The sequence below is a fragment of the Oncorhynchus kisutch genome, linkage group LG3, assembly GCF_002021735.2.
Source record: "Oncorhynchus kisutch isolate 150728-3 linkage group LG3, Okis_V2, whole genome shotgun sequence".
NCBI classification, from domain to species: domain Eukaryota; kingdom Metazoa; phylum Chordata; class Actinopteri; order Salmoniformes; family Salmonidae; genus Oncorhynchus; species Oncorhynchus kisutch.
In genome coordinates this window covers 35693777-36176335 of record NC_034176.2, presented here as the reverse complement: position 1 = coordinate 36176335, position 482559 = coordinate 35693777, and the positions used below count along the sequence as shown (strand labels likewise).

The 482559-nt window shown below is 44.0% G+C and overlaps 7 protein-coding genes, 1 non-coding gene and 1 pseudogene across 26 annotated transcripts; 5 read left to right on the top strand and 4 right to left on the bottom strand.

The window, feature by feature from the left end:
- The first annotated feature begins 65357 nt into the window (after nt 1-65357).
- tbx1 (T-box transcription factor 1) lies at nt 65358-75072 on the top strand. 2 transcript variants are annotated; one of them, XM_020473996.2, is made up of 8 exons: nt 65358-66256; nt 67707-68046; nt 70214-70315; nt 70563-70734; nt 71302-71457; nt 72939-73006; nt 73286-73386; nt 73957-75072. In XM_020473996.2, exons 1-8 carry the CDS (start codon nt 66070-66072, stop codon nt 74340-74342), a joined length of 1512 nt encoding a protein of 503 aa, XP_020329585.1. In that variant the 5' UTR covers nt 65358-66069; the 3' UTR covers nt 74343-75072. The 2 variants fall into 2 exon arrangements, with proteins under 2 accessions (XP_020329585.1, XP_020329577.1); XM_020473988.2 differs by having other exon boundaries at nt 65419-66256; nt 67656-68046; nt 73957-75064.
- Nucleotides 75073-80756: 5684 nt separating this feature from the next.
- Nucleotides 80757-110448, bottom strand: gnb1l (guanine nucleotide binding protein (G protein), beta polypeptide 1-like). 3 transcript variants are annotated; one of them, XM_031805191.1, is made up of 8 exons: nt 110309-110448; nt 103323-103494; nt 96842-97003; nt 96501-96626; nt 94939-95101; nt 93263-93355; nt 88801-89016; nt 80757-81827 (listed from the first exon to the last, which is right to left on the bottom strand). In XM_031805191.1, the coding sequence occupies exons 3-8, from the start codon at nt 96949-96951 to the stop codon at nt 81546-81548; spliced, it is 990 nt and encodes a 329-aa protein (XP_031661051.1). In that variant the 5' UTR covers nt 96952-97003; nt 103323-103494; nt 110309-110448; the 3' UTR covers nt 80757-81545. The 3 variants fall into 3 exon arrangements, with proteins under 3 accessions (XP_031661051.1, XP_031661055.1, XP_020329563.1); XM_031805195.1 differs by lacking the exon at nt 103323-103494 and having other exon boundaries at nt 96842-97039; nt 110309-110427; XM_020473974.2 differs by lacking the exon at nt 103323-103494 and having other exon boundaries at nt 110309-110427.
- Nucleotides 110449-130169: 19721 nt separating this feature from the next.
- Nucleotides 130170-154855, bottom strand: txnrd2.2 (thioredoxin reductase 2, tandem duplicate 2). The gene is made up of 17 exons (XM_020473966.2): nt 154732-154855; nt 154317-154382; nt 153388-153444; nt 153080-153224; nt 150460-150534; nt 149968-150046; nt 149730-149792; nt 149208-149278; nt 143644-143663; nt 143276-143367; nt 142826-143000; nt 137727-137863; nt 135744-135839; nt 134835-134927; nt 133982-134053; nt 133651-133748; nt 130170-132761 (listed from the first exon to the last, which is right to left on the bottom strand). The coding sequence occupies exons 1-17, from the start codon at nt 154805-154807 to the stop codon at nt 132638-132640; spliced, it is 1539 nt and encodes a 512-aa protein (XP_020329555.2). The 5' UTR covers nt 154808-154855; the 3' UTR covers nt 130170-132637.
- Nucleotides 154856-156350: 1495 nt separating this feature from the next.
- Nucleotides 156351-392328, bottom strand: LOC109881845 (armadillo repeat protein deleted in velo-cardio-facial syndrome homolog). 13 transcript variants are annotated; one of them, XM_031805122.1, is made up of 24 exons: nt 391719-392328; nt 317578-317659; nt 314950-315040; nt 291084-291192; nt 284737-284829; nt 283724-284006; nt 230577-230735; nt 230197-230217; nt 225314-225987; nt 209745-210247; nt 201612-201795; nt 193376-193493; nt 192961-193132; nt 191514-191531; nt 190595-190666; nt 169965-170092; nt 168390-168540; nt 167934-168126; nt 165862-165973; nt 165614-165764; nt 164752-164805; nt 164121-164215; nt 161930-162042; nt 156351-160098 (listed from the first exon to the last, which is right to left on the bottom strand). In XM_031805122.1, the coding sequence occupies exons 6-23, from the start codon at nt 283946-283948 to the stop codon at nt 161941-161943; spliced, it is 3132 nt and encodes a 1043-aa protein (XP_031660982.1). In that variant the 5' UTR covers nt 283949-284006; nt 284737-284829; nt 291084-291192; nt 314950-315040; nt 317578-317659; nt 391719-392328; the 3' UTR covers nt 156351-160098; nt 161930-161940. The 13 variants fall into 13 exon arrangements, with proteins under 13 accessions (XP_031660982.1, XP_031661006.1, XP_031660988.1 ...); XM_031805146.1 differs by lacking the exon at nt 314950-315040 and having other exon boundaries at nt 165677-165764; XM_031805128.1 differs by lacking the exons at nt 314950-315040; nt 317578-317659.
- A 3978-nt stretch (nt 392329-396306) lies between these two features.
- On the top strand, nt 396307-454096 carry LOC109881824 (transport and Golgi organization 2 homolog). Of its 3 annotated transcripts, none has more exons than XM_020473946.2 (9): nt 396307-396531; nt 401015-401145; nt 411177-411265; nt 414771-414890; nt 416798-416915; nt 444488-444555; nt 444769-444916; nt 450330-450434; nt 451016-454096. In XM_020473946.2, the coding sequence occupies exons 2-9, from the start codon at nt 401090-401092 to the stop codon at nt 451134-451136; spliced, it is 825 nt and encodes a 274-aa protein (XP_020329535.1). In that variant the 5' UTR covers nt 396307-396531; nt 401015-401089; the 3' UTR covers nt 451137-454096. The 3 variants fall into 3 exon arrangements, with proteins under 3 accessions (XP_020329535.1, XP_020329519.1, XP_020329528.1); XM_020473930.2 differs by having other exon boundaries at nt 396356-396531; nt 444766-444916; XM_020473939.2 differs by having other exon boundaries at nt 396384-396556; nt 444766-444916.
- Nucleotides 454097-454548: 452 nt separating this feature from the next.
- On the top strand, nt 454549-465273 carry LOC109881807 (microprocessor complex subunit DGCR8-like). 2 transcript variants are annotated; one of them, XM_020473915.2, is made up of 14 exons: nt 454549-454699; nt 455143-456162; nt 458306-458474; nt 458707-458849; nt 459080-459431; nt 459629-459826; nt 459978-460079; nt 460248-460346; nt 460460-460563; nt 460701-460801; nt 460896-461002; nt 461310-461437; nt 461627-461740; nt 463170-465273. In XM_020473915.2, the coding sequence occupies exons 2-14, from the start codon at nt 455458-455460 to the stop codon at nt 463251-463253; spliced, it is 2406 nt and encodes an 801-aa protein (XP_020329504.1). In that variant the 5' UTR covers nt 454549-454699; nt 455143-455457; the 3' UTR covers nt 463254-465273. The 2 variants fall into 2 exon arrangements, with proteins under 2 accessions (XP_020329504.1, XP_020329511.1); XM_020473922.2 differs by having other exon boundaries at nt 454551-454699; nt 460460-460542.
- A 2000-nt stretch (nt 465274-467273) lies between these two features.
- On the bottom strand, nt 467274-472423 carry LOC109873885 (tRNA (uracil-5-)-methyltransferase homolog A-like; annotated as a pseudogene).
- Nucleotides 472408-478897, top strand: LOC109881796 (ran-specific GTPase-activating protein). The gene is made up of 6 exons (XM_020473908.2): nt 472408-473030; nt 475563-475699; nt 476208-476365; nt 476593-476721; nt 476835-476903; nt 477495-478897. The coding sequence occupies exons 1-6, from the start codon at nt 473016-473018 to the stop codon at nt 477611-477613; spliced, it is 627 nt and encodes a 208-aa protein (XP_020329497.1). The 5' UTR covers nt 472408-473015; the 3' UTR covers nt 477614-478897.
- On the top strand, nt 476948-477077 carry LOC116372036 (small nucleolar RNA SNORA77). Its single transcript, XR_004209097.1, has one exon. It is a non-coding gene; the product is annotated as a small nucleolar RNA SNORA77 (small nucleolar RNA).
- Nucleotides 478898-482559: the final 3662 nt, after the last annotated feature.

Here is a 482559-nt window from a genome sequence, read left to right as displayed (position 1 = left end):
ATGGGCCAAAAAACATCAAACCTGTTCCGTGAAACTTGTGGAAGGCTACCCAAAACGTTTGACCCAAGTTAAACAATTTAAAGGCAATGCTACCAAATACTAATTGAGTGTATGTAAACATCTGACCAACTGGGAATGTGATGAAAGAAATAAAAGCTGAACTCTCTACTATTATTCTGACATTTCACATTCTTAAAATGAAGTGGTGATCCTAACTGACCTAAGACAGGGATTTCTTTACCAGGTTTAAATGTCAGGAATTGTGAAAAACTGAGTGTATTAGCCAATGTATTTGGCTAAGGTGTATGTAAACTTCTGACTTCAACTGTACATCCACAGTAGGGCACCGTTCCAAATGTGCCTAGGTTGACTATTCTAAATGTTAATGCTGGTAAAACTAACCGTGTTGTGTCTGTCTGCTGATTCTGATCTCAACGGACATCCAATGGCAGAGCTCCTCTGCAGTGTTTCCAGAGGAAGTGACACACACACACTCGTAGGGAGAGTACAGACTACACACTTTTATGAACACGGAGGAGGAACTGTTCCCAAACTGAGTACGTGATGGTAGATCAGCGCTTCAGACAGCCTTTACAATACAAGGGATATGCAGTTTTGAAAGGAGATATTTAGGTCTCTGATATGTGAGCTCTTGACAGACACCTTTAGCCCTGTTTGAATTCAATTGCATGCTCTTTGGTTTGTGGAACGCACCCAGTACATTCTAACATTTATTGAGCGCATGTTTGGAGATTGTCGCTGCAGTAAATATAATGATATCCTGCCTCGAAAAGATATGCATTGCGTCAAAGTCACGCTGAGCCTTCATGTCAGTTTTGTACACCACTTGATTCTATATTGAACTTGGACTTCAGAATAGAGAAAGCCTTAGTTTTCACTAAAAGCAACAACATTCTTGTGTCTTATTCCTCAACATAGACAGGGTCTGTCTTAAGGTGACGGCTTGGGAGAGCCAGACAAATGAAAACATGCAAGAAGGGCTGGGTTCATGTCTCTCTCTCTATGTGCTCCAGGGTGACTGTTTGACCTGCCCTCACTCTCCCTCCACCACCTGGGGCCTGAAAACGACCCAAAACGTATAGGACGAGTGAGAGGGGACCTCTAACCCCCGTCACCTCCAGCTAGAGAAAATAACTAAATAGATGGGTAACCTCAAACCTGACAATGCCCCAGTGCTGTTATGGAATCTAGAGCAAAGAAAATGAGCTAAATATCAATGGCAGTGGTCTCAAATAGCCCATTAGTCAATGTCTGCAGTAGAGTGTGAGACCATCATCGTATGGAGCCTGGAGCAAGGGTTGCTCCACCACTGTCCTCCTGGATAAATAGTTGCCGGGCTAAAATAAAGCAACCCGATCTGGGTATAAATCATGAGGAACATTTGTTACCCTCCTCAGTAATTGTGCTTCATTCATCTTCAGGCTTGTCCAATTGCCAGGCCCCACAGGCTGCATGGGATGTCAGTTAGTTAGGCCACCTCTGTAGGTAGGCGTGGAAAGGAAAAGAGAGAGATGCCTACACACACAAATACACACACACACACGACACACACACACACACACACACAGCAAGCAAGCTGGTTACACAAGGCATGTTATAAGATACCGTAGTTCAGGAGATAACATGCATTACTTCAGTCTTTTCTAGTGACAAATTGTGCGGCTCTAATGGCCTACATGCTGTCTGAATACAGGTCTCTGTCATCTATTGAATAGGAGCTATTATTGTGTTAACCTTTAAAGTAAATGGCCCTGAAGCAAAATCACAAACCTGAAATACAACCGCATATCTATACCAACTTCCACATATTCACGTGTTTAGATAAGACACACAAAGGGCTTAACTTAGACACGTTAAATACGAGCGGCACAAAGCTTTAGGTTGTATTGTGATCCCCTCTTTAGGAAGACGTCTATTAACACATATTGTAACCTCCCTGCCTCTCGGTTATCAACACCCTGCCACCTCCATTCACCTCGCGGTAGACTCAGCCAGGCAGCCCAGAGGATCTCTACTACACAGCACTGTCAACCTCTACTCACACTAAACAATACTTCAACAAAGGGACAATCTGGGGATCTGATGAGCTCTTTCACCTCTTTTTCTTCTTCAACACGTTTTAAAAGGAAGTGGAGGTAGAGGTGGGTGTATCTGAGGCAAAGATGGGAGGGAGGGAGGGAGGGAGGGAGGGAGGGAGGGAGGGAGGGAGGGAGGGAGGGAGGGAGGGAGACTTTGTGAGAGAGGCATAAATATTTTGGGCACTTCTGAGGAGCAGACCCAGGATTGGTAGGAGTGCTGACAGGCGTTGGATTTCCAGTGAGGATGTCTTTTATCAGCAGGTGTGAGGAAGTCAATGAATACATGAGGAAAGATAACCCAGGCTGCATGAAAGGCCATGGAGAGAACGCAGACAACGAGTGTGCTTGTGCGTGCGTGCGTGTGTGTGTGTGGACATGTTTAACTTTTCAAGAATAGTAAACAAACAAAAATTTGACCAACTGGCAATATTTTGTTGGTCCCCACAAGTTCAATTGCTATTTCTAGGGGTTTAGGGTTAATTAGGTTAGCTCTCTCTCTCTCTCTCACTAGGAATAAGAGATGTTTGTGTTTATGCATACCCCAAATCCCTTTTACCACTTCAACCTGATGAAGGCACTCGTTCCTCTAACCTCACATGTTCTTCTCCTCTCCTCCCACCTATCTATCGATCCATCTAAAGTAAGCAGATGTATTGGGTACATGATTTCCCAATCATATTTCCTACCAAAACCAACACATAGGCTTCCAGGACAAATACATGGGGTGGGTGCTCCTGAAAATCCATTTACAACCAAAGAAACTCTCTCCATACAACTTCATTATAAGAGCTGATCTGGGACCATATTCCCAGGAGTGCTGATATTGGATAAAGTTAGTGAATAAGAATTTTTGGACAGGGGGGTCCTGATCCTAGATTAGCAATGAGACGCATTTGAATACACTTCCCCAAACCCTTAGTAAAAATGTAATGATACTTTGTAAAGTGAGTACAGGGTATGTACAATGCAGCCATTTTGCCAGTTCATTCCACTGTCTATTAGGATCACACGACATTGCAGTCCCTCTAAAGGACCGGATATGCTTTTGGTTTAGAAAAGAGGGTTCTCAATGCATATAGGATGAATGTCACACAATGAGGGGTGAACCTTCAAGGAAGAGTTCCTTTTGTATTTATCCCTACAACAATAAAAAGACACAAAAAGACACCCCCTTAATTCAAATTAAAAAAGACACCTCCTCTTAGCATATCACCCAAACAATAGGACAAACTCTTTATGCAATAGGTATATCAGAACACAAGCATAACAGGATGGATTCAGAAGGACTGGGAACAAAGAGTCCTGTCCGCTACGCCAGATGGGCACCACCACTTCTGTTGTGAGAATTACAAGCTGGCTTTACAGAATCAACTCCAGGCAACAGGCGCAACAGTAATATCCTTCCCCTGGGAAACAAAGGCTATCTCACAGTGTTCAGGTAGTGGGAAAAGGCCTAGGCTGAGGGCCAGCATCCTGCCACTAAACCTGGAAGAGGAAACTAATCCAGGGTCAAAGAGGGGCGTGGTGATGAGTGAGACTTCACATGGGCCTGGGAGAACACAACACCCGCCTCTCCCCCTGCCTCACCCCCTCATTCCCCGGGTTCATTAAGACCCTGCACCTGGACCTCAGAGTGGTCCTCTGGACTGGAGTATCGAGGCACTGCTGGGTGTGTGTGAGTACGTGCGTGTGCGCCCCATGTTATCCTTACGCCCTCAATCTGTCCCCAGCCCATTAACTCACCCCCAGTTAGGTCCCTCCCAGCACTCTTCAGTACTGGGTCAGCCCCAGAGCCAGAATATTGAGCCGGTGCGGACAGGAAAGGGATGAGCTTGGGATTAGAGCGATAAGAGAAGGACCAAGGTTAGGCTCATCAGACGCAGACCGCCAGGCCCCAGAAAAGGATCGCTGTGGTTCCTGCTTGTTGCTTTCACAATTAATAATGGACCGTAATCAGGGGCGTTTTTCAGCGCTTCTCCTGGGTTTCAGGAGCTGAGGCTGCCAGTTGTCATCCGGTGTTGAGAGCCTAACGCGGTACCAGGCCCTGATGAAAAGCTGCTGGGAGGGAGAACACAGCTCACACAGACAGACCCACACACAGGAGTTATGACGGGAGCAGCAAACTAACAATGGAACAGTTAACATCCATGATTACTATGTCCAACCTTGTAATCCAGCAGAAGGACTTGAAACTATGAAATTCATGTTGTGTTTTTAGGAGTATTATATATTTTTTTAAGGATTGTAAGTCCAATAAACTGGGTCTCTGTCCTTGCCGAAGGTGTCCCTATATACTGCAACATGAATTATTCCATCCAGTCTCTGTTTACAGACATGTAGCAACCCCACACAGTGACTCCCCAGGCAGGCCTACTCTATGGTGGCGACACACAGCTGCCTACGAAGAGCGTGAGTCTGTGTCTGTGTTATTGTTACTGGTAGCATTACCATGCTTAAACGCGACAACTTGATTTGTATCAATAAGAATAAATTAGCATCTGTGTACAACATGTGCTTACTGCTTACGTCTCCAAAAGGGAGAAAGTCGCACACCCAGGAATGAGCTACCACCAAAACACATGTGAGCTTAACGTCTCTGCAGTTGTCTCCTAAACAGAGCAGAGCTCGTATTTCAGTGCTCGAGGTCTCCTAAATGTATATGGAAATACACATGAGGCTCCATGTCACTACTGTTTACAGGAAAATGATTTATGGTGATGTATGGAGAGGGAGGTAAAACGGTTTGGAGCCAAATGAACTTCGTACACTTTTTCTGGTGACTACAGCTCAGGATACCAAGACAATAAGTTAGTTCATTTATAAGTCATTCATGAAAGTTATATGTTTATTAAGATTAGTGTAATTATTTGTGTTTAAAAATACATGATAAAAAATGATTAGGCCTACTTTAAAAGACAGAGAGCCTTGTTACTAGATTACTAAATGTACCTTTCTTTATGTGTTTTGTTGATCTTGCACCAAAGTATAATACTTCACTGTTCAATGTTCCATCATCTTTCTCCAATGTCTGTTCTATTTCAGTCGAGAACCCTTCATCAGAAACACTTCTCAGATTATATCTACAGTCCCTTCAGAAAGTATTCACACCCCTTGACTTTTTCCACATTTGTTGGGGTTACAGCCTGCATTTGACATGGATTCAATTGAGACGTTGTGTCACTGGCCTACACACAATACCCCATCATGTCAAAGTGGAATTGTGTTTTTTGACATTTTTACTAGTTAATGAAAAATGAAAAGCTGAAATGTCTTGAGTCAATACGTATTCAGCCCCTTTGTTATGGCAAACCTAAATACGTGTCAAAAGAAATGTGCTTAACAAGTCACGTAATAAGTTACCTGGACTATACTGTTTAACATGATTTTTAAATGACTACCCCATCTCTGTACACTCTCTGTACCCTCCCCATCTCTGTACCATCTCTGTACCCTCTCTGTACCCTCCCCATCTCTGTACCATCTCTGTACCCCCACAAATACAACTATCTGTAAGTTCCCTCAGTCGAGCAGTGAATTTCAAACACAGATTCAACCATGAAGACCAGGGAGGTTTTCTAATGCTGTGCAAAGGAGGGCACCTGTTAGTAGAAGGGTAAAAATAAAAAGCAGACATTGAATATCCATTTGAGCATGGTGAAGTTATACATTTTTTATGGTGTATCAATACACCCAGTCACTACAGAGATAAAGGCGTCCTTCCTAAGTCAGTTGCCGAAGAGGAAGGAAACCTTTTACCATGTGGCCAATGGTGACTTTAAAACAGTTACAGAGTTTAATGGCTGTGATAGGAGACAACTGAGGATGGATCAACAACATTGTAGTTACTCCACAATGCTAACCGACAGTAAATGAGTGAAAAGAAGGAAGCCTTTGTATAATAAAAAATATTCCAAAACATGCATCCTGTTTGCAATAAGACGCTAGAGTAAAACTGCAAATAAATGTGGCAAAGAAATGAACTTTTTGTCCTGAATACAAAGATGTGTTTGGGAAAAATCTAGGGAGAACTAGGGAGTTTTTATATATAAAAATTAATGGAATAGAGCTAAGCACAGGCAAAATCCTAGAGGAAAATTGGTTCAGTCTGCATTCCAACAGACACTGTGAGACAAAGTCACATTTCAGCAGGACAATAACCTAAAACACGGGGCCTGCTAAATGTGTGTATGCAACCAATATAATATCATTTGATTTGAAATGAGATATTTCTGTATTTCATACTCAATCAATTTGCAAACATAAAAAAAAAAAGGTTTTCACTTTGTCATTACAGGGTATTGTGTGTAGATATATATAAAATAAATGTAGAACATTTTGAATTCAGGCCGTAAAACAGCTGTACAGTAAGTCAAGGGGTATGAATACTTTGTCAAGACACTGTATACGTTCAACCATGAAGACTTCCAGTCAGTAAATGCGTAGGAGGAAGATAAACATTGCTTACATGCTATCACATAGAGAGGCTGTGTGCCAGACTGTCCAGGATATACCTCCATCTTCCTCTGACAGGACTATTGTTATCAGACTTGTGAAGAACATGACAGGCCGTCCAACAGGAATAGGAGCGCGCAAGCGAGTGTGCATGTGTGTGCGTGTGTGTGTGTGTGTGTGTGTGTGTGTGTGTGTGTGTGTGTGTGTGTGTGTGTGTGTGTGTGTGTGTGTGTGTGTGTGTGTGTGTGTGTGTATATATATATATATATATAAAGGACATTCTGAAAGTATTCAGTCCCTTGACTTTTTCTACATTTTGTTACATTACAGCCTTATTCTAAGATGGATTCAATATTTCTTTCCCTCATTGATCTACACACAATAACCCATAATGACAAAGCGAAAGCAGTTTTTGCACGTTTATTAAGAATAAAAAACAGAAATACCTTATTTCCGTAAGTATTCAGACCCTTTGCTATGACACTCAAAATTGAGCTCCGGTGCATCCTGTTTCCATTGATCATCCTTGAGATGTTTCTACAACTTGATTGGAGTCCACCTGTGGTAAATTCAATTGATTTGAGATGATTTGGAAACGCACACACCTGTCGATGTAAGGTCTCACAGTTGACAGTGCATGTCAGAGCAAAAACCAAGCCATGAGGTTGAAGGAATTGTCCGTAGAGCTCTGTGCTGAGGCACAGATCTGGGAAAGGGTATCAAAAAATGTCTGCAGCATTGAAGGTCCCCAAGGACACAGTGGCCTCCATCATTCTTAAATGGAAAGACTCCTCCTAGTGCTGGCCGCCTGGCCAAACTGAGCAATCAGGGGAGAATACCTTTTGTCAGGGAGGTTATCAAGAACGCGATGGTCACGCTGACAGACCTCCAGAGTTCCTCTGTGGAGATGGGAGAACCTTCCAGAAGGACAACCATCTCCGCAGCACTTCATAGATCAGGCCTTTATGGTAGAGTGGCCAGACTGAAACCACTCCTTAGTAAAAGGCACATGATAGCTCACTTGGAATTTGACAAATGGCACCTACTGTAAAGACTCTCAGATCATGAGAAACAAGATTCCTGAATTCCAAGTGTCACTTCTGGAGGAAACCTGGCACCATCCCTACGGTGAAGCACAGTGTTGGCAGCATCATGCTGTGGGGATGTTTTTCAGCGGCAGGGACTAGTCAGGATCGAGGGAAGGATGAACGGAGAAAAGTACAGATAAAAACCTGCTCCAGAGCGCTTAGGAGCTCAGACTGGGGCCAAAGTTTACCTTCCAACAGGACAACAACCCTAAGCACACAACTAAGACAGCACAGGAGTGGCTTGAGGACAAGTCTCTGAATGTCCTCGAGTGGCCCAATTGAACATCTCTGGAGAGACCTGAAAATAGTTGTGCAGCGTCGCTCCCCATTCGACCTGACAGAGCTTAAGAGGATCTGCAGAGAAGAATGAGAGAAGCTCCCCAAATACAGGTGTGCCAAGCTTGTAGCATCATTCCAAAGAAGTCTCGAGGCTGTAATCGCTGCCAAAGGTGCTTCACAAAGTACTGAGTAAAGGGTCTGAATTGTTATGTAAATGTGATTTTTCCGTTTTTTTTATTTTTATAAACTTGCAAAAATGTCTATAAACCTGTTTTTTCTTTGTCATTAAGGTAGACATTTTGTGTGTACATTGATGAAGGGAAAAAACGATTTAATCAATTTTAGAATAAGGCTGTAACGTAAGAAAATGTGGAAAAAGTCAAGGGGTGTGAACACTTTTCCAAATGCGCTGTATATATATATACATGTCCTTGTGTGCTCATGTGTGTGTACACAATTTGTCTCCAGTCTATATATTCTCAAAACACTGACGTCTCTCGTGAATGCCGTTATGGACATATGCTGGTGTATTGTTTGCAAAGATAAAGCAAAGATGATAATGTGTGAAGAGATAAATCCTATGAAAATGTTTGAAGAGATAAAGCCTATGATCATGTTTGAAGAGATAAAGCCTATGGTAATGCCTTTCGCAGCCAATGGAATTCCTTACAGCTTAGAACTTTAACAAATGCCTCAGTTCAAGACCGTAACAAATGCCTCAGTTCAAGACCGTAACAAATGCAATATACGCCGATGACAATCTTGTGTCTGAACCATGTGAATTTGTCAAAATAATAAACACAGTATGTCCCATAAAAAAAGTATTATCAAAGTAGGTATCTTCTTCTGTAATGAGGACGGTGGAGCGCCAACAGTCTGTTTGACAATACAAACCACATGAGTCCTCCTGCAACTACAAACTACATGAAACAGAAGAAGGTGGAGGCGACAAATTCAATCCAGATATGGCAGAAAAAGTCAAACATTTGGAAGCAGGGCAGCTAGGCGGACCAGATTCCAAACATAAAGGACCACCCCAACAGAACCATGTGGTCTCTACCCCCAGAACAGGAGACAAATGGAGTGCCGGGGTCCACAGCGTCATAGAAAAATAGATTCAGTTACAGTGATACACTAAATAATTCAATCTTTCTCTCCCAGGAGTGTCAGAGCTCAGGCCAGCTTCTAATTGGCTGTATTGGTGAGGTTGCATGCGGCATATCTCCAGGTATTTAAGGAATTTAGACAAAGGGGGCAGAAGACAAAAGGGGGCAAACGTTGGAGTTGGAAGGGGAGGGGAATGGGGGGAAAGAGCCAATTCCCTTATAGGCCAACATGAATGCCTCGTGCATTTTGGCTCGGCAAGAATGGTTCCTTAACGGGGGGGTGTAGTGTTTATTGGTTTCTGCCAGTCCAGTCACAGACAGCAAACACAAGCAGACTGAAACCTGATCAACAGGCATTCTTCCTGGACCAGGCCAGTGGGAAGCAGGCGGGGAGGCAGGCGGAGCAGTACAGCCTGGAGAAAACAGTGATAAACACAGAACGCGTGACCCAGGTCTCCGAATAACCACAAGATGAGCAGGCCAGAGACAGAAAAGACAGAGATATTTGAATTGTATTCTAAATACCATGCAAAAGCAAAAGACACAAATGCCTGAGTGTGCTTTGTGTAATGGAGGGAGAGACGAAGGGAAAAGGAATAAACGTAGCCTGAAATAAAAACAGGGTGATCAGAGATGACTTTCAAGTGTCTCACGGTTGTAGTTTCCAATTCAAGTTTACCATCCTTTTATCCCCTCCTCTCCCCTCCTCCATGTTTCATCAGTAAAATCCCTCTGTGGCCAGGCATTCCTTTTTAACTTGATACGCTTGTGAACAGGCCACAGTGCTGCTCAACTAATGAACATAGGGCCCACAGATGCAACTAGTGCTCGAGCTGTCCATGCCTCAGTCCCGCTACGCTAGCTCCCCAATCAGACTGGAAAACAGGATCCAGCTGCCCACCACCCTGTCATTAGAGCAGGCCAAGACCCCCACCCCAGCCACCAGACCTATCCACCAGCCCCAGCCACATCTCCAGCTCTACCCCTAACCCTAGGTCCATTGCTAAAAACCCATCACCAGCTGCAAGCCCCAGCCACATCTCTTGGCTTATCCCCCCCTCAGTCCCATACCTATCCCCATTGATAGACCCATCCCCCCAGTCCCATACCTATCCCCATTCATAGACCCATCCCCCCCAGTCCCATTCATAGACCCATCCCGAGCCCAGTCCCATACCTATCCCCATTCATAGACCCATCCCCCCCAGTCCCATACCTATCCCCATTCATAGACCCCCCCCCGTCCCATTCATAGACCCATCCCGAGCCCAGTCCCATACCTATCCCCATTCATAGGCCCATCCCCCCAGTCCCATACCTATCCCCATTCATAGACCCATCCCCCCCAGTCCCATTCATAGACCCATCCCGAGCCCAGTCCCATACCTATCCCCATTCATAGACCCATCCCCCCCAGTCCCATACCTATCCCCATTCATAGACCCCCCCGTCCCATTCATAGACCCATCCCGAGCCCAGTCCCATACCTATCCCCATTCATAGACCCATCCCGAGCCCAGTCCCATACCTATCCCCATTCATAGACCCATCCCGAGCCCAGTCCCATACCTATCCCCATTCATAGACCCATCCCAAGCCCAGTCCCATACCTATCCCCATTCATAGACCCATCCCGAGCCCAGACCCATACCTATCCCCATTCATAGACCCATCCCGAGCCCAGACCCATACCTATCCCCATTCATAGACCCATCCCGAGCCCAGACCCATACCTATCCCCATTCATAGACCCATCCTGAGCCCAGTTCCATACCTATCCCCATTCATAGACCCATCCCGAGCCCAGTCCCATACCTATCCCCATTCATAGACCCATCCCGAGCCCAGTCCCATACCTATCCCCATTCATAGACCCATCCCGAGCCCAGACCCATACCTATCCCCATTCATAGACCCATCCTGAGCCCAGTCCCATACCTATCCCCATTCATAGACACATCTCAAGCCCAGACCCATACCTATCCCCATTCATAGACCCATCCTGAGCCCAGTCCCATACCTATCCCCATTCATAGACCCATCCCGAGCCCAGTCCCATACCTATCCCCATTCATAGACCCTTCCCGAGCCCAGTCCCATACCTATCCCCATTCATAGACCCATCCCGAGCCCAGTCCCATACCTATCCCCATTCATAGACCCATCCCGAGCCCAGTCCCATACCTATCCCCATTCATAGACCCATCTCGAGCCCAGACCCATAGCTCCAGTCACATCCTCAGGCCCATCTCCAGCCCCACCCCCGGGCCCATCCCTATCCTCTTGATCATGGAATAACTGCCCTGTATCCACTGGTCCCAATCTCCCCTTTCACACGTACTGCACAGAGCCATTGATCGTTGTCGGTGTTGTTGTTTTGGTTCATGCATTTCCACAGTGTTAGATAGTCCTCGAGGATAAATATGGTCATAGTGTAAAGGGGGAAGGGTGTAAAGGAGAGAGAAGGGTGGGGATGAGATTCCTGACTGATAAACCGATCAAAGTCTCCCTGGTGTGTCTGTGGAGGGATGGGATGAAGAATTTGACAAGAGCACACACACATCATATGCATGCACTTACACACAGCTGATACCAGCATCAGGGTAGAGTGAAGTGACATATCTAATATGCTGAGTGAAAAGTAAACACGACACACTGGCATCAGGGCTTCCCGTCCCGCTTACTGTACTGACGAACCAAGCCTGAGGCCAGAGCACTGCTCAACAGAACAGCCTGGCTCTAGAGACATGACATGGTCAGGAACCTAGGCAGAGTGTGGCTGCTCTGCATGGGCCTGGCAGTACCATAAAACACACGGTAACCAGATGAAAAACCAGATCAACTACTACACTTTAAATTGCTCTTAGTTCTAGCAAGTCAACACGCTTCCCTCAGGAAATACTGAATACATTTGTCAGAAAACATCCTATAGCAAGGATGTCACCGTTCAGTGGACACTGTTATGTAATATCATTGGGTTCAACTGAGAAGGGTACTTCCTGTTGTGAGTTGAAGATCTCTTTATGATCATTGGATATGCCCTTCAGGACTCCTGCTTGTTGATGTGTAGAGTGCAAACACTCCTCCCCAAGTACTTTGAAAACTTCTACGAAAGGGAGAAAAATAATGCCTGTCTTGTTGTGTGTCAGACTGGCATGCAACAGAATGCATAACAACCTTAAACAGAAGTCCGTGAGGGCTGTGTTTCTAGACACAATAAAAGGAATGTGCTTGTGGGATATATATCAGACCTTTCTTTCCTACACCCAGCATAGATACCTCTCCTTGTGGTCAGACAAGTTTCACAAATCATGTTCAAAAATATCAGACAGAGTACCCTGTGGTTTTTCAGCCTCTCTTAGTGGGGAATATTGTCCTTCTGTTGTGGTGATAGGTCTCTAAATGATCTTTGAGGATGCCAAAAGCATGTGGAAAAAGATCTGTAACTATCAAGAGAGGCCAATTGGTATTAATAGTTCAGAGAGCAGAGAGCAGTGTGGATCTCATCTATGTGTTTGGTCTGGGATACACCGACAGAGCACGCATCCCAAATGGTACCCTATTCTCTAGTGCACTACTTTTCACAAGGGCCCTCTACGCTCTGGTCCAAAGTAGTGCACGATATAGGGAATAGGGCAACATTTGGGACACAGTCGAGAGAGAGACAGACACACTTGTTTCCCTGCAGGATGGATCTGGTAGAGGCCACAGGGCAAGGGGTACGCAGATTCATCAGCATCATCAGCCAGGACAGGGTGTCCGATGTCCCAGACTTCAGCTCACCACGGCACAGCAGCCATGATGGGGTCCAGGTGGAACCGTACACTCCTAGCCTGTGTCCCAAATTCCCTATAGCGCACTGACCATAGCTGTCTGGTCAAAGGTCATGCTCAATATAGTGAATATGGTGTCATTTGGGGTGCACACCACACAGAGGAGAAACTGAAAATACAGGGATATGGCTTTTTGATATATCTAACAAATGTTTAACAATATATAGTACTATAAATAAAATGATAAAACATTTTATCCTCAAAAGTACATTTACACAAGTCATGGGTCAAAGGTCGTGCTGCATGGTCCAGTTAAAACAGTAGATTTACAAAATAAAACGTGGGTAGAACTGTGTGGAAAGGGTTCTATGGACATCAGGGACAGGACAGGGCCCCATCTGGACCATGAACCACTGCAGAAACACTGTGACCTGATTCCTGTGAACTTATAAAACTCCACACATTTGTAACTTCTAACAAGGTTTCTTTACTATCAGCAGATTTTACCAACATACCTTGGAAACTTTGGCTAAATTAATTCATATAAAAATTGGAATTTTGAATCTGAAACTGCGAAAATATACAGAGAAAATATATGTACGTTCTGAAGATAATGGTCTCAACGTGTTTTTTAATCACCACTTTATCTCAAAGGAGCCCTCTGTAATTGAAAGATATACTGTGTGTACATAAGCACACGACCCAAGACGATAACTCAATCATTATTCTTAGATGTTTATCAATGACTTTCACTTCACCAAAACTTCAAAAAAGAAACAGTGCTCATGTAACCGTGCTCCATAATAAACTTTTGTTTCTCCCCTCTCCTTAGTATGTGATGCCTTGTTAAATCCGGAACTTTGTGACAAGTTTGATTTAGGACTGTTTTGACTGAAACAGCAGAAGCTCCTTTCAGCAATCAATCAAAGAAAGTGAAAGCAGTTCTTTTTCGAACCTGATGTGCATCTCTGAGGTATGAAGGAGAGACGTATAAATATCCTACCTCATCCACGTCCCAGACAACTCACACTGACTCATGGAACACAACAACACAAACAAGATTTTCTTCTTCTTTCCTTCTCTTTTTTTTTTTACGCTGCAGCAGTGAAGTCAATGGCTCTGTGGTCTTCAGTCCTCTGAGGTACAGAAAGGTAACACTCATTGGCAAAATGGTTCATTTGAGAAACCAAAATCTCCTAAATGATGATATGGGAATGGGGAAATGGAAGAATTTGATCTTTACCCTAAGGAGTCAAACAATCCGTTTAGGTTCATTAACAGCTTCCGCCACAAAGCTGCAGTATACTCGCTAGGCTACCTGGGGAACCCACAATGACAGGCTAAGTGAAAGTCTGGCTGGAAGTGAATGCGGATAGTGTTGTATAGAAATAGAACCACTAGAGTGGCCATCCGCCCATCACAGACCCATTGACTTGAACGGGGATTCGGATTCACATTCTAGTAATTGTATTTCTATGGTTAGCCCTTAAGGTGAAACCAACCCCGCATCACTTGACAGTTTTAATACACCTACAATACACATTAGAACAGCTGATGCGATTCTGCATGGTCAAAACCAACCCGCAACATCCCCTCGTTATGTCACACCATACTAACTGAATCGTTTGGATATCCTAGTGCGTGATCAGTGATTTACCTAGGATTACAGTTGCTCCAGTTCGGCTATTACCATTCACAGCAGTAGTGCGAACGAATGGTGTGGTGGTGGCAGTGGGCCAGGCGTGAGAAAGAGAGAGAAGGCACCCTCCCTCTCTCCCTCCCTGCAGGAGGATGCACTACTTCCTGCCTCTCTTCAGCCAGGTGTCGATAGACAGCTTGTAGCTGCTAGGTAGGTGTGATGATAGAGATCATCTGTACCACTCCACCTTACTCCTCCCTGCTAATGACAAGGAGGCTCGTGAGCCAGGACCACAGTCAGACAGCATGCTCATTTACAAAGCAGTCCCAGGAACCTCATCTTCGTGGAAAGGGGTTTACCTCTTACTTTAATGTAAAATGGGAGTTTATTTTTAATTGACACACAATGTAAACAATGCATGCTCTTGTCGCGTGCACATGCATGCCCACATACCCATAGCAGAAGTTATCCAAATAATTCAACAAATCTAAATGTAATAAAGCACCAGCACACAGAATGGCACAACACAACACATGGCGCAGTGGTTAAGGGCCACCAGAGACTCTGGGTTCACGCCCAGGCTCTGTTGTAACCGGCCGCGACCGGGAGGTCCTTGGGGCGACGCACAATTGGCATGGCGTCGTCCGGGTTAGGGAGGGTTTGGCCGGTAAGGATATCCTTGTCTCATCGCGCACCAGCGGCTCCTGTGGCGGGCCGGGCGCAGTGCACGCTAACCAAGGTTGCCAGGTGCACGGTGTTTCCTCCGACACATTGGTGCGGCTGGCTTCCGGGTTGGATGCGCGCTGTGTTAAGAAGCAGTGCGGCTTTGTTGGGTTGTGTATCGGAGGACGCATGACTTTCAACCTTCGTCTCTCCCGAGCCCGTACGGGAGTTGTAGCGATGAGACAAGATAGTAGCTACTAACAATTGGATACCACGAAATTGAGAGAAAAAAGGGGTAAATGGAGATAGGTGGGATTGGCTGAGAGAAGCTGGATTTCATCTGTAGTAGTTGGGACTGAAAATAATATATATCATGTCTAAGCACTATTAATCCAAATGTAATGTGTATATCAAAATAATGCTGTTATGTGATGTTCTATATAAAAGTACCATGTATGTAAAAAATGTATTTGTGACAAACATTTATTTTTAACAGAGTTACTTTTGCCTTCTGACGAGGGGGGTGGGGTGAATAAATAATAATAATAACAATTACAACTCCAATAATCCAAGAGCGCACAAAATTGCATAACACAACACAACATAGTTGACACTGACACTATAGACTCCTTCCATGATCATGTCTTTCCACTCAGACAGTCAGAGTTATTTACACAGAGAGCAGGTGCAGCCTCTTAGCTCTGCCTGACACTGCCAAAATCACCAGTACGTTGTTGGGCACACAGGGGGCAGCTCTCACCCAGCCCTGCCCGAGAATGGCTCTACTAGCTTGGGAGCAGGGACATAGAAGAACCCCTCCACACCACAGACCCCCATGGCAGAGTGGGTCTGAGGACTGAAGCAGAGGCAGACTGAAGACACTGATGGATATTCCCACAGCTTCGTCACTCACTGTAATGGGATCTGTAGCAAAAATCCACCTCAATCCAGATGGTGCAGATGAGTCTGTCTGGGGAGAGTGCATGTAAGTTCTACAAATGGCCTGGCTGGGATCAGAGGGGCTTTTTCAAGATGAAAGTATTGGGCTCAAATGTTCTAGAGCCATTTGGGACGATTGGCTATACTAATTCAAATATTTATTCCCAAAGATGCTGTTACATTTGAAAGTTGCTGTATCGATAAAGTAAATGACTGTAATGAAATTCCACAATGATACAGAACACAATCTAGCAATTGACACCAGGGAAACATGTTGGTTTCATTCCAGAGATCGCAGAGAATCGGGACATACAGGCCATTTTGGCACTATAGTTGTGATATGACAGTCATGCTGGGGATATTGTTATGGATGTAATTCTGTCTGTCTAGCACCAGGGCCCAAAGCCAGATGTATAGCTCTGCCATGACCAGTTGAGACTCCTGTGAGTCTCTCAGAAAAAGCTGTGTCGCCTGAGTATCCACTGTGTATCAACATCCAATGCCCCAAACTCTGACCGATCCAACTGATCCCAGGCTTTCTCTGCCGCCCAAACGCTCTCTGCTCCTACCTCCAATAAGTCCTCTCGCGCTAATGTCGATCGCCTCAAGGAGAATGACATAGGGCTGCTACTTATAGATTTTAATATCACTGAAAATGGCAAAAAAAACATTTGTATTTTTTTCTTAAGAGGGCACAAAATAAGATGACTGTAAGTCCTGTGTAATTGTGAGGGACAACCTCCCTACTCAGCGGAGGAAACCCTACGTCTGCGTTTGGACCAACAAACATAACACCACTGGAAGTATCCCATATCTAATGTCATAATGGGTTGGATTTGTGGGTAGGTATCTTAACACAGTGTGTGAGAGAGTCAGAGAGAAAATATATACTTTTGGTGTGTTGGACACGTTCTGGGACACTTCCAATCTTCAGTGTAATGTGAAACCAACAGATGAAGAATCTTAATTTGAGATAGTTTGCTACAGTAGGAAAGTAATCCTGCAGCAACGGGAAATGTGTATTGTAATTAATGGACATTTTTGTAGGGATTGATATATTTCTCGGTAGGGAAAATCAAGTCTGAAATTTCAAAGTGGAAAATACAAACTTCAGAAGCTTTTTTTAAACCTCAAATGCACTAAAGGTTTTAAATGACCTGTATTGCAGGAAAGTTCCCCTGCAGCAGGGTGATCAAATTAAGATCCTACATCTGTATGGAACAATAAGGGGTCTTCAGAGCTATCCTAATCCCAGGCAGTCAGAAAGTCCACCCAACATGTTGTCAAACCATGAGGAATTTATTACTAATGTTGGTCAGCTGCGGCTCAGCTCTTTCCAGTCTCGGAAAACGTGGAAAAAAGCAAAATCATTCATTATCTACACCAGTAACCTTGATCATTCTCAGAATGTTCAGACACGGTTTATCTCCGAGCCGTGCAGTCCCATGGAGACCCTGGCCCTCTCGGCTAAGTCTTCTTGGCCCACACGTCCATTTATAAACCCTGTGGCTTCACAGTGAGGTCACCCACTGACCCGTCCATTGACAGCCAATGGGTTGAAGGATTGGAGAGGGGTAAAGGAGAACAAAGAGGTCCTTGCAGCAGGAGCATATGTACTGTCATACAGAGTCTATAGACCACAGCTTTCATGTTGGGCATCATCACTCTTCGGGAAGGGAGTGGTTTGGTGAGTGGATCTGGACGGGGGGTGGTTTAGTCATTAACTACAGTACAGTACTGCAATGATGATACTGATGGACCAGCTACGCAGGGGTCGACTGAACTTGCACGGCAGAAAAGGTCCCCTTTCATGAATGGTCGGTTACATTTCAAGCCAATTTGTGCTCCTGTCCGAACAACCAAGTGTATCTCTCCCAGCGAGCTTTGCAGGTCATGAGTGGGCAGTTAAGATTCATGGATATAGTGGGGGAGGAGGGGAGGAGAATAAAACAAACCACCTGGATCCATCTATGACTCACACACTGAGCCGTTTAGCCAGCCTCTCTACTGCTGCTCCTACATTCTATTACACTTTATAACTCTGTCAGCCAATCAGGTCAGCCAGTCAGGTGAGGCCCTGAGGAGCTGGGAGGAGAGGATGACAGTAATCAAACTGTTGAGGTCATATTCAACATTAGGACGATATCCCCATGCTGTGGTTGCAGTCAAGTGATCCAAACACTGACCCTGGAAAAAACACATTGAAAACGTATTTTCTCATGTGGCTTATACAGTGGTGTAAAGTACTTAAGTAAAAAATACTTGAAAGTACTACTTAAGGCGTTTTTGGGAGGTATACAGTTGAAGTCAGAATTTTACATACACCTTAGCCAAATACATTTAAACTCAGTTTTTCACAATTCCTGACATTTAATCCTAGTAAAGATTCCCAGTCTTAGGTCAGTTAGGATCACCACTTTATTTTAAGAATGTGAAATGTCAGAATAATAGTAGAGAGAATGATTTATTTCAGCTTTTCTTTCTTTCATCACATTCCCAGTGGGTCAGAAGTTTACATACACTCAATTAGTATTTGGTAGCATTGCCTTTAAATTGTTTCACTTGGGTCAAACGTTTCGGGTAGCCTACCACAAGCTTTACACAATAAGTTTGGTCCATTCCTCCTGACAGAGCTGGTGTAACTGAGTCAGGTTTGTAGGCCTCCTTGCTCGCACACGCTTTTTCAGTTCTGCCCACAAATGTTCTATAGGATTGAGGTCAGGGCTTTATGATGGCCACTCCAATACCTTGACTTTGTTGTCCTTAAGCCATTTTGCCACAACTTTGGAAGTATGCTTGGGGTCATTGTCCATTTGGAAGACCCATTTGCGACCAAGCTTTAACTTCCTGACTGATGTTGCTTCAATATATCAACATAATTTTCCTACCTCATGATGCCATCTATTTTATGAAGTGCACCAGTCCCTCCTGCAGCAAAGCACCTCCCCAACATGATGCTGCCCCCCTCGTGCTTCACGGTTGGGATTGTGTTCTTTGGCTTGCAAGCCTCCCCCGTTTTCCTCCGAATATAACAATAGTCATTATGGACAAACAGCTCTATTTTTGTTTCATCAGACCAAAGGACATTTCTCCAAAAAGTAAGATATTTGTCCCCATGTGCAGTTGCAAACTGTAGTCTGGCTTTTTTATGGCGGTTTTGGAGCAGTGGCTTCTTCCTTGCTGAGCGGCCTTTCAGGTTATGTCAATATAGGACTTGTTTTACTGTGGATATAGATACTTTTGTACCAGTTCCCTCCAGCATCTTCACAAGGTCCTTTGCTGTTGTTCTGGGATAGATTTGCACTTTTCGTACCAAAATACGTTAATCTCTAGGATACAGAATGCATCTCCTTCCTGAGCAGTTGGACGGCTGCGTGGTCCCATGGTGTTTATACTTGCGTACTAATGTTTGTACAGATGAACGTGGTACCTTCAGGCGTTTGAAAATTGCTCCCAAGGATTAACCAGACTTGTGGAGGTCTACAATTATTTTCTGGGGTCTTGGCTGAGATCTTTTGATTTTCCCATGATGTCAAGCAAAGAGGCACTGAGTTTGAAGGTAGGCCTTGAAATACATCCACAGGTACACCTCCAATTGACTCAAATGATGTCAATTAGCCTATCAGAAGCCGGTCATAACACAACCGGTTCAAATGCATTATGTAGGAAAGAAATTCCACAAATTAACTTTTTACAAGGCACACCTGCTAATTGAAATGCATTCCAGGTGACTACCTCAGTGTGTTCAAACTTTTGACTGGTACTGTATATTTAAAACCAAATACTTTTAGACTTTTATTCAAGTCGTTTTTAACTGGGTGACTTTTACTTGAGTCATTTTCTATGAAGGTATCTTTACGTTTACTCAAGTATGACAATTGGGTACTTTTCCCACCACTGGGCTTATAGCACATTATCATATTTTAGTCAGTATCTCGGACTGTGTTCTTCTGATTTCTTTATCTATCTGAAGTCATTCAGTAGTGCTCCTAATTATGAGTTGCCTGCTAGGAAGAGTATCAATGTGAGCGTTGGCTGTCTCATTATCTGGCAGGTAAATCCTGGGCTGGCTGCCTACCGCTGGTTCAGGCTGGCAGCTCTCCAGAAGCATGAGTCACAGACAGATGGTGTGATAGCTCAGCAGAGCCCCAGTCCTTATTAGCTTTGGCAGGGGACCACAGCACAGAGCCCTCTCTCGGACTGCGACCCCAATGGCACCTTGTTCACTATTTAGTGCCCTACTTTTGACCAGGGCTCTGGGGTGGGTTAGGGTGGAGAGGGTTAGGTGGTAGTGATTTCTCAATCTGTGCGGGTAAAGTGTTGACTCCTTACAGCTTGTGCGTTTACAGCTCAATTTATCTTTTTACATTACGATATAATCTCAATGTAATCACATGTGAAATGATGAATAAATACCGATTACACTGCCGAGCTCACAGAATGATGTATTGAATATTACATAACATTCATCATGTGATTCATAGATGCCAGGAGAATTTGAAACCAAAGTAAGCCCGTAAAGGGGTACTACTGTACTTAAAGTAAATTACCCTTTCCTCACAAATGACAGCAATGAACGAACTCAACGTCAAGACAGAGAAGCTATGCCATAAATCACCACGTTTACAGCTAATACTTCACCAACCAGACAACAAACTGCCAATTTTTTATGGTTAACATCAATTCCTCAACTGCATTGTCAGGACCATTCCATGCATTCTGAATGACGGCAGAATGACAGAGCTTTAAGACTGACAAACTGTCCCTGCAAGCTTGAGCAACTTCCACAATCCATCACGGCTGTCAGTAGCATAGCAGGGGTTGGGTAAATAGTCAGAGGCTCTGATTAATTATAGGCTTAGCAAGAGGAGCTGTCACTCACCTCTACATAGGATTTAGGCTATAAAACGCTCTGAACGAACATGAATGAGAACACAGCAGTCAGTGTCATCGTGACTCAGGCTCCAAACAGGCAAGTGAGCACACAGAGAGGACCCACTGGGCACAAACTAATCCACATGGTTTCAAATGTCATTTGTGGCGTGAAATCTGCGTGGAAAATACATTGGGTTTGTAAAAACTCATCAACTGTTGTTTTGAGGGTAAAATTTCAACCACAGGATTATGTCATCATGGTATCCACATTTCAACACAGACAAACCATGTTGAATGTGTACCTTTAAAACAACGTCAGATCTTCAACTTAACGTCCACAATCAGAAAAAGAAACAATAGGCTAGGCAGCACCTCCTACTGGAGAATGTATCTATCTATAGCTACCCTTTGGTCGCCTTGCATAGCTATGGCATTTATCACTGACTTTTACCAATGTGCTATCTTGAGAACAAATGTTGAGATACTTCTACTTAAAAAAACTATATAGATTCACAGTTGCTATTGAAGTCATTCCAAAGGTAGGATAAACAGAGCAAATGAAATGGGACCATACTTTATCACTCATATCATCAATGATGCTATTTAGGCCTAAATAGCATTTTCAAAGTCAATAGCTATTTTATTCAATTCAACCCAGAATTCAACTAAACAAAAAAGTAGAGAATACAATTGGGTTTCAAGCTCTGGTTGATTTCAAATGTAATGATATTTAGTGATCTTGAATTGTGTTTGGTTGTCAACATAACCAACGATCAACATTTGAAGGAGATGTATCTTTTGCTTAGGTAGTTTCATCTGTGTCACTGACTTCGGGTGTGTTCGTAAATTGCCTCCAGTGTGTTAGGCTGTTTTCATGTTATCTAGAGAGTTAGTGACTGCAACTGTCCTGCTGGCAATCATTTAATAATATTTTTTTGCTGACGTTTACTGACACCGGTCATATTCAACGGGTGTTGCGAGTTCGTAAATTCATCAGTTATTCTGCGCTCTGGCGCACTCAGACGAGAGCACTCTGAAATCGGAGTCGAATTTACGAACCAGTGCACATGCGCAGATACTGTGTGTGACTGTGTGAGAGACAAGTGTGGCATCTCGCTTATCTCAGCATCTCAATTTCGTTAAGTCTACCTTAAATAACTGATACTACATTTAGTCATTGATATGTTGTCTCAAAAATGTAGTCAAATCCAAACTTTATTTAAACTGCAATAGGATGTAATTGTGTTATATTCTTTCATTTAGATTATTGGTTCGTATAGAGACAAGAATCCAACACATACATTTTTTATGTATAGACTAACTGGAATTAAAGTCAGAAGCCAGTGGCTCAGATTGAACTATCAGGCAGTAAAATATAGCTCCTTTAAATGTTGATATTTGGTTGCATTGTCAACCAAACACAATTCAATAAGGGGCGGCAGGTAGCTTAGTGGTTAGAGCGTTGGACTAGTAACTAACTAATAGGTTGCAAGATCGAATCCCCGAGTGGACAAGGTAAAAATATGTTGTTCTGCCACTGAACAAGGAAGTTAACCCACTGTTCATAAGCAGTCATTGAAAATAAGAAATTGTTCTTAACTGACTTGCCAAGTTAATAAAAAAATATCACATTTAGAATACAGTAAATACCCTAAAGTTAAGGATATCTTACAAACTAATGTAATTTTCAACCTTAAAATGAGTAACACATTTTGAGGTTACTGTAACTACACAGGTCTTCTTATGTAATCATATAAAGCTGCATGTTCAAGATAGCATGCATAGGTTGTCGCAGGTCAGTGGAGATCTTCACAATAGCCGTAATAATCTGTGCAGAATCTCAAATGGCATTGATCACTTGCACCGTGTAGTTTTAATATTATCTCAACTGTAATCCAGGTCATATTTGTACAAATAAACTGAATATCTGGCATTGTATTCCCATTTTAACTTTGTTGTGCTTTTAAATGGTTGAAAGCGCAACGATAGACATTTGGGTGACAACTAAATTGAAAATCAGATATGGTTTTTCCACTGGAATTTGGTTGTGCTTTTAGATGGTTGGAAGCATAGTGAGAACACTTTGGAAATGTGACTAACTTTTGGCTGTCTTTTTGAGTGGGTGACTATAGGTCGTAATCTCAATGGTCAACGTCTCAACCAAATATTACCCAATTATCCACATTGAAATGACGAGGTGTGCTCAGCGGAGAAATAGAGAGAAGCAAAAGAAGGAGACCATTTGGACTGATCCTCGGGCACAACTGTCTCTAGTCCTCTCTCTCCACGGAAGCAGAAGACGTGCAGTGCAAAATGTGATGTTGAAAAATAGCACTGTGATGTTTCAAAGTTAATGCAATCTCAATTATCAGCTTTGATGATTATAACATGAATGTCTCTCTACTGATATATTACACGTTTATATACATCTTATGGAAACTCCAGTCAGCTATTAGTACTGTGTTTTGATTGGCAAAGTACTCGGCTCAAATGGGATTCCTCATCACACCACACAAAGCCCACAGCTACAAATACTGCATGTGTCTCAACATAGTGTACACGTTTCCTTTCATCTTGAAATGAAGATCTAACATTTTCCAAACTGCACACAATGATAGAGGAATACGCCATCGTGTTAGGTGTGTTCCCATGTTTGCCAAAGCACTGCAGACAACAGAGTGACAGCAGCCATAAAAATGTAATTCAGGGGTGTTTACCTTGTCTCCTGCAGTTATGGGTGGAGCTCTCTCTGGAAGTGGCTACTGTAGTGGAGCGGTGGAATGTAATATGATCTGGGAATCACTGACGTAACTCAGCTGCTCTTTCCTAGTAGGGGGTTCCCTCCATTTTACTCCAAAATATACCAAGCTCAAACCTTTACTGAGGTCAAGCGTTTAGGGATCAGAAATGTGCAGAGTGACATTCACATACAAAACATAATATTCCCAATTGTAAAGGCTTCCCTAGTGTGTGTGTGTGTGTGTGTGTGTGTGTTTTGTTTTGCTTTACCATCTTTTTGGGGACATTTCCCTGGTCCCTACAAGGAAAAAGGCAATTTTAGGCTTACCGGTCAAGTTTAGGGTTAAAGTTATGGTTAGGGGTTAGGTTTAGAAGTTAAGGTTAGGGGTCTGGGATTAAGGTTAGGGAAAATAGGATTTTGAATGGGAATCAATTGTTTGGTCCCCACAAGGATAGTAAAAACAAACGTGTGTGAGCGTGTGCGTGCGTGTGTCAAGGTTGTGCGCTACTGGTACAAAGTCAGGTGCAGGAGAGCAGTGAGTGGTGATCAAGCGCACTTTTATTTGGCAACAGCACAAAAGACAGACGCAACTGCGTCCAAAATCCTCCAGCCACAGTTAAAAGTCAATAAGCGCGAAAACACTCACAAATATACAAATGTATGGCAAATACATACAACGGGTCAAAATACGATACCCGGGGGAAAAAACAGTCTGGCGCATCACATTAAACACGTAACAAAACAATTTCACACAAAGACATGGGGGGAAACAGAGGAATAAATACATGCAGTGTGATTAGGGAATGTAAACCAGGTGTGCAGGGAACAAGACAAAACAAATGGAACAATGAGAAAATGGAGCGGCGATGGCTAGAAAGCCGGTGACGTCTACCGCCGAACGCCGCCCGAACAAGGAGAGGAGCCGACTCCGGCAGAAGTCGTGACAGCATGCGTGCGTGCGTAGGTGCGTGCGTGCGTGTGTAAATGAATGTCTGCACGCGTGTCTATAGAGAGAAAATGCACCTCTTGGGCGCTTTTGTATTCACAGCAGGTCACACTGACTCATATCTGTCAACAGAGTATCATATTATCCCTACAATGTATTAGCTCTAAAGATAACCTTCACACCTTCTTGAATAGGAAGACCTGAGTTCAAATAATACTTGGAATCATTGAAATACTTTGAACATTTCATCTAGCCTGCCTAGGGTCCCCGTTGGGAAACTTTTGCGACTATTCTAATGGTTCCATAGTGCCAGGCAAGCTCAATCAAGCCCTGCTAAAGTATTTCAAATGATATCAAATAGTATTTGAACCCAGGTGTGGTCAGTGGTGAACGTTACCAGGAAGCAGCTGGACACATGCTCAGTGTTTTTACTTTCTCTGTACTCCCCCACCAACACCAATACTTCTAAAATAACCATATTCCTGTGCAAACACACTCCCCCTCCTAATGTTTCCTTCTTAACAAATCAACTGTACTGAAAGTGTTTCATTGAGACAGCTGCTCTGGGCATCAATGGGGAAAAACATAACACTCCACTTCCAGTCCCAAGAACAATGTGACTCAGTTGACCACCACAGATAGTGTCTCAAATGACACCCTATTCCATATATAGTGCACTACTTCCGACCAGGGCCCATAGGGCTCTGCTCAAAAGTCCTGTAGCACTCTTTATAGGAATAAGATGCCATTTGGCACGCACATTAGCCTCCTGAGGCAAAATCAAGACCACCTAGCTGCAATGCAACCCCAGTGGATTCCAGCTAGCTTCAACATGTCTGAGAGAAAGCAAACTGAGATGCCTCAGCACTGTAAGCTGGCAGGGGCCTTGTAGGTCATCTCCATGCACATATTGTAAAGCCAGCAGACATCTGCCTCAGTTCTGATCCTTATCTGTGCAATAATGATTTGGTCAGGCCTTAGATGGAAGCTTTGCTTCGCTCCACAAGTAAAAGCTCTTTAAAGATTGAGTTCTTTGTTATGGGGAGTGCAGCAGAATCACAGGAGTGGGGAGTATTGGGGCTTCATGGCTGGTGTTTCATTACATGTGTTTCTTCAATAGCTTGGCCTGGCGCTTGAAAACAGCTTTCCAGCTGAAGTAACCTGGCATTAACAAGTCGTTTGTCTGTGATGAGCTCCATATGCAAAAAACGCAGAGCTTCCCATTGGAGAAATAAAATCCGATGTATTTTCTGTCACGCCTCACATACTGTAAAGCAGCGCAAATATCGAGCGCCTGAAGGAAAACAAATAGCATGTCCTGGTATGAGGCTGTGTTTGTTTCTGCTGCTTTCATTGGAATCACACGAGAAAAAATACACCCCAGAAGGTTAGATTTAGCCCTGCATGCTGTGCTGCTAAAGATCTCGTTTTTTCCCCCACTATTTATTTGTCTTTTACGGAGCGTCACAGAAACACTTTGTCTTATCTTCAGGAAGGGATCCAGCTTGAAACAGGAACCTGTAAAAAATATGTTTTTAAAGATTCTCCACCACTCCAGTACAATGGTCCAAAATAATCTCTACAGTCATAATGAGTGAATGTGCCGTGCTCACGTTGCAACGGTGCTGCTTGAGCTGAAGTTCAGGGTGGAAGTTGACAAGAGCCCATGTGCTTTTGTTACTCCTACAGAGCTTTCGTACAGAGCTGAGGGGACAAACACAAGCGTGTCTTACTGTAACTGCTAAACAAAGCCATTTCCATCTCCAACAACCCCGCCCTGTATTCACAGTTGACAGTCGAGTTCTGGGCCAGTGGCGCTTCGCTGAGGAAATGACAGGGAAGACGTTTGGGTACACATCCGTCTACCCTCTTTCAAAATGCCATGGTCGAAAACTAGGCAAACAAGATTTCCACTAAAAGGAAATCTGGGAGGAGGAGGGAGGAGCACAGAACTTGTGGATTCGTGAGAGTATACTGATATGAAGAGGAGTTTAAACCTTGCTGGAGTGGAACCTTGGTAAATAGTACCAGAATATAGGCATACATAAGTACAGCGAATACTCTCAACTGCCAACAAGCACTATCCCACTTCTGACACCAGTGTAAGGAACTGAGGGAGTAGCATGAGGTCCCTTGTGGGCCACAAATGTACATCTCCCGACCCAAAGACGCCCTAACCACAATCGCAATAAGGATATCCCAGTTGGGAGAGATTGTAAGGTGAATATGACTGTACTGTGGTAGTGAAAGGTATATTACTGTACTGTAGTATATGTGGCAGTGAAAGGTATAATACTGTAATGTAGTGTATGTGGTAGTGAAAGGGGAAGAGGGGATAGAGTCATCATGGCAGTGGGATGACCCAGAGTTCATTGCGAGACCCCTACTGCTCACCCTTTCATCATGCAGCACAGTTGTTGGTTTAGCTCAGACCCCTCACAGCAGGCGTTGGCAGAGAGGAGAGACTCTCCGAGTGCGTAGCAAAAGAGGATTTTGTTATAGGAAAGAGAGAGAGGTCTGCCTGTGCAGCACTGAGCATCAAAATATACCCTGCTGCCAACCATTCCAGCTCATGCATTACTCCAAACTCTCTCTCCACCTGCAGAGCAACTGTAACTGCCAAGACCAGAAAGAACAAAGTGTTCTGTATCAAATATCCAAAAAGGTAATGTTGAGAGGAACATATACCACAATGAATCCAGCTCTCAATAAGTCATCGTCTCAAACGAACAGATATACCAAAACAGACCAGCGTATGGTACGCTCAATTAAGTAAACGACATCAATTGAGTTACATCAAAATCCATATTAAATGTAATTACAGCATTTATCTTTTAGCAGTATCAATAGACCTACACAGATAACACAGACGTAAGCCAACAATGTAATTATATGCTTGAAATCAAGATAAATGCAGCGGCCTCTCCATGGGTGGTCTATTGATGGCAGCTTGAAGCTGAGGCCCTACAGGCAATTAGCATGAGTAGCAGACTGAACATCTCTGCTGTACACATTACTCACAGCTGGCCTCAAGACGTCTCTCAAGCTTCATTCTTAGTTAGGCGCTTCTCAAAAAAGCTAAACAGTGCGAGGAGATCTCTGTGCTGGTGAGCCCTGCTGTGGATTACACTGTTACATTACACCTGGGATCAAATAACATGTGTTTTCCTTTTGAGCGTGTTTGATTGAGCCTTCCAGGAGGGTCTAGATGGGTGGGGTTTACGCCTCTGAGACTATTTCATTGGTTCCAGGCAAGCTCAATCAAGTGCAGTTAAGATATTTGGAAGAAAACAAGTAGTATTTGAACCCAGATCTGAGTACATATCCACCTGCTCTTAGCAAATGATTTTGAACGGCGAGCCAGAACGGAAGCATTACTCCCACAGTAGCTACTGTGTTTGTTTGAAGAGTTGTTGCTTAATCAGTAAACTAGGGTTCATTTCTTGCTGTCTTATCCTCCTCGTTCCATATTCAACACTAAGCTGCATTAAAATAGGATTTATTATTATTATTATTTATTAGGATACATTAATGGGAAATTAGCACATTTATGCCAAATGGAGATCAATTTAGATGTTGTTCGTGATCAGTGTTGTCACGTGTGCTCCTTCTCCGGCCTCTAGGTCACCAGACTGCTTGTTATGGCGTACAACTGTCACCATTGTTACGCTCACCTGCACGTCATCAGACTCACCTGGCCTCCATCACTTCCCTGATTACCTTCCCTATACAGTTGAAGTCGGAAGTTTACATACACCTTAGCCAAATACATTTAAACTCAGTTTTCAATATTTATGACATTTAATCCAAGTAAAACTTACCTGTCTTAGGTCAGTTAGGATCACCAATTTATTTTAAGAATGTGAAATGTCAGAATAATAGTAGAGAGAATGATTCATTTCAGCTTTTATTTCATCACATTCCCAGTGGGTCAGAAGTTTACATACACTCAATTAGTATTTGGTATAATTGCCTTTAAATTGTTTAACTTGGGTCAAATGATTCTGCCCACAAATGTTCTATAGGATTGAGGTCAGGGCTTTGTGATGGCCACTCCAATTCCTTGACTTTGTTGTCCTTAAGCCATTTTGCCACAACTTTGGAAGTATGCTTGGGGTCATTGTCCATTTAGAAGACCCATTTGCAACCAAGCTTTAACTTCCTGGCTGATGTCTTGAGATGTTGCTTCAATATATCCACATTACACATTCACATTTCCTTCCTCATGATGTGATCTATTTTGTTAAATACACCAGTCCCTCCTGCAGCAAAGCACCCCCACAACATGATGCTGCCACCCCCGTGCATCACGGTTGGGATGGTGTTCTTCGGCTGTTCGGTGTTCTTCGGCTCCCCCTTTTTCCTCCAAACATAATGATGGTCATTATGGCCAAACAGTTCTATTTTTGTTTCATCAGACCAAAGGACATTTCTACAAAAAGTCAGAAAAGTACAATCCCAATCCGTAGTCTGGCTTTTTGATGCTGGTTTTGGAGCAGTAGCTTCTTCCTTGCTGAGCGGCCTTTCAGGTTACGTCGATATTGGACTAATTTTACTGTGGATATAGATACTTTTGTACCTGTTTCCTCCAGCATCTTCACAAGGTCCTTTGCTGTTGTTCTGGGATTGATTTGCACTTTTCGCACCAAAGAACGCGTCTCCTTCCTGAGCGACATGTTTATACTTGCATAGTATTGTTTGTACAGATGAATGTGGTACATTCAGGCATTTGGAAATTGCTCCCAAGGATGAACCAGACTTGTGGAGGTCTACAATTTTCTTCTGAGGTCTTGGCTGAGATCTTTTGATTTTCCCATGATGTCAAGCAAAGAGGCACTGAGTTTGAAGGTAGGCCTTGAAATACATCCACAGGTACACCTCCAATTGACTCAAGTGTTGTCAATTAGAATATCAGAAGCTTCTAAAGCCATGACATCATTTTCTGGAACAGGCACAGTCAACTTGGTGTATGTAAACTTCTGACCCACTGGAATTGTGATGTCATGTGACAGAAGACTGAATCCAAACAGTAGGCTGTTGATTTTATGTACATTTGACATTTACTGTAGATCTTCACAGCATTTGTCAATAAAAATGTTACATTTACATTACATTTTAGTCATATAGCAGATGTTCTTATCCAGAGCAACTTACAAGTTAGTTCATTCATCTTCAAAATGAAATCTGAAGATACTCTAGATACATTCAGTAGAATAATCCAAATATGAATTGACACGTTGGAATCGGGTACAAGACAAGATAAGAGAAAATAATTACACGGGTGAGTGAGAGGTTTAACTGGTGTCTAACTGGCCGCAGTTTTATGACTCAAGGAAAGAGCCTTCAACTGTAAGGTTATTTTATTTTTAGCTCTTCTGGCTTTGCCATTGAGGAACTGAAGCAAGGACACTTGTAGTTTTTTGTTTGGAACAACCCTGCGTCCCCACCCTCACACAATTACTGTTGCTGACGCAATGTAAAACCACTCCATTATAAATCACAATCTGGGTCAGGTGGGCATCATTTGAAAGCGTATTCTATTGCCAACATGGTTAGCTAAGTTATGAAATACGATCTTACAGTGTTAGGTTTTCACAATACACATAGACGGTAATTTTGGTGCTGCATAGAATGGAGTCATGAGTGTATTCAAGTGCGTGTTCCACAGAATAATTTTCTTCACAATAAGACAAACAGGCTCATTCTGTTCAGGCCAACCCAGGGTATATTGCATGTTATTCTTGTACCTGTGGATCAAACATATCGATCATAAATGTTGATACTGTAAATGATACGAGTTTTAAAATATGGAAATGTGAAGCGCACATTTGGACTCGTGTGTGGTTTGCTTGTACGGCATCAAGCAGGCGACAGGTTCCAGTTTGTTACATACTCAGAAGGGACATGAAGGGGCTCACTGGATAGGCTACCTCATTAGACAGAGTTGGCGGGCCATGCTAATAGTAAGTCCATGCTCATTGGAGGGCCACCGTCAGCTCTGGGACATACTGATGATTGGGAGTCACAGAGGATTGTGCACGGTCAGGTGTAGCAGTCAGTCATACACAGCTCGCACCGAGCCAGTTGGCAAGCCGCCCTGAAAGCTCACAGAAAGCCACAGGAGATACCTGCAATTTGTCATCGCTATAAAATAACATTCACAGTCCAAAAGTTTTTGTTCTTAGGGGGATGATATTTAACGCCATATCGATGTCTTTACAAAGCTTTTTATTATCAGGCCTTTTTTCCCCTCATATTTTTTACACCAGTTGGCAAGACACTAACATTTTAAGGAGACGTGTAATCTATCTTGACTACATTACTTTCATACCGCTTGCATAGAGGGGGGAAAAGGGCCAGAGAGAGCGAGAGAGAAAGAGGATAAATGACTTGCTGTTACACTTTCTCCCAGTGTCGTTTACTTTACAGCCTCGCCAAGCGGCAAACAAATTGGCTTTGCCGTTATCACTCAGACAGGTGTCTGAATGGTGAGGAAGGCCAATCGTGCGTTGAAGTGTCTGCCAGAAGACATCCCACTATATCTTGTAATTGCTTCAGATGTGGAAGTGTATTCAATACCTCCGTCATATCTTTGGGTGGTTTAGAATAAGACACACTACTACACCACCTCAATGAAAACAAGGTCCTCCTGCCTGGGTTCATAAGTCATCTACAGTTACAGTGCCAGTCGACATGACATAACCAGTCTATCCTGAGAAGCTGGTATGATACGCTCTAACAATTCTCTAAACTCTTCCAAAACTCTGGTACTATTGTTTATGTCTCTCCACTATCGCCTCATAAGCCGCGGGTACGTGTTGGACTGTTGGGAGTGTAAAGAACTGCTGCGAAGTGAACAACTAAGCTCTTGTTGTGTGTCAGAATGCATTCAGGTATGACACATTCACAGCCAGAATTCCGGCTGGATTTCAACCCTCGTCTGTGCACAAGTGACACATCTCTGAGTTTACTCAGCTAATCATCAGATTTAGAGTCATCTGTCTATTTCGCACATCACAAGTGCTCTGCTGCCTTAAACATTCCCCAGTTAGTACAACATTTGAAAGAACAGAGCCACGCAGATCATCTCAATGGAAACCATTTTAGTGCTGGGCAAACAAATGTCTCACGCTCGTCAACACATGCAGCGACTAGTCAGAACCTTTGTTCTGGCCCATTGAGAATGTTAACAATAAGAAACATATTTAACTTAAATTCACAGCACAGAACCACACACTAGGGATTCTCTCAAGGTAAAGAGTGTGATATATCGGAATGACTGATCCAATTTCTGGTCTGATCTTGGCTGGATTGAAAGGATATCAAATGGTTTATAGACATGGCAGATTCATTTTAACACCTGTTTCAATATACATTACACTATATAAATGTCATTCTTTTTCGTACACCTTGTCTAACCTCATCTGTATCATTGTGTGAAATATAATCCACGGTGAACATTAAACAACGCATACTATATATTATAATATAGTTCGCTGAGTTGAATTCGCTACATCATGTCATTGCGGTTGAGTCCTTGGGACTTCAGCCTTGCCAGGATAACATCATTGTTGCAGGGTTCTGATTAGCAGGGCCCTCTATAGAGCTGACTGACTGACTGACTGGTTGACTGGCTGTCTTGACTTGGGGTTTCCCTGGTCCCATCTGCAGCTGGAATAGAGACAGGGGAGGAGAGGGGGGGGGGGGGGTGAAGAAGATGGGGCAAGAGAGATGGAGAGAGGGAGAGAGACAAATGGAGCCAAAAGCAACAAAACCAGAGCCAGCTATTTGCTTTGCTGTTACCAAGGGAGCCTTAATAAACACATCTAGGCCCGTGATGTCGCCTCCGGGGTGGCTGGATTGACCTTGAGTATCACTGAGAATGACTTGGTGTCAGCTACGGTCAGGGAGAGCGGTCTGATCTCATCACCAGGTCTGGCATGGTTTGGAGGTTCCTGTGAAAATAGGCCTGAAGTTTTCAATTCAAAAAGCAGCACACATCAAGCCTAGATAATAAAGGTACAGTAATAATCGCTGCTTCTAACAATCACCTGTCCTTCCTGAACAGATGTGTGTCCACAAGAAGATAAATCATAATCCCATAGTAAATGCAGTAGAGTCAATCAACAAAGGAAAAATCTGCCCTTCCTTGCTGATGATATTAAGTTATTTTGTGATAGTAGTTCAGCGAACTTTATTTTCCAGGCAGATAATCAGAGGAAACAATTACAGGACTATTTCATTTCAAAGTTTTCAAACAAACACTTCCTTGATTCATTGTTTCTCACACTGCAGCCATTTTGCTCTCTAACTACAGTACTCATATGACACCATACATAAAGTGACAGGTATCAATTTGACCAACATCGTTTGAACCCACTGGAATGAAAATCATGGCCTGGATCTAGACATGTGCACATTCAATGTGTTTACCAAGGAATACATGCAAAACCTTTCATTCTGTTAAATTTCATTTTACATTTAATGTGGATGCATTATATCACCCCCCACCTCACCTGTTTTTCCTACAGCCACCACCACAGCTGTCCAAGTTACTGCTGGGGGTCAAAGTGGACATTCTAAGTCTACCACCTTACGCTGCTGAGACTGACACCTGTTGGCCCCTCTTCATAAAGGCAACAGACAATTCAATAAGGCAGGCTTAGAGCACCGGGTCTGATGGGCGCAGGAACCGCCTCAACACCTCCTCCCCTCCTCTACGTGTCCCCTTCTCTCCTCTCCTCCTTGCAGACAGGGCGGGAGTGCTCCTCCCAGCCACCAGACTCCCATAATCCTCTCTCAGGTACTGTGTGTTTGGACAGCTTGGAGGGCACGGGAGTCAGGACAAAGGGAGGCTCTAAAGAACCGATCCCACAGGGAGCAGCTAGTTTCGGGGTAGGCATACCCCACTGAAGGGCAAAACTTTTTAGTGCCCCTTCTCTTGGCAGTGGATAATTTATTTTGCAATGTCAAAGTTCATTTCTTGCAGTTCTACACATTTTGCCATGGGGTGAAGAGAAAGTGTTGCAGTTTTAAAGCACATTTTCTGCATTTCCTTACATTTTGCCATGATGCAAAGAAAATGTAGCAGTTTTAAATCTAATTTCCTGCAATTCTATACAGTTTGCCATGACTTATGCCATGCTCATATGATATGTGTATGAGAGTGACTAACAAAATCAATGTGGGCCCCCTGGGGGTCAGGGCCCCGTAGAACATGCCCTGCGTGCCTGGTCTGTAATTTGGTGATGATTAGGCCTACTACAAGGGTTAGACAGCTGGCTAGGCTAACTTACCTAGCAACAGAACAATAACTATAATGCACTACCAAATTTCAAAATGGCACCTTGTGTATTCTACTTTTCTAACTCTCAACAGTAGAGTTATAAAACACGGTGTGTAGTCACCTATAGGAAGAGGCGGTTCTGGGTATAGGGAGCACAGCACAAGCCCAGGAAACTGAAGGCACACAATGGATGCCTCTTCAGCATAAATAGACGGTGATCAAATGAATCTAGCAGCAGCAGCTCAAGTACATTGCAGTGCATGGCTGTGTCCCAAATGGCACCCTCTTCCCTATCTAGTGCACTACTTTTGACCAGGGTCCAATAGGGCTCTGGTCAAAAGTGGTGCACCATATAAGGAATAGGGTGCCATTTGGGATTCAGCTCATGTCTCTGCTGGGGCTTGTTGGTGAATGGAAACAGTTATGGGGCATTGGCAGTATATGTAACCTGTCAATCTGTCTCGACAGCATCGAGAAAGATGACGTGACTAACCTATATCCTGGCCTTGATTTCAGGATAAAAACAAGTGTAAACCATGGATGTGTCACGAGTTGAACATCCCATTGTCAATGGAAACATCTGCCTGGGTATTATGATAGTTTACAAGGGACTTAGAGCTCATGCCTGGTTACTTTGTAGCACTCTCTTTATTTTTAGACTGATGCGCATTCACCTGTCAAATTATAATTGGAAAATACAGATGTCTTCTTGACAACTTCACACTATAGACTTAGTGTAATATTGGAATAGCTGCCTGTGACACTGACAATGTGCGAGTCACTCTTCTGATCCTCTGTTTAACTCAACCAAATCCCCACCGCACAAAGACAGCAATGAATGAAAGCTTTAGTCTGGGACTGGGAGGTCTACCACCTATTGTGTGTATGTGTGTGAGATGTAACCTAAGATCTCTCTCCCTCCCCCCTCCTATACCTTGTAATTAAGTAGAATTGTTAATGGGCTTGAGAAGAATTTGCTTGTAACGTGATCCTGCAATTAGGGATTGTCTTTGCATTAATGTTGGGGGTTGGCTCCCGACTCCACTCCCAGAGTCGGAGGGGAAAGAAGGACGCCTTTGAGAAGTTACCAGGGCTGGTCAGGCACCTGAAAGACACAGTGCTCTGAAACACACCACAGTGTGGCTTTCCCTTTCCCTCCAGGAGAGCAGGGGATCGGCGTCAACGGACACCCGACCCCTCCCGACTAATCCTACCCAGCATCCTTTGGGGCCTCACAGGACACGTCCCCCCTTGACTGAAAACTGTTGGAACTGGGACTGACAAACTGAAGCCCGTTCAGTAGGGCCAACAGGACCACCAGTCTTAATGGCAACCAGTATTCCCTTAGCCTGGTCCCAGATGTGTTTTGACAAGACAGCACAAACAGATCTGTTACCAGGCTAGTATTCTCATAAAGAGGTTAGACTACACATGATTCATTCTTCCTCCTCCTTCTCCCAGGTGATGTGGTTGACATACCTGACACAGACACGCCCACAGTAGGTGGTATAACATCTCTGTGGGATTTCTCCAGGAAACCAGTTTTTAATTGACTCTTCCTTTTATTGAAATTCTGCATGTTTGAGCAAGCGTTGACAAGCGCTCTCTCTTTTCATTAACTGAGGGGAAAACAGGGAGGTGATTTTAGTACACAAAGAGAACATGCTGTAAAGTTACTTACTAAATGATCAAGCATAGATATCTCCCCCAGGCATGTCAGCAGCACAGCCTGGAAAAGAGACTTCATTAATTGTGTCAAGAGATTAATACTGCTTTTAATAATATTTGCATAAAAACCTTGGCAATCATCATAGTCCTGTTTATGTAGCACACTGACTTCAGATTTTGATTGGATGAAATAACTGACAATGGCTCATTTCGTAGTGAAAACCTGGAGGACTCGTAGGGTATTAGCAAACTATCCTCTAAACGCTGGATAAATGATGTGCTACAGGCGCGGCGTAAATCACTCTCTCTAAACCAGGAAGGCCTAACACACACACACGCATGAACCTACACACAGCGACAACGTGCAGGCTCACTAATGTCACTTCAAATGATCACTAATTTATTGTAAGGCCTAGTGCGGTTGACAGGCCGGGGTCGAGTGCTCAACATTGCAGCCAGGGAGAGAGGCCTACTCATGAATCACTGAGCACACACACACACACACACACACAGAACCAGGAGCATATATCAAACTCTCCCTGACCCACCACACACTGGGAGCAGAGCAGTGGACATTAGAGCCCCAATACATTCACTGATCAACGTCGAACCCCTCAAAACTCACACACTCCCCTCTCTCACATGAAATCTCACAGTAGGCTCAGTATGGAGTGAACTGCACACTTTAAACTCTCTTATTCCGTTTTTCTCTTAGTCCTGGTTTCGTAGCTCTGTACAGCAGCATTTAACCTCAAAGGCTTTCCTCCAATCACTAAGACCTTTATTGATGCTTGTTTATTTATTTTTTGCTCGTTTCGGTCAGTGTGCTTCAGAACACTTGTATGAGATCAATGAGGCCAGGTTGTATCATTATGAGTTCATATCTCACGGAGACCAGCGTGTTTACAGAGAGGCAAATGAAGTCCTAATGAAGTCATCACACTAAGGGGGGCGTCCCAAATGGCACCCTATTCCCTTTACAGTGCACTACTTTTGTGCATTATATAGGGAATAGTGTCCCATTTGGGGCACTGCATAAGGAATCATAGGACAGGCCCAGGGCCTGCATATGTGTTCCATGCCAAACTCCCAGTCAGAGACAAATGAAACAACCAGAACCTCACTAATGATACTTTTTGGGAAAGTAAATAGATGTATTCAACATCTATATTTCTTAATCACAACGGTTTCCTGTGGAATTCTCTGCTGACAAAACACTATAAAACCATAAATCAGCAACAGGGGAGAGAAGGAGAGAGAGACAGAGAGTTATTAGTAGTCATGGAAACATATTTTCCTGATTTCATCATCTTCAATGGGTTTTCACACTTTTAGTTAGTGTATCTGTGTATTCCTGAATATATATGTGTGTGTGTGTGTGTGTGTGTGTGTGTCTGAGACTTTCACTCTCCTAATCCCCTCACTATGTGGCACTGTCTACATGGTGGCTGCAAGGCGTGTTTATTGCCGTGTCAGCTGTGCCAGGGCAGGGAGGCACACACAGAGGATCTGCCCTCATAAAGACCACTAAACCCATGGAGATATGACTAAACCCACCTCACATCGCATGGGGCTGCTGGGAAACGGCTGCAGCTGCCCATGCCGCCAAGAAGATGAATCTACACTCTATACAAAAATATAAAACGCAACATACAACAATTTCAAAGGTTTTACTAGGTTACAGTTCATAAAAGGAAATCAGTCAATTTAAATAAATAAACTTGGCCCTAATCTATGGATTTCACATGACTGGGAATACAGATATGCATTTTTTGGTCACACATACCTTTCAAAAGAAAGTAGATGCGTGGATCAGAATACTAGTCAGTTGTGAAGCCATTGGACGTACTGCTAAATTCCTTAAAACGACATTGGAGGTGGCTTATGGTAGAGAAATGAACATTCAATTCTCTGACAACAGCTCTGTTGGACATTCATGCAGTCAGCATGCTAATTGCACGCTCCCTCAAAACTTGAGACATTTGTGGCATTGTGTTGTGTGACAAAATTGCACATTTTAGAGTGGCCTTTTAATTGTCCCCAGCACAAGGTGCACCTGTGTAATGATCATGCTGTTTAATCAGCTTCTTGATATGCCACATCTGTCAGGTGGATGGATTATCTTGGCAAAGGAGAAATGCTCACTAACAGAGATGTAAACATTTGTTCACTACATTTTAGAGAAATAAGCTTTTTTGTGCGTATGGAACATTTCTGGGATCTTTTATTTGAGCTTATGAAACATGGAAACAACACTTTACATGTTGCGTTTATATTTTTGTTCAATGTAGACGTGTGTGTCTGTGTATGTGTTTGGATGTTACACTTTCTTACCGGGCACATCCAAGCGTCCGCGCGCACAATCTTGCGCATGTTGATGTTGTCTATCCACACCAGACACGAGTTGCAGTTGGGATTAATTTATTGAATAACGTGTGTCAATTTATTTTGCAACGCTCGCGCACGCAATGCAGGCGGTGTGGTTAGCAAGTTAGTGTGTGTGCGGCGAGAGGGGGGCACACCTGTAGTTTGTATGTTCCCTCATTCCCCCTTGTCGTTACAAGGCAGAGTGGTCTTAATGAGTCTCTCATTCAAAACTTGTTCAAAGGGCCCCATCTGGATCCTCTCTCTCGCGTTCTCTCTCCATCTCTTTCCCCTTTCTCTCTCCTCTGTCATTCTCTCTTTTTGTCTCACTCTCTCCCATCGAGCAGAGGTCTTGACTTTCTCAGTCAAAGGGTAGGATAAAGCCAGGATTCGAGACAGGCCACACCAGTTTGTCTCTGTATTAAACATGCTCCTCAATCTGTCCCTGGCCCAGCATTCATGAGCTCATCCCTCCTTACTCCTTGACAACTGGCCCTGTCGCAGGTGAACACACACACCAACCCACAACACATACAGCCAGGTAAGATCAGTGTCTTATTGTGGCTTTCTGCCTCTTTTGTGTGAAAGGGCTGACGTTTATTAGCACAGATCTGACGGTATTGTTGCCTTGTCACGGGCATGTCTTAATAGAAGGCAGCTCATGTCAAACCCAAAGCCTGCCGCACTTGAAGCAGCACAGAGAACATGTCTTAACCCACATAGAGAGAGAGAGAGAGAGAGAGAGAGAGAGAGAGAGAGAGAGAGAGAGAGAGAGAGAGAGAGAGAGAGAGAGAGAGAGAGAGAGAGAGAGTGTGTGTCAAAAGGCTTTTGGGAGACAGGGTTTAGCTGCTATAGAGGACTTGCTGTGTTGGGTCTATCCGTGGGTGTGATTTCCTGGAGAGATAGTGCTTATTAGTGCCACATAGATCTTTGCTCTCCCACTGGGGGCCTCTTGTCATATTTCACAGCCACACTGGAGCTGCGGGCCAGGGCTGATGTACTGTACCCAGAGGTGCCTCTCAGCCTCCCACCGTAAAATTACTACAATCAGCAGCACACACAGACACATACCACCTCCCAGAGAGAGAGAGAGGAGGGGAGAGGGGGTAGTGAGAGAGAGAGAGAGAGAAAGGTAGAGAGATGGGGGGTTTGGTGAGAAAGAGAATAGGAGAGAGGGGAGGTAGTGAGAGAGAGAGAAAGGTAGAGAGAGGTAGAGAGATGGGGGGGTTTGGTGAGAAAGAGAATAGGAGAGAGGGGAGGTAGTGAGAGAGAGAGAAAGGTAGAGAGAGGGGGGTTAGGGAGAAAGAGAACAGGAAAGAGGGGGATTAGTGAGAAAGAGAACGGGAGAGAGAAGGGGGTAGTGAGAGAGAGAAAGGGAGAGAGAGGGGGGTTAGGGAGAAAGAGAACGGGAGAGAGGGGGGGGGTAGTGAGAGAGAGAAAGGGAGAGAGAGGGTGGTTAGGGAGAAAGAGAAGGGGAAAGAGGGGGATTAGTGAGAAAGAGAACGGGAGACAGAAGGGGTAGTGAGAGAGAGAAAGGGAGAGAGAGGGGGTTAGGGAGAAAGAGAACGGGAAAGAGGGGGATTAGTGAGAAAGAGAACGGGAGAGAGAAGGGGGTAGTGAGAGAGAGAAAGGGAGAGAGACGGGGGTGGAGAGAGTGAAAGAGAGGGGGGAGGTAGTGAGAGAGAGAAATGGAGAGAGATTGAGGGATAGTGAGGAGGGAGAAAATGAGAGAGGAGGGGTGGAGAGAGAGAGTGACAGAGAGATAAAGAGAGAGAGATAAATAGTTTCTGCTGCAGCCGGGTGGCTGGGCCTGTCAGTTTATAGGAGTGCATATTGGTCATAACCTTAATGATGGGTCCAGGATGCCCAAGCTATTTGTAACGGGGAGCGTTTACTGAGTGTGAGTGACAGAAAACCACTACACAATGTCTGGAATAAGCCTATAATCTGGAGTATCAAATTCAACATGGTTCTAAATGCCCAGGCAGCCTTCAATGGTCCTCTTTGTTGGGGCTGGAGGTAAAGACACTAATTTGCATGTCATGATAAATGTTGTTTACACTGGGTGTACAGCGACTGAAGTGGCAAGTAAGCGCAGAGGAAATGATAGATACACATTGAGCCGCTGTAAATGTTAGCCAGACTCGTATATGTACACTTACACACCCCATACATACACAGTCGGACAAATGCAGACACCCATACGCACACAAAGACATCGATGCAGACAAATATGCAGAGCAGCAGACACACATACATGCACGTACACACAGACACACACACGCACACACAGTATCCATTTTATTTTTCTCCTCATGATTAATAACCACTTGTTTTTCATTTCATTGTCCGTGGCCACCATTAATTATCCCAGCCTTTCATATCGTCAGCCCATTTTGCCACTCCGTCAGCGTTCGCCTTACACACAGTTTATTTTCCAACGTTAGATAAACGTAATAGTTATACAGAGACTCTCTAGTCCACTGAGTGGTTCTCTATGGGTCAGGCTGAGCTAGGTCTGACCTGTTCCACTCTCTCACTCTCTGCTGCATGAGAAATGATGCCTCCTCTAACCAGGCAGGCTGCAGGGAGTTACCCAGCCCTGGCTCACCCTGTCCCAGACCCATTTCAAGGAGCTCTGGGTGATTTTTCTTTCTCCTGAGGAGGAGGGCGGCGAGGGGGTTGAAGGGGGTGAGAAACGATTTAAGGCAGAAAACAGGCTGTGGGTCACTGGCATCGCACAGTGGCTCAGTCACTCAGCTCAGGGATGAAGGAGGGGTGGGTGGGGGGGCTGGGTCACCCTCTCCTACTCTTCCTGGACCATGGCCCCCCTGGGGTTGCCAGCTCAAACAAAGGCCCTCAATTCAAAGCGTGGCAGGGCAGTGTTTGTTTGTTTTATAGTGCCAGGTAATGTCATTTAGGAAGCATGCAGCGTTTACAATGCATACCATAGCAGGCCGTGGCCCCTGCATGCCACCATTTCCCAGAAGGCATTGTGGGGGGCTTTGATGTGCCCTAGCGGCTCTTCTCTGTCATGGTTGCCACTGAACCGTGGTGTGAATGAGACACTTACACAACGTGACGCCCCCGTCTCGATCCGTCACTCCGAAGCAGAGTCGTGTTAGAGCATCCCTGTGTGGTAGCAGGAATAATATTGGCCTTTCCTGTTTCCCACAGAGTGTAACTGTCTGGCTGAGATGGTGTGGGGGCCTGCCGGGCGCTTGCTTTCTCATGCTCTGCCAGCCGACCCGGCTACTGCGGAACTACCGATAAATCTGCTTCAGGGTAAACACACCAACCGACTGACCGTACAAACCAACGAGCCCCCCAAAAACCTTGCTCCGCTCAGGAGTCTGCCCCTTACATCAGTGGAGGCTCCTCAGAGGAGGAAAGGGAGGACCATCCCCCTCGGTGAAAAGTCATAATAATAAAAATTGTGAAACATAAAACTATACTAAATATATTCACATCACCAAATAATGTATTAAAACAGACTGTTTTGCAATGAATGTCTACAGTAGCCTCAACAGAACTAGGGTAGCACCGTGGTGTAGCCAGAGGACAGCTAGTTTCCGTCCTCCTTTGGGCACATTGACTTCAATACAAAACCTAGGAGGCTCATGGTTATCACCCCTTTCCATAGACTTACACAGTAATTATGAAAACTTCCGGAGGACGTCCTCAACCCCTTCAGAGCTCTTGCAGCATGAACTGACATGTTATCCACCCAATCAAAGGATCTGGTAATGAATCTTGTAGTGAAAGCATAAGCTACAGCTAGCTCACACTGCAGTGCAGTGCATAAAATGTGGTGAGTAGTTAAGTCAAAGAGAGAAAGACAATAGTTTAACAGTTTTAAATTAATAAAAAAATGCAGAAGCAAGAGAGAGAGTTAGCTATATTATAAAATGAGTAAAGTGATCATGCTGTTTGTATGTGACTGCAATGAAAGTGAACTATGTGTGATCAGGGGTGTATTCATTCCGCCGATTCAGTTGAAAAACATTTCTTAAACGGAAGCAAGCGTTACAAAACGGGGATAAACATACCTGAATTTGTCTAATAGAAACTCTCATTTGCAACTGCTGGACTACGGATTACATCACAGATCAGATAGATGCAGGCAAGAGTGTGCAAGGCGGTATTGAATGTGTCACTGTCACCTTGACCACTCACATTTTTCTCTCGACCTGTACATTGTAAACTTTAATTCATTGGCTTGACTGTAGCAACCTCATGATGGGTATAGGGAAAATTCAAGTACCATGTAGTAGCCTAAACCTATCTATGTTACATTGAGCTGGGTGAATGGAATATGAATGACAGTCATCCAACATGCTGTAATAAAAATAAGGCTATGCTTCTAAAATAAATAATAGTCCTCCCTCAACTTAAAACGGCACTGACCGCCACTGCCTTAGATCCACCTGTGGATGTGGAATGTGGAACAGTTTGTGGTTCATGGGTTAGCTGATAGGGGTAAAGGAGGGACAGTCACTTGATGCAGGTTGTGATGTGTTTCAACAATAAACAACAGCAAGTAACAACTATTTAAAAATACAATTGGATGGAATTGTTGCAGTTGTGGTTATGATCATAAGCCTACGCAGGGTCATCAAGGCCACTGAGGAAGACTGAGGCTATGGAAGGATATTACATATGATACATTAATGATGTTCTATTAATCCTACCAAAAACAATGTTCCTGATACAATTCACCTACACAGAGCAGCGTTTCAGACAGACACCGCTGTGGTTCTCACAGGGTCCTGAAGATTAATAGCCGTAGCCAGCTATCTCTGAGTGGGCTGACTTAAAGTGTCCCTGGGGTCTAATTCCAGGAAGGGAGCAGGCGGGACACAGAGACAGAGACAGAAACAGAAACAGAAACAGACACAGAGACAGAGACAGAGACAGAGACAGAGAGAGAAAGAGAGAGAGAGAGAGAGAAAGAAAGAAAGAAAGAAAGAAAGAAAGAAAGAAAGAAAGAAAGAAAGAAAGAAAGAAAGAAAGAAAGAGATTTAACTGTAATAGTGAAGGTGTTAACTTGGCAGTAGAGAGCCTAAACAGTTTTTTTTACCTTTCAGCTTCCCTATCAAATCTAAAATTGTCAAGCAGACAACCAAAGAAAATGAACAACAATGACAAATTGTTTGATGAAGAAAGCAAAAACCTAAGAAGGAAATTGAGAAACCTATCCAACAAAAAACAGAGACCCAGAAAACCTAAGCCTACGCCTTCACTATGGTCAATCACTTAAACAATAAAGAAATACACTACAGAAATAGAAGGAACAGTGAAGGCATAGAGTTAACACAAAGAGTTATCTATCCAAAACGAAGATATGAATAAACCACTTCTCAAATATTTTTGTCTCCATAATAAAGAACAAACAGCAATAACATATACATGATCAATTACAAGTCTTAGAATGAGCTATTAAACACTAGCAAAACTCACTGGATTCTAAAGGACAACTACAGGACAACATACAAACACTCCAACCCAAAAATTGCAGTGGTGTTGATGGAATCCTAAATTAAATGACAAAATACCACAAAACCAACTGACTATACATAAACTCTTTAACATCATCCTCAGCTCTGGCATCTTCCCAATATTTGGAACCAAGGAGTGATCACCCCAATCCACAAAATTGGAAACAAATTTGACCCCAATAACTAATAATTGTTTTCACTGAGGAAATGTAAAAGTCTGCTGTTAATGATAATGCAGAGGATTTTCACAAGGTTGCTGTTGACGCATATCCCACATATGCGTCAACAGCAACCTTGTGAAAATCCTCTGCATTATCATTAACAGCAGACTTTTACATTTCCTCAGTGAAAACAATGTACTGAGAAAATGTCCAATTGGATTTGAACTAAATTACCGTACGACAGACCACGTATTCACCCTGCACACCCTAATTGACAAAAAAACAAAGGCAAAGTATTCTCATGCTTTGCTGATTTCAAAAAAGTTTTTGACTCAATTTGGCATGAAGGTCTGCTATACAAATTGATGGAAAGCGGTATTGGGGGAAAAACACACAACATTATAAAACACATGTACACAAACTACAAGTGGGAGGTTAAAATTGGTTAAATAAAACACACATTTCTTTCCACCGTGCCATGGGGTGAGACAGGGATCCAGCTTGAGCCGCACCCTCTTCAGCATATATATCAATGAATTGGCAACGGCACTAGAACAGTCTGCCTCACCCTACCAGAATCTAAAGTCAAATGTCTACTGTTTGCAGATGGTGCTTCTGTCCCAAACCAAGGAGGGCCGACAGAGGCACCTACATATTCTGGACAGATTTTGTCAGACCTGGGCCTTGACAGTAAATCTCAGTAAGACAAAAATAATGATGTTCCAAAAAAGGTCAAGTTGCCAGGACCACAAATAGAAACTCCATCTAGACACCGTTGCCCTAGAGCACACAAAACAATATACAGTACATACCTCAGTCTAAAAATCTGCATCAGAGGTAACTTCTACAAAGCTGTGAATGATCTGAAGGGCCTTCTACTCCATCAAAATAAATGTAAAATTCAACATTCCAGCTAGGATCTAGCAAAAAATATTTAAATTAGTTATCGTACCCATTGCCCTTTATGGTTGTGAGGTCTGGGGTCTGATCACCAACCAAGAATTCACAAAATGGGACAACACCAAATTGACACTCCGCGTGCAGAATTCTGCAAAAACATCCTCCATGTACAACGTAAAACACCAAATAATGCATGCAGAGCAGAATTAGGACAATGCCTGCTAGTTATCAAAATCGCAAAAAGAGCCACTAAATTCAACCTAAGAGGAAGCAATTCCCAAACAATCCATAACAAAGCCATCATGGACAGAGAGATTAACCAAGAGAAGTGTCCCCTAAGCAAGCTGATCATGGGGCTCTGTTCACAAACAGAGAAAACGCGCGAACAAGGTTTTTGGATATAAAGAGAGACTATCGAACAAAACAAACATTTATTGAGTAAATGAATGTCTTCTGAATATGAAGATCATCAAAGGTAAGTGATTAATTTTATCTCTATTTCTGACTTGTGTAACTCTTCTACTTGGCTGGTTACTGTTTGTAATGATTTGTCTGCTGGGCGATGTTCTCAAATAATCGTAAGGTATGCTTTCGCCGTAAAGCCTTTTTGAAATCTGACACCGTGGTTGGATTCACAAGAAGGTCATCTTTAAAACTATGTAAAATACTTGTATGTTTTCTGAATTTTTATAATGAGTATTTCTGTATTTGAATTTGGCGCTCTGCAATTTCACTGGCTGTTGTCAAGGTGGGACGCTAGCGTCAGAGAGGTTAACCAGAGAGGTTAATCAGGGTAAGGGGACCAGAAACATGACCGAATACAAACAGTGTAGCTATTCCCTCCACAAGGCAATCAAATAAGTTAAGCGTCAGTATAGAGACAAAGTAGAGTCGCAATTCAACGGCTCAGACACGAGGTATGTGGCAGGGTCTACAGTCAATCACGGATTACAAAAATAAAACCAGCCCCGTCACAGACCACGATGTCTTGCTCCCAGACAAACTAAACAACTTCTGTGCTCACTTTGAGGACAATGCAGTGCCACCGACATGGCCCGTTACCAAAACCTGTGGGCTTTCCTTCACTGCAGCCAACTCGAGTGAAACATTTAAAAGTGTTAATCCTCGCAAGGCTGCCGGCCCAGACGGCATCCCTAGCCGCGTCCTCAGAGCATGCACAGACCAGATGGCTGGTTTATATATGGACATATTCAATCAATCCTTATCCCAGTCTGCTGTTCCCACATGCTTCAAGAGGGTCACCAATGTTCCTGTTCCCAAGAAAGCTAAGGTAAATGAGCTAAATGACTATCGCCCCGTAGCACTCACTTCCGTCAGGGAGGAGGTAAGGCCCTCGGAGTGTGGTGTCAGGAAAATAACCTCACACTCAATGTCAACAAAACAAAGGAGATGGTTGTGGACTTCAGGAAACAGCAGAGGGAGCATCCCCCTATCCACATCGATGGAGAAGGTGGAAAGTTTTAAGTTCCTCGGGGTACACATCACGGACAAACTGAAATGGTCCACCCACACAAACAGCGTGGTGAAGAAGGCGCAGCAGTGTCTTTTCAACCTTAGGAGGCTGAAGAAATTCAGCTTGTCACCAAAAACACTCAAACTTTTACAGATGCACAATCGAGAGCATCCTGTCGGACTGTATCACCGCCTGGTACGGCAACTGCTCCGCCCATAACCGTAAGGCTCTCCAGAGGGCAGTGAGGTCTGCACAACGCATCACCGGGGACAAACTACCTGCCCTCCAGGACACCTACACCATCCGATGTCACAGGAAGACCAAAAAGATCATCAAGGACAACAACCACCCGAGCCACTGCCTGTTCACCCCGCTATCATCCAGAAGGCGAGGTCAGTACAGGTGCATCAAAGCTGGGACTGAGAGACTGAAAAACAGCTTCTATCTCAAGGCCATCAGACTGTTAAACAGCCCTCACTAACATTGAGTGGCTGCTGCCAACATACTGACTCATCTCTAGCCACTTTAGTAATACAAATTGGATGTAATAAATGTATCATTAGCCACTTTAAACAATGCCACTTTTTATAATGTTTATGTACCCTACATTACTCATCTCATATGTATATACTGTACTCTATACCATCTACTGCATCTTGCCTATGCCGTTCGGCCATCGCTCATCCATATATTTATATGTACATATTCTTATTAATTCCTTTACACTTGTATGTATAAGGTAGTTGTTGTGAAATTTTTCGATTACTTGTTAGATATTACTGCATGGCCGGAACTAGAAGCACAAGCATTTCGCTACACTCGCATTAACATCTGCTAACCATGTGTATGTGACCAATAAAATTTGATTTAATTTGAAAATTGAGGAACGCTTTGACTATGTACAGTGAGTAGTGAGCATAGCCTTGCTATTGAGAAAGGCCGCCGTAGACAGACCTGGCTCTCGTGAGAAGACAGGCTGTGTGCACACTGGACAACAAAACGAGATGGAAACTGAGCTGCACTTTATAACCTCCTGCCAAATAAACTCCCATATCTATTAGGTGAAATACCACAGTGTGCCATCACAGCAGCAAGATTTGTGACCTGTGGCCACAAGGGAAACCAGTGAAGAACAAACACCAATGTAAATACAACACATATTTATGTTTATTTATGTTTCCTTTTGTACTTTAACTATTTGCACATCGTTACAACACTGTATATAGACATAATGACATTTGACATTTCTCTATTCCTTTTAAACTTTTGTGATTGTAATGTTTACTGTTAATTTCTGATTGTTTATTTCTCTTGTATTAACTAATTCACTTGCTTTGGCAAAGTAAACTTGTTTCCCATGCCAATAAAGCCCTTAATTGAATTGAATTGAAAGAGTGAATGAGAGAGAGAGAGACAGAGAGAGAGACAGAGAGAGAGAGAGAGAGAGAGAGAGAGAGAGAGAGAGAGACAGAGAGAGAGAAAGGAAAACAGAGAGATACCTCCCCTCTAACACAAAGCGGCAGCCTGCCTTTCTCATACTGCCGCACAGGCCCTAGCTGTCTGGGTCTGGGTCTCCCTCTCCTCTCTCTCTCCATCCCCCTCTCTCTCTCCATCCCCGCCACACATTCCTCCAGCACCCAGGATTATTATTGGAGGAAATTTATAGGGCCATTTATTTCACTGGATTTGAATGACATCGGTTCTGGTTGAGTGGGCCTAGCGCAAACTCCCGGGCCATGTGGGCCAGGGAAAACAGAGCAGGGGATAAATCAAGACAGAGAGGAGGAGAGAAAAAAGAGACTTTTCATATTTTTGCCCTTCAATGCAGGTCTGAGCAGTTGTATTGCTCAATAACATATTGTGTATGCGTAAAAATGTAACAGCACATGCTGTCGCCTTTTACTCTCTTGCTCTCTCTCTGCAAACGCATCCGCATGCCACTGGGCCCCAGATCATTCGGTTGCCTGTTTGCATTGCACACAGGAATGTGTGAAGTTAAAGAAAGGAAGCATATTACACAGCAAGGAGAGGGCCAAGCCCTAGAGGAATGGGGGGGGGGGTCACAAGACAAAAGTCGGAAGCCAATTTACAGGAATATCACCTCGAAGCACTGAGGCAGGCAGTGAGATGAAGGGTCCTGCACAGCTGCATGGGCCAGGAGCGCTTCCCAGTCCCCTCTACAAACCTGAGGAATCCAGCTCTCTAATGTAACCTCCTCTAACCCCCCCCCCCATCTCCATTTAATACACACACACAAACACACACCAAACCCCACAGGTGTCAGGGGCTGCTAATCATAGAGCAGAAGGGCAGAGAAGAGCACGAGGGGTGTGTCTGTGTCTACCTGTCTGCCTGTCTGTGTGTATCTACAGTAGGTCTCTGTATGAGGAGGGGCTGCTATAGTAGAGAAAGGATATGGTATTGATGAACCAAGTGGAGTCTAGCTAGTAGCAAGTGGACCACCCACTCACTGCATCCACTATCCATGCCCCACTCAGCAGGGGGAGCTATACTGCTAAACTGATAACACTATTCAGTTCACAGGGCTGTCTGACTGAGTGGGTCTGAGTGTCTTGAGTTCAGACATGTGCAAATCCCTTGTGTAGGCTGCACCAGCTGCAGCTGCAGTGCGTCAGCCAAGGCACTGACATATTGTCTTTGTGCTTCAGGCCAGACTGTTTCACCACCACAGCATTGCAGGCGGCAGCCAGCCAAACATGGGAGGGTGTGACTGCTGGGGAGGGAGGGCTGATCGGAAGTGTCTGGTCTGGTCCCTCCCTTCTGAGGCCCTGGGTAGGCTGGGGGTGATTACTGTCTCTTGGCCCTGATAGAGGCTGGGCCAAGGGGATGAGTATGAGCCTCAGTAAGGGAGGAAGGTGTATTAGTGTTTGTAAAGGGCATTGCCACAGTTTGGGTGTTTTTTAGGATTATAGAAAGGGTTAGGGCTGACATACAGGTATTTAGGACTGTAGGTTGGAGAAGCTGGGGGTGGGGGATGCATGAGTAGGGGCTGGTGGAATGGCTGTAAGGAGCTGGGGCTGAGACTGAGGACGAACGGGACTTCCCTTGGCAGAGGAGAGGAGGCGGCCTGGAATGTCCCTCTCCCTGAGGGGAGTTCACCACGCACACCTGGGCTCTCTAGGTAAAACAGCAGATACCAGGGACACATTGGGGGAGGGGGAGCAGAGAGGAGCTTCTAGAAATGTACAGTATAATTCAGCTGTTAAATAAGTACTGAAGTAAGTGTGTACAGTATTATACTGAGTTAATCATTTCCTTCTGTACACCACACCATGTGGAAATAAATGTGGAATGGTCCGTCTGAATGACACTTTGGATACCTTAGCATCTATTCTTATGTAGGACACTTTTATGCGTGCATGTTATCCTCCATGTGATATTGACCCCTTTCCAGTTGGAAACCCTCCTGAGGTAACCTGAGTCTTGTTTGCACTGCACATCCCAACACAAACACCCCCTGTCCTCCCCACCCGGGCTTTGCCGAGACTCTTCTGCATGGCTCTGTGCAGCTGCAGATGTGCTAGAGCCGGGAACTCCATGGCCAGTGAGTGACACTGACGGCTGTCCCGGGAGGAGGGTGTGGAGGATGAGGGCGGTGGGGGGGGGGGACTGATAATCCCCATCACCAATAATGACCCTTCTTCAAAGCAAACATCCCCCACCCCCAAACCCCGCCCCTTCTCTCCAAAATCTCTGCCTCCCCCCTATCCAAATCACAGCGGCCCTTCAGATCCCTGTGTGTGTGCGTGTGTGTGTATGTGTTAATGTGTGTGCACATTCGTGCATGAGTGCGTGTGTGTGTGTGTGTGTGTATGTGCATGCTCCCACAAAGACTATCTGCTAGGCTTGCAGCCTGGTATCTGTGGTTGCCTTAGAGAGAAACGGCCCCAAAACATTTCAGGAGATGCACTCATTTGAGGTCTGGGGGTTTCTCTGTTTGGGGTCCAGGATAAGCCTATCATACACCAGCCATTTCAGACCCTTCACTGCTGAACACAAATCTGCGCACACACATACACACGAACGCATGCACTCATGCGCACACATGAGCACACACACACACACACACACACACTTACAGAGGGAAGTGTGCGTAGCTCACACACCCACAGCTCAACACCACTTTGTCCAAGGGTCAGTAAGTGGGAAAACATGGAGTCAGCCGTTCTCACCATTCAACGCTGAAGCAACAAACAGTGGGAATCCCAATGGGACAACTTTATTTACACGTTTATGTATCAAGGACCAAAAGCAACTTGTTGTTGGCTATCAAAAAAATGTATCATGTTTACTGCCTTGGCAGGAAATATCAAATATTACAACAGCCTAATACACAGCATATAACAAATAATACACAATATTAGCACATTTCAGGCACCTTGTTTAAATGTGACTGTAGATTAGCATATCATGGTGGCTATCCTTTCCTCCGGACCCTTGAGACATTAACTTATGTGAGGTATTTCTTCCTAAAAGGTCTACTCATGTCTGCTCTGATTCCCTGGTCCTCAGCCCTCCAAGACTACAGTTTAGACTAGAGGCTAGGCTTCAACACCTCGGAGGCCCACTACCCTCCACTCCACAGCCCTGAGAGCACAGTGTATCAGTGTCAGACCCCTGTGGCCTGACGACCTGATACTCTGACCCAGCGCTCCTGTCAAGTGAGACCCACTGAGAGCATTCCTGCTGTGGGAGTCGAGGGGCTGGTCAGTGGCGATGTTGGGGGACTGGTGGGGGAACAGCAGAGCCGAGACCACCACCCACCGTGCATTCCACGGTCGCTGATCCTCTGGAAGGCTTGCCACTAGCTAATTTGCATCAGTAAACAGGCGAGTGGCTTCCTCAAAGGCCCATCGACAATGGGGCATGACGTGGGAATACCTCTCAACGTGTGTGTGCGTGTGTGGGGGGGGGGGGGGGGGGGGGGGGTAGAGGTGTGTGTACGTGTATGTTTCTTCTCCCATCTCGAGGTGCCAGGTGCTCTTACACTCCAGCACCACATAGGGGAGCTACAGCTTTTTACAAATCAGTCAGTCAGTCACAGTCAGACAGTCAGACAGACAGACAGACAGACAGAATCAGATCTGTCCATCACTACACTGCAATCCAACAAACCAGAACATGCATTTGCAGGAAAGATTCAAATGTTCACTCTCCACGATATGTGACATGTCCTCATTGTGCCATTGGAGAGGTTAATAATATGAATATGGGTGAAATCACATAATTTCACCAATAATACTCATGAGGAGGACACAAAACCTAAATGACTTTTATAAACCACACCAATACAATTCATACTGAACTTGATTTTGTGATTTTATGTACTGCACTAGATTTTATGTAGGCCTACTTTTAATGTAACATGTCCTTGAGTGTTCTGAAAGGAATCTGCCAAATAAAAGGTATTATTATTTACATTATTAGTATTATTACTACTATATGCATACAGTCACTACCAGGAAACTCATCCTCATTTCATGGTTACATTTAAATATTGGTGGAAATATAGTTATGGGGGCATGTTTTCATTGAACAATACAAAAGTTAAATATACAAAAATATATCACTAACATTTACTGATATAAACTGCTCACAGATCCAAACGGATCTACAAGAGTTGTTAAAAAAAAAAAGGAATAGGAAAATATATGTTTTTTTGAAAACATGTTAGTCACTTAGTCCAACACAGCTCTGTAGCTATGACAATGACGTAAGAGAAAGGCATTCTGCGTGCTACGACATGTAATAAATATCATTACATTCATTCTGGGCCATGCCAACCTCTGAGACACATTGGATGAATGAAGACAAATGAACTGAGAAATCCAATCATTTTCTCAAATGAATTACTGTGTTTTGACTATTCTTCTGTAGCCATGATTGAGAAGGATTTGTTGTTTTCTGAGGGTCTCTGTTTGTTTGTCATAGATCCCATCGATACTTTTACAGGGTGTGTGTGGGTAAAGAGGGATGTGGGCTCCTGAAATATAGGTGAAGGAACTGAAAATAGGGCGCAAACACTATTTTTAAAGGGTAGAACACACACATGACTCGAGTTGAGCACAACACTATCATTCCCCCGCTCAATACCTAAATAACGTTTTATTCAAGCTTTTCTGTTGTCCAACAGGAGTTTTCTAGAGGACCCTATCAGGTATTTTGTTATTAGAGCAACACGATGAGAAGTTGAGAGAATTAATTTTAGTTCAGAGTTCACACATTTAATATTTATGATCATGAATCAGAATTAATGTGTTTCAAATGAAAAAAACATGAATATTGAAATATTTGCAGTATAGCTAATAAGATCTAAATCGATTGTTTTCTCTATGTATCATTCATCAAATTAAGGTTTGGAAAGGTTTTTTAAAAATCGAAGCCTATATGGAAATATGTATGTATGGAACATGAATAGTTTCCATACCAAGATCTTACAAAGAAACACACAATATGGGCCTATTATACCACAGTAAAACAAATATATATATAGTCATGTGTGTGTATATATATATCATACATAGGTTACAAATATCTGAAAGTACATTTCCAATTTTTATTAAATTAATTAAATTAATTAAAATTACCCCCCCCCCCCGCAAAAAAAAATGTACCTTTATTTAACTAGGCATGTCAGTTAAGAACAAATTCTTATTTACAATCGTATTGTCGCCCTTCAATGCCATACCAGGACGATGCTGGGCCAATTGTGCGCCACCCTATGGGACTCCCAATCACGGCCGGCTGTGATACAGCCTGGAATGGAACCAGGCTGTCTGTAGTGACGCCTCCAGAACTGAGATGCAGTGCTTTTGACCACTGCACCACTCTGCAATATTTTATGTAAATGCTGTAATCGCAGAGCTTTTGTAATCCTCTTCATTCATTTTGGGACGGGTCACAAGTAATCCTCTTCATTCATTTTGGGACGGGTCACAAGTAATCCTCTTCATTCATTTTGGGACGGGTCACAAGTAATCCTCTTCATTCATTTTGGGACGGGTCACAAGTAATCCTCTTCATTCATTTTGGGACGGGTCACAAGTAATCCTCTTCATTCATTTTGGGACGGGTCACAAGTAATCCTCTTCATTCATTTTGGGACGGGTCACAAGTAATCCTCTTCATTCATTTTGGGACGGGTCACAAGTAATCCTCTTCATTCATTTTGGGACGGGTCACAAGTAATCCTCTTCATTCATTTTGGGACGGGTCACAAGTAATCCTCTTCATTCATTTTGGGACGGGTCACAAGTAATCCTCTTCATTCATTTTGGGACGGGTCACAAGTAATCCTCTTCATTCATTTTGGGACGGGTCACAAGTAATCCTCTTTTTCATGTGGTTTAAACCAAAATCTCTAAAATTAGTAATCTTTGTAGTGAGTTTAAAAATTATATTTTTTTATGTATGACACAAATGTCAATTAATTGATTCCATTTAATAAAAACAACAAATGTTGACAACATAATACATAACCTCATCCCTAAAATTATGAAGTGAATGCATAATTAAAAGAAAGGAATGATTCCAATATATGATAAATGTGATTGAAAATTACCCAAGGAATTGTAGTGTGCCGAAATAACATTAGTGTTGCACTTCCTATAGATCCCATTTCTGTTTTGATGAGACTAATGAATGACAAATATAGTAAATTAGCATTATTGATCAATTATGGATAGATTTAAAATTGTGTTCTCGTACAAAATGTATTTATAAAGTGATGAAAAATATTGAACGTAAAGTTAAATAAATTCATGAATCATGTTTTGTAAATAATGAAATATTGCTTTAAAACATGTATTGAATAAATTTTAAATTGTAATCTTTATTTACTTTACACAAAATCAACAGCCAATTTTTATACAGAAACTTCATTTTTGGCCGTTTGTAAATCGAAGAGCCGAGCTGAGGAAACCTTTTCATTAGAAACAGGACATGTAATCTGGAATCTTTGTTTTCCTTCTGGGCTCAAATGTTCCTCGCTTCCACGACAACGGGCGAACGGATGCAAATGGAGGAAATGTTTGACATCACGAACACAACAGTACTGCTTGTGTTAGAACTAGGAGCCATGCAGCCATGTGGTCTGCCTCTGCCTTCCTAACCAAGGTTGTATCCCAAATGGCGTCCTACTTTTGGGCCCTCCCTGGTCAAAAGTAGTGCACTATAAAAGGGAATTGGGTGCCATTAGGGAGATCAACCAGGCCACGAAGTGCCCCCCTAATCTGACACAGACCCCTAGACCCCCCCTCCTGACTAGAGTTTTCTAGAACTGTCCGGTCAGGGGTGAGAGAGTGTCAGTTTAGCTCCCCCAGCGAACACAAGTCAACATGCCATAATCCTCCCATCACCTGATGTTACACTGCACCCGGCCTGCAATTAGCCAGCCGGCCTAAGCCACCCACACCCCACTGAGATATAGGGCTATGGCTGGAGCTGGGTCTGGGCATGAAGCTCTGGGCCCCTATTCATAAAGCGTCTTAGAGTAGGAGTGCTGATATTGGATCAGTTTTGCCTTTCTGATTATAATGAATTGACAGGGGACCTGATCTTAGATCAGCACTCCTAATCCGGGATGCTTTCTGAAATCGGCCCTTAGGTAGAGGCCAATGGCACTGGGTGGGTATGGAGCTCTGAGATGGAGCTGCTGGTGTTACAGGCAGGTTTCCATGGCTCTGTGCCGACCGGCCCGGGCCTGGCTGCATGGCCCCTCATCTCTCACTATCACCACGCTGGTGGGGAAGAGATCAAAACAAACACGTGGTGGCGGGCACGTCCTGAGATGATGAATGACTGTAATCAGTATCAGGCGACTCACACTGCTCTCCCATTGGCAGAGCTTGGCGAGCTGAGGTTTGACGGATTCCCTGAGCCGCAGAGTGACAGGCTACACACAGTGGGATCTGTGACCTGGATCACCATCCGAGACTAGGGAGGTAACAGATCAGAGCAAGGCTCCGGCTACTTAACATAAAATATCCCCCTTCTTTACTGTGGAGCTGTCCACAGATATACGGTGCCGAGCCTCTGAATGCAAGCACTTGTAAAGGGAAAATGTCAGAGGGAGAAATGGGAAACATACCAGTTTAAGCAGATGTTTTGGTGATGGTGGTGGGTGCCGGCATATCCATTATGGGCCGGCCCTGAAACAAATTGATGGGTTAGGGAAGGGAATTCCTGGGGCTTCGGAATCGAACTGGCCCCCATTCTCCACATTGTTTAGGGACCATGTGATTTCCCGCCCTTCATCTGGGGAAGGCAGCAGCAAGGGGGAAGAGGAGCACAGGAAGCAGCAATCTCTCTCTCGCCTCGACCCAACCTTCCCGAAACAGCCGTTACTCATAAACAAAAAGCCATATTGTAGCTCATTTTCCTGTCTTCTCTCAACTCTACAGTGTGTTACCGACGTGGGTGTGGGGGCGTGTGTAGTGTGGGTATCAGCATTGCAGAGGCTGGATCTCTACGCCTATGATCCCCAATTTCACTGTCTGGGCTCTGTGTGGGGTGCAGGGGTGGGGATTCCCCAAATGGACATGTTATCCATTTCCTGCTCATGGTGAGTGGAGATCTGGTCCCATAGTCACAGACCGAATCGGCACGTTAAACTGCCACAAAAAAACATCCAGTGTTTCGCATTCACAGGGTTTCGAGCGGTCGTCATGTAAACCTCCCTGTGGTAGGGCCGTTCCTCTGGACAACCTATGGGGCCGGGCGGTGGGCCGGAGGATGAAGAGAAGGAGGAACCGGTGATTGGGTTCCAGCTCCTGAAAGGTGCATTTAGAGACTGGACTGACGTAAAAGGAAGTAGTCACTCAGCTACATTCAGGAACGCAGTGGAACAGGATTTAGCAACCGCACTGAGTTGGACATGACACCATTTAAACAGCATTATTAATCGCTGCTGCAGGGGCTCCTAAGGAAGAAAACACACCATGGTGATAAATGATACACACACTCAACATGGGCCTGTCTGTAATGGCATTTGACTGGGGTCTGTGCAGACAAGGCTCTGGTTCAAGTTGATGAAAGTAAAGGCCATGAGTAGTGAGGACTGAACATGCAGCAGGCCGCGGAGGCATGGGGCTATATGGGAGGGGGGAGGGGGGCTTGGGGTGAGCTCCTATAGTGTCTAAGACCCCCTCTGCCAGAAACAACATCAGGCCTTCTCATATTCAAATAAATACTGAGCGAAGGGGGTAGCAGGGATGGGCAGGGAGAGGGGGACCGAGGGGGGTGACAGGGGGAGTAAGATGGCTTCTCTACTACATTAAAGCCTATTTAGGCTCATGGGGCTAGCTGAGAAGAAGAAAGCAGGCAGTGACAGATTTATAATGAGCACAGACCTTGCCCTTGCATTTAATACGAGGCTTAAGTCGTATTAGAGACACACAAAAAAACAGATCCTGTTCAGCTCAGCACAGGTCATGAGGAAGAAAGGCCTTAATTAATTTGGGAGATCACCGAGGGCCCAGCTCCATATCATCGGTTCTTTGTGGCAGGAATGCAAGCTATTTACGGGAAGTTCAATTGGAGGCAGGGAGAGGAGAGGTGCTGACGTCCCGGCCGCTTCCCCACAGATAGGAAAAGGATACTTTTCAAAAGCTAAAAGCTTCCCAGTTTTAAAACAAAGGTGGGGGGGAAGAGAAGAAGTGATTTTGAAAAGGGATCGGTTCTACCCTCCTCTCCTCCAGACATTCCAGGCTGTTTCTGCACTCCTCTTCTCGCTCTCTTTCTTTCTCTCTCTGAGAAATCTGCTTAAGCACCGCACGATGACATTCATAAAGACTAAACTCAGTACTACCTTTTCTCTGAACACATGCATCGGCAAACATGATAGGCCTGTCAATGAGGGGTTAATGGCTGCCACTCAGTCTGCCTCTGCCCCAATTGTTCTACCTCAGGCTGTGCCTTGGGGTTGGCAGGCAGGGCTGCATCCGAGCTGAGGTGAGATGCATAGGGACTGGTGAGAGCACTGGTCAGGCTGGTCAGACGTGTTGAAGGGTACAGTTGGCAGCTGTCAGGCCTATATTTGTTAACTCTGTAAAGACATGTGGAGAGAAGACCATCCTTCCCAAAATAAACAAACCGGGTTGGCAGACATCTTCGAAAGAAAGAAAGAAAGAGAGAAAGGAAAAGAAAGAAATAGCCAGGTTGAGGAAGCAGGTAGAGGAAGTGATTTGGTCTAAGTGGATGTACTTTAAATGATACTGTGGTGCTTTTACCAGGGTCTTGTTGGCTTAATGTCATCAAGGTTGGTTGAACTCACTAAGATGACATCGTTAGCTTTCAGTCATCATGTAGCTTCTTTTATTTTTTAAATGGAGGTATGAAAATACAAAACAATGGTTTTATGGCTCAATTTATTCATAGTAGTTCACTGTAGTAGTATTATTTTTGACATTTTGATTGTTAAAGACAAGCAATGTCTGTGATTCATATTCCCCATTACTACACAAACACATCACTGTGTACTATAACCAGACTAACACAGATGAAGAGAGAGGGGTGTGTATGGCTGAAGCTTTTTTGTCAATTGTGTATTAGCTCTTCATGTGAGCATGTGTGTTGACTTCTTACATAACCTGTATGGACTGCACAAAGCATTATTCATGGTAACATACATTCAAGAATACAGGCCTTATGTTTGGTCAATTCCTGTATACAGTAAATGGAGATATATACACCAGGTGGTTCTTTCATCATGGCCTCAACACTTCTCACTTCTTCATCCACAAAGCACCTGCTCTTTCCATCCTGCCAGATTCAAACTCAACCGACAGCACGTGTCAACCTGTGAGTGTGAGAATCATTTTACGGACACACCAGCCAAACCTATTCACAAATATTAAAAGAAGTATTAAACACTCAGACTCAATTAGCAAAAGTTTAAAAAAATAAATTAAATAAAAAACATATTAGCCTACCACGTAAATAGTAATATACAATAAATAACCCATCACATCGCTCTCCACAAATGAGCATTCACTGGTTAAAAATCGTGCTGTGATTCGTGATTAGAAATTTGGGTTATTAGTGTGTTGGAATTTGCCCTGGTCTGGACACTAGGGGATGATGGTCAGACACCATTTTGTTCGTGTCCATTGTGTTTTTATGGCCATCCATGTCCGTTTTCAAAGATGACAACACTCAAAAGGGTTGAACAGGAAAGGTAGATTTTCAAGCCAACAAGGAAACGTGTTTCACTGTAAATGTTCCAAAAGCTAGTCATTCCTTTTATGTTTTCAACTTTTGTCACATGTCCGGTGACATGCAATTTTCATTTAATCGCAAAAATATTCCAACAATTTACCAATCACAAATATACGATATTAAGTCTTCACCCAGGGGATAAAAAAAACGGCTCTCAGAAGAATACATGAAGAATACATGCACATCTTGCATGGAATTTAAAATAAAGTGCACAGCAATTAAATAGCCTTTGAAACAGATTATCCCTGACGGGTCTACAGTGACACGAAGCACCTGTGTGGCTGGTCATCATGGTCCCATGCTGTACTGTGTCCACTGGTAAGGTTATCCCCACATATAGATTTAAAAACACCTGTTGGGCGGCTTCTAGTACAAGACTAGAAAGCAACTCGCTCTTTACAGCTTTTGTGTCTGCAAGTTTCCTGGCAACTAAAGTCAGGGGTTATGTAAGCTACCATTTTAGTTCGTTATCGAATTCGTGCTCATTTGTCAAATGAATCTCAGTTTACGCCGCTGGTTATTTACTACTGTGATATCTGAATCGAAATCTGAACAAATAGCTTATGAACTAACGTAAATGAAAATCGAATAATTGTGGTAATTTAAAGCTCATATTGATCGACCGAAATAACTGAAACATTATCCAAATTTGTTTTCTGATGGCTGGGTAACGAAATTCTAAATGAAATCATCCCATCACACGAATTTAATCGATTTCAGAGAGTAGTCCGCCACATTGGTTTATTAACGAAGAAGCCAATCATTTCTTACAGTCAAATATTTTGAGTAATGAGTAGCCTAAAGCAGATTGCACCGATTGTCAGGTGGCATGTAAATCCTAACCTCGATAATGTTGTATTGTATCTATCAATGCGTGTATAAAGACATCAAACAAAGAGGTCCATGAGAAAGAGGTTATGAGAAAGAGGTCCATTTTCCCATTTGGGACCAGTAGCAGTAGCCTTTACATGAAACAGAATGGGCAACGAATTCAAATCTGGTGCTCTTATTAATTCAACGTTGAAATGAGTTTGTATGTAAACCCATACCGATCACATCTCTCGAATTAAAATCGTACAGGGGTATGGTGACAATAATTTGATAGACAATAATGACCAGTGGACCTATTTACACAATTAAACAAATAACGTTTTGTTTATTGATGGCTTTTTATTAAACTGGTTATATGTGCACTATTGGCTGTTAATTACTTCTAAATGTTCGTGGAAAGACGGGACACCTCGACCGCGTTGGGCAGCAGCTATTCAGCAAGTCAACTGTCAGCGGTCAACTAGCTGACTTCCTCTCTGTCTAATTCCAAGATTTAGACCAATATTTACATAAGATATAGTTTTATATATGGAGCGCGCCGGGTCAGTCCCAACAGTTTCAGTCACGCTGCATGAATGTTAAAATTATTGTTTTATGATCCTTGGACACCACTTGATTTATCGTCTGTTAATTGATCTAAAGTCCTAATTAACATCGAACCTTTTTGCCTCGGCGGTTATGCAGATATAGAAAATAGTTCCTGGACAGTCGTTGAAGATGCATTATGGTCCAAAATGTATTTTTAAATTCAATAGAACCAGATTCTAAAAAGCAAAAACAACAAAAAAAACGCTCACGTGGTGTGTTCTAGAATTAGTCAATGATTTTCATAGTCATGGATCAGTTAACCCCAAACTGCAATCGAGTCGTGTATTGAGTCAAGCATGCCCAAGTGTCTAAACCAAATCCACATCGCACCTAGACGTTTGATAACACACAAAGATAGCAGAGAACATGCCTAAACCGATACCGTGTGCCCTAAGTTATTTAATGAGGCATGGACTGGGGCTCTTGTTTTAGCGATATATCATGTAACCACAACAGAGGACTATTTAGCACATAGCTTTGGACCACACAGGACTTAGCAAATATATCAACAGGAGACTACGGCACCTTCAAACTTTTGACAGCGGCAAAAACAACATGCACAACGGTGTCAACAAACAGCGATAAGAATGAATAGACCTATAATAATCACATCAACAACATTAACAGACGAATTAATTCGAATCTGGTAGACTAAAGGCCTACTCATAAATTATGTTTTAAGATCTAATAAAAACTCTATACCAGGCTACATAACCTATGCCTCTTTTTTTTCAGAGACGTATACATACAACACAACAAAACATCAGCCCTATGGGTAAACGGAAATGATAAACAAGCGATGGTTAGCGATATAAATTAGGCCTACATTGCGCAAGACATGCATAACGCACAATGACAGTGGAATATAAATATTACTGCGACCAGCATAAATTACGTATCCTAAAGAAACGTAGAAGGACAGACACTGGACCATTTTACATACATGGGAGAAAGTAGTGATAAGAGGTACTAAGACAAGAGAGAAATACGTGTTGACAGCGTTTTTCGTCTATGTTGTGGCTCAGGTTTATTCACTTCATCCTCACCAAATAGGCTACGCTATCTGTTCAGAGAACGGGACAACTCGCCAAATATATTAATGTATTATTTATTTTGAGATAATAGGCTAATAAAAACAAGTCATGTAAAGCCTGTGTCTAAATCTTTCAACTGGATATTATTAGAGTTGTCTATATTCCAACTCCGAGTGTTCAAAATAAATATAGGCTATATCCCTACACAAAACTCATACAATTCAAAAGCCTATATGCTGGTAGGCTACACAATATAATGTGTTCCAAAACTGTGCATATCCTCATTTTAAATTCCTAATGTAAAATCATTGCGAGAGCTCGGGACTATAACGTTCTATCTGCATGTTCCTCAAAATGTAGTTATGGACATAACATTGAAAGAAACAAGGCTCTCTACCTACATAGTTCTCTCAATACCCCCAACTCGTGTTGTTAAGTTCAAAAGAATGCAAGATCGAAATTGCTGCCACAATTCAAACCATGGAACTTTAAAGACAATTATCTCAGAATCTTCTTTTTGCAGGTAGAACCTTATAGTCACAAGCGCTCGATTGGGCACGTTTAAATGCTTTGAGCAAACCCCCGATATACACTGGTGCCTGTGCCACAGTTCATATTGCGCGTGTCACCTCGAGACATGGTTTGCCCCCCAAAAAATGTTTCTGGGCAATCAATATAGGCCTACTTAATGAAAAAGCGTTCGGCTTTCCGTAGAATAAGAAACACACCTGAAAACGAATCTGCAAAAAATGTATAATAATAAACTAAACATATAATATAGGCTATGCTATATAATATTATTACATCACTAGGCCTACCTATGGGTTCGTTTTTTAAAAAATGGCATTAGATCGGGCACAAATTAGAAGATAAAGGAATGGAATCACATATTTGTAAAATCACTGGTGAAAAAGGTCCATTACAAACCGAGGGCAATATGAAGGTTGTTGGATATCAAACATAGGCCAAGATCATAGAATTGCAATTTGGCTTTTGATATTTACACTCTTGGCTCCACTGCACTCTTGAGACGTGTGAACAATAATAGGCCTGGATGCTTCTTGAAACAACATACAAACCAAGAGAACTGCAAACAGCGAGATGAGTAAAATACGTTAGCTCAACACCCCTTCCTTTTGTCCCCGGTTTCCTGCAGTTGGAGGTCAATGGCACTGCTGTCCCTGTGCGCGGCTCCTTATCCAGACGGAATATCTACGTTACTGATGGGGATGACGCCCCGGATTTGGACAATATCCACTAAGGCCTCTTCCGATGCGTCAACATCCAAATTCGGGAATCTAGTATTTCCCAACTTATAACCAACATACAGAAGGACGAAATAAATTACATTACGATACTTGGTCAAATAAACACAGTTTAATTAAGCACGGTAAAACAGGCAATATTTCTGCGTAAGGCCTACACATTATTATTGCTGGGCTAATGTTAAATGGGTATACCTCATTGGTGGTTATAGCTAACATCGGAATAACGACAGATACATCTCGTCTGCTATAACTGAAATATAAAACATAGAAATAATAATTATTTTATGTTTTTGTTGATAATTTGCAGGCTAACTGATCCATGCCGCCTGTTTAAGACAAGCCTAGAAGTTTGATAGTGAAATATAACCTACATCTTTTGACGATGGATGATGAGAACACGATTTTAACAGCATAATTCATGCAAACAAACCAGGGAAATCTATTAAAAAGAAGACTTCTGAATACGTTCACAAATAAACGAACAAGGGTGTAATAACCTAGTAGGTAGCCTAAATTATAGGGTTTGAAATAACCTCAATAGAATAATTGAATTGTAGCCGACCAACAAATTAACCCTTAAAGTGGCACACCAAGAAATATATACACTATGAAAAAATATTTCTGAAAACTATCTGTAGGCCTATTTAGCCTTAATATAGGCCATACATTAAGCATTTGCATTTTCATGACTTTTGACATTTGATAGTTTGATAGTTAACGCATTGCAAACATCTCAACTAGCCGGTTAACTGCCCAATTAGGGTAGACTTAGTAAAAAAAAAAATGCATTAACATTGTCTGCTTCGGTGATTTATAATGAAGACATGCCTAGTTAAATGAGGACCGATATCAAATATGAATAAAATGATAGGCCTACATGCGTTCCAAAATATGAATATTCAAATGTATGTAAATGTATGTGTTTACGGTTCATATGCTCCAAATACCTGTAAAATGACATCGACTGAATCATATTGTGAAACATAACAGGCATACAGTATATTAGCTACTGATATGGATGTGAAAATGTTTTCTATTTGCACAGACCAAAAAATAACATAACAATATTTCTCTATTGTCAATAATAGCTAGCTTTGACTAAACATTGCTTTAATGGGCAACTCAACCGCCTGGTAGAGCATCTTTTTCACGAGTTCCTAAAGAATTTCATCATTACAAAATGATGTGTCAGAGGTCAACAACATTTTACACACAATTAGTACCCTACTGAAAATGCGTGATTAACAAGGTTAGGTTTAGCTAACCTTCCAACATTCACCTCCTTTCAACCATCTTTGAATGTGTGTTTGACAAAATAAAGGAGTTCGCTCGTGAAAACCACATGATCCTTTGACTAACTGGCATTGGATGAGATAAAAATATGCCTCACAAAATTCATATGTTTAATTTCATTTAAAATTGGTTGAGCTGCCTGTTAATCGGTTAGGGAACTTGCCCCCAAGTGCTCAATGAAGTGAATCGGAATATGCTATGGAGGATGTATTGCTGCATCTAGAGACTGGAGAGCTAATGTAGACCTATTGCTAATTACTTTCCATAACACACTAGTAACAACGACGGGATGCTTCTCACTGCGCACAACATAACTGCAAAAAACTTTAGAGGTACTACGGTAAGCTATGCGAAGAAGCAACAGGCACACCTGGTGTAGAGTGAGGAGCCAGCAGGAGTCATAACAGGAAACATGGCCGGGGCAGTGGAGTCCCGCGAAACTTAACCGCGCTTTGAATAAATGTAAAATACCCGATTCAAATGTTCAGGAAACAGTTCCATTATAATTACAATTAATATGGACATTAAAAAAGGGTTAAACGTTTGGGCAGTATAGCCTATCCACCAATGCGTTGGGTTACACCTTTTTTGTTTCTTATTCGCGATGTGAAAGTAGTCCTATATAACCTACCTATAGGTTTATAGGGTTTAACATTTATAGTCTAATTGAGTTTGTGAGTGAAATTAAAACACTGACAGGCTCAACATCAGGAAACTCATTCGGAAAGATGTTGAGACTATATCCATTAAAGTGTCCTGGTAGCCTAATGAAAATATATGTTTTAATATTACAAACCATTTCTCTCAATAATTCGGAAATGTATCTATTAACTCGTCTTAAGTAGTCATGCAAAACGCATGAATAAGTCCACTGTTTTCATTCTCCTCCCACCAGTGCGCCAAGGCCTTCAATCGAATTCCTAAACAGTCTTCCTATTTTATCAGGTTCTGTATTTTGTCTGTTATCACCTGGGTATTTACAAAGGACGCTTCCGACTTGGCAATGATGAAGTGAGTTGGTATCAATGGCATCATCTGATAAAAATAAGGAAATGGCCGCGTTGTATTGAGGTGGACTACTTGATACGTTGTTAGTCTATATTAGCTATATTGAAATATCAATATAGCATAGTAAACAGATAGGCCTATAGACTATATAGGAATAGAACAATAAAAACACATTATTGTGTATTATATCCTATCTAGAAATGGTTTAGGTCTATTAGGCTATCAAATGGTTATGCATTTTAAGCTGCCTGCTACTGTATAACAACATACATCTTAAGTGTAGGGCCTATATGTTTAGATACTGTCGTAATTAAACAAATAGAAAAATAAATCAGGGATTGCTGGCTGTTAAATACATGTGTCCCGCTCCAGGGTTATTTGCATTAGTTAATTATATTGGCTAAATATATTAACGATCCAAATCGTTCTGTATAATTCTACACTTAAAAACAACAGTTCACCACAGTAGTTTATTTATGCTCGATAGCACCAAGACAAACATCCAAAACAAATAGGGCTGATCCGCAAAGACAACAGCGGTGCCGCTAACTAGGTTATCCCATTAGTAGCCCGCTGCGGGCCGCAAGTTATTCAATCGCCCAAGTGTAAATTAGACTAAACCCCAGTTGCTATCGCAGAAGCTCAACAAAACATAACTTTTGTTACTATTAATTAATTATGAAGCTTGATAAGCTGATAACCCGATAGGCCTACTGTAAACGCAAGATAATGGTCAAGTGCCTAGGATCGCGCATGATGGCAGCTCTCCTTGCGTTACAGACAGGCTCCCAGGACAGCAGCCCAAGCCTCTAGTGACTTTATTAACACTTGCGCTGAACTTTGTTTACAGTCCACCATGGCCAGCCACAAACGACATTATCCTACGTTTGAGAAAATCTGTAAACGTTGCGAGATGTAAAAAAAAATGCATTTAGTGGACACATCATAATGATATTATCCATATTGCTTCAAATTGTCTGGTGGTGAGATCATGTAGGCCTTTCGGTTTGGGCCAGACATTGCACCAACTAGGCAATGCGTACAATGAATGAGTGAGTGAGTGTGTGGGAGTGAATTCATTGACTATAACCCTAAATGAATACACTATTCCTACCTCTATAAAAGTAGGGATGACAACACGACAATGCATAGGCTAGTTCATTAGACAGGAGGGGACAACAACGCCCACATGTCCAAAGTAGACTATTTGGAAATTACGCGCGCTATCCTTGCACAACCAAAGAACCTAAATATATAATTCACTGCACAATCGCAGTACTTTGAAGTCTGACATCCACAATGACGTTACATTTGTGTTGTTGTAAAATGAATAAAACATTTGGCACATTGATTGACAAGGTCTTATTCAAATAAAAGTTCCAGTCAAAGCGTGCACACTTTTTTTCGAGCCCTGCATGGGAGGCGTGGAGCTCTCACTTTTGACATTCTCTCTCTCTGCGGTAGCTTCTCCTCAAGGCAGACTAGCGAACTCTTATGACATCACCCAGCCACCGAATGGGAGAAGAAGGGAACAGCTCTCTGCGGATGAACGATGTTTTAATAGAAGTGGATGTGTTTGGGCATATCAATTGAATTCGTGCAAGGGAAAAGTTTTTAAAGTTGTTCAAATCTTCAAAAAGATTCCGTGGGAATACTTTGCTTTGAAACCAGCGGAGTTACTCATAGCCTACTTCGCCAAAAGGTCCCTGAATAGGCTACCAACGAATGTTAGAGGCGAAATGTAAAACTATAACTATTGTAGCGTATGTTCCTGCGCATTGTGTCTTGTCTCCTGCTTTCTGGAATAGAGCATAAAGGAAGCAGAGGAGAGACGGCTTTTCTCGAATTCATTTCTCGCCTATGGACGACAGCGGTCCCCTCTCTCCAAAGGCAAATGCTTTCAGTATAGCCTCTCTGATTTCAGCTGCAGAGCAAGCAGGAAACGCAACATTTGACAAACACGGTATTGGCCTGGACAAGCAACACCAGCACGACTGTTACAGTTCATTGAAAATGCACTACAGCACTGTCACCAGGGAAATGGAAGGTACGAGCGCGGTCTTAACAATAACCGTGTAAATATTTGCCTGCGTTAAGTTTGTTTGTTGATCATCTCAGGTTCTTGTTGCATGTAGATGTGATCTTGTTCCCGTAATATCCTCAAATTGAGCAACCATGTTTGCGTTAGTGTAGATATGAAATGCATAACTTAAGCAATGTTGATACTGGAGTAGAATGTTAAAAAAAAATTGGGATCTATGAAGATATTCCCGAAAAGTCACACCCAGTAGGCAATAGGAAAGTTCGGGGAGAATTATGATGCATATGACGATAAGAAGTTATAACTAATAAACCAATCACAACTTATAAAACACCCAGTAATCATAGGCTACATGTAGCCTATATTCATAGAACTGACATATCTTGTCAAAATAGGGATTTCAGCATTTCAAATCACAGTGAGTTCGTAAATACTACTTACAGAGAAGAAAAGAGCACGATAACACATTTTGAAAATAGGGAACGCGAAGTTAGTGGCCGGGGTAGCCTTACATGGGGCACCAGTTCGTATTAATGGTAAAAACAGTTGATAGGCCTATATCCAACACATTGGCATGTGTCCCTTATCCCAGTTCCATTTGGCAAAACAATGTAACATACAATTCACCTCGAAATAACCTTATGTGTTTGTTTGTGCATGCAAATAAGTGTTTGTTTACCTTGTAAAAACGTTTACCCTCCACTGTGCCAGCTATCCCGTCTATTGTTACGGGAAGTCGATGTGGGCGATTCCCTTATCCAAAAGTAAATGGGTGCCGGAAAGCCCATTAAAAAGGGGCGCACTTCACTGTCAATCAGTCTCGTCCCAAGGCAGGCGGGGAAAGGGACTTTACCTGCAGTTCCTTATCTAAATAGAAATAAGACCTGTTTTTATCGTGAAGGGGAGGCCCTAGATAAGAGAGAAGAAGTCTGGATTGCAGTGTATCATACTGCAGTAGGGCAGCAGAGCAGAGGCCGCCTGGAATACTTTTGAACGCAATCCCTCGAAAAAAAACTTGCGTATGCACAGGGTTATAGTTCTACAAAACCATTTCTGATCAGGATTGGGAATTATAATTAGGGTCGCCGAAAAAAAACAGGTTCTGAATCAACTTTTTTTCACTATTTGGACGTTTTGCGAGAAATGCTGCGATCAAATTCTGTAACTGTAACAGACATTTTAGGATGTAGGCTGTGGTTTATTACAGCATCGGATGCAACAGCGATGATTAATGAACGCAGAAAACACTAAGACACACTATTGTAAAACTACTCGAACATTTATAAAGGGTGTTTAACGTTGAAGAAAATAACGCGAGCCTACAACTGCTTTTCAGGGTTGTTGTTTTATTTCTATCCACAAGTGCAACGCATATAGTAAAATCCAGCTTTTGGAATGATTTCAGCAATATCCAGTCCGTGGCTGACGCAGCTGTCCCATTTTTGCGATGTTGCAGCCTTCACTACTAGCAGCCTAAGCAGCCTCAACACGTCAGGAAATTACCATCTCTCCCCGTCCCCCGGGGACCCCTACAGCCAACATGAAACCCACTTTGAGCCCTGCCCGGCCGCTCAACACAGCTACAACTACTCGGGGTCGAACCCGGCCCAGGCCCAGCACAGCGACACCGGGACTTCCAACTGTTCCTCGTCGTCCTCTAGCTCCACGCCGAACAGCAAGTCTCTGGTGAAAAAGAACCCTAAGGTGGCCAACATTAACGTTCAGTTGGAGATGAAAGCTTTATGGGATGAATTTAATCAGCTGGGAACAGAGATGATCGTTACCAAGGCTGGAAGGTGAGTGGAATTTACACCAAGATACATGCAGGCTGCACTGGGCCTCCAGATATGAGCTTATGTTATACATTAAGAAATATTTAGTTGCCCATTTCAAATGTATCCCCTGAGAGCTCGCACAGACAACGCAAATCATGAGATATGTTGGGAGATATTTAAAGTCGGTGTGTATAGTCAATTACAAATTGATGTTGGTGTGATGCTGCAATGGAAATTACGCAGCAATATACAGGCTTTGGATCTACTGAAAACATCTTTCAGATCATGCTTTTTTAATAGCTCGTCACATTTTACTATACTACCTAGACAAATTATTCACTAATAAACGATTTAAGGAATATTCTGTAGTGTTATAATATAATTAACTCCAGCCAATAGACAGACAGAGCCCTGATAAAATTTCTAGACAGATTGGAACGGAATCAAATATGCCTATTAGCTTATTAGTATGTTAAGCATTCTCTTAAATTAAGCATTTTTATTTGTAGTAGTAGATACAATTAAGACTATGCTATTTCCCCACAAATACATTCAAAACGGCCTACATGCTTGCGCAGAGAAAGCTCAATATTTCCGACTGAATAATATTACGATATTTATCCAACAGTTTACGCATGCATTTTAGAGAAGAATTGTACGGGTAAATGCCCTTCTGTTTCCCCCTAAATGGGTCGTGCTTTCCTTGACATAAGCCCACCGCACAAAATGTGAACTTGAGCTTTCCTATTCTGAGTCATAACACCATACCCAAGGCATTTATTTCTGGAACCCTAAACCCCGATTTACGCGCCAATGTCACAGATCGTTATAAGACCATTAGGGTCGCAGTAGGCCTTGGGTATATGCGTTAACCAACAAAGCAGCGGCACTCAAACATAAACATTAGTCCACTGAGTCTCACTACAGTGAATTAGGGGATGCTACATTCGATTGTTCAAACAGATAGAGAACGGTCCAGAATTCGACTTTATTCGGGCAATGAATAACGAGGTTCCTTTGGTGCTATAGTTATTTTACGGTTACGGTTTACTCTTGATACCCTCCTGAAATGCAGCATTTAGCGCTTTTCAAAAGCGAGTGAAAGTTTTGAAATAGGCCGATGTTCGCATAAAAATAACTTCCTACTGTAAACATTCCACATAATAGTAAAATGACAGGACTATAACCCATTTCTTGCTCTAATATAACTTGATTTCTATGCTTTCTCATAGGCAACAGAGTAACACAATATTTGATGGAATTGTAATACCAGTCAAACAAACATATCGATTAATTCGCTGTATGACTAGGTCCACTTGCCATATCTATCAGTTACGTTTTAATAACTGCGTTTTTTAAAATTCAATATTTACAGTTGTGTTTTATGGATTTGAGCTACATAAGAGACAGCATTTAAGCCGGCTCAGTTTACCTATAGGGTGACAGCAGAAAAACATCTGTCATTCCCGAGATACTAAGCAACACAGGATCCGAGGGAGGGTACTTTAAAAGCTACTTTAACCTCACCTATCCACAACTGCAGCCTTGAATAGACACTGACGTTAATTGAGCGGTGATTTTAGGATCACTTTCACTGGTTTGGCGATTTACTCCACACACAATAAAACGTTTTACGGTATGATACACCCCTCATGCGAGTGTGATCAGGAGAAAGAGAAAGTAGGCATATTTATTAAAGAGACCGGGGAAAAAGAACAGCCCCTCGTGCGTATAAATGACTGGAATCCATCAAAGGGTAGAAGAGAAATGCAAGTGGATGTGCAGTATTATATCAAGCTAAGCGTCATTTGGGTTAACCAAAAATGTAGCACGTCGTTTATCCACCCATTAAAACGCGTCATACACAGTATAGGCCTAAAATTCCGGGCCTGCTTTTTTTGTGGAATAGGAAGGCGTCATAACATCACGTAGGCCTACTGCAACAACAACCCCCCAAAAAAACATAACAATACGGTTGTGGCTGCGGGTGAAATAATATTTTCGACTGTTGTAAAAACCCAATATGTTATCAAAAAAGCATATCACAACATATTGCTCATATCCTGATGGGAATTTCTCAAAATCGCAAGTACACCCAAGTGACAAACACTTGCAGATCAGCCCACACAATGATAGAGCCAAGTCAAAGAAAACTGATTTGAATATATCCATGTGTTTTCTCTGTCAGGCGAATGTTTCCTACGTTTCAAGTGAAAATATTTGGAATGGATCCTATGGCAGACTACATGCTGCTAATGGATTTCTTACCAGTCGACGACAAAAGATACAGGTACGTTTTATTTACCAAATGAACAAGATACAAATCTACAGTTTTCTTGGGAAATATTTTGTGCCAGTGAACATTAGCTGCAGTGGTGTAGGGCAATGGCCCATAGTTCCAGTGGACGTGCATCCAACTCACAGTAGGCCCGAGACAATGCATTTAATTGGAAAACAGAACGTAGGAATTACAATCCATTGAGACCCCCTGTAAACTCGGTGAAAATGTTGTTCCGTGTTTCTTCTTCCTTTCATAGGTATGCTTTCCACAGCTCCTCGTGGCTGGTGGCGGGTAAAGCTGACCCTGCTACTCCGGGGAGAGTTCACTACCACCCGGACTCTCCAGCCAAGGGCGCACAGTGGATGAAGCAGATAGTCTCATTCGATAAACTAAAACTCACTAACAATTTACTGGATGACAATGGACATGTAAGTATATTGCAGCGAAGACCCTGGTTTACTAAATAGTGTATCTATGAGTAAGACGTTATAGCCCATATCCTATAGGCCACATGTCACATGAAATCATACTATTTGAAAGTATTCATTTGAACTGATTCCATCTGCTTTCAAATGGCTTTAAAGAGAGCATGATTCAAAATAACTATACCTGCACACGTGTATGTCTGTGAGCCAAATAGTTTCCATGGCACAATTTTTTCACATTTCCTAAACTACACAACAACAGTTTTCCAGTTTACCCATTTGTGTTGGATAGCTCTGGGTAATTATATAGGTCTAGTTCATCTTTTTGATTTTACATCATTTTAATCCATGCGTAATTTGATACATTTGGTTGTGCGTAAAATGGTAGGCCTATAGTGCAGAAAATCTATTGACTTCCGTTAGAATTATGCTCATTCATTAATTAACTGACCTTTGCGTTGACGAGCCAACATGGGATTTCGAAAACACTATTTAGAGACATCACAATCGACAAATGTCCATTGAGTTAAGTAAAATAGGCCTAACCTATTCCTCTCTCTCCCCCTGCAGATAATTCTAAACTCAATGCACAGATACCAGCCAAGGTTCCACGTCGTCTATGTGGACCCACGCAAAGACAGCGAGAAGTATGCGGAGGAGAATTACAAGACCTTTGTTTTTGAGGAAACACGGTTCACGGCGGTAACAGCATACCAAAACCACAGGGTAAGATATCGCCCTCTATGTGCTATGCAGATATAATAACACACATTGTAACATATTATAACACGATAATAGATGGTTGTTATTGTTGTTGTTAGTTTTACACTGTATTTCGTGAACAGGCAGTATTTTTACAACATGGGACAATTTAAAAAGTATAAACGAATGAGGACAAATATAAATCAGCAGGCCTTAAACAACAGGATAATCGTGGGGCCAGCCTGTTTCCCTGTATTTCTATAATAATGAAATAAAACGAATAGGGATCTGTTAGGTTATAAACTTGTATTAGATTAGTAATTAACCTAATAATTTGCAGGACAAATAATTATATTGGCAAACGAATAGCCTATAACTGACGCAAGGATCGCAAATATATATATTTGATTCATATATGCATTATTTGACCCTTCCATATGTCGAACAAGGCACAACCTAACAGCATTCGATGCAAGAAAACATGGCTTTATTTCATAAAACAATGTAGGCCACATTAAAAAAATGACTAAGAATAGTATTTATACCTCAGTGAAATAGATTATGGATTATGCTGACAAGCTTTAAATGAAAGACATGACAAACACATTTAAGAAATAGGCTATAGGCCAAAAAACGCTTTTCTGACCGTGAAAAAAAAGCCTTATTCATTTTACGGAACATCTGATTCTTCCCTCTTCTTTTGATCCCTCCCATTTCAGTTTGATCCTCGTTAACTTTTCACAAAATATTTTATTGTATCAAATAGCTGAACATAATTCCTTTACGTGATATTTTTGCGACTGAAAATGATCTGTGTCACTGATGCCCCTGCACAGCTGTCCAGTTTCTCTTTTTTCCTCCGTCTTTCCTGATATGTGTTCTATCCGTTTGACCCCTTCGTATCCAACTGGTCTTCTACGCAAACTAAGGGGCATTCATTTTGTTGTTCAACTCATTCCGGAAATTCATGACCACATAACTTCATTCGCGGATGTACAAAACTATTAGCCTCGTCAATTATTAAAAATGACATGTTCAGCTGACATTTTTATTCAGTGTCAAGGCCACAATAAAACACTTCTTATGACTAAACTGTAATTCTGTAGGCATAGGCCTAGCCATCATTACAAAAATACGTTTTATATTTGAAGACTATGTTAAAAGATTCCTTACCTACCTTTTAACATGTTGATTATAATAGGCATGTTTCTATACAAGGGAAAAGGGGAGCGGCTATAGCATCGTTCTTTATGGCAACGTAACAGTAAACGCTTTGACCCTCACTAGTTAAGCCTATATCACGCCATAGGCAGATACACGTTCCGGTCAATTTTTTTCGTGTTGAGTAGGCGTAGGCTACATTATATTTCGTGAATATTACACGTTCGAATGTTATGTATTTAACCCTAATAATAACCTAAACGCCGCACGTAATGCGTGTTGTTCTGGGTTGGACTTTCCACTTTGACATGGAGGTTTACCTGACTTTGTCCTTCTGGTTGTAGATCACGCAGCTGAAAATCGCCAGTAATCCTTTTGCAAAGGGCTTCAGGGACTGTGATCCGGAGGACTGGTGAGAAAACTTATCTCCATTAAGGTCTTCTCAATTTATCAGTAACAATCTGATTAATTTTCACAAAACTGCATCAACTTGTTTTAATGGACCCAGTGAATATGAAATGTGCTAGTCTATTTACAGCCAATGTCATACATAAATAAATAAAATTTTAATTATTTGTGTCTTGTGGCTCTGTTAATGTGCATCCTCTATCTTAATACATAATAAAGCTATTGGCGTTTTTGACACACAAAATATTTGACATTGTAACTGAATTCACTCTCTCTGCTCCAGGCCCAGGAATCACAGGCCAGGCTCTCTGCCAATTATGAGTGCCTTTGCAAGAACAAGGAACCCAATGTCGTCTCCCCCACAGCAGAACAGCTCAGAAAAAGGTCTGTAGCCTTCCCTTTCTCAGATGAGGAATATAATTAACAAGTTCATTACCTTCACCGAGAGACCAAATTAATCCAGGAATGATCTTTTAGAACAAATGTACACATTTCATCTTAATTTAGCAATACTATAACTGAAATACGAGTAAAGGTTTGCTTTCATAAGTTCATATCCATGAAAAATATAGAATAGATATCACCTACAGTAAATGTAACTTTCACAATGTAGATTGCAGAATTATAAAATGCATTGTATTACCACAGATCAGGATGCTTTGGTGTGCTTGCTCTTGACTTGGCTAATGTGTTAGTGGCGCAGAGGTCTAAGGCACTGTATCTGAGTGCTAAAGGCATCACTACAGACCCTGGTTCGATTCCAGGCTGTATCACAACTGGCCATGATTGGGAGTCCCATAGGGCGGTGCACAATTGGCCCAATGTCGTCTGGGTTAATGTTTGGCCGGGGTAGGCCCTCATTGTAAATACAAATTTGTTCTTAACTGACTTGCCTAGTTAAATAAAGGTTTTGCCGATCTCTGACTGTCTGCTATTGTTTGTTGTTGACGTTAGAGGACAGTAGGCGGGACTACGACCGGGACCCCAGTGGTACGCCGATGCACGCCGACCCCGCCCATCAGCTGATGTCACGCGTCCTCAGCCCCGCTCTCCCCATCCCAGGAGGCCTCCACGCCGTCCCCCTCACTAGCGGCCGGCCCAGCCCTCCCCACGACTTGCGTACCCCGGACGGCCACCCGCTGGCCCCAGACACCCTGCATCACCACCCATACAAGTACCCCACATCCTACGAACACTACCTTGGGGCTAAGACCCGGCCATCGCCGTACCCTTTACCCGGCATCAGAGGACACACGTACCACCACCACATGAACCCAGCCACAGCTAACATGTACTCTGCCACCAGCGCCCCATCTAACTATGACTACGGGCCAAGATAATGAATGTTTAGCTGTAGCTGGCAGCCGCTGCCCATGGCCGACACACCTGGGCCACCGCTACTAGCTAGCTAGCGCTGTGGAAAAGCAAACACACAGGAGGGGAGGGACAACACAACTCTGTCTTCATGGCTGATGCAATGTCAAGTGAGTCGGGAGATTGCGCGGTGCGCTCCTGTTGCTGGATACCCTCCACCCCTCAGAGAGACAAAAACTTCCGTATTTATTTTAGGGAAACGCATCTTGGCAGGAAGTACAGACTGCCTTCTGAGCCCAAGCAGGGGTCTGTCTTGATCTCTGAACGTTGACAGCAATAGCTCTATATGAGGGTACCTTTTTCCTGTGAGGTAGAGCGAAGCAGACAGTGAGCCCTCTCTTAAAACATGGATGATGCATTATCACGGACTGGAAATTATAATTTTTTTGTGTTGGATGCACTTTGTTTTTTTTTTGCTTTCAAAAAAGCCATATGTTATATAGTCAATCAAGCTTTCATAAATATACAAGATATTTGCATGTTGAGCTCATCAGATAGGTGTTAAAATGCCTTTGAAATGTTGTTTTTTTGTTCGAGAAAAAAAAATGGATTAGATTTTTTAACCATCCTGAGATGCAGCCCTGAGAAGCTTGTACCATGGCACTGACTTGCAGCAATTCTAAGTAAATAAAGCAGCAGCATGACTGTTCTGTAACTGTAAAATAAACATCACATTCTTAACTTTTAATTCATAAAGCACGAGTCCTCCCCTCCTGTGTGCTATCATGGGGCCAGGAAAGACCTTGCCTCATTGATTCCATTATTCTGTTTCCTCAAACTGGATTTACCCAGTTGGATTATGGTGTTCAGTGTATGTGTGAGAGAGAGGGGACTTGGAACCTGTCTAAACATTAGGTTGAACACCGACCGATATGCTACAGTTCAAAAGGTCAACATCCACACCTGGGTCTACAGAATTATTCAAATGGTGTGTTGCATAGAAGAGGAATCACGGTACACATACACACTCATAGTTGCACAGTAATAGGACCATACTTCCAAAAGGTAAACACACACATGGAAAGGCCAAGCCCCTTAATTGTGTGTGTGTGTGTGTGTGTGTGTAGGCACGCACAAGTGTGTGTTCTGTGTGCACATGTATATATGTGGGTTGTGTGCGTGGGCAAGTGTGTGTGTGGATTGTGTGTGCAAGTGTGTGGGGTAGTGTGTGTGTGTGTGTGTGTGTGTGTGTGAAAATAAAGGCAAAAAACAGTAAAATCAACTAGGCATGCCATTGAGCAACCCAGCAACAAAATTTGATACTCAATCAGGAATTCTATCCAACCCAAATGTATTAAATCAAACATTACTTATTTATTGTTCTGAAACAACAACAAAAAACTTTTTTTTTTTAGCTTTAAATGTAATAAACATGTGTAGGCCTAGATGCAATTTTTAGATTTACAAAAATATATATTTCAAAATATTGTTGGCAAATTAAACAAAAAGTGTAGGCTATAAAACAAAATATTTTTGCAACCAGATGTCAATTGGTCAGACCACGATATAAATCAAATTGTGCAATTGCTACATTAAATTATTGAGAAAACAAAATAGTGCAGTATGGATTCAAACGTATTATCAACATTCAACTTTAACTTAGAATCATCTACAATATCAGGAGCGGGAATAGCTTTAACCATGAACAACAGGTCATACAGCCAACCATCTGACTTCCCAGAAAAATACCCACTTTGTCTCTTCTACACAGACAATAAAAAAAACATGAAACATTTCCTCCTAAAGGCCCGGTGCAGTCAAACACGTGACCACTCCCAGACAGTCAAAGCAGAATTCTTGCTTGAGAAAATGATCTGAAGCAAACAAAAAAAAATTAAACATTTAAATTGGAGAAAAAAAGAAAAAAAATCACAGTAAATCTCCTTAATTGTTATCCAGAAATGATTTGATATCGATATTAAAAACGGCTGCGTTGGACATTTAAAGGATCTATTCCTCACATGAAATGCCACAGTCGTGCTATATTTTTTGCTTAAAAAGGATCACTAGCCAAAAACACACATTCATATTCCGTGCAGTGCCTATTAGAAATCGGTCATATAAAGGATGCTTTGTTGTCAAGAATAATTCTTGCTAAAATAACATGCTGTTCGGGGATCTGGGACAATCATGACAATAGGAGACGTCATGATTCATTTATGCATCTTCTCTTCAAGCGCATTGCAGATGCCGAAGGGTCCAAGGTAGGTGAAAAGGACGCCCGTGCGCAGGTTGACCTCTGCCTGTTAAATGACTTGTGAAGGAATCGAAGCGTAAATCATTTGTCCACTCATTTGACCGTCAACTAATTGATCGTATACATTCTGTTTAGGGTACTAACACCAACAGAGACCTGAACGCGTGGAATTCGGGAATATCATGGAATAAGAGCTGCTCTCGTTTGAGGGAAATCGTTTTTCAAAAGACAATCATTTTACTGTAGGTTAAGACTAGGCTACATATTTCCAAGTTGGAACAAAATGAAGATTGAAATTGAAACACACGCCGATAAATTTGATGATCAAATTAGCCTTGGAAAAACAATACTTGTTTCGATTGAAAGTTATTCCTGACACTACAAACCTACAAAATTGGCACATTTATTTACAATAGTTATTCAATAACTAAAATAATGCAAGCCTAATGTATAAACAATTCTAACATTTACATTTGCATAAAATCCAGGATAAAAGTGTGATTATATGATACATTTGGAAGCAAAGAAAGTATTCACGAAAGTGTGCCTTTATAGGCCTACCATCATGCACTGATTCGATATGGACTGGTTCTACAATATTATAACGTCTTACGCTAATTTCGAAACAATAATGCTATTGCAGAGTTACTAACCATTTTGTAGTTGCTAAATACGTAAACACATTTTCCTTCACATTCACATTATTCCTGGTTCCTGTGTGACCTGGACAGGAAGCGTTAGTCTGGAGAATTGAGGCTCCCTTAGCGTGAGCTGAACTTCGGCTGGGCGTAATGAGAAGTGACCCATCAGGAAGGCGAGGACACCGAGACCCAGGCCTCTTCCGTTTGGTCGAGGACTCTTCCGTTAGGTAGACCCAGCTGTGTTTATCCTTGCAGTGCTTCGCCTTGATGTTGGGCCAGTGGTCCCGAACCTGCGCCACTACCCGACTGTCCGCTCGCTGAGGGCCGCCAGGTGAGGACAGGACATAACTGACAGATAATTACCGCTTGGACACAACAAAATAATCTCAGAGCAAGGTGAATATTTATGTGACGGACGATGCGCAGTAGCCTATATCATTAGAGTGAAAAAATATATTTGTGAGTTCTGAGTCCCATAAACTTATCACCGTCAACTAAATCCAAACTGGACATTTACGCATGACAGATTGTATTACGGGGTATGCTACAGCCTACATTACGGCTCAAAAGTAGCATAACTCTTAAATAGAATTGATAATACACTCCATTGCTATTAATTAAATTTCTATGCATACTTTTGTCATATAAAATGCCCTGTAAACATACCACCCTAGATAAAGTAGCCTATACCTGCTCTCAAACCGTGGGACAAGTGGAATTAAAAATACATCTAAAACAGCAGTTCATTTTAGGGGCTGGATGCTGCTCCTTGCAACAGCAAAAAAAAAAAGTTAAACTACTACAACTAAAACTATTTTTGAACAAAAATATAAACCAACATGCAACAATTTCTAAGATTTTACTGATACAGCTCATATCAGGAAATCAGTCAATTAGAATCCATAAATTAGGCCCTAATCTATGGATTTAACATGACTGGGAATATGTTGATAACAGATACCTTAAAAAAAAAAGTAGAGGCGTGGATCAGAAAATCAGTCAGTATCTGGTGTGACCACTATTTGCCTCATGCAGCGTGGCACATCTTCACATCTCCTGGAACTGGAACTTGCGGTTGTACACGTCGATCCAGAGAATCCCAAATATGCTCAATGGGTGACATGTCTGCTGAGTATGCAGGCCATGGAAGAACTGGGACATTTTCAGCTTCCAGGAATTGTGTACAGATCCTTGAGACACGGGGCCGTGCATTATCATGCTGAAACGTGAGATAATGGCAGCAGAAGAATGACACGACAATGGGCCTAAATTTACATTGATAAAATGCAATTGTGTTCATTGTCAATAGCAAACTGCTCGCCCACACGACGCCATAGACATGGTCTGCGGTTGTGAGGCCGGTTGGACATAATGCCAAATTATCTTAAACACAGTTGGAGGCGGCTTATGGTAGAGAAATTAACAGTAAATTCTAGGGCAACAGCTATGATGGACATTCCTGCAGTCAGCGTGCCACACTTTCTCAAGACATCTGTGGCATTATTGTGTGACAAAACCACATATTTTAGAGCGAGTGGCCTTTTATTATCCCCAGCACAAGGTGCACCTGTGTAATGAGCATGTTTTATCAGCTTCTTGATATGCCACATCTGTCAGGTGGATGGATTTTCTTGGCAAAGGAAAAACACTCACTAACAGGGATGTAAACAAATGGGTGCACCAAATTTGAGAGAAATTAGCTATTTGTGCATATGGACAATTTTGGGGATTTTTTTTTTCTTTCCACTTAATGAAACATGGGACCAACACTTTACATGTTGCTTTTATATTTTTCTTCAGTGTATATTCACCATAATAAATGCTTCACAATGATCTGTGATACATAGGCTACATTTTAGACATAATTCAGCTCAGGTAGGCCTAAATACTGACATTAATTCCTGTGTTTCCCCACTACTAACCTAATGCTTTAAAAAAGTGAGTGGGCATGTCTCAGGCTGAGCCGCCTGTGGAAAAACATACTGCAATCAGACAGAAAAATAAGACTTGAGTGAAATCTTTGGTATTTCTGTACAGCCTAGCTATGCACACAGATGTCTTCAGCTCCAAAGAAGATAGGATGCCAAATGCTTGCCATATGAGGACAGACTCAGGAGAATGAATGATAATGCAACCAGAGGCATCATTTGACACTCATCTGCATCTGGCCCATCTGTTGTGACAAGCCTATCAGAGCTGTGCTCAGATTGTTTCACCTTTGTGTACATCTCCCCTGCCGCACCCCGGCAGTTTGGCATATCTGTGGACAGATATTAAAAACAAGCCGAGGTAGACCTACAGGAGTCGTTTACCTAAAAGTTATGCAGAGAGAGCAGAGCAAGTGTTTCACATTTTCCCAAAGCGAGTGAAGGAACTACAGTTTGTTCCATTTGCCAACGCTGACGGACATTTTATGCTGAATATAAAAAACACCACTAGAGAGAGAAACAACCGTGATGCATTCATATTAGTGTGCAGACGACAAACAAAGATGACACTGCCTGCAAAGCATGGCATTTTAACCCCTCTCAAGCAGAAAACTATTTTCTTACCATCATATTCCTATTCATTTCTATTTGATAAACATTCATGGTCAGTTCGTCTCATGTCATCACCCAGTAATCCAACCCACCATTCAATACATCAAGGTATATTACACTCTGTGCTGTAATAGCAGAGGCCTAGGCTAAGCTAAATACTCGACTGAACTGAAAGAAAATATTCAAAATCACAATGGCCCGCTGACCCTTGACCTCCAAGGCCATGGTAGACACGCTAGGTGATAACTGACTGAGGCAGGGTTCTATTGTGCGTCCGGCCCTGTTGTGGGGTCCTCTCGTCTCTCCATTTATTGACTTCCTAAATGATCCATTATGAAGCGATTTACGACGACCCCCCCCTAGCTTGTGGGTCGCTCCTCCATTCAGCACACATCTGCAGCAATGAAGCAGCATTTGATTTATCAGAGAACGGACGGAAGCCGGCCCACGCCACTTCTGTTGTTTGTTCAAAGTCTACAGGAGAAGTAGGAAGCTATTAAGAGATTGAAGAAGTCGCGGCAGAGGTCACAGACAAAGGTACGGCGAGAAGTCTGAGCGGAGGGAAGACAAGGACGGAGCACGCGCCAGGGGAGTTAGTTCATGTAATGAACGGCTTGCTCTTTCCTCTTACATGGGATGGAGGAATATCTCACTGCTGCGAGGAGTCTTTGATTTCTCTGGCCTTTTCCTGTAGTCTGACGAGAATGTCCGGTCTAGGTCATCCCAGGAGACTGGGGCTTTATGAAGCAAAATGTCTATGTGAACGTCTGTTTGAAGTTTATAGCAGTGTAGGCAGCGCAGCCCTGTAACACATGAGATCCCATGCTGCTCATTGACACACTGGGATATTATTAGAGACACCATTTACACCCAGTAGACAAACATTACATCTGTTTTCTCTGGTAGTTTGACAACAAGTATGCCGGACGGCTTCTCAACTACCCTGACCAAGGAAGACTCATTTAGATTCTAGGTTGCAGTTATACAACTGTTGATGCTTGGTGGATGTACAGAAAAACATATTTATTACCAGGAAATAAAAAAGTTAAAAATCACAGCAGATACTATTTACATTTGGTGGACTTGGGGTGTAATTCACAAACCTTAAACGCATCCAATCACAGTTTGAATTTGACACATTTTTCCCACAATGCACAGGGGCAACATATTGTACTCACAATGACAAACAGAAATACATTTAAGACCAAACTGAAAATACAAGTAACCTCTTAAGTCCAAATCCATACAGACAGCCTCTCTAGTTGAGGGAAGATTGTTCAGTGGCCCTCCTTAACAAACAGCTTTGTCTCTTCTGTCCAAGTTCTGTGGTTAACCCTGTTTGACTGATGCAGTGTAGGTCAGAGCAGAGGGCAATGTTAAACTAGATCAACAACACAGGATTACACAGTCACTCAGGCGCGACTTATACCTCAAATTCAAGTCCGCTCAGGCAAATCTCCTACCAGATAAGCAAACACAATAAAACAGTTGGTTTTGACCAAAAATAATGTGTTCAAATGAAGTCTCAGTGAATTGTTAGCAGAACTAACCAGCCGTCTTGACAGCTTTTGTTTGGAAGCACAAAGACATCTCATCCTGACCTGATCCATCTTGGGATATGTCGGAAATGTCTTCACAGTCTGAGACAGAAGTTCCTACCCAGTAGTTCACATAGTCCAGCTCTAGTCAGTACATTCAGATATAGTCCTGGGATAGTAAAAGGAGCGTAAAAGAGTTGGTATAATCACTGGCGAGAAGACTCCCTATAACATACCAACAGGGCCCAGTGGCTCACCCAGTGTCCGAGCTGCCCTGGTTGTATATGGACCAGAGGCTGATGCGCTGGTCTTTGGAGCCCGCGGCCAGCATCCTGTTCCTGGGGTCCTGGTGGTCTGAGAAGGCCAGGCTCAGCACCATGTCTGTGTGGTGCTGGAGGACAGCCAGGGGCCGGAGCTTCTTCCAGCCAAACACACGGACACGATGGTCCCAGCCGGCCGATGCCACGATCTTCCGGTCCCCCCGGATGCACAGCTGGGAGATCCCAGGATTCACAAGGGCTACGGGTTCCTGGAGCTGAGGATTGAACAGCAAAGGCCACAGAGAAAGCAAGGAAGGAAGAGGGACCATAAGAATCCATACATTGAGGCTCTCTGAGAACAGTCTTTCACAAACACAAGCATGCACGCGCACACACACACACACACACACACACACACACACACGCACACACACGCACACACACTTTTCAACAAAAGAAAAGCACAGCAATGCACTCCAATGTGGGTATAACATTGTAGGCTGTTAATGGGTCAGGGCTTTTCAGTTGCTAAGTAACATACGCAAGACGTTCACGCAAAACAGAAACCCATGGAGATTTAAAAATAGCCTTCTCGGCACAGTAATTGAGGAAATCATTTTGTTGCATTCGTCTCACACGTGATCTAAAATGAGACTCAGCAGAATTGCGCAACCAACCGAGAGAGGAAAAATAATTATCAAACACCAATTAGTTCACCAAGCTACTTAATCATTCTAATCTGGGGAAGTGTGCCCAATAACACAGAGAGAGGGAGAAATAGTGGGAGAAAGAGAGGGAGAAAGAGGGGGAGAAAGAGGGGGAGAAAGACGGAGAGAAAGAGGGAGAGAAAGAGGGAGAAAGAGAGTGAGCGAGAGATTATCAGCTGATCTGATGATTGAGGTCCAAGTGGAGGCCTGGATTGTTGTTGAACCTGGCCAAGAAACTCCAGGGACTCAATCATCGGGCATAAAACATTACGACACGAGTAGTGGAGAGCAAATCCCTCACAATTCAACTATTTGGTTTGGAGTTAAAGGCTGGGAGGTTTTCAATAGCAAGAGCAAATGGGGCTGAGATACCTTTTGTCACTTCTTTACGAGAGAGAGAGAGAGAGAGACAGTGAGAGAGAGAGAGAGAGAGAGAGCGAGAGAGAGACAGAGTGAGAGAGAGCGAGAGAGAGACAGAGTGAGAGAGAGCGAGAGAGAGACAGAGTGAGAGAGAGCGAGAGAGAGAGAGAGAGAAGTAAATAAAGAGATAGACCATCTTGTTGAAATCCTCGTTTGCAGAACTGTGTTTCTTTAAGCACCTCTGATGAATTACATGTGCATTGAAAGGACTGGTCGACAGGAGAAGAGACCGAGAAGCACACAGTTGTAACGTCTGCCTGCTTCAGATCACCATCCGCTTCCATTCTCTGATCAACAATGTCCCGGGGACTGAATTTCTCTCAGTAAAGGGGGAAACAATGTGATATATTCTAACGGATGGTGCCTAGATCCCCATCAATGGGCCATACGCACCACTGACATTCCCGAGGGGGGAACGCACGTGCTCTACCCAGTTCTTCGCAAAGACTACGCAGCGTAACGCTGGTGTGTTTGCATGGGACATCCACATCTAGCCATGGAAGCAGGAATGAATCTGGACAGCGTAAAATTTGACTTCATAAGCTGTGTCCTCGCAGACTAATTGTCTTGTGCAGGAGGTGACAGGCCAAGAATTTGTCTGCGTGCTCCTGTTCCGGATGGGAAAATCAGAGGAGTACAGCGCTGCATGTGGAAGACGTAAGCCAGGTCCTCCCAGTCCCGACCCTAGTGGATAGAGTGGAATGCAACGGGAGAAAGACTACAGAGGAATGTCATTGATCATAAAACAACCAACGAACCAATACAAAAACCTAGAATAACTTGTAGGATTAATACAGGTTCTTACTAGACTTAGAACAAGCTAATAGTAAGGAACGTATTGTCAGCCGAACTAGACCAGCCCATGTAAGAGACCTACTATTCAACAAAGTGGGGCTGGGTGGGTGGCTGGGGGGTGAAAGAGAGATCATTTGGAATCCCATTATTACCTCAAGAAGTTGGTATGCCCAAACCCCCCTCCATCTGGTTGTCATTACAGACCTTGATAATGATAGGTTCAACTGTCTATTTTTGTTTGTTTTGCTTCCCATAGATTGTGTCAGGAAAATGTATTTCAACTGAAGGGGTCAGTTGTAAGCCGCAAATGGCCGTAGAAAAAAACAGTAAGTAATTGTCCATCCATTGTTGAGTTGTAAGCCTAATTATTCTCTCTATACTTTCTCCAATCTGAGACATGATGCTGAGAAAATGGCTGCAGGGCTGTCCTCTAGCAGAACCTTCTGTAGTCTAGATGGTTCTGTCTCACACCTCCCTCCTACATCAGGCACTTCCTCCAGTGAGTGTAGTCATCCACTAGCAGTGTCATTAGCCCCACCTCAGTCATGAATAAAGTCCATTAGCATTGTCTTGGGATTCTACTAGGCCTTCGTTCCTGAACCCCCTCACTATCAAATTCTCTAAATCATGAAAATAAGTCTTTGGGACTCATTCATTTTTCTGTTTGAGCATTCTTTCCTGGCTTGGTTACACACACACACACACACACACACACACACACACACACACACACACACAAGGCCTGCTGTCTAAATGCCAGTAATCTCAGCAGTCAGTCACGACTAGGCTACCTCCTGCTCTGCTCAGTTCCATAGCTGGGGCCTTCCCAAAAAGCAGTTCCTTTCCCCAGATTACAGGGTCTGGTCCAATGAAAATTCATACGTTCAGATCCTGCCCTTGGCGAAGCGGACAGATAAGGCGGACGTTCAAAAGGAGCGTCTGCTCTGCTCCTCGCACAGATAGCTTAGGAGGACCATTTCTTGGCACGGAGCGTAAAGATCCATTGAAACGTCCCATCATCACAGTCTCACTCGAGCAGATCGTGTCCATTCCATTCCGGAATTCTAGCAGGTATTTCTGACACCCCACCCAGGTCTGAATAACACTGTGGGTGTCAGTGTCAGGGGCCCCGTCTCAAGAGAGAGGAAAGGAGATGGACGTGACGGACAGGCAAGAGCTACACCTGTACCTGCCCTTCAAATTTTTTTTTTTTTAAACACTAAAAGAGAATATTTCTTGACACCGGGGCGGCTGGGCCACGCCTCAGAGGAACTGTGAAAGAAGGGATCCAAGTCATCCATCCCTCAGTCCATCACCTCCAGCCTAGATTAGACATCAGTCTGTAATGATCTGACCTATGCTCCCTGTCGGGCTGATAGATGTAGGCCTCACTAGAATTCCTGGTACACAGGAGCAGACCTGGGTTCAAATACTATTTGAAATACTTTGAGTGTTTGCTTAAGCCTGCCTGAAGTGCCAGTCGGGTGTGATATGCACTTTTGGGACTTCTCTATTGGTGTCAGTACAATTTTCCACAAACAAGCTCACCCTATCACACCTAAAGAAATGATTTCAAATAGTATTTGAACCCAGGTCAGCACAGGAGAGTCTATGCAGGTATGTGTTGGTGACCCGGGGATGCTTGGCATTCGGGAGCTGGGCCAGGGTCGGGAGGTTGAGATGGCGCTGGGGTTAGAGATGGCTGTGATTGAGGGATGTGGAGCTCCACCTGTGAGAGCTGTCATCATGTCTCTGGCCTCTCAGAGTCAGCCATGCCTGATTTACACAGCTAATCTCCCTCAATCTCTCTCTATGCCCACTTCTCTCTACCTCAGTCTCTCTCTCCTCCACCTGTCTATCTATATCTGACTGGAGGAAAGTGTGTCTGTCTGTCGCAGTGTCTGTCAGCAGTGAGCAGCAACCTAAATCCATATCCATGCACTCTCCCCTGCTCAATACACACACACACACACACACACGGTATCCTCACATACAAGTAACTAACAAAACAGTTTAGACACCAAGGCTCATCTGAACAGAAGATAACGGCCTCTAGGATCCATGTGTAATAAATTAAGTTCCAAGTGTTTCTGTCCTTATCTGATGTTGATAAGCCCATGTCACAGCCTTCACCTCCACTGAGGAGAGTAGAACTACCATCAGGACAGGACCCCAGTGTGTTCGCTCAAACTCAGTTCCCCCCCCCACCTCAGAGTTGACTCCATCGCTCCCCCAGCTCGGGCCTGTGGTGTGAGGCTGATTCCACTGCGCTGGGCGGTGTGGGGCTGATTCCACTACGCTGGGTGGTGTGGGGCTGATTCCACTGCGCTGGGCGGTGTGGGGCTGATTCCACTACTATGGGCGGTGTGGGGCTGATTCCACTACTATGGGCGGTGTGGGGCTGATTCCACTGCGCTGGGCGGTGTGGGGCTGATTCCACTACTATGGGTGGTGTGGGGCTGATTCCACTACTATGGGTGGTGTGGGGCTGATTCTACTGCGCTGGGCGGTGTGGGGCTGATTCCACTACTATGGGTGGTGTGGGGCTGATTCCACTGCGCTGGGCGGTGTGGGGCTGATTCCACTACTATGGGTGGTGTGGGGCTGATTCCACTACTATGGGTGGTGTGGGGCTGATTCCACTGCGCTAAGCGGTGTGGGGCTGATTCCACTACTATGGGTGGTGTGGGGCTGATTCCACTGCGCTGGGCGGTGTGGGGCTGATTCATGGGTGGTGTGGGGCTGATTCCACTGCGCTGGGCGGTGTGGGGCTGATTCCACTACTATGGGTGGTGTGGGGCTGATTCCACTGCGCTGGGCGGTGTGGGGCTGATTCATGGGTGGTGTGGGGCTGATTCCACTGCGCTGGGCGGTGTGGGGCTGATTCCACTACTATGGGTGGTGTGGGGCTGATTCCACTGCGCTGAGCGGTCTGGGGCTGATTCCACTACTATGGGTGGTGTGGGGCTGATTCCACTGCGCTGGGCGGTGTGGGGCTGATTCCACTGCGCTGGGCGGTGTGGGGCTGATTCCACTACTATGGGTGGTGTGGGGCTGATTCCACTGCGCTGGGCGGTGTGGGGCTGATTCCACTACTAGGGGTGGTGTGGGGCTGATTCCACTACTATGGGTGGTGTGGGGCTGATTCCACTGCGCTGGGCGGTGTGGGGCTGATTCCACTACTATGGGTGTTGTGGGGCTGATTCCACTACTATGGGTGGTGTGGGGCTGATTCAACTACTATGGGTGGTGTGGGGCTGATTCCACTACTATGGGTGGTGTGGGGCTGATTCCACTACTATGGGTGGTGTGGGGCTGATTCCACTACTATGGGCGGTGTGGGGCTGATTCCACTACTATGGGCGGCGTGGGGCTGATTCCACTACTATGGGCGGTGTGGGGCTGATTCCACTACTATGGGCGGTGTGGGGCTGATTCCACTACTATGGGTGGTGTGGGGCTGATTCCACTGCGCTGGGCGGTGTGGGGCTGATTCCACTACTATGGGCGGTGTGGGGCTGATTCCACTACTATGGGTGGTGTGGGGCTGATTCCACTACTATGGGTGGTGTGGGGCTGATTCCACTACTATGGGTGGTGTGGGGCTGATTCCACTACTAAGGGCGGTGTGGGGCTGATTCCACTACTATGGGTGGTGTGGGGCTGATTCCACTACTATGGGTGGTGTGGGGCTGATTCCACTGCGCTGGGCGGTGTGGGGCTGATTCCACTACTATGGGTGGTGTGGGGCTGATTCCACTACTATGGGCGGTGTGGGGCTGATTCCACTACTATGGGCGGTGTGGGGCTGATTCCACTACTATGGGCGGTGTGGGGCTGATTCCACTACTATGGGTGGTGTGGGGCTGATTCCACTACTATGGGCGGTTTGGTGCTGATTCCACTACTATGGGTGGTGTGGGGCTGATTCCACTACTATGGGTGGTGTGGGGCTGATTCCACTGCGCTGGGCGGTGTGGGGCTGATTCCACTACTATGGGTGGTGTGGGGCTGATTCCACTGCGCTGGGTGGTGTGGGGCTGATTCCACTACTATGGGTGGTGTGGGGCTGATGCCACTACTATGGGTGGTGTGGGGCTGATTCCACTGCGCTGAGCGGTCCTATGGTACTTCCAGCTCCTCAGACTTGATTGTAGCCTCCCACTGTGAACTACTGTTCCTTTACTGCAGATGTGTTTTTTGTTTGGTTAACGGCCTCCGAGGTTTTTATATTTGTATTACCTCTCGCGGGTCGTTCAACAGGCAAGGCAGAGCAGGGCCGAGAAGGGCAGCCACCCGGAAGGCAGATACCCCAGCCCTCCGCCTCACTATACTGCCGTCCGCACAAAAATACTTTTGTGGGAAGAAGTGGAGATGGCTGTCTGGGCGTCACACTGCGCTGCACTTCAGGATCATTTAAAAGCCCCAGTTGGATCCTTTCCCCCACTCACTTTTTAAAATCTTCTCCAGAATGACATATTAAATCAATATTTTGTGTTTGTTCAAAATAAACCGAATAGCCAGGGCTCCTATTTTCAGTATATTGAATCAAACCCTTTCCAGTGTTATTGCAGGCGTTTGCAGCAAAAAAACAGAGGGTTTACAAATATTTCTAATTCAAGCGTTCATTTGTAAAAAGGCCTGGAAAGAATAACACCCCTCCACAGTACAGAACTGTAGTATATCAAGTCTCAGGTTCCCCTCTACACTGATTCATGGGGTAGACGTGAAATATTGGGCCGTTCCTTTTGACTCATGAAATCAACAGAAAATATGGCGTCAAATGAGGCGTTGCGGCTCAGATGCGCTCGGTTGTTACGCAAGATAATATATGGCAGAAGAGTGATGGGATGTTTGTTTTTTCAGAGTCACTAAAGCATCTAGACTAGAGCATCAGGATGGTTCTGGTCTGTGAAGGACTGAGCATGCACGTGTGTGTGTGTGTATGGCGGACGGTCTGCGCCTATAGTGACACCCCAGCCCTGGGCCTGCCAACGCTGTGTAACCAGCGGTCTGATTTATGTCCCAGAGCCCTGCAGAGACTCTTCCTCTGGACTGTATGTTTTACCAGAGAGAGAAGAGAGCCAGGAAGAGTCTGGAAAGAACAGACCTACATGGGTTCAAATAATATTTAAAATCCTTTCAAATACTATTAGTGATTGATTGAGCTGCGACGGAACCAATAGAAAAGGATCAAAAGGGCAAACCCCGCCCACATGGCACTCCAGTCTGGCTAGAGCAAACGTCAAAGCCGTTGAAAGATTTTAAATAGTATTTGAACCCAGGTCTAGGAGAGAGTCTGCGGAGAGGGCTCACACTCACTGACCTGGAGTCTGTGCTGTCCGTCAAGCTTCCAGGAGGCGAGACTCTTCTCGGAGGAGCCAGAGATGCCCCTCTGCCCGGCGGGGTCAAAGTCCAGACACATGACGGGCTCAGGGTGGGCGGCCGCACGGCTCAGCACGGACCTCTGGGATATGTCCCACAGCGCCAGGGAGCCGTCCTCATAACCAGCCAGGAGGAGAGGGCCAGGGCTTGAGTCTGGCTAAGGGGGATGAAAGAGCGAGATAACGAGGGTGAGAGAGGGAAAAGAGAGCAATGGAGAAATAGCATAGGAGATAAGGGGGCGGGGGGGGGGGGGGTGTTACCATGGAAGCAAGAGGGCTGTGGAGACAGAGCAGGGATTATCTGTATGGGAGCACACTGACACTGTGTGACTGAGGACCATTACTCTCCAGCAGACTATTACAGTGCTTGTCACTATACTCCTCATCGGTATCTCTTCCTACAGGAGCAGACCTGCAAATAGACTCATTGCACTAACACACACACACACACACACTGGTTATACAGACATATTCTATATATCCTATTCTACTGCACATCCAGACAACAGCCTTTGACTGAAGGATCACCGGTATTGATCAGACAGGGAAGAGGAGTTATGAGGAGGAATACAGTGGGCTCCTAAATCAGTTGAGTGGATGAAAACCAGCAGAGGGCTTCATAGATGACCTCAAAGCTGGAGAAAGGGAGGAAGGGAGAAAAGGAAAGGCGGGAGAAAGGGAGGGCGCCTCCCTCTCCCCGCCCCTGACCACGGGCCCACCATTCATCTTTCTCGGAAAGTAAACTCACAGCCCCCTCAGTCTGAAAGCCCCACCCCCTTACAACCACCTCCACCTCACCGATCATTATGTCTTCTGGGGAAAAGTAAGCAAAAAACAAAATTAGAATGCTTGCAGGTATCGCAACCCAACCAGTTTAGAGGGAGGATATCTCCATAACCATCAAGTATTTAGAAAGCAACTATGCTTCTCTGTATTGGTAGCACTCGTCTTGGAGCCTTCGCTACAAACTTGACCCATCTAGAGGCTGGGCATACCATCTAGAGGCTGGGCATACCATCTAGAGGCTGGGCATACCATCTAGAGGCTGGGCATACCATCTAGAGGCTGGGCATACCATCTGGAGGCTGGGCATACCATCTGGAGGCTGGGCATACCATCTGGAGGCTGGGCATACCATCTAGAGGCTGGGCATACCATCTGGAGGCTGGGCATACCATCTGGAGGCTGGGCATACCATCTGGAGGCTGGGCATACCATCTGGAGGCTGGGCATACCATCTAGAGGCTGGGCATACCATCTAGAGGCTGGGCATACCATCTGGAGGCTGGGCATACCATCTAGAGGCTGGGCATACCATCTAGAGGCTGGGCATACCATCTGGAGGCTGGGCATACCATCTGGAGGCTGGGCATACCATCTGGAGGCTGGGCATACCATCTGGAGGCTGGGCATACCATCTGGCCTCAAGCGATAGTGTGCCCTGCAAAGGCAAGGCTGATGGACGACAGAAATTCTTTCCATATGTGTAAGGAGCCAAGAGAACCGAAGACACTTTCTCCCCTCCTCCGCAAGTCCTCCTCTCACTTAACACTATATTTCTCTTCTCAAGCCTTAAACAAATTATAGACATGATATTAATGAGATTTTAAAAAACTAATAAAAACAAAGTGAAAATCAGCGTTCCCCTGCCTGTGGCTGGGTTTCTCTGGGTTGCTAAGCGTTACCGCCTGCTGCCCCTCGGCCCTTGCACTTCACTCTAAGAGTAGGAGCTCCTCGATTGACGATGTCACAGGGCGGAGGTCAGGGAACCCCGGGTAGACACCTAATTCATTACATCCTCCGTAGCCCCTCTATGAGAGGGCTCTCTGCTGGAGTAGGGCTCACGCTTCAGGGAAAGATTCATCATCATAAAGCACTGTTGGCCAGATGGATGAACGGTGCACCAGAGAAGAAGAAGTGGGGCCGCTGTACTGTACTCCATGAAACTGTTGTTCACCATCCAACACCATCTCCTAGGTGCAACCCAAATGGCCCCCTATTCCCTATAAAGTGCACTACTTTTGATCACACACACGAAGCAAAGCTTAGGAGCACAGAGTGAGGTGAGGTCTGTACAGAATGGCACCATATATATATATATATATATATATGTGTGTGAAGCTTTGCTTCACTGAGTAGAGGGTCAGACTTGAGCAGAAGAGATCTTGGGATTTTTCATGTGTTCTTTTAATAACCAAAGAAGGGTCACACATGCTCTACCAATCTGCTGTATGTAATGTAGCACACCATACTCAACCTGTTCATCATCATCAGTCACACAGTCACAGGACTCAGACTACAGTACGTCCCAAACCAGTGGTGGGAAAGGGAGAGAGAGACAGAGGGAGAGGCCCGGTGATGTGACTGATCAGGGGAAAGGAGCGGTGGGCACCCCACCACAGCAGCACATACGGAACCAATCCCATCCCCGTCCATCCATCCGCTCTACTCCACTTCACTTCACTTCGCCATGACGATGGCTGTGGGGCGATGAGCTGAGAGTGATGGATATCTGTATAGGAACATTTCCTTCTAGCCGGCAGCCTCTGTTCATGTTAAAAGCCTTGCACATCATACATCATGTCCACATCTCCCCTCCGCACAACACATGGAGGCACTTTCTCCCTCCGCTCGCCGGCCTTAGCCAATCAGAATGAGCCGTTAGCTCGTTTACCTTCCAGACCCAGACCCCATTACGCATGCTAACTTTAGGGAGGCCTGGGGAGGAGAGAGGAGGGGGAAAAACACAGAGCAAAAACCCAAGAGGGGAGGGCAAATGAAAGAGCTACGTAATATGGATTTAATCCTTTCCAAACGTCCAGCGTCGAGCGTTTAAAAGGAGCCAATAAATCTGTTCTCAGGTCTCCGTCAGCATGATGGAGGATCCTTGCTCTCACTCTGTGGCGGGATGGAGGGAGGAGAGAGAAAGGAGAGCCAACTCATTGTCTCCCCTCCAGAGGGTCAGAGGTTGAGGAAACAGCGGGCTGCACCAGCAGGGATCACGTGGATAACGAGGTGAGCGTCTTGTGATTGACAGAATGTGTGGGCAATATATTCAGGCTGCCTGTTGGACCTACTATACCCCTCAACACTTGGTTAACACATTCACACGCAGAAACGTGTAACACACAAAGACGTACAGACACACACACACACATTCACTCACAGTACTGTAGACACACACACATGCACTCACACGCACATAGTACACACTCTCGTACGCACAAACACACATTGTTTTCAACTCTCCCCTGGCAGTTAAGGTTCTGTATCGATCTCCACCCAGCAGCATTGCAGTGAGTTTTCAAGTAGCTCTGTGATAGTAACAGATGATTCTGGCCCGGTGTAGAAAGGATCAAACTGGAATGATTTAATGCAGCCTGGGCCTGTTGTCTTACAGATCTGCCTGACTGCAAAAGTATCCCTCCCATTGACATTCCATAATTAATAATAATATTTTCTGGCACTTAACACTGAAACTGCATTGGCTTCCAAAATCTAATGAAAGGAAATAGTAAAGAACACAAGGAAAGAAAACAAAAAAGTATTAAGCAATAAAGGACAATTACCATTGATGTCTGGTGATACATACAGCCCTGGGTCAACACACAGTATACACACGGCATCGTCTGCTCTGCTTCCTGCTGCCACTAAACTCCCAACGAACACAGACCCAAACCGCCCCTGTTGTGTCATCAAACCAACCGGTCGCAATGCATTAAACGTCTTGCATAAGCAGAAAATCAGAAATACTGCAAAGCAAGAAATATTAATTAACCATGAAAATAATTACAGGTCTCTTTCATGGGGGGGAATAAAACTCGACAGTATTTACAAAACAGAGGGCGGTGAAGAATCTTTAGATGCAATGTGCAGCTGGCTGGTGGTTAGAGGGCTGGTTGAGTGGCTGATATATGGCTGTTGAACCCCAGCCCTTGCACACACTGTAATTACAGTGTTGGGACTCGACTCGCTCGTCGTCAATCGAGAAAGGCACTGGAAAAAATGGCCCGGGACAAGTTCTAGCTATAAATCACAGAGCCAAGAGTAGTCTCATATTTGTTGACGTATCTTTTATGTATGCGTCTTGTCAAAGGCTCTCAGCCAATCCGTTTACAACCAGTAAAAATAGAAACATTCATAAGGAAGAGAGAAGAAGGGAAAATACATTTTTTTCTCTCTCCCTTTTATGGTTGTAAAGTGAACTGACTGAACTCTATAGTGCAGTGTGATGCTGCACTGTAGCTGCAGGTGGCTAGACTGTGTCCCAAAAGGTATCCTATTCCCTTTATAGTACATAGGGGCTCTGGTCAAAACTAGTGCACTATATGGGAGATAGGGTGCCATTTGGGACGCAGCCCTAGACTTCTGGGAGAACAAGACAGTGTATTGGATACTCCTTGCCTGCCATAGCTTGATGCACATGACCATCCCCAGCTTGACTTGTGGTATCAGGGAGCAAACTGGGCTCTTGCTGGGCAGCTCAATGATCTTCACCTGTAGGAAGAGGGACAGTCAGACACTCAGGCAGAATAAGAAGCGGAGTTCTACATGGTTATTACATTCAAACTAAGTCATTAACTTTCCCACCCAGGCAAGAGATGATCAAACAAGCAGATATGTCGTGGTGTAATAATGTTATATGATGTACTGCTCTGTATTTTGTTTTATGTGTGATGTAAGTGCCTTAATGTGTTTGGACCCCAGGAAGAGAAGCTAATGGGGATCCATAATAAATATAAAACATGAACAACGGAGACAAGGCAAACTTTAGGCCGGGTGCCAGTCACTTAATTGATTTATTTTTCATTTTCATTAATCAAGTTCAAACTTGAATCCCTCATTTAAGCGCAGCAACAGGAAACATAACAGCTTTACACTTTATGGCCGTTTTCTTCTTCTTAGACTCAAACAGGGGGGAGCGGAGCTACAGTCTATAATACATCCCAATAAGACCTGACTTCCTGACCTAGACACGCTGGCACTCACTGATAAAATACAGTCTAATGAAAGCCCATGAGAGAGAGAGAGCCTATAGCTACTCCGTCTCTGTACCTAGATACAATCTAATGAGAGGGAGGCAGCCCCTATGGCTAGACTACTCAGTCTCTCTGACTGACACAGAAACAGAGAGATACATCCTCATTAAGGCTCAGATTAAACATCCTGTTCAACAGACCAATCCGATTCACACATCACGTTACGCAGACCAATCGGATTCCACATCCCGTTTAAGGGAGTGATCTGTATTTTAATCGGGGTGCCTCATGTTTACCCCGAACTTGCCAACCAGACAAAGAGGGCTTTAAGTAGCTGCTTCACTCGCTGTGCCTCAGGTGCACACACTGATATCCATAAATAAAACACCCACTCTTTTAATGAATGCTTTTGCAATGGAAGCAATCCGATGGCAACGAGGTAGCGAGGGAGAAACATTAAACCTGCCTGCCTCCCAAATTGATGGTGCAACTCCTTCCCTCCCTCCGCCTCTGGCTCAGATCTACACCAGCATGCCATGCTTTGTAGCTGTGTGTGTGTGTGTGTAGGCATGGGTCTAGACCTATGATTAGGATCCCCTGGGAAAGGCATGGATGACTGTGGGAAAGGCATGGATGACTGTGGGGCAGCCAGGGGTGAGACAGGAGAGCGGGACAGAGTGATAAGACAGAGGGTTTGTGTGTGTGTGTGTGCGCACGCATGAGTGCCGTCACAATGTCATTATTGAGGGTGCTGGTCTTGCAGGCGCCCCGTGGCCTCGCCCTGCCGGTCTCTATAGGCTGAAGTTAGCGGCGGTACATCTGTCTCATTCATGTGAGGCTTCATCAGAACAGGGTGAATAACACGAATCTGAAGGCAATAACGGTGCCTGGAAAGCCGCCTGTCACACTAAGAATAACTCACATGAAAGTGGGGGGGAAGGTGAAATGTGCAATCATTCGTCTGTCATTGGCTGATACACACTAAACCTACGCCTGCTCACAAGTTTCTGTCAGAGAGGCTTAAGCTCTTCCACAAACACAAATCTCTCTCGCCCCCCCCCCCCTCTCATCATCCCTCAGCCCCTCCCCTCCCTCTCTCACCTCCTCCATGGCTTCTCCAGCGTGGGCCAGTAGCCATCTCCCAGGGCCAGTCTCTAGCAGGGAACAGCGACAGAACCCCACACTGCCGGTCCACAGGGCGTCCGTGACATCACTGCGCCCCTCTGCCAGGTCCCACAAGCACACACGCATGTCGCGCCCCTGACTGACCGACAGTACACGGATCATAATCACACACTAACATATTACAGAAAAGACTGCAGTTAACATGGCACCCGCAGTGAGGCTACAGATGTATGGGCAAGGGTTCCCCAACGGGCAGCCAGCAGCCCGAACTCTTCCCGCTGCTGCTTTTATTTGGCCCCCCAATTTTTGGGGAGCATTTTTGGACAAAAATACTTTAACACCAGGAAATCAGCTCCAAGTGATTTTTATTTAAGAAACCTGTTCATGTATTCCCACACATAATTAAGTAAGCAAGGCTTGAAATTATTATGTTTTAGTCAAACATTATATCCATTTGGGCTTCTTGCACTTCATTTGCAGTCTACAAATTATTTGTAATTATGCTTCCCCCCCCGACAATCTGCTCAATAAAAAAATATTATAAAATCGGCCCATGGCTGAATCTAGTTGATAAGAAAATCAATGGTTCAACCTCATGTCTCTATCATAATCCGTTATTGGAGTTTTTACCCTAGTAGGTTGGCCAGGATTCGGGTGACTAAATCAATGGAGACCACAGAAAAAAAGCAATAGGAAATCTGGACAATTGCACCTTGTAAAGCAAGCAGGAATCTGTGCGAGGATTAAGGCTACCTGACAGGCTCATTCATCATCTTTTATAATCCGCAGGACATAAAACAAGAGGTAAGATGAATATCAATATTGACAAGTGACATGTAGTATTTTCATATATTATAATTTTTTATTTATTTTAATTTGACCCCTTTTCTCCCCAATTTCGTGGTATCCAATTGTTTTTCGTAGCTACTATCTTGTCTCATCGCTACAACTTCCATACGGGCTCGGGAGAGACGAAGGTTGAAAGTCATGCGTCCTCCGATACACAACCCAACCAAGCCGCACTGCTTCTTAACACAGTGCACATCCAACCCGGAAGCCAGCCGCACCAATGTGTCGGAGGAAACACCGTGCACCTGGCAACCTTGGTTAGCGTGCACTGTGCCCGGCCCGCCACAGGAGTTGCTGGTGCGCGATGAGACAAGGACATCCCTACCGGCCAAGCCCTCCCTAACCCGGACGACGCTAGGCCAATTGTGCGTCGCCGATAACCGGCCCCGACAGAGCCTGGGCGCGAACCCAGAGTCTCTGATGGTATACGCTTTTCATGTTAATTTGAAATTCCAGTTCTGTCTTGAAGATTTCTCAACAAAAAAAACAAGCAAATCTCGCTGCAATGTCAACAGAGCAAGCAGTGTATACCAAGCGTTTCTATTTTCAAATCCTTTTACATTTAATTCAGCTTGTGTCATGCTAACATTGAACCTGGCTAATTTCATACAGCTAAACAATGCACATGGTAAGTAAAAACTGAAGAGCAGTTGAGGCCTGATATTGTCAGTAAGGTAGTTCGTCATTACCTGATGAGAGCGTCTCTGGAGTAGAGCATGTTGAGCCAGGTGACAGAGGCTCCAGAATGACCTTCTAGAACCCTCTCAGCTCTTCTGGTGGTCAGGTTCCACACATGGACTGACCCCTGGCCTGAGCTACACAACACAACATTCAAGTCCTCATCATTCTTATGTCATAAAGAGTCATCTGCATGTAACTAAAGCATGTTGTTACGTATGAGACGTTTTCAAAAACAACAAATCATATACCCAACCATTCAACAAGGACATGTTTAAAAAAAGACAAATGCTACGTGTCTGGCTACTAATGCAGCTCAGCTGTTCAATGGAGACGGGGCGTGATCCCGTACCCAGAAAAGAGCAGGGGAGGGTCCCCTTCACAGCAGCCGAAGTGCAAGGCATTAAGGGGGGATCCAGCCCCCCTCAGGGTGTACAGGGGAGCAGGGGCAGGACGAGCCATCACTGGGTCACTCTCGAAGCTCTGGAGGTCACCACCACAGTCATCTCATCCACTGGAACACAAGCAAGATCCCGCAGTCACAACTGAACTGTGTTAAAAAGGAGAGAGGTCAACCAAACAATGGAGACTGTTTGAAGTGAGTTGGGTAAATCCTGTTCTGATTACAATGGAATTGAGGGGGTTGATAATAAGTGAAAGGAATGAGGGTGTAATTTTAACTTCATTTAGGTGAATTATTCCAATCAGTGCAGATCCAAATCCAGATCCGATAGTGAGATGGAGTTTGGCTAACACGCAAGCCTGGGCTGATGTCAACGGTGTCAGCTATGTTTGAGAAAGACCTTGCCATTAACAAAAGGGAATTAATGAATACTACTCTCCAGACAGAGCTGATTAGATTGACTCTTGTAGAAGGAATTTGTGCAAGTTAGAGGGATAATAATAACGTGCCTAAAACAAGCCTTAGTATCCATCTTCATTTGTTGCTATAAAAACAAATGTTTTGGACAGTGTCAAAAGGACTATATTTCATACATCTTCAAATCCTCAGCCATCTTCCATTATGGTAATAATTTGAGAATGTCTAATAGACAGTATCTATTCACTACATAAATAAGGCCTGTGGGCATTAGGCGAAGAAGTGGATGAGATATTTCTTCCTCGTCCTTCTAGGCCTGCATGATAAGAGCTGATCTTACTCAATACGTCCTAAATCCCACCACTTGACAGCTTAATTACTGCAAACACAGAGTCAGGATTTTCCCTCGAGTTTCGATCCACATACGCTTCTCAAACGGCAGCAGCAGGATTTTGAATTTAAACCTTTTTGAATTTGTCATGCACAAACTGAATCATTCAACTCAAATTGAACTTGTAGTTCAGGACTAGAAACTGAATTGAATTAACATTGCATTTAGTTTTAAAATTCAAATTTCAACATGAATATATTCAGTTTTAATATGGTAGATATTGCATTAATTGTATGTGTATCAAGTTTACAAACTAAACTCAAAAAAAGAAAAGTCCTCTCACTCTCGACTGAGTTTATTTTCAGCAAATTTAACATGTGTAAATATTTGTATGAACATAACAAAATTCAACAACTGAGACAAACTGAACAAGTCCCACAGACATGTGACTAACAGAAATGGAATAATATGTCCCTGAACAAAAGGAGGGGGGGTCAAAATCAAAAGTAACAGTCAGTATCTGGTATGGCCACCAGCTGCATTAAGTACAGCAGTGCATCTCCTCCTCATGGACTGCACCAGATTTGCCAGTTCTTGCTGTGAGATGTTTACCCACTTTTCCACCAAGGCACCTGCAAGTTCCCGGACATTTCTGGGGGGAATGGCCCTAGCCCTCACCCTCCGATCCAACAGGTCCCAGACGTGTTCAACGGGATTGAGATCCGGGCTCTTCGCTGGCCATGGCACAACACTGACATTCCGGTCTTGCAGGAAATCACGCACAGAACGAGCAGTATGGCTGGTGGCATTGTCATGCTGGAGGGTCATGTCAGGATGAGCCTGCAGGAAGGGTACCACATGAGGGAGGAGGATGTCTTCCCTGAAATGCACAGCATTGAGATTGCCTGCAATGACAACAAGCTCAGTCCGATGACGCTGTGACACACCGCCCCAGACCATGACGGACCCTCTACCTCCAAAATCGATCCCGCTCCAGACTATAGGCCTCGGCGTATCGCTCATTCCTTCGATGATAAACGCAAATTTGACCATCACCCCTAGTGAGACAAAACTGCGACTCGTCAGTGAAGAAACAGGAAACAGTGTTTAAACCCATTGACAGTGAAGATCTGAGAAGTTATTTGGATTTTTACTAATTATCTTTGTAAGACAGGGTCCTGAAAAAGGGACATTTATTTTTTTCCTGAGTTTATAATTTCAATTCTAGCAAAGTTTCATATATTCAATTCAATTCTGATTCAAAACCACATCCGGGTACTTTTCCAGACAGGAAAGGTAGAGGAGAACAGATGCTCTGTATGTTAAACAGTAGCTGCTGGCGGTTCTGAAGCCAATGTGACATGTTGAATAGATTTTCTTCCTATGAATTTGTTTCTAGCGTTTGAACCATTTTGGCTATAAGGTATTATGACCCCATTCCTGAAAGCGAAGACTCTTGAACATGGACGTGCCTTCTGTTCACCTTTATTATATTCACAGGCCGCGCAGGAGACGTTAGAATAAAAAAAACTTTTTGTATTAAACTTAATTTGGCCACCATAAAAATATAGTTCTATAACCCTGTAACATTCAGGACAACAAGCTGCTTTCTTAACGAGTAGCCTACCGCTTCCCCCCCTGATTCCTCTCATCCCGAGACTCGAACTCGGGACATCTGCCTCGCAAACACAAACACACGTGACCACCCTCCTGAGGTGTTCCAACCCAACACACTATTGAAAAGGCCTTCTTCAAATTGCCCAAGGGGTGACACTTCAGGCTGATGAGTGAGTTTCACAGAACCCCATCTGCTACATTCACCTCCCAAACTCACTCCACGGTGACCCAAGTGGTTGAGCTCAGCACAACTGTAGATCCAAGTCCAGTGGCACCATTGTAAGGGACGTCACGCTGCCTGCTTAGCGAGTACCGCTTCCCCCTGATTCAGCTCATACGGAGACTCGAACTCAGGACTTCTGCCCCGAAAAGACTCTTGGCCACCCTCCTGAAGCATTCCAACACATCGTGCTATTAAAAAAGGCCTTCTTCAATTGCGTAATGGGCGAAACTTCAGGCCGAGGAGTGACTTTCACAGATCTCCACCTGCTGCACTAATACAAGTCTTCAAGATACAGCAAGGTTACTCCTTAAAAAAGAGCATAGTTTGGTGATTCATGCTTATGTGATGAGCAACCTGAAGACGTATTCGTTTGACGTGTTAGTTTCAAGTCTCCAGCAAGGGAAGTTATTATAACGGTGTGACTGACTAGACAAAGACTGTGTTAGCCTGCTGAGCTAAAGCCTAGGGATTGGTCTTGTGACTAGGATTTGTCTATTCAAGGAGGTCGTCAAAGGGGGGTGGATGAGCAACTTGTCTGAGACCTGCAAAGTTGCATTGTCTGGCGAACAGGAGACCTGGGTTAGAACCATTGAGATATAAAACAGTTCTATCTATGGTTAGAACCCCATCAGTCAAACTAACACGTCTTCAGGTCTCAGGCAAGGTTGCTCATCACATGCATGGATCACCAAACCACCTCTGCTGCACTCTCATTAAACGTGGTGCACAGATCCTCCGGAAATTGTTGTTGTGCAGGAGGCCTGATTTCAAACCCAGTCAGTTATATTGGTGCTGTGATCTCTGAGTGTGAGGTCAAAGGGGGGATGAAACCTAACTGCGGTGGTTTGATGAACCATGCCATTTTGATGAGAAGGCCTAACATTGCTGGAGACTTGAAGATTTGTGTCAGCTTCCTGAACTCCTCCCCATAGGCTTAAGCTAAGTGGGCTAACACAGCCTTGTAAAATGCAGGAGACCTGGTTCAAAACCAGTCAGTCACATATTAAACAAGGAGTAGAAAGGCTAGTCCCTGTGATCATCATAGAGGGGAGAGTCTTAGCTTTCAGGAATGGGGTCATACTAGCTTATAGACAAAACGGTTAAAACGCTAGAGCCAAATTCATAGGAAGGAAATCAATTCAACATGTCACATTGGTGGTTTCTGAAGCTAGAGGCTACTGTTGACAACAGAGAGCGTTTGATTCTATATCTTTCTTGGCTGGCAAAGTACCAGGACGTTGTGTCTGTTTTTGAATCTGAATTTAGAGAACTGAATTTAAAAACGGAATCTGAATGCACCGGAGAAGTTGAATATATGAAACGTTGACAAACTTAAATTATTGGTTGTAAACTTAATACACGGACAATGAATGCAATATATAGCATTTATATTGAAACTGAATATATAAATATTGAATATATAAATTGAAATGGAAATTTTAAGCTGAATGCAATTCATTCAATTCAGTTTCAAATCGTGAACGATAAATTCAAATGAATGAATTCAATGATTAAATTGCATTATCATCAAAAAACAAGTTCAAGTTCATTATCTTAATACACAGTAAAAAATGATGGAATTCAAATACAATCTCTGTTGGCACTGAAATCGCTCCGTAAGAAACGTGAGAATAGACCGATTTTGTTTCAAGACTTTTGTATTACTCCTTTTTCGGCAATCTTAGTTTATAATCACACACACCCCTACTCCTATAGGCTAACCCTTGCCCTCCACATCAGCACACGCTGAAACTGGAGCCGCAGGTATTTTGGAGAAGCTCATTTCAGAAGGTTATTGGTTCAATTGTCCATGTTAATCTGTGAAGCTGAGAGAGACAGACCTCTGGACAGCCTCCCTAATTAAGAAGAGGGGACCTGCACCACCGTCTAACTCGAACCATCACAAAGACCACAGTCATCCCCAGTCCCACACCACTATCCCATTACCACTTCAGCCAGCCAGCCACCACTATCACACTATCACCCAGGGTCTGACCGCTCAAGCAGAGAGAAAGAGGATCCCCTAAAGCTTCTGGAATCGGTCACTGCATCATCATAAATGACTAGTCTAACCAGAAACCAGAGACATAGGCCTACATCTTAAGCATATTATAGGTTTACCACAAGCGACCTAATAATCTAAAGCACTGACTGTACAAAACATTAGGAACACCTGCTCTTTCCATTGCATAGACTGACCAGGTGAAAGCTATGAGCCCTTGACCAGGTGAAAGATATGTCACTTGTTAAATCCACTTCAAAATCAGTGTAGATGAAAGGGAGGAGACAGGTTAAAGAAGGATTTTCTAGCCTTGAGGCAATTGAGACATGGATTGTGTACAGTGTATTCGAAAAGTTCAGACCCCTTCTCTTTCTCCATATTTTGTTACGTTACAGCCTTAATGTGAAATATATTCAATATTTTTTTCCCCTAATCAATCGACACACAATACCCCATAATGACAAAGCGAAGACAGAAATACCTTTTTACATAAGTATTCCGACCCTTCGCTATGAGATTCGAAATGGAGCACAGGTGCATTCCGTTTCCATTGATCATTCTTGAGATGTTTCTAAAACTTGATTGGAATCCACCTGTGGTAAATTCAATTGATTGGACATGATTTGGAAAGGCACACACCTGTCTATATAGGTCTCACAGTTGACAGTGTATGTCAGAGCAATAACCAAGCCATGAGGTCGAAGAAATTGTCTGTAGAGCTCAGAGACAGGATTGTGTCAAGGCCATGATCTGTGGAAGGGTACCCCAAAAATGTCTTCAGCATTGGAGGTCCCAATAACACAGTGCCCCCCCCCAAAAAAGTTTGGAACCACCAAGACTCTTCCTAGAGCTGGCTGACCAGTCAAACTGAGCAATCAGGGGAGAAGGGCCTTGCTCAGGGAGAGGAGTTCCTCTGTGGAAATGGAAGAACCTTCCAGAAGGACAACCATCTCTGCAGCGCTACATCAATCAAACCTTTATAGTAGATTGGCCAGACAGTTGCCAGTCCTCAGTAAAAGGCACATGACAGCCCACTTGGAGTTTGCCAAAAGGCACCTAAAGGACTCTCAGACCTTGAGAAACAAGATTATCTGGATTGATGGAACCAAGATTGAACTCTTTGACCTGAATGCCAAGCCTTACATCTGGAGGAAACCTGGCACCATCCTTACGGTGAAGCATGGTGTTGGCAGCATCATGCTGTGGGGATGTTTTTCAGTGGCAGGGACTGGGAGACTAGTCAATGGAAAGATGAACGGGGAAAAGTACAGAGAGATTCTTGATGACAATCTGCTCCAGAGCGCTCAGGACCTTAGACTGGGGCAAAGGTTCAACTTCCAACAGGACAACGGCCATAACCACACAGCCAAGACAACGTAGGAGTGGTTTCAAGGACATTCAGAGACTTGTCCTGAGTGGCCCAGCCAGAGACCGAACCCGAAAATAGCTGTGCAGCAACGCACCCCATCCAACCTGACAGAGCTTGAGAGGATCTGCAGAGAAGAATGGGAGAAACTCCACAAATACAGGTATGCCAAGCTTGTAGTGTCATACCCAAGAAGACTAGAGGCTGTGATCGCTGCCAAAGATGCTTCAACAACATACTGAGTAAAGGGCCTGAATACATAAGTAAATGTGATTTATTTATTTTTTATATAAATGGGTGTAGATTGATGAGGGGAAAAAACTGTAAATATATTTTAGAATAAGGCTGTAACGTAACAAAATGTGAAACAAGTCAAGGGGTTTGAATACTTTGTGTGCCATTCAGAGGATGAATGGGCAAGACAAAAGATTTAAGTGCCTTTGAACGCGGTATGGCAGTAGGTGCCAGGCTCACCGGTTTGAGTGTGTCAAGAACTGCAACGCTGCTGGGTTTTCACCACCACAGTTTCCCATGCGTATCAAGAATGGTCCGCCACCCAAAGGACATCCACCCAACTTGGCAACTGTGTGACGCATTGGAGTCACCAGCATCCTTTCGACACATGCCCCGACGAATTGAGGCTCTTCTGAAGGCAAAAAGGGGTGGAACATTAGGAAGGTGTTCCTAATGTTTTGTACACTCAGTGTAGTAACCTACATTGGGGTATGAAGAAATTGAACAAAATGGCAACCGTAGAAGTTTGTGAAGATATATTAGTTAAGCCTGAGGTTGTGAAAGGATGGGTGGGAAGGCCAGGCTACATTCCATAGCTATTGTCGTGCTGTTTCTGTTGCCGTTTCTGTATGTGACAGGGAGGCTCACCCTGACAACAGGTGGATTAAGGTACCTTTCCCTTATTGTACTACTGCAGGCCTACAGCTCTTGGAGCTGGGCTGAGGCTCAACTAGTTTGGAACCACACTGTGCTTTCGTTGTACAAACACTGACTGCCTGGGCCTCAGAACATTCCTCCCCTGACCAACCGCCTGCATGTCAATCAAACACACTGGCTGTGCATGGGGGGGGGGGGGGGGGGGGGGGGGGGGGGGGTTGGATGATTGACAAGGAAACTACTGCAGTTGGGGAAATATCACAGAAGTAGGTAGCATGCCCACCACCCAGCCTGCATCCCCCAACAATAGAGTGGAGGTAGAAATAGAAACAACCCCATCTACCACACCACGGCTTCCTCAGTCCACTGTCCTCATCCTCTGTTTAGTGGCGTCAGCATTTCCAGAGCCGCTGTCTGTGATTGCCCCAACAATGGAGCTGTTGTGGTGGCTGGTTGTTAGCAAGTCAGCCAAAAACCCCAATACAAACATGTGGAAGGCAGTGAAACTACACAAATAAACAGTCCAGTGACAGGGTGTCACTCAAACCCATTCAGAGAGGCTCTTCAATTGTTTCACGCTAACCTGAGGCGGCAACCAAGCAAACAAAGCTGTAATTGGTATTCTAGTCCAAATGTTGTATGAAAACTGATGTAAAATCAAGACAAATACTGTACTTAAGCGAAAAACTCACCAGAAGCGGCTGGGCGGAACAAACAGAGTGAGGCGGGTGGAAAGGACAGGACAGGCAGAGCCTGTATGCTAGCAGGATAGTCCATATCTCCAATCACCTTCGCTGATAGCGATGTTGTGTTTCTATTAAGTGGATGCGTTGATGTTATTTAACATGTATGGTAAAGCCTTAACCTGTCGCTACCTCTCAACTGAAATGAGCTTGGGAAAAAAGTGAACAAAGACAACATTTCCCTGTGTGACTACAGTGCCAGACAAAAACACAAAAAGAGACATTCTAATTGAGCAAGGCGTCAAAGCGGACAACCTGCCCGCCTGGCTTCGGTTGGGTCATTATAATTCAAAACAATGAGTTCTAAAATATATGACACACACGCCTCGCATGCTCACCTTTTGTGTGGAGGAATGGATAGTTGTAGCAGTAGGTCTATAGAAGGCAAATAGGACACTAGGCTAGTAGGCCGCACGCTATTGTGGAGGATCATCACTGTTGGGCAAACCACAGGTCTTAACCCCCCCCCAAGTTAATAAAACTAAATACCCGACATTTCAAAAATGATTGAACCAACAGATAAAACCAGTGGGTCAGTCAGGGAATTTGTCATATAGCCTACCCGCAAGAAATTATAGAAGGGTTAATTAAATTTGTGGGACAGGGAGGAAGGGAATAATAAATCACATTGACTGATTAATATACCTGAGCTCCTCCGGACCAGATCTGCCTGCCTGTCCCAGTGGGAAGAGCCAGGCAGCCAGGCCAGGGAGGGAAAGAGTAAGTCTCCTACTGGCCCTGTAACAGATAAGACAGCTCTGGTAATCTGACTCTAAGTCCGTGGATAAAGGCAGCGTGTCTCTTCTCGGCCCATCTGTCAACACCTGTGGGGTAATTAGGCCTAATTATGAGAGAGTCCGCTTCCCCTTCATGTTATTAAATAAGAGCCAGCTCCTCCAGCCAGGTATCGCTCAACACCGGCAAGGGGCTGGCGACCTTCAGATCAAACGCAGCCACTACCTGTGTCCCCTGCCCCGCAGAGCTTGCTGCTTATATGAAGGGGGGGGGGGGCTTCAAAGTTGTGGAATAACGGCTGTCCAGACCACATTCCTTCAGTGGCTCTTTGGAGTTGGTAGCTGCCTCTCACATGATAGTTAGCCACCCACCTGAGCTGCCCCTGTCATATTATGCCATTCATAAATACGAGCAGGACATACAGATCACAGGGAGGCTGTTACGGAAAATATACTACCCAGTCTCCCACTACCCATTATGTAGAGAGAACAGGGCCAGGGTCTGATTATAATCATCAAATTTCAGCCTTGATAAGCATGAGGAAAATGACAAGCACCTTGCAGAGCATTCACACACACACATTCTGAATAGCCTGCTTTTACAGGTTATTTTAATTAACAATATATTTCTACTACAGGTTTGACCTACTTGGCTAAACACATTACGGTAGGTTCCATGGCAACTAAGAAATGCCTCCTTTAGTGAGATCATACCTCAGCTATTAGTCATTGTTTTTTATTGGAACAGTCTTATCTTGCATTTCCCCCTTTTCTCGCTGTTCCTCTGTGGGCACTTCCACTTCACTGGGGCCTGGCTGCATTGACTCTAACCATTAGTCAGCCTTTCTTCTGAGACCCTCCCCACATCTAGGGCTGTTACGGTGACTGTATTACCGCCTCACCGGTGGTCACAAGTCATGACCGTAGTCAAATTCCACATGACCTTTTAGTCAACGTTACTAGGCTTCTCCAAGCTCTGATGCTGCCAATGGTCGTTAGTAGGCTACCAAACTTGCTAACGGGTACCAAACTTGCTAACGGGTACTATTGTCCCTTTAAATCCCTCTGACATCAATAGAAATGTATATGAAAAATCTAATCAAACACTTCATGAGAGCCCATGAGCTCAAGTTGCGCAACATTTCTATAGGCTATGTAATTGCGGGAGAAAACAGAGTGATGGCCACTAATAAAAAGAGGAGGATCCCATCAGCTTTCTATAGGCTAGGCCTACTATATGTTTCTCAACTTTCCTAATATTACGCACATTGCTTCTCTTTACAACAGGAGTATAGCCTACCTGGCTGGCATGAAAATGAACCATGGGAAAAGCAGAGGACGAGCCAGCAGCAGCAGAGACAAGGAAACAGCCCTTGCCTTAGCCTAATTGTCTACGAAAATTGAGGAGAGGGGAAACTAAACTTAATTAGGTCTATAATCAATAGCCTAACTGTTAAAATGTGCCTGGCTTTATAAATAGTCCATATTGATCTACAGAACTGAGACAGATTTTGCTTTTGTTGCCTGTTTGAGTGTTTAATAGCTTACTGATTCTGCGAGCACCAAGCCTCATGCAATGGCAAAATGTTGGATAAAGCAATTTCACAGATTCAGCTGTTTTTAAATCTTTGCTATGCTGTAATAAAGGCTTTACAATTTATTTGGTTATAATAGACTGGTATTGCTTATCATTTATTCAGTGTTCTTTACACTGTTCAAAAGAGTCTCTCGCTCCTATACACTCCTTTTTCTTGATCTCCTTATTGTTATAATTACTATTATTATGATCATCATTATAATAATAAGTAATGTCATTATCATTAGTAGGTTTAGTATAGCAGCCTTGTATAAACACCATCGAACTGTAGGCCTAAGAGCGCATCCTGTTTGGTCTTAATACCGTAACTTACTTAGGCCTATATTTCAATATATAGTGTAGTGCAGGGCTGCCCAACCCTCTTCCTGTAGATCAACTGTGCTGTAGGTTCTCAATCCAACCCTAATTTAGCATATCTGATTCAGCTAGGTAAGTTCTTGTTGAGCAGCTAATAAGTAGAACCAGGTATGTTAAATTAGGGTTGGACAGAAAACCCAGAGGACAGTAGATCTCCAGAAAGAGGGATGGGCAGCCCTGGCCTAGTGTATCACAAGACATTCATGCTTTGAAATGCAATCAAGCATTTTAGTTTTTAAATAAATATCAAAAAGGGAGGTTTCAGCTTTGAATAATTAGCCTAAACAATAAATAAACGGCAATTCACGAACGCATGCAACCGTTTTTTTGCTCTGTAATAAGGGCTTTAGATATCATTTCTCTCGTTAGAAACAACACTCCGGTACATGTATTTATTTAGTGTTGTTTACACTGTTCCAAATGGTCAGAAAAATGTATATTGTAATCTGACATCAACTTCATGACACACAATACCTCTCGCAACTCTTGCTCCTATACCCTCCTTTATCTGGATCTCCAGTAGTTTCCACAACTAACTCAATGTCTTCCACAGATCTGACTTCCCCTTTCCCTCCTGAGCAACCAGTAAACATTTGCCCGTTTCAAGTACATTTTTCACATCCTCCTCATCTATTTTATTGTCATGTGTTACTGTGTTCAGAGTTTGTTATAACCAATGTATTGATGTGATTATGATAGGCTATAGATCAGACCCTATTGGTCAAGTAAAGAGAGCAAGGGTCGAGGGAATAGTGGATGTTTTTCCTAAACAAATTAGAGATTTCGGTAACAAAAATGTTCAGTCTGAAACAAGTAATAAAATATACGGATAAAATGATGTGGCATCTTCAGCACACAGAGCGCAATAAACACTTGCTGTGGTGCTTTTTTGCTGCAGTAGGGTGGAGCGCGAGACAATGTGCTCCAGTCACACAGACATTGTCTGTAAAAAACAATGTAAACAGTGTGACCGTCGGGGTCTTTCTTTAGTCAATTGTGTGTCATAATTATTGAATCAAACAGTGTTTAAAGCATCAGACAGTCTCAGTGCATATGTAGTTGATTTTATTCAAACACATAGGGTGTGACTGTCTTGCGCTTTATTACAAATGCCAAGCCACTCACCGACCATTGTACATTGTACCAAATGGTAGGTTGGACCTCACTTTTTTTTTTTGCGCAGAAAGATACATTTGTATGTGTTCATCTACAAAGCCCCTTTGGGTGAACTCACTCTTTACCTCTGTAGTCTGGTCTACTTCACCACCAGCAGTTACCATACCCAGTCTGCTAGGTGGTTGCTACATAAAGTCCCCAGGACATTCACAGTATTAGACAAGACTTCTCTTCTTGTGCCCCAGACACATGGAATAATCTACAATCCATGCTTCATCTAGATATGTTAGTGACACTGAATTCATTCAAAATATTGATGGGAGACTCTGTTACAGAGGAGTGTAAATGCTTTTTTTTATAGGCTGGATCATGTTGTTGTATTGTTGTATCTTTTAATTCTGTAATGTATTGATTGTTGCTACCTTCCCTTGAAAAAGAGACTCTGGGTCTCAATGGGCTTTTCCTGGTTAAATAAAAGGTTAAATAAATAAAATAAATACATGGAAAATAAGTTTAAACATTTCAATCAATCGATTGGTTGAAAGAACAGGACGATTCTCGGTCGACCAATATTTGTTTTAGTCAGGGACCGCTGTACTATGTTTGGAATATTTATTTCTCGCATAATAAAATAGGTCAACTTTTGTACTATAGGGGATAGTAGATTGATATAGGCCAGTCCTTTTGCTGTTTGTTAGGCCTACTCATCTTGTTGGCTGACAAAAAGTAAACGTGGACGGTTCTTCCAACATCTTCAATTTGCGCCTCGGAAGTCTTATCTCGCGTTTCCCTTTTCCTCCATGGGTATTTCCACTTCCCTGGGGGCCAGGCTGCCTTGACTCTTTAACCATTAGTCAGCCTTTTCTTCCGACCCTCCCCACATCCCTGCCAATACTATCAGATTCTCCCGAGGAGGAAACCAACAGGCTGAATGGAGACCCGGGTCCATTATAAAACCTCAGTTTATTCAACAGCATAGGAAGTGGAAGGGACACACGCCCTTTTATTGTGTGACTGATCGGCTGGTGGGGAGGGTATCTGGACTGGAATAACTTGACACCCCAGCACAGCGGCAGCTAGCCTAGATAGAGGGTAAAGTCAGACACAAGTGCACCCAAGCCCACTGTCATTCATGGCGCCAATGGGGGGGGAAGAGGAGGCATTGTTCCCGTCAATGGCGTGACTGCTGAACTGGGGCCATGGTAGATAAGGGACTCTAATACCATACAAGCCTCAATCAAGCAGGCAGGCAGGCACTGATGGAGCACTTTGTCGCTGCATCGTCCTGACTTAGGGCAACAGGTACCTCTGTCTTATCTGTTTGTATTATCACCAATTCCCTCCTCTTGGGGTTTTACCTGCACACTTCAGGATAGCGGGACAAGAGGATTGGCTGCTATTCATCACCAGCCTACACCACTGCTGTACTCCTCTGGCTAACCACCTGATGTGCCCTCTCCAAGACATAACAAATCAATAAAATTGACTAACTAGTTAGACAACTTTTTTGGCTCTCAATTTAATCACTGTTCTCATCTGCACTCTTGTATCACACATTCTCCTGACATGTTTAAAGTGTGTGCATAACAACCTGTGTGACACTATTCTTCCTTGATAGCCTGTTACTAATGTTGGTGTTAGTCTCTTACTAACGTTGGTGTTGAACAGGAAGCAGGGATCTAGCAGGGATTCATATCTAAGAGTTTGCTGTAAACAATGCAATCTAGCTTGATTTACCTATACAGATGCAGTTACACTACAATTGTATGTATTGTCAACGTTTAAGATATTAATATTTAACTACTCGCTAGAAGCTTCTATCCCAGCTAACGTTAGCCTAGCTAGCACAGGCTTTCCAATGCAGTGTGCTTATTAGCTATCTAAGTCCACAGGCTATCAACATTTGCAAAAAAAACACAGCACTAGCTCTTTAACGTGAGTCCAAATACCAGTCATACTAACAATAGGAAAAACGATACATTATCAATGTGCATGTAATTTGAAAGGTGTCAAGGAAGGTACCTTAGCAAAGCGTAGGGAAGCGATGCAAAACAAGCGCCGGTTGAACTTGAAGGACCCTTCTTTTCAGTCGTCCTTACCAGTGCCTGAATTCTTTTTGTTGCAGTTCATGCGCTGACAGGCTGGACCACTGAGCTTTTGGCTCTACCAACGCCAACTGAGTGCCCTTTTCTCTCGTAGTGTAAACGAAACAATTAGAATTTCTAAAGATTAGCCTACAGTAAATGCAATACTAAAGAGAAATTATCATGATAATATAACATGTTATATCAGATGTGTGCTGTGTTTACAATTAATTAATGGCACAACCTAACACGTCTGAATCTGAGTGTAGGCCTATATGAATAGCCCAAGGATAATACAAATTTCACATTTATTAAATCTATCAGATTCAGTCATAGCATATGAAAATATGAAGCCCCATAAAAGCCACTCAACTTGTAAGGTGGTCACTAATAATACCACTGACAATTTAGCAATGCAATCTAAATATTCTCTGCATATGTTCAATCTGAAACCTGGATTTGATTTGAGAGATCCCGAGTCCCGTCAAAGACAGAATATGCTGTTTCTGGAGAGCACAGCTGAGGTTTGAAAATAGACGAGTAGAATCTGCAAAACCTTTGGCAAGGTATACTGAGCAAACGAGACTATATTTAAAAATATATTTTTTTCAGTCTAATTGAGAAAGAGAAAAAAACAAGCCCCTAATCCACAGAGCACACAGTGTCCTTTCATGAGTGTGCTGGGAGAGACCTTTATTTGTCCATTCCTATCATAGAAAATAGGTTTCAAGCTCGGCTGGGTCTGAGCGAGAAGATTAGATGTAACCAGAGTGTTTTAAACCTCTTTAGGGGCCATGGATTAAGGCTGGAAGATGGCTACATTGAGCCATTCCCCCTCACTCCTAAATGAAACAATAAAGAATACAAGAATACAGGTGTTCGGTCAAAAATACTGTTAGGGACCAAGGAAGAATTTGGCATGAAGAAGAATTAATGTACAGTGTGACGTATTGTCTTTATGAGGGCTTGGAAATATGCCACACACATGGTCATGAATGATTACTTTACATCAACCACAGCTGAAAAACCAAAAAGAAGTGGGAGAGAAAGAACCACTTCATATACCTGTAGCTAATGTGATGGGAGGGAGGAGGAAGAGAATGCAGACGGTCGATGGAGGGAATGAAGAGGAGGGGAGAGGAGGAAGGAGGGGCGTCTGTGGTTAAATCAATTACAGCTAATGGAGGTGGCAGGATTATGACCAGTGGAGGGCCACAGGAACATGTCTGCTGACTGGCCTGGTCAAATGCCATGCCCTACATCTTCATCAATTATTGGTGGCTGTGTCTCAGTTTACCCCGTGTGGATGACAATGTCTGCCAGCCCAGTGCACCTGGGTGCCAGTGCCCCGGTCTCCCTGGGTGCAAGGAGGGGGGGGGGGGGGGGTACTATGATCACTATTATCCATCCAACCAAGAGAGAAGGGGCAAGCAGGTCATCTTACAGCTCATCACCAAATTAGAAAGACTTTAGGTTGTCCAGCCCAGCCGGGTCCTGTTGTTGGTTGGACCTGACCATGCAGCCAAACCGTAGATAGAACTAGAATCAGTCTCCTGTCACTCACTCAGAATGGTCTTCTCTCTCACCACAGAGGAGATACACCAACCATCCAGTGCAAAACACTCAACAAGACATCAGCGTTAGTTCATTGATTCATACCATACAGTAATGGATACATACCATACAGTAATGGATACATACCATAGAGTAATGGATACATACCATACAGTAATGGATACATACCATACAGTAATGGATACATACCATACAGTAATGGATACATACCATACAGTAATGGATACATAACATACAGTAATGGATACATACCATACAGTAATGGATACATACCATACAGTAATGGATACATACCATACAGTAATGGATACATACCATACAGTAATGGATACATACCATAGAGTAATGGATACATACCATACAGTAATGGATACATACCATACAGTAATGGATACATACCATACAGTATTGGATACATACCATACAGTAATGGATAAATACCATACAGTAATGGATACATACCATACAGTAATGGATACATACCATACAGTAATGGATACATACCATACAGTAATGGATACATACCATACAGTAATGGATACATACCATACAGTAATGGATACATACCATACAGTAATGGATACATACCATACAGTAATGGATACATACCATACAGTATTGGATACATACCATACAGTAATGGATACATACCATACAGTAATGGATACATACCATACAGTAATGGATACATACCATACAGTAATGGATACATACCATACAGTAATGGATACATACCATACAGTAATGGATACATACCATACAGTATTGGATACATACCATACAGTAATGGATACATACCATACAGTAATGGATACATACCATACAGTAATGGATACATACCATACAGTAATGGATACATACCATACAGTAATGGATACATTCGGTAATGGATACATACCATACAGTAATGAATACATACCATACAGTAATGGATACATACCATACAGTAATGGATACATACCATAGAGTAATGGATACATACCATACAGTAATGAATACATACAGTGGAAACTGGAACATTAACATAAAACCTATAGAACACATGTTTATTGCTTGTGTTGTGCCTAATACCTGTTATTATTATATTCTTGTTGACAGCAAAGAAACTTAAAACCAAGTATATGACCCAAGAACAAGGCAATTGAGCCATTTCCTTTAGATAACACAGCTAAAAGCAACAACCCTTAGTGATCCATCAGACACTATCTGTCTAGATCTCCGTCTACCATCCCGCACCATGCTGCATCATGCTGTCTAACACTGTCTGCCATGCTGCATCATGCTGTCTAAACCTGTCTTTCATGATGCATCATGCTGTCTAATCCTGTCTGCCATGCTGTCTAACCCTGTCTGCCATGCTGTATCATGGGTCTAACCCTGTCTACCATGCTGCATCATGCTGTCTAACACTGTCTGCCATGCTGCATCATGCTGTCTAACACTGTCTGCCATGTTGCATCATGCTGTCTAACCCAGTCTACCATTCTGCATCATGCTGTCTAACACTGTCTACCATGCTGCACCATGCTGTCTAACTCTGTCTACCATGCCGTCTAACCCTGTCTACCATGCCATTTAACCCGGTTTACCATGCTGTCTAACCCAGTCTACCATTCTGCATCATGCTGTCTAACACTGTCTGCCATGCTGCATCATGCTGTCTAACACTGTCTACCATGCTGCACCATGCTGTCTAACTCTGTCTACCATGCCTTCTAACCCTGTCTACCATGCCGTCTAACCCTGTCTACCATGCCGTCTAACCCTGTCTACCATGCCATTTAACCTGGTTTACCATGCTGTCTAACCCTGTCTACCATGCCGTCTAACCCAGTTTACCATGCTGTCTAACCCTGTCTACCATGCCATTTAACCCGGTTTACCATGCTGTCTAACCCTGTCTACCATGCCGTCTAACCCGGTTTACCATGCTGTCTAACCCTGTCTACCATGCCATTTAACCCTGTCTACCATGCTGTCTAACCCTGTCTACCATGCCGTCTAACCCTGTCTACCATGCAGTCTAACCCTGTCTACCATGCCGTCTAACCCGGTTTACCATGCCGTCTAACCCTGTCTACCATGCCATTTAACCCGGTTTACCATGCTGTCTAACCCTGTCTACCATGCCGTCTAACCCTGTCTACCATGCTGTCTAACCCTGTCTACCATGCTGTCTAACCCTGTCTACCATGCCGTCTAACCCTGTCTACCATGCCGTCTAACCCTGTCTACCATGCTGTCTAACCCTGTCTACCATGCCGTCTAACCCTGTTTACCATGCCGTCTAACCCTGTCTACCATGCCGTCTAACCCGGTTTACCATGCTGTCTAACCCTGTCTACCATGCCGTCTAACCCGGTTTACCATGCTGCACCATGCTGTCTAACCCTGTCTACCATGCCGTCTAACTCTGTCTACCATGCTGCATCATGCCGTCTAACCCTGTCTACCATGCCGTCTAACCCTGTCTACCATGCCGTCTAACCCAATTTACCATGCTGTCTAACCCTGTCTACCATGCCGTCTAACCCAGTTTACCATGCTGTGCCATGCTGTCTTTCCTTTGGTTCAGAGCCCTTAATGACAGTGGAGCAGACTCTCACAGAACTGCAGCCAGCCAGGGCCACATCTGCATGGCTGTGGGAACTGGCAAAGCCTTTCAACAGCCACCACAGCATGAGCTATCCATTACAACTACCAGGAAATGTAGTTGTTCATCCTTATATCCAGCTAATCCTCAAGCATTCTCAATTTTTTTTAGGTATATAATTTTGTCAGGTAAACTTAGTGTTGGAAATACCTGAAGAAGAGGAGTAGAGGTATTAGGATAATGTGGAGAGTGCTGTGGAGACCACCTGTATCTACTGTCTACAGACCTTCAAAACACCTACAAACACTTGCCACTATAAGTCATCACCTTGCACTGCGCTCAAGGAATTCTCACACGGGAATAATAAACAATATACTTTGAGGTTTTTGTCCATCATGTATCCAGTGGATGTGGTTAAGTCTGAAGTCGACTCTAGGCAGTGACTCTTTCAGAGGATTTTGGCCAATGGGCCACAGTCCAGTCTCACCAAAATGTATATTGGAAGACTAAAGTTTGAAGTTAAGCATTCAACATCCTGGTGAATCCAATGATTAATACTGTTCAAGGATGGGCTCTCATACCAAGCACAGATGTCTGTATAGGTTAATTGGACAATTTGAAGCATAACAATGATTTTTCATTACATTAAAACAATACAAAATCTTACATGATGCTGGAGTTTTGTTCTGTAAGAAAATATAGTGTGTGTGAGTGTGAGAACGAGAGGGAGAGAATAATAGTGTGTGTGTGTGTGTGGGAGGTTTGGGGTAGATATGCACAACCAGGTATTATGGAAAATGTGATCCATGGGTTCTCCCAGGTCCTGCTGTTTTTGTTGGACGTCAGTGCTGAAGTGAGGTGGGCTGTTGGCTTGGGGTGCGAGCGGAGAAATCTCAGGCCAGGGAAGGTGAGGAGAGATGGGTGAGGCTGGAGCACAGGGGAGGCAACCTAACACACTTTTAATGAAGACCCTGGCCTGCTCAGCCTGCATTGGGAGAGCACAACAGAACATAGGAGATGCACTGTCATAATCAGCAACACCACCATCAAGACATCCTCCCCTGGACTGGTCGAGAGGAGGGGGAGCACACAGTGTCTGAAGTTAATATTCTTATCAGGGCTTTGTGAAACTCCCCCCTACTGCTGGCGCGGATGGTGCAGCCCTGGCTGTTTCTCATGGCCACTTACTGCAAGAGTCAGCCACAGTAGGGAAAGGATACATACCCTGCTCCTGGAACTCCTCAATTTTTACAGGGAAAGTTGGGATTTCTCCCCAAGGTCATGTCCTCTCGACTTTCCCATCCCAGCCAGTGGAAGTGGCAGGGACGGGGAGCTATTTTGTCACTGGCTAAAAGGTGAGTGCCTAACACAACAGGATACTGTTCCAACAGTATAGGCCTCCACATAATGATCACCCTGCCTATACTCTGGCACTGAGCTCATTTGTCATAACGTATGACACAGGGCCAAAGGGCTACATTACATACACAAATTACTGTAGTTATATATATATATACACTGGCCTATGTGCATTGATCCTGAGATTTGCTGCCCGGCCGTGAGACTGACGTCCCTTTTATAGAACTGTCATGTTAAAACAGTGGGAGTCATTTCGTGTGCACAGAGGTATACATTTGGAACGCTCTTCTCTCGGGTTCTACAACAGCGAGCTCCTAAAGTATTGTGACAGTGGCAATTATGTTGTTTTGGCTCTGTACTCAGCACTTTGTATTTGAAAGACAATGACTATGGAGTTTAAAGTGCAGACTGTCAGCTTTATTTTGAGGGTATTTTCCATCCATCGGGTGAACTACAGCACTTTTTGGACATAGTCCACCACATTTTAGGAGACCAAACGTATTGGTACAAATTCACTTCTATGTGTATTAAAGTAGTCAAACGTGAAGTATTTGGTCCCATATTCCTAGCACGCAATCATTACATCAAGCTTGTGACTCTACAAACTTGTTGGATGCATTTGCTGTTTGTTTTGGTTGTGTTTCAGATTATTTTGTGCACAATAGAAATGAATGGTAAATAATGTATTGTGTCATTTTGGAGTCACTTTTATTGTTTCTAAAAATGACTACATTAATGTGGATGATATCATGATTACGGATAGTCCTGAATGAATCATGAATGAGAAAGTTAACCTCCCTTTATGGGATGCAACCTGCAATGTTACATCTATATGCAGATGATACAGCCATATATTAACGTGCTCCTTCTCTGGTTCAGGCTGTTGAAGAGCTCCAGACTGCTTCTCAGTCACTGCAGGCCTCCCTTTATGGTCTCAAACTGGTCTTGAATGTACAAAGAAATAAATTCATGACCTTTACCAGAGCTAGAACTCTGCCTGAGAAATTTAGCATTGTCACATCTGGTGGCTTGTCCATTGAAAAAGCGTCATCCTACAAATACCTAGGTGTTTGGTTGGATGGCAAGTTGTCCATGTGGATAATCTTGTGACAAAGCTTCAATTGAAAATGGGTTTTTATTTTCGTAATAAGGCTTGCTTCCCGCTAATGACTAGAAAGAAGCTTGTTCAGGCCACTTTTCTCTCTGTAAATGATTATGGTGACTTGTTGTATATGCATGCAGCCTCCTCCGTCTTACAGAGACTGGACTCTGTTTATCACGCAGCCTCCTCCGTCTTACAGAGACTGGACTCTGTTTATCATGCAGCCTCCTCCGTCTTACAGAGACTGGACTCTGTTTATCATGCAGCCTCCTCCGTCTTACAGAGACTGGACTCTGTTTATCATGCAGCCTCCTCAGTCTTACAGAGACTGGACTCTGTTTATCATGCAGCCTCCTCCGTCTTACAGAGACTGGACTCTGTTTATCATGCAGCCTCCTCCGTCTTACAGAGACTGGACTCTGTTTATCATGTAGCCTCCTCCGTCTTACAGAGACTGGACTCTGTTTATCATGCAGCCTCCTCCGTCTTACAGAGACTGGACTCTGTTTATCATGCAGCCTCCTCCGTCTTACAGAGACTGGACTCTGTTTATCATGCAGCCTCCTCAGTCTGACAGAGACTGGACTCTGTTTATCATGCAGCCTCCTCCGTCTTACAGAGACTGGACTCTGTTTATCATGCAGCCTCCTCCGTCTTACAGAGACTGGACTCTGTTTATCATGTAGCCTCCTCCGTCTTACAGAGACTGGACTCTGTTTATCATGCAGCCTCCTCCGTCTTACAGAGACTGGACTCTGTTTATCATGCAGCCTCCTCCGTCTTACAGAGACTGGACTCTGTTTATCATGCAGCCTCCTCCGTCTTACAGAGACTGGACTCTGTATCATGCAGCCTCCTCCGTCTTACAGAGACTGGACTCTGTATCATGCAGCCTCCTCCGTCTTACAGAGACTGGACTCTGTATCATACAGCCTCCTCCGTCTTACAGAGACTGGACTCTGTTTATCATGCAGCCTCCTCCGTCTTACAGAGACTGGACTCTGTATCATGCAGCCTCCTCCGTCTTACAGAGACTGGACTCTGTATCATGCAGCCTCCTCCGTCTTACAGAGACTGGACTCTGTATCATGCAGCCTCCTCCGTCTTACAGAGACTGGACTCTGTATCATGCAGCCTCCTCCGTCTTACAGAGACTGGACTCTGTATCATGCAGCCTCCTCTGTCTTACAGAGACTGGACTCTGTATCATGCAGCCTCCTCCGTCTTACAGAGACTGGACTCTGTATCATACAGCCTCCTCCGTCTTACAGAGACTGGACTCTGTTTATCATGCAGCCTCCTCCGTCTTACAGAGACTGGACTCTGTATCATGCAGCCTCCTCCGTCTTACAGAGACTGGACTCTGTATCATGCAGCCTCCTCCGTCTTACAGAGACTGGACTCTGTATCATGCATCCTTGCGCTTTATTACAAATGCAAAGTCACTCACCCACCATTGTACCAATTGGTAGGTTGGAACTCAATTTATCTGCGCAGAAAGATACAAATGTATGTGTTCATCTACAAAACTCCCTCTTTACCTTCACGACCAGCAGTTGCCATACCCGGTCTGCTAGGTGGTTGCTACTTAAAGTCCCCAGGACATTCACAGTATTAGACAAGTCTACCTTCTCTTCTTGTGCCCCAGACACATGGAATAATCTACAATCCATGCTTCATCTAGATATGTTAGTGCCACTGAATTCACTTAAAATATTGATGGGAGACTCTGTTACAGAGGAGTGTAAATGCTTTTTTAAAGCTGGATCATGTTGTTATGTTGTGTTGTTGCATGTTTTAATTCTGTTATGTATTGATTGTTGCTGCCTTCCCTTGAAAAAGAGACTCTGGGTCTCAATGGGCTTTTCCTGGTTAAATAAATACAATTGTAATGGTGAGAGGGTGGCATGTCTTGGGGGTATGATATTTGTGCATCTGTAACTTTCTCACTTATTATCATTACTCACAATTAATTTGTTCCAATACTAAAATGGGATACACACACACACGCACACACACACACACACGCACACACACACACACACACACACACACACACACACACACACACACACACACACACACACACACACACACACACACACACACACACACACACACACACACACACACACACACACACAGTACAAAAAGTGCTGTAATTTCTAAACGGTTCGCCAGATATGGATGAAAATAACCTCAAATTAAATCTCAAATCCAAAGTGCTGGAGTACAGAGCCAAAACAACAACAGAGCCAAAACAAGAGCCAAAACAACAACAAAATCCACTGTCCCAATACTTTTGGAGCTGACTGTATATCTACAGGGAGTGTTATAGCAGACACACACATACATCCAGAACATGCCAGCCATCTCTCACAAGATCATTACGACAAACAAAATGCCAGAGATAAAAGAGTACTGGTGAGTACCAGAACAGAAACGAATTAGTGCATGGCAGTGTGCGTGTGTGGTTTTCATTTATATGCTGGCAGGCGGTCGCACCACATACACACAGACAGGCATAACTTGAGCTGGCTAAACAGGAAAGAGGGCATTAATCAGGACCGCAAACGACAGGCACCCCGGGGCTATCCCAGCATGCAATCTGTCAGTGTTGCACAACGAGCCCATCTCTGCAGCTCTGTCTTTTTCTGTCTGTGGTAGGAGCGACAGGACAGTCAGAGGAGAATGTAATCTTTTGGTTCTGCCAGTCAAGCTACCCCCCCCCCTCCTCCCAGCTAAACCCCAAGCTAATGTTTTGGCTGTAAAGTGGGGTTATAGTGTCATGGCGGGAGAAGATAAGTCTTTGATTTATGGCTATCTGTGTCAATTTGATAACACAAGGGCCCCGGGGCAAACGCATGCAGAAGTGATACATTTGGAAGGAAATTGTCATCTGGACATTACACTGCTGATGCTTTTCCATTTCCCTTAATGGTTATAGGAAGCTGGGACCTTATAACAAGCTTGTAATCAGCTTGATGCTTATTTGGAGTTTTAAGATATCTCTGAATACTAATATCCATCTGTGAATACTTTGGCATAGAGGCTATACACAAAATTACTATACAGTATAATATCATTTCAAATGATTGAGACAATTTTAAAGGGATTTTTCGGTTCTTTTGTATACTTTTTAGCCAGTAGTTCTGAAAGTAGGCTCACGAGCCAAAAGTGGTCGGTGAAAATCTCTCTCATCAACACAATCTCACACTCAATTACTGCAAATATGTACAAAAAGTATTTTATGCATTTTTGTGTGGCTTAATTCGTAGTAAAACACATTTTTGTGCGATATTCATTTAGAGGAGGCAAACTTCGGAAACAATCTTTCAAAAGTTATTAGAGCAATGCATGATGTGCAATGTTGCTCTATACTGCCTTTTTTGTGTCCCACATGTATTTATATAAAAAACAAAACGTGTTAACAACCCAATATTGTTAATCAACAAAAAAATAAAAATAACACTATACCAAGGCCATTGTCGTAATTGAGTAAAGTTACCTTAATAGAAAATGACAAGTAAAAGTCACCCAGGAAAATATTACTTGAGTAAAACTCTTAAAAATATTTGGTTTTAAATATGCTTGAGTATCAAAAGTAAATGTGATTGCTAAAATATACTTACGCATCAAAAGTATAAATCATTTCAAATATCAGAGATCATCATCTAGATTCAGTCATGTGCCAATTTCTTGAGCGATGAGCAGGGGGCCGTAACATAGTTGCAAGTCATTTGAAGACTGCAAACATAACGCAAGAAGCCTCAACAGATATAATATTTGACTACAACATTATGTCAAACCTTGCTTACATTTGTATACTATCTCGTACACTGAAGGTACAAAACATTAGGAACACCTTCCTAATATTGAGATGCACACTTTTTCCCCTCAGAAGAGCCTCAATTCATCAGGGCATGGACTACAAGGTGTCAAAATCTTTCCACAGGGATGTTGACCCATATTGGCTCCAATGCTTCCCACAGTTGTGTCAAGTTGGCTGCATGTCCTTTGGGTGGTGGACCATTCTTGTGAAATGGTGTGAAAAACCCAGAGCGTTGCAGTTCTTGACACTGTGCGCCTGGCACCTACTACTGTATACAACGTTCAAAGGCACTTAAATCCTTTGTTAACATGTCTCCTCCCATCCCCGTGAGCCGAAGACGTGGTCGATTAAGGCAGCCCTCCGCACCTCTGGGTTAAATGCGACACATTTCAGTTGAATGCATTCAGTTGTACAACTGACAAGGTATCCCCTATTCTTTCCCCTCACCTACACTGACTGAAGTGGATTTAACAGGTGACATTAACAAGGGATCATAGCTTTCACCTGGTCAGTCTGTCAGGGTTAGTACCTTCGGTACTCCAGGAGCCATGGAAAGAGCAGGTGTTCCTAATGTTTTGTATAGTCAGTGTATATCTCTATTATGCGTGGAAATACTTTGGATTTCCTAAATTAAAATAACTTGGAGCGGATTTGTTTGTGTTTTTAATGTCTTATGCCCAACAATAAAAAAATATAACAAATGCTCAAAAAACCTGGGGAACCCTGCCTTATATTAAGCAAAACAGACGGCACCATTTTCTTTCTTTTTTTATTCTTTACAGAAAGGGTTAGGGGCAGACACATCATTTACAAACAAAGCATGAGTGTTTAGTGAGTCTGCCAAATCAGAGGCAGTAAGGAAGACCAGGAATGTTCTCTTGATAAGTGTGTGAATATAACGAGTAATTTTGGGTGTCAAGGAAAATGTATGGAGCAAAAAATACATTCTTTTCTTTAGGAATGAAGTGAAATAAAAGTAAAAGTTGTCAAAAATATAAATAGTAAAGTACAGACACCCCAAAAAACGACTTATGGTACTTTAAAGCATTTTTACTTAAGTACTTTACACCACCAGTAATAAGGAAGGTTCTTGTGTGGCCAGACCTGACTAGATGATTTAGGAGTTGAGGTAGGTGATTATAATTACATATTTTATTGACATCTGGAAGTCAAAGCCGGAAAAATGGCCAGAGGCGCTGGTGGCCTACGTAGGGTTGTGGTGGCTGGCTGGTGGGTGGGTGAACCAGTTTAGACAGTGAAACCTCAGCCCATAGTACATCTCTCTCGCTGTGTCTCTCTGTGTGTGTCTCTCTCTCATACAGAAACCCACTTCTCCTCCTTAGATAATGGCCTAAGAAGCCATGTGTAATAAATTAAGTTCCATTCCAGCGTGTTTCTGTCCTTATCTGATGTTGATAAGCCCATGTCACATCCTTCACCTCCACTGAGGAGAGCAGAACTACCATCAGGACAGGACCCCACTGTGTTCGCTCAAACTCAGTTTCCCCTGCACCTCAGACTCAGTTATAAGCCATGTCTTTCCCCAGCTGTAACAGAGTGAGGATGGATTCAGGGTGACGAAAAGGTGACTTGTGGATGACCCTTTGCTGAGGCCTTCTATTGGGGTCATTCTTAAATTGCGGTGGGAATACTGTCCCTTGACTTTGGCACCATGTAAAAACACTTTAAAACATGTTCAGTTTAATTTAACTGAGCTTCAAGTCTGTGCCGTTAATAAGGAGTTTGAGGCCTCCCGGGTGGCGCAGTGTTTAAGGGCGCTGTACTGCAGCGCCAGCTGTGCCATCAGAGTCCCTGGGTTCGCGCCCAGGCTCTGTCGTAACCGGCCGCGACCGGGAGGTCCGTGGGGCGACGCACAATTGGCCTAGCGTCGTCCGGGTTAGGGAGGGCTTGGTCGGTAGGGATGTCCTTGTCTCATCGCGCACCAGCGACTCCTGTGGCGGGCCGGGCGCAGGGCACGCTAACCAAGGTTGCCAGGTGCACGGTGTACCCTCCGACACATTGGTGCGGCTGGCTTCCGGGTTGGATGCGCGCTGTGTTAAGAAGCAGTGCGGCTGGTTGAGTTGTGTATCGGAGGACGCATGACTTTCAACCTTCGTCTCGCCCGAGCCCGTATGGGAGTTGTAGCGATGAGACAAGATAGTAGCTACTACAACAATTGGATACCACGAAATTGGGGGAAAAAAATAAATAAATAAATAAATAAATAAATAAGGAGTTTGAAATGGTTTGGCATAGGTCCTCAAATCCTCAAAAAGTTATACAGCTGCACCATTAAGAGCATCTTGACTGGCTGCATCACTGCTTGGTATGGCAACAGCGCCGCCCTCGATCACATGGCGCTACAGAGGGTGGTGCGGACAGCCTAGTACATCTCTGAGGCTGAGCTCCCTGCCATCCAGGACCTCTATCAGGTGGTGAAGACCTGGAAAATGGTTAAATACTCCAGCCACCCAAGCCATAGACTGTTCTCTCTGCTTCCGCACGGCAACCGGTACCAGTGCAAGTCTGACACCAACAGGGGCCTGAATAGCTTTTATCCCCAGATAGTAGCAGCAACGTGTGTGAATGTATGTGTGTGGCGTCAATATGCATGTGTGTATGTGTTATGTGTAGTACGTGTAGTACATGTGGGTGTGTGGTTAGAGTCAGTGTACTTCGAGCCTGTGCTATTTTTTAAAATAATAGATAAGAATAAAATAAGGGGGTCAATATATATGGTCTGGGTAGCCATTTGATGAACTATTCGTCAGTCTTATGGCTTGGTGGTAGAAGCTGTTAAGGAGCCTTTTGGTCCCAGACTTGGCACTTGCCGTGCGGTAGCAGAGATAAGTCTATGAATTCGGTGGCTGGAGTCTTTGACACTTGTTAGGGCCTTCCTCTGACACCGCCTGGTATAGAGGTTCTGGATGGCAGGGAGCATGGCCCCAGTGAAGTACTGGGCCATAAGCACTACCCTCTGTAGCGCCTTGTAGCTCGGATGCCGAGCAGTTGCCATACCAAGCAGTGATGCAACCAGTCAGGATGCTCCTGATGGTGCAGCCGTAGGATCTGAGCATGCCAATTATTTTCAGCCTTCTGAAAACGAATAGGCATTGTCGTGCCGTCCTCACAACTGTGTTGGTGTGTTTGGACCATGATAGATCCTTAGTGATGTGGACACCAATGAACTTGAAGCTCTCAACCTTCTCCATTACAGCCCCGTCGATGTGAATGGGGGTGTGATCGGCCCTCCTTATCCTGTAGTCCACGTTCAGCTCCTTTGTCTTGCTCACATTGAGGGAGAGGTTGTTGTCCTGGCACCACACTGTCTCTGACCTCCTCCCTATAGGCGGTCTCATCGTCGTCGTTGATCAGGCCTACCACTGCCGTGTCACTGGCAAACTTAATGATGGTGTTGAGGGCCGTAAGTGACCATGCAGTTGTGGGGTGAACAGGGAGTACAGGAGGGGACTAAGCACGCACCCCTGAGGGGCCCCCTGTGTTGATGGCAGATGTGTTGTTGCCTACGCTCACCTTCTGGGGGCGGCCCATCAGGAAGTCCAGGATCCAGTTGCAGAGGGAGATGTTCAGTCCCAGGGTCCTTAGTTTAGTAATGAGCTTTGTGGGCACTATGGTGTTGAATGCTGAGCTGTAGCCAATGAATAGCATTCTCACATAGGTGGTTCCAATCATCATGATGCCGTGTGACCTTACCCCTAAACATACACTACATATATAAAAGTATGTTGACACCCCTTCAAATTAGTGGATTCGGCTATTTCAGTCACACCCTTTGCTGACAGGTGTATAAAATTGAGCACACCGCCATGCAATCTCCATAGACAAACATTGGCAGTAGAATGACCTTACTGAAGAGCTCAGTGTCTTTCAACATGTCACCGTCATAGGATGCCACCTTTCCAAAAAGTCAGTTTGTAAAATTTCTACTCCGCAAGAGCTGCCCTGGTCAACTGTAAGTGCTGTTATTGTGAAATGGAAATGGCCCTACAAGTTCACAGAACGTTACCGCTGAGGGCTGAAGCATGTAAAAATCAACTGTCCTCGGTTGCAACACTCACTACCGAGTTCCAAACTGCCTCGGGAAGCAACGTCAGCACAAGAACTGTTCATCGGGAGCTTCATAAAATGGGTTTCCATGGCTGAGCAGCCGCACACAAGCCTAAGGTCACCATGCGCAATGCCAAGCGTTGGCTGGAGTGGTGTAAAGCTCGCCGCCGTTGGACTCTGGAGCAGTGGAAACACGTTCTCTGGAGTGATGAATCATGCATCCCCATCTGGCAGTCCAACGGACAAATCTGGGTTTGGTGGATGCCAGGAGAACGCTACCTGCCCCAACGCATAGTGCCAACTGTAAAGTTTGGTGGATGAGGAATAATGGTCTGGTTCATGGTATGTCCCTAAGTTTCAATGAAGGGAAATCTTAACGCTACAGCATACAATTACATTCTACACGATTCTGTGCTTCCAACTTTGTGGCAAGTTTGGGGTAGGCCCAGCCTGACAATACCCCAATGCACAAAGCGAGGTCCATACAGAAATGGTTTGTCGAGATCGGTGTGGAAGAACTTGACTGGCCTGCACAGAGCCCTGACCTCAATCCCATCGAACACCTTTGGGATGAATTGGAACACCGACTGCAAGCCAGTCCTAATCGCCCAACATCAGTGCCCGACCTCACAAATGCTCTTTTGGCTGAATGGAAGCAAGTCACCGCAACAATGTTCCAGCATCTAGTGAAAAGCCTTGACAGAAGAGTGGAGGCTGTTATAGCAGCAAAGGAAGAACCAACTCCATATTAATGCCCATGATTTTCGAATGAGATGTTCAACGAGCAGGTGACCACATACATTACATGACCAAAAGTATCTACCTCTATCACTCGAGTATCCCTGCACATTATAAATATGGTATTGAAACTGACGCTATATATATAGCTTACTTACTTTCTCGTGTTCTTATTTGTATTTATTGTTTTTAGTACTAATCAAAATCAAATCAAATCAAATGTATTTATATAGCCCTTCGTACATCAGCTGATATCTCAAAGTGCTGTTCAGAAACCCAGCCTAAAACCCCAAACAGCAAGCAATGCAGGTGTAGAAGCACGTACTACATTGATATTGATTACTGCATTCTTGGGTTTAGAACTTGCAAGAAAGACATTTCACTGTGCATGTGACATTAAAAACTTGGAAGTTATTTAATAAGATAACATACTGGATGTAAGTCCTTTATACCGCAAAATATCTATTTGTACACATTGTAGAAACTACTGGGGGCTAGCAAATTGGCTTGTCCCGCTGATGATGTGTAGAGGTGTAGTTTTGGGGAATGAGAGATATCTATTATTTTGAATGCTAGACAGTGAACAAAAGTATATACCAATATAAACAAAGGCTATTAAAATATATATATTTTTTACTAGTATAATGTGTATCCCTCAGTTTTATGTCATTGGTGTTACTGCCATGAAAATCACTGATTACAAAGATATACCTTTAGCATTTTCTCCAGTGGCAAACTTATCAGGGGTAGGGTCCATATTAAAAATAAATTATGAACTAATCACACCTTTTAAGAATGCCATACAGTGGGCTCCAAAATTACTGGCACCCCTGACTTGCAATGCACAAACAATACCTTGAAAAAATATAAACAGTATAATTATAGAGATAAACTTAAAATACCAACATGTGAGAAATACTGTATATTAATGTTTCAATGGAACCAACCAAAATCATACAATTATTTAATGCAAAATACATTTCACCAAAATCAAGGTTTCATAAGTATTGCCACTCCTCATTTAGTACTTAGTGCCACCACCTCTGGCATGGATAACAGCATGGAGTCTTTTCCTGTAATGTTTGACAAGGTTAAGGAACACATTTGGAGGGATTTTGGACCATTTCTCTATGCAGATCCTTTCAAGATCCTTCACATTCTTGGGTTTGCACTTATCAACTACTCTTTTCCACTCAGCCCACAGGTTTTTGATTGGATTGAGGTCCGGCGACTGAGATGGCGATGGCAGAACATAGATTTGTTGTCACAGAACCATTTCTGTGTGGATCTTGAGGTATGTTTTGGGTCATTGTCTTGTTGGAAAGTCCACATACAGCCAAGTCCCAGCCTTCTGGCAGAGGCAACCAGATTGTCAGCCAAAATTGCCTGGTACTTGGTGGAATTCATTATGCCATCAATCTTAACCAGTGCCTCTGGACCTCTGGAATTAAAACAGCCCCAAAACATCACTGACCCACCACCATATTTCACTGTGAGTATGAGGTGCCTCTCCTTGTTTGCATCTGTGTTTCGATGCCAAATATTCCGATGCTCATCTGATTGGAGCACCTTCTTCCAATCATAATTTAAATGACATTTGGCAAACTCCAAGCGCTTGTGTCTGTGTCTTGGGGTCATTAAGGGCTTTCTTCTGGCAACCCTTCCAAAGAGCGTGTGGTTGTAGAGTTGGCCTGCAATTATTTCAGTGATTCTTGGGGCTATTTTGCTTCTCTCACGATCCTCCTCCCTATCCTGGGGGGGGGGGGGGGGGGTAAAATGCATTTGCGTCCTCTACCCGTGAGGTTTTCAACTGTTCCATATCTTTTAGAATTTTTTAATAATTGCCCTGACAGTACTCAGTGTATATTCAATCGTTTGTGGATCTTCTTGTAGCCATTACCAGATTTATGAAGGTCTACGACCATCTGTCTCTTTTGAACTGCCAGTTCTTTTGTTTTCTTCATGGTGTTGGATGACAAAGGGATATTGCATGCCTGTTACCTCATTTTTATGTGATGTATTTAAGTGATGTAATGGCTCAATATAGTTCCTTAACACTTAGATAAACTTAAATACGTGGAACTTAATTCCTGGTTTAATTTTGGTAGATGTTATTTACAACAATATTTAAGGGTGCCACTAATTGTGAAACCTTGATTTGGAGGACATTGATTTTTAATTAAATCAATAAATTATTTTGTTGGGTTCCGTTGAAACATTAATAAAAGTACAGTATTTTTCACGTTGGTATTTTGAGTTTCTCTCTAAAATTATATTGTTTTAATGAAGTTTGTGCATTGCCAGTCAGGGGTGCCAGTCATTTTGGAGACCACTGTACATTTGAGGATTCCATTGATAATTTGGTGTGTCTAAATCCAAAAGTTTCACTTGGTGTTTGTCAGTTTAAATGAAGGGAAACAATATTGAAAGCAAAATGAATAATCATATCACTATACAGCTTATATTTGATCATTTGTGGTCTCCATTTCAGTAAATGTACCTAAACATTTTCATTGGCGTTACCATCATTGGTGTTACTACTCCTAATGGTGGCACAATGTTAACATAATGGTCTTTAAAAAAAAAGAAGTAATTAAACTACCATATTAGTTGAATTAGAATGGGAAGGTGCACCTAAATACATTTAAAGATGGAATCTGTCTTAGGGGCTGCCCCCACCACCATTATTGTTTATGTTGCTGAGCTGAGGAGCGTCACACAGCATGGTAAAAAAGTTGTGTGCTCTTCTATCACACATGCAATGATATCCGAGGGTAAAAAAAACATTGTTCACTGTTATCTTTGTGTGGTAATATCGCAAACGGACGTAGCTATTTCACCATTAAGAATTCCAGCTTTAAATGTTAAAAAATAAAATGCCACCATAAGTCAAGAACTACCCACTGGGAACTAATACAGTCGCTAAGACGGGTGCAAATCAATCCTACTGCAACTCAACGTGGGAATTCAACGGGTCAGTTGATGTGAATGGTTGAGGGGGACAGCCTTGAGATTCCAGCCAGGGAGTGAAGTGAGAAGTCTCTTGATTCAGACTGCTGACACAAACTTCATTAAAAACTGTCAGCTGTTGATAGCCATGGAAGACCTACAGAGATCACCCCCAATCTGATATTTTCTTTCCTTCTTGAATTTTTTCAACATATTAAATATGACCAAATATCCCCTGTGTAAAGCTAACAGAAAGTACATTTATTACATTAGTTCATCACCATACTAGCCATTGTTCATCACCCATGTTCAATTTGTTGTATCAGTCACCATTAGGCTTACCACACTTTCTTCAAGGAGACTTCGAGCTAAATGTCTCAAACTTGGGAGACCAGACAGTGCAGAATATTACACACTGGTTTGAGTCTCACCTCGACTACTCATGACCATTAACGGCACCTTCTAATTCTCCTTTAAACTATAATATGTAACTTTCTGGGCAACTAATCAAATTTACATAGAAATGTGAGTTATGGATCTGTCATTCTCCTCGAAAGCAAGTCTAAGTCTTTTCCTTGTACCACCCTCCAGCAGCACCTCACCCTGTCCAGGCATTTGGGCTCCCGAATGGTGCAGTGGTCTAAAGCAGTGCAAGAGGCGTCACTACAGTCCCTGGTTCGAATCCAGGCTGTATCACATCCGAGCGTGATTGGGAGTCCCATAGAACGGCGCACAATTGGCCCAGCGTCGTCCGGGTTTGGCCGGGGTAGGTTGTCATTGTAAATAAGAATTAGTTCTTAACTGACTTGCCCAGTTAAATAAAGGTTACCTAAAAAAACAATTGTCCCCTATTCATTTCTGAGGGATAATCCTCGCCTGTTTTAGCCTTTTTTGTTTCCAGCATAGTTTTTACGCAAATGTTTACACAAGACAGGAATTTGTCTCATTCCTCCCAGGGCTTTGGGCCCGGCCGTGGGGCTGTGTACCCTTCGTGTGTTGCTGTACATGTGTCATTGGTGTGTGTGTGTGGATGTCTGCGCTCCCAGAGTTGACTGTAAGGGCTCAGAGACTAAAGTCACAATGGCCCTGTGAATGACAACTCAGAGTTAAGACGGTCAACCTTCAATGGGCCGGATTAAGACTGAAAATATCCCTGAACGCACCTTGACATGTTTACATGTTCTGCTAAGTGTGCTACCAAGCTGGATCTAACCTGTTGTCAACCAGTTCCCTCCGTTTCTGGAGGGAAACAAAGAACACAAAGCCTTTCGCTGTTCACCATTACTCACGAGCCACGCAATGATCTTCATTGCTAGTGGTCTGACGGCAGATTTCAGAGTGACACGGGCCTCAGTTCAGGGGTGAAGCTGTTTGGGGATCCTAAGGAGTTTCTGGGTTTGTGAGAGCCCGGTCCTTAACCAAACAAACGGAGAGGAATTTGTGGCATTGTTGGTCCAGAGGGTTGAGTGACAGGGCTGCACTACACCGCACAGCCTCCGACGCAGAGCTTAACTAACAATCATGGAGCCACAGACACACACAGATGGAGACACCCATGCAACAGACACAGACAGAAAGGCAGGCCCGGTGAAACAGAGGACATCATTATTTTAATGGGAGACATCAGTGCATTCTCATATTTTATTCCTTCTTTACATATAAATAATGCAATACAAAGCGTCATTGTGAATTAGGCTACTCTATTTACAGTAACTAAAGTTGGTCGCCAGGTGTCATCAGACATGCCCTCCCCAGATGTGGGTTTTAGCGCAAGTTATCATTAGCTGGCGACCTGAAAGTTGAACCCTGACCCCTGTGAGGAACTAAGCATTACATTCTGCAAGGCTGAGGCTGATTCTGCGCTCCACATTTAAGCCCCTAGGCCCAAGGCACTTTTGTCTATCAACAACAATTAACAGAGACATTTCAAACAATACAATAACAAATTAATGTTTGTCATAAATATGATTCTGACTTGTGCGTTTGGGCAGCTTCTTGCAGAAAATACAGGAACTTACTGTTAGATGGGATCAACAACTTTGCCTTGAGCCCAGCAGCAGCAGCCTGCTCTCTGGACTGAGTGCCTCGTTAAGATGAGGCATATACTCATTTGCCTGGCTAAATACACCCAGGCAGTGTGTGTTGGATGGTCCCATCCTCAGCATGTGTAGTGGGTGATGGAGTCAAGCTGTTCCTGCCGAGCGGGGGGTCAGGGTCCTTCAGTCAGCACCCCGTCCCTGAACGGAGCACACAGGAATCGCCCCTTCCTTCTACACCTCCTCCTTCACCTCTCCATCCCCCTCCTCCACCTCTTCCCCTGGTCTGGCTGCATCCCTCGCTCTCCCTGCCTCAACCCCGGGTCCAAATAAACCTGGTAGCGCTGTTGCTCTCCTCTCTCCCCTCCCTCCATCATCCTGAGCAGTGCGCTGTCACTCCCCTCATCAGGATCATTAATCAGGCATGGCAGATTAGAGTTCAAACACAAATAAACCAGCCCAGTGCCCTGCTCTTAGCTCCCCTCAGCTCCACCGTTCCCCACTCAACTCAGACTGCATGACCTGTCCAGCTCAGTCCAGCACTGCATAGTTCTCTGCTTTCAGGACTTGTAGGAAAGGATGATTGGGTGAAGAGTGGACTGGTGTACTTGACATGTTTGAAGACTTAAATAGTACGACATAATTTACGTGACTGGTAAAAATCACAATAGTATAATGGCAGTTAAGTGAAATAAACAAATCGGCCTTATCTCAGAGGGTGATGACTTTGTGGGCTAAACTGCCAGCCGTGTAAATACACAATGTTATCAGTTAACGCTACAAATGCCTCCATGGTCTCCACATTCATTCCATAACAGACATCTCAAATAAGGATTAAAAGATTCCAATGTGCACCTTGAATGTGCCAGGGCTTATTCATTATACACCGACTTCACTACCCTATCATTTCTTTACTAGCAGGTTTTCCGAAGAAGATAAGAGGGCAATACCGCCACCTTTAGGCAGCATTTGGTACTGCCACCACTGTGGCCCAGGCAGTTTCTTTCCCTCCATCTCTCCCATAGAGGGATTGGGTTCCCAGAGGTTGCTGGCCAAGGCGTCCCCACACACAGACTGACAGAGATTGTTATTGTAGTCCCACTGTATTCCTTTGTGCATTGGGGTTGAGGGGAGGTGAGAGGGGGGGGGAGCAGAGTGCTGGAATGAGTGGAGGCCTAATCAAGGGCTCTGCACTCTGGCCCAGACTGGACCCTGTGCTGCTCTGCACCTCTGACTGACAGCCTGCCCGCCGACTGTTTGTGTGTGTCCATGGGAAACGGGTGGTGTCACCGCGGCGACGGCCCTTGGCCCATCCATCAGTGTCACCCGGGCAACGCATGTGTCACTTTCAAGACTAATGGACAGGAAGAACAGGAGGAGAAACAACAATATTTGCTGAATATATTTCAGAAACATTAGTTGCCCGGCTTTCTCGCTCTTATACAGTTATTTTCAACAAACTAGAATGGGCCCTAATTCTGATTTATGAGCCAGTTTATTTAAAGGATGCTGCTTGTGTCTGGACGTTTTCACGAACCTGGGTCTAAAACTCCTTATGGCCTTCAAAATGGGAGAAGGGGACATACTACATACATTAAGGGGCTACATTGGGTAACCACGGCCTGGTTAATGTGACCACTAGTCAAACCTGACACAAATCTAGCCTTACCTAGATATAGCATTGCAGTCATGACCTGGAGGAACCTGCAATGATAAGACGGAGTGGAGACCTGAAATCCAGTGGAACTGGGATGTCAGGGAAAGGAGAGAGTGCTTCTACATGGACCGTTATAAGGGGGCTAGGGTGTATATGCATTACAATTACTTCCCTGTATGAGTCTCTAATGGGACCATATTGCCTTTCTAGTGCACTACTTTTGACCAGAGCCCTATGGGCCCTGGTTGAATGTAGTGCGCTACAGAGAGGAGAGTGACATTAGGGACACATTCCCTGTCTCTACGAAGAGGTTCCTTCCCATGTGCTCAGGTGTGTTCAGAGAAGGGGGTGCTTAACCTCAGCAGCCGGTAACTGTGGCATCCAGCCCAGAGCGCTTGCTGACATTGACTTTGGTCAGCTCCTCGGCACAAGTGGGGTGGATCCCCACGGTCTCCTTCAGGTGAGTGAGGGTGGCCCCACACCTGGAGAGAGACAGAGACATGGAGACTTCATTCATACAACCGGCACCACCCATTCTCCCATCTTTAAGTTTCTCTTACTATAGTGAACAAAAATATAAAACGCAACATGCAACAATTTCAAAGATTTTACTGAGTTACAGTTCATATAATGAAATCAGTCAATGTAAATAAATTCATTGGGCCCTAATCTATGGATTTCACATGACTGGGCAGGGGTACAGCCATGTGTGGGCCTAGGAGGGCATAGGCCCACCCACTGGAGAGCCAGGCCAAGCCAATCATGAGCTATTCCCCACAAAAGGGCTTTATGCCAATTGCATGCTCCCGCAAAACTTGAAACATCTGTGGCATTGTGCTGTGTGACCAAACTGCACATTTTAGAGTGGCCTTTAAAATGTCCCCAGCACAAGGTGCACCTGTGTAATGATCATGCTGTTTAATCGGCTTCTTAATATCCCACCTGTCAGGTATATTAATTATTTTGGCAAAGGGGAAATGTTCACAAACAGGGATGTAAACAAATTTGTGCACAACATTTGAGAGAAATAAGCTAGAGAAAATGATTCAGTTCATGAAACACAGGACTAACACTTTACACGTTGCATTTATATTTTTGTTTAGTGTAGTATCTCTGCTGCACTGATAAAGGCTCATCTTGTCACGTATATACTCACCTATATGTAGAGTTTACAACGTACATGACATCCATTCATTTTAGATGAATGAATCTACAGATCTAACATATGTTAGTATGATAACTATACATTAGAGCCAAAATCATTTTAAAAAAGCAGTTGAGCAATTTCTTAAAATAACCACAACCCTACAACATCTGTATGATCGACTTTGAATCCCTATCTAACTCCATCAAGCAGAGTGGTTGACTTACTGGAAGCCCATAGCAAAGCCCTGGGTAACTTCTCCAGCGTTGGGGCCAGTGAAGTGCAGGCCGAGGATTCTCTGGTCTCCACCCCGCTTACACACCACCTTAGGCGGTGAGAGAAGCAACGTTACACCCCCTAAACCTCCAGGCTACACTTCAGATGCGACATAAGGAGGTAAAGGTTGCAACTTTGCCAAAATTCACAGGTTTTCCAGAAATCCCAGTTGAAAAACTCCTGGAATCAGGAGGGAATAAGCAGAATATACGGGAATCCTCCAACCGGGATTTCTGGAATACCTGGGAATTTTGCAACCCTACTGTGGGGGCTTGTTCTGACCTTTATGTAACACTGGCTGGCATCTCTCTCAGCCACAGTGAACTCCAGAGGCTTGTAGAAGGCATGGTACACCTAGACAGAGAACAACAGACAACATGACCATTAGTCCACCAACAATATATAGTACTTTACAATACTTGCTCGTGTGAAAGGTAGGCCCTGGATCTCAGATCGTTCACTATGAATCTGGTATTACAAAACTGTTCTCACAAGACTTTGCCCGATTTAAAAAAAGGTACATTTCAGACCCTGGTTTCATGGCGTGTGTTTTATATGGAGCCAGCGAACGTGCCGACACAAGTCGCCGGCCGGGCCATGCACACAGGCAGCTGTCAGGACCCATGGTGCACCTCTCCCGCCGCGGTGCTTTAGATCACACAACGCCTGTCAGCACCTGATACACACGTCAATCAGGCCCTCTGCTCACCTGTCAATCACACAGCGGAGCTACACCTCGCTCTACAACGAGCCGGGGCATTCTGGGCGCAGGTGTTAGCAGCTGGCACTCTGTACACACACACACACACACACGGAGCGAGAGGAACTCTGTACACATACACGGAGCAAGAGGCACTCTGTACACACACACACGGAGCAAGAAGCACTCTGTACACACACACACACGGAGCGAGAGGCACTCTGTACACACACACGGAGCGAGAGGCACACGGAGCGAGAGGCACGCACGCAATTATGCACACACGCAATCACACCACTTTCTATTTCACAAATGTATAAAGCAGTAGACAGAGGCACACCAGGAGTCACAATCCTTTCCCAGCATACCTCGGCAGACCTCCATTCAGTTAGAAAATCAGCTAGCTATAATGTTAGTGGTTTAGATCTACTGTACCTCTATGGAGTCCTTCCCATGTCTGCTCTCAGCCTCCTCCTCTGACAGGCCCACACAGCCATACTCCAGAGGGGTGAACACTGTGGTGGCGACCTAGGGACACAACCAATCAGAAGGCACATAAAGTCTTGTTACATCATGTTACATGAGGATAGACAGGCCACACAGCAATTCTCCAGTGGGGTGGCAACCGGACAGACAGAAAATCAAGGATACAAGAAACAAGGCAAGGCAAACAAAGTAATATTATAGCAGGATACTGTAGATAGGCAGACCCATCGCCTACTCAATCTCCCACAATAAAGTGGTAATCTAATCTACTGTATCTCCTACCATCTACCATTGGGAGTAAACTAAAGTGGTAATCTAATCTACTGTATCTCCTACCATCTACCATTGGAAGTAAAATAAAGTGGTAATCTAATCTACTGTATCTCCTACCATCTACCATTGGGAGTAAAATAAAGTGGTAATCTAATCTACTGTATCTCCTACCATCTACCATTGGGAGTAAAATAAAGTGGTAATCTAATCTACTGTATCTCCTACCATCTACCATTGGGAGTAAAATAAAGTGGTAATATAACAATGCTACAAAAGACCACAAAAAAGGAACAAAGACAAAACTAGAGCACAAACAATAAGCATTTAAGCAATAAGTATCATTACGAATGGTTTAGGAATAAACATTTGGAAGAGGTGCAGAGTGTCCCATTAAAACCCCATAAATCAGACCAGGCTGCATAATCCAGGGAAAACAACGACTAGGGATTAAAACCCAAAATACACAGAAGTGGAGCTGATTGAATACTTAAAACAAAAGCATAAAGCAAAGACAAAGGCCACATACAGACAAGCTGTGGAGAGATGGGGGGGAAGCATAGGAGTAGTGTGTGTGTGTCTACTCACGTTGTCGTAGTTCATTAGCTCATTGGTCTGGCCTGCGAGCCTGCGGGCGAGGAGCTTCCCTGCCTTAATGGCTGTGGGGGTCAACTCAGGACGACCCTGGAAACACAGAACAACGCTAATGAGTGACATGAGAAAACGGGGAGACAGACAGATAAACAGAGAGAGAAAAGTACGTATGCATGCAGGCTCCGCACACAAACACACCTCCTTAGCACAGGCCCTTTGGCTATTTTGAGAGAGAGAGAGGAGAGAGAGGAGAGAGAGGAGAGAGAGGAGAGAGAGGGAGAGAGGGAGAGAGGGAGAGAGGGAGAGAGGGAGAGAGGGAGAGAGGGAGAGAGGGAGAGAGGGAGAGAGGGAGAGAGGGAGAGAGGGAGAGAGAGAGGGAGAGAGAGAGAGAGAGAGAGGACAGTTGTGCCTGTGATTTACTGTGTAGACTAACCTGTAGCCTCTGGCTTGAACACACATCCATGACAATGGCATTGACTAATAAAGGTTTCTTAACTGCCTTGCACACTGAAAAACAAACATTGCTTTTGTATCCTCAAACAATTTCCCCACTCGACCCAACTGACTGTTAGCTCCTTACACTCGTGGGGTATTGCACATTTGGACTCGAGGGTGTTTGGTTTGCTTGTATGACGTCAAAGCGGTATTTATTGTAATCCTCAACGTGTCATCTTTCAAGATACATTGAGTCCTTTGTAATATACAGTGTTCCCCTCACTCAAACAAAACATTTTCAAAAGTTGCCCAATTAGCAGGAGGGATGGTGGTAACTTCTTGTTGCGCGTGGTGCTCATGCTCCGAACGGCTGTCAGTCAAAACCCATACAGCGCTGTGAAGCGGAGACACTGAGCGCTGACGAATAGAGCATGTTACTGTACTGCCAATGCGTACCAATTTAGGAGCTTAACAGTGCCCAAGGCTACCATTTTCAACCCGAATACGGGTACAAGTGTAAAGGCCTACTCACAACAACAGCTTAACAATACAGGAAGGGGCAGAGCTGCAGGGGGAATTCTTTCTGAAAGCTTGACAAAGGGATACTTTGAGATTTTGACAATGATGCCCTTTATCTACTTTCCCCAGAGTTGGATGAGCTTTTTTTTATGTCTCTGTGTCCAGTATGAAGGAAGTTAGAGCTAGTTTCGTAAGCCAATGCTAATTAGCGTTAGCGCAATGACTGGGGGTCTATGGTACCTAGTAGGCGCCGTGGAAGTAGATAAAGGGCCTTATTGCCAAAATCCCCAAGTATCCCTTTAAGTCATGAGCAACCCGTTTGATTAGCACCGCTGCTGAACATCCTGTTTTCTAAGACAGCTCCTCTGGCGCTGGAGGTGTGTGTGTCTGAATGTGTGTGTGTGTGGTGGTATTTCGGTAACTGTGTTTACACACCACTTGGGTCTGCGTCATAGTAATGCATTTCTTGGCAGTCCACAGGTGCTCTTCAATGTCTCAACACAAAAAGGTGCTCTGTTTGGACATAGACTTAAATATCAATCCACCCCCTTTTAAAAAGTCTCCCAGTATGTGAAAAGATGACAGGCATCAGGGCTAAGAGTGACTCATCAAATGCTTGTGTCAATCGAACCGTCTGGAAGAGGCCTGTGGAAGTTAGGAAATCCACAGCTGGCCACATTAAAAAGACAGGACTGACATTTGATACATGTAGAAGGAGTATTGTGATAGAGCAGCACAGCAGTTTGAGAGGAGTCCTTGTCCCACGACATCTGCTGTGTAGCTCCAGCCATATGCTTCAATATCAAATGGAAAGATAGGCAACATCTAAAATGATGAAATTTGATGGTGCCCAGTGAACTACGGTATCACTTCAACTTTTTGCATACCAAATGGTTTCTTGTATAAAGCGTCGCCTTGGTAGCACCACTCATTTCAGCCTTCCATACATTCCTGGAGAGGTTCACGTTGGTGTTGTAAGGCTGGGAGGGTACACAGAGGATGACGGACATGATCAACACCTACCTCGCCGATATCGCCAAAAGCGTAGATGTTCGGCACAGATGTGGATTCGTCAGCAGCCACAAGTATTTTCCCCGACTCTTTGTTGAGCTTGACGCCAACTTTCTCCAGGCCGAGAGTTTTGGTTTCAGGGGCTCTGCCTATGGTCAAGACGGAGGAAAACACAGTCAGAAACTCAATATTATGTGACACATTAAGAGAGAGAGAGGGGAGGTTAATGGAATCTTAAGATTCTTAGAAAAAAAACAACAACTGCTGCTCAGTGTTCATAACACATACCATTGAGTTGGCACGCTAAGGGAATAAGTTAAAGGCATGTCCTGAGACTCTCCATCCAACAGAAAGGCTAATCTTATCCAGCTAGAAGAAAAAAAAACATCTGCACAGCTGGGAGGAGGAGGAGATGGGGAGCGATGGAGGCTTGTCTTTTGGCATCCCGTCAGCCACCTGGGGCGCTGGTTGTCATTTCTGCCACTTCCTGGGGTACGGTTGACTGATGCTGTCAACGCTTGCCCATCTCGTCGCCCCATCTCCATGGCGATGGTGAGCACACCAAGCACCCCTGCAGCACCGGCCCGGGACCTGGTCGAGGCTCTCTGCCTCCCTCGTCTTCCCCCTCTCCCCCCCACCTTCTCACTCCCTGCCTGGGTAACACAATAACCCCGCTTCTCGGCAGGGCCTAGAGGTACCCACGTACAACGTAGATGCTATCGGACAACAAGAATAACAAACTACCCCCCAAGACCCTTTTCCTGGCTGGAGCCGAGGAACAACTTCCTCCGTTGCAGCCAGACCTGGGACTGGGAGGGACCTGTCCATTACTGCAGCACGGGTGGTAGAGAGACAGGCAGTAAGGCGCAAAGCAGCAGTTTTCTTGAACTAGGCTAGTCTAGCAGGACCATGTAGAGCCACCAGTGTTCAACTATGCAGATTAGGTCTAACACAGGGATCTCTACCTGTCATGACTGCCTTTCTCAAAGTATGTACACACACACACACACCTTGCTAAGAGACAGTGCATAGTTGGACATTCTAGCATGAATTGTGTTTACAAAAAGTTGGTTCTTAGGAGGTCTTGCCCCACCCTACCAAACCACAGATCATTTCTGTCAGGAGGACTATCCGAAACCAGTATCCACTCTGTTCTCTCTATGTATAGACTCGGCTACTATAGCCACTCACGGCCTGCCTTTCCTGCTTAACTGGGTTTCTCCATCTAGGATTGGAGACTGTTGGAGTGCCACTGTTCCATTGTGTGGCGTGGACACAACAAGAGGTTCTGCTGATAAGAGCCTTCAGTGAGTGTGGAGCCACACACAGGGGTAATGACAGGCAGGTCTGATAGGACTACGCTGAACAAAGACTGTTGTAAACACACAGAGGATCTCAAGACCCAACAGCTAATTAGCCACAACAAGCTTCCTGGCACGACTTGAGTCCAACTAGGCCTACATGGCAGCTTTTTAGATCAATCAAGTGAACATAGACGAGAGAAGAAAATAAGACTGCATTTTTGGGAAATAGATTATTTTGTCTCCAAAAATAGTTCTGAGAAGGCAGCATATTAAAGGCCTAAAATGAGCATAAGAGATGTGATTGTATCAGGATCCGCACTTTGGCTCAGAGAGACTTCTCTGATATGGGGAGTAGGCTTCTCTCAGAGAGGCTTCACATCCAACCATTTCAGTTCACATGGAGATATATGCATCACACAAACTTCAACCTCTTTTGGTGTTCCTCTCAAAATCTGAGAGGAAAAGGGTTGGGGTAACACAAATAGGTGTGAGTGAAGCATTATGTTGTACACCCAGAGGAAATAAGCTGTTTCCTCCTCTGTGCTGTTGGCCACCTGGCCTTGGGTGCGGTCCTGAGGAAGGACAGGCCTTGGGAAGGATGACCATGGAGAAGCAGCCATAGCTACAGGACTGGAACAGACAGTCCCCACCAACACCAGCCTCCTATTCCTCCCTATGAGTAGTTCACTGTCTGAGTCCTGATTCTCCACCCTTCTCCCAAAGTGTGCACTTGCACACTTTCCAACACTGATTTACAAGCATTAAATCAATGCAAGTGTAATTATTGGCTCAAGGGAGATTCCACCATTGTTAAATCCATGACAGGAAATATGCAAGTGCACTCTTTGAGAAAAGGGTGGAGAATCGGGACATACCCACAGTCTTTTATAGCTCCACTGAGGGCACAGACCCAGTCTGACCTGTAGTGTAAAGGGAACATTGGGGAAGTGGAGAGAGGCCCACTCATAACTCCCACAGTCAGACAGACACACACACTTCAAAAGGAGAGGCCCAGAAGTGGATGTCCTCACTGCCCTGCATGACAACACCAGGGTAAAGCCCGCAATAGACTGTAGCCTACACAGTAAGGTAGTAATGTAAGCTAGAAATCAGGTAAGTATAAAGTCATATTCCTCCTACAACCAATAACCCACATACACTGGGGAAAGCTTTACTCCCTGCTGGGTGAGAGTGCATGTGAGGATGAGACCTGCACCGTCTGCACCATGTCAACCATGAAGAACATCTATCCACCAAAATATAACAACTCAGTGAAAAATATAGTTTGTGCTGCCAATTTTCCATTAGTCTCAAAGTCTGGGTGTTTTGAGTGCAGTGACTCGACAGAATAGACACTTTGCCTTGATGTTCACATTGTGAGAACCCCAGCTCTCTGAGAGCTGCAACCTGCCAGGGCGGGAAAAACGTAATCTCTCCCTAAATGTCACCCATATCCTGGTCCCTGTCACACGCACAGGCAGAGAGAGAGAGAGAGAGAGAGAGAGAGAGAGAGAGAGAGAGACACCCGCTCTAGCCTCTCCTGGCTGGTACTGCAGAGTCACACACTGCTGGGACTCGGCATGGCGTAAGGTCAGGTTTTGGGAAACAAAGACGCCTCAACACAAATAAACATTGGCTGGGCAGCCAGGCGGAAGTTCCCTCCATTGTGCTGGTTGGCGGAATGAGACAAATTACATGGTGTGATAGAGAGAAAATGACTGTGGCGCGCGAGAGAGAGAGGTCTGTTGGGTGCGCAGAGCTGCAGACAGACAGGGCCTTGCCGTGCAGATGCTGCGGGGTGGATGAGATGGTGCGGCCGGGCAGCCTGGTTTCCTCAGGGCTGGCACGGCGGGCAGGAAAGGCCAGAGCAGAGTGTTAGAACAAAGGAGGGAATGCAGTGACCCCCCGTGCCTGGGTGCATCCTGCTCCCCTCAGCCAGAACCAGGACTCAACGCTGGGCTGTGTGATTAACACTTCCCCTGGTGGTTCCATCACTCACGCTTTATTACCTTGTTTTTGAGCTTGATACCCTCACAGTCTGCTGACACTGCACTATATTGTGCATGACAATAAAAGAAATGGAAAGGGAGGACGACGAGTAGTTCCACTGACACAGTATCTCAGGATACGTCGTTGCAAAGCCAGTTTTTATGTTATCAAATCAAATTTATTTATATAGCCCTTCGTACATCAGCTGATATCTCAAAGTGCTGTACAGAAACCCAGCCTAAAACCCCAAACAGCAAGCAATGCAGGTGTAGAAGTACGTTATGTGGCCTACTTAACACACGTGATTGCAGCTACTACTAAAATAGTAGGGACTTATTACCCTAATGTAGTAATTTGTGTGACAACTCAGCAAAAAAAAAAAAAAGAAACGTCCCTTTTTCAGGACTCTGTCTTTCAAAGATAATTTGTAAAAATCCAAATATCGTCACAGACCTTCATTGTAAAGGGCTTAAACACCGTTTCCCATGCTTGTTCAATGAACCATAAACAATTAATGAACATGAACCTGTGGATTGGTCGTTAAGTCACTAAAAGCTTAGACGGTGGGCATTTAAGGTCACAGTTATGAAAACTTAGGACACAAAAGAGGCCTTTCTACTGACTCTGAAAAACACCAAAAGAAAGATGCCCAGGGTCCCTGCTCATCTGCGTGAACGTGCCTTAGGCATGCTGCAAGGAGGCATGCAGTGTGGCCAGGGCAATAAATTGCAATGTCCGTACTGTGAGACGCCTAAGACGGCGCGACAGGACGGACAGCTGATCATCCTCGCAGTGGCAGACCACGTGTAACAAAACCTACACAGGATCGGTACATCTGAACATCACACCTGCGGGACAGGTACAGGATGGCAACAACAACTGCCCGAATTACACCAGGAACACACAATCCCTCCATCAGTGCTCAGACTGTCCGCAATAAGCTGAGAGAAGCTGGACTGAGGGCTTGTAGGCCTGTTGTAAGGCAGGTCCACACCAGACATCACCGGAAACAACGTCTCCTATGGGCACAAACCCACCGTCACTGAAACAGACAGGACTGTCAAAAAGTGCTCTTCACTGACGAGTCGCGGTTTTGTCTCACCAGGGGTGATGGTCGGATTCGCATTGATCATCGAAGGAATGAGTGTTACACCGAGGCCTGTACTCTGGAGTGGAATCGATTTGGAGGTGGAGGGTCCGTCATTGTCTGGGGCGGTGTGTCACAGCATCATCGGACTGAGCTTGTTGTCATTGTAGGCAATCTCAACGATGTGCATTACAGGGAAGACATCCTCCTCCCTCATGTGGTATCCTTCCTGCAGGCTCATCCTGACATGACCCTCCAGCATGACAATGCCACCAGCCATACTGCTCGTTCTGTGCGTGATTTCCTGCAAGACAGGAATGTCAGGTTTCTGTTGCCATGGCCAGCAAAGAGCCCAGACCTCAATCCCATTGAACACATCTTGGACCTGTTGGATCGGAGGGTGAGGGCTAGGGCCATTCCCCCCAGAAATGTCCGGGAACTTGCAGGTGTCTTGGTGGAAAAGTGGGGTAACATCTCACAGCAAAAACTGGCAAATCTGGTGCAGTCCATGAGGAGATGCACTGCAGTACTTAATGCAACCCCCCCCCCCCCCCCTTGTTGAGGGACACATTATTCCATTTCTGTTTGTCACATCTGTGGAACTTGTCTAAGTTGTTGAATCTTATGTTCATACAAATATTTACACGTTAAGTTTGCTGAAAATAAACGCAGTTGACAGTGAGAGGACATTATTTTTTGCTGAGTATATCTTCCTCCTCAGACACACTCACCTACGGCCCACAGCACAGAGTCGAAGGTGTCCCGTTGGTCCTTTCCTGTCTGTTCTTCTGTCCAGGTCACCTGCAGCACCCCAGAGGACAGCTTGTCCACGCTCTTAGGGACACTCCTCCAGGAGAACTTTGTGCCATAGGCCTCCATGTAGTCTGTCACTAGCCCTGCCATTTGCTGCAGCACACACAAGAGGGAAATCATTGTAAGTTGTTGACAACCCAAAGTCACCTTTCCAGCACTCCAAATTGGGAAAAGTATTATTCCAAACTTATATTGGTAGAGTAAAGCCACCAATATCATCAGAAGAAAAAATTAATCTAGAAAAGAACAGTGATAAATTATACTTTGACTTCCTACATATCTCTAAAACCTGAATCGTGGCTACAGTATATATGTATTTCAAATAGTGTACAATCTATTTTATTTTAATTCCTTAAGAGCAGCAGTACCTGATCAAAGCCTCGGAGGGGGATGCTGCGCACCATGACTGTGGTCTCCAGCCCAATACCGGTCAGGAAGCCAGCACACTCCAGTGCCACATCTTCATACCAGTGTTCAGGAAAACAGAACAAACGCTCTCATAGAGGAACCTCGCCTATCTTTAGTTAAAGCACATTTGACCGCGGAGAAACGAGAGCATAACAGGCAGAGATAGATTGAGGTGACCCCAGTCTAGGAAGATGGGGTCACCACGAACTGCAATTCACCACTTTTTCCCTTCAACATTAGAGCCAGGCAAGTACCATACTCCACAACAACTCACTGACACCACACAGTCTAACCAGTGACTCATGTTCAAGCGCAGTCAAAAGGATACAGCTGGCACCAACTACAAGTCTGAAAGGTAAAAACAAAGAAATACATTCAATCTTACGTTATCATTTAAAATGCTTTCTCTTGGAGGTTATATAGTACAGGTGTATGTCGGAGGTTATACTCTACATGAACAAAAGTATGTGGCCACCAGCTCGTCGAACATCTCATTCCAAAATCATTGGCATGAATATGTAGTTGGTCCCCCCTTTGCGGTTATAAAAGCCTCCACTCTTCTGGGAAGGCTTTCCACTAGATGTTGTAACATTGTTGTGGGGACTTGCTTCCATTCAGCCACAAGAGCGTTAGTGAGGTCTGGCACTGAAGTTGGGCGATTAGGCCTGGCTCGCAGTCGGTGTTCAAATTCATCCCAAAGGCTTTCAATGGGGTTGAGGTCAGGGCTCTGTGCAGGCCAGGTTCTTCCACACCGATCTCAACAAACTATTTCAGTATGGATCTTGCTTTGTGCATGGGGGCATTGTCATGCTCTAACAGGAAAGGGCCTTCCCCAAACTGTGGCCACAAAGTTGGAAGCACAGAATCATCTAAAATGTCATTATATGCTGTAGTGTTAAGATTTATTTTCTTTGGAAGTAAGGGGCCTTGCCCGAACCATAAAAAAAAGCCCCAGATCATTACTCCAAAGTTACAGTTGGCACTAAGCATTCGGGCAGGTAGCATTCTCCTGGCATCCGCCAAACCCAGATTTGTCCATTGGAATGTCAGATGGTGAAGCATTATTCATCACAGAGAATATGTTTCCTCTGCTCCAGAGGGCAATGGCGGTGAGCTTTACACCACTCCAGCCAACGCTTGGCATTGAGCATGGTGATCTTATGCTTGTGTGCAGCTGCTCAGCCATGGAAATCCATTTCATGAAGCTCCCGACGAACAATTCTTGTGCTGACGTTGCTTCCAGAGGCAGTTTGGAACTCGGTAGTGAGTGTTGCAACCGAGGACAGACAATTTTTACACGCTAAGCGCTTCAGCACTTGGGGGGCCCGTTCTGTGAGCTTGTGTGGCCTACCACTTCGCGGCTGAACCGTTGTTGCTCCTAGACGTTTCCACTTCACAATAACAGCATTTACAGTTGACCAGGGCAGCTCTTGCAGGGTAGAAATTTGACAAACTGAGGTGGTATCCTATGACAGTACTACGTTGAAAGTCACTGACCTCTTCAGTACGGCCATTCCACTGTCAATGTTTGTCTATGGAGATTGCATGGATGTATACAAGATTGTACACACATTTCAGCAACGGGTGTGGCTGAAATAGCCAAATCCACCCATTTGAAGGGGTGTCCACATACTATTTTATATATAGTTTATAGTACAGGTATATGTTGGAGGTTATATAGTACATGTGTTTTTCTATATGATACACTATATTCATTCATACATTTTCTTTCAAATTATCTTGAATACTGTGCTAAACAAATAAAAAATGTTTACTCTGAATGTACTACTCTGTTTACTCTGAATTAAAAGTGCTGAAAATGCTGTTTGAACATCGAAGGCCCCACTACTGTAAAAAGTCAAGACACCGAGAGAGAGAGAGAGATACAGGCAGAGAAAGATATGCAGGGGGGATGCATAACAGAGAAAAAGACAAGGGGGTGGAGGATTTGGCAGGGTCTGTGTCTTTCTCTGTGTGTGTGTGTGTCTGTGTGGGCCAGGTGAATCACACCTCTAATCCAGCCCTGAGCTCCACCGTTGTTTGTGGAGCTAATTGCTAGCATTCAGGCTAATCCCTGGGGATGGGGTGTGCGATGTTTCCGTGTTCAGGGCTCAGTCCACACATCCCTCTGCTGAGTGATGCCTGTCACCCGCATGGAGAGCCTCTCCCTATTTCACCCACCCTCTAGCCCTCCAGGGCTCCCCCACCTCAGGATTCTCTACCCTGGCCCAGGCTCTGACAGCTCAGGGAGCCTGGTGCACACAGGCCCTGACGAGGCCCCCCACATACTAGCGCTAGCCACTGAGAGCGCCAGTATCCGCTGCTCACATCCACCTAATGCACATCTGCACTTAGTGCAACATTTTGAGGTGGCTTATGTCGAGATTAGGCTAGGAGCTTTAACCTGATTCCACACTTTCATCAACAACATCTCATTTTCCTGGCTGGGTCTATGCATGGTCATATTGCATGTCAGAGTGTCTCTGGGATTTTTCTTTCTCCCTCATCCAGCTGGCGGTGTCTGAAAGCATGGGTGGAGGTGTTCAATGTACATACAGTAGGTACAGCCTCACAGGTGGGTCTCAAAAACACTGCATCCAGGCGTGAACAGGGGATGGCTGGTTGTGAAAACAAGGAACTACAGAGGGTCGGGATCCAGTGAGAGGACATAGTAATACAGTGTCTGCCCTGCAAATGTTACTGGACTCCGCTGAATAATAAGCAGTATAAGGAGAAACCTACAACAAAGACAACACAATCAAACGTATAGGGCTCGTGTATTAACCTCACATACCAATCCAAAGTCACCTTAATGAATGTAGGGGTATGTCGGACTGTCGTAGTCTAGAATTAGCCCGAGTCGCTCTCATAACCTTGGAGCAGTCTTCAGCAGTCCAGACAAGAGATAAGTGAATCAGTGTCCTCCTCTAGCGTGTCTACAATGCTTGCCGCAATAACAGATCTCTTTCACAAGTGTTCCTAAGAGGGGAGAGTTCTATTGGCAGCAGACTTGATCAGTGTCCAATAGATACAGGATGTGAACTCAACTCCTTTACACACTGTAGTGACTACAGAGCAAGAAAAGATACAATGTGTTACAGTCTCCCTGGGTGCTTTTGAGCTTGTCATCACAGACTCATTTCCTCAGCTGCTCTAAAGGATGACAAACAGCAGCATATTTCAAGCCTGGTTCACTGAGCTTTAGCTCTGGAATTCATTTAGCATGGAAACAGAATAAATATAGAATCCTAGAAAATGGAAACGGTGCATTACATACTGCAATAAAAGCCAACATAAAACATCTTACACTCATGTCTACACTTCTCATTGCTCTCGTATGCGTGGGAGTGTGCGAGCGAGCGTGCTCCAGCTCCTCTGAGGCATTCGTCACTCACCTGGAGCCATCCACTACCTCCGCCAGCCTATCAACTCAAACACCCTCTCAGACCCCACCTGCACAGCTGACAGCTCAGAGCAGAGTAGCACAACAACTAGTCAACAACTCCTCAACACACGGCTCATCCTAGGTAGCGAGGGATAGGTCTGAAGAGAGGAGAGCCACGGGAGGGCCTGCTAATCCTAACCCCTAGTAGCCTGAGGGCAGATATCACCAACAGTAGGCCCCTACCTAACAGCCCCACTACCTAAGGCACCCCTACCTAACGCCCACTCACATTAAGGGTTTCCTGGACTCAAGTGCTCTTTCCACTCACTTGAAAGCGCCATAGAAAGCTGTGAGCAAATATTTGTGATAATTGCTTTGGAAAGATGCTGAAAGAGGGGAAGGAAAGTTCAGGGAAACACGTTACACGCCGAGTGGCATCGTCATAGAATGGACTCTACAGTACGAGTTCATATTGCCCTCTAGTGGTAGAAAGCTAAAAGACAGGCTTGTTTGGCACACGGGAAATACTGTGCATATATACGGAACAAAAATAGAAACACAATTTTACTGAGTTACAGTTAATAGAAGGAAATCAGTCAATTTAAATAGGCCCTAATCTATGGATTTCACATGACTGGACAGGGGCGCAGTCATGGGTGGGCCTTTGGAGCCAGGTCCACCCACTGTAGAGCAAGACCCAGTCAATCAGAATGAGTTCTCCCACACAAAATATCTTAATTACAAACAGAAATACTCCTGAGTTTCATCAGCTGTCCGGGTAGGCTGGTCTCAAACGATCCAGCTGGTAAAGAAGCCAGAAGTGGAGGTCCTGAGCACGTGTGGTTACACATGGTCTGCGGTTGTGAGGCCGGTTGGAGGTACTGCCAAATTCAGTTAAGAAAAAAATATTATTTTCAATGACGGCCTAGGAAGTGGGTTAATTGCCTGTTCAGGGGCAGAACGACAGATTTGGACCTCATCAGCTCAGTGATTTGAACTTGCAACCTTTTGGTTACTAGTCCAATGCTCTAACCACTCGGTGCCCTGCTGCCCAGTAATGATCATCATGTTTAATCAGCTTCTTGATATGCCACACCTGTAAAGTGGATGGATTATCTTGGCAAAGGAGAAATGCTCACTAACTGGGATGTGTGAGCTTTATGTGCACATGGTAAATGTCTGAGATCTTTTACTTCAGCTGAGAAACATGGGACCAACACTTCACATGTTGTGTTTATATTTTTGATCAGTGTACATTGTAGTCATTTAGCAGACGCTCTTATCCAGGACGACTTACAGGAGCAATTAGGGTTAAGTGCCTTGCTCAAGGGAACATTGGCAAATTCAAACCAGCGACCTTTTGGTTTTCTGGCCCAACACTCTGCACCGCTAGGCTACCTGACTAAACTGCATTTAGCAAGGATTTTCAATGTGCAGATGACTCAGATAACTCAGCCCTCTGCTCTAAACTGGTGGCACACTGTACAGTTACATTAACAAACATTAAACTCAAACCTCCATTGTGTTCCAAGTGGAAACGGTGTGGAGAGGCCAATTAGACAGGTGATAACAGGGTTTAAATGGCTGGATTAGAGATGGGTTCAGTAAACGTCAGGAAACACACACACACACAGCTAATCCGAGTCAGGAGAAGAACACTTAGTAGAAGCGTCTCTGTGTCTTGGATCGGTCACTATAACCGAGGTGTCTGTGTATGTCTGCTGATGTACAGTATTGCATGGTATGTGTGTTACAGGGAGGTCTGTTACGGTGACCGAATTACCGCAACATCGGCCGTCACGAGTCATGACCGCAGTCAAATTCCACGTGACCGTTTAGTCACAGCAACTAGGCTTCTCCAAGCTATGATGGTCATTAGTAGTCTACCAAACTTGCTATTCTACAAAGTAGAAAATAGTAAAAAATAAGAAAAACCCTTGAATGAGTAGGTGTTTAAACTTTTGATAGGAGGAACTGCTTCTTTGTTAAACGCTGAACACAGAACAGCCGCATGTACGCTCTCCCTCAGATATCGTTTGGAGAAAATATGTTTTATTCAGCTTTGTTCAATTGTATTCTTCATACTATAAAATAATGCCACGGAACGCAAAGAAAATCTTGTCTGCTAAATGAAATAGTGTAGCCTACAGCCATTTGGCATAGCCAAATCAGGACCGAACATAAGGACAACTTAGTATTCTATTCTGTTCTGAAATAGACTACATTTTCTTCATATCATGTTTCTTTAGACTTGTCTAAAATAAATAATGGATTTATTGTGAAGGTGTAGGCTATATTACATGGATTTATTAGACTTTTTAAAATGTAGATGTTCCAAAGATCTGCATCAGTGGCTTGTATGCCATGCGTGGAAGCCAGGAGATTGTAAATGTGTTAATGTTAATTGCTGGTCAATTACCGCGAGACCGGCAGTTATTTCCTTGACAATCACCAGCCGACAAAATTTAATGACCGCCACAGCCCTAGTCACAGGATGTACCACTCACGTCTTGCCAGGGGACTCCTTCAGCCAGAATATATCATCACTAGTGATGCCGTGCTCGACTGCTCCAGGGATCTGCAACACAGGAAATAGAACAGTTCAAGACAACAACACCTGTCCGTTTGAATCATACAATTTTCAGTACAGCCTCTGGTAAAAGATCAGCTCCGTTGGACAGATGAGGAAGGTTATCTCTTGTTCCTTGTTAGTTTGTTATCAACAGACAGTGAGCAGCAGCTTGTGATACACCACAGAGGGAGGCCTCAGACCCATCGGTTATCCCAAACAGCACTCTGTTCCCCATGTGGTGCACTACAGAGTGAAAAGCTAGGGTGGCATTTGGGACGCAGTACCAGACACAGCCTCCCTCCTCCTCCACCCAGAGACAGACATGTTTTACCACCACGCCATCAGAAGCTTTAGATCCACTGTGGTGTTATCAGCAGTTGTCTACTGGGCAAGGACACCACACAAACAGAGACGGGGATAGAGGGAGAGAGGGAGAAGCAAAGAAGTTCATACTTACATGTGTGGGGTACTTTGGCCGCCCCCCAGTGGCAATCACAATATTCTTAGCAGTCAACATAATCTGCCAGACAAGGGGGAGAGACATGATAACTTCAATAGGAAAAAATGTAATATGGCAGTGTTGAAATTATACTCCTTTCAATTGTGTGAAACAGCAATTCATAAAAATAAAAAAAGACTGATACGGTGAACATTTAAAAACGTCACCATTAACTCCCAGTTTAAATGAGTGTTACCTCTTTTCCTGTCCTGGTTAACCCTTTCACCGTGTGCTCGTCCAACAGACTTCCTTTAACGTTCAGATACTTCACTTCCCTGTCGAACACAAACAACATTATGACAGCGCAAACACCACAAGAGACTCATAGGAGATCTCGTGCAAAGACAGGGTTTGGCTGAGATAGGTAAAGCCTAGATCGCTAAAACCTGTTTTCAATGAAACTGGGTATAATATGAGATTTGGTTGCACAATGTATACATCGGTTGTGAGAGTATGGGCACATACAGGCATGGAAACACACCTGTTTAGCCCTGTAGCTATTCAGTCAGAGCACTGCTTATAATTTATTTCTGAACCGCTGTAACCTCTGTGTACCAACAGGTCATAACAAAAAAAGGGTATGTATGTGTACATTTTTTAATATATATATATATTTTTTAAATCACTGCTCAAGTCAACAACAGAATCTATGATCTAAAGTGGCTGTAGGTAAGGAGGAGTCACTCACTTGTCCTGAAGCTGGACACGGTGACCCCAGTTGAGAGACCTGACGTGGTTCTGCACAGCCTCTGCCATGGTACTCCTGGAGAAAAACACATGGTATTGGACAGGCATCTGTGATAAGACAAAATAAAACAATGCACATTTTCACTGAGTGTCCATTACGTGGCAAGCAGTCGTCGTTAAATCAGCTAATAAAATTGGTGGATTACGAGTGATCTGAAGTGTGTTATTCAAAGAATATTCCTCAGTTCACCACAAAGACGCCCTATGTTGAGCTGTGTGAGAGTCAACATGTAGTGCTGACATCCTGTAGTCCTCCCGTGTGGCTCAGTCGGTAGAGCATGGCGCTAGTAATGCCAGGGTTGTGGGTTTGATTCCCATGGGGGACCAGTACGAAAAATTACCCAAAATGTATACACTCGCTACTACTGTAAATCACTCCGGACAATAGTGTCCTGCTAAATGACAAAAATTTATTGAATGTACAACCAAGGTCAATCCCCCATCATGTCTTACTGATATATATGCCATCTAGTGGTAATGTAAGGGTCTATTAACCTTAGTGTCGAATGCTTATCAATCCAAAACATTGACCAACATTTAACCTAGTAATGACTATGTGTAAAAATATATATATATATATATATATATATATATATATATATATATATATATATATATATATATATATATATATATATATATATATATATATATATATATATATATATATATAGACAGTACCAGTCAAAAGTTGACACATTTACTCATTCATTAAAAAAAAAAAAAAAATCTACATTGTAGAATAATAGTGAAGACATCAAAACCATGAAATAACACATGGAATCATGTAGTAACCAAAAAAAGTGTTAAACAAATAAAAATAGATTTTATATTTGAGATTCTTCAAAGTAGCCACCCTTTGACTTGATTACAGCTTCGCGCACTCTTGGCATTCTCTCAACCAGCTTCATGAGGTAGTCCTTCTACACCTGCATTGCTTGCTGTTTGGGGTTTTAGGCTGGGTTTCTGTACAGCACTTTGAGATATCAGCTGATGTACGAAGGGCTATATAAATAAATTTGATTTGATTTGATTAGTCAAGCGTAATGCATTTCAATTAACAGGTGAGCCTTGTTAAAAGTTAATTTGTGGAATTTCTTTCCTTCTTAATGCGTTTAGGATAATCAGTTGTGTTGTGACAAGGTAGGGGTGGGTATACAGAAGATAGCCCTATTTGGTAAAAGACCAAGTCCATATTATGACAAGAACAGCTCAAATAAGCAAAGATAAATGACAGTCCATCATTACTTTAAGACATGAAGGTCAATCAATGCAGAAAATATAAATAACTTTGAAAGTTTCTTCAAGTGCAGTCGTAAAAACAATCAAGCACTATGATGAAACTGGCTCTCATGAGGACCACCGCAGAGTTACCTCTGCTGCAGAGGATAAGTTAAGAGTTACCAGCCTCAGATGACTGTTCAGAGGAGACTGCGTGAATCAGGCCTTCATGGTCGAATTGCTGCAAAGAAACCACTACTAAATAACAGCAATAAGAAGAAGACACTTGCTAAGGCCAAGAAACACGAGCAATGGACATTAGACCGGTGGAAATCGTCCAAATTTGAGATTTTTGGTTCCAACCGCTGTGTCTTTGTGAGATGCAGAGTAGGTGAACAGATGATCTCCGCATGTGTGGTTCCCACCGTGAAGCATGGAGGAGGTGGTGTGATGGTGCTTTGTTGGTGACACTGTCTGTGATTTATTGCGAATTACACCCCCAGGGTGTGTAAGGGCTATTTGACCAAGAAGGAGAGTAATGGAGTGCTGCATCAGATGACCTGGCCTCCACAATCATCTGACCTCAACCCAATTGTGATGGTTTGGGATGAGTTGGACCGCAGAGTGAAGGAAAAGCAGACAACTAGTGCTCAGCATATGTGGGAACTCCTTCAAAACTGTTGGAAAAGCATTCCAGGTGAAGCTGGTTGAGAGAATGCCAAGAGTGTGCAAAGCTGTCATCAAGGTAAAGGATGGCTACTTTGAAGAATCTCAAATATAAATGATATTGGTTACTACAAGATTCCATATGTGTTATTTCATAGTTTTGATGCCTTCACTATTATTCTACAATTTAGTAAAAAAAAAAAAAAAAAACTTGAATGTGTAGGTGTCCACTTTTGACTGGTAAAATCAAATCAAATGTTATTAGTCACATGCGCCGAATACAACAGGTGGAGTAGACCTTACAGTGAAATGCTTACTTATGAGCCCCTTACCAACAATGCATAAAAAAAGTAAGAAGTAACTAAAGAGCAGCAGTAAAATAATAGCAAGACTATATACAGGGGGGTACCAGTACAGAGTCAATGTGCGGAGGCACCTGATAAAAACAGAGAGTAGCGGCGGTGTAAAGGGGGGGGGGGGGGGGCAATGCACATAGTCTGGGTAGCCATTTGATTAGATGTTCAGGAGTCTTATGGCTTGGGGGTACTGTATATATCTTGTTATTTATTAAATCTAGTGATGGGAATTCAAGAATTTTGCTATTGCTTTACAAAATAGTTCAGGAAATGTGCATATCTACAGGTTTCCATTGTTCTCGTACTAATGAGATTTACCAGTCATGGGAGATGGGCCCGGTGATTTGCCAGCCATATTTCTGAGCGTCTTTCAGAGCTGTGCCCAGCAGAGCAGCCTGGTGCATGAGCTTCTTGGGAATGCAGCCCACGTTCACGCACGTACCACCAATGCCCCACTTAGTACCTGAAAGGGAAGCATGAGATGTTTTGTTTATCTTCTATATTCATGCAGATTGGTCACAACATGCATACTGCTTCTTTACTCCGAGAGAAGGAAGGAGAAATGTGTTTACGGTTCAAGTTAAGCTGATTGTGATGGAATGCAGTCAGTATAACATTTCTCTTACCTTTAACTGACGGCTCCACATAATCTAACACAGCAACTTTCTGTCCTAGCTGAGCCGCTGAAAACAGAGTACATGATGTTTTGGTCAATCGTCACGTTCAGTAAAGCTCAATTAGACCAGTGGAGGCTGCAGAGGGGAGGACAGCTCATAATAATGGCTGGAATGGAGCGAATGCAACGGTATGAAACAAATAGAAACCATGTGTTTGATACCATTCCACCTATTCCACTCCAACCAATACCACAAGCCTGTCCTCCCCAATTAAGGTGCCACCATCCTCCTGTGAATTAGACATTATCCCACATACAGAACCTTCACATATAAGGGTTCATTGAGCCAGTCAACCTGGTAACAAACCATCTGGGGTACATGATTGTATACTATTCTGAAGAACAGTGGTTCCCAGTGGTGTAAAGTACTACTTAAGTAGTGTTTTTGTGTATCTGTACTTTACCATTTATATTTGACATAATTTAATGGACTACTGAAAGTTGTAATAGTAGAATGCACAAGGTGCAATTTCGAAATTGGGTAGTGCATCAGCAGTTTTCCTCTAGTCATGTCCATCATTGCAGACCGTAGAGAGCTATTTGTAACTTGTCAATATCAACTAGCCCATGTCAGCTAACGTTTTTTAGCCCATTGATTTTGTTGCAATGTTTTACTTACTCAAATATCATATGAACACACAAGACAAATTACCAAATGTATAGAACTGCAGGAAATAAGCTTAAAACCTGCCAAATGTTCTCTCAGCCAACAAGAGGGGTTTGAACGGTGCGTGTGCCCATAGAAATAGGCTTGGGCGCTATGTTCCCCAACGCGGAGTGAAAGTCAGTGAACCCCCGCGCAAGAACACCGACTAAACAAAAGGTAAGTCCCTAGCTCATAACGTATTGTAATACTAATGCTGAGATCGAGACACTCACCTTCTTTGGAACAAGCCAGACCCCCAGAGCCACCACCAATAACGACGAGATCATAGTCAAACGTTCCTGTAACAAACCAAATGCCATGCCATTCAATCTCTATTGGACAATGCTGATAGTGAGACCATAATAAAACACAGCCAACATGTATGCCCGAGGTTACTCATCTAGAAACCAAGCTGACAAGTGCAGAGTGAAGAGCATTTGAAAATAGCATGTTAATTCTGCCAAAGACACTTCATGTCGGCAAGGAATACTTCACACTGACAGCTTGTTTGGCTTTGACAGGTAGCTTAGCTAACGTTAGCTGGGTCATGTTAGCCACCGTAGTGTAACAAACATAAAAACTAAACGCTGTGCGATACTCTGTCAGTTTGACACAAGCTAACTAGTAATATGGCAACAACCTCCATACCGGTCAAGTTTCTCGTAAGAAGTTGAATGCAGTTGGTGCGTTTCCACCGGTGTCTGACTCTACATAAGGCTGCCATGTTGTTCTTACAAAAGGACCTTCACGAAGTCATAGGCGTCTGGAAATCTGCCTGACCTATTTTACCTATGTGAGGCACATTCACTAACGCACCGTTGTCAAATGTTGCAAAGTTGAAATGGCGTTGTAGTGTTGGAAATAGAACATTAGATACATTGCTACTGTAGTAGCTACGTAATAAATACGTATTTGATAGACTAGGTCAGGCGTATACAAGAAATTAAACATTCAGGAGCAGTTTGTGAAATATGATTTAAAATAGGAATATTTACACTGGATTCCAAACAGTAACTGATTTGGTATTAGCATATTTTTTGATAGATGACATCAGGTCTCATTTAACCATGCAGACAAGAAAGCTATAAGAGAAATGACACAACTTTCTGCTAAACATTCGTGTTGCGGCTTCAGGTAAAATACATACAGCTTCATGTATTTTACCTGAAGCCGCAACACGAATGTTTTGCAGAAAGTTGTGTCAATTCTCTTATGGCTTTCTTGTCTGCATGGTTAAATGAGACCTGATGTCATCTATCAAAAAATATGCTAATACCAAATCAGTTACTGTTTGGAATCCAACAGTGTAAATATTCCTATTTTAAATCATATTTCACAAACTGCTCCTGAATGTTTAATTTCTTGTATACGCCTGACCTAGTCTATCAAATACGTATTTATTACGTAGCTACTACAGTAGCAATGTATCTAATGTTCTATTTCCAACACTACAACGCCATTTCAACTTTGCAACATTTGACAACGGTGCGTGTATTTTCAGCTTCATGTATTTTACCTGAAGCCGCAACACGAATGTTTTGCAGAAAGTTGTCAATTCTCTTATGGCTTTCTTGTCTGCATGGTTAAATGAGACCTGATGTCATCTATCAAAAAACATGCTAATACCAAATCAATCTTAAATCATATTTCACAAACTGCTCCTGAATGTTTAATTTCTTGTATACGCCTGACCTAGTCTATCAAATACGTATTTATTACGTAGCTACTACAGTAGCATATCCTATATCCTTTAAATATTTATCCGTTATTTTACCAGGTAAATTAACTGAGAACACGTTCTCATTTACAGCAACGACCTGGGGAATAGTTAGAGGGGAGAGGAGGGGGATGAATGAGTCAATTGTAAACTGGGGATTATTAGGTGACTGATGGTTTGAGGGCCAGATTGGGAATTTAGCCAGGACACCGAGGTTAACACCCCTACTCATACGATAAGTGCCATGTGATCTTTAATGACCTCAGAGAACCAGGACACCCGTTTAACGTCCCATCCGAAAGGCGGCACCCTACACAGTACAGTGTCCCCAATCACTGCCCAGAGGCATTGGGATATTTTTTTAGACCAGAGGAAAGAGTGCCTCCTACTGGCCCTCCAACACCACTTCCAGCAGCATCTGGTCTCCCATCCAGGGACTGACCAGGACCAAACCTGCTTAGCTTCAGAAGCAAGCCAGCAGTGGTTTGCAGGGTGGTATGCTGCTGCCTTGCATTTGTGTGGAACACCAAACAAACATACACATGCAACATGATCTTTCCAGGCATGGTTTATTGAAAACACACCAAATTTATACTCTACAAATCTGTATTTTTTCCATTATTTAAACAAGCATAACACTTGCCTCTGGGTATTAGTAAAATTAACATAATACATTGTCACTGTGGCATCGCTCCGATAGCTACGAAAGCAATAACAACTTACTCTATGAAATCAAATAATTTTTTTTGTCTCCATCTTTTGAAAGTTTATAATTCAATGTAATACAAGGCAAATATCCACCAACAGTCTAGACTACACTGAGGACAGAGTGGGTGAATGTGTGAAATTAGGGGGAAGGGAGAGATGGATAGGGAGCCTGACAAAGAAGAGAACAGGAAAGAGGTAAACAGAGAAAGGGATGAGGGTGGAGGACAGTGGGAGGATAAAGCATGATATAAAACACATTTTCTTTATCTACCATGGAAAAGGTTAAGGCACATGATAGTTACAAACACATTTGCTACTGATACAGTTACTTTATTTTTGAAGAGTTTGAATCAGTGATATCTACACAGGTAGGTCTTGCCCCTTTGATTCAATTTCTGCCCCATTTTCTTGCATTTCTTTCACAGCATCTTATTTAGTAAATGTACAATTAGATGAACATCCACAAACAAACTCCTGGACTACTTTCATATGTATATAAATTCAACGCCAGGTCCTTTGGTTGTGTACTGCAAAATGCAGTCAGGAATAGACAGTCAGAGATGAATAATCCAATGAAAAGCACATAGTTCTGAGGACATATGTCAACATGGAGAACGTTGACATTACATTACTTTTCTCTGAAATCAAAAGTTAATACATGTACTTTATCTTTATTTTATCACATAAGTCTTTGTAAACACAGTGTAAAATATGCAAGCTTTATAAATCACATCACAAAGAAACTGACGCAGGCACATGCCATTCGCCTGTAGCCGACGCATGAGTTGAGCTGTTCTGTAGTGGAGGTCCCCCTCACTAGTCCCAGAATTGGGAGAGAGAAGGTTCATAGTGCAGTGTCCACTTGGAGATGGAGAAAGACGAATCACAACACCACTACTAAAACTTTACCCACGTGCAGTTTAGCTTGTCTTTTGTCCCTTTAAAAGACAACTACATTACAACTGCCTCTAGAGAACAAAAAATAGAATAAATCAGACTTTGTATACTTTGTACAATGTGATGCAAATTCTGCCTTGAACCACACGAAACTGCTCTCCTCTCTGTTCTCTCCAGATGTGAATTACTTGAATATCCAATTCCACCACAAAAACTGGCACTTAAAGAATATACAAACATCTGTACATTTGCTCATGCTTGTTTCAAATAGTTCTTTAAAGATGCATTGGCAAAATCAAAGCACGTTTTTAGGTTATCAGCGACTATATAATTGCAGTGTGAAATTAAATGGAATTCTACCACTGCTGTCTATCCCTGCTGCTGCATCCACCCATCCTTCTCTTGAGTGACCCCTGCTGAACTATCCACTTCCCCTCTCTTTCTCCCCCTCCCTAATCTCCAACAAAGATTGAGACCAGGTCATCAGTCCATCACACCTTTACAAAGAAAGCTGAAGATTAAAGGTCTTCTTTTTTCAATCTTAACCGTACAAAATATAAATATGTAATTAACATGACTCTACAGATTTGATACACACCTAAATGATGTAGTTATTTCTGTTTACAAACATGGTGATCCTTTATCCAATGAATGTGCTTCCGAAACGACCTGTTATGAGTACACAATTAAGTTTGTCTTGTTTTTTTGCTTTTCTTTGACCCTAATATACATTTATAAAACCAACAAAAATATAAAACGCTTTTAGGTTCTACCCTTTGACAACAGGAGCATGTACACTGAATAAAAATATAAACACAACATGTAAAGTGCTGGTCCATGTCTCATGAGTTGAAATAAAAGATCCCAGAAACATTCCATAGGCACAAAAATATGATTTCTCTCGAATGTTTTGCAAAAATGTGTTTACATCCCTGTAAGTGAGCAGTTTATCCTTTGTCAAGATAATCCATCCACCTTACAGATGTAGCATATCGAGAAGCTGATTAAACAGCATGATCCTTACACAAGTGCACCTTGTGCTGGGGACAATAAAAGGCCACTCTAAAATGTGCAATTTTGTCACACAATGCCACAGATGTCTTTAGTTTTTAGGGAGCATACACAATTGGCATGCTGACTGCAGGAATGTCCACCAGAGCTGTTTCCAGATAATGTTAATTTCTCTACCATAAGCCGCCAATGTAGTTTTAGAGAATTTGGCAGTACGTTCAGCCTCAACCACAGACCACGTGTAACCACCCCAGCCCAGGACCTCCACATCCAGCTTCTTCAGAAGGGGGAGGGGGGGGGGTATTTCTGTCTGTAATAAAGCACTTTTGTGGGGTAAAACTCATTCTGATTGACTGGGCCTGGCTCGACAGTGGGTGGACCTGGCTCCAAAGGGGTGAGCCTATGCCCTCCCAGGCCCACCCATGGCTGCACCCCTGCCCAGTCATGTGAAATCCATAGATTAGGGCCCAATGAATTGATTTAAATGGACCGATTTCCATATCTGAACTGTAACAGCAAAATCTTTGAAATTGTTTATATTTTTGTTCAGTGTACTTGACATAATCCTCTCCCTTCCTTCATAAACACAATCCATTTATAAACAAAATGTCTTATATCCTATTCAACTTTATTACATATCAATGGCAAACAGCAACCAACCGAGTAAATCATATACCTTCAGCAAACAACCACGACTGTATCGATTCAGAAAATATATTTTCATTTTGTTTTACTCAACAGCTATAAGTAACCCAACCAAATGTACATGTCATTTCACTTCCCTAACTCCAATCAACACTTGCAGGTGTGTGAAATTCTTGTGGGTTTATGAACTGAATCAGCACCCAGTCAGTCCCCTATGAGTTGCACAGCAATGATCCCAGTGCACTTAAAGAAACACAGTGAACCATTGTATGACAAATGTGTTTGAGAGCCTTCGCGTGTGAAAAGCGCATGTGTGGAGTCTGTTACAGCTCCTTTAAGCGACGCTCAAGCATCAAGTCCCCAACTTAAAACCACACCGACATTCATCTGCCATCTCCCACAATAGTCCACACTTCTTCAAACTAAAATGAAAAAGACAGACCAGAAAAAGAAAAACAATATTACAAACAAATACAATTTACAGTGCCTTGAGGAAAGACAAACAAAAATGGAAACAAAAAGCTAAATTGTTACATGGAAATAAACAATTGGAAGCAAACTTCATTTTGACATGAAAATTAAATAGTTCAATTTTCTCTTTCCCCTTTCCCTCCACCTTTTGCAAGCAGTAGAATCAACAAACCATCCTTAGAGTAAGCGTAAAGACAGAGCTTTAGAACACTTGTATCCCGAGGAGGATAACTGCCTCCATTCTTCCATCCTGACACCAGAGCTGCTCCAGTCAGTCCTCATGTTCGTGTACACTATGTTTGTCCATCCAGTGGGAATGTAGATATGAGTAGTAGTAGAAGTAGTCATTTTTTTGATTTTCTGTCCTATACATTTCATTTGCTGATTCAAAAAGCATGAAACATTGGCTGATGGGATGATCATTTTTTGTTGTTTTGTTTCTCTCTCTTTCATTTACAAAGTCTATCTGCTGACGAGTCAACATCAAAATAAGCTCCATGTGTTATGGCAGTGATGACGTGGGAAATCCTCATCTAGTTGAGATGTTGCGCTGTTGTTATTTAAGCCTAGAACACAGGGGGAAAAAAACTGAGCGAGAGGGGGACACTGGTGATTATGTCAGATCTGAACTCCTATGTAGAGCAGAGGACGCGTCCCAAAAAGGCCTGGCCGGCATCCCAAAAAGGCACCCTACTTAGCGCACTACTTTTGATCAAAGCCAAAAATGGGCCCTGGTCAATAATAGGGCACTTCTAAAAGGAATAGGGTGCCATGGGACGCAGGCCAGGTTTTATAAGCAGTTGAATAATCAAGCTTTTACAGTAAGTCAGAGGGCAGAGTGAGCAAGTGGTATTACAGTAACTCAAAATCACAATACTAAAATACATAAATCAATATTCATACATGCTTGAGATGTCAAATCCAATGTAAAATGGAGACAAAAGACTGCGAGAGAGATGTTCGGATGACATGTTTGAATGGCAGCTGCAAAAAGACAGCTTGGTTAACATACAAATGAAGTGTTGACAAGCTGAATGCACCGACCTGTCTGTTTAAACCGCCTGCACACAGCTCTGACACCCATGCATACCCCACAATACACACCACCAGAGGTCTCTTCACCATCTACACAACACTCTACACACATGTACATTGTAATATTGTTGTATGGTGGTATTATACATTTTGTATTGTAGATATGTAGTGATGTAATAATGTTATATGATGTACTGTTTTTTATTTAGTTTTATGTGTGATGTAAGTGCCTTAATGTGTTTGGACCCCAGGAAGAGAAGCTGCTGAACGGGGATCCCTAACAAATACAATAGTGAAGAAGGCCTTTCATATGATTATCCTGTAGAACATGATAGACTTAATGTCCATGTCAACAATAAGCATATCATTGTTAGATTAGATATGTTTTTTTTGTTCATTAGCATGGACTTGACAACATCATGTGATGATCAAAATATTTTTAAAAGCCGTATTAAATAATCAACTGTGTGCCGATAATCATTTTGCTTTTCAGACTTGGAGTCAATCAAAGCTGTATAGCTGATCCCTTACATTTCACCTAGGAGGATGAGAGTGATGGTAGAACAATGAGAGAATATTGAGACTAACAGCAATGAAGACAGACACGGCCCTTTAACTCTAAAGAGCTGTTGCTGATCAGCCACCTACCACAGCTTCTCACCCACCTACCACAGCTTCTCACCCACCTACCACAGCTTCTCACCCACCTACCACAGCTTCTCACCCACAGCAGAAACACTCAGCGATTAGCGATGGGACAGGAGGAGTGAGTGATGAGAGGATCCTGTACAATGAGCTGTAACGAAGCGAACCCAGAGCAGCTAGCCTAGCACACACAGTCATACAGCCAAGCCAGAGAACATTGGCGTAGCTAGCCAAGGCTAGCCTGGCCAAGCACAGACAGTCTACACGTAGACCGGCTCCTCTGGCTTGGCTATGCTCATCCAGGTATCCATTATTTATCTGGAGGAGCTCTCTGTCCCAGAGAACAGTGTGCGTCATGACCGTAGATAGGGAGAGGGATACACCGTGTTCATCCTAAAAGCTATTCCTTAGAGCGAAGCGTGTGTGATCCACATAAGGTCAAGAGATGTTCCCTTTCATCATTTAGAACAAACCTCATTTCATGTGAATTAGTCAAGGGAAACAGTGCATATTTCAACAGATGGATGTGCATCAAACAGCTGCTTCAAAATTGTGAAAATGAGGTTTGGTGTCATAAGCCAACTACTCTGGGTCAACCATAAACAAACATACAAACCAGCACTGAAGTGTGTGAGGGCTAAAACAGAAAGGTGGTGGAGCAAACAAAAAGGAGACAAACAATCCAAAAAGTGGAAAACAAACATTTGTAAGACCTACCATGCATGCATTTAGACCCAGGAGTCAACAGGCTGAGGTTTAACGTCACAAGCATCCACCAGATTGACTGCAGGCCTGTTACTCCTGACATAGTGTTTCGTATTTGTCTCATTCTGCAGCAACGGGAGAAGGGGTTAACAGCAAATCAAAAAGGTCAATAAATATAGTCTTTACAGAGGAGTGGAATGCCAGGGTTAGTTACTAAGCATAAAGGAAGCTTTTTGAGTCCGAAAAAAATGCGATTAGAAACAAGAAACCAAATTACGCATGCAAACAGAGGGGGACAAAGCCGTTCAAACAGCAGTTGCATTTTGGGTATCAGCCTTCTGGAGGTGTAGAAAGCAAGTTTGAGCAGTTTTGATTAGTTCTGTGCTTCAGTCAATTCAAAACAAGGGGGGTGGGGGCTGTAGGCATCAGAGAACATATCTGCCACCTCCAGTCCTGTCTGACAGCTAATTTGCTTCTGAAGGTTTTGCAGGACTTATAAAGCATACTGTATGTTGACAAGCATTTGTGTCTCCAGGCTGTATAGCTGGTAGTTACACACTAAGCACTTATTTATGTAATCGTCAGACCAAAAAACAGCTGCGGTCAGATAACCGTGTTAGTTGAAGTTCAGAGTTGGGAAAGTTACTTTCTAAATGGAATCCGTTAGTCACTAGTTACCGGTCCAAAATTGTAATCAGTACTGTAATTTTTGGATGACCCTTAAGAGGCATTAGAAGAAGACAAAAAGGATACATCAAACGCTTTTGGTGTGTCATCATAGTGGTCGCGCTCAGGTGGAACAAACGTAAACTTTATCCAATGCTGAATTGAATGTCATTGAGAAAACAGAAAAGTGTCAGCAAATATCAGTTCTAAATTTAAAAGTAAACCAATAACTAATCATCTAGCTTTTTAGTATCTAATCTGATTACAATACATTAGCTGGTAACAGTGGCGGATTTAGGTAAGGGCGACATTGGGGTGGCAGGTGGCCTAGTGGTTAGAGCGTTGGACTTGTAACCGAAAGGTTGCAAGATCGAATCCCCGAGCTGACAAGGTAAATATCTGTCGTTCTGCCCCTGAACAACGCCTTGTTGTTGAAAATAAGAATTTGTTATTAACTGACTTGCCTAGTTAAATATAAAAAATATATGAAAAACAAAAAATAGGCGGCACGGGGTGCCCGCACAAAAATAATGGTGACATTTGCACGTCACGTCAATGATATGTGGGACTGTGGGTCAATTAACTTGGATCGAAGTGGGCGCCCTGATTCTAGTTTGTGAGCTAGGCAGGCTACTGCCTGGGAAAGTCTCCCACTCAGAAGTACGAGATGGGTCGGGGGTAGGTTGACCTCAGGTCTCCCCACTGGAAGCCCGAGGTAGGGGGCTTGACTCTTGGTTGACAGTGTTATGGGATGGGTAATGTATTGATTCTCGAGTGCCAAATCAACACATTTGTTTCCATTTGTCTTTGTTATTTCTTTTTGATATTTATAAGTCTTATTTTTATACATAAATATTTTTATAGTTTTAAATGTTATGATTATTTATTTGTGTTGTTCCAATAAAAAGTACAGTTAGTGCAGAATGAGGGGGGGTTCACCCAGGGAGCCATACAAGCTAGAACCGCCACTGGCTGGTAATCTAACTGATAAAAAAAAACGTTTTTTTTGGTAATCATATTACATGTAACTGATTACAGCTAAAAGGTGTTTTGTAATCATATTACATGTAACTGATTACAGCTAAAAGGTGTTTTGTAATCATTACATGCAATCAGTTCATTAAGTTTAGCTGTGTTAGCATGTTTGACCCATCGAACCACCTCTAGTTCTTCACAACCAGATATTCCTGTGACTCTCTCTCTCTCTCTCTCTAGATTGAAGAGCAGGACTTAACCAGTCCCACATTAATTACTTTCACAATCACAAAGCTTACGCTCAATTATCTGCTGTCGGCATCCAGTAAATTGGACTGCTAGATGAGTGGCACCCGGCTCGACAGACGACAACATCAACTGCTGCTCAACTCCTTTCTTAGAAAGAGCCTGGCGTGGGCATATGGGCAAGGGCACTAAGAGAGACGGGTTCAGGCTATCTTAACAGAAACGGAGCATCGCGACTCGTGTGCTTTAACAGCCTGATCCACTAGTCAGTGTAGCTGTAGATGGGTCGTAATGTGTGGGTCTAGACCAGAAGTACCTTCAATGGCTCCCGTTCTGTCAGGTCCACTGACCCGTCGCCACTACTCTTGTACTTGCAGTCCTTGTCTCTCTGGTCGATGGTGGAGTAGCCATCTAATATGAGAGAGCGAGAGAGAAGATCACAGAAGGATTTCACTGTTAAATGCTTGGATGGAAACTACAGTAGCCTAGCTGCATGTAGCCTTCCGGGACTGGAGTGGCACACATCTGACGTAGAGGAAGAACTCATTAGTTAGAGAGTAAACAAGACAATTGTTTGCATTTTCATTGAAAAGAGGAGCACCGAGGAGAACATTTCAAATCAGAAAATTGCCATCTGTTGCCATCTGTTCTACTGAATTAATGCCCATCCTTATACCAACATCTTGTTAAGAGAGGGGTCTTGCATACAGCATCATAAGTAAAACACTACTGCACTGTCTACCGTTACAGCATCCTAACAATTAATAACATTGTTCATTCCAAATACTGCAAAAAATTTACCCTACAAACTTTTTTAGAATTTCCATTTTGGCATTTGTGTTGTTGGAGGATCTTGAACTGTCAGTCGTCCCTAGAGATCAGAACATTCCATCTGGGACTACTAGCGTTCGTCGGCGGCGATTGAGGTCATGCAAACTCGGTCTTACCTGGACCAAGCTCGTCCATAGGTATCATATCACCACTTCCATTTTTCTTGGTGCCTGAAAAGCATTTATACGCCGTTTTTATCATGAGCACCACACATACAATTAGTTTGATTCACGAGCCAATGTTGCTTTCAGGCCAATGGTCCTCAGTCACTGTCTGCTGATACACTTAACCAGTAACGCAGGCAGGCTGAGAATGGGTGTGAATGACAACCGCACTTCATGTGTATATGCATGGTTGCAAAAAAAGGTCACAAGGCCAGAAACAAGAAGACAAAAGTGCTGTCATGCCCTCGACTCCTTCTGTCATGCCCTTGACTCGTTTATTAGGCTGCTACAGTACCTCCCTTTATGTCAGGGTTGGGCAATCATTTTGGCTCGAGGGTCACATCGGGATTTCAGATTCAGGCCAGAAAAATGACAGCTCTTTGAAAACCTATAGGTCCATTATAATTCCTTCATAGTTTTGATCTACCTTTAGATGTTCAAAAATATATATTTTTCCTTTGGGCCGGCTTGACACCCAACTTCATATTCTACTCTACATGCTTGGATTTGCATTGGGAACACACTATTGGATTAGAAAAATCTACCCATGATGCATCATTCTCCAGACCACACTATCCCAATTGTACTGACTATAGCACATGAAGATCACCAAAAACGCAGCAGAACAATGAAGGCGAAAGGTTTCAAGCACAGCGCCCCTAAAGTGCGTATTATGGCTATGAGTGAGAACACACAAAACAAAGTCCAGATCGAGCCATCCTCCTCAGCACTCATTCTAATCAAGACGTCTGATGCAGACACCAGCGGTTTCCTCCATAGATTCAGAGCAGTTATATATCTATGGTTTCCTCACTCAGTTCACCACAGTAGGCCAGGCCCGGAGGATCCCCAGTCTCGCCTGCCGTCACAGACTGACCTTGGTTCTTCTCCATCAGGGGCAGGGTAGTGTCGTCGTAGCCTGGTTTGCCATTCTTGGCTGCTTTAGGGGCGCCGCTTGCTGTAGACTGAGAGGGAGAGAATAAGGACACATGAGTGTACTTATTGTGGGTGTGTGAATGTGTGTGTGTGTGCATGTGCGCGCATGCACGTTCTGCCGTGTACCTGGAAGTGGCTCTTATTCCATCCTTCCTTGGTCAGGGCGTTCCTCAGGTCCTTGTAGCTCCACACCGTCTGCAGCACGTGGGAGGCAGCCTTGTTCTCACGTGGTGATTGACTGAGCGAGACAGGGGGAAAAGCAGGGTTGCGGTCATAAGTGCAGACCATAGCAACATATTTAGCAGTGTAAAATGTTTTTGCAACAAAAATGTGTTTATTGGACAAGCTCCGGTAGTCTAGTGAATACAACCCAGAACGTTGGACCCAACCAATGCCAGCAGCTAGTGGAGGCGGGAGCCGAATGCAATCAATCTCACATTCAAAGCCATCATCCATCTATTCCCACTGATGGCCCCAGGAGCTTTCTTTTAATTCACACCCCAATTGCCGCACACATTTCCTTTCATTCAATTAATTAAGTACTCCTTAGCCCTTAGTGTTAATTACATGGGGGGGGGGGGGGTTCTCCATCACTTCAAAGTCAATCTCATGGGTTTAGGGAAAACAAATTTATTTGGTATTGTTGGAGACTATTTGTCTTGAGCCCGTTTTAGTCCATTTATAATTGTATAATTAGCCTAGCAGCAGTAATTCTCATGTTATTGGTTAGATGGACTAATCTAACGTGCATTGTATTTGGGCAGAGGGAAAGTACAAAGGGGGCGTGTCTCAGAGGCCAGAATGTTCCCACATGGGATGAAGAGGAGCCATGTGTCTGGAGTGCCAGCTGATAGACCATCATGACTGGTCTATAACACCGGCTTACATTTTCACTGTTTTATATCACTACATACTTTGTATCACTTTTATATATTCTTAACGATTGAATGTTAGTGTTAGGTTTAAGCTTTTTGCACGTGAAAAGTGTAATTATTTAGTGGACTGCAGTAAGACAATTAGGAATGTGTACTCCCAATAACACAAGGCCTCTGCTGACTGATAAGAAGCCCTGGAGGGGCACAACGTTTCCCCTAACATGAGGAACAGACTCAGTTCCTGCCCAGCAACAGAGTGATTGTTTATCCTAGTTCTAGGAAGGCCTAGTTGGAAGGTATAAACATATGTGCTTGTGTGACCTGTATGGTGTGCTATGCAGCTGTGGTAAATAAATATAGTTTGAGCTTCCTTTGGTGCCCAACTGAATTTGTACCAGAACTTTGAACCTGACGGTAATTCAATAAAGTACGGGTGTAAAATCCCCATTGGAAACTAATCTTAATTAAATCATCAATAGGTTGTAGAATGAGACATTATCAAAAGAGACATTATCGTCTCCCCCTGACTTGATCAAGAAGATCCGATCAGTCAAAGGAAAACGAGGACAGTGATATGAAATGAAGTGGAAACTGGGAAATCATTCAAGCATCTCTTGAATTCCTATTCATAGTACTTAGTATTCCGGTGAAGTGCACTATAGTAGGTTTCCTGCAAACCAGACACTACACGATACGGGCTTATCTATTCAATCTAAGTAATGTTCTACAGATCGAAATGATATGACAAGGAATCCAGCTTATAGCACTTTATATTATTAAAAAGGCCATTAACGCCCATCCTAGAGGACGTGAAAAGGCGCGGGGTCATTACATTGTATATGGCCAGCAGCAGACAATCCTGGTTCTTGAGTGATTGCAGGATACACTGTATATCATGGATATTATTAATTGCATTTGATGTCAAAATAATTTTAAACTATGGACACTTCTCTCATGGGGAGGGAGGCCCGTGGCGCATGTAGTCATTAATGTACATTCTGTACTTGCAAACGGGTTTAGTATAGCTAATATGAAAACTATTCAATTGTTAAGCTGCCTTATGCTCTGTTGTACTGCGCTGTACTATGTTGTAAATCAAATCTCAATCAAAGTTCATTGGTTGTGTACACCTGCAGATCTGTGTACGCAACCAATCAACTTTGATTTTATTAGCAGGTGCAGCGAAATGCTTATGTTACTAGCTCCAACAGTGCAGTAGAAAGAATGTCTAGCAAATACAACACAAACACACAAATAATACAAAAATAAAACCAAGAAGTCAAGAAATGTTTGGTATTGGTCTGTACTGTGCCATCATCCTACCTTGTCTTGTTGATGGCCACCAGTTTCTCGATGGCCTGGGCCTGGATGAGGGAGCGTGCGTTCTCGGAGCTGTCCGTCACGATCTCGTGGATGGTGTTGAGGATGGCCACCACTGTGTCTTCCTCCAGGTTCTTAGCTGGCCGCTGCTGACCACTGGGCAGGTTACTCACCAGGTCCCTCATGGCATAGCTCCCTACAGAGCAGAGGTCAAAAGGCAGGGTGCCAAGGGCATTGTACAAAATGTTCGATATCAAGCAATTCAAATTTGGACTAATCTACAGTAAGTAGTTTACACATTCCTATTCAGCAAAAGACATACACAGGTTCAACAATCATATTCTTATCCTCATTAACAGCTATCTAATCTCAACGTATTCCTAAGTGTTTTATCCCAATCTTGTTCTGTTTGCCCTACAGAGAGGCCTTGTGTTGACCATGTGTGGTCAGTGATCGTACCGATCAGGTCTTTGTTGCGGCGGTCGATGGAGAGGTTACGCAGGGCGATGGCCACGGCTCGGACCACCTTGTCAGCATCAGAACGCAGCAGCTCCACCAGGATGGGAAGACCCTTCTCCTTCCTCACAGTGGCTCGTATGTAGTTGGACCACTAGGGACAGAGAGGGAACATGCAGATTGTGTATAGGCTTGTCTCCCACTGCTCGAGGGATGTAATTACTGTTTGGATAAACTTATTTAGTATAGATTTTTTTACTCTTTATGCGATACGCAATGCAGAGGACGCCGGAAAAATAACTATCATTTAATTACTACAGTGAATTATTGTAATGTTCGTTTATGTGTCAATTAATCCCATAAGGGATGGGTTGCCAATTGACGATTTGACGCGAAAATACAATGTCCTTCATTCATTCATGCTGGCTATGGATAACCAGTCTATGTAGAGAGAATAATATCAGCCAATACAGACACACACTTACACATAGCAACACACGTGCGCACGCTTGCATGCCCACCCCCCCACAGACTCAATTATTGTACAGTAGCACAGCCAACAGTGGATTTCTGGATTTGACCGCTTTTGGTTGTTGTCTCTGATTAAACACACATTTTCCTCTCTTTTCCTGTAACACAACACATTAGGTTTGACATGAAAGAGCTCCTTTGCTGAACACCGTCATCCCCCAGAGATGTAATTAAACTGGCGCAACACCAGACCACTGGGTGGCAGTAGTAAACCTAAAAAAAAAACAGACAGCACCGAGTCAAACAGCTCGGGAGCAGCAGGGAGAAAGGGACGAAGAGAGAGATCTAAAACAAAAGAAAAGCTTTGAGATATCCTCATAGGGAGCAGGGACAAGTAATGTCCATCTCCTCCATGCCAGAGGTTTGACGTGTTAGCAGCTGCCCTAGAGCGTGGACAGGAGATCAGCCTCCTCAGCTCAAACTGAATGGAAAACCATGGAGGGATGGAAGGAATCTGTCTCTATATATACACTACAACGACAGCAACAACAAAATCACCAGTGCAGAACAGTGATAGAAATCAGAGCAAAAAGGAAAACGGCGACAGGTTATACAGGGCGTAGATGTACTGTAGCCTTCACATGTTATACATGTTAAACACACGGTACAGGTCATGTGTAAGTGTTTTTTTTTTAAATAAACAAAGAGATCCAAATCGATCTAACATCTTGTCTGTTGTGTTGTGTTTTTCTAACTGGAGCCTAGTGATGCATGCCGTGGCAACGGATATGTTTACAGCGTGACACATAATGTGTTAAAAACTGAATCACGATGGCGCTAGCATGCCAGAGTTCTCTAGGCCTAACATCGCCACTGTATTGACTATGAACATTCCATTCCTGAAGGGAAGAGCATGAATAGCCTCCGTACTTTACACTAGTGATGGTAAAATAATGCCCCTGAGCTGGACGGGAGATCACACTCTTATTACTCACAGAGGGTGTTTGGTAATGACACTGCAGAGCTCCATTCGGGGTAACTGGTCCTTCCTATTGAGGTTCAGAGACCTTATTCCCCTTAATTACAATGTGTGTGTGTGAGACTCACGGTCCACTGTCCGGCACTGAGGTTCTGCAGGGCCCCTGCTGCAGCCTCCAGAGTGTTGTAGTTCTGGCTCTCAGTGAGCAGAGACAGGTACAGCCTCACTACCTCTGGCTGGTACAGCAGCTCAAAACCTGCAGGGACACACACACAGAGAGAGAGACAGAGAGAGAGAGAGAGAGAGAGAGAGAGACAGAGACACAGAGACACAGAGACACAGAGACAGAGAGACAGAGAGACACAGAGACACAGAGACAGAGAGACAGAGAGACAGAGAGACAGAGAGACAGAGAGACAGAGAGACAGAGAGACAGAGAGACAGAGAGACAGAGAGACAGAGAGACAGAGAGACAGAGAGACAGAGAGACAGAGAGACAGAGAGACAGAGAGACAGAGAGACAGAGAGACAGAGAGACAGAGACAGAGACAGAGACAGAGACAGAGACAGAGACAGAGACAGAGACAGAGACAGAGACAGAGACAGAGACAGAGACAGAGACAGAGAGACAGAGACAGAGACAGAGACAGAGAGACAGAGAGACAGAGAGAGAGAGAGAGAGACAGAGAGAGAGAGAGAGAGAGAGAGACAGAGAGAGAGAGAGAGAGAGAGAGAGAGAGAGAGAGAGAGAGAGAGAGAGAGAGAGAGAGAGAGAGAGAGAGAGAGAGACAGACAGACAGACAGACAGACAGACAGACAGACAGACAGACAGACAGACAGACAGACAGACAGACAGACAGACAGACAGACAGACAGACAGGCAGACAGACAGACAGAGAGAGACAGACAGAGAGAGAGACATGGAAGTTAGACACAGAGCCACTCAGGGTACAGCAGACACACAGGGAGGCAGAGAAGCAACAGAGACCGATTATTAAACAACTGAAATAAACAGAGACATGTAATGTAGCTTAGCAACAGAGACAGGCAATCAGAGTCTGTGAAAACTGCCCAGATAACACTGAGATCTCTAATTCAAGTCTCTTCTCACACAAGTCTGGCAGGCAAGACTATTAGGTGTCTGTCAAATTATGGGAATTATTATTACTACTCTCTCGCTCACTCTAGTAAATCGCATTAACAGGAACGTGATTAGACATGACAAACAAGGGTGCCAAGTCTACCCAAGCTATTGTTACCACTGGGTAGAAAACTCACATACATTTGCTAACAATTTAAAAATGGCATTGTCATTATTCCATAACTACAAGGAAACAACAAGTGTAATTACATACTGATACTACTGGTAGTTAGTCTGGTGTAAGTGTGACCGACTCTTAATAGGTACAGTAGCTCAGTCACAGATAACAGTCAGCAGCCACTCACAGAATCAGTGCTTTTCTATAATAATAGAGCCATCGGCTTAATTGCCACTTTGTCGCTCTCAAAGTACAAATCTCTGCTGTGATCAATAACCTCAGTCACAAAACTCTGCCCTGATTTTATTGAGTGGAGGGCGTGAGCAGGGCTGTGGCGGTCACCAAAATTTGTCAGTCTGTGATTGTCAAGCAAATAACTGTCGGTCTCAAGGTAATTGACCGTCAATTAACATAAAACACATTTAGTGTCTCCTGCCTTCCCACACATAACCTACAAGCCATTTTAAAAAGTCTAATAAATCCATGTAATATAGTCTACACCTTCACAAAAAATCCATTATTTATTTTAGACATGCTTGGTCCTGATGGGGCTATGCCAAATGGCTGTGGGCTTCACTAGTTCATTTAGTAGACAAGATTTGCTTAGAATTCCATGGGATTATTTTATAGTATGAAGAATACAATTTAACAAATCTGAATAAAATATAAATATTTTCTCCAAACAATTTGGGGGACTGCGCACATGCGGCTATTCTGTGTTGTGGTTAAATAGTTCATTTAGAATTAATAATGTGACTTTAGTTGTTCTACAAACATTGGGCTATGTTTTGATTTTTAATACATTGTAAGGCTGCATGAGACTAATGATGAAACGTCGCTTGAAAGGCATGAGCTCTGCTTTGTTTATTGCGCAGGCTGTACAGTTTCTCATTCACAATTTGACAAGCACTTGATAATGCCTGGAGTTTCACGGCGGCACTCCCTTTGTGGACGTAACGCACCCTAAACAAATACATGCCTTTAGCGGCCCGGAGTACTGCGTTGTGCCCTTTCCGTGAGTGTGCTGTGCAATCCGAAGCGTCTCACACTCACATGGCTCTCCATCACGTAATCAGGTCTTTCTCACAGGCTACAAGTGAAGACAGACATCAGGGACGAAACTGTGCACACCCTTATGCATGTAATGCTTTTATTATAAAAGGCACATTTTTATGGTGAAAATGATCTTCCCCAAACTTGAAACTCACGCGCTGCATATGCCAGTTAGGCTATACACCCCTTATAAAGCAGATTAATGTGCTTAATTTTAAGAACCTATTTGGCCACTTTGGACTAGGCTACATGAGGTGTGTGACTGATTCGAACAAGTCGCAAAAAGGCCTCGTTTCTTATGCTGGGCATCATTCACAAGTGATATATAATTCACAAGCGATAGTATATAATTCACAAGTGATAGGCTAATATTGTCACCCATCAGAATACAGTTTGGTAATACGGTCACCGCAACAGCCCTAGGCGTGAGTTCCCTCTTCGGTTGTAACATTTCAAACAGACCTCGGTAATGGCAGCTGATAGCAAGGTAAAGCGGAGCTTGTTGACATGGTCGGATCACTATGACTACAGATTATAGTTTAGGACTGTGTTTACACAGTTTAGGATCAGGACAGTTTAGGATCACTTAAACTATAAAAAGGGTAGAGCAAATGTCATTGTTTGTAATGATGTGAATACTGCCACTCATAACCTGGTACTTCTCTCATTTAGACTAATTTGCACACAAATAAATAATCTGTTGCCACAGACAAAGATTCAGTCGATCTTACAAGACATTGATTTTTTACAACAAATCATCACTCGCACCAGGACCATAAATACATTAGGATTGTGAATCATGAGGTAAGTAGATATCGATTTCACATATACAACAAAATCGAGTATCTGAGAGCAAAGTTTCTCTGTCTATTTAACACAGTCAGTAAATGGTTAGCTTGGCTGTGATGGTGTAATTACATTATCAGCTATCAGATGTCTGAGGCTGGTCAGAAAGAGGCAGACTGTATATCGAACCCCTCTCTCCTTTTCCACTGCCAAGGTCACCACAGGCTGTTTGACATCCCAGGGGAGGATCACTTCTCATACTGTAATACATCCACACAAACAGCCAGTCGCTACGGAAGACAGCTTGGCTTGGCTCTATGGACTCAAAACCAAGTACTTCAACCTTATCAAAATACATTTGTATTCACATTCTCACAAACTGACAGTCAAGACCTTCTGCACTTTAACGTCTGGTGGTTCTGAAAAGACTGCCTTTCCTTCAGTGTTTTCTGAATAATAGTGTCAGTCAGAACGCACACATTTTAGTAGCTTGTTGATAGTTGAACTAAATTCAAAATGTTTTCAGCAGTTTTTTTTGCCATGTAGCAAACTACAGGAACTTGTTTTTGCAGAAACAAAGGAAAATATGGGTAAAGTACGCAATCATTTCCTTTATCGGCATCAGACCTGCATAATTTTCACGAGAAACCTAGTGTGTGTTTTTAATAGGCAAGATTACAAATTCTCTTAAGACACGACCCCAAGGAGATCTCTTCTATCAATTTGTAGTCTGACATTTCAGATTAACATGATTTTCACAAATTAATGAGGATGAAGTTAACTAAAGTTACTTTGAAGAAGTAGTTATGTAAACTATATTTCTCTTAAGGTTGGCTTTAGTGTAATTTTTCCAATGTGATGTAATTTGTAGCAGAGTACCTTCCCTAACACACACACACAATTATTCACAGAGCTTAAACGAAAGACAATAACCATCAATTTATTCTATGTTATTTGAAGCAGTCCTTTCGAGAGGTATATTTTAAACCCATGAATTATGTGGGCAAGACCATATGAAGACTTTATGATTGATACATCGTGGTTGGTGAGGCACTCCATACATTCTTTGGTAGAAATGAGAAGGCTGAAAGCCTAAGTAATAAACTGAACCAAAATATACGCATCATGCAACAATTTCAAAGATTTTACTGAGTTACAGGACAGATCCTTGCGTCATGGGGTCGTTCAGTATCATGCTGAAACGTGATGGCAGTGGATGAATGGCACGACAATGGGCCTCAGGATCGTCACGGTATCGCTGTACATTCAAATCGCACATCGATAAAATGTAATTGTGTTCGTTGTTCATAGCTTATGCCTGTCCATACCATAACCCTACCTCCACCATGGGGCACTCTGTTCACAACGTTGACATCAGTAAACCGCTCACGCACACGAAATACACATGGTTTTCAATCAGTTGAAACCGGGATTTAACCGTTAAGTGTTCATCGTAGGTGAGCATTTGAATACTGAAATTGGTTACGCCGCCGTACTCCAGATCATGGTGAGGACGACAAACACGCAGATGAGCTTCCCTGACAAGGTTTCTGACAGTTCGTGCAGAAATTCTTCAGTTGTACAAAGCCACAGTTTCATCACCTGTCCGGGTGGCTGGTCTCAGATGATCCCGCAGGTGAAGAAGCCGGATGTGGAGGTCCTGGGCTGACGTGGTCACACGTGGTCTGCGGTTGTGATGCCGGTTGGACGTACTGCCAAATTCTCTAAAACGTAGGCGGCTTACGGTGGAAATTCTCTGGCAACAGCTCTGGTGGACATTCCTGCAGTGAGAATTCCAATTGCACACTCCCTCAAAACTTCAGACATCTGTGGCATTTTTATTGTCCCCAGCACATGGTGCACCTGTGTAATGGGCATGCTGTGTAATGGTCATGCTGTTTAATCAGCTTCTTGACAGCTTCTTGACATGCCACACCTGTCAGGTAGTTAGATTATCTTCGCAAATGAGAAATGCTCACTAATAGGAATGTAAACAAAATGTGTGTACCAAATTTGAGAGAAATAAGCTTGTTGTGCGCGTATATAAAATTGCTGGGATCTTTGATTTCAGCTCATGAAACATAGGACCAACACTGTGCATGTTGCGTTTATATTTCTGTTCAGTGTAGAAAGTGGTGAAAGCCTTATAATTAATACAAGTACTGCTTGCTTCAATGGATGACGCCAAGAAGAATACTTGGATATCTGGAAGGGCCTTTTACCATCACCTTAATGAGGAAAAGAAGAAAGCTAAAGTCTAGAGTCAGACAACTTACTCCAAAGCCACGGAGAGGAGACACGAGGGAGCAGAGCTCGGCTACATTCTACATTCTGGGCATGAGCAGACCTGTCTTCAGGAAATGTACAAACCTTGAATAACAATTTTCAAGTCTAAATCTGGGGTTCACACCCATCATTCTGAAGGAAGAGGAAATTGGGAATGTTGGTCCATTCATCCTGGGGTTGCCAGATCCAGAAAGTCCATAGAGCGGTTTCCTTTCAGAGCTCCTGTCCTCATCCCTCCACAACCATGTAAACCAATTGTGGTGCGTGGAGAGAGGGTTGCCAGTCGTAACCAAAGAAAGATCCTTGTTTGTGTTGAGGATTCGGGTTTCTAAGGAGCTCTGTGAGTCAGAGGCCACAGTATGTGAGTGATCAAAGAGAGGCCAGCTAAAGTGTGACTGACAACAAATGAGCTGCTTTCGTCTGAGGCTTAAACAGCATAACGCAGCTGGGCAGCAGAGTCAGTAAAACAGTAGAACAGAAACAGACAGAACAGCAATATGTTTCTCCAGACGACTTTGCTTGTGTCAGACATTCAGTCAGTGCAGACTCTGCAAATTCAAGGCCATTTAATCAAGACTCACTGGCTTCACAGCAGACAGATTATTTTCGCACCAAGTCTCAGCCCTGTTCAAACCTCCCAGTGCCAAGTTCACTTTAAATCCAAGACAGTGTTTTAATAACCAAGAATCTGTAAATAAACAATCGTACATTTCCCCGTTCCCCGCTCTCGTGTAATTCCAGGCAGACAGTTATGAAATTGCTATTTCGGAGCCAAGGGCTCAGATAACGTGGTCAAGTACTGTTCCCTCAGAGACACATGAGAAAGGAGAGACATTCATAGGGCCTTTAAACTCATTCCTAGAGCTCTCTCTGGGATCTCCACATGTCCAGCCAATGAAGATGCGCTCCAAAGCTCAGCATCCATGTCCACCGTTGACATAGTAACTCTGTAAGGTTCATTTCTATGGTCTGCAGTGACATTTCAGTGGACATGCATAGCGGTTGGGGTTAGCCACAGAGATTCCCCATATCATTTGTTTTTCATAGTTTTTCATAGTTCACCTTCATGTCAGACTAGTTAGTAGGCTATAGAGCAGAGGTCGGCAACAGGGGGGTTGGGGGACTGTGAAATCACCAGGAATTCTGCTAGAAATGTTTTTGATTTAGGTAATCTGTTCCCAGGAGACATGTGATCATATCTCAATGTAATTGAAGGTATGAAATAATTGCCATTTTCAAATAATCTATTTTTTAGGGTTTAGTTGTGGTAAATTTGTAGCGTTATAATTATGTTCCGGCCGCCCCTATTCACTCTGACTGGAGTTGCCTACCCCTGCTGTAGGGTGACGCTGTACTAGTATAGCACAGCCATGACATGTACAGTATATTACCTGCATTCACCACTTCCCCGTCATTAGTTAGCGCCTACCTGCTAGCTGCTTGCCAGGCAGGTTGTGAGCAGGGAATTCTAATTCATGGTGAATAAATCAGTTGTTGCTGTGACATGAACGATCCGTCCCCCCTATTGCTGGTTCTTAGAGCCACAAACCCATATAGCACTCACCCTCTCTCAAGGCCTTGACATGTACCGCACATATTATAATTCTACAATTAATCCAAAGAAAATGTTGACAAACATGAATGCACACACACCCCTCCCATCAATCCCCACCCTACGAACAAACTAACATCAAACATTATCCTCCCCTCTGGGTGCAAGGCTAGCATGTACAGTATATTCCCTGTACATGCCTATATGTTTTCTCCAGTAGACGTGGGTCAGATGAGCGGTGTGTTGCTGTGGCCCTTTACCAAGCAGTCAAACGCTAAGAGAGAGCGGGACATCAAACCAGCGAGCTGAGGGACACACTTGGGGAGGCCCGAGATCACTTCTAAGTCAGCTGATAGGGCGGCGACAAACGCAAATGCTGGCGGCTCAATTCAGAGTCGAGAGGAGAGGAAGCGTGTGCTGCACTCCGTGTGAGAGTCAAAGTAGGTTACAACAAAGTAAAGTCGAGGCGAGTGAGTGATGCAAGTGCTCATCAATTCAGTATTAGAATAATAGGGTTCAAGTGGGTTCACTCTTGGCTGCAATTAAAAGTGCAGGTGTTGCAGCTTGACAAGCAGCAACATCATTACAGATTAACTGACAGAAACAAGCTGACACACACACACACACACTAGCCCTCTATCAAAATGTGTTGTTCATCAATCAAAACTAAAATGGGGAGCATATTGTAACCTCAATCTGAGGCTAGCCTCATACCTAAGCCTCCCACTTCTTCCACCCACACGCTTACATTCATAGGACGCCCAGTTAAAAGGCCATCACATCACGTGAGGAACATCTGCAGGCCGACAGAAACCACAATCAATTACAGCTCTAACGCGCCGCAAAGTGGATCCATTTTTACAGCAGGTCAGTGTTTTCCAGTGAAGTTCGGCAATGCGATAGAAGGAGCAGAGGGTTACATCCTCTCCCTATGAAACACTAACTAAAGAAATACAACTTTTGGAACAGGGTACATCAGAGGTCATGGGATCTGCATTCCAGCCCTGTAACACGCGCACGTTTAACCCCATGAGACCCCCCCCCCCCCCTCGGCTCTGAATGTATGCTTAAGGTTTTCATATCCCCATCCATGTCATAGCTAACGTTAATGAATGCTTTCACAGGGGAAGCCACGGAGAGAGCAGCTAACACATCACATCATTACAGCTGCTTTTAAAAAGACAATAGCCGCAGTGTGTTAACCCTGGGTGCACTGCAAAGGAAGCTTAATTGAAAAACAACTAAATAGAATGCTTGGAAAATAGTTCAAACGAGTCGATGGCCTCACCGCTAATGAAGATGAGGTTTGAATGAAGCTCTGTTCACCCTCTTTCCAGCTCGTTTTCCATTTCTCTCACCCTCTTCATCCATCTTCTTCCCTCTTCATCTCTCCCCTGGCACCAATTCAAACCAGCACAGCCACTTTCAACCACAGCCATCTCACTAGAGGCAAAGAGCAAAAGTCAAGCCTTCTAAATAATGCTTACACCCTCTCTCTCTGTATTGGCGTCTCTGTGGGTATTGGCGTTGCGCAACCATAAAGGGCACAACACATTCAAATAAACAGTTGGTGGCATTTAGTTGGAAGGTGACAATGGGGTACAGAGAGTAACTGGCGGTCAGCCCATCTCATGGACAGCTAGCTACAATATTAATCAAAGACACCCCCAGAGAGCAGCAGGACAGAGAAGAGAGACCGGTGGCTGGATAATAGTCGGCATTCCACCACACCACTGGCTGCTGGCATGGTATATCAATGGGAAGACACTGTCAAAAGGCTGACGGATACTTGAGAGTTTGGTTCAGAGTGTATCCTGGATCACAACTACAGTGCTGCCATTTTAGGAGACACCAGACATCCTTCCTCCTGTTGAAAGGGGATCATGAGGTCCTGCTGTGGCACCCCAGAGTGAGACGTCTCCTAGACCTTCCAGCCCAGAGCTACCGCGAGGAGAGAGCGCCACCAGTCCTCCCATGGATGCCTCGATGCCGGCCACCTCAACGGGTCACATTGTGTGCTTGCCACAGGTCAAACCTTTCCTGTTCTGAATCCAAAAGGACAGGTTTCCGTTTTCATCGTCCTCCAGCAGAACAAAAAACAACCACTCAGTGGTTCTTCATCCGCTCCTGAACAACAAGTTCCAAAGGGTGGCTAACAAGAGGCTGTGATTCCAGCATCAAGACAACCTTTCTGGATCAACAGTCAGAATGCAATGTGCTCTGGCGTTGTTGCCAATGATCCAAAATGTAATCGCTCCTAATAGCTTCTGGGCCGTGGGTTTATATGATACCTTTGTCACGCAAGACAATAATATACCTCAGCTGTGACCCTGACCGACCTATTGTCAATGTCTCTGTCCAGGAGGAACTCCAACTGACCACATGTCATAGGGATGGGCTAATCTGTTTCTCAGAGCTTGCCTTCAGCCCAGTCACACAGTGGCCAGTTAGTTTCCAGTCCCTACATCCTCACTAGGGCTCAGACAGACAGTGACCATTAGTTGGATTACGTGTGACTTCAGGGAAGGTCTAGGAACAGAGCAGCTAGCCTCTCCGCATGTGGCCGGGCCTGGCCGGACAGACACATTTAGATGCATATCTGGACCTGCGGGGGACTGGATGTTATTATGGAGGCCGCAGATAAGGCTCAGATCCCAAGGCCCATGCGGTCGGAGGCTCAGGACTAATTCTCTCTCTGTCAGGGCCTCACAACGCAGACCAGAGCACAGTGGTTGGTCGGCTGACTGGTGGACTGGCTGGCTGGCTCTCTGATGGTCAGGCTGCTCTGATGTCTGTGTGTGGATCTCCCGTAGTGCTTTAGTGTCAGACTGTATATCACAGAGGACTTCAAATCCTGGAGATCGGGTTGGGGGAGGGGTAGGAATCGTGGAACTTGGGGGGGGGGGGGCTGAGCTGCTCACAAAATGGAGTCGCAGACAGAAAACGTGAGGGTGAGAGATGGATAAGGATATGGAGGATGAAGAGAGATAGGGAGAGGAGAGAGATGTGGAGGAGACGGGGAAAAGGAAGAGGATGAGAAAGCAGAAGAGGGATGGGAGGCGTGTAGGAAAGGCAGGGAGTGTAAGAGGCATGTGGTGGACAGCAGAGGGTAGAGAGAGGAGTAGAGTATCGCCTGGAACCGAAATAGCATAGGGCTGAGGTTGCCACGGCAACCCCAACCTCACGACTAACAAATCTGTTCACTCGACGCCGCGGCAAAGAGGATCACACCGACAACAACATTAAAGATATCTTCTTATTTCCCCTCTTAGTTCATTTATTTGGTGAACACTTAGAGACTGACAAGCTAAATGAAAATGAAAGTCCTTTTAAAGTCCTCAAATAACACCCATCATCTTCCCTCATTAAGTGACACACTTCAGACAGAAACGGCATTGCAGGGTTAGAATTAGTCTCCAGTATCTGGTGTTATTTTTAATAACAGCCCGTCTGTCTCCCAGGCAGTGTTATGTTTCTGAGAGAACAGGGTTAGTGTTCTGTTCTGCAGCCTCACCTTGAGGGCTGGATGGCACCGGTTTGTCAAGGCTCATCACGTACTCAGACAAAATGTTAAACTCCAGCAGCACAGTGAAAACCAAGAGAGAGACAGAACTGAGATAAAGCACTAGATATTACCTTCTGTGTTGCTTCACAAAGCCTGGAAGGCAAAGCCGTGAGTAAAGTTGTCATGAGGTAGCTACGCACAAACACAAACTTACAAGACAGCTGGTCAGCAATGAAAACCTTTGGTTGAACAGGATGAGATAATTGGCATTCTGAACACGTGGCGACTGAATCCGACAAGGATTTGAGAGCGAAACGGGACATTTGTTTTTACATTAGGAATTGAGAGCGAGAGGGGGAAAAAAAATATAAATTGCAACTGGTCGACTGTAACGTGAGCGAACGCGAGACAGGACACTCGTCTGCCTAATGGCATCATAAAACAGATGAGCGCTAGAAGCGTCGCTCTACACCCGCAATAACATCTGCTAAATATGTGAATGTGACCAATAACGTCTGATTTGACTTAGAAGGCTAAGCTGACATATCATGTTTGGAGGAGAAACAATCTTGAGAAGGAGCGAAATAGCTAAACGGGCGAGTTAAACGATCTGAACTGTGGGGAGACTTTGAAATGAGAGACCAGTATTGCTTCTGGCTTGATCAGGGCCTGGGCACTGATGAGAGGCCAAGGGGGCTGGGGACAAATGTTGACGCGCGGCGCTAGGGTCTAGGACTGGAGATTGGAAAATAAGGCTGACACAGGGTCTGTAGCTAGGACAAGGACAGATGCAGGCTTGGGGATGAGACTGGGGCTGGTCGAGATGGGCTGGGAATCAGGTGTGCGATGAGGGCAGTGATTGTGTTTGACGGTGGAGGAATTTTGCCTGCCTGTGTCTCTGTCAGGCGCCATCTCTCACTCTGGGCTTGTGTCCCGCATGGCATTATACAGTACCAGCAATTATGGCATACACCATACGCTGTGGCATGATTAATACTTGTCTGGGAAACAAGGGGATCACGGTCTTTCTCTACACACGTATGGGAACATAATAGCCACACACACACACAAACAAGCACACAGACACACACAATTCTCTACCAGACCCTTATAAGGGTCTATAACACTGCTTACGCCTGCGCCATTTTCACAGGCAATGTTCTGTGTCTGTGGAGTGGCGTGATGAACAACACACCCTCTAATGGACACATAATACACCACCTTCACGGTCAAGGGCACAACACCTTGTCCTCCGCACCACAGGGATGTGTGTGTGTGTGTGTGTGTGAGTAAAAGGAAAAGAGAAACAGTCAAGGGGAGATGGGGATGGAGGTTGACTGCATCTCAATCCCTGACAGTCTAAACATAGTCTGAGTCAGAGCGTACTTCGTCGGCCAGAAGGGCAACGGGCCCAGACACCCAGGAGTTTAGTTGGCTAGAAGTTCAAACATGACTTGACCCTGTCAGCATACACCCAGGGAGTGTAGAAAATGCTGCATGGCCTCAGGACACTTCCCTCTGTTGAGGACAGTGATCCTTGGTGTGCTTTTAAAACTCCCGTTTACAACATGGCTCAACTTTTTTAGAACTACCAATTCACGTCCAACGCTACGTTGACTACAACATAACACAGTGACTTCCTAGAGGGTGTTTTGTTGTGCAAACCACCATAGTGGCTTTGGCAGCGATGTCGTGTCTCTGCCATTGCGCTAGTTTTAATTAGATTCTTGCAGAAATAGAAAACAGAAACATCCCATTCTGGCTCAAACAGGGCCAAACAAAGGCTCCCATTGGAGGGTTAAATCTCATTCTTCCCTCCTGCTGCTAATTCTCCTCTGTAATTATTGCTCCAGCCGTTCTTGTTTAGAGGGTAGCACACTAAATCATCCAGAGAATCGTGATGATGTTGAGGGCTACTGTGGATTGGATTCCCTCTTTCACACTCTCCCTAGCTAGATTCTGCAGAGCCGGAAAACACTGTTTAGAGAGAGACAAGGCAGCTATGGTGGAAAATAAGAAACATTTCATGACGGATCTCGCAGGGAGAAAGGAAGTGGTCATGAGGATTGTAGACCACAGGAAGATCTAGTGCAATCAGAGCTGGCTATCTGCCATCGTGTTGCACACATGCACACACTAACTACAGCTACTACTACTACACACCGCAGGTTTATTTTTACAGAGCCAAAGCATCCAGCTAATGATGCATAACAGCCTTTCAACATGGGACCTCCCAGAGCTTTGGGTTATCTGAAGCCTCAGTGTATTCCCAATGACCCACGGGATGGTCTGTCTTCAGTAACAAGGCTTTCTCCCATTGCTTTGGTTTCATTCTTTCCTTTTATGCTCATTATTTCAGCTGATCATCAACTGTTTGAATGAAATGGTTTGCGGGGGAATTCACAAAAGAAAATTGCAGCCGAGAGCTGAGGCGTTGACAAGTCAAATGATGACTTCTGGTTCCTTGTGGGCCCATTCCGTGGTGTTTCTGTTTCAGAGGCAGACTAGTTGAGACATGGAGTCCAGCAGAGTGTGATTATGATGCGACGATTGACAGGCTGGCAGCGCCATGGTTCATTATGACCGAGCATCAAACAGCTGGATTCAGAGAAAACTCATTTATAATCTCATCCCCTCATAGTTGGGGAGCCACCGCCCCCCCACAAACAAACACGGGTGGCTCAATAATATGGTGACTGGGATAGTGACTCAAAGCTAAAAGCAGTCTCATCATACATTATTCCCTTCCAGAATAGAGACTTGCTAATGTTCCCATTTCTGTGTGCACAGACACTCACATGGCAGACCGATCTAATGACACTGAATAAGGGACAGCCTCCAGTGTCTCCTAGCAGCTTCACAGAGTCAGACTCATGTTTTATCTGACGGGTGCTGCGAGTGTGAGGTAGGTGTGTGCGTTGGCGCATGTGACGGGGGCAGGAGGTGTTTGGCACTGGCACCAACCGCGCGAAGTCTCACCATCCTGCTAAATCTAACAGCAGGAGGAGAGGAAGAGGCGGAAGTCTCACCATCCTGCTAAATCTAACAGCAGGAGGAGAGGAAGAGGCGGAAGTCTCACCATCCTGCTAAATCTAACAGCAGGAGGAGAGGAAGAGGCGGAAGTCTCACCATCCTGCTAAATCTAACAGCAGGAGGAGAGGAAGAGGCGGAAGTCTCACCATCCTGCTAAATCTAACAGCAGGAGGAGAGGAAGAGGCGGAAGGGGTGAGGAACAGCTGAGGAATATTTGTGTTTTGAGAGATAAGGAGTCACCCTGTCAGTTGGAGGCAGGTTTGTGTGTGTGAGTGAGTGAGAGAGACAGAGAGAGAGAGACAGAGCGAGAGACAGAGCGAGAGACAGAGCGAGAGACAGAGCGAGAGACAGAGCGAGAGACAGAGCGAGAGACAGAGCGAGAGACAGAGCGAGAGACAGAGCGAGAGACAGAGCGAGAGACAGAGCGAGAGACAGAGCGAGAGACAGAGCGAGAGACAGAGCGAGAGACAGAGCGAGAGACAGAGCGAGAGACAGAGCGAGAGAGAGAGCGAGAGAGAGAGCGAGAGTGTGTGTGTGTATATAGCAGTCCCGAGAGTTATCGTTTCGCTATCTCGGTGTTACATTCCTCAGTAGTGAAGCTCTTCTGAAGATGGAGACATGCTTTCTCTGGGTGGGGGATTGCGGCTGCAGTCTCAACATAACTGTATGAATAATTTACTGAGTTTCTACTTTCACTCGGGGCGGGCCTGTCGATCTGCCCTAACTTTCCCTCCGGTTTTGAATACTGACTCACATCTCAAGAGATTACTGAACAGTTTTGGTAGTTAAATAAGGGGAAATGGAAGACGCTTACTTTCTGTTAGGGAGGTAAGGAAAGTTTCTGTGTAAGCTCAAAAAAATTAAAAATAAAGAATCAATCCACAGGGCCTAAGAGCATCCCAATTCCTTCAGAACCTTCCGTCAGACTCCGGGTTCCGGTTGCGAAAGTGATAAATGTAAAGCAGTGACAATCTTCAAGGGAAACATTTAGTTCCCCTCCGCGGTCTACAAAGCACCTCAGAGGTACACGCCTTGCCTCCATACTGACAGTCACCATTCAATACACAACAATTAGTCAAGTGGGATTCAAAACACGTCCATGAGTCAGAGAGCATAGGTTAAAAAAATATAGATTTCCTGTAGGTTGTAAAAGACTGTTCAAATGAAGTTACATGATATGGCAATGGCCTATGGTTTTGTCACCTTGTATGACCAGATGGAACTCCAGTTCAAACATGACTTGACCCTTTCAGCATAAACCAAGTACATTCCCTGAGTTTCCACAAGATAGCACAGCCACAAAGTCAAAGATGGCTATTTAGTCAAAATTCATGAAATAATCATTTTAGGTTAGGCGTAAGGTTAACAGTGTGGTTAAGGTTATGCAGCAGTAACACCACAGTGAGGCTCGAGTTGCTGTTGACGTTTTAAAACCCTCTTCAAATTAAACGCTAGGCTCGTAAACTAAGCCGTTAAAGCATTATGGAGTCGTAGCCTTGTTACTGAATTGTTACCTCAATTCTTCACATACATCTCCAAAATAGGCAAACTTTCCAAAGCACAGTGGAGAGGAGAGGTGCATGAAAAGAGAAAGGAGAATTAAACACACATTCTAAGACTGAGTCCCGTGGGGACTCATGAACCTTTGCCCCGGCTACCTCTCGATTGCTCCCTCCCTCACTCCTACGGCCACTACTAAGTACGGTACACTAACACAGCTTAACGCAGCTTTAATCAATCCTCCTGGTTGTAAATACTGTAAGAAAAGCTGAACAAGGCATTCATCCTAGTCATTAAACAAAGATTCAAGCATCATGAAAGAGTGCTGGCTCAGGGAAAACACAACAGAGGTGGAAGGATACACACAGTGCCTGGGATGGCAACTAAGGACATCAGAACACAAGTCGCCTGCGTCGTGAACTTTGCAAAATTGCACTTTGGCTATTTTACAGCAGAAGCATAGCATCTCTATACAGCTGTACTGTACAGTATGTGACTTAGCTTGATTGTTGTGCTCAGCTCTCTTCATGCAGGTTCCTAGAGTAAACGGAGTAGTAGTGAGTGGGGAAGGCCCGAGAGGAAGAGATCAAAAACAATGTGCTGCGGAAAAAATACAAAACAAAAATGATTAATCTGTGCCTTCTCTCCTCCCAGGACTCTCTCCCTCCTTCGGTTTCTCCTTTTTCAAAACTGCATCTTTCCACTTTGATGCCCCCCCCCCTCTCTCTATCCACACCTCCGGTACTGAAGAAACAAAACAAAAAACTGTTTTGAAGTGATTTCCCTCTGCTCTCTGCGAGGGTACATATACACACTCCGTGCCAAACACTTCGTACATGACCTTTCCTCAAAGCAAAAGGTTTACATGTGGTGCGGTTTCAATAAATGTTGGGCTGACACACACACATTCACTTCGTACATGACCTTTCCTCAAAGCAAAAGGTTTACGTGAGGTGCGGTTTCAATTAACTTTGGGGTGTGTGTCCCATCAACTCGGTCGCTCTCTCTCCTTAATGAAACGCTTTCTTCTTTCAGAGTTCTTAAATGACTTTTGTTGCAGCGCCTCTGTTCAACGCTATGAATAATGCAACAACAGGAACTTAGGAAGTCCTTTAATAATCTCGGTACTGTCAACAGGTATGTTTATAGTGCAATCAGGCAGAGATAATTAGCTATACACAGAATTAACAACCTCATGGTGAATTAAAAATGGCGTCCCTAAAATGATAGCGACTTCATGTCTGTAACATAACGTTTCAGTTGGGACTCTTCCGCCGCGCTCTGATTGGGTGCAGACCAGTCACTACTAGTGTGTGTGTGTGCTTTTTCTTTTTAAATGCACTGCTGGAGACCCTAAATCTCATGTGGTTTTTACCGTAATCATAGACTGCAGCCTGTTGGTAAGTGATGCGGAGGGTCTGTGACCTCCATTGGACAACAGATCAGGGCTGAACTACACATGTAATCTCCCACAAATCTCTCGCTCTGCCAATGCATTTGAGGAGAATAGCTCCCAAATTCTCTACAAACAGGGACATTAACGTAGCTAAACGTACAACCACATTATACAGGATTATCATAGATAAACAGCGCAGGTAAATGTAATATCCTATGTGAACAAATCATGGGTAGACTACAGCTGCAATAGTACTTTTATACTACAAAATGATTCATCCAGTTGAGCAATAGGTACATATAAACTTTACCACACCACATTTACATCACAGGGTAACATTTGCACTCTCAAACACAAATCGTTTTAATCAGTGATTAATTTGAGCCAGCACCTCTTCGTTTTGGACTGTTTCGTTTCCGGAACCTATTTGGCCGGATCCAGAACCTTTACATGCATGTCTTCTTTTCAAACACTGTTTGCAATGTAAACATTCAAATAAAGTCAATTCGAGTTGCTGCCTCATTAAGTATCCAGCCTCCTAAAAATGTAATATGGGAACGTAGATTTTGAGCCCGCGACCTGATGTTCTAAAGAATTAGTTTGTGTTGGTCCAGCTCAGGCTATAATGTTGATCAAACTGTGCGCACAAGTTTGAGACCATGAAGGGCCGTTGCGGTGGTGAGAGGGAGAAGCGCGCCTGTATCCGGTCTCAGAACTAGAATGAGATTCACATTCTATGATCCGTCTCCCTCCGCTAGACATGAACCTGCCACATAGGACCAATAGCTTCTTTTAAAAAAATAGCCTAGCTGTGGATCGTGTTAATGAAGCCCAATCACGAGGCATATAGCCCGGGAACACGCGGCAAATCTATCAGTTAACAGCATGAAGCCAGAACAAGACTTTCGCAATATTTCAAACACAGGTTGAAAAGCAAATAGCTCCTGCTTAAAAGATAACACTAATCTGACTGTAGGCTATGAACATTGTTTTACAAAGTAAAACAAGAGATGGGCTTTTGGCATGAGAGTAAATCGTCCATCGCCGGAGAGTGAGCTACGCATCATTGGGTGAGTCAGCAAAAGTGGAAAGCTTTTCTGGGACTATAATTTCCTCCTCATACTGTATAGTGAACAAAAATATAAATGCAACAATTTAAAAAGATTTGACTGAGTTACAGTTAATCTGAAATCAGTGAATTGAAATACATTCATTAGTCCCTAATCTATGGATTTCACATGACTGGGAATACAGATATGGGCGTGGATCAGAAAGCCAATCAGTATTTGGTGTGACCAACATTTGCCTCATGCAGCGCGACACATCTCCTTCGCATAGAGTTGATCAGGCTGTTGATTGTGGCCTGTGGAATTTTGTCCCACTCCTCTTCAATGGCTGTGCGAAGTTGCTGGATATTGGCGGATACTGGAGCACGCTGTCGTACACGTCGTTCCAGAGCATCCCAAACCTGTTCAATGGGTGACATGCCTGGTGAGTATGCAGGCCATGGAAGAACCGGGACATTTTCAGCTTCCAGGAATTGTGTATAGATCTTTGCGTCATGGGGCTGTGCATTGTCATGCTGAAACATGAGGTGATGGCAGTGGATGAATGGCACGACAATGGACCTCTGGATCTTGTCCCAGTATCTGTGCATTCAAATTGCCATCAATAAAATGCAATTGTGTTCATTGTCCGTAGCTTATGCCTGTCCATACCATAACCCCACCACCACCGTGGGGCACTGTTTACAAAGTTGAAATCAGCAAACTTCTCGCCAACACGACACTTGGACGTACTGCAAAATTCTTTAAAACGTCGTTGGAGGCGTTGGGCCATTAAATTATCTGGCAACAGCTCTGGTGGACATTCCTGCAGTCAGCATGCCAATTGCACGCTCCCTCAAAACTTCAGATATCTGTGGCATACTATTGTGTGACAAAAACTGCACATTTTAGAGTGGTATTTTATTGTCCCCAGCACAAGGTGCACCTGTGTAATGATCATGCGGTTTAATCAGCTTCTTTATATGCCACACCTGTCAGGTGGATGGATTATCTTGGCAAAGGAGACATGCTTCCTAACAGGGATGTAAACACATTTGTGCACAACATTTGAGAGATATTAGCTTTCGGGACGTATGAGAAACGTCTGGGATCTTTTATTTCAGAAACAGAGGCAGTTTGCCCTCTTAAGGTCCTTAGTACTGAAAAGTGTCTGTTCCAGGTGCGTAGGAGTCAACATCTTTTATTTTAGCTCATGAAACCAACACGTTACATGTTGCGTTTATATTTTTGTTTTGCGTACAATTTGTCTCCACACACCTAGGCTATTGATGGATTCAAGACAAAAGTGGTTTTTATTGATCTCAGATTCTCAGAAGTCAAAACGCAAGACAAGAGGATTTACTTCTAATTGTGTGCCATTGAAACCTTATCATATTGCAGCTCGCCAAACACAGCTTCTAGTGCAGCCAGTGTTGTGTTGCGCTTCCAGTAAGCGCAGCCTGTGGAACATGCTAATTACCCTCCTCCCAGCTCATCTGCTTTACTTTAAAGCGATAAAAAGGAGGCAGAATCGGCTTAACACCTTAAAGCACCGCAATTAATTGTAATCTAGTTTAATGAGAGACCCACTTTGACTAGCTAATGTGGCTAATTGCAGCCATACAGGAAATGCTATTGACTTTGAGCGGATGCCATTAGACCTTGATGAAGGCGCTGATGTGTGAATATCGCATAGCCCACAACACACACAAATGTACTGTATCTCTCTCAGCTGCTATATGCAGACAAACACACCCCTGCGATATGCAGACAAACACACCCCTGCTATATGCAGACAAACACACCCCTGCGATATGCAGACAAACACACCCCTGCGATATGCAGACAAACACACCCCCGCGATATGCAGACAAACACACCCCTGCGATATGCAGACAAACACACCCCTGCGATATGCAGACAAACACACCCCTGCTATATGCAGACAAACACACCCCTGCTATATGCAGACAAACACACCCCTGCTATATGCAGACAAACACACCCCTGCTATATGCAGACAAACACACCCCTGCTATATGCAGACAAACACACCCCTGCGATATGCAGACAAACACACCCCTGCGATATGCAGACAAACACACCCCTGCGATATGCAGACAAACACACCCCTGCTATATGCAGACAAACACACCCCTGCTATATGCAGGCAGACGCACCCCTGCTATATGCAGACAAACACACCCCTGCTATATGCAGACAAACACACCCCTGCGATATGCAGACAAACACACCCCTGCTATATGCAGGCAGACGCACACACACCATAAAAGGAGGAACGCGATAAAAGAGATGCGAACACAGAGGCAAAGCACAAAGAGATTTGTTGTGGCATCTTGCATGCCAATGTTGGACTGCAGCAACCAATTGGGATGTTTATTCTTCAGAAAGACGAGGAAAGGGTGCAGGTGGAAATGTTTCGGCTCATTCGATTAATAGAAGGAACAGTACAGCGATAAACCTATATATATATTCTATGGAAACGGTAGAGGTACAGCAAACCGCCTCAGTGGCATAACATTACTCAAGTGTATTAGAAATAAGCAGTGCAAGTAGGGTCTCTTATGTTACAAGTAAATAATTGAGATAAGACATTAGAACATGTGCTGACTCCTAAAGTAGGCCAATAGGAGTAAAGTACTGGCTCAGCTAAGGGGAGAGGAGTACTGCAACAATCCCTTGTGTGTTGGTCCTCTCAGGTTCTGTATCAGTAACTGTAGAGGGGGTTGGAGAGGCTGGAGAAGACTCACGGCTGACAGACATGCTTTACCGGGACTGTCCCGCCTTGTATCTAGTTGGAACTTACTATAATACTGTTGCATTCCTTTATAAGTAAAATAACATTTCTCAAGGCACCATGGATTATAGGTTCCCTTGTGGTGTGTGTGGTTCAGATAAAAGGGCTACTGGGTATCATTCAGTTCTATAGTGACACTGTTGGTGTTGCAGAACCTGATTTACTGCTGCTTTTCATCTCCCATGTAAAGGAACTGATTCCAAATCAGCTGAAATGTTTGGGAGCCCTTTACAAAAGGCCTGATGCCTGTGATCTCTGCCAACAAAGGTGGTGTTTTCTTTTCCAGGTAGCATTTGTTGTCAAAACAAGGCTAATTTGGGGAGACGATTTCAACCGTCACTTCTCTCTAAATAACAACGTGTCCTGCAGAGTGACACACACACACGCATAAACACACTCAAAAAGGTGATTAAATGCTCATGCACACACTTGCAAATATTTGGGATATTCTACTTTTTAGTGAGCGGGAACAGGAGTGACCGGTCGAAGCTGTAATAAGGGAACCTCTGACAGAACAAGCCTACCTTTTGTGGGTTCAGTGCGTTTGGGGAGATCCAGCGTGTCGTAGCTTTTGGTATTCTCTCCGTTTTTCCTGCCTGGATTGAGATTGGAGAGAGAACAGTTGTACATGTCAAACAGACAACCAGACCAGTGGCGTAGTGGTAAACTCCCATCGCCGGTCACGGGGGGAGTTACGCTCACTATACTTTCAATGCATTTTTCTGCAAAAGTGGGTCAACTGTCGCCTCCACAAAAAAAAGTGGGTGAACCATCCACTACACCAGAGAGTTCATTGACAATGTCCCTGAGATCACTGCATGACCACACACACGCAGATGGACAAGACACAGTGTGAGTGTACGTATACTGCACACACACAAACACAGATGGACAGACTTGAGTACACACACACACACCATCACCATACATGTCTAGTAGCAGCCTAGTGGGGAACCATCCTTTAATAAGGGAGGGAGGGAGGGAGGGAGGGAGGGAGGGAGGGAGGGAGGGAGGGAGGGAGGGAGGGAGGGAGGGAGGGAGGGAGGGAGGGAGGGAGGGAGGGAGGGAGGGAGGGAGGGAGGGAGGGAGGGAGGGTAATTGAGCAGGGTGGGCCAGCTAATGAACGTCTCTCCATCCATATCGTCAACACGGACGGGACACGGCTAAAAACTAAATCCCAGGTTCCATTTCACTACCCAAACTTATTGGTCTTACCTGGTCTCCCCTACCTCTACTCCTCGTGATTAGGCAAGGTTTGAATTACTAACACTACGATGCTGTGTGACAGGATGAAGGAGTGAGAACCACAGCAAGGCCACAGCAAATTAAGAGGGCAAACAAGTGAAGTCCGTGAAACTTCTCAGTTTTGGAGGAGATCCAAACTACTGATGCTACAGTAGCTATAAGGGGAGGGGTGAGATAGTGAGACAGGAGGACACTCACCTTGATTAAACCACTCCTCTATAGTTAGCCAAGGAAGCAGCAGCAATGCCAAAAAAACACAAGCAGGGAGAAGAGAAGAGCAAATGATAAAATAGGTTGTGTGGATTAGAGGTGACATAATACAAACAAGTTCAGTTTAAAGTCAACTTGGGGCTATAAAGTTCAGAGGGAAAAAGGGAAGAGAGAGTAGGAAAGCTGAGAGAGAGAAAGAGAGAACACAAGGGAGGGAGAAGGAAAGAGATAGCAAGAGAGAGTGGGAGAATAGAAGGTAAGAAACGAGTACTTAGGGCAGAATGGTGACAAGTGGAGAATAAAACCCATTAGCACTCCATAGGTGACTCTCCTGGGACAGAGTTAAGAGGCTGTGGTGTCAGTGTACTCGGCTCATTAGAGAAAGTGTGTGTGTACGATCACACTGCAGCGGCACACACAAGGAGAGAGAGGGACAGTCACTGCCACTCAAGGCACTAAGCCAGCCACACACACACACACACAACAGCACAGGAATATAGGAATCAGAAACAAAAAGAGAAATGTAAAACGCAACCATTTTGCATTGGGTAAAAATGCTGGGCCTGAAGCGTCTGTTCATGATAATGGGTGTAATGGCAAGTGTCAGGATTCGGGGGGGTAAATTTAGACAATTTAACTCGGGTAACAAATTGCTGGGAGAGACCGTGTTGTCTAAACGACTCTCTTGCAAGATCTGACTCCCCTTCCCGCACTCACACTGGTTTTGGATGGGTGTGTTAAGCATTTTTAATGTAGGCCATCTTTCCTTCAAAGTACACCTCCAGGGCCTGTGAAGACTAAACACACCACATTAACTGCTGTGTACAATAGCAGCAGACTGGCTAATTCGCCTGCGATTGCCATCTATAATATTCAATCTGTAAACACACACACACACACACACACACATTTCCAGACACACGCCCCAGTGCTTCTTGGCCTCTAAATCAGTAGCATCCCCCTCCGGACTGTGAGGGGTCAGTGAGATTGGGTCACACCTCATTGACTAAGTGATTCATTGCTGTCATTATTTGTTGTGGGAGAGGGACCTCTACTTGTTGTTCAGCCATTCGTCAGTGATCGAGAGGTAGCCTACACTAATTACATCTCTGTCTAGAACCAGAGGGTAGCCTTTACTAAATAACTGTCTGCTATGGGGAAATAGCTCTGGGCTGAAGGGTACGAGGTAAATAGAGCTCTAAAGAGCTGAAATACTGTTAGCATAGGCCTGGATACATACAGTAACCTATTCAAACTGACAGGGCCCATTTTGAGTATAGTATAATGGGTTTCGGTCCCCTTTTTTTCTCTCTGTGTGTTAATCAGTGGTTCCTACAGAACATCAAACACTGGCGGTGCACAGAAGCGGTTAGTTTTGGGACTGGGCCCATGTCTCCCCAGTCTAGTCTCCCTCTGTGTCGTCCCTGCCTTTCACCTTTGGCCTTCTTCCCTCCGAAGCAGCCTGCGTCTTCCTTCTTCTTCCTCTGAGGGCCCACAGAGCCCGGGGCCTGCAGCACTGATGGGTCTGTGAACTTCTCGGCCCCTGGGATCTCCTTGTGAACGTGGTAGGACAGGTTCCTCATGATACACACACAGTTCTCCACAGACTGGAGGAGGCGGGGACAAAGAGTTGTCAGCTCAACCTGCACAGATTGTTCTCAGAATATGATATGAAAGGGACTGTTTACTCGCTTCCAAACAAGATAAAGAGACCCACTGGAGACAAGCAAAACAGAAGACAAATCAGCATTCGTGGTATCAAATGTCCCCAACGACTGCACAAAATACTGTTATAATAATATACAGGTAGAATGATGCGTATGGGGAGGTGTGTGGAGCTGGCGGCTCACCTTGTTGTCCATGTCTTTCTTCCCCACAGCTGACTGCAGGGCGTGAAGCAGAGCGTCCACCAGCCCCTCACACTCCCTCAGCCTGCGCCTCGCCTCGGCCCCGTCCGAACTCACGTTCCTGTGGAACACAGACACACCCTGGTCAGAAGCAGGAAAAAAAAGAGACATCCGTAGGCTGTGTTAATAAACAGCATTTAGAGTCGCTTTTCATTTCACTTCCAATTTCCTCCATGAGTGGTTGAATATATTACAGAGACAGAGGGCTCCTATCTCCCGTGCACAGAGATAGCATTGCCCAGTGCCCAAACTGCGGAGATTAAGATCAGACACAGCTGACTTCAAGAGATAAAAGTAAACACCTGAATCTGACGACAGTGAATCAGCAGTGTAACCGCTAAGCAGACAGGGAAATAATCATTCCACAAACCGTCCAGCACAGGACATGAAAAGTGGCAACTTCCCGCCAAAGATGGAACCGTACACAGGCTTGTAATCTACCATTCCGCACTCCCAAACAGACCTGTATAGTAAATAACTGTCTGCAAAGGCCTGCCAAGTGGCTCCGCGCATGTCTTTACAGAGACTTTAGTTGTGGAGCGAGAGAGCAGGAGCTGCTAGGCTCGCTGGGGACTTAATTTAAGAGGGTTTTCTTTCTGGGCCATATAATCCCATTACCAATCTACCCAGCTAGTCCTGGAGGATGATGCCTGTCACCGCTGCGAAGGGGTTGAGGGGGACAGCCAGAGTGACACACACACTTAAATGTGCACACACTCAAAGGTGATATATGCACGAGCGCACACACTTGCAAACAGAAATGTGCATACACACAGCCGCTCTTTCACACACCTACACACACAGGGGGAAGTCAGTCATGTCTTTGATGCAGATTGCATTCATCTCAGGTAAAGCCTGGGCTATTATACACTTTGGGCTAATTAAAACGAATCAATGGTACAGAGAGGCAGACACCGCAGACCATACGGGACTCTAATTCCCAAGTCATAAAACATTGACGGGACTGTAGTGAAATGGGTCAAGAGCTTCAAGTAAAATGGCGGTGACAGATATGGCAGCTCTGCTTCTAGCTCCTAAGCAACTTTGTGTTATTTCGTACATTATTAGCACAGAAAATGTTTTGTGTTGTTATTACATACAGCCAGACATAACTTTTGTATATCAGAGCTGCGGTAACTCACCAGCATTACGACCAGGAATGTGACTTTCCCGAATTGGATCCTTTGTTCGTACCACCCAGGGCAATTTAACTTGTTCCAAAGGCTGCTCCAAAACACCGCCGGCGGAGAAGAGGTATTCGGAGTGGACTTCTAATCCGACTCAGGAGGCGTGCACACCAGCCACCACTTCCGAGTATATTAATTGCTAATGTTTCGTCTCTGGATAACAAAGAAGACTAGCTCAGGGCGAGGATCTCCTTCCAGAGAGACATCAGCGATTGTAAAATACTCTGTTTCACGGTAACATGGCTCTCTAGGGATATACTGTCCCCGTCCATACAGCCATCTGGCTTCTCAGTACATCACGCATACAGGAATAAAGCATACAGGAATAAAGCACGGCAAGAAGGCGGGGGTGTATGTTTCATTATTAACTACCCATGGTGTGATTGTGATAACATACAGGAACTCAAGTCCTTTTGTTCATCCAACCTAGAATACCTCAATCAAATGCCGACCAAGAGAATTATCTTTGGTTATAGTCACAGCCGTGTATAATCCCCCTCAAGCCGATACCACAACGGCTCCCAAAGAACTACACTGGACTTTATGCAAACTGGAAACCACATATCCTGAGGCCGCATTTATTGCAGCTGGTGATTTTAAAGCAAATGAGGGAAACGCTACTGAAGTTCTACCAACACATTGACTGTAGTACTCGCACTGGTAAAACACTGGACCACTGCTACTCAACTTTTCAAAATGCCAACAAAGCCCTCCCCTGCCCTCCCTTCGGCAAATCTGATCGACTCCATTTTGCTCCTCCCTCCTTATAGGTAGGAACTCAAACAGGAAGTACTCTTGCTAAGGTCTATTCAACCCTGGTCTGACCAATCAGAATCCATGCTTCAGGATTGTTTTGATCGCGCGGACTGGGACTGAGAATAACATTGACGAACATACGGTGAGTGAGTTCATCAGGAAGTGTATAGGAGATTTTGTACCCACTATGACTATTAAAACCTACCCAAACGAGAAACCGTGGATAGATGGCAGCTTTCGTGCAAAACTGAAAGCGCGAACCACCGCATTTAACCATGGCAAGGTGACGGGGAATATGGTTGAATACAAACAGTGTAGTTATTCTCTCAAGGCAATCAAACAGGCAAAACGTTTGTACAGTACATAGACAAAGTGGAGTCACAATCCAAAGGGTCAGACACTATACGTATGTGGCAGGGTCTACAGACAATCACGGATTACAAAGGGAAAACCAGTCACGTCGCGGACACCGACGTCTTGCATCCGGATAAGCTGATCACCATCTTTACCCACTTTCAGGATAACACGGTGCCAGCGACGCGGCTCGCTAAGGACTGTGGGCACTCAATCTCCGTGGCCGACGTGAGTAAGACATTAAAGCGTGTTAACCCTCGCAAGGCTGCCGGCCTAGATGGTATCCCAAGCCGCGTCCTCAGAGCATGCACAGACCAGCTGGCTGGATTGTTAACAGACATATTCAATCTCTCCCTATCCCAGTCTGCTGTCCCCACTTGCTTCAAGATGGCCACCATTGTTCCTGTACCCAAGAAAGCGAAAGTAACTGAACTAAATGACTATCGCCCCGTAGCACTCACTTCTGTCATCATGAAGTGCTTTGAGAGACTAGTCAAGGATCATATCACCTCTACCTTACCTGACACCCTAGACCCAATTCAATCTAAGGCTAATACTGCATTGAATTTATGACCTGAAAAAGGGTAGGGTAGGACAACTACACTTACTATACAAAACATTAGAAACACCCTCTCGTTCCATGACAGACTGACCAGGTGACAGCTATGATCCCTTATTGATGTCACTTGTTAAATCCACTTCAAATCAGTGTAGATGAAGGGGAGTAGACCGGTTAAAGAATTCGTTTTAATCCTTGAGACAATCGCGCCATGGATCGTATATATGTGCTATTCAGAGGGTGAACGGGCAAGACAAAAGATTTAAGTGCCTTTGAAAAGGCTATGGTACTAGGTGCCAGGAGCACCGGTTTGAGTGGGTCAAGAACTGCAATGCTGCTGGGTTTTCCAGGCTCAACAGTTTCCAGTGTGTATCAAGAATGTTCCACCACCCAAAAGACATCCAGCCAACTTGACACAACTGTGGGAAGCATAAGGGTCTACATGGGCCAGCATCGCTCTAGAATGCTGTTGACACCTTGTAGAGTGCATGCCCCGACAAATTGAGGCTGTTCTGAGGGCAAAAGGGGGATCAACTCAATATTAGGAAGGTGTTCCTAATGTTTTGTACACTCCGTGTATATATACTGTATATTGAACAGGATTAAGCTTATCTATTTCGAAATTGGAGAGAAAGACAGCATGCACACTGATTTAAATCAACGATATTCGAGTGATAAGCTGTTTTAAAACTTTGCATCTGGAATTTTACAAAATGACTTGAAGATAAAAAAAATACGGTGACCCCCGAAACCAGTTGGAGATGTGTAAATTAGACACACATTCAGTCCTTATATTACTGTACCCTAGGCTATGCTGCAGCAAACGTAGTACTTCCCACCTTTCACAATAAGAAAAGTTAGCATGATGAGATGATACATGCATTGTGAACTGCGCACCATAATGCGATGCACTGTCCGTTCTCACCCTGAGAGTTGATGATTGATCATGCAGATAAGCAGAGAGTTTTGGACGTGGCCCGTAGAGAAGCCAGATGTTGAAATGGCATCAAATTTAACAGTTCCATTTTACGTCAGGCTGTTCATAGAAATAACCTCACACTTCCTTTCCTGGGAAAGGGGAGAGTATGGGCGGGAAATCCCAGTAACCAATCGGAATCTATACGTCAAGATTGTTTTGATCACGCTGACTGGGAAATGTTCCGGGTCGCCTCTGAGAATAGTATCGAAATATACACTGACTCGGTGACAGGGTTCGTCAGGAAGTGCATAGAGCATGTTGTTCCCACTGTGACAATTACAAGTTTCCCAAACCAAAAACCGTGGATAGATTGCACATTTTGCAACCACAGGGCTCTCCAGAGGGTGGTGCGGTCAGCCCAACGTCTCATCGGGGGAACACTGCCTGCCATCCACGACATCTACATTACCCGTTGTCACAGAAGATTGTCAAGGACTTCAGCCACCCGAGCCACGGCATGTTCGCCCCGCTACCATCTAGAGGAGACTACAGTACTGGGACATCAAAGCTGGGACCGAAAGTCACTCTTAGCCGGTCTAGTACCCTGCCCTATGTACATAGAGTCATTGAACACTGGTCATTTGAATAATCGTTACATACAGTTTTACTCATTTTATATGTATATACTGTATTCTAGTCATGACTCAAACTATATAACTACTGCTGTACACACGTTTTCTAGTCATATATTTTCCATACACACAGTTTTGTATTGCTAGGTATTATTACTGAACTGTTGAAGCTAGAAACAAGTATTTAGTGACACCTGCAATAACATCTGCAAATCTGTGTACGCGACCAATAAACTTTGATTTGACGCAAACGGCCCAGTATATGACTGGGGGCGTGCTCCCTGCCATCCAGGACCTCTTTACCAGGCGGTGTCAGATGAAGGACCAAACAATTGTCAAAAGACCCCAGCCACCAAGCCATAGACTGCTTCTGCACGGCAAGTTGTACTGGACCGCCAAGTCTGGGACCAAAAGGCTCCTTAACAGCTTCTACCCAAATCCATAATACTGCTGAACAGTTAACCAAATGGCTACCGGGACTATTTACACTGACCCTTTTGTGCACCGATTATGCACACTCACTGGAATCTACCCACACACTGACACCACACACACACTAACACGCTCCACATACGCTGCTGCTACTCTGTTTATTATCCATCTTGATCGTCTAGTCACTTTGACCCCCTACCTACATGTACATATCTCAACTACTGCATACCCCTGCACATTGACTCAGTACCGTTGCTCCTTGTATATAGCGCCTTTGCTCATGCTAAATGTCTTACTTTTTAACTCTGCATTGTTGGTAAAAGGCTAGTAAGTAAGCATTTCACAGTAAAGTCTATACCCGTTGCATTTGGTGCATGTGCCAAATAAAATTCTAAATAAATTAATAGAATTAAAACCCCTCTTTTGGCTCAGAGGAATAACTTCCACCCATAAAGGCCACCAAGGAGCATCCAAAAGGGAATGATTTGACAGGCAGGGAGGTGTGTGTGTACTTGGGCAGACATACAAAGTGGGAAGTGTGCTTATTTTATTGGCAGGTGTTTGATTATCCCTTTTTCTAGAAAGTGCATCTGTTGTGGGTGTCAATCTGTGTGCGTGTGTGTTTCAATGTCAATCTGCGGATTTGACGGAGGGCGTGTGTGTCTGTGTCCATTGTGTGGATGTATATCAACTAACTAGGCTGAGAGGTCAGTCATTGTGACATGTGGCCATAAAGGGACAATAGGCTGTCCTCTGGGAGAGGGTTAGAATGAGACTGCCTCACTGATGAAGACCCCACCATGTCCGTCGTCACAAGGTCGATGGTAGGCCTGGTAAAAAGGACACAGCTTAAAGGACTTCCTCTCACACACACAACCTTATTTGACAGTGTAGGAGTATGGACACGCTCATCCTTTGAGGGCTCACGAGTGGCACAGCGATCTAAGGCACTGCATATCAGTGCTAGAGGCGTCACTACAGAACCTGGTTCGATTCCAGGCTGTATCACAACCGGCCGGTATTGGGAGTCCCATAGGGCGGCAAATAATTGGCCCAGCTTTGTCCGGGTTTGGCTGGGGAAGGCCATCAATGTAAAAAAGAATTTGTTCTTAACCGACTTCCCTAGTTAAATAAAAGGTTAAATAAAATAAATACAAATCCTTCCAGAAGGAAACAATGCCAAAAGTGCTGCTCTGTCAAGGCATGACTAACTTAATCTCCCATACATCAGCAGATCTCAAATCTGCCTCTGACCAGCAAACAGTGTGTTGTTGGTTTCCGTCGCCATGGAGACACACTCAGCAGCAGGTAACGTAGAGAGAGGGGGAGAGAGAGAGATAGAGAGATGTAATACGTGGCTAGTACAAGGTGCCCTGTATGACCCTGTGGGATGGGTGAGACACACAGTGAACTCACACACACACACACACACACACACACACACACACACACACACACACACACACACAGAGAGAGCAAGACCCATGGGGAGGAGCAATCAGCTGCCCTCTTCATCAGAGGGCATCCACATCCAGCTATATCGGACCTCTAACTCAGCAGCAGTCACCTCTACTACTATACAATAGCCCTCCCCCTGTCAGAACCACTGACATAGGCTCTGTCGCAAATGGCACCCTATTCCTATATAGTGCACTACATTTTGACCAGAGCCCTTTTGGTCCTTTGGGGAACAGGTTACCATTTGGGATGGAGCCACTGTAATGTGCTGCTGGCCAGATGAGAGGCAAACTTGATTACATTGATTAAAGTGAAATGGGGCAAGAGGAGGCAGCAGCTTCTCTAGGGAGGGAGTGGTGTAATCTAAGGACAGCCAGCCGGATCAAACCCTCAGCCTCCGTCTACTTCCTTACCCAGGTCACCAAGCAAAATAAAATACATCCTGATATCAAGAGTGTGTGTGTGTGTGTGAGAGAGAGCGAGAGAAAGAAAGATGGCGAGAGAGAGTACCAAACAAGCAAAACACAAGAACGTTAATCTGGAATGTGTTACATTAGACCAAAACTGCAGGGGGTTGGTGGGGTGTTGGAGGGTGGTGGGATTGGTTGGATCCTGATCAACAGACCGCAGTGACTGCTGAGCTGAGCTGCAGTGGATTAGGGACTGGGGGTCAGACTGGCTGGGGCTGGGCGGGATGCAGGCAGCATATAGCTGGGACAGAGGACAACACACACATATCTGTTGTGTTTCTGTAGGGTGACATACTGCCATAACACAAGGTCCAAGTCACGTCAGGAGAAAGAACTACTATCTAATCTCCAACATTGTCTGACATTAACCTCACACGCTTTAAAAACAAAGTCAAACTGGCAAAATGGACACTAGTAGAGAGTCACAGCCAATATGCAAACGGCCAATTCAAAGACATTGAAGCTACTACATTTTTATTAGAACCACTACCTCCTGTTGGACCTTTGGCTTAACGCAGACATCCAGACTTCCTATAGACTTATCTCCAGTGTGTGTGTGTGTGTGTCGGGGTGGGGACACACACACACACAGCAGTAGACAGAAGTCATTATCTGGGGCTATATTACACCCCCTCAGGCTCAGCCTCTGGCTTCCTCTTTGAACACTTTCCCTACAAGGTCAGTCAGTATAGAGAGGGGCAGTAGTCTTGAATGACAGTTGCTAGAGACTGGACTAGCCAACTACTTTCTCCAGATGAACACACAGTTGGATCATGTTACCCTTTGAGAGAAGGCTATGGAGGCATACCCTAATCCACAGCTGCAACACATTGAGGAGAATGTGAGAATCTGAATCAAGTGAGTGAGGAAAACATGGCTTCCTCACCAACCTGTCACCTGATTGGTATAAATCTACACACTAATTTAATCCAGTCCCAATCGACCCAACCGCCCCCCTCCATCCACTCACAACCTTTACGATCAGGGAGAAGGTGATGCGTATTTACAAGGGCTAATGTCGTTACGGCAGTTGTAACCGTTGCGGTAAGCCCTTGTGGCCACGGAAGTACTAATCAAGCATCAGGTTGCTCAGACGACCTCTAAGGTCTCTGGTTCTGCCTGTACAGGGGTCTGTTAATAGCACTGCTAATTGCCACAGCAGCAGAGACCATCGATCGCTATCCTTTCAATATCAGATACACTGGTTGAAAAGGTCTTTCAGCTCCCTCTCTCATTCAGAGAATAACCTCTGTGGTTGAAGTGCGAGTGGTGGCCTGGCAGGTCCATATGCATTGTACCATGGGCCCTGCTGCTGGATCATATTAACCATCTTTTGATCTGCTTCACTTTTTCCTATGGCAGGAAGTACCTTTAAGAGGAGCGTGGGTATCAGGCCTCACGCAAGCTATTACCTCAGACAACCAGAGGTGTTCTTGAAGACGGTGGTCCACTCTGCGTCGCGGGGCTTGGAGTCCTCGTTGGGCTCGTGCTCCCAGCCTGAGTGGGGGATGATGACCTCGTTGGTCATAGTCTGAAGCCCGTGGTTTATAATCACCATCTTCAGAGGCTCATAGGAAGACAGGTTCCACAGGGTCCCTAGGGCGAGGGAGGGAGGGGGATCGGGAGAGGAGCAGAGGGAGAGAAATTGATGAAGGAAAAACTGTCATTCGCCGATTCCTTTCACGTCTGAGGGAACCGTCGTTCAGGCAAAATGAAACCATTTACCAGTAACATGTAAAACACACAGCGAGAGCAAAGTCTTAGTTTCTCTCACAGTGAGGAGAGAGATAGCTGTGTCTCACACTGAGCATAATTCAATCACTGAGCCTGTGAATCCTGTAATCTCAGAGAGAGGGAGGAATGGGAGGCGAGACACACACACACACACACACGGTGAGAACAGGTTTAGAGCCAGCATGGAGCCTGGCAACAGTTGCAATAGAGATAGAATCAGGAGGGATTTCACATAAATGGATGTACCAGGGCAAGACCTCCGGTTTGTGGAAAACTAAATACTACAGAATCCACTGTAGTCCACACACACACACACAGAGTCCCATCTTTGTTTTTATGAACTGTAGCTCCCCTCTACCCCACCCCCAGACAAGGCCCAGTGAGGGAGGAATGGTAACAAGATGAAACAGTTTATCTTATTTCAGAAAGTATTGATTTCCTAGGCAGAAGAATAACAGCCAGGAGCTAAAGAGTTTGGCTAAATCTTATACACACACAGACTTATGCACGGTTTCTGCCTGGTCAATATTTTCGCCGTCATATCATGCTGACTGCACACTATAAAAACCTTGGCGGGCCCAAATCTAAAAAATACCTTCAGTCTCGCTCGTGTGGTTAATTTATGATTTGAGATTTGAGTCTCCCTCCGACAACAATAACTACATCTGTACTTACAGCTGAAAATGGCCTCCACTCTGCAAGGCCATTAGTCAGTGGAGGCCTTAGCACACGTAACATGGACCAGAGCTTACCAGAGAGGCAGAACTGAGCCCTCTATGTGGCGTTAAGAGAAGAGCCATGTCGTATTTGCTAGAGGTTCGTTTGACTCGTTTCATTGGCGTGTTATTGTGGCACTCGGGCATGTACAACAGGAGATGTGGTGGCAGCCGTGGCGAGAGGAGACTGGTAGCTGGGGGACTGAGCTGCTGCCTGGGGGACGACTGAGCTGCGGCCTGGGGGACGACTGAGCTGCGGCCTGGGGGACGACTGAGCTGCGGCCTGGGGGACTACAGAGCTGCGGCCTGGGGGACTACAGAGCTGCTGCCTGGGGGACTACAGAGCTGCTGCCTGGGGGACTACAGAGCTGCTGCCTGGGGGACTACAGAGCTGCTGCCTGGGGGACTACAGAGCTGCTGCCTGGGGGACTACAGAGCTGCTGCCTGGGGGACTACAGAGCTGCTGCCTGGGGGACTACAGAGCTGCTGCCTGGGGGACTACAGAGCTGCTGCCTGGGGGACTACAGAGCTGCTGCCTGGGGGACTACTGAGCTGCTGCCTGGGGGACTACTGAGCTGCTGCCTGGGGGACTACTGAGCTGCTGCCTGGGGGACTACTGAGCTGCTGCCTGGGGGACTACTGAGCTGCTGCCTGGGGGACTACTGAGCTGCTGCCTGGGGGACTGAGCTGCTGCCTGGGGGACTGAGCTGCTGCCTGGGGGACTGAGCTGCTGCCTGGGGGACTGAGCTGCTGCCTGGGGGACTGAGCTGCTGCCTGGGGGACTGAGCTGCTGCCTGGGGGACTACTGAGTTGATCATCTCCAACACTGGACCATTAGCGTCACTCCATTGGCTCTGACTACCAGCAGTAAACAGGCGGTGAACAAGAAGTCAACAAGCAACCAACGGTAGTCTACAGAAATGACTGGTATAGTCAACAATAGCAGGAACAGTGCAATCAAATTGCTAGAATATGGACAATTGGTGACAAATTAGTTGACATCACGTAATGGTCAACAAGCAGCCAGCAGCAGCCACCCATAGCCAACATACATAACATTAACATGCTCTTTCCATGCTCTTTCCATGACAGACTGACCTGGTTAAAGTTATGATCCCTTATTGAGATCACTATTAAATCCACTTCAAATCAGGGTAGATGAAGGGGAGGAGACTGGTTAAAGAAGGATTTTTAAGCATTGAGACAATTGAGACATGGATTGTGTATGTGTGGCATTCAGAGGGTGAATGGGCAAGGCAAACGATTTAAGTGCCTTCGAACGGGGTATGGGAGTTTTGTGTCAAGAACTGCAACACCGCTGGGTTTTCCAAACTCAACAGTTCCCCATGAGCATCAAGAATCTAGCCAACTCGACTGTGAAAAGCATTGGACTCAACATGGGCCAGCATCCCTGTGGAACACTTTCGACACCTTGTAGAGTCCATGCCCCGATGAATTGACGCTGAGGCGGGAAAAATATATATTAGGACGGTCTTCTTAATGTTTTGTACACCAACGGTACAATCCACCATCTTTGATAGTCCAGACAGGGAGTACAATGCAATCTACTGCATATTGTGGACAATTAGTGACCAATCAGCAAGCAGGAGACCTCAACTACTGTAATATAGTAAAACAATGCTGCCAATATTTACAGATGGGGCTGGAGAAATGTAACCACTCAAATTCATAGATCTACAGCTATAAGGACTCCATGACATCAAAGTTTTTCAAATGTGTTTTAGTTGGACGTCTCAGGCTCTGCACACTCCTGGATTGCATCCTACCTGGCGTGTTGCTCCTACCAGGTGGCGTGGAGATGATCGGTGTCTGCACCACGTGCGCTCACTCTTTTTTTCTTTAACTCTGCTCTGTCATATCCTCACATGGTCTCTCCAATCATTTGCTATGCAGATGACACGCCACTGATCTTTTCCTTCCACCTTCTGAAATCCAGGTGGCGACACAGATCTCTGCGTGCCTGGCAGACATCTCAGCTTGGATGTCCGCCCACCGCCTCCAGAAGCAAGACAAAACGGCGCTCCTCTTCCTCTGGGGAAAGCCTGCCCGCTCCAAGACCTCGCCATCATAGTTGACAACTCTGCGGCGTCACCTTCCCAGAGTTCAAAGAAACTTGGCATGACAACGGACAACACCCTGTCGTTCTCTGCAAACATCAAAGCAGTGACTCGCTCCTGCAGGTTCATGCTCTACAACATCAGTAGAGTGCGACCTTTCCCCTCACACAGGAAGTGGAGCAGGTCCTAATCCAGGCACGTCAGCTGCCATCTAGACTACAGCAACTCTGTTGGGCAGGCTCCCCGCTTGTGCCATCAAACCCCAAAACGAAGCAGCCCGACCGGTGTTCAACCTTCCTAAATTCTCCGTCACTCTGCTCCTCCGCACACGCCACTGGATTCCAGTCGAAGCTCGCATCGTCATCAAGACCCTGGTGCTTGTCGACGGAGGACCAAGGGAAACTGCCCCTCCTTACCTTCAGGCTATGCCCAAACCCTACATCCCAACCCAAGCACTCCGTTCCACCCACCTCTGGTCTCTTGGACCTCCCACCCCTAGGGGAGGGAAGCTCCCGCTCAGCCCAATCAAAGCTATTGTCTGTCCTGGCACCCCAATAGTGCAACAAGCTTCCCCTAAAGGCAGGTCAGCGGAGTCTTCAATATATATATTTTTTATAATATTTTTTTATCCCCCTTTTTCGTGGTATCTAGTTGTTAGAGTTACTATCTTGTCTCATCGCTACAATGCCCGTACGGGCTCGGGAGAGACGAAGGTTGAGAGCCATGCATCCTCCGAAACACAAAACAACCAAGCCGCACTGCTTCTTAACACAGCGCGCATCCAACCCAGCCGCACCAATGTGTCGGAGGAAACACTGTGCACCTAGCGACCTGGTCAGTGCGCACTGCGCCTTGCCCGCCGCTAGTGCGCGATAAGACAAGGATATCCCTACCGGCCAAACCCTCCCTAACCCGGACGACGCTAGGCCAAATGGACCTCCCGGTCGTGGCCGGCTGTGACAGAGCCTGGGCTCGAACCTAGAGTCTCTGGTGGCACAGCAAGCACTGCAATGCAGTGCCTTAGACCACTGCGCCACCCGGGAGGCTGAGTCAATCTTCCCAAAACATCTGAAACCCTACCTCTTTGAAGAGGGTGTTAAATAAGTCTTGGGGCACCGACTCTTTCACATCACTGCATGTCGGCCTGTACCTCCAACACAGTGCCAATTCTAAAGTATTCCGTTTCTTCACTCTTTCCCCTTAAGAACCTGAAGCATCCCTGGCCTGGCCTCCCTCAACCTCCCTAATCAAATCCCAAGGTAATGGATGGTAATGAAAGCCAAGCCGAGGCAGGCCAGGCCAGGGAAAATGGGAGGTGGACCAGTACTTTCCTCCCTCCCAGGGCCCTGGGCGGCTAATTCAATTTCCTGGGTGCTGGCTACTGCCGACATGCTGCTCTAACAGGCCCATTCACTTAGAGCTGCCCATTACACCTCTCCCTCCCTCCTGCCATTCAATAGCGAGCGAGCGAGCGAGAGAGAGGGGTGATTTGGGACTAACATACATATTAGCCATGCAGCGGGGCTAGGCTGTAACTCTCCTACTGCTGTCACATGCGTCACAGGCTAATTGCTGAGTAGAGATGACAGAGTCCAGGAGAGTGGAGGCGGCGGCCACGGCAGCTGGGAGAAGTTATGGAACTGTATGTGTGTGTGTTTATGTGAGATATGTGGTTGGTAGTAGAGGGGATGAAGAAGGGCCGTTACAGGAGGAGCTAGGTCATGTAAATAAGTAGAATAACCGGTGACAGGCAGGCCACGTGTCTAGAGAGTGCGCGTGCACGGGCGTGTCTAGAGGGAGCGCGTGCACGGGCGTGTCTAGAGGGAGCGCGTGCACGGGCGTGTCTAGGGAGCGCGTGCACGGGCGTGTCTAGGGAGCGCGTGCACGGGCGTGTCTAGGGAGCGCGTGCACGGGCGTGTCTAGGGAGCGCGTGCACGGGCGTGTCTAGGGAGCGCGTGCACGGGCGTGTCTAGGGAGCGCGTGCACGGGCGTGTCTAGGGAGCGCGTGCACGGGCGTGTCTAGGGAGCGCGTGCACGGGCGTGTCTAGGGAGCGCGTGCACGGGCGTGTCTAGGGAGCGCGTGCACGGGCGTGTCTAGGGAGCGCGTGCACGGGCGTGTCTAGGGAGCGCGTGCACGGACGTGTCTAGGGAGCGCGTGCACGGGCGTGTCTAGGGAGCGCGTGCACGGGCGTGTCTAGGGAGCGCGTGCACGGGCGTGTCTAGGGAGCGCGTGCACGGGCGTGTCTAGGGAGCGCGTGCACGGGCGTGTCTAGGGAGCGCGTGCACGGGCGTGTCTAGGGAGCGCGTGCACGGGCGTGTCTAGGGAGCGCGTGCACGGGCGTGTCTAGGGAGCGCGTGCACGGGCGTGTCTAGGGAGCGCGTGCACGGGCGTGTCTAGGGAGCGCGTGCACGGACGTGTCTAGGGAGCGCGTGCACGGACGTGTCTAGGGAGCGCGTGCACGGACGTGTCTAGGGAGCGCGTGCACGGACGTGTCTAGGGAGCGCGTGCACGGGCGTGTCTAGGGAGCGCGTGCACGGGCGTGTCGAGAGAGCGCGTGTTTGTGTGCTGATAGCAGATGAACAGCTGGCCCCTGCCTAGATCGCAGTAGGGTGGCCAGGCCACGAGCAGCACCAATCCACAGAAGTGTGTGTGTGTGTGTGTCAGACCCCGAACTGTGTAAGCAACCCTGGGCCAGGCAGCAGCGGCCGACACACACAAACACGTTTCTTTCCTCACCAACTTCAAAAAGAGCAGTACCATTTCCTGGGCCACAAAGTGAACTCAAGTGCCACTCCAAGTCTCCGCCTGAACCCTTACGCTCTCCTCTCTCCTCTCTCCTCATCCTACCACACAGGGGGCTTATATAGAATAAATCCCGACTGGAATGGATGGTGGTGGTGGTGGGTTTATATTTCCATTAAATGCCGAGTTGGGAAGCAGGAGGACTGCAGCTGAATCCTTTATAGAGCGGTCATTGGTTGGTCCTTTCATGTGGCATTGGCCTACCCTCCTGTCCCCATTCACTCCCCTGGCCTTACCTACCTGGACCACATTACAACAGCTTTTTCCTCTGGAGAGGTATGCTGACGCACTACTACTAACGCCGCCAGACTATTTATTTGACCTTAATTTAACTAGGCAAGTCAGTTAAGAACAAATTCTGATTTACAATGACGGCCTAGGAACAATGGGTTAACTGCCTTGTTCAGGGGCAGAACGACAGATTTGTACCTTGTCAGCTCGCTCGGCATCTCGATGCATTTTTTATGGAAGTAGAGAACAAGTGGAATGAACACCTGTTTAGCAGCTGTTTGCCTACAAATCTATCTTCAAAACTATCTGTGAATGGAAAATAGCCATAGGCCTATCCAGGAGGATGAAACACCCAGGGAAAAATAAACGAATTATAAAGACCACTTCCTGTGTGCCTATAAAACAATTGTCAGTTCAACGTCAACCTTTCCCTGCAAAAAACGGAACTGGCTGTGGTTCATCTCCTTCACATAGAGTTGATAAGGCTGTTGATTGTGGCCTGTTGTTCCACTCCTCTTCAATGGCTGTGAAAAGTTGCTGGATATTGGCAGGACCTGGAATGCGCTGTCATATGAGTCTACCCAGAGCATCCCAAACATGCTCAATGAGCGACATGTCTGGTAGTATGCAGGCCATGGAAGGAATTGTGTACCGATCTTTGCGTCATGGGGCCGATCAGTATCATGCTGAAACGTGATGGCAGCGGATGAATGGCACGACAATGAGCCTCAGGATATCTGTGCATTCAAATTATCATCGATAAAATGTAATTGTGTTTGTTGTCCATAGCTTATGCCCATCCATACCATAACCCCACCATGGGACACACTGTTCACAACGTTGACATCGGCAAACCGCTAGCCCACAGAATGCCATACACTCTGTTTGCATCAGCCCGGTAGAGTTGAAACCAGGATTAATCCGTGAAGAGCACACTTCTCCAGCGTGCCAGTGGCCATGGACGGTGAGTATTTGCCGAGTTAAGTCAGGTCAGGACACTGGTGAGGACGCCGCGCACGCAGATGAGCTTCCCTGTGACGGTTTCTGACAGTTTGTGTAGAGAAATTTGGTTGTGCAAAGCCACAGTTTCATCAGCTGTCCGGGTGTCTGGTCTCAGAAGATCCTGCAGGTGAAGAAGCCGGATGTTGAGGTCCTGGGTCTGCGATTGTGAGGCTGGTTGGACATTCTGCCGAATTCTCTAAAACAACGTTGAGGTGGCTTATGGTCGAGAAATTAACAAAATTATCTGTCAACAGCTCTGGTGGACATTCCTTCAGCCAGAAACGCAATTGCACTCTTCAGACATCTGCGGCTTGCTGTGTGACAAAACTGCACATATTAAAGTGGATTTTTATTGTCCCCAGCACAAGGTGCATCTGTGTAATGATTATGTGGTTTAATCAGCTTCTTGATATGCCTCACCTGTCAAGTGGATGGATTATCTTGGCAAAGGACACATGCTCACTAAAAAGGGACGTAAACAAATTTGTGGCCAAAATATTAGAGAAATACGTTTCTTTGCATATGGAACATTTCTGGGATCTTTTATTTCAGCTCATGAACCTTGGGACCAACACTTTACATGTTGCGTTTATATTTTTGTTAAGTATAGCTCTCTCGTACAGTATACAGGACTCGTACAGTATACAGGACATGCTTCAATAACGCCTCCTGACCACAACAGAACAATGCCCTAACAGAGAATACAGTTATTGAATAACAGGACGTGACTTAGAAATGACATTCTACAACAGTACATTAATTCCCCAGGTCATGCTGGTTTTCACAACGTACCTGAGTAACACATTTTTAAGTCGGAGGGAAAAAAGCATTTGTACGTTACAAACAAAAGGCTAGTATGCCTAATATTTACTGTACTATTTACAGAAGATAAGCTGCAGCTAGTTTTGGTTAGTGACTGGATTACTTCTGGACGGGGGGGGGGGCAGCCAGTCTTCCCATGAGGGTACACGGATTCCTCACCTGTGATGAGCTCACGGACCTCCATGTCGTTGGTCTTCCTCAGCAGGCGGATGAGGGCTGGGATACCATCGCAGTTCTTGATGGCCACCTTGTTGTCGTGGTCCTTGCCGTAGGAGATGTTCCTCAGGGCTCCACAGGCCTTGCGGTGGACCTCAGCCTTGGGGTGGTCCAGCAACCCTGCCAGCACAGGGATCCCCTTCAGCTGGCGCACATCCTTCTTGATCTTGTCGTTCTCGTAGCACAGGTGCTGCAGGTAGGCGGCGGCGTTGGACTTGACCGGGTCGATAGGGTGGCCCAGCATGGCGATGACCTCTTGCAGGTCAGGGTCACGCCAGCGCGGGTCCTTGCGGATGCTGTCTATGGAGGGCGAGCGGCGGCCAGCCAGGCGGTCCAGGCTGGCCATGCTCCCCCTCTCGGGCTGGGCCAGGGGGGCCGCGTACATGCCATGGATGTAGGGGTGTCGCTCGTCAACCAGCTCTGCCTCGATGGGGTCATCGTACCCCCTGGGAGAGAGAGAGAGAGAGAGAGAGAGAGAGAGAGAGAGAGAGAAAGAGAGAGAGAGAGAGAGAGAGAGAGGGAGAAGTTTGTACGTTTGAGGAAAGGTCATGTAACATTGTTTGAAGGATTTTTACATCTAGCTGGATGGATTTGTAGCTGGATGTGTTCTGTACAAGGACAATGGTTTACAATTCACTGTCTATGACAGCGAGCTTAACACTACTACAACCGATGGAGGGAGCATTTAGTGGAATTTGTATAAGAGGGATTACAAGAAAAAGAGAGGGGGGAATAAGAGTTGAGAAAGGCCAAGTGAGGTAGGAAGGATTGAATGGAGGGAAAAAGGAGACAGGAAGGGGCGAAGGAGAGGTGAAGAGACAGGTGCGAGAGATAAGAGGACAGAGACGGGGAGCGACAAGGCTGCTCTGTTATTACCTCTGTCAGAGGGCCTCCCAGCCAGTGAGGCCCGGAAAAACAGCTCCCGTCATTAACAAACAGGCGGCACTTATTAATCATCTCTATAGTCTCGGAGCCATGTTCTCTTTTGCCTTTCTCTCGTATTAATATTGGGGGTGCTGGGGTTTGCGGAGAGAGACAGAGACAGACAGAGAGACAGAGACAGAGAGAGACCTAAATGCGACCTAAATGCCAGAACCGGACACAGAACACAGGGGGACAAACACCTGCCTGGAGGTGACAGCATTCCCTCCCACATATGCCCCCCTAGGCACAACTATGACAACATAACCAACAAAAACGGGTCACAACTCCTGCAGCTCTGTCGCACGCTGGGTATGTACATAGTCAACGGTAGGCTTCGAGGGGACTCCTATGGTAGGTACACCTATAGCTCATCTCTTGGCAGTAGTACTGTAGACTACTTTATCACTGACCTCAACCCAGAGTCTCTCAGAGCGTTCACAGTCAGCCCACTGACACCCCTATCAGACCACAGCAAAATCACAGTCTACTTAAACAGAGCAATACTCAATCATGAGGCATCAAAGCCAAAGGAACTGAGTAACATTAAGAAATGCTATAGATGGAAGGAATGCAGTTTGGAAACCTACCAAAAAACAATTAGGCAACAACAAATTCAATCCCTTTTAGACAATTTCCTGGGTAAAACGTTCCACTGTAATAGTGAAGGTGTAAACTTGGCAGTAGAAAATCTTAACAGTATATTTGACCTCTCAGCTTCCCTATCAAATCTAAAAATCTCAAATAGAAAACCGAAGAAAATTAACAATAATGACAAATGGTTTGATGAAGAATGCAAAAATCGAAGAAAGAAATTGAGAAACCTGTCCAACCAAAAACATAGAGACCCGGAAAACCTGAGTCTACGCCTTCACTATGATGAATCACTAAAACAATACAGAAATACACTACGGAAAAAGAAGGAACAGCATGTCAGAAATCAGCTCAATGCAAATGAAGAATCCATAGACTCTAACCACTTCTGGGAAAATTGGAAAACACTAAACAAACAACAACACAAAGAATTATCTATCCAAAATGGAGATGTATGGGTAAACCACTTCTCCAATCTTTTTGGCTCTATAACAAAGAATAAAGAGCAAAAACATATACATGATCAAATACAGATCTTAGAATCAACTATTAAAGACTACCAGAACCCACTGGATTCTCCAATTACATTGAATGAGTTACAGGACAAAATAAAAACCCTCCAACCCAAAAAGGCCTGTGGTGTTGATGGTATCCTCAATGAAATGATCAAATATACAGACAACAAATTCCAATTGGCTGTACTAAAACACTTTAACATCATACTTAGCTCTGGCATCTTCCCCAATATTTGGAACCAAGGACTGATCACCCCAATCCACAAAAGTGGAGACAAATTTGACCCCAATAACTACCGTGGAATATGTGTCAACAGTAACCTTGGGAAAATCCTCTGCATTATTATTAACAGCAGACTCGTACATTTCCTCAATGAAAACAATGTATTGAGCAAATGTCAAATTGGCTTTTTACCAAATTACCGTACAACAGACCATGTATTCACCCTGCACACCCTAATTGACAACCAAACAAACCAAAACAAAGGCAAAGTCTTCTCATGCTTTGTTGATTTCAAAAAAGCCTTCGACTCAATCTGGCATGAGGGTCTGCTATACAAACTGATGGAAAGTGGTGTTGGGGGTAAAACATACGACATTATAAAATCCATGTACACAAACAACAAGTGTGCGGTTAAAATTGGCAAAAAACACACACATTTCTTCACACAGGGTCGTGGGGTTAGACAGGGATGCAGCTTAAGCCCCACCCTCTTCAACATGTATATCAACGAATTGGCACGGGCACTAGAAAAGTCTGCAGCACCCGGCCTCCCCCTGCTAGAATCCGAAGTCAAATGTCTGCTGTTTGCTGATGATCTGGTGCTTCTGTCACCAACCAAGGAGGGCCTACAGCAGCACCTAGATCTTATGCACAGATTCTGTCAGACCTGGGCCCTGACAGTATATCTCAGTAAGACCAAAATAATGGTGTTCCAAAAAGGTCCAGTCACCAGGACCACAAATACAAATTCCATCTAGACACTGTTGCCCTAGAGCACACAAAAAACTATACATACCTTGGCCTAAACATCAGCACCACAGGTAACTTCCACAAAGCTGTGAACGATCTGAGAGACAAGGCAAGAAGGGCATTCTATGCCATCAAAAGAAACATAAATTTCAACATACCAATTAGGATTTGGCTAAAAATACTTGAATCAGTCAGAGCCCATTGCCCTTTATGGTTGTGAGGTCTGCTCACCAACCAAGACTTCACAAAATGGGACAAACACCAAATTGAGACTGTACGCAGAATTCTGCAAAAATATCCTCCGTGTACAACGTAGAACACCAAATAATGCATGCAGAGCAGAATTAGGCAGATACCCACTAATTATCAAAATCCAGAAAAGAGCTGTTAAATTCTACAACCACCTAAAAGGAAGCGATTCACAAACCTTCCATAACAAAGCCATCACCTACAGAGAGATGAACCTGGAGAAGAGTCCCCTAAGCAAGCTGGTCCTGTGGCTCTGTTCACAAACACAAACTACAGAGCCCCAGGACAGCAGCACAATTAGACCCAACCAAATCATGAGAAAACAAAAAGATAATTACTTGACACATTGGAAAGAATTAACCAAAAAACAGAGCAAACTAGAATGCTATTTGGTCCTACACAAAGAGTACACAGCGGCAGAATACCTGACCACTGTGACTGACCCAAAATTAAGGAAAGCCTTGACTATGTACAGACTCAGTGAGCATAGCCTTGCTATTGAGAAAGGCCGCCGTAGGCAGATATGGCTCCCAAGAGAAGACAGGCTATGTGGTCACTGCCCACAAAATGAGGTGGAAACTGAGCTGCACTTCCTAACCTCCTGCCCAATGTATGACCATATTAGAGAGACATATTCCCCTCAGATTACACAGATCCACAAAGAATTCGAAAACAAATCCAATTTTGAAAAACTCCCATATCTACTGGGTGAAATTCCACAGTGTGCCATCACAGCAGCAAGATTTGTGACCTGTTGCCACGAGAAAAGGGCAACCAGTGAAGAACACCATTGTAAATACAACCCATATTTATGCTTATTTATTTTATCTTGTGTCCTTTAACCATTTGTACATTGTTAAAACACTGTGTATATATATATATATATATATATATATATATATATATGACATTTGTAATGTCTTTACTGTTTTGAAACTTCTGTATGTTTACTGTTAATTTTAGTTTTTTTTCACTTTATATATTCACTTTGTATGTTGTCTACCTCACTTGCTTTGGCAATGTTAACACATGTTTCCCATGCCAATAAAGCCCTTGAATTGAATTAAAATTGAATTGAGAGAGACAGAGACAGAGAGAGAGACAGAGAGAGAGACAGAGAGAGAGACAGAGAGAGAGACAGAGAGAGAGAGAGAGAGACAGAGACAGAGAGAGAGAGAGAGAGAGAGAGAGAGAGAGAGAGAGAGAGAGAGAGAGAGAGAGTAGAGACAAAGCAAAAGAATAGGGGCAGAGGAAGAAAGAGAAAGATATTGAGATGGAGCCCTGTAGAGCCAAGAGCAAAAGGGACTCTTACAACAAAGTCCAGGCAGAAATTGAAAAATAAACTCTGAACTTTTTCTGGGCTCCCTCACAGAGGGGCTGGTGTGGTGTGGCCCCCAGGAGAGGCAGCTTCAACGCTCCACCATGCCCACAGGGAAGCCTCTGCACCAACATTGCCTCAGGGCCCGGAGGCTGGCTCCTTCTGGTCACAGCAGCACCAAAGACTATGCTTAATGCCCTGCTTGGCCTGGTCTGGCTGCCTTCCTGGGACTGGGCCTTTTGCGTTAGCCTGGTGTATTCAATTTCTCTGTTCCACAAGCAGCCGCATCCTTTTCCTTTCCCCTGTTAGAGTTGTGGAGTACAAGGAGATCTCCTGACTGACAGATCATTAGGCTTCTGAAGCAAACTGTGTCTCGATACTGAGGGGGTTTAACATGATAACTTGTTGTTATCCAAAGGTATTCATGGTGCTTTTACAAACAGAGACATCCTAAGATGATTTTACTTGGTCCACACGCGTAAGGGTAATATGCTGACCAAATCGCCTGTGTTGAGCGAGTGTTACAAAATCAAATGTACACATGCATGTTCTTCAATAATTTAATCCAAAACTGGTCGCACGCATCAACAAGCATCTGCGTAGGCAGGTTCCATTTTAGAAATTCTAAGTCCCACCTCTCCCATCTCCTCATTGGTTTTTAAGAGCATATGCCCTGTTTTGACAACTAGTGTTTGTTCCTGATTTCAATTAAGTGAAGGAAAAAAAAGCATGACATTGTTGAGAACTTAGTTCCCCCATCCTTGAACTTAGCCAACTGCTTATGAGAAACCTCAAATTAGACAGGGGAACGATGTCTGGCTCATGCTAAAAGCGGTCTCTCTCTCACACACACACACACACTGGGCCTCAGGATCTCAACATTTTGGTTCAGAGTGAGTTTTGATATTTCAACCTGCGTGTCCTAAACGTGTCTGGTGGGGAAGACAAAGTCAACATGCGCACTATGGCGGATGCACGGAGCAGGTTTGGTCATCATGTAAGAGAAGAGATGCTTATTTTCCTTTTGGAGGAGAATAAAGTGCAAGGTCACAAAGTAACCCAGTTGGACTATCCCAAGGGGGTTTCCCTTTATTTGGGGGTAGGAACTACACTACTTTGTCTTGTACTAGCTCTGTTCTCTCCTCTGGTGTCTTTTCATGGGAACAAAGGAGGAGGCAGAGAAAGGAAGTGAGAGTGGGGAATCTAATTAATGTCGCACACCATGCGCCACCGCCTGTAGCCTCCTCCCTACCACCGAGAGCGAGAGAGAAAGGCTACTTTATCATACACAACTGGCCGGTCTGTTTTGAGCAACTTTGATGTACGGTGCAACAAAACAGGCGACATCCCTAACTGAGTGCTAGCGGTTAGAGACAACCACTATGTGCCTTAATTTGAATTTGTTTTATGTTAATTATGTGCATAAAAATGTCTCCCTGCCGCACGTTGTGAGAGGGGAGAATCTCATCAGGATATCGCTGTGTGTTCGCGGGTGCATTACTCTACAGGTTCACATAAACAACATATATCATGTTTTATAGCATCACTTTCTACATTTTACTGCCAGTGAAATCAACACAAACTGGGAGAAAAAGCTCAGACCCGAGCAGCAATGTAACTACACACTGAATCCTTATATAAATACAGTGGGGCAAAAAAGTATTTAGTCAGCCACCAATTGTGGAAGTTCTCCCACTTAAAAATATGAGAGGCCTGTCATTTTCATCCATCATAGGTACACTTCAACTATGACAGACAAAATGAGAATTTTTTTCTCTCCAGAAAATCACATTGTAGGATTTTTTATGAATTTATTTGCAAATTATAGTGGAAAATAAGTATTTGGTCACCTACAAACAATTAAGATTTCTGGCTCTCACAGACCTGCAACTTCTTCAAGAGGCTCCTCTGTCCTCCACTCGTTACCTGTATTAATGGCACCTGTTTGAACTTGTTATCAGTATAAAAGACACTCGTCCACAACCTCGAACAGTCACACTCCAAACTCCACTATGGCCAAGACCAAAGAGCTGTCAAAGGACACCAGAAACAAAATTGTAGACCTGCACCAGGCTGGGTAGACTGAATCTGCAATAGGTAAGCAGCTTGGTTTGATGAAATCAACTGTGGGAGCAATTATTAGGAAATGGAAGACATACAAGGGCTCCACGCAAGACCTCACCCCGTGGGGTCAAAATGATCACAAGAACGGTGAGCAATAATCCCAGAACCACACGGGGGGACCTAGTGAATGACCTGTAGAGAGCTGGACCAAAGTAACAAAGCCTACCATCAGTAACACACTACGCCGACAGGGACTCAAATCCTGCAGTGCCAGACGTGTCCCCCTGCTTAAGCCAGTACATGTCCAGGCCCGTCTGAAGTTTGCTAGAGAGCATTTGGATGATCCAGAAGAAGATTGGGAGAATGTCATATGGTCAGATGAAACCAAAATGTAACTTTTTGGTAAAAACTCAACTCGTCGTGTTTGGAGGACAAAGAATGCTGAGTTGCATCCAAAGAACACCATACCTACTGTGAAGCATGGGGGTGGAAACATCATGCTTTGGGGCTGTTTTTCTGCAAAGGGACCAGGATGACTGATCCGTGTAAAGGAAAGAATGAATGGGGCCATGTATCGTGAGATTTTGAGTGAAAACCTCCTTCCATCAGCAAGGGCATTGAAGATGAAACGTGGCTGGGTCTTTCAGCATGACAATGATCCCAAACACACTGCCTGGGCAACGAAGGAGTGGCTTCGTAAGAAGCATTTCAAGGTCCTGGAGTGGCCTAGCCAGTCTCCAGATCTCAACCCCGTAGAAAATCTTTGGAGGGAGTTGAAAGTCCGTGTTGCCCAGCAACAGCCCCAAAACATCACTGCTCTAGAGGAGATCTGCATGGAGGAATGGGCCAAAATACCAGCAACAGTGTCTGAAAACCTTGTGAAGACTTACAGAAAACGTTTGACCTCTGTCATATACCCTTTGTTGGCAATGACAAAGTACTGAGAGAAACTTTTATTGACCAAATACTTATTTTCCACCATAATTTGCAAATAAATTAATAAAAAATCCTACAATGTGATTTTCTGGATTTTTTTCCCTCATTTGGTCTGTCATAGTTGAAGTGTACCTATGATGAAAATTACAGGCCTCTCATCTTTTTAAGTGGGAGAACTTGCACAATTGGTGGCTGACTAAATACTTTTTTGCCCCACTGTATATATATATATATATATATATATATATATATATATTTTTTTTTTTTCTTCAGAAGGCTAGGATTTGGCTGGTATCAAAAGACAAAACAAACCAACCCCCACTGCCATAGCCTGGATCTGGACAGGCAAGCAGATGCACTGGAAGGTGAGGCACAAACAGAGGCTAAGCCTAAAGATAACGCATGCCATGGCTAGGCTACGTTTCTAAGGCGTCAACACGGTTTTGGGTCTTGTGGTACGGGGTTAGGTTTAGGGATCGTGGCCAAACTGCAAGGCTAGCCTTGATCAAAACATCTCCTGAAACAGGTGTCTTCAGCTCCAGTCTCAAAAATGACTTTGTTGTTACATCCTTCAAGGGTGGCATTTTAAGTTCCACACACAGCTGGCTGAGGACATTACATCCGAATGGTACAGCATAGCCTCACCCCCTCCTGTTTTAGAATGTTTCCTTCAAGTCTAGGGAATGTGCACGAGAACCATTCTAACAGGAACTGATGAAAGTGGACTTAAACGTGAAGCACCACAAACCTCGTCTGGTAGTTAAGGATAGGAGGGCCCAGAGGCGATTAAGCCCCAGTCATTAAGGCCAAACTGGGCCAGGGCTGCTAGTCCGCCTGCTCCTCTGAGGTTTTGGTCCGAGGGCATCTCAGTTAACCTAGTTAAACCAGTCTGAACCCAGTACTCACCATTCAGAGCAGCCTTCAGTCTCGTTTAACCAGGCTACCTCACAGCTGCATGATAGATAACATGGGAAAAGAAATGGCTGCGAGTGAGACCTACAGTTCGAGACGATTCAAATGCTATAAAGGAAAAGACAAGCAAAAGCAACACTGCTGTGAATACCCTCTGAAAAAGAGAGTATGGGTATTGCCAAATGATATCTTCATTACTTTCAGATACATGCGACTACATCAACGGTCTCACATACACTGACAATCAGTGTACAGTTGGGTTTGAAATGGAACTCATTTGAATAGAACTGATGCCAGGGTTGGTAAACGGGTTGCGGACTGAGTGATGGGAATGTCAGGATTTGCATTTAAATTGGCGGCGTTGTGTTGATAGAGGGGGCGGGTTATTCTCAGGATGGGAAAGGCCCTTGCCACCACAGCCGCCAGACATGATGCTCAGAGGATGATTACAGTAGCAGCTCACACTCCTCATGGTAATGAAGCTGCTAAATATCCTGCGTGGTCCCCTGTGTGTGTGTGTGTGTGTGTGTGTGTGTGTGTGTGTGTGTGTGTGTTTGAGTGTGTGTGAGAGCGCACAAAAGCGAGAGAGCAAGTGAGTGTGTAGGAGTGACAGCCAATTATGTCGATCAAATCTCCATTCCTGTGGTCTCCGGCCTTCCCCCCGAGGAGACAAACCTCAAAGGATTAGCAGCCGAGAATGTTTCTATCTCTGTTTGGTGGAACATTCCCACATGCTTATGAGCTCTCAGTGACTTTTCACTATACAAACAACAGATAGCTCATTTTGAATAATGAGCAATAACTTCTTTATGACTCACAAGACAAAACAAATGAATAAAATCAAAGCAGGCATAAGCAAATGTTCCTTTAAAAAAAAAAAGATTAATTGCGTCAGCTGTTTTGATGTCATTATCTGTTCTTACAACTAGTCTTTGTTCCTGATTTCATTTAAGTGCAGGGAAAAAAGCATGACATTGTTGAGAACTTAGTTCCCCCATCCTTGAACTTAGCCAACTGCTTATGAGAAACCTCAAAGTAGACAGGGGAACGATGTCTGGCTCATGCTAAAAGCGGTCTCTCTCTCACACACACACACTGGGCCTCAGGATCTCATCACATTATCTCTGCACATTCAAATTGCCATCGATAAAATGCAATCGTGTTCATTGTTCGTAGCTTATGCCTGCCCATGCTATAACCCCACTGCCACCATGGGGCAGTCTGTTCACAACATCAGCAAACCGCTTGCCCAAACAACGCCTGCCATCTGCCCGGTGCAGTTGAATCCGGGATTCACCCGTGAGGAGCACACATTTGCATACTGAAGTTGGTTACGACGCCAAACTGCAGTCAGGTCAAGACACTGGTGAGGACGATGAGCACGCAGGTGCTCACAAATAAATTATTTGGTTGGGCAAACCCACAGTTCCATCAGCTGTCCGGGTGCCTTAATCTCAGACAACCCTGCAAGTGAATATGCCGGATGTGGAGGTCCTGGGCTGGTGTGGTTGCACGTGGTCTGCAGTTGTGAGGCCAGTTTGACGTACGACCAAATCCTCTAAAACAACATTGGATTCGGCTTATGGTAGAGAAATTAACATTAAATTCTCTGGCAACAGCTCTAGTTGACATTCCTGCAGTCAGCATGCCAACTGCACCCTCCCTCAAAACGTGATGCATCTGTGGCATTGTGTTGTGACAAAACTGCACATTTTAGAGTCGTATTTTATTGTTCCCAGCACAAGGTGCACCTGTGTAATGTCTATGCTGTTTAGTCAGCTTCTTGATGTGCCACACCTGTTAGGTGGATGGATTATCTTGGGAAAGGAGGAATGCTCACTAACAGGGATGTAAACAAATTGGTGCACAAAACGTTAGAGAAATATGCTTTTTATGCGAATGGAACAATTCTGAGATGTGTTTGTCTCATGTTTCTTTACATGTTGTGTTTACATTTGTATTCAGTGTATATCTGTTTGGCCTTCTTGCGGTCAATTCACAGTCCACAAATGATTTGTAATTATGTTCCGGCCTCCTGACCATCCGCTGAATCTATTTGATGATCCCCGACACACACACACACACACTTGTTACTAAAGACTAGGAGCGTGGGCAGCACAGTCCTTCCCTCTTATCCTGTAATAGATTACTATACCCTCCTATCCTGTAATAGATTACTATACCCTCCTATCTTGTAATAGATTATTATAACCACCATGCTCGGCGAAATCACAGGAAGCCATATTGCACTAAACATCTTAATTTTCCTTTTCCCATAATCAAGGGTTTTCAAAGCGACTAGACGATAAGCTGTAATTAAAATGCTTTAACTCACACATTCATTACAGCAGCCTCAACATCATACTATTAATGGAGGGATACTAATGAGCGTGTGCGTGTGCGAGAGTGAGTGAGAGCAAGGAGTTACAGGTTAAGTTTAGGGTTATGGTAAGGGTTAGGTTTAAGGGTTAGGGAAAAAAGGATTTGAGGATAGTATTACATAACGTGCGTGTGTGGAGACAGACGAGGGCTCTGGGAGGTGTGCTCCTTGCCATGCTAATTCTAGATCCAGTTGTATTATTATAATTGGATTCCAGATGTGTTACATTATCAGGTATGTTTGTTTGAAAGGTGATACAGGAAGTGATGGAGCACAGCAGTGATGGTGTATGATGGAAAGACGGTATATGTGAGGTTTTTCGCAAAGAAAGGACTCACCCACTGGGCATGGACGTCAGTTCAACATTTCATTTTGATTAACATTTGGTAGTGCTGTCAACTAATGTGAAATCAACTAAAAATGTCACCATGTCATTCGACTTGGGTAAAAAAAATGACGAAATGTAAGGTACACGTTGATAAGGTATCGCGTTGTGAAAATTAAACAGCGAGCTAGCCATCTTAACTGCCTAATCAAGTGTGTGAGTGTGTGTGTGTGTGTGTGCGTGCGTGCGTTAGTATGTTGTGAAACATGGAGCGTACAGTACAAATTGCCTGTCACAGCAACCGCCTCTCAAGCTGATAGAGTGACTCATTGTCTGGCAGTGTGTGTGTGTGTATATTTGGGTACGTTTGCATCTGGAAGTGTGTGTGTGTGTGTTCCATGCAGACAGAAGCTCTGACTAAAGGGAGGCACCATCCATCTGTACTTCCCACCCATGCACAAGGCATAAATATAACTGTTAGTGCTATCCAGGACACACTAAACTATAACCCTAACCTTAAACTTGGTAATATCTAACATTTTAGGTGACCTGACCAAATTCCCATAGAAATCAGAGTTATAGATCTATCAAGTATATGAAGTAGATGTGTTCTATTTCTATGCGTTCTGTTCTTCAGGTTCGTTTTTGAGTCTTACTTCAGTTATGTACACAAGTTTCATGCTGCAAACACAATATTTTTGGTTATGGAAAATATATTTCACAGCGGTTTAGATGGTAGAATGATACTCCACTATATTATCTTATTGTTTCATAAATTGAAATTAGGTGAACTATTAGAGTTTTCGCAACCAGGAAATAAACGGTGGAGCGATATCTGCATAGCGCAACTTTAACCATTAAAAAATATCAACTTCAATGGGGTAGGGATGTCCCAAAGACCCTGGACAGCAAGGACGTAAATATAACATATCACCACGCTGCGTTTACATCCAGGGTGTGTATGTGTGCTTGATTAACAATGTCCCCGAAATGCAGCCCAGCACTGTCAGAGGCTGCCACAATGCTATTCTGCATCGCCTTTGAACATCTCCATGACAGATACACAGGATTACTCTCTTCCTCCCTCACAAACTTCCTCAGTTCACTCCCCTTAAAACTGGCTTAGGGCACTTATTTCATTCTTCTCCGATGGAAAGAAAAAAAGAGAATATAGAAGTTTGAATAAATCCATCTGTTACAGATCACTAGTCAAAAAACAAGTATTTTAAGCACACACTGCTCCACGTTAAACATCACCTTCAATTTGCTTGAGGTTTCTTTCTTGTGCTACAGAGTACAGGAAAAGTGGACATTGTGCAGTCCCATAAGGCCACACAATCACAAGGGGAGATAATGTGGTACTAATTGCAGCCTTGACAGAGACTTTACGGAATGTTGCCTGTAAAAAGGTTTTTAATCTGGCAATGTTTTTAAGAACCCAATTCATACAGTCCCAATTTTTACCACATTCTTGCCGGGATAAGCCTCTCATATCTCCCGCACACAATACCGGCAAGTAGGAGTGGCAGTAGACGTGGGCCGATGTGGGTAGATATCTATTTTTTTTTTAAAATACATCAAAGAAATCCATTATTAAATCGGGTCGGTGCAGCCTATAGGGAAACATGGCAGCGCCATGAAAATTAAATCAATCGTTTTGTTCATTAAACAGACAAGACATTTACCCTGATCACAGTAAACACACATGTTATGGTAGGCTAATAATATAATGGAACATAACAGAATAAAATACAAATAATATTTGCGTCAAGGGAACGTGTGAAGTTTGGAAACAGAGACCAAGCCTGTGTTTTTGTTGTTGTTGTAAATCCATGTTCAAATCTCCTTCCTACCCTCACTCTGCGTCGTTAGGGAGCAGGCGCCCGGCCTTCCACAACCTCTGCAGTCTTTTGGAGTTGCCTATATGCAACCGAGGAAAATAAATAATCCTACACTTGATTTAGGCTACATTATCGCATGCTAAACGTTTCTGATCGTTGATAAAGGAGCCATACCACCACCACTTATCTGCCCAGACAGAATTAACCAAATATACAGACGGAGATTCAGTTAAACAAAATCACATCGATCGATTGAGACAAGTGACAGGCTTTTTGGTCGGGAGTAGGCCTAGGCTACTAAATTACCGCGAGTGAAGAGCAACATAATTCATTTGTTAAACTGCATAAACATGCAGGCTAAATGTTCTGATCCGTGCTAATGAATGAGCCAACCAGACAAGATGATCGTGCGCAGCACTCACCTCAATTTAGCGAACATGTCCGCAGCCTAATTGTAGCCTCACCACCGCTAGCAACATTAGCGTATCAATAATGAGTATTTAACCCTCCCACATGAATATAAAAGTACAGTGTCATTCATATTATAATATTATACTTCACACTGCTAGGTAACGTTCGCTAGCGGGGGGCAACTGTCATGCGAGTGTCGTGCACTACCCCCCGGAGGTAGTGGTCGAGACAAGTTAGCAAGTTTACATTGCAGTATATGTGTTGCCCGTATGCGAAAAGTCTAGTAAGTGTGTGCCAATACCACCTCAGCATTATGGCTACATTTCATCCTAAGCCATATGCAGAACTTAAGCGCAATCATGACTAGGTCGGTCCCCGGAAATAAAATCATGACTAGGTCGGTCCCCGGAAATAAAATCATGACTAGGTCGGTCCCCGGAAATAAAATCATGACTAGGTCGGTCCCCGGAAATAAAATCATGACTAGGTCGGTCCCCGGAAATAAAATCATGACTAGGTCGGTCCCCGGAAATAAAATCATGACTAGGTCGGTCCCCGGAAATAAAATCATGACTAGGTCGGTCCCCGGAAATAAAATCATGACTAGGTCGGTCCCCGGAAATAAAAGTTTAGGATTTGATAACAGCAACACCTTTCAGTTATAAAGAAAAAGAGTTTGTTGGGAAAATGTGGTTTGAAAGGTGTGTAGGTGACTAAGGGCCCATTATGGGGATTTTGTCAGAGGCTAGCTGGCTGGTTTCTGGCAGAAGGATCCGGAGGTTACAGACATGTTAATGAAGGTCGCCGAGAGTGACACGGCTCAGGGAAGAGACAGACAACACCGCCTCTCTCCCCCTGTCTCACCGCTTCTCTTTCTTTCTCGCTCTCCCTCAATCTCCTCTTCCTATGTCTAACGATCTCCACTTTCCCTCGGTCTGTTTCCCTATCGAACTGTCCGTCGCTCACGGTCTCTTTGTCCAACTGCCTCTCTCTCTCCCCCTCCCTCTGTATATCTGCCTCTATTTCTCTCTCTTTCTAACGGTCTCTTCTCCCTCCCCCTCTCTTTCTCTGCCTAACAGTGTCTTTCTGACAAACACACGTTCAACCGCCATTTGCATGAAAACGGATATCAAAGCCTCTTCCCTTCAACGCCACCTCCTCTGTAGGAATCTCAAAAAGAAAAGACATCTGTTGACATATGTACACACACACACACACACACACACACACACACACACACACACACACACACACACACACCTTTGTTTCTCACGCATGCTAGAAGAATAAGACATGTATTCTTAATTTTCCTCATCTTGAGAAGACTATTCTTCTCACGTCTCAGACAATGCTTGTAGCCATGCATAAAACTAGTCTTCATTGTGCATCACATAGAAGAAAGAATCGGTCTCCAGCTGTTAAGACGTACCAAGGCGTAGCTAGGATACAGCTAGGGAGGATACAGCTAGGGAGGATACAGCTAGGGAGGATACAGCTAGGGAGGATACAGCTAGGAGGATACAGCTAGGAGGATACAGCTAGGATGATACAGCTAGGATGATACAGCTAGGATGATACAGCTAGGATGATACAGCTAGGATGATACAGCTAGGATGATACAGCTAGGATGATACAGCTAGGATGATACAGCTAGGAGGATACAGCTAGGAGGATACAGCTAGGATGATACAGCTAGGAGGATACAGCTAGGAGGATACAGCTAGGATGATACAGCTAGGATGATACAGCTAGGATGATACAGCTAGGATGATACAGCTAGGATGATACAGCTAGGATGATACAGCTAGGAGGATACAGCTAGGATGATACAGCTAGCTACAACCACTCAATCACAGCTAATCGCCACCCTATTCAAAAGTTGAGTCCTATCTATACTTTATCTATATGTAACAAGAAAGACTTGTTTTCAAGATAAACCTGGCCAAGAAAGCAGCTCACATCCATTTTTTCAGACAACCTAATCCAAACCAGTCCAATCCTATCTTCCAGGTCACCTAAACATTTTCAGACGACTAAAACCAGACAGCGTTCTGTCACAGCTATCGTTCTCACCTGACACGTGGCCCGTCACGGAGTGGCTCTCTCATGGTCCTGCCGCGGTTGGTGCCAGGCAGCGTGCCTTGCCGCCGGCTGGCGGTGGAGTAGTCAGGGTCCAGGTCATAGGGCTCCTCCTCCTCAGGGCCCAGGCTGCGGCGGTCATCCTCTAGTCCGTAGGGCTCTGGCTGGAAGCGTTCTGGCTGGGACCGGTTCAGGTCCACACTGCTGCTGCCCATGGGCACCTGAGGCTGGGCCACGTGGCCGTAGTCATCCTTACGAATGGGTAAGGTCCCGTAGCTGTTCTCCGTCCGGTAGCTGTTAGCCATGGCGTAAGGATAGCGGGGCGGCCGGAAGTTGACGCCACGCGACAGGCTGCCGTAGTTGTCTGTCACGTCTCCAATCCCGTAGCCGTCGTGGAGGCCATAGTGGCGCCCACCATAATGGCTCCCGCCGGCATCGGGGGGGAGCGTGTCGGTGTAGGAGTCGTTGTAGTTGTTGTAGGAGCGCGTGAGCGTGGAGGTGGCCTGCGGCGTGGTGATATAGCGCTCCCCGTTCTTCAGGTAGCGCCGGTCGATGGAGTCTGTGTAGCTGCCCAGCGGGGAGGAGCCCTCAGGTAGGGGCAGGCCGTCGGGGCCCAGGGGCACCTGTCGAACCGTCCGCGTGGTCACCGTCTTCACCATCTTCGTCACCTAGAGAGGAGGTCACAAAGACAGAGTTAGACTGATGACATAATCCTGATTACATAAGTTAAATCAGTTACTACCCAATCCTGAAAGTCTATTGTGTGTATGGGCCACACACATAACAGTTGATGAGGACAATGTTTAAACATTCTGATCACCCTGACATGACTGTACTTAACAGTATGTTCAGGTGTCCCACCAGACAAACAGACAGACTACAGATGAATCCCGTCCCCAGACAGCTCTCTCTATATGGTAGTAAGTCAGCCTGGGGAGGAGGTTACCTACAGATAAACCCAGTGAGAGACAGGTGGTTAGGTCAGAAACACAGCATGGACACAGCACACCGATGCAGCCTGTTGAATCGCAGACAGGCCAGTGGGATGCCGATGCCACACAGTGAGTGCTGAGGAATGAGATGAGGACAACATTGTTCCTTTAAAAAGAGTGACACTGCAGGCACTGTCAATAACAGGTCGAAGGTCATGCATTGGGAAACTCCGAATGAGAAAGGGTCGTACCATTGCTTTTCATCCATTTCTATTCTAAAAAAAACAAGGCTAGGTTGTGTTGGAAATAAGGGTGAGTTTCTGTGACATCTCCCCCCCCCCATATGGAATAGGGGGCTATTTCAGAAGGTGACAGTCATAACTGGGGAGTGACTGTCTTAGAGCACAAGTAATCTGTATCTACTGTATATCGATGCATCTTGTACTTCCTACATCACACTCATACTTGTCTGCGTGCTGAAGCCGTCTGGCAGTCAGGGAGGGTTAGCTGCATCTAACCTCAGACTGAGGTTCAGCACTGATACAGAAACCAATTTGCTGCCCAGTGAATTCTGCAGTGGGGATAATTGGCTATTTTGTCCGTGGCTATAAATTCATTTTCAGAATTAATGAGATTGATGAAAATTAATCTTCATTGGAAGGGGCCCCATGTCTGATGCAATTCGCGTTGTGCCTGACAAGGTGCACGGAGAGGGTCCATTCCCACAAGAATTGAAGCAAAGGCATGAAACGATAACGAGGAAACTCAATAAGGTCCTAAACATCTCAAAAGAGGAAGCAGGGAACAAAACGTGAATCATAAATGTTAAACGTTCAGAGTCATTACATATGAGAACTTGAAATCTTGATCCCATTTTCACAAAGCCTTTAGTTTGTTCACACCCTGTCCTCAACTGAAGTATTTTAAATTCAAATCGGCCAAGAAACAGTCCCAGTCATGTTAGTGAATAATTATGGCGCTTCGGTAACATCTAAAGACCACCCTTCACTGCCATCCATCGGTCTGCTACTTCACACTACGCTGGCAGAGCTGCTCCCCCTCCCTTCGAGTGTAACTCGCACACAATCATCCCTTTCATGTTAAAAATAAAGTCTTTGTCAGATTCCAAACTTAATGAAACAGCTTGAACCGCTGGCTTTAAAATAACAGGCTGGTTTTCTCTTATCAGCTGCTTGATTAGAGGACTTTTATTGCCATTCATTTCAAATGGAGGTGGTGACGGTAATTGAGTGCAGGTCTGGTTGGGAAAGGGGTCGCTCTTCACTCATAATGACCCGGTGCCTCCTACACTGGGCTGAAATGTGGAGATGATCTCTTAGGCCTGGGGTTGAGGACCAATACCAGGAACTATTCAGCAGTGTTCTTCAATCAGGATTCTGGTCCTAAAACTGTACAAACCACCACAGGCTAAACATCTGCCGTGGCCCAAACTCCCTCCATCTTTGACGAGCCCGTCTTCCAACTCAGCCAGGGAGAGAAGCCTTGACGAACACCACGTTTTTCTACTAACATGACTTCTAAAGAGCCTTCGCTGGTACAGCACGAGAAACCGTCAGACAGGTTTCAAACAGAACTTTGATCCGCTATAGATCACAACATGCAAAAACAAGCAAACATGGGGGCCTGGTGCTTCAGAGAGGGCTTCAGAAAAGGCCCATCTAGACGACTGTAAACGGGCTAAACGAGAATCTCTAAAACGCTGGTGTGTGTGTGTTTGTGGGTCTGTATGTATTTGTCAGGGCCATGTGGCTATGGCAGTGCTTGCAGTCAAACCGGGGCCTGTGTTTACCAAGTGTTAGTCTGTTTAAAGGGGAGGGAGGGCAGACACCCCACGCTGTTTTTATAACGCCGTAACACTTTCACCAGCTCTGCCGCATTCAACTTTAATAGACAGAGAGCTCAAACTGATAAACCAACTGGCCTGGAATTAGTGGGAGGTGTAGGGAGATATGAGCAGGAAGGGTTAGGGGTTCACTTCAAGACAAAAAAACAGCCTTTGGGTTCTTTACGGTGTCTGTCTGTGACGGGGTGGGAGAAGAGGTGCTGGGTTTGGACTGCGGTGAGATGGAACCTTCCGGCACCACCGGGGTCTCGATGATGGTCACTGGCAGGTAAGTGTGGCGGGTGATGGTTTTGATCACCCTGGTCACCTATGGGAAAGCGTTGATGGCGGAGGTGGTCAATAAGTAGTACCGGCATCACATTGGCAGTTGTCTGCACATACACAGTGCATGGACAAGCCTGTTGATTCAGCCCATTCAAAAACACAGGAAAAATAAATAAATAAAATCACCAAAACAATGACAGCGTAAAAACAGCACATTTGAATTGACTGACGCTACAGTAAAGCATTTTGTATCCGAGCGGGTTTCGTTCTTTCCGTTCAAACCTTTCTCCCTCGTGTGTGCTGGTGTGTATTAAGGCCTGTTGTGTTGATTGAGTTTGTGGCGTGCTTTAACCCTCATTAACTCCCATCCACAGGACACGGAATGAACGCTGCTGCTTTTAATATACTTTTTATTTACCTCCTTTAAAAGAACAGTGTGAGTGTATCACACAACCCTCACAGGACCACGTGTGTTGGGAGGGAGATGGAGGATGGACATGGTGATGCCCATTCCCTGTGTGTGTGTGTGTGTGTGTGTGTATGTGTGTGTGTGTGTGTGTGTGTGTGTACGTGCAGATAGCGGCTACCACATACTAGCCAGCCAGTTGACTGACTCACTCCTTTACAGCTGGAGAGGTTAGATAGTTAGCATTTAAACAGCGAACGCCACTCCACATTAACTTATTCCCAGGCCTTGTTTTGGTCTGTTTGTTTCAGTGTGGTGGCTGGCTACTGATACTGCTTCTACTGCTGCTTGCCTTGTTTGCATATGTGTTTAGCATTAAAAAACATGTTTTTTTCCCCCAAAAGCAATAGTGTGAAATCTCGTTGTGCTTGGAGGGGATACTCAGAATACATGAAAGGAAATGCATTAGCAGTAAGTAGCCAGCTGGAGCCGCCTGTTCAAAGGAACCCAATTACACATACTGTAAATTCAACAGATAAGAAAAAGAGTGAGAGCGAGAGAGAGAGAGTAAGAGAAAGTAAGAGGGGGAGAGAAAGCGATTGAGAGAGAAGGATGAAAGTCTGGAAATGTCACGTACGCAGGCTGCCATCACAAGCTGGCTGGCCAACCGATGACACCAATTAGAAAGGAACGGTCAAAACAATCTCTTAATCTGCTTGTTCCCCTCAAAATGACTTCCAAAAAGCACCCGCCCACATCCCTATGGAATTGTGTCCTTAAAATCAGTGACCCTCAATCCCCAAGCCCAAGATTGTTTTATTTAGCTGTGTGTGTACGTGCGCCTGTGTGTGTGTGCCTGTTTGCTTTAGTGTGCATGTGTCCTATCCCCTACAATAGGATAGCAGCACAAACAAGGAAACAGAGGGATTAGCAGGGCTGTTTAATTGCAGACTCTGTAGTGTCTCTAGTGTACCAGCAGCTCTAGCCAGGGTTATTCCCTTGGGTCCCTCCCTAGGGAACCAGACTTATGGAAAATAACATCTCCGCTCTATTTGGCCTGCGTCCCGAATTGCACCCTATATGGTGCACTAGTCTTGACCAGAGCTCTATAGAACTTGACCAGAGCCCCATTCCATCCGGAAGCACACTGCACTGAGACACTGTCTGGAGCGGTAGTGGGCATGGCGTGGAGCAGGCCTGACTGAAGAGGGGAAGCTATGAGCTACGTTCAGGAAGGACAGGAAGAGTAACAATACTGGAGCTGTGGAGCATTGGGCTGGCTGTGAGGAGGTAAGAGACAGACTGCCTGTGTGACAGAAGGGTGTGGCCGCGCGCGGCTGACATGGGCACACACAAAATGGTGTTGTGAGTTGATAGTAAAGTGATGAAGGGGGAAGTTTTTCCGACTCACCTTCAGGTTAGTTGACATATCCTTATATAGAAACAACAAAACACAATAGAGGGGAATCAAGAAAAAAGAACCTGCAACACAAAATACTGTGGGAGCAATACTGAAACAGTAACCAAATTGTAAGACAAAATCTGGGCATCTGGTTAAAGGATCACGGGCCTTAGAGACTGTCACTTTAGGCTGCAGAGTTATCATAAAACAATTACCATGCTGTTTTACTGCAGCAACCTGCCACATACATTTCCCAGGGTTGTAAGCAACCCAAACAATTTGCATTAACACGTTTCAATATAGTGTGTGGGTATTGAATTTATTTTCCTCCAGCACCTAGGTACCTACTACCTAATTTGATGTGCAACGATGTTGCTTCCCCCCAGTACCTTGGTTTCGGTGCGTCGCGTGGTGCCGTCGTCGGAGGTGACTACGGAAACGTGGGAGGTGGGCGTGCCAGGGTCCTCCTCAATGGTGACCGTCTCCTCCACCATCTCCTGGGGCTCCTGCATCATGGCCAGAGACGTCTGATTACTGGGGCTCTGCTCCTGGAGAGAGAGTGAGGGAGGGAAGGAGAGGACACTAGTGGACATGGAGTGGACCATAATATACAAAGCGATGTTTTTTAAAAGGAGATCTGTGTGCCGATCGCATTTTTTAAATTGATAGCGGATCGGTAACCACCGGGGTATACTGTACGTATGGACTCTGGAACTGAACCTAGACACACACACACCCCCACACGGTCTGAGGATGCAATTTATACACAGTTAAACACAATATCTCCTCATCAGAAAATATGTATCCTCAATGAAACAAAAGCCTAGAGGGCTATCAGGCATATTGCATTTGATTCATATTGCGTCGGTGTGCATGCGTGTAAAGAACTTCCTGTTCCTGCCACAGGAAGTGCCATGATGTCATCCACGACTGTACCAAAACTCTGCTTCCATACTCAGACAATTAACATCAACAAACTGCTGTACACCCTCTTAATGTGGAATATAGGAAGGAAGCCATTTGCATTTAATCATCAACAACCAAGTAGCGAGAGAGAGGGAGGAGAGAATGAACTAAAGACAGAATAAGAGCAAGAGAGAGATGAGCTGTGTGTGGCATTGTGGGTTTAGCAAAGTGGCGTGGAGGGAGGGCTGGGTGAGGCAGGCACAGAGTTGATGATGCCAGAGGGACTGTTTGTTTTCTATGAGTCTTTGAAGGTGCTAACAAGCGGGCAGTTCTTCATTGATTAGCCAAGCAGTGTTAGCTAGCCGCTTCAAAGACCCTCTGTCTCACTGAAACCTGATTGATCTGCTGCCCGTCCGTCTTGCTGATCAGTCAGAAGACTCCGCTTTCATGTTGGGAATCTTCTCCTCCCTAATCCTATGGGCCGGGCTGTTAGGTTTGTGTGTGTGTACAGGGATGGGAGGGGAGGGGGATTCTGGACATCGTTTTCAGGGACAAAGTCAAAGAAAGTTTCTCCTCGTCACAGCAGTAGAGTCAATTAGTGAAGTCAATTGTGTGTTAAGTCATTTCCCTCGGAGCAGTGTGTCAGCTCTCCGTTATTGGGACTAATGACTGGGAAGAATAGCTGAGGTACAGAGTGTCATTTTCTCAGTCAACTGTTATGAATGTTTGAAAAAAGCAATTGACCTTTGGTTAATCAAGTAGTGTGGGATGAAAGCTCTCTTTGTAACGGTCCTCAGAACATAGTGTTTATTTACCTTTCAATGTGATGTAATACTTGGTTGTTCTTTGTGTAGGACGAGACCAAAAACCTGCTGTATTCAGAATTGTCCCCATCTCTGGTAATGTACACACAGGAAAGTATGTCTGACGTGGGCCAGACCTGTCCATTTGAACATCCCTTCACCTTTACCGGGATGCAGGGAACTCACAGGCTTGAAGGCTGACTAGAGGACTGAACGCTAGCGTGCGAGTTTAGAAGTCGGCAACTGCGCAAGCATGCAAGAGAGTGCATCCGTGTGTGTACAGTGAATTCTCAGCCGTGGTAGCCAGCCAACGGCCAGGACAACTCTTCCTGGCTGTACTTGAGACACCACATCCCTGAACGCCAGAAAATACCATCAAAGCAGGACTATGCAATCAAAGGCCGCCGCTTAAGACTGACAAGCAAGCTGTGGCTCGAGCAAAGCAACTCAGAGGCCTACTAGCTGACTAACCAGCTGCTTGATCCCAGAGTAATGCCTCCCCCCCCCCCTCCCTCTTCCTGCCTATTCCCTCCCTCTCTTAACCCACTCCCAACCTTCAAAAGAAAGAAAGAACGAAAGAGAGCCAAAGAAAGAACCAAAGTAAGAAAGAACGAGGACGCATACTGGGAAGAGATGGGGGGAGGCTGTCATCTAAAGGTGACCTTTCATTGAGATAAAAAATAAAATAAAAATGCACGCACACATGCGTTTCCAAGTGATGTGTACTGTTGCCATGATACACATTCTAGAACTATACCAAACAAAAATACAAACACAACATGTTAAGTGTTGGTCCCATGTTTCATGAGCTGAAATAAAAAAAATCCAGAAATATTCCACGCAAAATGTATCTCAAATTGTGCACAAATGTGTTTACATCCTATTAGAGAGCATTTCTCCTTTGCCAAGACAATCCATCAACATGACAGGTGGCATATCAAGATGCTGATTAAACGGCATGATCATTACACAGGTGTACCTTGTGCTGGGGACAATAAAGGGCCACTTTAACATGTGCAGTTTAGTCACAATACAATGCCACAGATGTCTCAAGTTGAGGGAGTGTGCAATTGGCATGCTGACTGCAGCTCTGTCCACCAAAGCTGTTGCCAGAGAATTGAATGTTCATTTCTCTACCATAAACTGCACCCAACATCATTTTAGAAAATTTGGCAGTACGCCCAACCCAGCCTCACAACCGCAGACCACGAGTAACCACGCCAGCCCAGGACCTCCACATCTGGCTTATTTATATAAGTACTCAGGACCTTTGCTATGAGACTCAAAATTGAGCTCATCCTCTTTCCATTGATCATCCTTGAGATGTTTCTACAACTTCATTGGAGTCCACCTGTGGTAAATTCAATTAATTGGACATGATTTGGAAAGGCACACGCATCTGTCTATATAAAGCCTCACAGTTGACAGTGCATTTCAGAACAAAACCAAACCATGAGCTCGAAGGAATTGTCTTTCGACCTCCAAGACAGGATTGTGTCAAGGCATAGATCTGGGGAAGGGTACCAAAACATACCTACAGCATTGAAGATCCTGAAGAACACAGCAGGCTCAAACATTCTTAAATGGAAGAAGATTGGAACCACCAAGACTCCTCCTAGAGCTGGCTTCCCAGCCAAACTGAGCAATCGGGGAAGAAAGGCCTTGGTCAGGGAGGTGACCAAGAAACGGATGGTCACTCTGACAGCGCTCCAGAGTTCATCTGTGGAGATGGGAGAACCTTCCAGAAGGACAACCATCTCTGTAGTACTCCACCAATCAGGCCTTTATGGTAGTGGCCAGATGGAAGCCACTCCTCAGTGAAAGGAACATGATAGTCTGCTAGGAGTTTGCCGAAAGGCACCTCAGACCATGAGAATCTAAATTCTCTGGTCTGATGAAACCAAGATTGAACGCTTTGGCCTGAATGCCAAGTGTCACGTCTGGAGGCAACCTGGCACCATCTCTACAGTGATGCATGGTGGTGACAGCATCATTCTGTGGGGTTGTTTTTCAGCGGCAGGGACTAGAAGACTAGTCAGGATCGAGGGAAAGATGCACAGAGAGATCCTTGATGAAAACCTGCTCCAGAACGCTCAGGACCTCAGACTGGGGCGAAGGTTAATCTTCCAACAGGACAACAACCCTAAGCACACAACAAAGACATCGCAGTAGTTTTGGGACAAGTCTCGGCACGTCCTTGAGTGGCCCAGCCAGAGTCCGGATTTGAACCAAATCGAACATATCTCTGGAGAGACCTGGAAATAGCTGTGCAGTGATGCTTCCCAGCCAACCTGACAGAGATTGAGAGGATCTGCAAAGAAGAATGGGAGAAACTCCTCAAATACAGGTGTGCCAAGCTTGTAGGGTCATACCCAAGAAGACTTGAGGCTGTATTCACTGCCAAAGGTACATCAACAAAGTACTGAGTAAAGGGTCTGAATACTAATGTAAATGGGACATTTCCATTTTTTTTATATACATTTACAAACATTTCTAAAATGTTTTTTCATTATGGGATATTGTGTGTAGATTGATGAGATTTTATCTAACAAAATGTGGAAAAGGTCAGGGGAATGAAAACTTTCCGAATGCACTGTTTATTACTGTGTACTTAATGAACCAAAGGATGACACATATTGAACAAGATCATAGCTCGGGAGGAACACAAGACAATGCAATATAGTTTGTGCAAACCACAAATTCCCCAATTACAGTTAGGTCAGCAGATGCCATACTACAGCTCCACAGGGTGAAAGACCGATATTTCTGAGAAAGGCTTTGGTGGTAAACCAATTTTGGAGAGAGAAGGGAATAGAGAGGGGAGACCGAAGTGTCAGACAGACAAGGATTTGGCCTCGAGGCAGGTGGAGGATTAGCCAAACCTGCACTTTATTCAGCCTTGTTTGTCTGGATCCGTTTCACAGTATGGAGCAGAGGGCTGGCTCTATCCATATACCCCGCTTTACCTCTCTGACAGCTCTAAGAGGAGGAGACACTACCTCTCTGACAGCTCTAAGAGGAGGAGACACTACCTCTCTGACAGCTCTAAGAGGAGGAGACACTACCTCTCTGACAGCTCTAAGAGGAGGAGACACTACCTCTCTGACAGCTCTAAGAGGAGGAGACACTACCTCTCTGACAGCTCTAAGAGGAGGAGACACTACCTCTCTGACAGCTCTAAGAGGAGGAGACACTACCTCTCTGACAGCTCTAAGAGGAGGAGACACTACCTCTCTGACAGCTCTCCAAGAGGAGACGCTTTACCTCTCTGACAGCTCTAAGAGGAGGAGACACTACCTCTCTGACAGCTCTAAGAGGAGGAGACACTACCTCTCTGACAGCTCTAAGAGGAGGAGACACTACCTCTCTGACAGCTCTAAGAGGAGGAGACACTACCTCTCTGACAGCTCTAAGAGGAGGAGACACTACCTCTCTGACAGCTCTCCAAGAGGAGACGCTTTACCTCTGACAGCTCTAAGAGGAGGAGACACTACCTCTCTGACAGCTCTCGAAGAGGAGACGCTTTACCTCTCTGACAGCTCTAAGAGGAGGAGACACTACCTCTCTGACAGCTCTAAGAGGAGACGCTTTACCTCTCTGACAGCTCTCCAAGAGGAGACGCTTTACCTCTCTGACAGCTCTAAGAAGAGGAGACACTACCTCTCTGACAGCTCTAAGAAGAGGAGACACTACCTCTCTGACAGCTCTAAGAGGAGACGCTTTACCTCTGACAGCTCTCCGAGACGCTTTACCTCTCTGACAGCTCTCCAAGAGGAGACGCTTTACCTCTCTGACAGCTCTAAGAAGAGGAAACGCTTTACCTCTCTGACAGCTCTAAGAAGAGGAGACACTACCTCTCTGACAGCTCTAAGAGGAGACACTACCTCTGACAGCTCTAAGAGGAGACGCTTTACCTCTCTGACAGCTCTAAGAGGAGACGCTTTACCTCTCTGACAGCTCTCCGAGACGCTTTACCTCTCTGACAGCTCTAAGAGGAGGAGACGCTTACACACAGGTGAACTCCTGACACCAGGTGTGTGTGTGGGTGCGCGTGTTAGGCTGAGTTAAAGGAAAACTCCAATTTTTTTTCATTAGTCCACTGTTGATACAGTCCAATAATGTTGTTCTTGTCAGCAGTCAAGATAATGGACCCAAAATCCAAATTGAGGATCATCAAAACAATATTTAAAAATGTTCACAGTTTCCTATGGGATGGCCATGTGCTCCACTAATACAGGGCTGTAAAAACTGGCAGGTCTGAATCACTACCACACAGCCCACTAGTCAGTGAGTCATGGAATTCCCCTGCAACATGCACAGGCTGTGTCCTGAATGGCACCTTATTCCCTATGAAGTGCACTACTCTTGGCCGTGCCAATAGGGCTCGGGTCTAATGTGCACTACGTAGGAAATGGGGTGCCATTAGGGACTCACACATAGATTGATACAAGGTCACAACAGAACCATGTCTAGAAGAGGGAGAAGTCTTCACAGTATTGTAGATGACTGAACATATGAATGAATCTCCTTTTGTTTACATTGAACGTAACAAAATGCAGAGAAACAATATTATTTGAGAAGGTAAATGTGATCCTGTTCAGTTTCCTTTTCAAAGTCTTGCTGTGATACGGAATCTGAGTAGTTACCGAGTATTATATTTCATTGTAATGCATCTTTATAGAGAATACCTCTCCCATCATTCCGAGATGTACTAATGTGGGTTGTTCTGGATGAAACGGTGGGTGAGAAAAGTAGTGAGCGGGAGATGTAGAGATACAGTGGATGTTAATTAACAGCAGCCTCCTATCTCTATCAATCCCTGAGTCATCCATCACACAACCATCAGGCATGTCCCTGCTAGGAGATAGCAGAGGAGGGGAGGGAGGTGAGGAGGAGGAGGGGAGAGAGAGGAGTGAAGGGAGGGCAGCCTCTGTGCTTGATGCTTCATTATGAAACTATAAGAGGAACAATGATCCAAGTAGCTAGGCCTAAAACTCTGCACTTCAGTGTCAATCTTCCCTCTTGAATTATGTATGAAACGCTAAGTCTAATGTAGAAGTCCTTGCATTGGTGTTGCAAGAGAAAGAATTGAGTAACAAAATCCATCACCCATGAGAAATGTCTCAAGTTGTTCTCCTGTGTAGACCACTGTGTATAACACATCCTGGTTCTAAATATCCCAGGTAAAAAGACAAATGGATTCCTCCAGTCTTAATCCAATACATCTAATGTGCAGTACCTGCTCAGGATGCAAATCAAATCAAATGTATTTATATAGCCCTTCGTACATCAGCTGATATCTCAAAGTGCTGTACAGAAACCCAGCCTAAAACCCCAAACAGCAAGCAATGCAGGTGTAGATGCACTAGGAAGGAATTATACCGTAGACTAGCAAGATGAAATAATTTGAGGCCCTGTGGTTAGTTTTTGAGTGGTTACTGTACCTCCAGTTAAGATCGAGCTCATTTGATTCCTAGCAGGCTAAGACTACCTGTGATGAGTGTCACCTTGCCTCTCCAGGACCTCGGTCTCCTTCCCTGCCCCAGTGCAGCATGGGTAACAGGATTTCAGTCGGAGTCCTTGCCAGCAATCATTACACAATTAATCCCCCAGCAAAGACCGCTTGGGTAACCTTGGGTCGTCTAATTTCCCATCATCAAATTCCCTTCTATTCTACCGGCTGCCCTCCCAGCACCCCTCCACGAGACTCGAACCCAGGTCACATGACAAGGGTTTTTGAGGGAATGGATGTGAAACCATGCACTATATTATACTACCTTGCCCGTTACGAAACAATCAAAAACAGTAAAGTGATGGAATACGCCAGCCAAAACAAGGGCTGCTTGTGGAATGGCCTGGAGGTCTGGCAGGTGCAGTTAAGTCAACAGGAGGAGGAAGAGAAACCAGGGTGACGGGCTGACAATGTGTGGCAGTGACCCAACACAGCACACTGTCCCTGGGCTAAGCCCCTCACAACAGGGCTCCAGAGCCAAGTCCCCCCAGTCAGCCCCCGGCTCAGTTACAGGCAGGGCAGGGGCAGCCCGGCTGGATCCTAATTGACTGGAATGATAGGAAGTGGAGGAGCGAACAGACTAACGGGAGAGGAGACTTAATCCGTGGTGGCTGGACGAGGGCATCCCGCTGGTGGACTGGTGACGACTTGGAGCTGGAAGTGGAGACAAACACAGACTCTGATCTATAGACACACACACACACACACACACACTCTTGTTCCATTAGAGTGAAATGAGCAACAAATACACCCACAGCCCAGTAGAGCGACTGGGACAGGAAGTAACAAACACACACGCAAAACAGCGGCCAAAGCCCTGACGATGCAGCCGGGCATAATCTGCCCTCCTTTAATCTGCCCTCCTCTGGCGAGTGATCCTGAGCCAAATCTCTTTCTCTCTCCTCATGCATAGTCTCCTCGTTTCACAGGCCTGCCCTGCATCCCTCCTCCCTCCCTGCCCAGCCCAAGACATCCTTTCCTTACCGCTTCCCAGAAGCCCCTTCAACACCATCCCCATCTGGCCACCTCTTTTGTTCCTTTGTGCTAAAGCCCAGAGTGAGTCCGGATAAAACTTGGTTGACTGGACATGTTGATGGGCTGGCCACGAGACACAGAGGCCACCTCCGACTTTCAAGAAACTATGAGTCTAATTTAAAAACCTGGCTGTAATAAGGGGAGGTCGATCTGAGCCTCACAACAGGAGCTCACAGTCTGCTGCCTCCCCCCCCCCCCCCCCTGTGACAGAACCAGCTAACTACTAATGGAGACGCAATCCAACAAAAAAGCAATGTCTGATATGTCTCCAGGGCTGATGTTCATTCTGATTCATTGGCTGGGATTTTTCCCCCCAAAAACCTATTTCTCACATATGGCACAATTATACATGACACCTGTACACACTAAAGTCACACTTCACAAGCATTCACACTTCATTGTCTGCAGTCAGACGTGGCTCTGGGTTGCATTCCACGCCGACAGATCTCACTGAATATCCTCTGTCAACAAAGACAGGCTAACCAGCATGAGGATAAATCGCTTCTACAGAGCTCCAGATTTCAGGAAACAGATTGAAGAAGAGGAGAAGAGGGGGGGGGGGGGGGGGCGAAGATAAGGACAGAGGAGGAGATCGGAGAAAAGGATGAGGACAAAAACAAAAAGAAGAGCTCCAACTAGAGCCGTGGTATGACACGGCAGTAACAGAGGTAAAACAACGGGGCCAGGCCTTCTGGTAGGGGTCAGTGCTCGTGGTGGGGTTGTTTGTTTGGATAGGGGGCGCGGCGCAGTTGAGAGAAAAGGGAGGAATTCGTCTTCCGCGGAAGACAGGGAATGGGGAATGGAGGATGGGGGGGGTGTAATTATTATTATTAGGCCTGTAGTGAGAGGGGTGTAAGACCCCCTTCGCAGGCCACCTGACTGTGTCAGGAGGGGAGGAAGGAGGATGGGGGAGGAGGAAGGGAGGACCGGGGAAAAGAGAGCAACTGTTGCCAGAAGCTCAGTTCTGGCAACAGGTCTGTGTGAGCTCCGGAGGGTTGGAGAGGGACATGTGTTCCACGTCCTGCTAGCTAGTAATGCTACGAGGCCAGGCCAGCGCTCACCACCCCCCTCCACACTAAAACACGGCTGTGCTCGGCTACATTTCATGGAATTTACAGACAAGAGAGGAAGAAAACCTCCCAACCTCATAACCCCATGTGTGAGCGAGAACCATTAGACTTGCAGGCAGATACAGTGTAGAGCTCATAATAGGCCCCTGGGGGCCTCTGGGTATTAACACAGATACCTACCGTCCCCTGAGAGACAGGCTCCTTTACAAAAGGGCCAAGATGTCAGCAAACGCTAACATATTTCTCTATCCAGTCGAGACACAACGCATAGCACAGCGGCCACGCAGTTCATCAAGATAACGGCCACCGCTTTTCAAATATGCACTCAGTGTGATGCCATTAAGCCGCCGGCCGCTGACCAACCCTTTACAGTGTAAAGACGCAAACCCCCAGCCATATAGTAGGCGGTTGTTTGGCATCAAGACTAGGCCCAGGGCTCCGTCAGAGAACGCCCAGCAGATTTACAGCCAACCTTTAACTCGGCGGTGAGATAAGGGGGCTGTGTAATATCTGTGTCTCTTAACCAGAGAGCTATTGTGCCACATGGATAAATCTAGCAGGAACGTTGTGCTTCGGCCCAGCCACTTTTATTTATTATTCCTCTCTCGCTGATTAAAGATATTAGCGAGGAGAGGCAGTGCTCTGTTCAGTTCCACTTTACTCTCTAAGTGTGAGACTGTACTGGGAGAAAACATACCCTGGCAGGGCTGATAGCGGATGGACAGGCTGAATGGTCCTAACTCACTGTGTGCCGGGTCAATTGGAAGCCCTCCCTGTGGACAGACAGAATATTTCCATCTACAGTGTTATATGATGTACTCTTTTCTCTTTAGCTCATTCAGCACAAACATAGTTCACAGGTTTTATCTTTTGTTTTATATGTAATGTGGGTGCTTTGGTGTGTTTGGACCCCAGGAAGAGTAGCTGCTGCCTTGGCGGCAGCTAATGGGGATTCCTAATAAAAAACTAGTACACAGTAAAACAGAAGAGGACCGAGACGACCAGCCCAGATAGCAAAGGAAGTCAGCCGGCTGCCTGAGTGGTTCTAACTGGATGTTCGGTTCTAACTGGAAGTCCCTGTGACCAGGACTTGTGGCTGGAGATATAGGAGATAATACCATGATATAGGACTGTATATAGTATGGCTTCTCCATATGGTACAGCCATTGATATAGTATGCAGATGAGAATGCTATTCGTTGACTACAGCTGACTACAGCTCATAGCTCAACACCATAGTGCCCTCAAAGCTCATCACTAAGCTAAGGACCCTGGGACTGAACACCTCCTTCTGCAACTGGATCCTGGACATAACGATGGGCTGTCTCCAGGTGTTAAGGGTAGGTAGCAACACATCTGCCATGCTGCTCCTCAACATGGGAGCCCCTCAGGGGTGCGTGCGCAGTCCAGTACTCCCTGTTCACTCATGACCACACGGCCAGACAACTCCAACACCATCATTAAGTTTACCGATGACAACAGTGGTAGACTTGATCACTGACAACAATGAGACAGCCTGTAGTGGGGAGGTCAGAGACCTGGCCAGGTGGTGCCAGGACAACCACCTCTCTCTCAACATGATCAAGACAATGGAGATGATTGTGGACTACAGGAAAAAGAGGACTGAGCACGCCCCCATTCTCATCGACGGGGCTGTAGCGGAGCAGGTTGAGAGCTTCAAGTTCCTTGGCATCCACATCACCAACAAACTATCATGGTCCAAGCACACCAAGGCAGTCATGAAGAGGGCACGACAAAACCTATTTCCCATCAGGAGACTCAGATGCTCAAAAGGTTCTACAGCTGTACCATCGAGAGCATCCTGCCTGACTGGTTGCATCACTTCATGGTATGGCAACTGCTCGGCCTCTGACCGCAAGGCACTACAGAGGGTAGTGCATAGGGCCCAGTACATCACCGGGGCCATGCTTCCTGCCGTCCAGGACCTCTACACAAGGCGGTGTCAGAGGAAGGCCGGAAAAAATTGGCAAAGAAGCCAGCCACCCGTGTCAGACTGTTCTTTCCGGTACCGCACAGCAAGCGGTACCGGAGCGCCAAGTCTAGATCCAAGAGGCTTCTAAACAGCTTCTACCACCAAGCCATAAGACTCCTGAACAGCTCATCAAATGGCTGCCCACTCTATTTGCATTGCGCCCCCCTCCCCTTCTACACTGCTGCTACTCTTATTATCTGTGCATAGTCACTTTAATAACTCTACCTAGATGTACATATTACATGTACATAATACCGGTGCCCCCGCATATTGACTTTGTACTGGTACCTCCTGCATATATTCACACTATTGTTATTTACTGCTGCTCTTTAATTATTTGTTATTCTTTTCTTACTTTTAAAAAATGCTTTTTTGGGGTTATTTTCTTAAAAGTGCATGGTTGATTAAGGGCTTGTAAGTAAGCATTTTAAATCAATGTGACAAATCAAATTTGTTTTGAGATTCCATTATGATATAGAATTATATACAGCAGTTGATATGGTATGCAGACTACATTACGATATCGGAAGAGAAGAGTCCTCCGCTGAAGTAAAGTTCAGTAGCTGTAGACATACTACAGTAACCATGCCAGAGATCTGGGTTCTCAGGGGTTCAACCTGAGTACACGTCTGTTGCCTTCTCCATTACTACCTCTCGCCATCACTCCCTGTCTACACAGAGGTCCTCTCATCTCTCACACTGTCGTGGACAAAAAAACACTGGGCCCTGACACAACAAAGTGCTTCCGAAACATCACTCAGGACAGAGACTACAAACACACAGATAAAGAGGAGAGACAGGGAGGGGAAGAGAGGGAGAGTGACACTCCGAGCAAGACAAAGAGAGAGACGAGAGAAAGAGTGAAAGCGAGAGAGACAAAGAGAGCACCATCATTAAAGGAAACATTCTGCCTCAGTGCAGTGCCATTCATTTCTACTGTGAGAGGTCCGTAGTAGAGCCATTTGATTGGAATAGGATCTCTACTCGATTTTTTTAACACGACTGTGCAATTACTATAATAATTTAAAATTAAAGGCATGACACCCCCCACTCTCACTAATACCTAAAGAAAAGAGGGGAGGTCTACTTTCACTGAACACTGAGGTGGTGAAGTGATATCAAAAGACAACAGTAGGGGTCTTTGTGAAGGTGTGTGTGTGTGTGGGTGAGGGTGTGTGCGCGCTCACGTACGCAAGAGAGTGTCTTCTAAGATCATAGGGGAAAGCTCATAATGAATATTTAAACAAGACAGATTTCCACAGCATAGTTTTGATGGTGTGCTTTTCTGCATTTAAAATTAGAGCAAAAGAGTCAACGTTTTAACCACCAAGTGCCTTGGCTGAAAAAAAAGAAAATGCCTTATTTGAAGCCCTGGCTCGTACAAGCAAGTTTTTTTAAACTCAAAAACATGCACTTACTAGGCAAATTAAAAATATCCAAGAAATGTATTTTGTACTATACGGATTTGTCTCAATCGAGCTGTGAGCATATACTACGAACACAGTAAATCCTTTTGAGATTGAAGAGGTGCCTGCCGAGCTGCTGCCTGGCTGTGAATAAAGGTCGTCTTTGAATAGCGATGTGTAGTAGAGCTTTTCCCCAGCTCAGAAGAGCTCCCAGGTCCCCAGGCATTGGATATGAAAGATATTTTACACTGGGTTTGGATATGCACTTCTCAAATCTTTATTTTCAAAGTCTTGCACTATTCATTCGGAGTCTGTTGTGTAGCTCTGCGGGGGGCTGTGGTTTGGCTGGGTCAGGGAGGCGGTGGGGAGGGGAGTGTGGTAGGCAGCACTGATACAGATGAAGTATGGATTATCTCCTCTATGAGTCTGAGTGGTTAAGCCCCTGTGCTATAGCTGCTGTAGCTAGACCCACTCCCTTTCACAGTCAGTTCAGCTCCCTCTTCCAACACCACAGTTCAGCTGCAGGCCTTAGCATCTGGAGACAAGCCATCAGATACATCCCTCTTCCCCTTCCCACCTCCCAGTCTCCTGCTCTGACCCGAACCTTAGTTGTGCGCAAAAGGAAATGCAGAGGAATGCAAAATCAGGCCCAAATAAAGAGCCAGTAAACACAAAACTAAAACAACCACAACAAGCAGGGAGGAATGACAACCGCCAGGCTCCAGACATCCCATTAATAGACAGGTCACTGGCCTAAAGACCATTCCCAGAAAGACGCCATTCTCCCTTCCCCTTCAGACACTGACTGAAATGGTGCCCTCTTCGCCATACAGTCCACGACTTTATTGTGGCACCCTCTTCCCTAAGTAGTGCACAGAGGAGGATAGGGTGCTATTCAGACATAACCTATAACTCCATAGAGACCTTGTAAAGATAAACATAGAACTGTGTAGTCCATGAGCCAGAGGGCCAAATTTCACCTAATGCAGGGTCCTTTAGGTCCTGGGGGACCAACGAACCATATCTCCGCTTTGACCATTAGGGCCTACCTCCTTGTGGTCGGAGCATTGGAGAGAGAGAAAGGGGCGGTAGCGAGTGAGAAAAATGTAATCTCATTTTATTTGTCACATGCTTCATAAAAAACAGCAGTAGACCAAGAATGAAATGCTTCCCAACAATGCAGAGAAATAACTTGGCTATATACAAGGGGTAGATGTGCAGGGGTACGAGGTAATTGAGGTTCATACATACATACATACATACATACATACATACATACATACAACTAGGAATAAAGTGACCAGGCAACAGGATAAATAAACTGCAACAGCAGTTTACGTGATGAGTCAAAAGTTGGTGCAACAAGGGTCAACGCAGACAGTCCGGGAAGCTATTTGGTTAACTAACTCATCGATCTAAGAAGCATCCTAAAATACTACATATCTGTCGACGAGGATGACTGTGTTGGACTTGTTTGCCACAAATTCAACTGAGTGTTTGGCTTGTGCCGCTGGATGTGAGACTCGAGTGAGCAGAGGAAGAGACTGAATGATTGATTCCCTGGATACGGGTAGGACAAACTATTGACTGTGTGAGGGTAAAGAGAAAATCGGAAAAGATGGCTTAGGCAACAATAAGCTCGCAACTACCATTTGAACCAAGAGAAAATCAGGAACCGGGAGGTGTACTGTGAAATATTGGATTTGTTTGTTGTTGTTGCTGTTAATAAAATAACTGATGCTACTACACAGAAAAGCATACTCGTTGTTGGTGCACAGGCATACAGTTTCCTGAGAAACCTGTTGAGCCCAGATAAACCAGGAGACAAGTCATTCATAGATCTAGTCGATCTATTACAATAGCACTTCAACCACAAACCCAATGAAATAGTGCAACGCTTCAAGTTTGATTCACACATGAGAAAACCTACCGAATCAGTGGTGGAACATGTGGCCAAGTTGAGGAAATGAGCACTGGACTGTAACTACGGGAATACATTATCGCAAATGCTACTCCATTGGCTGGTGTGTGGGATTAATGACAGGATACAAAACCCGTTTGTTATCAGAGCCTAATCTCACATTTGAGAACGCAATCAAACTGGCCAAGGCCATGGAGTCTGCGAAAAGAAATGCACTGGATTTGCAGCAAAGGGGCGCTACTGCGTGCCACACAGTAAAAGAGAGCAGCTCTGAACGCGTTGGTTTTCAAAGAAGGGAAAGCCACTGGGGCAGCAACCAATAGAGACCGTTATCGTTGCAAAAGCAAACATACAGCGTTTACTGTAAATTGAAAACATGAAGTGTTATGCATGTGGGATAATAGGACACATTGAGATCGCGTGGCGCGATAATAAAAAGCAACAGGCAACAGAAAAGAATTACGACAGAAAACCAAATACCTTGCGACGCTCTCTGCTCAAAGTAATACAAGTGATTGATTTACAGGTTCAATGAGAAGTGGGGAAAAAGTGCCTAAATTGAGAGACACACCCATTACACTCAAAACAGTACATAGGAGAGTAAATCACTGATTGGAGTTGCTGATGTTCAGGTGGAATATCAAGGAAAGTAAAAGTCTGCCTCTCTTGGTCGTGGAAGGTACTGGCCCCAGTTTACAAGGGAGAGGAAACTAAATTGAACTGGGATGAAGTCAAGCATGTCACTGCAGCAGGTGCTTTCAAAGCATGAGCGCGGTTTCAAAGAGCAGCTAGGGACATTAATAGGGGTCCAAGCTGCCATTCATGTTGCTGCAGATGCTACTCCCGGATTCTACAGGCCAAGATCAGTTCCATATGCCATGAAGCCTAATGTGGATGTGGAAATTGATACTCTTTGCATAGGATATAATTATTCCTGTCAAGTTCTGAGTGGGCAGCACCAGTTGTTCCCATACACAAACCAGATGGTTCAATAAGATAGGGGGGGGGGGGGTGAAGTTTTGAGGAGGATGGAAAAGGCCGATCTCCGGCTGAAGAGGAGCAAGTGTACACTGTTAGCTGATGAAGTGCAGTACCTGGGTCACAAGGTGGACGCCAAGGGGTCACACGCTGTCAAAGCTAAAGTAAGGGCTGTCGTGGAAGCTCCAGCTCCGACAAGCGTTACAGAGCTGGAAGCCTATCTTGGTTACTGAACTATTACAAATCGCTTCTTCCCTGACCTCTTAGCTCCACTGCATCAACTGTTAAGGAAGGACGTGGGCTGGAATGATAAGAAAGACAAGAAGAAGATTTTGCAAAGTCAAAAGGAGTTACTGCAATTAGAAGTGCTGGTGGACTCCTCAGCAGACAGAGATCTCATCTTATCGTGTGATGCCTCATCGTATGGTGTGGGGGCGGTTCTATCACACCGGATGGAGAACGGCACAGAGAAACTTACCAGGTTCATGTCAAGAATTGTTGCCAGCAGAGAAAAAGTCCTCCCAGCTGGACATGGAAGGACTGGCTGTCATTCGGAATACAGAGAAGTTCTTATACGGTAGAACATTCACTATTGTGACCGACCATAAGCCTATGATCTCGGTTTCATGAAGAAAAGCTAGTACCACAAATGATCTCGCCAAGAGATCAACGTTGGGCTGTGTGGCTCAGGGCCTACGAGTACAGAATAATCTACAAGCTAGGTAGACACCATGGGAACGCTGATGCTCTGAGTAGGCTGCCCGTTCCAGAAATCATTGTTCAGTGAGGAAAAAAATGTCTTGATGATCGATGTGTTGGATGATTCAAGGGTTTTAATTTGAACTATTTTTTACAATGTTGAATAGTGAAGACATCACAACTATGAAATAACACATATGGAATCATGTAGTAACCCCAAAAAGTGTTAAACAAATATATTTTATATTTGAGATTCTTCAAAACAGCCACCCTTTGCACATTCTTGGCATTCTCTCAACCAGCTTCATGAGGTAGTCACTCACAAAGACAAGGCGGGTGTAACCAAAAATGTCAAAATCCCAAATGACAGATTTCCACCTGTCTAACGTCCAATGCTCATGTTTCTTGGCCAAAGCAAGTGTCTTCTTCTTATTGGTGTCCTTTACTAGTGGTTTCTTTGCAGCAATTCGACCATGAAGGCCTGATTTACGCAGTCTCCTCTGAATAGTTGATGTTGAGATGTGTATGTTACTAGAACTCTGCGCAGCAGAAATAAATGCTTAAATCTGAGGTGTAGTTAATTGCCCATTTCTGAGGCTGTTAACTCTAATGAACTTATCCTCTGCAGCAGAGGTAACTCTGGTTCTTCCTTTCCTGTGGCGGTCCTCATGAAAGCCAGTTTCATCATAGCGCTTGATGGTTTTTTCGACTGAACTTGAAGAAATGTTCAAAGTTCTTGAAATGTTCTGTATTGACTGACCTTCATGCCTCGAAGTAATGATGGACTGTCATTTCTCTGTGCTTATTGGAGCTGTTCTTGCCATAATATAGACTTGGTCTTTTACCAAATAGGGCTATCTTCTGTATACCACCCCTACTTTGAGCCAATCCGTTATGTTGTGACCAAACGCATTAAGAAGGAAAGAAATTCTACAAATGATCTTTTAACAAGGCACACCTGCTAATTGAAATGCATTCCAGGTGACACCATCATGAAGCTGGTTGAGAGAATGCCAAGAGTGTGCAAAGCTGTCATCAAGGCAAAGGGTGGCTACTTTGAAGAATCTAAAATCTAAAATATATTTTGATTTCTTTAACACTTTCTTGGTTACTACATGATTCCATGTGTGTTATTTAATAGTTTTAATGTCTCCACTATTATTATACAATGTAGAAAACAGTCAAAATAAAGAAATTTTTTACTGATACTGTGTATTTACACACCTAATCATTCAGCCCTCCGTTTTCCTGTCTTCAGCTCCTTTGTCTTGCTGACGTTGAGGGAGAGGTTGTTGTCCAGGCACCACACTGTTGTTTCGTCAGCAAACTTAATTATGGTGTTGGAGTCGTACGTGGCCATGCAGTCATGGGTGAACAGAGAGTACAGGAGGGGACTAACCATGCACCCCTGAGCTACCCCTGTGTTGAGGGTCAGCACGGTGTTATTGCCTACCCTTACCACCTAGTGGCGACCCATCAGGAAGTCCAGGATCCAGTTGAAGAGAGGTGTTCAGTCCCGGGGTCCTTAGCTTAGCGATGAGCTTGGAGGGCACTATGGTGTTGAACGCTGCGCTGTTGTCAATGAGCTGTAGTCAATGAACAGCATTCTCACACACTGTAGGTGTTCCTCTTGTCCATGTGGAAGAGTGCAGTGTTGAGTGCAATAGAGATTGCGTCATCTGTGGATCTGTTGGAGGGGTATACGAATTGGAGTGGGACCAGGGTGTCCAGGATGATGGTGTTGATGTGAGCCGTGACCAGCCTTTCATGGCTACATCTGTGAGTGCTATGGGGGGCAGCCGTCATTTAGACAGGTTACCTTGGCGATCTTGGTAACAGTGAGCTAAACAAGGACTGTGTGTAGAATAATGATGATCACCAAGCACTTGGCTGAGCAACGAAAGAGCAGCCCTCCAGCCAAACAGAGAGAGAGAGACAGACCAGAAAAGCTTGGCGGTATTCATTAAGCACCACCACATGGAAGAAAGCGAGCGGTGTCCCCTAATGAATAAAACCCTGTACCGGAGCAGTCCCAGTCCGCGTCCCAATGTCTCAGCTCTGTGATTACCAACCGAGGCGCAGCAGAGAGGGCTGAACGGCTCGTTGTCTCCCTTAGACAGAGACGTCCGGTGTGCTCCGAGGGTAATTACCCAGAATTCCAGGAACAAGGGTCCTACTAACCGCTGCCGAGCAGCTGCCAAATCAGTTTAGTCTCATCTCCACCTTAGGACCCTCCAATTGGCTCAAGCATGGGTACTTTCCAACTTGGACATCTGCTACTTCGCTAGTGAATACACCTCATCTGACCTGCATAGACACTCTAGATATTGCATACAGTCCTGTGCTGTGAGGTACGACCACCATGAGAACGGCTGATCCTAGATACGCATGATAGACACAGAAGTTACGGGGTCATCGAGGAGTATAGAGAACAACCACAGATAACGTCAACAGTGCGTCCTCGTGAGGACATTTCCCTCAACGTAACTGTAGTGGGAAAAGCGTTGTAAATGTGAAGTTAAGTGCTCTATTGCTTGTACAGCATTTTTATGAACAACGGCAATGAGAATCTGGGCTGGTACTGTTTGTGCGCGTTCCAAATTACCCCCCCCATTTCCTTTATAGCGCGGGCCCTGGTCAAAAGTTGTGCACTAGGTAGGAAACAAGGTGCCAACATAAAGGAAGTCAGAGAAACTTGAACAGTACGGGCTACAATACACAACCCAGCTCTACTCCCAACTCTACAGAAACAAACTCAAGAGAACGTAGCCTAACTGCTGGCCTTGTCTGACTGAAGCTTACAGTATCACTTCCAGGAGTCCAGTGTTTGCCTTATCTATGGAGGTTGTCAGTAGGATCACCTTTAAACTAGCTGGCAGGTCAGTACTGGAGAAGCTCATTGTGTGTCAGTTGGGACCGAGGCACATGCTCTGGGCCATACAGGGAGATATAGGAGTTGATTGAGCGGGGGGGGGGGGGGGGGGGAGCAGTATACGCTGTCTGCAACCTAAAAATAGAGTGCATAGAGAGCACTGCAGCCAGACTGGCTCTGCTCTTGGGGGGGGAGGGGGGGGGCAGTGTTCTCCGCTCACCCCTTTCTCTGCAATAAGCTCTGCAGTACTAGTGTGGAGCCCAAAATAACTCCCCCCGCCCTCCCTTCTACAATGCTGCTGGATCAGGACACACTCACACCGACTGCACACTCAGCTGGGGCAAGCTTGGCTCTATGTTAACGCCACTAATCCAGTATATGTGCAAATCAGACCTGAACCACACTCCCACTCTCTTTAGGGCACACACACGCGTCCCACCGGGGGGCACACACTGGCGTCCCACCGGGGGGCACACACTGGCGTCCCACCGGGGGGCACACACTGGCGTCCCACCGGGGGGCACACACTGGCGTCCCACCGGGGGGCACACTGGCGTCCCACCGGGGGGCACACTGGCGTCCCACCGGGGGGGAACACTGGCGTCCCACCGGGGGGCACACTGGCGTCCCACCGGGGGGCACACTGGCGTCCCTCCGGGCACAGAAGTCAGTTCAACATCTAGTCTTGACTTACATTTGGTTGAGTTGTCAACTAATGTACATTGTTCTGAAATTGTTTTCATTAAAAGTTGGGTGGAAAAAAATTCATTTCCCCACGTTGATTCACCATCATCACGTCGATTTTTGGGGTTGAAATGATGTGGAAACAATGTTGATTCAGCCAGTTTTGGCCCAGTGAGGTTACAGTATTGCCAACCCTCTCACTACTTCGAAGAGATGCTCTTCCAACCATAACCCCCTCTACCATGAGATCAACTGCTAGAGGATTGGCATAGAAATGAGCAGTTGCACATTTGGAGGCAGAAGAGAAAATGTTTCTGGGAAACGGAATGCAACTTCAGACTTCTTTGTTTGCTTTACGGGCCAAAAGAGAAGCAGAGACACACGCTCTCGCAAAAGCATCCAATTCAGCTTTTCTCAAATCAAGGCAGAAGTTCAAAAAGCACAGTGACGAGACTGAGGGGAAAAGGCTAATTACTGTACACACTACACAAACACGGCAATGACTCATTGCACACTCACACATCCTGTCCCATTGAAGCCTTGGTATTCTCCCTCCTCCTTTAAACCTCAGCAGGAATGTAAACTACATAAATAAAGGGGTCTTGGGCTGACTGCGCCAATTCCCCACACAGCAGCAGGAAAAGGAGGAATCTCAATGGCGTCAGTAATTTGACTCTTGATATATTCACTGGGTGCTAGTCAGAGTAGCCAGACACAGAAGAAATAGGATATCCCCCGACTCCCACCTCAGCAATAAGGAGAGTCCTGTACAAACGACTCCCTGAATCATCTTCGGAGAGGCTGAACAGACCGTTCCTCAACGGTGCCATGTGGCGGCCATTTTGCCATTCCCTGGCTGGATTGGCACACCATCTGACATCATTACGGGGGCCCAGTGTGGTGTAGGGCACACGCAGGCTGCTCCTACTCTGTAAACCAGGAATAGGCTAGGTAGACTAGGTCTGTGAGTGAAATTGGCACACTACTCCCTATAGTGCAATGCCTTAGGGCTCTGGTGAAAAGTGCAACATAAAGCGAATAGGGTGCCACTTCATGAGTGGCGAGCTTGGAGGGCACTATGGTGTTGAACACTGAGCTGTAGTCAACGAACAGCATTCTCACACACTGTTGGTTTTCCTCTTGTCCAGGTGGGAGATAGCAGTGTTGAGTGTAATAGAGATGGCGTCATCTGGGGATCTGTTGGGGCGGTATGCGAAAAGGATGACATTTCCGACACATCCTCTGTGCTCCAGCAGGGTTTAGACCTGAGAGAGCCAAGCTCATCCTCAGCGCTTTAGAGACCCATCCGCATTGCACGCCCCCTCCCATCAGAGACACTCCTGAGCTCTCCTAGTTTTTACTGCAATTACTCTGAGCATCTGTTCACCCGCAGGCCTCAATTACCTTATCACTACACCACCTACACCACCCACCCGCCAGACCAGGGCCCAATCACCTGAACAACAAACCACCCACCCAAACCACCCAGACTGACTGACTGCACAGACAAAGTGCCAATCAAGCCATACCCCTCCACCATTGCAATGCTACCATAGAGCCATCAGTTGTCTCAGTGACAAGATTCAGTTGTCCGTTCAAATATTCCCTCTATATTTCATTAAGCTGAAAGTCTGACTTGAACAAAGAAAGCATCAACATTGAATGCCAGCAACTGGTTAGCTGATATGGAAGCCATGCCGACCAGGCACCATCCAAATTAAAAAATGAGCGCTAGCAAATGCTAGGAGAACACTCAATCTTGTTTTTGTATTATCTGGAAACATTGGGGTCAGAATGATTTTTTTTTTCCTCGATCAGTGCAGATTAGTATCCAACCACTAAACTACTCTGGACAGATGGACTGCTCTGCTAGGGTGGTGGAATGCCCCAGCCTCAGTCACAGCCAATCATGGTGAATGTTTATAAAGCCTATTGTTGTCTAAACCACTGGGGCCTCAATGAGGGGGGGGAAACACAGGAGTGGAGCCCAGGGGTCGGAGGAATATTAGAACAATAGCCTCAGGAGCTGATGAAAATATGTCAATTTCAGAGACCATAACAGTTCAATTTAAAAAGAGGAAGAAAATCGACGCTTATGCAAGTGGTCTTCGAAACCACTGGAATGTACAACATTTGTGAATTTCCTAGAGTAGCGGAAAATGATTGCATCCAAATCCACCTTTGTTGAAGCACCTTTGGCAGCGATTACAGCCTCAAGTCTTATTGGGTATGACATTACAAGCTTTGCACACCTGTATTTGGAGAGGATCTCCCATTCTTCTCCGCAGATCCTGTCAAGCTAAATTCATGGTTGGTTGGTAAGTGTTGCTGCACAGCTATTTTCAGGTCTCTCCAGATATGTTCCGGGCTTTGGCTGGTCCACTCAAGGACATTCAGAGACTTGTCCCGAAGCCACTCCTCCATTGTCTTGGCTGTGTGCTTAGGGTCGTTGTCCTTTTGGAACGTGAACCTTCACGCCAGCTCTGGAGCAGGTTTTCATCAAGGATCCCCATTTACTTTGCACAGTTAATCTTTCCCTCAATCCTGACTCATGTCCCAGTCCCTGCCCCTGAAAAACATCCCCATGGCATGCTGCCACCACGTTTCACCGTGGGGATGGGAACAGGTTTCCACCAGACGTGACGCTTGGCATTCAGGCCAAAGAGTTCAATCTTGGTTTCATCAGACTAGAGAATCTTGTTTCTCATGGCCGGAGAGTCCTTTAGGTGCCTTTTGGCAAACTCCAAGCAGGCTGTCAGGTGCCTTTTACTGAGGAACAGCCTCCTTCTGGACACTCTACATAAAGGCCTGATTGGTAGTGTGCTGCAGAGACGGTTGTCCTTCAGGAAAGGCTCTCCCATCGCCACAGAGGAACTCTGGAGCTCTATCAGAGTGACCATTGGGTTCTTGGTCACCCCCCTGACCATGGCCCTTCTACCCCGATTGCTCAGTTTGGCCTGGCAGCTCTAGAAAGAGTCTGGTGGTTCCAAACTGCTTCTATTTAAAAATGGATCCCACTGTGTTCTTGGGGACCTTCAATGCTGCAGACATTTTGTTCTTACTCTTCCCCAGATATGTGCCTCGATACAATCCTGTCTCGGAGCTCTACGGGCAATTGCTTTGACCTCATGGCTTGGTTTTTGGTCTGACATGCACTGTCAACTGTGTGCCCTATATAGACAGGTGTGTGGATTTCCAAATCATGTCCAATCAATTGAATTTACCACAGGTGGACTCCAATCAAGTAGAAACAACTCAAGGATGATCAATGGAAACAGGATGCACCTGAGCTCAATTTTGAGTGCCATAGCAAAGGGTCTGAATACTTATGTAAATAAGGTATTTATTTTTAATACACCAACCCCCCCCCCCCAAAAAAATGCTTTGCTTTGCCATTATAGGGTATTGTGTGTAGATTGATTAGATGAAAAAAAAAATCCATTTTAGAATAAGGCTGTAATGTAACAAAATGTGAAAAAAGTCAAGGGGTCTGAATTCTTTCAGAATGCACTGTAGCTATGCCATGTACTCTGATCTTGACTCACCATCAAATATCCCTGGGAAATATCCCTGCCAGAAACAATAAGTCAAATAAACCACAATATGGCAACACTCCTAGTAAAGGAACCTTGTACAATAAGAGTTGAGGATATCGTTATTGACTTTCGCCAATAGCAAATAAACAAAACCTATATCTTCACTAACTTAAAGCGGAAAACTGAGTTGTAAATTTTGCTCAAAGGTAATAAGAATCACACCAAGACCACCACCACAACAAGACGCTACAACAACACGTCCTCAGGGTGAGTACCGCATTAGTTTGTTGGATTACTGCTACATCTAATCCCATGGTACTGACTGAACAATCCATTTCTATGCTTGGGCATCCATGTACAAATCATTTCTCTGCCACGATAACAGCAGATTCCAATAGTTATAGCGGAGATCACAGAGACAAAGAACTGAAACAGTAATGTCCGTTAGCCTTGAACCATCAGCAGCCATTTATTAAGTCATTCAAGGACTTCCTTCCCAACACCGCAGCAGCGCCGCTACACTAGGCCGCTAAACTGTTTTACTCTCAGGAGACCAATCACATCATTGATAGCAGCGAGACAAACTCAGACATGCTCTCCATTTTACATCGACATTCTGAGGAGGAGGGCTTCCAAGTCCTTCCAGTCCCCCTCCCCCCTTTTCCCTACAAGACGGCGCTACAGGAGCCAGATCTGCAGGATCAACACCGCATGCCAGACCCAGACCCACGTGGTGTGCAGCAGAAGCACAGGTTGATATTGTCTGCGAAAAGAAAAAAAACAACGCCTCCAAATTCCTCCCATGTTGTGGAGATTAGGGAACACTTCAGTGGAATTCCAAGCCCCATATGGCTACAGGGTGCTCAAATCTCTCACATTACTGAGAGGCTGCTGCCTGCACGCTGCCAGCATGTCTATAGTTCCCGTTCAAAACCACAGGAGAAGAAAACACAGGACGACAGGGGGATTCCTAACAGTATGCAGGAACAGAGTAAGGACACCACATAGCACTGGTTGGGCAGCGGATGTTTGAAGCCTTCTTCATTGGCATACCCTTAAGCACAACCATCCAATAGAAGCATCCAGACATACGACTGAGCAAAGAGAAGGAGCGCGTCACATAAATCACACATGACTCATTTGAGGTAATAAAAACCCAGTGCTGTTCTAGTCCCCCGTCAACTCTCAACAGACTTACACGAAGAGAAAAAATACGTTATTCAGCCCTGGATTATTTTATTAGAATAAAAGGTCATCCTTGAATTGAATCCAGAGAGTTCTGAGGTAAAAGCAGTGACCTCACCCAGTAAATATGACTCTATAGCGTCTCCTTGAACTCTAAGCTCCAGCACAGACTGGTATCACTTACAGTATACTGAGCTTTCCTAATTCGAGTGGAAAACGGCATCAAAACGTATAATGTTGACGACATTCCGGAGGCGACCACCAAAAAAAAAGAAACGCTTCCCCATTTATCAAACCAGGGAAATTAGTCTGTGTAAGTGTTTGGAATCACGACCTGTCACATCGATTCATCCTGCTTCTTCAGAGAGCTAGGCTGAGGCGGGGCACGCACGCACACACAGCAGACGTTCGGACATGAAACGTCCTGGAGAGCAGATACGAGGGTTTGATCTCACAGAGCTGAAAAGGGCATGAAAGAGATCGGTTCCTTCACAGCACAGCACCCTCCTGTCACAAAAACACAGAACCGCTCGGAGACAACGCAGAGGACTGTTGCGTCATCAGGGCTGCTCCTACTCATTTCAACTGCGGAGGATATCCCAGCAGCCAGAGTCTCAACCATGGGACTCCTGCTCATTAGATAAACACAATCCCAAATATGGCTCTTTGATGGAAGAAACGTGCATCACAAGAGTGTTCGCCTGCCCGATATGAGATGAATGTTCTCCGTAGAGGTAGATGAAGACGAATCATTCTGATAAAACGCCACACGAAGGCAAAATGTTGTGTAAGTCAATGTCATAAGAGGTGCGACGCTCGGTCAAGAAGAAATACATGCTCCGATGGTAGAGCAAGAGAAAGGAGAAGACGCATAAGAAATATATATATATATATATCAAAAGCCACAATATAAGCCAAAACAAATTTAACTCATGGGACTCACTGTGTCATGCTATAAGAGGTAAGGGTAGAGCTATCCGGGGAGGTGTGCAACCAGCCAAGTATCCTGATGGTAAAGCCCTACTCTGGAGGAGAATTCCAGCCTGTGGAACAGCAGCTTCTCCCCTCAGTGTGAGAACGAGAGCTAGCCTATACTGGAGCTGTAGCGAGATGACCCACTTCAGATCCACAACAAGCTGTCCCCTGTGCTGCTGTTCGCGCAGCTCGCTGTATCTACAACACACACGTAGATAGATATCCACTAATACACACTCATGTACTGACACACGCACACATATATACACATTCCATGTGCATCTGAGCACACAAATTACACAATGCATACACACGCCATACTTTGCACAACAAACATACTATTAAACATCTATAGAATTCATGGCTTGCTACATCCCATCTCCCAGGTTTCGGCTCAGCCCTGAAGGTGTTGTCTGCAGTAGTATTGTTGGGTGGATCATCTGCTGCAACCTATTTCCACACTTCCCCTCCCAAGGAGGCAACCCGGAACAGTATACCTCAGTTCACATGGGTGAAAAACCCCTGTGAAGTGCCCCGCACACAGATTGGCAGGTTACGCAGGCTGTGGAATCAAAAAGAGAGGCACATTGTGTGCTGGGAAAAAAGCGACAGACACACACGGCCGGACAGAGAGAGCGACACACACACACGGCCGGACAGAGAGAGCGACACACACACACGGCCGGACAGAGAGAGCGACACACACACACGGCCGGACAGAGCTGGCATGACCTAGCCCTGCAGACTGTATGCTTGCACAGGCCCAGCTATAATTTGAGGCTGCATCTTGGGGAGCCCAGGCCCATTTGTGAGCGAGTGCCCATGGCGCACTGTCTCACAGGTGTCCAATGCCTTGTTCTGACCACGGACATATAGCCACTGTGAGTAAGTCATTTCCACACCACAACATGGTGGGTGGACAAGCGCTTTTCTTTGAAAACGTCCCGTCTAAGTTGGTTGGTCTCATCTCTGGAGTTCTGACGATTTTTGAGGAGTAGTGTAAATAACTAAATAGATCTATCTAGCTGTTCTACTTTGGTTTTATGGAGAAGCGGGCATGAGACATTTGTAGAGTGAGGCATGAGTCTGGAAATAACGGCGCACAACATCCAGTACGACAAACAAAAACACTTCCACAGAGACGCACAGACTATACAGTAGCTCAATGTCGCCCCCATTTCAAAGTATGCACTTGAACAAGTCTCTTTAATGTCTCTAGACAAAGATGGGATGAGAAATCCTCTTTTCATTACACAGTAGACAGAATAGATCCAGCCAAAACTGGGTGTATCCTATGCCCTTCATTAGTGCTAGAGAGGCCATTATTATCCTGTTAGGCTTTAACATGAGTGACGTGAGAACATGAGAGCGAGATTCTACTCCAGTCTCCCGTGACTCCTGGCCGGATGGTTAATGACACTAATACCATTCACAAGAGGGCATTCATACGCGTCCTGTCCTTCTCCAGACCTGTTCCACTCCAGACCATGTCCAGGAGACCACCAGCCTCAATTAGCTCCCAATGGCCTTTAAGAGACGTGGCGCGTGAGGGGCTGCAGAGGAGAGATGGTAGAGAGAGAAATAGCGGGGCAAAGAAAGGGAGACTTGAAAAAGTGAGGAAGAAAGGAAGAGAGCTGGGGAGAGGTGATGGCAGAGTTTGAATGCTTGGAAGCCAGACTGAGGAATGTTAGCTGGCTGCTCGGTGACCCCCTAACACTCCCTGCAGGCCAGAGAAACAGTGAAGTGGTGGAGGAGCACACACACACACAACAGCTCACTTCCCACTCCTTCACAGACCGGAACAAAACCCCAGATGGGACAGGGAGGGGCTTGCCGGGATGAAAAGTGAGTCTTATTGGATTAAATCGTCTCTTAACTATACTGAAGTGTGATGGAAAGAATCTGGGGAAACTCTAGGTGGTCTGTATCAACAAGCTTTGTTTGCTTAACTTTGAGGACCTTAGCTGGGTTTATTGCGTGCGAACTCGTCGACACGTCCACATTTTGGAGGGAAAGGCGCCTTTTGTCCGGCCCCTGACCCGCCAAATGGACCGAGGGCCTCCCTATAGTCTCAGCATGTCAGTTGGTAACCCACGGCAACTCAGAGCAGCATCAGCCATAGGGAAATAAATACAGGCTCAGACCGTAGTGACGGCGGCAGCCAAAAGCTCCAGCTACGAAAATATAAGCTGTGATTTGTCAAAACAGGGATTGTTTCAGCGCAGATAAAATGGGAATAGCATTCTTCTAATACATATTTTCTCCCACTCAGTCAAAGGGGTACAGACTGAGCACAGACATTGCAGTTGCCAGACATGAAAGTACTTGAAGCTATTTTGGTCAATACGGAACAATACCGTGATTCACTTCACAACAATGAGTGCCCCTTTTAAGAAGTTGGCTCTAACGGAGGTCTTACTGACAGACATAACAAAGGCCATGAGTGGGCCGACATCTCCCACAGTCTCTAAACAACCCAGCCTGGGCCGGGGTGGTCTTAACTTACGCGCCGCCACCTGTTCTGTCTATCCCTTCACTTCAGCAGACAGACCTGTCTGTGGCTGGCACAGTACCAGCGCCACCACTAACTGCACCATGCTCCACTTCCCATTCCATTACAGATTTCAAACAAATGTAAAAACATGGAAGGTGGAATGCTGAACTAAGGGAGGTGGCGGCATTTACTGCAGCTGAACCAGGAATCATCCACCCGGCAGCCATTACAGAGCAAAGCATGCAAGTCTGCCTTCATTAAACTCAATAAATCCCTTGAGGAATGTGTGACTGGCGCGCCGCTCCATTGTTTTGCCGGGGGCCCTCTGGGCACGGGCCGCGCCCATATCAAGAGAAGATAAGGAGATGAGTAACAATGCAGTGCCATCACACGTAATGACATATGACAGCTGGCCCGGAATCTGGCTGACTCTATAGTTAGGACTGTAGGAACCATTGTAATGTATCCGTATGCTAAAGAAATGACAAACCAACAAAAAGAAAATCAATCTTTCTCCCTTTTATGGGTTTATAAGGCAGTTCTTCGCTGGCCGACTGAGGCTGAACTCTTGCCACTAATTAATTAGCATGTGTTTGTGCCGACTGAATGGTGGAAGTGGCTGGGGCGGCTGGCTGGAAGGCTGAAGGGGAGAGGGGGCCTGGGGACACTGACTCTGTGGCCTCCCCTCATCTCTCCGCCTCTCGCTCGCCCTCCGACTCTCTGGACCTCTGCCACCAGTAACGGGCCTCATTGTCTGGGTCTAAAGGGGAGTGAGGTTTCCAACAGCCTTCTAATGAACCACCGGAACCAATCAACACATCTCAACTGCCCCTCTGTTCGGTCTGGAAGTGGCAAAAAAAACGTCCACATTCCAACATAATGACCAGACAGGCCAACGTTACAAAACCAACCGCTGCAATCTACGGTTTGAGTTCGTCCGTCAAGACAGTTTGAGTGTTGGTGCCAACGATGGACGTTACAAAACCCTTTCAGGCTGGTGACTGGGACTGAGTAATAGCCTGAAGACAGCCGGGCTGCTGTGATCATTCCAAACACTACCTACTTAAACACAGAAATTAGTAGAGAGCCCTCCCTTGCTCACCCGATGCTGTGCTCCACCACATGGCTGTGCTAATCTGGAGTGCCTGGCCAGGCGTACAGAGCCCCGCTAAGGAGCTGTCAGAGGGGAGCATTAAATCCCAGAAGACAGCAGCCAGAAGACAGATGGCCTGATGGAGGATGGATCGATGGGCCGTACCCGCCCCTCTACTCACTACCTTCCTTCGGGAGCCGTCATCACAGACAGAGGCAGGAAGTGCATCGCACGGATCATCCAAAAATTCCAGACGAAACATGATCCCAAGCAGAGTTCTTCTTCTCTAGTTCTGGTCTGGTCCCAAACCCCGGGGGGCATGTTGTATGTGGTGGTTAGTGCTTGAGGGGGGGAGCTGGGGGTAAGCATTTGTCCTCATGTTTCTGGTTGAAGGGAGCCGTATGAGGACTTTGACCTACCCCCTCAGGGACCCTCTCAAAAGGTCCCCAGCTGCAGGAGAGGGGGGATTCTATAGGGCCTATAAATAACTGTCCAAGAAGCCACAGCTCTTTTCAAAAAGGCAATACTTTAACAGATCGGGGGAGTATTAGGAAGTAGTAGGTTAGTCATGCAGAGGGAGGAACAGAACGGGGGGGGTAAACTTCTACTTAATCTCAGAATCGATCGCTGTGGTCAATGGCAACGCTAATGTGCTCCTCAGGACAAGTGGCACACATCACGTCAATCCATCAATCCCCTGCTAATCCCATATAGGCTACCTCCGGATATGTTTGTCTTTTCAGGGTCCCTCTGATGCACTTGAAGATTGGCTTTTTCCTAGGCGGGACATTCATTCCTTACTCTCAATGTTTTCTTGAGTTCGAGTACTGGGCTACGAAAGTGGTACATTGAGGAAAATCTAGAATTCAGCATGACGTCAATGAGCGTCGGATTCTTCTGACCGTACAACGATGCATCACCATCACGACCGTAGCTCCCCACCACGAGGAGTAAACACTGGCTTGTGTCCCAACTGGCCCCCTAGCCCTATTCACTTCATCGAGTCCTGGTCAAAAGTAGTGCACCGAGGGAAGTTCACTATATAGGAAATAGGGTGCCATTTGGTTTGCACCCACTGCCTTTCCCTGGGCGAGAGAGCAATGGGGGGGGGGGGGGGGGGGCTAATGAAACAAGGTAAACACAGGACTCTGGCTACCAAACTCCTGCAGCCTGCTAGTGTCATTAATCACATAACTCAGGGTTGAGGTCCTCATCCACTCCGGTAGCAATGGCTCTGCCCAAAAACTGTCACATATGCACCTTTTCCCTCACCCGCATAGACCAATTACACACACACACACACACAGAAACGTTTAATGTTTTCTTTATCAGCCTCTGCCTAGGGGTGCAGATAGATTTGGGGAAATGGTATGTAAAGAGAACTTAACAGCAATCGAGGCCCAATAATCCAGTCTCGTCACCTGTCATCAAAGAAGAGACAAGGAGCTCCCCGTCTTCACTCTCCTCACATCTCTCTCCACTCCCTTCCCTGGCTGGTGTCTACAGGACAGATGTAGGCTATGATGGGGCCTCGATCTGCCTGCCCACTCCCTCCCCTGGCTGGTGTCTACAGGACAGATGTAGGCTATGATGGGGCCTCGATCTGCCTGCCCACTCCCTCCCCTGGCTGGTGTCTACAGGACAGATGTAGGCTATGATGGGGCCTCGATCTACCTGCCCACTCCCTTCCCTTGCTGGTGTCTACAGGACAGATGTAGGCTATGATGGGGCCTCGATCTGCCTGCCCACTCCCTTCCCTGGCTGGTGTCTACAGGACAGATGTAGGCTATGATGGGGCCTCGATCTGCCTGCCCACTCTCTGCCTGCTGTGGTTGTATATTCTGGGGATTGTTGCTCTGTTATCTGCCAGATCTAAAACAAGTCTGTCGCAGGCAGGGATCCAGCAGGACAGAGAGATCGAGCCAGCCTGCCGGGTAGAGAAAGGAATGGAGGAAGACTCAATTCCCCGAAACACACACACACAGTGTTTATGGTGTTGGAGGCAAGGAGATTATAGGAGGAACTTACTACTCTCATTCCCACAGAAACAGGGCTAGCCTTATCCCCAGAGCAGGAACGCACTAAGTATATAAACACTGCAGGGGACACAAAAGCTGCTCCTCGGTCACTCCCCTTCAGTAATGTGTGTGTGTGTAAGCTGACTCAGTCTCTGTGGCCTCATCTTAATGATTTATTTCACAGTCAAAGAGAGAAAGAAACAACACTTTCAATCACCCAGTGCCCATTGACAAGCCATTGGAGGTTGCAGGCTTAGCTTTTCAAAGTGTAACCGACAAAACACAGTGCAATGTGTAATGTAGGCTTTGCATGAATGTATGCGCACATACAGCGCGCGCACACAGTGTTGAACAGGCCCTGCTCTAGTCTGGTGGATGGAAAACAGACAGATAATAAGGCAAACGAACAATCTCATTCATGCGCTGCACCTTTTATCTGCCGACACTGTTTATTCCCAAACACAAGACGGATATGAAAGGATCCATCTACAGGCCTGTCATTGCTCACCTTTTTAATTCCGTCAACCAATGACAAAAGCTTGGCAGCTGCCGGCAGGGAGAAGCAGGGGCCGGTAGGGAGAAGCAGGGGCCGTACAAGTCCGCATCCTAAATGGCACCCTATTCACTACTTTTGACCAGGCCCCAAAGAGACGATATATGTCAGGGGAGTCCGTAAGCGAGAGAGTGAGTGGGGTAGTAAGTGAGTGAGCGAGCGAGGCCAGGCATGGCTTATATCGGTCACCTTGTCAGCCTGCCAAATGGGTTATGAGAGTGCAGTCGAGGACTCTGTGGCACCCCCCTGGGTATGGTGAGAAACGCATGGCATGTCCCCCTGACCCACCTGCAACATCACAGGACACTCCAGATACCTGATGGCCAGGCCAGCAGCATGTTAATTCTAAATGCCTGTACCAGAAAGGGGAGTGTGGGAAGAGGGTCAGCTGTTCCTTTAAGTCCAGCTCCGGTTACCCAGCCCTGACACCCACTCAACCCAGGCCAAGTAGGTAGGCGGGTTGGTTGGAGGGGTGGAGGGATGGGGAGAAGTTTATGTCACATGGGTTGTGCGATAAGAGGTGTGGGAGGGGTTTGGGTAACATGGGCAGTATTGGGGGGGGGGGGGGGGCGCAACAGGCCATGCCACCTGGCAGGAGTCAGAGGCATCTCCAAGCCTCACCTTTCCCTCCCAAACTTCCCCTTCCTGCTAGAACAGCACTTATGACCAAACAACATCCCTGGGCATCTTCCATCTTCACCAGCCATTCACTGTTTGCACATTTGGGTCACTGATATTTTGTGGCGGAACAATGGCGCTCCTCACGCTCTACATGTCTTCAAATCCTGATCTGTAGGATGGAAGAGAACAGAGGAGCGCAGCCTTCCACCAAAGGCAGCCTGAGCAGACAGACAGACAGACAGACAGAGGAATGGAAATCAATAGAGGGATGGTTGGTTTTAATTTAACACAGGAACCAAACAGAGTCTGAGGAGGGAAGTCTTTGTTAATACATGTGAAACCCCCATAAGCTGCCTGAGACAGACAGTCCACAACACTTAATACCAGACACTACGTCTCAGGATGAATTCTAGATTAATTATTTTTTGTCACTCCGGCGGTTTCTCCTCACTCAGCCATTGACAGGAAAAAAAAAAGTCTGGTTTATGTTCCAAATAGCACCCTATTCCCTTTATAGTGCACTACTTTTGACCAGGGCACATAGAGCACTGGTCATAAGTAGTGTAATATAAGGGGTATACGACGCCATTTGAAACACACAGTGAGATTCTGCAACTATAGACCTCAGAGGAAGATAATTACTATTGGCTTTTCTGAATATTTTCCTTTTCCTTCACTGTGAAATCTCCCATTCTCCACCAGGGTGAGACGTAACGCCTGTACAAGCAACACAGGCTATTCCAAGCGAGGGAGCAACCCTTTGGTCTGCAGAGAACTTTTAAATGAGGCAAGTTTAAATATAACTCCGCATGGTCAGACCGACCAAGTCCTCAGTAGTAATTGAGGGCTGAGGGAGTAATCTTCACCGGGATTCATTTAACATAAGCCCTGCTGCAGTTACTGCTGCTTTAAGACGGGTTCAGGGCACGGGAACATCTGTGCAGTAGTACTCTACTGTCTACTCCCCATGCCTGCCCTCTGCCCTCTCTGCACTGTGATCTACAGCCTGTGTAGCCTGACCAGACCATCACAGAACTATACGTCATCAACGTATAGAAATAGACTCTGCGATACCAGATCCCCGCAGGGTACATCACAGCTGAAGCTCAGGGATGGGCATGGAGGTCAGGGGTTACAGAGACCTTCAACCGCTTGCCCTTAAAAAAGGCAGACGTCCCTTAAACACCATAACCAAAACAACACTGACCCCTGGGTAACCCATTCATTTAGGGCCTGGGGAGGGGGTGTATGTGACAGGGACAACCACCCCTTCAGCAGGTGTTCTTCTCCCTGAGGATTTTGAAGTCGGAAGGACAGAAAAGGTCAGAGGTGGATCATGATGCCAGCGCACCCTTAAGCATGACAGGCATCTCTGACGGCAACAGAGGTCAGGGACACGCAGCATTCCGCACATCTACACACCATTTTAGGACCGCTCCCTAGAGAGGTCACACGTTGGTGACACTAGGGTGTCTGTAAGATCACTGGAAACACACAGTATAGAAACACAGGAGTCAAAAAAGGTGAAACGAACACAAGGTTAGAAAGAAAATACAATTATCATAATTTTGGCTCCAACCCATTATCAAGCATCAGCCATCCACAGGGCAGCTGTTCAGCCATCCACAGGGCAGCCGTTCAGCCATCCACAGGGCAGCCGTTAACAGATTATCACAGCAAAGTGGAAAGTTGACAGAATGTTTCTCTCCGCCAGGCCAGGTTTTAAATGTTTTCTTTTAACTCCACCCTCTACCCCATCCCAATATGTACATGGCTCTGGGAGGAGAGGAGCTGACTATGAGTAGTTGACTTCATTCAAAGCTAGCCTTCATCTCATTGAATCTCAATCTAGGAGATTTGATATATATATCAAATCTGAGCACTGCCAAGCCTGGAAGAGAAAATCGCATTCTCAGTGTAGGACACACGTTCAAATAATATATTATAGAACACCAACAAAGACACTAAAAATCACACTAACAAAAGCACATTCCTCTGGTAACGGAGCCAACAAAATGGCTAGAGACTATCGGCATTGGAGGATTGGGGTCAGTTCCATTTGAATTCAGCAAACAAGCCAAATTCCAAATTGTCCTCATTGAAAAGCATTGACATTTCCATATACTTCCTGAATTGACTGGAATTGAAAAGGAATTGACCCCAACCCTGCTGCATTGACCCGTGTCATTGTATTTTTGCACCGAGTATGCACACTCACAGGACTCTACACACTCACAGGACTCTACACACTCACAGGACTCTACACACTCACAGGACTCTACACACTCACAGGACTCTACACACTCACAGGACTCTACACACTCACAGGACTCTACACACTCACAGGACTCTACACACTCACAGGACTCTACACACTCACAGGACTCTACACACTCACAGGACTCTACACACTCACAGGACTCTACACACTCACAGGACTCTACACACTCACAGGACTCTACACACTCACAGGACTCTACACACTCACAGGACTCTACACACTCACAGGACTCTACACACTCACAGGACTCTACACACTCACAGGACTCTACACACTCACAGGACTCTACACACTCACAGGACTCTACACACTCACAGGACTCTACACACTCACAGGACTCTACACTCACAGGACTCTACACACTCACAGGACTCTACACACTCACAGGACTCTACACACTCACAGGACTCTACACACTCACAGGACTCTACACACTCACACTTCATTTGCTTCCACATTCCTACTGACTTCACACACAATCATCATATACGCTGCTGCTACTCTGTTTATCACACATCCTGGTGCTTAGTAACCATATCCCAGTCTCCCTGCACATTGTAAATATGGTATTGGCACTGACCCTGGAACGAACCCTGTATATACACTGTAGCTTACTTCTTATTTCTCGTGTGTTTTGTTCTCATTTATTTTATAGTTCTATTGATATTGATTGCTGCATTGTTAGGAAAGAACTCGCAAGAAAAGGCATTTCACTGTAGTCCTGCACGTGGCAACAAAAAGTAACTTGAAATGAAGCCTTATTGTGAAAAGCAAAAGGCTGAAATAGTTGTCCTCTCCCGACCACAGCTTCAGTTGGCCTTTACATGGGGGGTTAGAAATCCAGTCTTGGGGGGTCACAGAGAAACTTCCACCGCTCACCCCAAATGTGATCCAAGACATCACATAGGGCTACTTCGTGTCATCAATGGAAGACGATATGTGGATCATCTGGGAATCAGAATGTTACTGACAGACTGGAAGTCTGTGGCAACGTGGGTGGGTCACTCATATATCATACTGATGACTGCTCACCAGACAGAAGACCCGTCTATAGATATCGGTCCGCGCTTCTCAGAATGCACTACAGCCTACAAATAGTGTAAATAAATAGTTAATTATGTAGGATGAGCAAGAGAAGAACCCGGTAGGGAGTAGAGACTAGTACACACACAGAGATGGACATGCTCCTCATGTAGGACAAGAATGCAAGAAAGTTATTATTGCCAGCTACTGAAGATATTTTTTAGGAAGCGGATGTATCATTAGAGCGAGAGAGACAGATTGATTGGGTAATCACAGTACTAACCTGTTTCACTTCAGCAGGCATTGTTCAAATCCCTTTCTGAAACCTCGAAGAAAGCAAAGAAATGTCCTTCTTTCCAAAAAAGTTCTCTCCTCGCTTGTCCCTTGTCCCTTATTGGCGTGAGTTAACCCGTGAGCGCAGACGCAGCTCAGAGGAAGGCAGCCATCCTTTCCCCGCGCTGTTGCTCGCTGACACACACGCTCGCACACTCCCCCCTCCCTCTCTCACACACTCCAAATCCGCTCAGAGGGGGAGAAAAAAAAAGCTTAGTCTTTCCTTTGCTCAGCAGAGACGCTGAAATGTTCAGGACAGTAGACTACAGCCACTCTGGACAAACCAAAGAGACTAAAAAGTCCCCTTTGCCTCTGACGAGTCAGACTACTGCAAAGGACGGGAAGAAACAAAACAGCACAACAGTTACCCAGAGAGAGGAACAAAACCCTGAGTTTCAGAGAAAATGGTGAAGGAGGAGGGGTGCTGGTGAATAGAATAGTTTCCAGACAGGCAGCAGTTGCCCTGTGTTCTGAGTGTAGCAGCTTCCACACTCTGCTCTCCCTCTGACTCCGACTCTCGCTCACTCCCTCTTGCAGCATCTATGCAAACGAGGGTCCTGACAGGGGGAGTAGGAAGTGGAAGGAGGAGGGGCAGGGGGCTGAGACAGACAGACACAGCTGGAGCACACACACAGAGAGCCCTGCTCTGACACCACCCCATCGACCAGAGGAGAAAAGGAGAAAGAGGGATATCAGAGTTTGGCCCCCAAAAAGAGGGCACCTCACACAGCATGTTTTTACACACATTATCAACCCCTACTCTCACCCTTCCACTCCACGCCTTTCTCTCCAAACTCCTTATGTTTCCTTCACTTCATATGAGGGGGGAAAACCGCCTGCGTGAAAGAATTCAGATATAATATGGTGACCCACTGTGAGGAAGAAAGCTCAGCTAAATCACGTAAATGTACTTGGCGAAGACTCCGACAGGAGCTCAAGTAAGGCAACTTTGTGAAGACTTTACTACACTTTGGGGAAAGAAAACCCAACAGAAAAAAAATACCGAAATCCTCAGGAGAAAGGGAAATGGCTGAGGTTTGCATTCCCCAAGCTGCATAGCATTATATTAGTTCACTTCTCTATGATGAACTCCTGATCTAGTCTAAAAGAGAGATGGTTTTACATCAAACCTCCAGCTGCACCACCATGCCCCAGCATTTATAATCTTCAAATAACACACTTCATTATGTGCCCGACAACATACCCTTCATAATATTTTCATATAACCCGTGGCACTGTGCTAGGCGCACCGCAACACTGAGCTATACATTTTTGCGGCGCAGGTAATCAAACCCACTTAGTTATTTTCTTGTCTGTCTGTCAGTATTAGGCTGGGGAACATATGGAGAAAGGGTTCACGCACAGAAAACATGCCTCACACTGACAGACAGACACCTCAGATGAAGCTGCATCTGGTAAAATCATGTTCTTCTTCCCTCAAGATGTCAGAGAAAGAGAGAGAGGGAGAGAGGGAGAAAGAGAGAGAGGGAGAGAGGGAGAAAGAGAGAGAGGGAGAGAGGGGGAAAGAGAGAGAGGGAGAGAGGGAGAAAGAGAGAGAGGGAGAGAGGGAGAAAGAGAGAGAGGGAGAGAGGCAGAAAGAGAGAGAGGGAGAGAGGCAGAAAGAGAGAGAGGGAGAGAGGCAGAAAGAGAGAGAGGGAGAGAGGGGGAGAAAGAGAGAGAGGGGGAGAAAGAGAGAGAGGGAGAGAGGGAGAAAGAGAGAGAGGCAGAGAGAGGGAGAAAGAGAGAGAGGCAGAAAGAGAGAGAGGGAGAGAGGCAGAAAGAGAGAGAGGGAGAGAGGCAGAAAGAGAGAGAGGGAGAGAGGCAGAAAGAGAGAGAGGGAGAGAGGCAGAAAGAGAGAGGGAGAGAGGCAGAAAGAGGGAGAGGGAGAGGCAGAAAGAGGGAGAGGGAGAGAGGCAGAAGAGGGAGAGGGAGAGGCAGAAAGAGGGAGAGGGAGAGGCAGAAAGAGGGAGAGGGAGAGGCAGAAAGAGGGAGAGGGAGAGGCAGAAAGAGGGAGAGGCAGAAAGAGGGAGAGGCAGAAAGAGGGAGAGGCAGAAAGAGGGAGAGGCAGAAAGAGGGAGAGGCAGAGGGAGAGGCAGAAAGAGGGAGAGGCAGAAAGAGGGAGAGGCAGAGGGAGAGGCAGAAAGAGGGAGAGGGAGAGGCAGAAAGAGGGAGAGGGAGAGGCAGAAAGAGAGAGGGAGGGAGAAGCAGAAGAAGGTACACCTATAGCTTATCTCTTGGCAGTAGACAACTTTATTACTGACCTCAACCCTGAGTCTCTCAGAGCATTCACAGTCACCCCTATCAGACCACAGCAAAATCATAGTCTACCATATTTGAACAGAGCAATCCTCAATCATGAAGCATCAAAGCCAAAGGAACTGAATAATATTTAGAAATGCTGTAGATGGAAGGAATAGTGTGTAGAAATGGTTGGATCCTGTGTTTTACATTATAGCCATTACCATATATATGATTGAATATTATCTGCTGTTGGCTTGTGTGGATGTATGTATGTGTTATGCAACATAGCGGACTTGAAACGTTGTTAACAGTTTCAGGGCCATGGGCCTTTCTCATGATGGAAAAATACAGAAGATGGGACCTGTGCAATGAGTTGGGGGGGGGGGGGGGGGGGGGGGGGGGCACATTCAGAGCGTGGGGTTGCAGAACAAGCGGTCTTTTGTTAGATAACAGGAGCCAGGTGCGAGATAACGGTATCGAGCATGAGCGCATGGATGTTCTTCACAGCAACAGTTACATCTATCAACAGAAGCGCCAAGAGGCGGGGACCCGCCTGAGCGCCTGCAATAGGCTGAGCAAGTTTAAACCACGCCCAGCCTCTACTGTGATAGACAGTTCCAACCCGTCTGTTGGCCTATCACAGTATAAAGAATACTATTTACATACATCTTGTCAGTTCTCTGTTCTGCCCTGCGTGGTATTACAGTGAGCCCGTATATACGAAAGTTGCATTTGCCATTTATTACTTAGCTAATAAAAAAATACATAGTATACAATCGGTGACTCATTGTTATATTTATCCTGATACCAGATTCGAATTTACGCAACCCTAACAGATGGTGACCACCGACGTGATCTGGTAAAGGACATCGCTGGACATTGGTCTGCCAGCTGATTGGCCAGTACTGTCGTCGGACGGTGTGTCTCACAAATCCGGACCGGTCAACTAAAAAAGGTAAGCAGACACCTGTTGTGAAAAACTAAAGTTCTGCACATTGGAGTTATCCAAATTCAGTTTTGTGAGACACCTGTTTGATGTAAGTTACTAAATTTGAACTATTATGATGTGTGAGACTGGAAAATAGTTGAGAAAGTAATATCTCCATTGGCAACTGCAATTTTATTATTGATCAACAATACTTAATGGTGCATTGTGTATGGGATGTACTAGTATGCCTGGCTGGTAGGTGGTAACAGAGAACACTTACTACATGTATGAGTGGTGGGTAACGGGTGACCACCAAAGCGTGACTGGATAGTCTGGGACTACATGTATGAGTGGTGGGTAACGGGTGACCACCAAAGCGTGACTGGATAGTCTGGGACTACATGTATGAGTGGTGGGTAACGGGTGACCACCAAAGCGTGACTGGATAGTCTGGGACTACATGTATGAGTGGTGGGTAACGGGTGACCACCAAAGCGTGACTGGATAGTCTGGGACTACATGTATGAGTGGTGGGTAACGGGTGACCACCAAAGCGTGACTGGATAGTCTGGGACTACATGTATGAGTGGTGGGTAACGGGTGACCACCAAAGTGTGACTGGATAGTCTGGGACTACATGTATGAGTGGTGGGTAACGGGTGACCACCAAAGCGTGACTGGATAGTCTGGGACTACATGTATGAATGGTGGGTAACGGGTGACCACCAAAGTGTGACTGGATAGTCTGGGACTACATGTATGAGTGGTGGGTAACGGGTGACCACCAGTGTGAATGGATAGTCTGGGACTACATGTATGAGTGGTGGGTAACGGGTGACCACCAAAGTGTGAATGGATAGTCTGGGACTACATGTATGAGTGGTGGGTAACGAGTGACCACCAAAGTGTGAATGGATAGTCTGGGACTACATGTATGAGTGGTGGGTAACGGGTGACCACCAAAGTGTGAATGGATAGTCTGGGACTACATGTATGATTCATTCTAGTTGATTATAAAAGTGTGACTGGATACTCTGGGACTACATGTATGAGTGGTGGGTAACGAGTGACCACCAAAGCGTGAATGGATAGTCTGGGACTACATGTATGAGTGGTGGGTAACGAGTGACCACCAAAGTGCGATTGGAAAGCCATATGATGTGAATGTGATGTACTAGGCAGGGCCAAGTGTGAATGACGGATAATTAAATTGATTACTTGGACTTGAGACCGATTTAGCCTTAAGGAGAGGGTCTCTCTAAGGTCCTAACAAAGCATAGGTGTGTGTGAAGTACATCGGGGAGTAAAGTCGGCGCACTGACTACCAAGTTTGAATGAGCTATTAAGTTGTTCTAGAAACGTGATCCGGTCGACACGTTAGTCATATGGGGTGATTGTATTTTTTATTTTGTACATTTGGTATTGAAGTAAAGGTGATAATCCGGGGGACACTAGACTACTTAATACCCTAGGGGACCCACAGCGCATAATTGAGTTCTTACTTTAGACCTAATTGGGGGCCGATTTAGCCGTAAGGAAAGGGTACCACTTGGGTTTTAGTAAAGGCATAGGTTGTTGACAGTATTGTAGTGTACATAAAATGTTGTTGGAAATAGAAAAGGTGTTGAAAATGCTGAAGTCCACTCTAGAAGTGAATGAAGGCAGAGAGGGTAAGGAGTGGAAGAGACGGGGTGAGAAGCTGTACAGAGAATGGATAGAAGGCGGGGCCATTGCGTCTCCTACTGGTCTGCTTACTGGGGTGAATGAAGATTTGTGTGTGTATGGTGTAAATTGAAGCTTACTGGCGTGAATGAAGATTTGTGAGACTCAAATTGTGTGCATGAAATACGCTTGATATTCAGTCGGGGACTAATATGGGTATGAATGAGGTCGGGGACTAATATGGGTATGAATGAGGTCGGGGACTAATATCGGTATGAATGAGGTCGGGGACAAACAATTAGGCAACAACAAATTCAATTCCTTTCAGACAACTTCCTGGACAAAACATTCCACTGTAATAGTGAAGGAGTAAACTTAACAGTAGAAAACCTAAACAGTATATTTCACCTCTCAGCTTCCCTATCAAATCAAAAAATGTCAAACAAAAAACCCAAAGAAAATTAACAATGATAAATGGTTTGATGAAGAATGCAAAAAACCTTAAGAAATCGAGAAACCTATCCAACCAAAAACAGAGAGACCCAGAAAACCTGTGTCTATGCCTTCACTAGTGAATCACTAAAACAATACAGAAATAAACTACATGAAAAGAACAGCACATCAGAAATCAGCTCAATGCAATTGAAGAATCCATTGACTAAACACTTCCTTTCCTCAGTGAAAACAAATAGGCTTTTTACCAAATGACCGTACGACAGACCACACATGCACCCTGCACACCCTAACTGACTGACAAACAAACCAAAACAAAGGCACAGTCTTCTCATGCGTTGTTGATTGTTTAAAAAAAGCATTTGACTCAATTTGGCATGAGGGTCTGCTTTACAAATTGATAACAAACATTATTAAATACATGTATACAAACAACAACTGTGTGGTTAAAATAGGCAAAAACACACATTTCTTTCCACAGTTTGTCAGACCTGGGCCCTGACAGTAAATCTCAGTAATACAAAAATAATGATGTTCCAAAAAAGGTTGTCGCCAGGACCACAAATACAAATTTAATCTAGACACCCTTGCCCTAGAGTACACAAAAAAACTATACATACCTCGGCCTAAACATCAGCACCACAGGTAACTTCCACAAAGCTGTGAACGAGCTGAGAGGCAAGGCAAGAGGGGCCTTTAATGCCATCAAAAGGAACATAAAATTTGACATAGCATTTAATGTGGTAAAAAAATAGTTAAAGAACCAATTGCCCTTTATGGTTGTGAGGTCTGGGGTCCGCTCACCAACCAAGAATTCACAAAAATGGGACAAACAGCAAATTGAGACTCTGCACGCAGAATTCTGCAAAAAATATCATCGTGTGCAACGTAAAACACCAAATTCATGCAGAGCAGAATTAGGCCGATACCCACTAATTATCAGAATACAGAAAAGAGCCGTTAAATTCTACAACCACCTAAAAGGGAAGTGATTCCTAAACCTTCCATAACAAAGCCGTCACCCACAGAGAGATGAACCTGGAGAAGAGTCCCCTAAGCCAGCTGGTCCTGGGGCTCTGTTCACAAACATAAACAAACCCCACAGAGCCCCAGGACAGCAACACAATTAGACCCAACCAAATCATGAGAAAACAAAAAGATAATTACTTGACATGTTGGAAAGAATTCACAAAAAAACTGAATAAACTAGAACGCCCATTCTCCCCATTATACTTTACTTCATTTATTTAAATCTGTTAAATTACTGAAATTAGTTTTGGTATAGTTTAGGTTCAGTTTCAAAGCAATAATCATCCAGATAATCAGCAGGCCCTACTGTCGGGAGAAGGAGTGGAGCAGGCCCTACTGTCGGGAGAAGGTGTGGAGCAGGCCCTACTGTCGGGAGAAGGTGTGGAGCAGGCCCTACTGTCGGGAGAAGGTGTGGAGCAGGCCCTACTGTCGGGAGAAGGAGTGGAGCAGGCCCTACTGTCGGGAGAAGGAGTGGAGCAGGCCCTACTGTCGGGAGAAGGAGTGGAGCAGGCCCTACTGTCGGGAGAAGGTGTGGAGCAGGCCCTACTGTCGGGAGAAGGAGTGGAGCAGGCCCTACTGTCGGGAGAAGGAGTGGAGCAGGCCCTACTGTCGGGAGAAGGAGTGGAGCAGGCCCTACTGTCGGGAGAAGGAGTGGAGCAGGCCCTACTGTCGGGAGAAGGAGTGGAGCAGGCCCTACTGTCGGGAGAAGGAGTGGAGCAGGCCCTACTGTCGGGAGAAGGAGTGGAGCAGGCCCTACTGTCGGGAGAAGGAGTGGAGCAGGCCCTACTGTCGGGAGAAGGAGTGGAGCAGGCCCTACTGTCGGGAGAAGGAGTGGAGCAGGCCCTACTGTCGGGAGAAGGAGTGGAGCAGGCCCTACTGTCGGGAGAAGGAGTGGAGCAGGCCCTACTGTCGGGAGAAGGAGTGGAGCAGGCCCTACTGTCGGGAGAAGGAGTGGAGCAGGCCCTACTGTCGGGAGAAGGAGTGGAGCAGGCCCTACTGTCGGGAGAAGGAGTGGAGCAGGCCCTACTGTCGGGAGAAGGAGTGGAGCAGGCCCTACTGTCGGGAGAAGGAGTGGAGCAGGCCCTACTGTCGGGAGAAGGAGTGAAGCAGGCCCTAATGTTGGGAGGAGGAGGGGCAATGGGGAAAACCATTTTTAAAAATGACATGCCCTCCCAGAACTGGTTATAACTCCAGTACTGTTTGTGATATTAAGAATCTAACACACCGCCAGTGTGTTATATAGACAAAATTACTGCTTTAGCGGTTCTCATGTTAAAAGGTCCAATGCAGCCATTTTTATCTCATTATCAATTCATTTCTGGGTAACAATTAAGTACCTTACTGTGATTGCTTTCAATTAAAATGGTCAAAAAGAAACAAAAGCTTCGAAGCCAAGGTTAATTTCTCAAGCAAGGATTTTGTTAGGACTTTCGGAGGTTGGGGAAAACAGAACATTTGCTGTTAATGGCAGAGAGGTTTGGAACGCTATTTCTTACTGGTCTATTAACTCATTTAATCAACAAAACAGGCTGAAGTTTCAGGCGGTCTTTTCAAACAGATATTACACTAAAAGGGCATTATCATTTTGACAATTTTACAGCATTATTCCAACCTCAGCGTAGAAATACACTGAGCATACAAAACAGTCACCAGTTGAATCCATGATCCCTTATTGACGTCACTTGAATCAGTATAGATGAAGGGGAGGAGACAGGTTAAAGGAGGAGTTTTAAATCTTGAGACAATTGAGCCATGGATTTGTGTGTGCGCCCCATTCAGAGGGTGAATGGGCAGGGTATGGTAGTAGGTGTCAGGCACACCGGTTTGTGTCAAGAACAGCAACTCTGCTGGGGTTTTCCACGCAAAACAGTTTCCCATGTGTATCAAGAATGGTCCACCACCCAAAGGACATCCAGCCAACTTGGTTCTTAATGTTTGGTATACTCAGTGTATATAAAACATGGGGACATTTTTGACTGCACTGGGCCTTTAACACTCATCAATCCAATACCTTGATAGTTGAATAGAATGATTATGGCACTCTTTGAACAAGCCTATACAATCAAACTCCTTCCAAATGTCTTCCTCCCTCCATTCTCTCTCCTTCTCCCTCATTCTGCCGGCTCTCTTTGTGTCTTTTCTTTCATTGATTGTGTGTGTCGGTGGTGGAGTCCCCAGGCGGCCACACTACACAGGTCTGGCAAAACGAGGCCCTGGGAGAGCGCAAGAGAGGCAAGGAAAGACAGACAGAGAGTGGGACTACAGTCGTAGCTCCTATTCGTTGCCACATTCTTCCTCTGGCAAAAATGATTCTCTCCATCCCTCCAAACCTTAAACTCAAAGACCCCGTGAGAGACACGGCATGTGTCCACATGCCAGACCTGACTACCACTCTGCCCTGCAGTAAATGCCTTAACGTGCTAAGTCAAGAGGCCCAGGGTTTGTTGCTGGCCAAGAGAAGCACATAACTCACTCTCTCACTCAGACCAGCCCCAACCCCAGGCCTAGCCCCAACCCCAGGCCTAAACCCACTGGGTGGGTGGGTGGAAGTGGTACATGGGGCTGGGCTGCAACGACATGAGTGGTATGACTGATATGTGGCGTATACCGAGCTCATGGTACAAATAAGCTGCCTTCACTGTGAATCCATTCACTGCCGGTCTCTGTGGTCCAGTTAGTCTACCCACATGGTAGTGGCTAGGCCTATGAGCTTGTCTTGCATGTGTACTTCTTGAACCCAACATATTGATGGAATACAACTGCTGTTGCTGGTTTGCTGTGCAATTTACATGCTTGTAACTCATGTAGTAAAAATGTCGCACAAGTACCTGAAACGTATGAGCATAATTAAATCGAGGCTTTGAAGAGCCAAACACCTCTAAACTACAAAGCACGCGGAGCATTTCCGGCTGGTTTCAATTTAGTCCTCCAATCAAGGGGTGGTGGGGGTCAGTTTCCAACCTTGTTTGGTTATATACCCAGCTAGTCAGAGGCAAAAGGTCACATTCCTGGAGTGGCACGGGGATCTAATAAAGGAGAGAGGACACCCCCTTATTTTAAACACATGGGTCGTTGTGACTAACTCTGACTCCAGGATCAGACAATCACGACCATCGCTCCAACAGAGAGAGACATTTAATGCTGGTCAGAGACCAGACAGATGTGTCGCTGCTCAACCCCCAACATACAGACTTTCTATGAAAGACATTATGTCCTGAAGGGGGGAATAGAAGCGATTTTTAGAAGCACTGTGCTAGTGAATGTAATAGTTAAATGGATTGTGATCAAATGGCAGGGAGGTGCACAAGGACATTAAGGCTTGATGGGCTGATCAGAAGGATGACGGTCTGAGCCTCACCACAGGAATATAAAAAGCCTGTCGTACAAAAGGCATCTCTCCATCTTCCTTTCTCAGTCTCTCTCTCCCCCTCTCCCTCCCCCCGTCTCTCATGAATACAAGGAATGTGCCCATGTCCTCCTATGTTAGCCATGCATTGAGCTGGGATACAAAGAGGGCTTAGCCCCTTCGCAATCACCACTGTAATTCATGGACCAGCGACTCAAGTGTTGAGGGGGGAGGGGATAAAATACAGTATACACGGTAGTATAGTGTTGCCTGGCTACCAAAACACCTTGCAACCGGACAAACGCTACACCACGCCCACAGACGTTAGCTTCTTCTCCTCAATGAGTCTGGATCGGAGTACCTCCGACGATTTCTAGACGGTCTGATTGGTTGGGCCAGAGCCAAAACACACATGGGTAAAGCAGCGTTTTGATACTCTGATTGGTTCGAGACGATCCGAACGCTGATTACTTTGTTTTGTACAACCCCCCCCCCCCCCCTCATTTTGACGTCACCACAAACAACTTAAACAACGGCAGTCTCAGACTGAAGTATGTAGCGAACATAGAGCCGAGGAAGAATTCACTGAGTCGCAAGGCAAAGTATAGGGCCCATTTCTCTCTATGCTTAGATTCAGAAAGCGTAGCCAGGGGGGGGGGAAAGGGGAAAAGTAAAAGTGATAAACTTGCACATGGGTTTACAACTGTGAACCCAATGGAGTCTGAATGTCTTTCTACACAGAAGTACAATGTGATTGTTACAACCGGGCTACAGAAAGAGATAACAGCCCCAGAAGATGTGGGCCACATACAGAAACAGTGCAGCCGGGAAGCAAATACAAAACAAACAATGCAGGAGTTCTCAAACACAGGTAATTAGGCATTTACGGGAGGCGAGAATGTTCCTAATGGGAGGAGAAAGGGGTAGAGGGGGAAAAGGTAGGAGGAATGGTATTGGGGGAGACTGAGGTTCATTGTTAGGCAAGTGATTTACGAGAAGTCGGGGGCTCCTAGGCTCTGCCAGTGAGGGATATATCTGCCTGCGAACGCCATAGCACTGTGCTTGGGGCCTTTGTGTCCATTGTGGCATGGCCAGTGAGGGTGTGTGTATGTGTGTGAAGAGTGATGCGGCGCCATCACCGGACCAGACTGAGGCCCATATCTCACCCACAAACCACACTGAGATCAAAGGATGGACTGTTCCTCTAAAGCAGTGGTACCCAAACTGTAGGGCGCTCCCCAGAGTGGTCAGCGGGGGCTTGGGGGTCCCCCCCCCGAATTATTTTTAAATAAAATAAATAAACATTTAAACTTCACTAGGGTAGGGGGCAGCATTCGGAATTTTGGATGAAAAGCATGCCCAAATTAAACTGTCGGCTACTCAGTCCCAGAAGATAGGATATGCATATAGATTTGGATAGAAAACTCTAAAGTTTCCAAAACTGTTAAAATCATGTCTGTGAGTATAACAGATCTGATATGGCAGGGGAAACGCTGAGGAAAATCCAACCAGGAAGTACTATTATTTTGAAAGGCTGTTTTTCCATTGAAAGCCTATCCACCATACAAAGACTTAGGACACAGTTCACGAGCTCTGCGCCTTCCTCTACATGTGACCAGTCTTTAGGCAATGTTTCAGGCTTTTACTCTGAAAAATGAGGGCGATACAGTACTTTCAATCAGTGGCCAGTGGAAATTTCCATTCATCAGCCATGCGCCCTGATCGTGAAAGTGCCTTTCTTGTTTCTCCTTTCCTATTGACGAAGCTTTTGTCCGGTTTAAATATTATTGATTATTTATAACAAAAATAACCGTAGGATTGATTTTAAACATTATTTGGCATGTTTCTACTAACTTTTACTGTACTTTTTAAAACCTTTCATCCTGGAATTAATGCACGCGACTTCTGCATTCGGATTACTGGACAAAACGCGAACAAAAAAGGTTTTTGCTCATAAAGAGGGACATTATCAAACGAAACGAACATTTATTGTCTAACATGGAGACCTGGGAGTGCCATCAGAAGAAGATCAAAGGTATGGGATTAATTTTAATGCTATTTCTGACCATTTGTGACACTCCTTGGCTGGAAAATGGCTGCATGCGTTTGTGGCTAGCTAACATAATCGCAAAGTGTGCTTTCGCCGTAAAGCGTTTTTGAAATATGACACTGCGTTTGCATTAAGGAGAAGTTCATCTATATTTCCATGAAAACACTTGTATAGTTTATCGATGTTTATGATGAGTATTTGTCATTTTATGTGGCTCTCTGCACTTTCACCGGATGTTTGTTTGAGACGATGTATTTCTGACCACAACGCGCCAATATTTTTTATATAAATATGAACTTCACCGAACAAAACATACATGTATTGTGTAACATTAAGTCCTATGAGTGTCATCTGATGAAGATCATCAAAGGTTAGTGATTAATTTTATCTATATTTCAGCTTTTTGTGAATGCTCTTTTTGGCTGGAAAAATGGCTCTGTTATTCTGTGAATAGGCACTCACCTAACATAATCATTTGGTTTGCTTTCGCAAAGCCTTTTTGAAATCGGACACGGTGGCTGGATTTACAAGTGTATCTTTAAAATGGTGTAAAATACATGCATGTTTGAGGAATTTTAATTATGGGATTTCTGTTGGTTTGAATTTGGCGCCCTGCAGTTTCACTGGCTATTGACGAGGTGGGACGCTATCGTCCCACGTACCCTAGAGGTTTTAAGTAACTCAGTCCGGCTTTAAACTTACTCCTGAAAGTTGTAATAGCAGAATGCACAAGGTGCAATTTCGAAATTGGGTAGTGCATCATCAGTTCCTCTTGTCATGTCAGTCATTGCACACCTTAGTTATTTATAACTTGCAAGAAATGTCCAGATCAATTAGCCCATGTCAGCTAAATTGTTTTACTTATTTAAAAAAAAATGGCCCATAGATATTGTTGTCAAAAGTTTGGTCACCTGCTCTAATGGAATCTCACATGCCTTTGAAAGCTACACAACATTTGCAGGGTAGTCGGTAGTGCACCCTGCCCCAGCCCATCTCACGAGCTATACAGTCTTAATACTAAACCAGATCAAACACTACATAGCGAAAGGATGTACATGTTAACGTTATCTGGGATTTAGCCATCATCTTCAGTATTTCTGTTATTTGTGGGTGTGTGTGTGTTTGTGTGTGTATAGAGATGAGCTCTGTGTTGGACGGTTGGTGTTCCTAGATGAAGGCCGACACTAGCGTTGTTAGTATCGGTCTTAAAAATAAATGAGTGACACACGATATAATTAAACTCCCAGTAAAACACCAACTTTTCAGCATCACTGTGTCTTCTTCAGGGTCATACCAACTGAGCCAAACAAGGCCATAGTGTAGTATTAATGAAATGAGGTCATCTCTGTAGACTAGGCCAGACATAAAGGGGTGGGCGCTGAGTGCTGTCTGACAGGCACCATTCTCAGAGGGTCTCCATGTGTCACCACTTGACCTTTCACGCCTCGATGAGACTGCTCCAGGCAAATATCTATTTACCAAAGCAGGAGAAACCGACATGGACTGTGTCCAAAATGGCACCCTACTCCCTATATAGTGCACACATTTTTACCAGGGCCTATAGGGTCCTGGTCAAAAGTAGTGTACTAGAAAGGGAATAGGGTGCCATTTGGAAAGCACACATGGTTTTAGTGTGTCCCTGGTCGAACATGTGAGAGAGGACTGAAAGACATGCTTCATGTCAGTGATTCAGAGTCGATGATTCCATTATATACGCCGTCTGACAGCATTGTCTTGATATTCTTGAGAAGAAACCATTAAAAACACACAGCGCTTCAGTAAAGTGTTCAATCATGATGAGTGAGGGTCAAAAAGTCTTCGGAAATATGTCTTGGGAAATCGGCTGACGGGTGTTAAATATTTCCACCCATAACATTCCTGATCCACATCGACTAACACAGCACGTGACGATAACAAACTCTTCATGAAGTAACAACTCACCACACTGGATCATGTCGTTTTGTCTGTCCATTACCCCAAGCACTTCACTACACCCGCAATAACATCTGCTAAATATGTGTATATGTGACCAATACAATTGGATTTGATTTCATGTAGCAGTGAACAGCTAAAGCCAGCCAGCTAAATAGGGATGTAGATGCTAGCTAAACCCAAAAGCAGTGAATTATTTCATGTTTGTGTTGTTTTGACCACCATGCTGATCTAACGCTCTACAGGAGACTCGTGAATCATACGGAGGAGCTCTGCAGAGCATGATCAAACACACCTGTGAACAGCAGGATCAGGGTGGGTCTCTTTCCCCTCTCCCCTGATGATCAGACAGTCTTTACAAACCTTCGTCTACTCTGGGGATCCCAATAACCCACTGCTAACATTGCGTTCGTACAAGCATCAACTCTTACCCTCCGAGGTCCAGAGGCCTGCTAGTTTTCTGTTTTACCTGATAATGAATTGCACCCACCTGGTGTCTCAAGTCTAAATCAGAACCTGATTAGAGGGGAACAAATGAAAAAACTTCAGTGGAACTGGCTTTGAGGACAAGAGTTGAGTTTGAGGGGTATAAACCATTTTGGTCATGAATTTTGGAAAGTTTGGTACCACCTTGTCAAAGGCTTGCATCGAAAACAGCAGAACGAGAGAACAAGGCAGGACAGAAAACAGTGGCAGCTGCTAGCTATAGAGCCCAACCCCTTTCTGGAGTTGGAGAGAGCTCTGTCTAAATCAATTTTATTAAAAATGTACCCTGTGTTCCATTAATCAGACTGACTGCTTCTCCTCTCTGACCCCAACTCTAAATAACAGATGGGCCCATCGATTGCTACCCCTTCGCTGACGACTGGGAGCCCCCGAGCAAAAGGCTGCTGACCCCCGGCCCATTTAATCCATCATTCAGGGAGGAGAGAGGGGATGTGTGTGTGTGTGTGTGCGCGCGTGTGGGGGGGGGGGGGGGGGGGTCTGCAAGCGGAAAGGTTAGGAGAGTTGGATGCCTTACTTTGTCCAACAGAGAGCCGGGTACATTCCTCCATTCTCCATCCTCCAGTGCATTCAGAAAGTTTTCAGACCCCTTGACTTTATTCACATTTTGTTACATTACAGCCTTATTCTAAAATGGATTACATTATTTTCAGTCTACACACAATACCCCATAATGGCAAAGCGAAAACAGGTTTTTAGAAATGATTGTTAATTTATTCAAAATAAAAAACAGAAATTGAAGTATGAGACTTGAAATTCAACATCCTTGAGATGTTTCTACAACTTGATTGGAGTGTACCTGTGGTAAATTCAATTGACTGGACATGATTTGAAAAGGTACACCCTTGTCTATATAAAGGGTCCCACAGTTGACAGTGCATGTCAGAGCAAAAACCAAGCCACGAGTTCGAATGAATTATTCGTAGAGCTCCGAGGCACAGATCTGTGGAAGGGTACAAAAATAACTCTGCAGCATTGAAGGTCCCCAAGAACACAGTGGCCTCTATCATTCTTAAATGGTAGTTTGGAACTACTAAGACACTGACTAGAGCTGGCCACCCGGCCAAACTGAGCAATCAGAAGGGCCTTGCTCAGGGAGGTGACCAAGCGCCCAATGGTGGCTCCACAGTTATTATGTGGAGATGGCAGAACCTTCCAGAAGTACAACCATCTCTGCAGCACTCCACCAATCAGGCCGTTATGGTAGAGTGGCCAGACGGAAGCCATTCCTCAGTAAAATGCAGATGACAGTCTGCCAAAAGGCACCTAAAGACTCTCAGACCATGAGAACCAAGATTCTCTGGTCTGATGAAACCAAGATTGAACACTTTGGCTTGAATGCCAAGCGTCACGTCTGGAGGAAACTTGGCACCATCCTTACGGTGAAGCATGGTGGTGGCAGCATCATGCTGTGGGGGTGTTTTACAGGGGCAGGGAGACTAGTCAGGAGAGGGAAAGATGAACGGCGCGAAGTACAGAGAGATCCTAGATGAAAATCTGCTCCAGAGCGCTCAGGACCTCGGACTAGGGCGAAGGTTCACCTTCCAGCAGGACAACGACCTTAAGCACACAGCCAAGACAATGCAAGAGTGGTTTTGGTACAAGTCTCAATGTCCTTGAGAGGCCCAGCCAGAGTACGGAATTGAACCCGATTGAACATCTCTGGAGAGACCTGAAAATAGCTGTACAACAACAACTCACCCCATCCAACCTGACAGAGCTTGAGAGGATCTGTAGAGAAGAATGGGAGAAACTCCCCAAATACAGATGTGCCAAGCTTGTGGCGTCATACCCAAGAAGACGCGAGGCTGTAATCGGTACCAAAGGTGCTTCAACAAAATACTGTGTAAAGGGTCTGAATATTTATGTAAATGTGATTTCAGTTTATTTGTAATAAATATGCAAACATGTCTAAAAACCTGTTTTTACTTTGTCATTATGGGGTATTGCGTGTAGACTGATGAGGAAAAAAATTACATATTAATATATTCTAGAATAATCAAAATGTTGAACAATTCAAAGGGTCTGAATACTTTCCCAACGCACTGTACAACCTCCTGGTGTAACGTCGGCTCCGTCCATGGTTCAGCCAGCCAGATAAATAAATAGATAGATAGATAGAGCTCCTCAGGATGAGCCAGCTTTGCTGCCAAGCCAAGCATGCAGGTGCCTTCTGCAGCCCTTGGGGCAGACGGCGGAGCAGCCGAACCACAATGATGATCAACACTCCCGTCCTCCGCAATCCATTCCACCAGGTAATTAATTACATGTGGATGATTAAATCATGGTTATTCACCGAAACAGTACAACAAAATATAAAAAAAAGGTCATTGCGGCCCAGCCAATTTGCTGCAGTGTTTACGAGCGGTTTGGCGCTCAGACTGGTTCACTGTGAATGAGCTACGTTTAAAGAGTGGTGGGGTGTTGTGTAAAACGTTGAGCGGGCCTGTGTGGTGCGGCCTGTTCCACCCAATTGACCCCACGATGCAGAGAGACAGGTGACGGGCCACAGCAGTTAGCCAGCCGTGAGTGATGGGCTGGGCTGCCATGCTTGAGACTTAATCATCCCTTGTGCCATCTAAAATGGCAACGAGCCAGAGAAATTAACGTTGCACAATCTGTGAAGAAATACATTTTGGGTAGAAAATTCTAAAAGCAGTGCATGCATGGAAATGCCCATCTGCAAGGGTTAGTACATGCACATACCGGTTCCTAATCATTTGGTTTCAAAACCAAGACCGTGAGCAATAGTGTTCTTTCTGTATAAGATCTAACACTTGACCTTAAGATTTAATGACAGAGGAAATGGCGGCAGTAACATTTCCCTCCCTTGGTCTGTTCATGCGGGATTTTGCTCTGTACTGTAAATCAAATGGGCATTTCGATGACATTTCAGCGGATCATGTCTGCCTCACTTCACATCTCCTTTCACACACCCCCAGCCAGAGAGGTCCGTACTCCACTCCCAGGCCCAGCCAAGGCCCAGCCAAGGCGCGTCCAAGGCCCAGCCAAGGCCCGACCAACACCAAAACGTCCTTCAGCCACAGGCAGAATTGTATGAACAGACACGATCCAATCAGCAGCAAGACCACAAAACAATATCAAAAGAGCACTGGGTAGAAGGAGATGGGATCACCACATCACATTGTAATGATTACATCACTATCCAGGCAGCACAACAGATCAGGAATAACATAAGAGCTTGGATCAGCTGCCAGCCGCCCAGGAGAAAAAGATGGCGTCACCACACGTCGCCTCGAGAGCAATGCACCAAATACATATGGTGGTGTAGAGCGATGGAATGAGAGCAGCCAGAGCAGCTCAAATGGAGGGGGACTAGATAGTCGGAGTAAGCAGGGAGTTAGGGGGACGGGCAGGCGGGGCGTGCTGGCATGATTTACCTGCATCACCACCTGCTGCCAGGCCAGGGGTTGGCTGTTGGGTGGCAGGTTAGCATTAGGCCCAGTCCCTCCGAGCCTGTCGGCTGTTATGTTGGAACGCTCCAGCTGCAGGGAGACGTTGCGTCGCTCCTCCTCCAGCGCCCGGGTCAGACGCTCGAAACGCGCCTCCTGCTCTTTCACCGAAGCCAGAATACTGGCGGCCGAGCACACCTCATAGTCCTCCATGGCTGAGGGTGGCCGGAAGTTGAGTCAGGGGAGCAGGGCTAGATTGGACTGAGCTGAGCTTTAATAGGTAGGTCAGAGGTCAGGAGGGAGGGGATGGAGAGAAGGAGAGGGTCACCAGGTCATTACAGACACTCAACCTGTCTGACAAAGTTGCTTGATGGCTGTATTCTACCAAACACGAAGATGCCCATGAAAAGAGAAGAATACATTTTTAAAAAACACTTCATTCAATTGTGTTGTGATTGTAACACCAATTACAGGGAAATGAGGTTGTTCCAAGGGTATGAGCCAAATACACAGTCCCACATAAGTGTCAAAACATGGATGAGCATTGCACACAATTGCAACCAAACAATCTTCAAAATAGACAATTGGCGGTGGTTCAGGATGAGGTGATTTTCCTCCACAAAATGTCAGTCTTACTTACTTCACCTGGTAGTGCCATCAACGCAACTGCTGATTTCCAGTACATGCACATGCCCAGCATTGATGCATGTGGAAGACACCCACTGTACATTTCCACAGGCATACACCCAAGATGTGCATGCTCCAACTCGACTTGCCAACCATGCCTATGATACTGTTCACCATCACGAGCTTCCGTAAACAGACACAAAATTATGTATAGCCTATGTCATTGTCAAACACTGGTATCAATAATGGATGGTGGAATGATATCAAGGGAGTTGATCACGTAACAAATGAGAGTAAGGATACAGTACATCAAGTGTCATACACATAACTGTGCACACAAACACACACATGCACAGGGTGTTATGAATACACACCTGGTAGATTGGTAGACAGAGCAGTTAGATAACAGACATCCCCCTCTGTACAGACACGGAGTGGAAGAGCCTGATAGCTAGAAGGAAGAGAAACTGGGAAAAAAAGGGAAGAGAATGAGATTTCAGATCAGACGGGTTGAAACAGATATGACAGCATTGTTTTCAAGGTCCAGAAAGTCAAGTGGGGAAAGAGATACATCACTGAGCAATAACAAACTCATAACACATGTTGTATTCAGTCAAACCACACAAGGACATCTATCAACTCAACTTTGAACTAACTACAGAGGGCGAGCGAGCGGGCGGGCGGACCGGAGGGCGGGCGAGGAAGCTGGAGGAGAGTGAGCGAGCGAGCGTGAGAAAAGGTGAGCGAGCCAGCGAGCGTGAGAAAAGGAGAGCGAGTTAGCTAGCGTGAGAAAAGGAGAGCGAGTTAGCGAGCGTGAGAAAAGGAGAGCGAGCGAGCGAGCGTGAGAAAAGGAGAGCGAGCGAGCGAGCGTGAGAAAAGGAGAGCGAGCGAGCGAGCGAGCGTGAGAAAAGGAGAGCGAGCGAGCGAGCGAGCGTGAGAAAAGGAGAGCGAGCGAGCGAGCGTGAGAAAAGGAGAGCGAGCGAGCGTGAGAAAAGGAGAGCGAGCGAGCGTGAGAAAAGGAGAGCGAGCGAGCGTGAGAAAAGGAGAGCGAGCGAGCGTGAGAAAAGGAGAGCGAGCGAGCGTGAGAAAAGGAGAGCGAGCGAGCGTGAGAAAAGGAGAGCGAGCGAGCGAGCGTGAGAAAAGGAGAGCGAGCGAGCGAGCGTGAGAAAAGGAGAGCGAGCGAGCGAGCGTGAGAAAAGGAGAGCGAGTTAGCGAGCGTGAGAAAAGGAGAGCGAGTTAGCGAGCGTGAGAAAAGGAGAGCGAGTTAGCGAGCGTGAGAAAAGGAGAGCGAGTTAGCGAGCGTGAGAAAAGGAGAGAGAGAGCAAGCGTTAGCATGGCAGGAGATGCAGATGTCTTGATGATAATCCTGAGCAGGTTGGATTGCAATATGTATGTGTGCGAGCGCGCGCGTCCATATGCACACATATAGAAACAACTCCCTGTTCTCCATATAGGAACTAGAGGGTGAGAGTCAGAGAGAGAGATCCCTATTCCCTTTGAAGCGAACAATCCCCTTTGATGTTTGTTTCTGGCTGATCAATTATTTATCCAGAATGGAGAATGGTCTGACACCACTCAAAGTAAAGCGGAATGGAGGAGCTCATGTCACTTGAAGTTGAGCCGGTGATGGGTCAGGGAGTGATTCGATGGGATGAGGGGTGTGGCGGTGCAGTGGTAGTTTGGTGTTGACGGGGGCTTTTCCCTTGTTGTTTCCTTTCTCCACACAGACAAACATGAGAGGCCTGATTGAGGCTATGCCCACAATCACAAATCCTAATCTGTACTTTTCAGGACTATTCCTTTTCAAAGAGATCAGGTGGGGTGGGGGCTTACTGGATATGTTTGCCACCGCTTTCAACATCAAAATAGTCGCTCTGGTCTATGGTAAATATAGTATAATACTTGTCTAGCCTAGCGGCAACCATTTTATCTACGTTTTGAGACAGCTGAAAGTGACAGATAGTGAGCCATGTTGATTGGACACAGTTGATAGACTCCTGAACAGGCTAAGTCCAGTGATTCAACCTCCCTTGGGGCTGGAGAGGGGGACGGGAGCCAGGGCAGGGACCCTGGGCGCGAGCTAGCTGCTCCCCTCCTGATTCACAAGGGGAATATGGAAGGCATGTGAGCTACGCCCAGGGAGCTTATCATTACCGTTAACTCATGGCCACTGAAAATAACCCAGAGTACCCAGGCAGTGAATTTGAACAATTCCCCCCTCAAAACACAGGGCTGGTTTAAGACCTTACACAGCAGATGTTTGCTAATGGTCTGGGGCTGAAGGGACAGGGAGAAGAGATCACTCCAATGTCTCCCCCTGTTTAACCCCATCCACCAATAACCAACACCCCTGTTATCCACGCAACTAAGTACAAAACACACTGGGATGCCAAGCATGACATTGTGTGGTGATAACATTACTGAAGAAAGGGGATAACTCATTTTCATAACATTCAAAGCTGAAAGATCAAAACGTAATTAACTTAATTCCACAAAGGATGTGATAGATTTGACAGCTCTAATGAGGTAACCACTCTTAAAGGGAAAAGCAGTGTAAATTCTATTCTACCACAGAGGGAACACAGAATGCAGCACTTGCTCTGAGTCCCAGTTATGCCGGTGCGGAGCTTTTCCTAAAGGATGAATGTATTAACAGCACAAACCTGGGCCTGTATTGTGCTAAAAATAGCCTGGTAATAAATGTAATCACACGCCCACACTTCCAGCGTGGTGGTGGTCCTGACGGGGAGATGCAGCCAGCCAGTTGCACTCTTCAAAGCCCTCCCCTCCCCACCAGTGGTGTAGTGGTGCCTGGAGAAGGGGGTATTCTGCAAATCCCAAATGGCGTGCCCGGTGAAGGAAAGGAACCCCGTGTAAAAAAATTATATGAGAAACAGTGACAGTACACTCTGAATTACCTAAAATGATTAATCCCATATTGGTCTTTCACAGTCACGCCAAACCAAGCTGTACTGTGCAAGTAGGCTGATAGTGTGCCCACTATTGAAACTGATAAATGAGGCTGTCAACTGAGTCAGAAATTCACATGTAGGTTTTTGATTTCATTTTTTTGCCCAGTCAATTTTTTTGTTGTGTTTGGATAAACCGGATTTGATGTTCTAAGTCCAGAACAATGCTTAAACCACATCAGGAGACCACGGAGGTCTGGGAAAATTCTAAGAAATGTTCATTTTTCAGCGTAGTTACCCTTTAATTCAAGTGCACTGGCACATAGCACTGTTGTTTGATTATCAGCATAGCGCACATGAGATGGAGTTTACGAAATGAATGGTCGCTGGATTGATGCAAATAATCATGATAAGCTACTTTGCAGTTAACTTGTATTTTATGTTTTTGGGAAAGCATTTCCATCTACCAGAAGACAGCTATCCCTATCATTAGCACTGCTATATTTTCCCTGTTCCTGAAACCTGGATGTTTTCCTTCATATTATGAGGCATGTCTTACCTTGTTTCAAAGTAGCCAAACCAAAATTCCACCATAGCAACAAGGCAATTATTTTATAAAATACTTCCTTATACCGTACAATTTCTCCTGTTCTATTGGTTTTCTTTTAACTATCTTTCATTGTCTAGCAGCCAAAGGCATTATCCTTGTCATATTAGCAACCCGTGATTGTTGTCGCATCTTTAGATCTTCCCTCTTCCAAAATATCTGACGGATATTTCCATATGTCCATGAAACCTCGCATGTGTGGTTCAGATTTTAGAATGCTGTTTTGTTGCAAATTGCATTTTGGAGGCCTAATGCTGCGTGCATATCACTAACCTTAAAATGTTAAGAAATAATAGTTGATCTACATTTTATTCTAAACATTCTGATCTGTTCCATCAGCCTTAACTGATATGGCGCATACCTCCCGTCCACTACTTTAATACACATTGTGGGGATTATGGAGGAAGTATATGCAATGCCCACAAAACAAATTGTGCCTTTACTTTTGCAACCAGGGCAGAGGAAAGCAACACTAACCTCCACAAATGCTGTTTACATTGATATCCATACTGAATGAAGCACGTAAGGAGCTCATGGGCATCCTTAACTTTTTCACTTAATTAAAAGAAAAGGGGGAAATTAAGTTAAGATGTTTTATGCAACTGGGCCCAGGTCTTTTGGAATTTTAGAAGGGAATGTCAAATAGCAATACAAAGGCTACAGTCATTTCAGTAAACATCTTGACGAGGCCCTTCACTGTTCAGTGTACAGGCTTGGGCATTCAAATACACCTATAGCCACCCACATCCACCCTAACTCCGCCTTGAGAGCATAGGACAAATATAATCAAATTGCTGCTACTGCCTTTTGAGCCTCAGCCCAACTTCCTTAAAAAGTGTCCGAATTTAAACCAAGGTTGGATTAGTATTGCCTCATTAGCATTATAGCCTCCTCCAAAAGAGCTTTGAATGATACATTAAGACGTTCTGTGCAAATTAATTAAGACCCACTTTGAGAGGACTCAACCAGGAACAAAGAGAGAGCCTGGCTTTATATTGCATTATAGAGCCCCCCCCCCCCCCTCCCCCAAACCCCAGATGTGGGGTGGGCTTGAGTGGGAAGGAGTGCAGGGGAATTGGTGTGTAGGGTGTAGGGAGTGGTGGGGGGGTTGTTGAGGGTAATTGAGTGAGACCAGCAGTGCCTGGTATCCTGATGGAGCTAAAAGGGAGAGGCTGGAAACCTGACTGTCAAGTCCCCCATTTCAAGGGCCTATAATTGCAGCTTAAATTAATTCCTTGTCTAAACCCATCTGATGCCCATCTGAGAAGGGAGGTCTCAATGGCACAAAGGGCTACCTAAAACACCTGATCCTGTGCGTGTGTGTGTGTGTGGTTGGAGTCAGCCTGCCCCTCAGCCCACCTGAGCTCTCCGATGGATAATACATTCAAACAATTAGACGCCAAATTGGAGACATTAGGAGGCATCATTCAGAAATGTAAACAAGCACTGAATTCCTGGCCCTTATTCTAAATAGCAAATGGCACCCTCTTCCCTTTATAGTGCACTACTTTTGACCAGGGCCCATAGTGTTCCGGTAAAAGTAGCGCACTATGTATGAAATAGGGTGCCATTTGGGATGCAGATGGTGATATTTCTTTCAGATTGTCCAAAATGTCAAAGCATTTATGTGGGAATGACTGAGTCTAATAGTGATTAATCCTAATGTCAGAAATTCAGTTTAGGCTTCAGGAGTCTTGTAGTATGTTGAATGGCCAGAAAATTGCTGGAATTATTCCCAAACTTGAAGAAAATTCCATCCAAAATAGAGAGGTTATGGTTAAACACGACAGTTTTACATTATACCTTCAGTGTTGGGGTCTTTAACATTTGTCTAAAAACAGAGAAAGTATGAAAGGACAAAATAACAGGGGAAGGTAATATTTTCTGGATAAAAAAAAGGGTAGTATTTAATTTTGTGCTCTCATCGTCCACTCTGAGCTGGGAGTTCCATAGAAAAACAAGGGTAATGGAGAGAGAAGAGTGCTTCATTATGAGTTGCGCGCTGCACAAATGGCAGTCGGAGTGAGAATGAAGAAATGCTAGCATTAGCGATTAATAGGTATTGGCTCTGGCAACGCAGCAGGCCATTAGCTTCCAAGAACACAGTCACTTCTAATGCCTAATATTCTAAAAGGCCTTAAAAACGCAACGGTACTAACAAAAGCCTATCAGCCATTTTAAATAGCTTGGGAACAGAACAGGTAATCTCGTTTGACTTTAAAGGTTTGTGTGTGTGACCGCCTTGGTCTCAGGGCTTCCACACAGAACATTGGTTTTTCTCTCTCATTGAGCCCCAAAAAAAAAACACTTTCAGCCACCCGATCCTCAGTATCCTTCCTCCAATTTGGGATTCAAAGCGCCTGTCCTCTATGGAAATGTAAAGTGAATGATAATCCACTGGTGGGTATAGTGATGCCAGGATAAGCAAAGCTTAGCGAGGAGTGTGGCGAACCATCACTGAAAAGTTTAAAACGCTAAGAAAATAAGCAATTGTTTACCATCAATTTTCTTCCACCTTTTATCTTTGAAGCTCTTCTCTGTGTGGAAACCCTGAGACCGACACAGTCACACACACACACACACACACACACACACACACACACACACACACACTGGTATTTTTACTCGTATTTCCACACATAAAATATAAGTCTATGCTCATGCTTTCACAGAGGGAGTGGGCTCCCAGAGCAGCTCGTCTCTCAACATACGGGGTACAGCTAGGTCTACCTCTTACCAGTATAGACCAACATTGGAAACATCATCTCTCTCTGGACAGTATTTTCAGTAAGCTAGTTCATCATATTAGCTAGAATGTTACAGTGTGGCATCACTGATATGTAGATAGTATTTTCTATATCTGTTACATCAATCAATTAGAGAGAATACATGTGATGCCAGTAATTACAGCCAAGATGAAAGAAAAAAAAACAGGATGAAAAAAAAAGGAGCACATCTTTCAAAGTGCACGAAATCCAAGTATCCAAAACCACACTACATACTTCAAACATCAGAAATAACAACAGAATGAAGGCAAGTCATATCAAAAAGAGACAAGACAGCAGCAAAAGGTACACAGTATTCCTCAGGTTACAAAAAAGCCCCTCTGTCAGTTAATAGACTCAATGATGTGTTCAATGGAACCTTTTTGCAGGCAGGCAGAGAGACGGAGACAGCGAGAAGAGTGGCAGAGTGGGGTAGCTACCTTTGATGTTTGTTGGGTCTGTCAGATGGCTGGGGAGTGGACTGGGGGAGGCTCTATTAGAGTTGACGCGTTGCTACGATCCACCTGGGAGATCTGCCTCACAGAGCAGCTGCAGCGAAGAGAAAACAAGGACATGGGGAAATAAATAATCAACCAAACAACCATATCCCTTTACATAATACAACCGCTGCAGGTTCACCCACACCCACACACACAGGTACTAGCAGAGGCTCCTCAGAGGAGGAAGGGGAGGAGCATCTTCCGTGATTTTCATAAAAATACAAAATTGTAAAACATTTAAAAAGTTATCCTTTTAAGATCAAACTATACTAAATATATTAAAGTAACCAAATAATTGATTTAAACATACTATTTTGCATTGAAGGTCTACAGTAGCCTCAACAGCACTCTGTAGGGTAGCACCATGCTGTACTTGGAGGACAGCTAGCTTCCGTTCTTCTCTGGGTACATTGACTTCAATACAAAACCTAGGAGGCTCATGGTTCTCACCCCCTTCCGTAGACTTACACAGTAATTATGAACATTTCCGGAAGACGTGCTCCAACCTATCAGAGATCTTGCAGCATGAACTGACATGTTAACCACCCAATAAAAGGATCAGAGAATGAATCTAGTACTGAAACCACAAGATACAGCTAGCTAACACTGCAATGTATAAAGTGTGGTGAGTAGTTGAGTCAAAGAGAGAAAGACATTAGTTGAAGAGATGTAATTTTTTCCAAAATTGAGAAGCAAGAGAGGTTATTTTTTTCACTTTCACTTACTTAGATGGCAAAAGCAACTAGCTAGTTTAGCCTACTCAACCAATCATAGGGATGCTATGTTAGCTTGCTGGCAATGACTATCCAACAACACTGGAACTATTTCAAGTCAAGGTAAGCTTTCGTTTGACTAATTTATTGCAACCGGGGCCCGCCGGTGTAAGTGCTAAACAGCTTACTGACTGTACACTTACGTTACTGCATGATTTTAGCAAGTTTACTAGCGCGTTAGTTCTATTAGCAATGTTGACGATGACGCTACTTTAGCTAATATGTTGACAACGATGTAGGCTGTGTGTAGCAGTTATATGGTTTGGCCTGGAAAGGTTCCCTCGCCTGGTCACAAACAACAGATGTGTTTTGCACTGAAGACCACAAGTGACGAAGGGAAAAGATCAGAGGAGGAGAGCGCATACATGCGAGAAGGAATACAACGTGACTGTTACGAAAGTGAACTGTGTTTACAGGTGATCAGGGGTGTATTCATCCACCAATTGTGTTTATAACATTTTTTAAAACGGAACAAAAACAAGGATAAACATACCTGAATTTGTCCAATAGAAACTCTATTTTGCAATTGTTGGACTTATGATTACACCCTCTATCAGCTAGATGCAGGCAAGCGTGTGCGAGGTGGTATTGAATGCGTCACTGTCTGTCCATGTGTCACTGTCATCTCAAATTTCTCTCTCAACCTGTGTGCACCTACATTGTAAACGTTCATTCATTGGCTAGGTTGTAGCAACCTCATGATGGATATAGAGAAACATTTGAGTATAATGTAGTAGCCTAAATCTATCGCTGTTACATTTAACTGGGTGAATGGAATATGAATGAGTCCTCCAATATGCTGTAATAGAAATAAGGCCATGCTCATGAAAAAAACAAATTGTCCTCCATCAAACAGCACTGACCGCCACTGGCATGTACACACACACACACCTCAGTCTTTCACTCTCCCCTGTAGCAGAATAGGTCAGTGTACTAACCTAGTCCCCCCCCTCCCTCCAACAACCTAATTTGTACAGTAAATGGTTATCCCTTTCTGTTGAAGAGAAATTGGACTTGAAACTGTCTAACGGATTAGGGAGTGTCCTCTAGCAGTGGGTCTAATAACCTGACAGGACAGGAGGGCACTGCTACTGCTGGGCAGGGAGTCTTTAAAGGTTTCAGTACTGATGAAATCAGACAAGCCTTGGCATGGGTAGACAAACTGTACAACTGCTCCTTACGGCCATAACCTGCTGGTTTGTCTTTGGTTCTGTTTGTAGGGGAGGTTATCACTGTAGCTGGTCCCATTCACCAATGCATAATTTTTTGTCAGCATTTCTAAAAACAGCTTTTAGACTACAGGCCAAATAAGCTCCACGGTTCACAATCAGCCAGGTAATATTTCATTAACTATGATCGGCAAGGCCCTCAGGTAAATCCTGCATTTATTTATTATTATTATTTTCCCTTTTTCTCCCCAATTTCGTGGTATCCAATTGTTAGTAGCTATTATCTGGTGTCATACGGGCTCGGGAGAGACGAAGGTTGAAAGTCATGCGTCCTCCGATACACAACCCAACCAAGCCGCACTGCTTCTTAACAGCGCGCATCCAACCCGGAAGCCAGCCGCACCAATGTGTCGGAGGAAACACCGTGCACCTGGCAACCTTGGTTAGCGTGCACTGCGCCCGGCCCGCTGGTGCGCGATGAGACAAGGATATCCCTACCGGCCAAGCCCTCCCTAACCCGGACGACGCTAGGCCAATTGTGCGTCGCCCCCACGGACCGGGAGGGTCGCGGCCGGTTACGACAGAGCCTGGGTGCGAACCCAGAGTCTCTGGTGGCACAGCTGGCGCTGCATTACAGCGCCCTTAACCACTGCGCCACCCAGGAGGCCCAATCCTGCATTTATTAACTATGATCGGCAAGGCCCTCAGGTAAATCCTGCATTTATTTTTTTTGTCAACTTTCTCGTTCTGTGCAGGATTAGAATACCTCTCCAGGGAATCTCTGCTTCTTTCTCTTAAAGGACATTTATGCTTAGAGCACCTTGGATTTCTGGGACAAACATCAAAAAGGTGAGCTAAGCCTGTGTCCAGGCTGCATTAGTTACCACACCACTCTCCAGTCACAGCCCAGGCAAGGCGAGCCCCCGATAGAGAACTTCAAAATGGGCGATTATACCCAATGCACACAATAACTGAACAAAGTGGCACTTAGGCAACACACCTTTTAAACAAAATGTGATAAAGGGAGTTTAAGTGCCCCAATCTCTCCAGGTTGTGTCATGCAGACAAAAGAGGGAATCAAGTTATTGTGATCCCTTAAAAAAATTTATCTATGCTATACAGTCTATCCTGTTAAAAACCTTCCCGCCAGACATGAGTCAGTCCATCTATGACACACCACCAGCATGACTAAGTGTCACCCCTAACATCACTATCCCGGCACTGCAGCTAACTGAAGAAATATTGTGTAAATGTTAGTTCCTGATACTGTACTGACTACTGTATTTCAATCCTACATTATGCAGAACCTTGCATATTCTATCACAACGCCCCGCACCATTTGGAGGAGGCCCCAGTGTAATTCTCAAATTAATAATGAATGGGTTGGGGCCCTGGCTGACAGATGGTTGGGCGTCCCAAATGGCTAGATACTGCACTATATAGGCCTCTGGTTAAAAGTATTTCACTATATAGGGAACACGGTGCTCTCTATTTGGGACACATCCCATCTGGGGATTGGCTGATTGATCTGGTCGCTTCTCTGCGCTGTCACCAAGGCAATGCAGGGTTTTCTGGGAGGGGAGCTGGCAGGTATGAGTGGCCAAGTTAAAATATCCTCCACCCTGCAGCACTCCTCCTCCCTGATATCAGTGATAGATCAGTGGAGAGGCAGAGAGGTGTGTGTGTCACCAGGTAGACAATATTACATTTCATAAATTACTTGAGATTATTTATAGTCACAGTGACTTATCTTGAAAATGTTTTATTTAAGTAGCTCAGCCCCTATCTAATACAGTAAATGTAACCATACACACAAAATGTTTTCCCTAACTGTGTCCAAGGGGATGAGTAAATACATACCAGTGTGAATAGCATGCTGACAAGCACACTAGACCACATCTAAATATTACCATGTACTGTAACCAAGACTTAAATACCATTCTACGGAAGCCTCATGGCTTTTATGGACTTTGTCCACTTCCGTTAGCTCTGAATGAGCCCGCTGCATAGGACCAGTCCAATCTGAAGGAATGTATGGTGAAACTGAATTGAGCAAACTCTCCAAAGGATACAGTCCATGTCTGCCAATAACAAATGACCTTCACATATTACAAATTCCTCAAAGACTAGTAGTCCATTAATTTCGAATACAAATAACGATGACCTCTACAATGTGCTCTTAAATCCAGCAGGCTTCTCACTTGCCAAAAGGTGGAGTCTTGTGGAGAGGCCCCCCCAAACCTCATTCAGGTGAGACGACCTTTATTGAAAGCCTGGGCTTAGCCGTCATCCCATTCAGACGTGGTGCTGCATGCTGGCACTCTGGGTATTACGTATTTGTCCTACTCATCATCACGGCTCACGGCTCCCCTGTGCCTCTGTGTCAAGCGTCAGGAAAGGGCATAATCAGGGCCGGAAAGAAATGACATTCTGATCCCCCTGATCCTGACGTTATTTTTGAGGGGTTAGGAGAAAGCCTACCACATTTCCATGTATCCAGGTAATCCATCCACCTCGCGCTGATGGAGAAAAAAATCCCAGACGAAATATTGTACAGCTGTCTGTCCTTTCCATTGTGAAGCCAGTGAGTTCCAAGCTCCTGCAGACCTGAGCATCTAATTGAGTATTCCAGCCGAAAATTACAGCCCATCATCATTAGGTGCAGCCGGCTGACGGGGCTGCCAACATCAGAAAAAAAGAAAGAAAGAAAGAAATGGTTCAATTTGAGGCTGCTGAGCGTTTATCCCAGAGCTGACCTTCGCCAGCTAGCTTTCCCATCCCTCTATTAGAGACAGGGAGGGAAAAAAGACCTTGCAGCCAGGCAGGCCCATCAAAACTCAGACTGAGGTGGAGAGCGACAGGGAGACAGATCGAAAATGCCCCAACGGCAAAAAGATTTCCTGCCAAAACAAATTGGCAGAGCGCTCTAAAATCTGAAGGATTGTGGGAAGGAAGAGAAAGCTGACTTAACAGGGATGTTTGTGGATCCGGAGGCCCTTAGAGTGTCAGAGGACAGCAGAGTCTACAACAGAAAGAGCAGAGGAGTTTCTCCATGACCCTGTTCCAATACCGCATCATTCTTTCCTTGTTTCCTTGAGGCAAGGTTACCACCCTGTTATTTCCACCAATCCAGCTAATTCAAAAATCAGTGAATACTTGAAGGTTGGGAGGATGGATGCATTACTAAAGTACTCCAACAGGGCCAGAGTCAGCCCCAAAACAGTAAGGTTTTTAGCATCTCTGCATCTCATTTCATCAGATACCAGATGGAATTTCATCAGATGCCACCCACCCCCTCAACCTCCCCTCTATGATCTTCACAGGGATTGGCATGCCCCCAGTAGCAGTGAGAGAATAATCAATGTTTGCACTCCAAGCCACTGTCTGAGATTGCTGTTTGATTACATCACAGCACGCATCACCTCTCTGCCACATACATCTGTACTCCTCATAGGTTCACGCACACAGAACACTGGAGGCTCTAGTTAAGGTGAATGAGTTCTATATAGACACCGGAAGCTCTGGTTCTAAAGGTGAAGGAGTTTCATAAGAACACTGGAGGCTCGAGTTCTAAAAGGGCAATGAATTATATTCCTAGTTGGGACAACACAGTTCCACTGTGAAGAAAAGGTTCAATTAGCGTCGACGCAACAACTCGAGACCTACACTATAGCCTACAAAAATACCACTTGCCTCCATTTTTAAATTGTTACTCTAGAAAAATATACTTTCTGATATTATTGATAGTAATTATCAAACGTTAAATTGAGGCTAATGTCAGATACACAGAACCAAATCTGGACTCCGGCCAGGTTCTGTGGAGGACGAGAAGAATTTACAACAAAAATTGGCAAAAAGGGTCAAACGTTTTCCCTGAAACGGACAGCAACAGTTGCAGTATAAAACCAGGAAATATGTCAGTGTTCAGACCAGTGTTCATTACTACACACACTTCAAAGACAGCACTGAGAGTCAGATCAGACAGTGATTAGACAGGAGTGGTGGGAGACCAACTGACTACAGTATGCATGTGTATGTTTTGGGGTTTACTATCCTTGTGGGGACCAAAAGTCTTCACAAGGATAGTAAAACAATGACAATTTGTACAAGTGGGGACATTTTGCTGGTCCCCACCAGGAAAAAGGCTATTTTAGGGTTACGGTTAGAGTTAGAGTTAGGTTTAGGGAAAATAAAATGTTGAATGGGCATCAATTGTTTGGTTCCCACAAGAATAGTAAAACAACTGTGTGTCTTTGTACACATTTATTTTTAAAATTTTATTTAACTAGGCAAGTCAGTTAGAACAAATTCTTATTTTACAATGACGGCCTACCCTGGACGACGCCGGGCCAATTGTGAGCCACCCAATGGGACTCCCGATCACGGCCGGTTGTGATACAGCCCGGGATCGAACCAGGGTCTGTAGTCACGCCTCTAGTGCTGAGATGCAGTGCCTTAGACCTCTCCGCCACTCGGGAGCCCTCTGTGTACGCTTACATGTGTGCCTGTCCGACCCCAGGAGGCTGATTGTGAATTCATCCCAGAGCCCCGTTCTCATCTAGAACATATGGCTGATCAGTCTACCTGATGGAGCAACAGAAGTCAGCAAGGAGGAGTTTACACGCTGCCAGTTTGAATAAAAGATCCGCGCTGGGATTTGTGCTTGACAGGGCAGCCTAAACCTTGTACTGTTCAATTATGTAACACCAAGTACTGCAACCCAGGAAGGTATGTGCAGGGCTCTGCTCTCATCGGAATCCATCCAGAGAGACCACGGAGGGAAGCAGGACTTGATCTCAGGTTAGGATGAGAGGCACGTGTTGATTGGCAGCTGCTGAGAGGACATTATCGTCTCTAAGGCTGTCCCCCAAATGATACCTTATCCCCTGCCCTACGTTTGACCAAAGCCCAGGTCAAAAGTAGTGCACTATATAGGCAGTAGGCAACATGGGTCCATTTGGGATACAGTCTAGGTCTATTCCTGGCTGTGGTTGTGCAGAGTGAGGGGACTGGTACTGTCACGCTGTCATAACATTACATAGAAGGTGATTGGGGGAGGGGGGGTTACAGTTCATTAGACGACAATAAACATGTTTCACACCAATTATCATTTCATTAAGAAGGACATATTGTTGGCGAGCAAATAAGAGCACTGGCTGAGGGAAGAAACAACATATTCAATTGCTGAGAATTGTTAAGTCTAATCACTGTTAATCACTGCAACAAACAAATGAAGTAAAGGAAACTGGAGCCTGACAGTGGAGCTATAAGCTCTAGGGCATTATACTGCATGTGTAGTGTGTGTGTGTGTGTGTGTGTGTGTGTGTGTGTGTGTGTGTGTGTGTGTGTGTGTGTGTGTGTGTGTGTGTGTGTGTGTGTGTGTGTGTGTGTGTGTGTGTGTGTGGTGAAGGTCGTTATAAAGACCATGACACAGACAATGACATCTCCTGTCATCGTTTAATCAGCCAGCCTTGCTAATTAGCTTCAGACCACTCAGAGGAGAAGGGGGGGGGGGGGGGGGGGGCAGCTACATATAAAACAGAGATGAGGTGTGTGTGTATACACTATATTTACACACACACACAGAAGTTTCAGTTATTTCAGCCACACCCCTTGCTGACAGGTGTACAACATCAAGCACACAGCCAGGCAATCTCCATAGACAAACAATGGAAGTAGAATGTCATTACTGAAGAGCTCAGTGACTTCCAACGTGGCACCGTCATAGGATGCCACCATTCCAACAAGTCAGTTTGTCAAATTTCTTCCCTGCTAGAGCTGCCCCAGTCAACAGTAAGTGCTGTTATTGTGGAAATGTCTAGGAGCAACAACGGCTCAGCCACGAAGTGGTAGGCCACACAAGCCCACAGAACAGGGCCGCTGAGTGTTTGTGTGTAGTGCGTAAAAATCTGTCCTCGGTTGCAACATTCACTATAGAATTCCAAACTGCCCCTGGAAGCAACGTCAGCACAATAACTGTCATCGGGAGCTTCATGAAATGGGTTTCCATGGCCGAGCAGCTGCACACAAGCCTGAGATCACCATACGCAATGCCAAGCATCGTCTGGAGTGGTGTAAAGCTCGCCGCCATTGGACTCTGGAGCAGTGGAAACATGTTCTCTGGAGTGATGAATCACGCGTTTGTCTGGCAGTCCGACAGACGAATCTGGGTTTGGCGGATGCCAGGAGAACAACACCTGTCCCAATGCATCGTGCAAACAGTAAAGTTTGGTAGAGGAGGAATAATGGTCTGGGTCTGTTTTTCATGGTTCGGCCAGGTCCCTTTGTTCAAGTGAGGGGAAATCTTAACGCTACTACATACAATGACATTCTCAACAATTCTGTGCTTCCAACTCTGTGGCACAGTTTGGGCAAGACCCAGCATGACAATGCCCCCGTGCACAAAGCGAGGTCCATACAGAAATGGTTTGTCGAGATCGGTGTGGAAGAACTTGACTGGCTTGTACAGAGCCCTAACCTCAACCCCATCGAACACTTTTGGGATTAATTCGAATGCCGACTTCTAGTCACCCAACATCATTGCTGACTTCACTAATGATCGTGGCTGAATGGAAGCAATGTTCCAACATCTTCCTCCCATCTTCTTCCTAGAAGAGTTGTAGCAGCAAAAGGGGGGACCAACTGCATATTAATGCCCATGATTTTGGAATGAGATGTTCGACGAGCAGGTGTCTACATACTTTTGGTAATGTAGTGAGTCTCCACTTTTCTCCTCATCTTCAAAAATGTTGAAATCTCTAGCCTACAGAGAAAGCAATTACTAAATCACCAATGAACCCTTTAACAGGAGTTGTGTGATGCTGTCCAAGTCAACTACTGCATTTCATCCCAGGGCTAGCTGGGATGAAATGCTGTAGCAGTCAGCCCAACGTAATTGGCCACCACTTTTACAGTAAGAAAAAAAAAGACGTATTTATAGAACGCTGGGTAATTCACCATTTCCTGAGCTGGCCACGGAAAGGAGAGGCAGCTCCACTGTCATTAACTGCCAACCACTGGTCACCGGAAACTGTGAGCAGAAAACAAGATGGCGGCTACTCGGTTAGTACTGCTCTTTACAGCCCTGGCTGTATGGATTTCTAACACGCTGTAGGTCTTCCCGTTTTCTTCTTCTAGTCACATGTGATTGTTCAGCCAGAAAAAAATAAAGTCCTCCTTAGATTATCCCAGAAGTAAATCCAGGTAGTTGCACTTTCAATTATTTGAATTGAGTTTCCATTCCGTCAGTCATTCAGGAGGAATAATGAACCTCCTCGTCCAAATAGGTGTTCAAAAAGAATTTGAGGCTTAAATAGAACGCATTATATGTTACTCAGATAGCTGGAGCCAGAGGTTGAATCACAAATGGCACCCTATTACCTCTTTAGTGCACTACATCTGAACTGCGCCCTTTGGGCCTTCAACAAAAGTAGTGCGCTATAAGGAGAATTGGGTAACAATATTTGAGACACAGCGACAGTAGTTTGTAAAAAGCATATCCTGGTGAAATACACCCTGAAAACACAGTTCACCGATGCTGAAACTGTGTGTCTTGATATCAGACCTCATAAAAACTAAATCAGGGAAGTGTTAAAGCCAAATTAACCCAGTGTACCTTCAAATAGAAATGCTCACACTAGACTTCATTGAGTTCTTAGTATTCATAGATCCAGAATATGGCTTGCTTAGGGCATATTTGAGATGGTGTAAGTATTTAGGTCTGCCATCCCTCTACACGCCACAGACTTCAGTGTAAATGTAATCTATATAGTTTGTCAGTATTATTAATTATGCTGGGCCTGTATTCACCAAGTGGCTCTGAGTAGGAGTACTCAGGTATCCCATCTTATTCATTAAACTAAAAGGCAAAACTGATCCTAGATCAGCATCCCTGCTCCGAGACACTGGACAGTTGTAATTAGAAATTAGAAATTATTTTCTAAGTTATGTTTTCTAACAGTTTGAATTGAGGTGTGTTCCACCTTCTCATTGATTCACATAAAAGTAGGCCATTTAACTGTTGCCGCGAATTTGTGTTTGAGACTTTACTGTACCTGACAAACTTCTCTCTTCAATGAGAGCCCAAGAACCTCCCGAGTGTTTCCCATGATCAAGTATGCAGACATTTGCACAGTCTAGCGCAAAGCTTTCCCCCCTGGCTGGCGCTCGTATTGCCTTCATTGTTGTTTTCCTTACAAATAATAGGACTGTGTTTGAGTAAAACTGTTTCTGTGAGAAAAAAACGCTGACTGTTGCGTCAATCAAAACTGGACGTGTCAAATAATCATTCTAATCACACCGGTTTAAGCATCTGCTGCAGGGACCACTGCACATGTGTTGGTACATGTCAAAAGGTCAATGTGCCAGAAACCAATTGAGATGGGCTTTCTGAGAGGCGGGAGGTTGAAGGGAAGACCGAGGGATGAGGGAAAAGATGTAGGAGGTAATGGGATTCTCATGAATGTTTCATGGATATTATTTTTCTTCCAGGCACTGTGGTTCTTCTCTGGAGAGGGGAGGTTGTTGAGGGAGAGGTGGTTAACTGAGACAGACAACCAGTTGTCACGACTCTCCTTGGTGAGGATCAAAAAAGACACCCATTGGCTAGGCAAATGTTTGAGGATAGCCAGATCACCCCCCCACCCCCTAAATGAGTTAGTTGTTACATTATTAATTTAATTGATTGTCAATTAAACATAGGTCATTTTTCAATAAATAACAGTCATCACATTAAATGATAGTCACTTGCTGATTCAGTCTGACAGATTCCATCATCCTGCTCCTTTACTGAACAGACTCTGGGCTTTTGGTCGCAATTTTTTTTAATTACATATTTGTTGGCCATGCATGAATGAATGTGCAATTCATATGAATTGTTAAGAGACAAAACTGAATATGTGGGAAGATTGTTATTCTGTAACTGACCCTGGTAACTCCCCGTTACAGGATTAGATTGAGTAGAACCCACAGTCCAGGCCAACTTGAGGCTGCCAATGCATTTCAGTAATGCCTGAGTTTTATAGGTACAATTTACAGCCAGTGTCAAGGCTTTGGGACTTAGCCTGGACACACCAACAATCAAAACCTTGTTCCCAATAGAATCATTCAGTGTTTCATGCCAACTACAATATATTTATTTTCATTCAAACAGACCACAATGCTATTTTGTATTCCCAAGAGCTATTGTGAAGATAGACAAGTAAGTGATAAAACACAACACTATAGACCTACATTGAAAAATAAATACTGTATCCACCACAGTGATGGCAATGCAAAGCAACAAGAATGTACTAGAATGTTGGTGTTATTACGTTCCATGTCATGTTGTCCTGTGGTTCTCGTGGTCATGGTTTGATGGTAAGCTGGCGACTACTCAACAGGTATCACAACAGGTACGTCACAGCTGACCAACACCAGGCATTGAAAAGCAGAAGACAAATCCATGAGAGAGAGAGTGTTAGAGATAGAGACCAGATCCATTTGGCAGACGTTTGTGAGTTGTGTGGCATCGCTCCCTCTCTCTTTGACATTAAAATGAGACAAACCTGGAATTACCTCAAGTGCTCAAACCAAACGTCAGGTGTAACATAACAGCAAACTGCCATATGAGGGGTTTTAACATGGGTTGACAAAGACCGGCTGCCACTACAGAATGTCCAGGACAACAAGAATGTACCACGCTCAGCTGAACACATCCAACACAGCTGAAAACAGAAAACACACAACTTCATACAGCATGAGAAAGTGTGAGAACTCCGGTGAGTCTATAAAACAGAATATTTCTTCCTCTCATCCTTCACAACAATTCCCTCTTAATCTATTCAAAGATGGGAGATTTACTTAGAGCCATCTTGGAGATTTTACAGCAAACCCTTGGCTCGGTCATGTGGCGTGGAGCAGGCGGTCTGCTCAGGAACACCAATTAATAACTCCGCCTTGTCCCAAGACGGAGCGGAGAAACTTAGAGGAAAGGCCACAGGGACAGCATGGGGAATACCACACACACAGCCAGGCAACATCATAGAGATCCTATAATAGGATCTCTATGGGTTACACAAATTCATCGGTTCAAAACAATGTCATTACTTGTTTTTAGAAAAAATAAATCCAATTCGGCTGCCAATTCCTATTCCTTGGTATTAAAATCAGATCTGAGGAAGACTTTGTACTCTGTGTTCCCCCGAGCCCTTACGACACACCTCAGTGATGCTGCCTGGAATCAGGCAGTAGGAGTGGGGTGGGTGCTCTACACTCACAATGCAGCAAAAACACAGCATAGGAGCCAAAACATCCTGATTGTGAGTGAAGGTACTGTCTAATTACCAAGGCCAACTACACCACTGCAGATCTCATGCGGACGCTACAATAACAAGCCAACTTGGCTAACGACCAAAGCTAACCTTGTCATTTCACATTCCTCTGATTTCCCTAAGTTCGACAGAGCCAAACGTATTACACATTAAAAACTAATACGGGGATTATTTCTGGAGCACAAAGTACTCAGCGTTAGAAACTTCCCAGGTAATCGATTGCATTATGTAAAGAATAGCTTAAAACACTACAACAAGAAATTTCACAGGCTAATACAACTTATATGGTTCGCACCGAGAAGATCTCCTTTCAAAGTCATGGCTTTTAACTGCGGCACACTGCTCATACCACCTGACCTGCCATTCCTTTCCTGCGCCGTTGGGGAAATTTAGAACATTACAAATAGCTGAATTAGGTCCTGTCACATTCCCCAGATAGGGCAGTGCATCTCTATTGACCCTGCTGAGCCTCTGGGTCCCGTGGGGTCTGACTGTTGGTCCCCGGCAGGATAAAGTGCTGCTGTGCTCTTCAAGGAGAGCGTCAGGCTGTGTGTGGCCAGGACACTGATACTAACACCTGCACACACATTTTCTCTCTACTCGCATACAAATCTTTCGCTTTACATTTGGTTTTAACTCACTCGCACAAAGCGTCAGGACGACTGACATGCTGCCGCCCCGCCACCGGAGGTTGACTTGTTATGGTGTCGGAGTAACTATGTTAAGGCACCTGGAGATGGAGAGGAAACCGAGCCAGAGCAGGAAACTGCTGTGACTCACCCAACCAGCCCCAGCACACTGTCCATCAACCGAAAAATCATCAGTCGCGCTTGTTTGGGACTATCGGTCTCAATGACATTGAGGAATGCAGGTGTAGCGGCAAGAGGAGCTGATCTCACCTGAGAGCGCACTCGAATAAGTGTCTATTAACCAAAATAAAGCCTTGATAGGAGAGCAGTGGATGATGACGTTGAAAGATTGACTGATTCGCCATGCTTGATGCTATGCCCGGGCTGTTACTGATTATTGACTGTTCACTGGATAAGATATTCATATCCATTCTGGGCTTTTCAGAGAGATAATCCCTGTCATATTTCCCCCAATACTCAAACTGCACAGTATTGATCAGAATAGCGTCTCCTGCTGCAGTGCATGCAGCTGCAAAAACACGCCTTTTGAAGAACAGAGGGAGAGACAGAGACCGTCAGGGGGAGAGACTGACCCACGATCTATCTGAATGGATTGCCAAAAAGAATGATTAGAGAAAAGATTTCCTTTCAAAGGAGGGTTTATCAACCAAAGAACAATGCCCTTGTTACAAGAGGGACCTGAAAGTGGATACACCTTAAGGCTAAATTGACAACTTGCCTCATTCATAATGATATTCCAACAGGTCAACGAGTGTCCCATATTTCTGCTCTTAAATCGGGTTACTGCATTCTTCATGAGATCATTTCTGAGCCGTTATTATATCTATAATAAATACAATTGTGAAATCAAACAGGCAGGAACGGTCATTTCGGGAGCGTACAATGACATTGTTTTGTAAGGTAAATGTGCCAAATGATTCCTGGCATACATAAAGTCAATGGCATCAAACCTAGACGGTAACAGAAGAACGTTTGGGGGAAATCACAATTATAGAGCATCCAGAGACAGACTCGGAATAGGCAGACCGATCCAATTTCTCAATGATGTACAGTTCATGTACCAGCCAATGCATTCTGCTCCTCCAATATCTGTGGCCGCGTCGCCACTGGTGCTAGGAGCTTCAGCTAGTTATAACCCAGCATATAAAAACCTAATTAGCTATGTATCATAGCTGCGAAAGGGATATGACTGTTCAGACAAAAAAAGAAAGTGTGCTCACAGGGGTTCGTTAACATCCACCAAGTCTACCCTTTTACTTCCTGACGCAATACAAAAATCGCACTGAAATTGGCTATGAAATTTTAAGTAGGCTACTTAACATAGGCTGAGTGACTTTATGTTTTTAGACTGAGTGTGGGGACAAAATGGCAAACTGTAGAATTTGAGACAGTGACAACCATGGGAAATCTAACGCCAAAACACTCGCTTTTGAAGCATTAGCCATTTGTGGCATCAGGTCAAGTAGGGTCGAGGCCAACATAACATGTCTTTATTCTGGTGCTTCCTTCGGGGGCACCACGGATAAGGCAGTCAAAAAAAAATACTGCTTCGAATCTCTGCTAAACTCCTCCTCCCACCTCTCCAAACGAGGCACGTCTTGAGGATTCTTTTGTCAAGTGCAGCACCTGCGCTATGCTGCACAGTCTAAAATTTGACGTATACATACCATGGTTAATCAGAAGTTACATGATAAAACAATAAGACTGTGGCTGGAGACCAACATTTCATACACATACTGTGCATCTGATCTCATGCTATTAGAAGTATGGAACAGACTTACCTACCATACTTATTTTACATACAGAGTTCCTTTCATCTTGGCATCATATGATTTGATCCCTATGTGGTTCTGTCTGATGCAATAGACCTTCTCTTCCACCCCCAGAGCGTCTGGGGCCTCCGATCTAGCTAGGTCGCCTCCTCAGGCAGACAACTCAAACAGCAACACTGAACGCAGAGGTACTTTAAAACAGCCCAGTGCACTGCAATCACTATAAAAATAAAATAAAAAGAGTATGACAATAACAGTAAACTTGTTCGGCAACACTAACTAGAGAACAGCCATTTGGGGAACACAGGTAAACGTGATTATAAAGTACAACAGACTTAATATATCTTCAGTACACACAGCCAAATAAATGCTTGGGAAGAACCTTCAAAGAAATGTGTGTTTCCTGTGTTTAGTAATCAGGCACAATAACCCTAGGATGCCTTCGCAAACAAAACAAAAAAACACCAAGGCCACTCTGTATTGTCTGTATGGTCCAATTCAAGCCCATGCGGAACAAATGATTAAATTTGTTACACTATGGACTGGATAGAGAAGGCTATACTGTCGCAATACACATTGGTACAACAATGTCACTCTGTGCGTGAAAGAGACACCGTGGTTGGCTCCAGTGTATACAGACAGAGGTCTTTTTCATCCACTCCAGTCCCGCCGACTCCATCAGTTTCAGAGCAGTCAGTGCCAGCAAATGTTGTGCCACAGCACAGTACACCACCCACCTCAGGTTGGGGCCCTGCTCATTACTTTACAGGAAGAAAACAGGTTAAAGAAGAAGTAGGTTAAAGTATTGATCCCACACTGAATCTCCCTGGTAGATGAAGGGAGGAAGTAACCCTTCCCAACTTTGTGGTGTATTTATTCTGAGACAAAGAGCGAGACAGAGAGTCCAGAGGGGTCTATGTGAGCCATTGTGGTTTAGTAGTGGGAACAGAATAGGGCTCTGGAGATGGGGGGGGAGGACAACGGCAAGAGGGGAACAGAGGGACAAGTCAACCTTGCAGCAGAGATCTGCTAGCTTCGCTCTTCTCACAATCAGAATCACAATCTCCCATGCAGAGAGTGAGCCATTCAATTGCTGACTGACCCAGCCCTTTCATTTAGACTGGGGGGAGCAGAGCAGTTCCATTCCATCACCTCCCAACCTCATCTAGCTCTGTCTGGGCTGTCTGCTGCTCCTTCATAATCAGCTGGGAGGCTGGATGGCTTCTACACACTACTCTTTTGCTGTAGCTACATAGTCAGGGAGCCTTATACAGGCAGCTGGCTGCAGCTATGGGTGGAAGGTCAATTAGATGGTGCCCTTAGAAGGGGAGTGGGCAGATAGGAGGATAGGCGGCTAGACTTCAGGAGTAGAAATGACTTCTGGTATGTCACAGACAGGAAGACATAGGGCCAGGGTTTGGGGTGGGTGGAAGGGTGCAGCAGTCTAACTGCCTCATGGGTGCTTTGTTGAATGAAATGACAAGGATCAATGGACCTACGAGTCAGAGACCCCCGTCCCCTCAATGGGCGGTCTCTGTGGCCCTCGTGGCCCCGTAGTGACTCGGTCCAGTGAAGATCTAACCAGGTCAGCCTTGACTGGAAATCCTAAATCTGTCTGATCTGAGTGGTGTGCAGACCCTGAAATCAGACCTGATCAACAATCTAAATGGGTGAATCGATGAAGTGAGACCATACTTTACAGTATTTGTGGGAAAAAAATGATCTGTGCTTTCTTAGATTAAAATGAATTGGAATATGGTAACGTGGCCTTTGATTTGCCAGACTATTGGTTCACCACACACAACTTGCTTTGAATAACATATCCGTAGACAGAACAGGTCTGACCTGTTGAAATTCGATGTGAAATCAGCTCAAGTGGAACTCCCTCCTTTTATTACCAATTAAAGCTGGGGTTGCCTGGTTACAGGTGGCAGCAGAGAACAAAGATAGAGAAACTGAGGATATTTGATATTACACACCACTACTACTCATCTCTGGAGAGTTGCTCCCTCCGACGCTTATTATTATCACCACCACTGACGATTTAATGCTGCCAATTGCTGTCCGGCAAGCATACCCAACAAATTGTCTGTTTCCCTTCCCACCTGGTGTTTATAGCGGCTGTCCCAAACGCCATCCTAATCCCTACATAGGGCTATGGTCAAAAGTAGTGTACTATATGTAGGGAATTAAGTGCCATTTGGGACGCAGGCAATCCCAGGCCTCCTTGGCAGTCATAAATCAATAGTACCCCACTGTACACCTCAGACAGAACTGAGGCTCTCTTTCTCTCCACAATGACTCCTAAAGCAGCTAGCCAAGTCCGCGACTGGGAGAGCTTATTGACGCACGCCGACACCGCAGAGAGAGTTATTTTAAAGTCACACACACACCAAGGGGGTTTCAGATTTTCTGACGTAATGGATGAATGTACAGGTAACTGCCAAAATAAAAAGGAAACGCTTAAGTAAATTAGTGATTCAATATACTTTGTAAGCAGGTGCTTCCACACAGGTGTGGTTCCTGACTTAAGCAATTAACATTCCATCACGCTTAGGCTTATTTTGTCTACCATGGCTATGTCCCCATAGGATGACAATGACCCCATCCATTGAATTGAACACTTATGGGACATTCTGAAGCTGCGCCAAGAGACAACATTTTCCACCACCAACAAAACACCAAATGCTGAAATTTCTCGTGGGAAAAATGGTTTCGCAGAGAGAACAGAGAGAACACACACAGAGAGAGACAGCGACAGAGAGAACAGAGAGAACACACAGAAAGAGACAGCGACAGAGAGAACAGAGAGAACACACAGAAAGAGACAGCGACAGAGAGAGAGGAGAGAACACAGAGAAAAAAATCTAACTTGTAATGCATATGGTGCATCTGTGAGGATAAGCCTGCAGTCAGAGGTTGCTAGGGGGTTGTGTAGCTCGTGTGTAATCATCTCCCCTCTCTCTGCCTTCTGCTGGATTCTCAGACTTCATGCCAATTCAATGCCCTTGAAAGTGTGGCTCCGGTAGGAATGAGAGGGAGGGAGGGGGAGAAGTGTATGCACTTGTTCGTGCGTGCGTTGTCGAGGGGGGGGGGGGGGGAATTTGTTACTGCAAAGGAACAGTACTTCATGTGCATAAGTAAAAAAAATAATAATCTTTAAGCCTTGATAATACATGAATCTTCAGTTGAATTCACTTACTCCATATAATATCTCCATTTGGAGAGATGTAATATCTCCATTTGTTAAGAATAGAGGAGACATGGACTGTGATTCGAGCAGGGGGAAACAAGAGAGGTCTGGTTTGCTGTGACTGGAGGCTGTGGACGGTCATTAAGTATTCCTTTAGTTGGGAAAAAAATAGCACCTTTCATGGTGGTATGGAAGCAGTGGGTCAACCTGATCTTGAATCTATTAAAAGAAGACCCATCATACATGCTTGAAGCCCCCCGCCTAATCTTATCTCCAAAGCAGCACAGTCACACAAATTAACATTCCTATACACTTTCCAACCATCTGAGAATAGGATTTGGGCTCTCTCACGGGAAACGTACAGACACACACGTACAGAGTCACACACACACGCGCACACGCATAAGAGCACTCATATACGAGTGCACACACACAGGAAATCAATTCTAAGCTTCAGTTACAACACAAAGCTTTGGTTCTCAACAAGAGAAAAATACAAATCATGAATCAAACTTCTGTGAATGATTATGCTTAGTCGACACTTGAGCATTTCTACTGGCCTGGGTTCAGTTATTACCTCTTTTTATTGGGGGTGAAAAAGACAAAACAGACCCCTGTCCGAGTGGTAAAAATTTAAATAGCTCATGTCCTGGCAGCTGAGAGAGAGAAGGCATGGATGTAAAATGACATGCTCACTTATTGGCAGACATTGTGGAACTTGGTTGGTACCTTGAGAAACTCCACTAGAGTGAAATATTCCAAATCAGAAAGGGAATAACAGTGCACCCACAGCCAACAACAGACATATTATTCACTCAGCACACTAGAAGACTAATTAGTAGTCATTCAAAACTGCTTGTGTGAAAATATTCTAAACTCAGTTTGATTGTAAATAATCATATTTTTCCCCATCCACATACAATTTATTAGCATACCAATAGCAACATAGGATTTCACTCCTACAAGTTCTATCGGGACACAATTTGAGAAGGTGACTAGAATGTTCTCCATAAGCAGCACTGGAAACAAAGAGTATAATTTACTTCATACACTAGATATACATCCCCCATTTCTCTCCTTTCAATACTCAGGAAGTTGCCGTTGCAATCTGTGATTGCCACACCCATTTTTGTGCGCTTTTAAATTCATGATGTATATCAATTGATTCTTGAATACAACTTCTACATTCCTTATGAGCTTAGTTTCAATTGCCTTACCCAATTGGAACCCAAAATGTTAACTTATTTTACTCCTTTGTAAACGGAACATTGGCCCTAAGCTCTAACCACTAGGCTACCTGCCGCCCCAAGATGACTGATTACAATGTCATGTAAAGATCAGAGTCAGAATTAGTAACAGTATTAAAATATATATAAATAAATATAACTGGTTCAAATTCTATCCAATCACACGTGTCTCACAGGACCTTAAATAAGTCAGGGGAACAGATGAGACTTTGTAGATAAGCCGAAGAAAGAAGTCTATACATACAGGCCAGTGGAAATCTCTAATATAGGAGTCTTCGAAGTAAGACTGAAGACAAACATAGACTTTGATTCCTCTCCTCATTGCAGGAACTTGAACCTGCAGAGTCAAACGGAACTGTATGTTGTGCAAATACAACCTCCCCATCATAATGTTGGCTGACTGGACACAAATAAACACAAAAATAGAGAAAATATATATAGTAGGTCTAATACTACTTCCTATATCATTTCCCCAAAACTTCTGCAGTATGACTTTAGAAGAGCATTAGATTATATAGTGGCTGGGGCATGACGCTCTGTGCTGTGCGTGTTGTCCCATCAGTGGAGGCATGATGCATGAAGGACAGCCATGCAGCCAGACAGCATAGGAGATCCCCCTGGATTAGTCACACTCGAAGGCCCCACGCTGCTCAGACTCCCCTCACAGCACCGCCACCACTCTCGCTATGCATCCCAATCCCCACCACCACATCATTACCATACAGAACACATAATGGAGCTATAGACTGCCAGCAGACAAAAATACAGCCCAAAGTCACCACCGCCAGGGCAGTGCAATACAGCACTAGAAATAATAGAACACACATACAGGCCTCAACCAATAACAGCCACTCTCCAACAACACAACCGCAGAGTTAATACAATAACGTGTCGATACAGAACACTGTAACAGCACATAAACAGTACAGCCACATTAACCACTATAATGACAACAATTCTAACCATAAAAAGACATTACTGTATATATAGTATTTAAATAGACAGTACCACACACAAAGAAAAAAAAAAACAATGTACAGCTAGCTGCAAGCTACACTGAACAAAAATATGAAGACAACACGTGAAGTGTTGGTCCCATGAGCTGGAAATACAAGATGCCAGAAATATTCCTTAAGCACAAAAAACCCTCACATGTTGTGCACAAATTTGCTTACATCCCTGTCAGTGAGCATGTCTCCTTTACCAAGATAATCCCTCCACCTGTCAGGTGTGGCATATGAAGAAGCTGATTAAACAGCATGATCATTACACTGGTGCACCTTGTGCTGGGGACAATAAAAGGCCAATCTAACATGTGAAATGTTGTCAAACAACCACTGATGTCTCAAGTTTTTCGGGAGCGTGCACATGGCATGCCGAGTGCAGGAATGCCCACCAGAGCTGTTGCCAGAATTTCAATTGACTGATTTCCTCATATGAACTGTAACTCGGTAAAATCTATTAAATTGTTGCATGTTGCATTTATATTTTTGTTCAGTATTAGTATTTCACAGTCATTGACAAATCATGTGACAATTAGCATTTTCTTTCATTTGAGCAATGATCAATATATGGCCACAAATCACCTAACTACAAGTGCTGTGTCCAATCCCAGGGAAATGGTGGTAGACACTGAACTCCACAAACTCTCCATATCCCCTTTTCATTGCAGTGCTCTGCCCGTGAGAGTAAAGTCATTTGAAGTGGCAAGTTGAGAGCACAGAAAATACACAGAGCCCTTGGCTTTGGTGTAGCAGTGACTTAAATGACTTTACGAGGTGGAAAAGGAGGGAGCTGACGAACTTACCACAGCGTTACTGCTACTATAGGCCTAATGTGCTTTCCAAACCCTTTATCTATAATGAATTTAACAGGAAACGAGAGACCGGATAGAGAGCATTAGATGTATGGCAGGGAAGTCAACTCACATTTAATCAGTTGGCCGGTGCAATAACATCTGCTGTAGTCTGGTTCTGTGTGTAGCTAGTCTACTTTGTGTCTTCACTAAGGAACAGATCTCTCATCCCTTTTCTTTCTCTAAGAGCATCTCTCCTTGTAGGTTGTTGTGGGAAATGATGTTACAGGTGTCTGGCTCAACTAAGTGGAACGGAAAGCGTCAGGATTCACACACACGTTGGTAACTACGTTGACAGGACCTAATCTTCAACAGGAATAACAGCACAGCTATTTCCATACTTTCTTTATATATTTTTTGTTACAGTAGTTGTTACACTTGTCCTGTCGCTGCTACTCCACTACAGACTCAGGAGAGGTGAAGGTGGAGAGCAGTGCGTCCCCCGAAACACGGCCCTACCAAACCGCACTGCTTCTTGACACACTGCCCGCTTAACACGGGAGCCAGCCACACACCATCCAGCTGGCCCGTCACAAGGAGTCGCTAGAGCACAATGGGACAAGGAAGTCCTGGCCGGCCAAACCCCTCTCCCTAACCTGGACGATGCTTGGCCAACTGTGCGCAGCCTCATGGGTCTCCCGGTTACGGCCGGCTGTGATACAGCCTGGGATCGAACCCGGAGCTGTAGTGACACCTCAAGCACTGCATTAGACTGCTGCGCCACTCGGGAGGCATATTTCCATTCTTCTGATATCGGTCTGTCTCCAAACAGGGTGCCAAGTGGAGGCGTAAAATTAAGCTCATTGCACTCGCTGTCCATGATGAAATACTTCTATATATTAATAGTTTAGAAATAGTTGAATATTAATGCTTACTCATTATAAAGTGTTAGCGATATTTCCATTCCTTTGATAGCTGACTGACTGGCTTCCAACAGAGTGCCAAGAGGAGTTGTAAAAGAAGCTCGTTTCCCTCCCTGTCCATTAACTTATTAAAGTCTTATTCCGAGGTCCATTAAGATGGCCTCCATGTCCCAAATGACAAACAGCAACCTCTAGGTATTTCTGACAGCATACAAATCAAACTGAGTTATAAACAATACTTGAAGACCAGGAACTGCATGACAAAAAAATCATTTGAGACTCCAAGCCCAAAATGTCACGAGGGGTAAAAATAATTCTCTCATGAAATTGTCGCTATTAATCACCGCCCAATTTTTTAATGGGAAACAGCCCGCAACTGACGGCACCCAAAATACATTTAGGGGCCCTCATATAGTCACTTTTAAAAGAGTGATTAAACTTTTAATAAATCCCCCTCCATCTTAATTATTTTTTAAACAGTCAGTTGCGATTCACTGGGTTGTGGGCCAGAGAGGTCTCTTCCTCTTTTAATGAAATCAAAACCAAACAGAAAGTGTGTAAAGGTGGCAGAGAGGACCTGTGGCTATAGGCCTGTGAGAGCTGAGCTTCCCATCCATGCCTGGCTGGTAATGCCTCATTAGAAACCCTCCTCTGCACATTTTAATAGCAGCAACACTAACACAATTAGCAAACATTCATGTCAACATTTTGAATTTGCTAGACTAAAACTGACATCTAGTTTCAACCATTCACCTTTTAACAAAGTGTGATTGTTATTTTCAAAGTTGTTTGTGAGCACAGAACTGTAGTTGAGATATGCTAACCTCACATGTATTCATCAAGGTCAGGCTTGGGAGTTAAAGCTCTAATGTACTGCACCCTGAAATCCTACCCTTATCGAAACCAGGACTGTTAACACTCCTAACCTCAAAAATGCACTCTTAAAGTTAAACCCCTCTTAAATCGTTAGCATAGGACTTTCAAATCCTAACCTTGTTTTCAGGTTGAGATGTTAAAAAGTATCATATGGGAGCTGTGGCAGTTTAATATATTTTATACAGCAAGCATAGCACTACTTAAAAAGATCACACCGCATGTGGATATTCAGCAAGGTAAAGACAATCTGCCTGTGTAAGATTCCATTATGTAACATCAGCTTGGAGCCACATACACGACATACACAAGTATTTGGACACCCTTTCAAATTAGGAGAAAGAGGAGGGAGGGAAGCGCTACTAAGGTACACAATAGTACATTTTGGTAGATGCAAGGTGCTCTTTGGTAAAAGGGGTAAATTGGTCATCAAAAAGAAAGGAGGACCAAGGCACTCTTCATATAATTAATTTAAATGCCTTTATTTGTATGGCATGTTCAATAGAAACAAAGTTTTTTAAAAACAACACGTTTCAGATGCATGGCCTTCATCAAGGAGTACCAAAAAAAAGGAATATAATGTCCTCTTTTGAACAGCTTTTCCAATTAGCCCTAACTGAAAGAAGGAGTGGTCACAAAATTGATTGGACACACCTAGTAAGCAATAATATACACATTAAAAGGTGAAATGCTGTAGCTATGTAATCGTAAAGATACAACTCCAAGCTAGAAGTATCAGAACACTTAGAAAGGTAGTTCTAACCTTAAATATGACTGGGAGAAGTGTCAAGAATAAGAAAGCAATATATTCACTAGAACACAGCAAAACATGAACAGTCTAAACATAGCTGAGGGCAATTGAGCAAAATGTCCACTAGATGACCGCAAATGGACCTATCACGACCCTTCAGGAAGGGTGAGAAATCCAGATCTTCATTTAAACCAGGTTATTTAGTGGCCTGCAGTTTGTAAATCCCAAAACTTTCTTTGGTTTAACACGGTCCCCTTTTCTAATCGAGGCCGGAACATGATCAATACCCATAGCTTATAGGGAGGCAGGATTGCCATGGTGTAAGGACTTGTAGTGTCTTCATTGCCTACCCGTATGGCGTACTTGTGTTCCGCTAAGCGGTCTTGAAGGCGTCTCTTTGTCCGTCTAATATAGAACACCTTGCACTGTGGACATTCCAATCTGTAGATGACATGAGTGGTTTTACAGTTAATGAAATGCTTGACGTAATACTCCATCTTGGATGCTGTGTCAACAAAATACTTCTTCTGTGCAATATTTCTGCAATGGTTGCAATGGTTACATTTAAAAGAGTTATTGGGTTTGTGGTCAAGACAAGTTTTTTGAGAGTCACCCGGAAGATAACTGTGGACTAATTTGTCATTCAGGGTAGGACATCTCTTAAAGCTTAAGACTGGTGGCTCAGGAAAGACTTGGCGTGAATGAGTATCTTCAGATTTCATTATTAACAAATTCGGGGGATAGTACAGTAAAACATAATGAACAGTGTAATGTTTAGATTCAGTCGTGACAGGTGAACTGTTGTGCCCTCAACTTTGGTCCCATAATCTTTGATTGCCACCATGGTTCTGCATATGCTTTTCATATTTCTTCTGAAAGAAATATCTGAATTTAGCCCTATCCATACAGGCCAATTCCCACGCGTTTAAAGGGTTAACAAGGTCTCCCACAATGACTAACAGCTGGTTCAGTAAATAAAAGTCAGTGCTAACAAGTGTATAAAAAGGTCACCCAGTGCTCCAGGTTGAGTTGAAGTTCAGACAGTGCAGTGTTTCTCTAGGAGCCGATGCCTTGACCCTGCCTCAAAGCCAATCCCCACAGATAGCTGTGCACACCTCCCAGCAGCGTGGGAAAAAATCCATTCTGAGGAGTCATTGGCAGTGCAGGCATGAAAATGTGCGGCTTAGATGGCAGAAAAATAATATTTGTGTTTGGAGTGAACTCAGATGGGCAGAGGTCGCATTGCACTGTACAGTAGCAAGAAGACGAAGGGATGAATTACAAAAACTCCACCAACAGACGTGGTATTTTTATAACCTTCTCTCCATTTCTCAGCGTCTACAGCAACAGCCTTCTCTCCATTTCTCAGTCTACCATAGCAGCCTGAGGGGAATGCAGAAGCAGAGGGTAAAATAGCTACAGACTGCAGGTGGGCTTTACAGTGTGTGTGTGTTGGTCTCAAATGGCAACCTATTCCCTATGTAGTGCACTACTTTTGCCAGGACACTCAAAAGTACTGCACTACATAAGGAAGGGGGTTCCATTTGGGACACAGCCTGTATCTTCCATCGGGGCCCAATGCTCTCAAAAACAAGACGTCACAGTCAAAGGAACTACATCTCTGGAAGAGCAAAGCGGTCTTTAAATCTCTCCTCTCCTGCACAATGCGAGCCCCAATGCCGATATCCCCATCCAGAGCTGGGTCAGAACTCCTGGGAGAGATGCACAGATTCTGTTCTAGTGATGTACCACCTCCTTCACAAGGTGTGTGAACGATCCAGCCACCAGTCAGCTATTCCCTCCCTAGCTTGACAAATATATAGGTCAGAACAGACAAATTCAGCTTTGTCCACTGTGGTTACCTTTCACACACTTTTGTCATTCAGTCCATGCCAGCTAGCCCCAGCAGACCAATCTCGGCAGCCAGAAACAAGATTAACTTTAATTACTTGAGAACAACATCTAAACTCAATGTACCGGTAAATTAACAGCTAAAGAGAAAAAGCGAGAAATAGGATAACCGTTGGGACTTTTCCTGGCATCAAAGTAAAGTACCCTGCACTAAACAGGTTCAGGTTTAGTTGCGAGCTCCAAGACTGCTAAATATTTGTCGGTTGGCAACAGAACAGTACCACTGATTCAGACCAGGGACATCACCACAGAGGAATAGAAGAAAACCCACAACAACAAGTCAAACTTTCACAGACAATAATGAAGGATACATTTGTTGCTGATTTATATCGCAAAACTTTTAACTAGAACCCCCACAATCCGCTGAAGATAAAGGATGTGACAAGAGTTCTGATTGCTACTAGGCCAGTGATGATTTCTACTAGCCTCAGTCTACACGAGATGGTTTTAGTGTTTACTCATGAGCACAGGTTCATTGGTGCCTGATAAAAGGGAATAGGCTTGTTCCACATTACATTGAATATACATCCTTAACCCAGGGCTGAAAATGATCTTAGACATCTATTGATTTCCAGAGTATGATCTTAGACAGACCCATGCATCTTGGCCCGCCGGTGCGTCACTTCAGCTAATCTAATTCTCCGGGGGAGGGGAATATTTATTCTCGCTGCGTTTTGAGTGGCCTATACTTTACGTTATTTCACTTTTAGAAAACACCATTCATTAAATCAGGATTTTTTATAGCAATTCACTTCGCTATATTAACAGATCAGTAAAGTACAGTATAAGAGTACTAGCCGGTTTCTCCATCTGATATAATTGGAAAGAAAATATGAGCGCACACTAAACCCAAAGACATAGGCTGCGTTCTCAAATAGCACCCAATTCCCTAAATAGTGCACTACTTTTGACCAGGACCCATAAGGCTCTGGTCAAAAGTAGTGCACTGTATAGTGTGCTATTTGGGACGCCACCATAGAACAGCTGTGCAGACCAGACACTACAGCCTGTGACATACTGTATCTATTTGTTACATTATTGCAATTAGGAAACATGGATAAACGCACCTTTGGCTGATGAAGACCCATAAAAATGTCAGCGCAGGTAGACATTTATCAGGCGAGGGCCACTGCACCGGTGCTGCTACACCTACAAAACAAGATACGTTTTTTTAAGGACAGTTGCTTCATCAGATAATAGGTTTAGTGTCTCGGCACAAATCATGTACTCTACTTTCTTGAAATATGATTGAAGTAGGTAGGTCACTATACAACATAAGCAGAGGCTAATTATTATACAACATGTTTGATCTGTTGTCTGGCTGCGAAACCCGGTAAAATACCTCTTCCAATGTCTTCTCACATTTCAAAATGATCACTCATTTCAACCAGCCAGTTCACCATTGAAGCAGTCTCAGTCACAGGGAGCTTATGTTCATGTAAAGCCACAGGATTATTGAATACTCGTTTCTGATTGGTTAGAAGGGCATTCTAGAATGGACATTAAAACCAGATATCGGGACAGTTGGAAAAGATATCGGGGACACCTTGCAATCATGTCGCAATAAGCGCCTACACATTTAGACCGTACTTGCTACAAAGTTAAAACAACGCTAAAACCATACAAACCAAAATTGGATACGTTATAAAACACAGGTCGAATGAATGGGGAAAAACTTAGCTAGCATTGATTTGTTTTTACGGAGACAGTTTGATGGAACATCTGATGACCTAACGTGATGAATATGAATATCTGGTCCCAGTCATGACGCACATGGCACTATGCTGTCAAATCCTCCCAAGTTTCTACTTTGACCAGCTGTTTAACTGATATTTTTGATTTGGTTATCATCATATTGGCAGGTTTTCCAGCAATAAACTACTTAGCTAGCTTCTAGCCTAGTGTTTGATATGCAATGCGATCTCCTCGTAATAAACGGTGTTGAGTCTGAGGAGAATGAACACTTTTCTAGCCATGCCAGGCAACAAAAAATAAAAATAAATTAAAAAAATCGGGGGAAATTGTGTGGTATCCAAATAAAATGTCAATAGAAAACAGCCACTAGTATTGTTAGATTTGTCAACTGTGCTATAAGCGGGATAAACAGCTTAAACAAACGCAACAGACGTTGCTGTTACTCTGGCTGCAGAGGTCGTGACTGTGTAAGCCGTAGCTAGCTAGCAAGCAAGGGATGAGAAAGTCGCTAGCGAGCCTGGCAACGAAACAAATTACGAATGACTGGGACGCGTCTCTAGCAACCAAAAGATTAAAGTATGAATTTGCTTATGAATTTAAATATCAAATATATCTTATTTCTACTGGTAAAAGTGTGCTAATATTTTTGTTTTATTTGGCAACTGTGGTATAAGCGGAATAAACGCAATGGAATAATGTTGCTGTTATTCTGGCTGCAGAAGTTGTGACTGTGTAGCTAGTTGGATAGTTTGCTGCAAGCAAAGGATAAGAACGTTGCCACTGAGCTTGGCAATGGTAATTAAAGAATGAACGACTGGGTCCATAAATAACGAACGAATTGAACAAATGACAGGTTTGCGTTTCTAGCAACCTAAAGACGAGAAAGTGTATATTTGTTAATACAAATACTTGTTTTCTTTGGCAACTGTGGTATTCGCGGGATAAACGCCTCCGTTCTGTTCATTACCTTGGAAAGATTAGCCTTAGAAGCTTAGACATAAGGACATATACATGAAAACAGCATATAGTATATGTGTACTGTATGAGCTGGTTTCATCCAAATTTGAATAAAAACTTGATATTCACTGTTCGGGAACTTGAAAAAGGAAAGTCTAATTCTATAGAGTGAAATGTCAACACAGCCGTAGCCACTAGATTGGTGACCTTTACCCTCTTAGCACAGGTTCCACACACAGACCGACTCCCACCACATTCCACACACACAGGGAATGGACCCTGGTTACACACAGTGGTGGTGTGTTGAGTCACTGACTGACTGAGCAGGACTATAAAAGAGCACTAGGAGGGCTGCGAGCGAGGCTAGCAGCGCATGGAGACTGGACTGTATGTGACAAGGTAGCAGGGTTCCGTGTTGGGTCTGCTGCCCTAGCTGTTCAGAGGAAGACGAGAGAGATACTGGCTGTGAGGACAGCACCTCCAGCTGAGCACCTGCCATCTCTCCTCTTTTCCCCATTCTCCGCCTTTCCCTCACTCTGTCTCACGAGGTCACAAGCACACACGTAGAGCAAACAGGGACAGGACACACACCAGAGACAACAACTATCCCTCGCCCCACCAGCACATCTGCCAGGGCTTAATCCCACTGTCATCTGCTGCAGGATTTTTGATCTTTAAAAAAGATTATGCTCCCAATAAACGAAAGAGGGGAAAAAAAGAAACCTATTTTTATCCCATTGCACCAAATCATTTAATTCCTGGTTTGGTTGCTCCCCTGATGTCAAATTAAATAGTAATGAATGCAGGGTTAGCTGCAGTAAAAAGTGTATATGCAGAAAATCACTTGCAGTGAAAAAGCAAAGAAGCCTGCCTTGTCTAAAACAAAAGACATTTTTCAATTCCTGGGAGCCCTGTACAGGCAAACTGACAGTAGCGGCCTCATTCACTGAGGCGCGCATATATACACACACACACACAAATCTTTTATGCAACAGCACCTAAGCTAACGTTAAGGAGGGGGTGACTCAATGCTAAAAATTAACACAGATATTGTTAACAAGCAGAGTAAAAGTTTCCTTTTAAATGGTCCTGAGGGATACGTTAGAGAAGACTGGCACCGTAGAAAATGGCTCCAAATCACCTCAGACTGACCCATTATCCAGGCACAATGGCGTCTTAGTTTTAGTAGAAACATCAGCCGGTTGTATTAAAACAATATTCCTTGTTGTTACAGGAGGGAGAGTGATGGAATAATAACACTTGGCTCACACAGGGGATATGACTTGTTTGAATGTAGCAAATAGCTGCTTTAAAATTGTGGGATAGGAGAGTTTCCACAAGGCAGCAACTGCATCGCAAATGGCAACCTATTCCCCACATACTGATGCGCTACTTTTGACCAGGGCCCATAATGTACTATACAGGGGATAGGGTGCCATTTTGGAAGCAGGCAGCATCTTTCTACCCAAAGACCAGAGAGGAGGTTCGTGTTTCACTGCCCTGAAACCACTGCCTCCTTCAGACACAAAGGAACAGTCTTTAAATACGTTGTGGTCCTTTAAAAAAAACTAAATCATTTGTTACAAGGAGATCTCTATAGCAGTTCTGTTTCTAGAAATAATGCAGCGCAGAATGACACGGAAACATACACTTCTGTTTTTCCATGTCGTATGTTAGCCAAGCCTTTCTGGATAAGTGAAATCATTATTTTTCCATGTCGTATGTTAGCCAAGCCTTTCTGGATAAGTGAAATCATTATTTTTCCATTGAGAGTAAATGCATGCACCCCCTTTACACACTCAGACAGGCAGCTTCCTTAAATAGAGATGGGAGTGGGTTGGGCAAGACGAATGCAGCCATGGAAATTTTAAAAAGGGGTGTCATTTGCTGGTGCCTATAATCGATTAAAAAGCCATTTGCTCCTCCGGTCCCGTTCCTGGCCTGCACTCCTAAATGACAGCCCCACAGAGCCATATGGCGGGGTCAGAGTGGCCCAGCCTGTGCCCCAGCCCCTCCTCCCTAGCTTCAGTCACAGTCTGCTAGGCACCTGGAAAGCACCCATGCAGACACCTCCATCTCTGGCAGACAGTCCAGGCCCTCCTGACCCAGATCTCACTACCCCATCAACACCACACTCCTTCGACATGGGAGAGGAGAATCAGGAGTCCAGCTGTATGGCAGACACAGCGCAGACAGCCAAGCATCACCAGCAGTTAGTGACATTTCACAGACCTGCAGCTGACCTCAAACATACTGCATGTGTGCAACATATTTAGTCACCTGCTGTGAGCGTGGAGGGAGGGGCGTTGAGCCAGATATCTCAGTTAAGGGGTAAGGGTTAGGAGAATGGAGGGTGCAGGGTAAGGAGAGTCAAGGGGAGAACAAGATGGTCTGAATGTCACAACACGACCAGCCTGTCCATGTTTAATCTTACTGCCTGTCACACTAATCTGACTGACAGGACAAACAGCTCTGACTGCCATTCCATGTGATGTTTGCTTGGACAAATACTCGTGTCCTGTCCACATGGCTATGGGTACTACTACCGTTGACTTTAGAGAACTAAAGGTGACTGAACTCTAACACCGTCTCTCCTTAGCACTGGGCTCCCCCCGCCCACAGTGAACACTATGTTGGCGCGACACAGAGCAAGGTTTTTTTGTCAAATGTTTTTAGCTCAGAAAACTTGTGACTAATCCAAACTTCCCACTTTTGTGCAAATCGGTGTGAATGCGATGTCTTCAAATCAAATTATATTTGTCACATGCGCCGAATACAACAGACCTTACCGTGAAATGCTTACTTACAAGCCCCTAACCAACAATGCAATTAAGAAAATATTTACACAAAAAAATTATGTGCAGCGCTCTTTATTTGAATGTTAACACCCATCCGCATGGCATTGTTTATTCAATCAGAAACAGCTGCTCAGTTATTCCTCTTCAGGTGATGAGCCTAACAGCCTCATGTCCAATTAAACCATGGAGCAAAATAAACATAGGGGATGCAAACATCACCTACAAATGTTTTCACCTGGAAATTATGATCACATTTTACTTTTTTGTTTTTGTTAGTCTGTATAAAATAAACTTCCCAATATTGAGATGCACCCCCGTCCCCCTCGGTGTCAAAAGGGTTTCAACGGGGATGCAGGCCAATATTTACTCCAATGCTTCCCACAGTTGTGTTAAGTTGGCTGAATGTCCTTCGAGTGGTGGACCATTCTTGATACACATGGGAAACTGTTGAGCGTGAAAGACCCAGCTGCGTTGCAGTTCATGACACTAACCGGTGCGCCTGGCACCAACTACCGTACCCCGTTCACTTTTGTCTTGCCCATTCAACCTCTGACCGGCACACATACACAATCTGTGATGCCATTGTCTAAAGGCTTAAAAATTCTTCTTTAACCCGTCTCCTCCCCTTCATCTACACTGAAGTGGATTTAACAAGTGACATCAATAAGAATTCATAGCTTTCACCAGGTCAGTTCTGTCACAGAACGAGCATAATGTTCATAATGTTTTGTTCAGTGTATACACATATGACCATTTTATAAAATGGTATAACAGTGTGATGTGATAGCATTGTTGTCCCAAGATTAATGCAGTGTTGTCAATTTAAAGTATCACTATATTGAAAAGTAGCCAGAGAAGTAGCTTCATTTGACCCCTCCAGTGGCTTTTATTGGTACAAGACTACAGCGACAAATTAAGTTACTTAAATGCTGCCTTTGGGGAGTTGACACCGATGATTTCAATGGTTTTGATAGCATTTAGCGACTTCTCCCACTCAATTCTGTAGCAACGAGAGTGGGAGAAGTTGAAAAATAGCTGGCAACACTGGATGAATGGTTCTGACGACAAGTTCTGCTTCACTACACCAAAACACAAATTGTCGATCATGAAAATTCGAGAAACGTAGTTACATGTCATTTGCGGCACGCATGATCATGAGCAAAGTCATTGTAGCTTGTCATGCCTGCCAGCAGGCCATCTCCGAAAAGGTTGCACCGTGTCCCTTACAATGCAGAAAATGCATACCAACTAGCTTTCAAAAGTTATCCATATAACCAGTGTGTCATTATTTCTATGGCAGATTCAAATGCAACTTATGGAATGGCGAAGTTGAAGACAGGCCAGTGGTTTCTATCGGCAATGTTTTCCCTAAACCAATGCTTATGACAAATCCAGCTTCAGAGCCAACCACAGGGCTAAATGGCTAATCTTTTGAATGGCGTGTAGCGAACCTTGGCCCCAGTCTGAAGTCCTGAGCACTCTGGATCAAGGATCTTTGTATTTTGCACTGTTCATCTTTCCCTCGATCCTGCCTAGTCTCCCAGTCCATACCACTGAAAAACATCCACACAGCATGATGCTGCCACCACCGTGCTTCACCATAGGGATGGTGCAAGGTTTCCTCCAGACGTGACGTTTGGCAATCAGGCCAGAGAGTTCAATCTTGGTTCTCATGGTCTGAGAGTCCTTTAGAGCCTCCAAGCGGGCTGTCATGTGCCTTTTACTGAGTCGCCGCTTCTGTCTGGCCACTCCGCCATAAAGGTCTGATTGGTGGAGTGCGAGGGGGTCCTTTATGCATTTGAATATTTCCTCAGTACCTGCCTAACTGTTTTTCAAACTTCATAATTGAAACATTGCTGAACGTTTTAGCTTTTCAAATATACCACTTCAAAAACATAAGCAATGTAATCGATTCAATTGTTGAACAACTGCGAGAGCGCTCTCCGATTTGACACAATGGCTTTGAAATATTTATATAAAAATAAAAAACTTTGACGACATTCAAATACTTTCAGCTTTGATCGACTGTCCATACATAAACTATGGACTTACAGATCCATCATTTACAAGAAACTGGATAAATTAAATACAGCTGAGCTGCACTGCTCCGTGACTGAACAGTGAAAAATATAAGTGAAGACTGAATCAACTGGTACAGAAGAACGATTATGAATGTTTTCTAATAAGTAGTATGTGAGGGGTGTCCATTGGTCTGTGATAGGCAGCTCCAGAGCACCGTAATCGCACATCTACAATGAAAAGTAGGTCTGCTAGCTGTTGAAACACAACCACAGAGACCTCCATTCAATACAACAGTGTTGTTAGGTACAGTCTCTAATGGCTTCCAGATTAAGCAGCCAACTCACCCGCAGACACCCACACCGCTTCCAAGAGCGTGAACATACACCCACGGAAAGACTTAAGCGTACATGGCAACGGATGGAAACGGTGATTCAAATTGTTATGTTAACTAAAACTACAGCAGATATAGTGAGAAAACCCATTCTGAAACACTTAGTGCCATTGACGCTGGCACATTAAGTGCATCTGTAACACTGCAAAAATATGTATGTGTGTGGGGGGGGGGCTGTGTATTCTCCTGAAGCTGTGCCAAAGAGGTTTCAGACGAATGGAAGCCCCCTCCTCTCCCTCATTCCCCAGTCTGTCTCAGTGGATACGTGACCAAATGGCACCCTATTCTCTAAAGCCATTAAAACACTCATCTACAGGCTGTTAGTGCTGGAGCCCATCCAGTAGCAGAATGCCCATGAAGATAGACAGACACAGCCCAGTGTGGTGAAACTCAGGCAATGGTATTGAAATGACCTCATTTCGAATGGGGGACCCACATAGCCGAGACTATTTTAATCCAAGTAAACAATCCTATAATAGGCAGAATCGTATCTATGTGAAGTGCTGAAGAAGGGTGGGTCGATTGAGAGGGAGTGCACACTAAAAGGGTAAGTTAATATGGTCTACTTAATTCAGCCTTGAGAATGAGTGACACAGCGTGCTGGATCAGAGGTCGGTGGCACATTAATTGGGAAGAATGGACTCGTGATAATGGCCGGAGCAGAAAGAGTGGAATGGTATCAACATGTCCATTTGGTTTGATGCCATTCCATTTGCCAACGCTCCGGCCATCATTATGAGCAGTCCTCCCCTCAGCAGCCTCCTGTGTGCTGGATAGACCTCATTGAAAATACAAAAATGGCGAAACAGTAAAAGAGAGGAAAGAAATGGAGGAGAAAAATAGGGCACTATCTCAAATCGAGCAGCGCATTTTATTGCCACTGGATCATAAATGACTGTTATATGCTGTATACATATACAGGTGATGCCTAGTGACCGTTAAAGCACATTCAGAACACCTTCACCCATTTCTCACCTGCCAACAGAAAGCCTGACGGTGTTCAGTTACAGTAGTAGCTCACACAGCTTTTTTTTATGTTACATTTCAGGACTGGAGTAAAAATGTATTCCCATTAAAAATCCTATTTCCCCTTAAGCCCTTACCCTAACCCTTAACCCTAACTCATAACCGACACCTCTAAGACAAACCATAACCGCAAACCGAAAAAGAGGCAGTGTGAAAGTAAACTAAATGAGAAGGGACATAACTGTTCACTGTGCCTCAACTAAATAGACTGACATCTGTTATGACTGGGAAGTGATACTCATCTTCCATAGCCCAGAGATAAATATACTGTCTCGAGTCACTTTCAGTATGCGTTGTGTATCAACCCACAGAGAGCCACATGAAATTTAAATCTGAATGTTGTGCCACACCGCAGTCAGAAGTGTGATTTCCAGAAAACGGAAGAAAGAGTTGTCGGTGATGGACCTCCACATCTCCCTGTCCTCCCTCATTTGGCAGTTTTCAGAAAGTGTGCATCCGTAAAAATGTCCAAACATATCACCCTCAGTCACCATCTGAACCATGTGACTTCGTGGTTTTTCCATCTCAAATCATTATATTTGAGGTGGAAATTTTGCTAGTTGTAGTCAAAACCAAAATGGAAGGCGGCCTTTCATCAAGGCCTCATTATGGGTGAGGGTTCTTTTCAAATGTCTATTCAACGGTTCAATGCTCTGTGACTGTATATACAAGAGTGCAATAGATCAAGCACAAATCAGGAAGTCAGCCATTGCAGTAGAATTGTGCAGTGTTATGAGTAGGATGAGCAGGTCCACAATAGTCTTCACTGACGCCCCCTCCCTCTACCCCGAGGCATCCAGAAATGAATACGGCTGACTGAATTCATAGATGGATAGGTATACAGTAACACTCTCTGTGACTGACAGGTATCCTTTGTCGGGCGTGTCAAGATGCATAAAGCAGTCAATGGCGCACAGCCAAATCTACAAGCCAGAGCAGTGACCTCGGTGATGATAGATGGATTCTCCAGACAAGCTTTTGATCCTTTCTGTACATCTGCCGCCGCGCCACACGCGCCACACAGGAAATGATGCGAGAGGCTGTGTGGAAGTAATCTAAATGAACGAGACCATAACTGTTCACTGTGCTTCACTAAACAGCCCGACATCTCTGTTATGACTGGGAAGTGATACTCAACAACTTCCATAGCCCAGAGATAAATATGTCTAGAGTCGCTTTCAGTATGCGTTATGTATCAAGCCACAGAGATCCAACGTCCACATAAATCTGAAATGTTGTGCCGCTCTGCAATCAGACAGTCAGTCTGGGAGAAGTGTGATTTCAGGGAAGAGGGGTAAATTTAACGTACAATTATGAAGCTTGCCTTTCTATTTCTAGAAAAAGATCTCAATGTCAATCACTTGTCATTGTCCTTTATTGTATTAACGTTAAACGTTAGAGCGGAACTCCTTATGTCAGACAAATTTGATTCTGTAAGTCCCTCTGTCCGCGGCTATTTGCAGATGTTATTATCAAAAGAGTCTCAATCTCACGACAGGAGAGTAATCTGCTCTCCTCTTATACACTACATGACCAACAGTATGTGGATGCCTGCTTGAACATCTCATTCCATGGGTATTAATATGTAATTGGTCCCCCGATTTGCTGCTAGAACAGCCTCCACACTTCTGGGAAGGCTTTCCACTAGATGCTGGAACATTGCTGCGGGGACTTGCTTCCATTCAGCCACAAGAGTATTTGTGAGGTTGGGCACTGATGTTGGGCGATTAGGCCTGGCTCGCAGTCGGTGTTCCGATTCATACCAAAGGTGTTCGATGGGGTTGAGGTCAGGGCTCTGTGCATGCCAGTCAAGTTCTTCCACACCAATCTCAACAAACCATTTCTGCATGGACCTCGCTTCGTGCCTGGGGCATTGTCATGCTGAAACAGGAAAGGGCCTTTCCCAAACTGTTGCCGCAAAGTTCGAAGCACAGAATTGTTTAGAATATCATTGTATGCTGTAGCGTTAACATTTCCTTTCAGTGGAAGTAAGGGGCCTCGCCCAAACCATGAAAAACAGCCCCAGAACGTTATTCAGCCTCCAGCAAACGTTACAGTTGGCACTATGCATTGGGTCAGGTAGTGTTCTCCTGGCATCCGCCAAACCCACATTCATCCTTTGGACTGCCAGCTGGTGCAGCGTGATTCACCACCCCAGAGAAAAGGTATTTCCACTGCTCCAGAATCCAATGGTGGCAAGTTTTACACCACTCCAGTCAACACTTCCCATTACGCATGGTGATCTTAGGCTTGTGTTCAGGTGCTCGGCCATGGAAACCCATTTCATGAAGCTCCCGATGAACAGTTCTTGTGCTGACGTTGCTTCCAGAGGCAGTTTGGAACTCGGTAGTGAGTGTTGCAACCGAGGACAGACGATTTTTACGTGCTACACGATTCAGCGGTCCCGTTCTGTGAGCTTGTGTGGCCTACCTCTTCGCAGCTGAGCAGTTGTTGCTCCTCGACGTTTCCACCACACAATAAGAGGACTTACAGCTGACTGGGTCAATTATGGCAGGACAGTAATTTTAAGAACTGACTTGCTGGAAAGGTGGAATCATATAGAGTGCCACGTTGAAAGTCATTGAGCTCTTCAGTTACCACATTCTACTGCCAATGTTTGTCTATGGAGATTTCATGGCTGTGTGCTCAATTTTAAACACCTGTCAGCAACGGGTGTGGCCTAAATAGCCAAATCCACTAATTTGATGGGGTGACCACGTACTTTTGTATATATAGTACATTTGCCAAAGCAGGTTTATTTAACTACGCAAGTGAGTTAAGAACAAATTCTTGTTTACAAATGGCAGTCTACCCCGGCCAAAACGTAACCGGGTCAATTGTGCACCGCCCCATGGGACTCCCAATCACGGCCGGTATAATACAGCCTGGAAACGAACCAGGGCCTGTAGTGACACCTCTAACACTGAGATACAGTGCCTTACACCGATGCACCACTCGGGAGCCCGAGGTAATGTAGCGAACTCATTTCTTGCTTATTGTTTAGTGGAGGTTAAAAATACCTGTATGCTATGGATGTTTAGAAACTGGGTGTTTCGAGCCATGAATGTTGATTGTCTGAAAAATATTTTTACTGTTCTAATTACGTTGGTAACCAGTTTATAATGGCAATAAAGCGTCTCGAAGGTTTGAGGTATATGGCCAATATACCAGGGCTAAGGGCTGTATCCTGGCACTCCGCGTTGCGTCGTTCCTAAGAACAGCCCTTAGCCCTGGTATATTGGCCTTAAACCACTGAGGCGCTTTATTGCTATTATAAACTGCTATTAAAAACCTTATTGCTTAAGTAGCTAGCTATGTAGCCGATACGTGTATGTTTGGTATAAACATTATTTCAAACATTGATTTTTATTGTTCTAGTTACAATGCGTTCACTGGTAAAATGACAGAGTGAAGGAAATTAACTGTTGCATGTCAAACGGCTATGGAATTAAAGTCCTGCTTCAGTACTACAACATTAAAACAGCAGCCAGTGGATGGGTACATAAAGGGAACAATGTTCTGCTGTTCATTCGTTGCACTATAGTAAATACGTAATTGTAGTATGAAAAATAAGGAAAACTTTTACTGCCACCAGTACAGACAGGGTGAAAAACAAAGCTCGTAGCCAATGAATTGCATGGTATCCGTTGGCAGTTTCGGATATGTGCAAGTGATGTAGAGCTCTCCCATTTGCTAGGCTTAATTTACCTCTCACTACCACTAGTTGCTGATTTTGAGTGCCACGCCCCCACCGAGGGACACTCGAAAAAGAGAGCTACGGGGGGGGGGGGGGGGATTGAGGATTGGGATTGAGCCATGCTCGCACTCCCTGGAGTCTCTACATTCTCTGTAACAGGCCAGGCTAAACTGCGGTTCAGATTAGACATCCCATTTCAAGAGAACTCACCAACTTGACTGTGCCTATTTGATGTGGTCTATTCAACCAGGCTTGTGAATGTGAGAATGTAACAAACAAAAAAGTCAGTAGACAGTAAATCTTAGTACAGACTTTAGCCTCTAAAGTTGAGATTTATTTTACTCCAGTGAAACGAAGATAAAAACATAGCCTGCACATTTCATTTATGACACAGTATAAATTAATGGGTGCTGACAAGCTCAATAATTTTCAGAGGCAACAGAATTATAGCGTTATCAGGGAAATAATTAAAGAGTTCGGGAGAGGGAGAGAGAGAGGGAGAGGGAGAGAGAGGAGGGAGGGAGTTTGAGAGCACTTACTGCGTAGTGTACAGTGCAACAGCCAGCTCTCTGCCTACGCTGGGGCCAGTTATTGGCAGATCTAGGATGTTAATAAACTAAACAATATCACATTATGTGGTGGTGTGTGCCAGGGCCTTGCCTGCTGTGAGATCCCAGACTGACTGATCTGACTGATCTGATGCCAGTTCCCTCTCTCCCCCTGCCCCTCTCACTATCTTTAATGCTTGATTTGTACAACCCGCTCACAGACACACAAGAGTTTCAAACGAGAGCCCAACCGAAGCCACAGTGTGCACAGAAACTTTCAGATGTCAATATCAGCCACTGTCTGACGGCCAGGACAGCATTGAAAGTCTGAGTGCCAGAAGCCATTTCCTGGGTTAAGGTTTATTAAGATTCCGTATGAAATGGAACCGTGGAGAGCGAGATCGGCATGAACTAAAGCGCCATGGTTTCCAACAGCAACAGATGTTAAATGTCATTTGGGACGTCCATGCCACTTCACACACGGCTGCAGGAAGAACGCTACAGAGAGCGGAGGAGAGGATATTTGCTTTGGGACTGTTATATCAGGCCACAAAGGAGAACATATGCCATCCTTGTCAGTGACCTGTGCTACTCAGCTTCTCGGTTCTGCTCCCCAAACTCCATGAGACAGAGAGGCAGGGCTGAGGAGAGCACAGCTGCCCTCTACGGGTGTAAATAAATCCAACACACACAGTGGGTTATTCTCTACTTCAAGGCTTGCAGGAAAGTTTTTAGGCTCAGGTGTGTATGCAGCACTAATTAGCCAGCTTATCTTGCTAATGTTGCAAAACGCTATTCTTGCTCAGTCATCAAAAGCTGCTCATTCTTGCAGCACAAAAAGAGAGTCAGTGATTTTTTCACTCTCAATTTCACATAGCAGTGAGTGGACGTAATACTGGGTATTTGGAATTCGTTAACCTATTTTCCCCCTCATAGAAAACAAAGTAAATCCATCCATGCCCAGTAGTCCAAATACTGTTGGTGTCAAGATTCATTGTTTCGTGTGCCAAGTTCAACATAGAAAGAAAGAAATTAAGAGGATATATATATATATTTTTTTTTTTTTAAATGTTAAACTTGAAAACAATGAAATTGAACATATTAGTGTACGGATAGAGAAAAACAAAGCATTAGGGGAATTGCCAAGCACCGCATGTGAATATGAAACCCTGCAATACAGCACAATAATTACAGTTCAATATGGCATTCCATTCATATTTCGGTCAGGGGTCAGTGCATAATTACCACAAGGTGTGTGGACATAAGCGTCGCTAGACAGACTTACTCTTCTGTCCAAGAGAAATAGATGAGGAAGCAAATGTAAATTGACACCTCCCCAGACTGTTTTGCATATCGAGCCAAGTGGCAATGGAGCAAATTCCCCTTGTGTCATGAAGGCTGCATAAATTCCCCCATTAGAGTTCTGGGAGTCAGATATCGGAACGAGAGGAGCCCTCCAGCCCACCTCCGGCTTCTCCTAGAACACCTCATCCGTGGATGAGAAGACCTATCAAGGACCTGAACGGCTCTCAACAAATAAACGTGAGGCCGGGCTGGGGCGCGGTCACTGTAGCATGGAGTCTGAATAGGGGGGCTTCTACCCCCCCAGCCCTCACACATACCCCTAGGGTATCCTTGGTGCTCTCTAACACACAAGCAAGCAGACAGACAAACCACGCAGAAAGACCACACACACACACGTCATAACATGACGCATCTAAGAGCAACAGCGGCTCCAATGCAGCTTGAACCTGCAACTAAATCTTAAGCAACCCACTGTCACAATTAAATCAAGTTATAAGTTGACCACTAGACACCAAAGGAATTAGGGAACCTCTTAGAAGACAAAGTAGTAATGATATTTATATTTCCCGTGTCATCACAACACAGGAAACATGAAGGCATACCCCGGGGGGAAGGGGGCGACTGAACAAGGCAGCAGCCATTTTCCCACTGGCGTGCCGCACAGTGCACTTGATGGCTGTCATGTTGACATGGGTCATTTGGTAGAGTGGGGGCAGGGTGTTGTCCACTCCAATACAGTACGGGCTATATGCAGTAGTGGGGGCAGGGTGCACTCCAGTACAGTAGTAGCAGCAGCGGCGCCATTTCTCCCCTTCACCACAAACAATGCCAGCATGCAAAGCCCTAGCTATCTTGTTTTCCCGAAACAAGATAGATTTGGATGCATCTTTGCCCATCTTTAGGTGTAGTAGAGTCCTGTACTAATAGGGGTTAAAGGTCTTCACGGGTCCAAACGGTCGATCCGTGGCTTTCCCACCTGACCAAATATGCATAAATAAAACGTTTCGAAATGTAGACCCGTTCGGAATGGACCAGAGGAGTCAGACCCGTGATCAGAATGAGAGAGAAAGAAATCGCAAGACTGCCAGCGCCATCAATAAACAAGCGATATTGGCCAAATGATCCAGTCACATGTCCTTAACTGCCTATGACAAATAAATGATGTGTAGCATATTCTAAACTTTACAGCCTATTCTTTCAATGGTTCAGCTGTCAGAGATTTGAGTGTTAAATGCATCAGTGCATTGCATGTATATACAGCGCATTCGGAAAGTATACCCGATTTTGATACGTTACAACCTAAATCTAAAATATAATCAATCATTTTCTTCCTCAATCAATCAATTCATAATGACAAAGCAATAACATGTTAACATTTTTACAACTTCATTAAAAAAAACTGAAATATCACAGTTACATAAGTATTCAGACCCTCTCCTCAGTATTTAGTTACAGCACCTTTGGCAGCTATTACAGCCAAGCTTCGCACACTTGTATTTGGGGAGCTTCTTACATTCTTCTCTGCAGATCCTCCCAAGCTCTGTCAAGTTGGATGGGGAGCGTTGCAGCACAGCTATTTTCAGGTCTCTCCAGAGATTTTCGAATTGAGTTCAAGTCCGGGCTCTGGCTGGGCCACTCAAGGACATTGAGACTTGTCCCGAAGCCACTCCTGCGATGTCTTGGCTGTGTGCGTCAGGTCATTGTCTCGTTGGAAGGTGAACCTTCTCCCCAGTCTGATGTCCTGAGCACTCTGGAGCAGGTTTTCGTCAAGGATCTCTGTACTTTGCGCCGTTCATCTTTGTCTCGATCCTGACTAGTCTCCCAGTCCCTGCCGCTGAAAAACAACCCCAAAGCATGATGCTGTCACCACCATGCTTCACAGTAGGGATGGTGCCAGGTTGCCTCCAGACGTGACGCTTGGCATTCAGGCCAAAGAGTTCAATCTTGGTTTCATCAGACCAGAGAATCTTGTTTCTCGTGGTCTGAGAGAGTCTTTAGGTGCCTTTTGGCAAATTCCAAGTGGGCTGTCATGTGCCTTTTGCTGAGGAGTGGCTTCCGTCTTGCCACTTAATCATAAAGGCCTGATTGGGTGTGCTGCAGAGATGGGTGTCCTACTGGAAGGTTCTCCCATCTACACAGGGGAACTGTAGAGCTCTGTCAGAGTGACCATCATGTTCTTGGTCACCTGCCTGAGCAAGGCACTTCTACCCGATTGCACAGTTTGGCCGGGCGGCCAGCTCTAGGAAGAGTCTTCTTCCATTTAAGAATGGAGGAGGCCACTGTTTTCTCGGTGACCTTCAATGCTGCAGACATTTTTTGGTACCGTTCCCCAGATCCGTGCCTTGACCCAATCCTGTCTCGGAGCTCTACCAACAATTCCTTTGACATCATGGCTTGGTTTTTGCTCTGACATGCAATTTCAACTGTGGGACCTTATGTAGACAAGTGTGTGCCTTTCCAAATCATGTCCAATCAACTGAATTTACCACTGATGGAATCCAATCAAGGATGATCAATGGAAACAGGATGCACCCGAGCTCAATTTTGAGTCTCATAGCAAAAGGGTCTTATTTACATAAGTATTAAGGTATTTCTGTTTTAGATTTTTAGTAATAAATGTACTTCATCATTACGGGGTAGGTATTGCATGTAGATTTGAGGATCATTTTTTAAATCCCTTTTAGAATACGGCTGTAACGTAACAAAATGTGGAAAAAGTCAAGGGGTCTGAATACTTCCCAAAGTCGCTGTAGGCCTGTACGATATTCATATTTAAATATAAAAAGGAAGAGAAGCTAAAGTCCAGCCCTAGAGAAAGAAGATATGCAGATGCCATGTTCCCAACACGCATTTCGTAATAGTTGTCAGATAAGCTACTACTTCTTCACAGATAAGTGCACAGAAGGAGGCTAATTTGATACATTTTGAAAATGAATATTTTTCAGAACAAGATAATTATATTGTTAGATATGCCTTGACCCAATCCTCTGTTTTGGCATAAAACAAACACAGTCTTCCTCACCTCAAGTTCAACCGTCGGTGTCAGTTGGAGCGCTGGTGTGCACAGCCTTCATAAGCCTGCACTTGCTAAGCCTAATAATAGCCATACCACAACAAACAGTCAAAAGATTCACTTAATTAATATTAGAAGTCAGTCATTGTTTTCATTAAATTAAGTTTTGCATCACGCCTTCTTTGGTTTTTCCTTTTCATGGTTTGAGTGATAGTAGCCCTACCAGTAATTATACTGTGGCAAACAGTTGAAACTGAATTTGGCCAACGAAAATGGAACAACAGAATGAAACAAAACACTTATTGTATATTTAAAGAACTGGTTTCAATCAAACGTTTTGAACAGGCTGATATTGAAGTAATAACCAACGAAAGCAAGTGCTTACCGTAGGCCTATCCAACAAATGACAGCAACAGGCTAATGCTACCAGGTTAAACCCCCAAAAGGTAGAAAACAATGTCTTAACACAGTTCAAACTTCATTTAGCCAATTAAATGTCTCAGCAATGGGAGGTGGGGGGGGGAGATAGTCCAATAATGCTAAAACAAATACAAAATAAACTCAATTAAAGTTAGAAAATTGCATCAAACCTGAATAGCGAGTTGCACACATGCAGTCCATTTTACCACGGCTACGTTCTCATCTTTGTCCACTCCAATATTAAAACTTGTCCCCGAGGACATTCCCCTTGTTTGGCTTCTTTTCACCATACCCTGTCTCCTAACTTTAATTTTACTTCAGTGAAAAAGGCCTTTGCAATTAACAGTAGCCTAGGCCAAGGCTCCTTTCACTCACTCTCTCGTCAACAGCAGGCGCAAGTGAGGTGAGCAGCCCGAACCAGTTTCAGCTTTAAATAAGCTATACGTTTTATTGATTTGCAATTGGCTGACACCAATAACAAGTTTGCGCAGTTCTCATCACTTCACACACATTAAATTAACAGAGGACTGGTCCAATCAGGTCCAGTTGGTAAATCAATTTTAATTGCACATACTAGAGACAATTATTAGACTCCAACCCAGATCCGAGACAGAAGGCCTGCTTTGGTCCCGTGTCTGATCTGGAATTTTGGGTCTGATGGACCCGTGAAGAACACTAGTAGGGGCTAAATATCCCCCTCTTGTCTGAAGGAACACCAGTGTCAGCATGCCTTGTGTGGCCAGCACCTCTTCATGTCAGTCTGTCCGGTTTGATAAAGAAACATGCCTGCAATCACATTAACAACCACAACAAGAGTACTCAGCACTGGTATGGCCTGGGCACAGGCTACCAGCATTGAATATGGTCAATAATCATTATCAACATGCACAAGGCACAATCTTGACACGATGTGAGCAATGCTAGACCTAAGTGGGTTTATAGTTTAGGATTCTTTGGCTATATTCATCTACACTGACATTTTATAGCTAAAGCATTTCAGCTAGTGCATATCAATTAACACTAGTAAAGGAGTTTTAATGTGTAACTAGCTACATTCTTGGTATGTTACTTGCCCTGAGATATGGCTGGGGACCGCTGTTGTCTACTCCACAGCCGTGGCTCAGGGCCAGCATGTTGCTTATGTTCTCGCTGATGCATAACCTAACACAGCATACTATAACAGAGCCTGATAAATAAATAAATAAAAAAGTGAAACAGTAGTGGCTCATCGTTCTCGGACAATGATAAAACAGCTACAAAAGTGGTGGAAAACAAGAGATCAGTAACAAGCGTCGCGACCACAGCAGAATCAACATGGCTATTCTTACAAATGGCCCTCAAAAGATAATCAAAATGCAAACGTACCTTAGTATTATAGGCCATATGGTAAAACTAATTATAACCACAGAAGCCATGCAGCCACGCTACATTACTTCAGGCCAAATATACATTTGGTTTACTGTGTTTGACTTCTAAATATGTTTTCCTCTTTTCAAAATTCAATAACTAAAAAGTGAACACCTACTCATTTAAGGTTGCTTTATTTTTACTATTTTCTACAGTGCAGAATAATAGCTAAGACAAAAGATGAAATCAACATTTTAGATTAGGTTATTAAAAGTAGCCACCCTTTGCCTTGACAGCTTTGCACATGCTTGGAATTCTCTTAACCAGCTTCACCTGGAATGCTTTTCCAACAGTCTTGAATGAGTTTCCACATAGGCTGAGCACATGTTGGCTGCTTTTCCATCACTCCTTGGTTCAACTCAGCCAAAACCATCTCAATTAGGTTGAGGTCAGGGTGATTGTGGAGGCCAAGTCATCTGATGCTGCACTCCATCACTCTCCTTGGTCAAATAGCCCTTACACAGCCTGGAGGTGTGTTGTGTCATTGTCCTGTTGAAAAACAAATGATATTCCTACTAAGCGCAAACCAGATGGGATGGTGTATCGCTGCAGAATGCTGTGGTAGCCATGCTGGTTAAGTGTGCCTTGAATTCGCAATAAATCACAGACAATATCACCAGCAAAGCAACCCCACACCTCCTCATCCATGCTTCACGGTGGGAACCCCACATGCGGAGATCATCCGTTCACCTACAATGCATTTCACAAAGACACGGCGGTTGGAACCAAAAATCTAAATTTGGACTCATCAGATCAAAGGGCAGATTTCCACCGGTCTAATGTCCATTGCTCATGTTTCTTGGCCCAAGCAAGTCTCTTTTTATTAGTGTCCTTTAGTAGTGGTTTCTTTGCGGAAATTCAACCATGAAGGCCTGATTCATGCAGTCTCCTCTGAATAGTTGATGTTGAGAAGTGTCTGTCACTTGAACTCTGTAAAGCATTTATTTGGGCTGCAATTTCTGAGGCATGTCACTGTAATGAACTTATCCTCTGCAGCAGAGGTAACTCTGGGTCTTCCTTTCCTGCAGCGGTCCTCATGGGAGCCAGTTTCATCATAGCTTGATGGTTTTGAAACTGCACTTGAATAAAAACTTTCAAAGTCCTTGAAATTTTCCGTATTGACTGACCTTCATGTCTTCAAGTAATGGACTGTCGTTTCTCGTTGCTTTTTTATGCTGTCCTTGCCATAATATGGACTCTGTCTTTTACCAAATATGGCTATCTTCTGTATCCCACCCCTACCTTGTCACAACACACTTCGTTGCCTCAAACACATTAAGGAAAGAAATTCGACAAATTAACTTTTAACAAGGCACACCTGTTAATTGAAATGCATTCCAGGTGACTACCTCATGAAGCTGGTTGAGAGAATGCCAAGAGTGTGCAAAGCTGTAATCAAGGAAAAGGGTGGCTACTTTGAAGAATCTCAAATAAATAAAAAATATTTTGATTTGTATAACAAATCTTGTATAACAAATCTTTTTTTTGGTTACTACATGATTCTGTGTGTGTTATTTCAAAGTTTGGATGTCCCTGAAATGAGTAGGTGTATCCAAACTTTTGACTGGTACTCTACACACACACACACAAAGACTGGGCGATTCAGATTGAATAATCTTCCTGGAATACATTGAGCCATTTCCTGGCCCCCTGGCTGAACTAACGGTCCATTTCAGACCATGAGCAAATGTGCATTCGTTGGACCTGAATTCCTTACCGTCTCCCAGCTAATAAAAATGAGTAAAATGATCAACTGAAAAACATGTAAGCAAACCCAGCCGAATGGCCACCGTCAAGTCACATTTCAAAGACAAAGTAATCGTTTCCCAGTGTGCCTCGGTGTACAACTTCCAGATCCAAACGTCGGTACAAATGTCACACTTAACAATATGACATCGTTTCAGTCTCAGTTTTTTCTGAATGTCAGAATTGCAGCAGGCATCTTATGTGAAACCAACCCAGGACAGACAAAACCTGAAAGCTCCACCAAGTATACACTAACTCACAGGGTTATAAAAACCCTGGTTCACTGCATATTTCTGTAAGTAAACCAAGGCATTTGTTTACCCAACATGTGTTCTCCTGTTTTACACCCCCTTAGAAAACCCCATTAATTGCAGTAATGCATGTCTGCCTGTCTGACTAGGAGCAACCCGAGGGCTGTGAGGCCATGGCCATGTAGTGATTGCTTTTTCGAGGTCCCCACTGCCATCTGGATGAGGTGCTGAGGAATGAAATCATTTGTCAGGCCCCAGTAGTGTCCAAAGTGCAGCAGGCAGGAGTGGGATTCCGGCCTCGCTTTATCGGGGTTCTGCATACAGGAACAGGCGCTTGGGACGACCGAGGAGAGGATTGGACTGACAGGCAGGCAAGCTGACGGGATGATGGTTGAGTCAGTGGCTGCATCTGAAATGGCACCCTATTCAGTGCACTACTTTTGACCAAGTCCCATATCGCTCAGGTTAACAGTAGTGCACTATATAGGGACAAAGGTCCCATTTTGGACACAAAAGAGAGGCTACTCTGTTTTCACTTTCAACACAGGTATGCACCCCCATCTCCCACTCTGATCATTATACAAGGAAGAGGAATGGATGGAGAATCTGATGGCAGGGCTGCGTAGCCTATACCCAGCCCCACCCATCAAATAGTACAAATACTCCTTCAAATGCGTCATGTTGGCCTCCTGAAAAACTAGCTTGAGATCATACAAGAGAAATCCCATGTATAAAACCCATGCAAAGGAAATAATTCACATCATGACATCCGTAGTACAGCGCGTGGAAAAAGGTACTAAGAGTAAGAGCGTGATCTGTCTGGGTGTTAAAACAGAGGCCAGCCAATACATTCCCCCATTATGCTTCTCCAGGTGCACTGACAGGGGTGGTGTCAGGACTGCATGTTCTGCCTGTCTGTTGCAGTTAGCAACACAACAACAACGCTCCCCACCCAATCTCATCAATGTCCTGTTACCGTGACGACTGCCTCGGTCATGTCAGAAGGAGAGGGGGTAGTGGACTTTTCACATCACAGAGGCAGGGCAGGAGAGGGACCAGGAGTGTACATTTTGAACGATTCACATAAAACTACCAAATCCTCCGTGAAGAATTGGGCAGAGAATAAAGCACCAGGAAAAGAAATCTACACTTCAGCAGCAAGCAGTTTATCCAAATTAACTCTGGCTCTCCTAACTCCTCTACACCCAGGGCTCTAAATGAACAGCTCATTGGTAACACTAGTGCTCCCAACTTAGAGTTAGGCACACGAGAAACAGCCTATATTAAGTCATATGTAATACTTTCAATACATTTTTTCATCATAAAAAGTTAAATGTTGATAGGTATTGCCTTTCAAATAAAATTGCCAAGTCATTTGTGGTATATTAGGTTTCTACATTGTGAAAAAAACCAAAAAATCTTATTGAAAATTGTACATCGTCTCTTTGAAAGCATTAGGTTTGTGGTGACCACATGCCAAGGGGCCAGGGTTCTGGTCTAGAAGCACGGTCGACTGCTCCTACAGTTTTGCGTCAGTACTGCAGTGTAACTGGAGAAGGGCCAGAAGAGACAATTTCCATAGACAGTCATATTTGAACATTCCTAATAAGACACTTTAGTCATCAACTGTGCACAAAACATCCATTGAAGGAAAATAACTGTCGCTGAGGTTGATAATTTTCCATCACTCCCAGCCAAAAGAAACATTTTAGATTCATCTAATGAGACTTTGGTCTGTATAAACTAGATGCAACCCAGCGCATGCTAACAGGAGCAGATTAACTTTAAAAAAAAATATATTTTTTAAGTCGGACATTTTGGATGAAGTCTCAATTATCATTATACCCCAGTGTCACATGCCAAAATCTGATTTATAGCATTGATCTCCAGAAGAAGCGATGCCTTTTCCTTTCTTTCTGTGCCCCCAAATGTTTGGATATACTGGTATAGTTAACAGGTTGTTAGCTAGCTAGCCAGCCAATGAGGTTACATGACTGAACAAAGTGTAAATGAAATGGTTAACGCAAGAGTAGTTTTAGAACAGCCCACGACATGATTTATGAATAAAAGGTGGTCCAGGTGATTTATTATAGGAAGATGAAAACATTGCGCTAGTAATATGGGTCAAATCTCTTGACCTGGTTAGTGGTGTAACCATGATGCTATCAAATCTGCACTCACTTGTTTCTCAAGGACAGGGTTCCCTATCAGGCAGCCCGCAGGTGATGTTAATAACTACAAACACAAGCAAATCAGCTCCAAGTTATTTTAATTTTGGAAATCTGTTCCAAAGTATTCCCACATACAGATGATACTCAGTGGCCAATTTGGTTCAATCTTGTACCGGGTCGGGGGACGGAAACCGGGATTCATCGGACCATGTGAAGTTTTTCCACTCCTCAATTGTCTAGTGTTGGTGATCACCTGCCCACAGGAGCTGCTTCTTGTTTTTAGGAGTGAAATCCAGTGTGCAATAGCACATTCCTGATGACAATGACCAACGAGTTGTGCATTCCTAGATACTGTTCTGGACACCACAGTTGTACCGCGCCGTTATTTGCCTGTTTGTGGTGTCATGACGTTGGCCTGGGGGGGGGGGGGGGGTAGGTTTATGACAGTCATAAATACCTCTTTCCCCCTTTTTCTCTACCCTACTGATGTTACATTCGCAAACCCCTTGGTTAAAATAGAGATTCTGGGATCATCAGAAGGCGGGGGGAAATAAACTATACCCTGGTAATCTGACCAATTGAACATATGCGGTGGTACTTAATGAATATGATGTCAGTTCGGGTTGTCATCTGAGACATTCTCAATGATAAGATGACAAACTCCACAGTGGAAAGTCTACACAGAGTTATTGGATTCACATGGAATTGTTGTTCAATTGAAATGTTTGCATATGAAATTATTTGTGATGGGATGAAATGTGATTTTAACTTCTGCTCAATCAGTGGCCCGCCCCTGTGAAGGGACATGGGCTACAAAACTTTTCAAACACACCCTCCTCTCCCTTCCTATATAAGCCCTTGACGACAATGTAACCTCATGTCCTGAGGATGTGAGTACGACGGTCCGATGTCAGAATGGTTCAGATAATAACTACAGAACGAAGCCAACATCAGCATGAGCTTTGGTTGTGAATGGTATGAACTTTGAACTCTTATTCACTACAGAAGTGATACCTCCTAGCCATTGAGTTAGCAACAGCAGATGCAAACGAGGGTTAGGAAGGAACAGAGTATCCCGTCTACCACCAAACTACGTTCCTACAACGTATCCAATTGACAACCAGAGACATTCTTCAAAGGACTCGGTTGGGCAACACGGCCTTCCATCTACCACCAACCTACCGAAGCGCAGCTTAGAGTAAATATTTATTCCATTTTCCTTTTCCAAATGGGCGGTAATTTAGAATGCATAAGATACTGTATTTACGATAGCACAGCTTCTTCCCTTTGTTCCTCAGTCTTCCCGCTCTTTCACTTTCACCCAGCCCCTTTTCTTGTGTAACAAGCTGTCATGTCTGTTCCGCCCGAAAGGGACGTTTTCCTTTATGACGTAATTTGTAATAAAGTTATTATTTAATTATGTGTATGTGTAATTCTGTGTGATTAGTTAGGTATTTAGTAAATAAATAAACCCAATTTTGTATTGCTGATTTAACTTGTTAGCCAGGGTTCGTGCAGATAACCAAGAATTTACAACTTTCAGAATATGAGACTGAAGTAAGATGACGATTAATATTGACTGCTATTGATGTAAATATTACTAGGTCTTTAAGAGTTTATTTGGAAGATAACAGCTCAAAAATATAATTTTGTGGTGCCCAACTCTCTAGTTAATTACATTTACCCGATTAGCTCAATCAGGTGATATTAATTACGGAGAAAGTATTTTATAGAATAGCATGTCATATCACTTAATCCGGAATAGCCAAAGACACGACAGTGGCCTGCCTGTTAGCATGACTCTAATGAACGAGCTGTTTTTGCCCACAGAACTGCCGCTGTCTGGAAGTTTTTATTTTATTTATAAAGGCACCATCCTCTGTAAACTCTAGACACTGTCATGCGTAAAAAGCCTAGGAGGCCGGATACATGAGATAATGGAACTGGCGCGCTTGGCACCGGCAATCATACCACACTCAAAGCAGCTTAGGTCACTCCTTTTGCCCATTCTAAGGTTCAAATGAAAAGTAACTGAATGCCTCGATGCCCGTCTGCCTGTTTTATATAGCAAGCCACAGCAATGTGACTCACTGTCTGCAGGAGCGAACCAGTTTAGTGAACGGGGTAAACAAACTCGCCACAGTGTACACACACAAACGTAAGCAAGGTCTGAAATTGTTGTAGTCAAATATTATTATATACCTTTGTGCTTGGGAGGTTATTTTTGCAGTCCACTAATTATTTGTTATTACATTCCGGCCCAATGACCAGACGCACAAGGTACTCTGAAACAACAGTACAACGAAGCCTCATAGTGGTGTGGGGGCTGTGCTTTGGCAAAGTGGGTGGGGTTATATCCTTCCTGTTTGGCCCTGTCCGGGGGTGTCCTCGGATGGGGCCACAGTGTCTCCTGACCCCTCCTGTCTCAGCCTCCAGTATTTATGCTGCAGTAGTTTATGTGTCGGGGGGCTGGGGTCAGTTTGTTATATCTGGAGTACTTCTCCTGTCCTATTCGGTGTCCTGTGTGAATCTAAGTGTGCGTTCTCTAATTCTCTCCTTCTCTCTTTCTTTCTCTCTCTCGGAGGACCTGAGCCCTAGGACCATGCCCCAGGACTACCTGACATGATGACTCCTTGCTGTCCCCAGTCCACCTGGCCATGCCGCTGCTCCAGTTTCAACTTCCACCTGACTGTGCTGCTGCTCTAGTTTCAACTGTTCTGCCTTATTATTATTCGACCATGCTGGTCATTTATGAACATTTGAACATCTTGGCCATGTTCTGTTATAATCTCCACCCGGCACAGCCAGAATAGGACTGGCCACCCCACATAGCCTGGTTCCTCTCTAGGTTTCTTCCTAGGTATTGGCCTTTCTAGGGAGTTTTTCCTAGCCACCGTGCTTCTACACCTGCATGGCTTGCTGTTTGGGGTTTTAGGCTGGGTTTCTGTACAGCACTTTGAGATATCAGCTGATGTACGAAGGGCTATATAAATAAATTTGATTTGATTTGATTTGATCACTACAACAATTATCTGGACTTTAGAGCTTGCCTACACCTATCCTCTTTGCCTGGCCTTGGAGAGAGAGGAGGGTGAGGGAAAGAGCGGGAGAAGGCCCTGCTGCCAAATGGATCACAAAGGTTCAGAAGGAAGGCAAATTATGTTCTTTGCTGGCTGTTTCAAAATTGAATGAGGAGGTTGGAGAAGAGTTCAAGCAGATTGAAACGTGCCCCCCGGGTCGGCAGAGTCAGCTCAAATGGCAGGAGTCATCGTACGTCTCAATCCATGGCAATATTTACATTTAAAAAGGATCAGACAAATAGCAAATACCGACCACATGAATAGAGTATCCCTTGCAAAAATATGCTACTAAGCTGTTCAAATAACACCTTTGGAAAGATTCAAGGGATCCTATCAAGAACAGGACAGAATATTTTTTTTAATGGACCTTTACCAAAATAGAAAAATTAAACGGTAGCACTGAAGGGTTGTAACCATTACACAGACCGGGGGAGAAACTTAATTCCATCTCAGCAGGACATTATTGTAAATGTGATCACTGTCTGCAGAAGCTCCTCTTAAGTAGATTTCGTGTCTATGGCAACAATCTAGGCAAAGGACGGAAGAGGGAGGGGCAGAGGAAGAGGATAAGCCAGAGCAAGTGAGAGACAAGGTGGGTGCGAAAAGGTGAATTAGAACCAAGGAGGTGGGGGGCAGGGGGGGGGGGGGAGTAAAGGGAGAGCGAGAAAATAGATCCACTGTGCTTTTTCCCCAGGTAGGCTATGTTATGCCGAACTGCAGATATTTTACAGGTTCAGAGAACCACATCTAGCATAATAAAAGATCAAAACATTTTCCATACGCACAAAAAACTTATCAAATTTTGTGAACAAATTAGTTTATATCCCTGTTTGTGAGCATTTCTTCTTTACCAAGGTAACCTGATAGGTGTGGCATATCAAGAAGCGGATTAAACAGCATGATCATTTCACAGGTGCACCTTGTCCTGGGGACAATAAAAGGCCACCCTAAAATGTGCAGTTTTATCACACAATACAATGCCACAGATGTCTGAAGTTTTGAGGGAGCGTGTAAATGGCATGCTGACTGCAGGAATGTCCACCAGAGCCGTTTTCAGAAAACGTCATGTTCCTTTCTCTACTATAAGCGGCCTCCAACATTGTTTTAGAAAATTGTGCAGTACGTCCAACCGGCCTCACAGCGGTTTGCTGAACGTTGTGAACAGAGTGCCCCATGGTGGTGGTGGGGTTACGGTAAGGACAGGCATAAACTACAGACAACGAACAACTGCATTTTATCCATGGCAATTTGAATGCACAGAGATAACGTGACGAGATCCTGTGGCACATTGTCGTGCCATTCATCCGCCGCAATCGCCTCGTGTTTTCGACATGATGATGCATGCACTAATGTCGCACGGATCTGTACACAATTACTGGAAGCTGAAAATGTCTGTTCTTCCATGGCCTGCATATTCACCAGACATGTCACCCATAGAGCATGTTTGGGATGCTCTGGATTACGTGTATGACAGCGTTTTCCAGTTCCTGCCAATAACCAGCATCTTCGCACAGCCATTCAATAGGAGTGAGACAACATTCCACAAATCAACAGCCTGAACAACAATACGAAAGGAGAGGTGTTACGAGGCAAATGGTGGTCACACCAGATACTGACTGGTTTTCTGAGCCAAGCCCCAACCATTTAATGTATCTGTGAGCAACAGATGCATATCTGTATTCCCCATCATGTGAAGTCCATAGTTTAGGACCGAGTGCATTTATTTCAATTGACTGATTTCCTTATATGAACTATAACACTCAGTCAAATCTGACATTTTTGTATTTTCGTTCAGTGTACATTAAGAGCTCCAGAGGAAGAGAACGATTACAGATCATAATTTTAGAGAGAGCTTTCCATTCAATAAAAAGCTGGAATTGTCTGCTAGGGCTAGTATTGATTTGTAGCCTTTCGCTGGTAAACCAGCCCAGCACAGGCAGAGAAAGGAGGGATGAGGACATTCATGTCCTCTAGGCTATTCTCCCCTCAAAAGCAAGAATGTCACAGATTACATCTATATAGTACAACCTCGCCACACTAAAAGAGGCATGTAATTCTTTCACTTGTAAACAAAAAAAAGACAATATAAGTTGTTAAATAACTACCGGTACATGAAGCCTTATGTCAAATAAAAACAAAAAGTCTGACTGAACAGGAAAGCATGATATGAAAAAAAAAAGAAGCCGTTTGTGTTATTTAAAAAGCGCAAAGACGGGGAGGCTAGGCTGCCAAGGTGAAAAGTCAGCCTGGACATAAGGAGCTTAAAAACAGCTGAACAACCTAGGTGGCCAACGCACACATGCATGGAAGAGCTCGACACTCCCTCACAGCCTGCCTGGTTTCATTACAATGCACATGTGGTTGCTGTCAAATAGCATTGTGAAAGGTCTAGTCCCTCAGCACTGCTTAACCACAGCCATTACGGCGCATGCAGCTTCCAGAAGGTCCAGTTGACATGCACTGGGAGACGTGCATCTGGCTCTCCATTTGGGTTTTATAGTAGTACCATGTGGGAGTAGAGGGACTCAGTTAAGTATATTTGGGGGGGGGGGGGGGGGGATTTTGCCTCACTAACACCACCTGATCTTCAGCTGCTATTTGAACTACAGTAGATTTCAACTTTGCCGCAGCACAGCGAGCCTGTGTCGGTCGGTGTGTCGTGCCCTACAAAGCGCTGCAGTGGTTGGGGAATGACCTGGATATTTCCAGGGCACACTGATGACCGCAGGGAGAATAGATCAGTGGACAGATGTGGGGGAGAATCCAAATCAGTAGCCAGGAACTAGGGGTGTGCAGGCCTTGGTGACTGGGCTGGGCCATTAGCCGTGGTGGGGACTTGTAATGGTGGGGAATGGGACAGTTGTGGGGACTGGTTTATTGGGTTAACTGGATTGGGCTGTTCAATGGCTCCAGGCTTATGGGAAGGTCATGGTACTCTCACACCGCACAGTGAGAAGACAGCTGGACTTTGTGTAATCTAGTGGTCTAGAAGGGCAGTGGGGGTCATCCCATTAAGGGAAGGGAAGCAAATGTAGAGGGCCGGTGTCCCCGATACAGATTGTGTCCATTGACATTTTTAATGCGGAAAAAGACCATCAACAAGGAAATGGAAACAGACAAATACAGAGGAGAAATGTTGAGGTTTTGCTTGGCTTCTTGCATTTGAATTTTGCCTGCTTGCCGGCTTATTTATCAAATGACCTTTTTCATACTTTGAGCGGGTTAACGGTTTGCAGACACAATCTTTTCAATCAATTCTCTAAAAACGTAATGCCTTGCTGCAAACATATGAATATACTTACAGTAAATAAAGAGGGCCCCTATGGGCCCTGGTCAAAAGAAGTGAAATACAGAATAGTTTGCCATTTGGGACGCACATGTTTCACTTCACCGTCACACAGGAGTCAGATATGCACTGACCACAACTTCTCTACACTACAGGGATTTGGTTTCACGCCACAAAAGTGGTCGGAGTTACCCACTTGAAACAGAAACAGGCCCACTGTCCTTTTCTCTCTAGCATAGCCTATATCCCATGTCTGGTTATAAGCATGAGCTCTACACTAGTATTGACAGGAAAAACAACATTGTTCCAAGTGTTGGGATACTTCTGAACTGGGGACAGTGTGTTCAGTGTTGCTCCTCTTCTCTATAATTAGCACTCTTTTCACTAACCCCATTAATCTCCCTCTTGGACGGGGGCCATGACAGAAAGAGCCGCATACACCTTTTGTGGCCCAAAACACAAGTAGGTCAAACATGAATTTGGGAGAAAAGGTGTCCATCGCCATACTATTGTCTGTCTAACGGCTTTTCCCCTCTTACAGTGGGTGAACACACAACCACTCACAGTATCCCCCTGATTTAAGACTGACTCCATCATGTCACGTGTGGAGAGTGGGACTCAACTGTCCATCTCTCACACCATGGTGGTTCCACTTCCAGCTCTGTGGCCACTGGGGAAAATTAGGACTTCCAAAAGGAATGCAAATCAAATTAAGCCAAAATTTTAATTACACGCTTGCGTTCAGATACTGCGGTATTGTAATTTCTGAGCTCAGTCACTGTAAAATTCCCTTTCTGCACTTCACTGGAAGATCCCCCTCAAGGACATTTCTCACTTTGCTGGCTGAACTTCCCACTTTCCTTCAGCGGGGTAAAAAAAATGCTTATCCAACTGTAGCAGGTGGCCTATCCACTTCGATCTTTCAATGCATCATAGTGATGTATTATACAGATGTTATAAATTACTATGAGCTGTGTTATAATAATGCACTTTACGTTCACCATAAGGCATTAAATGCACTTATAAGACTGTGTGTGTGTGTGTGTGTGTGTGTGTGTGTGTGTGTGTGTGTGTGTGTGCACGAGCCTCATAGAAGGTTACCAAGCCTGTGAATGGTACTCCACACAAATCATCCTCTTCATTGGGACCAAGTGACCTCAATCACAGAGTAACATCCTTCTTCAGGAGCAGGATCCCTGGCTGCTCTGGCTCACATAGGTAATGGCCTGTGATAACTAATTGGCTGCCATTTAAATTCCCTTATGTCACGAGCGAGAGCCTTTAAAGGCATCTAAATAAAGAGTGCGTCTCAAATCGCATGCTATTCCCTTTATACTGCACTACTTTTGACTAGGACCCAAAGGGAATTTGGTGCCCTTTGGGGCTCACAAAGTAGAGATGAGGATCACCCATGAATAGTGAGCACAGACTTTATATCAGGCTGGCTGGTATAAGAGAGGTTTATATAGCAAGATGGCAAAATGTATCTACAGACCAGTCGGCCTCTGAAAAACATGGCTGGACTGGATCTATAATAGAATGTTACTACATACAGGGAGTGAGAATTCTCTCGCAGACAAGGGTAACTGATTATATTACTATCAACCTGATATAGAGCAACACACAAAGCAGCTGCCAGGATTATCGAGGAGGAGTCAGCAATGACTCGGATAAATAGACATGATTGTTATTGACCTCCATAAAGGCAGCTGCCATAACAGCCAATTACTATTAAAATGGCTCCACATTAGGAGTTGCACGCCCTCCACTCCCATAATGGCCTCGTCGTCGTCACCACCCAGTATAGATTGATTCACCTGCGGTCTGATTTCAATAGTTAAAAGCTCATGCTGCACTTGCTGCCATGAGATCAAGCGCAAATAAACTACAATGCAAAAGTGACCTAGCTACTTAGCATAAACCTTTAAAAACAACTGTTACGGTAACCTGCCATTTTCATATGGAAAGAGTGTTAGAAAACTAAGGTAGGTCGATAACCAGGTAGTTTGTATTGTGTGTTGGCCAGGGAGAGCCATTTTAATTAGTCCCTTAGAGAGGCGCAGATGAAAGCAAGCTTACTGCCCCCTAATAAGCACTAATGTATTTTTGCACTTAGTGTAATGAAGGCTGAGAGCTGGGGCTCAGGCAAGGAGATGGAAGGCCACATCCCAAATGGCAGCCGATACCTTAGTGTACTACTTTTGACCAGGGCAGGTCTAAAGTAGTGCACTATATAGAGAATAGGGTGCCATTTGAGACGAAAAAAACTCCCACTCACAGGACCAGGAGGATGCAGACGGATAAGAGGAGTCTTCGCTACCTCAGAGTAATCTACTACGGCACAGTCACATCAAACATAGTGTCACATAGGCTACAGGTCAATACACAAGCAAACACACACCACCCCAGGTGGTCTACATCTGTCACTACCCGTCTGAATAATCTCCAGTGAGGTAAGGAAAAAGCCAGCTCTGCCTCAGATAGTCATCAGAGGCGGTGTGGAAGGTCTTACATTCCTGACACAACAAAGACACTGGGACAGCATGGAGACCTTAGAAGGGAAGAGAATGCGTTTTTGTATTTTCGATTATGCTAGAGAGTTACACTTGCCCAATTCTTTAAAAAGCAGACAGTCATGGACAACGGACACTCTTTTGATAATGTAATATCCCAGGTGCATTATGTGAACACACATGGTAAAGTAACCAATTATGCTGAAACATTAAGCCTCACTGAAACCTGTGATATTGCCCTGGCTGTTGGAGAAAGACCATCCCAAATACTGCAAACAAACCTTTTGTGTAAGTGATGTTAGTGTCGCCGATGGTCACTGAGAATAATCCATCATCCATCCCAACTCTCCCTCTTCTTGTTGCCAAGGTTACATCAGCTAGCAGACCTGAGTCTTCTCCCTCTCGCACCTCATTTACCAATATAAGGCCCCACCAACTGGCCGTAACTCCATGCAGTGGCATTTTCCATAGGTTTGACTTAAAACAGCGCCGAGGAACATAAACAGATCAAAGCAAGGGATCAATGGAGAGTCAAATGTTGTACACAAACTACAAACAACGGAAGGAAGAAAATAATTTATTGCCAGAGGATATCATAAATATGCCTAAATGCATTAGTGTAATATGATATGGCCTTCATGGGTTGTCTCCATATTGCATTGTGCTGTGTACTCATTAGCATGCTTCTATAGTGTCCATTTGCATTAAACTTGCATGAGGGTGTGGGCCTGCGGGGCTTGAGGTAAGTGTCAGAGGCAGAACATACTCGAGACAGAGAGAAAAGGGTGAGAGAGAAAAGGGTGAGAAAGAAAAGGATGAAATTCAGAATATGAGCGAGAGACCGAGCGAGAGAGCTATGCCCTTAAAACAGTTCCCTGGGTTTCGCGGCTAAGACAAGGTCAAGCGCGGGATAATACACCGTCATTCCAGTTGGGAGTGCGGCGCCTTCGACTCATCCAGGCCATAAATTACACAGGCCTAATGAGAACTGGCAATCTTTCCCAGGAGATGGGACATCAGGTCGGACCCATCTCGCAACCACGACTGCCTCACAGATTTCATTTTGGTTCAAGTTTGGCTAAGTCTAGCAGGTACATCCATTCAAAGCTGCACTTAACTTCTACTTGTATGGGTAGGTTAAGATACAGTGCATTCTGCATATCATAAACGTACCATTCAGCCAATGCAGATCTTTAATATAAAATAAAAAAAACAGCACAGTTAGGGGCCCTAAGCGCTACGCTGCTGCTATACAATGAAAGGAAAAGGAGTCTTTCAAGCTCTTTGAAAAACAGCTTTCTACACGCTGCCTAGGGCACCTTCCCCCACTGCTCAACTGACACAGTAGCACACAGAACGCAAAAACTATTCTTAGAAATATTTAACCTCCACACATTAACAAGTCCAATAGCTCAAATGAAAGATAAACACCTTGTTCATCTAGCCACCAAGTCAGATTTCTAAAATGTTTTACGGCGAAAACATAGCACATATTTACGTCAAACCACCACCAAAGATAGGCTAATTTACATAGCCATTTTGTAGAACAATAGATGCAATCACAAAAGCAGGATTAAAAGTAAAATAATTCACTAACCTTTTGAAAATCTTCATCAGATGACAGGAATAGGACATGTTATACAGTACATGTATGTTTTTTTCAATAATATGCTAATTATATCCATAAATCACTGTTTACATAGAAGGTCATGGCTAAAAAATGCTACAACAATGCCCGGAGAAATTATGGTAACTCTGCCAGATAACAGAAATACACATCATAAACGTTGACTAAATATACATGTTCTACATATACTTAGAAAGATACACTTCTTCTTAATAAAACAGCTGTGTTACATTTATTTTTAACGTTACAGAATTCGTTCACTTGTCAATAATATGAGACGGCGCTCATAGATTAGCAATATGGCTTCGCTATTTCGGAGTCCACAGAAACACATAATAACTACATAAATCTTCCCTTACCTTAGCCGTTGTTCGATCAGAAGTCGTGGAAGAAGTCATACTTACCAAAACCAGCGTTTCCCTTTGAAATGTGTGTCTTTGTGTTGTCAAACGAGACTAATTTCGGCTTAAAAGCACTCAAAAATCTATGGGTTGCGCATCGAAACTTCAAAATTACATATTATATGTCGACTAAACTAGTCAAACTAAGTTCAAATTCGAGCTAAAACATGTTTTAATCATATATAAAAGATCTAAGCTCGAAAGGAGAAGCCTACGTCGTTTGGTGGATCTTGGAACAAAGAGAGAGAAATTGCTGACGCACATACGTATTATTGCGTGACCGGAGGGTTTCGCCCCGCCAAAGGGTGAGGGAGCGCGCAATCTTCACAAGGACGCGCCCCATTGAAAGAGGACATCGCGCTGAAGAGATATAAACTGTTTCCAGATCTGTAGCTGGTTGGGAAGGGTGGGGGCGATGACGTCAAAGTTGGGCCAACTTTTCTGATGACAGAAAGAGTTTGGAAGAATGGATGCCCTGTGAGTTCTGCTTTACATAGAGACATAATTTAAACGGTTTTAGAAGCTTTAGAGTGTTTCCTATTCAATAATATTTATTATATGCATATATTAGCAATTTTTTACAGATTTTTTGTCAGTTTACTATGGGCACGCATTTCACCAACAGGGGCAGTATTCTGCCCTAGCCTTAACAGGTTATTAAGATACAGTGCATTCTGCATATCATAAACGTACCATTCAGCCAATGCAGATCTTTAATATAAAATAAAAAAACAGCACAGTTAGGGGCCCTAAGCGCTACGCTGCTGCTATACAATGAAAGGAAAAGGAGTCTTTCAAGCGCTTTGAAAAACAGCTTTCTACACGCTGCCTTTTAGAAACAGAACTAGAGGCACAGACTCTCAAATACAAAACCATTAGTGTTGGCAGCTAAGGAAAGCCACAGTATTATCTTCCTGAATGGACAACATTGATAAGCTCCCAGTCACCATGGAGCCCGCAGAGCAGATCACTGGCAACATGCAGTATAGAGGTGTTGAGAGTCCTTTAAAACTTCAGCAGCTGTTGATGGAAGGGTTCAAGATGCCAAGCACTGGGGCTAAAACTCTGAGAACAGATGAGGATGGCAGGACGGATGGGGGAAGGTGCATAAAATCTTTCACCTCTATATGGAACATGGAATGGCCTGGCTGTAGATCTGAGTCTGTCCATGCAGAAACATGGTCTTCCTTGGTAGAGGCACTGCCTGTCTGACACAATTGGATTCCTTTCTGTCAACCATCCCCCTACATCTCACAGCTTTTTCTAGCAAACAGCACAATTAAGAGGTAGACTTTTTCGCTCCATAGCTTTGCTCTGTATGCAAGGGAGCCGCTCAGATTCAGTATTTTCACATTTTGCTCTTAACAGCTGAATGCACAATGACTCCGAGCCCAGTGGGAGACATTAATGAAAGAGATACAGGAAGAGGATACGCCATTTGGAATCTCCATCAAATGATGCACTTGGATGTCTTTCAGTTGTGGGCCGCACAGGGATGTATGATAATGGCATAATCTAATGATCAATCCCCTTCAGCATCCAAACTTTTGGTTTCTCCCAGATTAGCATAGCATGCAGCATAGCATGCAGCAGGAGTGTGTAGGGGATACTGGTCAAGTTATTATTATAAATATATCTAAGTATAATTCATGTTTGTTATCTATCGGGGTACCAGATCATTATTGGACAAAAACTATCTTCTAAGAAGACATGACTTATGAGTCATCTTAACAATAATAATTGATTATCTGAAGGTATATCTAATGAGCCTAATAACAGATACATGAATTCGTACTATTTTCTAGTTTGTTTTGTAATCAGAGAAACACAGGTCAAATACAAAGACAGCGCGACTCACTTCTAGTTTTTAGGAAATGTTGCAGTATTTATTTTAAATATATTATTTCTTAAATTGTTAGCCCAGAAAATGCTGTTTTATTACATACAGCCAGGAAGACCTGTTGGATACCAGAGCGTCGGTAACTCAGCTGCACTAGGACCAGGAACAGGACTTTCCCGAAGCGGATCCTTTGATCGTACCACCCAGGGAAATTCAACTGAATCCAGAGGCCTAACCAAAACAACGCCAGCAAAGGAGAGGTACTCGGAGCGGTCTTTTAGTCCAACTTCGGAGGCGCGCACACTACTCACCGCTTCAGATATACAGTATTACTCGCTAATGTTCAGTCCCTGGATAACAAAGTTGACGAGCTCAGGGCAAGGGTCTCTTTCCAGACAGACATCAGGGATTGTTCACGGAAACATGGCTCTCCTGGGATATACTGTCGGAGTCGGTTCAGCCATCTTGATTCTCAGTTCATCGTGCCGACAGGAATAAACATCTCTCCGGGAAGGACGAGGGTGGGGGTGTACATTACATGATTAACGACTCATGGTGTAATTGTGATAACATACAGGAACTCAAGTCCTTTTCTTTCTCGGACCTAGAGTACTTCAATCAAATGCCGACTGTACTACCTCCCAAGAGAATTCTCTTCGGTTATAGTCACAGCAGTGTATATCTCCCCTCAAGCCGATATTACAACAGCTACCAAAGAACTACACTGGACTTTATGCAAACTAGAAACCATATATCCTGGAGGCTGCCTTTATCATAGCTGGGGATTTTAACAAAGCCAAATTGAAGAAAAGGCAGCCTAAATTCTCGTAGCATATTGAATGTAGTACTTGCGCTGCTAAAACGCTCTACCACTGTGACCCCAACTTCCGGGATACATACAAGGCCCTCCCCCGCCCTCCTTTCGGCAAATCTGACAGACTCCATTTTGCTCCTATAGGTAGAAACTCAAACAGGACCCGTGCTAAGGACTATCCAACGCTCGTCTGATCAATCGGAATTAGGGATGAACGATATATCGGTGAACATATCGGAATAGGCCAATATCAGCTAATAATGCCAACGTCGGTATCAGCCGATGTCTAGTTTAATGCCCTAATGTGCAAAACCGATGTCAAAGCTGACATGCATAGCTAAATAACGTAGGTACTCGACGTAATGACACCACGTAAAATGTTGCACTTCACATTCAACACAGCATTCCTAACCTAGCTCACATTGTTTGCTGTGTGGATCGAGGAGTCAAGTAAAGCAGTCATTTGAAAGAGGAAGAACATTTCAGTGAGACAACTCAAAAGGTGAAATACATTAAAAGCGCCAAGGTAAATGAAATTCATTGCCCTTGACAATTAACCATTCTCTGTCGTGGGCGATGCTGGCATTTGCGACTTGATGAGCACCGGTACACACTAACGTTACCAAGTGCGCCATTGTTCAGATGTTGCCCTACTGGAGTTACACAGTAATAGTCACTGCTATTAGCTTCACGACATACTATGGAACGCTGTTTGGGTCTTTGCGTGTCAAAAAATATACGTCAAATAGTTATATTATGGAATGTGTGTTCTGAATTTGCTCATGCAAGCCAAGCACCACCACTGTGGCACTGTCAAAGCTGTATAAAAAAATGTCTGCAAACAAGCAAACACCGGCCACGAACGATTGGTAGACAATACCGCGTTGGAAACAAAGGATTATTTGTTCAACCGCAACTTCTGGGATAGCTAGCTAGATTTTGCTTGGTACCTAGCTAGCACCAATACAACCAGCCTGAAAACAATAGAAACAGCAGTCATTTTCACTATTCTTAGCAATGATTTAGGAATCCTTCTGAGTAAGTATTGGCTAGGAAGTCACTTGTTGTTAGCCTATTGAAGATAAATAGCTAGCCAGCTACTTAACCCTGTTACCTAAAGCTAACGTTATAAGCAGACAGCTAGCTTCATCTGGCTAGTGATGCCCGACCGGACCGTGTTGTGAAGCAACCCACAGTACGGAAAACGCACAATAGTGGAATTCGTGGTTTCCCTTCAAAATAAAAAAGTACCTATTTGAAAGTGATGCAAAAGGATACAATTGGTGGAATCATGCCATATTTAGATTAGAACGTGAAGCAATGAAATGGGGTATCAGTCTACTCAGTGACACCCACAGAACAGTAAAGAGTTTACGCAAATATTAGCATCGTACCTCTAAATCGCGGGACTGAGTGTATGAAATCACCTCCCCAGTCAGCCTATTGTGTGTATTGACATTCATTTGCACTGTACAGCCTTACCAAAGGATTGGGGATCAATGAAATGGAGTAACAGTCTACTCAAAACCCAAAATATGTTTTCCCTAAAGTCCTCAGAGTCAGACTCCAAAAGATCCAGGCAGTATTGTTTATCCTCGGGAATCAAATAAAACTATTGGTCACATACTCATGGTCAGCAGATTTTAACGCGAGTGTAGCGAAATTCTTGTGCTTCTAGTTCCGACAATGCCGTAATATCTAAAAAGTATTCTAACAAATTCGCAACTACATAATACACACAAATGTAAAGGGATGACTAAGAATATGTACATATGAATATATGGATGAGCAATGGCCGTGCGGCTTAGTCAAGATGCAGTAGATCGTATAGTACATATGAGAAATGTAGAATATGTAAACATTAATGTGGCAATATTTAAAGTGACTAGTGATAAATTTGATAAAAATTGATTTCATAAAAAAGTATTGAAGTGGCCAGAGTTGAGTCTGTATGTTGGCAGCAGCCACTCAATGTTAGTGATGGCTGTTTAACAGTCTGATGGCCTTGAGATTGAAAAACAGCTTCTGTCTCTCGGTCCCTGCTTTGATGCACTTGTACTGACCTCGCCTTTTGGATGATAGCAGGGTGAACAGGCAGTGGCTCGGGTGGTTGTTGTCCTTTTTTTGTCCATCTTTTAGGCCTTCATGTGATATTGGGTGCTGTAGGTGTCCTGGAGGGCAGGTAGTTTGCCCCCAGTGATGCGTTGTGCAGACCTCACTGACCTCTAGAGAGCCATACGGTTGTGGGCGGAGCAGTTGCCGTAAAGCCCAACAGGATGCTCTTGATTGTGCATCTGTAAAAGTTGGTGAGTGTTTTTGGTGACAAACCAAATTTATTCAGCCACCTGAGGTTGAAGAGGTGCTGTTGTTGCACCTTCTTCACCACGCTGTCTGTGTGGGTGGACCAATTCAGTTTGTCCGTGATGTGTACGCCGAGGAATGTAAAACTTACAACCCTCTCCACTACTGTCCCGCTGATGTGGATAGGGGGGTGCTCCCTCTGCTGTTTCCTGAAGTCCACGATCATCTCCTTTGTTTTGTTGACATTGAGTGAGGTTCTTTTCCTTACATCACACTGAGGGCCCTCACCACCTCCCTGTAGGCCATCTCGTTGTTAATTAGGCCTACCACTGTAGTGTCTTCTGCAAACTTGAGGGTTGAGTTGGAAGCCTGGGGGCGGCCCGTCAAAGTTCAGGACCCGGTTGCACAGGACGGGTTCGAGACCCAGGGTCTCGAGCTTAATGACGAGTTCGGAGGGTACTACGGTGTTAAATGTTGAGCTGTAGTCAAATAACATTCTTAATAGGCTAGATGGGATGCTACCGTCCCACCTGACCAACATCCAGTTTAAGTGCAGGGCATCAAATTCAAACTACAGAATAGTAAATATTTAACATACTTGAAAATACACATGCAATGTCAAATTAAAGCTTTACTTCTTGTTCATCCAGCCAACGTGTCAGATTTCAAAACGGCTTTACGGCGAACGCAAACCATGCGATTATCTGAGGACAGCACCCCATCAAACAAACAGACGATCATATTTCATCCCGCCAGGCGCGACACAAAACTCAGAAATAACAAAATAATTAATGCCTTACCTTATAAGAGCTTCTTCTGTTGACACTCCAATATGTCCCATAAACATCACAAATGGTGCTTTTGTTGAATTAATTCCGTCGTTATATATCCAGAATTTTCATTTATTTGGCACGTTTGATCCAGAAAAACACTGGTTCCAACTCACACAACATGACTACAAAATATCTAAGAAGTTACCTTTAATCTTTGTCCAAACATTTCAAAAGAACTTTCCTAATACAACTTTTGGTATTTAACGTAAATAAAGCCTACAATTTAAGACAGGATACCGGACGAAAACAAAGTGACCTCAAAAAAAAATCCTGGATGGTTTGTCCTCGGGGTTTCGCCTGCCAAATAAGTTCTGTTATACTCAGACATCATTCAAACCGTTTTAGAAACTTCAGAGCGTTTTCCATCCAAATCTACTAATAATATGCATATGCTAGCATATGCTAGTCAGGCAGTTTACTTTGGCCAAGCTTTTCATCCAGATGTGAAAATACCACCCCCTAGCCTAGAGAGTATAAATAGTTATTCCTCTTGTCCAGATGGGATAGGGCAGTGTGATGGCATTGTCAGTGGACTATTTGAGCGTAAAGCAAATTGGAGTGAGTATCAGGTAGGGTAAAGTTGAAATGATCCTTCACGAGTCTCTCAAAGCACTTCATGATGACAGAAGTGAGTGCTACAGGGCGATAGTCATTTAGTTCAGTTAACTTAGCTTTCTTTGGAACAGGAACAATGGTGCCATCTTGAAGCATATGGGGACAGCAGACTGGGATAGGGATTTTATGAATACTGTTGAAGTCAGAAGTTTACATACACCGTAGCCAAATACATTTAAAATCAGTTTTCAATATTCCTGACATTTAATCCAAGTAAAACTTACCTGTCTTAGGTCAGTTAGGATCACCAATTTATTTCAACAATGGGAAATGTCAGAATAATAGTAGAGAGAATTATTTATTTCAGTTTTTATTTCTTTCATCACATTCCCAGTGGGTCAGAAGTTTACATACTCTCAATTAGTATTTTGTAGCATTGCCTTTAAATTGTTTAACTTGGGTCAAATGTTTTGGGTAGCCTTCCACAAGCTTCCCATAATAAGTTGTGGTGCATTTTGGCCCATTCCTCCTGACAGAGCTGGTGTAACTGAGTCAGGTTTGTAGGCCTCCTTGCTCACACATGCTTTTTCAGTTCTGCCCACACATTTTCTATAGGATTGAGGTCAGGGCTTTGTGATGGCCACTCCAATACCTTGACGTTGTTGTCCTTAAGCCATTTTGTCACAACGTTGAAAGTATGCTTGGGGTCATTGTCCATTTGTTAGACTCATTTGCGAGATGTTGCTTCAATATATCCACATCATTTTCCTACCTGATGATGCCATCTATTTTGTGAAGTGCACCAGTACCTCCTGCAGCAAAGCACCCCCACAACATGACGCTGCCACCCCCGTGCTTCACGGTTGGCATGGTATTCTTCGGCTTGCAAGCCTCCCCCTTTTTCCTCCACACATAACTATGGTCATTATGGCTATATCAGACCAGAGGACATTTCTCCAAAAAGTGCGATCTTTGTCCCAATGTGCAGTTGCAAAATGTAGTCTTTCATGGCGGTTTTGGAGCAGTGGCTTCTTCCTTGCTGAGCGGCCTTTCAGGTTATTTAGATATAGGCATCGATTTACTGTGGATATAGATACTTTTGTACCCGTTTCCTCCAGCATCTTCACAAGGTCCTTTGCTGTTGTTCTGGGATTGATTTGCACTTCTCGTACCAAAAGTACGTTCATCTCTAGGAGAATGAACACATCTCCTTCCTGAGCAGTATGACGGCTGCGTGGTCCCATGGTTGTAAACTTACTATTATTTGTACAGATGAACGTGTTACCTTCAGGCATTTGGAAATTGCTCCCAAGGATTAACCAGACTTGTGAAGGTCTACAATTTTTTTTCCTGAGGTCCTGGCTGATTTATTTAGATTTTCCCATGATGTCAAGCAAAGAGGCACTGAGTTGGAAGGTAGGCCTTGAAATACATCCACAGGTACACCTCCAATTGACTCAAATTATGTAAATTAGCCTGTCAGAAGCTTCTAAAGCCATGACATTTTCTGGAAATTTCCAAGCTGTTTAAAGGCACAGTCAAATTAGTGCATGTAAACTTCTGACCCACTGGAATTGTGATGCAGTGAATTATAAGTGAAATAATCCGTCTAAACAATTGTTGGAAAAAATTACTTATGTCATGCACAAAGATGTTCTAACCGACTTGCAAAAGCTATAGTTTGTCAACAAGAAATTAGTGGAGTGGTTGAAAAACTAGTTTTAAATGACTCCAACCTAAGTCTATGTAAACAAACTGTATGTCCTTCAACACACCAGCCAGCTGGTCTGCACATGCTCTGAGGACGCGGCTAGGGATGCCGTCTGGGCCGGTAGCCATGCGAGGGTTAACACGTTTAAATTATTTACTCATATCGGCCACGGAGAAGGAGAACCAACAGGCTTTGGTAGAGGGCCACAGGTTTTGGTAGTGTCAGTGGCACTGTATTGTCCTCAAAGCAAGCAAAGAAGTTGTTTAATTTGTCTGGGAGCAAGACGTCGATGTTAGCGATGGGGCTGGTTTTCTTTTCATAATCCGTGATTGACTGTAGACCCTGCCACATAAGTCTTGTGTTTGAGCTTTTGATTTGCAACTCTGTCGCTTGTTTGATTGCCTTGTGGAGGGAATAGCTACACCTCTGACTATAATCAAAGATAATTATTTTGGAAGAGAATGCAGTCGGCATTTGATTGTAAGGAATTCTAAGTCATGTGAACAAAAGGACTTGAATTCCTGTGTTGTTGTGAGTACACCATGAATCATTAATCATAAAGGCATACACTCCCGCCCTTCTTACCAGAAAGTTGTTTGTTTCTGTTGGCGTGATGCATTAAGAAACCGGGTGGCTGTACTCTTAAGGGAATTTTTATCTATAATGACTAATTATGTATACATTTCAATCAGGATGTACTAATCAGAATACTATTATGTTACTGTATATGTATTAATCAGAATACTAAATGTTACTGTATATGTATGAGTTTTCTTTCTTGATCCCAGTACTGAAAATAATGTGTGTGTGAATGTGGTCAAGAGTTTAGAACAATGACGGTCTGTTCCTTGGTACAAATGAATGAACTATATCTCCAGACTGACTAGAATGCTTATCTACACTGACTGACCTTGGCTCTAGGTGAGGAGGGAAGGCTTGAGAGCTATAGAGCCTTTCTACCAGTGTCAAGAAGAGACGGAACATTTAGAAAACGCTGATGTCATTTTCAGTTTATAACCCGTGGTAAAATGTGTGTGTACTCAGTACTCTCTTGAACAAAGGCTGTTACTTGACTTTAAGTCCGGGGCTCTGTCCATTCCTATAAAAGAAGGGTCCTACAAATTCTTATGAATATTGACAGTGTTTAATTTTAATTGGGAATTAAAACCCTTCAACATGTACCGACTCTGATAACGTATCCTGAGTGTCTCCATGAAACAGAGAATGTTCCAATCTCTGTCTCTCTGGAAGGCAACTCGTGCCCTAATTACGTCTACCTTGTTATCTAGAGATTGGATATTGGTGAGTAAGACGCTGGGAAGTGGCGTATGATGTGCCTGCCTTCTAAGTCTGACCAGTAGGCCGCTCCTTCTGCCTCTCCTGCGGCGACTGTGTTATTTTGGGTCGGCCTCTGGGATATGATCCCATGTCCAGGGTGGAGGTACGAACAAAGGATCAGCATCGGGAAAGACATATTCCTTGACATAAGTGTTAATTGACATCACTTTTATTTCCAATAGTTCTTCCCGGCTGTATGTAATAACACTTGAGATTTTCTGGTCTAACAAAGTAAGAAATAATACATTAAAAAAACAAAACAACTGCATAGTTTTCTAAGGACCTGAAGCGAGGTGACCATCTCCGTCAGCACCATGTTGTGTGTTCAATACACATTGGGTCGCGCAATAAGAGCTTCGATGCTAATGCGCTCTGGGTGTCGCTGAGTAGACAGACTCCATGTCATGGATTCACAATTCATAGGTAAGGCTGTACAGTGAAGTATACCCCCAATGCAATTCTAAAGTTTAATACATGCAGTGTGATTTCAGATTTGTCAAATTAAATTGTCCTTGGTTGATTTTATATGACATTCCATCCTCATTTAGCATGATCTATTCAATTATGGCATAATTGTACTATTTGTATTAATTTGCATCACTGTCAATTACAATTTATTTTGAAGGCTGACCGCAAAGTCCACTATTGTGGCTAGCTTCACATAGATGGGTCCGACCACCAATAATCAAATAATAACAGTCTTATAAATAACGTTATTTTAGATGACACCTAGATATAGTTAGCTAACAATAGCTACTGAAAAATATGTTTTGCTATGGTTTTTGGGGAAGGACCAACACTGTAGGTGTAAGAGACAACTTAACCAGCATCATAAGCATACTGTTAAGGGAATTTTTATCAATGATGACTAATTATGTATACATTTCAATCAGGACTGACTAATCCGAATACTATTATGTTACTGTACGAATTTTCACTCTTGCTCCCAGTATTGAATATAATGTAGTCAAGAGTTTAGAACAATGACAGCCTGTTCCTTGGTACAAATGAATGAACTATCTCCAAACTGTCTAGAATGCTTATCTACACTGACTGACCTTGGCTCTAGGCGAGGAGGGAAGGCTTGAGATCTATAGAGCCTTTCTACCAGTGTCAAGAAGAGAGGGAACATGTAGAAAACGCTGACGTCATTTTCAGTTTATAACCTGTGGTAAAATGTGTATGAACTCAGTACTCTCTTGATTAAAGACTGTTACTTGACTTTAAGACCGGGACTCTGTCCATTCCTATAAAATAAGGGTCATACAAATCCTTATGAATTGACAGTGTGTTTAATTTTGATTGGGAATTAAAACAGAGGAATTTAATTCCTTCAACACATACGCATCGATGAATCGTTGTGACATGAAATACGAATGATTGTGTAATTACCACGTAAAAAAAAAATGAACGCGTGAAATTATTATGTGATATGCAGTCATACTCAGGTCCTGATTGGTCAACAAGCTTATTTAACACGTCAAACATGCCCAAAATGGCGTTCCATAGAAATCCAGGTTGAGAATGAAATGACAACAAATGAATAACGAAACAGCACTGCAAGTAAGTGAAAGAAATAGGTGTTGATGATGTTTTACTGGTAATGGGGATATACGTAAATGCCAACAAAAATGAGTGTAACCTTTATTTAACTTGGCAAGAGAGATAGTTAAGAACAAAGTCTTATTTACAATGATGGCCTACCCCAGCCAAACCCAGACGATGCTGGGCAATTGTGCACCTCCCTATGGGACTCCCAATCATGGCCGGATGTGATACAGCCTGAATTCAAACCAGGGACTGTAGTGACACCTCTTGCACCGAGATGCAGTGCCTTATACCGCTGTGTGTGTGTTTGAACTATTTAACTGTACGAGAAAGCTTAAAACGAGCCACGTAAAACGTTAAATAATCAGATATTGGTCAAAAATGTCATATTGGTGCATCACTAAATCGGAATCCATACGTTAAGATTGTTTCGATCACGCGGTCTGGGATATGTTCCCGGGTAGCTTCGGAGAATAATATTGACGAGTTCATGAAGTGATGAAACAGAAACCGTGTATAGATGGCCACATTCGCACAAAACTGATAGTGTGAATCATCGCATTTTATCATGGCAAGGTGACTGAGAATATGGCAGAATACAAACAGAATACAGTACTCCGTGGCCGACGCGGGAAAGACAAAGCGTGTTAACCTTCGCAAGGCTGCCGGCACAGACGACATCCCCAGCTTCTATCTCTTCTATCTCAAGGCCATCAGACTGTTAAACAGCCACCACTAACATTGAGTGGCTGCTGCCAACATACAGACTCAACTCCAGCCACTTTAACAAAAGCAAAAATGTATCAAATGTATCACTAGCCACTTTAAACAATGATCTAGCAAAGTCTATGGCTGTCTGGAGTGGTTCTCAATCAGTGGCAGGTGTTTATCGTTGTCTCTGATTGGGAACCATATTTAGACAGCCATATTCTTTGAGTGTTTCGTGGGTGATTGTCCTTAGTGTCCTTGTTCCTGTCTCTGTGTTAGTTTACACAAGTATAGGCTGTTTCGGTTTTCGTTACGTTCATTACGTTCTTTGTTTTTGTAGTGTTTGTATTGATTCGTGTTTTACATTGGTTTATTAAACATGGATCGCAATCTACACGCCGCATTTTGGTCCGACTCTCCTTCACACCTAGAAAACCGTTACAGTTAGGTAACACAAATATAAAATAATCACACAACATACTTTACACTAACCCAATATTTTATGAGTCCTTCATGTTTGAGATGCTGTTAGAAAATGGTGCTTTAGAAAACATCTTGGTCCCTTGTTGAATGAGTAGACCTATTTTCTTAGAAAAAGGCTTGCCACTTTATGTGGCCAAAAGGAAGTATCTGGGGCCGAGGTCCCTGCCATCCAGTACCTCTTCACTATGCGGTGTCAGAGTAGGAAAATTGTCAAACTCCAGCCCCTGAAGTCCTTGACTCGCTCTGCGACTGCACAGCACAGATAAACCAAGTCTGGAACCAACAGGAACAGCTTCTACCCTAAGACTACTAAAATAGTTAACCAAATAGCTACCCTGGACTAGCTGCATAGACCCTTTTCGCACTAACTCTGGACTCATCACATACGCTGCTGCTTCTGTTTATTATCTTTCCTGTTGCCATGTCACTTTACCCCTACTTGTACGTACATGTCTTCCCCAATTTCCTTGTAGCCCTGCACATCAACTCTGCACTGGTACCCAGTATATACATTTTGATTGATTTGCTCGGTCACCACTGTTGGAATGAGGTAATAGGGGTCGCATCACTTGTCGAGGAGTTAAATTATTTTCTGATCCACTTCCTGCATATTAAACAGCATCAACAGGAAAACATCTGGGAGTTTAATAGCTGTGGGGAGAAATGTATGTTAGCGTACAAGGCTGGAAAAATGGCAAATGGGAAAGATTATTACATAACGGATGGGCAGTTTGATTAAATATAGTCCAAGGTCAAACAAGGAGGCATTCGTATGAAAACCCCGATTGTCACTTGATTTCACTCTGACTTTGCAAGGTTTTCAAAAAAGGTAAGCAATGGAGATTCCAGTTAAGATTACTATTCCAAGATAGAGTAGATGAATTGAAAGCTAGTGGACAAACGTCAGATATATAATCTTTCCCTTTGAAAGGGTATGTTCTGAAAGATTCTTCTTCTTAAAGTGGCTTTAAAATAACATTAACATTTTCTGAATCACACAGCGCTTTTGAAATACTTCAGATAGCTGAAAACAAATATCTTCCATATACACTACATGGCCTAAAGTATGGGGACACCACTTCAAATTAGTGGATTCATCCATTTCAGCCACACCCATTGCTGACCGGAGTGTATATATAAAAAAAAAAACGAGGACACAGCCACGCAATCTCCATAGAGAAACATTGGCAGCGGAATGGCCTTACTGAAGAGCTCAGTGACTTTCAACGTGGCACCGTCATAGGATGCTACCTTTCCAACAAGTCGATTTGTAAAATTACTGCCCTGTTGGAGCTGCCCCGGTCAACAGTAATTGCTGTTATTATGAAGTGGAAAGGTCTAGTACAAACAACGGTTAAGTTGCAAAGTGGTAGACCACACAAGCTCACAGAGCGGGACCACCAAGTGTTGAATGGCGTAGCTCGTAAAAATCGTCTGTCCTGCCACACTCCCTAATGAGTTCCAAACTATCTAAAACAATGTCAGCACAAGAGCTGTTCATTGGGCACGTCACAAAATGGTTTTCCATGGCAGAGCAGCCGCACACAAGCCTAAAACTACCACGCGCAATATCTGCACTGACACTTTTTGCACCAACTTTGAGTCATCATGCTGCCATTACTCTTGATTATCGTTCACTTTAGACCTAGTTATACAGTTGAAGTCGGAAGTTTACATAGGTCGGCGTCATTAAAACTCAATTTTCAACCACTCCACAAATTTCTTGTTAACAAACTGTAGTTTTGACAAGTCGGTTGGGACATCTACTTCGTGCATGACAAGTAATTTTCCCAACAATCGTTTCCAGACAGATTATTTCACTGTATCACAATTCCAGTGGGTCAGAAGTTTACATACACTAAGTTGACTGTGCCTTGAAACAGCTTGGAAAATTCCAGAAAATGTCATGGCTTTAGAAGCTTCTGATAGGCTAATTGACTCAAATGATGTCAATTAGCCTACCGGTGGATGTATTTCAAGGCCTACCTTCCAACTCAGTGCCTCTTTGCTTGACATCATGGGAAAATCAAAAGAGACCAGCCAGGACCTCAGAAAAAAATTGCGGACCTCCACAAGTCTGGCTCATCCTTGGGAGCAATTTCCTTCGCCTGAAGGTACCACGTTCATCTGTACAAATAATAGTATGCAAGTATAAACACCATGGGACCACGTAGCCGTCATATCGCTCAGGAAGGAAACGCATTCTGTCCCCTAGAGATGAACGTATTTTGGTGCGAGAAGTGCAAATCAATCCCAGAACAGCAGCAAAGGCCCTTGTGAAGATGCTGGAGGAAACGGGTACAAAATTATCTATATCCACAGTAAAACGAGCCCGATATAACCTGAAAGGCCGCTCAGCAAGGAAGAAGCCACTGTTCCAAAACCGCCATAAAAAAGCCAGACTACGGTTTGCAACTGCACAATGCGGACAAAGATCTTACTTTTGGAGAAATGTCCTCTGGTCTGACGAAACAAAAATAGAACTGTTTGGCCATAATGACCATCGTTATGTTTGGAGGAAAAAGGGGGAGGGTTGCAAGCCGAAGAACACCATCCCAACCGTGAAGCACGGGGGTGGGCAGCATCATGTTGGGGAGGTGCTTTGCTGCAGGAGGGACTGGTGCACTTCATAAAATAGATGGCATCATGAGGTAGGAAAATTATGTTGATATATTGAAGCAACATCAGTCAGGAAGTTAAAGCTTGGTCGCAAATGGGTCTTCCAAATGGACAATAACCCCAGGCATACTTCCAAAGTTGTGGCAAAATGGCTTAAGGACAACAAAGTCAAGGTATTGGAGTGGCCATCAAAAAGCCCTGACCTCAATCCTATAATGAATTTGTGGGCAGAACTGAAAAAGCGTGTGTGACCAAGGAGGCCTACAAACCTGACTCCGTTACACCAGCTCTGTCAGGAGGAATGGGCCAAAATTCACCCAACTTATTGTGGGAAGCTTGTGGAAGGCTACCCAAAACATTTGACCCAAGTTAAACAATTTAAAGGCAATGCTACAAAATACTAATTGAGTGTATGTAAACTTCTGACCCACTGGGAATGTGATGAAATAAATAATATCTGAAATCATTCTCTACTATTATTCGGACATTTCACTTTCTTAAAATAAAGTGGTGATCCTAACTGACCTAAGAGAGAGAATTTTTACTAGGATTAAATACCAGGAATTGTGGAAAAACGTAGTTTAAATGTATTTGGCTAAGGTGTATGTAAACTTACGACTTCAACTGTACAGTACATATCTACCAGACACTGTATTTAGCCAAGTTAGTTACTTGTGTATTTATTATTACTTTTATTATTTTGTGTTATTACTTCCTCTGCATTGTCGGGAAGGGCCGTAAGTATGCATTCGTCTACAGTTTATGAAGCATGTGACAAATAAAAATTTGATGACAACACCAGACAGCCATTGCAAGTGTACCATGAGTTGACCAGTCAAATTGCCAGGGTTAGAGGTTCCAAGCCCATTCTATTCATTCTGATTTCTATGCCCATGACTTCACAAGAATGAATACACCAGAGGTAGAGAATGGTGCTGTTCTAGGTGCTCTACATAGCAGTCACACTACACGCAGCCGCCAATGAATGCATGGCAAGACATATAATTTATGTAATTCCACAAAAATCACACTGCCATCATTTGGCAACCTAAAGTTCCTCACAAAATTAAGCTGTAAAGTTGTTAGCAAGCTCCTCCTTGCTTGGTTTTTCAACCGGGGTGATGTGGAGAGGAAGGTCTGGTGTGTCAACTTTGAAGTCAGGGTCTTTGTATATGATCTGTTCATCTTCCCGCTTCTTGACAGTCTGTAGGACCTATCAGGTTCTAAAGTTGAATGTGTTCTGTTCAGACACTCTTCCCTACCCAGTCCGTAGCCTGTTTGGAGTACTCCACACGGCTTCTCTGATCTTCTGAAAGATGTAACAGAATAACAAAATGAAAAAATACAAACGAGTCCTAATTAGTCCTTCCTTGCATCATACTTTAGAATTATTGGAGGTGATTTGAGTGAAGGTACATCGGGTTCCCTCTTTGGAAAGGGTGTGTAAAGGACACAAAAGAAGAGAAATAGAACAAAGATAAAAATCCAAGACGGTATGGTTCATTGTCTTATGTCTCTTCCACCACCCCTCCCTTTCCTCCATTCCCTCCTAGGCAGGTATAAACAGAAAGTGATTGTTTTATACCAGCCAACATCACCAGAGTCAGTAATTAAAGGGCATGAGCTGATATTCTAAATGTTTTAATAAAAAAAATGTAAAACGGTTGGGCTAGTTTGTTGTCATTACAACTCAGCTCGTCACAGAGCCATGTATTTATCTATAGGTCTCTGGCTAGGGCTGTGTCCAACTCATGGACATTAACTAAAGCATGTCATTTTATGCAAATCGACAGCACAACAGAAAACTGATACGTAGAATAAAATATACTATTTCTTACCAGTAATGTTATAATAAAAAAAAAAGGGAATTGCGTCATGAAGCAGTCAGTAATGTTACCATTACAGTAGTAGCTAAGCTAAAACCACAAATTGGTTCAGGGAACGGCAAACAAGTAACATTAGAAAATTACTTCAGGGTGACTAGCTACAGGTTTTGGCAACTTCGTGAGCTAGCAACATACCTTGAATGGTTAGAGCTTTTCTGTCCATGGTGTGAAGACACCCAGTTTCAACCATTCCCCCTTGTAGTCAGTGGCCACAAAGTGATGACTTCAGGTGTCGTATATAGCCACCCTAAGCATGATGTCAGATGGCCTGCAGCCATGCCTGACACAAAGCTCCATCGCAGTCAGGAAAGGGGTGGAAATGTGTAGTGTGTTTGTATCTGACCGGAACATGTTTGCACCCGGGTATAGTGCACTTCATTTTGGACAAGGTCACTCATCTTCTCGACTCCTAACATTATTCGCCAAGACTTACTTTACTTGAGAGATTACTAAGCACTAGATACCATCTTTTGTTTACTTCCTTTAGTTCTGATTTTCAATAGTTAGATGCTCCCCTTTGTCCCGCCTCCAGTAATTATTCATTTTAGGAACCAAGAAGAATAGTACCTGCCGGATCACAGACTATACGGTATACCATGGTGCAAGCACGAAGTAGATCTGTTGTTTTTATTTCACATTAAACACATTCGGCAATTCAACGCAGAGACTCCAATCATTGTTTATAGAATAATACACAGTTTAATGCATTAGGTAATTCCTTATTTTATCATTTCAGCAACAGCTTGTGCAAAGACATATAAGCTTACCTGCGAGACTAGGTCTACCGCCGTTTATATTATCTACCAAGTGATATCTGAAATGGATGTGGCATCCACGGGGGAAGAGAAACATCTTTCAGACAGAAGTGCTGCCAGTAAAAAGGAGTATTTCATCTCAAAACACTAAAGTAAAATATCACAACTCAGTTGGTGCCGACATGAAAAGCAATGAAGTCCCATCATACAAATACGGCACGCTGGAAAACAGAATTGCCTTCACATCCACTGCCTTTGCTCCTGTTGCACTGAGAGGATGTTGCATTACATGGTTCAACAAGTGATGGGTCGTGTTCAGGGCACACCGTTGTTAAAAAAAAGAATAAAAAATCTGAAATTGAAAAGGACCATGAGCATTTCTTATTGGATAAGACCAAGCATTCCACCTCCCCGTTTCAGTCTTTTCTTTGGTCCCTAATAAACACAACCGTGGGGTGACGTGAAGCTACACCCTTTATTGCTACACAGGCCCTTTATTGCTACTCGTTTCAGGGTCTGTTGTCAAGCTAAACATGGCATGACAGCAAGTTTGCATGATAGCACAAACAGACTCACACTCAGGCTAGGTCTGGTGGAGCCAGACCAGCCAGTAAGGCATTATGTGGCTGGCAGAGGGACCAGGACCGTGCTGCTCCTACTCTGTGGGAGAAGGGAACCCTGGGAATGCAGATCCGCCACCAGCACCAAGCTGTGCGCACATATACACCCTTTAATGCACGCACACACCCCCTTTAATGCACACACACGTTTTAATACACGCAGTGAGACACACGCACAGCCTTTAATAGAGCCCCATTACATTATTTCACAGAATGTCATCTGTCGCAATAATAAAAGCTTCGGGATTGGCTGACACCCAGAAAAGGGAGGGGGCAGAAAATGGGCTTTGCTGCCACGCACGGCGGGATCAGTCAGTAACTATTCAATCCCTTTCAGCTAAACTCCTTCTTTGGGAATGTTTGGTGCATTTGTGTGAATATGTGTTTGCACATTCCTACACTGAGGCAGCGGCACGGCATTCGGTCTTGATTTATACAGCCTGTTAGTCCATTCATGGTGACACCATCGGCTTGTCGGTGAATCGGTGAGGGGAAAAAGGGGGTTTGGTGGTGAAAGGAGAGGGACATGTCAGTCATCAGCATCAGGAGAATTAGCAATCTGATGCTATTAAAACCACACTGTCACAGGGATCTAATGAACAGGCTACATAACAGAACGTTCTACAGACACGCGCTGTTTGGACTCCATACACATGGAGATCACGTCAATCCAGTGTGGAGTATATGTCCACACCATACCCATCTGTCATGGTCTTGTTACAGTGTGCCGGAGCGGTGAGGCGCCAAGAATGTCTTGCATGTTACCGCCACCCCGCCTCTTCCCTCATCAAGCGGAGCCCCTTTCCCAGAAGAGACCCCCCCCACCTCTCCTTTCCCCTACTCTCTGAATGATGAAATCCATCCTAGCTCCCATGACACCAGTGCAGCCCTGCCTCTCCCAGTCTCCATTCTCTCCCTCCTGTCATCTCTCCGGGGTCCACAGTAGCGGAGGGCTCCCGCTGGGTTTGTGTGGCTGAGCGTTGGGGTTTTCATGGCTACATGACCAAACCCCCTGCACAGGCTTGCACCACAATCAAACAGTTCTGATCAAGCCAGGGAAGGCTGTATTTATCTTCGCAGGGGAGAGAGCAGCTTAATCTGCGAGACTGGAATTGCTCATTTACATTGGAGGAGTAGAAGAACAGGCACACTGCTTCAGATCAACGCTCATTATGATCTTATGATGTCACAGTAGCTGGCTGGGGTTCGATGGTTACATGTCTGCTCTATTCTGTGGGCACATTCAATATGCAGCAAACTTTAAAAAGGCAAGACATCACCTTGATTCATAACTAACTCCATATTTTTTGTAGTTCAGTCAGTCATTATTTACCAAATGATACTTCATGGTTTTGACGCTGTCCAACACAGCCTGTGGCCCTACTGCTGCTGCAGGCAGCTCTGCCGATAAGGGGCTGCCTGCCTCTGTGCACTCACTGGAGACCAGAGGCAGGGCTACTGCGAACCCAATCACTGTCCGCAGCAGAAATGGGAGCATGTACAAGCGAACCTTGCGAAAGCCTGCTTGAGATTCCCCAATTTGCAGTGTGGATTCTGGAAACAGTGAAGCGCAATCAGGTGTATTGTATGTTTAAAATATGAGGCCTGGACACAAATGTGGATGTGGGCATTGAATTGTACTTAGTTAAATACATATTCAAAATGAGCCACAATTTTTTTACAAATATAACCCTGTCAATTTAGCCAAATGAATACATGTGAATTCCAGTGTTGACTTATCTCCAATTGTCCAATAACCTCATTCAGCACATCTACTTTTAAACAGTGTGTAGTCTTCCCATGCCTGGCCTGTGGACGCTGGTGCAGAATATCTGGTTTCGTAGAAACGCACACGCTCCGACACTGCAGCACTGCAGTCTATGCTGCATAGCTCTGCAGCAACCAAATTGATTCCATCACAGACATAACATAGGGTGGCATGGAGAAGCGGATTTCCAGTCGAGTGCCAGATGCTCAAACACATAAGGCAACAACTGAACAAATATATACTAGGACGCAAGAGACAAAAAAAACTAACAGAACAAAAAAACTTTAGATTATTAGGATCGCCATTTAGCAGTTAACCAGCAGCTACCCTTCCTTGGGTCCACACAAAAAGTTAAATATAATGGGAGAACAGAACAGTTATAGAAAACATGAGAAAATAGATTAAAAATATGAGCATCACATACTGTCAAGACACCAAGACTTCACACATGACCGTTAAATTACAGGGTTAGAACGATGATCGACTGATACAGGTTGCTGTTTTTTGAAAGAGGATGAAAAAAAAGGGAGACGAGTCAAATGAAGAGCATATCCATGAGAGGACATCTCCCCATTAACCTAGTCACAGACAATGAGAACCACCTCCATTCCCTTTCCACTGGACAACATAATGTGCCATATTCCGGTAGTTGCTCTCCTTTCTCCTGGAGAAGTATTCTACAGCAAGCAGCTAATGCAGGCAGTCCAGACAGGAAAGGCAGCTTGCACCCGCCATCATTCAATCACAGCTGGTCAAGACCCCACAGTCTAACACCCCATAGAAACCGTCCCCAGTCCCAGCCTCCTTAGTAACCTCCACCAAACCCTCCCACACACACAAAGCCCTGCATTGATGAATCTGCTGGCATCCCTTCCTCTGTTCTTCCACATTCATGTTCTGACAGTGTCCCTTTATATTTCCTGCCAGCACTTAAGTAGAGGAAGAAAAAACATTTTCCTGCCTTTATTTGACTGGTCCTTTATGAGGCGATGCCGCCTGACCTCCACATTAAATCAGCTTTCACTTTACTGAAATGACACCAGAGCAAGGAGGTAGTGATGGCACAGGCACCGGCAGCATCACAAATGACACCCTCTCCCCTAAATAAAATGCACTATTCCCCCAATGGGACCTGTTCAAACAGCGCACAGCCATACGTCCTCCGAAACACAGCCCAACCAAGCCGCACTGCTTCTTGACACAACGCCCACCAATGGTGTCGGAGGACACCAGACACCTAGCGGCTATGTCGGCATGCACTGCGCCTAGCCCGCCACAGGAGTCACTGGTGCGCAATGGGACAAGAACATCCTTGCCGGCCAAACCCTCCTCTAACCCGGACGACGCTGGGCCAATTGCGCACCACCCCTTTGGTCTCCCTGTCGCGGCCGGCAGCGGAAAATAGTTTTCTATATGCATTAACGAGAAGACCATTTTCCTGAGAGCAGAAAGGCACTGATGAATGAGTTGATAGTAGGCATACAATAGTGAGGAACGATCGCATAGTATCAAGAGCTACAACGCATCACTGCCGCTTTTCTTCACTATCGACCATTATACAGGTATAAGGTGATACACCTGGGGCGAACATCTTCTCTTTGCCCATAATAAAAGGTTTTATCTTCTTTCTGCACATGCACAATGGAGGATGGAGTTTAGGAGATTCTTGGTCTCTAAACCTCATTATTCTCAAAGTCATTTTTGGAGTGCTAGGTTCCTGAAATGTATTCAAAACAGTCTTCTAAGCTCCTGCTAATCCCCAGTCATTCTGGCAGCACATTCGGGGGGAGGGGGAGAGACTCTCACCACAATAAAGTCCTGAGCTTCCTTCCTGTGTATGCTAATTAAAAAAAGTCCCTTACAAAACCACTCTCCCTCCTGGTAATAGTATCAGTCCACTGTGATAAGAGCAAATCATAGAATAATTAGAAAAGAATAAAGGACGTTTGAGAGGGTGGTATAGGCAGACGACCAACGATGACACAACAACAACAACAAAAAAATTGAGCTAGACCAGCTACACCCAGTTCTCTAAACAACAAACAAAAAATCTTCGGTAGCACTGGTGCTCCCAATTTAAAAGGTTAGGAGCACCACATGAAATTTAGGCGCACCAGAAAAATATAGATTTTTTAAACTGATTGAGATACAGCCTATATGAACTCAAGCTACTTTTGAAGCACATGTTGTGCCCTAGAAACTTCATCACTAAGCCCTGTGCAACTGGTTCCTGGACTTCCTGATGGGCCGACCCCAAGTGGCAAAGGTAGGCAACAACACCTCTGCCACACTGATCCTCAACACAGCGGCCCCACAGGGGTGGGTGCTCAGCCCCCTCCTGTTCACCCATGACTGAGGCCATGCACATGTGCAACTAAATCAAGTTCGCTGATGACAACAGTGTTAGGCATGATTACCAACAATGACGAGACGGCCTCCAGGGAAGAGGTGAGAGGCCTGGCGGAGTGGTGCCAGGAAAACAACTTTCCACTAAACTCAAAAACGAAGGAGCGGATTACGGACTACAGGCAAAAGCAGAGAGAGCACGCCCCCAAAAGCTTGACAACTTCAAATGGTCCCTTCACACAGGCAGTGTAGTGAAGGCACAACAGCCTTCACGACACCTCAGGAAGCTGAAGAAATTCATCTTGGCACCCAAGACCCTCACAAACATCGACAGATGCACCATTGAGAGCTTCATGTTGGGCTGCATCACCACCTGGTACAACGTCTGCAACCGCAGGGGGTGGTGAGGTCAGGCCAACACATCATTGGGGGCACACTGCCTATCCTCAAGGACATCTACATCACCCAGTGTCACAGAAAGTCCAAGAAGATCTCAGACCTCAGCCTACCGAGCCACAGCCTGGTCACCACGCTACCATCTAAAAAAGGCAGAGAGTACAGGAGCATCACAGCTGGGACCAAGAGATTGATAAACAGCTTCCATCTCCATGCTATCGGCCATCACTAGCCGGCCCTCCACCCAGTACCCTGCCATGAACTAGTCACTGTTACCAGCTGGCTACCACACAGTGCTCTACGCTGCACCTTAAAGACTGCTTTGGTCTATGTACAGTGGTGAGAACAAGTATTTGATAACCTGCAAAATCAGCAGTGTTTCCTACTTACAAAGCATGTAGAGGTCTGTAATTTTGATCCAGAAATCCAGAAAATCACATTGTATGATTTAAGTAATTAATTTGCATTTTATTGCATGACATAAGTATTTGATACATCAGAAAAGCAGAACTTAATATTTGGTACAGAAACCTGTTTGCAATTACAGAGATCATACGTTTCCTGAAGTTCTTGACCAGGTTTGCACACACTGCAGCAGGGATTTTGGCCCACTCCTCCATACAGACCTTCTCCAGATCCTTCAGGTTTCGGGGCTGTCGCTTGGCAATACGGACTTTCAGCTCCCTCCAAAGATTTTCTATTAGGTTCAGGTCTGGAGACTGGCTAGGCCACTCCAGGACCTTGAGATGCTTCTTACGGAGCCACTCCTTAGTTGCCCTGGCTGTGTGTTTCGGGTCGTTGTCATGCTGGAAGACCCAGCCACAACCCATCTTCAATGCTCTTACTGAGGGAAGGAGGTTGTTGGCCAAGATCTCACGATACATGGCCCCAGCCATCCTCCCCTCAATACGGCACAGTCGTCCTGTCCCCTTTGCAGAAAAGAATCCCCAAAGAATGATGTTTCCACTTCCATGCTTCACGGTTGGGATGGTGTTCTTGGAGTTGTACTCATCCTTCTTCCTCCAAACACAGCGAGTAGAGTTTAGACCAAAAAGCTCTATTTTTGTCTCATCAGACCACATGACCTCCCATTCCTCCTCTGGATCATCCAGATGGTCATTGGCAAACTTCAGACGGGCCTGGACATGCGCTGGCTTGAGCAGGGGGTCCTTAGCAGGATTTTAATCCATGACGGCGTAGTGTGTTACTAATGGTTTTCTTTGAGACTGTGGTCCCAGCTCTCTTTCAGGTCATTGACCAGGTCCTGCCATGTAGTTCTGGGCTGATCCCTCACCTGCCTCATGATCATTGATGCCCCACGAGGTGAGATCTTGCATGGAGTCCCAGACCGAGGGTGATTGACCGTCATCTTGAACTTCTTCCATTTTCTAATAATTGCGCCAACAGTTGTTGCCTTCTCACCAAGATGCTTGCCTATTGTCCTGTAGCCCATCCCAGCCTTGTGCAGGTCTACAATTTTATCCCTGATGTCCTTAAACAGCTGTCTGGTCTTGGCCATTGTGGAGAGGTTGGAATCTGTTTGATTGAGTGTGTGGACAGGTGTCTTTTATACAGGTAACGAGTTCAAACAGGTGCAGTTAATACAGGTAATGAGTGGAGAACAGGAGGGTTTCTTAAAGAAAAACTAACAGGTCTGTGAGAGCCGGAATTCTTACTGGTTGGTAGGTGATCAAATACTTATGTCATGCAATAAAATGCTAATTAATTACTTAAAAATCATACAATGTGATTTTCGTTTTAGATTCCGTCTCTCACAGTTGAAGTGTACCTATGATAAAAATTACAGACCTCTACATGCTTTGTAAGTAGGAAAACCTGCAAAACCGTCAGTTTATCAAATACTTGTTCTCCCCACTGTACATACGGTTATTGAACACTGGTAACTTTAATGTGTACGTGATCCCTCAATAATCTTAATGAAGTCTAAAGACGTTCTCATAATAAAAGGTCTACACATTCCTCAACTCGGCAGACAACAGAGGTTTGAATATTGTTTTGAGTGTAAGAGTTAGAAAAAAAATTGACATTCAAACATACCGAGGACACAATCAAATAAATGTAACTCAATGATTAACCCTGAGCAGTACTGTTGAAATGATGTAAAATGAAAATAAAACGCACACTTTAGAGATAATATTAGGGGGACCCAGCGAGTTAAAGAGTAGGTCCTTCACTGTCAGTCCTCACCTCAACAGCGAAGAGCAAAGCAGAGTGCAGCGCCGAGAACACATGCAGACACGTCAGCGCAACAAACTCAGCAACTCTTTCGTTGCTATAACAGCACTATTTGCAGTTTTTGAAGAACAGTAATGTACGATAAGAAAGGATGCGACTGTCTCAGCAGCATGCCTTGAACACCTGAACAGCTCATTTGCATATACAACCACTTTTCTAAAGTGAAATAACTAATAACTAATATCTTCACTTAAATACACCACACATGAAACCGTTTCATACAAGTGATCAGTGTTGTGGCATGCTATACGGTATGCTATACAATGTTAACAAACTTGAGGTATGAAAGGCACTAACAAAATTGGCATTCGCTAACCATACAAGGACGCTGCAGAGCTAGGTATTAACGCTGGTTAGAAAGGTTGATTGACATGAGGTAAATACATAATATATTGTCAATAACCACTAACACCATTACCCATGGAGTTAATATAACCGAATAACTAATAAGGGCAATATAAAACAGGTCACAGAAGTAGTATTGCTTACCTACAGTACCAGTCAAAAGTGCACACACCTACTCATTCAAGGGTTTCTTTATTTTTACAATTTTTGACATTGTAGAATAGTGAAGACATCAAAACTATGAAGTAACATATGGAATCATGCAGTATCCATAAAAACGTGTTAACCAAATCTAAATGTATTTCATATATGAGATTCAAAGTAGCCGCCTTGATGACGGCTTTGCATGCTTGTGTTATTCTCTTAAAATGCTTCATGAGGTAGTCACCTGGAATGCGTTTCAATTAACAGGTGTACCTTGTTAAAAGTTCATTTGTGAAATTTCAATCAGTTGTGTTGTGACAAGGTAGGGGGGTATACAGAAGATGGTCTTTTACCAAATAGGGCTAAGTCCATATTATAGCAAGAACAGTTTAAATAAGCAAAGAGTAACGACTTTGAATGTTTCTTTGAGTGCAGTCGCAAAAACCATCAAGCGCTATGAGTAAACTGGCTGTCATGAGGACCGCCACAGGAAAGGAAGACCCAGAGTAACTTCTGCAGCAGAGGATAAGTTCATTAGAGTTACCAACCTCAGAAATTGCAGCCCAAATAAACACTTCAGAGTACAAGAGACACATCAACTGTTCAGAGGAAACTGCGTGAATCAGGTATTCATGGTCGAATTGATGCAAAGAATCCACAACTAAAGGACACCAATAAGAAGTGACTTGCTTGGGCCAAGAAACAGACATTAGACCAGTGGAAATCTATCCTCTTGTCTGATGTGTCCGAATGTGAGATTTTTGGTTCCAACCGCTGTGTCTTTGAGACGCATAGTAGGTGAACGGATGATCTCCGCATGTGTGCTAACCACTGTGAAGCATGGAGGTGGTGGTGTGTGTTTTGCTGCTGACACTGATTTGTTTAGAATTCAAGGACACTTAACTAGCATGGCTACCACAGCATTCTGCAGCGATACGCCATCCCATCTGTCCAACAAGGCCGAAATCCCTGTCATTGGCAAGAGAAAGAGACAAGTATAGAGGACACAGGGCGGGGTGCCTCGTAAGGATCATCCGACGAAGAGTGGGGAATCTGCCTTTACCATCAATATTAATTGAAAACGTACAATCATTGGAAGAGGTACGACCATGAATATCCAACCAACAGGACATCAAAAACGTTAAAATCTTACATTTCACCGAATCGTGGCTGAATGACATGGAAAAACATTCAGCTGGCGGGATATACGCTGCACCGGTTAGAAGAGCACACTCCGGTAAGACTAGGTGGCGGCGGTCTGTGTATATTTGTAAACAAAAGCTGGTGCACGAAATCTAAGGATGTCAACAGATGTTGCTCGCTTGAAATAAAGTCTCTCATAAGCTGCAGACCACACTATTTGCCAAGAGAGTTCATCCATTTTTTTCGTGGCTGTTTATTTACCACCACAGACAGATGCTGGCACTAAGACCTCACTCAGTCAGCTGGATAAGGAAATAAGCAAAGCGCTCACCCAGGGCAGAGCTCCTAGTGGCCGGGGATTTTAATGCAGGGAAACTTAAAATCAGTTTTACCTCATTTCTATCAGCATGTTAAATGCGCAACAAGATGGAGAAAAAAATTCTAGATCACCTATACTCCATACAGAGACGCGAGCAGAGCTCTCCCTCCATTTGGCAAATCTGACCATAATCCTATCCCCCTGATTCCTTCTTACAAGCAAAACGTAAAGCGGGAAGCACTCTTGACTAGATTAATTTAAAAAAGTGGACAGATGAAGCAGATGCTAAACACGACTGTTTTGCTAGCACAGACTGGAATAGGTTCCAGGATTCTTTTAAGGCATTGAGGAGTACACCACATTCACTGGCTTAATCAATAAGTGTCGAGGAAGTCATCCCCACAGTACGTACATAACCCAACCAGAAGTCATGGATTAATACAAGATCGAATCGTACTACACCGGCTCCGACATTCCTCGGATATGGCATGGCTTGCAAATTATTACAGACTACAAAAGGGAAGCACAGCCACAAGCTGCCCAGTGACACGAGCCTATCAGACGAGCTAAATCACTTCTATGCTCGCTTCGAGGCAAGCAACACCGAAGCATGCATGAGAGCATCAACTGTTCCGGATGACTGTCTGATCACGCTCTCCGTAGCCAAAGTGAGTAAGACCTTTAAACAGGTCAACATTCACAAGGGTGCAGGGCCAGACGTATTACCAGGATGCGTACACCGAGCATGAGCTGACAAGTGTATTCACTGACATTTTCAACCTCTCCCTGTCCGAGTCAGTAATACCAACATGCTTTAAGCATGCCACCATAGTCCCTGTGCCCAAGAACACCTGCCTAAATGACTACAGACCCGTAACACTCACTTCCGTAGCCATGAAGTGCTTTAAAAGGCTGGTCATGTCTCACATCAACACCATTATCCCAGAAACCCTAGACCCACTGCAAGTTGCATACCCATCAAACAGATCCACAGATGACGCAACCTCTATTGCACTCCACACTGCCCTTTCCCACCTGGCCTGATCACCGACAAGACAACCTAGAGGGAGGTGCTCAGAGACTTGGCCAGGTGGTGCCAGAATAACAACCTATCCCTGAACGTGATCAAGACAAAGGAGATGATTGTGGACTTCAGGAAAAGGAGGACCTTACACGCCCCCATTCACATCGACAGGCCTGTCGTGGAGCAGGTTGAGCGCTTCAAGTTCCTTGGTGTCCACATCACCAACAACCTAGAATGATCCAAACACACCAAGACAGTCGTGAAGAGGGCATGACAAAACCGATTCCCCCTTAGAAGACTGAAAATATTTGGCATGGGTCCTCAGATCCTCAAAAGGTTCAACAGCTGCACCATCGAGAGCATGGTTGCATCACTGCCTGGTAAGGCAACTGCTCGGCCTCCGAGGGCACTACAGAGAGTAGTGCGTACAGCCCAGTACGTCACTGGAGCCAAGCTTCCTGCCATCCAGGACCCTAACAATTGTCAAAGACCCCAGCCATACACTGTTCTCAATGCTACTGCATGGCATGCGGTACCAGAGCCAGAAGTCTAGGACCAAAAGGCCTCTCAATAGATTTTACCCCCAAGCCATAAGACTGCTGAACAGGTAATCAGGTGTCCTGCCACCCCCGCCAACCCCTCTTTTACGCTGCCGCTACTCTCTGTGCATAGATAAAGTCACTTTAACTATACCTACATGTACATATTACCTCAATTAGCCCGATAAACCGATGCACCCGCACATTGACTCTGTACCGGTACCACCTGTATATAGCCTCGCTACTGTAATTTTACTAGTTCTCCCTCACCCCCCCCCCCCTTTCTTTACTTATCTAGTCTTTACCTAATACCTATTTTTTACTTAAAAATTGCACTGTTGGTTAGGGCTTGTAAGTAAGCATTTCTCTGTATTCCGCACATGTGACAAATCAACTTTGATTTGAATTATGATTTTTTATTAATTAATTTACAAATTTGAAAAGCAGAAATGTCTCGAGTCAGTAAGTTTTCAACCCCTTTGTTATGGTAAGCCTAAATATGTTGAGGAGTAAAATGTGCTTAACAAGTCACACAATAGGTTGCATGGACTCTGTGCAATAATAATGTTTAGCATATCTGCGCCACACACAATTATATTTATGCAAGGTCCCTCAATCGAGCAGTGAATTTCAAACATATCCAACCATAAAGACCAGGGAGGTTTTCCAATGCCTCGCAAATAAGGAGAATAATAATGGCACCTTGGTAGATAAAAATACATTTTTATAAAACACATTTAATTTCCCTTTGAGCATAGTGTAGTTATTAATTACACTTTGGGTGTATTGATACACCATACAGTCACAAGAAAGACACAGGAATCCTTCTTCACTCAGTTGCCTGACAGGAAGGAAACCGCTCTGGGATTTCACCATGATCCCAATGGTGACTAAGACAGTTAGAGTTTAATGGCTGTGATAGGAGAAAGGTTAGTATACAATGTAATCCTCAGTTAGTTAATTGACAGAGTAAAAAGAAGGAACCCTGTGCAGAATAGAACTATCCCTAAACATGCATCCTGTTTGCAACAAGGCACTAAAGTAATAGAACTATCCCTAAACATGCATCCTGTTTGCAACAAGGCACTAAAGTATTACGGCAAAGAAATTAGCTTTTTGTCCTGAACACTGTTTTGTTTTGGGGCAAATCCAATACAACCCATTACAGAGTACCACTCACCATATTTTCAAGCATAGTGGTGGCTGCATCATGTTATGGGTATGATTGTAATCATTTAGGACTACAGAATTTTACAGGATAAAAATATATATAAATATTAGGCAAAATCCTATAGGAAAACATGGTTCAGTCTGCTTTCCAGCAGACACTGGGAGATTAATTAACCTTTCAGCAGGACAAGAACCTAAAACCCAATACCAAATCTACAAATCTGGATTTGCTTACCAAGACAACAGTGAATGTTCCTTAGCTGCCGAGTTACAGTTTTGACTTATGTTTGACAAATCTATGGCAAGACCTGAAAATGGTTGTCTAGCAATAATCAACAACCAAGCTACCCTCAAGTATCTGAAATGACATGATCAACTGATTTGATGAAAAGCTTACCGTGACTTGCTGTACAACTGATGGAGCTAAAAATGTGGAATAAATTGGAAATGTGTAGTTATGACTACGCTCTTCAAGAGGTGACGATAATAAAACCAAATAATTAACATTTATTTAACAATCCCTTGAAAACGGCACGTAGTTGTCAATGGTTTTAGTGGAGCTAGGGGTCTCCTTGCCTCCCAAGCAGCCAAATGGAACTTTCTGAACCAGTGACATTTTATTAATAACGACCTATAGGAAGATAAAAATGTTGCGTCGGTAACACAGGTCAAATCGAGCCATTTTCACAAAACGAGCCATTTTCACTGTAGGAATAGTGCAACCATGACAACATCGAATCTACACTCACGTTATTCTCTAGGGCACTTGGAAACAACGGTAAAGCGAAGCCTCATGACAACAATTATCAGGGAGATTTATTTTGGGAGTAGCAAAATAAACTCCTGGTCACACAGAACATTACCAATTTAGAGCCCTGGCTACACCAGCAAGACTAGATGAGCAGTTTCCCTGTTTTACATTGGAAGCATCTCCTGGGGGGGGGGGGGGTCTTTACCAGTGCATGTCCTTTAGGGTAGAGCAGGGATCAGAACCAGCGGGTCCACACAGACAGGCCAGATCTTTCCCACAGCCCCTCTGTCTACATGCACAGAGCAGAAAGAGATGGTAGAGCAGAACATTAAAGCATACTTATGTAGCTCTCCTTCACTCTTTTCTACTTTTCTTTTTTACACTCAACCCAAATAAACAAATGAAAAAAGGTTATTTTCTCCTCAAACCATTTAATAATTTCCCTATTTAATTTCACTCTTTCAAGCTCTGGTGAAACTGATAAAATAGGAGAGATGAAAGTGTAAAAGCCACAACCAAATACCATTACAAAATGCAATCTTATGGACTGCTGCTATATTGATTACCTAAAAAGTTCCAACAACAATGCTACATTATGGTTCACTGTAGGGCACCATTGTAGTAGTCTAGAACTTGAACTGCCCAAGGCAACCTACTTGCTCTCATGCAGGTGTGGACTTGGGCAGGAGACCGAGACATTGCAAATTCAGCTGGTGTGGTGTCTGGGCTGATGGACAGACACACCCGTGCCAGTGTTTACCCTCCCAGGATGGCCCTGCAGTGATTATAATTAAGCAGCTCTTATTTCGCAGACATAATCAAAACAGGGCCCAGCAGGGTTAATCTTCCATACAGCAGGGACTAGGAGATGGTTCCCTGCTGATTTGATCTAGTGGTTTGGGCATTGTCTGAGGTGGCAACCAGACATAAAACACCACAGGAAACATTTGCATTTTAATTTTCCGTTGTAAAACATTTTGCTTCAGCGAGCCCTAAATGAATACAACACTAAGCACAGATGTTGACTGTGCTGCATGGTGGGGGACTAAAAGATGTGCTGCTGAGATTTCAATCCACTGACTAGCAGGTCATGGGGGATGGAATTAATATCAATCCAGACCACTGCCTGAAGTTGTCAGCTGCAGAGATCATCTTGGGTAAAGTCCTCAGGAAAAGGTGTTCGGGCACAGTGACTGACTGCACTAACCTCGCTGATTGTTTCCTGGTTGTAGCCAGTGTCATCCTCAGATTGGGGTGGAGGGGATCAGCCAGGGAATTTAGTGTCCCCCCCCCAAAAAATGATTTGTTCCTTCTCTTGACGCAGAGGGATTTCGGTGTAATTGCTCTGTGTTTATGCATAGTGTCCCTGAGTTGCACTGTGGGGTGGGTTGGAAGGGGGGGGGGGGGGGCAAGGGAGGCAGATTAATGGTCAACATGTCAGTGGAACAGGCCCACTATTATTCTATTACACATCACCACCTAAGATCCCTGCACTGAGGGGAATAATGAATAATGCCATGAAATCTTGTTTAAAAACAATTTATGGCACAGACGTCATCTTGTGTCTGACTGCGAAGAGATGACTGAAAGCAAGCCCTGGCATCGCATTTGAGTACATGCCATCACTATATCAGAGGGCTATGGAAATACAAGAATAACACTGGACAAAATAAACAAAAAAAATACACTTTATATGGTACTAAAGAGCCAGCAATTCACTTTTAGGCTGAAGTTAATTTTCATTTCTGACATACTGATTTTAAATCTGGTGGTTTTTTATTAACTGGAGGGAACTTGTCAAATAAAACACCAAATTATTTTGAAAACATAAGACTACAACACAGTACTTCATTATCCCTTAGCTAGTAACCCCCATATTTCCTATCCTTCATAAACTTCTATATTTAACCCAAGACCGCTAACAATCCAAAAAGCCTTAACACAGTCCTGGGGCTATGCTGTGTGTGCTGGGGCTGGCCAGACAAAGACCTAGACAGTTATTCCCTTTCGCAGGAGGGAGAGGAGACCGGTGCCAAGGGTTTATTGAAGGAGCATACCAAGCCAGTAGGACAGGGGGAGGAGCACAGCTCTGCCCCCCAGCCAAGCAGGTGTCAGCCAGGAGCATAAAGAGGCATTCACTCTGGACCTGGCCTCCCTCTCGCACTACACAGGCAGTCACATCACAGCCACCTTTGCCCACAGCACTGACTGAGTGTAATCTCCCCAGTAAGACACTGTACTTTTATCAATCAAACTACAGGGACAGCAGAGTGTGGTGTTACTGTACTTTATTTATTCATCCAAATGTACATGCAAGTTGAGGCAATTTAATAATCGACATGATTTTGCTCCTAGGATAGACATGTACAATATTATTGGAGTAGATGGCCAGCTAGATAGACACTGGCTCATAGTAATAGGTGGCTTTTCTTTGTATCATTTTCAAGGATGAACCTCTTTACGCAAGGTCCCCCTTATAACCGCCAAGGGATAAAGCACTTGCTTGATGCAGGATTCATTCCAAATCCAATCGTATTTGTAACATGCGCCAAATACAACAAGTGTAGGCCTTACCGTGAAATGCTTACTTACAAGCCCTAAACCAACAATGCAGTTCAAGAAATAGAGTTGAGAACATGTTTACTAAAATGAAACATCAAAAAAGTAACATAACAACGAGGCTATATACAGGGGTACCAGTACCGAGTCAATGTGCTGCACAAATCACTTCCATTACACATTCTATGAAGCCTCTCAAAAATAGTTGTTTGGCACTACCATTTTCCCAGGAATGGACTTAAGCAATAGCTACAGAAACATACAAAAATGATGATACAGAGTTAGATTCACGTCAGTGTAGGATTCATACAGGCTATTCAGCACAGTATCCACCACCAGACTTGACGCTATAGGAGAAAGTAAGCTAAATAAATGGAGTGATTATACAAAACAAAATGTAGCATAAGATGCTATGCTTGTGATCCTATAAGAACAACAAAAACAACAGCTTACATTTGAACCCCACCGCAGAAGCGTCAGGTATCTTCCCAATTAAGTAGCATAGTTGTGTTTGGGGGGTAACTTGAAAAGAACTAGGGCCTATCACTCACAGCCCACACTCTCCCAATGCATTGTGGAAAAGTGAGAAAAATAATCTGCTATATTTAGAGCCAAAACAAGTGTAAATAACATCCTGGTATTTAAACCATATTCAATTTTCTAAATATTGCATACTATTAAACATATTTTCGCATACTGAGAATGCATCGTTGCGTTGTTTCCTGCTATTCATTACTAATTGATCAGCTGACCACAAGGTTGTGTTCTCAGCCCTCCACTGTACTCCCTGTTCACCCATGACTGCGTGGCCATGCATGCTTCCAACTCAATCATCAAGTTTGCAGACACTACTACAGTGACAGGCCTGATTACCAGCAACGACGAGACGGCCTACATGGAGGAGGTGAGGGCCCTCTGAGTGTGGTGTCAGGAAAATAACCATCGCTCAATGTCAACAAAACAAAGAGATGATCATGGACTACAGGAAACAGAGGGAGCACACTCGCCCATCCACGAGACAGTAGTGGAGAAGGTGTATTGTTCCTTGGCGTACACATTATGGACAAAATGAAATGGTCCACCCACACAGACAGCATGGTGAAGAAGGCGCAACAGCACCTCTTCAACCTCAGGAGGCTGAAGTCATTTGGCTTGTCATCTAAAACACAAACTTTTACAGATGCACAATCGAGAGCATGCTGTCGGGCTGCATCAATGCCCGGTACGGCAACTGCACCGCAGGGCTATCCAGAGGGTAGTGCAGTCTGCACAACACATCACCGGGGGCAAACTACCTGCCCTCCAAGACACCTACAGCACCCAATGTCACAGGAAGGCCCAAAATACAGACACGACAACCACCCGAGCCACTGCCTTTTCACCCCGCTATCATCCAGAAGGCGAGGTCAATACAGGTGCATTAAAGCTAGGACCGAGAGACTGAAAAACAGCTTCTATCTCAAAAGGCCATCAGACTGATAAGCAGCCATCACTAACAGAGTGGCTGCTGCCAATATACAGACTCAAATCTCTTGTAACTTTCATAAATGTAATAAATGGATTTAATAAAAAAGGTATCACTAGTCACTTTAAATAAAGGCACTTTAATATTTAAATATCCTACATTACTCATCTCATATGGATATACTGCATTTTATACCATCTACTGCATCTTGCCTATGCCGCACGCCATCGCTCATCCATATATTTATATGTACATATTCTATTCATCCATTTATAAAGGTGGTTATTGTGAATTTGTTAGATATTACTGCATAGTCGGAACTAGAAGCACAAGCATTTCAATACACTCACATATGCTAACCATGTGCGTGATCAATCAAATCTGATAACTCTGCCACCTTCCCCATTCAACATCCACTGTACTTCAACATAGCTGTCGCCAAGCAGGACACGCGTGGGAGATCACACTGAGCATTAGGGTTCCCTTTTCTATCTCAATTAGAACTTCCTCATAGCCCAGGCTGAAAGACCATCTTAATGTGAATCAAGTAGTCTCATTCTTACCCGGACACTGAGATGCAGTCATAACATTCCCACTGAACAGCATATAGCCTAACGAAATCAAAACAAAGTAAATAGAATATTTAGAAAATCAGGGATGATACAATGGACAGCTGCATCAATGGAGTAAATATTAAGTCACCTTGACAACGTGGAACATAGAAGGACTTTGTGGGATGAGATATCGTCGGGTCAGAAATGGCAGCTGAACACTGACAGATGCCTTGACAAGAGCTAGGCATCGTTTTGTCAAATCTAGCAGACTTAGGATCCATGGTAGCCAAGTGTCCATGATATTGTCACTCACTGCTAGATATATGGCAAACAACAAAAACAATAATTTTGCTGATGGGTCCTTTTGGAGAAATGTTTAAATGTAGCACATGCTTCTCTATTAAATAAATAGACCGCACTCGAATTGGAAAGCACTTGAGTAGAACCAATAACATCATCCATTGTTGGCTGCATACGGAGTGCTCTAATCCATGTGTAGCACTTGTGACAGACACATAAAAAAACTATTATTTCCATGCATTTGGAGTAGTGACAATGCACATACAGTGGGTCCGAAATGATTGACAGCCTTGATAAAGATGAGCAATAATGACTGTATAAAATAATTCAAATCCTGAGCTACATTCAATGCAACAAAAAAGGGGGGGGAATTATATTATACAAATTGCTCAGAGACTTTGTTTAACAAGAAATAAACAAATCTAATAAAGGTAGGGGTCAAAATTGACACCTCTAAATATTTGTTTAAGTAGTCAAAAGTTCAGTATTTGGTCCCATTTTCCTAGCACGCAATGACCACATCCAGCTTGTGACTCCAAACATGTTGGATGCATTTGCAGTTCGTCTTGGTTGCGTTTCCTATTAATCCCCCCCCCCCCAAAAAATATAAATTAAAATAATTCTGAACAAAGCTTGAATAACAATGAGTAAGTTAGATGGCCAAAGACATGCTAACCTCCCATGTTATTGGTAATGGAGGGAGGTTAGAGTATCTTGGTGCCATTGCTTCATTTGAGCCGGATCCTGCACCTCTCCGTTTTGGACTGCTTTGTTCCGGCATCCATTTGGTACCTCAAGTCATGAACAATTATCTTAAATATTCACAGAATAGATCAAAGTTCATTATAGTTGCCGCCACATTCTTTTGTGGGGGCAGGAGAATTAACTAAATGTGAAAAAGTAGATTCTCAGACCGGGCCTAATATTCTAAGAGTTGATTTGGGTTGTGCCGGCCTGGGTTTATGCTTTGCGCAACATTGTAACCTGTTGGAGACCAAAGTGTGTGTGTGAGGAACGTGCCAGTATCTCTCACATAACTAGAATGAGATTCACTTTCTATGATCCCTCTCTGCTCTGATAGACATGAGCCTGCAACTCATCTCTCCAGTGTTGCACTTCATTTATTTCCTGATAGAATTATGGCCGCGCGAAGGGTTCTGAAGGAACAGAAGCACCCCTTACGAATTGAAATAAAGCGCATTCTGAAAATATTTAGACCCCTTGACTTTTTCCACATTACAGGCTATTCTAAAATATAATAATACTTTTTAAAAATTCCTCCCCAATCAATTTACACACAATACCCCATAATGACAAAGCAAAAACAGGTTTAGACACTTTAGCAAAAGTATTTAAATTAAAAAAACATTTACATAAGTATTCATACGCTTTACTCAGTACTTTTTTGAAGCACCTTTGGCAACAATTACACTTGAGTATATCACTACAAGCTTGGCACATCTGCATTTGGGGAGTTTCTCCCACTCTTCTCTGCATATCCTGTCAAGTAGGATCCTGTCAAGTAGGGTTGGATGGGGAGCGTCAATTGCATAGTTATTTTCAGGTCTCTCCAGAGATGTTCGATTGAGTTGAAGTCCGGGCTCTGGCTGGGCCACTCAAGGACATTGAGACTTGTCCCGAAGCCACTCTTGTGTCATCTTGGCTGTGAACTTCGGGTCGCTGTCCTGTTGGAAGGTAAACCTTTCTCCCAGTCTGAGGTCCTGAGCGCTCTGGAGCAGGTTTTCATCAAGGATCTTCTGTACTTTGCTCCGTTCATCTTTCCCTTGATCCTGACTAATCTCCCAGTCCCTGCAGCTGAAAAACATCCCCACAGCATGATGCTGCCACCACCATGCTTCACTGTAGGGAAGTTTCCTCAATCTTGGTTTCATCAGACCAGAGAATCTTGTTTCTCATGGTCAGAGTCCTTTAGTTACAAGCGGGCTGTCATGTGCCTTCACCTGAAGAGTGGCTTCCGTCTGGCCACTCTACCATAAAGACCTGATTGGTGGAGTGCTGCAGAGATGGATGTCCTTCTGGAATGCTCTCCCATCTCCAGGAGCTCTGTCAGAGTGACCATTAGGTTCTTGGTCACCTCCCTGACCAAGGTCCATCTCCCACCGATTGCTCAGTTTACACAGGCGGCCAGCTCTAGGATGAGTCTCGCTGGTTCAAAACTTCATCCATTTAAGAATGATGGACGGCACCATGTTCTTGGGGACCTTCAATGCTGCAGACATTTTTGGGTACCCTTCCCCAGATCTGTGCCTCAACACAATCCTGTCTCGGAGCTCTACGGACAATTCCGTCGACCTCATGGCTTGGTTTTTGCTCTGACATGCACTGTCATCTGTGGGACCTTACATAGACAGGTGTGTGCCTTCCCAAATAATCTCAAATCAATTGAATTTACCACAGGTGGACTCCAATTAAGTTGTAGAACAATCAAGGATGATCAATGGAAACAAGATGCACATGAGCTCAATTTCGAGTCTCATAGCAAAGGGACTGAATAATAACGTAAATAAAGTATCTTATTTTTAATAAATGTGCTCACATTTCTAAATAACTGTTTTTAATGGGGTATTGTGTGTAGATTGATGAGGAAATTTGTTATTTAATACATTTTAGAATAAGGGTGTAACGTAAAATGTGGAAAAAGGTAAGGAGTCTGAATACTTTCCCAATGCACTATACATTTGCCAAAGACCATGAGAAGGCTTATAATTTATCCACAAAGGATCAATAGCTTATTTTTAAAAATAGCAGAGTTGTGGATTGTAGCCCAATAACAAGGAATAGCCTACAGTCGGGAATGGGCAGCCAATCTGTCAATGAAAAAACAGCACTAAGACAAACATGCCTTTCACAATATTTCAAATACAATCGAGGGAAAACACAGGTTGTAAAGCAAATGGCTCCCGCTGAAAATAGAACACTATACTGTAGGCTACCAAAATATTTGATAAACCTCTAAATATTGTTTTACAAAAGAGAGATAGGCTTTTGGCATGAGCTCATCAGCCATCACCAGCAAGTGAGCATCATTGGGTGAGTCAGTTAAACTGTAAAGCATTTTTTAGGACTATAATTTCATCATAATGTAGCCTTCAATATCTGTTTCCACACATAGGCTATTGATGGAGTCCAGACAAGGTCATTTTTATTTATCTCAGATTTTCAGTTTCTCGGTGTCAAAGTAGCCTGCCATTTTGATTATTTGTGCGGTATTAAAGATTCAGCCAAAGTCTCAAGTCATGTAATATTTTGTAAAATTGCATGAAACGCATTCATTAAAAAGGCCACATTTTTCCCGGAACCTAGGCTACAAAAAACAAAACAAAAAGTGCCTCTACTTTACTATGACACGTTAAAACACTGTTTGGGGGTATGATCTTAGGCCCTCGAACATTCTCACTCATTATTCATGATTCAGAATGATCTGTAATCATGGTAGCATCCACATTAACATAAAAGTGTTTAGGAAGATTCTATTCTTATTTACAATAAATAAATTAACGGACCACACATTATGTATCATTCATTTCTATTGGGCACTAAATCTGAAACAACAAAAACAAACTGCAAATGCATCCACATTTTTTATAGAGTCACAAGCTTGATGTAGTCATTGTGTGCTAAGAATATAGGACAAAATAGTAAACTTGCAAATATTTAAATTTATAAAAAATATTTAGGGGTATCAATCATTTGGAAGCCTACCATTTAATTTTTTTCTCCTGTTAAAAGATCATCTATTTCTCTGAGCAATTGTATTCATATAAAATAATGTCCCCATTTGTTTTAGCATATAATGTAGCTTAGTATTTTTATTATTATTTTTTTTATATCATTATTGCTCATCTTTATTAAGGGTGTCAACTTCAGACTCCACTATATATAAATCTATGAGAATATCCTACATTTTAATACTGAATAAAAAATGCCACTGGAGAGCGACAGCACGACCTTGTGATTGACTGCAAAAGCTATTTATATTCATTCATACAACACTGCATGGCCAATAAATATCTATTCCATCCAACTGAATCACTTTTCTCTACAGCAGTAACATCAACAGAATTGAACACATCAAATGCCTCTACGGCGATACGCATGCATTTCATTATATTAGGCCTATCAGTGTTCATAAAGAGTGTTCAGGACTCAAGAGGAAAGCCACATAAGAGGGAATCAACCCCCTCACAAATAATTTGAGCAGCAACTCACAAGTGCCCCCTTTTCCATACTGGGTAATTACAAGAGAAGAAATTAGATGGACACTCCATGGACACTCACTTACTCAATAAGGAAAACGAAAGCAGAGGGAAATGATTGACAGTAGCAGCCACAGCAGCAAAAAAAATACATGAAATAAAAACACATTAATGTGTTACATCTTGGAAAAACTGAGGTCCTAATGCATTTCAAAAATACCATGGCAGGTGTTCTATGTGGCAAATATGACATACCCTGCTGCTCATCTTTCATAAAGTCAATACCAACATCATGCCATAAAATATGTTATTGTCAAAAAAAAAGATGGATTATGCCTATCAACTTTACATTATTATCCGTCTAATAAATAGTCCAAGTTTTCCACCACATTTGTTACTATAAATAAAGTCACTCCACTGTATTTTGCATTGCCAAAGGTTAGCATGAAAACATTATTATTAAGAATTACTGCAAAGATGGTCCAGGTAACTGCCAAACTAAAGTTAACTTGAGTAAATACGGGAAACAAAGTATATTGAAAGCAGGTGCTTCCACACAGGTGTGGTTCCTGAATTCATTAACATCCCACGCTTAGGGTCACCTTTAAAAATGCATAGTCGCCCATTATTTTGCCTACCATGGCTAAAGAGAGCTCAGTGATCATTTTTCACAAATTTACCATTTGAGCTCTGATAAATGTGTAATTAGTCAAAAGATCAATTAATGGAAAAAGATCTGAATTCAGCTGCCCGTGTAAACGCAGCCAAATGAGCATTGGGGATTTAAAGGTTGTGCGTCTGTCACCAGATCAGCACTTATGGGACATTCTGGAGCAGCGCCCGAGACACCATCAACAAAACAAATAATTACGCAATTTGTCTTGGTATAAAATGGTGACCCATCCCGCCAATAGAGTTCCAAACACTAGTATAATATATGCCAAGGCGCATTGAAGCTGTTCTGGCGACTCGTGGTGGCCTAACGCCCTATTAATTAAGACACTGTTTGCAGTTACCTGTAGGTAGTCTATTGTTGGTGCCACGGGCAGACTGAGGCACCTTTCCACAATAGATGACTTGTGTGCTCTTATATATGCAGAATCAGGAGGCAGTGAACTACATAACCTTTTTTTGTAGGTTATATTCATTAAAAACACAAGACATGGGTTTGCATGCTTTATGAAACAGAACAGTCATTCAAGGGGGCAAAGCTGTGGCTAACGTTACTCTATCGCAATCTATAGATGTCGTTAGGCTACTCAAATAATTTGTTCATCGAATGCATTTTACATTAAATATACATTTTACTAGTCTACAATTGAGTGCCATCAAACAACACCAACTCTGTAAAATCCCCACCACACTGGCACACAAATCCTTCCATGACCATTGCAAAACGTTTGCGTACTGTGTAGCCTACGACTGCGTAGGAATAATAGATTGTTTGTTCGGCTGATAAAATGAAAATACTGTTATCAAATCGACGTTTTCTATTTAACCAAAAATCTTTATAGCACATTGATACGCTACATTATAACGGCTCTTACCTTCTCTTCCTCCCTTCCACTGGAGTTTAGGGATAACACGCAGGAGCAGGGTAAACTTAGCGATGCAATCACCAGATGGTTCCTCGTGTTGATGAAATCACCTGACACTTCTATTCTTCTTCTTCGTCTTTGAATTGCACCCCAAATAACGTCGACAACACTTAATATACATTTATAACCAATCCGAATAATGATTTCTTCTCTTTTCAATATTATTTGTAGCAAACGTCAGGGCTACAGTTATTCTCGTACGGTGACCGAGAATAATACTGTGTAGTCAGTGATTTGCTTAGCCAATACTTATTTGCTCAATATCTGGAGGGTAAGAGGGAACAAATCAACATAACCTGTAGTGAAATGTTTCCTTCCTTTAAAAAAAATCTGTCCATTATTTATTTAATAGGAATTAAGGCAAGTTAGTCTATTGGTAAATAGCCTGTCCCCCTCTCCATTTAAAGCCCGAAACAAAAAGCAATGTGAAAAGTCGCAAACTTTCAAAATCCTAGCGTAGAAAATGAGTTTCGACAACAAATAGAGAAAATTATTGCAATAATTGCCTGGACAAACTGATCTTCTATCAAATAACAAACAGCGTCAGTACAACAAAACTATCTGAACAAACCTCGATTGAATCCCGCCCCTATCGCGGGGCCTTCGAGGAAATATTTATTTTGATTGGGTGAACGTACTTAGTATCTCCAACGTGGTTGGTTTAAAATCCGTCTATCTTTGTAATGTCAGCGGTAAATTCAAATATGCGGCCATTTATACTAAGCTTCCTACTTTGATCAAATGAACTCACCTGAACCTGATCAAATTTGTATGTATGAAAGTAGGCCTTGGCTACCATAGACATCCGATGTTGTAGGCTATATTAAGTAAACACACGACATGGAACAAAGTAGAGTTCGCCAGAGGCGTGGATGGATGGTTTAGGCCTATGCTCAGCTCCTCATATGGGGGATGGTCCTATGACAGCATGACAATAAATTGACCACCATAGTCCCTGTGCCCAAGAACACTAAGGTAACCTGCCTAAATGACTATAGACCAATAGCACTCACATATGTAGCCATGAAGTGCTTTGAAAGGCTGGTCATGGCTCACATCAACACTATCATCCCAGAAACCCTAGACCCACAACAATTTGCATATCGCTCTATCACATCCACAGATTATGCAATACCTATTGCACTCCACACTGCCCTTTCCCACCAGGACAAAAGGAACACCTACATGAGACTACTGTTCATTGACTACAGCTCAGCGTTCAACTCTATAGTGCCCTCCAAGCTCATCACTAAGCTAAGGATCCTGCGACTGAACACCTCCCTCTGCCAATGGATCCTGGACCCCCAGGTGGTGAGGGTAGGCAACAACACATCTGCCACGCCGACACTCAACATGGGGGCCCATCAGGGGTGCGTTCTCAGTCCACTAATGTAGTCGCTGCTCACCCATGACTGCGTGGCCGCGCACGACTCAAACCCGATTATTAAGTTTTGAGATGACACGACGGTGGTAGGCCAGATCACCAACGATGATGAGACAGCCTATAGGGAAGTAGTGAGAGACCTGGCAGTGTGTTCTCAGGACAACAACCTCTCCCGGAAAGCTGGCAAGACAAAGGAGTATATGGTGGACTACAGGAAACGGAGGGCCAAGCACGCCCCAATTCACAGAGACTGGGTTGTATTAGAGCGCATCGAGCTTCAAGTTCCTCTGTGTCCACATCACTAAGGACCTATCACAGTCCAAACACACCAACACAGTCATGAAGAGGGCACAACAACACCTCTTCCCCCTCAGGAGGGTGAAAAGATTTTGCCATTGGCCCTCAGTTCCTTAAGTTCCACAGCTGCACCATTAAGAGCAGCTTGACTGGCTGCATCACTGCTTGGTATGGCAACTGCTCGGCATTCAACCGCAAGGCGCTATAGAGGGTAGTGCGTATGGCCCAGTACATCACTGGGGCTGAGCTTCCTGCCATCCAGGACCTCTATACCAGGCCATGTCAGAAGAAGGCCCAAAAAATGGTCACTTTTACCCCTACCCACATGTACATACTATATTACGTCAACTACCTCGTACCCCTGCACATTGACTCGGTACTGGTACTCCTTGTATATTTCCTTTTTTTTGTGCAAATATTTGTCTTACTTTTTAAGTTTACACTGTTGGGAATGGGCTCGTAAGTATGCATTTCACTGTCAAGTCTTCACATGTTGTATTAGGCACATGTAACCAATAACAGTGATCTCAGTAAGTCCTACTCAGTAGATGACTCTGAAACATCCTACAGTAGGCCTAGGCCTAACAGTGTTTTCAATAATTCACAAAACTATGACAAAAACAATGACAAAACTTTGAAAGGAGGGGGGTTTCAATGAACTGCTTGGCCCCCAAAGCCTCTCCAAACACATGGAACCTTCTCAGTAGCCTATAATCAATCAACCATGCACCAAACATTTATTCTCATAAAGACTGCATGGTTTCTGACAGAGCACCTACTGACCATCTTGTGTATAAAGCTCTTATTTGCGAACAGGGCTTTGGTTTGCGGTGACACTAATGGTTTCTTATGCCGTGTTCAAAACAATTGGGAATTATGAAAAATACAAGGTCAAATCACGACGTCAGTGACGTTCAGGTCGGAAAGTCGGAGCTCTAGAAAGAGGCCTGAGTTCCTGAGTTCGATGATCCAGTCAGAGCTAGTTTTTTTTTCTCAATTTCCCAGTGGTTTTGAACGCACTGAAGTCGTAAGTCAGAGATTTCCGAGCTTTCAATGGCTTCTATGGCTGTGGCTAGATGGAGTACAGCTATGGACAGAAGTTACTTTACATAGCAGGTTAGGAGAATTAGGTTAAGGTTAGGAAAAGGGTTAGAGTTAGCTCAAATTCTACAGTTGTCCCCGACGCAACTAGATGGTGCTGTACCCCATCTAGCTACAACTGTAGAAGCCATCAGTTCCTGGGAAACCATCATTATCACCACAGGTGTGCTTTTATACCAGAGACGAAGAGGAAGCGAGACATCCCACTTCCTCATTTTTTCTGTTTCATTGGACATTTACAACAGAGTAGACTGGTGGGGAGAGCTATTGGAGGACGGGCTCAATGTAATGGCTGGAATGGGATTGATGGAACAGTATCAAACAATTATTATGACATGTAAACATCTTAATCTGCGTTCTAGTGTTATATTTGATCTGCACGTGCGCCAGCCTCCCTCTTACGCACGAGTTAAGTGAGTTTGGAAAAACTGAAAGCTTGCATCTTAGAAATAGTTTTCACGTCCAAATTGTATATGTCCGTACTCAAATAGGCTGAGCAAAAATAACATGTGGTAGAACGTTTATTCTGTATGGTGATTTTATGCATTTATTTAAGTCCCATCGGGTAGCCTGATTTCAGATGTGTCCATATAAAACAGGATTTTTAGGGAAATTGATATTCTTGAAAATAATTTAAACGTTTAAATTAACTTTTAAATTTGACTATCCACTCAAGTTTTCAAGATATGTAAGTTTTGAAATACAGCATCATATGATGCAAAATACATCATATGGGGCTGATTTCTGTACTTTGAAAGTTACATATCTTAATTTGAGTGCTGACAAGTAACACATTTTGGGACTATGTCAACAATGGACTAATGAAACAAATGCCAAAATGTAGTTTTTCGGTGCAGTTTACCTTTACCTTAAAGTAAACAGGAACTGGCCATTTTTTTCTCCAAATGTAAACAACTGTGTGAACTCTTCATTTATCCATTATCTTTGTTTATACCTTTTTGACATATTTCCCACTAATTGTGTCCCCATAGGAAACACTGACCAAAACGACCAAATTGTTGCTTCCCATTTACACATTTATTGGCAAAAATGCTAATATCAACTAATTGAAATGGTCTATCAACTAATTGAAATGATACAACTGACAATAACTTTCCAAATAATGATATGAGAAATCTGGAAAATCTCCTGTCTTCTCAGGGTTATGCCACGTTCACATCTTGGCGGAGTGCTGAGGGAATGCAAAAACCATTGCCTAATGCCGAAATGAATTGACAGGCAAAACCGCGGCCATGTTTGTTGCCATTTTCAGTGGAGCGTGACTTCAGATCGAGAACCAAGTTCAAAACACCTGGGTGGTCGGAACTCGGATGCTCGGCGCTCGGATTTCCGACTCCAGTGTGTTCAAACAACTAGGAATTTACGAGGTCAAATCATGACGTCAGTGAAATTCAGGTCGGAAAGTCGGGGCTCTCGAAAGAGGCCCGAGTTCCCGAATTGGATGACAATTCAAAACGATTATGCCCAATCGGAGCTCGTATTTTTCCGAGTTCCCAGTTGGTTTGAACGTGGCATTAGCGAGCTAACGTAACAATGACATCGCCAACAGGTGTGATCGGGGACTTCGATTTGAGAAGTTGTTTCTGCCTTTCTTCATACTGTACTACCAATTACTAGTTGGATGAGCGTTCAAGTGCATTTTCCCCATCGAATTTACACGTTTTTCCCGTCATATTTACAAGTTCCCGACATGACATGAATGCAACATTAGTATCGGCGAATCACAGTGTGTGTTGCTCGATGGTCGCCATTAGAGTGGATGCACCCGATTTACGCCCGGGCCATTCTGGAACCATCCACGGGGCGAGCGGAGTTCTCATTCGTCCAGTGACATTGAACTGAAAGTTCCGGTCAAGCCTACTGACAAACTAAATCAACTGCACCCTAAACTGCGAATACGTTTTTTTATTTTTTTTATTAGCCAACCGAATGGATTGATCTTCAGAAGCAAGTGTAACAGTGAGTACGTTTTACTTTACTAAACGTAGGTAACCAGGCAGGTTAATTGTAATATATTCTTATTTTGTATTGTGTTGCATAACAGACCGGTAGCGAAGAGTTGTCACTTGCCTGTTTTGTTCTTGTTGTGACAGCTATCTAGAGCAAGACTGCTGCTTTTAGCTAGCTGGCTAGTTTGCTAACTCGCTACAATCTGTGTTTGATCAAAGTTGTTGACTAAAGGTAACATTATAAGCAAGAGGCTATAATTGGCATTTTGTTGTCTTGGTTCTCAGATTGTACATTTTTGTCAGCTAGCTTAACCAAAGATATTAGAGAAAGGATTGGTTTAACAAGCTAACCTTAATGTTGTTTGCAACTAGAAATAATAGGTCTCTAGGCCACTTCATAATAAATAACTATTAGTTGAAGCAGGTGTGTCGCTGTAGTGCTGGGTAGGCACAAAAGCCTGCACACACTTTAGTGGTCACCAGGTGCTGACCTCGTGTGTCAGTTGAGTTTTTTAAAGAATCCGCTGATCAGGGCTTGACATTAACTTTTTGAGCTACTTGTAAAACATTTTTTTTTACTTGTCCAAAAGCTCAAGTCACTTGTTGTCCCCCCCCCCCACCCAAAATGTTTATATGTGTATATATATGTAACTAAGCTAGCCGTTTCACATCAAATCAAATGTATTTATTTATATAGCCCTTCGTACATCAGCTGATATCTCAAAGTGCTGTACAGAAACCCAGCCTAAAACCCCAAACAGCAAGCAATGCAGGTGTAGAAGCACGGTGGCTAGGAAAAACTCCCTAGAAAGGCCAAAACCTAGGAAGAAACCTAGAGAGGAACCAGGCTATGTGGGGTGGCCAGTCCTCTTCTGGCTGTGCCGGGTGGAGATTATAACAGAACATGGCCAAGATGTTCAAATGTTCATAAATGACCAGCATGGTCGTATAATAATAAGGCAGAACAGTTGAAACTGGAGCAGAAGCACGGTCAGATGGACTGGGGACAGCAAGGATTCATCATGTCAGGTAGTCCTGGGGCATGGTCCTAGGGCTCAGATCCTCCGAGAGAGAGAGAGAGAGAAAGAAGGAGAGAATTAGAGAACGCACACTTAGATTCACACAGGACACCGAATAGGACAGGAGAAGTACTCCAGATATAACAAACTGACCCTAGCCCCCCGACACATAAACTACTGGAGGCTGAGACAGGAGTGGTCAGGAGACACTGTGGCCCCATCCGAGGACACCCCCGGACAGGGCCAAACAGGAAGGATATAACCCCACCCACTTTGCCAAAGCACAGCCCCCACACCACTAGAGGGATATCTTCAACCACCAACTTACCATCCTGAGACAGGGCTGAGTATAGCCCACAAAGATCTCCGCCATGGCACAACCCAAGGGGGGGGCGCCAACCCAGACAGGATGACCACATCAGTGAATCAACCCACTCAGGTGACGCACCCCTTCCAGGGACGGCATGAGAGAGCCCCAGTAAGCCAGTGACTCAGCCCCTGTAATAGGGTTAGAGGCAGAGAATCCCAGTGGAAAGAGGGGAACCGGCCAGGCAGAGAGAGCAAGGGCGGTTCGTTGCTCCAGAGCCTTTCCGTTCACCTTCCCACTCCTGGGCCAGACTACACTCAATCATATGACCCACTGAAGAGATGAGTCTTCAGTAAAGACTTAAAGGTTGATACCGAGTTTGCGTCTCTGACATGGGTAGGCAGACTGGGTAGGCAGACATATATATATATATATATATATATATATATATATATGTTATATATGTGTATGTAACGGATGTGAAATGGCTAGCTTAGTTAGCGGTGGTGCGCGCTAATTAGCGTTTCAATCAGTGACGTCACTTTCTCTGAGACCTTGAAGTAGTAGTTCCCCTTGCTCTGCAAAAGCAGCGGATTTTGTGGAGCGATGGGTAACGATGCTTCGTGGGTGACTGTTGTTGATGTGTGCAGAGGGTCCCTGGTTCGCGCCCGGGTATGGAATGGTCTAAAGTTATACTGTTACATTGGTGCTGTTGACCTGGATCACTGGTTGCTGTGGAAAAGGAGGAGGTCAAAAGGGGGGTGAGTGTAACGGATGTGAAACGGCTAGCTTAGTTAGCGGTGGTGCGCGCTCTAGCGACTCCTGTGGCAGGCCGGGCACAGTGCACGCTGACACGGTCGCCAGGTGTATAGTGTTTCATCCTACACATTGGTGCGGCTGGCTTCCAGATTAAGTGTGCATTGTGTCAAGAAGAAGTGCGGCTGGGTTGTGTTTCGGAGGACGCACGGCTCTCGACCTTCGCCTCTCCTTAGTCCGTACGAGAGTTGCAGGGATGAGACAAGACTGTAACTACCAATTGGATATCATGAAATAGGGAGAAAAGTAAATAAATAAGCTACGTGGTGAGTTGATGCCTATTCGGCAGCTAGTAAGCTAGGTGAATTGATCAGACTACTTTGTATGTGTTTGTTGGCTAACTTGTACTTTACAAAGTTGTTGGAACGTTACACAAATTATACCCTTGGTAGCCTATAAAATATTGCAACATTACAATTAGCCTACAACCAAATACGTTTTAGTGTCTTTAATAAATAATTCCCTCCCAGGGCTTGAAATTAAGGGCGTCCTGTCATCCCCGGGATTATGATAAATAAGTATATGGTTTAAAACGGACTCTAGGACAACAGATCCAAAATTCATACAACCCATGCACCTATTAGATGTTTTTTTTTTTTTTTTACAATGAGGCTGATGCAACGTTTAGCTTATAATGTTGATCAAGTTTGATTTCTTTATGTTATAAACTCAACAATGTGCACATGTCTGCAGGCTACCTGCGAATGTTTCCAAAATGCATTTAGTGGAAATCAACACTTCTCAAAAGTGCACTGCACGCATAAACTGTTTCATGTGACAGATTAAAATCGTTTTTAGAAATCTAGAAAGAGGGAGATCTGAGGATGCCGTAACTAACATGGGTTACTAGTATGATTAGGATTATGCCTTTGGCTGCTGGACAATAAAATAATGTTGTTTTGAAAACCAATAGAATATGAGGAAAATGCTTGTTTCAATGGCATATAAAGTGTTTATAAAACATTTCTATGGCCGTATTTTGGCTAGGCTACTTCGAATCACAGTAAGACATGCTTCATAAAACGTCCAGGTTTTAAACAAATACGTTTTACTGTTAAATAAATAGTTAAATGCTGACCATCTCCCCTCAAATTCAAGGTGGGTGATGTGCGGTGTGCAACAGGCACTATTCTTCACACTCCGGTCTTGTGACCATGAACGAACCTTGAGGATGTTGACAGAATCAAGCCTTCAGACTTTAATGTTAATTATCCCATTTATATTTGTCTAACATGACTGGTGTTTAGCCTATATTTATGTAATTAAAAGTGTAAATACATTTTTATGGCACCTCCCACGTCAGCATGGTTTGGACATGAGGCTTGTATGCATATCACCTACGCTTTCACACCTTTTTATTTATATTGGGCCTACATGAAAAAAATATTTAAATATTATTCCATGATGCAATTCTGATCGGAGTAATTGTTTGATATTGTGAGTGATTTTTACTTTTTCAGGACAAGAGGACAAGTGTTCGGTCAAAGTCCATTGTTTCACATCATTTGATCAATCTAATCACTTCTCTATCAGATTACAATAAAGTGTGTGGACACAAATGAGGGCTTGTCACAATATTCCTGTCCTGTATTGAATATTTCAGGATTAGCCTACCACTTGAATGAGGTTAGGAGCTTAGCATACAGTAGCTACAGAATTGTTAGCTTGTGTAAAAATACGGCAGCAATTTTTCAACTAACCTTTACGTAGCGAGAACATTACTTCCTCTCAACTTGGAAGTTACCAGTGTCTTCTCATCTCCCATCGCTAGTTGCAAGAGGAATGTAAGAATTTAGAAAATGCTCCATTAATTAAATGTAATACATTTTTACTCCATGAGGTAATCCAATAGTGTGTACGCTGCCATATTGTCTATTTCAGATCTTCTCGTATTGCTCAGGACAGGTTGGTGTTCGAGCAAAAATGTATTTAATTTATTAACTAAGCATTTTTTTATTCTTCCGTTCCACCTGCAACTAGCGATGGTAGACGAAGACACCGGTAGCTTGTTGAGAGGAAGTAACTTTCTTGTTATGTGAAGGTTAGTTAAAAAAGTTCTGCCGAGGCTTTACACTAGCTAAGCTGTAACGGATGTGGAACATTCTCATATCACGTGACTTTTCTGTAGCTAGGGCTTGGCACAGCTGTGGCAGGTGAAATTGCTTCCTGCACAATCCTGTATGATATTTAGTTTGTCTCCTTTGTAAATTGAACCTAGGCCATGCCATAGTGTAGAGTAGTCTTGTGAAGAAGCTGGCTGCTCTCACACTTAAGAAGTCAATTGCAGCAATTCCCCCTCGCCCCTTTTCCCACTTTACTGCTTTTCTCACTATACTATCATTTTCTTCCAGTTCTTGTCAACATGTCCAAGTTTTGAAATTGACCGTGCCCAGTGTAAGAGAGCATCCCCCACCCCTAAGACCCACATGTGTATCATCTTCTTCAAGTTCGACCCTCGGCCTGCATCCAAAAATGCCTACAGGTAAGGCCTCTTCTCCTTGCCTCTGTACTATATTTAAGTAATAATGCCCGAGAAGCCGGTGCTTGGAGGATATATTGGCACTGGTGTTGTTAGGCCCCAAACAAAGTTGAGGGTTACAAACATTTTCAAATAATGATTGACAAATTTTCATGAACTTTATTTTGATGAATTTATTCATACTATTTTTTGTACATAATGTTGCCGCTACCGTCTCTTATGACCGAAAATAACTTCTAGACATCAGGACTGCTATTTCTCACCACAGACTAGCAGAATTATATATATTTTTCTTTCATGACTCTGACGAGCCCGAAGCAAAGGATATACTGCTTCCTCGGGAACAGGCCCCGATACCCGTGATCTGCATGAAGAGGAGGCCATTCTGCCTCCTGAGAATTCGTAGGCAATCAAATAATCCCACACTTCCATCCATTCTGCTCGCAAACGTGCAGTCTTTGGAGAATAAAATTGACGAGTTCCACGGAAGATTAAGCTTCCAACCAGACATTAAAAACTGTAACATTGTATGCTTCACGGAGTCGTGGCTGAACGACAATATCAACATACAGCTGGCTGGTTATACGATGTACCGGCAGGATAGAACAGCGGCGTCAGGTATGACAAGGGGCGGCGGACTATGTATTTTTGTAAATGACAGCTGGTGCACGATATCTAAGGAAGTCTCGAGTTACTGCTCGCCAGAGGTAGAGTATCTCATGATAAGCTGTAGACCACACAACCTACCGAGAGTTTTCACCTGTATTCTTTGTAGCGGTTTACATACCACCACAGTCAGAGGCTGGCACTAACACAGCATTGAATGAGCTGTATTCCACCATAGGCAAACAAGAAAACCCTCACCCAGAGATGGCGCTCCTAGTAGCTGGGGACTTTAATGCAGGAAAACTTAAATCCGTTTACCAAAATTCTATCAGCATGTTAAATGTGCAACCAGAGGAAAAATAACTCTGGACCACCTATACTCCACACACAGAGACTGATGCAAAGCGCTCTTTCTCGCCCTCCATTTGGCAAATCTGACCATAATTCTATCCTGATTCCTGCTTAAAAGGAAAAATTAAAGCAGGAAGAACCAGTGGCTAGATCAATAAAAAAGTGGTCAGAGGAAACAGATGCTAAGCTACAGGATTGTTTTGCTAGCACAGACTAGAATATGTTCCGGGATTCCTCCGATGGCATCGAGAAGTACACTACATCAGTCACTGGCCTCATCAATAAGTGCATCGATGATGATGTCGTCCCCACAGTGACTGTACATACATACCACAACCAAAAGCCATGGATTACAAGCAGCATCCACACTGAGCTAAAGGCTAGAGCTGCCGCTTTCAAGGAAGCTTATAAGAAATCCCACTATGCCCTCTGACAAACCATCAAACAGGCAAAGCGTCAATACAGGACTAATATCGAATCGTATTACACCTGCTCTGACGCTCGTCGGATGTGGCAGGGCTTGCAAACCATTAGACTGCAAACCATTAGACTACAGCCGAGAGCTGCCTAGTGACATGAGCTTACCAGACAAGCTAAACTACTTCTATGCTCGCTTCGAGGCAAATGACACTGAGACATGCATGAGGGCACCAGCTGTTCCGGATGACTGTGTGATCACGCTCTCCGTAGCCAATGTGAGTGAGACCTTTAAACAGGTCAACATTCACAAGGCCACAGGGCCAGATGGATTACCAGGATGTGTTCTGCGAGCATGTGCTGACCAACTTGGCAAGTGTCTTCACTGATATTTTCAACCTCTCCCTGTCCGATTCTGTAATACCAACATGCTTTAAGCAGGCCACCATAGTCCCTGTGCCCAAGAACACTAAGGTAACCTGCCTAAACGACTACCGACCCGTAGCACTCACGTCTGTTGCCATGAAGTGCTTTGAAAGGCTGGTCAGGGCTCACATCAACACTATCATCCCAGAAACCCTAGACCCAGTCCAATTTGCATACCGTCCCATACAGATCCACAGATTATGTAATCTCTATTGCACTCCACACTGCCCTTTCCCACCAGAACAAAAGGAACACCTACATGAGAATGCTGTTCGTTGACTACAGCTCAGCGTTCAACACCATAGTGCCCTCAAAGCTCACCAATAAGCTAAGAACCCCGGGACTAAACACCTCCCGCAACTGGATCCTGGACTTACTGACAGGCCGCCCCCAGGTGGTAAGGGTAGGTAACGACACATCCGCCACGCTGATCCTCAACACAGGGGACCCTCAGGGATGCGTGCTCAGTCCCCTACTGAACTCCCTGTTCACTCATGACTGCACTCATGACTGCATGGCCAAGCACGACTCCAACACCATAATTACATCTGCCGATGACACAACAGTGGTAGGCTGATCACCGACAACAACAAGACAGCCTATAGGGAGGAGGTCAGAGACCTGGCCATGTGGTGCCATGACAACAACCTCCCTCTCAACGTGATGAAGACAAAAGAGATGATTGTCGACTACAGGACATAGAGAACCGAGCACGTGCCCATTCTCATCGACGGGGCTGCAGTGGAGCAAGTTGAGAGCAACAAACTATCATGGTCCAAGCACACCAAGGCAGTCATGAAGAGGGCACGACAAAACCTATTTCCCCTCAGGAGACTGAAAATGTTCTTCAGCTGCACAATCAAGAGCATGGTTGCATTACTGCCTGGTATGGCAACTGCTCGGCCTCCGACCGCAAGGCACTACAGAGGGTAGTGCGTATGGCGCAGTACGTCACTGGGGCCAAGCTTCCTGCCATCCAGGATCTCTATACCAGGTGGTGTCAGAGGAAGGCCCTAAAAATTGTCAAAGACTCCAGCCACCCGAGTCACTGTTCTCTCTGCTACCGCACGGCAAGCGGTACCTGAGTGCCAAGTCTAGGTCCAAAAGACTTCTAAACAGTTTCTACCCCCAAGCCATAAGACTCCTGAACATCTGGTCAAACAACATTTGCAGTGCCCCCCCCCCCCCCACTCACTCCCTTTTTACACCACTGCTACCCTCTTTTGTCTTCTATGCATAGTCACTTTAATAACTACCTACATGTACATACTACCTCAACTAACCGGTGCCCCCGCACACTGACTCTGTATCGGTACCGCCCTGTAAAAATTATCAATATTATTATTTTACTGCTGCTCTTTAATTACTTGTTACTTTTATCTCTTATTCTTGTCCATAAATACATTTTTTAAATGCATTGTTGTTTTTTAAATTTGATTCCTCTCTCTCGTCCCCTACACATTCATTACTATGGGACAGTTCTGAATAGTGAATTTGAATATTGAAACAATGTTGCAAATGTCAGAGACAGTAAGGTTTATACAAATCTCCGCTGTTGAAAACTAAATGTTGGTCTAAATGAAATGGGTGATAGTGTCTCTCTGCTTTTTATAGTGGAGATCAAGTTTATAAATTGCCTGGATGGTCTGATGAGACAGTGGATTGCTCAGTCAGATGGAACAGAGATTTAGCCTGTGGTAACTTGTGGAATAGTCACCGGCTGGAATGCTCTTTTAACCAATCAGGATTAGGCCCACCCGTTTTATAAATTACCAGACTTTTTCCATATTGCCTAGTCTGGACTGCTCTCATTTGACCTCATAACTTCAGGCCTATATTCAGACGGTGGTTTAAAAAGATGTACACCTCCAGATGTTGAGCTCAAATTGAATTTTAAAAAGATATCGTAGCGTTGAGTTAGATGCAGCGGACATTCTTCCCATCTCTTGATGCATTTTTTTCCTCCAATTATTATACCCTGCTCCCTCAGATGCGTTAGGCTAGTGTAGCATCTCCAATCTGATGTAGCACCCAAAGCAGAGTAGCAATGATAAGAACCCTAGAGAATCTGTGGTGCTGTCTCACTGGAGGTCTTCAAAGCTAGCCTGAATCCAAATTGAATTGCTCCGTTTCACTTCACAATTTCAATGAAACGGAACAATTCAGTTTGGATGCAGGCAAATTCAAAGCCTTCCATGTTGGTCTAAAGCTCTGCGGAACACCATCTAGGGCTACCATCGGCTAACCTTTACTACAGTCACTGCTGATTTATCTCAGTGAATGTCCTTGAAGGCCAATGGTAGAGGAGCAGTCAATGTAATTTAAAGCCCTGTTTATAATAATCCCTTGGGATCTGTGGAGCTCTCTCTACCTGGCCAGGGTCTATCTCTGCCTTTGCCTATGGGGAGATTGCCCTAGCCTAAGGCAATCACAGTGGCGGTGTGTTAACAATGACTCACTCTGGACCCACAGGATACGTGTAACTTATAGGCCTAGCATCCTTGTGGTTGAATTAGTGCATGTAGGTTATGTCAGTGAGGGGAATGGCAAAATAATGCAAGAATGCTAAATTCCTCTTGAGTGACTGGTTTTCTTCCATGCACCCAATGCCCCCAACATACCTGCCTGACAACTATGTTCGGTTTTGAATTCCAATTAGGTCTATGTATTGCGTCACCATCATGATTAGCACTTTCCCTTGCAATATGAGACTCATCGATGGGAGGTATCTTGCTGAAATATTAGCTTAGCATTCCCGTTGACTTCGTCTCAAACGTATACCCTTTTTTTGTAAGTAAGGAATAATTGACATGAATAAATTATGTAATCATTCTCTACAATCGCATTCTCTGCATGGCTGTACCCTGTTGGTTTTCTTGTTTCTCTCCTAGTGATTCCCATAGGCTCAGATGGATAAACAGATGGATGCTCTGCTCTTTCCTGTGTAAAATCATTAGTGCTTGCTTTGTTTCGGGGACAGCGTCATAGACTCTTGGGGCACACGTGTCACCGCAACCGGCTTCGCGTCATTAGCCTTTGATGCACAGAGGTTGACCCCGATCAGGTCAATTTGTTCTTAAAGAATCCACCTCCCTCTGAACAAGATTCATGGGAGACGCTGTCTGCCGTGAAGGCCCAGAAGAAAGGATACAATTATTTTTTATGTCATTATAGTTCAGTGACTCATTTCTGTGCCGTACTCCGCGAATAAATGCCTCTCTCAGTGGAACTATTTAATCGCTTTGACCGGTGACCCTGTCATGGCAACTAATACGTCTCAGGTAGTTTGCTCTGACGAGGGACGTCGTGGAACACAAACATGCGCGGTGCATGTTCTGTGTGTCTAATGAATGCATATCATTATCTGGGAACAGTGTGTATACCTGACTGGATATTGCTGTTATCTCAGGTTAGATACTGTTCCAACCAGGGCTCTAAAGTGTGGTCAATTGGGTCACATATGCGACAAAAATATTTTTCTGTGTGACCTGCAGTTATAATTTGTGAGCACCAGTGACAATATTTGTATTTATTTTTTAGAATAATTGTTGTAATGATAAGGCTGTGCTGATGTTTCCTGAGCGCAGATTGATTAGTGTCATGCTTGCACCATTGCTACTGTTTATTTCTAGCACAAACCGTTCAAAAGATCTGACCAATATTAACCAGCGCATTGTTTTTGTCTTCCTGTTGAGGATTGGGTTGGCGCATTTTACATTCCTAAGCCATGTTGTGGGCTGTTCTAAATCTTTTCGCGGGCCTTTAACCATTTTGTTTTACACTTTGTTCAGTCATGTTTTTTTTTTTTACCTCATTAGCTAGTTGTCTACACAAACGTTACGCTCTTGAAGAGACGGTGTACATTATTCGATGTAATGCATGTTAGTAGGAAAATAGTGCTTTAACATAATGTCGAAACCTAATTAATATTCCACAAATGACTATTTATTTCAATGACTGTTTTTTTGTATCAACATTTTTGCTTTTTATAAATAACAAATGTATTTACAGGGTTCTATATTCATTTCTAGGGGACAACATGTGCTTCAGAATTAGCGAGAATTCATTTAGGCTACAGTGCCTTCAAGAAGTATTCATACCCCTTATTTTTTCGTGTTACAGCCTAAATTATAAATGGATTAAATTGTTGCTGGTTTCTCACCCATCTACCGTACACACAATACCACATACTGAAAAAGTGAAAACATTTTCCAGTCCCTGCCGCTGAATGTATCCCCATAGCATGGTGTTGCCACCACCATGCTTCACGGTAGGGATGGTGTTAGACGGCTGATGAGCTGTGCTTGGTTTTCTTTAGACATAGCGCTTTGCATTCAGGCCAAATAATCTGAAAGTAATAACCTTATGTTTTGTCTTTCACATGCCTTTTGGAAAATTCCAAAGCATGCTGTTGTGCATTTTTCTCAGGATTGGCTTCTGTCAGGCCACTCCCAAAAGCCCAGATTGGTGTAGTGCTGTAGAGAGGAACTCTGTAGTTCTGTCAGATTGGTCATTGGGTTCTTGGTCACCTCCCTGACCAAAGTCCTTGCCTGGTTGATGAGTTTGTTTTGACAACCAGCTCTAGGCAAAGTCTGGGTGGTTCCATATTTTTCCTAATGATGGAATAGTAGGTGTGCGCATGTTGATTTTTGTCCACCCACATCTGACACAATCAGGACATGCAGGCTGAAATATGAACCAACTATATTGGGGTACTGCAGCGCCAAGTCTAGGACCATAAGGTTTCTTAACAGCTTATACCCCAAGCCATAAAACTGCTGAACAGCTAACGAAATGGCTACCCGGACTATTTGCATTGTACCCCCCCCCCCCACACACACACACACACACCCTTTTGTTTTACGCTGCTGCTACTTGCTGTTTATTATCTATTATCACTTTATTCCTACCTACATGTACATATTTCCTCGACTAGTCTGTACCTCCGCATATTGACTTGGTACCGGTACCCCCTGTATATAGCCAAGTTATTTTATTGTTGCTCTTCTTTTTTAATTATTATTTTATTTTTTACTTTTGTTTATTTATTAATTATTTTTTCTTTTAAATCTTAATTTTCTTAACTACATTGTTGGTTAAGGTCTTGTAAGTAAGCATTTCACGGTATTCGGAATTTGTTAATTTTGTAGTATTGGCTGGACCAGGGCACTGCCAGGGCTCAGTACCAAAGACAATCTTATCTGTTTTGTTTTGTTTTTCTGCCATGCATAATATGCAGTGGGCTATGTATTGTATAACGACACAATCCAACAAACATGTATTCTGTTTTTTGGGGGTGGGAGGGCTTAGGCTCATATATAGGCCTATGTATGAGTGCTAATATGTTTCACGTGCAACATTTGAAATGCTTTGACTTAATCATCATCTGAGAAAGCGCTGTCCATTTCATTATTTGGCTTTGAAACAACATCCAGTTTCAACCCATTGTTGAACTGCTTTCTTTAAATTGATCGTCACAGTGAGGTCAAAAAGTGTAGCCTAACTGTGAGTTTTAAAAGCATGATACTGTTTTGCTGATGTGATTTTCAATTGTATTTGTATTGATGTCAGAGTGGTTAGAGGGACAATAGAGCCCTGAGCACCAGGCCATTAATGGTTAGGGTACTCTCAATACATGTCCAGAGGGTGTAAGAGATTACCGTGACTCAATGGTCACATGGAATTTGACTGTGGTCATGACTGCCCTAGCTATGAATACTTTCTGAGGGCTCTAATCGATAAAAAAAATCGACAAAGTTAAACACCAATGCAATTTTAATTTAGAGCCCTGGTTACAACTGTAGGTTATATTATAGGCCAACACATGTTGTATAAATACATTGACCCTACATTGCCTCGTAGAGCCAAAACAAAACAAGTCAAGATAGACTAAGTTTCACAGGGAACTTAATGGTGTTCGCTGTGACATTCAGTATAGGCTACTACTGCAAACCTCATCACTTAGGTCCCACTGCGAGCCCACCTCTCTCCCAACGCCACAGATCTACGACAGCTTCAGTTGCCTATTCGTATAGGGCAGCCAAACTGGGAGGAAAACCCCCACAATCGTGTGTGTGTGTGTTGGGCTGGCTGATGATTCATTGGACAGTAGCTGAACATTAATGTGAAGTCACTAAGTCATGCACTGTTGCCTTGCTAAATAAGTGACAGTTGTGCAGTGCTAGTAAAAAGTCGCCAGAGATTAATGTCAAATGCAGCATTAGCTACAGCAGTGATAGTCTGTCAGTGTGATGAGTGGCACATTAAGGCCCATTTGTTATGGGATAACTACTGAAAATTGCAGTAGGTGGGGGTGGTGCTGGCAATGTGTAAGGCCTAGGTTTCACTTTCAGTTAAATTCTCATGTTTAACTTGTGAGCCTCATAACAATCTTTTTCATAGAGACTAGTCTAGCCTAGGGAACAGTTCCTGTTCACTGAGCTCCTTCCTCCAATGTGTGCTGTCTGACAGGTCTTCTTTTTTAAGACTATTTTCTTTTGATCCTATGGATCCTCATCAAAGGATGTCCTTCCCTTCCCCATCTTCAATATCGTGTTCTCTCTGTTGGAGACACTGTGGGGCGAGCAGCATAGCAATGGGGATTAAAACACCCGTTCTAACTGCTCAAATCACTGGCGTCGGCAAACAATTCAAGACCAATTCATTCTCATAATGAGCTAATGTCTATCCAGTCTGTGGAATGGAGAGATGGTCAACTGAGCTGAGTGTGTAAGAGAGCTGATATGGGGGAGAGAAGGGGTGGAGTACCATGTCATTCTTGCTCCCCTTTGTGTGAGAAATGTACATGGATAGTCTACAATCCTGGCAGATTGTGAGGAGGGGTTTCTTTACCCGAAGACTTGGCCTTAACGGTAACGTCATTGTCCAAACGTTGGTCTGATTGAGCATTTTATTCTGTGGCCAGACTTGTCGTAATATTTAACGTTGTCGAAATGTTAGTCTGATTTAAGAGAGCTGCCATTGGAGCTGATTTTGGCTTTAGAGGGCTGTCAGGTGAAAGCTGCAAATTTATTCTGTCTCCATCTGCTGCACTGGATCAATCTGATACTTGCACCTCCCCTGGCCTTTAGAAGCCTCAGCCTCTCTCTGACATGGCCCTTTTGGAACTCTGAAGGATGAGAAAATGTGTTTGTTTTTTTGCCTGCTGTTGTATTATGGATTTGATGTGATGTTTGCGGTGGGGCGGGGTCTGGAAAAGCCCATCTCTTGTGATCCGTCTATGCACACTGTGCAGCAGTCCAAGCTGGGTGGAGAAAGTAGGCAGGGGTTGTAATGTTATTGCGTTAAGGTAATCAAGTTACATGGAGAGGCAGAGGTATAGATGTGCATACCAAATTAAACCCTATTCCCTATGTAGTGCACTACTTTTGACCAGTACCCATGGGCTCTGGTCGAAAGTAGTGCACTACATAGGGAATAGGGTGCCATTTGGGACACAATCATGGTGTTGGGTCGTGACAGCACATCAGCTTTCTCCTGCTGCTGCAGCTGATGGGGAACGGGGTGCGGTGCCAAACCTTGCCGTGTCCTGAGGGGAGGAATAGTGCACACACAGACAATTAGGGAACATGCAACCTCAGTCAGGAGCTCAGCTCAGTCAGGTCTGCAGCAAGGCACTGCACAGCTCTTTATTTTCTCTGTCACACCTCAGGCGTCCGCATGCTTCCCAGCCGAAACAGTTGAGTATATAGAGTTCCTGCCTATATTATGACACTCTGTCATTTTTTTTTTGGGGGGGGGGGGTCGTTTTGGACTTCGGTGAGGGTTTTTTCAGCTGTTCGGGGCCCCCCCTTTTAATTTTTTTCCCCCAAGCGACGGTCTTTTAAGGGAGTATGCGAGCACAGCCAAGTTCGGTTAGGCGCCAGCCTAACTGAAGCATACTGACGCCTTGATTCACTCATTGGTGCAGAATGCAGCCTGGCAAATGAGCACAGGTTACTTCATCTTATTCCGTTTATAATGCACAACTTTGGACCAGAGTGCTATGGGCCCTGGTATAAAGTAGTGAGATATATATATGTGTATATAGGGTGCGATTTGGGCCGCTGAAGACACTGCCAGGGCTCAGTCTCTTCGATTTAAAGAGATGCGACCCAAAACATAATAATATGTCAAGATGGATACCACCACTGGCGCTAAAGTACATTACCTTAAGCGGTTTACCATGGTCTCCCTCATAACTCTAGTCCTCTCTCTTTCTCTTTTTCCCTCAGGCTAATTTTGGCCGCAAACAGAGATGAGTTCTACAACAGGCCAACCAAAGCTGCAGACTTTTGGGCGAGCAACAGCGAAATCCTCAGTGGTAAGTATCTGCACTTGACATTGAAGTGGCAGAACCACACTGTGGGGCGACAGAGAGAATTTAGTCTTTCTCTGAGAGCCTTTTATTTCACCACAACCCATTTCATTTAAACTCGGCTAGAATGCATTCATGAGCCAGATATTGGTTTCCATGTCAAGAGACAAATAAAATGTGATTTGATCTCCTAGGTCTAAACATTCTCTCCCAGACTCATGGTTAGAAAGTTTTGGAGTGTAGCATAAGGTAACCAGTCCATCCAGTATGCATAATAATACAGTCTACACTTAACGGTGATTCATAGAATTTGTTTAATTTTGGAGTATTGGCTAGACCAATTATGTACCAAAGACAATCTTATGTTTTTTGTTTTTCTGCCATGCATAATATGCAGTGGGCTATGTATTGTATAACGACACAATGTAAAAAAAAAAAAATGTCTTCTGTTTTTTGGGGGTGGGAGGACTTAGGCTCAAATATAGGCCTATGCATGAGTGCTAAAATGCTTATGGGTGTTTCATGTGCAACATTTGAAATGCTTTGACTTAATCATCACCTGAGAAAGCGCTGTCCATTTCATTGTTTGGCTTTGAAACAACATCCACTTTCAACCCATTGTTGAACTTCTTTCTTTAAATTGATCGTCACAGTGAGGTCAAAAAGTGTAGCCTAACTGTGAGTTTTAAAAGCATGATACTGTTTTGCTGATGTGATTTTCAATTGTATTTGTATTGATGTCAGAGTGGTTAGAGGGACAATAGAGCACTGCGTACTGAGCACTGAGTACCGTGCTTCTACACCTGCATTGCTTGCTGTTTGGGGTTTTAGGCTGGGTTTCTGTACAGCACTTTGAGATATCAGCTGATGTACGAAGGGCTATATAAATACATTTGATTTGATTTGAGTACCAGGCCATTAACAACCTGGTGGTGGTTAGGGTACTCCCAATACGTGTCCAGAGGGTGTAAGAGATTACCGTGACTCAATGGTCATGTGGAATTTGACTGCGGTCATGACTGCCAATGTGACGGGAATACTTTTTGAGAGGAATTTAATGCACTGATTGTCCCAGTCATTCCATTTCTTCATTATTAAGAGCATAGAGCATTGACTGAGGAAAAGAAAATGCATCTCTGAGTATTCAGGCTGTTTAAAAAGTGAACCGGGTGTAAGGCTAAGAAGGGGGATTACAATATGTGTCCTGTCATAGAGCATTGCTTCTCCTCTATTTCTGAGTGATTCCTTTCATTTCCTCTCCCTCTCACAGCAGACTAGGAAGTTGTTTTGTTCAACAGCCTTTTTATAGTATTTCTGAGTCAACTATTTATAAAAAAAAAATTCCCGTTACACAGGCTTGAGTAGCAGCCATTCAACTGACGGCTGATTCTATGTGGTGTGGCAGAAATTAATGAGTGTGGCCAGTGAGGCTCTTATCTGGTGTGTGGGTGGAGGGATGGTGGTTGGCCTCTGGTTGAAGGTGATGGATCATGTTGATGTGTGGACTCAAACAAACAAACATCAACAAGTCAATCTCGGCCTGATCTTACAGCTAAACAATGTGTTGATGTTTTATTGCCAATTTATTCATCTATGCCTCACGGGGAGAGCAGAGCTGAGGACTTTTGAAACCTTTTTCAAGGACAGCACACGCATAGTAGCACTGACTGTCTTCATGTTTGTCGGCTCTACCATCATCCTGGGAGAATAAGCTCTGGGATTCCAGCAGCTCCATCTCTACCGGTCCCTATTGGGTTCAGGCCTTGGCTGGGTTTCTCTGCAGCAAAGTACCTCTCCTCTGTTCCCTGGCTGTCTCAGTGCGCCTGTATTAATGAGGTGGAAGTGTAGACTTACCATCTTGCCTCTGCACATGCTTCCCTTAGTTACCCAGCCTCTCTCATAGAAACACACACAGCCTATCTCAGTGTTTTAAGTCACAGTTTAGGTCTAGATGAACCGCCTGTATCGCATGGCCCTTTGCCTCCGGAAGTTTATTCAAGTTTTCGTACAGTATAAGTATTAATAACTTGGTATTCATTCTTCAGTGGGTTCATTTCTTCCAAGTGCAATACAAGTGCAAAATGGTAAGCGACTAGCAAGTCACACTGGTTGTAATAAAATTATCTATATATCTCTTAACGCTCCACTGCTAGTCGTATTCCCTATGAGTCGTGTAAGGGCATCGCTTCACTCTGCGTCCAGACAAACAGAATGTATGAGTAGAATTAATCTATTCAGCGTTTTCAGAGTACCGTGCTCTACATGGTAATGAGGCTCCCATGATGATGAATGCAAGGCAGAGAGGCCTGTCTGTTTCTCAGAAAACTACTGCTCAGCCCTAACTGCATAAAGTACAAAATTGCCTCGTCCTTGAATGTTTTGGTTTTTATGCACTTCTTCAGGATTTTTTTCTGTAACTCACAAAGGAGTAAAATTAGGCAGTCAGCGATGGCTTGGAGCAGGGTGAAACATTTGTACTTAGTGCTTCTTCTAGAATTAATAGATTTATTATAAGCAAACTCTTGTTTTGAGTGACTGGCAGCATTATTGTCAGCAATACATGATTGCCATTGTTGATTCACAGTGTGTATGATATATATATATATATATATATATATATATATATACTAAACAAAAATATAAAGGCAACATGTATGTTGTCTGGTCCCATATTTCATGAGCTGAAATAAAAGATCCCAGAAATTTTCCATTCGCACAAAAATCGTATTTCTCTCAATTTTTTTGCACACATTTGTTTACATCCCTGTTAGTGAGCATTTCTCCTTTGCGAAGGTAATCCATCCACCTGACAGGTGTGGCATATCAAGAAGCTGATTAAACCGCATTATTATTACACAGGTGCACCTTGTGCTAGCGACAAAAGGCCAATGTGAAATGTTGTCACAACACCTGATGTCTCAAGTTTTGCGGGAGCGTGCACATGGCATGCTGACTGCAGGAATGTCCACCAGAGCTGTTGCCAGATAATGTAATGTTTGTTTCTCTACCATAAGCCTCCTCCAACATCGTTTTAGAGAATTTGGCAGTATGTCCAACCGGCCTCAACTGCAGACCACTTGTAACTACACCAGCCCAGAACCTCCAAATCTTTATTCTTTACCTGTGGGTTCGTGTGAGACCAGTCACCCAGATAGCTGATGGAACTGAGAAGTATTTCTGTCTGTAATAAAAGCTCTTTTGAGAGAAATGATTTTGATTGGCTGGCTTACCAGTGGGTGGGCCTATGCCCTGCCCAGTCATATGAAATCCATAGATTAGGGCCTAATAAATGTTTCAATTGACTGATTTCCTTATATGAATCGTAACTCAGTAAAATAGTTGAAATTATTGCTTTTTGCGTTTTATTTTTGTTCAGTATAGCATCAATCTCACTGGTCAGTTAGGTCTATAACTGTTGTTCTATTTTCAGACAGAGGTGTTACAATGGGAATAAAATTAATGTATGTGTTTTGTGACAGACATGGAGTGTGATGTGATTGTGTGTTGTCAGGGCTGGACCTGGAGGAGGGGAAGGAAGGAGGATCATGGCTGGGGATTAACAAGAGGGGCAAGCTGGCCGCACTGACCAATTACCTGGAGGGAAGGCCCAATCCAGACGCACAAGGAAGAGGTGAGGACCAACTTGGATGAGAATATACCCACTGAGCAGCCCGATATGTACATTTTTAAGAGGCAGTGTATTGATATTCAGAAAGTGTTCAGACCACTTCCCTTCTTCCCCATTTTGTTACCTTACTGCATTATTCTAAAATTAATACAATTTATTATTTTCCTCACCAATCTACACACAATACCTCATAACGACAAAGTATAAACATGTTTTTTGACATTTTTGCAAATGTATTAAATTAACAGATACCTTATTTATATAAGTATTCAGACTCTTTGCTATGAGACTTTTAAATTGAGCTCCGGTGCATCCGGTTTCCATCGATCATCCTTGAGATGCAACTTGATTGGAGTTCAGCTGTGGTAAATTAAATTGATTGGATATGATTTGGAAAGGCACACACCTGTCTATATAAGGTCCTGCAGTTGACAATGAATGTCAGAGCAAAAACCAAGCCATGTGGTCTAAGGAATTGTCTGTAGATTGTGTTGAGGGAAGGGTACCAAAAAATGTCTGCAGTATTGAAGGTCCCCAAGAACAGTGGCCTCCATCATTCTTAAATGGAAGAAGTTTGGAACCACCAAGACTCTTCCTAGAGCTGGCCGCCCGGCCAAACTGAGCAATCGGGGGAGGAGGGCCTTGGTCAGGGAGGTGAACCCGATGGTCACTCTGACAGAGCTCCAGAGTTCCTCTGTGGAGATGGGAGAACCTTCCAGAAGGGCAACCAGTTTCTGAATGTCCTAGCCAGAGCCTGGACTTGAACCCAATCAAACATATCTCTGGAGAGACCTGAAAATAGCTGTGCGGTGATGCTCCCCATCCAACCTGACAGAGCTCAAGAGGATCTACAGAGAAGAATGGGAGAAAATCCCCAAATACAGGTGTGCTAAGCTTGTAGTGTCATACCCAAGAAGACTTGAGGCTGTAATCGCTGCCTAAGGTGCTTCAACAAAGTACTGAGTAAAGGGTCTGAATACTTATGTAAATGTGATATTTCATTTTTTTACATTTGTAATACATTTGAGAAAATATCTAAACCTGTTTTTGCTTAGTCATTATGGGGTATTGTGTGTAGATCGAAAGAAAAAAAGCAATTGAATTCATTTTAGAATAAGACTAACGTGGAAAAATGTCAAGGGGTCTGAATACTCTCTGAATGCACTGTAGTGTTAATATTTCATTCCTCAAAAAACTTTGTTCCTAGGAAGCTGCAGCTAACATGGAGCTGGAATGGTCAAATGGATGGAAATAAACCGCTTTTTGAAGGATTCATTCACTAGCAATAGCACCACAATAAGTGAATAGTAGTGTCAGCCAGTCTCCCTCGCCGCCTCTGTTTGCACGCTACAGTAGCTCTCCACTGTCGTTCTGTATCAGAGCTGTCTACTGCCGATGCTCAGCCCCACAAGGGAAACACCTCCTTGTGTAATAGCAGTTTTCAAATTGTTTTATTTTCTTCAAGGCCATATTTCAGTCTTTTTCCTGACACACTTCATTGTTGTAGTGCAGATCCCCCATCTTGGGTAGTAGCCTGTCCTCCTAACAGCTAACTCACAGTGCTACGTAACATGGAAACTATCTCGAATGTCACTCAGTCCAAGACCTATGTTACATATTTTATCTCAAATGTCCTCCACGTAACTGCATCACAATTTGCTCAATTTATTTTTATTTAACCTTTTATTTAACCAGGTTAGTCTTGTTTTCAAAAGAGACCTGGACCAATAAGCGGTGTTGTGTCGATCATATTGGATAGTATAACTAAATGTGTCTGTGGTTCCAAAACCAAATAGCCAGCCCACTGATGAATCTACTTCTGCTATGTCCAGGGGCCTGCCTAACTGCTCTGTAACCTCTCTGTGCATTTAGTGTGAATATAAGAATAATGTTGGTTTCATGTGTTGTAGGGTTCCTGGTGTCCAATTTCCTGGCAGATCAGAGCCAGGACAGCTACTCCTACCTGAAGAGGGTGTCATCTGAGGGACATCTCTACAATGGCTTCAACCTCCTCACCGCTGAGTTCAAGTGAGTCAAGGGATGTGGGCAGATGGATCAGGAGAGGTGGTCAGGGTTTGATGGAGCTCTGAGCAAAACAAAAGACCATGGGATGGGTTGATTTAATGTTTTTGGCGAGGTTTGGCCTTGCTACTCTACACACCTTCTGCATAGTTTTTATTTTGTAAAGTGTGCTTGCTGAAAAAAAGCACGACTTTATAAACTGTTCAGTTATTATTATTCCGCTGGAACCTTTTAGCGCCAAAACCGTTAAACCATTGGTCAGTGTGCTTGAAAAAAACCACTTTCTGATACTACTGATACTTTTCACACTACAACCATATTTGCATAAATCCCAATTCATTTCATTGGCCGTAGACTTGAATGGGAAAACTATGCAGTGAACTAGTCTTCAACTGTTTAAGCGAGAAGCACTATGCAAACTGTGGAACTCGCAGGCCAGTCTGGAATAGGTTGCTTGTATACAGCTTTTTGATACCATGTATACTTGTTGAACTATAACTGTCTTAAATGTGCATAAATGTGCTTGAATGGATTCGCAACTTCTCTTGAACCATGAAAGCTACAAACACCAAACCAACTTTGACATGAACAGACGGACACAACATAGATTGCTTGTCAAAAGATTGTTGATGGTATTTCCGGCAACGGCGATGCTCTAACATGACTCGTCTGCTTAGTGTCATCGAACTTTATACATTTGACACTTTTTAGGTATCTTGACGGTTTACCCGTTTGTTGAAAATGTAATACGTCTCTTTTATCGGCAAAACAAAAGATGCTTGAGCAGACGAGGCGTGGAAATGTGCCCCCCACCCCTTCGGCCTCGGAGGATGCTAGCTCGGACGAAACACCATGATGATTCAGAATGGAGATGGACAAGGGTAAACAAAAATTGTAGAGACACTTTCTGAACGCAAAATCAAAATGTATTTGCTGTTTAATCAACTCCATGAAGACCAGAAAGTCACAAAGAGACGACTGACACGCTGACAAGTTAGAAAAAAGACTACGCTTCAATTCTGGACGTCCGCGAGTAATGTGGATCAAAAGCACAAGAAGGTGGAAGACGGCATTTCGACACTTGAGGAGGAATTATATTCTCAAAAATGTCCAAAGGTGCTCAAATTTTAGGTTGCAAGTTTTCCCGGAGGCTGTGGAGGGAAGAAATGCCATCTCTTTTCTACAGGAATGGATTCCCAAAATCCTGGAGCTACCCCATTCTCTGCTGCCTGAGCAAAGGGAGAGCTCAAGAATGGAGGTGCTGTCATCAGGATGATGGTGTTTTTTAAATTTTTTTAAACTAATTGCCCCTTTTCCTATTTCATATTTGAGGGATGATGGTCATCGTCTGGTAAAGGTTATCATTTATTCATCATAGCTTTTTTCCTGGGGTGCTTGGGTGCGCTTTTGCTGCTACGCGACACAGGTTTCGGGGCACCTTGGGGAATGCCGATTGGTTGACATTTGAGTGTACTGGTAGGCGTGGCTGAGGGTGAACATGAACGCATCCTCCGTTTTTTTCTTTTCAGAGACATGCTCAAATGGGGCTAAATAGTCCTGTCTTTTTTATTGCCGATGTTTGTCGCTTTGATTGACATTTTATTTTGTCTCAACTACCAATTTTCATGTTACGGGGATCCATGCGCTATACGTATAATTTAGATTGAACCTAATTTGGGTGATGCTATGCACAGCAGGTATATCTATTTTAAAGACTAGCGTCGAATGGGAATGGGGTTTTTAACTTTCAGTTCGGGAGGAGGTTGCGTTGGTGGTTTAGAGTTTGCCAAAAGGCACCTAAAAAACTCTGACGTTGAGAAACAAGATTCTCTGGTCTGATGAAACCAAGAATTAACTCTTTGGCCTGAATGCCAAGCGTCATGTCTTAAGGAAACCTGGTACCAACCCTATGGTGAGTCATGGTGGTGGCAGCATCATGCTGTGGGGATTTTCTTTCAGCGGCAGGGACTGGGAGACTAGTCAGGATCGAGGGAAAGATGCACAGAGAGATCCTTGAAGAAGACATGCTCCACAGCGCTCAGGACCTCAGCCTAAGGTGAAGGTTCACCTTCCAACAGGACAACGACCCTAAGCACACAGCCAAGACAACACAGGAGTGGTTTCGGGTAAGTCTCTGAATGTCCTTGAGTGGCCCAGCCAGAACCCGAACTTGAACCTTATCGAACATCTCTGGAGAGAACTGAAAATAGATTTGCGGAGACGCCCCCCCCCCCCCCCCCCCCCCCATCCAACATGACAGAGCTTAAGAGGACCTGCAGAGAAAAATGGGACATACTCCCCAAATATTGGTGTGCCAAGCTTGTAGCGTCATACCCAAGAAGACTCGAGGCTGTAATCACTGCGATAAGGTGCTTCAATACAGTTATGAGTAAAGGGTCTGAATACTTATGTAAATGTGTATTTCAGGTTTTTATTTTTAATACATTTGCAAAAATGACCTTATCTGGAAAATGAACAAAGTAACAGCTGACGACTCAACTCTACAAAAACTAGACTCAAAGCGATTGGAATATAACAACCTGGCGACCTATAAAGCAGAAAACACATTTAGGAGAACAAAACAAACCTACTATATGAACATGGTGATAAATAAGGAAAGTTGCTTGCTTGGCAGATAAGGCGAGAGGAAGCTAGTAGAGTTATTAGCTCTATTAAGATGTCCAATAACAGTTGTTCAGGGTCCTGAGGCAATTCATCTACTCTTTAGAGAGTTTAATGAAATGCTGTCCAAGTCTGAAAGGGATACCCTGGACACAATGCATGGGTTTTTGAACAAACTCAATTGACAAGCTTTAACTGATGAGGATCGAAAGGGTTTTGGAGAAAGAGATTACATCTGAAGAAATTAGCGAATCCATTTTCAACACCGCTGGGAGAAAATCACCAGGGTTAGACGGATTCCCTGTTGAAATCTATAGAACATTTTTATCCAAACGAATTCATCCTCTTTGCAATATATTTATTCAAGCCATAGAGACAGATAAGCTCCCAGATACACTTGAACAAGCACTGACCAATATCTTTATTGAACACTGCATATAAAATTGTTGCTAAACTCATAGCTCTTAGACTAGATAAAGTTCTTCCTGACTTGGTTGAGAAGGACCAAACCGGCTTAGTAAGAAACCGCTCTTCTCCTGATTTTAATATCAGAAGATGATTTACCATGATGCATTATGTATAGAATGGCCAGGAATCTGTAGTGGTGGTTTAATAAGATGTGGAAAAAGCTTTAGACCCCATAGAATGGAACTACTTGTTTAAAGTTTTAGAGGATGAATATTGGACCTAAATATCTTGGTCTGATTTGGATTACTGTACAAATGTACGGTATCTCAGATCCTGACTAATGGATATATATGGGACCTTTTCAGGATATAAAATAAACCTATCAAATAGTATAATCATGCCTTTTAACCGAACTGCTATGCAGAACCTGATTTTTAGACCAGACGTTTTCTTGGAGATGCCAGAAAATGACACATCTGGGATTGCAAATTCCTTCTCAAATGAATAAGACCTATCAACTGAACTATATTCCACTTCTCAAAAAGGTTGGGAAAGAGTTGGATAGATGGCTGGATTTACCAATTGCTCTTATTGTGTAATTATTCTACCTTTTTATAACCTTTGCCTTTCCTATTACCAATTATGAATTTTTTCTTCAAACAACTTAATAGTTGACCCACTGGCTCCAGGTCATCTACAAGTCCATGCTAGGTAAAGCTCCGCCTTATCTCAGTTCACTGGTCACGATGGCAACACCCACCCGTAGCACGCGCTCCAGCAGGTGTATCTCACTGATCATCAAATCAAATCAAATTTATTTATATAGCCCTTCGTACATCAGCTGATATCTCAAAGTGCTGTACAGAAACCCAGCCTAAAACCCCAAACAGCAAGCAATGCAGGTGTAGAAGCACGGTGGCTAGGAAAAACTCCCTAGAAAGGCCAATACCTAGGAAGAAACCTAGAGAGGAACCAGGCTATGTGGGGTGGCCAGTCCTCTTCTGGCTGTGCCGGGTGGAGATTATAACAGAACATGGCCAAGATGTTCAAATGTTCATAAATGACCAGCATGGTCGAATAATAATAAGGCAGAACAGTTGAAACTGGAGCAGCAGCACAGTCAGGTGGAAGTTGAAACTGGAGCAGCAGCATGGCCAGGTGGACTGGGGACAGCAAGGAGTCATCATGTCAGGTAGTCCTGGGGCATGGTCCTAGGGCTCAGGTCCTCCGAGAGAGAGAAAGAAAGAGAGAAGGAGAGAATTAGAGAACGCACACTTAGATTCACACAGGACACCGAATAGGACAGGAGAAGTACTCCAGATAACAAACTGACCCCAGCCCCCCGACACATAAACTACTGCAGCATAAATACTGGAGGCTGAGACAGGAGGGGTCAGGAGACACTGTGGACCCATCCGAGGACACCCCCGGACAGGGCCAAACAGGAAGGATATAACCCCACCCACTTTGCCAAAGCACAGCCCCCACACCACTAGAGGGATATCTTCAACCACCAACTTACCATCCTGAGACAAGGCTGAGTATAGCCCACAAAGATCTCCGCCACGGCACAACCCAAGGGGGGGGGGCGCCAACCCAGACAGGATGACCACAACAGTGAATCAACCCACTCAGGTGACGCACCCCCTCCAGGGACGGCATGAGAGAGCCCCAGCAAGCCAGTGACTCAGCCCCCGTAATAGGGTTAGAGGCAGAGAATCCCAGTGGAAAGAGGGGAACCGGCCAGGCAGAGACAGCAAGGGCGGTTCGTTGCTCCAGAGCCTTTCCGTTCACCTTCCCACTCCTGGGCCAGACTACACTCAATCATATGACCCACTGAAGAGATGAGTCTTCAGTAAAGACTTAAAGGTTGAGACCGAGTTTGCGTCTCTGACATGGGTAGGCAGACCGTTCCATAAAAATGGAGCTCTATAGGAGAAAGCCCTGCCTCCAGCTGTTTGCTTAGAAATTCTAGGGACAATTAGGAGGCCTGCGTCTTGTGACCGTAGCGTACGTGTAGGTATGTACGGCAGGACCAAATCAGAGAGATAGGTAGGAGCAAGCCCATGTAATGCTTTGTAGGTTAGCAGTAAAACCTTGAAATCAGCCCTTGCTTTGACAGGAAGCCAGTGTAGAGAGGCTAGCACTGGAGTAATATGATCCAATTTTTTGGTTCTAGTCAGGATTCTAGCAGCCGTATTTAGCACTAACTGAAGTTTATTTAGTGCTTTATCCGGGTAGCCGGAAAATAGAGCATTGCAGTAGTCTAACCTAGAAGTGACAAAAGCATGGATTAATTTTTCTGCATCATTTTTGGACAGAAAGTTTCTGATTTTTGCAATGTTACGTAGATGGAAAAAAGCTGTCCTCTAAATGATCTTGATATGTTCTTCAAAAGAGAGATCAGGGTCCATAGTAACGCAGAGGTCCTTCAGAGGTTTATTTGAGACGACTGTACAACCATTAAGATTAATTGTCAGATTCAACAGAAGATCTCTTTGTTTCTTGGGACCTAGAACAAGCATCTCTGTTTTGTCCGAGTTTAATAGTAGAAAGTTTGCAGCCATCCACTTCCTTATGTCTGAAACACATGCTTCTAGCGAGGGCAATTTTGGGGCTTCGCCATGTTTCATTGAAATGTACAGCTGTGTGTCATCCGCATAGCAGTGAAAGTTAACATTATGTTTTCGAATGACATCCCCAAGAGGTAAAATATATAGTGAAAACAATAGTGGTCCTAAAACGGAACCTTGAGGAACACCGAAATTTACAGTTGATTTGTCAGAGGACAAACCATTCACAGAGACAAACTGATATCTTTCCGACAGATAAGATCTAAACCAGGCCAGAACATGTCCGTGTAGACCAATTTGGGTTTCCAATCTCTCCAAAAGAATGTGGTGATCGATGGTATCAAAAGCAGCACTAAGGTCTAGGAGCACGAGGACAGATGCAGAGCCTCGGTCCGATGCCATTAAAATGTCATTTACCACCTTCACAAGTGCCGTCTCAGTGCTATGATGGGGTCTAAAACCAGACTGAAGCATTTCGTATACATTGTTTGTCTTCAGGAAGGCAGTGAGTTGCTGCGCAACAGCCTTCTCTAACATTTTTGAGAGGAATGGAAGATTCGATATAGGCCGATAGTTTTTTATATTTTCTGGGTCAAGGTTTGGCTTTTTCAAGAGAGGCTTTATTACTGCCACTTTTAGTGAGTTTGGTACACATCCAGTGGATAGAGAGACGTTTATTATGTTCAACATAGGAGGGCCAAGCACAGGAAGCAGCTCTTTCAGTAGTTTAGTTGGAATAGGGTCCAGTATGCAGCTTGAAGGTTTAGAGGCCATGATTATTTTCATAATTGTGTCAAGAGATATAGTACTAAAACACTTGAGCGTCTCTCTTGATCCTAGGGGCAGCGTAACTGAGGTTTGGAGGAATACGCAGGTTTAAAGAGGAGTCCGTAATTTGCTTTCTAATAATCATAATCTTTTCCTCAAAGAAGTTCATGAATTTATCACTGCTAAAGTGAAAGTCATCCTCTCTTGGGGAATGCTGCTTTTTAGTTAGCTTTGCGACAGTATTAAAAAGGAATTTCGGATTGTTCTTATTTTCCTCAATTAAGTTAGAAAAATAGGATGATCGAGCAGCAGTAAGGGCTCTACGGTACTGCACGGTACCGTCCTTCCAAGCTAGTCGGAAGACTTCCAGTTTGGTGTGGCGCCATTTCCGTTCCAATTTTCTGGAAGCTTGCTTCAGAGCTCGGGTATTTTCTGTGTAAATGTCTAATGAGACATTTTTTTTAGTTTTTAGGGGTGCAACTGCATCTAGGGTATTGCGCAAGGTTAAATTGAGATCCTCAGTTAGGTGGTTAACTGATTTTTGTCCTCTGGCGTCCTTGGGTAGGCAGAGGGAGTCTGGAAGGGCATCAAGGAATCTTTGTGTTGTCTGTGAATTTATAGCACGACTTTTGATGTTCCTTGGTTGGGGTCTAAGCAGATTATTTGTTGCAATTGCAAACGTAATAAAATGGTGGTCCGATAGTCCAGGATTATGAGGAAAAACATTAAGATCCACCACATTTATTCCATGGGACAAAACTAGGTCCAGCTTATGACTGTGACAGTGAGTAGGTCCAGAGACATGTTGGACAAAACCCACTGAGTCGATGATGGCTCCGAAAGCCTTTTGGAGTGGGTCTGTGGACTTTTCCATGTGAATATTAAAGTCACCAAAGATTAGAATATTATCTGCTATGACTACAAGGTGCGATAGGAATTCAGGGAACTCAGTGAGAAACGCTGTATATGGCCCAGGAGGCCTGTAAACAGTAGCTATAAAAAGTGATTGAGTAGGCTGCATAGATTTCATGACTAGAAGCTCAAAAGACGAAAATGTCATTTTTTTTTTTTGTAAATTGAAATTTGCTATCGTAAATGTTAGCAACACCTCCGCCTTTGCGGGATGCACGGGGGATATGGTCACTAGTGTAGCCAGGAGGTGAGGCCTCATTTAAAACAGTAAATTCATCAGGCTTAAGCCATGTTTCAGTCAGGCCAATCACATCAAGATTATGATCAGTGATTAGTTCATTGACTATAATTGCCTTTGAAGTAAGGGATCTAACATTAAGTAGCCCTATTTTGAGATGTGAGGTATCATGATCTCTTTCAGTAATGACAGGAATGGAGGTGGTCTTTATCCTAGTGAGATTGCTAAGGCGAACACCGCCATGTTTAGTTTTGCCCAACCTAGGTCGAGGCACAGACACGGTCTCAATGGTGATAGCTGAGCTGACTACACTGACTGTGCTAGTGGCAGACTCCACTATGCTGGCAGGCTGGCTAACAGCCTGCTGCCTGGCCTGCACCCTATTTCATTGTGGAGCTAGAGGAGTTAGAGCCCTGTCTATGTTGGTAGATAAGATGAGAGCACCCCTCCAGCTAGGATGGAGTCCGTCACTCCTCAGCAGGTCAGGCTTGGTCCTGTTTGTGGGTGAGTCCCAGAAAGAGGGCCAATTATCTACAAATTCTAACTTTTGGGAGGGGCAGAAAACCGTTTTCAACCAGCGATTGAGTTGTGAGACTCTGCTGTAGAGCTCATCACTCCCCCTAACTGGGAGGGGGCCCTCATCCCTAAAGCCAACACCTCATTTGGCTGCCTTTCGTTCCAGTTCTCTGCTGCCTTTGACTGGAACGAATTGCAAAAATCACTGAAGTTGGAGACTTTTATCTCCCTCACCAACTTCAAACATCTGCTATCTGAGCAGCTAACCGATCGCTGCAGCTGTACATAGTCTATCGGTAAATAGCCCACCCAATTTACCTACCTCATCCCCATACTGTTTATATTTATTTACTTTTCTGCTCTTTTGCACACCAGTATCTCTACCTGTACATGACCATCTGATCATTTATCACTCCAGTGTTAATCTGCAAAATTGTAATTATTCGCCTACCTCCTCATGCCGTTTGCACACAATGTATATAGACTCTCTTTTTTCATTTTTTTTCTACTGTGTTATTGACTTGTTAATTGTTTACTCCATGTGTAACTCTGTGTTGTCTGTTCACACTGCTATGCTCCATCTTGGCCAGGTTGCAGTTGTAAATGAGAACTTGTTCTCAACTAGCCTACCTGGTTAAATAAAGGTGAAATAAAAATAAAAAATACAAATAGGAATGTCTCTTCATTTCAGTCGAAAGGAAGACCTCCCAGAGTGAAACTCAACTTTTTATTCAATCTATAATCCGGAGGAGTGCTTACTCTTACTCCAGTTGTGTTTCTGTTCAAGGCTGTGTGGGTATGGCAAGATACAACAAGTTCACCCTCTTGGAGACAGACAGAGGAAGTGAAGTGTCTTTCCCCTGTCTCATTGGCATCTATAACTTTTATATGAGCCCACCTAAAGCTTTGATGGGTCTCACAAATTACTTTAATTAAAAACACTAAATATATTGAAGTCTGTAAACAGAAGGGCGTATGTATATCTATATATACACTGCTCAAAAAAATAAAGGGAACGCTTAAACAACACAATGTAACTCCAAGTCAATCGCACTTCTGTGAAATCAAACTGTCCACTTAGGACGTAACACTGATTGACAATAAATTTCACATGCTGTTGTGCAAATGGAATAGACAACAGTTGGAAATTATAGGCAATTAGCAAGACACCCCCAATAAAGGAGTGGTTCTGCAGGTGCTAACCACAGACCACTTCTCAGTTCCTATGCTTCCTGGCTGATGTTTTGGTCACTTTTGAATGCTGGCGGTGCTTTCACTCTAGTGGTAACATGAGACGGAGTCCACAACCCACACAAGTGGCTCAGGTAGTGCAGCTCATCCAGGATGGCACATCAATGCGAGCTGTGGCAAGAAGGTTTGCTGTGTCTGTCAGCGTAGTGTCCAGAGCATGGAGGCGCTACCAGGAGACAGGCCAGTACATCAGGAGACGTGGAGGAGGCCGTAGGAGGGCAACAACCCAGCACCAGGACTGCTACCTCCGCCTTAGTGCAAGGAGGAGCAGGAGGAGCACTGCCAGAGCCCTGCAAAATGACCTCCAGCAGGCCACAAATGTGAATGTGTCTGCTCAAACGGTCAGAAACAAACTCCATGAGGGTGGTATGAGGGCCCGACGTCCACAGGTGGGGGATGTGATTATACAGCCCAGCACCGTGCAGGACGTTTGGCATTTGTCAGAGAACACCAAGATTGGCTAATTCGCCACTGGCGCCCTGTGCTCTTCACAGATGAAAGCAGGTTCACACTGAGCACATGTGACAGAGTCTGGAGACGCCGTGGAGAACGTTCTGCTGCCTGCAATATCCTCCAGCATGACCGGTTTGGCGGTGGGTCAGTCATGGTGTGGGGTGGCATTTCTTTGGGGGGCCGCACAGCCCTCCATGTGCTCGCCAGAGGTAGCCTTACTGCCATTAGGTACCGAGATGAGATCCTCAGACCCCTTGTGAGACCAAATGCTGGTGCGGTTGGCCCTGTGTTCCTCCGAATGCAAGACAATGCTAGACCTCATGTGGCTGGAGTGTGTCAACAGTTCCTGCAAGAGGAAGGCATTGATGCTATGGACTGGCCCGCCTGTTCCCCAGACCTGAATCCAATTGAGCGCATCTGGGACATCATGTCTCGCTCCATCCACCAACGCCACGTTGCACCACAGACTGTCCAGGAGTTGGCGGATGCTTTAGTCCAGGTCTGGAAGGAGATCCCTCAGGAGACCATCCGCCACCTCATCAGGAGCATGCCCAGGTGTCGTAGGGAGGTCATACAGGCACGTGGAGGCCACGCACACTACTGAGCCTAATTTTGACTTGTTTTAAGGACATTACATCAAAGTTGGATCAGTATGTAGTGTGGTTTTCCACTTTAATTTTAAGTGTCACTCCAAATCCAGACCTCCATGGGTTGATAAATTTGATTTCCATTGATAATTTTTGCGTGATTTTTGTTGTCAGCACATTCAACTATGTAAAAAAAAAAGTATTTAATAATATTTCATTCATTCAGATCTAGGATGTGTTATTTTAGTGTTCCCTTTGTTTTTGAGCAGTGTATATATAACAAACACCTTTCTATAATAATTATCCCCATCTTACACAAAGCCCTCATAGTATTACAATTTCTTGGTTAAACAAAGGAATTAAAACATTTGGTCATCTGTATAGAGAAGGTGAACTATTATCCTTCCAACAACTGGCATCTCACTTGTAGTTAGTGTATTCGGAAAGTATTGAGAACCCTTGACTTTTTTCAAGTTTTGTTACATTACAGCCTTACACTAAAATGGTTTAAATAGGTTTTTTGCTAATTTACACAATACGCAATAATGATCGAGTAAAAAACAGGTTTTGGACATTTTTTCACATTTTAAATGAACTGAAATCTATTTTACATAAGACCTTCAGGCCCTTTTACGCAGTACTTTGTGGAAGCTCCTTTGGCAGTGATTTTTAAAGCCTCATGTCTTCTTGGGTATGATACTACAATCTTGGCACACCTGTTTTTGGGGAGTTTCTCCCATTCCTCTGCAGATCCTCTCTGTCAGGTTGGATGGGGAATGTCAATGCACAGCTATTTTCAGGTCTCTCCAGAGATGTTTGATCGGGTTCAAGTCCGGGCTCTGGCTTGTTCCCTCAAAGACACTCAGACTTGTCCCGAAGCCACTCCTGCACTGTCTTGGCTGTGTGCTTCGGGTCATTGTCCTGTTGGAAGGTGAACCTTCGCTCCAGTCTGAGGTCCTGAGCGCTCTGGAGCAGGTTTTCATCAAGGATCTCTCTGTACTTTGCTCCTTTCAACTTTCACTCGATCCTGACTGGTCTCCCAGTCCCTACCGCTGAAAAACATCCCCACAGCATGATGCTGCCACCACCATGGTTCACCGTCGGGATGGTGCCATGTTTCCTGAATCTTGGTTTCATCAGACCAGAGAATCTTGTTTCTCATGGTCAGAGTCCTTTAGTTACAAGCGGGCTGTCATGTGCCTTTTACTGAGGAGTGGCTTCCGTCTGGCCTGATTGGTGGAGTGCTGATTGGTGGTTGTCCTTCTGGAAGGTTCTCCCATCTCCACAGAGGAACTGTTGAGCTCTGTCAGAGTGACCATCGGGTTCAGGTTCACCTCCCTGACCAAGGCCCTTCTCCCCCAATTGCTCAGTTTGGTTGGGAGGCCAGCTCTAAGAAGAGCCTTGGTGGTTCCAAACTTCTTCCATTTAAGGATGATGGAGGCCACTGAGTTCTTGGACCTTCAATACTGCAGTAATTTGTTGGTATCCTTCCCCATAATCTGTGCCTCGACACAATCCGGCCTTACAGCTCTACGGATAATTCCTTCGACCTCATGGCTTGGTTTTTGCTCTGACATGCACTGTCAACTGTGGTACTAATATAGACAGATGTGTGCCTTTCCAAATCATGTCCAATCAATTGAATTTACCATAGCTGGACTTCAATCAAGTTGCAAAACAAACAAAAAAATATGAGTAAGAGTAAGAAATAAAAGTAACAAGTAGTTAAAGAGCAGGAGTAAAATAACAATCGCGAGCCTATATACAGGGGGCACCGGTAAGTCAAGGTAATTGAGGTAATATGTGCATATAGGTAGAGTTATTAAAGTGACTATGCATAGATAATAACAGAGTAACAGCAGCGTAAAAGGGGGCGGGCACTGCAAATAGTCTGGGTAGACATTTGATTAGATGTTCAGGAGTCTTTTGGCTTGGGGGAAGAAGCTGTTTAGAAGCGTCTTGGACCTAGACTTGGCGCTCCGGTACCGCTTGCCGTGCGGTAGCAGAGAGAACAGTGACTTGGGTGGCTGGAGTCTTTGACAATCTTTAGGGCCTTCCTCTGACACCACCTGGTATTGAGGTCCTGGATGGCAGGAAGCTTGGCCCCAGTGAGGTACTGGGCCATACACACTACCCTCTGTAGTGCCTTGCGGTCAGAGGCTGAGCAATTGCCATACCAGGCAGTAATGCAACCAGTCAGGATGCTCTTGATGGTGCAGCTGTTGAACCTTTTGAGGATCTGGGGACCCATGCCAAATCTTTTCAGTCTCCCCCATTCCCTTTTACAACTTCTATCATTACTACTGCTGTTACTACCACTTCAACTTCTTTAATTACTATCTTCTAGTTTTTATAGAGTTCTGGCAGACAATGCTGTCTCAACTCTTTCATTTCCTAAGGTACATTCAAGACATGCCCACCAGGTTGCAAATCAACCCCTAGTCCAAGGCACATGTAGTTCTCAGAGGATTTTCTACCAAGCCTTTTAAGGTTTAGCTATTTCTATATTGCATATTCCTTTTCAGACCCTAGGGCTATGGGTCGATTTGACCTTGGGCATAAGTGTCTGTTACCATGTGTTCTCTCTGTTCCCATCTCTTGTTGGACTGGCTCATGATGAATCAGGGATGATGGTGCCTTCTCTCCAGGGTCCATCAGAGGCATGAGCTACAGCCACCTGTTCTCTCTCTTTCTCTCTGTCCCTGTCTCTCTCCAAACACAAAAGAAACCTTGAATTGAAGAAACCGTCATAAGAATTCTGAGAACACCTGTACATTTTTTTCCCTTTACCAGTCAGGCTTGTGAGGGCATGTCAAAAGCGCTACGAATGATTTGACAAAGGGAACCCAGACAATATTTAATGTAGGGAACTTTTTTCCCCACTCTTTCTGTTTTCTCTTACACTCTGCAGCAGACAGTGTCATTTAATTTGATGGCCTTGCGATGTGGACTGGAGAGCAAAAATTAAAGTGCGTCCCTCTGAAACTAAGACCGCTGTCATGAAGGGGGCTCGATAGACATGCCATCGGCATGGCAACAGGGCTTCAGGTCTCATTTTGGAAGTCAGGCGGTTCATGAACAACTTTTCCCACTTCCTGCCAGGGGAAGCAGGGTTTTCCCTGTGGAGCGAGGGGTCCTGATCAATATATCCTGCTGATGTGGCCTAGAGCAGGAACGGCACAGTGTGTGAGCAGATCTCTTGTTTTAATCCTCCTCCTCTTCTGTTGTTTCCAGGTACTGTTCTTTCTCCCCACCTACAAGCTTCTCTCCCCTCTCTCTACATTGTGTGTATTATAGCAGGTAGAGATCTCCGTGGGTTGTGTTCTGTTGTGTGTTAACAGCAGAGCCTTTCAGGAATGCGAATGGCCTCATTAAGACCTGGAATTATGTACGTGTTGTATGGCTCCTGCTGCTGCCACCCCTGCGGCAAGAGACTTAACGAAAGGAGACCTCACTGCCACCAGAAATGTGTGTACACACACACACCGTGAGATGTCAGCCGAGAGAGAGCAACAAGTAATATGTGTTTCTTTGATGTATGCTCTGGCCTGGCCAATCATCTGGTTCTGAAATCACTCCATCCCTCTCTGTCTGCCTGGACCCATGGGGCTCCCTGTCGACTCACTACAAGATGTATGGATACTGACAGATAGGACCCTGCGGTACGCAACAGCATAATAAAAACAGACATTGGATGGCAGCTGCTGTGACTGTAATGTATTTGGTTGTAGACCTTTTTGTTGTTGTTGTATAAACAGGCTCATTATAGAGCTATTAGTTTTCCCTCTCTGCACAGTGAAACAACAGTCATGCGTGTTCGTTAGAGATAACCCAGAGGAAATGCTGTCTGCGGCTGCTCTGTTCCCGAATCGATAATTACGTCTTGTCTCGTGGATACAGAGGAGGCCCTATATTACAATTAATGGATTTGTCATTCCATCCTTAACCGACGTGATGATTTATGATATGATGGTGATGTGGGACAAGATGTGTGGAGGCCATTTTTAAACATCCTCTGTATTCCTTCCTGTTGTATAATGTACAGGCAACTGCCAAAATAAAACAAACACTTGAGCAAATGAGGGATACAAATAGTGACGTGGTAAAACAAATTGGTGAGGAAATTCTGACCATGTATAAAAATGCCCAGTGGCCCATTACTTCAGCCACCATGGCAAGAAGAAGAGATCTGTGACTTTGAAAGAGGGGTCTCAAAGGAGCACAGGGGGTTTAAGTATTCATATCAAACAAATTAGGTAAATATGTCATTTTTATATCACACGCCCTATTAAGACACTCTGTTGGTGTTTACTTTATTTTGTCCGTTACTGTATATTAGCGCTGTGATGGTCACAGACTTTTGGATGACTGTAACTGGCCTGCCAAATGACCTTTAGTCTCTAATAACCGTTCAAAAAGCACTTTTTTTAATGAATGTTTTTGAACATTTTCACCTTTTCTCCGCTCCTGACTGCATGTAGAACTGGCGTTCCCAGTCGAGTCAATGATGGCATAATGGGTGAACTGGTGGCCGTTGTGAGCAAGCCAGGAAATGTACCCATCAATATGGGTTGTGACTGGAGGGAGTAATGTTACGACTGAAAGCAGAGCTGCAAACGCTCAAGCATTGGTCTTCAGAACACACGCATTTGACAGTCTTTTCACGGCACGCCTCTTTTAGCTCACGCATTGGAAAGTACTACTTTTATTTGTCTAATTAGTCCACAATACCAGGCAGCCATTGTGAGTGTACCCGTGAGTTTACCAGTCAAATTGCCAGGGTTAGGGGTTCCAAGCCCATTTTATTCATTGTTTGCTACTACACCTTGTAAGTTTCATCACGTTGTAAGACTCCATGGTATCGCACGGAAATGCCTCGGCCATCCCGTTTTCAGTCAGATGTTTGTCGTCAAAAATTGTGAATAACTCACCACAGTTTAATGAGAAGGGTGTGCTTGAAAGGATGCACATAACTCTGCAATGTTGGGTTGTATTGGAGAGAGTCTCCGTCTTAAATAATTATCCACACAGTCATTGGCTGTATTTAGTTTTCATGCTATTGAGGGCAGAGAATCCACTCTCACATAGGTACGTGGTTGCAAAGGGCATCAGTGTCTTAACAGTGCAATTTGTCATGGAAGGATACTCTGAGCACAGCCCAATCCAGAAATCTGGCAGTGGCTTCTGATTTAAATTCAATTTTCACAGAACCGCTTGTTACAATTTTGATGAGGCTCTCTTGTTCAGATATCAGTAAGTGGACTGGAGGCAGGGCATGAAAGGGATAACGAATCCAGTTGTTTGTGTCATCTGTTTCGGGAAAGTAATTGCGCACCCAGCTCACTCAGGTGCTTCGCTATATCACATTTGACATTGTCCGTAAGCTTGAGTTCATTTGCACACAAATCATACAATGATGGAAAGAGCTGTGGGTTGTCCTTGTTCATGCAGACATAGAAGAGCTCCAACTACTTAATCATAGCCTCAATTTTGTCCCGTACATTGAATATAGTTGTGGAGATTCCCTGTAATCCTAGATTCAGATCATTCATGCGAGAAAAAACAGGCCAGTTGTGTGAGAAACTCGTCATCATGCAAGCGGTCAGACAAGTGAAAATTATGGTCAGTAAAGAAAACTTTAAGTTCGTCTCTCAATTAAAAATAACTTGTCAACCAGCGCACTCATGTATGTTGCAAACGCGTTACATGGTCGCTGCCTATATCATTGCATAGTGCAGAAAATACATGAGAGTTCATGGGCCTTGTTTTAACAAGGTGAACCATTTTCACTGTAGTGTCCAAAACGTATTTCAAGCTGTCAGGCATTCCCTTGGCAGCAAGAGCCTCTCGGTGGATGCTGCAGTGTACCCAAGTGGCGTCAAGAGCAACTGCTTGCACGCGCGTTACAACTCCATTATGTCTCCCTGTCATGACTTTTGCGCCATCAGTACAGATACCAACACATCTTGACCACCAAAGTCCATTTCATGTCACAAAGCTGTCCAGTACTTTAAAAATATCCTCTCATGTTGTCCTGGTTTTCAGAAGAGGATATCTTCTTTAATTTACCCCCCATAAACGTAACAGACATATACCAGGAGCTGTGGCAGGCCTGCCACGTCTGTTGACTCATCCAGCTGTAACGCATAGAATTCACTGGCTTGTATGTGAAACAGTAATTGTTTCAAAACATCTCCTGCCATGTCACTGATGCGTTGTGAAACAGTGTTGTTTGATGGAGGCATTGTCTGGTATAGTTTTTTTGGGCCTTTTCCCCCTGCATAGTCCCAGCCATATCCGCGGCAGCAGGAATAATTAAGTCCTCCACAATAGTATGGGGCTTGCCTGTCCTAGCCACTCGGTAGCTCACCATAAAAGATGTTTCTAGCCCCTTCTTATTAATGGTATCTGTAGCTTTTATACATGTCTTACTACTCAAAAGTAGTCTTTATTCTCGGTCAAAGTCCTGTGTCTTATTATTAAAATTATCATGTTTAGTTTCAAAATGTCTGCGCAAGAGTGAAGGTTTCCCTCGAGAGAGTAACGGTTAATGTGATTGGATGTTAATTATTTGACATTGTGGTGTTATTTCGCTTAACACTAGATGGATTCATTTTATTTTTGGCAGTGAAGCGAGGCTACTCCAGGCGAGGAAAAAAAACTCACCCAAATGTATAGCCCCGTTGGAAAATATAAATGTACTGTTTGAAAATGTGTCCGTGTACCCTAGTTTGGGAATACCTGGTCTAGAGCATTGAATGGCACTTCAGTGCCCATGAGTAAAGTCAGATGTCTTACAAAAGTAGTAATAGTTCATTTTGCCTCTGAAAATGTTTGTTTGGGGTTATATTTGGAAATTGGCAGTATTCAAAGAAATCTGCTCTGCACCCGTTCACTGTTCACCTACTACTGTCTAATTTACCAAGACGTAATTCAATTGAGAATGTTGACTTTTATACTTGCTATTTGAGTTGACCTGAGACATTTCCATTGTTTTAAAGACCCTGGCCCTTTCTGCTCAGCTGAAGTTGACCGGCTTTTCTTTGTTCACAGAGGAACTTTATGACGTGATGGTCAGATGTTGTTATGGGTGGTCTTTCTGTTGGGATTAGAGCTGCTGTCTAATAAGTCGTTTTAACTTTGTTGCTCAACTTGGGCATCTACCTGATAGTGAAATGCAAAACTACATCAGAGAAATTTGTTGTTTACCCTCGGACTCGCAATGATACCTCCCAATCCCACTGATGTTTCTCAATGTTCATCAGCCCAATATCAACAAACCTGAGGCCGCTCAGCACAGCAGCAAGGAGCAAAATAAGGCACTGCTTAAAAGCTTCAGAATAATAGACTGCATTTCATTTATAAACATCTACTATCCTGCTGCATATAGTGATTATCATTCTGGCAGCTAGATCTTCAAAGTGCTGTTTCTAAAGCTTCACAGAACTTTCTCTTCCTGTTAGTAGTTAACGCTGTCCATTGCTAGCAGCCAACTCCTGTGGCTCCTCATCTCAGCCCAAATCTTTGTCTGGGTTGGCACTGAGAGTAATCTACATAGCTCCATCTCTTCCCAGCCCAATGAGCCCATAGCACCATCTGGCCACCTTTCTGCAGGGTTGCAGTTTTACATACAATTTAGGAGCGGGACATCAAACCAGAGTCAACTTAAGGCAGTGAAGCTGAAAATATTGTACCCATGGAAGGAAGCTACAAGGCATTGACATGAACAAAAGCAAAAAGATAGTGTTTTATGTCATTACTATAGTTACCAGCAGTTACGTTGCAGAAAGTTTAATATATTGTTTGGCCTTAATCATCGAGACATTGATATTATAATTTTTTTATTGAATGTTTAAAGCATGCAATGTACTTGCAGCCCTGCAAGATAACCCCCCCCACAGTTCCAAAGAGCTCCCCTCAACCATCTGAGAACCCCCCCCCACACACACACACACACACACACACAATGCACAACCAACTACCAAATTAACAAAGCAAAAAAGAAAACAACAAAAACGTCAAGGACAACAAAAATCATAACAGCAAGGCCAACTGAATATGTTTGAGTGCATGTATGGCACTATTTACCCCTGTCCATGTACAGTGGGGAGAACAAGTATTTGATACACTGCCGATTTTGCAGGTTTTCCTACTTACAAAGCATGTAGAGGTCTGTCATTTTTATCATAGGTACACTTCAACTGTGAGAGACGGAATCTAAAACAAAAATCCAGAAAATCACATTGTATGATTTTTTTTAAAAGTTATTAATTAGCATTTTATTGCATGACATAAGTATTTCATCACCTACCAACCAGTAAGAATTCCAGCTATCACAGACCTGTTAGTTTTTTTCTTTAAGAAGCCCTCCTGTTCTCCACTCATTATCTGTATTAACTGCACCTGTTTGAACTCATTACCTGTATAAAAGACACCATCCACACACTCAATCAAACAGATTCCAACCTCTCCACAATGAGAGCTGTGTAAGGACATTAGGGATAACATTTCTCAAAGTACGATCTTTGTCCCCATGCGCAGTTACAAACCATAGTCTGGCTTTTTTATGCCGGTTTTGGAGCAGTGGCTTCATCCTTGCTGAGCGGCCTTTCAGGTTATGTCGATTTAGGACTTGTTTTATTGTGGATGTAGATACTTTAGTACCTGTTTGCTTCAGCATCTTCACAAGGTCCTTTGCTGGTGTTCTGGGATTGATTTTCACTTTTCCCACCAAAGTACGTTCATCTCTAGGAGACAGAATGCATCTCCTTCCTGAGCTGTATGATGGCTGCGTGGTCACATGGTGTTTATACTTGCGGGCTATTGTTTGTACAGATGAACATGGTACCTTCAGGCATTTGGAAATTGCTCCCAAGGATGAACCAGACTAGTGGAAGTCAACATTTTATTTTTTCTGAGGTCTTGGCTGATTTCTTTTGATTTTTTTCCATGATGTCAAGCAAAGAGGCACTGCGTTTGAAGGTAGGCCTTGAAATACATCCACAGGTACACCTCCAATAGACTCAAATTATGTCAATTAGCATACCAGATGCTTCTAAAGCCATGACATAATTTTCTGGAATTTTCCAAGCTGTTTAAAGGCACAGTCATCTTAGTGTATGTAAACTGCTGACCCACTGGAATTGTGATACAGTGAAATAATCTGTCTGTAAACCATTTTTGGAAAAAGTACTTGTCATGCACAAAGTAGATGTCCTACCTGATTTACCAAAACTATAGTTGGTTAACAAGACATTTGTGGAGTGGTTTAAAAACGAATTTTAATGACTCCAATATAAGTGTATGTTTACAGACAACTTCAACTGTATTAACTCATACAGTACATCAAAAATCTCTTTCCAACTATTTTGCAATCTGTATGGCACAGCTGTCAATATCCTCCTGGTCCTCAAATGAACCTGGTATACTTTCCTATTTATGCTATTTTTATTCCACCTCCAACTTTATATTGGACAGACAGACCAGTTCCCTGCCTCCTCCCGCTGCCACCTCCTCCATTTTTGGGGTAATGCTGTAATGAATTGTTTGGATTGAGCGGACCTTCCCGTACAATTCTGATAACTCAATGAAAGACAACTCTACCATTCCAATATACAATATAATTTACAAACAAAATACCCATAAATACAGGTATTTTTTCAACCAGCACATTTGAGTTCAGCCTTAATATTTGTTGTAATATTTGTTCTATCTTTTCAGGGGGATGGAATTGAAATTGTAGCTAGCTCTGCAATGCATTTTTCAAAGAAGCATCATTTTCAATTAATCGAAAATGAGACATGGCAATCTGCACAAAAGGCAAAAAGGCCATTTTTAAACAATGGATTAGCTTTTCTTAGTAATCTACTTGAGAACCATTTAAGGTTCAAGTAAAAACTTTTTAATAAGTGAAGCTTTTAGATAGAGTGGCTATTTTCTTCTGGTTTAGCGTCCCACATAAAGCAATTTTTTTTTTTTAGGAGAGCTGATTTATATATTTTGTGATATGAATACCAAGTATGTCAACTTCACCGTCAGACCATTTTATAGGTAGACTAGAGGGTAATGTAAAAGTTTTATTTTTTAGAGATCAATATGTAATATTCTAAACTAATCATAATTAGGTTTTTGTCCAGAAAAGTTATCTAGATCTTCAATTAAACATTGCAGTGGTCTAGTTTGCAGACTTAATATAAAACTTGAGTCATCCGCATACATGGACACTTTTTTTCTTTTTTTTAAGCCTTGGATTTCTAATCCTCATGTTGTTATTTGATCTGATTTTAATAGCTAGCATTTCGATGGCTATAACGAATAGATATGGTGACAGCGGACACCCTTGAACTCCTCTTGACAATCCAAAACTCTCTGAGAAGTAGCCACTATTTACTATTTTACACCTGGGGTTGTTATGTTACCTTTACCCATTTTATTAGTATCACCGAAATTGAAAAAATCCTGATATTTATAAATAAAATCCAGTCTTACTTTATCAAAGGCCTTTTCAAAATCCGCTATAAATACAAGACTTTGCTTCTTAGATGTTTCATGGTGTACTATTACTTCTATTAGTTGTTGTAAATTATGTCCAATGTATCGTTCATGTAAAAACCTGTCTGATCAGGATGAACAATAGCTGGTAAAACCTTTTTTAATTCTATGCATTTTTTTGCTATGCATTTTGCATCGCAACATTGAAGTGTAAGAGGCCTTCAGTTTTTTAGACTGGATCTTTATATTTGCCATCTGGGTCTTGTTTTAATAATAGTGATATCAGATCTTCCTGCTGAGTACCTGACAGACTACCATTTCTATAGGAGTAGGTAAAACAAGGTAGCAATGGAGCTTCAGGTATATATATATATATATATATATATGAAAAGGGCTTGATATACCTCTACTGGTATGCCATCAAGCCATGGGGTTTTGATATTCTTTGGTTTGTTTTGAAGATGGTGTAATGTTAATGAAGTTGCATTCATATTGTCATTTTCCCACAGTGTTTTTACTAACACACTGGCCTACTTAAATTCCTCTGCCCAAGGACATTTACACGTATGAGAAACGGTAACACCAACAGAACCTTTGCCTACTCTTTTCCCAGCTTAATTGCTTACTGTGGCATAAACAAATGTACTATCTCGGACAGCAGACAGGCAAATTGGCTTGTAATTAATTGTAAGAGATAAACATTTAGCGGACAGCGGAATCCCTTATGTCACACAAAATTGATTCTGTCAGTCCCTCTGTCCGTGGCTATTTGCAGATGTTATTATCAAACAAGTCTCGATCTCACGACAGGAAAGTAATCTTCTCTCCTCTTATACACTACATGACCAAAAGTATAAGGACACTTGCTCATCTCATTCCAAAATCATGGGCATTAATATGGAGTTGGTCCCCCTCCCCCCTTTGCTGCTATAACAGCATCCACGCTTCTGGTAAGGCTTTCCACTAGATGTTGGAACATTGCTGCGGAGACTTGCTTCCATTCAGCCACGAGCATTAGTGTGACCGGGCACTGATGTTGGGCGATTAGGCCTGGCTCACAGTCAGCATTCTAATTCCCAAAGGTGTTCGATGGGGGTTGAGGTCAGGGCTCTGTACAGGCCAGTCAAGTTCTTCCACACCGATCTCGACAAACCATTTCTGTATGGACCTCGTTTTGTGTACTGGGGCATTGTCATGCTGAAACAGGCAAGGGCCTTCCCCAAACTGTTGCCACGAAGTTCGAAGCACAGAATCGTCTAGAATGTCATTGTATGCTGTAGCATTAACATTTCCTGTCACTGGAAGTAAAGGGCCTACCACGGACCATAAACAGCCACAGACCATTATTTATTATTTACAGTTGGTACGATGCATTGGGGGCAGGTAGTGTTCTCGTGGCATCCAGCAAACCCAGATTCGTCCATTCGACTGCCAGATGGTGAAACGTGATTCATCATTCCAGAGAATGCGTTTCCACAGCTCCAGAGTCCAATGGCAGCGAGCTTTATACCACTCCAGCCGACGCTAGGCATTGCGCATGATGATCTTAGGCTTGTGTGCGGCTGCTCAGCCATTGAAACCCATTTCATGAAGCTCCCGACCAACCTTTCTTGTGCTAACGTTGCTTCCAGAGGCAGTTTCGAACTCTGTAGTGAGTGTTGCAACCGAGGACAGACGATTTTTACATGCTTCAGCACTCTGGGGTCCTGTTCTGTGAGCTTGTGTGGCTTACCACTTCGCGTCTGAGCCGTTGTTGCTCCTAGACGTTTCCACTTCACAGTAACAGCACATAGATGACCGGGGCAGCTCTTGACAGGCAGAAATTTGACGAACTGACTTGTTGGAAAGGTGGCATCCTACGAGAGTGCCACATTGAAAGTTGCTGAGCTCTTCAGTAAGGCCATTCTACTGCCAATGTTTGTCTATGGCATGCTTGTGTTCTCGATTTTTATATACCTGTCAGTAACGAGTGTGGCTGAAATAGCCGAATCCACTCATTTGAAGGGCTGTCCACATACTTTAGTATCTATAGTGTAGCCAGTGGTGTAAAGTACCCAATTGTCGTCACTTGAGTAAAAGTAAGAATGCCTTAAAAGAAAATGACAAAAGTGACAGTCACCCAGTAAAATACTATTTGAGTAAAAGTGTTAAAAAAGTATTTGGTTCTAAATATACCAATAGTATAAATCACTTCAAATTCCTTATTATTAAGCAGCCCAGATGGCAAGAATTTCTTGTTTAAAAAAAAAAGGTTTACGGATAGCCAGGGGCACACTTCAACAGTCAGACATAATTTACAAACAAAGCAATTTTGTGAGTCTGCCAGATCAGAGGCAATAGGGATGACCAGGGATGTTATCTTGATAAGTTTGTGAATTGGACAATTTTCCTGTCCTGCTAAGCATTCAAAATGTAATGAGTACTTTTGGGTGTCAGGGAAAATGTTTAGATTAAGATTAACATTTATTTTCTTTAGGAATGTAGTCAGTGGGGCGATTTTAGCATGTAAATCTTGGTGTGGCAAAAAAAGATGCATGCCAGCAAAGCCACAATACATTAATTGCACTCTAAAGGTGACAAACGGTGCCCACAAACTGTTGGGACAGCTTTATGTAGGCCCTAATAGTAGAGTCCCAACAGCAGTCCCAACACCTTGAACTGCTACACCTGGCTATCAGCAGAGCCTTGTCTGGCAGCGAAACAGTTCATTCAGCCTCATTTACTGCCTTTTTAAGATGCATAGCTGATATGGCTGACTTGTTTAAACAAATGTGGTTTCTTCTGAGAATTGAGATGTACACACTATGGCATAAGGGAAAGACGAGCGTATAAGAGGCAATCATCATTTAGATTAAGACAATGACGGACGTTGTCAATATAACTATTTGTAAAGCACTTTTGAAATGTACAGCAACAGAATTCAGAACATGGGCCGTTTTACAGTATTCTCCCTGTACACCAAGTCAGAACCATAGGATAAATAACGGGACAATGAAAGCTCTTACAATTTTTGATGATTACATTTCTCTAAAATAGGCTACATGTGCATGCACGTGTACCACCAAGTCAGAAAAGTTGGCGAAATTAAGAGGGGTAAATGGACCGAATTATTAGGGTGAGGCAGATGGGCTATGAACAGCTTACTACAAAACATACATTTAGTATTAATTTCTTAGCTACAGCATACATATCTCCCTGGTATGCTGCTGCATAAATGTAATATGCAAGACATTTTTGGACTCTCCTTGTTGTGCTGTGCTCACTTCCTTCCAAACCACTCATTGTTAAATTTTTATGGCCGATGGGTATCGACATGTTTTATCTATAATGTCTCTTCATTATTTCTCTTCATATGACAAGGATTGAAAAGGATTTGCCAGTAGCTTGTCGGCTTGATTCATGATGACTGATGGCTAAGATTTTGAAAGTATGATGTTGACATGATCAGTCCAATCAAAGCGACTGTACATATAGTGTGATTTGATGTTTTATCTGTGGCCAATGACCTTGAGCCTTCTTGGATGGGCACGGATAATTTAGAGCTGGCGGGATTTTTCATGCATCAGCAGGACAGAGAACCTACTTCTGGTAAGACGAGTGGTGGGAGAGTGTGTCTCTTTGTCAATAACAGCTGGTGCGCGATGTCTAATGTTAAAGAAGTCTCGAGGTATTGCTCGCCTTAGGTAGAGTATCTTAGGATAAGCTGTAGAACATACCATCTACCAAGGGTTCTTATCTGTATTATTCATATTTGTACGTTTACCACCACAAACCCATGCTGGCACTAAGACCGCACTCAACTAGAAGCGGCACTCCTAGTGGCCGGGGACTTTAATGCAGGCAAACTTAAATCTGTTTTACCTCATTTCTTCCAGCATGTCACATGTGCAACCAGAGGGAAAAAACTCTAGAACACCTTTTCGCCACACAGAGATGCATACAAAGTTCTCAATTGCCCTCCATTTGGCAAATCTGACCATAATTCTATCCTCCTGATTCCTGCTTTACAAGCAAAAACTAAAGCAGGAAGTACCAGTGACTCGCTCACTACGGAAGTGGTCAGATGATGCGGATGCTACGCTAAAGGACTGTTTTGCTAGCACAAACTGGAATATTTTATCTGATTCCTCCAATGGCATTGAGGAATATACCACCTCAGTCATCATCTTCTTCAATAGGTGCATCGACGACATACGTTTCCCAACCAGAAGCCATGGATTACAGGCAACATCCGCATCGAGCTAAAGGCTAGAGCTGCTGCTTTCAAGTAGCGGGATACTAATCCGGACTCTTGTAAGAAATCCCGCTATGCCCACAGATGAACCATCAAACAAGCAAAGCGTCAATACAGGATTAAGATTGAATCCTACTGCACCGGCTCTGACGCTTGTCGGCTGTGGCAGGGCTTGAAAACTATTACGGACTACAAAGGGAGACCCAGCCGCGAGCTGCCCAGTGATGCAAGCCTACCAGACAAGCTAAATGCCTTGTATGCTCGCTTCGTGGAAAGCAACACTGAAGCGAGCTTGAGAGCACCAGCTGTTCCAGACAACTGTGTGATCACGCTCTCCATAGCCGATGTGAGCAAGACCTTTAAAACAGGTCCACATACACAAAGCCGAGGGGCCAGACAGCTTACCAGGATGTGTACTCGAAGCATGCGTGGACCAACTGGCAAGTGTCTTCCCTGACATTTTCAACCTCTCCCTGACCGAGTCTGTAAAACCTACATGTGTTTCAAGCAGATCACCATAGTCTCGGTCCCCAAGGACGCGAAGGTAACCTGTGTAAATGATTACCACCTCGTAGCACTCAATTCGGTAGCCATGAAGTGCTTTGAAAGGCTGGTCATGGCTCACAGCATCATCCCTGATACCCGAGACCCACTCCAATTTGCATACTGCCCCAACAGATCTACAGATGATGCAATCTCAATCGCCCTTCTCCATCTGGACAAAAGGAACATCTATGTGAGAATGCTGTTAATTGACTACAGCTCAGAGTTCAACACCATAGTGCCCATGAAGCTCATCACTAAGCTAAGGACCCAGGGACTAAACATCTCCCTCTACAACTGGATCACCTCCTTCTGCAACTGGATCCTGGACTTCCTGATGGGCCGCCCCCAGGTGGTAAGGGTAGGCAATAATACATTTGCCATGCTGATCCTCAACACTTGTGCCCCTCGGGGTGCGTGCTTAGTCCCCTCCTGTATTCCCTGTTCAACCATGACTGCGGGGCCAAACAACTAAAACACCATCATTAAATTTGCTGACACAACAGTGGTAGGCCTGGTTACCGACAACGATGAGACAGCCTATAGGAAGGAGGTCAGAGACCTGGCAGTGTGGTGCCAGGACAACAACCTCTCCCTCAACGTGATCAAGACAAAGGAGATGATCGTTGACTACAGGAAAAGGCGGGCCGAACAGGCCCCCATTTAACATCGACGGGGCTGTAGTGGAGCTGGTCGAGAGCTTCAAGTTCCTTGGCGTCCACATCACAAACCAACTATCATGGTCCAAACCCACCAAGACAGTCGTGAAGAGGGCACGACAACACCTTTTCCCCCTCAGGAGACTGAAAAGATTTGGCATGGGTCCCTAGATCCTTAAAAAGTTCTACAGCTGCACCATCGAGAGCATCCTGACCGGTTGTATCACTGCCTGGTATGGCAACTGCTCGGCATCTGACCGTAAGAAGCTACAGAATGTAGTGCATACGGCCCAGTACATCACTGGGGCCAAGCTTCCTGCCATCCAGGACCTATATACTAGGCGGTGTCAGGAAGGCCCTAAAAATTGTCAGACTCCAGCCACCCAAGCCAATGACTGTTCTCCCTGCTACCGCACGGTAAGCGATACCGAAGCGACCAAGTCTAGGACCAAAAGGCTCCTTAACAGGTTCTATCCCCAAGCCATAAGACTGCTGAACAATTAATCAAATGGGTACCCAGACTATTTACATTGACACCCCCCCTTTTTTTTTTTTATTTATTTGGTAAATATAAGTCTATTTCTTGAAATGCATTGTTGGTTAAGGGCTTGTAAGTAAGCATTTCATGGTAAGTATTGTATTTGGCGCATGTGACACAGTTTGATTTGAAATAGTAAAGTACAGGTACCCCAGAAAATAATTAAGTAATACTTTAAAGTATTTTAATTTATGTACTTTACACCACTGAGTGTAGCTCTATAGATGGAGCCTGCCTCAGGGATAGAGACCCCCCTATATCAAAGTCTTGATAGTATTCAGACTTTTGACCCTTGCCACTGACTCTACAGATCACAGCCATAGGTGTCTGGATAAATTATAGCCAGACGTTCTCCACCACGGGACGAGGAGATATTGTTGCACCTGTCTCCACATTGACTGATGATGCTACTGATGGCTGTCAGAAACTGACAATGCAATTCATTCACTTTGTTTGTTTTTTGTTTGTTTTGGTCGTGATGTATTCAGTTTCCTGTACTGCATTTGAAAAGACCATAATGTCAGAGAGATGCCAAATGGAAGTAGGATCTCCTTTTAAGTCCGTACCAGGGACCGGAGAGCTAAACAGTGTAAAGGCCTAGTAAGACTGGAAGATTTGCATCAAAGTACTATTTTTTTTCTTACTTTAAATCTATTTACCATTGTTTTATTTAGCATTTCAATTTGGCATGAAGGCATGAAACCGCTGATTTAGGATGACCCTCACAATTAAACAACTTTAATCGGTCAACAACTTGATTCCCTCTCTCATTGTGTCCAACGCAGGGCCAAAGAAGACACTGTGTGTTACTATGGAAACAGGGGCAGCGCCGAACCCATCCGTCTAAATCCAGGTCTGTTTTTCTTAATGTGGAATTGCTTGTACTATTGTTCTATATCATTGCACCATACAAGCCATGCTGTTGAATGATAAACCTTTATGTATGCAGGATGGGTTTTGACTATGAGACTATACCTCTGTATGTGAGTGCATGTTTTGGGGGATAACATGAACGTTTGGAGCAACTTCTATTCTCTAGCAATGCTGTATGTGTATGCTCCAGCAGGAATCTATGGTTTGAGTAACTCCCTGTTGGAGACCCCATGGAGGAAGCTGCAGCATGGGAAGAGACTGTTCACCAGTGTAGTGAACCAGACACTGCCTTGTGACAGCCTGGTCCATGATCTACTCAACGTCCTCAACAACGAGGAGCTGTGAGTTCACCACGCACTTGGTATCAATAATAAAATCAATGTGACACTGTAAACACTTCATCAATAAATGTACCTGTGCACTGTATCAAAACACTTCACATGAAGACACATTCTTGTACACTGTGTGATGCACGTTGGCATTTATTGGGATGGCTCGTGTACTGGAGGCAGCTCTACAGGGTAGTCCCTTGCGGGCACAGCCACAAACGATTTAAAGCCAATTTTGACTTTGCAGCTGGTGGAAATCACTCAGGTCTGCCTCCAGGACAAGATTCATGTCAATAAACGACCTGCCAGTGCGGACCCCACACTCTAGTTTTCGTTTACATTTTAATGCCATCGATGTGGCACAGCGTAATATACAGTACCAGTCAAAAGTTAGAACACTTAAAAATATATATATCATTGTATTACTATTTTCTACATTGTAGAATAATAATCAAGACGTCAACTATGAAATTACACATATGGAATCATGTAGTAACCCAAAAAAGGTGTTTATTTTTTTAGGTGCTTAGTTTCCACCCTTTGCATTGATGACAGCTTTGCACACTCTTGGCCTTCTCTCAACCATCTTCATGACGTAGTCACCTGGAATGCATTTCAATTAACAGGTGTGCCTTGTTAATTTGTGGAATTTCTTTCCTTAATGCATTTGAGACAATCAGTTGTATTGTGACAAGGTAGGGGTGGGATACAGGAGATAACCCTATTTGGTAAAATACCAAGTCCATATTATGACCAGAACAGCTCAAATTTCAAAGCGAAACGACAGTCCATTACTTTAAGACCATGAAGGTCAGTCAATACGGAACATTTCAAGAACTTTGAAAGTTTCTTCAGTCGCAAAAACCAGACCGCCACAGGAAAGGAAGACCCAGAGTTACCTCTGCTGCAGAGGATAAGTTCATTACAGTGACAAGCCTCAGAAATTGCAGCCCAAATAAATGCTTTACAGAGTTCAAGTGACAGACACTTCTCAACATCAACTATTCAGAGGAGACTGCATGAATCAGGCCTTCATGGTAGAATTGCTGCAAAGAAACCACTACTAAAGGACACCAATAAGAAGAGACTTGCTTGGGCCAAGAAACACGAGCAATGGACATTAGACCAGTGGAAATCTATCCAAATGAGAGTTTTGGTTCCAACCGCCGTGTCTTTGTGAGACGCAGAGTAGTTGAACGGATGATCTCCGCATGTGTGGTTCCCACCGTGAAGCATGGAGGTGATGGTGTGGGGGTGCTTTGCTGGTGACACTGTCTGTGATTTACAATTCAAGGCACACTTAACCAGCATGGCTACCACAGCATTCTGCAGTGACACGCCATCCCATCTGGTTTGCGCTTAGTGGGACTATCAGTTGTTTTTCAACAAGTGATCAGCATATGTGGGAATTACTTCAAGACTGTTGGAAAAGCATTCCAGGTGAAGCTGGTTGAGATAATGCCAAGAGTGTGCAAAGCTGTCAAGATAAAGGGTGGCTACTTTGAAGAATCTAAAATATAAAACATATATTTTGATGTGTTTAACACTTTTTTTGGTTGCTTACATGATTTCATAAGTATTATTCTACAATGTAGAAAATAGTCAAAATAAAGAGAAACACTTAGGTGTATAACTTTTGACTGGTACTGTATATTAAAACATAAACCTGCACAGGGCGCGACATTAACGCTTGTCCTCTTGTCCGGGACAAGTTTTTTTTTCTTAATGACAGACAAGAGAATATAGATTTGAGTTGTCTAAATGGACATGTTAAGGAAATCACACAATCAAAATATCAAACGATTATTCCAATCAGAATTGGATCAGAAGCCGACATTGGAATTTATCCACATAATTAAAAAAGCCTACATGTCAATGTGTGTGCTCACACGAGGGAGGCGCCAGGAAATGTAGCCCAACTTGAATAACTTTTAATTACATAAATATAGGCTAAAACGCCCATCATGTTTGACATATATAATATGTCAAGGATACCAAGGATAATTAACGTTTTAAGGCTTGATTCTGTCATTTTTGAGGCACGGTTCGTTCCGCTCAAATGGTCACAAGACCGGAGAGTAAAGAACAGTGCTTGTTACACATCACCCACCTTGAATCTGAGCCGAGGCGGTCTGCATATTGAAACTACTAAATCATGAACTTAATCGTTTAAAACCTGGACGTTTTATGTCATTTTATGAAGCATATTTTGTTTCTAAGTTGCCTAGACAAAATAAGACCATAGGCATGACTGTTGCTCGTAACATATTTGAGAGTAACAAACAAGGACCTCTAAATGTCTAAATATGCTCACTCATTATGGGTTTGCGAGTACCACACGTGGACATTCCACATGGCTACGTGAGGTACAAATGTGAACACTCAATATGACTTGGAGAAAGTATAGTCCTGCACACATTACGTGAATGTGAAATTGGAAAAAATAAGTACACGGCTTTTGCTGGAATCCTGCTCTTTTATCTCAACTTAATTGCAAAGCTTTTAGTCAGTGAACTTTTGCTCTCCAGACAGCGCATACCTTTCTCTCTTAACAGGTTTGCCAGCTTCAGAATGTACATCATGTTCTTCCGAAACTTACTTTGTCGTATTATATAACTCAATTTTTTGTTACTTTCAGTTCAGTAATAACTTTCTATTCAGTGTACAGTTTTTTTCCCCCCCCATTCACCTAGTAACATTAAAGTTGTGCTAAAGAGTTATACTTTTACAGTTGGTTCCCATCCAAAAGGAGGTTTGAATAAGAATTTGAGAACAGTGTATTTTCTCAGTACAGTACATTTGGAAAGTATTCAGACCCCTTCCCTTTGTCCACATTTTGTAACGTTACAGCCTTATTACATTTTTTTTCTCATCAATCTACACACTACCCCATAATAATAATAATAAAGGGAAAACTGGTTTTTAGTGTTAGCATATTTATTTAAAAAATGAAAACATACCTTATTTACATAAGAATTCAGACCCTTTGCTATGATATTTCCATTGATTGTCCTTGAGATGTTTCTACAATTTGATTGGAGTCCACCTGTGGTAAATTCAATTGATTGGACATGACTTGGAAAGGCAAACACCTGTCTATATAAGGTCCCACAGTTGACAGTGCATGTCATAGCAAAAACCAAGTCATGTGGTCAAAGGAATTGTCTGTAGAGCTCCGAGACAGGATTGTGTCGAGGCACAGATCTGGGGAAGGGTAGCATAAAATGGCAGCAGCATTGTAGGTCCCCAAGAACACAGTAGCCCTCATCATGCTTAAATGGAAGAAGTTTAGAACCACCAAGACCACCGCTCAACCAAACTGAGAAATAGGGAGAACGGCCTTGGTCAGGGAGGTGACCAAGATCCCGATGGTCACTCTGATAGAGCTCCAGAGTTCCTCTGTGAAGATGGTAGAAGCTTCCAGAAGGACAACTATCTCTTCAGCACTCCACTAATCAGGCCTTTTATGGTAGAGTGGCCAGATGGGAGCCACTCCTCAGTAAAAGGCACATGACCGCCCGCTTGGAGTTTGCGAAAGGCACCTTAAGACTCTCAGACCATGAGAAAATATTTTCTGTTCTGATGAAACCGAGATTGAACTATTTGGCCTGAATGCCAAGCGTCACGTCTGGAGGAAACATGCCAACATCCCTATGGTGAAACATGGTGGTGGCATCATGCTGTGGGTATGTTTTTCAACGGCAGGGACTGAGAGACTAGTTAGGATGAGGAAAGGATGAACGGAGATCCTTGATGAAAACCTGCTCCAGAGTGAAGGTTCACCTTACAACAAGACAACGACCCTAAGCACACAACCAAGACAACGCAGGAATGGCTTCGGGACAAGCCTCTGAATGTTCTTGAGTGGCCAGCCAGTGACCGGACTTGAAACCGATCTAACATCTCTGGGGAGACCTGAAAATAGCTTTGCAGCGACACTCTCCATCCAACCTGACAGAGCTTGAGAGGATTTGCAGAGAATGGGAGAAACTCCTCAAATACAGGTGTGCCAACCTAGTAGCATCATACCCAAGAAGACTGAAATAAAGGGTCTGAATTATGTGGGTCATTCACTTATGTGAATGTGATATTTCAGTTTTGCATTTTTTATAAATTAGCAAACATGCCTAGACACCTGTTTTTGCTTGCTCATTATGAATCATTGTGTTGATAGATGTGGGGAGAATTTAAAATATATACAGTGCCTTGCGAAAGTATTTGGCCCCCTTGAACTTTGCGACCTTTTGCCACATTTCAGGCTTCAAACATAAAGATATAAAACTGTATTTTTTTTGTGAAGAATCAACAACAAGTGGGACACAATCATGAAGTGGAACGACATTTATTGGATATTTCAAACTTTTTTAACAAATCAAAAACTGAACAATTGGGCGTGCAAAATTATTCAGCCCCTTTACTTTCAGTGCAGCAAACTCTCTCCAGAAGTTCAGTGAGGGTCTCTGAATGATCCAATGTTGACCTAAATGACTAATGATGATAAATACAATCCACCTCTGTGTAATCAAGTCTCCGTATAAATGCACCTGCACTGTGATAGTCTCAGAGGTCCGTTAAAAGCGCAGAGAGCATCATGAAGAACAAGGAACACACCAGGCAGGTCCGAGATACTGTTGTGAAGAAGTTTAAAGCCGGATTTGGATACAAAATGATTTCCCAAGCTTTAAACATCCCAAGGAGCACTGTGCAAGCGATAATATTGAAATGGAAGGAGTATCAGACCACTGTAAATCTACCAAGACCTGGCCGTCCCTCTAAACTTTCAGCTCATACAAGGAGAAGACTGATCAGAGATGCAGCCAAGAGGCCCATGATCACTCTGGATGAACTGCAGAGATCTACAGCTGAGGTGGGAGACTCTGTCCATAGGACAACAATCAGTCGTATATTGCACAAATCTGGCCTTTATGGAAGAGGGGCAAGAAGAAAGCCATTTCTTAAAGATATCCATAAAAAGTGTCGTTTAAAGTTTGCCACAAGCCACCTGGGAGACACACCAAACATGTGGAAGAAGGTGCTCTGGTCAGATGAAACCAAAATTGAACTTTTTGGCAACAATGCAAAATGTTATGTTTGGCGTAAAAGCAACACAGCTCATCACCCTGAACACACCATTCGGACATTTCACGTTCTTAAAATAAAGTGTTGATCCTAACTGACCTAAGACACTGAATTTTTACTCTGATTAAATGTCAGGAATTGTGAAAAACTGAGTTGAAATGTATTTGGTTAAAGTGTATGTAAACTTCTGACTTCAACTGTATATACGTATGTGTGTATGTATATGTAATCCATTTGAGAATCATCTTAATACTTTCCGAATGCACTGTACATCCCTGACTCTGTTACAAAACTCTTAAGTAAAGAGAAGGTTTGAGTGAGAACGGATTCTTTCTCTATTCTTCAGGAACACCCCTGACCCAGCCCAGGAGAGCCAGGGTGAAGGGTACAGCAGCCCCATGCTCCGGGCCCTGTCCTCTGTGTGTGTTCGCTCCCCGCATTACGGCACAAGGTCAGATTCCTCCCTGTCCCTGACAGCAATTAGCTTGGCCAGAGTCACAATATAATAGTGGCCTATAAACCTTGCCAATGTCCCACATAGTGTTGTTATTTAATTCTGTGGTCATGGTCTCACCAATTAGCTCTCCCATTTGTCATGCGGGGCCTGCCCTCAGGGGAAGGCTGTGCTGGAGGGTGTGAGAGCAGGGTCATATTCATAGGGTACATGGGAAAACAAAAACAATTGTTTATTTGACAAATCTATTGTCATATTCATTGGTGCACACCGTAGCAAACGGGAAACGTTTTGTGAACGAAAACGAGTTTCTTATTGGACAAATCCAGGTAGTACCTTTTTTGTTTCAGTCCATGTTGCTCTGTTTGGTGCATAATGAATACGCCCCATACATCATACAGCCCCTTGTGCATATAATCTCATCTATAACCAGCCTGCCCTCTGGCCTCGAAGTCGTGTGATTATGAAAGGTGATTGGGGAACTCCAGAATCACAATGTTTTCCCCATATTTGAAATGCACAAGCCACTCTTGTTTTTACCCCTCTATTATTTCTGATGTTTTGTCTTCCTGTTTCAGGACCAATACCATTATCCTAATAGACGCATCAGGGAATGTGACCTTCACAGAGCGCACCATGCTCAACTGTGACGTCAGCCAATGGAGCACAAGCTCTTTCCAGTTCAAAATCCAGAACTGAAGACTGCTATATGGGAATCACACTCTGTGCCTTTCTGCATCCAACCTCCTCCCTATCCCTCCTTCTTCCACAGCAAGCTCTGGCTTCACAATAGTGAAATGAACATGAAGATTGATTTGCTATTTAAAATGGTGGTGGGAGAGAGTCAAATTATGGCACTTTTTTTCAGAGAGATTGATGCACTGTTCATGTAATTGTCTTTGGGGAATACGTTTTAGCTTGACTTAGACGTGTGAATTAATTAAATCATACATAATGGGTGCTATTCTTATTTTGTTAATTGGATTAAAATATTATTTTGAGGTGTGTGCTTAAGTGTATTGCCAAAGAACAAATGTAATTTAATAACCAAAGTAAATTATTTACATCTATTTTCTCAACACTGGCTTTGTGGCTCAGTCTGCCTTCTACTAGCCATGTTTGTTTGTATCTTCAGTTGAAGTGTAAAATGCTAACACTCTTAGAAGCAGCAGCAGCCATCAATATCCTTCTAAAATTCTGTAATAAGAATGACTGGTTTGGGTTCCTCAAGTCAGGTGTTTAACTTTTCTGTGACAGAATTATGAAGGCATATTGCAACAGCCTGCCTTATAGAATAATAGTTCATTGCCACAGATTTTGACTTTGCGACAGAGGTTTGCTTGTTAAGTAAAACAGAGGAAAGCACTTCAAATGTTTTTCTATGTGGTAATCAAAGTGTTTTTCTTTGTTTTCCTGCCTTGTTCCACATACTGCATAGGAGAGACATTTCACAGCAAGGAAAACAAACTAAAAGGATTATTTTTGTCACTCACATCTGCAGTGTTCGGGTTTCTGGTTTAAACATTTATTCACATTTGTGAGAGTTACAATGGAGAGTGGCTGTTACAAATTGTGTTGATGTTCCGCCAATGATGAGGATCCTTCAGTGGTTTTCTAAGTTTTATGTTACTGACCTCCGGTATCCGTAGAAGTTCAGAAACCTCTGTTTACCACATCACTGGTGTCTTGATATAAATTGTGAATATATTACTTTTAATCTGTATTTATATAAACATTTTTTTGTGTTTGCAGAACACGGGAGTCGTTATAGAACTCCAGCAAAAAATGGCTAGCTGCATGTTGCTTATGAGTGCATTTCACACAACTTTTAGATTTTAAGGCTTTTGTGAATGTTCTGCTTCATACACTGCTCAAAAAAATAAAGGGAACACTAAAATAACACATCCTAGAGCTGAATGAATGAAATATTCTTTACATAGTTGAATATGCTTACAACAAAATCGCACAAAATGAATCAATGGAAATCCAATTGATCTACCCATGGAGGTCTGGATTTGGAGTCACACTCAAAATTAAAGTGGACTACAGGCTGATCCAACTTTGATGTAATATCCTTAATAAAACAAGTCAAAATGAGGCTCAGTAGTGTGCGTGGCCTCCACGTGCCTGTATGACCTCCCTACAATGCCTGGGCATGCTCCTGATGAGGTGGCGGATGGTCTCCTGAGGGATCTCCTCCCAGACCTGGACTAAAGCATCTGCCAACTCATGGACAGTCTGTGGTGCAACGTGGCGTTGGTGGATGGAGCGAGACATGATGTCCCAGATGTGCTCAATTGGATTCAGGTCTGGGGAACAGGCGGGCCAGTCCATAGCATCAATGCCTTCCTCTTGCAGGAACTGCTGACACACTCCAGCCACATGAGGTCTAGCATTGTCTTGCATTAGGAGGAACCCAGGGCCAACCGCACCAGCATATGGTCTCACAAGGGGTCTGAGGATCTCATCTCGGTACCTAATGGCAGTCAGGCCATTTGCACAACAGCATGTGAAATTGATTGTCAACAGAAGTGTGATTGACTTGGAGTTACATTGTGTTTAAGTGTTCCCTTTATTTTTCTGAGCAGTGTATAATGTTGGTGTCATCATCGCAAATCAACTGCATTATACTTCAACCAGTAAAATGGCTCTTAGTGTTAGGGTTGCGTCAATTCGAATCTGGTATCAGGATAAATATGACATTGAGTCACCGATTGTATACTATGTATTTTTTATTAGCTAAGCAATAAGTGGTAAATGCAGTTTTCGTATATACGGGCTCTCTGTCCCACCTTGCAGGGCAAACAGAGAACTGACTCGTTCCTGACTAAGATATTATAATATACTCTGAACAGAGGTAGTTCCTGCTTCCGAGCCGGCCTGTCAGAGTAGACTGGGCGTGGTTTAAACTCACCCAGCCTATCGTTGATTGTTGGCGCAGAGGCTGGTCCCAGCCCCCTAAGCACTTCAGCAGTCAGTCGTTGTAGCTGTGTAGAATATACAGTTATCAGGCACCTGGCTCCTGTTATCTAACAAAAGACCATTTGTTCTCGCAACACTACGTTCTGAATGTGCCCCCCCAACAAGTCAACAGTTCCTGTCTTCGTGTTATTCTGTATTATTCCATCATGAGAAAGGCCCATGGCCCTGAAACTGTTAACAATGTTTCAAGTCAGCTATGTTGCATAACACATACATACATCCACACAAGCCAACAGCAGATAATATTCAATCACATATATGGTAACGGGCTATAGTGCATAACAAAAGCTAGCCAATGTCAATGAGCGTTAGCATTCTAGCTAACAATTGCTGCATCCAAAATACTTATTTGCAAAGATCACAACCAAATATAATTTTAGCGATTGTTAAAGCAAGAATCAAAGCATCATTGTAAGCGTATGAGAACCCCAAAAGTTATTTTGTTTAGAAGTAATAAAAGGGTAAATCTAGGCTGTGTTGAATTTGCGCAGGTGACCGTCAACAGTAGCGCACGTCTATGCGTTACGTCAGTGTCGTATACTGGAAAAGGGTCTATTGCAAATGTTATGTATTCTTTCAAGAATAGATCTGATAAGGCAATTTTTTTTGACAATCGCAAGTTTATTAACGCAATGTCGTGTATGGTTTGTCGCTGAATAAACTGCCATTGTAACGGTTGTCACAGTTTCTATGTTTAAATATTGATTCTTATGTAATTTGCAGAAACTTTTGAATCTTCAGTAAACACGATGGGTGTGTCTGAGTGTTGTTCAGAGGCTCTATGAAGGTTAGAAACAGCAGGGTTCTCATTTTAGGAGACTATGCAGATACAATTGCATACAATGTTTAATGTATTATGTTTTTCTTGTTTCACTGATCGCTACTTTGCATACAATTTTACTGGTGAAGACAGTGGGTGAAGATGATTGCCATCCAGCGTCAGTATGTGGCCACTGCAATTCGCAACCCAATTGTGCCTACCGTTCTCATTGGTCAACTGTGATCTATTCTAATGTTTGATTGGTCGATTTATTCCCGCAGTGAGGCAAAGGCCTGCCTTTGTCGGTTGTTGATTAGTGTGCCCACGTAGAACTAAATGGCGATTGGACTCTTCACCGCTCAATCGTCAAAATGCCGGTATTGGGGGTGGTGTTTCAGAAGAATCCTACAGCTGTCTGCAAGATGGCGGAACGGGGAAGGGATCTGTCTGGCCTCGTTAAAAGAATAAAATAATTTAGGTTAGCTAGCTAAGGGAAGAACATTTTGTAAATGAAATATAGGTGAGTGATCAAATGTGCTCATTGTTTCTGTGTTTAATATTTAGCCCAGTCATATTGACACCTAATTGTATAGCTTAACCGCTTAGCTTCAAGTTTGAGCTAAGCTAGCCAGGTAGCTAAAGTTAGCTAGGTTAGTGCGTAGAAGGACAGTACAAATTGCTCGTCTTTTGAAATCGTTCAGTTTCGAAGGTGCCCCATATTGCTAACCATTAGCCAAGCTTTTAGCATTAGATGCCTTTGTAGGGTGAATCCAGTTTTCTAACGTTAGCATTCTGCAATCAAGGAAGGATTTTTTTTTTGCGTGCTTGGCCTGTGATGCTGGCATTAGTAAGCCATCATAAAAATGCTGCATAATGTGCATAGCTACCTTGGCTACATGTTTTTGCACCGCAATGTTGCTCTCTTGGCATCTATTATTGACTGACATGTCTCTGTTTTTCTAGCTCTGACGGAGGATTTGCCAGTGGAGGAGTCGCAGTGCCTAGAACCCGAGTAATATAAGCTGAATGCATTGTGATTTCCAGTAATTGAGACAGTGATTCTAAAAAGCTGTCTACATTAATGAAAAGAACAATGTAGTCAGCTTAGCATATTCAACACTGGTACATGATCAACACAGGGAAGTTGTTTTGTTCGAAATCTTGTGCAATGTGCTTCTGCATGCATTTTAGCTAAATACTTATAAGAACAGGTTGCAAAAACAGCCAGGGTGACCCATAGAGAATTTGTTGTATTTAGTGATTCATAAGACAGTCAACATGGAGATAGATGACATATTACCCCCCTTGCCTTTGGAGCCACCTGATGATTTAAACTCAGAGGGCCTTAATGGTAAAGCGCAGCCTCCACCACCTCCCCTGCAAACGTCCAGTGACGCAGAGGAAATGGACGTTAGCTCTGGTGGTGATGGACAGACACACACCCCAGCAGGGGACCAGGGCCTGGGGCTCCTCGCCAAGGGCTCCATAACCTTCAGTAATAACCTGTCAGATGAGGTCGAACCCAGCTCACTGTGCCCTAGAACAGCCCGCCATGCGCCCCCTGTCAGCAAGTTCCTACCAGAGCTTAAGTTACTACAAGACATTAAGATCAGTGTCAGCGTTGTAGATAGCAGCAGGAGCAAAGATAGGAAGGTGCTGTACACAGGGATCGGTCAGGAGGGTGGTGGTGTAGGGGAGACCAGCTCAGAGGGCCTTAATGGTGAGTTGCATGATGCCAATACAGAGCTAGGAGCTGTTGAGGGTAGCTCAGGACTGGGTAACGGGATGGTCTGTGGCAGTGCAGAGAGGAGGGGGGAAGAGGCAGACCTGGAGAACAAAGTGGAATTTGCGGTCTTGGACGAGCTGGAGGACTTCAGTCAGGACTTCCTGGATACGGAGAATGTGGAGCAGGGGGGTTTCAGGTCTGAGGAAATGGTTCAACCGGAGAATGCTGACGAGGAGAACCTGAATTACTCATATGAGGTACGTAACCAAGGGGCCCTGTCTTTGCCTCTGCAGAGCCATGTCATTGTCCACTCACAGATCTTTTGTGCCTTGTTCACACTGTAGTGCTGACCCGAAACCGTAATGGCTTGGATATTCTTTTCACATCATCCTTTCCAGCACAGTTCCAGCAACTATGGAAGATGCGTAACAACGATACCGAAAACGATTTTTGTGTGGAGAACTTACCGATACAGAAATATCTGCCGTAATTAAAACATAACTATTTTTCATTTCCCCAGTGTAAAAAAGTATTTTTGTCCAAGAAATATGCTTCAAATGTTGTTTTCTTACTTTGTGAAATGAATCATGCATCATGAGAACGCTGCCAGTGTTCAGATAATCATAAGTTTTAATTTTTGTTATCCTATTTATCGGTGGAATCATTGTCCGATAATAGGGACTAAAAAGCCAATATCAACAGACATCGGTGGACCGACATATCGGTCAGGCTCTAGTGACGATGTTAACCCAGTATGGTTTGGCTCTGCAATGTGAAAAGGGTAATCGTGTATAGCCATTTTTCTGGTGACATTGGAATAAAATGTTCATCGTAGTTCTGATTCTTGATGGAAGCAGCGGAAATTCCTTATATTTTCTACTTGAGATTGAGGTTGACATGCACTACCGGTCAAAAGTTTTAGAACGCTTACTCATTCAAAGGTTTTTCTTTATTTTTACTATTTTCTACATTGTAGAATAATAGTGAAGACATCAAAACTATTAAACCAAAGTATATAACAAATCAAAATATTTGAGATTCTTCAAATAGCCACCCTTTGCCTTGATGACATCTTTGCCGATTTCTTTGCATTCTCTCAACCAGCTTCACGAGGTAGTCACCTGGAATGCATTTCAATAAAAAGGTGTGCCTTGTTAAAAGTTAATTTGTGGAATTTCTTTCCTTAATGTGTTTGAGGCAACCAAGTGTGTTGTGACAAGGTAGGGTGGTATAATACCAAGTCCATATTAAGGCAAGAACTGCTCAAATAAGCAAAGAGAAACAACAGTCCATCATTACTTTAAGACACGAAGGTCAGTCAATCCGGAACATTTGCAGCCCAAATAAATGCGTCAGAGTTCACGTAACAGACATTCAACATCAACTGTTCAGAGGAGACTGTGTGAATCAGGCGCTCATGGTCGAATTGCTGCAAAGAAACCACTACTAAAGGACACCAATAAAAAGAGACTTGCTTGGGCCAAGAAACACGAGCAGTGGACATTAGACTGGAGGAAATCTGTCCTTTTTGATCTGATGAGTCCAAATTTGAGATTTTTGGCTCCAACTGCCTTGTCTTTGTGAGACGTGTGGGTGAACGGATGATTTCCACATGTGTATTTCCCACCGCAACGCATGTAGGAGGTGGTGTTATGGTGTGGGGGTGCTTTGCTGATGACACTGATTTATTTAGAATTCAGGACTTAACCAGCATTCCATCTGGTTTGCGCTTAGTGGGACTATCATTTGTTTTTCAACAGGACAGTGACCCAACACACCTCCAGGCTGTGTAAGGGCTAGTTTACCAAGAAGTCATCTGGTAAACCTGGCCTCCACAATCCTCTGACCTCAACCCCAATTGAGATGGTTTGGGATGAGTTGGTCTGCACAGTGAAGGAAAAGCAGCAAACAAGTGTTCAGCATATGTGGGAACTCCTTCAAGACTGTTGGATAAGCATTCCTCATGAAGCTTGTTGAGAGAGAGGTGGCTACTTTTTGAAGAATCTAAAAAATACATTTAGTTCAACTGGGGGGGTTACTACATGATTCCATCTATTATTTAATAGTTTTCATGTCTTCACTATTCAACAATATAGAAAATAGTACAAATCAAACCCTTGAATGAGTATGTGTTCTAAAATTTTGACTGGTAGTGTAGTTGGTATGCTTGGTGTCTTCAAAAGTTCAACCTGATTTGAATCTCCTCTCATCCACTTTGTTTGTGTCCAAAGCTTTTGTTTGTTATGCATGCCAGATATTGGTTGCAAACAAGACTTGAAATTCCCTCTTGTGAACGTGCTGACAAGATGGCGTAGCCCTAACTGAATGGACGACATGGTAGGTTCGGGCTGCCGCCACCCCTCGATTCTCCCCCACACGCTCAACCACAGTCTTTTCCAGGAGGACTTCGACAATGATGTAGACGCTCTGCTGGAGGAGGGCATGCCCGTGCCCAAAAAGATGCGCCTGGCGGAGGGGGCTGCTGAGTATGCAGGGGACAGTGACCACGCGTCGGACGGGGAGGGAGGCGTTCAGCCCATGATGACCAAAATTAAAACAGTCCTGAAGAGTGAGTGGTGGATGTCTGGCGCTGATCTGCCTTTGGTAACGGTGTATCTGAGCCTGACACACATTGATGTTTTGTGTTCATATCATATCTTATGAATGCATAACATCACGTTTGTGAGAGGACGCTGATGGTGTGCGATGTGTAGTCGTGTCTGTCTGCAGACGTTGTCGTATTGTGTGTGTGTGTGTGTGTGTTTGACGCTGATGTGTAGTGATGAGTGTGTGTTTCCCAGGTCGTGGGCGTCCACCCACTGAGCCACTACCTGATGGATGGATCATGACATTCCATAACTCTGGCATTCCAGTCTACCTGCACAGAGAGACCAGAGTAGTGACCTGGTCCAGACCTTACTTCCTGGGGACCGGGAGCATCAGGGTAAGACGTGGAAGTGATAAGACCGATGGAAACTGCTGTACATATGAGTCTTTTTAGAGGGTTAGGAACATGTTAGGAACCCCATTGTTATACACTGAATACTGGTGTAATATTTACATTTTTGGTAGGAATGGTCAAACTAAAGGAATAAGGATGAATGTCCATTTATTTCTCCTCAAACAACGGTAACAACCTACTTCTAACCAAACCCCTTGTGCCACTGCGTACAGAAACACGACCCTCCCACCAGTAGCATCCCCTGCTTGCACTATAGGAAGATGAAGGATCACGAGGAAAGGCAACAGAACGGAGAGGTGACACCCAACGCTGCGGTGTCTCCGGTGAAGCCTGGGGAAGAGGCAGACTCCCTGGAGAGGCCAGACGAGCCTGATTCCACAGCTCAGGAGGACCCTACCACTGTGGCCCTTGGTCTGAGCCTGGGGGATGGAGAGGTGGAGTTGGAGACAGGCCTGGTCACGGAAGGAACCATAGAAAGGTGTCCTGTCCCGCACGGCAAGATGGCCCAGGGGGCTCTGGGACAGGTCAGGGCCAAGGTGGAGGTGTGTAAAGATGAATCCATTGGTAAGGGTCAACACACTCCATGACGAGCAATTGTCTTGCCAGCAGGTAGTAGTTTTGAAAGCCATGGCTGATTAATATAGTATGTTTAATATCTTGTAAACTTAGGGGATAATAGTGTGTTGGTGGGTATTTCTAAAGAACAGCTATACACATCAACAATATAACTGATACCCCTCCCTTATTGAAACCCCAACCAGAAATTGAGGAGTTCCGCAGCTACTTGGAGAAGTGCTTTGACTTTGAGCAAGTGACCGTGAAGAAGTTCCGTACCTGGGCAGAGCGTAGGCAGTTCAACAGGGACATGAAGAGGAAGCAGGCTGAGTCCGAGAGACCCATTCTGCCTGCCAACCAGAAGCTCATCACTCTGTCTGTATCAGATACCCCCACCAAGAAAGGTACTGGATGCAGAAGAAGAACCATAGGCGTCATCTGAATTGGCACCCTATTCCCAAAAGTAGGACACTATTTCGGGGATAGGGTGTCAACTATTTCAGTGTGGAGTATTGAGCTAATCGCATCAACTCTTTCCCTCTTTATTTTTCTCAGAGTTTGTCATTAATCCAAATGGGAAGTCTGAAGTTTGCATCCTACATGAATATATGCAACGTGTCCTAAAGGTCCGACCTGTTTACAACTTTTTTGAATGTGGTAAGACCCTCTTTTTGTCTCTGCTCCCCGTCCATGATGTTGACTTTCAACTAGCTTGTCCAAGTGACAGTTTTTTCTTAGAACAAAACACATCTCCAAAGCACTAATCTGAGAAAGGGCCTTTATGCCGTTGGCACCAAATGAATCCTATTTTTCCATCTCCCCCAGAGAACCCAAGTGAACCCTTTGGCGCCTCCGTCATTATAGACGGAGTGACATATGGCACAGGAACTGCAAGCAGTAAAAAACTTGCCAAGAATAAAGCTGGTACGGTACTTTCATATCATTCTTTGAATTTCTATCCTCTTAAGCAGCTGCAAAGGCTGTCTGTGAACTATAAATAGTCAGAAATGGCTTATTTACTGATGTCTCCCCTGTAGCTCGAGCCACACTGGAGATCCTCATCCCTGACTTTGTAAAGCAGACATCTGAGGAGAAGCTTGTAGAAGGGGATGAACTGGAGGTATCAGCCTGCCAATCATTGGAAAGGCCCTTAATTAAATCAATATCTTATTTTCGTGTTTGGTCGGATAACATGTCTCTTTTATAACGTTGTACTTTACTAGCTAGTTGATAATTTGGCTGAATACTAATGTCCATTCATGTCTTTGTTTCCTGCAGTATTTTAATCATATCAGTATTGAAGATTCTAGGGTGTATGAACTGACCAATAAAGCAGGCTTACTCTCGCCATATCAGATTCTACACGAGTGCCTTAAGAGGTGAGACTCCAGACATGAGGTGTAAGCATAATCAAAAGTTCTGTTCTGATTAATCTGTTAACCTTGAATTTCAACTGTCTCTTGTGCCCGGTAGAAACCATGGAATGGGTGACACCAGCATCAAGTTTGAGGTGATCCCAGGGAAGAACCAGAAGAGTGAATATGTGATGACGTGTGGAAAGCACACTGTGCGTGGATGGTGTAAGTTACCCCCACACTGACCCTCCAGTCACCACAGCAAGTCCCAGACCTGACATGCTCCATGCCGCTCTGTGTTAATGTAGTGTAAAAGCAGCATTACGAATTGCAAATGCTTTGTTTTTTGTCAGAGCCATATATAGAGAATTCAGACAACTTTTACTCTGAACACCATGTTTGCGCCTTTGGGTATCTACACTATATATGGGTAAGAATTTCCCTGCTCAAAGCCGAGCTGTGTTAATGCAGTGTAAATCTAGTTAGCATTACTAATGGCTGCTGCTCTGTATGTATATGTCCTGTTTTCCAGGCAAGAATAAGCGTGTGGGGAAGCAACTGGCGTCGCAGAAGATCCTACAGATGCTGCACCCCCACGTAAAGAACTGGGGGTCTCTGCTCCGCATGTACGGCAGAGAGAGCAGTAAGATGGTGAAGAAGGTAGGTACTATCTGTACACCTCATATACTGTACCTCGGCACAGATGCTCGTCTGCTGTTGGAGGCCCATAGGTCAGTTAGGGTAGTATAGACTTCAGCTCAAAACTGATTTGATGGCATATGCTGCATTGCTTTCAACCAGATGTGAGTCTCTCATTTCTATAAACTGATGGCTTTTTTTTTTTCGCAGGAAAATTCAGACAAGAGTGTGATTGAACTTCAACAGTATGCCAAAAAGAACAGGCCAAATCTTCACATCCTGAACAAACTGCAAGAGGAGATGAAGAAACTGGCTAAAGAGAGGGTGAGTGTTACCTGTAGAGTGTAGAAGCTCCAATTTAGATTCTGGGTCTCTGGTGTAACCTCTGCATTTGGCGTCATCAAGGAGTTTTAGGTCTGTCTGATAACCCTGTCAGGTTCCAAAGCTGCACTGAATCCAGTGTTGGACATAGAGGTCCTAGACAGGGAGATCTCTCTGCTTTCTGACACTCCTGCAATTCTTCTGGTCTTTGCTCCATTTGCAATGTCTCTGCACTGTGGTGTTACTCATATTTCATATGGTTGCTCCAGCCATACCTTATTTCAGACGCTGTCATAAATCATGTTTGTACGCAAGTGTGGCCTGGATTATGATCTTGAATTATGTTTTATCGAGGTAAGTTCCTCAGTTCGGTGCAGCAGTTCAAACTGTTAGGACAATTTCTGCGCTGTATTCATTAGGCACCAAGTGATAGAGAATTGACAAAAAGGACTACCTGAATTTGTCCATTTCGAAATACACTGAACCAAAATATATGTACGGTGTTGGTTTCATGAGCTAAAATAAGATCCCTGAAATGTTCCATACGCACAAAAAGCTTCTCACTTTGTGCACAAATTTGTTTACATCTCTTTTATTTAGCATTTCCACTTTGCCGAGATTATCCATCCACCTGGCAGGTTTAGTGCATATCAAGAAGCTTATTAAACTGCATGATTATTACACAGGTGCACCTTGTGCTGGGGACAATAAGGCCACTCTTAAAGTTGGTTTGCTGATGTCAACGTTGTGAAGTGTCCCTTAGTGGATTTGGGGTTATTGTATGTGCAGGCATAAGCTACGGACAACTCATACAATTGCATTTTATCAATGGGAATTTGAATGTACAGAGATACTGTGAAGAGATCGAGGCCCATTGTCGTGCCATACTTCCTTCACCTAATTTCAGCATAATGCACTTCGCAAGGATCTGTACACAATTCCTGGAAGATGAAAATGTCCCAGTTCTTCCATGGACTGCAAACTCACCAAAAATGTCACCCATTTAACATGTTTGGGATGCTCTGGATTGACGTGTATGACAGCGTGTTCCAATTCCCACCAATATCCAGCAACTTCGCACAGCCATTGAAGAGGAGTGGGACAACATTCCACAATCAACAGCCTGATCAACTCTATGCGAAGCAGATGTGTTGCTCTGCATGAGGCAAATGGTGGTCACACCAGATACTGATTGGCTTTCTGATCCACGCCTATATCTGTATTCCCAGTCATGTGAAATCCATAGATTAGGGACTAATGATTTTATTTCAATTGACTGATTTCCTTACAGTATATAAACTGTAATTCAGTAAAACCTTTGAAATTGTTGCATATATTTGTTCAGTGTAAATGTTTTTTTTTTTCTGGTGCAAAACATTTTTCTACAGTGTGCCCTAATAAATACAACCCTGCTGTCTTTGTTGTGCTTCAGGCGGAAACCAGGAAGAAGCCCAAGATGACCATAATGGAGTCAGCCCAGCCTGGCAGTCAGCCGCTCTGTACTGTTGACGTCTAGGAACTATCACTGCATCCAACCTAACATGGCACTGACCAATGGTAGCCATAGTCACTGTCAGATAAAAAGTCGCGCCACCAATCTATCATCCAATTATGCATCATTGTGTAAGGGCAATACAACACATTTATACTATAAAGGTGGTCATCTTAGCACTGTTTCTCCAAGCTGTTTGTTATTTGACCCCCCCCAAGGTGTTTATGGTTCATTGTTAGTGGCTCGGGTAAGAATAGTACAAATGCACTAACAGACTGACAGTAGAGTGAGCACCATCTACCTCTTGATGCAATCTCTACGCAGCAGCGCTTCTATAAATTGAACCACAGGGGTGCAGACAGACCGGTTGAGATGACTTGACATGTCTATGAACCACAGCAATTTCTGTCAGCCTGTTTACTCTGTAGTAATGACTGCCGAAAATCATTAGCCCCCCGTGTTTTATAGTTTTTCATTTCTAATACACTCCATACTTTTTGGACACTGAACATTTCGAGCAGGTTTCCTTGTATGCTTAAAGCATAGCCTATTCAAAGGGATTCATTTGCAGTCTCTGCTTTTGCTATTCTGGTACGTTGTGGAAAACCAATTTATATGCTGTTGTAATTTGGATATTGTTGATGTGTATAATTTGGATGGTGATTAGGGTCTCTGAGTATGCTTTGTCTAAAGAATGACAAGCTTACGTTTTCATTTGCACGTGAAACATTTTACCTGATAAGACACAAATGAAGTTTTCTGCACAACTCCAGTGAGTCCAGTCATACTTCTTGTTACATGCTCATTTTCTTAGTATGAGAAATCCATTTTGAATTTATTATGGAATGGACATTAAGAGGGACTAATAATTTGAGTTGCCTTTGTTCTGGATATACAGGATGAAACATATCAATGGACAGCTGATAAGGCTGGTCTGTCTAGCTAAGATCTTGTTTCCACGTTAGCACTGCAGACAACAAGCACAAGGGCTTGAAGTACTGTAGTCATTGAGGAGATATACAAGGTAAAGTTGTTACATATTTAAGGTGGCCTATACTTTTGGACTTTTCTTTCTGTAATTAGATGTTAGCCACTTCATTTTTTTAGACTAATTAAAGCAAAACAATACCATGCAGACTCTTATTTAGCCATTCATTTAAGGACCCATATACAGATGGGAGAACAATTGGCTACATGTTGCCTTAGTTGACCCATTCCATGAAGGGCTCCCATCCCAGAGAACTCACAGGGCCCAAGTCCTCCTTCAAGGGAAATGGATTGACCAAGCCCCTCCTGATACAGCATTTGTTTAGCCAGTTAAGATGTGTTATAATGCGACTAGACATTAATATTGATGTTCTGGAAGAATTGCCTTTAGCATGTACAGATTTTAATTAAGAATTGTTTTAATGGTTTGGTCGTCTATAACAAGGTTTGTTTGCCATTATTGTGTGTGTGTGTGTTCTGATCAATCACGTTTTCAAGCATTGTGTAGGATAACTACGATCCGCTGCATAAGGCAATCTTTGGAAATTAAGTTGGCACACTTTACCTCGAACAAAATACGATCATGTCATTTAAATTTGATAGCTAAAGAAGCAGTGTGAACCAAAGCTTAAATACAGTCTTATGCATTTTTATAGAATACTGTAGGTTGCTGCATACAATACGTAAATATATATATTACACACAGGAAAGGATAAAGATGCAATACCTGCTGGAACAAAATATAAACTGATGTGCATTCATTGTGTGACATTCGGTTTGTGCGCTTTTCCTGAATGTTTAATGCAGCTGATCAGAATTCACCATTGTACACGGGCACAATGCTGTTGTATTGAATGACCCCCACACACCTCATATTTGCGTGTTCTGTCTTGCCAAGTGTTAGTGTGTAAAGAAAATATGCCTTTTACACTTTTTAGAGTTGTAACAAGTTGTTTGCTAGAGATATTGCTGCCTAGAAAATGAAGTATGTAACAGCGACTTGGGATCGCTGACTTTCAGTGAAATTGGTTTATGCAAATAAAATCGTCATGACTTAGGCTGGCTCCTGCTTTAAATGACCCCTGTCTATATTACTGTCCCCAAATTAACCAGAGCTTATTGGGGGGGGGGGTCTTTGTAATTCATACATGCATCAAGACGTCAACCAAGGAGCTATTAAACTGAAATTCACTTTTATCCTGCCCCAAATTGTACTATAAGATATCTACAGAGAACCCACATTAAATGAATAGCCTTGAGTCAAGTATTCCTCACATAGTAAGTTGCATGGACTCACTGTGTGCAATGTGTTTCATGTGATTTTGAATGACAACCTTCTCTACCCCACACAATTATCTGTAAGGTCTCAGTGGAGCAGTGAATTTCAAAAATATTCTACAAAGGGGACCTATTGGTAGATGTGTACGTTTTTAAAAAGCATACATTAAATATCCCTTTGGATGGTGTACTGATACAGGCATTATTCGTAACTCAGTTGCTGGAGAGGAAAGAAACCGTTCAGGGATTTCACCATGGGAGACAAATTCACCTTTCAGCGGAACAATGACCTAAAACAAGGTCTAATCTACATTGGAGTTGCTTTCCAAGATGACATTGACTGTTCCTGGGTGGTCTAGTTAGTTTTCACTTAAATCACTGTCAAGCAATGATCAACAACCAACTTGACAGAGCTTGAAGAATTTTCGAAAGAATGTCGTGCAAAGCTTGTAAGACTTACCCAGAAAGAACCACAGCTGTAATCGTTGGCAAAGGTGATTCTAACGTGTTGAATACTTATCTAATCAAAACTTGTCCCCCCCCAGAATATTTTGTGCAGATTGTTGACAGAAAATGACAAATCCATTTTAATCCCACAAAATGTGGAAAAAGTCCAGGGGTGTGAATAGTTATCTACCACATAGTGCCTTCAGAAAGTATATACTTCCCCATGGACTTTGCTGACAATGCTTCTGTTTAGAACATGTACAGTAAGTACAAAACATACCTGAAATAATGACAACCGGGTATGGTAAAATGTTGTCTCTTCCGGTTTGTTGCTGGTTCCCTCAGCCTCGTCTTCCAGTTTGTTGCTGGTGCTCTGGAAACTAGTTCAAATCAAATCAAATCAAATTTATTTATATAGCCCTTCGTACATCAGCTGATATCTCAAAGTGCTGTACAGAAACCCAGCCTAAAACCCCAAACAGCAAGCAATGCAGGTGGAGAAGCACGGTGGCTAGGAAAAACTCCCTAGAAAGGCCAATACCTAGGAAGAAACCTAGAGAGGAACCAGGCTATGTGGGGTGGCCAGTCCTCTTCTGGCTGTGCCGGGTGGAGATTATAACAGAACATGGTCAAGATGTTCAATGTTCATAAATGACCAGCATGGTCGAATAATAATAAGGCAGAACAGTTGAAACTAGAGCAGCAGCACAGTCAGGTGGAAGTTGAAACTGGAGCAGCAGCATGGCCAGGTAGACTGGGGACAGCAAGGAGTCATCATGTCAGGTAGTCCTGGGGCATGGTCCTAGGGCTCAGGTCAGTTGAAACTGGAACAGCAGCATGGCCAGGTGGACTGGGGACAGCAAGGAGTCATCATGTCAGGTAGTCCTGGGGCATGGTCCTAGGGCTCAGGTCCTCCGAGAGAGAGAAAGAAAGAGAGAAGGAGAGAATTAGAGAACGCACACTTAGATTCACACAGGACACCGAATAGGACAGGAGAAGTACTCCAGATATAACAAACTGACCCCAGCCCCCCGACACATAAACTACTGCAGCATAAATACTGGAGGCTGAGACAGGAGGGGTCAGGAGACACTGTGGCCCCATCCGAGGACACCCCCGGACAGGGCCAAACAGGAAGGATATAACCCCACCCACTTTGCCAAAGCACAGCCCCCACACCACTAGAGGGATATCTTCAACCACCAACCTACCATCCTGAGACAAGGCTGAGTATAGCCCACAAAGATCTCCGCCACGGCACAACCCAAGGGGGGGGGGGGGGGGGGGGGGGCGCCAACCCAGACAGGATGACCACAACAGTGAATCAACCCACTCAGGTGACGCACCCCCTCCAGGGACGGCATGAGAGAGCCCCTGTAATAGTTCACCATATAAAAGAGCGGCAGCATCTCAGTGTGTAGTAAGGGGGAAGAGGTCCACAGCCATGGCCCGGACCGGATGGAAAGGAGCTCCACGTACACCGTTAGAGGGAGCCCTGCAAAGACTACACAGAAGAGATAGGATTTAGAATCAGTTTCACAATCCCCATGGAGACACCATACTGGATGAATGGCCTGCTCGTGCAGGATGTTCTACCTCACTCAAAGTTGTTCATGGCAGCCTTAGCATCGCATGCCACATAAACCAGCCTCTTCACATGCTCTGATTGCCAGAATGACCTTGGGATCTAGACATTAGGTAGTTGATCAATTAGTGTTTCTCCTTCCACACAATTGAATACAGTGCATTACAAACTGATAGAACGTGTGGGAGAGAGGCTCCAGTATCTTTTTGAGCATACGTAGGCCTGCTCTGGGTGGGTCCACGATGGCTGTGACGTTTGGGGATATGACAGTGCTGAGCACCATTTGATATGTCTTCAGCAGCCTTTCCACAGTGGAACTCAATGTTAATCAGCCCTGAAACGTTTTAGTCACAGTTAGGTTTTTGCTCTCATACCGCTACTGCAAAATTATTGAGGACTGAATAACTCTGGGCACATTGGTGCAGCTTGACCAATCTGATTATGCCTCTTACCATTGACTTTGGCGTCCTTCTCTGTTTCCTGAAACATCTCTATCCCAATCACTTTCCTCACCCTCTGCAGGAAACCGAAAGACGGTGTCAACAGAGTAAATGACTTTTCCTTCGTCACACATTACCAGACAGATTCATCCATACCGTCGCTGTAATCAAGGTTGTGTTTCAAATAGACAGGTTTGAGTCATTAAAACTCGTTTTTCAACCACTCCACAAATTTCTTGTTAACAAACTATAGTTTTGGCAAATCGGTTAGGACAGCTACTTTGTGTATGACAAGTAATTTTTCCAACAATTGTTTATAGACAGAGTATTTCACTTATAATTCACTATCAAAATTCCAGTGGGTCAGAAGTTTACATACACTAAGTTGACTGTGCCTTTTAACAGCTTGGAAAATTCCTCCAAATTATGTCATGGCTTTAGAAGCTTCTGATATGCTAATTGACATAATTTGAGTCAATTGGAGGTGTACCTGTAGATGTATTTCAAGGCCTACCTTCAAACTCAGTGCCTCTTTGCTTGACATCATGGGAAAATCAGAAGAAATCAGCCAATAACTTTTGGAGAAATGTCCTCTAGTCTGATGAAACAAGAATAGAAGTGTTTGGCCATAATGACCATTGTTATGTTTGGAGGAAAAAGGGGGAGGCTTAAAGAACACCATCCCAACTGTGAAGCGCGTGGGGGGGGCGGGGGGGGGCAGCATCATGTTGTGGGGGTAGGAGGGACTGCAGGCGAGACTGACCTCAATCCTATAGAAAATTTGTGGGCAGAACTGAAAAGGCGTGTGCAAGCAAGGCCTACAAACCTGACTCAGTTGCACCAGCTATGTCAGGAGGAATGGGCCAAAATTCCCCCAACTTATTGTGGGAAGCTTGTGGAAGGCTACCCAAAACATTTGACCCAAGTTAAACAATTGAAAGGCAATGCCACCAAATACTAATTGAGTGCGTGTAAACTTCTGATCCACTGGGAATGTGATTTTCACATTCTTAACATAAAAGTGGTGATCCTAAGACAGGGAATTTTTACTAGGATTAAATGTCAGGAATTGTGAAAAACTGAATTTAAATGTATTCAACTGTATGTACGATGCCATGAGTCCTTATTTAAAAGTTTAAAAATCATTCTCCCTGCAGCTCTCATTAGCACGGTTTCCCAAACTCAGCCCCCCCCAGCACTACACAGCTGATTAAAATAATCAAAGCTTGATAATGAGTAGGTTATTTAAATCAGCTGTGTATTGTTAGGGCAAAAACCAAAACATGCACCCATGGGGGGGGGGGGGGGGGGGGGGGGGGGGGGGGGGGGGGGGGCAGGACCAAGTTTGGGAAACCCTGCTCTATAGTACCTTATCCAGGGAGATGCCAATGGTTCCTGCTCTGCAGCATACATCCAGCACAGTGCTGTATGTATCCACACACCTCTGCTGCCCCTGTGTTCACCTGCTCAGTGACATATTATACAGCTATAAATCATTGTAATGCCATACTTCAGAGACACTAACTTGGATGAGATGCTCTTAAAATGGCTGAGGAAATACAACTTCCTGGAGCTCAATTTAATAATGCCAAATGGACCGAAGATGGTGGGTAAAAAGGATGAAGAGTCTACAGCTATGATACATGACATGGAATACTCACCTGGAAAAAGTAATAAGGGGATATCCTGAACTCCAGGCCAAGAAGCTCCTCATGAATACACTCCTCTCCAGCTACCAGCTCACACGTCATGTCCTCTGGGTTAGGTGATTGCCTTCGTGAACCGAACATTATCTGTCAATCACAACATTCCCATGTGCATTATTGCACCGTTAACTAGTTTTTCTGATAATCTTACCTTTGTCTCGCTGAAACAAAGTACAGAGCGGTTACATCACTCTTTGTCATCCTCTGTGAAATACTCTTTCACAGAGGCTCTTCAGGGTATTTGATTTCTGCAGAGTCGAAAAAGGGCAAGAGAATCCCTAATAAACAGTTAAATGACTGACAGGATTTGAAAGGAGTCACTACACTTTTTTCACATTGTTCAGTTATACACAAGCTTGGGCTGTGGTGCATAAATGTACACATTTATGCATTCTAATCTAAGAATCACTACCATCTGTATTACTTTAGTATTAACCACTTTGAAACCTGATTTCTGCACCTCTGGGTTAAAGAACACCGCCACGGCCTGCTTGGTCCTTGTTGTGGTCTGCACTGTTTGCGACTTCCAACGGACCTCATATGCCTCAGGCCTATACACGGAGTATGGGGTTGTCCTGTGTAGATAAACAAATAGCATATGATGGGTCTAAAGAAGTAAGAATTGGCTATATACAGCACAAACTGATTTGAGACCACCCGGCTACTGTATTGCTGTGTGCAACTATATTTTGTATTCCTTCTGGTTGCCATGCTAACCCCAGTTTGTAGGTCAAATAGCGTATTGGGCAGATCTGATGCCGTGGACAGAATCTTTCACTGAGATGTGACATTGAGTCCTGTGATCAGGGAGGGATCAGTGCAGGACAGAGATGAGGCCTCCCTCTCAGTAAGATGTCTTTAATACCTAATACATTTTTGGAACTCGCAGACCACTTTCTTGGCCTTAGTGGCGACGTGGATGCAGTCTGAGGGTCCCACCACGGCACAGGAGCCCCCTTTGTACTTCCCCAGTCTGAAGCCTATGGTCTTATCATCTACTCCATTCGCTCCAATACCAATGACGAACTCACACTTGTTCCTGTATTCAGTCTGCATGATAAGAGTAGGGGAAAGAGGATTAGGGTCAACGTTGTGCATACCCAAACAGGGAGTACAGTAAGTGCATGTATTTTGTGAAGACACTAGGTTGTCAAACCCCTTGTTGGTAGCTGAGAGACTCACTCATTCAATAGGATGACCAAAATGTCAGAGTGCATCTGGATTTAATTTCAGCTTCTTTCAGCAACTGCAAAGGTTCATCCAAGGTTGCCAGGTCAGGCAGCCACATATAGGCCTAACAGCCTGGGGGTTTCAAAACAACAGCACTCAGAGAGAGGTTCTGTAAGGATTTCTCAAGAGCAATTCTACAGTAGGCATTGTACCTGAGATGGATATGGGTGAATGTCATCCAGAGGGCAACTTCTTCTGAACAAACAGCCAGAGCAGCATCGCTTTGTTGGTGTTGCCCATTTATCTGAACAGAAAAGGGGAGGACATAAAAACAACATGATGCACAGTCAGTTTTCCTTTGTTTGGTTTGTTACACACCTTTCCTCTTTATCAATTGTTAATGAAGACATACTCAAATAAAGACATCCAATTATTCTGTTCATTAGACCAAAGGAAGGACAACTATAATGTCATCTCATTAGTACATTTCTTTGGTGTCTTTCATGGCCGGATATAATAATAGACAGGATATAATGCAATCGACTGCAGTAATCCTATCAATGCCCCACTTAAGGCCATTCTTTGTAAGTGAACCAAAGCCACACATGGCATGGGTTTATACATGTCTCTGTACCTGACCAGTCTCTGCAGCACCCCCTCCACCTCCTGTTTCTTCCTCCTCCGCTGCTCATCATAAGGTATATTCCACAGTGGCACCACCACGTTGGCAATCTGCACACTGAGGGGTGCCACATCCTGCTCTGGCTCCTGCTGTTTGGAGAGGGGGTTGCCCGGCATCATCCCACCCCCTCTTCTTGAGGATAGGGTCAGCCTTGGGTTTGGCCAGGTGCAGTGAGCACCCAGCCTTTCCACTGCATGCCATGCACCATCTTCATGGCCTTGTCCCTCTCCTCCTCATTCTTTGAAAATCTCAGAGGTGAAGATGTCCACTTGGACGTAGCTGTACAAATTATTAGGGTCGGAAAAGAGGCTGCTTTCTCCTCCTCCTTCAGCTTTGGGTTCATCTGTTTTCACCCCGTCCGTCACATCTACTGGCTCTTTTGTCCCCCCCTATATTAAATGTTCTTTGGGGTCAGATGCATTCTCTTTCAGTAATGGAGAAACATTCACTGGGAAGTCACCAACATCTGTCCTGTTCTTGTTAGTGGGGGTAGTTCATCTGGACTATCAGTCTGCATTTCATGTCAAAATACACATTTTACACATACATTATTTCTGCTTTAGGTATGCATCAAAGAAACGTGAAGCTCTCACAGACCTTACAGAGTTGTTACAGTTAGTGTAGCAAAGTGGCTGTAAAGAAGATTTAGCGAAGCACATTTTTAAAAGCAGGAACTTAATATAGCACAGATTTTTTTTTTTACCTAGGACATTACTATACATAAAAGCAAACAACCAAGTTACCTTCACTTTTTCTCTGATGAAGAACATTTGTTTTATGGGGAATTCAATGATGACTAGAATAAACAACGGGCTGCCATATTGTGGGACACGTGCTAATATGAACTTCGACACGAAGCTAGAAACAATTTCATCACTGGATTCTTCAACTGAAAATATAGAAGATGCATATTCTCCATGATTCCTGTTACTTGTGTAATAACTCTATAAAAATATTATATTTTTTTCTGACACAGGAAGTGAGGAAGCTGCTAGATCTACAAAAAAAAGTGAATGGGTTGTTGTTGGCGTTAGCCACTGTCAGGTTGTTATTTTTGTTGACACTGAAATTGTTTCTAGCTAGTTACCTATCTATCCAATGTTTTAACCACACATGCCACTTTTGAGATATGTAGCAACATTTCACAGTTACCATTTTACAACACAGAATGAAATGTCTGCAGTACTCGAGTGCATTGCAATGCAAGTATATTACCATTTTTAATAAAGAAAACAATAATACACCGAGTGTATTCATGTTTCGTAAAATAATATCACACATACCATTATGACATTTGTAGAGCATTTTATACGCTTTAGAGCCCTTTAAAATAGTGTCGAAAGGGGGGGATGCTGGGATGGAGGAAACGCGAATGGGACATTTCGACGCGCGAAATCTATAGCACGAAGAGAGAGGAACTCAAGGCGAACGGAGAGTTTGGTTTTGAATCAATCAAACTAAATTCCGTAATCTACAAACATCTACATTAACATGGCAGATCCGAAGGTACGTTTGTGAGTTTTAAACCTATTTGTGTGCCGTCCATTTATTTAAATGTACATTTAATTTCAATTGGGATGTTTTGATTGGCATTCTCAAAGTTTATCTTGCTAGGGTTGTGCCGGCTAGGGATGCTGATTTTTAACAACCTCGTTAAGCATCAGTATTGAAGGTCTAAAGTGTAAATTGGTCTCAAAACAATGACTTACTGGCAATGGCCAATCAGTTATACCTTTGTTGTATATGTCAGAAAAGTGGGTAACTCGATACTTTTGCCGCCCTTTATATCTGCTCCAAAGCTAAATGGCTGGCTAACTAGCCATCCAGTTAGCTAGCTAACAGAACAATTATCTAAATATTTGATTATGTCTGTGGTATAATCGTGCAACAACTACTTTCAAAATGATCATTTAAACCTAATATGTATTTGGGTATACATCCATGTACAATATTTGGCTTTGAACCTAGTTGTATGTTATCCTGACAGTAATTGTTAGCCAGCTGGCTAACAAAAGCCAGTTAACTAGCTAGTTAACGTTAGCATCTTTTTAAATGGCAATATTGTGGAAGTGTCCTAAGCTTACAATGTTTGTTTGCATTTTTATTTAAGAGTGGATAATTGCATTTAACTAGCTATATGTCATTGACACGATGGTTAAACCTATTTTCCATCTCTAGTTAACTAACTTGCTAGCTTGGTACTTTTCCGAATGGCCTAGCTAACGTTAGCTGGCTGGCTTGCTAACACCAGGCCGAAAGGAATGTCAACTTTCTCAGTGCGTGTTTACCATCTATCTAGCTAGAAAATAAGTGAACATTGACATACTGTTTGAGTTACGGCACTGTTATATAATCAAGCCGATAACTTCATTAGCTAACGTAACAAGACAACGATTGAAATTACTTGCTAGTCTTGTACGGAGACATGTTGCTAGCCATACAGTTACGTTACTCGGAACGCATGGAGCCTCGCGCCCCTTTCATACATTTTGTTCAGGCAGTTAACGTTAATCAATTAATCTTAAAGTAGTATCTAGCAAGATGGCTTGCTGATATTTGTGTCACGGTAGTTTTTTGGTAGCTGACTGCAAATTTGGCTAACTCATGTACAAACAGAACTAACGTCAGTTGTTTGTTTAAATTGGGCTTAGTTGTCTAGCTAACATAAGTTATTTTTTTTAAATTTATTGTCCACTTGCTTCGCTTTTCTCTTCCTCTCCCTTGAGCGTTTTTATGTAATGTTAGGCCATATTATCATGTTCTGTAGTAAGTGTGAGATCATATGGATTTGCAAGGCCTTTTAGAAAGCCATCCAGCAGCAAAGATGCTTGGCTCAGCACCAGCACCACTAAGTTCAGTTGCCACAGCAAATTGCACACAAAAGATAACCTCGAAGCCTGATCTCTCAAATCCCTCTATTCACCTCCCTCTGCAGTTAGTTGGTGGAGCCTACTGTTTTTACAGTCTAATACATTGACTAGTAAAGTACATTTCACTAACTTGAAACGAGAGGACAATCCAGGTGAAACTAAGAGTCTAAGCTGGAGGGGGGTTGTACTAAACTATATGGAATTTCTTTTTAGAAGGATTATCGTGTTTTTTTTTACAACAATACCTGATTTATTTATTTTTGGACTGCTATTATCCCATCAAATAACAGATACTCCCCCAAAAAATGGTCTAAAAGAAGTTTGTTCTGAAAGTGACTATCCTATATCTGAGCGCTACAGTACAAGAATATTGTTTTTTACATGTGTTTAATTTGTTACTCAATAGGGTTCCCAAGTGGTGCAGCGGTCTAAGGCATTCTATCTCAGTGCTGAAGGTGTCACTACAGACCTTGGTTCAATTCCAGGCTGTATCACAACCAGTCGTGATTGGGAGTCCCATAGGGCGGCACACAATTGGCCCAGCGTCATCTGGGTTAGGGTTTGGCCGGAGTAGGCAGTCATTGTAAATAAGAATGTGTTCTTAACTGACCTGCCTAGTAAAATAAAGGTTCAGTAAAAAATGTACTTAAATACATTTTTTCAACTGGTACCGGGGGACCTTGTCAGGCCTGTGGGCATCCTAGAGCTTAACAACAGACCTGTTCGTGAGAGTCTCACCTTTACACAGAGGGGTCATGTTAGTGTGTAGCCCAAACTGTTTTCGGACGCCACGGACAGAAGTTGTCAGATTGGCTGTACCGACTTCAGTCCCAAGGTCGTAGAGCAAAACGGAGAACGTCATCGTGAGTCATCTTTCCGTAAAGGTGTCATAACAGTTTGTAGGCTAAATTGGTCGGACGCTACAGACAATTTTGTGAGTAGACAGATTTTTCGGGATGTCTCATGGTCTGACAAACACCGCTCTGTCACCTTTCACCACTGATATGGAAGGGTTACATAGGCGGTTGCGGTGGATTGAGATGCATCCAATGCAAAAAAATATATCTTATCTCTAGCCTTAAAAAATATATATATGCTAATTAGATTTCAGGGAGGCCGCAGACATCTACCTTCGTGGGTTAACGTGTGTGTAAATCTTGTTTCATAGGAAACACCAGAAGAGCAGGAGACTTCAACAGACAATGCAGAAGAATCAAACCACGATCCCCATTATGAGCCCATCGTGTCTCTTCCAGAGCAGGATGTGAAGACGCTAGAGGAGGACGAGGAGGAACTGTTCAAAATGTAAGCTGATGATGATAACCTTGAATAGCCTAAATCATTGTACAATACTTAATTTGTAATTCATTTAGGGCTGAATCCTTATATCGAACTTACCTTCTAAATTTGTTGAATTTGCACTTCGGCATGCACTGTCAATGGGAGACTTAAGTAATTTGTTTTACTAAATTGGAAGTGAGGATTCACCTCAAGTGTTATGAAACCATCCAGCCCTCTCAGGGCTCTACAGTGTGGAACATTTTACTCTCCTAAGCTCCTAAATAGTTTGCTGTGTGACCTGGAATTTTAATATCAGGATCCCCAATGCACCTAGGAAAAATTATTACCTCAAATGTTTTTCGTGTTGCTCCTAAATTTCTTTGTTTGCCTATATTTTTTTACTTAAGCACACATGCTCCTTGTTGAATTTTTTTTTTAAAGGTTGGCATAGAGCCCTGCCTCTGTCACCCAGGTATTGTCACTGATTCCATGCACAGCTTCATCATTCTACCCATATTGTCTCTCCGCTCAGGCGTGCGAAGCTCTACCGTTTTGCGTCTGAGAACGACCCACCAGAGTGGAAGGAGCGCGGCACAGGCGACGTCAAGCTCCTGAAACACAAAGAGAAGGGCACCATCCGCCTATTGATGAGGAGAGACCGGACCTTGAAGATCTGCGCCAATCACAACAGTGAGTCACGGAAGACTCCCTGTCTCAACCAGTAGTGTTTATCACTGCTGTCTAGCGTGTGTGTGGACTGAAACCTTTTCGTTAACCCATGCATGTTGCCTGTCCACCCACCGAATTACCATTCTAAGTATGAGATGATGGTGAGGTATAACAAAAACAAGTCATTGTCTATGAGTCATTGACTCTGAGTCAGAGGCCTAATTCCTTTTCATTTTCTGCTCTTTCAGTTTTTCCTGTGATGGAGCTGAAGCCCAACGCTGGCAGCGACAGGGCCTGGGTATGGAACACACTCGCCGACTTCGCTGATGAGCATCCCAAACCTGAACTCCTGGCAATACGTTTCCTCAATGCAGAAAGTGAGCGTGACAACACGTCTATTTTAGTCACTGCGTTTAGCTTTTAACAATTCAGTCAGCTTTCTCATGCAAAAAGTGTGGCTGGAGTTTCAAATAACTTCTGTCCTTTTCAGACGCTCAGAAATTTAAGGTGAAGTTCGATGAATGCAAGGAGGAGGTCAGAAAATCTCAAGATGGATCAGGTTGGTGTACTTTTTTTTTTCTCCCACATTCTTTCAGTCAGTATGCAGACAATACTCTGTTCTCTGCTGCTCACTCCAGCCCAGAACTTTTTATGTCTGCTAAATTAACACACAGAATGTAACAACTCGCTGGCCTACTGTTAGGCTAATGTTGGTATGTTCTGGCACACTTAGAATTGTTTTCTCTGTAATATTAATTACAAAGAACAACCATTGTTGAGCAGGTCACATGTTAATCACTACTCAGTAGATTAACCTTGCGTAATGTATCGGTGGAACGAGAAGTCTTGGGAAAAACTCAAACTGGAATATTCTTAGTCATTGAAATGACAGACATCCCCAATGCCCTAAAACATGCTCTTAAATGAAGAGGACTGTTACTGTGCACTGTTGATGTGTAGCCACCCTGCTTCTACATCTGCATTGCTTGCTCTTTGGTGTTTTAGGCTGGGTTTCTGAATAAGCACTTTGTGACATCTGCTGATGTAAAGAAGGGCTTTCTAAATACGTTTGGTGTGGAGCCTCATCTTGGCCACCGTGACACCACACTGACTAAGAGTTCATGTCTCATCTTTCTGTACTTCTCTGCAGGAGGAAACGTTGACTGTGCAAACAAAGTGGCAGAGAAACTGGAGGCACTATCTGTAAAGGACGACAAGACCAAGACACCTGAGGAAAAGAAAGAGGAAAAGGCAGAAGAGAAGAAATGAATCCAAGAACTTGCTTTACTGATCTTCAACTTGTCATTTCCCTCTTTTTCTACAATAGACTCTAAAGAAACTGAATTTGGACTCTTGCATATTGATTTAGTTTTTTTTACGATTTGTTTGCCTCGAGAGATCGCAAGACCTTGGTGCCACACAAAAAGTATCCATTCATTCAATTGTGCCCCTCCCCACCCGCCCTCTTGTTTCCATCATGGAAAACAAGTTGTCTGTACTGCTCATCTGTGTCAACTTGACATACTGTGAAATGAGGCTTGTGATATTGGTAATTCCCACATTGGGGAAGTTTTCATTTTTTTCTGAATGAAGCAAAGTTAGTTTTATAGGGAATAGGACTGCTTGTAAGTGCCACACCTAAAATGGAAATGGGCAGAGAGGAGCTGTAATGTCTTGGTATGCATCTCAATATGGAGGCTTCCTCTCCTTTGTCTATACTGATCTGAATAGAGATGAGGTGAAACTCCTAATATTTGTCACATTTAATACATGTGTACTCTTTACAGCGGAATGCTTACTGCCCTTTGCAACGATGCAGAGAGAAAAATAGCAACCCGAGAGGAATAAAATACACAAGAATGAAGCTCTATACAGGGAGTCCCAGATCAATTTGCAAGGGCATGATATATTTGAGGTAGTTATGTACATAAAGGCAGAGAAATGTGGTGGATGCTTACCAGGCAGGAGTTTGCTTTCACCTATCTGCTGTGAGGTTCAGATGAAGGAGAGGAAATTAATGGAGAAAGACACTTTGGACCATTGAGACGTAGCCATAACGTGTTTAACATAGGGTGCATTTTGGGTACTGTAGTCCTTGGACCAGTTATCAGTGACTCGTATCTAAGATGTTCTGCTGCACATGATTTGATGCACATAATTCATCAAATCACAAAGGTGTTTCATTTTATTTTGTTGAAGACCGATCACACCAAATCAAAATGTAAGACGATGGTTCATCAGACTTTGGTATAGGCTACAGTACTTCCTGGCTTGGGTACTCTTCCCGGTGGCTCAAGTCTGTTTTAGGGCATAATACATTCCTTCAAACTGAAACTAAAGCATGTAGAAAATGTATAGTGCAAGAGTGTAATGATGCGGTATCAGGTGTGCTCACCATCCTAACCTGTACCCACTGAGTTGACCCTGCCCCTTAGGTGCATCGACTCACCAGTGCATCTGTAAATACATGTACAGGATGGAATGTTGCTTTTCATTTGCACTCAAATGGTTTGAGATGTTTCCTCCACCTTCCAATAAAAGCTCTCAACGACCCTTTTTGTCTGTCTATGTTGCATAGGGTGAGGAATTGCTAAGTGGGAAGAGCAGTAGAGCCAGTCTGGTATGGAAAGTCAAGGCTATCTCAGGCTGCCTTGCAAGATGGTGAGGGCTGAAATGTTGATACATTGAGAACTATATTAAAATGTTCATCAGTTGGTTACATTTGTTTGATAATCAATGCTTGTTCACCAACCTTTCAAGTTCCGTACTGTATCAGTACTGTTGTGACTAGTGAAATGCATTATAATATATTCCAACTGATGGTGCTGTTGTAGAGAAGGCATATTATTGATGATACAAATAACTGAAATGTCATTGAACAAATATGTCCATTTTGATCAACATGTGTCCCTGAAACGAATCAACACCAATATACAGAACAAATATATAAATGCAACATTTTAAATAATTTTGCCGAGTTACTGTTCATATATGCAAATCCGTCAATTGATATAAATGAACTAGCCCCTAATCTGGATTTCACATGGCTGGGGTGTGGGCCTGGGCCCACCCATCCAATCAGAATGAGTTCCCCCCCCCCCCCCCCCCCCTCAATAGGGCTTTATTTCAGGCAGAAATAATCCAGTTTCATCAGCTGTCTTGATGGCTGGTCTCAGACCATCCCGCAGGTGAAGAAGCCGGATGTGGAGGACCTGGGCTGGCGTGGTTACATGTGGTCTGCTGTTGTGAGGCCGGTTGGACGTACTGCCAAATTCTCTGAAACGACAGAGGTGGCTTATGGTAGAGAAATTAACATTAAATTATCTGGCAACACCTTTGATGGACATTCCTGCAATCAGCATGCCAATTGCATGCTCCCTCAACTTGAGACATCTGTGGTATTGTGTTGTGATAAAACTGCACATTTTAGAGTGGCCTTTTATTGTCCCCATCACAAGGTGTACCTGTGTAATGATCATGCTGTTTAATCAGCTTCTTGATATGCCACACCTGTCAAGTGGATGAATTATCTTCGCAAAGCAGAAACTCACTAACAAGGATATAAACACATTTGAGAGAAATAAGCTTTTTGTGCATATGGAACATTTCGGAACTAGAAGCACAAGCATTTCGCTACACTCGCTTTAACATCTGCTAACCATGTGTATGTGACAAATAAAATTTGATTTGGGCTAATTTATTTTGGCTCATGAAACATGGGACCAACACTTTACATATCATTTTTCAGTATAGTTCAACCTTAGGCTTGACAACATTTTCTTTATTCTAATTCTGTCAAGTGGCAAATATTTCCTTTTAACAAAAACAACTATTAAGCATTTACAGGTAACTGCTAAAGTAATGGAAACGAGTAATTTAGGGATACAAAGTAAGAAAGCAGGTGCTTCCACACAGGTGTGGTTTTGAGTTAATGAAGCAATTAACATCCCATCATGCCTAGGGTACAAAAAAAATGCTAGGCAGGCCATTACTTTGGCTACCATGGCTATGCCCCGATAGGATGACAATGCTCCCCCATCCACAGGACATGAGTGGTCACAGAATGGTTTGATGAGCATGAAAAGAATGTAAACTATATGTCATTGCTGTCTCAGTCACGAGATCTCAACCCAATTGAACCCTTATGGGAGATTCTGGAGCGACGGTTGAGACAGCATTTTCCACCACCGTCAACAATAGTTCCATTCACTTGTAGAATCTATGCCAAGGTGCATTGAAGCTGTTCTAGTTCGTGGTGGCTCAATGCCCTATTAAGACACTTTATGTTGGTGTTTCCTTCATTTTAGCATGTCCCCTTTACCTTTTCCACATTTTGCTACGTTAGACTTCTCCTAAAATTGATTCAATAAAAATCCTCATCAATCTACGATACCCCATAATGACGAAGCAAAAGCAGATTTTCAGAAATGTTTGCAAATGTATTAAAAATAAAAAACAGAAATACCTTATTTATTATTCAGATCCTTTCCTATGAGACTCAAAATTTAGCTTGGGTGAATCATGCTTACATGAATCATCCTTGAGATGTTTCTACAACTTGATTGGAGTCAACCTGTGGTAAATTCAATTGATTGGGTGACCCAGCCAGAACCCAGACTTGAACCGGATCGAACGTCTCTGGAGAGACCTGAAAATAGCTGTGCAGAGACGCTCCCCATCCAACCTGACCGAGCTTGAGAGGATCTGCAGGGAAGAATGGGAGAAACTCCCCAAATACAGGTGTTGCAAGCTGGTAGCGTCATACCCAAGAAGACTTGAGGCTGTAATCATTGCCAAAGGTGCTTCAACAAAGTACTGAGTAAAGGGTCTGAATAATTATGTAAATGTGATATTTAAGTTGTTTATTTTTTATACATTTGCAAACATTTCTAAAAATCTGTCTTTGCTTCGTAATTATGGGGTATTGTGTGTAGATTGATGAGGGAAACAAACGGTTTCATCCATTTAAGAATAAGGCTGTAACGTAACAAAATGTGGAAAAATCAAGGGGTCTGAATACTTTCCGAACGCACCGTACATCTTTCATTTTTCTATTCATATGACAAATTTTAAAAATGTTAAAAAATACATCTGATTATGATAAGCAAGACAAACAGCAACAGGTATTCTGCACTAGTCCATATTATTCAGGTGAGGTGACTTGGTGTAATGTTCGTCAGACAAAACACAGCAAAAAATAAATAAATGTCAGTCATCTAAAGGAAGACTAATAATCACTTTCGTCATAAGTGTGTGCTTGACGGGGAGGATTCAAGTATGTATAAACAATGTTGGGTCACCTGCAAGAACCACAGGTGAATTTGAGTTAAATATTTTTATTCCCATAAAACAAGTGATCATCTCAAGATTAAATTGAAACTATTATGAGACAAGTGACCCAATATGTACATTAAACTTAAAATATGTATGGCATAGTAACCTAACTAGCTGCCTTTGCCACATTTAATATAATACAATCAGGATATGCTAAGGGGTCAGACCAGTTGTTATTAATGTGTAACCTCATATTTTAAGCTTATAGCCTGCAATTGCTCTGATAATATGATTAGATGGAGAATTGGAATGGCATGTGTCACAAACGAGCCTAAAATAACATTACCTGGCACAGGGTATTCTCTTCTATACTGTCTTCAATGCAACAACAAAAATAAGACTTCTTGCACACACTGTATATAGACGTTTCTATTGTGTTTTTCTGTTGTGTTATTGACTGTACATTTGTTTATCCCATGTGTCACTCAGTTGTTTGTGTCGCACTGCTTTGCTCTATCTTGGCCAGGTCGCAGTTGTAAATGAGAACTTGTTCTCAACTTGCCTACCTGCTTAAATAAAGGTGAAATAAAAATAATATAAAAAATGCGAGGGTCACATCTGCCTGTGTACTCTGTCTCTGATATATTCAAATGTAGCAAAAATCTAGCATTTGGGGGCCCTAAGCGAGATTTGGTTGGGGGGCCCACCCACATCACGAGTAAAACATTTTAGTGGCCCCCTCTTTTTAAGCTGCTGCTTATGTGGATTGTGCCTAGAAACAGCACTGTGTGTACAATATATACATACATTTACTACAGTATATGTATAATTGTGGTACTTTAAATACCAAGTGAGTATCTCAATAAATAGGTACAATTAGTTTGGCTTTAAAAATATGTTATTAAAAAGGACTCTACCATCCATAAGTGGAACCATTCAGT

What these genes read in the sequence shown, in the direction of transcription:
- txnrd2.2 (XM_020473966.2), bottom strand. Translation starts at nt 154,807, where the DNA reads ATGGCAGCCTTATGTAGAGTCAGACACCGGTGGAAACGCACCAACTGC. An exon ending in TGTGGAGCCGTCAGTTAAAG is followed by an intron (nt 153,225 to 153,387) that starts GTAAGAGAAATG and finishes CTTCCCTTTCAG; the next exon opens with GTACTAAGTGGGGCATTGGT. An exon ending in CCAGCCAGTGTTACATAAAG is followed by an intron (nt 133,749 to 133,981) that starts GTCAGAACAAGC and finishes TCACCGCCTAAG; the next exon opens with GTGGTGTGTAAGCGGGGTGG.
- gnb1l (XM_031805191.1), bottom strand. Translation starts at nt 96,951, where the DNA reads ATGGCTCGTCCTGCCCCTGCTCCCCTGTACACCCTGAGGGGGGCTGGA. An exon ending in CCTCCCCTGCTCTTTTCTGG is followed by an intron (nt 96,627 to 96,841) that starts GTACGGGATCAC and finishes TGTGTTGTGTAG; the next exon opens with CTCAGGCCAGGGGTCAGTCC. An exon ending in TCCAGAGACGCTCTCATCAG is followed by an intron (nt 95,102 to 96,500) that starts GTAATGACGAAC and finishes ACTGTCGGTCAG; the next exon opens with TCAGGGGCGCGACATGCGTG.
- LOC109881824 (XM_020473930.2), top strand. Translation starts at nt 401,090, where the DNA reads ATGTGTATCATCTTCTTCAAGTTCGACCCTCGGCCTGCATCCAAAAAT. An exon ending in CAACAGCGAAATCCTCAGTG is followed by an intron (nt 411,266 to 414,770) that starts GTAAGTATCTGC and finishes GTGTGTTGTCAG; the next exon opens with GGCTGGACCTGGAGGAGGGG. An exon ending in TCCAGACGCACAAGGAAGAG is followed by an intron (nt 414,891 to 416,797) that starts GTGAGGACCAAC and finishes CATGTGTTGTAG; the next exon opens with GGTTCCTGGTGTCCAATTTC.
- LOC109881807 (XM_020473915.2), top strand. Translation starts at nt 455,458, where the DNA reads ATGGAGATAGATGACATATTACCCCCCTTGCCTTTGGAGCCACCTGAT. An exon ending in ACCTGAATTACTCATATGAG is followed by an intron (nt 456,163 to 458,305) that starts GTACGTAACCAA and finishes AGTCTTTTCCAG; the next exon opens with GAGGACTTCGACAATGATGT. An exon ending in AATTAAAACAGTCCTGAAGA is followed by an intron (nt 458,475 to 458,706) that starts GTGAGTGGTGGA and finishes TGTGTTTCCCAG; the next exon opens with GTCGTGGGCGTCCACCCACT.
- tbx1 (XM_020473988.2), top strand. Translation starts at nt 66,070, where the DNA reads ATGGACGACAGCGGTCCCCTCTCTCCAAAGGCAAATGCTTTCAGTATA. An exon ending in CAGCATACCAAAACCACAGG is followed by an intron (nt 71,458 to 72,938) that starts GTAAGATATCGC and finishes TTCTGGTTGTAG; the next exon opens with ATCACGCAGCTGAAAATCGC. An exon ending in GCAGAACAGCTCAGAAAAAG is followed by an intron (nt 73,387 to 73,956) that starts GTCTGTAGCCTT and finishes TGTTGACGTTAG; the next exon opens with AGGACAGTAGGCGGGACTAC.
- LOC109881796 (XM_020473908.2), top strand. An exon ending in GATCTGCGCCAATCACAACA is followed by an intron (nt 476,366 to 476,592) that starts GTGAGTCACGGA and finishes CTGCTCTTTCAG; the next exon opens with TTTTTCCTGTGATGGAGCTG. An exon ending in ACGTTTCCTCAATGCAGAAA is followed by an intron (nt 476,722 to 476,834) that starts GTGAGCGTGACA and finishes TGTCCTTTTCAG; the next exon opens with ACGCTCAGAAATTTAAGGTG.
- LOC109881845 (XM_031805122.1), bottom strand. Translation starts at nt 283,948, where the DNA reads ATGGAGGACTATGAGGTGTGCTCGGCCGCCAGTATTCTGGCTTCGGTG. An exon ending in GGCAGCAGGTGGTGATGCAG is followed by an intron (nt 230,736 to 283,723) that starts GTAAATCATGCC and finishes CTCTCTCTCCAG; the next exon opens with GAGCAGAGCCCCAGTAATCA. An exon ending in CGCGACGCACCGAAACCAAG is followed by an intron (nt 230,218 to 230,576) that starts GTACTGGGGGGA and finishes TTTCTATATAAG; the next exon opens with GATATGTCAACTAACCTGAA.